General features: G+C 36.1%; 3 protein-coding genes across 13 annotated transcripts; 1 reads left to right on the top strand and 2 right to left on the bottom strand.

The window, feature by feature from the left end:
• Positions 1-41,908: 41,908 nt before the first annotated feature.
• On the top strand, positions 41,909-166,023 carry LOC149067623 (neurocalcin homolog). Of its 6 annotated transcripts, XM_089252536.1 has the most exons (5): positions 41,909-42,122; positions 46,424-46,502; positions 48,616-48,695; positions 132,309-132,756; positions 157,202-166,023. In XM_089252536.1, exons 4-5 carry the CDS (start codon positions 132,379-132,381, stop codon positions 157,397-157,399), a joined length of 576 nt encoding a protein of 191 aa, XP_089108662.1. In that variant the 5' UTR covers positions 41,909-42,122; positions 46,424-46,502; positions 48,616-48,695; positions 132,309-132,378; the 3' UTR covers positions 157,400-166,023. The 6 variants fall into 6 exon arrangements, with proteins under 6 accessions (XP_089108662.1, XP_089108660.1, XP_089108661.1 ...); XM_089252534.1 differs by lacking the exon at positions 46,424-46,502 and having other exon boundaries at positions 41,909-42,215; XM_089252535.1 differs by lacking the exon at positions 46,424-46,502.
• A 19,691-nt stretch (positions 166,024-185,714) lies between these two features.
• On the bottom strand, positions 185,715-374,780 carry LOC149067624 (hormone receptor 4-like). Of its 5 annotated transcripts, none has more exons than XM_089252431.1 (10): positions 374,664-374,749; positions 316,219-316,248; positions 289,569-290,078; positions 277,558-277,800; positions 270,886-271,084; positions 266,241-266,389; positions 241,814-241,875; positions 227,494-227,922; positions 200,645-200,927; positions 185,715-197,678 (listed from the first exon to the last, which is right to left on the bottom strand). In XM_089252431.1, the coding sequence occupies exons 2-10, from the start codon at positions 316,226-316,228 to the stop codon at positions 197,467-197,469; spliced, it is 2,097 nt and encodes a 698-aa protein (XP_089108557.1). In that variant the 5' UTR covers positions 316,229-316,248; positions 374,664-374,749; the 3' UTR covers positions 185,715-197,466. The 5 variants fall into 5 exon arrangements, with proteins under 5 accessions (XP_089108557.1, XP_089108556.1, XP_089108559.1 ...); XM_089252430.1 differs by lacking the exon at positions 374,664-374,749 and adding an exon at positions 332,955-333,022; XM_089252433.1 differs by lacking the exon at positions 316,219-316,248 and having other exon boundaries at positions 374,664-374,780.
• A 15,355-nt stretch (positions 374,781-390,135) lies between these two features.
• On the bottom strand, positions 390,136-455,217 carry LOC149067625 (transmembrane channel-like protein 2). Of its 2 annotated transcripts, XM_089252519.1 has the most exons (28): positions 455,073-455,217; positions 436,392-436,586; positions 421,365-421,496; positions 420,829-420,925; positions 419,833-419,914; positions 419,617-419,723; positions 419,334-419,432; positions 419,076-419,215; positions 415,555-415,702; positions 413,739-413,782; positions 412,992-413,136; positions 412,746-412,855; positions 412,551-412,620; positions 409,392-410,052; positions 407,628-408,034; positions 406,743-406,871; positions 406,508-406,575; positions 404,489-404,728; positions 403,565-403,690; positions 401,094-401,172; positions 400,968-401,004; positions 398,993-399,166; positions 394,788-394,890; positions 394,535-394,674; positions 394,099-394,398; positions 392,983-393,229; positions 392,751-392,823; positions 390,136-390,411 (listed from the first exon to the last, which is right to left on the bottom strand). In XM_089252519.1, exons 2-27 carry the CDS (start codon positions 436,568-436,570, stop codon positions 392,784-392,786), a joined length of 4,104 nt encoding a protein of 1,367 aa, XP_089108645.1. In that variant the 5' UTR covers positions 436,571-436,586; positions 455,073-455,217; the 3' UTR covers positions 390,136-390,411; positions 392,751-392,783. The 2 variants fall into 2 exon arrangements, with proteins under 2 accessions (XP_089108645.1, XP_089108646.1); XM_089252520.1 differs by lacking the exon at positions 392,751-392,823.
• Between the last annotated feature and the right edge of the window lie 2,822 nt (positions 455,218-458,039).

Raw genomic sequence — 458,039 nt, forward strand, 5'->3', positions numbered from 1 at the left:
CCCCTTTCATCTTGCGTTTCGCGCCCTCTCAGAGCCATGGGCGGAGATGCGGCGTGGGGGCCTTAAAGGTAAATTCGACTGATCTAATGTATATATGAATTGACATCATCATCATCGTGCCCCCCAGCAATAATGACCATGCCCCAAAACTTCCAGGTCTATCTCCGCCTATGCTCACAGTGGCGCACAATTTGGCCGTAAGTGTCGGATAGCCTGAGAGCCGCCCTGCAATCGTAATTTCAAACTTTAATTTAAGTTATAATTTTTATTTCACTTGTGGTTTTGTAATTAAAATTTCATGCATAATTTTAGAATAATGATCCACATAATTTTTTTTGGTCAATTCCGCATACAGTTTTTTATTGAAATTTTTGTCATAATGTTATAATTTCAATTTCACCCGTAATTCCCTTTAAATTATTTCACTCATAATTTTTAAATTACATTCTTCCACACAATTTCAACAACAATATCCCACGTAACTTTTTTTTCTATTGAAATTTCACGCATAATTTGGATTCAAATTCAATTTCAAAGCAATCAAGTCATTTACAGTTCATATTTATTTTTTGTTTTTCAGGAATACTTCCACAGACTCATTCTACGTTTTTACATTTTTATTTTTTCGTTATTGTAGACCAGTTTTCACCCGGGGGATTATATCGAGGACCGTAGCGAGCTTTCTAGGATCCTGGGGCAGACTTTTTCTTGGAGACCCATTTAAAGTGGGTTATTATTATTATGCAAAATAAGCGTGAATTTTTGTGACTTTCTCCATTCTGTGTTGCCCCAGCCTAGCTACAGGCCTGGTGATATTGTCCCCACGGGAGGGAGGGGGAACTTATAGTGAGGGACGATAATAGCTACGGATACAATATATAGGTGATTCAAAACTCAACGTACAAACTTTTAGGGGAGATAGAGAACACAAAAACTAAACAGAATCACATAAGAATGTATGACCGGAAATCTCAACCTGATCAGCTGGAGGATAAATGTGGATGCAGAAATGACAAGCCAATAATGAGTGGAAAAACTATTTATTTAGCGATACTTTACACAAAGACAGTACTTGTACACGTTAAGTTTCACAACAAGCGCTCGAAGTTCTTACCATCTACAGTTACGCACAAAAAAAATCCAATCATACATTCCTATGTGATTCTGTTTTGTTTTTGTGTTCTCTACCTCCCCTAAAAGTTTGTACATTGAGTTTTGAATCCCTCTGTAGAATCTTGTGGAATCTCTCAAGAAGTTTTAGAGACATTAAGAAATACTATTTTTACTAAACGAAAGAAGATTAAGAAGAATGTGACAAATGTTTTGTCAGTTATTTTTGATTTCAGAGACGACTAAAAGAAGAACAAATCATTGACTTACGGGTTTATGGTAGACGTTGATTTCATCACAAAAAAATTCTTATCTGTAAACATCTTCTCTCCTTTTTTTCCACAAGAATTTCATCGGTGACCCGCTCCCTTCTAACGAGCTTCGCATCAACTCCATTCAAAATAAATAGTGACCTAATTGCAATTGCTATCAAATTGTGTTTTTTTAACATCTTTATAAATTCTAAACAGATGTTCTGTATTTATTTTTGTGAATGTAGAATTTCAATTTATTTCATTCATGTCAAATAGCACCGTTAAAAGTTAAAGCATTACAGTATATACAGGGTGGTAACTATCGACCGCCCAATAATTTTACACACATGATTCCTTGTAAAAAACTAATACGAAAAAGTGCTTTCAGTTTTTTTATTTGACCCCATAATTAATGAGTTATAAAGCTTCAACACGTTTTTACAACCCACGTTTCTCTCACGAGTTGAATGGTGTCACTATTCCGGATGCAACTAGGGTGACCAATTTAGGAATTCTCGCGTTGACGAGCGGCTTAGGTTTTCTGAACATCATTCGGCGGTGGTAAAAAAAGCAAATAGAATACGATTGAATAATCGATGTTTGAGTGTACCCAAAATTCCAAAACGAACACGGCTATACGCGTTTCGGAACTATATGAAGTTCCTTCATCAGTAGCAGAAACAAAGAAGAAAGAAAAATATTGAAAAAACTCCTTATAGCGGGAGTTACTCGCTGTTGTAAACAAGAGTCAAATTCAAAATGAACCGGCAACAAAAGAGTAGAGCAAGAGAACGGAAAAAAGAAAAATGGCGTAGCCAATCGTAACCGAGAACGTGATAGTGATGCTGATGGAGAAGTGGTGCTAGATAGGTCGTTGACCAACTGGTTTGTGTTTTTGTTCATGTGGAATGATTCGAAGAAATCCAAGTCAGACGGGACGATTGAACGGTGTAGATAGATGGACCATGATTTATTAATTCGCCGTCAATCAACTGCTTTTACAGAGGGACGCCAGTACCGTTTGGTAAGGGAAAATTCTAGATTATGGTGGCGCAAACGAAATTTCGTTATAAAGGAATTCCAGGTTACCTAGCATTGTTCCTATGTAAACTTATTTGGGGGATTAGAAAAGTATTCGTTAAAACGAGATTTTCGCTATAATGGTATTCGTTAAACGAGATTTTCGCTATAATGGTATTCGTTAAAACGGGATTCGACTGTATATATATATATATATATATATATATATATATGAGTGTATGACTGTGTGTATGACACAATACTCAAAACTATATTTGGAAAAACAAACAGTAAAGTGGTGGCTTTCATTTTGAAAATTGAGAGCTTGATTTTTGGTGAGAATGATTTTTTGGGAAAAAAAATTATGAAGCAAAATATAAAAGCATCTCAAAAGGGCGGAAAAATTAGTAGTGCTTAGGGCGAAGAGAGCCCCGGGGCAACTTCCCTATTATAAATACGCCCAAAATGAAAATTCATCTGAAAAAATGACCAAATGATTTAGGCTGGAATAAATTTTGAAGTCTTGTCAAAATATTTCTTATATTTCGGGGGTTTCGGATTTGCTGACTTTTGATGACAAGGGGGAGGGGGTTTGAAGGTTGCTTAGGTCATCAACCACCCTTTTTGAAGATATGAGATATTCTAAGCTGCTGACGAAATTTTGCTGACGAGGGGGGGGGGGGTCAAAAATGGCTAAAAATCTGCTTACGTAATACTTGAATGGCCCCTATTTATTAGCATTTCCACGCGATAAATATCAATTGCAGTCACAAGGAAATCTAAAATCTTTGTTGCAACATGTGAAATTCAGTATGAAATGTGATTGGAGAAATAATCAATAGAAAAATATCCGAAAAACTAGGGCCGCAACTAGATACTTCGTCATCCGGGACAACCATATATTTTGGCTTCCCTGTGTAATGTAGAAGGAGCAGTTAAAGGGTGAATTCAGCTCCCATTTCAGTCCAGCGCCCGGGCACCAGATTCACCTGCCCCCAACCCTAGCTGCGGGCTTGTCCGAAACCGCTAATTATATTGAATGCCTATTTAAAAAATAAATAGTTTGATTAAAAGTTTCTGACTGAATTACCTATTATTTTACTGTTTCCACTAGTCGCACCTTCGTCAAGAAGCTACAATTTTTACATCCTTCATTGAAGCTTTTTACGCGTAACATTTCGATGAAAGTTTAAAATTCCTCAAAACATATTGCCCTGTTTTATTGACCAATGTGTGATTCAATTCGAAAAACTTTAAAAAAAAAAAAAAGGATCGAATTAAACGATCATAGTAAACACTATGCACTGTATGCACCTTCCTTCAAAATATTTCAATTATCAGTGAAGGAAAGCAAATTATCACATTTTGGCAAAATGTGATTCAGTTAAAAAAAAATTTCAAATAGATCTTATTTGGCTAACACTTTACAAACCCGGTGATAAATTCACCAACATGATGGCCGAAGCTAACACGTAATTGCACATAAGCTAAACGTAATAACAAGGTTATAATATCACACCACATGGAGAGAAAAACGCCAATTGTGAAAGAAGGCCGAACTTCGCTTCTGACGTAATTGAATAATTCGGTTGATTTTCAAGAAGTGACAACCCGCTGCTGGCAGAGAAACGTACTTTCGTTCGGTGTTTGGTGCGTAATCAGCACCTCCCAGAGATAGAAGGCCTCCGCAGTCTGCTGAATGAATGAACTCCAGAACTTTGCCACTGAACTTATTCCGTTGCCAAGATCTCTTCCAGCCCAGCTTCGTCGCAGAGTCTGGAACACTTTATTTTGTGTCAAAAAAGAAAAAAACATGCAAATTTGTTACCGGACAATTGAGTACTACTTTACCAACGACTACTACTTCAGCGCACACCAACTCCGGTCATATATCGCCATACGGCAATTTTCAACCATAGGGGTTATCGATCCATCGGTGGACGCCCCAGGTTCAGTAGGTAAAGAACTTGCTTCTAATGTTCTATGCCCGGATTCGAACCCATGTACCTTGATGGTAACATTTGTAGTGGCCGACGAGCATCTTACCACGGCGCCACTCGGGCGGAGAACTGAGCACTGTCGCGATTAACAAATTTTGTGGTGATTACAGACGAAATTGGGTCGGGAGGTGGAGAAAGGTTTCGGGGTTTCGTTAAGACGGAGAATGTACGCATATTAGGATGGAATTATATTTTAAGAGCAATTGGAGGGGCCCCCATTCCATCTCATCTGTTATCTTACACTTGTCATATTACATACACTGGATACAAAAAAAAAACGAGATGAGAATCTTATTGTGTAATATAAAATATCCATCGGACGAGTCATCCCGAAATGGGTTTGATAACTTGCGGACTAGAAGCCAGCATCAGTTTTATTGGGTTGAGTTCACTCGCTCCAGTGGATTTAATGAGAATATAAATGATAATAAATAATAAATTTTTTATTGATTTGACCAGTAGGTCCTTCAATGAGTGGCAATTCATTGTTGCCACATTTTACAGTAATATTTCCAAAATATACCATACATTGGGAATATAATGGAGCACATATGTTGGTGTCAGAACAGTTAATATAAGGTAAGGGGAAATAATGAATGAATGATAAGCAGACACAGAATAAACATTATAATATACCGACAAATAAAAATAGGTAATATACATACAGAGCGGACAAAAAACAAGTAATAAAAGAAAAAGTAAATTAATAACAATAGAAAAAATATGGACTTCAGTCCAAACAGAGCGAGCGTAGGCGAATACATGATAAGATAAATAGATATATTGAGTATAAGTTATCAGTGATCGAAAGCAATTGAGCAATATTAGCGGGACCTGAAGAGAGATTTAAATATTTGGATCTGGGATTAGAGTAAAAAGGGCAGTGAAAAATTACATGATTCCAATCCTCAAATACCAAAAGGTTGCAATACGTACAATTGCTGATGGGATCTATAGAAAAGTTTTTACCATTAACAAAAATTGATGTCTGATTAAATCTGAGTTGGGCAAAAACCCTTTTGACCGAGATATGAAAAGGGAGTAAAAAATAATTATGAGAACTCCCTTCTCCATCAACTACCAACATCTCCTCGAACAAAAGTAACTCCACTCATATTTGTGAAAACAAACAATATCTTTAATTACCAACGGAGAGAACAAGAAAACCACATTCTCTCTCTCTCGAGCACACACATAATATATATAAAAGAAAAACCCTCCGGCCTTCGTCACCAGAGATGCACCCCCCCCCCCCACGTCTCTTCTTTTCCGTTCCTCCGGGCCCCCCAACAAGAATTCACTCCCCCGCAGTCTCTTTCTTCTCGATCAGTTCTTTCCTGTAAGACCCCTAGGCATGACAATAATCTTCCATCAGGAAAGTTGTTTTTATATCTTTATAGCGAGAAAATTTTTTACTATTTATAATACGGGAGAAATCAGTTTGGATACTCTGGTTTTTTATACTCTCGATAATCAGTGGAAGATAAGCTTTTACAAGACTTGGATTTTGTTGAACCCAAATAAAACCGAAGCCAGCATTGTCAAGAATATTTTTAACGTGAAATGCCCAATTATTTTTATTATTAATGGACGAATTACAAGATTGAAATAGTTGGTCATAACTTATTCTTGTCAAACGGGATTGTTTCATTTCAAGCAAACGTATCCAGAATTTTAAAATATATTTTTTAAACGAAACACAGAGGCTTGGACGGCCAAGTTCAGCTCTCAGAGCGTACCCAGGGATATTTCTAGAAACTATCAATAGCCTCTTAGCGAAAATACTAAATATTTGATCCATTTTATCAATAAATTGTAATACCCAAATGGGAGTACCTTTTTTATACATAGGATTGACTTGTACCTCGATCCAGGAAACTGGAAAACATGATTCTTCAAAGATATCATTGAAGATTTTTAGAAGCCTTGAAAGATTCTGAGGTCTCAAACTCTTTAAATATTCAGGTTTTATGAGATCACCTCCATGAGCCTTTCCACTTTTCATATTCTTGAGGGCAAACAAAAGTTCTTCCAAAGAAAACGGGTTGTCCAAAATAGGATCCGTATGTGCAAGAGCAGGCTCGAAACTGGAGGGAAAAATTTGTACTTGATTGTTATCAGTCGGGGAAAACAGATTTGAATAAAACTGGTACCATGTTGCTGTAGGAACATTATTGAGATTCGAACGTCTAGGTTTAAAATTATTAATTATTTTCCAAAATTCAGAATAATTTATCGCAGAAATCAACAATCTATTTTGGTTTGAAAAAAAATCATTTTTTTCCGTTTTACAGAGTTTTTTATACCTTAATTTTAGAGCTCGAAAATTTAAAAAAACTTCTTGAGAGTGAGATTTTCTGAGAGAACGAAGAGTTCTATGAATATATTTTTTTAAATTACGGCAGTCCACATCAAACCATGTTGATCTGTTATGGGAAAAGTCGCGATTGTGAACGGTACGAATAAGATTCAATTCAGTAGCAACATTAAAGAGAGTCTCAACGAATATGTTTGGAGTTATTTCTAAATCGGGAATCCTAGAAAAGAAATGATTAACTTTCGTGTCAAACTCATCTGAGCAATCAGTATTCCAGAATGATTTTTTGTAGCTTGTTAAAAATCTTTTGTTTTGAGGGACAGTAGCTGAGATAAATTTAGCACTAATTGGAAAATGATCGGAGAAACAATCATCCAAAATTTCAAAGTCATGAAAAAATTGTATGTTTAAATCATATGAGATAGCAAATAAATCAACCGTGCTAGCTAGCACCATTGTAGGAATAATATGTGAACGCGCCATGTGTATCTCCCCTTGAATACCCATTCAATAAGATCAAGTTATTAGTCAAGAAAAAATCATATAAGCAACGACCTCGCTCGTTATCTATCCTATCCATTGAAGCTCTAGTAACAGTATCATTTTCATCATGCATAATAGGAAAATATGTCTTATCACCTAATCTAGCGTTAAAGTCCCCAGCAATTATAACATTATCGAAGTTACAAATCAGTTCAGACAGGTCTGATAAAAACTGTCTAAAATTAGTGTTATATTCTTTGCCAGGAGGGAAATAGCTAAAAACTGTTAAACATTTTAGATCACTTGTCAAAGAAAATTCGGCAATAATAGAGAATCTAGTTTTCGCTACAATTTTTAAATTTTTGATTTTATCGGCTCTATAACCCTATATGATTCCTCCGCTCGCCCTGCCTGTATTTGAAGTTTTGACACCATCAACTTGAACGGTTGAATATGCGGATAATACATTAGGGAGAAGGAAATGATCTATACTCCAAGTCTCAGCAAGACAGAATATATCATGCGATAATAAAAGTCTCGAAAAATCGGGAAATAAAAATTTACTAAAAATGCCCGCGACATTGTAAAATAAAATTCCTAGATAACTTACTGTTTCATCAGATCTTGAGGGTGTCATCGGTGGGAGAATATTGCCGCCCACGGGGACCGATTTCAGTTTAAATTCGAACTTTCAATTTTTAGTTCGATTGAATCGGAGTTTGCGACATATACAAATGTTTTGCCATTCACTTTAAGTTTGTCGAAATAGAGGAGTGGTTTCTATCCAGGTCATTTAATTTCTTGTCCGAAAGCCCAAAGTTTTTTTCTTATTGTACGCACACGGACACTAAAGTCATCCGATATCGAAAATCCGGATCCTTTCAGCTTCGAAGCAGATTTTTTTATAATTTCCTTATCCTTGAAGTTCAGGATAAGACAGATAATTGGCCTTGGGCGATCCGCACGTACTCCTCCCAGTCTATGCACACGTTCGAAAAGTATGTTTTCAAGAAGCAGATATTTTTTACAAAATTCTGTGAGTATGTTCGGTATCACTCCATGATGTCTCATCAGCTTCAGGGACTCCAAAGAATAATAGATTATTACGTCTATTACGATTTTCTAATTCATCAATTTTTAATATTAAGTCATTGTATACATTAGGTGTGGGGTGAGCCGTTGATTCAATTATTTCAGTATGCTCCAGACGTTCGAATGCAGAGAGCCTTTCATCGAACTCAGTAATTTTCTTATCAATATTTTCGGCCCATGCATCGAATTTTTCCATTCTCTCTGTGAGCAGAGATAAATTTCGCTCCAGTTTTTGTGTGGTTGAAACATGCAATTTGATCAATAAATTGATTCCATCTTTCACATCACCCTCAGGGTCAGCAGCGTATTCCATTGCTTCCGTCACTTCGTAGGATTCCAAATCTGTCACCTCAGGCGAGTATTGTCCTGCCCGTTTCAAATTATCTGTAGGTTGCTCGATCGGTGAGCGCTGGAGTGAAGATTTCGGTGAAAAAACTTGGGTATAATTTTCAATCGAACTTTGATTCATGACCTTCTTTGGTGGTCCTGGATTTTGTTCGACTCCACCAATAAGCAGTAGTAGGAAAATGAGACCTCCAGGTAGTGAACCACATCTCCGTATAAACGAATGTTTCATCACATTTCTCACGATCATATATCCAGATGAATGCCGCAACCCAGAACCACGCATCGAAAGATGAAAGGTGACTAGACCCTGATCAACACACGATTGATTTAAGTTCGAGAAATACGTTTTTTGCATTGATCGATCGTTTCTCACTATTAGCATTGTAGAAACACAAAAAAGCAATACAAAATATGGTGCTAACATTATGTGTCGAGGGATCCTGCGGCCCTTGAGAATATACAAAATAGAAATATTGTGTGGGGGAATATATACAATTAGGGGATCCGCAGTCTGCTTACGACGTCATTAAGTAATCCATTTTCCATCAGAAAATTCGGGGGGAAAATCCCTGCTCGTGCATCATTGTGCGGAAAAGAACTGATCGGGCTCAGAAATCGGGGAAACTAAAATCGAGCTCGAGTTGCTTCAACTTAAGAGTTGAGTTGACTAGAATGAGTCGAGTTGACCGTTCTCCCTCACACGGCGCTACTAAAAAAATATTCAAAGCCCGGGAACTGAGTAAAAACAGCACAGTCTATAGTTTTCCTTCTTATCTTCCGGTACTATCTTGTTAACCGGGTTAGGAAAAATCGAAACAAATAAATAAGAAAAATAATTTCTATTATACGTGAAATTGCTAAAGAGAATTTCAGCTCACAGGTAAATACAAAATTTCATTATTTAAATAGATATCATTTTGAAATGACAATAAAATGGTAAAAATTAGATAATTTTTTAGTATAATTTCATACTTCATTCGGAAAAAAAATTCGCAATAAAATGTCTGTTTTTCCTCTATAAATGTGCCTTTCAGTACCTATATAGGTTGGATTTAATATATTTTTATTGTTTAATAGTTACAATATTGTCACGTAGAATTTTAAGTGGTTTCATGAGATGAAACGACGAAAGCTGGTTCCGAGAGGCAAAAATAAACTATAGACAAAACTAGAGACAAACAACACATGAATTGTTGTTTATGTTTCAGGGAATGATTTTCCCCGAACACTCCCACACACAGATGTGCGTGTACGTGACCTAGATTACAGACATTCCAAGCAAGGGGGAAAGTCAGGGACCATCCCTATGGAACACGTACTTGTTTAGGTACATGTAAAAGTAGACAGTAGTTTGAAATTTTCTGCAGGTTCTTATCCAGGACCGTCTTAAAAGCATCATGGGGGCCCCCAGCCATGTATTTTTTTTCTGAGATCCTACTTGACAAATTCATTTGGTTATTCCTCAAATTTTTTACCAGATCTATATTTTATATATAGATATTTGCAAGGGCGTAGCCGGGGGGGGGGGGACTTGGGGGTCTGGTCCCCCCCCCCCCGAAATGTGAGAAAATGACCGAAAAAAGGGAAAAAGATGGCCAAATCTATTGTTCTGTCACTTTGGTCCCCCCCCCCGAAATGAAAGTAGTCCCCCCCCCGAACGAAATTTCTGGCTACGCCCCTGGATATTTGATATATTTTATTATATACCTTTTTGCCGCTGTGATGGTCGAGTGGTTATAGTGACGGACTCGCGATGCGAGGATCCGGGTTCGAACCCCACAGTGGTGGTCGGCTGAAGTTTATTTTCTGTGGTTCCCAACTTCAAGGCGCAAATGAGCGATATACGTACTGGTCTAGGAAATTAGCGTCTTGGCGACGAAATATCGAACGCGACTCAGTCACTTGGCGACTGACATGCTAGTCGCCGCCAACTTTTGTTGAAGAAACTAGAGAAACTGCCTTTAGCATTCCTTCATATTTTCGTCATGCGAGTTTGGACTCATATTGAAAAACAATCCAGAGTATATATAATAAATTATCAGTTGAAAGGATATAACGAAATTTCTTCAGAATTTCAGTTCACAGGTAAATACACGATTTCTTTATTTAAATTGATATTATTTTGAAATTATAATGAAATCAGGGGCGTCGGAATTGTTTCGAAACTGGGTGTGTGTGCTCGTCTTTAGTTTTATATCGGAAAGTTTAATTTCTTAATCAATTCTGGGGTGCTCGGATCCATGCCACAAATTACCGTGGGTGCTTGAGCTTGCATCCCTGGCTCTATACACTAGAGTTTCTCAATCTATGGTTCGCGGACCAGAGGTGGTCTATGATGATGGCACAGGTTGGCCGCAAGTAGAATTGATAATGGAATTTCAACTAAATGAAAAAAATTTCAACTGTTGCAATTGATTAATTATCAATATCCTTATGGGTTCGAATTTACCTTCTTACTTGAGGTTACCTTATATCATTGAGAAAAATACGAGAAAGTGTGTTCCTAAATACCGGATAAAGACTGATTGTAGTAAAAGAAATGCAATTTATGATGAATTTGAAAATTGATGTTTTTATTATTGAAGGGTAAAGGGAATAAATGGCTGCTATATGTCTCAATAAACAGAAATTTATTTCATGAAAAGAAAGCGTTCATTATGGAGAGACTATGTGACTATATTTCACTGAGAAAATACGGGAAATTGGGATCTCAAATACGCCAGACAAAATACGGTCCATTTCCAATTGTCACCAAAAACGTTGCTTAGAAATGATGAGCAAATGGAACTCGCAGTTAGTAAAGATTACAAATTGAAATAAACTTCGCTGAAAAGAAACAAAAAAAAACAAAAGTCACAATACTTATAAAGAAGTCGGAACGCCAAAGAATAGTGAAATTTCACCACATGACATACATAACTGTACGTTAGTGGCCCGTCGAATTGTGTTTCAGACATTTTATCACTTCATGAAACATCAACTCCGGCCATATCGCAATTTACTGTCATCAATGAGTTAGGTTGGAAATGAAGGCGCCGTCTATCAGTGGTGACCTCAAGCTCATTGGGGAAAACACCTTATCTGTATTTTTTCCTGGGTTTGAACCTGGGACCGTGGCGGCAATCAGGGCCGTCTTAAGGGCCAACTTATTTTTTTAGGCCCTACCTGGGAAACTCTCGAGAATTTCAACCAGTTCTAATTTTTGTGAAGCCCCTCTTCTCTTGAGGGTCCCAGGCCGTGCTCAGGCCATGCGTTAAGACGTCACTGACAGAAACTTTCACGATAGCAGACAAGCATCTTACCACCACGCCACTCGGGCTAGACATTTTACTGGTCCTTGGGTTCAGATAGGTTGAGAAACACACACGGCTGACAGGTTCTTTTATGAGTTTAGTCGGGGTTATATATATACCTGTTGCGTGAAAGAAAAATATCGGTGATTGTTTATTTATGTGAGATGTCTCCAAAAACTACATCGCAAGTTGTCTGATGGATTGCGGAAATAAGACGATGCAGAAGATGAATATTCATCGATCGGTTATCGATTGTAAGGTAAATGGTGCACGAAAAATGAACGTTCATTATTATGGAAAGTCCCTCTCCCCGTCATCATCTTTTGTGTCTGGTCTAGTGTACGAGATTGTTCTATAAGGGTAAAAATTTATTATTATTATTATTTTTGAAATCAAAAGCTTGATTTTTTCTAGTTGATTTTTTAATTGAAACGGAACGTGTATACCCCAACAAAATCGTAAACGGAGTGCTGTAAGCTGGAAGGAAAATTAATTTAGATTTTCAGGTGGGGGGGGGGGGAAAGCCGCAAGTTTTCAAAAACTATCACTAGATGCCCTTCTGATCAATTCTTCAAAAGAGCGGAAGAGCCGTAAAAGAGCGCCGGTTCACATTTCAGTGAGCGAATGGTTCACAGCCGCTCACAGCAAAGAGAGAACCGACCGCTCTTCCTATCTATAGAAAAGACTGGAACCAGCACCCCCACTTTGCTTTGCAGCAAGCGGTCGCTATACGACATAGGCGGAGATAGACTTGAAAGTCTGGGAGGCATGGTGATGTCGTCAATTCATTAACGCAAATACATTAGATCAGTCGGCTTTACCTTTGACGCTGGGGAGGGGGGGGGGGTCGGGAATACGCCCCCATATGCTATACGATCGACTGATCCTTGTGCGCAGTTGCTCCATACACCGATTTCTGTTTACTGTATAAATTTCTGACGCAACCGTGTCCGGGAGTTTGCCGGAGGTGCTGATACAGAAGGGGAGGGGGGAGCGTCGGAAGATCACGTGACTCGGTGAAAACACACGCAATCCCCATTATTTTCTCATGGTATCCACAGGAATTCAAAACGATAAATGAAAGAAATAATTTCAGTATCGATGAGATAATTCCAAAATTAATGAGAGATAATTCCAGAATTAATGAAAGATAATTCCAGAATTAACGAAAGAAAATATTCTAGAATTAATGTAAGAGATAATTTCATCATTGATAAAAGAGATAATAAAATTAATGGAAGATAATTCCAGAATTAAAGAAAGAGATAATTTTAGCATTGGTGAAAGAAAACAGTCTAGAATAAAAGAAAGAGATAATTTTAGCATTGGTGAAAGAAAACAGTCTAGAATAAAAGAAAGAGATAATTCCAGAATGATGAAAAAGCGATAATTCCAGAATGATGAAAAAGCGATAATTCCAAAATTAATGAAAGCGAGAATTCCAAAATTAATGAAAGCGAGAATTCCATAATTAAGGAAAGAAATAATTCAGAATTAAGGAAAGAAATAATTCCGAAATTAAGGAAAGAAATAATTCCGAAATTAAGGAAAGAAATAATTCCGAAATTAAGGAAAGAAATAATTCCGAAATTAAGGAAAGAAATAATTCCGAAATTAACGAAAGAAAAATTATAGAATTAATTAAAGAGATAATTCCGGAACTAAGGAAAGAGATAATTCCAAAATTAATGAAAGATAAATTATAGACTTAATTAAAGTGATAATTCCAAAATTTATGAAAGAGATAATTCCAAAATTTATGAAAGAGGTAATTCCAGAATTAATGAAAGCGATAATTCCAGAATTAATGAAAGAGATAATTCCATAATTAAGGAAAGTGATAATTCCAAAATTAATGAAAACGAGAATTCCATAACTAAGGAAAGAGATAATTCAGAATTAAGGAAAGAGATAATTCAGAATTAAGGAAAGAAATAATTCCAAAATTAATGAAAGAATAATTATAGAATTAATTAAAGAGATAATTCCAGAATTAATTAAAGAGATAATTCCAGAATTAATTAAAGAGATAATTCCAGAATTAATTAAAGAGATAATTCCAGAATTAATTAAAGAGATAATTCCAGAATTAATTAAAGAGATAATTCCAGAATTAATTAAAGAGATAATTCCAGAATTAATGGAAGAAAATATTCTAGAATTATAATGTAAGAGATAATTTCAGCATTGATGAAAGGGATAATAATAAACTTAATGAAAGTTAATTCCAGAATTGAAGAGATAATTTTAGCATTGATGAATGAAAAACAGTCTAGAATAAAAGAAAGAGATAATTCCAAAATTAATGAAAGAAAAATTATAGAAATAATTAAAGAGATAATCCCAGAACTAAGGAAAGAGATAATTTCAAAATTAATGAAGGAAAAATTATAGAATTAATTAGAGATAATTCCAGAATTAATGAGATATAATTTCAGAGTCAATGAAAGAAATAATTTCAGCATTAATGAAAGAAATAATTTCAGCATTAATGAAAGAAATAATTTCAGCATTAATGAAAGAAACAAATCCAGAATTGATGAAAGAAATTATTCCAGAAGTAATGAAACAAATAATAACTAATAAAGGAAATAATTCCAGAATTAATGAAGGAAAATTCCAGAATTAATGAAGGGAAATTCCAGAATTAATGAAAGATATTTTTCAGCATTTATGAAAGAAATTATTCCAGTATTAATGAAATGGATAATTTAATCTCTTTTCATTTTTAGAAAGTTCTCTATCCTTTTTTTTAGTCTTTAAAACGCAATATTTAGAGACCAAACTTCAGTAGGGAAATTGACAGTCACGAACTGTATTTTCATGGGGTCACGTGATTTCCTTGCATTCGATGAAAACAAAGTTCGTTTGCCCATAGAAATGTACAGTTCGGTCTCTAAATATTGCGTTTTAAAGATTAAAAAGGATTAGGAACTCATCTAAAGATGAAACAAGATTGAATTGATTAATAATGGAATAATTTCTTTCATTAATGCTGGAATACTTTTTTTCGTTAATGCTGAAAAATTCCTTTCATCGATTCTTGAATTTTCCTTCATCAATTCTTGAATTTTCCGTCATTAATTCTGGATTTTCCTTTAATAATTTTCCTTCATTAATTCTGGAATTTTCCTTCATTAATTCTGGAATTTTCCTTCATTAATTCTGGAATTTTTCTTCATTAATTCTGGAATTTTTCTTCATTAATTCTGGAATTTTTCTTCATTAATTCTCGAATTTTCTTTGATTAATTCTGGAATTATTTCCTTTAATTATTATTTCTTTCATTACTTCTGGAGTAATTGCTTTCATTACTTCTGGAGTAATTGCTTTCATCAATTCTGGATTTGTTTCTCTCATTAATGCCGAAATTATTTCTGTCATTAATGCTGAAAAATTTCTTTCATCAATTTTTGAATTTTCCTTGATTAATTCTGGATTTTCCTTGATTAATTCTGGATTTTCCTTGATTAATTCTGGATTTTCCTTCATTAATTCTTCTTCATTAATCCTGGATTTCCCTTCATTAATTCTGGAATTTTCTTTCATCAATTCTGAATTTCTTTCTTTCATTAATGCTGAAATTATTTCTTTTAATGCTGGAATTATTCTTTTCATTGATTCTGAAATTATATCTCTTTAATTCTGGAATTACCTCTTTCATTAATTTTGGAATTATCTCTTTCATTAATTTTGGAATTATCAATTTCATCAATGCTGAAATTATCTCTTTCATTAATTTTGGAATTATCAATTTCATCAATGCTGAAATTATTTCTTTCATTAATTTTGGAATTATCTCTTACTTTAATTCTGGAATTACCGCTTTCATTAATTTTGGAATTATCACTTTCATCAATCTGAAATTATCTTTCATTAATTTTGGAATTATCACTTTCATCAATCTGAAATTATCTTTCATTAATGCTGGAATTATTGCTTTCAATTATTTTGGAATTATCACTTCATTAATGCTGAAATTAGCTTTTTTCATCGATTTTGGAATTATCTCTTCCATTAATTCTATAATTTTTTCTTTCATTAATTTTGGAATTATCCCTTTTTATTAATTCTGGAATTATTTCTTTCATTAATGCTGAAATTATCGCTTTAATTTATTTTAGAAATAAAATTATTTGTTTCATTAAAACTAGAATTTTCCTTTCATTTATTCTGGGATCATCTTTCATTAATTCCGAATTATCTTTCATTAATTCCGAATTATCTTTCATTAATCCCGAATTATCTTTCATTAATTCCGAATTATCTTTCATTAATTCCGAATTATCTCTTTCATTAATTCTGGAACTATCGCTTTCATTAATTTTAAAATTATCAATTTCGTCAATGCTGAAAGTATCTCTTTCATTAATTCTGGAATTATCTTTAATTACTCTCATGAAAGGAACATAGAAATGAATCGATCTGCCTGTTTTTGCTTCAAAAAATGCTTGATTAAAGCGGTGGAATTTCTTCGATGTTATTTACGGTATATGGGGCCCATAATTAATTTCAAAACATCCTAAACTATGTGAATTTATGCAATTGGATAATATAAGACAATACGGAGACATTAATTCTCATTTTCCCGCTTGAGAAGATATAAATAAAAAGCTGAAATTAAACGTGTTATTGCATGGATATCCATGCATGGATCATATATAGGCCAAACTAAACGTGCTCTAAAATACCGTTTAAATGAGCATAGAAGATACGTAAGCAACCAAGACTTTAACCGCTCATCCATAGCCCAACACTGCTGGTCCTTTGACCATAAATTTGACTTCTCTTCTGCCAAAATCATCCAAAAATGCCCCTCACCGTCTGACTTGGATTTCTTCGAATCATTCCACATCAACAAAAACACAAACCAGTTGGTCAACGACCTATCTAGCACACTACCCTTCTCAAAAATCTGGCAACAGTTTCTACAATAATTATTCTTCACCATCAACATCACTATCACGTTCTCGGTTGCGATTTGCTCCGCCATTTTTCTTTTTCCGTCCTCCTCCTCTACTCTTTTGTTGCCGGCTCATTTTGAATTTGACTCTTGTCTACAACAGCGATTAACTCCCGCTATAAGGAGTTTTTTTCAATATTTTCTTTCTTCTTTATTTCTGCTACTGATGAAGGAACTTCTTATAGTTCCGAAACGCGTATAGCCGTGTTCTTTTTGGAATTTTGGGTATATCTAACGTCGATCATTCAATTGTATTATGGATATCCACCTCAAAAGTGGGTCTGCCTCATTATTTTATATTTAATTTTCTAGGCTTCGTATCTATAAGCGAGCTTAATATTTCGAAACCAAAGGTTCAATTCAGTTTTTAAAATTATTCATGTGGCGGAAAACCCCACTAAATTTCCGCATTTCTATGCTAAAATCGGCAATTTGAACATTGAAATCTATGGGGGATCGTGTTTGTTTGCACCGAGTCACGTGATCTTCCGACGGAGATGTTGGGTCTCAGCACTGCCTTTTACCGTAACAATATCACAATATTGCGTTATTATATCTGTACACTTTTTGGTTTACGTTGTGCAGACATCAAACATATGGCCCTCCAACTAGCTGTGAGAAACTAAATTAGTCATCCATTTAACGAAGCGAAAAAAAAAAAATAGCTGGGCAAAAATGGATTCACGGCTTTTTGAAACGGCACCCGACTTTGTCTCTGAGGAAACCAGAAGGGTTGTCACATGCTAGGGCCAAAGGGTTGAATACGGATAGTATTAACGTCTTCTTCGACATATTTGAACCAGAAATGGAGAAAATAAATCATGCTCCACATCGTTTGTTTAACGTGGATGAGACAAGGATCACAGTGGTGCAGCAGAAGAACAAAGTGATAGCTGTAAAAGGTAGAATACAAATAAACACCCTAACTTCTCTCCTTAGAAAGGGGGAAATTTAAAAATAAGATTCGAGTGAAGTGATTCGCACACCACCTCTACAGGACTCAGATGATTCAGATTTTAATTACGATGAGTCGGATCTAGAATGCATGTTCTGTTCAACCCGATTTTCAGAGGAGAGAAGTGGGCAAGATGTACTCTCGATGGTCTCACGAGGATTGTGGAGAAATTAAGGAGACAGTATTTTTGTGCAATGTCTGTTTATTCGTAAAAAAATTAAATTGTTATATCTTTTAATTTGGACGATTAGTTAAATTCAATAAATATCATTTTTCATGCAAATGTTTCTTTCTCAGTGGGATTGCACAATATGAGATAGTGTCTCATATTGGGCAACCTGTTCCAAAAACACCTGATTCGAACATTTTAATAAAATCATTTTTTGAGTATGCTTGCAATATTTTTTATAAAAATGCAATCAATATTTCGAATCAGGCATATTTAAAGTGTACGAAATCAATTTTAGGATTACTAAATTGTTCATCAGGGAATCAGCAAAGCTATTTTAGAAAAAGTATCTAATTATAGGTCACTTTCCCCTATATATGTAAATAAATATATTGGTTGAATTTTCCATAACGATACAATTTATCATTCAGTTTTGCATGATCGATACATTGGTTAAGAGGCTTTCGTTCCCATAGCAACGAGTGATGCTGTTCCCTCGTAGCTTCCCCTTCACTGCAAAGTTAACCTGAAACGGACTATAGTTGCAGCCCTGCCTCTTGCATCTCCAAGCAAAGTAATAAAACTGACAAACTGTATGAAAAATTCAATATAAGAGCGAGGGAATTTACATTTGTGGTGGCAAAGATTGTTTTCAGAGAATGATGGCACCGTTTGTGTTGTGGAAATCGGGAAAAGTGACGTTACCAAGGAGGCTCATGCAAGCGTCCTCCTTTCTCAGTTTTCGAATCTGGTAACCCTACCTTCTCCTTCCCCGTTCGAGGGGACTGTATCAAAGCCTCCTAGATACTACTAGGTACTTCTAGGAGGCTTTGACTGTATCCACAGCCGTCTTAAGAGCATCATGGGACCTTGGGCGAAGTGGTTTTTCTAAGGCCCATATATATATACATATATATACCTGGCTAGAAATGCCTGACCACCAGTTTGCGTGCTTCCTCTCGAAATTTTTAATCAGATATATCTGATATGAACTTAAATTTTATATAATTCAACTTTTATAACTTTTTCATGAGGCCCCCCCCCCAGGCCGTATCTAGGAGGGGCTCATTCGTTGAGACGGTGACTCCCTATATCAACTTACGGCTGATATAAAGGATGGGGGAGCTATATACAGGGTGTACCAGAACTCATTTTCAGCGCATGTTGACATGGAATTAAGCTACTGGCGCCAGGCCGTTTTTATAGCACCATGGGCAACACCTTCTATAGCAGAAAGCCTCCAGGCAAAGTTTGTGACATCACTGAAGTCGCCCATTTCACCTTGTCATTGAATATGCTGCAAAAAAAGGTAAAGATTTCGCATACGTCAGACTGCTATATCCAATGACTACAGGTGAAATGGACGACTTCAGTGACGTCAAAGCTTACTCGCGAACGATTGATTCTAGAAGTATATTATCAATTGGAAAAGTATTCAAATAACGTGTAGACCTCATACACGTCATTTATTTTGCAAGGGGTTGTATAGGTATAGTAAAATTAAAAAAATTAACTTTTATTTAGTCACCCTGTAACAAAAAATTTTAAAGCTTTCATTTTTTCATTAACAACGATGCAAGTATTCCTATAACATGTAAAATTCCACGGAATTCGTTAGGCAGTCATGATAAAATAGGGAGTCCATCCAGTCGATATAAAGTGATCTCGGCCCTAATATTTTGTAGCCCTGTGCGGCGACCATGGACTTCGAATGCTGCGGTTTGGAAACGCCCCCTCTCCCTCAATACAAGATTTTTCGCTGGTATTTCTCTACAATAAATATACAAAATATTATAAAATTCAATGTGTTTAAAAAAAAATTGCATCTCTACCTCTTATAAAAAAATTTCAATAACACTTGAGGGGAAAATAATTAAATCGTGCATTTCAAATCACTTAAAGAAATAAAATTTAGCGGAATATTGCCTTTTTGCGGTACGACATTGGGTAAAAAATTGCAACAAAACCTTTTCGACTCTTGGGAAAATTTCCATCTTGGACCCCCATTTTTATGGCAGTAGATGATTTCTAACCAGCAGCTTGGTCTTTGATTTTGTTTTTGCGCTTAATATTCGTTTTGAAAGTTGCCACAGGGATATTCAACTGTTTTGCAAGATCGACTTTCGTCATGAATTTAAAATTCTTGTTGAATTCTCCCAAAATTTCCAGTTATTTTTTTTTCAAGAAAGCATTTTTCGTTTTGCTGGCATTATGAACGACGGGTTTGACCCAGCCAGCAAGCAAAGCACCACGACGAAAAAAAATTCCACAGGAAACGTTCGCAAGAACTTGTTATATATGTGTACCGTATGTGCTTCTTATATCGGCAACCTAGGCGCGGTAGCCCAGGTCGATAAGATGCTCGCTCAAAGGATGTTTAGAGGTGTCGCGAGTTCGATACCCGGTTCGTCCTTGTCAGAAAACTTTCCTGACACAGAGGTATAACAAAAAACGGCGACAAGACCGCAGGAAAAAATTGCTACCGCAAGGAGTCCCCCAAGGGGTTAGCGCACCAACTCCTCGACGAGTATAAAAAACAAGCCTGCCGTTCGGAATCGGCAATAAATTGTATGTCCTGGTCTAATTAGCCCTTGTGTGCAGAAAATGACCGTGGTGCGACAAAAATGATCAAATATCGGCAACCTGTACCCTCCAAATGCTTACAATGTGTGGACTTCCTTACCCTTTGAGGATAACACTGGAAACATTGGGAGAAGAAAAATTCTGAAAGGACATATGGCCGTCAAAGCAATTGAAACCCGTTTCTTTTTGGACTCGCCGCTTCTACGTATTTTCAGAAACAAGTAATAAACAAATCACTTAAGAGTCCACTCTAAATGACCAACAGCTAGCTCACTGGCTATTTTCGTATATGCCAGCAATCATCCTAAAATTTATGGCTATTTCGGAGACAATATGCAAAAATAACTGTTGCAGCAACGCATTTTCACTACGCATTTTCATTTTTGGCGAAAAAATAAGTTGCTTTATTTCAGGGATGGACTCGAGTTTTTTGCGGCCCGGTGCAAAAAACAGCTTTTCGGCCCTCTAAAATAGTGTTTTCAACCCACCCCCCCTCCCTCCCCCAGTGCATTAATTTACGCAAACACGCAAACGGGGGGAATTCGGAGCTACCACTCCCGATATTACAGTAAATTTTTGTAGTAAAAACGTAACCCCCCCACGAAGGGAAATGGGAAACACTCCCCCCCTCCACCGAGAAAATCCGGCGTACGCTACTTCCCCAGTGTTCATGAACACCCTGGTGTGCACCGGGCTTACATTGACACCCAAGAATGACTATCAAACCACTATTGCATGATTGTAAAAAAGACCATTGGTCAATAAATTTGGATGATAGTGTAAAGTGAAAAAAAAATTTTCAAGCGTGCTCCCCCAGCACTTGAATATTGGAGGGCTTTTACACAGGGCACTCTTTCAGCCGGGCAAGCATTCATTGTTCTTCTCCCGTATAATTTTGAATAATTTTAAAATAATTTAGCGTTCCTTCTCTGGTCCAGCATTCGGAGCAGCAGATTCACATGCGCATGGGCGGTACATGGGGGGTATGGGGTGAATTGCCCCCAGTGTCAAAGGTGGAGTCGACTGATCTAATGCATATGTGTATATACGAATCGACATTATCATCATCGTGTCCCCAAACTTCCAAGTCTATCTCCGCCCATGAACCTGCACCCTTCTCTTTACTTATAGGGGGTGGGGTGGTTCCGTTAAAACTTGGCCAGAGAGTTCGATGTCTAAATTTAAGAGGTCTTTGAAAAAATTTTAAGGTATTGGTTTTTTTTAAGCTTGGACTGTTGGACAGAGGTGTCCTGCACAAAGGGCAGCGTGAACCAAAAAAGTTTGGGAACTGGGCTGATTTTTATGACCGTGTTTTAGGAAATGTCGAAACAAAAAAGTTACAATCAGCTCAGCTTTATACAAATACAAATACAAATACAACGCCACAACAGGCAAAATGCCCAACGAGGTGGCTGATAAAAAGATGCCCATAAAAATATGGATGTCATATGTTTCAAAAATACAGCAACCCAATTAAAAATGCAATTAACACAAATTACAAACAATATATACACATGATAAAATATTATACAATGCCCATAAAGAATACTTATGGTTGTCTTATTCTAAGAATGGATAGCTTCTCGATTTACCCCAACATGTTTATCGTATTTCTTTTTAAACGTGTCAATTGTGTTACAATTTACTACCTCCGGGGGTAAGCTATTCCATTTATTAACAACCCTATTGGAGAAAAATTCCCTGCGACACCATAACCTCGCATTGTCCCTCACCAATCGATACTGGTGTCCCCTTGTAAAAGCAGTCGATTGGCGGTGTACTAAAAGTTCATGGTCCATCCTATCATGACCATAGATGGAATTTTTTTTCAGTACCGCTCACATTGAGGGCTGTGCCGATGTCGACAATGTAACTTGTCTTCTCTTCAATAACGGGGGAGGTTGATAACCATTAGTTTAGAGCAAAACTATAGGAAGCTAGATACAGGCATGTTGGGGTGGAGTCAGAAGACAGGAATCGAAAGTGAGTGTATAGTGCCTCATTTTTTATGAGAGGCTGGGCTATTGATCACTGTTCGAATGCCAAAAAAATATTGTGTTAGCTATGAGTGAGAGACTAATTTCGTTGCTTTTGATACTTTAAATTCGTAAACGTGGCGGGGGGGGGGGGTAGCACTTTCGAGGGGATATTTTGTGACAGCCTTGCTTTAAAGTGGTCAGCCAATGAATCTTTCAAGCTGGAAGGTCGTAATCACAAATCAACGTAGTAAAAATTCATCAAAAATTGGGATTTCTTGACAATACATGCCAACCGCCTTTCAGGAGGGGCCAAAAAGCTCAATGTGAGTTTGATGGAGATGAAAATCTGGTGATCCTAGTGCAATTTTCAATTTCATTTTTGTTATACAGTATTAGTTTTCTCACAAGCTGTAAAATTTTTTTAGCATCTTAAAGTGAGTTATTTCTTTCCGTTTCCTCGATATGAATAAGAATAAGAATTAAACAAAACAAACGTGTATTTCTGCGTATAATCCGCAGATGCGAATTTCACTAGTTTCAGCGAAAAAAAGACATCGTATAGCCCGTAGCGGTGTATAACTCCCATAAGAACATTTCATCCATTAATAATGAAATTTTAAGGAATGGAGGGATTGGGTTTGCCACCTCTTTTGTGGAAAAAATGTTGATTTTCGTACTTATATCTATGTTGTTGTTGTTATAGGAACCATCGAGTTGATTTCGACTCCTGGTGACTCTATAGATCATGGCTCTCCAAGCTGGTCTGTCATTCACAGCATGTCTCAGTTGTGCTAGCTTCATTCCAGTGCTTTGCAACACCTCTTCTATCCATCTGGTGCTTGGTCTGCCTCTTTCTCTCATTCCCTCTATTCTTCCAAGTATTGCCATTTTTTCTAGTGAGCCTTCTGAACGCATTACATGGCCAAAGTAAGAGAGTTTCTATTTAATGACTGTTGCTTCTAGAGAATAGTCAACCTTGACTTCTTCGATAACCGATTTGTTAGTCCTTTTACCACCTGTTGATGAAGAAGCAATCTCCACGAACAACGACAGTTTAGAGGGCGAATGGGTGGTCGTGGATGAGGTAGAGGGGGATACTGATAGGGGTTTAATCATGGGCGATTCTATGGTTAGGGAACTTGGGAACCGAGTGTGTAGGGATTTTCGGGGTTTCGAGCGCTGTTGTCTTCCTGGGGGGAAGATTGGCAAAGTTCGAGACGTTTTTCATCGCCGAAAGTTGCCCTTGCGGGTGATTCTGTGGGTGGGAACAAATCAGGTAGGAGTGAATATTAGTGAGTCTCTGTCAGAGTACCGGGATTTACTATTATCCGCTAGGGAGGGAGGTTCAGATCTGGCAGTGATTCCAGTGCTGCCAAGGGGTAGTAGGGGGTATAGGAATAGGATCCACCAATTCAATATAGGCCTGAAGGACATTTGCTCCTCACTTGGGGTCACGCTCTTGGAGCTTCCCGAATTTACCCACAGGTGGCTTCGTTCGGATGGGATCCATCTAAATAAGAGGGGGGTCTGGGAGGTTTACGATAGTCTTAGGTCAGGTTTTTTTACTCCCAGACCACGTAGTCGGAAATGCGGGTTAGTTAATGGTAATCACAACAGTACTGACGGGGAATTACCCACCTCTGACTTGGATGGCTTCTCGATTCACACTAAACCACCGGGCAAATTAAAATGTGTGTTAATAAATGCCAGGAGCTTGGGTAATAAGAAAGATTTTTTTAGAAACTATGATAGTTGTGGAGGGCTTGGATCTTATAGCCATTACAGAATCTTGGGCAAACGATGGGGATGAATCTTTTTTACACATCTCAGGATACGATACTTTTTTGAGAAATAGATCTGATAGGAAAGGGGGTGGAGTGTTGATATACGTGAAATCCTGTTTGAAGGCTAGAGAGTGTAACGTGCAGAGAAGTGATATTGAAACCATATGGGCTGAACTTGACAAAAGACGTCATAAACTTATTGTTGGGGTTGTTACAATCCACCGAATAGGGATCCAAACTACATCGCCAAATTGCATGATGAAATTTCCTACATGTGTAAGCGTAAGAGGGTTCTCATACTAGGCGATTTCAATTACCCAGGTATTGATTGGGAGAACCTTTCATCTGGAAATCAGTATGAAAGAGACTTTTTTAAGTTGGTGCTCAAAAATTTTTTGTATCAGCATGTATCAGAAGCCACTAGGGGTACTGCTATTTTGGATTTAGTTCTTACTAGTTCTGAGGATCTAGTTGAACATGTTTCAGTGGGGGAAGAGTTTTCTTCCAATGATCATCGTATCGTCAGATTTCACTGTAACTTTTCCTCGGGTAAGGTTGATAACAAAAGATTGGCTCCTTGTTTTCGGAGAACTAACTTTGATGTTTTGAGAGGAAGGTTAACGGAAGTTTTCAAAGACCGGTTGGAATCAGTAGGGGTGGTAAGTCAATGGGAAGAATTTAGTACGAAGCTGTCCTCTGTTTTGCACGACGTCATACCATTTGTTCGAAAAAAGCGTGATTGTACATCGCACCCTCTATGGTTCACGGATAGCGTGCGGAACCTTTATCTTGAAAATAAAAGGGCATTCAGAGAGTATAAAAGTGGACGAGGTGACCTATCATTGTTTACTGATAAAAGAAGACTGTGGAAGAAAGCGATAAGGGATAGTAAAAAGGAAGTTGAATCTAGGTTGGCAGATAACATTGAGTGTGACCCAAAATCATTTTTTCGATACGTCAATAATGGATGTAAGGGGACAGTTGGCCCCCCTCTCGATAGGAGGCTCTAGGCTAGAGAGCAATGTAGGCATGTGTAGTGCTTTCAATGACTTTTTCGCGTCGGTTTTTAATGGAGATAATGATATTCGATATACGGGTGTTGCATGGGGTAATAAAACCCTCAACGATATTCAAGTAGAAGACGTGGAGGTCCTAAATCTTCTAAGAAATGTATGTACAAGCAAAACACCAGGACCAGATGATATCTATCCCAGGGTCCTCAGGGAATGTGTTAATGAATTGTTGGGGCCAGTCGTACAGATATACAAGAGTAGTGTTGCTGAGGGTATCGTCCCAAGAGATTGGAAACTTGCTAACGTTGTTCCGATATTTAAGAAGGGTAGTAGAGAAGCGGTGTCAAATTATCGTCCAGTGAGTTTGACGAGCTCCCTCTCGAAAAGTTTGGAAATTATTATCAAAAGGCAGTTTGTGAAGTGGATAGACGAGAATAATGTATTGTCGGGTTCAAGAAGGGGAAGTCATGTGTAACTAACCTCCTTTGCTTCTATGATCACGTGACTAAGGCTTTGGGTAAGAGCAAAAATGTAGACGTTGTTTACCTTGATTTCCAGAAGGCATTCGATCGGGTCCAACATGGCGAACTCTTGAAGCGTTTACACGAGATTGGAATTGGGGGCAACTTGCTGAATTGGATAGAATCGTGGTTAAGAGATAGGTCACAATGAGTTATGGTGAATGGGGAAGTCTCTGGTTGGACAGGCGTCACAAGTGGAGTTCCTCAAGGAAGTGTCCTTGGCCCCATACTTTTTTCACTTTTTATCAATAAACTCCATCAGGGTATCGATGGGATTACTAGCAAATTCGCAGATGATGTGAAGCCAATGGGGGTAATCAGGAATCAAAACGATAGGGAGTTGCTCCAGACCAACTTAAACAGGATTGCAGCATGGGCAAATGAATGGAGCATGACGTTTAGCGTTGATAAGTGCATGGTCGCTCATTTTGGTTCGAACAACCCATGGTTCTCTTACGAGTTGAATGGTGTCACTATCCCGGATGTTGCATCCGGGCAACTAGGGTCACCGATTTGGGAATTCTCATTGACGAGAGACTTAGGTTTTCTGAACATTGTTCAGCGGTGGTCAAAAAAGCGAATAGAATGCTTGGTCTCATTTTCAAAAAGGTCTCTTCGCGTTCTCGTAAAGTCATTCTTCCGCTTTTTCGAGGATTAGTTCGTCCTGGACTGGAGTATGGTGTAAAGTTTTGGAGACCATACCTACAGAGGGACATAGACTTGGTTGAAGGGGTGCAGAGAAGAGCTACGCGTGTCCTTATTGGCACACGGGGCTTGAGTTATGAAGAGAGATTTCATTTTTTGGATATGTTTACATTGGATGAACGCAGGTGTCGAGGAGATATGATCGAATTGTTCAAAATTTTCAATGGGATGGATAGGATGGACCATGAACTTTTAGTACACCGCCAATAGACTGCTTTTACGAGGGGACACCAGTATCGATTGGTGAGGGACAATGCAAGGCTATGGTGTCGCAGGGAATTTTTCTCCAATAGGGTTGTTAAAAAATGGAATAGCTTACCCCCGGAGGTAGTAAATTGTAACACAATTGACACGTTTAAAAAGAAATACGATAAACATGTTGGGGTAAATCGAGAAGCTATCCATTCTTAAAATAAGACAACCATAAGTATTCTTTATGGGCGTTGTATAATATTTTATCATGTGTATATATTGTTTATAATTTGTGTTAATTGCATTTTTAATTGGGTTGCTGTATTTTTGAAATATATGACATCCATATTTTTATGGGCATCTTTTTATCAGCCACCTCGTTGGGCATTTTGCCTGTTGTGGCGTTGTATTTGTATTTTAGCTGTCCATGGAATTCTCAGCATCCTCCTCCAGCACCAAAGTTCGAAGGAATCAATTATTTTTTTATCTGCTTTCCGTAGTGTCCAGCTCTCACATCCATACATAAAGATAGGAAAGACCAACACATTTATAATTCTAACTTATATCTATACCCTTCAAGAAATATTTAAAAAATGTTTTGCTATATATATAAATACATTTTCAAAGTAATTATACAATTAATTAAGTCGAGTGTGACCGGCCCTGTCACACTCGCCCTGTGTTCAACTAACATTTAGTTTTAATATATGTAATGACCATATGTACCGATTTCAACAAAAATATTCTGTTTTTGGAAAACGAAAGTGTGTGTGTGTGTGTGTGTAATTTGGTTAAATAATTTTTTTATTCAATCAAATTGCACGTCTTCTGAACTGACAACTGCTTTTCTTGTGCCAATTTTTATTTGATCGTAGGAATGATGTATAATTTTATCTGTTCTTTTTCCAGGGGTTATTTTATATTTGTGGGTTGCCACAACTTTTCTTGTGGAAGGACGGGGACAAGGTGGTAGAGGGTCTGGGATGATACGGAGACCAAGGATAGGACCCAGTGGTGCCCAGGATTAGTCTGAAACCAGTGTAATGGATCAGAGAAGGCCAATTTTACGTGGTGAAACTAAAAGGGTAGAATTAATCGAGGAGTGATACACCACAGGATGACGAGAGAACAAAATCCAAGACTGAGGGATCTCATGAGATTTATTGAGGACAACCTGGAGCGAGTTCATAATAAGCAACCTCCAGTCACTATAGTCCGTTTCAGGTTAACTTTGCAGTGAAGGGGAAGCTACGAGGGAACCGCATCACTCGTTGCTATGGGAACGAAAGCCTCTTAACCAATGTATCGATGCGCGGCCTCGGTAAGGTATGGCCGATTCTCGCCAATCTCACTGAGAAAAATATTTTTTACGTGTAACGTAATTGCACAGTTAAATTAGTAATAATTATAGAATTAAAAGAAAACCATTGCCGATACTTTCAGAAATTAAAGTGAGGTTTTTAAAATCATTTGTTTTGTTTCTTGATTAGAAAGTGTTTAAAAATTTAGAAAAAATAATTATCTTCTATCAGCGTGTCATTTACTCTTCATTGATATGCCGTAAGTAACACTAAAAATTTCAAAAAACAGTCATATTTTTCTGCAATATTTCCCTTCCCTCAGCTGAAATTTATTTACAAAAAAAAAATCCAAACATTATTATGAAAGCAACGTATAATTTTAAAATACTGTATATTAACCATGGCTCTCAAAAACTTGGGGATTTTTAATTTTTTCTTCAATTTATATGGAAAAAATTAATGTTAAATAAAATTACGAAGAAGCAGATTAACTCTGTTTTCACGTGTGAATGCAGGAATAGCACCAAATAATAATAATGATACGGAAAAGTTCAGAATTTTTCTACTCACTTTTCTTGCCGAAATTTCCGTCGCTCGACCTCCCCCCTTCCCCGAACGGTATACGTCGATGTTTTCACGACAGTTTCAGTCTTTTGTTACGGTTGATGTGCTGCTCATGGTTATTACGGATGATTCTTATCAAGTTTTGTTTACAGCGAGCATTCAAAAACCAAAAATATAGTATTCTGGAATGGAAGAGCGGAGAACTTCAGCGTGGCTATCTCTGGTGAAAATAAAGACACAACTGTCACATAAAAGATGGAAGCCCAAACCACTGTGGACCCCCCCCCCCCTCATTTATTTTATCTGAAGAGACACTATAAAAGGCAAGAGGGCATCGGGAGAAACAGGTGGGTGGAAGATGGCGTCCATTCGTGTGACTGGAAGTCGCGACTCTGTCAACACTCTCCGTGATCGGAAACTAAAACTATCCCATAAACATGGCAAAAAATAAATAATTAAAAAAAAGGAGGACCTAAAACCAAAACTTCTGCACCCATAGAGGGCCTCTCACAATTTATCCTAACATTAATCGGCACTCTCGTGGAAGAGAAACACTTCTTTTGTAATCTATGAGTGAATATCTGAACTCACTGAAGTCTATTTTTGGCAGAAAATAAAACTGATTGAATATTCGTTTTTATGTAAGTCTGTAACTGCATGTAAAACTGAATGAAAAATTGTATCGTTATGGAAAATTCAACCAAATAACGAAAAAAAAAAAAAAAAAAAAATATATATATATATATATACAGTATACAATTGTGTAACGGAAAAAACACGACAGTGATATTGGCGGGGAAAATTTCTAGGATATCGCAATAGAATGTCGTTGCCGTTGCTATGGATTTTTGATAATGGTAACCAATATTTTTTATAATTTAAAAATTTTAAACAAGTAAACATCGATTCAAAACGATGTTTTTTCAGTATTTTTTTCAAAATCATAGAAAAAATTGAAATATTCTGTATAAATGTTCATCTTAAACCTTCGATATATGAGAACTATATTTTGCGGCGAAGGAATACACTCTCTACCTTTCTCTTCACTGCAAAGTTAACCTGAAACAGACTTATTTTTTATAGGATAATATATCCCTCCTTTCCCCCCCCCCCCTGTTAGAGCATGGAAATGCAGAAGATTTCACTGACAGCGATGACGACTCAGACTTTCTCCGAAAGTCCCTGGTGGCCCCGAGCAGTGTTCGCCAATACGCATGTGGATGAGTGATTCACCAATCAAAATTCAATTTTACTACTCCAAATTTCGATGACGAGTGAAAATACTCCTTCGAATTTCAGGTAACAGTTTTCAAAAGGGTTGTTTCTATATGTTTTTCATAAAAAATACGCCTCCATTTGCAAAAGTACTCCTTAAAATTTTGAAAAGGAAAAAAGACAAAAAATAAAATTACTCTTCAAAATTATTTTTTCTGATAATACTGGGCCCCGAGGTGCCACACAAAGGCATCATAAATATAATATAACCATAGATCGCGTATGCAGATACAGGATTGCTTACCCCGTGATGAATAGATACTTTCACGAGCGGTAAAAAGAAATTCCTTGTTATTCCAATGGCCACTCCTTGGGTTGACACAGTGAGCGTTTAAGAAATCACTCGATATGCCGAAATCCTGCTGTGCTTTTGGTTGCAACGAAACATTTATTAAAGGTGGTAAAATTTCCTTTCACAGGTGAATTAAATTTTCTTTTCTTTTTGTATTAATAGCTATTAATTGCATATTTTATTCTGCGAAGTGTCCCACTGATAGAGGATCGGCGCACAATTTCGTTTCCAATAAAGCTTTTTTTTACTTTGTTATGCGTTAAAATGCATTATTTAGATAAATAAGAATGTTTATTCTGATCGCGCGTATATTAATTTAAAATGAATATATTGCAATTAACATTTTTGAAATTGATAATTTTGGGTCTTCGAATGAGAAATATGTTTGGCGCGCAAAGTTGGCTAGATTTTGACAATTTGTCAGATGTATACATTCTGGGTATGGAGTGGAGCACTATACGGCCGGAAGTGACACCCCCTCCGTTTTTCTTCTCCCCCTCTTTTCAAGACGTCTACTTCCCGTGATCGACAGCAGATGGAAGTTGTCGTTATATTTGTCTACAGTATGCTGTATTCTTCGTCATACAAAGAAGTCGGAATGTAACCTTTGAAAACATTGTTAAGAAACTAGACATAAAAGGAAATGATTTTGCCGTTAATCAATATGTAAAGAAAAATTATGCTGCACGAATGATTTTCAAAAAGTAATAAAATTATTTTTATCGATACACACGCTGATGTCTTTTCTTTCTAATGATGTGTTTTTGAATACGATAATATATATATGCATCAAATTAAAAGAAACAATAAATTAAAAAAAGTTCAGTGTCGCCATGTTCTTTCGATTTAAAGAATAATAGCTGATAAGAGGTCATTCAAGTATTACGTCAGTATCGAGGGGGGAGAATTTCGGATTTGCTGACTTTTGATGACAAGGGGGGGATTTTGAAGGTTGCTTACGTCATCAACCACCCCCTTTTGAAGATATGAAATATTCTAAGCTGCTGACGAAATTTTGCTGACAGGGGGTACGTAATACTAGAATGGCCCCTAATGTGATCCTGTGAAATAACGGGGTATCTGTCTCAGATGGAAAAAAAAAAAAAATTCAGGGTCTGATCACGTGACCAGCATAGAACATCGAAAACAATAAATTAAAAAGGTTTAGTGGCACTCTCTGTTTGGGAAAAATTAAAAAATAATTTTTATTTAGAGCGAATTAATCTCTGACCACGTTAAAGGTGAGATTCCGTCTATCGTATAACATATCATGTCACGACCTATATACGATCGTATACTATACGGTATATCATCTATATACGATAATAAGGCAGTTGTCTAACAAGCCGGTTAGATTTAGTAGTCAACACACTGCCCTTTAGATTGAACGATTTTATCAGCTGTCTTAGGTTCGATCCTCGGCGGAAATGAATAAAGGATTTTTAGGAAATAAAATCTGAGTAATAAAAACATTCGGTGATGCTGCTATCTGCTGTCGATCACGGGAAGTAGACGTCTTGAAAATAGGCAGCCATCTTGAAAAGAGGGGGAGAAAAAAATAGAGAGGGAAGCATTATATCATCGGAAGGAGAAGGGGGTGTCACTTCTGGCGGTATAGTGCTCCACACATACTACTAATGTCCATGAAAATTACATTTTCAGTTCATATACAGTCAAATGAGTTACTCTTGGGAGAGCAAAAATATGACTTGATATGCGGAGTGACTCATTAAACGGAGTATGCCATAGCTGTGCCATTTCCTGCCTGAAGATAATAGGGACTTCCAAAAAGTGATCCGGTAAGCGGAGTGACGTGTTAACCGGGTGACGCACTAACGAGGTTTGACTGTACTAACTAATTCATAGCCGTGGCTCATCCAGTTTCTTTTCTTGATGTTCTGGCCATAGCCCGCAGGGCTCCAGCTCGGGAGCCCGAAACAATTAAAAAAATTTTTCGGTTTCTCTCACTTAAAATCACAAAACAGGGTCTCGTGAAAAATCTGGCCTAGGGCCCAGAGGCGTACGCGAGGGATGGGGAGTCATTGGAGCTCGTGCCTCTCCCCACAAATTTTAAATACAGAAAAAAAAACATTCTATGTGGTATTTTAACCAATTTCTATTAATTTAAATGCATTTTGAAGGGTGGTTACTCTCTCTCTCTCTCTCTCAAAATTAATAGAGAAGAAAATTTTTAAGTCCCTTCTAAAGATCAATCCTGTGTACGCCCCTGCTAGAGCCCACCAAAAATCTCAGCCTAGGGGTTGGGGGCCATAGTTCTGGCTTTAAGAAGTTCTAATTAATTCCCATGATGGAAAATTTTCATATATTTCTTTTTAATCCATCCTAAAGATAAATTGTCAAACAATATTATAAAATTCCCAAAGAGAACTAAAACTGGTAAACTAAACGCGCAACCTTTTATTTTATTTTTATGCTGATGATTTTATTTAGTTCTTCAATGAAAATTACTTGTGGGTAATATGAAGCTTCAGTGTGTAATTACTAATATTTAATTTTTGTAAAGCAGGATGATTTTTCTTGAGCAAAATAAAATGCTTAACTCCCTTAAGAAATTGGGCTGGCACCTAATATTTTTGATTTGTCAAGCCCTGTGATACAGTAACATTTGTTATGGACTGTTGTTTAAATTGATGTTTTTTTCTTGTTTAAAATCACTGTATAAGTTTCAAGAAAAATGAGATTAATAAAATTATTATTGATTGCAATTGTTATCTTCTGGATTTTTCAAAAACGAAAGTAGAAAAGAATTGTGGGCGAAAGCTTTACTAAAAGATTTTGTAGCAAAGGCAACACCATAAATTCATATGCTCAAAGCATTTCGTTGATCACTGTTTTGACAGAACCAAACCATTATTAAAAAAAGAGTGCAGCACCAGTTTTAAATTATTTTAAATTTCTGTGAAATGTGTTCATATTTATAACACAAAAATAGGATTACTGCACTAATTTTGATTAGGAATTTCATCAGTGAAAGTTGGTTAACTTAAATACTTATAACTCTTGTAGAATAAAATGCACTATATTTCAACTTTTAAATAAAGCCACGAATAACGCGAATCTAAATTTTCTTAACTCTTCACGCATTACAAGCAATGTGTCGTCAAGCGCGAAGATAACGCGGCAAGTTATGGATACCATGGTCTTGCTATTCAACTCCTCACGGGGCGAGGTGCATGCTTCAAAAAAAGAGGGGACCGGACGATAGGATGCGCAATCTATAGTGTATAGTCCGTTTCAGATTAACTTTGCATGGGACCTGCTTGGGTTGATGATGGTGTTCGTGTGGATGGAAGACACATCACCCGTGTCAACACTCTCAGTGATCGGCTATAGGAATTCGGAAACCACCCCAATCCCATGAACATGGCAAGAAATAAATAATTAAAAAAAAATGAGGAACTGAAACTAAAACCTAACCCATAAAGAACATCTCACAATGGTATCGGCGCTCTCGTGAAAGAGGAACACTTCCTGTGTAATCTATGAGTAAATATTTGAATTCATTGAAGCCTATTTACGGGAGAAAAAAACTGATTGAATATTCTTCTTGGTGTAAGCCTATAACTGCATGCAAAACTGAATGAAAAATTGTATCGTTATGGAAAATTCAACAAAATAACGATTATATAGGGTGTTCTGTAATGGAACAACAAACTCAGAGGGTTGTTAGTAGACATCAAGAGAAACAACAATTGCAATGGAACATGGCGTCGCAAACCTCGTTGAGAGGGTGAAAATTAAGAAAAACGCATGCAGGTTTCGACGTCACGCTAGAACGATAAAAAATACAATAGTAACTACAAAAAGATTTATTTGATTAATTATTATTACAAGAGTTGTTGGAAGTGGCTACCGCTGACGTCATTGCATAGTCTAGAACGACATAAAAACGATTCCCCGATGCGATTCCAGACCGCCGTGTGCTGAATATCGAGTTCAGTTGCAACCGCTCGTGTACTTGTCGACAGGGAATCGGCAAACCGTTGCAGCACGGTTTCTTCCATTTAGGGAGTGGGTACATTGCGCGGTCTCCCTGCATCACGCCGTAGTGGGTGGAAGGTCCCCGTCTCCCGTAGTAGTCGATCGATCGTGGTGAAGGTAGTATGGTGTGGACAACGCCTCATCGGATATTGCTGTTGGTACATCCGCTGTGCTAAGCGACCATTGCCATCTGTGTCATCTGTTCGACCGTAAATCAGATGCATATCAGCGTATTCCTCGTTCGTGTAATCAGCCATCACGAGGGCTTTATGCCAGAAGACCAGCTGTTTGCGTCCCGCTAACTGCAGCCCACAAGAGAGTGCGTTTAGCATGGTGCAGACAACATCAGCCTTAGACCAGACTTCAGTGGAGCACCGTGCTCTTCACAGATGAGTCGAGATTCAGCCTGGACACTGATTCTCGACATGCACTCATCTGGAGAGAGCCTGGTACCCGATACCATCCCTCCCACATCAGGGAAATGGACCACTATGGTGGTGGAGGTGTCATGGTCAGGGCAGGCATCATGTTGGGCGGCCGCACATCCCTCCATGTGTTTGGCAGAGGGTCCGCGACTGCTAGGAGGTATAGACAGGAGATCTTAGAGCCCTATGTTCTTCTTTTCAGGGGCGCAGTTGGCCCCTCGGTTCCCGTTCATGGACGACAACGTTCGTCCACATCGGACTCACTTGGTCAACGATTATCTGGAAAGTGAGGATATTCGGCGTATGGATTGTCCAGCCAGATCTCTTGATCTAAACCCTATAGAACATCTGGAACGCTTTTGGGAGGGCAATTCATCTCGTCATCCCCCTCCGAGAACCATCCTAGAACTGAAAACTGCGTTGCTGCAGGAGTGGGACCGACTGCCACAGGGACTCCTCAACTGCCTCGTGTTCAGTATTCCGTTGCGCTGTGCGACCTGTCTGAATGAACACAATGTTCTTATAAGGTTGTGGGAGATCTGACTGTGAGAGGGGACCATACCCCATATTAGACTCATTTTCGGTTCGATCTCGCAACGTGGATTCTGGACATTCCTGCAATGATGAGCTTTACTGATCATAATCATGCGTGCGTACTATGACTTTTGTATGGTACATCTGTTTCTCTGTTATAACTGTGTATTCGTACCAAATTTCATTAAAATCTGTACACTAGTTTTTCAGAAATTCAACATAATGTGCCAATTCTCTTAATTTTGCACACGAATGTAGCTTTTTTGGTTACAGTTTCGAATTTGATGGCATTCACCATACAAAAATATTGTGTGCTGAACTACGCTTAAAAAATTTTGAGAGGGATGAAAAATGTCATTCTTCAAAATTATTTTCACTGACTCTAATAACTACTATAAAAATAACGTTCGTGAGTAGATCAAAATAGCCAAATTTTAGGAAAGAAAAAAAACCATTTTTATGTTCCTAGAGGAAATTTCAGTGATTTTAGGATATATTGGGGATGCTGATTTCAAAACTTGTGTTTAATCGTGCCGAATCGGCCTAGTTTTTTAGATAATTCATAATATCAATATAGTCTGCAGGCAATAATTTTTGCGTGGAAATTTTTCTTTACATCAGCGATCGTTATGTATTGATATTAAGTTTATTAATGTGATTTACATTTCGCACAGTTTCAATGTGATTTATATGCTGCTTGTGGCATGAGCGGATCCAGAGCTCGTTGTTGGGAGGGGTGATTTTACAAAATAATAATAAATAAATAAATAAAATGAGTTATAATCATTTACACTATGAGTTATAATCATTTACACTATGAGTTATAATCATTTACATTATGAGTTATAATCATTACACGGTCATCCTATTACACTGTGAATTACACTGTGAGTAGGATGACAATACATCCTTCATTTTGTCCCGTATTTTCCGGAATTGTCCCGATTATTTCTGTTTTTTCTCCATTCCGAATTTTTTGAAAAATGTACTGTGTGGCTTTTCCTATTTTTTAGCTGAAGTTTTCTTGAATTTGTTATTTAATCAAAAATGTTCGTACTGGTAATTTTCAATGGATTGATTGAAAAAAATGTAATATCATATAAAAGTTCCGAAAATTTCATGAATTATCGCTTTTTGCTTGGAAGAACCCCCCATACAGATACGCATCTGGCTTATGGTATTACCATTAAAATTCAACTTTCACTTCATCCCAAAAACTAGAGTCGATCTGATAAAACCAATGTTAGACTCGAAATCAGTGCTTCAAAAGCACCTAAAAATCACTGAAATTCTTTTTAGAACAAAATCAGTATTGAGTAGTGTAATCAATAGAAAAATTCGAAACCAAAAATTATTTTGCATAGGGCAATACATAACATAATAAGTTTGATTAAAAGTTGTTATTATTTTACTGTTTTCACCAGTCACATATTCGTCAAGCTACACTGGTGAAATAAATTAAGAGAATGTGAATATTTTATCGAATTTCATGAAAAGAACTGAACTGAATGTAAAACCACTGCTTCTAGACAAAAATGCAAATCTTGTACGTCAAATACGTAAGCGTACACGTGTGTGTAGGCGGAGCCAGTAGAGAAACAGGCTTTATAAGCGCGCGTTAGTTGAAACGCATTTCGTTCGCTAGCACACCTCGGCGAATTTCTTGGTGTTATTTTGCAGCAATCGGTTATTTTCAAATTGTAACAGTAAAAATGAGTAACCACCAACGTTTAGATGATGGAATGAGGTGGCGAATTGTGGGGAGGCTAGAAGCAGGCCAATCTCAAGTCCAGATTTGTAGAGAGTTCAATTTAACGCCCAGCGACGTGTGTAACTTATGGAAACAGTTCCAGGATACCGGATCCATCGAGAGAAAGCCTGGGCAAGGTCGTCCAAGAGCCACGACGGCCAGAGAAGATCGCCATTTGTCGATTATAGCGAGGCGTAACAGAAGAGCTACAGCTTCTCAGCTCTCTCGTGACTTGTATGCAGCCACAGGAACCCGTGTATCAAGGGTGACTGTTTCCAAAAGACTTCATGAGAGAGGGTTGTTTGCAAGAAGACCTGTAGTTTGCGTCCCGCTCACTTCTACGGACAGGAGAATCCGTTTATCATGGTGCAGAGAGCATAGAGATTAGAGTATGGATCAATGGGCGACCGTTCTCTTCACTGATGAGTCCCGGTTCAGCCTAAGCACCGATTCTCGCCGTACGTTCATATGGAGAGAACCAGGGACCCGCTATCTACCCTCCAATGTCCGCGAAATCGACCATTATGGCGGAGGAGGTTTAATGGTCTGGGCAGGCATCATGTTGGATGGCCGCACACCTCTCCATGTCTTTGAAAGAGGCACTGTGACTGGTGTGAGGTATAGGGATGAGGTCTTGGAGCCCTATGTTCGCCTTTTCAGGAGCGCAGTTGGCCCTGAGTTCATTTTAATGGACGATAACGCGAGGCCACATAGAGCTCTTCTGCTCGATGATTTTCTAGAGAGTGAGGATATTCGCCGGATGGATTGGCCAGCCAGATCTCCAGACCTTAACAGTATAGAGCATGTCTGGGACGCTCTGGGGAGGGCAGTTGCAACTCGCAACCCCCCTCCGGGAACCATCCAGGGAATGAAAACAGTGTTGCTGAACGAGTGGGACCAATTGCCACAGGAAATGATAAACTGCCTTATTTCAAGTATGAAATCACGCTGCGAGACCTGTATCCAAGAGACCCAATCCAAGAGGGGACCATACCCCCTATTAACCCATCTATTAACTAATTTTTTTGTTTATTCTGCAACCGCTGTTTCATACCTTCCGACTCCAACGAGTGTTACGCCCCCAGTAGCACAACGATATAGTACAATATCTGGACCATATTGTTATATATCGAAATGTCAGAGGAATATCAGATGTCATAACTATGATATAGAACGATCTTGTGCTATATTGTGCAAATTATTTATGATGTTAATTGATCAAGTCTTTAATTTTTCAGTCGAATATGTATTTGATTCCATGTGAATAATCTCTACTTTGAAGGACAACAACTTGGGACAATAAATTATTTTAATATAGTTTGAAAAACATAGATCTATATCATGAACCTGACAAAGATCTATATCAGATTCTCGATATAGACCTCATATAGATCTTTCAAAGAAGACATAGTTCTATATCCTCAACATGACATACATCTATATCGTGAACCTGACAAAGATATATATCAGATACACAATATGCTGATATATCAACATATTGTGTGCCTTTAAATAAAAATATTGCCTTCAAATAAAAATATTGCCTTCAAATAAAAATTTGGAGAAAATTTAAAGTCGGTACAATTTTTTGTTTGAATGGAAATTAAAAACGTTTGAATGAATAATTTTTCATAAGAAATTTTGATTTTAATAGGATTAATTATGTTGATATATAAAAATCATTTCATCAGTTATAATTAAATCCTTACTGTGTATGTTTTACATCGTAGATGTTGGTATTTTAGTAGGGAGCAACAACTTATCCACCGTAACTTTAATTGCCACTTTATAATTGCACATATTTTTTTAAGTTAGAAAAATTTGCTCTTGTTTTTGTTGTATATGTGTGTTTTTCTTAAAATTATTTATTATTTATTTTTTCACTTTGATGTGTTTTCATTTTTAACCATACTTTGAGAGTTTTAACTTTTTTGTGTTGCATATTTTTATTATGTTTTATTAGCATAAATTAATAATTTCAAATAAATAATTAATATACTACACAATACATTAATTTGTTTCTTGTGTTATATATAATTTCCTTATTTATAATATAATTTTTTCAATTATCTGCCTCAAAATGATAAATATATCTCACTATTTCTCTATTTTGTAATTTTTGTGTGCATACATATGAAAATGAATAAATTTAATTGAAAACACAAATAAAACAAACCATTACTTGTAAACTAATGTAATAATAACATCCTGTAGTCAGTTCTGTTGTGGTGGGTTGGTAAGATGCGGAGTTACAGATGGGATGGGTTCAGGGTACATGGATTCAAACCCACCTACCTACAGAAAAATACACTTTTTTTTCCTGAAAGGGCGCCATCTATCGTCCAAAATTTGTAGTATTTGAATATATCATATTCACGATATAGATCTATTTATCTCTATGCCTTTTTTAGCCAGAACGATATCGTGACCTGATATAGATCTATATTGGAAACTGAAATTTTACGATATAGATCTATATCTTTGTGCTACTTGGGGGGGACGATCATGCGTGTGTATTACAATTATTGAATGGTTATTTGTTTTATATTGTATCAATGTACGTATGTACATATCAAATTTCATTAAAATCGGTGCAGTAGTTCTAGAGATAATCGACCAGGTCTGCAAATTCTCTTAATTTCTTACACCAGTGTATAATTTTTACATCCTTCATTGAAGCCCTTTATGCGTAACAGTTTTGATGAAAGTTGAAAAAAATCCAGAGAAATATTGTCATTTTATTGATCAACATGTAATCTGATTAAAACGACAACGTAAAATAACGATCGCGCAGTAAACACTATGCACTGTATGCATCTTCTCTCAAAAAATTTGACTTGATTTTGAAGGTAAAAAAAAATTGCCACATTTTGACAAAAAAGTGTTGATTTGGTTAAAAAAAATTTCAAACAGATCTCATTTGGCTAACACTTTACAAATCTGGTGATCAATTCGCCAACATAGGGGACGAAGCTAATACGTAAGTTATACGTAATAACAAGGTTATATTATCACTAACAGGGACAGAAAAAACGCCAATCGTGAAGGAAGAAGACAGAACTTGGCTTCTAATGGGATTGAATATTTCAGTTAATTTTTTCAAGAAGTAACAACCCACTGCTGGCGAAAAAATTTACTTTCGTTCGGTGTGTGGCACAAAACTGGCCATTAGAAAAATGACATATTACAAAAATTCAAAAGCTTATAACTCACTTAATATTCGTCCGATCCAAAAACAGAAAACACTTTTCGATATTAGTTTTTCACAAGGAATCACGTGAGTAATTATTGAACGGTCGATAGGTATCCTATATATTAGTGTACCCTTATATACCCTGTATATAATTGTGTAAGGAAAAAGCGCGACTGTGATATTGGCGAGGAAAATTTCTTGGATATTGCGCCAAAATGTTGTTGCGGTTACTTTGGAATTTTGACAATGGTAACCAATATTTTTTCTAATTTAAAACTATTAAGCAAATAAACATCGGTTCAAAATGATATTTTTCAGTATTTTTTTTTCAAAATCATAGAAAAATTGATATATTCTGTATAAATGGTCATCATAAACCTCCGATATATGGGAACTAAATTTTGCGGCGAAGGAATACACTCTCTACCTTTCTCTTCACTACAAAGTTGACCTGAAATGGACTATAGTCAATCTTATGTATATGAAAGACATGGAATAGGCTAAGTTTTGAGTTAGAAATTTGGTGAATATGAACTTTGGATGTATTCATCAGAGGGCAGCACTTAAAATTGAACTTTCTGGGGAATTTTTTTTGATCATTTTAATCATTTTTGTCACACCACGGCCATTTTCCACACGAGGGCTAATTAGACCGGGACTTACAATTTATTTCCGATTCCGAATGGCAGCTTGTTTTTTTTCCCCGAGAGGTTGGTGCGCTAACCACTCTATGTGGGACTCCGTGCGGTAGCCATCTTTTTCTGCGGTTATGCCACCATTTCTGTTATACCCCTGTGTCGAGAAAATTTTCTGACACGGATGAACAGGGTATTGAACTTGCGACACCTCTTAACATCTTTCGGTACTTTAAACGAGTATTTTATTGATCTCGGCTATCGCACCCCAGGGAATTTTTTAAGACGGCTTCCAGGAGAAAGTTCCTCCGGAAAAAGTGTTATATTATTGCATGATATTTAGCAATAAAATTCTGGAAAAAATTGTATGTGAAGATGAATAGCCTAGATCCTGCGTCATTTTGGCTGAAAAAAATTGAACGAGATGATTTATTTCTCACAAAAATAATGAAAATTCGGAAAAAATTGAAAAATAAAGATTTGCTGACACGTTTTTAATGCATTTTTTTGTGTATCAAAAACGCAAAACATTTTAAAAATTCCAATAAACGAATGCTCGGGTATCAAAGCCGCTTGAAAGAGACTCTTAATGCAGCTTTGCTCGGGTATAAAAGGGATAATGCAGCACCGTTTAAATGCGTGGGATCAACCCGGGAAGAAATAACTCCGGAAATTTTTCGCCCGTTAGTCGAATAAATGCAGCTTAGTTCATAAACAAAACCTTCCATTTTTGATTCCGATACATTTTATCATATTAAAAACATTTGCTTTCGTTGATTCAGAAAGAAGTTAGATAACAGCTTTAACCAAGTAGGCTTATAAATATAAATTTTTGAAATATGTACTTGGGAAAAAAATGATTTATTTATTTTCTAATCTCTTCGCGGAGCATCAAAAATTCTTTGTTGGAGCATAGTTTGGGAACCCCGGCCTCGAGTGACCCACGGCACATTTCCAGACCACTTCGTTCACCAGCGGCACATTCCCAGACCACTTAAGTGACCAGCGGCACATTTATCACTTATGAGGCCCGCCACACGCTTTCAAATCAATGAAGTGGCCCGCCGCACCCTTCTAAAAGGTTGAGCACCCCTGCTTTAGCCTCACGTGCGAACCAAAGCTGTAGTTTTTTTAATAAGAATTAAGGAATTTTGTTTTCGTATCTTTGACGCGTGAGTTTGCTCAATCAGAGATATCTTTAGATTTGAACTATAACTTTTTCTAAAGAAGAAATGTTTTTGATTGGTCACGTCCAAACTGCTTCTTGTTGTAGGTAAATGACGCCAAACTGAATACATGTTCGATCAGGTATTGGCGAAAAAGCTGTGTGATGGCTGAGGGAATTTGTTGTTTATGGAAAAAATGAGAAGGTAATACAGATATATTGTTTGTTTTCTTATGTTTTGTTTAAATTTTTGATGCTGGCTGTGAAATCCTGAACTATTATTTTATTCAAGTCTTAGGCAAGTAACATTTGGTTAATTTTTTTTTATCACTTTTGGAGATGAAATCGTTTTTTTTATTTACATATTTTTAAGTATTTTTAAAGTCCAAAGAGAGCGTGATCGTTTCAAGTTAATATTTTTCATTCTATTTAATTCTCAGCTATGAGATTCAGTTGTATACACAAAAATTTACATAAAGTTTTTTGAATATTTCTTAGAATATTGTTTACATTCTTCCAGGAATTTCTTTTCCTGAAATTTAATAATCATTAATTAGCAGGTGGTTTATAATGAGTTATTATTAATTGGTACTGATTTATTATTTAGATCAGATCTATTATTTCTATGTTGAAATAAACTCTCTCTTCTGTAGTTGTCTTTTATAGTTTCAAATTTATTTCAAAACTTGTCCCTATCTGTGTTTTTCAGTTTTTGAAGATCCAATTCAAATTTAAGGTCTTCTCTTTAGTTTATTTTTTTCTATGTGTGTGATGAAATATTTAGTTAGTTATTGAAGAACAGTAAAACCCTCTTATGTGGGCATCAGTGGGACAAAAAAAATCTGTCCATAAAAGAGGGATGACTGTAAAAAAAAGCGTTCTTATTAAAGAATTAAGTATAAAACATTATTTGGCCATAAAAGAGATGAGACTACATCTACTAAAAGACCGTTATGAGAGGTTTTGCGGTATTTCATATTCAAGTTTATTAGCTTTGCAAAGAATGCTTACTTAAAACTACATTGCTAGCATCTTCTTTGATGAGGATAAGAAGAGTTTGCATTGTTCGTTATTAAAAGTACATCACAACAAAAATTTAAATAGTTTTTCAATATATGTACTTTTGATTTGTTTTTCGCAATCTATTATATAAAACAAAGATTGCAGAGCATTTTATTGTTTGTTTATTTTGAAAGATGTAATATCTTGTTCATGTCAAATTAATTCTGAATTTTGAACGTTTTTTGTGCATAGATAGCAAAATTGTAGTTTCAAGTTGCTACAGTTGTTAAAACAGATATTAATATACGACAAATAACAGTCGTATTAGTTTGTGTTTCGATTTAAATGAACAATTTTTTGTTAAAATATAATTCTTTTGCTTTTAAATTACAAAAATACTAACAAACATAAGAATGAATAAAACTAAATAGTGAGTTCTGAAAGAAATCTAAACTATGATGAAACTAAGATGAGATCACTTTACAGCAGGGCATAACAAATTGGAAAAAACCTAGGCACCAACCAAATATTTTGGGAGCCAAGTGTAGTTTTTTCCACACGTAGAAAATTTTATGCACCAATATAAATTTTTTGGTTGCCTGGGATTGGTCAAGCCCTGCTTTACAAGTGAAGAAAAAATATGAACATACAAACATATTAATGTGTATATAAGAACTAAATGGTGATTAGATTCTCACATGTGAGAGAAACTAATGGGCGTAAGAATGATGAAAAATAAATAGTGATTATATCACTCACTTAGCATCTTAGCAGTATTGCTTTATTTGAGTTTTGGATATCAAATGAAAATTTTAAAAAAGACTATCACGATGTCACGACCCCCCACAAGGGTGGGGCTGAGAAGGTTCCTGGGCCCGGGATGATTCTCATAATTTTTTGTTTTTTCACGTTATAAATTCATCATAAAGGGGCCTGTGAAAGTCCCTAGGGGCTCTCCTCCAGGATGTGGGGCCGCCGCTGTGGTGGTCACGAGGATCGGGGTTCGAACCCCACCTTCGCCATAGTGGTGGTCGGCTGAAGTTGGTTTCCTGTGGTTCCCAACTTCGAGGCGCAAATGCGAGCCGATCTCCCCATTAAAAAGTCTCGCCACAGAGAGCAACAGGCCTACAACGATAAATCATTCAATCATAACACTTCACTCATAGTTGGAAAAACTGGTGGCAGATGGCAGCACTACACATAACAAGCATTACACAGAAACAAACTTTACGCCAGGTTTCACTACACGTACACACACATTCCCGCATGTACCAATTTGTTAGAGGTTCCGCAGAGGAATATGAACGAGGTACATGTGTGGTTTAGTAGTAGTAGGATGTGGGGCCATGCATGATGTGCATTTACATGTTAAGATGACAATTTTCAACCCTTTGAGGGAGCGCTTTTTATTTTTTCGATATTTAATGCAGTAACTTGATAAAAAACGTAATATCTGGGCCTTATGAATGTGAAATATAGTGAGAAATTTTTTTACATCCCTGAGAAGGAAGGCGGGTGGTGGTGGTTTAGAACCCTTGTATACCATGATATTGATGAATTTTTAAGATGTTTTATATTAAAAGGATGAATATAGTAATAATTATTTACCATTTTATTGGTAAATATTTATAAAAAAATGAAAATTTTCAAAAACTTTTAGGTTATTAAAAAATAAAACGACAAAAATCTGGTATTTATTCTTATTCTATTTTGTACAATTTTGTATCAGCCAGTATTGAACATAAAAAAATTTACAAAATAAAATCATAAATTTCATAAATTACAGAAAGTTATCTTGATTATTCAGTAAAAATTTGTATACAAAATTCATTCGTATTATTCATTTCTCCTAACTTAATTTGCAAATTACCAAATTTTTGAAGACATGCAACACCCTTCCAATGAGAATATAGTGGCACTTTACAAGTACTGCACATAGTAATAGTTCATTCAGACTTTTCTTTGATAAGCACATCTTTATGATGTACACTTTACTTGTAGGTGGATGTTATGTTTTGTCTTTTTCATGAGAAAGAGGGAAAGACACCAAAACACATAATTCAGTCTCTCCATTTGCAAGCATATCATATTATAGCCTTGAAACAAAAAAATGTCCTACTTCATAGCTTTAAGTAGGCGGGGTGTTTACCCATGAAACTACTTAAAAACATTGAGAGAAAAAAAACAAACGAAATTACCAATAATTTTTCTTGGTTTTATGATTTTAGCAAATAAAAGAGTATGTAGCTGAAAAAATTGTAAGTTTTGTCCAGTTTATTGATCACATTTTTGGAGATTAAATGAGAAAAATCAAATTTTTCATCTTCCTGTATCTAAAGTTTTTTCATGTAAGTTGCTGTGATTTACTGTTTCACCATTGAAGTTTTGGCTACAATATACTGTGCATCTGTGCAAGTATAGTGCTTATTATATGTTCAGGTACTGACATCCAACTTCAAAATTGGCACTGAGATACTGGATAATGGAATGATTATTTTTCTGAATGCACATATTTTCTTCCTGCATCTGTAGAACCCTATGGTGACATTAATAGCAACATGTTCCAATCAGAAAATTTTCTTGTTTTTCACTGCCTTACCCTGTGTTCAACAAAAATCAGTAGCTTGTGAAACTTTCCAAACAGAAAAAAACTTTGACAACAAATACCTTGATTATTAAAAATTACATTACATTAATTTTTCAATCTATGAAGAAAACTTATTAAAAAAAACTTCTGGAATGGGAAAACGTCTCTTAAACTAGATTGTGATTTTTTTTTTTTTTTGGATTATTTGGATGTTTACAAACTCTCCTTGAGTTTTCCATAATTTAATTTAATGTTGAAATTGCCAATAATAATAATTAAAAAACCTAATCTTTCTAGTAGTTTTTGGCACAAGTAAATGTCGTTGGGAAAACATTCTATGTGTCAGACTTTACTTCAGTTAAGTTGTCAAACAATAAATGTGTAAAGACAAAATTTAAAATTGCTGATGTCAGTTTCGGCACACAATGTGAGCCTTTTTTTCTGTACCTTAGCTCTGGCAAACAAACATCAACATTCTGTCCCCTAAGTGATGTGTGAAGAAATGTCTGGGATATAGCAGGTAAAACAGTCAATTTTCAATAAAGTACGAGTATGTATTCCTTTGAAAATAATGCCTATTGTATCCCAAATAGAGGCAGATTTATGGTTTTGCCACCTGTGGGATTTTGAATATTTGTTGCCATTTTCCCATCCTAGACTAATTTTCTGGATCACTCATTTTTAAAACTGAAATTTGCCATAGTCTATAGCCTGCTTAGCCCCCTATCAATATATTTCTGAGTCACTTTTTTGGTTGTTCACAAGCTTTACATTCTCCTAGTCACTCTTTTTGCCTTCGCTTGCTAGGTCAGTTTTTTAGTCACTTCCATACTTGCACACTCTCTGGTTCATTCTTTTTGTCACTCACATGCTTGCATACTCTCTTTTGGTCACTCATCTGCTTGTACACTCTCTAGGTTGCTCTTTTGGTTGCGTACTGACCTGATCCATTACCTGCTAGAGATAGAAGGCCTCCACAGTCTACTTGTGACTTCAGTAAGTAGTCCATTTTCCCTCAGAATATTCAGGGAAAAAAAATTCCCTGCTTGTCCGGTATCATCATTATGAGGAAAAGAAATGATTGGGCTCAGAATTGACGATTTCTATGCCCCACATCCAATCACTATGCAGTATTTCTGAGCCAATCAGGAAGATTCTATGACAAAATAAGACGAAACGAAATAGGATGCTGTGTTTCAAAATGTGGCAAACTTGCTAGGTAGTCTGAATGACGTTTATGGCAAACACTGCAGAGGCTGAGAAATTGAATTTTCTGGATGTTATGGTGAAACTGATATTTGAAAAGAAAAGTTATTTGTCTCCTCTGGGAATCAAACTCAGGTCCCCTTGCATACTGGGCAAGTGCGTTAACCAATACACCAGACACACATTTTTCAATTCCTCATAACACGCATTAGTAGCGTGAAGTGCTGAGTGGATTCATAGCAGCCTCCTTCTTTCTGGGGTGAAAATTGCTGTAGTTAAACACATCTCTTCATACTGCAGAGGCATTCTATCTCTAGGAGGTACTGCCTGATCCCTCTATATATTTCACTCTTTTGGTTGCTCACATGCTTGCACACTCTAGATCAATCTACAATCTATTGGTCATTCACTGACTCCTTTGATCCATATAGGGGCCCCCTGTACATCACTTGCCTAGGGACCCATTATTGTCTTAAGATGGCCGTGTGTGTACCACTTGCAAGCATGAATCTAGAGGTGATGTTGGTGATTCCTTCCTCACCACCGGGGGGGAACAAAGTGATAGAACAATAGATTTAGGCCATCTTTTTCTCTTTTTTTGCTCATTTTCTCAAATTTGGGGGACTTGGGGTCTGGTTCCCCCGTCCCCTCGCTACAGCCTTGCCTTAATACACAATAAGTCATTTCCCTTCTTAGCGCATATTACCCTAGATCTGTGCCTAATCACCTGATGTGACCTTTGTTATTCAGTCCTGAATGAATGAATGCCAGAACTTTGCCACTGGACTTATCCCGTTGTTGCCAAGATCTCTTCCAGCCCAGCTTTGTGGCAGAGTCTGGAACATGTTATTCAATCCTAAGATTAAGGTGTAATTTAAAATATGAAACAATTTTATTGTCGCTAAGTGCATGGAAACTGTCGGAAAATATAAATTTTAATATGAAAGATTTTCTTGATGCCTTTCAAATATTTGTGAAGCTCTTTTTATTTATAGAAAATCAGATTACAAAAAGGTAGACGTGGAAAACGAACATTCTTTCTTAATATTGTAGCCTTATTCTTGGGGGGGGGGGGGGGCAAGATGTCTGGCACCTGCCCAGAGGCTCACCTTCTGATTTATCAAATCTGGATTGCATTTGTACACATGATTGAAATTGTACCACACTTATAATATTGTTAAGCCTACTAGCTTGTATGCAACACCTAACGTGCACAATATTCTTAGTGTACCGCTAAAAAACAACAAATAGTCATATAAAGACCTTTAAAAAAGTTGAAGTTGAAGCATTTATATATAACTACACAAACATTTTTTAATTTTAAAAAGTAATCTTTTGTGGTGATTTAGAATTTAAATTTACTCTTATGGGGGAAGGAGGGGTGTGTAAAGTAGAAAATTTAAGATGTCAGTTTTGCAAATTTTCTCTCTCTCTCTCTCTCTCTCTGCCACGGGCTAAAATACTCTTCAGCCCATTGATCATTTGATCATTTTTGAGGCACCGCTGTAATTTTTTTGCACACAAGGGCTAATTAGACCAGGACCTACTGTGGCCATGTCAGTTTCTGTTGTACCTGCGTCAGGAAAGTTTTCTAACAAGGATGAACCGTGTATCAAACTCACGGCATCTCTAAACATCCTTTGGTATTTTAGACGAGTATCTTATTGACCTCTGGGCTACCGCGCCCCTCAGCCCATTGATGTTCTTATTTAGAGTTCCACTAACTGATTTCAAGCCATTCATGATTTTTATTCTCATAGAAATACACCCCCCTTCACTAAACACATGCATGTTTTGCTATTCATCATAAAACATTTGTCATATTTTTGAATTTTTGTGACATTGCCAATGTCTTCTTATCATGAATCACAGTGACATCCAACTTTTTTTTCCTCTTTTTCAGTTGTGTGATGCTCACAGTTTTTTATTGCACATTCAAATTGTAACGAAGAATAAATCTAGGGAGAAATCTCAGGTCCTAAAGTAAGTGTTTCAGCCAAGTTTTATAGAATATTCAACTCTAATCATGGGCGGAGATATGGGGGGAATATCCCCCCAGCGTCAAAGGTGGAGTCAACTGATCTGATGTATATGTGTATATATATGAATTAACATCATCATCATCGTGCTCCCCCCAGCAATAATGACCGTGCCCCCAGACTTCCAAGTCTACCTCTGCCTATGACTCTAACCAACTTATTTCTTTGGGAAAAAATTATATATTTTATATCTGGATGTTGGCACTTATAAGCAATGTGCTGCAGGTTTTAACAAAGTGTGCAAACTGTCAGAAATTTTTAAATTATTGCAGTGAGAAAATTGCTAACATTACTTGTGAGAAAATTGTGATGGTTTAAATTTATGTGAATCTATCACAAAACAATAATTAAAATTGAAATTGATTTTTTTTTTTTGGAAAGTATCGTACATGCCAAAATATATGCATAATAAAATTAGAATGCTGTGTGTTATTAAAGCAGAGCTTGACAAATCACAAAAAAATCTAGGTGCCAGAAAAAATTTTAAGAGCTAAAACAGTTTTTTCAGAGAAAAGCAGATTCATAAAATAATATTTCTTTCAACTTTTCCAGGACATAGCGATTCCCCCTTCCATGTTGATAGATATGTTGATATGAATTCCAGACATTTTGTGTCTTCCTGGCCCTAATTTAATAAACCACATATAGAAAATTTTAGGTGCCATCCCAATTTTTTAGTTGCCATGGTGACCTGGCATCTAGGATTTGTCTAGCCCTGCATTAAAGATTGCATCAAATGATTGACTATCAAATGATTATATTTCTTACTACTAATAGAATAACCAGTGCAGAGTGCCATAATGGTTAATACAAATGCTTTTATATTTGTAGATTTTTAGTTTAAGTGCAAATAGCATGTGCAAATTTTAATGGGATGAGAATCAATCCTGTACAACTTTGTTATTTTTCCTCTATTCTGATTATCTTGTTCATGTTCTATTGTTTTCTTGCTAGATGACAATAATCGATTCTCATTGAATATTTTCCGTGTTCTTAAAACTTTTTAAATGTATCAATGCATAAAAAATGGTTGCTTTGTCTCAGGATTATCTTTTCTAAACTGTAGTATTTTAGTTATGTTTATCTTTTCTGTTAAGTAATGGGTCAAGTTTTTATACGGGAATGACAGTCCTTGCCCACACTGTACTGAAGATGCAACTGATGTATTCAGGCCCAAATCCAGGTTAATGACGTGTCTGGGGAGAGAGGACTGAGTGTAAGTGAAGGTCATATGGTAACTGCACATCTTGTATTTTATTGGGACAGAACCATTAATTTTCAGTAAATATTTTTTACTCCCAGGAGAGGGTTCCCTCCCACGGATCTGATTTTGGATGGATTGGATTGAAGAGTGAAGAAATTTCCATATGACCTGATCTTTGTATTTCCTAGCCCTCAATTCTATTGAACATATGCAAGATGCTCTCTGTAAATATGGACATCTCATGTGTAGGAACTGTAAAATGCCTTGCAATAAATAAGAATGGATCAATAATCCCTTCTAATATATGAAATAATAGTTTCATCATATAATGCTTCTGAACAATCATGTGAAGAGCATGTAAAACCAACGAGCGAGATGATAGGCCTACTCTTTAATGCTACTGCATAGTTTATTGCCATCCACTTAAAAAAAAACAAAAAAAAACATTTTCTGTGATTAGCTCTATTATGTTCTATGGAACCCTGTCTACTTTCTTGTTCCTCTGTAAGTTTTACTTGTGTACAATCTGTAGCCATGGCTCCCACAAGTGTTGGGCTGACAGAGCCCGGGACGATTCTGATTATTTTTTTGTTTTTTCACGTTATAAATTCACAATGTGGGCCCTAAAAAGTCTGGCCTTGAGCCCGCCAAAGATCCCAGCCTGAGGGGGCTTCCTGCATTTCACTTATTTCACTTTAATAAAGTTACCAGAGATTATCTGTTGTAGGCTTTAGGTATATTTTATTCTTTCCATCAATAAACAGTGAAATTCTATTTTTCTGGTACTATGCCATAATTTATCAGCGATCATCAGCAGTGTAATATAACATTATTGGATTTTAGAAATTCACTTTCTAAGTTTATCAATGATGACTTTGTTACCCCAGGAAGATATAAAAATTAAATTTTGTATACAGCTTTCCCATTCTGAAAATGCCTGTTATTAAAATTTCCAACTCTATTAGGACTCTCCTATACTGAACGAAATTTACCCCTTAATATTTCCATTAAAACTCGTCGAGAAATTTGTGGTTGAAATTATTAAATTTTGCTACTTTCGATTGCTGAAAATAACGAAATCTAGAATATGGATATATACGGTTACAAAAAGTGGCAAAAATTAACAATTTCAATCATCGATATTTCAGTGAATTTTCATTCAAATGCGACGGAGTAATTTTCTACCTTTATGCAATCGACGCTTGCTTTTACGAACTCGAACGGACTTGAAAATAAGTTCGTAAATGGGAAAGCGACTAGAGGACAAGTTCATAAAAACGTATCGGTTCGTAAAATCGAACGTCGACTGTAATGAAAAGAGGTGAAATTATACTCTTCGTTTGCAGGTTATTTCAATCCGAAAGGTTTCCTATGCATATAGGGCCTAAAACAGTAATGAGTGAAATAAATAATAGCAGGTAATGAAGCTCATATCGAGGTGGCTGATATGAATAACATGCTCATATTGAAAACGGTTGACATCCACCCAAGACGGCAACTACATACTTGGTCAGTTGGGGCAAGCACGTATTTTGGAGCTGTCTTGTAATGTAGGACTAGTTAAAAGGTAAATTGCGTGCCCCCTCTGGTCTGGAGCCCGGGCCACCAGACCACTCTGCTCTGCCTCCTCCTAATTGCGGTCCTGCATTTACCCTGAAATGGGAATACAGTACTTTGCCGGAAAGCCGATAATCATTCTGTTTTGTGAACTTGATAAATCGTATTTTATCCATGATAATAGTAGATAGTAACGACTAATGGTTGATGAACGCCTAGATCTCATCATATATCTCTAGCAAGCCAGCTCGTGACATGTGCCTAATTTGATAGGTTACACGCTGCTGACGTAAAAAGTGTAATTTAGCCATATTAATGTGATTTGACTATGTTTAATCATATGAATGTTCCGTGCAATTTTGGAAATGCAATCAAATTATCCGTTACCTTAATTTCTTGCGTATAATGTGCTTATGCAAATTTCGCTATTTTGAGGGAAAAATGTCTTTCTATAATCGGCACATGCAAATTTTTTATCCTTAACATCAATAATGATATTTTAGGAATGGAAGAAGTGGTTGGAGCGGTTTTTTTAGAAAAAAATATGGATTTTTCTGCGCGCATCCTATACGTCATCTCTGAATATCCAGAAATCTTTTTCGAAGGGATACCAAATTGATTGAAGGATAGACTTTACAACGTTGTTTCATATACGGGGTGATTATAAAAAAACTATCCCGACATATGGGCCCCTAACTATCATACTATTCACAGAAACTGAATGAAATTTTGGCATAAGGTATTTTGAGGTATGCGCTCAAGAATGATATGGAAAACAACAGTGTCACTCTAACAGTTACGGTTACAGTGAGAAAATTTCGAAAATATCAAATGGCAACACCAAGTTTTTTGTATTGGAATGCGATCTCCATACTGAAAAACACTAAATAGCGTTGGAATGGCACCTGTAGCACGAAAATCCCCGGAGCTAGGCAAGGAAAAAGTAAAAAGGACTTTGCCGTGCACCAGAGCATTAATGTTCGTTTCATTCGTCACACCGTTTCTTCGGCTGAGATCTCAGCCTGATTAGTCCTCCACAAGGTCATGTGGAAAATTTGTGAAACACAATAAAATGCTTTATTTTATGCTGCTTCTCTGTCCTTATTGGTTGTCCTCACTTTTAGCCTATCTACCGCCGGTGATTTTCATGCTACAGTTGCCGTTCGAACGCTATTTAGTGTTTTTCACAATGGAGATCACATTCCAATACAAAAAACTTGGTGTTGCCATTTGATATTTTCGAAATTTTCTCACTGTAACCGTAACTGTTAGAGTGACACTGTTGTTTTCCATATCATTCTTGAGCGTATACCTCAAAATACCTTATGCCAAAATTTCATTCAGTTTCTGTGAATGGTATGATAGTTAGGGGCCCATATGTCGGGATAGTTTTTTTATAATCACCCTGTATATCAATTTTTTCAATTTTATTCATCCCATCAACAAATGTGCATTGCACAAAACAAAGAAAATCCATCCAAGGGATCGTTGTCGATCCATACTGGTGGACACAATTATTGTTGAGTTAATTTTCAAACACTAAAAGTAAATAATAATAATAAACTAATCATAAAAAAAAACCCAAACAAAAGAAAAAACGCAAGACAAAGAAATCATCTATGACTATGAAAGATACAGACACAAAAATGTTACATTGATTTAAATTAAGATGAGTGATTTGTTTTGTTCATATAAATGAAATAAATTGTAAATGAAGCAAATAATTAGTATTAAAATAATGGGTGCGCAACAGGCCCGTCATTTGGGGGGGGGGGGCGTTTCCCCCTCCCTGGCTTTTGAAAATACATTAAAAATGGTATATATATATATATATATACCATTTTTAATGTATTTTCATATGTATTATATATATATATACATACATACATTGAGTACATGTGCTTTGCCCCCCCCCCCCCGGAAAAAGTTGAAATGACGGCCCTGGGGTGCAACAATTGAAGGTGAGATTCAGAAATTTTTCGACTGATGGGGTAGTGTTTTGATGATCATTTCGCGGGGGGAGGGGGAACCCAAGTCGGGAAATCGTTCTCTCAACCATGTAATACTTGCAATGTGGGATAAAAGAAATATACTAACGGAAAATGAAATCTCAACACTAAGAAGAAATTGTGCTGGATAAAATTAGTGGACATGTTTGCACATGTGAAAGATGCCTTGCATGTAAGGTACGAAGTTGCAGAACAAGCGTGGTGCTAGTAGCGACGCGTTGAATATGCAAATCAAGTTTGCTTCAAATAAATGAGGGGACGGGGAACTTCATGAGCGTTCTTTTTCTTTCATATTGATTTTTTACGTTAGGTGAGAAAGGAATGCCCTCAAGGAGAATTATAAGTCACTATCAATATCTGACTGTTTTAACGAGCCCATACACACACACCACACATTGAATAGGCTTTCCAGAAGGCTAATTTTCTTACCGTGAAATTGCGGAAAGGGTTCGGCGAAATGATTCAACAGTCTATGATTGTTGGAAGCAGCGATCCCGGCAAGATCCCTACAAGGAGACTGGGGTCCGAGCAGACCAGGGCTACCAGTGCGAGAGAAGATCGCCGTCTTTGTAGGATGGCCCTGATACATCGGACTCTATGGCAGAAATTCGAGTTTCTGATAACACTGGTGTACCACAACGAACTGTATCGAATCATTAACTTGAAAATTAAATCCAATCCGCGCCATTTGCGACTCCAAATAGCCGCAGTACGCGACTTTAGTGGTGTAAAGCTAGAACCCATTGGAGAGTGGTTGAGAGGAAGACAGGTGAATGCTTGCACTAAAGCTGTATGCGTCGTATACATACTGGCCCTACTCCAGGGGTGATGGTCTGGAGAGGGATTTCTTAGGACAACAGGGCCACTCTTATCGTTATATCAGCATCTTGACGGCTCGCGTTTACATTTGGATGGTGATTGAACGTGTTGCGCTACCATTCATGAACGGCATCCAAGGAGACATTCCAGCACGATAATGGTCATTCCTAAACCGCATTATAACCCAAGGCGCTGTGCAGAGTATCAACATGTTGTAGCCAGTGAGATCACCAGATCTTGAGAACGTGTGGGACACATTATTGGACATCTCTCTCAGCTCCAGTATCATCCACAATGGCTGTTGCCGGTTTGACTAACCAGGTACCACAGGAATGGAACTCCATACCTCAGAATGCCGTCTGACATCTACGCAACAGAATGCACTCACTTCTACTTGCCTGTATTCAACGTCATAGTGACTAGTTCGTTGTTAATGTAAGAAAAATTCACGTTGCAAATGGCTCTGTGCACGCACAGTATAACTCATAGTCAATAAATCGCGTAGAGACAGATGCGTTGAGTAGACCTGAATTTTTCATCTAAATCATAGTTTCCCAAACGCTTTGTTACAGTTTCCAAATTGTCCCATCGCTCCCTTCAGAAAAAGTTTTCTCATCGCCCCCGGACCATTCCGTCTCCCACTTTGGGAAAAACTGATCTAAATCAATTTCTTCTTAGTGTTAATATTTAATTTGCCGTCAATGCATTTGCAGTTGTTGAGTATTTAATCTTCTGTTACGACACTAACATATAATTAATACATCAATGGTTTTCAAAGTGCGCATCACAACTCTAGGGAATATCATGAAATGTCGCGGAGTCTAAGATATTTACGTGCTAGGGCTCAATCAAGTAATACGTAAGTAGAATTTTAGTCATTTTTGACCGTTCCTCCCCCCTGCCAACAAAGTTAAGTAAGCTGGGCTTCATGTCCACACGCACAAATCTCTCACTTATTAGAAGCACCTAAGAAGAATAGACCTGGCGAGTCTCACTCACTGCACTGTTGAGGTGGGCTTCCCTTCAAATAGCGATGAATGTTAGCCCAGAGTAACCAACATCTTCCAGATTTTCTAGAGCAGTTCAATCGTTTTTAATACCAGCGTAAACCAAGAGAATAAATTTTTCTCTCGACAACCTAGTCTCTGTCTTCCAACGATCGAGTGAAGGTCATGCAATTTCACTGTGTATTCCATGTGCATTAGTAAGCAGGACCATCTTAACAGCGTTATGGGACACCCTACCCAGCTGGAAATATCAACCTACCAATTTACATTTAAATCATTGGTCAGCGGGGGTATCTAAGGCTCCCGTGCCGTGCCTGGGTAGGTGCTTGCGTTAAGGACGAAACGCACTATACTGACATGACGTGATAATTACGTCACGCCAATGTAGTGCGTTTCGGCCTTTAGTCAGCGCTTTACTTGCTACTGTTAATCCTTCAAGAATATAAGCGTGATCATATAGAGCTGGGAGTTTCTAAACTGTGAGCGGCAGCTTCCTCAGCAGCCACAAGAACTTGCAAATGTTTAAAATTACTCAGTAATATGATTTTTTTATTGTAAATACCATGCTGAAAAAAATAGAGCCTGTGCCGTGACAACGCCATCTATAGTAGGAGGCCTCCTACGCGAAGCTCGTGACATCACTGACGAAAGTCATCTCACCTATAGCCATTGGGTATACTACAAAAAAGAGTAAAGATGGCGCATGCGTCGACCTGCTACATCCAATGGCTATAGGGGAGATAACCACCTTCAGTGACGTCACGCACTTCGCGCGGAGGCCGTCTGCTATAGATGGTGTTAACTGTGAGGTACGCAAGAGATGCGCGTGTAGGTTTTGGGCGCACAGTGAATGCGCATGTAGATATTGGAAGCTTGGGAAAGCCGCTATAATGGTTTAGAAACACCACATCTAGAGGAATATAAAAAAGCGCTCTGCATCAGTTTTCCAACTGATGCTCTCCGCGAAACTTTGGAATTCCATGAGAGCTTTTTGGGTTCCACGGAATCAAGTGTCGCGGAACTCGGAGAGCTTTTAATTACAAAACACTTTTTTGTTATTGATGCACGTAAAACATAACTGAAACTCATTTATTTATAATTTTGACAAAATAGTGTTTAAAAAAAGTCAGATCATTTTTATGGCCAAACAACTGAAAAAACTAATTCGAATTTTTTTTCTTCCCGCCCTCGTCGGTTAAAAACAGAGAACATCTGAACCATGGAAAGAATAAAAAAAGAAAGACATTGCACTCCAATTTTCTTTCCTCCAAATCATTTTTATTTAATGTGAAAATTTATTTTTACTATAAATTTTCAAACTAGACTAGTAAGTTCTACTCCATTTGACGGTAAGATGCCATAAGTATTATTTTCCGTTTTTATCTGGAAATTATTAGGTTGACCTTATGACCCGTATTTTGTAGACATTCCCGTATAAATAGCAAAAACGATTAAAAAAATAAATTATTTTTTTGTTCGCTAAAGAAATCAGTCTGTGGGCTATGCCAACCAACACCAGCTATAGCAGATCTGTTATACAGGGTGATTCAGAAAAGATGGGAAAAACTTTAAGTGGTTTTAGTACACACAAAAACAATTTTCATCAAAGAATGCATGGTTTAAAACGAAATGTAAACGTGCTACAGGGCGCAACATAGTAAAATTGAGGATACGAGGAGGGGAAACAAAAATAACGTAACGCTACTGCCAACGGTGATGCAAGAAGAACAGCGGCGAAGGAGGGATTGGCGAACGCTCTGAAATATTCTAGGCATATCGCGAACCTCCCCAGCAGCAGCCGAAAGTCTTGCTATTAGGTCCTCTTCACAGTCAAGAGGAGTTTCGTACACCAGACTCTTCAGCTGTCTCCGCAAAAAGAAATCAAGACACAACAAATCGGGTGATCATGGTGGCCAAGCTACAGGACCACCTCACCGGATCCATCGGTTTGGAAAAGTGACGTCTAGATAGTGCCGCACCTCTCACCCAAAATGGGCTAGAGCTCCATCGTGCTGGAACCACATACGCCGCCGGAGGGCAGTTGGAACATCCTCCAGCAAGTCTGGCAGCTCCTCTTGCAGTAACGTCCGGTATTTGCCCTCGTCGAGACGTTCCGGCAGAAGATACGGTCCTATTAGGTAGTCGTGGATGATTCCGGCCCAAAAATTGATGGATAGACAGAATTTAAACGACTTTAAGAGCACATACGCGTGGCTACAATGCTACATCTAGTTTCGTATCGTAAACACGCGCTCGCACGTGTGTTCATTTTTCACGTTCAGGCTGACCGGAGACTGTAGGAGAGAATATTATCCACAGTTTTCGTGTAAAGACAAAAACGAAAACCATCAGCTCAATTGTGATAACGTGAAAATAAACAAAGCGCAAAATTTTTGCTCATATGCGAATCATCGCTCGTAAACCGAAGTTCCACTGTATTCGAAATTTATTTCAGTTCCAAGGAACAGCTTCATAACCATCAAGGGTTCCGCGAGAGCTTTTATGCTGTAAACCTCTGCTCTATATGCTTCGAAAGCACAGGGTGATTCAAAAATAATCATCGGGTTTTAAAAAAATATAACTTGAAACATATAACTCGTACAGTAAACGGGGTATGAAGAAGCAAAGGTTAAATTATTGTTCCCACACATTCAATATTGCAAAAGTGTTTTGGAATATGCGTCATCTTTATCATTTGTTTCAGTGCAACGAGTGTACTGGAAAAAAATTGGAGCTTATTCGTCGTCCCATCAGACAAGCCTTTGAAAGTCTGGGGGGGGGGGGGGTAAGGATGATGTAAATTCATATATGCGCATATACATTGGATCAGTCGGCTCCGTCTTTGACACTGGGGGGTATACCCCATGCCTTCCCCGTATTTCCGCCCATGCAGCATTTATATAAATATAAGGGCTACAACAAGCAAAATGTCCAACAAGGTTGATGAAAGGTGTCCATAAAAATATGCATGTTGAACATATCTAAAATATAGCAACTCCAAAATAAGCGCAATTATCTCGGAAAAAATTATGAAAGTAAGAAACTAATTATGATGAAATATAATGCACTGCCCCATAAAAAAATTATGGTGGTTTTACCTAAGTATGGATAGCTTCAAGAATTCAAATATTAGTATCGTATTTCTTTTTAAACGCGTCAATTGTGACAATCCTCGACTGGGGGTAAGCTGTTCCAGTTATTCACAATTCTGTTAGAGAAAAATTCCCGGCAACACCACAACATAGAGTTGTCCCTTACTAATCGATACTGGTGTCCCCTTGTCGAAGCAATCGATTGGCGGCGTATTAATAGCTCGTGGTCCCCATCCTACCCATCCCGTTGAAAATTTTAGGCCCCTTTCACACGGAGCGGATGCGGACGCGGGTCCGCATACCCTTTCAAACGAGCGCTGAAGATGCGGACGAATCGCCCGCATCTTTAGTTCGAAATTCGTGCATATAAACTGTTTTTTCGCAATTTTTGTAATTATTTTTCTCCTTCACCCCTGATTCAGTGGCCATAGGCAGCCTAGAGGCATTCTTTGGTGGTTTCCACTCCATTCTATTATATGTTTACGGGGGGGGGGGGAAGAAGTTTATCTCCGGTGTATTGGATTGCGCTCTTGCCCGTACTATAAGAGGACCCGGGTTCGATTCCTGGTTGGAAACACAAATTTTCTTTTCCAAATTCATCTGGACACTAATATTCAGGAAGTCTCTCTTTTTGATATTCGCTATTAGTTTTGTGAAGTGTAGCTGTCTGTGAAATTATAGCTCATATAAGCGTAAAATGACCGCAGTGCGACTTTTACCCTTTTCGTTTTATAAATTTCACTGATCCGCATTATTCTCAGTGTAAACAATAGTTTATAATCCATACTACAACAATAATGGATCATAAAACAACACAATTAAAATAATTCATTCTAAAAACATCAAAAATATAACCATTCCTGTAATCAACTTAAAAATACATGTGAATACATACTGTACGTGAATTCTGTGTTCGTCAACTGACTAATTTTATATGTTTAGATTTAAATAAATATATATATATGTATATTTTCTTTGTTCAGATTAAAAATATCTAAAAATATATCATGGCTTTATAAAATATTAACCAATCAGTACTGTAACAAGGCTGTTGAATAAATCAATTAAGTCTTTAATTTAACTTATGTTGACCCACTGGAAGGACATCAGTCCCTTGGGGTCACAGAATGTCTGTGTCATCGTAATGTTACTTTTCGTGGAGTTTTATTGTTTTGTGTTTTTCTCAGTGTGATTGTATGTTTTATGTGTTCAGTCCAAAAAAAAAAGAATATAGTAGAAATAAACAAACTCACACTCTGTAAAATGCAACGTTCTTTTTTTTAAGAAGCTTTTTTTCTGATTTTGTGATAGTGCCCCCCCCCCAACTCAAAGAAGAATGAAAAATACTCTTTTTCTATTTGTTATACTGTCCAAAAGCGAGAAAGATATATTTCAAGCACCGTCTCTCTTCCCATGTTATCAAAAGCTGACTATCCACTAGCAGTGGATCTGATAGGTTGGAGGAGACGGAAAACATGTTCTCAGGAGAGAAGCAAATATAGAATGTATCTGGGCTCATCATTGTCGAAATAAGGTTTTTAAGTAGGCGAGATACCTCGTGAATGCCGCTGAATGAACTGATTCTGATCTTACTTCGTACGTATTACGATCACCCGGCTACAAGACTCCTCGACAAAAATAAGTGAAAAAAGGTGATAATTTTTGCCAGTTGAGAATTTTCGTGCATATACAGTCGAACCTCTCCAAGTGGATACCGTTAAGATCAGAAGCACAATATCAATTTTTTCTATCATGCAAAATATAATGATACAACCAGTCATGCAAGTACAGATTTCGCTTCATTAATCAGCGGCATCTACGAGATGTCTCGCCTAACTCTTTCCGACCAACAGTCAGTGGACTATGTTGTCTTTTATTCATATTTTGATAATGGAAGGAGAGAGTCGATGTTTGAAATATGCCTTTTGCCCCTTCATTTGTGAGGTAGTATAGGAATATGCGTACAGTATAAAAAAGTAGCATTTCTCTTCCTTGTTTTTATTATTATTCTCGTTGCCAGAGGGAGCACTATTACCTGCACAAAGTCGGAAAAAAGTCGTCTTCTAGAAAAAAGGTGTGGCATTTAAAAAGGGTTTGGTTATTTCCACGTGCGATTTATAGTGCAGATCAGTGAAATTGATAAAACCCTGAATCGGAAAATTTTATTAATGTTCTATTTGAGTTGGCGACAAGCGTTTACATCGAACGGCTTGATATAAAGTCAATTTTCTTCCATTTCTATCGATAAGAATCGGATGCCAGTGAATATAGAAAGATTTCCAGAACGAGAACTGAACAAGTAGCATTTATGTTCAAACCAAATTTATATCTACGGGAATACTCGATTGCTCTTTAAATAAATGTCTAACCGTTATATCACTCAGTAACATTAACCCTTACAGGAGCAGTCTCGAGAAACTTGATCTGCTTCATTTCGGCACAATCCCGAAATATCTCGTTCTTAAAACGCTCTCATTTCGACATTCCCGAGCCCAGATTACCGTTGTAAGTTTTCTTCCGATAACATGTTTCCCTCCCCTCCCCCGTCCTGATAATCAACTGCCGGTGAGCAGAATCAGCTTTTGTTCAAAGTCTGATAACAGAAGGGGAGAGAAGAATGTTTTACATTTACTTTCGCGGTAGTTATACGATCAAGCTTACAGCATAAATAACAAAACGATAGGTTTTCCTCTTCCTTATTGTTTTGTATGGGAGTTGAAGCATTTATCAGCTCACGCGCGATCGGAAAACAATTATTCCTGAAAATTGATTGCAATTTCTAGAAGGTTTCGTTATTTCCACTGTGACAGTTATAATGCGGATCAGGAGAATTTTAAAAACCGCTTAAAGGTTTAAGCGCGGTGCCAAAATATGATTTCACAAGATTATCTGAATATACCGCGGAAAGAAATGGACAGATTTGTTTTGACCAAAAATTGATTTAGCATTTTCGCAAAAAAGAAAAAATATTGTAGTACAGAAATGTGATTTATTCGAATTTTTTCTCATCAATATTTAGTGGATGAAATAGCTTAGCTGAATACTTATTTTCAGACAGAAATTTTCAAACTAATTGCTGATATAACACTATCTAAAAATTATATTATTATTGAAGTGTTATTTGTCAGTAAGTGTTCTTGATTTTATTATTCCTTTTCTTGTTTACCTGTTTGTATGACATGCGTACAAAGCGCGAAACAGTAGTAGAAATTAACATGAAAAATTTTACAAGCATAATTTTGTGATAGAGTACATTGTAAAGAATTTAATAAATTGTGGTATTCAAGTACCGTACACACGTAAACCATGTGCGTATATACAGTTATCAAACGAAACATACTTTCTCTTTCGAGTTTTGAAATGGAAAATTGCATTCTCTAAATATGCGTGAATGAGATCGCCATTGTTTAAATTTTCATAGTTTTATACATATGTAACTTATCACTAACACATGTATAAAAAATTATCTTGCCTAAAAATGTCAAAAGAATGGACATTTTATAAAAATCTTATCGATTAAGTCAAAGATAATTGTTCTATTTCCCAGCTGAAGGTTACACGCTCGTTACCCCAGCCCCCACAAAATGTTATAAAACGACTGATAGATTGTCGACGCTTGTTACAACGACCACCCCATTCTTCACAGGAAAACGGACGTTATATCGGTAGGTCATTGTATCGAAAGTTGAAAAAACTAACTTCGTAAGAGAACTCTATATAGACATATTTGGATGGAATAAAAAGTATATATAATTTATTTCGTTAGTTTAAGCAGGGTGCAATGAAAATGTATCAGGTCGAAAAATAATAAAATTGTAATACAGTGGAACATCGATAACTGGTCGACTTTAAGCGTACGTCAAGTTAGCAAGGTTTTACTACATTTCACCTTTAACAATTTTTAAAAATCGTTTATGTATGCATATGTGCCTGTAGTATATCAATGAAAAATTCTAGATTCCATCTACGATATCGTGATTTGATTTGTACAGTTTGAGCTGAAATTTTCTATGGCAAGTTTCCGTATTGAGAATAATTCCGAATCAAGTGGATAAATTATATTTTTATTGCCGAAAGATTTGTTATTAGTGAATTAGCCGTGCAATTGTCAAAAATAACTTTCCTCCTTTCACTTAAAACATTTTGATCTAGCTTTCTCGACCATCTCTCGCACAAAGATTTCAGAAATCATTCACATCTATCTATGGCTTTCGTAATAGTTCACACGACCACACATGCCGCTGTGGTGGTCGAGTGGTTATAGTGACGGACTCGCGATGCGAGGATCCGGGTTCGAACTCCACAGTGGCGGTCGGCTGAAGTTGGTTTTCTGTGGTTCCCAACTTCAAGGCGCAAATGCGAGCCGATCTCCCCGTTAAAAAGTCTCGCCACAGAGAGCAACAGTCCTACAACGATAAATCATTCAATCATAACACTTCACTCATAGTTAGAAAACTGGTGGCAGATGGCAGCACTACACATAACAAGCATTACAGAGAAACAAAAAACTTCACGTCAGGTTTCACTACACGTACACGCACATTCCCGCATGTACCGATTCATTGGGGGTTCCGCGGGGGGGGGGGTGCATGTGTGGTGTAGCAGTAGTAGGTAGGGCCTCCAAAAAATGGCTCGGGGATCCATGATGTTCTTAAGTCAGCCACCTCGTTGGGCAATTTGCCTGTTGTGGCGTTGTATTTGTATTTGTATAGGTTGAGTTTTCAGGTTCCAAACATAGGAAAAACGGGAAGTAGCCTACACAAAAGTGTGAGGAGAATCTTCTCTCGACACACATTAATCAACAATGAAACAAAAAATTTTGAAACTCGGAGACTAATGTCGTAAATTTTTCGAACCGGTGAACACATGGGCGATTTCTGGAAATGAGTTGTGGTAACGCAGTGTAAATCGTAGTCGACTTAAACAGGATGTAGTTTTAATGTGTCGACTTTGAATTTAGTATTGTGTCACCCAGAAGAATGTCGAGTTGCCGGGCTAGTCAAGTTAACCGCGTGTCGAGTTATCAAGGTCGCATATCATTCAATGCATGCACTTGTGTTCGTGCAATTTAATGTGCTTGTCTGCATATTTTTCCCTCATCTAAAAAGTTATTCATTCCGAATGCCTATATTTGACGACATGTATTTATGTCAGCCATGCGACAATCCCAAACAGGCATTTGCAAATACAAAGGCCACAGCAGACCTAACGAGGTGGCTGAAAAAAAGATGCCCACAAAAAATATGGATGTCAAATATATCTAAAGTGTATCATAAATACAGCAACCCAATAAGAGCAATAAAAAAAACAATTACGATAAAATATAATACACTGCATATAAAAAAATAATTCATGGTTGTCTTATCTAAGTATAGATAGCTTCTCTCGATTTATTGCAATGCGTTTATCGTATTTCTTTTTTAAATGCGCCAATCGTGTTGGAATTTACGACCCCTGGAGGCAAGCTATTCCATTTATCGAAAACCCTATTAGAGAAAAACTTCCTGCGGCACCACAACCTAGAATTTTCCCTTACCAATCGATACTGGTGTCCCCTTGTTAGAGCAGCCAATTGACAGTGTATTAATAACTCGTGGTCCATGCTATCCATCCCATTGAAAATTTTGAACACTTCATTCATATCCCCATGACACCTGCGCCCTTCCAATGTAAAAACATTGTAAAAAATGAAGTTTATCTTCATAGCTCAAAACCCGTGTGCCAACAAAAGCGAGGGTAGCTCTTCTCTCCCCCTCCCACCCAAATCCCTTTGTCCCTCTGTAGATAGGGTCTCCAAAACGTTACGGCGTACTCCAGTCCAGAGTGAACTAAGTAAAAGTGGAAGGATCAATTTAGGAGAACGCGAAAAGACCTTTTTTGAGAATGAAACCGAGCATTCTGTACGCTTTATTGACCATTGCTGAACAATATTTAGCCGCTCGTCATTGAGAATTCCAAAATCTGTGATCCTGGAGCAGGGCCCCCTAGGCTGGGACCTTTGGCGTCTCCCAGACTAGATTTTTCACGAGCCCCTCCGCACTGAATTTATAGCGTGAAAGAACAAAATGATGAGAATCGTCCTGGACCCCCGTCAGCCCCACCCTTGTGGGGGGTCATGCCTAGTTGCATCCGCAGAATGACACTACCATTCAACTCGTAAGCGAAACGTGGGTTGTTCGAACCAAATTGAGCGAGCATGCACTCGTCAATGCTGCAAGTCATGCTCCAATCGTTGGCCCATACTGTAGTCATAGTCAAGTTCGTTTGGAACCTCTTCCTATCACTTTGATTCCCGACTACTCCCATAAGCTTCACGTTATCTGCGAATTCGCTCACAATCCCATCGATCCCTTTATCGAGCTGATTGATAAAAAGTGAGAAAATAATGGGACTAAGGACACTTCCTCGAGATACTCCACGACTGTCTAATCCAGAGGTCTTCAAGTTTTGTTTAGTCGCTAGTACTGCATGTATTCATCATTAAAAGAAGAGCACCCTTAAGGCAAGTTTACATACAAATGCATTAAATCAAGGTGATTTCAATCCTTGAACGCAATTTTTACAATATGTTCTATTGGAACAATGATCAAGTGCTCGCGAGCATGAAATTTGACACGAGAATAGAGCACTCTGGGCACTTCAGGGAGCACAATGATGCTCGCGAACAACGGGTTGAAGATACCTGGTCTAATCAGAAAATTCCCCGATTATCATAGCCCGCTGTGCCCTATTCAGCCAATCACGTCGCTTCTTGGTTTACTATAATTCTCACTACCATAATAGCGTACGATCTGCTGCGCTTTCGGTCACAAGGCTTCGTTATGTAATTACTGCAATGTATCTTGGCAAATTAACACGATATATGCCCTGCAAATATTGCGAGTCTCTTTAATTCGTGTAAGGGAAAAATTAAAATTCCGTGGTTAATTTTGGTGATGAGTGGTTAAGGTAGCAATACATTTAGAAAAAGGCAAAATGTTTAAGCTGTGGTCTTCATTAAAAGTATATGCTTTTGGTCAAAGCAATCTTAAGCCTTAATCCGTTAACTGAATTGGTGTAAGTGGTAGTGTATCAGACTGTGAATTAGCAGACCAAGGTTTGAATCCAACGCGTTGGAGTTATCAATTTTTTTTCCACTCCTCGTCCGAAAATGATTCAAACATTTTAATTTTTCTTTACTGATACAATACATTGCTCCGACTCTTAAGCTGTAAGAATATACCGTAATACATCAATTAAATATTATAACAAAAACATGTAGAAGAAATTATTAAGCCCAATAATAATGTTCTAAAAAATGTAATCTCTTTTAGCATCTTTTCTCTTCCGAGAAGTTCTGATATTTAAATAGATGTTTAAATATTTTATAGCTGTCTACGATGATAAACATGCGCGATGTATGTATTTTCATACTATAATTTTTCTGTTTATTTTTAGTTGATTTGTGCTATCGGAAAATGCATTAATAAATTCGAGACATTTTTTATTAAAATTTGCATTTTCTATCACATTTTCAGAAATTTGAAATCTTGATTCGCCTTTAGCTGTTTGAATATTTCAGTTTATGCTCTCGGTGTATAAATTTGTTGGTTTAAAAAATAAAATCGACATTGAAAATAGCGCGATTGCACATTTGAAATGTCTCGCGGAACAGCGGTAGGAATATCTACCTTGTCTGCAACGCTGTTCGGTGAATACTATCAGTAATATTCGGTCAGATACGAAAAAGAAGATATCGTATAGTTACGCGAATTATAGTAGTGGCTGACGCAACGTGATTGACTGCATGGAAAAAATTACGAAAAAAATCTTACAATCGTGGAATAGAGCGGTGCACTTGCGAAGCATGCGATCGCGATTCAATTTTTTCAATTTCAATTTTTTTTATTAATATGTTAGATGAATGATAACAATACATTAGATTAGTGAAAACCACCAAGGAGACACCAAGGTCCCATACTGGTTGTTACAATGAAGTTAATTCAATAACATTTCAATTATCATACAGTGTAAAATAGTCACTATGTACTGATTTTTGAGATTGAAAACAAAAAATCATGAAAAAAACATCAAAATAGGAAGGGGGGTTGGGGGAAATGTGATTACACAAACACATATAATACATAAAATACAAATATATATAAATAATGAATAATGCAACGGTCACAGGGGGGTGCTTTAGTGATCATAAAAAAAACAACTATAAATCAACATATGATTATGTATGAATTGGACTGGCAGAGCAGAGTTGACAGCAAGGGTATTTTAATGAATAATTCGACAGCTGGAGGTGAAAAGACAGTAATACACACACAACAGGGAGTGATTGAGATTCCGTGGATGAAATCAGAAATAATTTTTAATATTGAAAATTTGTAGCATGTGTTTTTTGAGGTTTTTTCTGAAAATTGAAAATGAGGGGGACTGTATGAGATCATTTGGAAGGCTATTAAAAAATTTAGGAATGAGAAATCTAAAATGTTTTTTGAGGATAGTTTTATGAACTAAAGGCATTGAGTAAATAAAATTGTGTCTATTAGATGTTCTTGACGAGTTCAGAGGTAAAGAGAATTGGTTTTTTTTAATTATAAGTATGGATCGGTAAAAGTATAGATGTCTTAAAGGAAGGATGTTTAATTGAAGAAAAAGTTCATTTGTTGGAGTGATGTAATTGCTTGCCAAAATTCTAATAACTTTTCTTTGTAAAGAAATAATGGGTGCAATATTGGTGACATAATCACTTCCCCAGAGTGGCAGACCATAAAGTAAGTGTGAATGAAACATTGAATAATAATAGGTTAACAAGAAAGATCGGTTTACATATGGTTTCAGGTTGAAGAATTTGTATAAAATGAAAAGTTTTGATTTTAAGTGATTACAATCAGATATACATTTTAGATTTTGATCAATATAAATACCTAGATATTTTATAGAGGATATTTGTTCTATACGTTGACAGTCACATGGATTATTACTAGTACAATTTGGTTCATGGAAAATTATGTCATAGTCAATATGTGGAATATTGTGTAAGGAAAAATTGATAAATTTACTTTTGGAAATATTGATATGAAGATCATTAGCAATAAACCAATTACGAACTGTTAACAGATCGGTATTTATATTGTTGATAAGTGTTGGGTAGTCATCTCCTGAATAAAGAATTACAGTATCATCTGCAAACGTGATGATTTTACCATTGATATTTAAATTACATAGATCATTGATAAAAATTATAAATAATAATGGTCCTAAATTAGATCCTTGTGGGACTCCTTTGATTATCTTCATGGCCTTACTTAAACAATTATTGCATTTAACTTTTTGAGTTCTATTAGTGAGATAAGAATGGATAAAATTAAAAATATTTCCTCTAATTCCATAGGAGTACAATTTTGAGAGCAAGATTTCATGATTCACGCTATCAAATGCTTTTCTTATGTCTAGAAAGATACCTATTGTTTTTCTAGATTGGTCAATATTCTTGTAGACATATTCAGAAAAGTTTAAAAGAGCAGATTCAGTATTTCTATTTGGTAGAAAACCATGTTGGTTATTGGAGAAGAAATTATTGTTATTTAAAAAAGAATAAATCCTAGTTTTAAAAAGTGTTTCAATTATTTTCGAGGTAGGTGACTATATTGAGATGGGCCTATAGTTGCTGAGGTTATTCTGATTACCATTTTTAAAAATAGGAACAACTATGGCTGATTTGAGTGATTCAGGAAATTCACCCCTTTCAATGCAATTATTAATTAGGTCAGCCATTAGTTGATACATGCATTCAGGAAAACTCTTTAGAATTTTAGTAGTCAAGGTATCATAACAAGATGTAGTGTCTTTAAGAGATTTTGCTATTTTGCAGACTTCAGTTCGATCTGTGGGGGCCAGAAAAATTGATTTGTCACTGCGAGGAATATACTGCTCAAAATTTCCGTATTCGTGGGTTTGTTGTGTAATATTTATGAAATGGTTATTAAAATCATTGGAAACTAATTTGCATGTACTGACTAAAGGCAGAGTGTAGTTTTTGTTATCATATCCAAGTATTTTGTTAATTAGTTTCCAACGTTCGGATGATGTAGAGCAATTCGAAAAACAAGTAGAGTAATAATTTTTTTTTGTCGCTCTAATTGGTTTTTTGAGATATGTTGTTTTTGTAAGCATTCTTGACTATTATGTCAAATGGGTATTTTTTTGTTTTCAAAAAAAGTTTTTGTTTAATCTTGGTTAAGTCAACTATGTCAGAGGTAATCCAAGGTTTATTTTTTTTATTTTTCGGTTTGATCTGTAAGTATGATGTATGATTGTTAATTATGGTTTCAAGTTTAACCATGAATTCATCAAAAACCAATCCTGGATTTTCATTTGTAAAAACAAAGTTATGTTGAAGATATGTTGCGATTCCAGATAAGTCAATTTTTTTAAAGCGTTTCCTGTCAGTATCATCAGTTCTTGGATTAATCAATAAAAAACTTGAGTTTACATGAAATTGGATAATGATCGGTCAAATCTGTAGTAAATATAGATGAAGAAATTTCCTTTATTCTAAATGAGTTACGAATAAAAATATGATCAATACAGGAGTTAAAGAGAGGTCTTGTTATTTTGAAAATTAAAGGGGTGAATCCATGACTGGATAACATGTCCTGATAATCTGAGTGGGTACCAGAATCAGTTTTAAGGATGTCAATATTTATATCACCAATTAGTAAAACATCTCTATATTTGATATTTTTAAAAAGTGAATCAAGTTCTTCAATACATTGAGTTTGCGGGAATGAATGTGATCTGTACAAGCTGAAGATGGTAAATTTTAATGTAGGCTCTTGAATAACTATCAATTCTCCTGTTTGCATTACTATAGAATCAAGTTCGAAAAACTGAAGGGATTTTTTTGTATAAACGAAAATTCCGCCTGAACTATTATAATTTCTGCATCTTGTAAATAAATTATAATTTGGCAATCTATACTGATCAACCTCATCCTCAAAAACCCAAACCTCAGACAATACAAGAATATCAATATAATCCATAGATTCATTCAATAGGACCATCAGTTGGTCAAAATTTGCTCTTATGCTACGAATGTTGAAGTGAACAATCTTAATAACATAAAATTTATCATAATCATGCATATTTTGGGTATGAAGAAAATTAATGAACTCCTCCAGAGTGCCAAGATCAGAGAATTTTATGCTAGATATTCCAAGAAAATGTAGTTTTATATATAATAACTACCAGCACCCCGGAGGAAGAAACATCAATTTTTACGCCCAATTTAAAAATTAAAATGTTATCAAGCAAAAAAACGAAGCACAAGTGTACAATTGGAAATTTAATTAATTTTAAGTTAGATACTGTAATATTCACATAATATACTAGCAAAAAATTGTAAACGATTGGGTATATTTTAGAAATTTGTATATGAATTTTCCAAATTATTTTTTTAATAGAATGTAAATAAAATCGGGAAGACCCCAGAGTGCACATTTCAGTTAGAGAGAGTTCATATATGCTAAATAATGTGATTTAAATCATCAATATGATTGATTTTGTACACTCCGGTGTCCTCCGATTTTCTCAAGTATATTTTTCCATTTCGTGACCAGCAAAATTTGAAATCATTTTCCGTTTTGAATTTTTTAGCAAAATACAGTACCTGTTTCGTATAAGGTGCAAGATGCTCATTAAAGAAAACATTGCTGGGTCTGAGGTGTTCATTAAGTTGTGATGCACACAATTTCAGTTTGCGTGTGGCGTTAAATAATATATCACGTTTTTCCTTTGATTTGAATTGTACGATAATGGGCTTGATTTTATCTTTTCTTGTCGTTGGAACACGGTGGATGGTATTGATATCAGGCTCTAAATCAAGAAGATCCAGTTTCGTTAAAATTGTGGATTTGATTCTATGTATGTCCTCATTCTCTGATTCAGGGAGGCCAAGAATCTCAATGTTAGTTCGTCGTGAATATTGTTGCAGATCAGCGATGTCTACCTGGAGATGGCGGATATGTGATCTCATTGTGGCGTTCTCAGTCTCTAAAAATGATTGCTTATCTTGATATTTGATTAGATCAGATTGTTGTTGCTCCACCATTTCCCTCAGTAAGACCAATTCTTGTGTTTGTGCTGTTATTGTCTGCGACATTAGGCTCGTGATTGACTTTACGTTATTCTCGATGATTGTGGACATACACGAAACAATTTTTGCCGATTCAGGTGATAGAGAGCCAACAATTTCGCTTACTGAGTCCGGGATATTGATATTGCAGTATTGTAGATCTAGGCTATTATCAGCTGCCACATTGGAAGTACTTGCAGTTTCTGACAAATTTCCAGTAGTTTGTTCATCGTCTCAGGTTCTGGAGTCGAAAGAGTTGTCAATGAGTTCGCATTCTGTCGAAGTGAAACACATTTAAAACACATCCAGTTGTCTCTACGTGTTTTAGCAAACCTACGGAAACCCTTTTCACTATATCCGGCACAGAAAAAATGAAAGCATTCCTCACAATTACAACATGCTAACTTATCATCTTCGTTTTTAATCGGTTCGTTACAACGAAAACATTTCGGCCAGTCACTTGCAGAGTTCATGTTGATTATCTTAAATTATTAAGCACCTTTTTTACTTCTTAGTTCCTTTAAAATATAAATTATATGAAAATATTATTAGTGAAAAAAAAACACCAATAAATCAATAGGATATTACGCGGAGAGCAATCGTGTGTCAACACCTTCCTCGCGTTGCCACAAGCAATTTCAACCTTAGTGTTTTCAGTTTCTCGATTTCCAGTCTCTGCTGGTGCTACTCTGTCATCGCGCCTTTTTTCCACTGTTGCTCGATTTCAGTCTTTTACCTCTGCTCTTCCTCGATTTTTGGTTGCTCTATTTTTCTATCACTTATGATAGTGTTCGGTAACTCTTTGCAAAATTCCTCATCATATTCTTTGCTTTCAAGAATGGCTTTCTTGAGATCTATGATTTTGACATTGGAAGGAGTGTCCAGCCCTAACTTATTCGTGAGCACCTTTTAAGTTCTCTTTTAAACCTTTTGCCAAATAAGACATATTGACTTTATGTACTATGTACTTTCCATTCATAACACATTTTTTTGTATGAACGCATGAAAGACTAATCTTTGTTCACACTTATCCCGAGTACGAAATTTTCGAGTCAGGGCGACACCTCGAGCTCGGACACGACCTCCTATATAACCTGGTTATCTAGGTGGTCGCGGCTCGGATGGGTGTATAGACAGATCCGCACGGTGCATTTTCGCACATGGAGAATTTCGGGGCACTTCCGCAAAAAAAAATTGAAAAGTGAAAAAATATCGTGAAAATCCCAAAAAATGACCCCCCCCCCTCCCCAAATTAAAAAAAAAAAATTCCCTAACAGTTAAAAATACAGATATCATCAACATCCGGGTCATCACCATACTCCTTTTCCAACACAAAGTGCTCATAAAACTTTGCACATGACAGTTTTTTTTTCCTATTTTTTCTGCCACCGCATTTGGCAAATTGCCTATTTTGCCAAAATAATGATTGAAAAAAAATTGGAACAAATGTTTCATTTGTGAGAGAAATTCAAACTGTGTGAATAAATCTGATGAAATAATTTGCAGAAGAAACTAATTGTTGATGCATTACCTGTGGCTGGGAATGCAACCAAATAAACAATGAATATGTTTTTGAAGATGAAAGGGAATAAATACAATGCCCACAGTGTAAAAGTTTAGCAACTAAACTGCCCGTGTTTTGCCATATTACTTATGGCGTGTACAAGTTTTCCGGGTCTCTCGCATTTTACTGGTACGGCTAATACATGATGCTGCAGCTGGCCGTTGTGTTGGACGTTGAACAGAAAGAGGTTGGGCACCCTTGCTGTATGGTAACCCTTTTTCCAGATACTTTATTGGCAACTCTGGAATCAAAAAAACTTTTTTTCCCTTTACTTCAGCATTTTTTTTTTTTTGTTGCTTTTTTCCGTCCCGCCGGTTGGACGAGTAGAAAAAATATACAGTGCAAAGTAGAAGTAGCCGAAAACCAGCATGCACACTATGTGCATGTGTATCCTCCCGGTGCGCGTAAACCACTCCCACTACCTGGATCAGAACTATGCGTGCACTATGTCCATACCCTTACTCTGGGTATTTAGTTAATGATATATTTTAACATTAAAAAGTATACAGAATAATTGGGGCTCCAAACCTAAACTTCTCGTATAAATGAGAAAATATAAATGGGTAAAAAGTATAAATTAGAGTCGTATAAGTGGGGTTCTGTAAATAATTGATTTCCCGAATTCTCGGGAATTACGATTTCCCGTTCCCGATGGCTCCAAAATGTCAGGAATTTGGAAAGCGTAGTCTGTACTCTAATGTTCAACTGCTACCCCCCTCCCCCCGATATAACGCGATAATCCCTTTACAACGATATTTTTTTCTTGGTCTGCAGAGGATTGTGATATCGAGATTTCACTGTATTTAATACCGATTCTTCTCATAGGGGTGCTTGTATCCGGTCCATGAGCCCGAGCCCTCTCAATATTTACCATTATCTCTAACACTTACAGAAATATTGCATTTCATTCTCCGCCACCTTAATCTTTTTGAGCGCTCCTATTATTTTCAACAACTTTACGTCTTTGTAATATATTGTACTTGATATTATTTCTAATTTGATAACGTACTTGTCAGTGTTAAATCTACGAAATTGTTCTAAATGTATATCCCCCTCAGAAAAACATGGCAAAGGAAAAAACATTTCGTGGGAAAAATGTGTTTTTATTTACGTACACAGAAGATCCATAGGGTTATATATACTCAAGGTTTCTAGCATATATACTTAATGGTTACTTTTTCTATCTCGAATCGGCGCACACACTCGGCATAACAGTGGCAGCGAAGGAATGGTGTCGTTTTGTATTTCTTCCGTATAGTTTCCGACTTGACATTACGTCAAAAACATTCAACGGGTCAAGTAAAATTGGGTGTTGTTTTTCCGCAAGAAAGTACAGTAATAGTAATAGGACACATTAGTGGCAACGTCACGACCGGCAGCGCTAATTCCAAACAAACATGAACTGCGTGAGGTTATCATAAAGGAAAACTGCATAGGACGTAGATGAGTCTCTGTGTTTAAATTATTTTTCAAAAAAAAAAAAAAAGATCAAATAAGATTTGTGAGCACTTGAAATTAAAACTTCAAACTCTTGTGAATATGCAATGTTAAAAATATAATAATAGTTCGTCTCTAATTAGCTATGAAAGCTTTTTATTTCTCGCATGCTATCCGCTCACGTGCATTTGGCCTAAGTCAGGGGTCTTCAAACTTTCAGACATTGCGGGCCAAATTGAACATTCCACGAAGCCCGCTTGCCACCAGGTCAAACCATGGTATTCTCAGTCATAAAACCAGGGTTCTCTAAATTATTGAACTATTGAATTATTTGCTCTGCATATATTTCTTTCATTAAATTTGAATTTTTATTTATTTTCGAATAACTTTTCATTAATTAATTCTTTTTGATCAATTATTTCTTTTATTAAATCTGAAATTTGTCCCGATAATTCTGGAATTATTTTTTTCCATTAATTTAAATTTTTCATCAATTATTAGTTTAAACAATTCTCAAATTACTCTTGCCAATTCCAAAAATATTCTCAATAATTCTGATTTCTATCAGTAGTTCTGCCAAAATCTCTTGAAAATCCCAAAATTTGACATCAGTATGAAGGAAAATTCATCTCCACTATATCGTGAAGTCTATGTGGATGCATATAAATTCTGCGCCAACATATAGCAGAATAAGATTCTATCATTACATAATGTGCATAACGGGTAAAAATATATTTCAGTGGCCTTTATATAGAAAATGTGTATCATGAAGACAAACTAACCCGATATTTTTAATCCGCTGCTTCTTCGCGGTTGTATCATTTGGCAATCTGTGAAAAATGCAATCATCTCTGTCACTGCAGTGTTTACAATAGGCACAAAATGCATTACTTTTTTTATAAAGGAAAAAAAAGACCTCAAAACGGTTTGTTCGATTCAATCATGGAATCGATGATTGAATACATGATTCATGGTGCTAGATTCGGATGATTTTTGGTTCCAATGCTGGAATCAAACGCATGGCTACTAGGATAAATGAACGTAAACAGATAGCATGCGAGAAATAAAAATCTTTCATAGCTAATTAAGGACGAACTACTGTTATGTTTCTAACATTACATGTTCACAAAGGTTTGAAATTTTCATTTCAAGAGCTCGCAAGTCTCATTTGATCATATTTTTTTTAGAAAAATAATTTAAACAGACTCATATGAACGTCCCCTATGGTGTTTACTTTTGTAATCTAACGCAGCTCATATTTGTTTGGAATCAGCGCTACTGGTCGTGACGTCACCCTATAGTAATTGAATTCTTATCAGTAGCTATATTAGCTTAGATCCCTTTCAGACGGAGCGGGTGCACCCGCGTCCGCGCATAGCTATGGCCCTCCCAGACGCCCGTTCTAACTCAAGTATTGCTGCCGGATTAGATTCCTTACAGACGCAGCGGAAGAGGGGAATCGCCCTCGTGCGGGCGAAATATTTCAGCGGGGTCCGCGTGGTGGGTGTAATCAAGCATTAGTTTCTATGCATCTCTTCGTGTCTTTTCACACACAACGGATCTCTTGCTCCCGCTATAGTGTTCTTGTGGACATCGTATCAATTAATTTTGTGTGATTTTTTCCTTGATTTTCATTTCAGTTTCTATTAATCTATTTTTGGTTGACTAGGTTTGCATAACACTTTGTTTGAAATTTTTTTTGAAGTAATTTTCATGTAAAACAGCTCTCCAAAAGAAAAACCGTCTGAACCACCTAAATTCCACTTTTTTCATTACTGAGGAGTGACCGAATACATTTGCCTAGTCTAATCACGCTTGCAGTTTCGAAAAGTGTACGAAAATCATTTTGCTTATTTGCAAATACACAGTAAATAAAAATAATTGCAGCTCTCTCACATGGGAGAGAGAGAGAGAGAGAGCTGCAATTATTTCTGGGAACTTTTTTCAAAAGTTGTAATTATATATACGATAGTACCTTTATAAAAATTCATTTAATGTAAATATGATTTTATGATTTTTTTAAATTATATTTTAATTTTCGATTTATAAATTACTTTTTATTTTCTGTCATCAAGTGATTTCTTTGTATGAAATGAAAAAAATCCTAAATTTTTTTGTCGTGTATACTAGCTGTTACCCGCGGCTTCGCTCGCGTGGATTTGGTAATCTGAAAATTATTTAGCGATGATTTTTTCCCCATACAATATTTGAAACTATCATGATCCCTTAAGGGGGGGGGGGTTAATTTTCAGAAATCTGGTCTTAGTGAGTGTCTGCATTATAAAATATAGTGCTAACAAATTTCATATTTATAACTTTGGCGGTTTCAGCGCGGTGCCATGATTGTTCCATATAATCTTTGAACCGCCTTATGACCCCCTTAGAGGTTGAAATTTGAAAATTCCCTCCTTAGGCTGACCATATTTCCTTGAGAAAAATACGAGAAATTCAGTTTCGAAATACGGGACATCGCCAATTATCGCCAAAAATGAAGACAAAAGGTAAGCAAAGTTGCCAACTCATGCTTAAATAAGATAAGTCGCCAATCGCGGAAAACAAACGTCACTTCAAATTTCAGTGAATTAAAAAGAAAAACATGTTTGAGATGAATATTATTGTTTGTAGTCGTAATTACCGTAATGCAATTTCTGAGTTAGAAAGACAATTTTAATCGTTAATTTGAAGAATAATAGTCAAGTTGGCTTCGTTGAAAATACGTGAAAAACAGGGACATTTTTGCAAAAAAGTTGGAACGGCCACAGAAACAAAAAACCGGGACTGTCCCGGGAAAAACGGGGTGTATGGTCACCATGCTCCTTAGTGAGTCTTTACATCATAAAATAAATTTGACTAAATTTCATATTCATAGCTTCAGCGAGCGATGATTGCTTCATACAACCTTTGAACCCCGCCTAGGCGTTGAATTTTGAAAAATCCCTTTTTAGTGAGTCTCTACATTACAGAATGAAAATACTGACCATATTTCATATTTTTCACTTCAGTGGTTTCGGCGCTAAATTGGTATGATTTTTCTACAGTATATATAAAAATTGTGCAATGCGTTTGCCAATTCAGAGTACTAAAAATTGGGTAAATCAATGATTAATCAATAATTAGTAATTTGAAAAATTTTAAATCTCTAATTAATTGTAATTGTTGCAAACAGCTATTGTTATGGAGTGTGAAATAGAATACGATCTAAATTGATTGCGCACTCCTGGTGCATTGTTGAAAATTTTCGGGAAGGAGGCCTTTCTCGAGCGTCTTTACCCGCTGTGTATGAAAGGGTCGGCAAGAGTGGATGGACACGCCTATTGACGCGGCGCGGGTGTACTCGCTCCGTCTGAAAGAAGCATTAAGAGGCGACGAAAATGATCGCGTGATGATCATAATGTTCATAATCGGAAATGATTTCGTAAATAATGTCTGCAACAAAGTTGAGAACCTATGAAAGTGCATAAAAATGGCCCAGAATATGCAATTGTGCCCGTACTTTATCTGACCGAAATGCAATTATTTATTTATTTTATGGCTCGAGTATGTCATTATATGCCACAAAAACATTATATAGGGTAGATGTCGCCTTTGAAAATTCCCTCTTAATAAATTTAAGTGGGACATAAATTGTAAAGAGAGATATTTGCAGTTGTGTACGTAAAAGATTTTTTATAATTCCAAGTTTTTTTTTAACATTAACTTATGTGATTTTCTGCCCACCAGTCTTTCTATTTGGCCCTCCAGTAAAGAAACAAAATGTTCACACTCGTCGACCTATTACTTTTTTTGTCAGTCATGGCTCCCGCCACAACGTTAGAAACCCTTTCTTCAAAGTTTGAATTTCTTATAAACTGGTGCGTATGATCCCATACAAGACAATGTTTCAGTGATAATCATAGGTGGAGATAAACTTGAAAAGCTGGGGGGCGTGTAAGGTAATGATGTCAATCCATACAAAGGATGTGCCCCAAATTGTTTGCACAGCATATATCTCTGCAACTGTTAACTTCAGAAACATACTTTCAATTACGAGAAGTTTTTAAATGGCTTACGTTTTCCAAGGGGTCAACATAAAATGTCAATTATTCTATTTTTTATATGTATGACCCCATGTGCTAAAACTTCCTGTCAGTGAAATGTAATTGCGGTTCTGAGAAGTCATTTACAAAAAAATGCAATATTAACAGAGATATTTGACTTTCAAGTTTTCAGCATTTATCGCCAGTGATTGAGGGCGTGGTTCACAAATTGCAAAATGTAAATTAAATTCAAAATTGTGAAAACTCTGTAATTGTCATAATAATAGTCAAAAAATGTAATTGCTATTTATTGCGAATAAAAAAATAAAATGAATGAGCTCATTCTATTTGTATGCAGCCCCCCTAAAAATCACAACTTTTGAGCCACTGAAAACTTGCCAACACAGTGATAAGTAACTAAATAGGGGCCGTTCAAGTATTACGTCATCATCGATGGGGTGGGGGTTTCCGATTTGCTGACTTTTGATGACAAAGTGGGGGGGGGGGTTGGATAATGCTTACATCATCAACCACCCTTTATGAAAATATGAGTTAGGATTCAGAGGGGCAGAGCTGATGACGAAATTTTGCTGAGGAGGGGGTCAAAAATGGCTAAAAATTTGCTTACGTCATACTTGAACGGCCTCATATATAAAATCACAAAGTTTTAATATCTCGATAGAAATTGCATTTAAAAATATGAATGTTTTTGCAAATGACTTTTCAGAGAGAGTTGTGACTTTCTACATTTCAATAATTAACACGGGGACTGTATAAAAAATATTTTTTTATTTGTTTATGTATACGACCCCTCAAACAAATTTTGAGATTTTAAGTAACTGTAAGTCATATTTAAAAACTTTTTGTAATTGAAAGTGTTTCTAAAGTCAACCGTTGCAGACATATCTGCCGTACAAACAATTTGGGACAGTCTGTATAAATAACGCATATACAGTAAGTACATTAGATCAGTCAGCTCCGTCATTGACGCTAAAAGGGGGGGGGGTGAGAACAGTGCCGTCTTAATGCATGGGTTTGCCCTCAAAAGAAGAGGGGGGCCTCACAAATATGAGATTTGGGTCGAAATTTTCGTGAGTGATGCTGTTAAGATGACTCAGAGTGAGTATATATATATGCCACAAATTATAATTGATCCTGTAATTATGAGTATGAAACGGCGATGCGTGTGCTATATATCCGTTTGATGTAGTCATACATCACATTGCCTAGTTTGGACGTCTAGAGGGACGTCACTACCAATCATGGCCCTCCAATCAGAGCTGAAGCCCGTGATGATTCTCATCGTTTTGTGTTTTTCACACTATAAATTCACTGTAGGGGGCCCCGCCAAAGATTCCAGCCTAGGGCCCTACTCCAGGATGTTTGGCCATGCTGCCAATTATTTTTTTTTGTTGCCACCATAATTTTTCCGTTCATACGCCTACATTGCATAAGATATATGTGTGTAACATTACGCAAGTAAAGTTTCTGTCCGGTTCCCCCCATTACATTCTCTGTTGAGTTTTCTATTATCGTTTAATTTTGCACACCGATTGGAGACTTTGGATGGCATTTCATAGTATTTGATGCCAACGTTAAATGATGACGCACAAAAACAGGATTAGACAAAAGTAGAATCTGGATGCTTTTCGGACAGACGGTGTTATATCGATCTTAAGAATCCATTTTCGGTGTTCTGTGATTGTGAGAGGCTCGAAATATTTTGATAATGACTCCCAAATATCACAGTCTCGATATGGGACCCCCAAAAGCAATAAGTTTTGTGGAATATATTTAATTTGTAAATGGTCCACTCTTGAATAGAAATATCGAACTACTGAATCAATTTTTCTCGACTTATTCCGCTTTGAAAACCACATTAATGATCTGACTTGTCCACTGTATTTGGTGACCTTGTGCGATATATTTGCGTGCTATACATTTTTGACGAGATACACATTAACGATTGACGCCATGAGGCATACGGAAAAAAAAGTATTTGCTTTTAGCCAATAAATAGTTTTTTTACGGTGGAGAATAAACTTGTGGTTTCCCAAACCCAAGGAATTTACTAAAAGTTATTTCTTTCGTTGTTAAATAAGAATCTTACCGGCTCTAAAACATTGCTTGCGTTTGTTTTCGTGAAGAATAACGTTCGATAAAAACTGATAGAAAATCTTGGCCTTTGGTATCTTAGATACAATCCTTTCTTTTGTGTATGTACACAGATTACAATAAAAATCACTAATGCATAATTTATATAAAAATATTTTTTAGGTCTCATTTGAGCTGGAATTTTAGCACATTTCATTCGGTTTTTATAAAATACGTTTTTAAATCATTTTAGAATTTTAGCTATATCAGCATTGGTCATTCAGAGCCGGAGAGTATCTTGTAATACGGGTTCGAGCATCTCCAGAATGAATTCAGAATGAAAATATCCCATATAAAGTTCAAACCGAGCACTCCATAGGTCTAAAACACTTCTGACGCTCCTGCATACGGTTAACCGATTTATGTCTCTTTAATATTTGGTGCTTCATTGTGATTTCATGCATGCAGGGCTAATTAAACCGGAACCTTCAGTTTTTGAGCCGATTTTAAAGAGCTGAAGGGAGGGGGGCAAACTTTAGTAGTCTGCAAATTTTTTGAAAGAACAAAAAATACCGTAATAAAATCGTCGAATTTCGCAATTGGGGGGGGGCAGCTAAATCATGTTTACCCCCCCCCCAACAACCTGCCTCTTACCGGAGGTTGGAACGTTCATCACTCTAACGGCTACCAGTTACCATTTGTATATAAATCTGGGGGCACAGTAGTGCCCCGCCAAGTCAAGCAAAGCAAACACGACCGTAACATTCTTTTCTGCAAGCAATTCGAGGTACTTTTGAGACTTAATATTGGAGTTGCTCAGCTACTTGAAACTTGCCATATACAGAGTATTCTACAAACTAAATTAAACCCTGAATTTCATACTTCTATCAGTTGCAATTAATGAAAAATTTGAAATTTCGTTATTTTGACACTGACTGACTCGTTCACCGATCATCAAAAATCCAAGGCACTTCTATCAGCCCTATAAACATGAAATTTGGTATGAAGGTAGTGTTTTTAGGATACAAAGCAAGGGAAAAAATCCGAAAAATTCCTCTCAGGATCGGAAATACTGGGAAATCCATAATAGTCTCCAAAAACAATGCCAAATGATTGCAAAATTTTCAATAATTGGTGAATTATTCTATATCTGCAGTGGTGTTAGGTCAGTGCTATGTCAATATTGAATTTAGTGTTAATTTAGGAAACAAAAATTTTATTTATTATTGCACGAATGCCACAAATTTATTTTCCTAAAATCACACTCCATATTCGATGAACAAAATAATCTAATTCTTATTTTTAATTTTATTTCATGGGTATAGATGATCGCGGAAAAAATACAAAAAAAAAAATTTTTGTGATTTTTTTTTGTGTGAATTTCGCGGATGTCTAAACTGTGATCAGTAGGTTAAAATAATGAAAATCAATATGAATTCGCCCTGTATGTTTGGTTAAAATGTACGTATTTGTTATACACGACAAAAATATGAGATGAGCATTCACAAATTTTTGTCACAGTTATAATATAATTTATAAATTTAGCATATTTTACGGTTTTAGTAAATATTACGAATTCGACTGAGCTACGATGAAAAACGGGCATATTTTTACCCATTTGCATCATAAGAGCATATATGCGCGCTAGTTTTTTATGCATAAGAACAAAATACTAGAGCGCATAGCCATAGCACGCAGTTATGGGCGGAGATACGGGGGCAATGCCCCCCCCCCACCCCAGCGTCAAAGGTGGAGTCGACTGATCTAATGTATATATGAATTGACATCATCGTGCCCCCAGACTTGCAAGTCTATCTCCGCCTCTTCACGCAGTTAGTGGAAAGTGATGATTGCAAATAGATTAAAGTATTTTTCCAGGTAAAGCAATAATAAAAAATTGATAAAAATGGAGGGGTTTGATTTTCAAATATATATATAAAGTAGTGGAGAAGTAATTAGACCTACAAAACGTAGACGTATTATTGCGATATCTTCTGACAATGACGATAGTGATCAAAATGTAAGTAATTTTGAAATATTTCTAACTTTATACAATAAAAAAAAAATTTGATGATATGGGCCAATTTTCCACTTTTCGAATGATGCAAATGGGTTAATAAGGGGGTCGGGCAGAAAAATTACTCGAATATAACCAAAATACGGATAATGCGAACACCCTAGTAAAGAGCAGAGGTGTACGCAGTACCCTCTCAAGACGATCAAAAATTCAAAAAATTCATATATTTCTGTAAAAAATTAAAATATCGAAAGAAAATACTTTTATCTGTGTTTAAGTCAGTTTCTGTCAATTTAAAATCGGTGTTTCTCAAAGTGGGCAATATCGCCCCCTGGTCGGTGATGAAATGGTCCGGGGGACGATAGAAGCAACGGATTTAATATACGATCCTATGGGTTCACTTGAGTTGGGGAGGGGGGGGGGGGCGATGGAATGAAAAGTTTGGAAAACTGTGATTTTAAATGCTTTTTAAGGGTAGGTAATTCAAAATATCTCTGGAAGGAATTCCTTATGCCCCCTTCCAAAATTTTTGTGCCCCTGCAAAGCTAGATCCTGCGCACGTCATTGGTAAGGTGGCCTTTCAACGCGTGGAATATATTAAACAATGATGACAAATATTTAAAAAATGCATAAAACGATGTCTAGAAAGTTCTTCCGAGTCAAAAAAAAAAGGAAGGCTGAGGTACCTACACAGAAAGAAGCGAAATCCCATCAAAAACATTTTATGTAAAAAATGCAGCCAAGTCTCGAGATTCTTTACCCGTAAAAAGTTGTGATATCTGATGTGAGTTTAAAGGCAGAATACACTGACATGACGTGAAATCACGTCACGTCAGTGCAGTGTATTTCGGCCTTTATGCTGTTGACACATCTCTGATTCACAGATCTCTCCAAGGCTTCATACCTTCAGTTGAAGAACATTTTGTGACTTGGCAAGTACGCAGAACGAAAATCTGTCGGCCGTTGGTTTCATTTTATTATACACAAATACAAATACAACGCCACAACAGGCAAAATGCCCAACGAGGTGGCTGAAATCACGTTCGACACGTTCATCAATAAAATTTAATTGAATAATTTTTATGTGGGAAATGGGAATACGTGTATTTACAGCCAGGATCGCAACTGTGAGGGACCAGAGGAGGTGCAAATTTCATTCTTTAACTTCTCCTTCACCATTACAAAGGGGCGCCAAAATGTGTGCTTGCCCGGCTGACCAAGCATCTAGTTGCGGCCCTGTTTACAGCATGACCTTGATTTTACATAACATGGTAAGTTGTGATATGTGCTGCGTCAAGTCATAAAATGTTCTTCAACTGAAGGTATGAAGCTTTGGAGAGATTTGTGATTCAAAGTTAATAACAGCATTAGACTTGGCTCTACATCAGATATCACAACTTTTTACGCGTAAAGAATCTCCAGACCTGGCCGCATTTTATACATAAAATGTTTCTGATGGAATTTTGAATTGTATGGTATGTATAACTCTCTCAAAATTTTTCGTTTCTGATGTTAGCTGGCCGGGACTACACTATAAAAGTTTGATAAAACTACTTTTATAAAACTTGAAAAATGCTACCAATAAGAGTATTCGTTACATTCTAGAAAATGCAATCGATGATCTTATTGGTAGCATTTTGCAAGTTTTATAAAAGAACTTTTAACAAACTTTTATTGTCTAATCCCGGCCTAAGAAAGATAAAATGAGGTGAATTGGTTCCTGAATCTAACTGTCTACAAAAATTACGTGGATTCGATAGATCGAAATGATATAGTTTTCTAAAGATTTGGGGTTCGAGTTATATAAAATAGCAGCATCGAATAATTGAAATTGCTCCGCATAAATTAAATATTTCAACATCAAAATTTGAAGGGGTGAATCGTGACTGAAGCACAATGTCGTATAAATTGAGAGATGTACAGTGAAACCTCCCTTAACGGACACTCCCCGTTAGCGGACACCTTCCGTTAACGGACACCTTCCGTTAACGAACACTTTTCTGATTCCGGTCCCGTGGAATAAGGCTCTAATGTATTCTCCCACTCCGCTCTAATGTCCACTCCCTGTTAGTGGACACTCTTGATAGCGGACAGTAAAATCAGGCAAACTCTAATTTTTTCCAAATTCTAATTTGTGAATTTTTGTTCATAAATCGATAATTTATCATATTCAACGATGATTATGTATAATCCTAAACTCGTATTGGTAAATATGATAACTCGTCAATTAGTTACTTGATTAACTGAACATAACTATGGTCCAGGATGCTGATTCCGAATGGTAATGTTGATTTTGTTTTCACATGTTAATATGTGTGAAGAAAGCCAACATAACTGATAAGGTTGTTATAAACGTTTATTTCTTCTTCACGCTTATTGTAATTCAATTTTTATTGCTAAATATGTGTAGAGCGCGTATCATGTACTGGTGAAAATAATTGGTTTAACAAAGAAAAGAAAGGTTATAAATTTTTCTGTATTTATCAGACTTTGCAACTTTATTTGGAATTATACATAATCACTGGTAAAAGGGACAAATATAGTGAAGTTTAATCAAACTTTCGTTATCAAGAAAGACGATTGATAATTATGCCTAATCACGGGTGTATTACTTTTACACACAATAACATGTAGGAACCAATTGCGACCGGAAAAAAAAGTCGTATAAATGTGAAATTCGAACAAACGAGGTTCTACTGTATTTGTACCTCCCCAATAGCAACCTTAAGGGCGGCTCTACTTCCGAGTTTTGTCTGTTGTTCGAGTGTTTTCAGTGTTTTTTTTCTTACGATAGTGTATCTTTAATCATATGGATGACATGTATCAGTGTTTTCTAATCTGTGGTCCGTAAACCTCGGGGAGGGGGTCCACGGGATCATTTTAATTTACTACCATTGCATGAATGATGCATTTAGTGTTGCGAAATTGTAATTTATTACATCAATTTTTTATTATATGCAAATTATAAAGAAAATTATCAACAGTGCATTTTGGATTTCATGGAAGGAGGGGGGCAGCTTGAAATTTAACTTTGCTACAGGAGAAGGAGGGATCCACGCAGGGCGTGTTTCTTGCATGGGCAAACGGGTCTCCTCCCCTTGCGCATGCCTCTGCCTTAAAAAAAACTATATAAGCGGCCCCAAAAGTTCATGTTTGCCCAGGGCTCAAACTTATGTGTTTTAGTCCTATGGCTGTCCGCTATCGAGAGGTTCTACTGTATAACGGCCGCAGCCCCTGTATAAACGTTTTCTATTTGGCTTCGTCTTTTTGTCGTGAGAAATTATTTCTTGGACACATATAGAAATAAGCTACGAGCATCGACATTGATGTGACAGTTAAATAGCCACTTCATCAAAAAGTTTGCGCGGATTAATTTATTTTCATCCTGATATATTTTTGTTAAGGTATCTGACTACGTTGGAGAGTACTTTTCTATAAAGTGGTACTGGAGTGAACTTAAATAACATTTTTTTGATAGAAAGTGTCCCAAATCGGTGAAAACAATTATAAATTTTGGACTTACCTATGTTATTTTCTATGAAAAAGTCTGTTTTGTCAAATTTTAAGAAAAATTCATTTAATATTCAAAAACGATTGCAAAAAGTTCTATAAATGGACTGTTTTGTTATATTTGTAGTGCATTCAGATAGTAATGGTATAGGTTAACTAACCGAAATTTTTAAAGGATTGTATCGTATTCTCATAAGTTACTCAAATTTGAGTTTGAGTGTACATGTGATTTTTTTGGAACTTCATCCTACATATTGTCAATAAAACACTAATTAGACAAATTCATGTGATAGACCTTAGATTTTAGTTCATAACCTCAACAATACATAGCAGAATATTATATTAAAATTTCGTAACGATACAATGAATAGATTTTTATAAATCATGTTTCAAACTGAAGTAAAATGTCAAAAATAGCATTCTTCGTAAAACTTTTTTTTTTACGGATTACTTGTATGTAAAAACGCAACACTAAAGTGGACGTAACTTCGATTCTAAGCATCCTATAAACAAAACAAGACGTTTTGGAATACCAATTGGCTTCCATAAAAAAAAATAGAAATCGATATTTTCTTCCGAAATGACGTTTTCAACGTAGTCGGATACCTTAAATTGAGTTCGTTATTTCATGTCATAAAATTTCATATTACGATATGCTTTTTTTTTAATCATTTAATGATCTCTTTCAAAGACTTATCATCACTCATAATTTTATATAATCGTGTTTCCTCTTAAGCAGTTTCATAGACGCTTTTTCTAATAGCCGTTTGGTAGCTCGCTTAATTGTCTTTCCTTGTAAAAATGGGCTAGCTTCCTTTTCGCGATAGTGCCATACTGGTAGGTAGCCCTAGTCTGAATGTCCTTGCTGCGCTTTTGCTCATGTTCGCATGTTTCTTTTTTTTTTTTTCGCTTATAATTTCATTCTCAACCAGGAAGTAAATGTATTATGGCGATTTTTTTCTATACCGACACGTCTTTTTCCTCCCTGCATGTGCCTTTGACGTAAAAATGGATTGATTGCTGCAAGGACAAAGTTGCTAGAAAGACTTAAGAGGATAACGTCGTTATACGACATAACGAAGTCATCATTCTGCCAGAATGATGACACATTATGTTTTTTTGAGGGACGAAATTAGAAAATAAAGGTTTTATTCTGTTGGCTTAAAGCTTTATCTCTGGGTATTCATTCTACTTGGTAATCTGACTCGATATCATGCTCTTGAAATGCCATGCCCTCCAAAACTGATGCTTGTTTTTGGGTCGTCAAGTCCAGTTTATTTAAGGAAATTACAAACAGATAAAATGCCATTATTTTCTATCTCTTGAACATTCACTGATATGATATTTGACTTTCAATCGGGCCGCCATTGTCAGACGCGGGGCCCAGTGCGAAAAGGATCACGGGATGATATAATTCGCCCCCCGTTGGAATTTGAATAATTTTTCATCCAATGGAGAATTACATCACCCCGTGATCATAACGAATTAGCAGGAATTATAATTATTTCTAATTCGTGAAATTGCATTAAGTTATATTATGTAGCATACAGTATTCATGAACATTTTTTTAGTTGAAGCTCGGCCACACCACAAATTTCTTTTAGGTAATACCGTCGACGCCTGTTATTAAAATTAGAGATTATGTAATCATTCAGGTATTTTTATCATTTTTGCAAAGAACGGAACGGGCCAGTATCATAATATGGGGGAAAATTCGGCTAGTTATCGGGACTTCTGATAATGTTAACGAATTATGGGAAGTTTTTGCTCATTCTGAAGTTGAAAGGTTTGACCAAACTTATTTTTTCTCCTGTAAGTTATTGTTATCAGGCTGCAAGACTATGTAGGAGTCTAAGAAAGTGTTCTTTCATCTCCCTCCTTCGTTGACAGAATTGCCGTTCCTGATTTCTAATCAGTCCGTAGTATTCTCTGTGGAGCTGCTTCTACAATGGCCTTCCTTCAGTGAAGTCAAATGTATGACAAAAAAAAGCCCTTTTCTTCAGTTCTTGGTCAGTTTCTTTCAGTTGACCAGATTAAAATCCCCCCCCCCCCCGAGAGAAAATTGTTCCGTTTTACCAACACTTGTTAAAAATTTCTCACTGGGCCAAGCGGAATATATGGTCACCGTACTAGCAAACGGATTTTTTTTTTTTCGAATATAGTTACCGTTCTGTTATTGTTATCAGAAGCTCCTAGTCCCGATTTGATCGCACTGGACTATTTTCTATTACGGAGCTTGGTGTGGCCGCAATTGATGCGCACAACCTTAAGGGCGGCTCTACTTCCGAGTTTTGTCTGTTGTTCGAGTGTTTTCAGTGGAGTGATTTTATGGAAGGAGGGGGGCAGCTTGAAATTTAACTTTGCTGCAGGAGAGGGAGGGATCCGCGCAGGGCGTGTTTCTTGCATGGGCAAACGGGTCTCCTCCCCCTGCGCATGCCTCTGCCTCAAAGAAAACTATATAAGCGGCCCCAAAAGTTCATGTTTGCCCAGGGCTCAAACTTATGAGTAACAGCCCCTGGGTTGCGGTGCTTTGACCTGTACTGCAGGGAGTCTGCAGTGCATTAGTCTTCACTACATGGGTCCGCCACATCAAAAGGGTCGAGAAATACTGGCTATGTGTATGTGTTTTTTTATCTAATGTTTTGCTGTTAACCCTTTAAGCGACACAGCATAAATCACTGAACCCGCTTCAGAGTGCCGTGTCCTTTTTAATAAAGCGGGCTTTATTCCGATCTTCAGCAAGTGCAAACTAAGGGGTATAGGAAAGAGTATTTCATTGAGAAATAAACTTTACAAAATATCTGGGCTTGTCACAATGCTAAAATAAGAGGCTTTTAAGGAGGCGAGATACGCGTCGAAATACAACTTGAAGTGTATTCCTTTTTTTCCTTTTTCGACAATAAGCTACACTTGAATTAGCTGGAGTACAGTGCAGCACGAAAGCCCAGACTGCTGATAGATTTTGTTAGATTCTGGTCAAGCTGAAAAAGTATGGATTTCAAGAATACATGAAATTAGGGTTGCATAAAAACCAAAACTTCGGAGAAAAAAATTATCGTACCTTAAAAGTTATAAGTACAAAATCAGATTTATGAATTTCGATATGCCACTTAGAACGTCACAGAGGCGTGTTTTTAATTGTTGCTATGTAAACCTCGGATGTTTTCATGTGTGTCGAATTTTTTTCACTATGCCAAAATCCATGCGATTCTCGGATGAGAAAGTACTGGAGATATAAATTCTTAAGTCGCAAAAATTAAATCAGTTTCTCAAATTTATTTTCAATTAAATCGATCTAGACAAGGTGTTTATGAAATTTTAGCACGTTATGAGCATCAAACCAAAATTACGGTCTTGAAAGACCCTAAGCGACCAGTTTACATGACGACAGAGAAAAACAAAGGCTGCTTCACAACAAAATTTCTCTATTGCTGAATAAAACATAAGAGGGAATTAAATATTTCGGGAGAAACTATTCACAGACGAATTCATGAAGTCGGCAAACATTATGTACTGTATTTGCAAAGAGGCAAAATGATTTGCGTACTCTTTTTGAAACTGCAAGCGTGATTGGACTAGGCAAATGTCGTATTCGGTCACTCCTCGGGAATGAAAAAAAGTGGAATTTGCAATCTAAGAAGTTGTGAAAGAACTTAATTCAGTAGGCAGCGAGATGGAGCTTCATTAAGCCATTCGCATCCTCTCTCTGAGTTCGTTACCTGTCCTATACTACCAAGCATCGATAAAGAAACGACTGTTTATCTTCTGAGCGAGTGGATTATTCTGTTCTTCGTAATAAGAGGTACTATAACGCGAACTATTCTGCTTTCGGATGCAAATCTGTTAATGATGTGAGGAGCATTTGGTTATAATGCAGTGACGACTTTGGCGTTTCTAGATAGGAAACAGAATTAATTCAAAAGTTCACTAACAAACTCTTGAAGGCCATTTATTACCATTTAAAGAAATCTTAAAAAGTCTAAGCTGAACTTTTTGTTTCTCAAAGTGTGCGCCGCTGCTCAAAGGGCGTCATCAACTTTTGTCAGGGCCATCGCGGTGAGCTAGAGATATTCATTTGTTTGCCTATTTATGCGTTGAAGTTCTTTGATAAGGGAAAATATCTACTAAACTATTCTGGGGAGCCGCGGATGAATTATGAATTGGGTAAGGTAGCCGCGGGTGACAAAAGTTTGTGAACCACTGTTTTAGCAGGATAATGCTTCCATCCACATCTCAAGGTCAACGAAAGAGGAATTTAGATCTAAAAACATCTCGATTCTGGAGTAGCCATCAGGACTGAAAACCAATGGGTATCTTGGCATGTATCGTGTATGGCAATGGAGACAATATTCGACGGTTCCAGAACCGATAAGCGCAAAGTCGTCGTTTCGCAATGCAAAAATCGTGGTTTGAGGTTTGTCCAGAAGTACCTAGTACCGTACTTTCTAACAAAGATCGTGTATTTGATGTTATTAAACGCGATGTTACATATGTTACTAAACTCCGTGCCTTAACCATTTTACGATCAAGGACGTAATATAACGCCAGTGGAATAAATTCAAACAAGTCTTTTCTTTCCTCTCTTTTCATCACCACGAAACTTTGTTGCAACCCTATGAAAAAAAGTTCTTTTCATCTCCGTGATGAGGAGGTAAAAAGCTTCTATATTCTAAGGTTAAATAGGTTCTATTATATACATGTACATAAGAGGGGGAAAGAAACAGGTAGGCGAAGGTGAAAAGAGAAATATACTTCATACTTACTATCTCTTATCTGTAAGTATTACAGATAAGTGAGAGAGTATAGTAATACACTGTTTTCCTTTCATTTGTTTTTTTTTTTCTTATTATTTTTCTATTTTTCCCCTTCCTTTTTGTAACGTACCATTACGTTAGAACAAGGTTATCAAAATTTGTATCGTATTTATCGCCGATTCTTCAAACAGAGATCATCCGAATTTCTTGCCAATCGCTTGTGAGCGAAGCGGTTAAATTTACTGGCATGCATTTTCATTTTTGTCGTCCGAAACATATTCATGCTTTCCACCAGAATTTTTAAATCCTTACTAATAAATTACTTAAAACTCGAAATCAGTGCTGTGACCAAAGTTTTGTTCTGCTCTGAAGAACCTTAGAAAAGTAGTTCTCCTAGAGGGGAAACCGAGGTTGATAGGTGGTGTATACACTTAATGTAGACAATGTAGTGTCACTTTCCTGTAGTGTAAGACGCTTTCCTGTAATTGTGTCTATTAGAACAAATGTCTATGGATGTTCCGAAAGAATTAAGTCCCAGGAGGTTGGATGGAAGTTGGAGGTTTGACATATGTATTTTATAGAGCTGGAAGGATGTCGATTTCTTCCTGAAGCTACCTATTACGATAAAAACCATTTCAACCGCACCCATATGATACATGTTTAAATGAACGGTGGCTTTGTCCTATTCTGTAAAGGGACTCGACATTTTCAGCTGATAGTAAATGTATAAAAAAACCCTGGAGAGAGAGTGGGAGGTAATATTTACTTTGGCTTCGACAAATAACCTTTCTCTTGTACTTATTACTTATAGATTCTAATGAATAGTTCGGGTAAAACAATTACATAGATTCATGAGAAGAAAATTTGATTTTTTGGTTTGTTGAAAGATTAATGACTCTCGGTATTCAATAAGTACTGTATACTATCGTGAATGTTATCTTATGCGTACAGTAATCTTCACAAAAATTTCGAACACGGTTAGGCTGAGAAAACATTGACGTTTTAAACTGATGAAATCGTACGTATTTAGTATGTTTTATTTACTTTTGTGAAGACGTGGCGCTTCTTTTTATCTAGCATTCTAGTAGGGCTGTTTTGGGTACTGAAAAAAGAGGTAAAATCCTATTTTACTTCTTTTTTTCTACTTTTCTCTATTCAAGTATCGTAAAATGAATTGAAATGTGTAATTTTATCCTTCCTCTCTAGGGCTTAATTATTAATGAACGAGTCTGTTCTGAAGACGAGTTTTGCTAATAAGTGTTACTACACTTTGAATGTGAGTGAAAACAATTAGTTACTTGTTTATGCAAAACAAAATGTGTTTTCCCCCCTTAAAAATAGGAAACTATCAAATTTTACAGTGTTTTGATTCTTGTTTACATTTATGTAGGGACTTTTATGATTCAAAAATATGTGTGAATGTTAAATAAAATCGGTTCAAGTTTTCGGTTTCTTTTCAGAGAATTTTCTGTTATAAAGGAACACGAAAACACGTTCCGAATTCGTCTTTAGTGAAATCATGGAATTTAAATACAATTTTCGTTATCTACATTCCGTGCATTTTTTTAGTTGCATAATATATTTTGCAGTTTTAACATGAAAAGGAGGGGGTTCCACACAATCCTATGGCAACGCCGTCTGATATATTTTTGTTTTTCCGCATGGAACCACTAACTTCTAGTGTGAGTGGCCGCGCGCGAAAAACTTCTGCCGCAGTGTGTGCCGGTGCTTGGCGTTGTGGATCGATTCTGGTAGCTGCTGCTGTGCTGTGTGTTCTTGAGGGCTGCATTCTGTGCCTGCAGCCGCAGTCCCACGGCGACCACCAAATACCATTGCTTTCCGCCCGCGATATACTACACGAAGGAGGGTAACGAGCCAGCAGGCGCTGAAAGGATATCAAGGAAAAAAAAAACTTTTCTTTTTTTTTCTTTTTGTCTTGCTTTCTGCATCTGAGAGACTCGTTAAAACTCGTGTCCCTGGTTTGCTGCTGCTGCACGAGAGCATCACTACTCTTTTGAAGATCAACGTAGCCAGCGCCAGAGGGTGGAATGTCCTGGGTTTTGTTACAAATCCAGGTGAGTGTGGGAATGATATTTGTTTTGATCCGCTTGATTGTTTTACCTGATTTGCATAAGCATCGATTTGAGGTGTAGGTCTTTTTTTTTCTTTTTTTTTTTGTTAGATTTCATTCCTTATCATTACTTTTTTTCTAGATTCCTTACAATTGACATTTCGTAGATGTAAAATAGCATTATTGTGCTCCGGATGGTATTTATGCTGTTCATGTGCGTTGCAGAAAGAAGTCACTATCACTACGGTATTATTGGGAATGTGTGTCAATCTTAATTTAAAGCATTTCATTTATTTTAAACTTTTTGATTTAACTTAATTCCTTTTTTTACTTGGCTTCGTACAACATGAATCGATAGAAAATACCGTACTTTAAGGAAAAGTAAGTGCAAAGTAAAACTATTTGCCAAGTGTGATAGAGAGAGTGCATACGTTGAATTTTCCATGAAGTGATATAAAACATTTTTTTTAGTAGTACAAGAATAAGGAGTATTTTTATTTTTTAAAAAGCAAATGTGTGTGTGTGTGTGAGCACTTTAATTTTTCGATCAATTTTTAGATCACACTTTTTTTGGGAAATTTCACTCAAGTCGAAACAAAACAGGTACCGTTGCTTTCCATCTTGTAGTCACTTGACTATCCTATCGAATACGCTTAGAGCATTCATCTCTAAGCTTTGGGTGACTAGACTTGCTTTAATCGTATGATATACAAAATGATTACTATGAAATAAAATGTTTTCACAAAAATGACTTCTTGCAGAAGGTCCAACTAATTGAACACGTTATGATCATATGGGAATATATTTGTTGTGTGAATATTAATACACTCGAACTCACTTATAACGAACAACGGATATTACGAATTTTTACATATAACGAAGTTTCCTGTGAATTTCGTATTGCTTATCAATGCTATTTTTGATTGCTGAAATCTGTGCTCGTTATAAACAAGGTACGCCTATAACGAATTTTCAACCCATTTTCAAACATGGTATTTCTTTGTAATCTTATATAAATCTTCTATCTGTAAATTTACCTTTCTGCAATGGATAATGACTCCTTTCTTTCCTTGGAAAGAATTTTAGTAGGGCTTGTTTGGGTACTGAAAAAAAGAGATAAAATCCTATTTTACTTCTTTTTTTTCTACTTTTCTCTGTTAAATCCAATTTTGTTTGCAGAAATCCTCATTCGAAAGAAAGAATTGAGGTTATTTATTCCCAAGTATCTAACCTCAACCAGCGGTTCTCAACTTTTTTGACTCGCGGAGCCCTTTTCAGTATATAATTTCTATGGCGGAGCCCTGTTTTACTCGAGGAACCCTTTTTTGTGCATAATTTTCATGGCAGAACCTTGTAGGCCTCTTATTTACTTATCTATCAAATTTACTGATTCCTTTTATTTTTCTCGATTCGCCGCGGAGCCTCTGGGATGCTGCGCGGAGCACCGGTTGAGAACCGCTTCTCTGAACCACTTTTAGTGCACATTTGCCATTCTCAAGCTAGATTCCGAGATTGGTTGCGATGTTGATTAATTGCAAATTAATGTTGAGAATATCCAAGTGCGGAACGCTACTCATTGCTTCAAAGATTTTTGCTATACAGCTTGTCGAAAGCCAAAAATGGAAAAAGGAAGTGAGGTTGTATTTGTATTGTATTCGTTGTATCAAACAAAAAAATTCGTTGTTACTTTCTTTAAACGGTTCGAAAAAATTTTCCGGTGATAAAGGCATTACATGTTGCATTCTTATTTGGCAAAAATGATTTAAATGCAAACTTTTCAAAGTCCACAAAAGTATCAAGATAAAATCAATGATTGTGACACATTTTTATTGATGCATTTAACTATACGTGAGATTTTAATTAAATTTTTAATCGTTATTGAAATATTTTAACCTATTCATTTTAAGAATGCTCAGATTACTGAAAAATATATATCGTGCAAGTTAAATGTTTTATTTTGCTTGAACTCAGGGGTGGCTCGAGCTTACCTGTCGCCCCTAAAGGCGACCGTGGTTGAAGACTGACAGTCAAGGGGACCTCGAGATAAACTTGATTTCAGAAGAAAGCCGCACACCATTGTTTACTATGCAAAATGCTCGTGAGCATACGTCCCGCTTTTAAGCTGATTTTTCTTCTTTTCGTCCGGAATTAATTTACCATTCTTAATAATGCCAGATAACTTAATCCTCAAAACAGCACTTTTATTATTATTATTATTATTATTTTTGGTGAGCCATCATCACTTATCCTGTAAAGATGATGTATAACGAGGCTATTTTTATTAAGAAATTTATTTCAAAGGTGTTTCTGGTACTCTAGGGACCAGACAAGTGGTAAGCCGAATTTTTCCTTTGCCTTTATTTGACCATTCTGGGAAAAATTCTAGGTGAGGGAACCAAAATGCACATTTGCCCCATTCGATAGAGTACAGGGGCGGCTCGTGGGCCATGGGACCCATTGCGGTTACACGGGTCGCCGCTCAAGAGGGGTGCTAAATCCGAGGTGAGTGGGTGAAAAAAGTTTTATTGGCCAAAAAAAGTCAAAGAAAATTATTTCTGTCCGCTCTGAAGGGGTGCCAAATCCGAGATGAAAGGGCGAAAAAAAATTGTAAAGGAAAGGTATGACCTACAAGGGTAGGTCTGAAAGGCTTCCAGCCTAGGGGCTCGGGATTCTATCCTTATCATTTTTCTTTTTTTCACACTATAAATTAACTGTAGAAGGGGGGGGGGGTATGAAAAATCTGTCTTGGAAGCCCACGAAAGATTCCAGCCTAGGGGCCCTGACTCCGGATGTAGGGGCTATGGGGGAAAAATGTGCAAGAAGCGCAAAAAATAAGTCCCGCACGGGTAGAGATTTTGTTTCGAGCCGACCCTGATAGTCATCAGTGGTTTTCAACCGGTGCTTCGCGGAGCCCCGCGGCCGCTCGAGGAAAACAACAAAAAAACGGTAAAATTGTAAAAAGTAATTATAAATATTTTTAAATAATAAAAAGAAATCAGTAACTTTGATAATTAAATAAAAAATGTTCCTACGGGGCTTCCCCATTATGATATTATTGACCAGAAATGGCTCAGCGAGTCAAAAAAGGTTGCTGGCTTACATACTTGTTTCTGGTATTACAGTCCCAGGCCATCCCCTCAAGTTTTCTCATCTTCCTTGTCGAGGTATGACTCAAAAGTGTGATGTCATGTGGATTTTTACTGTATGAAATTTTTAAAATTCTGGACTCTCAACAAAAGTCTACGCTGCCGCCCCTTACAACCCGCCGCCCGGGTGCACCCTCCCTTTAGCCGACCCTGCTTCAACGCATCATTTTTGAAGCCGGTACGGATATAACGAAGTTCGCGTATAAAGAATAATTTCGCTGTTTTTTTCGACTTCGTTACAAGCGGTCTAACCCGCTTATAACGGGAACATGGAAGTTTTTTCATGTCCTGTTAATTTCGTATTGCTTGTCTGTGTTATTTTGATTGCATATAACGAACACCGATTTCAGCAAAGTATGCTTATAACGAATTTTCACCCGGTTTTCACATAGGAATTGTCAAGAATTTCTTTGTAATCTTAGGTAAATTTCAAATAAGGTTTAGATTTCTACAATGCTTACTTACAGCTGATAATGCTCAGATGAGATGGCGCTACCCCCCCCCCCTCCAATTGTTGCTCCTAAAATATACTTCCATTCTAATATATGTATATTTATCCTTCTTAACGAAACCCAGGGACTTTTCTTCAAACTCCCACCCCATCTCGTCTGTAAACACCCCAAAATTTGTTAATCGTGACAGTACCCAGTTGTCCGGGGAAAATGTTATATAAATTGTGTGTGTGTGTTTTTTTTTTGACTCAAAACGAAGTGTTCCTGATTCTGCCACGAAGCTGGGCTGGAAGGGATCTTCCAGCCCAGAAACGGGATAAGTCCAGTGGCAAAGTTCTGGCGTTCATTCATTCAGCTGATAATGCCCCCTTTTTTTTCATCGAAGACATTCTGTTTAGGGCATTTATGGTTTTTTACCGATTTCCATTGATTTCCATATCACTTGAAGAAAATCTTATTAGTAAGAAACGAAAGGTTATTGATTTCAAGGACCTCAACCTCCATAACACCTTTTAGCTACATTTCTCTCTCTTCTTCGGACGTTAGCAGCAGTGGTGGTGGTGGTGTCACGTGCGAGTAAATTTGAGAATGTCCAAGCGCAAAGTGTCTTCATTTTCTTTCAAAATTGAAGCTAGACAGTTGGTACAAAGCCAAGAACGAACAAAAAGTGAGGTATCGAAGAAATTCGCAATTACACTCGAAGTTCCTCATCCACGATTTTGAGGAGAAAAGAGGAATTGAAGAAATATTCCAATTCAGAGAAAACGAATCCTATGATCTGTTCGTCTGTAAACTAAGAGATTCAGAAAAAGAACTCATGTTGAAATTGAGGCAGCTTTTTTTAAATTGTTCAAAAAAGTGAGTATAAAATACGTATGTTTCACTGACCTTGCTAAAAGAAGACTAAAAAAAATATTTAGCATGTTTATTAGGCAGAAATTATTTTAACACTAAGCGTTCAACGCCCACTGTCATCATATAGGAAAAAAAAACTAGCAGGCAGCGATCAATATTTTCGTCCACGTATTAAATTATGTAAAATTTCAATCAAATTTTCAACTTTTTTAAATAACAGTATTAATTTAATATGATAATCTATTTTTAAAATGCTTATATTACCGAAAAATGATTATGTTCTTGTAAATTATGTAACCATTTGTTTAAACGCATAATTTTCCAGGCCGGTGCGGATATAATGAAGTTCGCATATAACGAAAAACTTTGTTTTTTTTTCTTTCGGCTTCGTTGTAAGCGGGTCCGACTGTATTTGACATCCATATTTTTTATGAGCATCTTTTTTCAGCCACCTCTTTGGGCAATTTGCCTGCTGTGGCTTTTGTGTTTGTACTCGTATTGGTATGTCAGTAGGCTTCTCTCAAGTCCTAAAGCAGAATGTTTTGCATTGTTCTGCAACGAACCCTCATCAGACTGAAAATGTTCTTCGGTAAAAATTCCATTATTTGGTTTTTTTTACATAAGAATTATTTTCTCAAAGTTTTTACATAAATTGTTCTGCTACGGATGTCGCAGTTCTCGGCATATTCTGGTTTGGGGCTTTCAAGCGGCTAATTTTGTTTTTAAAGCAGAATGGTGACATTACCAACTACTGTTTCATCAATGTTACTGGCCATGTTTCTTCATTTTGTAATGTTTTTATGATGTTGAATAAGCTAAACTTGACGAAACACAGCACGACTGCTCGTGAACTTTGCAGAAATAGAAAAGTCCAGCTGTTTTTGTTTTTCTTCTCTTTTTTTTAATGTGGAGCTAAAAATTGTTTCTCCTTGTTACTGGCTTTCTCATGTTTTGGCTTTGGTCAGGCTATTCTATTTTCAGCAGAAAAAAAACCTTAAACTTTTCTCTCCTCCTACACACACACAGAGACAGACAACGAACGGGCCAGTGCATAATGCCACCTTCTGTTAAAACTCGTGTAGAAGTGCCTTTTTGTGTGCGTGTGTGATCGTCTTTTCTGTCATTTGTTTCAAGCCGCCTGTAGCTTGAATGAGTTATTTCAGTGGTTTTTAGCGGTTATTTTAGTCGTTTTAGAGCATAAGAGAAATATAAAACTTTGAAAGAAGCAGTTGTTTCTAAATCTAATCTAAAAATTATTCCGAAAGTGTTATTATGCCGTAATATTAATATTGTCGACTTTTTCTTGTTCGGTTATTTTCTGTAGCTTCGGATAGTTTGGCTATGGTCAGAGAATTTTCTCTCCGTCTAGGCATTAGTTCGAAGGAATTTAATATTGCGATAACATGTGTCATTTGACGTTTTTTTCTTTTCTTTTTGGTGCGTATAAAGTGATTTTGTTATCTCCGGACTGTGCTGTGTTCGTGCCGTTGCCTAGGCAACTTACAGTAATGAATACCATCATTCAATTGTTTTCGAATGTTCTTCCGGATGTTTGAGCACTGATCAATTTTAAGGATAAAAACAACGTCATTCTGCGTGCATTATTATTTCTTTATTATATGCAGAAATCGGCCTGTTCAGAATTTACCTTAATGTCATAAGTAACTGTATTGAAAGACTATTTTCCTTCGAAAGTTAAAAGCTCATACGTAGTGATGTTGAAACTGAATTTTAGTTTGTTGCTTATATGAACAGGAAAACGAGAAAGTTGTGGGTGAAAAAAATGAAGCCTGTGTGTAGAATCTGAGAGTGTAATATGAGTTTTAAAACACATTGAAAATTAATAATTGAACTAAATTATTTGAAGCCAATAAAACCATGTATACTTCTTCCAATAAGGCTTTATTTTCTGAAAAAAATTTCATTTTCTCCCCGGTGTATATCGCACGTCTTTGTAACTCTGATTGTTCCCGTGTAACACATTTCGCTTTAATAACATCAAACTGGTGATTTACCGTATTTTGTCTTTGTAACCTAATAATAAAAAAAAAGATTTGCAGCTATGATCAAAATGTAACTCAGGTCCATTAGATTAAATGTTCAGAAAGAAAACATTGGCTAGTTGTTTTCAAGTTCTGTGGCTAAATTATATAAGTTTTTCTGTTTAATATCGATCGAGCTTCATTTTCTTATCGTTAGAAAAATTTTCAATTTCGACCACCTACTATAATATTTTTTAATTAGGTAAATAAGAATCCTTATCATTTATGAAATAAAACGATTCAAAATATTTTGAATTTACTTTGATGACATTTGTATTCGATGACTTCAAGACCTTCATTGAGTTGTATCAATAAATTCAATAACGGCATTCGTATCATTTTAGATGCAAATTGAGACAAATGAATTAGTAATAAAAATGATAATAATGCCTGTTGTTGCTTTTTATCGATCTTCGTCGTTCTTCCTGTTACTTATTTAATGAAGTGTAGTTTGTTTGAATGACGTTCATAGAAAGCGGTGGCTTCTGAAAATGATTGGAAAGAAATATTCCTACCAACTCTTCTCACACGCTTGCATCTACATAACATTTTAATGTGAGTGAAACAATGATCGTGACAATTTTTCCTCACGTGGCTATTATCTGTAACCGGATTTTGACAGGTAGGTGGCATTTCTGTCTACTTAGTAATAACATAAATATCGAAGAAAATTGGAACCGAAATACACTTCCGTGTCTTGTCCCTGTTTCTCGAACGTTAGCTGTTATTTTACTTTCTTCATTTGATAGAATAGAAAAAAAAAATAGATTCATTGCGGACGATGTCGGCCGTTAAGATAGCGATTAGCACGAAAGCGTAACGTTTTTATTATAAAATATTTTTCATTGGCACGTTCGGTGAGTTTGTATTTAAAAGCGTATTCATTCGAAAAATGCACGTGGAAAATACCGTATTTCCTGGAATGAGTGTCGCAGCAAAAAAGTTTCGAAAACATTACTTAAAAGGCTTGCAGCGTACAGGTATATTTGTGATTCAAAAAGCAAAATTCAAAAATTTTTCAAATCTTGAAAAAAATTGAGTATGGACATTACTCTTAAATATCGATTAATTTAATTGCATTTTCATCATTCAAAATCGACTGAGCATTTAGAACGCAATTTTTAACAAACAAGAAAACATTAATTGCATGGAAGTTTAATTTTATCATGGACTAGTGTAGCGGATACACCTATGTTGCGTTTACGTTAAGCTTAGATATACTTTTCTGTTTTTCTTTTCTAATACTGCGGCACTTATTCCGACAAATATGTTAAGTAATTAATATGAGGTTTCAAGAAAATCATATCTCAAGCCATTTTTTGAAAACAGTTTTTTTCCAAGTAAGAGTATTTTCTTTTACCTCTCAACTGTGCATGTGCAACTTGGCATTGCATTGGAACACCGTAAATGTAAGGTGACGTTTTAATTTATACCAAAAATGATTATTTCTACATAATTTTCTACACGGTTGCTTTATCCATGAATTGATCTCTATAGGAGTTATAAAAATGTAAAATATCTATTATTTACAAGACTCCACAGCTGCTCGATTTTTCCGAAACATCTCCAGTGCGTAATCAATCATCTTTGTTTTCTCACCTGCGTTCTGATTTTTTGCATTCGCAATCTTTTCAATTGCAACCTCTTAGGAAATGGTTCTTTGAATTTTTCATTATATTTTTCTAAATAAATATCGACATTAAAAACGAAAAAAAAGACCTAGAATAATATTGCGTTTATGCAAGTATCTGTAATAATTATAAAGCATGTTATGTACGATTCAGAAGCAGATAGTTTACATCCAATGTGAATGTTTTTTCAAAGAGTTGAATTAATTTTTGGTAGGCATTCCTTGAAAGAAATTGATGTGAATTTTAGAATTTTTTTTAATGTTTTTTATCCGCGCATTGCATCGAGACATAAAAATTTGGTACATTATTACCGTGTATAATGTCTTCTCTCATATTTATCATTGCAAGGGTCGTTCGGAAAAGCAAGTAAGCCAATCTACGAGGCTTTTTTAATCGAATTCGATACTCGAGTTGTCCAAAAAAATTAGGTTTATTTACTTGACTGAGGTTTTATTAACGAATATTTTGTGCTTTCAAATGTATTCTTCCACACATACGTATTAGACACAAAAATTGCACATAAACGTATTCTTATTACGAAACTCTCTCTCTCGGAATTGAATTATGAATATGGGTTTCGGAATGGCATTGAAATAGTCTTTGTAAATAGGTATTCAGTATTTACCTTCTTTGTCGTAAAAGCAATTTTTATCCTTTTATATAGTTTTAATACGGAGAATGAATGCTATTTGAATGAAAAATACTCATTCATTTTTGAGTGAACTGATTTCAGTTGCTGCGTGTATTATCACTCAGTACAAATGCCTTCACTATTATGAAGCGAGTTCTCAAGGACAATAGCGTTGACGTCAATCCGACTCTTTTGAACGATCGACTTGCCTGGTTTCCGCCGATGCCGCTGTTGGCGATAGGGCCTTGCTTCGTTGTTGTTCCTTTTCCTTTAAATTCAAAAAGCGCTTAACTTCTAAAGTGATCGCGTTCTTTGCTTTAGTACTTGTCCATTTCTTTCTTGCTTGTCTTTTTTTTCTTTTACTGTTTTCCGTGAGCTTTGTTTGGCCGGTTATGAAGTCTGTGCGCTTCATACGTGGTCCAGAATCCCACCATAGTCAACGAAACTGCAGTCGTAAAAAACTGAAACTACATAAAAATAAAATAAAGCATCATAAATGGACATTAAAGGTTGACGAAAGTTGACTTCTGAAACAAGCTCGTGATTTTTTTTGGATAAATGACTAGTATATATATATGCAGTTGATTATTGGGTTGTACAGTATCATTTGCGTGAAACGTGACAGGTGAGGGTTATTCTAATTTCTCTTTCATCATGTTATTTCTGTTTTGTGCATTTGATAAGTATACGCAATAATGCAAATGTAATAAACAAAAAGCTTGAACAAACAAGCTGTTTAACCGACAATTTTCGGATATTTGCGCTGTTTTTCCGGACGATCTTACCCACGCCGACTTTATTAATTGTTACCAGAAATTCTGTGTCCTACCTCACAACGTTTAGTATACATGCTTTGTGATAGATACGTCATTTGATACTTGGTTTTCGTTCACCCTAATGGAAAGCAAACTAGGTTCTAGATTGTGATCCATATTTGTCCTAAATGTCTGTGAGGTTTTCGAGATGCTGTTGAGGTATTACTAAACGCCAACAAATATCGGTATAATTAGTGTATCTTTTCGGATACGAAATGTTTCTACGAGATTTAATATTATTGGGGAATTTAATTTTTTGCATTTCTGTTACACGTGCTAATAAAGCAGTGATCCGCATCAGTCGGCCTAGGTTTGCTAAGAAGAAATTTTTAGTCGGTTTCTAGATTTATTTAGTATATACTCTGAGTAATGATAAAATTATAACGTGTTTTTTTAGTTATATGACAAATAAAACGCTGTCTTAAGACTAAAAAATAACGAAAAAAAAAGGGGGAACCACAGAGATTTGCACAGATGCGATGACGTTGGCGCAAAATGTTCTTGTATCAGAAACTTTGTAGATTGTATTCAGTTCATTTTCTAAGTAGTGATAAAGGTTGAAGCTTATTCCTGATACGATATTTTATTACTTATGTATCGGAAAAGAATCTGCAACATTTTTTCTCCGAAAACTAAGATAAACGTGAGCAGAGAAGTAACATTCGTTCCCATCAATAATTTGATAGCTGGGCATATATAGGATTTGATGTTTTGAGAAATGGCCTTTACATTTTTATTTACTAGAAAATAACATAAAAATAGCACACACTCTAGTACAGTACATCAATTTTACAGTTCTGGTATCAAAATACATGAAAAATCAGCATGTATTTGTTGTGGACAAATGATTCATTGTGATCACAGATGTTATCTTACGATATCCCTTATGCAAAATATCATTGGTGATTAAGTTTCTCTACCACTAGCACATTCCTTATGTGGGAATATATATTATTTCAAAATACAGTAGAACCCTTTCAAACATCTCTGAACGGGCTTTCTAACGCTTCAGAAATAACTCTGGAAAATAAAAACACAAAGATGAGGAAAAATCTCGAAAGGGACACGTGATCTCCTTTCGGAAAATTGAAATTATTATGCTTGGGGCTCGCCGGATTTCGAGAATTGTAAGAGACAATAAAAAAAGTCATTTTAGTGCTCACTTTGGAGTGCTCTTCGGTTTGCTTAATGCTTGTTTCCTTATTAACAATCACCCCTATAATTAATGGTTGACAATATCTATGAAAGATTTCACAGCAACTTTTCTCATCTCCAAAAAAATACAAAAAACGATTCAGGGTTCGATTGATAGAAATATTATCGTGCAAAAAATATTGAATTCCAGTTGAAATGAACACGGCGTGTAGTTGAAGTTGCGTGACGTCGGAATGAAATATTTTGTCATTAAAATGCATAGACATGAATCGGGACCGAACCTAAATGTCGCCGTCTTATAAAAATTAGGAGTCATACAACAAAGTTCTGCATATACTGCATTTTTATATGTGGGGCTTTTTTTCTTGCTAATAATAATTATACTCTTCAAATTTATTGTGCTTACATCTGCTTCTTAATTTCGTCAAACCCATATCTCCGGAGTGATCCAGAACAGTTTTTCTTATTTGTTCACGTGTATTTTGAAAACGCACATGTAAATTTTGATTATGTATTGCTGAATATTTTGTATGATGCAGTTCATCTTGTATTTTTGAGTACAAGGGATTTTTTTTTTTTTTTTTGGAGTGCTTCTCGCCATAGTTATTTATGGCTATTTTGACGTAAATTTGTTCTTATCACTGAAACTTCGTGTGGTCGGAGTTTTGGAGTTTCCCCCCCCCCCCCTAAGCCAGTGAAATGCAATACCATCCGAGCTTTGGATCATCGATCATTTTCTTAGACCCTCAGGGAACAACTGGAATGCAATACGACGATGATTGATGCTTTCCAGTTTTTCACTATTATTAAGACTGCCATCATTGATATTCCCTACTTCCAAGAGCTTTATAATAGCTCAGTTTAATGTACAGTTTGTGTCTCTGAAAATTTATTTTAATTGATTTTATATTAGTTTTGTTTGATTGCGTTTTATAAAATGTTATGTGTGATGTTTAAAATTTACATTGCCAGCGTGGTGACAAATGATTCGTGATTGATAAATATACATAGCCAGAGGTCTGTCCAGCCGAAATTTGGATCCGTTTTCTGGACCTTTCATAAAATTCTGAATCTGAAAAACTAACCCTTCACAAAATACAAATCAATGCCATAAATTTGGCATTTCATTTCTTTTCTGATTAATTAACTAGATTATTTTGCTTCCCAAAAAATTACTTACTTTTCACAAAAACAGGACCCTACAAGAAAAGTCTGTACAGACCCCCCTGATAGCGTTTTCTTTTGTGCTGATTTTCTGACATTCAGTGAGAAATATACCAGTTGTTCACAAATTTTTTTGTGAAAAATGAAAATTCCATGGTTTATTTTGGAAAAAAAATATGAAAAATCATTAGCAAAAAAGAGGGAGAAATTCAACTGTGATAGTTTTATAATCCCCATAAAATGATGATTGGGAAAAAATAAAAAAATATGAAAAAGCCCTCACAATATCACAAAAACTTCTTTATGAAATAGCATGTGCTCTATTAAAAAGACCACCTTTCACTTGATAACTCTATTTACTATCAAGGAAACAGTTATTTTCCGGATATTATGCTGAGGTGAGCTCGGAAAGAAAAGTCATTACGTCTCCGGGCAAGCATGCTTGCCCGGTATGCAAGAGGGCCTGGGTTCGAGTCCCGGCGGAGACGTAATGACTTTTCTTTCCGAGCTCACCTCAGCATAATATCCGGAAAATAACTGTTTCCTTGATATCTCTGGCTGAGAAAAAAGCCATCTAAATCTCTCTATTTACTATGTATGCAAGCTACTGTATGTTTAATTATAAAACTTAAAAATAAGCAGTTTAATTTTTAATCGAAGCAATAAATTTATCTAATATGAAGTGAGGGGAGCGTAATAATGTGCTTTATTTCGATTTAACCCGTTATCTACCACATTACTAAAAAATAAAGTAATTATCATGCAGATTTTTGGTAGATCTAATTAAAGTCTAAAAACAATTTTTTTTTCTTCAAAAAAATTATTTAAAACACAATGAATTAATTAACATGGTACTTTAACTATTTCGGGTTCGTTTTTCACGACTGATTGCCTTCAACCACAAACATTGTCACTTTTTTGATAATAGTTGATTTAATTATAACTTTTGACAGTAAACATTAAAATAATTAACACACCCTCCTCGCTTACAGCGAACGTTTCAAATTACTTCCTGAGTCCACAGGAGCCATTAAAGTACCGTCAACACTGTACGCTTATAATAAAAATGAAGGATACCAATTCAAATACTTTGGATAATACAGTTGCATGAATATTTATTTTACCACCCCCTTCCCCAAACCAAAGCAAACCTTAGTTTGTTTTATACATTTATTAGGGAACATCTCGTGTGGTGTGGTCCACTTTTAAAGGAGTGAAACATCTAACTCAATTTTATTAATTAACATACAGTATTTATAAAAAACTAGTTATCCCACACTTGTGCTGTCGTCTGGTAATAATGTGCTATCATCTGCTAATCGTGGAGTAGTTATACAACCTTTATACTTAAAAATACCAACACCCAACAACGTATGTGAGTAATATTACGGGGGTTAAAAAGAAAGTGGCACTTTAAAGTACTGTCAATCCTAAAAAAATCCAATTAGAAAGTTGTTGCCCTGTCTCTCCTGAGCCCAACAAAAGAATTCCAGGTTTTCAAGTAGGAATGGGGCGAATAGTGATTTGGCCGAATACCGAATATCAATTTTCTTAAAAATCATCACAATTATAAATAAAGTTGGTATTTTTAATTGAAAATAAAATTATTAATTTTAAATGATTGAAATTAAATTTTAATTATACATCGTTTAAGTATTAAAAACTGGTAATTGAACAATTTTTATTTCTATGATACTGACAATCAAATTTAACGATATCAAATATAACGATTGATTTTAGAGAATCAATTTTTTTTTAAACACTTGTTACAAAACTTCAAAGAAATTTAGAAGTCAACCATTTATTTACTCTCAACTTAGTAAATCATAAAATTTACAATTCATTTGCCAGTTTTTCCTCTTTAAATGTTCTTTGCCCCTTTTGCCTTTTTCAGTAGCTTAATAGAGTGATACCTCGGCCAACGTATCTTCATTAGCCGAAACACGATTATCCATAGGATTCTATGGAAAATGGTTTAATTCGTTCTAGGAACCGCTCAAAATTTCAAAGCGACTCTCATAAAACATCAAGAAGCACAAATTATATATTTATACACACATACATATAGAAATAAGGGATAATTTAAAGGAAGATGAAAGATTGAATACCTTTTAAATTTTACGCTATGCAGTCAGACTCATGAATCATAGTGAAAAACAGTGTGTGAGGCGGTGTGCTATGTGATATACTCAGTCTATTTCTTGCGCACATACATGCAGATGGAAAATTTAATCATTTTTGTCTCACCGCGGTCATTTTCTGCACACGAGGGCTAATTAGACCGGGATCTACAATTTATTGCCGATTCCGAACGTCAGCCTTTTTTTTTTATACTCACCGAAAGGTTAGTGCACTAATCCCTTGATGTGTCGAAGGGTTCGGGAAGTCGTAAAAGATTTCGACTTCCCGCGGTAGAAATCTTTTTCTGTGGTCACGTTGCCGTTTCTGTTGTACCCTTGTATCAGGAAAGTTTTCTGACAAGGACGAATCGTGTATCGAACTCGCGATACCTCTAAGCATCCTTTGGTACTTTAGGCGAGTATCCTATCGACCTGGGCTACCGCGCCCTGCAGATGGAAAAGATAAGTTCCTAGAAATTCCAGACTGTTCAATTTGGTATGCAATGAAACCATTCTAGTCTAAGGCTTTTTTTAATGTGTTTTCTCTTAGCGTAATCATTCATTTTACATGAAATGGCTGAAAATGTTTATAAAAGAGAAGGGTATCTACAGGAATCAATTCAGATGAAAAAATATTAATCTAGCTCGAATGAGTTACTTACTGGATTCATTTTGATTGGCAAGAAAATTTAGTTCACGGCGCGGCTGTTTTATGAGAGCTGATGCATATATATCAACTAAATTGTTCATTAGCTGAATCTGCATTCGTTGGCTGAGGCATAAAAACGTTACGAATTTTTTGGCTAATAAATATTTTTCAGTCAAGGCATTCATTAGCCACATTTAGACTGTATCTTGTCTAAATACATCCTTCAGTTGTGAACTTGACTTGTTTAATTCATGCTAACTTTCACCTTATTTCAGTAGAATTCTGTTTTCAGTTTCACGTTTCCCCCATCCTAGAAATTTACTCTGACGTGTAACCGCTTTCACGGAGGGGATATACGTCACAAAAGAATATCAATAAATTTTAAATTTATGAGAAAAAATTGACCAATTAATATCATTTTTTAAGATTAGTTTGATGTACATAGATATTCGGCCGAACCGAATATTCATCCCATCCCTATTTTCAAGTGCAATATTCCCTCAGGCATTTTAATTCGAGATATTGCGGAAAGTGAATGGAAAACCCGCATCAACTAACGAAAAGGCTCATTTTACTCTTCATATGCTGTTCTTTCCCTCATTAAGCGATTTTTGAATTCGAAAAATATCTCGGCTAATATTGCACTTAAAAACATGGAGTTTTTTGTTGGCCTCAGGAGAGACAGGACAACAACTTTCTAATTGGTTTTTTTTTTGTGTGTGTGGTAGCCAAATAAAAAGTTAATTTTTTTATTTTAATAAGTATACAGCCCCTTGCAATATGAATGACATATCTAAGGTCTACACGTTATTCGTATTTTTCGAATTGAAAGTATGCTTCTAGGTTCAACGGTTCGAGAGTTATTGCAGTATAAAGGAACTTTTCTATGCACCTTGTATACGAGTAAATAAATGCACGCAATCCTTGAGTTTGGCATATAATCATTGGTTTTTAATCATTTTCATCTTATGAATATCATTTGAGCATGCACCAAACTAGTTCAGTGTTTCTTAAGAATTTTTATTATAATTTCAATGGTAGAAACTTTGTGGTCAACGCCAGTTTTTCCGGTAAATAAGTTATGATGATTTATGAGTTATTAAATTATAATAAGTTGTTAAAAGAAAATTCTCTTCCATTATTATAGATATATTTATTTAGCGCAAAAAGACTTGTGAGTACAAAAAAAAGAAAATCGTGAAGAAATGCACATCACATCTTACAAATACCATTTACAAAATTCATTCGTGAAAGTATAAAGATAAAATATAAAATTCATTGAGACGAACAAGCATGTGTGTGTGGCCAATGTAACAGAGGAAGAGACTTATTTGCGATTTCTGTCAAAAATAAATTTGTTATATCAATAGAATCTCTCTCTCTCTTTTGAATGAAATATTTCTGATATATAGAACTTGGATGAAGTATAAACTATTTTATTTCCGTATTTCTCGGAATAATCACGGCAAGGCTTATGTTTTCAAAACCGGATTTTTTTTTTCGTTACTTACGTGAATATGCTAAGATATGGTGTGGTGCTAGGATATGTTGATTTTCAACTGAAAAAAAAAAGCAGTTTAAAAGAAATTGGAAAAAAAACTGCAAAACATTTTTCATCAATATTTCTCAAATATTAATTAAATTACTTTTCAAGTATTTAAAATTGATGTTGATCATTAAGCAAACGTTCATTTTTGGAACGAAATAAGACAAATACACTGTATTATGCATTCGTTTCATAAAAGTTGAATTTTAATGCGGATAGAAAAATGTGGTAAATCTTAAAAGTTGAACGGTTTATTATTTTTATATATCATATGTATACAACCACAGTTTATTTTATATAATGTGTCAATTTTTAATTGAATCATCTAAATTTTTTTCTTTTGCCTCACTTGATTCAATTTTCCACCTTTACTTAATTTTCGGAACTTGCTAATTAAATTGATCGCAATTTAGTTACCTTTATATTATTGAAAACTTCTGAGTTGAATGATTAAACATCACCACACCGTGTTATCGCCGAAACAATTGAAATATGTAATAAAACTTGTGTGTGTGTGTGTGTGTGTGTGTGTGTTTGAACTTAGGGATATGAAATATTTTACATTTGATATAGCTAAAAGCAAACTTTTTTCTTTCTTTCAAACCGAGCGCAACTCCGATCTATCTCCATGGGCAGTTTACTACCAAATGAGTTGTGCCGGAAGCGTTCATGTGTATCTAATAGTCCTGAGTGAGTATTTAGTGTTATGCGTGAATTTTTAGAGCTGCCATCTAAACTTTTCAAACCATGAGTGGAGTGTAGCGATTGAATATTTGTACCATTGTTGGTCCGTTGCTCTCTGTAGTGAGTTTTTAGTGTTTAATGAAGAGAGAGATCTGCTCGCATTCGCTCCTCGATGTTCGAAACCAACCTACGCCGCCGGTAGGGTTCGAACTACATATTACTACGATCGCATGGTGGCTGAAATCTTTTTTTACTTTTTGTTGTAAAAGAATTCGGAAAATATTTTTTCCACAATTTTATAATCTTTTGTTAATAATGCGTAGAGAAGGAGTCACAAACTGGCGACCTGTAAGTCAAATAGTCCATGAAAGTTTATTATCCGGCCCACGGTTTGCAGTACAATTGAATTTTTCGAACGAACTATTGACTTTTTTTAAATGTTATATATATTTTTGAATTTTCAATATAAAAATGATTATATACTTGAAAATTGAATGTGTGTGATACTTACAAATCTGTACATAAAGGCCCGGCTACAAAAGGTCCTTTGCTAAATACTAATTTTTTCACTCAATGTTTTGGCACACAAAATGCAGCTCACGTACGCACTCAATCAGTGGCGTCGGAGCCGGGGGTGCTGTGGGTGCTCAAGCACCCATAGTAATTTGTAGCATGAATCCGAGCATCCCCAGAATTGATTCAGAAATTAAAATTTCCGATATAAAACTAAAGACGAGCACCTACAGTTTAGAAGTACTTCCGACGCCCCTGCACTCAATATAATTGCATACAACCCACATCTGATATACTATCCATCTAGTTGACTGGTCCTTTGCTGCGTTTGTGTACCCGTGCATAGAGGATCGAAATTTCTACAAAAGGATCAACGCGAAATCAATTACTTTTATTTATTCATTTATCATTTTTACTAATATATTAATACATAATGTCCATGTTGTTAATAAATGGAATAGCTTACCCCCGGAGGTAGTAAATTGTAACACAGTTGACACGTTTTAAAAGAAATACGATAAACATGTTGGGGTAAATCGAGAAGCTATAAATACTTAGAATAAGACAACCATAAGTATTCTTTATGGGCATTGTATAATATTTTATCATGTGTATATATTGTTTACAATTTTTGTTAATTGCATTTTTAATTGGGTTGCTATATTTTTGAAATATATGACATCCATATTTTTATGGGCATCTTTTTCTCAGCCACCTCGTTGGGCATTTTGCCTGTTGTGGCGTTGTATTTCTATGTTAGACCGCTTAGTATTCGTGTGGTTAGTTTACTAACCTCCAGCTCTGCATGTCTAGATTTGAATTCCAGCTGGAGCGTGGTTGCCTTTGTCCAGATGTTTGGAATCGGCTATAAACGATACGTTCCGGTCTAGTAGTTCATCACAGTGCTTGAAATGATTGCGTTGCGTCAAAACAAACAAACGCATTTGAAATGTTGTTTTAAAAAAATGAATTTTTATGTGTTGGGAGAGAGAGATGGAAGTATTGCAAGCAGTCTTTCTCTCTGTTGATAAGCTGTGGTGAAGATTGCTTGAGCTTCTTCGTGATTCCTGCATTGCGAAATGATTTTATGGAAGTAGAGTTCAAAGAGTTCAACTGAGGGGGTCAGAAGCAAAGGGTTGTAAGTGTAAAAATTTACTAAATATTGAGGTTCCTTCACCCAACATCTGACTACTGGAAGGTGAACAGACCCATTCTATATACTTGTGCTGCTTTCTAGCAGCCACTAGTTTAACTACTAAATAGAATTTTTCTAACGTTACAATAACTTTAAAATTAGTTTTCTCGAAATTCAATTTTGATCACTTACATCCCTTTGCTTTTTGAACCCACACAATTTTAGTTGTAGGACTGTAATTCGATTGGAACCCGATATACTGCTGCAGAGTTCCAACTGCTACGGATTGTCCGTAATTTCTATGGACGGCCACAATAAACTACGGAGCTACTCTCAATACTACGGAAATCGGTTTAAAAAAAATCGAGTCTGAGTTTCTTGCGGTGTTTTACTTATTTTTATTATTTTTAAAAAATTTCATCGATCTTTTCCATAACGATGAATTTGTGTACGCATGTGAGAAAGTTCGAGGGAAAAACTCGGAGCCGATCTGTTTTGTCTGAGCGTGGAAGGCAATCTGTAAAATCTGGGTCTAATCCCGCCGCTCTACTCGATGCCCAAAAGTGCACAAAACCTGTTTTCCGTCAAAACCGCTCTATACGCTGTGGGCTAAAAACGGGTTTTTCAGCACGGCGGGTCTGAACCCGGCTTCATTTGCATAATGCATGGTCGAGCTCGCAGAACTTGAGACAAGCTTTAAGCCAATGTTGGCATGTCTACTGCTGCCGTTGTACCATTAATGGAGCTCATAATGTTTCAAAAGTGACGGGTTATTTCAGATGATTGCTTTATTTAATTAATAATTTCAGATCATTCCCGTATGTGTATTCAAAGGAAAATAAACACGCTTACCAAAGAGCTAAATAGAAATTTTTAGTCGATTCAATATGGATAACGCTATAAGGTTTTCATTTCAGTCGTTAAGATGACCCCTAAAAAGCCATTTAAAAATGGACATGATTGCCCTTGGAGTACACGTTATATTCACCGTCACGTTTCATAAACTGCAAAAAAATTCCTGTTCATATCGGTTGTAGCTGCAAAATGCCGAGGAATTTAACGATTGCATCGATACAGGTGTTTTTCGGTAGCAATACCGATGAACTAACGTGCGAGTTTTTAGTTGTGAATATTTTAAGGCTGGCTTTTTTTCGACATCTGCTTCTTTTAATGTTTCAGTTTCGTGCGCGAGCGCGTGTAACTCGTTTGTTCCGAAGCTGAAACTCGTTGCTATGGTAATTTCAAGGTCTGTCTCTGTTTTTATGCTCTTTTTCTTCTCATTTCATTATGTGCCTAGCGATTGATTCGTGTATCTAAATCGTCAAAGCTTCTTTCTGTATAGTAATGTCAGATCAAGGTCCATTTTCAAGCCGAGCACGAAATTCATTGCATCATCTGCAACAAAATGTGAAACAAATGCAGCGGTAAATCAATTAATTGAAAAATGACACCGTAATATTGCATTTTTTTACATCTCATTGGAGAGAGATAATATTGGTTAATTTTCAATCTCTTCTCAAACCCACACACGACATTAAATACTTTCAAATGAAATTACCTTTTTGGTTTTTCTCATTTTTAAAAACCTTTATTTACTTTAAATTTTCTCGAACTTCTCGATAGATCGAGATGTGTAACGGGAAATGTGGTTATTTCAATTTGCGCGTATCAATTATATTAATTTTTCTCTTTCGTGATATATGCTTTTTTATTGGGTTGCTGTATTTTGGTTATATTTGGCATCCATATTTTTTTATGGGCATCTTTTTTCAGGGGTCAATTTTGATGCTAGTGATCAAATTTGTCTGTTGTGGCTTTTGTGTTTGTATTTATTTGTATGATATTTCTATTTTTTCGTGGAAAAAAAGTGAAAGAAAAATTGCATGTTTGATTCTGATATGCTTCTCTTTATTGGACTTCACACATTTCTGTTATGCTCGATCGAAAGTATATATTGTCGTATTCGAAGAAAAAATTGTCATTTCTAAATATAGTTTTTGCATGTGTGTGTCCTCCCCTTTTGTGTTGATGCCAAATTGTCGATATTGAAATTCGGTACCTAAAGCTTCACTTGGAAAAAGATGGATAGCTTGTTTGGCATGACCTTGACCAAGCGGAAGCGTTAGAGCAGTCGCTGTAGCAAGTGGTGCGTTCTAAATTGATGCCGGTGTGTGCGGCTCACGCGGCTTTTTTTTCATACTTCTAATTAGTGTGCTTCATTTTGCTGCTGCTTTTTTTCTCTGCGTTTCATATAATGACTTCTAGGTAGACTTGCTTCGCACCTCATTTATATTACGATCGATATACGTATCGGTTACTCGTAGAAAACGCTCTTTATTTTCTGTATTCATTCAATAGACGATCGTGTGCACATTATGGATGTGTTTGTTCGTTTCCGGGGAAACCCTTTGAACAATCAAGTTGACGAGAATTTTTTTTCTTCACATACCGGTGCGCTGTTTTATTCATTTTTTTCCCCTAATATTTTTTGTATCCCAGAGAACGTATGTAATTTAGGCCCCTTTCACGCGGAGCGGATGCGGACGTGGGTCCGCATACCCTTTCAAACGAGCACTGAAGATGCGGACGAATCGCCCGCATCTTTAGTTCGAAATTCGTGCATAAAAACTGTTTTTTCGCAATTTTTGTAATTATTTTTCTCCTTCACCCCTGATTCAGTGCCCATAGGCAGCCTAGAGGCATTCTTTAGTGGTTTAATCTATAGCCACATAGAATATGGGAATAAAGATGTCTTCATTCCGATCCTCACAAGTAGTCGATGGGAGAAAATGTCTTCAAATATTTTCAAAATATTTTGAAAAAAAAAATCCAAAAACATCCAATGTTCGAAAAATCCAATCCAAAAACATCCAAAACATTCGATGTTCCAAAAAAAAGAAAAAGAAATTCAGGAGATATCAAAGAATTTGCAAGTAGTAAAAAAGGGGAGGGGTAGAGACTTTCAAAATGCCTGTGCTTAGAAATATTCACATCACAATTCTGTCTTAAGCCGGGTTTACACTATAAAAGTTCGTTTATAAAACTTGAAAAATGCAACCAATAGGCGGATCAGTTAAGTTCTCTCGAATGTAACAGATGTGTTTATTGGTTACATTTTTCAAGTTTTATAAAATAACTTTCATAAACCTTTTAGAGTGAAATCCCATCCTTAGATTATCCATCCTTATCCACTTCTGAAATATAAAATTTCATTTTTTCAAGTTTATAGACTGAATATCGTGTAAAATAAACTTGTAGGTATCGGGGGAACCACCAAAAATATTCAAGTGCTAGGGTCTTCAAACGACTTAATCCGGCCCTGAGTGAACACCGTACGTGGATAACGTTGTTTATGAAAAGTATTTTTTTTAAAGTTTAAAAAAATTAACAGATTAAAAATTTAAAAAAATAACAAATATTTAAAATAGTATTTCAGATATTTATATTTTTAAATAATTTTAAAAATTTAAAAAGAAAAAAATTAAAATTTTTAAATTAAATTTGAAAGTTACTAAAGTATGTAGTCAATTAAATATTCGTAATGAACAGAACGGCTTATCATTTTGGTCCCGTCAGTGGCCCTTGTTGGCAGGTTTTATTATATAAAATTGTGAAATATGGACAAAAGGCAGTTAAAGTTGCTATATCTCAATCTCAGAAGGAAACGGAGGGATAGACGTATGTAGGTACATTATATTAATGAGCAGGGACCATCATATGGTGTTTTTAAGGGTATTTATGGCAAATAATTAAAAAAATTCCGTGAAAAATCACCTTCAAAAAATAGCCAAAGATGCGGACGAATTCGCTCCGCATCGTGTGAATAGCTCCGAATAAACCCATTGTCAAAACTTCTAAGTGTGCGGATGCGGAGCCCGCACTTAGGTTTTGACACATGCGGACGACGTCCGGACCCGCATGAACATTTCCTAGGTGCGGAGATTTTTCGTCTCGTCTGAAAGGCGCAGTATATTCCAATTGTTAAAACTTCTTCCGGACCCGCATCCGCTCCGTGTGAAAGGCCTCTAATATAAAGGTCTTCCTTTTGAATGTGCTCTGTGTCTGGATGCATTAAATCGTTATTAATTTTCTTTCAACTTTCATAAATAGGTTGATCACATTTCTTCGAGGAAAAGATGAGAAATTAGGATCCTAAATATAAAAAGATACGGGACATCGCTTTTCCCCACTATTGTGGGGGAGAATGCCAATTCACTGCTTAAATTGCTGATTAATTGCCACTAGGTGAGAAATGATGGGCTACTATAAATCGCCAAGAATTAAAATGTGTTTCACGGGAAAAAAAACATGTTGAACAAGATGAATATTTTTATTTATAGTCCCAATTTTTTGTGGCGTAATGTAATTTATAAGTTGTTCGAACCCCAGTGGTGGTCGGCTGAAGTTGGTTTTCTGTGGTTCCTAACTTCAAGGCGCAAATGTGAGCTGATCTCCTCGTTGAAAAGTTTCGTCACAGAGAGCAACAGGCCTACAAACAGTATAATTATTCACTCATTACACTTCACTTCTGAAATATAGATGGCAGCACTGAAAAATCAGACTGTTAGGTACACACATTAAACTTCCCGCACAACTCACGAGGCAGTAAATTGCTCATAGATGGCGATAGACCTGAGTTGTGCTCGGTTTGGAAAAAAAATTATAAGTTATAAAATTGTGTTCGTCCACGATTTTTGTAAATACTACAAATTTAAAGACTTCCGTTGAAAAAATGATGCATTTTCCTATGAAAGTCGGACGGCCAAAAACAGGGGAAAATATGAGAATGACCTTTAACATACAGGCAATATGGTCCCCCATCCATAAATATTTGGAAATTTGTCTTTTTTTCTGTGTTCTGCAAATGTCCACTGTTATAACTGTGTTGTAAGAGAAATATTTTTTTTCCGTATTTGACCCGCATTAGCGGACATACCGGGAAATTCGAGTTAGATTCCAGATAATTCGGAAATGTCTGGACTCTAAGAATCGATTGAATTGACTAATTTAAATCTTGTCTGTTTTTTTACGTTTTAGGATCCTTTTGTTTTACGAACTACGTTTAGATAGTTCGAACTTGGTGTTTGCTTTTACTACCGGAAAATACTAAATTGACATAGATTAGATGTGTTGAATTGGAAACACCAGTAGATTGCGAATTATTTTATGTATTCCTTGATCGTGTGTAAGATTGGAATAAGCAAAATAAAAGATTGCACTTCAAAAACATGATATTTTAATTCAAAATGCTACAGCATATTTCTTCAATCTCTGAACATGCAGAAAAAAAACGTGCAAAATAAAGTATTTGTATTAGGTTAATGATGATTAAATTGATCAGTAAGCATGGCCCCACATCCTGCAGCACGGCCCTTGGTCTGGGATCTTTGGTTGTGCCCGGGTCACTTGTCACCGTTTTATATTGAATTTTTAATGTGAAAAAACAAAATTTCATGAAAAATTGAGCTCCGTCAGCCCCACCCTTGTGAGGGCCACGGCAATAAGTAAATGCTCAATTTTTATTACCGTTATCAAATCCCTGGACAAAACGCGTGTGCTACAGTGAAAGCTACTATTTTATTCCTATTCGTGTTTATTCAGTATTTAATATAGATTGATATCGCCTTCTGTGAATGTATTATGTGATCCTTATTGAACCTCGCTTATTCCAGCATGCCGGGAATTACGAGACTCCAACATTTCAAAAGCTGGGGTGCCCCCCCCCCCGATTTTTACGGAATGCCGGATAATGAGGAGGAATGCAGTATTATTTAGCAATAAGAAATACAGAAGTTCTTTTGTATATGATATATTACTAATTTAAAGCAAAATGCTTTGTTGGAAAGTTTCTTTATGAAGTGTCGATCAAAATTTATACCAAGATGGGGGAAACTCACGTTCATATAAGCTATAATATGTGTGGTCGGGGATGATCCAATGGTTGACGGTTTGTCTCCCTTTGCTGAATGAGAGGTAGTGGTATTACCAATGCACCCGAAGTATTGGATTACTGTCCAAAATAGGTAGTGTCTAACACAACTTCTCCCTTAAGGTGTCTATAAAGAACCAAGGAAATAATTTCACTGGCTTACACTTTTTGTTTGGTTGTTTATGGGTCTAATCATCACTGCTATTGGTGCCCCCAGGCTTAATGAGAGACTAGCTATATGAGAAGCATCAGAATAAGTTATCGAAGACACTTGGCAAAATAAGAAACGAAATTTGATTATAAATGTTAAAAACTACGGTAAAAGAACAAGAGCTGAGAGCGAGAGACAGACATAATGGACGGTTGATATTGTCTCTATAACGTACTTCTTGTTATAAGTGAATTTAATTTTTTTTGTTCGGTCAGGTTTAAAATTGCGTAGAGTGGCACGGCTTGGAAAAAAGTTGGCCACCCCTGGTATGTTGTACAATAAATAACGTAAAATAAGATGATAAAAACACACATTGTAAATAAAATAAGAACGCAATGTAGGCAATAAAAACCAAATGGTGACACTAAAAACTCAATGCTGACAGTAAAAATGAAATGTGAAGTCGAAAGTTGTGTGCGTGTGGATAAATTTCTGCAGCATTTCCCGATACGCTGAAGAACAAACAAGCTCAGATGATGAAACGTGTCCATATTCGTTCGAGTTTTATATTTATAACTATTGAATTTCGTGTAAATTACCAAGTAGTTATTATTTCGTAATAAATGCTCTTATTTTGAGTTGCTGTATTTTAGATATACGTACATGTAGTTGACATCCATATTTGTTATGGGCATCTTTTTTCAGCCAAAAAAACCTCGTTGGACATTTTGCCTGTTGTGGCCTTTGTACTTGAATCAGATATTGCTTCTTACCATTGGTGTATGTATCTGAAGTGAGTGTCAGCAAAATGATGTCTGATGACGCAATTCAGGGGTGGGAACTCTGCTCCAATTGCGCCGCACTGCGCCAAAATTAACATCTTGCGCCATCTTGCTCCAATAGGGTATTTTCGTATTTTTTTGCGCCAAATAGCGAATTTTGCTTCATATGCCCGAAAAGAGAGTGTTTTATTCCACTGTACTTCAACTATCGCCTTATTTAAACTATCGACCCATCATCGGGCTTTCCATCGCGAAACCCCAATAATATCCGTGATCGTGCAACTGAAGATGGTTTGCAATGGTCTTTCAGCTTTAAAGCGTAAATGCGAGTCAGTTTCCGTTTTCAAAAAAAGTCGCCACTGGAAGCAGGAGAAATTACTGTAGCCGTTTCGTGAAAAAAAATTCCATTCCGGAAGTAAAAAGAGCGTGTCCACCGAATTACGATTGCTAATTTAGAAACTTTGCCGAATAACGAGCGTTAAATCACCAATGTTGCCGAATAATGAGTTAAATCGCCAAATAACGAGTAAGATAGCCAATCTCGCCAAATAACGGGTGTCAGATTGCTAATCTCGCCAAATAATGATTGTCAGATTGCCAATCTCGCCAAATAATGATTGTCAGATTGCCAGTCTCGCCAAATAATGAGTGCCGAATCGCTAACCATCGTGTTGATTCTTCTGAAATTCTCTCCCATTTTGCAACAATTTCTTTCTGAATATAAAAAAATTGAAAATGATATTGAAAATTTATAATATCTATATAAAGACTATAGAAAATTTTTAGCCCATTTGAATGGCTGCTGTTCCAGACAGCAAATAGTGCCCTCAGTAAGCAAAAATCATCTTAAATAGATTGTGGTGCGAAAAATTTTATGACAGCCGCTCTTTCAAACAAGGTGTCTAAATATAGAAACGTCCTCTCCACTTGTCAATACAAGATTCATCGAAAGACTGGTTATTTGTGGAGATGAAGATTACAAGGCAGAAAATTCATCACTGCCCCCACGGGGGCCCGAACCCCGGTCTCTCGCTTGCCGGACGAGTGCTCTACCATCTAAGCTACCTACTAATAGCTCGTGAATGACAAAGGCCAACCAGATGGCCATATGCATAGCATTTCTATATGCATATGGCCATCTGGTTGGCCTTTGTCATTCACGAGCTATTAGTTGATTGTTGAGGCCGTCCATGTACGGTGCCTTTCAACATATATATATATACGCTCCAAGGTTGAAATATTCTATCTGCTTCCATAGCTTAGATGGTAGAGAACTCGTCCGGCAAGCGAGAGACCGGGGTTCTAGTCCCCGTGGGGGCAGTGATGAATTTTCTTCCTTGTAATCTTCATCTCCACAAATAACCAGTCTTTCGATGAATCTTGTAAGGTGTCTAAAGCCTGAAACACCAAAAACAAAAAATAAGCTGATGAAAAGATGTTTAACAAAAGACAGTGCAGTTGTTTTATTTTGAAAAGGGGTGAGGGTTAACGAAAACATTGTTAATTTCGCTGCTCCAATTTATAAATATCTGCTCCGAATCCTATATTTTGCTGCTCTTAACTGCTCCGAATCCTCAATTTTGCTGCTCCGAGAAATGGACTTTGTCACTTCCCACCCCTGCGCAATTCAAAAAATGGAGATTGTATAAGTGAGGCCATGAGTGATTCTGTGGCAGGGGAACCTTTTAGGCCACGAGACGCCACTCCACTATTACTCTATGGCCATGTTCACCATTCCGTAGTTGAGTGAACGCCCTATTCTAACTCTTTCTTCATAGTTTAGCCTGCGCATGTTGCAGAAACGTTTACGGAGTGAACAATTTCTGATTTTTCTCGATGAACATAATATCTTTAACCAGTGCCGTAGTATGCCTTCTCGAGGCCCAGGGCAGACTTGTGGGCCTCTCTTGAAATTATTATTATTATTATGTAAAACAAGTGTAAACGTTTGTAGGGGGCCCCATTCGGCTCAATACCCGGGTTGCCCCAACCTAGTTACGGCCCTGAATCTTATACGGACACCATACTTGCGAACAGTATCCTAATATTGGGCGTACGAAGAATTTGTAGGCATGTAAGATTGTAGGCATATCACATTTTGAATATGCTTTTTGTAATACGTAGGAAGCCCTACCCGCTTTGCATACTATATCCGAATAGTTTTGGGAGAAAGTGTAGTTGTGTTGGAGAAAGGGTGATACCTAAGTCCTTGTAGGAGGAGAACTCTTTTAAGCACAGTCAAACTCTGTTGTAACGAAATCTCGACTATAACGTCAAAAATTGGCGATCTCGACCGATTCCCATAGAGAATAAGGGTAATTAGCCTTTCTTATAACGTCGATAAAATACAACTATCTGAGATATAATGACACTTTTTCGATGCTCTTGCTTTCAATTTTATGGTGTTTTCCATAGAAATTAAAGGAATTATAGCACATTAAGAAAATTTTTGTTGATACGTAACGGTAAAAAAATAATTTATTACATGTTTCACGGATCGCCTTGCTTATTGGTATGACCCGTATACTGGACATTCCTGTATTTTCTCGTAATTTTGTCTAATCTTTTGCGAAAAATGTCCCGTTTTTTCCAATGAAGCTTACTTTAGTTTACAATCTTTACTAAAATCGGGGATGGAGATAAAGTTGCATAATTTATAAATTGCATTATAATCAATATGACTGAATATCCATTTCCCATATTTTTTATGTTCAACTTGTATGTTCTATCAACCTGTGTTTCGTGAAATGCATTTGTATCACTGCATACTTGCTGTAGTATTTTATTTCCGCCAAGAGTTATTTATACGCTATAATTTGCCAACAATTGATAGCATTTGATTGGAATTGGAAATATCCCGTCATCGCTCCCACAAGGGTGGGGCTGATAGGGCTCGAGCCACGATCTCCTATATAATCCCTGGTTATATAGGAAGTCGTACTCGAGCCTGGGGGGGGGGGGGCTCGGGCAACACCTTTTACAGCAGAAAGCCTCCGCTCAAAGCTCGTGACGTCACTGAAGTCGTCCATTTCACCTATAGTCATTGGATATACTGCAAAAAGGTAAAGATTTCGCATACGTCAAGTTGCTATATCCAATAGCTACAGGTGAAATGGACGACATCAGTGACGTCAAAGCTTGGCGCGGAGGCTTTCTGCTATAGAAGGTGTTGGCTCGGGACGATTCTTATCACTTTTTGTTTTTTCACAGTGTAAATTCACTTTTTTGAAGGACTCGTGAAAATCTGGCCTGAGGGCCTGTAGGAGATTCAGTCCTAGGGCCCTACTTCTGGATTTGGAGGCCATTTATCCCGTATTTATGATCCCAATGTCCCGTATATTTCTTCCAAAATATGGCCATCTGAATCATGAACAAATAACTTCGTGTGCAGTATTTGATTGCATCTGATTATGTGTTTTAAACTTGAAAGGTCTTAAGCACTTCAACCTCGGTTGTAACGACAACTCGGTTATAACAGCCTTTTTTTTAATCTTCGATGTCGTTATAACCGAGTTTGACTATACTTCATCTCCCAGGATATAAACGTGGTAGCTGCCATCCACCTATGCGCATGATTTCGCTTTTATTTGCTGGTTAAAAGAGGTTATCGATGGTCCAAACCAGCGTTTCTCTACCTATGGTCCGCGGGCGAGAGGTGGTCTGCGACGATGGCACACGTGGTCTGCAAGCAGACTTGGTAATTAATTTAATTCGCACTAAAGGAAAAGTTACTAAATTGTTATGATTGATATTAGTAATATCTTTGAGTTTAGTAATATCTTTATAAGCGGTATCTTATGATACCGCTAATTGTAGCAGAGGTGCCGATATGAAGAAAACATTTGGAGGGAGGGGGCTGAAAGTTGCCAGGCGTTGCACATATAAGGGACTCAAGCCTGTTCGCATTAGGGGAGGGTTGCGTTGCATATTCATTAATTATCGGGAAGCTCTGCTTCCCCCCACAAAATTTATTCAGGTTCTGAAATAGCCCCCCATTTTTTTTCCTACCTATGTTCCGGCGCCTACGATTGTAGCCAAAAATGCATTTAACGATAAATTGACTAATTAATGCTGAAGGTTGGGGAAATAAAGAGCTACTGCAAAAATCGCAGTAGATAAAAATGTATTTCAAGAGAAAACATTCATCATGACTTGAGTGACTCCATTTTATTAAGAAAAATACGGGAAACTGGGATCTTTTAATATGGTAAAATACGGAACACATAGTCAATTGTTACTGTAAGTTGGCAAAATCGTTAATTATTGCTCAAAAATTACCAATGAGTGGGAAATAAAGAACTGCCAATCATAGTGAAATCAAATGTAGTTCGCGGAAAAAAAACCTTGAACAGTGAGATGAATATTTATATTTATAGCCATAATTAAGTTGCAAAAATTATCTTCCTTCACGATTTTAGTAAAGATTACAAATTCAAATAAGCTTCACTGAAAAACGCGACATGTAAATCTAAAAATACAGAAATGTCACTTAAAATACGGAACATTCTTGCATTTTAAGTGACCTACATGTGTTTTATTCTGACATAGGGTCGCACTACTCATGCTGTAAGTAGGGGGTCAATCGAATTGTTTCAGATATTTTATTGGTTCCTTAGGTTCAAAAAGGTTGAGAAACGCTCTGGTACAATCGAAAAGATGCTGACAAGCCTGACTTACAAGGAAAGGGGCCGAAGGTGTCATCCTCAAAAAGTTTCGAAAAAATTACCACTAATTCTACTCATTAAAATATGCACAAATATATAAAATTATCCGGCAGAGAATTATTATGGGTGACAAAAAAAATGTAAATATCAATAGTTTGAACGTCAATAGAGAGAGAGAAGCCAAGAATAACAAAAAAAAATCCCACGATACTAGAGCTAGAGTGAAGTCATTCAAACAACACGTGATCAGGTACAGCATACACAAAGAAAGACGGGGGGGGGGGGGGAGAGAAAAACTGGTTTCTGGAAGGGGAAGAAGGAAACGCGCACGAAAGCGCTAAATTAAAAAAAAAAATGATTATTTTTTTGCTGATACATTACGTTATTTTGTCGCCCATCGCTTTCTTTTTATTGTTATTTTCTCCCCCCCCCTTTCTCCTCTCTCTCTCTCTCTCCTCGCTTAGCATTCAAAAAAAATGAAAAGGGGAGCTAGAGAGAGTGAAAAGAAAATTTTTATAGATTTCGCCAAGAAGTACGAGAGGCGATGAGTAGCCAACTGTTGTAATTTTTAATAATTTTTTGCGTCTTTAATAATTGAACTCAGCCGCGGATTTTTTTGTTTATATGTGTTTCTGTGTGAGATGAATGTACTTAAATTTTTTCATAATATTTTGAGGATGACACCTTTGGACCTTTTCCTTGTTAGTAGTGTTATCAGATGCTGGGCAAAATCGTTTGAGATCATCTGCAAACTGCCATAAGGGTCAGGATTTACATATTTTTATATGTCGTTGGTCATCAGGACGAAAAGTTGAGATTCCAGTACTTTCCCCCATAGATTACCCAGATGGAAAAGTTTTGTTTATCAGTCGGAGAGGCAGTCATTGGTGCGAACTTGAAATGTTCGTGACGATATACTATATGTTTGTAAAATTCGACAGTTTGATTGGAATACAAATGAATAGCAGCTTTCCAATGAGAAGTGGTCTGTCAATTTTATCGTAGGCTCGGTGAAAGTCGAGATAGGGTACAGTAGGACCTCCCAAATCCGGACACTTCTGACAATTTTTTTTTTTTTTTCAACCGGGAACTTTTAATATTTTTTCTGTACTCAAATTCTGTTTCGGCCTTTTCTAATACATCGATCATTTTATACGATTTATTGTTGGTATCCACTGCGATTTTAGGGTTTCTGAGAAACAATGAAAGCAACTGTGTGTCTCAATGAATGTGATTAGTGAGAAAGTTAGCTTTGAACGAGAGAACACTTTTCTTTCTTCATTTCATTTCTCCGGTCTGTACGGTTAACCTTTAGCGTTTTACAACTTGTCGACAGTGCCGTCTTAAGGCATGGGCCCACCCGGGCACGGACGGAGGGCCTCACAAAAATGAATTCTGATTGAAATTTTCAAGAATTTGTTTGGTAGGGCCTCAGAAAAATCAATTGGCCCGGGGGCCCATGATACTCTTAAGACGGCCCTGCTTGTCGAGTGCTCCATTTTTTTCTGTGATTATCCAAGTGAATTTCCGAACATGCCAAAAATGGCAAGTGATGCAACAGATACAAGCTGCAAACGAAACATGATGCTATATGTATATGTGAGAAAGTTGAAGTTTTGAAAAAGCTAGAACGAGGAACACCAGAGCACGAATATTGTGTGGACAACTTGGAATCGGAAAATCTACCGTTTACGAACCTCAGAAACAATGAATTTTTTTTTTTTTCGGATCCAAGCAATGTCTACAAAGAATGCTTGAGAGTAAGAATTTTTTTTTCCAATGGATAACTAGAAACGGTATGTAAATTAGAAATTATGGTTTTAATTAAATTTTGTTACTATACGAATATGATTATATTGCTTTGTTAATTTTTTTTCAAAGAAAAATATGAATCAAAGTGCTCAAAAAACTGCATTAATTATGAGAACTTCAGAAATGAACAAAAGTGAATCCATAATCCGGAATCACATAGGTTACGAGGAGTTCGGATTTGAGAGGTCCTACTGTATATCTAATTCGGTCTTATCTTCAATAGCACGTGTTCAGAGGTCATGACATAGTAGCTGTTGAACCAGAGCCGATCGACCTGGAATGAAGCCAAATTGGTTATGCGGAATCAGGGTGTCTACCATCATGAAAAAATCACGAAGTCCCAGAAATGTCACGATCTGAGAAAAGGTCACGAAAGTCAAGAAAAAGTCGCAAACTAAAAGAGAAGGTCACGGATTTTTTTTACGAATTGATTTTCGAATTTTTCCGCATTCAATTTTATTCCGATAATCATGGTTTCTCTCCCGGGATCCAGCACCTAAAATGCAACCTGAAATTTCCAGGGAATCTGAACTCATTTCCCGGGATCCTGGAAGAAGAATAAGGTTGAACCAGATCACATTTCTGTACTGAATTTGATATTCCTATTCAAAAGTGAATCGGAATTCAATTAATTTTATCACTAAAAGCATGCATTTTAGAAGCTGCAACCAATAAATTTTGAATAAAATTAATCGTATTAATTGATAAATTATTAAATTCAGGGGCTGCTCGAGCTTACCTGCCGCCCGGTTGCGAAGCCTCATGTGCCGGCCCTAGAAGCAACCTTGGCGAGAGGCTGACAGGGCTCCAGTCTTGGTGGACCTCGAGATAAAACTTTCTTTTTTTTTTTTCAAAAGAAAGCTGCACACTATTATTTACCGTGCAAAATGCTTGTGACCACACGGCCCGTATTTAAAGCAGATTTTTCTGCTTTTTGGTCCAGTATTAGTTTATCGTTCTTAATAATGACTAGGCTGACCATATTTCCTCGAGAGAAATACGGGATATTGGGATTCCAAATACGGGACATCGCCAATTATCGCCAAGAACAACGCCAAAAGTGCACAAAGTTGCCAAATATTGCTGAAATTACGGAAAAATCTCAATGGCGGGAAACGAAGCGTTACTGCAAATTGCAGTGGATTAAAATGAATTCCACGAAATAAAACGTTCAACAACACAAATGTAGGAGATTAATGTTCTTATTTATAGTTGTAATTATCATATAACTTATGAGTTGAAAAATAATTTCAATCTTTGACTTCAATAAAGAATAAAAATCCAAGTAGGCGCCATGTAAAAAACGGGAAAAACCGCGACGCTTTTGCCAAAAAGTCGGGACTGCCAGAAAAAAAAAAAAAGAAAACCGGGACTCACCCGGGAAATACGGGACGTATGGTCACCGTAATAATGACATAACTTAATCCTCAAAACAGCACTCATTGGTAAGCCATCATCACTTGCACTTATAATTTAAATATGATGTACAGCGAGGTTGATTTTTATTAAGAAATGTATTTCTATATAAGGTGATTTCTGGTGCTCCAGGGACCGGACAAGTGAGAAGCAGAATTTTTTCTTTGTTTTCATTTGAACGTTCTAGAAAACATACTAGGTGAGTGAACCAAAATGCGCACTTGCCCCTTGTGATATTGAGTACAGCTGTACCTCTTGGGCCATGTGATAGCCACACGCGGCGTCGTAGGCTCATACGCAGGAGGCAAAAATCTCGTTTTAATGAAAACTTTCCTAATCCCCCAAATAAGTTTACATAAAAACTATGTGAAAATCAGGAATTCCTTTATAATGAAATTTCGTTATTATGAAGTGATTTTTCCGGTCTCTTGGAATTCGTTATAACGGGATTCGGCTGTATATTCGTGCCTTTTTTGGCGGAGGGTGGGGCTCAAATGGTATCATCCGGCCCAGGTTCCGGTGCCTATGGTGTTGTGTGTGAATATGCGTGGCCGCAACATATTTATGTTGGTAGAGTTATGAGTGATTCTTATTGCTTAATACTTCTGTTTCATTAACTCTAACGTAGTTGTTGCCATTGATACAAAGCAATTTGTTTGTCGTTTGCAATGGTGCAGTGGCCACTGCATTGGGTATCATTGCTATAATGAAAGAGTCCAATAAAAGTCAAGGGATAGTCATGGAGAAGTCACCAAATTGAGCTAAGCCTGATAACATAAGGGAGGTGAGCAATATCTGATTCCATAATGAGTGATAGCAACGCCCGATTCCATTTGAGGAGAGTTATGCCCGATTCCGTAATGAAGGATGGCAACGCCCGTCTACCCCAATAAAGGTGGGCCAAGACCATGGAGGACAAAGCTGCATTAAGAGAATCTTTCTAGCGGGCTTTGATGGAGGACATGGGCCAAGACCGATTCCATAATGAAGGAGAGCAACGCCCGATTCCCTCAATAAAGGTGGAGCCAAGATCGATTCCGTAATGGAGGTGAGCAATGCCGGAATCCAAAATGGAGGAGAGCAATGTCGGATTCCATAATGAAAAGAGCAACGCCTTATTCCAAAATGGAGGAGAGCAATGTCGGATTCCATAATGAAAAGAGCAACGCCTTATTCCAAAATGGAGTAGAGCGATGCTTGATTGTATGATGGAGAAGAGCGATGCCCGATTCCTTAATGGAAGAGAGCAATTCTCGATTACATAATGTGGAGAGCAACGCCTGATTCCATAATGGAGTGGGCAATGCCCGATTCCATAATGGAGAGCAACGCCCGATTTCTCTAATAAAGGTGGGGCTAAGACTGATTCTCCATTATGGAGGTCAGCAATGCCCGAATCGAAAATGGAGGAGAGCGATGCTTGATTGCATGATGGAGGAGAGCGATGTTTGATTCCATAATGAGGGAGAGCAGAGGTGCCGATATGAAGAAAACATTTGAGGGGCTGAAAGTTACTGATCGTCCCGTATATACGGGACTCAAGCGCATACGTAGGAGGAAGGTGCATTGCATTGTGTTTTTTTCAGAAATTATTGGGTTATCTCAGACCCCTTACAAAATTTATTGTTGGGGGGGAGGCCTCAAATGACCTCATCCTCTAGGTTCCGGCGCCTATGGTGACCAATAAAGAATTTTAACATCAGAGAAAATATGGCAGTCTTCGAATAACTGTAAGAGACAATGGCACTGTTGTGGATCCGTCTAAATAGATCAGTTTGAATGTAGTTTTTGTCGGAGAAGCATTGCGGTTATCGATCTTGCACAGTTTTCAAAGAAAAAAACTTTCCTCCGAATAACAGAGAAAGCTTGGGGGGGGGGGGCAGGATAAATATGGGTTTTATCTCTCCCCCCCCCCATTTTATGCTGTATTTTCCCAACTTTTCTTGATTTTTTTTTTAAATTAAAAATATCTCAATGAATATTGCACTTAGAAACGTGGTAATTTTTTTATTGGCATCAGGAGAGACAAAGGCAACAACTTTTTCATTGCTCAAAAAGTACATATAGGTGTTCGTATAAAAAATTTATTTTTTATTTTACTAATTATACAACCCCTTGATACACGAATGATGTATCTACTTGTTATTTTAATATTTTTTCTGATTGGAAGTATGCTTCTAGGATCAACAGTTCATCAGTAAAATGTGGTGCGTGCTGGTAACTTTGCGCCCTGTATATACAGTGAAGTACAGTGTATGACATATCTATTCTATAATATAAAATCACAAACTCGAAAAGTGCCTGTTTTTATGCAACGGTTACGCTTATTTGGTGTTATGGAAATCGGTAACGATTTTGGGTGAAGTTTTCATTTGGAATATATCAAGAACCGTTTGACGCATCCAGACTAAATTATGTGTATGTACCGAGATGCGTGGCCCCCACATCCTGCAGCAGAGCCCCTAGGCTGCAATAGTTGGCGGGCCCCAAACCAGCTTTTTCATGGGGGCCCCCTCTGTGGTTAATTTATAGTGTGAAAAATCAAAAAGTAGTAAGAATCGTTCCGGCCGCTGTCAGCCCTGCCCTAGTAGGGGCCATGCCAAAAGGTATGTATATGTATAATATACATATATGAACAGTGCTCGCAACACACAGGGTCAAGGTACCCAGGGCGTGGCGTTGTACATATACGTTAAAAGGTTTCATTTCCAGGGAACTTTGACGGATCTCATTGTTTTCTTGCTGCTTTAACATTAAAAAATTTGCAATACCAGAAGCGCAAGATATATCCAGTCAGGGGCCCCATAAAAAATTGTGAATTTTGTTCCGGGTAATTGGTTGGGGGCCCTGGATTTTATTTGTTGTTAAAATGAATATAAATGAACATTTTTCGTGGCCCTCACAGGGGGATGTCTGACAAGCTTCCTGGTCTAGGGGCTTCATGTGGTAGTTGACAGGTTTCATTTTGGGGACCCTGGATGAATTGCATTCTAAAATTCTGCGAATTGGGTCCCGGGTCCTTGATTGGGGCCCTGGAATTTAATGGTAAATTGAATACAAGTGAAAATTTTTCGTGGCCCTCACAGGGGATGTCCAACAATCTTCCAAGTCGGTGGCCCCATGTGGTAGTTGACAGGTTTTATTTTGGGAGCTCTGGATGAATCACATTGTTCTTTTGTTGTTTTACACTGTAAAATTTGCAACAGTGGAAGCCCGAGATAAATCCAGTCTGGGCTTCGCTAAAATTCTGCGAATTGGATCCCGGGTCCTTAATTGGGGGCCCTGGAATTTATTTGTTGGTAAAATGAATACAAGTGAAAATTTTTCGAGGCCCAACGGGGCTCCAGTCTGCGGACCCCTATGGAGAAGTTTTCTGGGGGTACTTGATGAATCACTTTTTTTCCCTTTATTATTGTAAAATCCGTCAATAAGCTGGTTTGACATGTCACGTATCATAGCACTCTGATGAAGTGGGATGAAATAAACAAGATATGTTGTGAAGATAAAAGGGAGGAGGTGTTAGCCACCACAGGCGGTGGGAGCAGAGCCCCCTAGTACTGTATATACATAACGATTATAAAAATATAACTTGTCAAGAAACCCCTCTCTGCTGATGCGAGAGAAGAAAAAAGCAACAATATAGGGGGGTGGTGCATATGGAATAATCCGGTTTTCAAATGTGGTGGCAATATTGCACTAGTGTTGTGCCTAGAAGAAACCATAGAACAATCTTACCATTACAGATAAAAATCGCCCATATAAGAAAGTGTTAAAATAGCTTTCTAAGCAATTTGTAACATTTAAAGAAATTAATTACACTCATAGTGCAATGAAAAGGGAGTGTGTAATTTCTGTGAGAAAAGTTTCCAGTGCAACGTGTGGTTTATTTTCATATTTGTGTTTAGATAAGATTGTAATTTCCATATGGCTATTGTAGATTTTACCATAATACATTTAATTAAAGATTGTTTTGGGCTGCAGGTATATAAATCTGCATGAGAATCTTGCACGATAGAGTGAAATTCAAGGTTGTAATATAAATTTGACACAATCACTCAAACACATAATCATTTACACAGGTATTGAAATATGAAATGAATTTTAAAAAGCCAAAAAATTAATGCATTTTCACTTTCATGAATAAGAAGTGTGTAAATTGAAAAAAATAATAACATAGTAATTAAAAACAATATTTGATGCTGAATGCTTCTGGATTCTCAAGTCACTATTATAAAAATAGACACTATATTTTATTGAAGTGAGTGACTCATTATATATACTATTAGCAGAGCTTGACAAATCAAGAAAAACTCTCTTTAGGCTCCAACCAAATATTTTAGGATTCAAGCATATTTCTTTTTCCCGAGCTAGTAATAACATATAGAAAATTTCAAGCACCAATATCAATTTTTTTAGTCACCATGGTGACTAGCACCTGGAATTTGTCAATCTCTGACTATTAGTAGCCAAGTTAGCACAGTGGAATGGAGCAATCAAGCATATTTAAACTTCTGAATTCTTTTTTCACTTTGCAAAAAAAAAATCAATTTGAGCAAAATTTAAATTAAAATAAAATATGAATACATAATATATATAATTATATATAGAAATAAAATGAGAAGACTAAAAATATATTAGGAGAAATTGAAATATAATGGAAATAATATGGAACAATGAGGATGTCGTTCTCAAGGGGGAACCCCTACATTGCTCCAAACAGCAAAAATGTTTCTAATGATGGTAGGCCAAAATAAGCATAGATTTACCATCAATTCCCCGACATTTTTTGCGATAAATAAGCTTTGAAAGTCAAAAAGCAAATATGAGAAAATACAAAATTATAACCAAAAACATGAAAAATCGTATGAGTAGCAGCACAATATTAAATAGACATTTACACAAAAGTGTGTTTAAAAGTTGAAAACATAAAAATTAAAGAATAAAATATAAAACCTACCAAAAATTCAACTTTTTATTACCAATGTCACCAGCAAACTACATGGCGTGAGCTAACAAGTTGAAAAACGTGAGTGAAGTTTGAAACCCATATGGGTATATATATATTAGTTTCCAGTGTCATGTCATTATCATGTCACCTGAAAATTCCAAATGATATCAAAAAGTATTCTCCCAATTAAAAAATAAGCTTATAAAGCTTATAATTTGATAAATAAGCTTTGAAAGTCAAAAAGCAAATATGAGAAAATACAAAATTATAACCAAAAACATGAAAAATCGTATGAGTAGCAGCACAATATTAAATAGACATTTACACAAAAGTGTGTTTAAAAGTTGAAAACATAAAAATTAAAGAATAAAATATAAAACCTACCAAAAATTCAACTTTTTATTACCAATGTCACCAGCAAACTACATGGCGTGAGCTAACAAGTTGAAAAACGTGAGTGAAGTTTGAAACCCATATGGGTATATATATATTAGTTTCCAGTGTCATGTCATTATCATGTCACCTGAAAATTCCAAATGATATCAAAAAGTATTCTCCCAATTATTTTTTTTAACAAAGCTATTCTAATTTCTTTTCCCTTTGTTTCCACCGAAAATTGTGAGATTTGGCAGTTTACTAGTGTAAGTTGCACTGGGAAGAAATAAGTAGCCAAATCAGTACACTTGAAGCAATAGATTGCCAAATTGACACAGCCCTTAACATGATTTTTAAATGGGAATTCCAATTTTATTCTTAATTTAATTGTTCTGTTAGTCGAAAAACTAAATTTTTACACAATTTTTTGGAAGGAAAGAGTGATTGAATAAACAGTACAAATTTCAAACAGTGTCATGTCGCCAATAGACACCCTTGATTTTAACCCTATTTTCACGAATAATTATTCATATTTAAAAAAAATTGGAAATACTCCAACATTTATGAAATGATGTTAAATATTTTTAATAAAAAATTTCATTTACTTCACAAAAATAAGAATATTTAGCAGGCATCCACCTACCTATAATAAAGCTCATGGTTGATTTCATACTCCATTTTTCATTACCAGGAAACAAACATTAGGATTGGCAAAATTTCAAGCAGCACACCCCGGCATGTGCTCAGTAATGCCGCTGATGAATCAACCCGTATTTAGTGGCTATGCTTAGAACCGTTGCACATTTGCAGTGTCATTTCCATTACTCTTTTCGAAAATTTGCTACACTGGCTAAAGAAGTTTCACTTGAAAATTGTTCCAGTTTCTGTTGCAAAGCCAAGTTGGAAGTGATCTCGCAATGGGATAAGTTCAGTGGGAAAATTATGGTGTTCACATATAATGCAATTTAAAAAACTACTACAAATGGGCATTTCATAACTGTCACATATCATCAAGGATCATTCTTTGCTACATAAAGTCTCTTGATGATGTCTGTAGTAGTTGTAGACAAAATACAGAGTTCAAAAATCTTTCCCGACACATAGGTACAACAGAAATGCCAACAAAATTACCACTGGGTACATTACTACCATATAAAGTGCTCCACCAAGGGGTTAGAACTCCAGCCTCTCAGCGAGAGACATGAATTGAAAAAAAAGTAGAATGTTGCTATTCAGGATCAGATATAAACCTCATGCCAGTCTAATTAGCCCTTATGTGCAGATCATGGGGGGGGGGGGGATAAGGGGGAAGAGGGCAAAGATGCACTATCTGCAACCCCCTCCCCATTTTCTTTTTCTTACAGTAATTTCATTACCAAAGAGTGAACATTCTTAAAAATTTTATGATGCTCTGCATCTCAATGCACAAATTGATTAATTTTGATAAAATGTTTTTATTTACTACTTGTAAAAATAAATTTAATGGAAATCAGAGTGGTTTTATTTTTTAAAAATATCTAGTTCATTTATATCAACAAGCTTTCATCAACTTTTCATACTTTGTGGAACCCTTGGCTGTGTATACTTGATTGAAATGAACTTTAAATAAAGTTTTATGATGAGGCAAATGTAATAACTATCATATATTTTTCTGATTTTTTCAGGTGTTCTAGAATTTTGATACACCCAATGAAATGAAAGCTTCATAATTTGTTTTACAATCTCTATTGTGACATGGGCAAACAGAACAGCAAACTTAAACCAGAAGTGCTTGAAGATTTGCGCCAGAACACTGAATTTACTGATGCAGAAATTCAGGAGTGGTACAAAGGTTTTTTGAAAGACTGTCCTAGTGGTCATCTTTCTATTGAAGAATTCAAAAAAATTTATGGGAATTTTTTTCCTTATGGTGATGCTTCTAAATTTGCAGAACATGTTTTCCGTACTTTTGATGCAAATGGAGATGGGACAATTGACTTTAGAGAATTTTTGTGTGCTCTCAGTGTAACCTCTCGTGGAAAATTGGAGCAAAAATTAAAGTGGGCTTTCAGCATGTATGATCTGGATGGAAATGGGTATATATCGCGGCAAGAGATGCTTGAAATTGTTACAGTAAGTTCAAGTGAAATATTTTAGCTTTTGCTGTTATATCATTGTATTTGATAAATACAATTGTAGTGAAAAAATAACAAAGCTCAAAAATGTTATGTAATTGCTGACATAATATTTATACAACTTTTTTTCATTTAAAGGTTCACTAATTAGGCCTATACTTTTTAAGGTTTTTTATGCCAAACTTTGGTTTTGGTAAAGGCAATTTTACATTTTTCAATGAATACTTACTAGCTGTACGTCTCATTTTCATTTAAACAAAATACAGCCACCCTTGATTGTCCATGATTTGTATGATTAATAATTGGCAACCCTAGTGGCAAATTTCTTTTATGGCATAATTATTTTGTGATATGGTGAAACCTCACTAGAATGATGCTCTATATAAGGAAAAAATCCCTCTATAATGATAGTTCTTCTTTGTCCGCAGAGTATCTTTATATCAAGATTTCACTGTACTTTCTTAAAACTCAAATAATCCACATTTATATATATATTCAACCTCCAAAATAATGAAAGTTCATTTTCCTGAGTTAGAAATAAAAGCAGAGTTATTTTTTTATTATTTTCTGTCACTTTTAGTCAAAAGTCATATTTGATTTGGGTGTCACAGCGGTAAGACATGTTCTTATCATGCTCTGCAAGGCTGAAGCTAGAATTTTGCCACCGCCTACCACAACTTTAAAATTCAATAATTTTATAATGGTGTTCTTTGTTCTAACCTAACCTAAACCTGCCCAACCCCCCCCCCCCCCCCAGTTTCAGCCCTGAGCTTTGTGCGTCAGCTAGCGGTCGAAGGTCACAGGACCTTTGTTGAGTCTTTTTTGTACTTTTGTCAGATTTTTCCATTGATTCTTTGTTCTTAATCAAATCATTGTTTACTTGCACGTATCATCACCATCATCAACCATTTTCAATCCACTGCTGGATGAAGGTTGTACCGTACAGTACAACACTGTTGTTTTTAATGTTACCCAACATTGAGCCATTACACGGATGACAAAAATCGATGACGACCCCCAGCAGATTTCTCGCTGGCGATCTGCGGGACTTCCCATCGTAATATTAGCAACTGGTAGGACGCTCATGTTACAAGGTATCCTCTAAATTTTTCCATTTTACACTGTCTGATGCTTTTGCCATTCAGTTAACTCCAGCCACTTTTTGGATCTCATCGATCCATCTTGCGTGGGGTCGCCTTCTCAAACATTTAGCACCATGGAGGTACCAATCCAGAATACTTGTGGTCAATCTGTTGTCCTGTCTTCTTGCAATATGTCCATCCCATTTCCATTTTAAATGCTTAATTCTTTCCACAATATCATATACCTTTGTGTGGCTTCTTATCCGAGTGATTCATTTTCTGTCTCTCCTTGTGATGCCTAACATACATCTTTCCATGCTCCTTTGTGTTGTGTTGTAGCTTTTGTATCATCTTGTTTGTGAGAGTCCATGTTTCAGCTCCATAAGTCAGTGCTGGTAGCACACGCTGGTTAAACACTTTTCTTTTCAAGCATAATAGTATGTGGCTCTTCAGAATTACAGTTTTTGCTAAAAGTGCTCCATCCTATCATGATTCTTCTGTTTATTTCATTAATGATTCCGTTGTCCATGGTAATTTCTTGTCCCAGGTTATACATAGCTTTCTACTTCTTCTATCTCTTTGTTGTTGAGCAGGATCTTCTTCAGAGCAAAGGAGTTGAACATAACTTTAGTTTTTTGGAGATTCATTTCAAACCCACCTGAATACTTGCCTTCGCCAGTTCTTATATCATTTCTTCTGGTTCGTCTGGATTACTGCGGATAATAACTATGTCATCGACAAAACGGAAATGGTTGAGAAATTCATTTATTTTAATTCCTTTCTCATCCCAATCCAGTTTTCTGAATACTTCTTCTAAAACAGCAGTAAATAGCTCTGGTACTGTCTGACTTCTTTTCCAAGTTTAATCTTTGCTTTTCCTTTATCCAAGCGAATGTTTGCAGTTGCTTTGTCATATATTGATGATATAATCAGATATTTCTCTCTGTTGATGATGATGATATATTTCTTGATGATATTGATGCAAGTCTTCTCTATCCCAATTACAGCTGTTTAACAACAGCTTGTATAGGAGGGAATATCTGGTTCGCTTTTTCTGCCATTTTGTTTTCTTTCCCTATTCTCTGATGTACATTTTCTTGGGTGTTTTGAGCATTAGTGTTAGCAATCAGACTGGAATTTTTTTCAGTATTCTTTGTAATTTGGACTTGTGTTAGTTTATTGGACTTTTTATTTTAGTTTTGGGCCCAATAGTTTTAGTGTTGGTAGATAAGATAGCTCTCATATGATTTTTTTTTGCTCAAAACATTGTGTAGTACCATGGTCTTTGTTTCTAAAAATTTTGCTATTAGCTTAATTTATTTAGTCCTTGTTTTATAATTTTAGAATATTTTTGTAACTTCCAAATAGCATTTTGTGTGTTCGTTTCACTAAGGTTAAATGGTTTGGTTATGTATTGATAGAGTTTGTGATTTGTATCTTAATACTTTTTTTGGGGCTGATTGTATATTATATTTAAAAACAACACATATACAGAGAAACCTGTATAAAATGGAAGGTCAAGAGACTGAAATTATTTTCCATTCAAGACAGGTTTCAGTTTTATAGAGATGCACATAAAAATATATACAGTGATTTATTTCTATCATTTACAAAACATTGTAAAACATTGTAAACATTGTTTTGAGAACATCACCCTAACTTCTATAAACCAACAAGTGTTAAACAGAGACATGTATATTATTATTTTGAATTTTTTCATGTTTCAAATGACTATGCATTTGAAATTTCGTGTTTAGTGTGCTAATAGTTAAACTTTAATATAAAAGGTTCTGTTGAATAGCAATAGAATGAACACTTACTTTTGTGAAAAATTAATTTCACAAAAGTAATGATGTAAGTAAATGAATGAATTTTGTAAAATAATTTTCGAAGACCCATTGGAATCGGTGAGTGTGATGTCATTCCCTTTGTTCAGGGAGGAATCATTCTTACACAGCTTTGAATACAATATTTTTTGGAAATATATCTAGTAGGAAAAGGGAGGTGGAGTCTTGATTTATGTGAAATCATGTTTGCAGACATTGAGTGTAAAGCACAGAGTAGTGATATCAAAACTATATGGATTGTGAGTTTGAAACAATAAGAACCATAAGATCATTGTAGGAGTTCATTATAATCCACCAAACAGAGATCAAAGATACATCTCTAAGCTGCATGATGAAATTTCCTACAAGTGTAAGCATAAGAGAGTTGTTATATATGACATGAATGTCGCTCTCCACTTGTTAATACAAGATATACAGAAGACTGGATGTTGTGAAGAGTTGTTATACTTTATTAGGGGATTTCAACTACTCGTCCGGTGTTGATTGGGAGAAACTTTCAGCTAGAGATCAATATGAAAGAGACTTTCTCTGGTTAGTGGTCAATAATTTTTTGTATCAACAGGTAATCAATAAATTTTTTGGATTAGCTCGATAATTTCTTGTATCTCACTACTATGAGAAGCTACTATAGTAGCTTCTCATAGTAGTGAGAATTAAATCCAAAATATTTTATTTAATTTCATAACTATTACTACTCTCACTACTACTTATTAAATGTTGGATTTAATTCTTATTAATTCCAAGGATCTTGTTGAACATGTTTTGTTCATGATAAGTTTTCTTCTAGTGACAATTGGGTGACCAACTTTATTTTTATCTTCCTCACAGGTAAAACTAATAACAAAAGAATGGTTCCCTCTTTTCGAAGAACCAACTTTTGAGGGAAAGGTTAACTGTTATTATCAAAGACCAATCAGAATCAGTGGATGTCAGGGCCATAACTAGAGGGGGAGGGGCAACTGCCCCGGGTGGCAAAATTTAGGGGGCGGCAGTTTTAGGTAGGAACAAAGAACACCAATACAAAATTATCAAATTTTAAAGTTGGGGGGGGCAGCAAAAATCCTATCTACAGCCCTGGTGGGTGTGATGTCATTCTCTTTGTGCATAAATACTCAGTATCTGTAGAATTCCTTGGAGACTGGAGAAATATCTGTGCTACTCACCAGTGACCTAGCCGCATAATTTCAGAGGAAGATAATTGTGAGTGTTTGGGAATTTCCGGGCAATAGAAAACCACCTTCGACCATTGGACCCGCTATTTATTTATGACCAGTGATAAAACCTCCAGCAGTCCCATTATAACGATGAAGTACGTATTGTATTCAGGTGTTCTCAAAAATGAATGAAGTATTTTACATGTGCATGGCAAATGTTGGCGAATAATCAGTGAAGCACCTGCTGTATACAGAAAATATTGTGATTAAAAAATCCCGGTTCGGGCATGATTGTCTACTAACCTAACATTAACAAATTCCCTGGACAGATCATACTGATCCCTTGGGAACATGTGATGATCACGTTATTTATTTATTTTGAATCAGTAATCAAGGTATATATAACTACTGGTGATAATGAATACTTTTTTCTTTGCAAGAACGCTGTGAATTACGTTGTGAGTTTTTGTTTTGATTTTTTTCCCAGTGTCATATTTTTAATTTGTTCGAATGATAGGTTCACAAATATAAATTTTTGTTAAAAAATAGAAGTTTTCAAATTTTAGAGTAGAAAAATCACGTGCTCAAGGTTTTGAAAAATTACACAATTTAACATAAAGTTACACAATTTAACATAAGTATCTATCATGAATATACTGAAACCAGTGTTGTTTTTTTTTGTCCACAATTGAACAATTTTCTGCTCTTCTGTTGACTTTTTTATGGTGAGTTTACAATATAGACAATTTTTTTTATAACATCACCTTTCTAGCTGAGATTAAATACAAAATTTGATTATCCTAAATTATTTTTTTAAAAAGTGCTAATTAATTAGTGTTGCATCAATGTCAGCGCAAATAAATTTAATTGCCCACTGCAAATGAAAACTTTGTATTTTTGCCAAACTATGCAAAATTATTATGAAATCAAACATTAAGATGTTTTGATTAATTTGCGATCAATTAAATTTTCTAATGAGATAGAGGCGCTGAAATGAAGAAAGCATTGAGGGAGCTGAAAGTTGCCATTTGTCCCTATATGGGCGCAAGACCTTATGCTGGAGAGGGAGTGGAGCATTGCATTGCATGTTCATTGATTATTGGGGGGGCTCAGGCCCCCTCATAAAATTTATTGGTGCGTTCAAACAGCCTCAGTGCCCTAATTTTGGCACCTAAGTAATAAGGGTGTTTACTGCAGTTTTGTTGATAAAACGCTTCGTTTATGTTTTGACTTACACACGTTATTAATATTGTGCCAAAAAGCTTAAAAAAAGGTTGCATCAGTCCGTAAGATAATGGGTTCAGTTCATTAAAGGGATTTTACTTAATTAAAATAGTTTAAATTAATTAATAAGTTAGTTAAAAGGGTTTAAATCAATCAAACAATCAATTAAATTTGTTTAATTTAATAAATCAATTAATTAAAATGGTTTAAATTAATTAATCAAATAATTAGCTTGCAATTAAAAGGTTATTGGTTGTTTATCAATTAGTGTCTTATGAGCAATTAAGCTGTTCCAGACAGGGCCGTAGACTCATAGGAATTTAATTCACCGAGCCGTGGTTCCAAAAAAGGTTGAGAACCACTGGCCTATAGTTCTTTTTCATAAATAATGTTCAAATTTCACTCACAGATGGCATTGTAAAACAAAAAACTCGACATATATAAAATTTATTTTCTGTGTGTATCTGCAATTTCATACCAATTTTTGAGAAATTTTGTATGTGTCAAGACCCCCATTTGAATGACAGGCTACTTTTTGTCAGAGCTGGGCAAATGCCCAGTAAGGTTAAAAAACTTTCCACCAACAATCAGGGTCGGATTTTGAGTCCTGCTATGTAGCCACAGAAGGTGGCAACTGAAATTGTCTGATTTTTAGGGCACCAACTGAAGGGAAAGAGTGATTCTTTATCACCTAAATATAATTCGCTTACACTTGAACCCTGGACATTTCTACAAAACCAGCCTTGGCCACAATGGCTTTTGGAATGTATATTTTTGTTACCATGGTTTGTCACTTTTTTAGTGCTCCCAATGTATGAAGAAAACCTGGGCAGTGCCTGGTATTACTGCTAGTTTGATATAGAATGTTGGATTCACAATTTTTTTCTGAAGTTAAAGAAAACTGATTTGAATTTTTTTGAAAAACCATGAGAAGAAAAATTTCAACTTTTATTTTTTATTTTATTTTTTGGGGACCCACTTTCCGACAATGAAGCTTGGTTCCAAGGTTGGCATGTATGGGATTACCGATTTGGGAATTCTCATTGACAAGCGGCTTAGATTTTCTGAGAATTGTTCTGCTGTGGTCAAAAAAGCTATCGGAATGCTCAGTTTCATTTAAAAAAGTCTCTTTGCATTTTCCTAAAGTCATTCTTTTGCTTTTCCGAGGCTTAATTTGTCCCGCACGGGAGTACGCCATAAGGTTTTGGAGACCATACCTGCAGAAAACAGCTACAAGTGTTCTTGTTGGCACACAGGGCTTGAGTTATGAAGAGACTTCTTTTTCTGAATATGTTTACATTGGAAGGCTGCAGGCATCAGGGAGGGGGATATGATGAGTGTTTTTAGCGGGATGGACTGAATTATCATGCCATGAATCAACTTCTTTGACAAGGGGACACCAGTATCGATTAATAAGGGACAACTCCAGCTTGTATTGTCACAGGGAATTTTTCTCTAACAGGGTAATGAATAAATCCAATAGCTTAATCCCAGGAGTGACGAGTTCTATCACAATTGACATGTTTAAAAAGAAATACAATGTTTATAGTGGGATGAAGCAAGAAGCTATCCATACTTCAATGTCAATCATAAGTTTTTATGGGCAGTGTATTTTATTTTCTCATAATCATTAGTTGTTTGTTTTTTTTTCATTTGTATTAGTTTTTTTTCGTGATAATTACTATTATTTTGAATTGCTGTATTTTAGTATTTTTGACATCCATATTTTTTATGGATATCTTTTATCAGCCACCTCATTCAGCATTTTGCCTGTTGTGGCATTTGTATGAGTCACTGGAAAATGAAGCTGGCTACCCTGGAACAAAAATTGTTTTACATATTATCACATGTATCTGTATATAGGAAAGAATCAGTCTGTTATAACTTGAATGTCTTGAACCTGTTCACCTAGAGTAGCTCTCAAAAATCTTTTGACAAATGCAATGGTGCTTCTAGGAGCAGCTCATTTGCACTGTGCTGACATTGACATAATTATGTAAAGTAGAAGGAACATATTTATCAACACCTGTACTGAAATTTGTTTGTTTTGGGTTAGTGAGCTTTTATCGTCAAATTTTTGTTTTTCTGTGGAATGAAAGTGTTTTGACAAATATTGTTTAATCAAATATAAAAGTAATTAATTCTTATTTTTAAAAAAATTTATAGTAGGGTTATGAACAACACTGTTAAACATTAGTGTTATGGTATAGGGATGCTTCCTTTGCTTACGATGTTGGTCCTTTGTCTTCTGAGAAATCCTTTGGACCGGTTCTGTCGAATTGCATTCAATAACATGTTGTCATTTACTATGTGACACGTGCCACTATTATTAATATTCCAGCATTTCAATGGCAGCAAACATAGCTCAAAAGTTTTTAGGCCTAGACATTAAAAGCAATACAGCGAGAGTTTTACAGGTGTTTAAGTCTAAGTCCTGACTTGAATTTTATCAAGAATTTGTAGGTTGATAGACAGTTCTCTCTCTCTCTCTCTCAGAGCCAGAAATTATATGAATTTGATTGTTTTTTCAATTATGTGAAAAAAAGGGAAAAAGTTCCCACTGACCATGGTTCAAGCTTAGTGAGTCCATGCCGAAGATATGGGAAGTAGTTTTTCAATCCAAATTATTAGTATTGACGTATTTTATTTTGTTGTAGTTCCCATTGCATGACTGATTTGATTATTTAGTAATGTTGGCTGTTTTGTTTGTGTGGTTTGTCAAAAGACTTTTGATTAACATAAAAGTAAATTTTTTTCTGATTTTAAAATATTTAGATACACAATTTTTGTTCATGATAGTTTGTAATGAGAACGTGATAGTGATGCTGATGGAGAAAAGTAATTATTGTAGAAACTTTTGCCAGATTTTTGAGAAGGGTGGTGTGCTAGTTAGGTCGTTGACAAACTGGTTTGAGTTTTTGTTGATGTGGAATGATTGGAAGAAGTCCAACTCAGATGGTGAGGGGTATTTTCGAATAATTTTGGCAGAAGAAAAGTCAAATTTATGGTCAAAGGACCAGCAATGTTGGGCTACGGATGAGCGGTTAAAATCTTGGTTGGTTACATATTGTCTATGCTCATTTTAACGGTACTTTAGGGCACGTTTAGTTTGACCTACATATGATAATCTGCATTATTATGAAATGCTGTAGATGCCACAGTTGTTGAGTGGGTCAATGGGATCTTTTAGTTTAGAAGAGCTTAGTTTATTGATGGGGGTGAAAATCACAGAAAAATTATATTTTTGAAGGATTTTAGCAATGCGTTGGCTGGTTTTTGGATAGAAATTCAAAATGATCAAGTTTTTGTTTTCAGGTTTAGGCTTGGTTGCGGAAGTGTTTTAAATAAGTTTGCTGTGTAGATTATCAATGAGAGCTGCGGTAGTCATGATCGACTGCTATTGCTTTTAGGACATTGAGTTCAGCTACAAGTAGCATCGGTGAGAAGCAGATATTAATGACTCGCCTCACATATGTATAGAACGAGGCATATTTTTGTGCCGGAGGATGTGTGAGATTAAAGAAACAGCAAACGGTTTATGAAAGACAGTGGTAGGGAAAGTTTGTTCACGATGAGTGACCAATATGTCCAGGAATGCAAGTTGATTTTTCTTCCCCTATAGTGAATTGGATGCAGGGGTCAATGGAATTGAGACTATTTATAATATGGGCAATGTTAACATTACAGTTGAGAAGGACAAAATCATCAACATCATCATGTCTGACTTAAAAAAGGGAAATAAAATTTCACGGAAGAGTTTAGTCTTAAAATAGTACATGTAGATGTCACTAAGTACTGTGCTGAGAGGATTTCCCATGGCAAGGCCTTCAGTCATACGATAGAAGTGCTTGCTGAAAGAGAACATATTTTGGTTGAGACAGACCTGAGTAAAATCTAACAGTTCAGGGATTTCAAATTGGGAAAAATGGAATTCAGTTAGTCTAGTCTCCAGACATCAAAGAGAACCTTCTACAGGGACATTTTACGTCAAAAGAGACCATTTTTGTGTTGAGGGGTTGAAGATATGAAGTTTCTGCACGAATTCTACAGAATTTTTCATAGTGTGTGTGTGTTATTGCAAGAGAGTGGTGAAAATATTGAGACACTGTGTTTTGCAAGCTTGTATGAGGCAGTGCCGAGGGCTAGGTAGCCCAGGTTGATAAAACCCAAAATAATGCCTGTTCTCCCCTTAATTGTGACACAGATTGAGGGAGAATAAATTAAAATAGTATAATAATCACTCTTCTTTTTAACAATTACAACTGCCACGTTCGGCAAAATGTTATCAAAAAGGATTTTTCTCTGCATATCTCTCTCTAATAATATCCACAAAGAAACAAGTAAACAAAAAACTAAGATTGTTTAGACTTTAGAGTACCCGTTACCGTATTATCAAGAGCTTGAGAATTTTTTTACTCCCATTTTTTACGATTCTTTTTTTCATTCGTTAAAAAAAGTAGTTTCGCAACTATGCAACATGACCACAAGTCACTACTGGTACTGCGATTTGTCATAACTTATTTAACACACCAATTCTAGGCGATTATGTATACACACATATAAGCCTCTCTTGATAATATAAATCTCACCATACACACAACATATTATTTCGGGCTTTTTGAAAAATAAAACACATAATTTAACGTTAACAAAATCTACGCCATCAGAACAAAATCTACAGAATCAATCAACCAATACAGTCGTTTCAATTGTATCAACCCCTGTTACTTCTAGTTCTCTCTTCAAACTGTATCACATGAGCTGCAAAAATCAGATGGACATGAGTGATGCCAAGGAATGAAACTAGATCTGAAATTGCTACTAAGCAACAATACATGTTTGACCGAATTGAAAAAAATAAACACAAATTGGATATACGCTATACTTTAGAATATATATTTTTGCAAATTTTTATATATATACAACTCTTTTGCGCGTGTATTAATTTTCTACCTCACATATGTTTTTAAAACTGTTTTTAATCAATGCCAGAACTGGACAATTCTCTCTGATCAGGCCGCGCACCCTCTTGTTTTTTACCTGTTTAATGCATTTTTTGCATACCTTCGTATAGATTTTTGCAAATGGTTATATTCTGCATATACAATTTCACCTTGCTTCATTATGTACATGCAATAATTTTTTACCTCACATGTTTTTGTAATATTGTTTTGAATCAATGCCAGCACAGTCTGCCATTATTCCCATTGTGCATAATTTTTGATTGCAGCTCGCTCTGTAGACTTCTGATAGATTTGCTATGCTTTTTTTTAAGTTTTAAATCTCTGTTCTCCCTGTTTTGCACATGTTATGCAATGTTTGTTCCCTTTTCTTCTCTAGTATATCACATCATTAATATTCAAGTCAATGGGACTTATAAATCAACTGGCCACACACTCCTTGTGGCATGGGGCTTATATAGCCGTGGTGACTGAACCTAGTTTTTGTTCTGTTCTACTTTCTACCAATTGTGAATCATGAAAATAGTTTTTTTGTTTCTTTGGATATCAGTATGAAATAAATGTAATAATTTCGATTAATTAATAATATTAATGGAGTATTAATTTAAAAAATTGAATCATTAGCAAAATTTACAGTTATAATTAATTAATGAGTTTAATAATTAATAATTTTATTAGTCAATATTTTATTAATTAATAATTTCTTAATTAATATTTTTATTAAAATTTGTAATTTTCGCCTGCTATATCATTTGTACGAACACACTGGAACTTATTCCGCTTCGAGTGCCCTTTTTTCCTAGTGCCTCACCAGTCCAAATTTCTTATAAAATGGCCTGGCTGAACTGAAACGCTGAAGCTATAAATATGAAATTTGGTGAATAGCTTCATTTCATGATGTAAAGACTCACATAAGGGGGTTAAAAGATTATGTAACCAAATCATGATGTAAAGACTCACATAAGAGGTCATAAGGGGGTTCATAGATTATGTAACCAAATCATGCTGAATCGAAACTATGAATGTGAAGTTTTATTTTGTAATGTAGATACTCATTAACGAGAGATTTTCTAAAATTCATACACTAAGGGGATCATAGGAGGAAGGGGTTTCAAAAGTTATATGGGGTAATTATCACTGAGCCCAAACCACTGAAGCTATAAATATGAAATTTTTGGTCTATGTTTTTCAACATTAGATTATGTTGAAAAATCCTCAACTCTAATAAATAGTGGCTCATGTGTAAACATACAAAAAGACTCCAGCTCGCATGAACTGAACACGATCAAGTCAGCCATTAAATCTGGTCATACTCTATCTCAAACTATGAAAAAAGCTCTCACCCCATCGGCTGCATTTTGCGCCAGGTTTTATACACTGCCCGAAGTCCACAAACCTGAAATTTCACAACCCATAGTCTCAAATATTAACACTGGTCTTTTTTTTGTCGCACCACCGTCATTTTCTGCACACAAGGGCTAATTAGACCTATCTATTTCAGTTTCAAGAGGAATTCCTGTAAGATTCGGACCGCTCAAGGCTATAGACCGGGACCTACAATTTATTGCAGATTCGAAGCAGCAGGCTTGTTTTTGTACTCACTGAGAGTTTGGTGCGCTACCCCATCGATGGGGACTCCCTGCAGTAGCAATATTTTCTGCGGTCATGTCACCATTTTTGTTGTACCCCTGTGTCAGGAAAGTTTTTTGACAAAAAAAAACAGGGTATTGAACTTGAGATGCCTCTACACATCCTTTGGTATTTTGGGTGAGCATCCCGATCGCTAGCCTTGAGAGGGCACGAAATCCACCCTTTAACTACTCTTTTTTACAATACACGAGAGAAGTGCCAAAATTCGTGTTTTCCTCATCTTACAAAGTATTTAGTTGTGGCCCGCTCTCAACCTTTATTTGTGCTCTTTATTTATGCACATCCCTGTTCTATGTATATGTTACGATAAATATGATAAATCCGGTAAATATGCATAATCACAAACCATTTTGGTAAGTTTGATAAATTTTGGTCATATATTGCAAGTTTAAGCATTTACATATGCCCCCGGAATGTTATAAATGTTAGACCTGCGTATGGATAGATGGTATCGCGCCTTTTCGGGGAGAGAACAGTGGGACTTACCAATAGAACCCCTAGAAACTACGAATACAGCATATCAGGGGTTCAAAGCATGGGTTGCGATCCTCTGGGGTGGGAGGGTCGTAAGATAATTTCCAGAATAAAAACATGTTTGACAAAATATTTATTTTGATCAGAAAAACTAGTAGCTGAGGTCATTTGAGGGCCCACCAACAATAGATAATGTTGGGGGGCTGCTGCTGCCCCCTCCACAATAATTTAGGAAAAAAACCAATGCAATGTACCCTCCCCCCTTTGCTTACGCGATTGAGTCTCGTATATACGGGACGACCAGCAACTTTCAGCCCCCCCCCCAACCTCCCAATCTTTTCTTCACGTCGGTGCCTCTGCCCATGACGAGTGGTAAAAGTGACCACAGACAGACAGCTCAGAAGAATTAAATTTTTCAAGTAAAATATGGGGGAGGGAAAATGTGACTATTTTCAAAATGCAACACAGTCCCATCTTAAACTATGGGCCCATGTGAACATGACCCAGGGTTTTATATCCGTTGGTAGTGAGATCCGTACACAATGAGATCTGGGGGTACTATGATTTTTAAATGTGAGTATGTAAATATAAGTGAGCTGTAATTTCCAATTAAGTATCGGACTCCAAAACATTACTTTGCCCGATGTTGAGACGGTCATGCATACATGCCAAAAAATGAAGCTTACTGAACTCTAACCCAGGGTAGGCGTGGTCTCAGGGTGATGTGTCGGGAAGATCGGTTTAGCTTGTAAGTTCACTGAATCACCCAGTTTTGCACAGACCTATTTTTCCGATACAATTCGGTTCTTCGAGAAGGGATGGTCACCCACCTTCTGGTACCATGCCTGGCCCAAGGTTCCATAGATCGATCTTATCTATAAAATTTTTGTTCATTATTAATTTAGTTTTTATTAAATTCAATTCAATTAGTACAAAGTGCCTAGCTCTCTCACTATTGGATGAGAGTTGGTAGCCCCCGGTAAGACAAGAGGAAAATATTGCACTAAAAGAAGGATGAAAGAGGTATTTTCACGGGGCAGTGGCAAAACTGGCAAAAACTGGTTTCATGGAAAAAACAATTTTGACTCAATGTGTATTATATGCATATGCGTAAGCAGAATTTTTTCGAGGATGGTTTCCAGAATTTTTTCCTTCTGAGGGGGTTTACTTTTTTTCCAGAAAAATAAAACTATAATCTTGGCACAAGGGGGAACCCCCCCCCCCCCCCTGCATACGCCAATGATTATATGTAAATTAGACATAGAAATCATTATAACAATCAATTTTATAATGTTGTATTGCAAAGCAATCTGATGGAAAATACATATACAAATAAAGACACAGTCGGTGCTCATTATAATGACCCACACCCACAATATAGTGATCATTCCATTACAATGACCTGTAGGAAAAGTCCCCACACCCTAGCCCTGGAGCCAGGCAATTCTCATCATTTTTTGGCTTTTTCACGCAATAAATAAATTGTAGAAGGACCCATGAAAAGTTTTACCAGGGGCCCTGATCTAGGATGTGGAAACCATGACAACAATCACCGATCACAGTTCGGGATGATCATGGTCGTTATAACAATATACAATTCTTTTGCATTGATTTTTTTAATGATCCTAGACATGAATATATAAATGTGGGAAGTATCGATTTGTTTTATGCATGGCAAAAACATATTTTTATCAGGACTTTTTTACTCTACGTAGTTTTTCCTGATATGGCAAAAACTTACCAACCCTAAAAGTGATTGTTAAACCAAAATTTGAGTTCAAACTGTCATTTTCATAATAAATAGAAAATAAATGCATATCAATGAATTGGATGCATACATGGGGGGAAAAGAATCTATTTTTCCTGACAGTTTTTACCAACCCTGATACAGTGAAATTTTGATATAATGAAGCTCTGTGGTGAAAAAATTATTGTTGTAGAGGGATGCATTGTTATATCGGTCATCGTTACAATGAGGTTTCACCATACAGTAATACCCAGACTTACACTACCACTAGTTGCACAGTTTTAGAGTTATACGATTTTCAGTGAAAAATGTTCATTTCTGAAATTCAAGAATAATCACTGGATTATTGCTGAAATAGTGCAATTAAATGATAATCAAATGATCTTCATCGAAAACAACTAGAAACCGGGCTTAAGCAACCAGAATTAATTTTAATCATTATTTGGATGAACATACGTCCAGTGACAGGTACAAAAGAAAATTTTGCCCCCCCCCCCCCTTAAATTAGAAAAAAGTGTTAAGTTTGGGTTTTTCGGGGTGCTTTAGGAGTCGGGGCCCCGATGCGTCCACGTCTGCATACGTCTCGTATATTTCCCGGAGCATTCCTGTATTTTCACGTGATATAATAATAGGCTACTAATGCACAGGAAATTTTTTGAAAAGGACTAGACAAACAACTAGCAACTAGATGGGTTTTTTACATCCAAATGGCCAAGAGAAAGGCCGGATCTAGTTGGAAAATTACTAAGTTGTCAACATTGTTCTAGCTTGAGCTGGCACTAAAGAAACACATCAAACACTTAAACTTTAGAATCGAAAATAAAAACAAGAAAATATTTTACCTTTTTCCGATGTTAAAATGTAGATGTTGATTTCTATTCTTTTTCAATGATAACAAGACAACAATACAGAAAGCACACAACACGAGATGTAAAACAAGTAAATTCTCGACATGAAATTCCCAGTTTACGTAACGCAGATCCTCCTAAAAAGGCGTTGACATATGATACCCCAGGTCTTGATTGGTATTTTTTATGGCCCGCTTGAGAGTGACCATTGGCTAGCTTCATCACAAAGGGATACCGTCACCAACACATTCCCCAAAGACAGACCCATGCCATTCTCTCCTTCCCCATCCTTCCAACTTTTACAAACATTTGAGATTCAATAGTAACAGAATCACTCTTCAAGTATTGTATATTCACATAGTGGGGCTCAGTATACACAGAAACACTCATAAAACCCACAGTACAGTGGAACACTCATTTATACGACTCTCATTCATGCGACTTTTACTCATTCATTATACATGTTTGGCTCTCGTCGCAGTTCATTCCTATACATTTTAATGTTAAAATATTTAATTCATTAGACGCACAACATCAATTACATGGCGTTTTCATTTCGACTTGAACCCCGAGATAGAAACTCCGTAAAAACTTCATTTCTGTCAATAGAATTTCAATTTTTTTGTAAGCAGCTAAAGACGTCACTGAAATTTATATTTTTGCGAATATTATCGCCGGAAAAAGCCATAATTTTTAGTATGATTGCAAATGGATACGTAAAAATTCAGCAAGCTGATGACCCCTTCAAAGTGGGTTCTAAAATGGTTTATTTATTGTAAGTTTTTGAGAACTCTGGAAACGCGCGGAGAGCCATAAACAAAATAATTTAAATTTTTCGAAAGGCAACCATATTAAATGTACAGACCACACTTCTTCACATACATGTTCCTTCCCAGTTTTTTCCATTGTTTTAGTGTTTCGTTTCCCAGCATTATTTTTGAAGCATTTGCAACTGGTCTGCTGGTGAGAAACATGCAATATATCAGTTCATTTTTTTAATTTTCAGTAGAATTTCCTTTGGTTGCGGTATCTTGTATGCTAGCTGGCTACGTGGAATCAGCTGTTCTTAATTTCTGAAAAAAGAAAAGCCCCCACCTGATCTTGAACGTGAAATGAAAATTTCGACAAAAAAAATCTGGATCTATGAAAGAGTGAAACTTGTGAAGAAATTGAATATGTCGAGTTACTTTTGGAGACGGTTGCAAAAAAAATATAATAAAAATAACTCTGTAAATATATATAAACAGTATTGTTCGCCGAAAATCTTACAACTTTGTTTTTAATTTTATTATTTTTCCTGTCATTTGTAAAATAATCGTAAGAATCCTGAAGAGCGAGAGAAAGAAAGATTAAAGCAAAGTCATATTGGATTAAATTTATCAAAAAATCACAATCTCATGACCTTTCTTTGTTTTTTTCATATTCAGATTACTTTTAAGCATAATCCGAAAGTTACATAAAAATTAATTTCTGAGAATTTTCGAGTTACGGCTAAATAAAAACTATGCCATGATTCGGTCTCTCGAAAGTCGTATAAACGGGGTGCTCTCTCTCTCCACTGTATTTATTTTATTTTCTTCATTTCCCCCTCTCTTCGGATCTGGAGACCACCCAATGTCCGAATTTGACTGGTCTTGTGCTACTACACTGATGTTTATCTATATTGCTCTACAATAGAATGTTTGAACCCTGGCATCTGATGACAACCCGGTAACTTTAGATCTGCTTTCTACTCCAGGGTTATATAACTAAATCGTTTGACTTTGATGAGCGTAAAAAAAAAATCAGTAAATGGTCATATCCTTGGCCTCTACCATCCCCCATCTGTTCTTTGTCTGACTTTTTATGAGAGCGAAAGACCTATTCAAGAAAAGTCGGTCCCTGGAAAACTTATCTTTCCAGTTGAACTTTCCTTTTCCTTTTTGAAAAAAAAAAAAAGAGATTAGTCATAAAACATCGATCTCACAAATGGCAGAATCTTTTTTGTGCAGGTGTTTTTTTTTTTTTTTTGAACTTTATTTAACACGATGAAATAGTACAAAATAATAAAACAAATTCACCAAGAGATCCCGTGGATCTGTACTAATGAACACGAAGTATCGATGAGTAATTACAATACAATTTCAAGGACAGAACGAACATAAAAAAAAGAAAAGAAAAGAGGGGGGGGAAAAATGTTGATAATTATATCGAAGTAATTCTGCATCTGTGAGCAATTATACAATTAGAATACAATACAACATTTCAGATATACAGTATGTTTTCATATACATTATAAATGAAGATTATGGAATGCTAGATTGATGCGAGAATTGTTCAGCGACTTCGACATGTGGAGGCAAACAGCAGGAGGTGTACTTAGACATTTAGAAAATTCGATTTAGCACTGATCGATAGAGCTCTGTTTTTGTTGTTTTCCTTGTTTTTTAAAAATGATCGTTGATGTTAGCTATTGAAAAAAGGTAATTTTTTAAACGTTTTTTCAGTAACGGTATTGAAGAGGGAAAAAGAATATCATGCGGCAGTTTGTTATAAAATTTCGGAATAAGATATGTAAAATGGTTTTTCTTCACGGTTTTATGTATCAAGGGAATATTAAGAATGTTATTGTATCTATTTGATGTCCTTGATAAATTAAGAGGGAGACTAAGTTGTTTTTTATTAAGTAGGAGAATCGATTTATAAAAATATAAATACCTCAAAGGGAGTATGTTAAGTTGCCGGTAGAGATCAAATGACGGAGTTGAGTAATTGCCAGTTAGTGATCGGATTATTTTCTTTTGGATCTGGATGATGGGTCGCAACGTATTGATGTAATCACTGCCCCAAACAGTTAGTCCATATAATAGATGAGAATGAAAAAGGGAATAATAATATGACAGCAAAAAATGAGTATTTAGATAATGTTTTAGATAATAAAATTTATAAACTATAAAACAAAGTTTTGATTGGATATGTTTTACATGGGACTTCCATTTAAAATTTCGATCTATAACAATACCTAGGTATTTAATGGAGCTTACTTGTTCTAATGGAGTACAGGTACATAAAAGATCAGTAGGACAGTTTTTATTATGAAAAATGAGGTTACAGTTATCGAAATTAGTGAGGTTTGAGAAACTAATGTATTTTGTTTTTAGAATGTTTATTTCGAGATCATTTGATCGAAACCAATTTCGGACTTTGATTAAATCGTTGTTAATAATATGATCCAATGATTGATGATCATTCCCAGAATAAAGAAGTACAGTGTCATCCGCAAATGTGATTATTTTGGCATTTAGTTCAAGGTTACAGAAATTATTAATATAGATAGTAAAAAGCAACGGTCCCAAAGTAGTTCCTTGTGAAATTCCTCTGTGCATGTTCACTGGACTACTAATATGCTTACCACACTTAACAGATTGAGATCTATTATTAAGATAGGATTCAAATAATTTATAAGCAGTACCTCTAATACCATATGTGTGCAATTTAGCAAGCAATATATTGTGATTGATGCTGTCAAAACATTTTCGTATATCAAGAAAAATTGCTATTGTTTGTTTTGAGTTATCTAAGCTATCAACCACAAATTTGCTAAATTCGATTAGTGCAGTTTCAGTGCTTTTGTTTGGCAGGAAACCATGTTGATTTTCTGAGAAAAAATTATTAGCATTTAAAAACGAGTATAATCTACATTTTAAGATAGATTCCAATATTTTGGTTGTCGTACTGAGAACTGAGACTGGTCTATAATTGCTGAGGTCATTCTTGCACCGGTTTTATAGATAGGGGTAATGATTGCTTTTTTGAGTGATTCTGGGAAAACACCACTTTGAAAACAATTATTAACTAGATCAGAGAATACCTGAATGACGCTGTCAGGAAATCGCTTCCAAACTTTTGAGTTCATTGTATCGATGGAAGATACAGAGTTTTTTAGTTTGTTAATAATTTTCTTTATTTCAAAAATATTAGTTGAAGAAAGAAAAATTGAATTTTGAAAACCACGTACGTAGTTTTTATAGTCATCCATGGAAACTACAGTATTTCTTCCAATACTATTGAAATACAAGTTAAATTGATTGGCAAGAATCAGAGGTTCAACATTTTCTGGAAGTACATTCTCTGTATTCTCAGTGCCTAATATTCTGTTAACAAACTTCCAACGCTCAGTATTGTTACGACATTCCGAGAACTTGAAAGAGTAGTACTGTTTTTTAGATTGCTTTATTTTAGATTTGATTCTTGATTTTATATTTCTATATGCAGTTTCTATAGAGAGGTCATACGGATATTTTCTTGTTTTTATGTAAAGTTGTTGTTTTGTCTTAATCAAATTGCAAATTTCGCCTGTAACCCATGGTTTACCGATCTTCTTCCTTGAAACAATTATTCAGTCACTGGAATGATTTTGGACAATGTCATTCATGGTGGATAAAAAATTATCAAAATCTTTTTCAGGATGAGTGTGATCGAATCGAAATTCATAATTTTGGAGAAAATTTGACATATCAGCATACCGAATAATTTTCATTTTCCTATGTATAGTTTGACTTATTTTATCTAATATTGGGGTGGCAAAGTGAAGTTTACAAATGATCGGAAAATGGTCAGTTATGTCTGTGTCAACTATTGATGAATAGTATTTGGTAATATTAGTTGAGTGACGTAGATAAATATGATCAATACAACTATCAGAAAGAGGCCTAGTTTGATCAGTAATTAAGGGGAGGAAACCATGTCCTGACAACATATTCATGTAATCTAGATCATCATTATTGGGTTTTAATATGTTAATATTGATGTCACCTACCAATAGGACATTTTTAGATTTTGTATTCATTAATATAGAGTCAAGTTCTTCAACAAATTCTGATTTTGAAAATGAGTGTGATCGATATAAACAAAGAATAGTTAATTTGAGTGATGGCTGGTTAATGGCAATCACCTCAGCTGTTTCCATTGCGATTGACGTAATGTTATTATAATTTAAAGATTTATTTGTGTACACCAATATGCCTCCTGAATTATTGTAATTTCTACAGCATGGGAATAAATCAAAACCTGATATTTTATAAAGGTCAGACTCTACATCAAAAATCCACACCTCCGAGAGAATTATAATATCTATATGATCAACACAACTACTTATAAATGACATAAAATGGTCAAAATTGGCCCTAACGCTTCTTATATTCAAGTGAAAAACCTTAAAATTTGATATATTACTAATATTGTTATGTTGAATATCGTGAATAACGGAAAGAAACCTTTCTAGATCCTCCAAGGTGCTCATTTTGAGATTTAAATTTTCGTTACTATTAATTGACATGAGATAAGTCATCTACATGACTGATTTTGAACACCCCGGAGTCATCTGTTTTACGCATAAAAACTTTACCGTCACGAATCCAACAATACGCGAAGTTGTGTTGTTGCTTATGTTGTTTAGAATGATAAAACACATTTTTCATGTATGGGCTCAAATGTTCATTAAAATAAACTGGTGTGGGTCGTAGTCTGTTGTCGATTGAAGACGCTTTCAGTTTCTTAGATTTTGCCAACTTGAGAAAATTATCACGATTAGATTTTTTATCAACTGAATTATGATCGGCTTTATTTTATCTTTCATCTTCGTAGGCACTCGATGTATAACTGTAATATTGCCCACCAGATCACTTTGCACCTGATCAGCTATTCTTGCCTTCAATTCAATCACATCCTCATTTTCAGTCTCTGGAAGGCCTTGGATCTCAATGTTACAGCGATGGGAATATTGTTGTAGTTCACCAATTTCAATCTGAAGTTTCTTGACTTCAGTTTTTAGCTCAGAATTTTTTCCGATGACAGTTCTTGTTGCTTTGTTTGTAGCTCAAGTAATTGGGATTGATAGTGCTTGTTTTGGTCACTCAGTTCTTTGAATTGGCAGCACATGTATGATTTCAGTGATTGTATGTTAGCATAGAATGCTTCACTTATTCCGTTCACGATCTCTCTTATATCACTCAGCATTTTTTCAGTATCAAGAGAGAGTAACTGCATATCCATTAATGGTTCGGGATCCGTATCCCTCATAGAAGTATCCCCTGGATCATCTTGTCTACGTGGATCTTTCTTCGATGACTTGCTTGTTGTTTCTTTACATTTAAAGCATATCCAACTCAGAACCCGATCACGCCTCAGCCTGCGGAATACCAGTTCGCTGAAACCTCCACAACCATAATGGAAGATGTCTTTGCATTTAGTGCAACTAATTGAATCGCCTGGAGTTATGATTGTCTCCACACACCTGGAACACACTTTCTCTGCCATACCGAATAAGATCAGAGCTCTCTTATTATTTGTATTATATGAATAAAAATATATTTAACATATAGTACACATCCGTAAAATTATGTGATTATGAAAAATTGTATATGTTATATTAAATTTGAAATGAGTTACGATGAGAAAAAAAAAAATTAGCAAGCAAACAATAATTTTCAGAGAGAACCTCAACCGTACACACCCACTCGCCTAGCTGTTGCCAGATTTTTTTGACTCCCTTCATATTCGTTTGAAGCTGAAGCTGCTTCAAGAAAACAAGAAAAGGACTTTGCCCCACCAGTGGTCATTTTTTATCTTCACTGGTGGGGCAAATATAAAGGCTAGTGGGGCAAAATCCCCCCTAGTTAACATGTTAAAAAAAGGCCTGAGCTCAGCAGTGATAAATCAGTCAATAAGGACATGTTATTATATATATATATATATATATATATATATAGAGAGAGAGAGAGAGAGAGAGAGAGAGAGAGAGAGAGAGAGAGAGAGAGAGAGAGAGAGAGAGATAGATAGATAGATAGATAGATAGATTGTGGACCAAATTTATGCATAAATGGCTGAGTTAAGAACATTTTATGATTTATGGGGGTAAGTGGATGGTGTGGAGGTTAATGAAAAATTAATATATTTGTATTATTTTAGCGTTCTAGAATATTAGCATTTTTTAGCATGGTACACTGATATAAAAAATGTACAGTGCAAGCATATATGTGTAGTTTAAGTTCATTTATGGTAATTAAAATGGATAAACAATCATGATTATCAGATGCTGCATATTGTAATAAGGCAGCAAAAAATGTGCATTGAAATTCTACAAGAAACTAATAAATTGAAGCATTATTTAGGCATTATTAGTGCCAGAAAAGTAAAACTACAGTCCTGATGCTAGTGAATTAATGCTCAAAAGTAGGAAGTCTTTGTTCTTCAAACAAAAGTATTAATTTTCCCAGTGAATTTGAGAGTACAAAATTAGTGTGAAGAAGTAGCAAGTCGAAGTGATGACACATTTTATTGGAAAATCTTGAGATTTGTTTTATTTTATACCAATTTTTAACAAAATTTTGTATTTTTCCAAAATTTAGTTTCATAATATAAGTACTCTGCACAAAACTCATTGGTTGAAAAAAAAAATTCTTTTGTTCTCACAATCAGTGTTTCCTGTAAGCTGTAAAAATGTTCCTATGATCACAGTATCTTCCATATATATGAAGTGACATTTCCCCATCATACTTAGCAGAGAAATAGCAGGTCCTGCACTAGTAAAAAAGTTGAAGAAATGCGGGTCACAACCATTTAACACTCGTTAAACTGTAAACTGTACTGCCTCTCGTGCTTATCATGTAATTGCATGTGTGTCTCCTTCAGCTTTTTTCTTATTAAACTTTTTCGTCTTTGTTCTTTTCAAAACAGTTATCCCTTTTTGATGTGTTTATTAGTTTTTAAATTATACCATGATGTTTACTCAACCCTTTTTGTCATCTCCCTCTAATTTTTGCTTGTAATGTCCATAGACACAAAAGATAAAACATAATCTATGTTGAAAAAATTGAAGACAGAAAAGAAAGCTCTATCCCTTTCAGATCCACTATTAACTAACATGAGGGGTTTTTTTCCACTGTAGATAGTCTCTTTTAACCTTGGGGTGTTCAACCCTGACTTCAACAATAAAACACCCATGATCCTTGAAGTCAGGGTTGAACTCCCTGAGGTTTGAAAAATAATATTTACAGCGAGAAATAACAACCCCCATGAATGTATGTACAGGGTCTGAAAGGGCTTTGGAGGATAACAGAAGAAATCAGTTTTTAATTAAAGCTTTGGTCTGCATGCCCATCACACCATAAATCTGTACCATCACCTGACAGTATAAGGATGCAGTGTAGTTGTCTTGCAAGGGCAAATGGAGCATATGTCCAATGCCCAAAAGTTATTCCACATACAGTGATCTCTCACTTATACATCAGTGCAAGAGAACAAGGGAAAAAGATGCATACTTTAGAGAAGTGTATAAATGAATAGTATTATTATGCTATGTCTTTGACTGGTGGTGCAGAAAATTTTCTTATAACTGAGAGAAATGTATAAGTGAGAGATCACAGTATTTACTTTCTCATATTATTGAATTCTTCCATGGTGTTTGAACACCATTGAAAATCATATTGAAAATCGAAAACCAAAACAAATTGCAACAGTGGTTCACACTGCACTTGCTACACATCAAGTGATTTGCTGAGCTCCCATATAATGTTAACGGGATGGTAGGTTACAATGATTTATGAAACAAGCAATGAAATGGCTACACCTGGGATCCAGTTTTTGTGAGTAAATTAAAGACACTCATGCTACAGCCCCTGAATCTTGTATGACTAAAAGCTATGGCAATGTGATCACAACCAGTTTTTGCATAAGTAGAAAAGAAAAAGCCAGGCATATTCATTTTTTTTCAAGTAATTTGAACACGTGTGACGTGAACTCATCTTAATACAAGCAAATGCCATAGCATATTTCAGAATCTGTTTTTAAAGTACAGTAGAACCTTGATTATCTAAAATTATCTAAAAACAGATTTATCAGTACAAAAAAAATTCAAAACTAAGGATATAAAAGAGGAACGAGAGCTAAGCATGAAATTATTGCATAGGATTGAATGAAGGGTAATATTAATGCTTTTTCTAAAACTTAGCTCAGTCTGTACCATCATGGTATGATTCTTCTTTTACTTTGAAGATTTTTTACTCAGTTTTCTTTTTTGTGACTATAAAAGATTAAAACCCTAAAATATCGTAGAAAAAATTACATTAAAAGTTATCAAAATATTCAAAATTGATCTGCAAAAATAATATATAATGGCTGTGTTTATCTGAATTTTTTGGATTCTTGGTGTGAAAAAAAAATTACCAGGATTAAACTGAGAAAAAAGTCAATCCTCTGGTTAATCTACATTGAGTAAAACTGCTGGCTGGAACTAAGCAGAAAAAAATTCAATAACTATTGGTGTATGAGCAGTCTGAATTCAGACTTGTCATGTTTCCAGACTAATGACCTCAACAGTTATTTCTTGTAATATTGCATAGTTTAATAATGTTGTTTATTATATTTTTGTTAATGTTCACTTCTGAAAAAATTTAGTTAGTTATTCATTTATTTCAGGCAATATATAAAATGGTAGGTTCAGTTATGAAGATGCCAGAAGATGAATCAACTCCAGAGAAAAGAACAGATAAAATATTTAGGCAGATGGACAAAAATATGGATGGAAAGCTCTCACTGGATGAGTTTATTGAAGGTGCCAAGAGTGATCCTTCTATTGTAAGGCTACTTCAGTGTGATCCACAATCTTCACACTAAAAAAAGAGAAACAGTTTGTATATGACAGTTCTTTTTTACAGCAAGGCTGAGCTCACTACTGAAGTGCCCTGTTGTGGAAGAAGAGTAAATATTATATAAGCAGTTATGCCAATTGTAGAATCAGTAATTTACTTTTTTTATATATATAGGGATTGTGAAATAAAAACTGTGGGCATCAAATGTGAAAATAATTTTATTTACAGATTTTGTTGTTCATTTTATTTATGTGGTTGTACATTTCTGTACCATTTTCATTCAAAAAGCAGATTTTTTCCCCTATTTTCTGTGTATCCTGCCGTAGCTTAATTGCATGTACATGAATATTAGTTCTATATTATATTTTTTATTATGTATTCAATTTCTATATTGAAGTAATTATTTGGTTGTTATGCATATCACATGTTCTTGAAATCAGTTATTTGTGTTTGCAATGCATTTTCGTTTTTATACATGCAATTGAAGCTATTGCAATACCATCATTTTTTTATGTTGATTTAACTAAAGCTATTTTTTTAAAACTAAAATAGGTAAAATCCATTTTCTTTTCTCCTATGTGCAGAAAATAGATTTAAAAATGGCCTTTGAATTAGGTATATCTCATACTTTTTGTGAATGCAGGTGCTGCCCAAAGGTCATGGTGCTGTAAAAAGTTCTTGTTTTAATGTGACACATATGTACTTTGAAAACCACACATATATTTTGCATATTTTTGAATGTAAAATCACAATATATATATATATATATATATATATCATTTCAAATAGTTGACTTTCAAATTTCAAAGTAACTAGGCAATTAAATTGCTTCTAATTTTATTGTTTTTTATTAGTTATAAAGATGCAAATTAGTCATAATTCAAAAAATATAAATGCTGCTACCAAATTTTTCATATAACATTTTCAATTCGCTTGAAATTTTAATATTCATTTTGACTTTATTTATTCATCTACACATATAATTGAAATTGATGGTTGACTGAGAAATCATAATTGCTTTTTCAGCAAACAAGGATTATGAAAGTAGTGTTCTCTTGATTCCATGAAAGCAGTGGGAGATATTTTTGCCTATAATCCCTCTTATGGTGTTGACAGATCTACTATATTTGCATATTTTGATGTTGATATATTGTACACAAACTAAAAATGCAGAAAAGCATTCAATTGAAAGCTTGGTATTAAATGAATGGTGTTTGGTTCATAACATTAATGTTTTTTATGCTCAAGGGCTGTTTCAGACTGGGGACTCGTAGCTTAAAAATGATCCTAAAATTATATGAAAACACTTTTATTTCACTTCTGAGGAAAGCAAGTCTGGATTGTGAGGAATTGAACTTGATACAATTTTATAATAAACATTGTTCAAAGGCAAATTCCTTATGGCTGCGTTATCTCTTATATTGTTGATATTGGTAAAAGTATAAAGTTATGTGTGTGATTTTATTACATTATCATTCAAACTATGTCTTTTAAGTTATCGAATATTTCATATCTTTTATATATATATTTTTTTTGAAATTCTGAAATTTTTTTGAAAATTCTTTGACTGAAACTAAAGGTATTTATATATAACAAGCATTTTCGGTCATAGAATGTGTGATCAAATCATAATAGCAAAGGTGATAGAGGGTGTTTTTAGAGAGTGCACAACAGCACTTCACCAAACAAAATTATATTTTTTGGCAGTTTTGCTGCAATAAGTGCAATCAACCATTCAAGGGTGCAGGGTATTGTAATATGGTACACCTTCTCATGGTGCAACCTGTGTGACACAAATTCTACCCAAATCATTATACCACTTAATCATTGTTTGGCGCAGCATAGCCTTGATGGTCCCTTCACCAATAAAAAATTTCCAATCAAATCCCTAGATGCACATGCACCCTCAAATGATTAATAGCAGATATCGCAGCAAATTTTTTGGAAAAATGGGATATTGATTTTTAGTGAAGTGCTGTTGAGCACTCTTTAAAAACACCCTCTACTACATTTGCTATTACGATTTGACTGTACATTCTATGATTAAAAATGCTTGTTTAGGTGTTTTACATCACTTCTTAAAGTTTGTCCCATGAATTTATAATCACCCTGTATACAGTATGAAATCATGCTTACAGAGAATGAACTTTTTTCCTCTCAATGTTTTGTGTGTTGAAATGGTGAGTATGTAATAATTAAAAGAGAATTTTTTTGTACTCTGAGGGAGGAATTCAGCTTTTCTCTATTTAAAAATGACGTTTGAACATATTTTTGACACTATTTTATTTCAAGAATTCTGTTTTTACATGACATTGTTACTTTATTTTTCTGTTTGAATTCTGAAAATTATCTGATATAATGACTTCATAAATTTAGATTTTATTTATTTTTTATATTTTTATTTTTTTAGTAAAAATATATCGTTTGTTTTTCCAAGCGCAATCCTTTGTAATATATTCAACTTCCTCTCCATTGATAATTTGTGAGACGGTGAAGAGGTATTGCATCTTGTAACTGTGGTGTAGTGTATTGATAGCTACAGAAGGTAAAAGCTGGATTTGTCATGGACTGTAGGATATTTTATATATCTCCCCCCCCCCCCGTTAAGAAAGCTATTGCTAAATATATAATGAATTTCTATTTAGCTATTTTTTTTATTTATCCTCTCACATAGTTTCATTTATGAACAGTGAAATAATCTAAACTTCAAAACAACTTACTGCTTTTTGTATATTTTCATCCAATACTAACATTCACATATGTAGTTTACAAAATAATATTCCATTAATAACCTAGCCTTACACTTTATGAAGCAATAAGTACATAGTTGTAGTTCTGATTGCAGAAATGTTTTCAGCTGTAGTGATTTTATGTAAAAAAAAACCCTTATCTATTAGTTTTTTTATACAATTTAAAAAAATGGTGGCATGAATAACTGATCTTATTTGGTATAGTAACTTTACATAAATAATAACAAGATTACTTGTATAGTATATTTTAAATCAATATAGAAATTACTCCGGTTATGGGTTTCCAAGTACAATTCAGTCTAGGTGTCTATATATAGAATACATATAATATTATACTACACATTCATGTGTGATATCTTTGCTCATCTGCATGAATTATAATTTTTGTACCTATGAATGTGAGAAAATTTCAAGTGCAAATTAAAATTTTTCTATTGATTACAGAAAATAGGAGTAAGTTGTAGAGAATGAATGTTTAAAATATTTAATGATCTCTAAGTAAAAGTATACAAGACATAGACTGCTCCGTGAAATAAATGATTTCTCTAATTTATACAAAGATGTACCTAGTTTTATCATTTTCTTATGAAGGTTCCTGATGTACTGTTTTAAATTTTAATCTTAATATGATAAAACTATATATGTAGAATGAAAAATACATTATAGTATAACAAGCATTTGAAGTTTTAGATCAAACTTTCCGGCCGAAAACATTTCTCAAACTTTCAACTCTTACCATAGTTGTAGTGACAAAACTAATAATAAATTTTGTAATAGTTTCATTTTCCTTGCCAAAGAGCATGAAATACATTTAAAATATTATGTAGATTTTTGTACATTTCAATAAATCAATTTAATTGTATCTTAGTGTATACTTTGTTACCAATTTTTTTTTCTACTGTGCTATTTTTAAAACGTGGTCATTAATTTTTAGTGTGAAAGAGGTTCTGATTTCATCTTTTTGAATATAAAATTATTCAACTCTTCATATTGAGTACTGCAATGCTATTATGTAATAGATTTTCAGATATTTTGAGATCATTAGTAAGTTAATATGTGTGCATTGCCTTAATTTCCCCTTGGCACTGAATGTTTTGCATTTCACCACAAGCGAATTCCAAAATTCTAAAGCAGTGTTTCTCAACCTTTCTGAATCCAAGGACCCGTAAATATAGAAAAAAACTTGATAGGTCATTAACGGACAGTATAGCCCTGTTTGAACAGACAAGATTATCAGTTTAAATAGGGTTCTTTTCTTAATATTGAACCTGCTCAAACCTTTTTCCCTCACAGGAAAAAGAGGGTAAAAAATTTTTGCCCTCTTTTTTTGGTGAATATATGGGGGTTCAGCTCTCCTTTCCCATAATCCTTCACACACTGCAAATAGAGAAAAACTGCTAGACATTGTAGTGTAGCGTAAACAGATTTTTAGCAAAAATCCCTCTATACCAGTATTATACCGTCGTTTGTAAATAGGACTTATAAGGGTGTAAATTTTCATTTTAACCCATGAGAATATCACTAATTAGTTGCAAAGAGTTGAATAATTTTCACTTGATTAGAATTATATTTTTTAGTCTATTCATGGACCACAGTTTGAGAAATGCAGTTATAAAGGATATAAATTAAATGTATAATATGATTTGAAATTTTTTCCTATTAATGGATTTTGTTACTTGGATTTATTTTGTTCTCTTGATTAGAATATCTGTCATAAAATATGACTTTTTTTAATTATAAAAAAATGACTGATTTTGGTGTTAGATGATTACACTGAAATGATAGAAATGCTCAATACAAATGAAATGTATTTATAGATAATATTTCAAAATTGCTCCAAAATGCAGCATTCAAATGCATGCACTTGGAAGACTTTTTTTTCTTTTTTTTTTTTGCACGGAAAAATAGAACTAGATAAATATACAATCAAACTCATTTAATACAGACATGGTTGATACAAGATCATGGCTAACACAAACAAGCATATCTAATACCACCTTTTTGGTATGATATTAGATTTCATAAATTTTAAACTTTTTATGAAAACAAATTAGAAGTTTGGTTAATACAAGCAAATTTCTTTGTAAAATTTAACATGCAAAAGAGCAATTCAAAATCAGTGAATTTCATCAAAAAAACTTTCTTTGGCAGATATAATAATAATACGTAAACATTTTTTCTTCAAAAACTTAGTCTGCTGATCCATTCAGGGCAATTACTAAAGGGTCCAATTGCTGGATTTGATTTTCTATGTCCCACAAAAAATGTGAATTCCATCACATTTTTATGCAACACAAAGTTTATTCAGTCTCAATTAATTTCAGGAGTTTATTTTTGAAGTGAGAAATTCTTTTATTCATGAGAGACAACTACCCTATTTCTTGGAAAAGTAACTTATGGTAACATACAGTATTTATTATATTGTGCAGAGGTTTCAATTTGGTAGTGACTAAGAGGTTATTTTAACCTGTGCCAATTGAAGAGCATATTATATAATATAGAATATAATTTCATATAGAGTTGGTAGATAATGTGTTTACTATGATGATGCATATGTTTTTAACGTATATTTATACCTCTTTGTTCTTTCATAATTGTAACAAGTAATGGTTGATATGAGCAAATGCTAGAATTAAAAACTTCTTGTATTAAATGTGTGTGTGTGAGTTTGATTGTACTGATATTTTTTAAAATAGCAGTTATCATCTAAAATAATTTTATTGTTTAGTTGTCATATTTTTTCCTATTAATCTACTCCAGTAAAAATGTGATCTAATAAATTATATCCTTCATAATACTAAAAATAAGGTGACCATATCTTTTTTCAAATGATACATGATTTCAGTTACTATAGCTTATACTTAGAATTTAGCAATATTGAAGTTGACTTCTGAAGATACACACACACAGAATAAGCATTTTCACCTAAATGATGTGACAGCTAAATAAGAGTTTAAAAAAAAAGGAATGGATCTGTACTATTAAATATCTGTCAATGGTCACCCTAATTTGAAAGCTACTGATAAAATGGACTTTTTGTTTTATCATACCTATTGATAGATACGATATAACTGAGGAATTTCATTTTCAATTTCATTTTTGAAGTGTAGCTGTGATATTTTAAACTTTACATATAAAGCAGATTTAAAGATAATGTATAAGCATATAAAAGAATAAATATGTATTGAGTAATTTGATTCATATTGTAAAATAAATATTCTTCTACTTCATTCGTCAAATTACTCATTGGACATCTTGTGATCAGACTTGACATTTTAAATTTTACATTTTTTTCCAAGTTGAAAATTACTTTTTTTTAACTTCTTTTTTGTTTTTTTTTTTGTTAAAAACTGAGTAACAAATTTTATATGAACCAAAGAAAATTTTTTTTCCAGCATTAATTTCTGAATCAAGCGTTTAAATATTAAATGAATTTTATTCAAAATTATTTTTTTATTGAATCAAGAAAGCTATGATTGCTTTAACATAAATTTCCTGAGGCTGATATTGCAGTGAAAATAATTTTTCTAAGAGCGGATTGTTGCTATTTGTAAGCATCAGACCATGTTTAAATGGAGATGTCTGCTCAATATAGCTATTTTGATATTTTTATTGTTGATAATGACCCAATCATTTGAATTGTAAAATTTCTATATGTATGGATTGTGTGCTCTCAGATAATGCTTTAACACAGATGTTGCTTCTTTCCCTTGAAAAATATACAAATTTTCAAGTACTATACTGTCGTTACTACCGTCTGTTTTGGCACTTTGTGATATCTTGAATTTATAGAGGGATGATAAAAAAAAAATGGTCTAATACTAACACAATATATAAGGAAGCAAAGATAAAAGCAAATAACAAGGATAAAAAAAAAAAAAGGGAAAACTAAATAAATGAATATTAGGAAAATCATAGTTTTTCCTTGTTGTTTGCCTTTAAAGTTGGTTTCTATTAAATTTTATTCTTGGATTTCTGTTGTAAAAATTATATACATATAAAACAATATAATATATATTCAACTATTGTAAACATGCTGGTATGTTTTAAATTCATATTAATTGTATGAGAAAATGTTACATGAGCAGAAATTTGAATGCTTTTGACTGTGTCATTATGAATTTCCTGAATATCTTTTGGGAATTCTTTGCCTTATGCTATTGACTTCCACTTTGCTATACCCTTGTAAAATTCTTGCAGCTTTCTGCTCACTTTTCTTCTCAAAATCAGATAAAATTTTTTTGAAGAAAGTTTTGAATCATGTTGTTTTCTATGTAATTTCCTTCATGCTACTAAAAATCAGGTGTGTGCAAATTGTTTGAATTGGCGAGATAGAGGGATGAGCTTCTTTTCATCACCATTTCATTTGACTTGTATGATATATATTTTATTGAAAGATAAGGGGTAGCCAGCTCTTGCAAAATCAAACATCAACTGCGGAAAAAGCGCTGAAATAACATGAACAAGTGTTTGTCAGTGGTCAACATTATAGCAGTACACTTATGACAGACAAAGCCAACTGAATTTATTCCATTAAGAAATTTCCAGCATTTTTTTATTCTCTCATCAATGCTATAAATTTTGGATATGAAGGTCTGTGTTCAGCAATGCAGTTTAAATGAAAGTACTATTACCTGCTAAAATTTCCTCTTATAACTTTTGTGACTGTGCCTAACGTATGTTGCATTTTGGGTGTAGTCACCATTTTGTATTTGCACTTTGCCACTGCTGTGCTAATGGTGTTTTGTAACAAATGTAAATTTTTTCCATAGTATTTGAAAGTAGAGATTCATATTTCTATTTATGACTTTTTTATGTGTGTTATTGTATGTATGGGATATGGAGCATTTAGTTATTTTTAAAATGGGTTTTTCAGATGTATGAAGTGCTCATGGTTAAGATGTTTTTGCTCTTTTACATTGTCTTTCACAGCACTGTTCTACTGCATTTGTTTTTGCCCTTTTTCCTTGGGCAACAGTGTTGTTCTAGTACAACTTGGATAGTATGTATAGCAATAATTTTCCAAATTCCTGCATCACTTTGCTAGCCAGTTGGCAGAGGTGAAAATATATCTATGCAAAATATGACAATAAAATATAAGTTTATACATTTTAGTTTTTTCTTTTTTATGCTGAGACAATTCAAAGGGTATCTGAAGTTATTGAGAAGTAGCAAAGCAGTTATTTAAAAAAAAGAAAGTTTTTTCATGTGTATAATGTCCATTTCTGAAAATCAGTTTATTTCAGTATGGGTTAATTATTTGGTAAGCTCCTGATAAATGGCAATTTTCTGTATTTTAGTACAGAATATTAAAATACATATGTTGATTGTTGCACAAGTTTTTCCATTATCCCAACTGACTTATGGCATTGTCTTTTATATATGGGTAAATGTAAGTTTTTGTATGTCCTAGTCATTTATGTAATGGACCATAGACAAATATAGTGCCTACAGAAGTGCTATTTTGTATTATACTGAAAAATAGCAGTTAAAACTACATATAGAGTTTGCTTAAATCTTTTCATGTTTTGGAAGTCTTCACTATTTTTAAGATATTTGATTGTATGTAAATTTGATGGTTTCCAGTCTATAAATTTCCTACCTATAGGTTAACATGCATTGAGAGGCTCAATAAGTGTTTCAACTTTGCTGTAAATTTGAAATTAATCTTTACCATGCATAACAGCCAAAGAGTAAATAAACTGCTGTAGTGCAGCTAGTGTACATTTTTAGATCATGTAATCAGTATTAGAACAGCTGTATTTTTCTTGCTATGAAATAAGTTCTATATGTCATTTTGAGACAATCAAGCATTTATGTTAACATGGATCACTTTTTTGTGAAAGGCAAGTTCACTTGAATCATACCATTAAATATTGCTGAATTTGTTCAAACATGATGGGATTAGAATTTTTTCATCTGTTCAAAAATTTTAGTTAACACATAGAAAAGAATGCTTGGACTCTATAATCTCTTTATTATACAACTAATAATAAAAATACAGAGTAAATAGAATTCAATGTTATGTGGATGCTTCATCTGGAAAAAAAAATGTGTGGCGTTCTACTTTTTCTATATGTCCCTTTCACTTCAGTGCAAAAGAATTATCATACAATCTTTCCAAAATCTGCAGTTGAACGTCACTATAATCTCGTGGAAGTATGCTGTATAAAGTATTTAAATCACTTCGTAGAAAAAGGACATTTGGTTACAAAAGCCAGTTTTTGGAAAATGGCTCAGAAATTTCCAGGAGCCATTTGTGTATAAATTTTAGGAACTGTTATATCTCCTACCATGTGAGCACTGCATTTTTTCACAAAACATTTATAAAAATGTCAAAAGTAAATTTTGTGAAAAAAGGGCTTATATACTTTTTGCATGAAGTGATTCATTTGTTACGGCAAATGTGCATCAATTAATTCAAATCTCATTGACATCACAGATTTTTCAAAATATACATTGTATATAAAACCATTTGACATATGACTGGTTGATTTGCATATCTTTTCCTTTAAATAATTTTACTGATGCCATATTTTATGTGAAGCATATTCATTGAAGCATACCCCCAAATATACACTACCAGAAAAAAAAAGAACAGCATTGTTTAGCAATACAAGACTGGCCATCATTAGTCGTACCTTACCATACAGCTGCATGGTGGTCTTTATTCAGTTGCAAAAAAATTCTCGTATTATTAAAAAAGTCAGTTTGACTTCTCAAATTTCAAATAATTTTGGTTTTTTTATCCATTTAAAAAATTTCATTTCTCTTATACAAAAGAATTGATTTAATTAATCTTGCAAAGATCATCCATCTATTCTCCTTAAAAATAGGAAGAATTTTCAAGAAGTAATTGCCGAGTAGCAGCATCATGTCCAAAATCACATCTTCTGTAAGTACCAATATGCCTTGAAATTGACAATGAAAATGGCCATTATTTACAGCTGTCTAGGCTAAGGCGCTTATAGAGGATTTCAAGCAGCTGTAGTCTTACAATCTTATATATAAATGTGAAAGTATGTATGTATGTATGTTCTTTATACAAATCTACAGTTTTAGACCGATCGTCGCCAGATTTTGCATATATACCAAACAGGTCCGGGATTGAACCGTAGGCTACTTTAAAAATTCGTCAGAGCTGGGCAAATGCCCGAAATGGGCAAAAAACTGTCGGGCAACAATAGTTTTGGGGCCTCAACAATTACTTTCGGAACGTTTACTTTGGTTACTGTGGTTTCCAACAATGTGTTGCAGACGTGTATATATGCCTTTACAATGGTTTGTCACACCTTTAATTCTGTTATTATAACAGTTTATTCCTTTATAACAGTTTGTCACTTTTCCAATCCTACCAGTAATTGAAGAAAACCCGAGAAGCGCCGGGTATTTCTGCTAGCCTATATACAGGGTGTTCTTTAAGTGCTAATGCGGCCTTTATCTCATCAACCGCCCATCGTAGAGGTAAAGTTTCTATTTAAATGCTTAAAAGGCGTTTGAATAATATTCGCTGCACAAGCTGGACGTATTACGTCGCTAACAACAGAGAACAACAACAAAACTGGGAATAAAAATGTTCAACGCCAGCTGATGAACTCAATGCTTGCCTCAAATCATCAACACTTTGGCACGAAGTTAAAAAATTATCATTATCCACCAACATGCGAGCAAAATGACTCAGCACTGCTATCATTTTCACATCAGTTTATCAAACTTGGCAATGGAAGAATTCCCGTAGAGACCCAAGCACTGGACTGATCACGTTCCCAAATGGATTTTGCCAATTGTTGAACTCAGTTCAAGGATTTACTCAGACTGTCTTCCCAAACATTCAACAAAATCACAGAAACCATGAGTGGCTTTGAGAGAGAGCGATTCTGGCATCGAAAAATGACAGTGTGAACGAAAAAATCCTAAAAATTATTCCGGGAGACTCCACATTTTACAAATCGGTTGACACTTTCACAGACTCAGCGCAGACAGTTCTGTATCCTGCAGAATTTCTGAAGTCTTTGGATACTACTTGAGCCCGATTTTCCACACAGACAGCTTTTCGTCACCTGTTCGCGTGTTGGTAATCCCAAAAATTTGTACATCTACACACCAGATAGAAAAACAAAAAATATTGTGTATCCACAAGCGATTGCCTTAAGTTTTTAAGTAACATATTTAAAAATAAAAGTAATTTTTTCTTACTTGATGCAGAAATTTCATTCATTAAGAAATAATTATTAAGCTATACATATATAAATTTTTTACGGGGCGGGCAACGTCGCCGGGTATCAGCTAGTCTCTTATGAAAATCAAATGTCACATTACCAAATTAAAATTTGAACAGTCATAGCTTCATTTAAAAAACTGTACTCTTTTTTATCCTGTCATTAAAAAATATGATGGGTACTACAGGTGGAACTGATAATTTCATTTGTGCAAATTCAATCTAGTACCTACATTGGAGAAGTCAACAAAACATCATGAAAATATGGCAGCAGGTTTGTTAACCAGTCATCTGGCCACAATTGATTTCTCCTTTTTGAAAAAGTTTGAAGCTAACAAAACATATTTTCCTAATTAAAATTTTTTGAAACTGACTTCATGTTTTTAAATCATCAACAAAAAATTACAATAATTGAAAAAATTACTAATTAGTTTTCAAAAATTGAAATAAGATCGAAAATTGGCACAACGTCCTATTCCATAGTAGCTAGACGACTTGTTAAATCCTGCTTTTTTTAGGACAATGTTTTATGCTTATCTGCTGTGTCTACACCACCTATAGCAGAAGGCCTCCGCCCGAAGCTCGTGACGTCACTGAAGAAGGTTATCTCACCTATAGATAATGTTGGCAGTGTCTCCTGTTCAAGGTTAATTTTTTGTTGAAAATGACAACTAGCAAAAACCTATGGGAACCTATAGCTGATTGTGCTTTAAATTTATTCACAAAATGATTATCTTGAATGAAAGAAGTGTAAACAACAGAAAGAAAATCCATTTGAATCATAAAAGCCTAAACATTTTATTATTCTAAAAGTACAAAGCCAGTTAACAACCTTAGTATGCAGAGGTGGCTGAAAGTTGCTGGTCGTTCCGTATATACAGGACTCAAGAGGGTAGGTGCGTTGCATTGTTTTTCAGAAATTAATTGGGGGGGGGGTGTCTCAAATGGCCTCAGCCCCTATGTTCTGGTGCCTATTTTAGTATGGAGAAAGCTCACAATGTTTCACAATAATTTCTTTCCTCTCCAAAAATTAGCCGACATTACATAAGGCAAATAAGAAGGGAAATGAGAATTTTTCCGCATTGTCAAACTTGGGAGGTGAAAGAAATGCCAGAACCCGCTTTTAATGATACTTTCAACTTCAATGTTGGACCATTGAAAGGGGGAATGAAGTAGTTATTCTTTCAAATTTTACTTCTCTCTCCAGACAAGTTTTGTTTTATCACACACACAAGAAATGAAGATTGAAGTGAGGGAGGGAAAAAAAAATTCAGAAGGAATCAACACAAACCATCAACCTCCATAATGTGAGTCGTGTGCACTGTCCACTACACCAACCAAGGACGCTGGATTATATGCACTAAAAAATGACGAAATATGTTCTAAAAATATGCACTTAAAATGCCTGAATATGCATTAAAACCCAAAATAAACACTAAAAAAATCATGAAAAAGTTAAAAATTATCAAAAATGAGAAAATACGCATTTAAAAAAAATCACCATGCAAAAAAAAAAAAAGCTGATATGTTTTTAAAATGAGTATTTTCTATTTCTTAGTGTATATTTCATTTACAAAAAATATCCCCGCATATTACCTGCATATGCAAAAAAACTTCATGTTTTTATTTAGGCATTTTTAATTTCTAGTTTGTGGTAGCTGCTCAGTAACGAAATACCATAACAAAAGAATTTCGACACTATCTAAAAAAAATTTAATGCTTTTTGATATATCTCTAGAAATAGCCTTAATAATAGAATACTTCATATTTGGAAAATACGAGCATCTCTTAATTCACTGAATTCCACCTGCTGCAGAGAGAAAAACCGATTTTATAAAAATACAGTGAAACCCCCCCCCCTCTTAACGGACACCCCTCAGATGCAGCCACCTTTCTTTTACGGCCAAATAATATTTTCCCCTTGTATAAATAGAAGTATGCATGTCAAACTCCTGATTAACGGTTACCCCTCTTTTACGAACGAATTTTTTTGTCCCGCCGATGACCGCAAAAGATGTTTTACTGTATTATTAGCAATATTTATTTGACAGATTATAAAAAAGTGATTACGCTTATAAATAAACTTTCTCACTTATTCTGAAAATTCTTCGATTTTATACATTTTATATTCATTAATGCTAAGAAAGGCAAAAATATGCATATTTGCCTATAATCCGGGCTCTAGTGGTAATGAAATATACCAATTTAAAAAAAAAAACTAATGGTTCGCCCGCAAAAATGTTGGTGCCAATCAACATTCAAAGGAACTTCACGCGCATGCGCATTCAAACGCGATTTACTGTCGGGAGACGCTTCTTTATCTTCAGTTAGTTACCTAAGGCCGGGATGCATATTTCGCAAATGCACCGCTATTCCACGATTACACAATTTTTTTCGTAACTTTTTCCACACAGCCAATCACGTTGCTTCAGCCTCTACGTTAGCTAACGTAGTGTTAGTTTCACGTAGCGATGGCGATAACGAAAATCGCTAGTAACGATGTGAGAAAAATCAACCTTTAGCGATAATGACGTAAATCTATCCCACAATGCACCGCAAACCCCAAACACGTTTGAAACGCTGGCATAACGACATGATAACCCCTGACATGATAAACCATATAAGGTCCGCGGGCCAATGGCCTTTGTGATTTATCATTATATGGCTTAGAGGGTGGTTCGCAATGAATTTATTAAAGATAAATTTTTTGAGTTCATAGCCTCCAAATGGCTTTGAAATTAACAGAAAATGATTATAATAACATATAAAGGTATTTTCTTCCGAAATTTCAATTTAAAAAAATTATTTTTTTTGCATTAAAAAAATAAATTTTTGATCGTGGGAGGGGGACACGAGCCCCTCTATGCCGCCCCCCCCCCCGTGTACATCTCTGATCCGACCAATATGCGTTAGGATTCAGAAGGGCAGAGCTGATGACGAAATTTTGCTGACAAGGGGGGGGGGGGGTCAAAAATGGCTAAAAATTAGCTTACGTAATACTTGAACGCCCCCTATATAGCTACATGTCCACCACTGCGTGAAAGAGTGATTAAATGGCAGTGTGTCCATGACTGTGTGAGTGTGTGAAAATTTCGAGGAAATTCCCACGCCTCCTGAGGGAAACATCACGAAACCTTCTCAGGTGGCATCCAGAAGTTCTCAGGAAGGCATGCAACAAGAACGGCACTCAAAATTTCCACCCTTCAGAGAAGTCCAGGCTACTGTGGAACATGAAAGAACCGCTCCATCTTGAGTGCACAATTGGTATCTCCAGAGGGTTGTAACACGGGAGGATATCGAGAGAATAGGAAGCGGTTAATAGGGTTAATAGCCCCGTCAAAAGACACAGGAAAAAAAACTGTGTTGCGCCTTTTCCCCTGATACCCGAAGCACATATTTATTTTGTTGACCTGGCCCGCGGGGTTCCTCTTCAATGGAAACGGACAGACTTTTTCTCTTAAGGAGCAAAGGAGGATCTAATCTTTTCTTTTCTGAACTAGACTACTGGGATAGCCAAAAACACTACGGCAAAAGTAATTTTTGGGTATTGAAACTGAAGTCCCTAATTTTTTCCAAGGAGGAATTTCCCATTTATTTGCTGAGGAAGAAAAGAGCTTAGTTGGAAAAATTGCGACCTCTATTATTTTGCGGCCCGGGCGATAGCACCGTTCACACCTGCTCAAGTCCGGGCCTGCCAAGAGCTGTTTACATGCTCTATTACAATATAGTTGAGAAAGGGGTCCTTCCTTCGGTTGCACGGACCCCTTGTGATGGTCACAGATGCATACTCCTTTACAGAAACAAAAAGTGAATTGTTTCCTCATCCAAGTTCACTAGCTCCCCGAAATTCTTCCAGGCACGGATCCAGGAAAATGTGATGGGGGGGGGGGGGCATTTTATTGTGTAGGTTCGTTGGATCGTCTCGTACTTTACGAAATACACCAATTCCCCGCCCCCATATTGTTCGGCTCTTGAGAGGGGTGATCGCCCCCATTGCCCCCCGGATCCGCGCCCGAATCCTTCGGAAGAACTGAAATAAAGAATGTTCAAGTTCACGTGATCATGTGGAGGGCTGCCTTTAAAGTAGGTATCTAAAAATCACCCCCGAAACTCATGGGGGGAGGGTTGTTATAGAGCTCCTATCACACACAAGAATTATGTTTGATTTGGCGTTCCCCTTTTTCAAAATTTCCTGCCACGAGAAGCCACTGCATTCTTTCTACCTCGGAAATACTGTATACATCGGCACCCTGCCCTGGCCGATCTCACGGCACACCCCTTTAGGAATTATGGCTCTACTCAGGGCCGGATTAACCATTAAGCAAAATGAGCACGTGCTTAGAGCATCAGGAGGAAAAGGGGCACCACAAAAAATTATCAAATAGTACATTGGTTTTTAAATGTACGGAATTTTTCCCCCAGCATCAACCATTTTCAGCAGAAATCTTAAAATTTTAAGAGCACTTGATTGTAAAAGTTGAAGATTCTTACTGAAAGCTTCACGAGTAAAGGAGGGCAGGGAGATTTATTTCTTTGGCGTTGGATCATGAAGGCAGGGTCGGTCTTAGACTTAGTGGCGCCCGGTGCAAAAACAGTAGTCAGCGCCCCCCTCCCTCAGGCGAAAATCCAGAGTGATGTGTCTGAGGAGGCAGTTTTTGCGGGACAGATTCATTCTACCATCAGACTTTTAGTGTGGTGATCGTCCACATCCCCCCCCCCCCACACCTCTTGGTTGACTATTAAGGCACGAAGAAGTCGGAAATGTAAACAAGCAAAAAACCCCAACTTGTGTGATTAAGAGATTTAAAAACCTTAAAAAGCAAAACGTCACACATTTATGCAGGGTACTCATCACAGGATATATTTTCTTCATACTTATTTTAATTGAGTTTCATGGTAAAATTCATGTAGTGCACGCATCACGTACGGGATAAGATGATAATAAAAGTAGTTAAATTAAAGTGATATTTCCGTATGATTTCTTTCATATTTATAAAACTCGTGAACTTCATTTGAAATCATCCCTTTCAGGCCCAGTACTAAAAAACAGAAGGGGCAGGCAAACACCAGATAAAGCACCAGGCCCTGCAACTTGAGCAGGCCCGCAACTATTCTGAGGCAACTTGGGCGGCGCAACGAGCCGAATGGGGGGGGGGGAGCGCTTGTAACTCCTTTTTCTGAGCATAACCATTCCAAGAGGACTCCAAGAAAAGACTGCCCCCGAGAAAGCACGCTAAGGTCCTGGTGAAGGGGCAGGCAACTGGTTAAGGCGGCACTGGGAAGGGGCAGTGCCCCTTAATTTAATTCAATTTAATCAGAATTAATTTCTCCCTTTTCCCTTTTTCTCCTTATTAAAAGTTTGAAGTTAATAAAATGAATTTTCCTGATTAAAATTTTTTATGAATACATTTAAACTGACTTCCTCAGTTTTTTAAATCACCAACCAAAAAATTATGAGAATTTAAATAATTACTAATTAATTTTCAAAAATTGAAATAATTAGATGAAATATTGGTGCGACGGCATATGCCGTCGTAACCACCTGACTGGTTAAGGTAGATGGATACTTTCGGAATAACATACAATAATTAAAACCTGAAAGTGTTGGCTGTGAAGAGGTCAACACTAAAAATAGGGTCTTTAAGCAGACTGTCGAGCCATCGACAGTAAATTAAATTTCAAGTAGTTTGGCAAGTACCAACCAAATTTATTGTGGCACTAATCATAACCAATTGAATTAGTATTTAGTCATGCCAGAGCACTGGTTATAGAGTTTTTCTACAATCCTATGAGGGAGGGGGGCCGGAACAACAATTAAAATAAATTTTTTTTCAGTATGCGATAGGCAATGGCGGCTCAAATGAGGTGTGACTCACGCAGACCCATGCAGCCACAGAGGAGGCGTCACATCAGGGTTAAGGAAAAAAATAATTAGAGAAAAGTTCGAAATTTTTTCCTAAGGGTGCCACAAGAAAGCGGTTTGGCTGTTCTAGCAATTTGCACGCAGTCAGATGCACCAACTTCAGGACCGTAACTAGCTCTTGGGCACCGAATACATCATTAATTTATCATCATGAAAATTTATACCGCAGTAAAATATTTCATTTCGTACTTTGAACAGAGCCGTAACTGGGGGGGGGGGGCAACTGCCCCGGGTGGCAGTTTTAGGTGGGAACAAAGAACACCATTACAAAATTATCGAATATTAAAGTTGTGGGGGCGGCAAAATAATGTTTGCCACGGCCCTGCTTTGAATAGTGATAAAAAAATTTAAATACATGTAAGGAAATCGTCGGGAAAAATGAATTTCACATGCAATATAGAATTCTTTGCATTTTACTTAACCTTTGCTATAATGAAAATTAGAATACACAAACTCACCCTGATGTATTTTCATCGAAGAAAAACTTTTCTTACATACTCGAGCACAACAGTTTCAACTGTAAATCTGTCGATTCAAGTCCGGTAATTAAGAGAAATAACACTCTGCCGTTAAGTTTCGAAACAAGATCCTATGAGAAACAGTTTCTGTACGAAAAATCTACAAAGATATCACTGATAAGTTTCGTTTAACAACGAATTATATGAATCGGCACTATCTAGTGAATTCGCCTGTTGGAAAATCCAAATATGAAATGCCTAGATCTTCAGAGTAATTATGTTTGTACTTCATCTTCACTATTTACACCAATGGTTCTCAAAGTGTGCGTCGCGGCTGCTAGGGGCACCGCGCTGAGCCGTCGATATTGATGTGTGGCAATCATTCTGGCCATCAGTAAACATACCGTACGTTTACTCGCTATCTAACATGCAGAAAAAGAAGACGACTACGGCAATTAGTGCAATGCGGTTGCTGTAGGCACAACTATGCTAATAACATCCTAATAACATAAAGAATTGGTCATTGGCAAAATCGTACAACCAAAAAATCTCACAAGCTTCTACAGCTGGTTGTCGGCAAACTTCACTGATCGTTTAATAGCATTTTTAGCGTTGGGGAAAATTAAAGAACTTCGGAAAAAAAAGAAAGAAGAATATCAATGGTTTCAAAATCTTCTTTGGAGTTACCTCCCCCATACCTACGTACCATTTACCCCACACAAATGTATCCGCTGCTACTTCTGCTTTCTGGCACCCAAGGGGATGTCGGTCAAACTGAAAGACCCCCGTCTTTGCATATGCTCTTTGGAATTTCTTCACTAATTGTAATAGCCAGGAGCACTTTCTGATTCTATAGAGAGGAAAAACAGGCAGTTTGTCCTTTTTTTCCCTTCGTGTTCAATACTTACGGGGAAAAAAATCAGAAATCTATGTTGGAGGTTTTTATTCCTGAATCAATTCTGTGGGTGCTCTGCCCCGTTCTACAAGAGAGTGTGCGTGCTCGAGCACCCACAGCACCCCCGGCTCCGACGCCACTGCGTGTTGTGTTATATAGGCGTTGCCGACCGCAGCGCCGTACTCTGATTGGTTCCATATCTCTTTATTTGCATACGCATGCCTGTACCAGTTTTTTTGGCTCTTCAGTTTATCACGCATATTGTCCACATCGAAAACTGCGAAGATGCGGACCGAGCATTCCGCCCTTCTCTCTTTCTTGGAGTTTACTCTTCGCCTCATTTCTCCTCACCAGCCAAAACTCCGACTGTCTCTTTTTTTTTTTCCTTTCACCTCCTTCCAAAGCGTATTAAAGACGTATTAATGATACGCTTATTAATGAAGCGTATTATTGATACGCTTTGCCTCCTTCTCTCTCTTCTTTTCTTCATCCGGGGATGGCCTTCAAGGGTCCCCCTCGCTTTGGGCCACCCCTCACCCCTTGGTGAAGGCAAAATTTCTGCCAGTCCTGACATGCCCCAACCTAGCGTGAAATTAGCTTTTTTTCTAGGCTGATTTCACCAAAGCGTATTAAAGACGTATTATTGATACGCTTTGGATTTCACTCACACAAATCACATGGCAGAAATCGGTCTGTTCCTCCTGTGGAAGTGATAGTTTGCATTTCACGTAGTGACAATTGCTTCATTACAAAAAAAATCATTAAATCACAATCTGCATGGGTTACTACCAAATTCCGCATACGTACAATGCAAAAATGCAAAATATGTACACAATGCTAACGAAATAACACATTTTTAACTTTGAAAAAAAAAAAAAATCACACGTATATAATATACCACCATTAAATAAAAATTCAAATAATGTACATGAACAATGGAAAATGTACACACGTCAGATCCGAAAGTGTGCGATACGCCACGTCTTCTCACAATCGAGACAAAGCATCGGCACTGCGGTGTTGCGCGCCGGGCCGGTGTGCGATGTGATAATTATACCGTTGTAACGCGAGAGCCCATCTCGTCAGCTTGGGGCTCTTAGGAGTGGTCTCCATCAGATATTTCAGAGGTTTATGGTCAGTTATAATTTCGATTTGGCTGCCAAAAATCCATTTGTCAAATTTGTTCAACCCGAAGAGTACGGCCCAAGCCTCCCTTTCAATGCTGGACCAGTTCCTTTGCGTCTGTGAAAGTTTCTGGCTGGCAAAGACAATTGGCCTATAGTCGCCTTTGGCATCTACCTGGGTTAAACAAGCACCTACGGCCAAATTTGAAGCGTCACAATGAATCTGAAAAGGTAACTTGAAATTAGAAGTGGCTAAAGCTGTTACTTCACACAACATACCTTTGAGCTTTTGGAAGGCCGCTTCTTCGGTATCCCCCCAGTGAACTTTTGTAGGGTATTTCTTTTTCGTTACCCCTTGGTGAAGGCAAAATTTCTGCCAGTCCTGACACGGGGCGAACATGATTTTGCGGCCCCACAACTTTAAAATTCTATAGTTCTATAACGGTGTTCTTTGTTCCCACCTAAAACTGCTCCCCCCCCCCTGAATTTTTCCGTCCAGGGCAGTTGTCCACTGACCCCTCGAATTCCGGTCGTGCCTTCCACCTAACTATATATACCCCTGTGCCAACCAATTTTCATACCTACTCTCTCCAGCATTTTAACCAGATCAAATGAGGTCTCCAGATCAATCATAAGCAGGGCCGGTCTTAGACCTAGTGGCGCCCGGTGCAAAAACAGTAGTCAGCGCTCCCCCCAGGAGCGAATCCAGAGTGATGTGTCAGAGGAGGCAATTTTTGCTAGTCATTATTGTCCCACCACTGTCCCACCAATTCTCAGCCACCTCGTTGGGCATTTTGCCTGTTGTGGCGTTGTATTTGTATTTGTAAAATACGGGACAGATTCATTTTACCATATTATCAGACTCTAGGTGTGGTCCCCATCGTCCCCCACCTCTTGGTTGGATATTAAGGGGACGAAGAAGTCGGAAAAGCTTCTTCTGGAATGGGATTACTGCTATTTAACTAGTAAACAAGCATAAAATCCCAACTTGTTTGATTTAATTATGAGATTTAAAAACATTAAAAAAGCAAAACGTCACACATTTATGCAGGATACTCATCACAAAGGATCATACCTATTTTAATTGAATTTTATGGTAAAATTCATGTAGTGCACGCATCACGTACGGGCAAAGCTGATAATAAAAGTGGTTAAATTGAAGTGAAATTATGTATGATTTCTTTCATATTTATTACTCATACATAATTTCACTTTAATTTAACCACTTTTATTAACACTGGTGTTTGCCTACCCCTTCTGTTTCTTAGTACTGGGTCTGAAAGGGATAATTTCAAATGCAGTACTAAGAAACAGAAGGGGGAGGCAAACACCAGTTAAAGCACCGGGCCCTGCAACTTGGGCAGGCCCGTAACTATTCTGAGACAACTTGGGCGGTGCCCCGAGCCGAATGGGAGGGGGCACGCTTGTAACTCCTCCTTTTTCTGAGCATAACTATTCCAAGGAGACTCCAAGAAAAGACTGCTCCCGAGAAAGCACGCTACGGTCCTGGACAGGGCCGTCTTAAGAGCATCATGGACCCCCCCCCCCCCGGGCCAAGTGGTTTTTTTCTGGCTCTACCTAGTAAATTCTAGAAAATTTTAACTAGATCTCATTTTCGTGAGGCCCATTTACTCTTGAGGCTTCTGGGCCGCTCCCGGGTGGGCCCATGCGTTAAGGCGGCACTGGGAAGGTGGTGTTTTTTTTCTCTCTGCAGATTTTTTTTTAACCTCAAGGACTTCGGCTTTAATTTCAACGATAACGCACAATTCTTAAAATTTGGGCTGAACATCCCTGATGTTAAAAAAAAGAATATTTAAAGTGAAAAGAAACAACCCGCACGTTTGTCCATACAGGATCTAAAAGGATTATGCATAATCACCGGTAAAAGTGATAAATGCTGCAAAATTTATCAAACTTACTGAGACGATTGGTGTTTGTGAGACTTGTACAAAGCGAACTGTTCTGAAAAAGAGTTCGATCTATGGTTCGAATTTGCTCAGCTAATCGTAACTTCCAACTGTTCTTCCAACATCTTTTAATGGCAACAAAAGACCACTCAATCTGCTCCTGGAAAATCTCGCATTTCTCTCTTTCAGATGTTATCTTCCCATTTCCTAAGAACTTTCAGTTCCAGAACTTTTTTTCTTGTTTCGCGGCGCCAATCCAAATGTTTTCCAATATGTTTTGTATCCAATATGTTTCCCAAATGTTTTCCACTGTGCCTCAATAGTAGTGTTTTGTGCGTTTGTGGAGTGGTCCCGTTGTTTTTTGGTACGAAATAAAATAAAATCGTATTTTTCTATCAACCATTATGAGGTGAGTTAATTTTATATCCTCACTGGCCGGGAACTAAACAAAGAAGCAATTATGTTATATGAAAAGCAATATATAGAAGGATGGAACACAGACCACCCCAGAAACGCACCAAAAAACAAAGGGACCACTCCAGAAACGCACAAACACTACTACTTGCCTCAAATCGTAATTAATATATAAGCTTACCTTACCGTTACAGGCAGCTAGATTAAGTTCACACTATGATTCGTATTCCCAAATAATGTATAACATAGTGGAAAGATTGCATGTTTTAATAAACTGGCGCATTATTTAATAAATAAATCTATTTGATGAGACATATAATCGCTCTTACACCTAGTACCTTACCAAGGTGCAAAACAATGCTGTGAAGCATATCTTAGGGACAACGATACCAATGGAATAAAACAGCGTTCTCAACCTTTTTTGACTCGCGCGGAGCCCTTTTCATTAAAAAAATTCTATTCCGATGCCCCGTAGGCCCATTTTTTAATTATCCATCAAAGTTACTGATTTAGTTTTACTACTTAAAAAATTTATATAATTATTTTTTAAAATTTTACTGGATTTTTTTATTTTCCTCGAGTGGCAGCGGAGCCCCTGGAGAGTGCAAAAAGAGCCCCAAGGACTCCGCGGAACACCGGTTGAGACCCGCTGGAATAAAACAATACATATTTTGCACCTCAAACTTTTTTCTTAGTTTGAAAAACAGAATTGGGGGGTAGGGGTCATGATATTGTGGAATATGGTTTGCAAAGCTGTTTACAAAAAATCAAACTGAATTTCCAACATACGTTCCTCATTAGTTTCTTGAAAGGGAAAGATGTCTTTTTAGAGTCCCGTTGTGGCCACACCTTACCAAGGCACCTTACCTTGCCAAGCCTCCTATGAATCTTTACCCTTACTCACCGAGTATCTGGAACAAGATCCATGAAACTCCGAAAAGATGTTCAGTTGTGTATGTACGGTTTGTTACAATTTTCGACGCACACATACGTTGCACTCAGGGTGGCTCGAGACAAAATCTCTACCCGAGCGGGACATATTTTTTGGGCCCCCTGACCTCCCCGTATTAAAAAAAAACTTTTATTTCAATCGCTTCGTTTTGAGATGCGTTCAAAGAAACAGCGATATTTTATGTCATAACACATCATGTCAAAATTTTTTGCCCTTTTACCTTGGCGCTCGTCCTAGAGCGGGCAGAAATCATTTTCCCATTTTTTTTGCCCTTTTACTTCGGACTTAACGCCCCTCCTATATATAGAGAGGGCACAAATAAGTTTTCCTAATTATTATTTTTTTGCTTTTCCACTTTGGATATGACGCCCCTCCTAAAGCGAGATCATTTCTGTCATTCGAGATATCATTTTCTGTAATTTCTTTCACAATTTTACGCCGGATTTGGTGTTCCTACTAGAGGGGGCAGAAATCATTTCTCCCAACTTTTTTTCGCCCTGTCTACCACAGACTTGGCGCCCCTCTTACAGCGGGCACAAATAGTTTTTCCTAATTTCTTTTGTCCTTTCACTTCGGGTTAGACGCCCTTCTAGAGCACACCCAGTCCACCGAGCTGCCCCTGGTTGAACTAATAGGGAAGTCTCAGTGATCGGGGGTGCCAAAGTGCATGGGTTTTTTCGCGCGAGCACATTTTTCTTTCTCCTCGTGTGACAGGTAGGAACGAGGCCCAAGTGCAGGATCCCTATTTAAAATGGTCAGCTAATCATAGGTTTTAATTCATTCATTGGTTTTTTTTTAAATATATATTTATTCAATATTTTTTTTCGAAATACTGTACTGTATTAGCGATTCGATTCTGTGTTTTTAGTAAAAGTAATAAAATTCGTGAAAAAAAGAGGCCTCTGGCTCAAAATCTTTCCTACATCAGAAAACACCTTCAATTCTTGTAATACTCCTCACAACACAGGAAAACACTTTGGCTCTCGTTAGTAGAAAAATTGGGTGACCAAGGGTGATTCTCTCCTCCATTATTTTATTTTTTACTGCACAATAAAAGAGAAAGAAATTACGTCTTCCCCCAAAATCTCCTGCAGGGATAAACGAAAAGAGCTCGAGAAAGAGCGTGTTGAAGAGCGTTTGGTTATCTGACCAAAATCGCTATGTACTGTACGTATATAGGTGCACTGCCCATCGATTCTTTTCTTTTCGAAAAATAACCGTAATATTATATACACACAAACCTCCAATTTTTTATTCACCTCGGTAATTTTTCATGTATATTTTATAGTTGTTTTTTTAAATAAGTACCTTAAAGATATTTTTCTAGTAATGTATATTTAACGAGTGCGACCGGTGCAAATTGCACCGAGTCTATATTTTTTTATTATCTATAAATAGATAATTAAAAAAAATTCAAAATATTTCGAGAAAATATATATATACAGGGTGGTAACTATCGACCGCCCAATAATTACACACGTGATTCCTTGTGAAAAACTAATATAGAAAAGTGTTTTCCGTTTTTCGATCGGACGAATATTAAAGTGGGTTATAAGCTTTTAAAATTTTGTGACGTGTCATTTTTCTAACGGTCAGTTATATGCCAAACACCGAACCAAAGTGCATTTCTCCGCCAGCAGCGGGTTGTCACTTAAAAATGAACTGAAATATTCAATCCCATTAGAAGCCAAGTTCGGCCTTTTTCCTTCACGATTGGTGCTTTTACTCTCAATGCAGTGTGATAGTATAACCTTGTTGTTACGTGCAATTACGTATTAGTTTCATCCAGTAAATTGGAAAATTTATCACCTGATTTTTAAAGTGTTAGCCAAATGAGATCTACTTGAAATTTTTTTTTAACCAAGTCAATACTTTTTGCCAAAATGTGGTAATTTGTTCTCTTTCACTATCAAGTCAACATTTTTTGGGGAAGGTGCATACAATAAGTTCTGTTTACTACGCGATCGTTTTTATACGCTGTCGTTTTAATCAGATTGCATATTGATCAATGAAACGACAATATTTTTTGAGTTATTTTATTGACTTGTGAAAACACTAAAATAATAACAACGCTTCGATCAGAAACTTTCAATCAAACTAGTCATTTTATGAATTGGCATATTCAAAATAATTAGTGGTTTCTCGGATATTTTCTATTGATTATTCATCGAGTCACATTTTCATACCGATTTTTGCATGTTGCAATGACGATTTTTCATTTCCCTTTGACTGCAATTGATTTTTATCGAGATGAAATATTAATAAATTTTTACTTCATCTTTTCACAAGAAAGATTTGTACTTTGAAATTTATATTCCAGCCTACATGATTCGCGCAGAACTTGGTCATTTTTTTAAAATGAACGAACGAACGATGGGGGTTTCTGGCAGTGCCTGTCCTCTTGGACACTAGCTGCACTCATGACGGCTCGCGGGGAGCCGGTGTGAAGAAAAGACGAGGTCGTATATGTATGTATTCTCGTGTTGTGCATGTATGCGTATAAAATATTTTAAAATGAAGTATATATTAAGTATATAGTATATGAATATGAAGTAGTAATATAGTATAAAGTAAAATATTTTTAAAATGAAGGTTTATTCAGCGGCGTATTTATTCGATTGGACTTTGATTTTTGTAGCGCAAGAACCAATTAGGTCAAACTGCGCTAAAACAAATGACCAATTGAAAATAATTGCACTTGTCATGTCAGGAAAGGAGGCAATTGTCCTGGGACCCCTCTTAACAGAGACGGACTTCAGGATTTTGCCGCCCCGTGGCTCTTATATGTGTATTTCGTTTCTTAATTTTTTTTCCGAAAAATCATGTGATTACCCCCTCCTGGTTCTCAATTTTCGAAATTTGAGAATTTTTTTATCACCACGTCTTTACTGTCTGTTGCTCCAAACATGGTTTTGAGTAGAGCCTACTGTTTCATACGCACATTCATAACATAAATGAGATGCCGTAAAAATTTTAAACTGTAATCGTGACAATTTGTAACTGTGATCGATTTCATTCATTATGCTTGTTGTGTTACTCAGTTAATTGTGTTGCAGAATTTCAATCAAAAGCTGTGATGCAACATGTAAATCTTCCAGAACTTCTGAATTGTAACTGGAAAAAGAATCTCATCTTATAAAATTATTGGAGATGATTTATTCATTTAAGGGGCGTCATGACCCCTGAAGTCGAATTTTCAAACATGACTAAAAAATATTTCATTCAATCGTGAAAATCAGATGCAAAAAATTTCTTGTCAATCGGGTTAATTTTTTTTCCAAAATAAAACTAAAAATTAATGAATTATAGTGTAAATGTGAACAAGAAAAAACGCTTTGAGCGCGATTTTCACAAATTGAAGTTTTTGAGCCCATCCGTTTAAGATTTGAAAGAATATATATTTATATATATATATATACATACACATATATGTGTATATATATATATATACACACACACACACATATATATATATATATATATACACACACACACACATATATATATATTACACACTAAAAAATGCCATATAAATATTTCTGCAAAATTTCATCATTTTGGTGTGTAGTGTATATATATATGAAATTTTGCAGAAATATTTATATGGCATTTTTTAGTGAGATGAATCTCGAACTTCAATGTTTGATCATCTGTTAGAATTTTACGAATTTTAAAGTTTGAAAAAATGTATAAATTTTCAAAAATATGAGAAAATATTCAATATTTGTTTCAAAAAATACTAGTGTTAACTTCGAAATCCGAAGTGCATTTTACTAAACATGGCGAGTAACACATTTCAGCAAAATTTCAGAATTTTCGGGGTGGCAGTAGCTTTTTTTAATCTTATGGATGAACTCAAAAACATCTGCAACCTTATAAAATCAATATATATATAATTAACACCCCCTTAAAAATTTGAAAAGTGTGCACACAACAACAAAAGATGGAAAAGAAACTGGTTTACTTTCTTGATTGCATAGGGTTATATCATTGTGCAGTGAGATCAAAAAGCGGAAAACACATTTCCATATTAGTTTTTCACAAGAATCACGTGTGTAATTATTGGGCGGTCGATAGTTACCACCCTGTATACTGAGACTGATTATTGAGGAGAATTGAGATGAGAAAAATTGAATTTTTGAATTGTTTAAAAATATGAATCATACGACAGAAGTTTCGTGTTCGGTTAGCGATCGTATGTGTTCATTTCGGTTGAAGAAAAATATTTCCTCAAAAACCAAAATATTTTGCATTTTGTTTAGATTCGTACATTCGTACCTTGTGTTATAAGCACTTCGCTAGAATTAGATGGGGCGACTGTCCTATAGGCAAATATTAGGATGCAGCAAGTTTTAGGAAAACAAAAAAATACCGTCATAAAATAATCAAATTTTACAGTAGTGGGGTCTGATACCAAGGCCGTAACTAGGCTGGGGCAACCGGGGCACTGTCCCGGGGCCCCGAGCCGAATGGGGGCCTCATGAAAATGTACATTTATTTTGAATAAATGTCCCTGGGACCAGAGAAGGTACGCTACGGCCTTGTCCGATCTCCCTTCACCAAAAAAATATTCCGGTTACGGCCCGGTATTAGCATGCTGTGTTTGGATTTAATTCCTTAATGAACACGCCTTAGGAAAAACGGCAAAAAATTTAATCAGGAGCCAAACATAAAATTGTTGTTTGGCAGGAATTGATGAGTAAAAAAACAATACGTTGAATCTTTTTATCTCAAATTTCGAAAAAACTTTAAAAAAAATTTCCTTATTTTTTGAATTAATTTAAAAAAAAAGTCAAAACTACCTACAACCATAGCCAAAAAGTGAATTTAATAATGTGTAAAATAATTTATCAAAATTAATGAATAATTAATTATAAGAAACTAAATTTTCTAACAAATTGGAAACATTATTCAAAGGGGTGCGGAAAGGTAAATCGTATTGCATTGGGGTGCGGAATGGATAAAGGTCCAAGAATCCCTCCCAGGCCCGAACCAGAAATTTCTTCCGGGGGGGGGGGGGACAAAAGTGATGGAACAATATAGATTTGGCCATCTTTACCCCTTTTTCGGTCATTTTCTCACATTTCGGGGGGGGGGGGGACCAGACCTCGAAGTCCCCCCTTGACCACTACGGCATTGATCACTCCTTTATAAGCTTAGTAAGAGTTTCAAAGCTAAATAAAACATGATTTGACTGCCCTTTTTTACTCAATTGGGAATATAAATTTAATTTTGAGATATAAATCATATTCTTCAGTTATTATGAATAAGTATATAAATAATACTTGGTTTCATTAGCATTGAAAATATGTAATATTTCGAAGTATATATATTCTATTGAAAATGAAATACTATTTATTTTCCAAACTTTAACACTGATTTGTTTTTATCAATTGTGCCGTTGAATCATCAAAATGTTTAAAGATTTTAGCAAATTAAAAGTTTCAGGTTTTTAGATTCGATGAAAATACTAGAGTGAAATTATGAAAAATTTCAGATATGCATGATTTTCATCTCAACTTTGTAACTTGAGTAAATTAATTGTAACATGTTGTTTCTGCTAGAAAGATCATGGCTTATATTTGATTTTCAATAATCTTAATCATTTAGCATGTCATTTATTACTTTTTTACATGATGGGAAACACTAATTAGGGAAACAAAATGCATGAGAGAAAGTCAAAAGGAAACACAAACATGTATAAAGAATCGTTTAATTAGCAAAAAAAAAAAAAAATAAAATAAAATAAACAAAAAAACAGGAAGCACACATATATTCGGCCAAAAACATTGTGTATAAATTTCATATAGCAAGTGAGAAAATTATGTAAACATACACTCTTTCTCACTTAAATCAATCTCTCTCACACACACATAGGTTCTTGATTTCAGTTAGTGACATATAAGACATTAAAAAAGAGAGAGAAAAACACATGTACACAATAAAGACCAGGTTATAAATTTGCCTGGCTTGACTAGCGGCCGATGGTCAGTGCACTTCCTGGTGATCACAGGCCAGATATATTATCTTTGTTTCACATGATGATACAAGTCAATTTTCATCTCATTAGTGGAAGCAATCACTTCCTGCCAGCTACATTAAAATTATAAATTGGTACAAATCATGCACCATCCAATTAGATGATAAAACATTTATTGATCTTACATTTGGTCCATATTGAAGGGACTTGATGGAGAAAAAAAAACCCAGAGAAATATGAGAATGCTCTGAAATGAGACACCCTGATATAAACAGCAGAAATAATTGTTAAAAAAATTGAAATACGTGATTGTGCATAGCTGCTACTTTTAAGTTTTGAACAACATATTTGTGTAAAACTGTAGACTTATAAATACAAAACAACTTTTTTTTTAAAAATAAAATGCAAAATTTCCAACTTCTTCATATGTGTGTGTGTATAATAAACTTTCATACTTATTTTTTATAAAAATTGAGGCTAAAACACAATATTGTTTCACTCAAGAGAAACCTTGCATGAAATATAACTGCTTTAACATGATTTGCATTTTTTATGCAATGTATACTGATAATATACAGGGTGTCCTGTAAGTGCTAACAGGGCCTTTATCTCATTGTAAAGATATGATTCCAATTTTAAAAAGTGCTCAACAGGCATTCAAAAACTACCCTGTACCAGTTTTGAGAGTGAAAATACAGTGTGCAACAAAATGAAAAATCTAAATTTTATTTATTCCCCTTATCCTCTAACTACCAATTAGAAAGTTGTTGCCCTGTCTCGCCTGATGCGAAAAAAAAATCCATGTTTTTAACTGCAATATTCACACAAATATTCGAAAAATGGAGAAAATTTGGGAAAGAACAGCATTAAATGCGGAAAACCCATTTTATCTGCATTTAGCACAATGTTCACACTTTCTCAAATTACCTCTATTTTCAAATTTGAATATGCCTATGAATATTGCACTTAGAAAAATGGAGTTTTCTTGTTGGCATCAGGAGAGCCAGGGCAACAACTTTCTAATTGAAAATTAAAGGACAGGGGGGGGGGGCGGTAACGTATAAAAATTTAGATTTTCTTATTTTGTTACATACTGTATTTTCACTCTCAAAACTGGTACATGGTAATTTTTGAATGCCTGTTGAGCATTTTTTAAATTGGAATCATACTTCTATGACGAGCGGTTGATGAGATAAAGGCCATACTAGCACTTACAGGACACCCTGTATATAAACATATTTATTTTTCATAGAAATGTATTTCTATAAAAAAAATTGGGCAAATACTGACACCTTATAATTCAAAAGGTTTGTTCATAAATTCCATCTTCATGAAATAAAAAGAAAAAAACTTGTTGATGAAGAACAGTTCTTGAATACATCGCAGCAAATCATCAAATTGAATTTAATCAGTTTTTAGCATTTTCTAGATATAATCATTATTCAACATCTAAAATATCGATTGAATTTCTTCATTGGTGGTTGCTTAATTAATTTTACACATTTGTGTTATTAAATTTGATGATCAATTATGAAACTTTTTTATGTATATTTACACTTACTAAATAAAAGAAAATGATTCCAGAAAGAGAGCCATTATGAGAAATATGTATAAATAATATGTAGCTATTATCATTTGCTGCACAAAAACTTACAAAACTGAACATAAAACATAGATTCAAACTAAATTTTCATTATGTCTTGCTGGAAACTAGCATTTCTGATTCTATCAAAACAGCAAAAATTCAAATATGAACATAATAGTTTTTAAACCGGCTTTCAATGTTACTAGTGAACTGTGGATCAATTTCTAATTACATAGTTTGGACAAACACATTTTTTTTTTACAAAATCATGAAGATCTGAGAAAATACACAAATTTTCAGGATAGCTGATAACCAATAAAACTTGGAATAAAATGAATCAGTGGCAACATTTAACATTTAATTTCTTTCAGTAAATCTGTTACTTATTTTTCAGTAAAAAAAAAAAATCAATGAATCCAAACTCCATCTTCAAACTCAAAAACTTCAAAAATATCAAAACTATGATGTACAACAGTGGTTCCAAAAGTGTGGGTCAAATGAACTGGGGGGAGGGGGGTTGTGGCAAAATATTTTTCAAAATTAAAGTGCCTTAATAAGACATTTATTTTCGTCTTTTACAATGCAAATAAAAGTATGTCAAACTTGAAAAACACCTTGACTCTTTACTTAGCTACTTAATATCTATATATGTACTTGGTAGTCGAAAGTAAAACAGACACAGCTGATAATTAGAAATGATGGTCTCTCTCATGTTTCGCTGATTATATGAGGCAAAACTGAAATTTACAAAATGTTCTCTAACACCTCTCTCAAATAAAGTCAAAATCCAGAAACAGCAGAAAACGCTGGTAACAAATTTGATAACAAATGAAAATGCAGTCACTGATTCATTTTTAACAATTCAAATTAGCGGGAGGGGACACAAAAAGAATTCTTGTAAAAAAGGGGGCCATGCTTCAAAAAACTGGAGAACTGCTGACCTACAGAATGTGCAAAAAACACACACACACAAAATTTAACTCATAGATAAGTTTAACTATGCGCAAGTACTTCTGAAATAGTTTCTACACTATGAATGAAAAAGATGATTTCATTTCAAAGGTAGAAATTATATTTTTTAATTAATTAAAAAATAATTATAAAAGTTTCACAAATGAAAAACAAGTTTGTTTTAGATAATAACAAATGGTTAAACTCAATTATGTAAGTTTCCAATGTTTTATGTGTGGAAGTTAAAGTAAAACAACTGATTTAAGTATGTTAGATCATTAATGTGACCATTGCCAATATGAGATGTCCACTTCAGATAGGTATGGACTTTTTAAAACTTTTTTTCGGCTTCTGCTAGTGATTTCTGCTTAATGATTTTTAATACAATGCAAGCATTGCATTTGCTAATATTTATTGCACATTATGTATCACCGGTTACTATTGTTCTTTAATTCATACAAATATTTTGATATAACTATATAATTATCATGTATGATGTTAAATGCAGGAGCTGTATATCCATCTAATAAAAAGGTTGTTATCATACTATTTTCGCAAGGCTGTAGCCAAGAATTTGTTCAGTCAGGAAAGAACTAAACTGACAGGGCAATAAATTAAATTCTGTAATTTTGCCTAAAGTGAGTTATTTTTCTCCTAAAAATTTCTTGCATTTAGGTGGTAGGGTGACCAGCCCCCAAAGCCCCTCCCATTGGCTATGGTTTTGGGGTTTTTTTTTTTTTTTGCTTTGTTTTTGAAAACCAAACTTTCACAGTTTATGCAATACATATGTCATGTGAAGTGACCTGTGGTTCAATTTGATTCGGTGGACAAACAATAAATATTTACTGTATCATCATTTGAAGTAAATTTATTTATTGGTAAATTGTTTTTTTTTAGAGTTCTGTATAAAAGTTTTTCTACTTGATTTAAAAATTATTTGAACGTAAAAATTAGTCAAAAACAAAAATTATGTATTTTTCTTTTAATTTCAAAATGGGTAACATTTTTAAAATATTATACTTTAATTAATACTACAGTATCTAAAAAGACATATAAGTGTCTTACTTATGCAGTAAGCTTAATGCCTTAAGCAGAAAAAAAACTTCAAGGGAGACACTTTGGAAGATCTCACTCAATTTGTATCCATCAGTTATAGCTTTTATTTGCTTATTCATTATAAAAAATAATTCATAGGTTCATTTCTTGCAATAAACTGCCACACAATATAAATTATTTTTTAAATTATAAAACTCAGAAAATTGCAAGACATTCTGTGAAATATGATAGGTTTGACCAAAAATCATATAAGACCACATATAAATGACAATTATGGCTTTCAAATATCAATATGTGCAAGTAAGCATAACAACATTCCTATAACAAAGCTATTCAGATGCAAAAATAAATGAAATTCCAATTACTATAAGTGTATAAAAAAGCTTTGAATCAGAGACAAAGCTGTTTATATCTCACGAATGTCAAAGAGCAAACTTTATTGCACCATAAATGTTGCATTCTACAGTCAAAAAATTTCTCCAAATGATGATGATAATGTATAATAAAACTTATTACAGTATAAAAATTGTATACAAAAGTGATTATACTATTTTTGATGGGACACATGAAAACAGAAATCTAATTCAAATGTATGAGCTTTTGTATAGCTTCATTTTTTAATATTTTATAATTAGTAACCTCTATAAAACAAAATTTGGTTGAGAAATATCTAACAAGCCAGTCTGAAGAAAGTTGAATAGCTTAAGATTATTAAGAATACCAGAATGAATGCACAAATTTGTAAACAATTTGTATATGTCTCAAAAATTGCTCAAGTTCACAGAACCAGCGAATGCCATTATTTTAATTTCACTTATTATTCATTAAATATGCTGATATTGATATACAATAACAATTGCATCATCGTTTTTGTACTGCAAAAAAAAAAGAAAAAAAAAAGAAATAAAATAAATAAATAAACCAAGAAAAAAAACTTGCAAATATCAGGAAAAATAATCACACTGTTGATTACAGAACAATGTTTTAAACTAATGTTTAAAATTAAAAGATGACTAGAAATTATACCAATAATATAGATCTTAATACTAAGACAGTTTTTCCCAGGGTATACACAGTCAATGACATCAGCCACAAGTAACACACCACAGTGAAATCTATTATTGAAAAAGATTTATGAATGAATGATAACTTGATGGTTTTGATAAGTAAGCCCTTGTGTTTTTTTACTGATTTTTTAATTATTCTCAATTGTCTGTCACCCTTGTGTTATACAGGATGAATCCGTCCTATTCTGCCAAGCAAAAGGAGGTGATAGACAAGCCCAAGTAGATCATGAAAACACCCCACCAACACCCTGTCCTTTTTCAAACCATTTTCGAGTTATGGTGGATAATTGATTATGGGAAAAAAATGTGTCAAGTCTGAAAAAACCAGAATTTGTGAAGTTTCTAAAAGATCTATATGCAAACTAAGCACACATTTGGAAAGAGCAGAAAAAAATGTCATAACGTGACACCGATTTCATCAAAGTATCTGGCTTTAATGGCAAGCAGGGCTGTTGCAAGCCTTTACTTGTTAAGTAGGAGAAGACCCTTTAATTGCTTCATTATGAGGACTTGAAGGAATCAACTAGGAGTAGAGGCTTAAAGCCCAATCCTCACCTTCTCGTGGTGCAGCCTGTAAGTAGCCATGTTTAACATGTGGTGAACGGATGCGGATGGGCTTTCTCCAACCAGCACTGGCCAGCGTGGAGGATTATGGCTAAAAACCCTCTAAAAAGAAATAAACTCAGAAAAGGAGTCAGACAGGGTGATACTTTTTTACCAAAACTCTTTACCGCTGTTTTAGAAGTATTCAGAAAACTGGATTGGGATAAAAAAGGAATTAAAGTAAATGGAGAATTTCTCAACCATTTGTGTTTTGCAGATGACATTGTTATCAGCAGTAATCCAGACGAACTAGAAGAAATGATACAAGAATTGGCGAAGGCAAGTATTCAGGTGGGCTTGAAAATGAATCTGCAAAAGACTAAAGTTATGTTCAAGCCCTTTGCATTGAAGAGAACAATCTTGCTCAACAACACAGAGATAGAAGAAGTAGAAAGTATACCTGGAACAATAAATTACCATGGACAACAGAATCATTAATGAAATAAACAGAAGGATCAGGATTAGATGGAGCACTTTTGGCAAAAACTGTGTAATTCTGAAGAGTAACATGCCATTATGCCTGAAAAGAAAAGTTTTTAACCAGTGTGTGCTACCAGCACGGACTTATGCAGTTGAAACATGGACACTCACAAGCAAGACGATACAAAGGCTACAGACAACACAAAGGAGCATGAAAAGATGTATGCTAGGCATCACAAGGAGAGACAGAAAACGAATCACTTGAATGAGGAACCATACGAAGGTATACGATATCATGGAAAGAATTAAAGGTTTGAATTGGAAATGGGCTGGACATATTGCAAGAAGACAGGACAACAGATGCACCACAAGTATTCTAGATTGGTACTCCGTGGTGTTAAACGTCCAAGAAGGCGTCCCCATGCAAGATGGATTGACGAGATAAGGAATGTGGCAGGAGTCAACTGAATGGCTAAAGCATCAGACAGAGCAGAATGGAAAAATTTAGAGGAGACCTTCATCCAGCAGTGGATTGAAAATGGTTGATGATGATGATGGATGGTGAGCTACAACACCAGCTATAGCAGACTGCTATAGCTGGTGTTGGCCACAAGTGCTGAAAGATTGGCAAAGTTCAAAATCAAATTGCCGCCAAAAATTTTAATCGCCAATTCTGCAAGTACCCTTCTTGCTAGAATTGGACAAATTTGGCAAAAACTTGTCCATTCCACCAGCTTCCAAAAAATCATATCGGTTTTCTGGTTCAAGAGAAATTTAGTTTTTTGTTTGCAATACATCACTGAAATAAGTGTTTGTCAAAGTAGATATTCGATGGAAATTTGGAATTGACGGCAGTGATGTCTTAATGCATGGGCTCACCCGGGCACAGTCCGGCGGCCTCAAGAGAAGAGGGCCTCAGAAAAATGAGAAGTAGTTTAATTTCTCGAGAATTTGACAAGTAGAGCCTTAGAAAAATCACTTGGCCCAGGGGCCCATGATGGTCTTAAGATGGCCCTGATTGGTGGTTACAGATTTTGGCGACAATTTGATTTTGTACAAAAATCCTATAAAGTGGCACTACCTCTGTCTACAGGAGATATCTGTATTTAATGGCCAACTACAAGTGCTGAGAGGTTGGTGAAGTGAAAAATTGAATTGTTGCCAAAACCTACTAAAATTACTTCAACTAACACAGATTTCAATGATATACTGCAAATAAACGACTAAATTTCTCCTGAACTAGATAACCAATTTTGTTTATTATATTCTCTTTCAAAAGCTAGTAGAATGAATAAGGTTTTAGAAAATTTGACAAATTGTTAATAGAAGGGTGTTGGCAGAATTAGCAATTGAAAATTTTGGTGACAATTCAATTTTGAACTTTGCCAATCTTTCAGCACCTGTAGCTTGCCATTAAATACAGATATTTCAATGAAATTGGTGTGACCTTATAGGCTTTTTTTTGTGCTTCCCAAATATGTGCATAGTTTGTGTGTAGGTTTCTCAAAAACGTCCCAAATATGAGGTTTTTCAGACTTCACACATTTTTTTCCATAATTGATTATCCACCATAACTCGAAAATAGTTCAAGATAGGACAGGGTTATTAGGTTGTTTCATTATCTACTTGGGCTCATCTATCACCTCCTTTTATTTGGCAGAATAGGTTGGATTCACCCTGTATATGCTTGTTCTCTTACATCCCTGGACAAAAAATAATTATGATCACCACAGTCATTGCTGAAAACTTGAAATTTTTTTTAAAACTGCATATTATCATATAGCAACATATCATACTCTTCTCTTTATCAGTGAGTTATATTTGATGCTACATATGGAGTGATTTGCATATTATATCACAGGATTTCAGTGAGCACCTCATTCTGTGTGTGTGTGTGATAATTTTTCATGAAATTTTGCAGTCATAAACACCAGGGGAAGAAAAAAGAAGGATTATTATTTTTCAAGCTGAGATTTGATTTAAAGTATTAAAATTCATTTCAAAACATCATAAGTTTAGAAAATACAATAGAAAAACTGCATAGAAGAAAGTGATAATAGAAAAAAGAGTTGAGGAAAAATGCATGCATTGTTATACTATTTGATTGCCAAATTTCTAAAAGACAAATAGTGATGTGTATATAAAGAGTAGAGAAACTTAAAATACGATATTACAAAAAAAAAATATATATATAAATCAATAAATGGGTAAAGTTTGTTATAAGTACCACCAACACTACAAACAGATAGAGGTACATATAAATAAATTTTCTTTTACTCTTTCATAATACCAGCTTGTTTAGCTTGACACTGTTGGTAGTGTTAAAATTTTGATCATAAATCATATAAAAAACAGATAGTTGGTGTGAAAATAACTTGGCAATTTTTTTTAATATGTTTTATCAAACAGTCATATTTGTCAGATAAGATTGATGTAATAAAATGTTTGACATTCACTTGTAATAATTTTAAGAAATATACTGACTTCATCATTTTGATTTCTTTTTTTGGCGGGCTTTGAGAGAGAGAGAGAATTCTTTGTTTAAAAAACGCCGTTGTATTTACAAATATAGGTTCTAATCTGATCTATTTCTGATCATGATGTCAAGTGACCATAAAACAGATTATTTAAAAGAATATATGTCTCACCTGCACCCAGTAATTTAAGTAAATTACTGGCTGCAGGTGAGTAATTTACTTAAATTACTTTTAAGTAAATTACTTTATTACTGTAATAATGTGTTTAACTTTAGGTAAGGTAAAAAAAGAAAAAATACAGTTGAGACATAGCAATCAAAACACACTTGTTTATGTTTGTTCATTTACCACTACCCATTGAAGATAACTGCTGCAGATGTACTTAAAATATCTGGTTTAGTTCTGAACTCTCAACCATGGCTTAATCACCAGAAAGAATTATATTGTCAGTATGAATTTTTATTCTGTATTAAAGTACAGTCAAGTACACTTATAACATACCCCAGATATAACATACACCGTGGATATAACATACAGTTGTGTAATCCTTGAAATTTGTCCCATTCATATCTATATATTTTTACCTCTATTATAATATACCCTGCTTAAAACATACACTGTGGATATAAAACATGCCACAAATGAATGATCTTAACCGAGAAAGTAATCCGGATACAACATACTGCAAAAAGAAACCCTAGAAAAATATAGTCAAAAACAGACTTTTTTTTTGTATAACATTCATTGTATGATGGTGATATATCTTGACGTTTTCTCCAAAAAGACCTAAATTCTTTCAATAAACGAGAAATTACATTGCTGAAATAGTTACATTTCTCAACAGATGACACTGATTTTTTAAACTTTAGCGCGACCTGTCGGTAATAAATGTAACTATTTTGACAATAAAATTTTAAATTCTGTCTTTCTGTGCAAACTGTATGGCATATACTTTTAGAATTATTGAATTTTTACTTGTTTTTGTTACTTTGTGATCTTTTTATGGATAGAGATGATAAAAGAACAATTTTTATACATCAACTCACTCACTGTTGAAAAGCTATGCTAATTCAAGTGTATTATTTATTTATTTATCTTTTTTCTACAGTATAAAATACAAATAACTAAAAAAAAAAAACAACCAAGGAGATCGAAGATCCCATACTAGTTGTTACAATGTGTTACAATAAGTTGCAGTAAGTTACAAAGTAAAATAAGACTCACTTCTTTCGAATTAAAATTAAATGAAATGAAAATTATTGATTGTGGTGTGTGTGTGTGCGTGCGTGCATATAAAATTCATAAACATCAGTGGGAATTTTTTTTCTGAATTTTAAAATTGTACAATACTGTCAATATCAAAAGAAAACTGTAGGCATAAACTCAAAAAAATCATTAACATTTCCATAAATGTTCCATAATTCATGTTGTTGTATATTTTGTTTTTCTAATAAATTTTAAAAACTTTTCAGATATCAATCAAAAACTATATTCATGCTATATTACACTTCAATTCTGTGCTGCATAAGCTTATTTTGTCCATGATAATATCAATAATGCATTTTTTGCATATATGCTATTGCTATGTAAGCTAATTTCAAGACCTCGCTTATAGCATACATGTCGGTTATTACATACACTTCTCTAATCACCTGGGGGAGGGTATGTTATAACTGAATTTGACTGTATTTATATTTAAAAAGACTACGAGTTTTGACCCTAGGTTTTTATTGTTGCATATCAGATCTACAACAAAGACAAAGAAATATAGTCATGAATGTGCTTTCTTTGTTATGTTCTTTTTAAAACAATTCCATTAAAATTGTACAAAAAAGAGATTTATTAAATATATAATATTTTGAGATACTAGTTATATAGCTGAGGATACTATATGTATAATTTGATAACCAGCTACTGAAACTGGTATTCCAGAAAAAATTGTGGTTGGATGAGACATTGTGTTAAAGAGAACATCAGGAACTAAATTTACCGAGGCAATTTTATTTTTGAAAATGAGGACAAAATGTTCACTTAAAACTTTTATGACATTAGGCAAAATGGGTCATATATGCATATAATACCCATAACCTATGCAAAGTTTGAAAGTATAATTGATTTGTGAAAATCAAGATAGTGAATAGATAACTTCCTGGCAACTTTTTAAAAGTATGATAAAGTAATTTCATTAATTAAATATAAATCACTTTTGTACAATAAATTAAATCTTTTTTAAGTGCACTATGCTATAAAGTAATCTATTTTGCTCTGTATCAAACTATACCTGAGGCATGCAGTGGCATGAGATAAAAGACCATTCAAAACATCATCCCAGTTTCTTTATCAATACTAATACATATGCTTTATTTGCATTTTTCTCATGCTGATGTACAGTCATAAGCTATATTACACTTCAGAAACCCTTTTCCTATATAAACATTCCAAGCATAAACATTTCTCATTAAAGCTCACTTTGAAATCTTTCAAAACCTTTTAACAGAGTACATAAGCTAACAAAAACTCATACAAATAACCGGGATCAACTGTCATCTTATACATGTAGCAGACAAGAAACTGTGGAAGCATGTGATGATGATTATGATTATGCTTCACATATTTTCTGAACAACTTTTGGCCAGTCTTTGGCAATGTTTTTATCCAAGCACCTTCCAAACCAAGCTTGAACAATGAATATTTTCATCCAAACAACTTTTTGTCACACAACATGGAAATTCTAAATCTTCACAAACTCCAACTACAAATTTTTTCTTCGCAACATAGTTCACACATAGTTTCATTCGTATAAGGCTGAACCATCAGTATACATTACAATATGGATATAGTCATCATAATGGCAGTGATGAGGCTTGTACAATAAGTATTCAACTGTTTTCAGTGCAAAAACAAAACAAAAATAACTTTTTTATACATCACACAATACCCTCTGTGCAAAATCTTCAATCTTTTGCAATTCTTTAATCAAGCTTGAAAACAACTACATTAAAACATAAGAGATGGAACATGCCCTATTAGTAAGCAATAATGACTGAACACACAGATGATGCCTTGATATTGTTGCCATTTAGAAGGCAATATGATATTTTTTTTAACAGGCATATCTTTTGTTCGCACTCCAACCCATACAGTTTTTTGAACACATATCTTCTGATTGAATTGCTCTTGTCACTATCACATAATCAATGAATACGCTTCCTGACTATGAAAGACTATAGGATGTTTATGAAAGGTTTGTGCCACAAAATCTGCAGCAGTGTTGTATAAAATCAGCACTTATCAAAACAGATATTCTGCAAGTCACTTATTAAGGCTGGTATTGAGAAGCAGAGGCACATAAAACATTTTACTCTGGACGACTAAACTTGCTGCAGCTTGAATTTCTGGAATACAGCTTAATAACTCAGCAAACCTAGAAGGTTGTTGAGGAAACCGATGTTCAACAAACACTCTTAAAGCAGTCATGTAACGTTCATGAATTGCTTCCAGTTCTTTATGATCTTTAATTTGATCTAAGAAAAAAAAAATTTATACATCAATAAGTTGTGGGAAAAAAATATTTAATCAAGTTAGAGTATAACATCAAGTTATTTGATTGTAAATTATTAAATCAGTTCTGGAATTTCTTCCAAGTATTTTAAATATATTAAAATTTCAATCAAACAAATAAATATCATTGACAATTCATAAATTATTTAAACAAAAATTTTGCACTGGCATAGGCACTTAGTTTAAAAAAATTAAGATTCATAATTATAAAATATATGTATTTTTTTTCATACCAAATGTGAAAACTCCAACAATTGAAAATAATTTAAAAATAAGAACCTAATTTTGTTAGATTTATTGGAATTAAATCAAGTAAAAAATAACTATAAGTCATATAATTTAAATTAATAATTAAATGCACTGTTTAAAATTCAGAGTTTTTTTCTCACTGATTAATGATTGAACTAGAATAGAGGAATTTTTCTTGAAATAAATTATGGTCAAGTATTTTGAATAAACATTGATAAATGGTTTTTTTTTAGTTTTGTAAGAACTCAGTGTCCAAAAAAAAACTTTTAATTAGGACATTTTTTTTAGTATTTCTTGTGCAAACAATGGAAAGCTCAAGTATAGATTGCTTGTAGATTTTCAGCCTCACTAAAAATATGAGAAAGATGTATTTCCAATGTATCAAGAGAATCTTATCAGCACATATCAGTAATGTCTCCTCTGAAGATGCCCAAGTGAACATCAAGTAAAACAGCATGTTAAATGGAAAATGACCACCAAACAATTTGGGCTTATTTTAGATATTTTGCAACCAATGATAGAAATTTTTTTTAAACCCTTTACAACAATATCTGTATACTTGGCCCAAACTACACACATTCAGGTTTTCCTGGTTAAGTTTACCTAAACAAGTACAGTGTTTTCCAGAAAATAAGATCTAGCATGATTTTTCAGGATGCTCCCAATATAAGCCCTACCCTGAAAATAAGCCCTAGCTAAAATTGCCAATGAGACACATTTAGTATGTCATTGCAACACATGATGGATGCATTGAGTTATATATAAAATGAGAGAATGGTTTTACTATTATCTATTATCAAACAAAAATAAATGATATTGAAATTTGTACTTGAAATAAGTTATAATGTAAGCAAAAATTAAATTTTTGTTAACACTCAAATAGGCATCCTTGGACGAGTGGTGAACACCTATGTAAACAGATAAGTTTGAGACTTCAACTTTTATCAAAGAAAAGGAAGAAAATCATTACTCGCAGCATTTCTGATGATAAATGAAAAAACAACATATGGCCAGTATTACACAATAAAATTTTTAGAAAAAGCTCTTATAAAACTTAAGAAATGCAACCAATAGGTATATCTGTTACATTTGAGTGAATGTAACCAATAGACTTAATGGTTGTTTTTGTTTTGTAAAAGATTTTTTATCAAACTTTTTTGTGTAATCTTGGCCATAAATAAACAACCGGTACATTTGAGGCTTGAGGCTGCAGACCGAATGAAGCAAAAAGTATTTCTGGTGGGCACGGACACATGCCCGCCTCATTTGGTACTGAAAATCTAAATCGAACTTCCTGTATGGATTGACTACACCACCAAAAGAAATGTTTTATGAAGTTGCAATTTTTTTGTCGATTTTTGCATAACCATCATATTCAAAAAGATTAGTAGAGTTATTATACCAAAAAATAAGCCTTAGCGTGATTTTTCAGGATGCTCCTAATATACACCTGGCAGGTAAATTTTAATGAGTGTAGCAGCCTTATTAGTTTTGTTGAAAGGTGTAAGACATATATTTTCAATGTAATATATATGTGTGTAAATGGATAGAATTTTAAGCCAAAGCTTTTATAAGCAGTTTAAGTCAAAATCAAATACTATTATATGTAGTCAATGTGTTTTCATACTGTTGAATGACTCCTAATATTTTGTGGCATGGTGTGGCTGCAGCCTTTACACCTGCTGAAGTCTGACCCTGCATTTGTATAACATAGGCGCAGGGGCGTAGCCAGAAATTTCGTTCGGGGGGGGGGGGACCAGACCCCCAAGTCCCCCCCCCCTCGCTACGCCCTTGCATAGGCGTACGCAGAACTTTCTTGAGGTGGTTTCAGATTTTTTTCCTTCTGAGGGCGGGGGGGGGGGGTTAAGTTTTTCCTGTAAAATAACACTTTTTTCTTTTTGAAACCGAGCACAACTCAGGTCTATCGCCATAGGCAATTTACTACCTAGTGAGTTGTGCCGGAAGTGTAAGTGTGTGTACCTAATAGTCTGAGTGCGTATCTAGTGTTGTGTATGATTTTTCAGTGCTGTCATCTATATCTCAGAAGTGAAGTGAGTGTAAAATAACACTATAATATTGGCTCGGGGGTTTCAGATAAACCCCCCCTGCATATGCCAATGACTGCATCTGACTTTATTTTGTTGTTGTTCATGGCCAGTTCATGTAATATCAAAAGATTCATGAATTTTTCTATAGATATTTCAAATGAATGTATATTTATATGCATATAGGAATATTTCATGTAAAAATATCTTTGCACTAATGTAAATCAAAATCTCATACAGTAATATGTAAAGAAGCATTTTCAATTTTAATTATGTACAAAGAATTATTATTATTAATTCTTTTATACTTATTATGAAAGAAATATTACAATAATTATATGAATTATATGTTATTGCAGGGGTTCCCAAACTTTTCCCACCCACAGCGTCCTTTTTTCCTATTCAATGCTTATCTGCAAGCTCTGCCAACTCCCCAGAGCTGTTTAACAAAGTATATTTTTGAAAAAACCTTTGTCATGGTCACTGCTCCTTGGCGCCCCTGACAAAGGTTGGAGGAGCACCAGGATGCCATTGCGCACAGTTTGAGAACCCCTATGGAAGTATTATTGAGGTAATAAATTTGTAATTTATACACCTTTTAGCATGGTTAACTATCAGTGATTTAATTCATATACCTGGTGACTGCATAATGATCACCTTCAAACAGACATACTCTTCTATACAAAGACCAGATCTTCTGAAGCTATCAGCTAATACAGCAAGCCTTTGGACCAAAGGTCCTACTTCTTGTAGCTCTTCAAGTCCTACTGGAACACCAACCATGATTGTGAGACACTCTCTCAGTGAGGAGAGAGCTGAAGCTACAGCTTGATTGATGTCACCAGTGGGTGAGCCATGAATGGCTTGAAAGGCACAAGTTGTGAGTACCAGAAGCTCATGCCATTTATGTGTGAGGAGCTGAAAAAAAATCAAGTGAAACTCTTAATTTGATTCAAGTATTTCTCAAAGCACATAAGAAGAGGGCCAGGAGTAATGAGAATTTTTTTCTTTGGAAAAGAGGGAGGTATTACTGCTGTCTGCTCTCACTTGGCATATGTACATGGCTATCCTCTGCATCACTTGACCAAGCAATTTACTTGAAAAAAAGTAGAAAAATCAGAAATTTTGCCATGAGCTTTCACAATTTTTTTTGTGGCAGATTTAAAAGAAAATTGTATGCTCTTTCAAATAAGAATATATAAGTAAAATATTAAACAAAAAGTATAATAATGAAAATATAAATAAAATTGTATGAACTTTTATTTCTTCTTACAGAAAACAGCAGAAGAAACTGTCAGGATGCTGGAAGAAGCTCATAAAAAAGCTTTCAGTCAAGCAAGGGCTTACAAAGGATTTTCTTTATTCAAATGTTGTGACATATCACCTGAAGACTTATCACAATCTGTGCATTCTTCAACAAATTGAACAAATGAAGACTTTCAAAAAATTTGTGATGCAATGATGTTAGGTCATTGTCAAGTGATCCATGAATTGAAAGCAATGACTGGAGTTTCTTGAAGCTTATGTCAATAAACTTAGATAGTTTTCAACCACTTTTTCTCCTGCAGTTTTCCCTAAAAGAACACGGTCCATACACATTTTATAGGTCTGTCATTGAAAAATCAGCAAAGTTAAATAATATAGGCTCACAAAAAATCACAATGAGTTCATAAACCTTTCCTAAAAAATGCTTCATGGTCAAATGATGCAGAAGATGAAGTCACCTACAGGAACCTAGTGAGAGCACATGTGAAAAATGTCCTTCTTCCTTTCAGAAAAAAAAAATCCTGTTTCTTTTTGAGTCTCCCCTTGTATTAAAATACTTTCAGAAACAAAATAAAACAGATACTCTATTTTTTTTTTTAAATTCAAGTGATCTTACAGTTATTACAGTTGTGTACTGTAAGAAAATATTTTAAATCCATATTATGATTCAAGTCCCATAATTTACACTATTTCAAAATCACAATAAGTATATATTTATAAAATACATATTTAGGAAAGCATTATACAGTGTGAAACTTTTATTTCTCGAAAACTATTTCTCAAAAAATGAAAAAGAAAATCATTGCATTGTCTGTACTAAATCAATGAATTTTCACCTCTCTGTATCAAAGTAATTTTGGAAACACTCTCTATCTCGAAAGCCAAGCCCAATGGTAGTTAAAAGAAAACACAAAAATTCCTTTTCTTTTGTGCAAAAATGTCTTTTCTGGTTTTTCTCTGGAGGTGAAAGAAACTTATAAGAAAGGATTATTTGTGTTACTGCCCATTGTGTTGATGGATCTTGTCAATCATAGGCAGATCCTGTGATTGATGGGGGGGGGGGAGGGGGGTGTAACCTTATGTGAATGGCTTGTCTAGCATGGCAAAAAGTCAGCCAACAGATAATTCAAAATTGCTTCAAGAAAGCTACGGGTTTCGAACCAATCATCTCAGTGACAAAGGAATCAGGTCTGGCGAACCATTCGAACATCAGCAAATTTCAGAAGAATGTTGGAAATGGAATTTTAAAACAATTAAGGCATTACTAAAAAAACCTCAGAAAAAAATTTGAATGTATTTTAGCGTATTTGCATATGGTGTGATTGAACATTGATTGTGTAACTTAACCAATAAATTTCATCAGTATGTAGTAAAATGTAGTGAAGTATTTTTAGTTTATAATCAATCAAATTTTTTGCCATTTTTTGGCGTGTTGTTCCTTTCTTACTAAAAAAACTTTATTTCTCGAAAACTCTATCTCAAAATTTCTTTCAGTCCCATCAGTTTCGACATAGAGAGGTTTGACTGTATTTATTATTTTCACATTATTATATAGGGTAAGGGCCCAATTATCGCCTACTTTTCTAATATTGCCTACCACGGTTTCTTCTTGATTAATGCTGGCAGCTGGTGGCCACAACCAGAACTATGATGCTTTCCCCTTCAGTTGTTGTTTGTGGAAACTAGACGCACCTGTGTTGTTTTTTCTTTTCTCTGGGAATATTTTCTTATTTTTGTGTACGCTTCATTACTTTTAGTATAATCAATAAAGTTCAAGTGATAGCATTATATCATTTGAGGCAGTAATAGCGATTGTAACAGGCTACATTTTAGTGTAGTTTGTTTATTGGTTTGCAATTTGATTCCATGCGTGAAGACTGCCATGTTTGAGAGTTAGGTTGTTCCCCATATCACCCACTTGAGTGTTCCCATTATCGCCCTAGGCGATATTACGAACACTTTTGAAGTAGGTTTTTTTTTTCAGATGTCATATAAAAAGATGTGGAACAAGATCAAAATGAAAGAGCTGTAAAAAATAGCGGTAAAAAAATTAAGAGATAGAACTATTGGAAGCATTGGAAGCTTTTCAAGTACCTGGATCCATTAAAAGACTACGTAAAAAAACCATGAACTTCAAAAATTACTTGATGTGCCACTAGGACAAAGGTCTTTTTTATCTCCTTATGCAGAAGATCAATTTGTTGAGTATTATTTACAAATGGATAAAACTTATTATGGACTTATGACAAAGAATGTAAAAAGGATGGAATTTCAACTTGCCATTGGAAATAATTTATGCCACCCATTTTCTGAAGAAAAAAAAGTTCATGTAGGAAATGCCTATCTCTCCCCCTCTTTTATTCAACAGATGCCCTGACTTGTCTCTGGAAAAGGAAAAAAAAGGGAAAAGCACTATCACTTGAAAGTTCGCTAACTTCTGGCAAGACACTGGCAAAAAACATCAGACAAAGCTGTAAAGGAACCAGTTCTGAAAAAATTCAAACATGATTAATGGAAGGAAGAAGGATCTCTTCAGAAGAAGAACCTCCATATATGTCAACTGATGACAACAGCAGCAGTTGTAGCAAAGAAGATAATGATGCCCAGTGCTCAGTTTGTGGAGGACTTTACTCAAATGATTGTTATGGAGAAACATGGTTAAAAATGTTTGATATGTAACATATAGTCCCACGAAAAATGTGATAAGCGGAAAGTAAAGAAGAAAACAAAACGTTATGTTTGTGTAGAAGTTTGTGCTCTTGAGTTTTTGATTTTGTATTTAGGAAAAGTGTTAAAAGAGTACGTTAATTATATTTCTAAAAGTACAAAAACTGTCTTGTATTACTTTTGATTTTGTTGTGTCTTAATTTACACGTTTCATAAAGCAAGTATAATCTTAACATAAATTAAACTTTATTTCAACCCATTTTAGATGTAGGCGATATTAGGAACATATAGTGGGCAATATTGGGAACACTTTTTTATAGGAAAAATTAAGAGGTCACAAAAAATATTTTTTTGAGTCTGTTAAAATTATCTCTGTTACAGTTGTAATTCAGTTTATTTTTAGATAACAGTCTAGACAATAGAATAGAACAATTTTTACACAAATTGCCCATGAATGAGTCCTGTAATTAAAATAATAGTTTAAGTGGGTGATATTTGAGCCCCCTACCCTATACATTAGAAAAAAACTAGCCTAAATAATGATTTTTTTTTGGGTGATCATTGTTCACACACTCACAGTTGATTGACTGTTGTTAACTCACTCATTGTTCATACACTATCAATTTTAGTTTAATGAAATGATCATAGATGTAAACTAGTATATGGCCCATGGGCCTGAACATCCCCTTCCAATATATACAGGGTGCATAGGTAACAGGGCATATAGCATTTTACTGGTGAACCGTTGATCCGAGAGGCATATATTCAATTAGAAAAAGCATCCAAATAACATGTAGTACTCAAATATATGGCAAGGTGTTGCATAGTCATTAAAATAAAAAAATTAATTTTTTATACAGTTCCCATGAGCCCAAAAACCCAATTAAAAAGCTGTTGCCCCGTCTTGCCTGATGCCAACAGAAACAATTCCATGTTTCTAAGTGCAATATTCAGGGGGATATTAAAATTCAAAAAACAGAGGAAAGTTTGGAAAAAATAGCATTGAATGCAGGTAAAACAGTTTATCCACATTTACTATTTTTTCCTAACTTCTCTTCGTTTTTCAAATTAGAATATGTCAGTGAATATTGCACTTAGAAACATGGATTTTTTTTGTTGGTGGCAAGAGAAACAGGGCAACAACCTTCTAATTGGGTTTTTGAACAGGGTGTCCATATGAAAAGTTATTATTTTTATTTTGATAACTATACAACCCCTTGCAGCATGAATGATATATCTGAGTACTCAGGGCTGCAACTAGGGGGAGGGCAGGGGCATAGGCAGAGATAGACTTGAAAGTCTAGGGGGGGGGCCACGATAATAATGATGTGAATTCATATATACACATATACATTAGATCAGTCGACTCCACCTTTGACGCTGGGGGCCGTATCTCCGCCCATGGGCAGGAGGGGGATTCAGAATATCTGTAGTCCACCTGTTATCCTGTCTTTTATCAATGTGTATTGCCAATTTCATTTCAAGCATTTCATTCCCTTCCAATTACATACATATCTTCTTTTGACTTCTTATTCTAGTGTGATTCATTTTCCCGTCTCTTCTTACAATGCTTAGCATACACCTTCCCATACTCCCTTGGGCTATCCACAACAGGGATGAACAAATCTATCGGTCAATGTGCTTGGGACATGTAAAATTTTTGACCAGGTATGCTTTTTCCCGACCACATGCCTCACGCAGGGATATAACAAAAAATTAAACACTTCCATTTTTTTTAAATTTTTCATCGATGATGATGCAATTGCTCCAACACACGTGCATGAAATGAAATTCCACAGAAAGGCTTTCTTTGGCAGGCATGATGCAAATGTGTAGTCAACATATTTTGATCTATTTTCATGGTCCTAATATTTAGCAGCCTGATTATGGGCATCATAAACTGCAACTGGGCTGTTTTGGAAAACGGAAAACAAGGGCCATCATTTCAACATTTTTTGCAGGCAGGACAAAGAACATGTACAAACACAACACAATTCAAGGTATGTATGTATATATTTGTATATATATACCATTTCTATTTCTACCAATTCACATTCCTCTGTGGGGAATCGAATCACCAACCTCTCACTGTCCGGACGAGTGCTCTACCATTAAGCTACAGAGACAAAGATTTCCTCCTTTGGGCTGAATAGGACTGCTTTTAATGGTAGAATACTCACCCGGACAGTGAGATGTTGATGGTTTAATTCCACACAGTGGAAGGAATATGATTTTTCTTTTCAAAATTTATCTTCACTTGGTATCCAGACAATTTTACTTAGTATAATTTTCAGAGAGGTTTTCCTCATTTGGTTGTATGTTGTCTATTATAAAGCATCCTAAAGGGATAAAAATTCTGCTATTAATTCTAAAATTGTGAAAAATATTTATGTGCATTTCTCTTCTACATGAAAATATCTGAAAAAATTTTCCATCACAAAATATGGGACCTCTGTTGCCACCTCTATCAAATAAAAACTAAATTATCTGTAATAATTTTTCAAGTAAAGTTTTATGTCAGTTTCAAACTGGTACGCAGCCTGAAAACAAATTTAAATGTGTTATAATACTATATATTATTTGTTTGCTGCATACCAGTGTAAATTTTATGCACCAAAATACTGGTTAACATGTTTTTTATGTTTGTCCCTAGATCACCCTTTGTAAACACAAAAAAACATATTTACTAGTATTTTTGGTGCATAAAATTTACACCTGTATGCAGCATAAAATTTAAAAATATTTCTAGTTTTATGCCACAATAGTGTTCATTTTCATGCTGCATTTCAGTTTGAAACCAACAAACATTTTGTTTTAGGAATCAAAACAGATATTTTTGTTTTTATTCAACAGCTGACAGCAGGAGTCCTAGCTTAATGCGGTTTCTCGTATTTATATTAGCAAAGTATAAATATGAAATATAAAAAGTCAGGTAGTTAGAGGAATTTTCCCTAATATATTTTTTCACCAGTTCACAAATTATTTCTCCTATTTATGCTAATTTGTGAAAATTTTTGCTTAATTTCAATGGGCTGCAATAAGAAAAAGATTGAAGAACACTGAATCAAACCTCACAATTCGACACTATAATGCCCTGTGAAAATTTTTTTCGAGATGTCTTAGTTTTTGTCAGGATTTATCCCAGTTCGTTTTGTCCTCAGATGCATGATCTGGCACACTACCTTCCACCCGCGTTTCCCTAAGTCTGGTCCCATATCGTAAATTGGCAATGATTCTATAATCACAGTGAGTTTTAACTTAGTGACTTTTTCCACTGGCAACAGCATGGAAAATTATAATTAGCAGGTTGACTAACTTTAGATTTTTAATTGGCTACCACATTCCTTTAAATTTTTGTATTTCTTTGAAAATTTTGATTTAAAAAACATTAATGGCTTTTGATACTTTTTGTGCAATCAACTTGTTTTTAAATTTTTTTCCAAGTAAATCCAGTGATAATAATTTTTGCGCATGCAAAATTTTGTGATTCTGACATCTATTATTTTAAGTTACATGCCCGTCAGGACATGTAAATTTTTGGGGATTTGTTCAGCCCTGATCCACAGTCTTTCTATTGCCATGCTAGTAAGTGTCCATGTGTTTCCATTGCATTAGTCAGTGCTTGTAGGACACTTATTAGTATTCACACACAATCGTTGAATACTTATCTTTTCAAGTAGAGTGGCATGTTGTTCACACAAGCGCAGATCTATAGGGGGGGGGGGTGAGGTGATCACACACCCCCCATCCAACAGCAAAATATGAATTAGGGGTCATTCAAGTATTATGTCAGCATTGAGGGGGGGGGGAGAGGGGGTTTCGGATTTGCTGACTTTTGCTGACAAGGAGGAAAGGGGGGTTTGACTGTTGCTTACGTCATCAGCCATCCTTTTTGAAGATATGAAATATTCTAAGCTGCTGACGAAATTTTGCTGACAGGGGGAGGGGGGAAATCAAAAATGGCTAAAAATCTGTTACGTAATACTTGAATGGCCCCCTTATTGCCCCCCCACAATGCGATAATTCATGAAATTTTCGTAATTTCTTTTTGATAATAATTTTTTTCAATAAAAATTATTATTTTGCGAGGATGACGTCACTCTCCGCTACCATAGGAAGGTTTATAACTGGCTGTTGCGAAGATTGGAAAGAGAAAATTCAGCTGCCTTTGCGGGAAATCGAACCCACTTCCTTTCACTTTCCGGGTGAACACACCAGACTACAAAGGCAATCTCTCTTTCCTTGGAGCTCGGGTATTCTTTTTGCTTCATTGAACTCTCAATATTTCCCACAAACGCCAAGTTGTTTCCCATGTGAACCAATTTTGGCCAATTTTTCCCACGAATATGGGAAATTTTCCATGAGTTACCACCACCAGCCCCTGAACTCACAAGTAGAGATGGGCAAAACGGTTTCCTTCCGCTCTGAACCACTCACTCACTGAAATGAACCGCGCTCTTTTGAGGGTAATTGACTAAAAGCGCCATCTAGTGAGGGTTTTGTAAACTCCCGTGGTCCCCACCCCCTCCCCGAGAATCTGAATTTTTTTCCAAATTGCAGCATCGAGTTTACCAAAGCTGCATTAAGAGTCTCTCAAGCGGGTTTGGAGTTTACCAAGGGACACACGTTTCAATTAAAAAAATCAACTAGAGAAATATGCAAAAATGAAGCTTTTCATTCCAAAAAAAAATAATAATAAACCTTTTCCCTTTATAGAAGAAGAATCTCGTACAGGGCGCGGTAGCCCGGTCGATAAGATGCTCGCCTAAAGTACCAAAGGATGTTTAGAAGTGTCGCTAGTTCGATACCCGATTCGTCCTTATCAGAAAACTTTCCTGACACAGGGGTACAACAAACAGGGGTATGTTTACCAAGCACTCTGTTCACGTCACAACATGGACAACATGCGTGAAGGTGCCAAGGCCATGGTGTGTGAAATGCTGGGCTCTATACAGCTTCTGGATGTATTTTTCAAGGAAAAATGTTCAGTCATGGAGAATGAGAAAACATCTCCAACAAAGAAAATATAGCTTCAGCAATTTCCATCGTCGCCGATAGTGAGAAAGAAACGCCAACTCTTCTCTGGAAGGGAGTGAACAAGTCTGCGCAACGCTCCATTGTATCAATTGTATCGCCTCAGGCTAAGCAGGATTCGTCGTCGGCAAACGTCACAACCAACACCATGACTGGAGCTGGTGTCGATGATGGTGATTATGCCCCATTCACCGATGTGACCCACAGAGTAATAATACTATAGAGTGCGCGCGAGGGGTTACAATGTGAAGCAAAGATCCGGAGTCACGTGATTCCGGTCGAAAGGCTGGTCAGGGAATCTCGCTGGCAATGCTTTCCTTATGGCTGTTCGTATGACGATCTCCAAGTGCTGTCTTATTTTTCATTAGAATGGTCACCACGTGTGCAGCTTTCGGATGTTCTGAACGGTTTAGGAAAGGAGGAACATTATCCTTTCACAAAGGAATACTTTTTTGCTTATTCCCCTTCTTATAAATTAAAAATTGGAATATTAAATTGACGATGCAATGGATTTCTGACGTAATCTCAGTTTCTAACGACTCCATTTTGGATTTAATTCAATTAAAGTTCCAAGTTTTGGTAAAATTCAAATGGCATGAATCATTATTAAATGTTTTAATAGAATTTTTGGCAATAAATGATTGAAATTGTGAGTTTTATGAAGTTTTAACTGAAATATACGTCTCCGCAAGATTTGGCGAGATTTGGCGAGCTAGTGAGTTCATTCGAGTTTTGCTCAACTTGGAAGAAAATATGCTTTTCAGATGGAGAAATTTATGAAAAATATTCTATTTAAATAGAATGTGAGGAAAACTTCCCCCCCCCCTCTAGACAATTGCAGTTTTGCATAAAAATGCATAACAACCTCTAAAAATAATAGTATTTTTACCCCTCTTCGTAACGGTTATGTTTGCATATGCTGATAAATACAGCAAAAGCCAACATGAACTAAGCCGATGAAAAAAAATCTCTCTCTATCTTCGCATTTATTATTAATTTAATTTTTATGGCGAAATATGTGTAGTGCACGCATCTCATACGGACAGAACTAAGTTGTTGAAATAAAGTGATATTTCAGCATGGATTTTTTCCATATTCATTAAACTTACTAACTTCATTTTGAGAATTATTCGATTCATTCGTAAAAAGTGATAAATGCTACGAAATTCATCAAACTTACTAAAAATATTGGTAATTATGCATATATTTACCAACTATTATGCATAATTTCTGAAGATAACGCGCACTACGGATTTATCAGATTTACAGTAACATAAACATTATATATTTGTTGTATACAATATTTTGTTTCCTGTGTGTGTATAGATATTTAGAAAGCTATTAAAAACTGTGCCAAAAAAATTTATTTCATGAAATTTATACTGTTTATATTCACTTCCTTCAAATATTATATATTCAATTAAAATTTAAAAACCCATGTGTTAAGAAATTATTAAGAATTATCACTTAATGGAAAATAAATAAATTCCGTTTCCCAATATTTGTTTATTTTATAGAATTTATTTTTTCAAATCTGATACTCCCTAAATATTTCACATAAAAATGAGTGAAATTCATTGAAAAAATGAAGGAAAGTTTTCATCAACTTGATCGAATTGAGTCAAATTTCGTTACAGCAACATCCTAGCTTCTGCGAAAACGCGCCAAATGTAATAGCGCAGAACCTGTTCTTTCCCCGACAATACTGCTCATCTTTTCTTCACGTTCGACAAGTTTTATGAATAGCGTGCGCGGTCTATTTATATCTTAAGTCTATGATGTGACCAGAAAACGTCGTAGAAGAAATTTACTGAAAGGCTCTCGGGAGGAAAGTTGTCTTTTGTCTGCAGGTGCGGTGGTCCCTAGGGATACACTAATCTATCTGGGAAGATGCGAGAAAAGCACTTCAGCTGATGATGTGAAGAACTTCATGAGTTCTGAAGATATTTTGGTTAACGATTGTGAGCGTCTGAGCTCGGAGGAGGCTCCATATGCATCTTTCAGGATAGCTGTTACTAACAGGCACAAAGTTACTAACAGACAGTTCCTTCTGGCCAGTGGGTGTTGTGGTACGACGGTTTTACACGCCCCGACGTATGCTGACAAATGTTCGAACAAACCCGGAAACAGAAAATGTTAGGATTGATCAGACGGCTCAAACGAATGCGTGACGCAATAAGTCCAATGGCAATGGTATTAGAATGTACTACCAAAATGTGAATGGGCTTAGATTGAAGTCACAAGAGTTTTACACTGCTCTCTTAGCCGGGGATTATGACGTTATTTGCTTAACGGAAACGTGGTTGACTGATAGTGTGTGTGATTCCGAGCTATTTGATTGCAGATATGTAATTTATCGCCGAGATCGTTATGTTCATCCAACCACATGTTTTAAAGGAGGTGGCGTTCTAATTGCAGTTAATAAAAACCTGCAAAGCACTGAATTGGCAACATGGTGTTGTTTCGCAGAATCTATATGCGTTCAGGTTAGGCCTTCCGATCATCACATAGTCACTATTTGCAATGTTTACTTTCCACTTAAATCTGTAAGTGCTGATTACATAGAGTTCTTTCAAGCTGTTGAAGAAACATTCCCTGTTTCGAAAATGCATGAGCTTATGATCATGGGTGATTTTAATATACCCAATATTGATTGGTCAGTGGATCCACCTCAACCTATCTCAGCTTGTGAAATTATAAATATTTTGTTGGATAACCTGAACTATCATGGGCTGAAGCAAGTTAACACAGTGCCAAACACCAATCTGCGGCTTCTCGATCTTGTTCTTGTCTGCCACAATCGGATATCGTACCGTATTGAACACTGTGAATGTCCTCTAATTATAGAAGATAGGCACCATCCGTCACTTGAAATTTTTCTCCAAGTTGAATGCCAGGCGAAATACATAAGAAATTGTGGAATAACTTCCTATCAGTTCAATAGAGCCGACTTTGTTAAACTGTACCACTTACTAGGAAATTTGAATTGGGACAGTCTCCTTCACATTAATGACGCTGACTCTGCGGTGAGTCTATTCTATGAAAGTCTGCATCGGGTACTCGGCTCTTGTGTTCCACAAAAGAAAACGCATCGACGTAAATTCCCTCCATGGTTCAACAGTGAAATCATTAACAGCATCGCCATAAAACATCAAGCTAGGAAAAAATATCTTCGTACCGGGAGTGTGGAGTCTAAACTTCATTTCTGTTTGGTCAGACGCTTATGCAAGGAAAAGATTCAAACTGCATATAGGGACTACTTAAAACATATTGAAGATGGTCTTCAGCGGGATCCTTTATTGTTTTGGCAATTCATAAAGTCCAAACGAAAACGTGTCATTATTCCAAGCACAATGCATTTTAATGGCTCTACTTCTTCAACTGGCCAAGAAACCGCTAATGCCTTCGCGGATTACTTTGAATCTGTGTTTACGAATAGAAATATTTCTTTACAGTCGATTTCACAAGGGCAGTTTTTGACTGAAACTGACCTCTTCCATCTCGCCCATATGCAGTTTAGGGAAGCTGACGTCTTATGCGCTATAAGGAAGCTCAAGTCATCCAGGGCCATCGGACCAGATGGTATTCCGGCTTACGTAGTCAAAGGTTGTGGTGAATTACTGCCACGTCCGTTAACAATTATATTTAATAAATCATTGAGTACAGGTTGCTTCCCTTCGTCGTGGAAATTGGCAAGTATAGTTCCCATTCATAAAAAGGGCGACACATCCAATGTAACTAACTACAAACCAGTTTCGATTCTAAGTTCATTCGTCAAAATTCTAGAATCATTGATTTATGAAAAACTGTATAATCACTTCGCGCCTTCGTTGAGTCCGTTTCAACACGGTTTTGTTCGCAAACGCTCAACTGTAACCAACCTTGCGAACTTCACCCATGATCTGTCGGTTGCTCTTGACAATGGGGAACAGATAGACACCATATACACAGATTTTGAAAAGGCTTTCGATCGCGTAGATCATCATCATGTGATCGACGGACAAACACAGATTTATTTACAGAACAGCAATTCACTCGTATTTACAGGCTAATCAGAGAGCTAACAACTTTCTCGCAAAGTTTAAACACAACTGACTGAATCTCCTTGTGCCTGCTATCTGGTGAGCGCCACGGCATTTATAACCCCGGAGAAACCCCGAGAAAAAGAACATTCCACAAGATTCTATTTTACAGTTTCCTAGTCGGCAGCGCCACTGTACGGAGGGGTTGAACCAATGTCTGAAGGGGCGGGACTTTCTAGATTTTTCTCTACACGCCCTGCCAGTTCTCCACCAATCACATGTCTCTGCGCTAGACCGAAACCGGTATCAACTGATTTCGACATTTTGAGAGCCATCAGAAGATTGCGATAACGACTTGCGCTATCTATCGTTCATAATTCGTAACAATAGATCGTCAACAATGAGAACGGCCACCGGATCCCGGTCTCCAAGAACAATAACATCGCCATTTGTATTTTATTATTGTATAATTATGTAACGTAGTTTAATAAAACGAATATATCCCATATTTCTGGCGATGAGAAGAACGAACAAGATGGCGACCGAACAGCATGAACTGCCGTGTGAACGGAAAAGAACGAAGCAGCAACTCAAAGCGATCTGACTAAGTTTCACTTCTCGGTGAGTTTATTTTTTTAAAATCGCTATTATATTCGTCGTTTTGAACTGCAAGTGCGTGTTTTCCGAATCACGGACGATGCTGATGTGCGCGATCTTATTCTCTGAGGCATAGGACCGCATCTTTTCAAATTAGTGAACGATAATTTTGATTGTCTCGCCGGATGAAAAAACATATGCCGAGATCAAGGAATTTCTACAAGCCGGCTACGAACATACACGCGGAGCGAACGAAAATCACGCAGCGCTATCGTCACAGTGGAGAAACTGTCAAGGAGTACGTATCGCCTCTGCGAACATTGGCGGTGAACTGCAAATTCAAAAATAATTTTGATGAGTGTTTACGGGATCAACTCATTCTAGGAATCAACGATTCGCGAATTCAAGAATTGTTATTCCGTGAACACGCCGACGAAGCTACAACACTCAACGAAGTCGAAAAATCAGCTACCAATTACGAATCCGCTCTATTGAACAGGGAAGCTGTTGAATCCACGATCAAGCCCGAACATGTGCTCGCTCCTACACAACCGTCCTCGATAACACCGCGTAATCGAAAGGTAAACAATTAGATGAGATCGCGATGATGCCTGATCATGAGGGAAAGAAGACGAAGTTTCGTATCGACAAGAGGAAAGCGTGCATCCGTTGCGGAGGAGCGAAACACAGGAAAGGGGAAAAATGCACAGAGCATGTTCTGGAAAAGGCCGTTTCCAGAAAGTTTGTGTGAAATCTGGAAATGCGAGTTTGTGCATAACATTTTTCGTGTCAGTCAAGATAAAAAAAAGTATGAAATCAATGCCTTGGTGAACAAATGTTGTGTCAAATTTTAGTATGACACTGGGTCGTGCAAATCACTCATCCCGGAAGTTTTTTATAACAAAATCGGGAAAACAAGATTGTCTGAATCAAAACAACTAACTGTTAGCATATCCTGACCAGCCTATTGCTACACTTGGTGAAGCAAAAGTGAACATTACAATCGGTACAGCAATCAAAATATATTACGTCACAGTGGTACCTGGAAAAGTGTTCCTATACTGGGAAAAGATCTCATGCAGGTGTTTAATATCGAACCGACATATTCTGTAAACACTAGTTTCAGATCCGACAGAAACAGTGTCACAAATCCTTAAGGGATATCCTGACATTTTTGATCAGTCACACATGGGAACAGTCAATAGCTTTGAAGTCAACATCAAACTTGGGGAGAATGCAGTGCTTATAATTGTGAAAGCTCGACCAGTTCCTTATGCTTTGCGTGGTTTTGTAAAACGGAACACTAGAACAAGTGGATGTAAACAATGAAATTGACGAATGGGCTTCTCCTGTAGTTTACGTCACAAAGAAAAACGGACAAATTCGTCTATGTGGGTATTTCAAATCCACAATAAATCCTTACATGATAACTGAATCCATATCCAACATTTGAGGATGTTGTTGCAAAGTTGAATGGCTGTGTGGAGTTTAGAGGTATCGATCTGAAGGGCACATTTCTTCAAGTCAAGGTCAACAAATATTCACAGAAGTATGTGGTAATTTCGACACACAGGGCTTATTACCATTACACCAGCATGCCATTTGGAATATCATGTGCTCCAATCATTTTCCAGAAACTGATGGATCAGGAACCTTGTCGGAATGGAGGGAGTAACCTGGTTCCAGGATAATATTGCAGTTGGTTTGGTGCAGGCCCGTATCCAGAAATTTCGTTCGGGGGGGGGGGGAAACAAAGTGATGGAACAATATATTTGGCCATCTTTTCCTAATTTTTCGGTCATTTTCTCACATTTCGGGGGGGGGGGACCAGACCCCCAAGTCCCCCTCCCCCGCTACGGCCTTGAGTTGGTGGATGAAATAGAACAGAACACTTATCAAGACTTCGCAAAGTTTTTGATATTTTTCGAAAGGTAGGCTTGAAGACGCAACAGTCAAAATTGCAGCTTTTTCATATCAGAGATCAAATTCTTGGGACACAGAATTAACAAGAACGGTATTCTGCCTGATAGCGACAGAATAAAAGCTCTCAGTGAGTTACCTGCACCAACAAATGTTCCAAAACTAAAATCTTTTTTAGGTTCAGTGAACTATCACAGTAGATTTGTCAAGAACTTGCAAATGCTTTGTGCACCTCTACACAAATTTCTGCAAAAGAAGAAAAGTTGGAAATGGAGCAAGTTTCATCAACGATCCTTTGAAAACATCCGAGAGCAAATATCATCTGATATATTGCTTACTAGAAATATATCAGATGATATTTGCTCTCGGATGATTTTGATCTAGCAAAACCAATCGTAATGTCTTGCGATGCTTCAACCAGCGGTTTGGGAGCTGTGATCCCCAACATCGTGTTGATGGTGAACTGAAAATCATTGTTGCTGCTTTCAGAACTCTCAACCAGGCCAAAAAGAACTATTTCAGCATTGATCGAGAGGCCTTAGCCATTATGTTTGGACTGCAAACTTTTTACAAGTGCCTGATTGATAGGAGGCAACCACTTTACTATACAAAGTGACCACAAACCGCTCGAACGCATTCTTGGTAATGATAAGGAAGTACCTCATTTGGCTGCTTCAAGGTTAACAAGATGGGCTATCACTGAGTGCTTTGATTACGAAATCAAACATCTGCCTATCAAAGAAATGTGTGTTCCTGATGCATTGTCTCGACTATTTTTGCCTGAAAAAAGCATCAGTGATTTTGAAAGCCGTGCAGCTGTCTACAGAATTGTGAACCATACAATAAACGAGCTCTTTCGAACACGAATTCTCAAATCCCAAATAGAAAATGATCCTGTTCTAAGTAAAGTTATTCTGTGCACAGAACGTGGATGGCCACAGAAGAACAAACTGGACGAGAACCTGTATCCATTTTATGAGAAACGACATGAACTGTCATATGACAAGGGATTTTAATGTTAAACAATGGCATTGTAATACCAAACAAGTTGAAGAACTGTGTGATGGAAAAAATTCATGGAGGTTATGCTGGCATTGTTTCAATGAAATCAGTAGCCAGAATGTCAGTATGGTGGCCATGCATTGATCGTGACATAGAACATATGGATAAAATATGCTTGGACTACAACATAAACCATCCAAAAATTTGTGAATCACCTCTATTTTTATGGAACAGCACAGGAAAGCCTTGGGATAGAGTACACATTAACTTAGCACAGCTAAATGATGATAATTGAAAATAGATCTGGAGGGGTTATGGTTTTTGCAAAAAAATCACTCAATTTCAATCAAATAACCCTTGTAATAATGCAAACCGCTGAATATGTTGTAATTTATAGTGATCTCTTAAAATTGTTGGTTTTTAGTGCATATAGATCTCATGCGTTCTCCTCTGACTGTTTTGTATCTGAAATTAGTCCGATTTTACAAACACTTAAATATCGGAATGTTGTTCTGATTGGTGATATAAATATAGATTTATTGAATGTTAATGATAACGTTGTCATTGATTATCTTGATTTTCTCTATGGTATTGGTTTCCACTGTTTCATCAATAACATAACCAGATCATATTCTAATGGCAGTGGATCATGTATTGACCACGTTTTCATCAGAATGAGCAGAAACATGGAATGTGTTAATTCATTTATCTTCCAATCTAGTTTAACTGATCATTATGCAATTGGTTGTAAATTAAATTTTATTAACAATACTTACAATTCCAATAAATTGAGAAAGAAATTTATCTCTGTTGATTACCAAAATATTACTGATTACTTAAGCAATTATGAATTTGCATATGTAGAAAGTGATCCCAATATTTCATTTGACTGTTTTCTCAAAACTCTTGAAATTATCACTATGAATCATACTAAGTGCTTTAATAAACCGAAAAACAGAAGAAAAAAAATAGTTGGGTTACAAAGGAGGTTTTGGATCTTGTAAAACTAAAACAAAATCTCTATTTGAAATGTAAAAAATTTCCATTTGATGTCTTGGTGAACATTGCCTATAAATCGGTTACTTCTTGTGTTAAAATGAAAGTTACTGAAGCAAAAAATAAATTTTTTCTACATGAATTTAATAAATGCCATACATCACAACAACAATGGAAATTTGTAAATAAAATATTAGGTACCGATGGGCCAAAACAATCTTTGCCTATGGGAAGGGATCCAATTTTAACTTTAAATAATATTAATACCCATTTCATCACGATGTCGGGTGGAAATAACTCTTCATATCAAAATTACGTTCCTGCCTATTCAATTAACAATAACTCTCAATCAATGTTTTTTTCTGAAATAAGTTATACTGAGGTCTCGAATATTATATTTAATATATCTCCAGGTAAAAATTGTTCTAACATTATTAATTCAAAGATACTAAGAGTGCTTCCAAATAATGTGGTTTCTTATATGACCCAACTTTTTAATGACTGCATTAAATACTCCATTTTTCCTGATGTTTTAAAAATTGCAAATGTTACTCCAGTTTACAAATCAGGAGATGTGAATATTTTTAACAACTATAGAGCAATATCTGTTCTTCCAACATTTTCGAAAGTGTTTGAGACCATCATAAAAATCCGAGTATTTGACTTCCTCAACAAAACAAAATTCTTTTCTGATAATCAGCATGGGTTTCCACCTAAAAAAAATACTGAAACAGCATTATTAATTTTTACTCAATTTGTCTATGAAAACGTTGATAAATCCCACAAAGTAATAACAATATTCTTGGATATAAGAAAAGCTTTTGATTCAATAAATTACGATATTCTCCTTTCGAAAATGTATTCAATTGGCATCAGGGGTGGCACACACGATTTGATGAAATCATACTTGAAAAATAGAATCCAAAGAGTCAGATGTTCAAGTTTCTACAGTTCTCCTTTAATAATTAAAAGGGGAGTCCCTGAGGGCTCAGTTTTAGGTCCCTTATTGTTTCAAATATTCATAAATGACTTTTGCGACATTGATATTTTTGGTACAATTATCTGCTTCGCTGATGATACGGTGGTCATGTATGCAAGTAATGATTAGTATGGTATTCAATTGATATACCATACTAACCAATGTAATCTCACTTCATGTTCATGTAACTGTCTTAAAGCTGTCAAGAGGCCTCTATTTCGATAATAATTTAAAATGGAAATCACACGTAAACTTTCTACATAATAAATTGAGGTACATGATTTTCAAGTTTTTTCATCTCAGAAGTCAGGTTAATAAAGTGTTCATCAGAAATTTGTATTTTTCGTGGTTTCAATCACGCATATACAGGGTGAATTTAAAAAAACTATCCCGACATATGGGCCCCTAACTATCATACCATTCACAGAAACTGAATGAAATTTTGGCATAAGGTATTTTGATGTATGCGCTCAAGAATGATATGGAAAACAACAGTGTCACTCTAACAGTTACGGTTACAGTGAGAAAATTTCGAAAATATCAAATGGCAACACCAAGTTTTTTGTATTGGAATGTGATCTCCATTGTGAAAAACCCTAAATAGCGTTCGAACGGCAACTGTAGCATGAAAATCACCGGCGGTAGATAGGCTAAAAGTGAGGACAACCAATAAGGACAGAGAAGCAGCATAAAATAAAGCATTTTATTGTGTTTCACAAATTTTCCACATGACCTTGTAGAGGACTAATCAGGCTGGGATCTCAGCCGAAGAAACGGTGTGACGAATGAAACGAACATTAATGCTCTGGTGCACGGCAAAGTCCTTTTTACTTTTTCCTTGCCTAGCTCCGGGGATTTTCGTGCTACAGGTGCCATTCCAACGCTATTTAGTGTTTTTCAGTATGGAGATCGCATTCCAATACAAAAAACTTGGTGTTGCCATTTGATATTTTCGAAATTTTCTCACTGTAACCGTAACTGTTAGAGTGACACTGTTGTTTTCCATATCATTCTTGAGCGCATACATCAAAATACCTTATGCCAAAATTTCATTCAGTTTCTGTGAATGGTATGATAGTTAGGGGCCCATATGTCGGGATAGTTTTTTTATAATCACCCCGTATTACGGTCTTTGTATATATGGTGGAGATTATAATAGTAATATTCGTCCTATAATTAATCTACAAAAAAAAGTAATTCGACTAATATATATATAATGACTATAACACCCAGTCTAATATTCTTTTCCGTAATGCTGACGTCTTAACTGTTCGTCAGCTGTACTTGCTAAAAGTTGCAATTACTCTGTACAAAAAACACCATTTGCCCATGCGCACTACAGTAAATCCACGTAGACCAAATTGTATTTTTGCTATTCCACATGCACACAAAGATATTTCGCAAAAACACTTCATTTTCATAGCGCCAAGGTTCTTCAATTCAATACCTTATGAAATGCAAACAATTACAAATCTGCCTCATTTCAAAAAAAAACCTTAAAGAATATCTTCACTCAATAAATGATATTGAAATTTATTTTCACATAGTTCCATAACTGCAAATCTTATTAATCCCTTTTAATGTCTAATTGAAGTAGCACTCCGAAAGCCAGCCACAATATGTACATGTATATACACACACACATTTCTTCCCCCCCCCCCACTTTTTTCTTTTTTACTTCAACATAATGAACACATTATAAATATTTACTAATTAATTTCAAAATACTTGTACTACTAATTAACTTGATTTTGTATTTATGATTATTTGTGTGTTTGAATTTATGTATATATATATTTTTTTCCCATGAAACGTTTGTATCAGTTTTTAATTTTTTTTCATGATCATAACCCCAGTATTGGCAGCCATTTGCCTCTTGGGTAGTGTTATTTTGCGAATGCAACTGTTATTTAATGAAATAAATTGAAATTGATTTTTCATCATTGACTCTCATTCTCGATGGCTAGAAGTATTTAAGCTAAAACAAGTTACATCCGCTCATGTGATTAAATATTTCGAAAGCTGTTCGCTTCATATGGAATTTATCGCATAATTGTGTCTGACAATGGACCACAATTTACACAATCTGAATTCAAGGAGTTTTGCAACAGAAATGGAGTTAAACACGTCAGAATAATACCATTCCAGAAGCAATGGTTTGGCAGTGTGAATAATTCACACTTTCAAGACAAGATTCAGAAAAACATCTAATCAGTTTGAAGACCAAGAACACCAACTACAAGTCTTCTTATTCAATTATCGTGCAACTGTATACCGTGCCCCAAATGCCACGCCAGCTAAACTGTTCCTTAAAGAAGAACTGTGTACTTTATTCGGCAGGCTAAAACCCGATCATATAAATGATGTGCCAAGCCCCCTAAAGTCCAAACGGTACCATGATAAAAGATCACACTTTCAAAATCCAGCAGAGCTGTCCATGGAACGGCCATCTTAACCTATGTCTCCATGTTGGCATGGCCAGGGGCCCCATGATCTTCGATACTAAGTATGTAAGCCTAGTTTTTCAAAACGACAATATTCTTTCTTAGTCCACAGAGTATCGTTATATCGAGGTTTCATTGTAATTTAATACATAGGTGCACAAACTCCTGCCCGCAAGCCAATCTGATCTATTCGATGATTTTATTCGGCTTGCTGTGCAATTTCGAAAGAATATATATATTTACAAATATATATATGCTTTACGAGTTTTCATTAAACCAAGTGTGCACAACTTTCGGCCCCCGGGCCAAAAGCGCTTTAACCTAGGGTTGAGGGTGTTTGAGCGCCCCCTCAATAATCAATGAATATACAATGCAACACACCACTCTCCCCTCCTGCATAAGGGCTAGAGTACCGTATATACGGGATAGCCAGAAACTTTCAGCCCCCAAGAGTGGGCCAACAAGAGAATCCACCAGACTCACAAAATAAATGTTGGTAAGAAAGTACCCAGTGTTTACAACACGATAATTGTATCAATTTGTGGCCCGCAAGCTGTTTCCATCTCTCATATCTAGCCCGTAGACTGAAAAAGTGCACGCCTGGGGAAAAAGGAAACGAAATCGGATTATATAATAGTGCACTATTGATTGTGGTGCAGTGGTAACTATTCAGAAATTATTAAAGCCTCAATTGAATATTTTTAAATGAATTTTATCATCATATTTTCATTGTCATACGGCCCGCAAGCTGAAAAGTTTGAACATCAATGTTTGGGTCCAAATCAGACGTCTGGGGGGGGGGGGGTATCCGTGACCTGGATCAAAGACGTTTAGTTAATCAGTGAAAGCATGTTGTTTAAATGTTGGGGGGCCCCCGGGCAGGGCCGCAACTAGGAGGGAACAGGCGAATCTCGTGCTCCGGATCGGGGGGGGGGGGCGCTAAATTTTATCCTCTAACCTATCTTTCGACATTACAGGGGGGGGGGGACGCCAAAATGCCTGCTTCTCCTGGCTGACCAAGCATCTGTTTGCGGCCCTGGCCTAGGGCAAACCCTACACTTCCTCATGCGGGAATCGGGTTCCTGCTGTTTCATGTTCAACAAGTACTGTGGGCCGGGCAGCAACTAGATGCTTGTTCAGCCGGCCAAGCACATATTCTGGCACTCCCTTGTAATGTTGATTGAACGAGAGGTAAAAGGGTGAAATTTGCGCTCCCCTCGGTCCGGAGCAACAGACCGCTCTCTCCTAGTTGCGGCCCTGAATGTAAGGCCGAGTTATAAGAAAAATATGAAATCGTAAGTATTCCAATTTACACATTCCCACTGAACGTTGAATATCAATTCTGATAGTTCCCTTTCCCTTTTCGATTTTACAAACGTAGATACTTCCCATTGATTTAACATTGCATACATGGGTCGAAAAAAAAAATTGGCAATAATAAAATAACTTAAAAAAAAATATATATATATATTTTTATAATCAATAAGTATTTGGGTTTTGTGAATTAGAACTATGCAAAAAAATTTATAAAAAAACAGTAATTTTACTTTGCGTTTTTAGCGGGAGACGGTCACGTGATGAATAGGGTGACGTCACTTGATTTTTTGAAAAGGGTAGCTAGAAAACCGGTTATAGGGCTTCCCCTGGGTCTAGACATCTTATTAACTTGATGTCGTAAGTAGAAGTTTGAGAGTACCCTTGCAACACTAGGTGGTGATGTGCATTGCTTTATGTCTATGCAAATAGTCCTTTTCAGTTAAATTTTTTTAAGGAAGGACACCACACTCGGGGAATGTGATAATGAACTGTTTTTGATAGTTGTGCAGTTTTACAAGAGTAGTGTTGCTAAGGGTATCCTCCCATTAGACTAGAAACTCGCTAATATGGTTCTGATTTTCAAAAAGGGAAGTAGAAAAACTCTCAAATTATTCCACAGCAAGTTTGACAAGCTCCCTCTCAAAAATACTAGATATTATCATAAAATGTGATAATGGTTAAGTGGATGAGAGAGAAGGACAATACATTTTTCGATGAATAGCATTTGTTCAGGAAGGATAATTATCCGTACGCACAACGTTGTGCGTAAATATTCTGCCCTGCTTTATTTATTTAAGCAATATTGTTATCCTAGAGGCCTATACAAGAGCATGCGGTTGATTAGCACATACATATTTAGTAACATTTAACAAGAAAAAAGAGATCGTGGGGAGTCAACAATAGTGGAGGGGAGTTTGTTCCATTCAACTATGGTATTAGGAAAGAAACTATATTTAAAACAGTTGGTAGAGGCAAAAATATGTTTTAATTTTTTGGGGTGGTCAAGTCCATTGGAGACATAGGAAGGCTTAGTCAGAATACCGGACGTATTGAAATTTAGATGACCATGAGCTATTTTATAAAGCATGGCTAAGTCGGTGAGTAGCAAGTGGGTGGATATTAAGTTCGAGTTCAAGATCTGAAACAGAACTAAAAGAGGACCAAAAGTCGTGAATAAAGTGAGTGAATTTATTTTGGATAGATTCAAGTTTGTTGATATTAATAGCAGTATGGGGGTCGCAGACCTCAGCTGCATATGAAAGAACGGGAGAAATATAAGTTTGGTAGAGAGCAGTCAGACGTCACGCGTAAAGCATTTGAGGTTGCAGTGAAGGAAGAAAAGTTTATTGAGACATTTCTGGTAGATATAATCGATATGAATATTCCAATGTAGGTCAGCCGAAATTATGACACCCATGCATTTAAATTGAGAAATTCTTTATATGGTCACATTATTGATCAAGTATGAGAATTTGATGGGGAGAGACTTATGAGAAGCTCTCATGAAAACTGTTTTAGAGATTGATAGGCATATGCCAAAATGAGCACCAGTCTGAGATGGAAACAAGATTATGTTGCAGAATTTTTTGGTCGGACCTGTGATTAGTTATCCAGTAAATTACCCAATCATCAGCAGAAAATCTAATGGTGCAGTTGAGGGTTTCAGGGAGATCGTTTATATATATTAAAAACAATAAACGCGAAAGGGCTGCTCCCTGAGGAGTACCTGAATTTACAGTGGCAAATGGTGAATCATGACCTTTAAAAAATCATAAACTGTTTATGATTTTTTATGAAAGCTTCTAACCATTTGAGAGCAGTTGAGCATTCAGACCAAGATTTGAAAGTTTAAGGAGAAGTCTATTGTGAAGATGTGAGGAACTTTATCGTAGGCTTTAGAAAAGTCCGAGAAAATTATATCGGTTTGTAACTTGCTATCAATGGCTTTGGAAAGGTCATGGATGAAGAGGGGCAGTTGGGATGTAGTAGAAAAGGATTAACTAAAGCCTTGTTTGTTGGGGAAAAAAAGTTAATGGAGTCTGAATATGTGCGGATTTCCTTTGCTATAATATGTTCGAAAATCTTACAACAGGATGACGTAATAGAGATTCGCCTGAAGTTAAGGGGGTCGGAACCAGATTTGTGAATGGGAAAAATTTTGTTGATTTTCCAATCGGTGGGGAGGATGACGGTATTTAGTGAGACGTTTAATAAGATTAAAAGATAGTCGGAGATTTCTTCAGCACAATAGTTGAGAATGGAGTTTGGAATATATCCTCAGGGTCTACAGATTGTGACTGAAACTTTGAGAAAAGGCAAAAAATGTGGAAGTCGTCTATCTGAATTTTCAAAAGACATTCAATTGGATCCAACATGGTAAGCTCTTGAAGCATTTGCATGATGTTGGGATTTGAGGCAGCTTGTTGAATTGGATAGAATCATAGTGAGATAGGCATGAGAGAGAGACAGAAAGGAGCATGGTGAATGGGAAATTTTGTTATTGGACATGTGCCACAAGTGGAGAGAAAGGAAGCGTCCCATGCTTCCCCCCTTTTTCTCAATAAACTCAATTAAGTTAATGGCATTATCAATCAAATTTAAAGATGATGTGAAGCTAATGGGTAAAATCACAATTCCTACTGATAGGGAGATGCTCCGGACGAACTTGAATGCAATTGAAGCATGAGCAGGTGAATGAAGCATGACTTTTAGCACTGACAAGTGCATGGTTGCCCACTTCAGTATGCATACCCATGTTTTACTTATAAGTTGAATATTTACTTCATTCTGATGGGGACTAGGTTTTGGAATTGGAAAGTTTGCATCAAGAAGGAGTTGACTCCATTTTTGGCACTTTTGAGTTAAAGCACATTTTTTTGTTGAAAAAATCTTTCCTTCGTTTGGTGCAAGATGAAAGTAACTGTAAATTGCAGCAGTTAGTTCCTGTGTTTCTCAATAGATGAAGCAAACACTCTCGTACGATTGAGGCAAGAAAGGGGTAGCTCTTTTAGGTTTATTTATTTCTTTATTTCCTAAAAGTGCCAAAAAATGGAACTAACGTCTTGTTGAGAGACCTTTTCTATTCACGAGCAGTTTAGGGTTTCGGAATATTGCTATACTAATCAAATAGAATGCTATGCAGTTAAAAAGGTGCCTTTGCATTCTACTATGGTAATCCTTTTGTTTTTCCGATGCTTAGTTCCATAAGCGGGAGATGAAAGTCTGGGGGGGGGCATGATGATGATGATGTCAGTTCATGTATACCAATATATGTATATTAGATCAGTCAGACCGCCTTTGACGCTGGGAGGGGGGCGATGCTCCCCCACCCATTTCCGCCCATGCTTAGTTCGTCCTGGTCTGGAGTATTCCATGTGCTTTTGGACGCCATATCTTCAGAAATATATACAGGGTGCACATAGCTAACATCTCGCACCACATTTTACAGGCAAACTGTTGACCATAGAGGTATATTTCCAATTAGAAAAGTATCCAAATAACATGTGAATTTCAGATACATCATTCATATTGCAAGGGGATGTTTTGTTAATAAAATAAAAAAAATAACTTTTCATACAGACACTCTCTGTGTGCTCACAAACTTAATTAGAAAGCGGTTGCCCTGTTTTTACTGAGGTATAAAAATCCATATTTTTAAGTACAATATTTGCTGAGATAATTTTTATCAATTTGAACTAAAAAATATGGATAAAGTTGGGGGAAAAACAGCATAGATGAGGGTTGAACGTGTTTTACTCTCATTTATTTCAATTGTAGTTTATTAAATTATTATCAATTGCATCAAACTGTTATTATATCCATTGATGACATTAAAATTAAATTACTCAAATTACTAGCCTAAAAATATCAAGGGTGGCATATTTTTTGTGAACTTAATTTATATCAAGAAATGCCATGTACCATGATTAGAATAGTAACCACTTTACGATCAAGAGACATAATATTGCATCCAAAGGCCAGTGGAATGAATTCAAACAAGTCTATCTGGTTTTCTTTCCTCTCTCTCCTGATAATCCTGAAGCTTTGAAGTAAAATTACAATTTTTTTCTTTTGGTTTTTTATGTACCCTGATAGCGATTTTTTTCCTCACATATGATGTATCTTTCTCATAAGAGTGAAAGAGAACAGGTAGGGTGAGGGTGAAAAGAAATCTAACTTTGTACCTACATTCTTATCACCTCATCTTTATTGTCTTACTCTTTTTTATTTTCTGTTTTTTTTCCATCTCTTTTTCTAATGTGCGGCTGGATTAAGACAAGGTTACTGTATTTAGTGAGGATTCATCAAATAGAGAGCACCCTGAATTTCTTGCCAATTGAAAGGGTTAAAACAACCAATTTTTGCTGAATTGATATACAGCGAAAATCCTATATAACGACACACACCCTCCATAACTATAATTGCTTATACAGCAAGCTGTCCTAAATTGTTTGCACAGTGGATATCTCTGTAACTGTTGAGTTTTGAAACATACTTTCAATTACAAAAAGTTTTCAAATGACGTGCAGTTACTTAAAATCTAAAAATTTGTTTGAGGGGTCATATACATTAAAAATAAAGAAATTAATTTTTTATACAATTCTCCTGTGTGCTCAAAAACCCAATTAGAAAGTTGTTGCCCTGTCTCCTCTGAAAACAAAAAAAAATCCATGTTTTCTAAGTGCAATATTCACTGAGATATTAAAATTTGAAAAATGGAGGAAATTTGGGAAAAAAACAGCTCTAAATGCAGAAAAACTGTTTAGAGATACCGTTTTACCCACATTTAGAGATGTTTTTTTGCACATTTTTCTTCCATTTTTCAAATTCGAGTATCTCAGTTAATATTGCACTTAAAAACCTGGAATTTTTTTATTGGCCTCAAAAGAGAGATGGGGACAACTTCCTAATTGGGTTTTTTGAGCACACCGAGACTGTAATTTCTTTATATTTTCATGTATACGATCCCTCAAAAAAATTTTGAGATTTTAAGTAATTGCACGTCATTTGAAAGCTTTTTGTAATTGAAAGTACGTATTACAGAGATATGTGCTGTGCAAAGAATTTGGGATAGCCTGTATATTGATACTACCCTCTGGTCCCGATTCACTTTTTTCATAGTGTGTTAAAAATTCTATCTATAACAATAACTCTTTTATAACGATGCATCTCTGATCCCTTGAGCATTGTTATGTAAGCACTGTATAAGTATACCAAAAAGTTTTATTACAAATACTAACCTGAGTATGGATGGCAACTGGTAGCTCACTATAAAAAGGCAAGCGCTTAGTCCACTGGACAAGCTTGTACACAATGTTATCTCCTATGTGGCACAGTTTATCATTCAATTCCATCTTGCACTGTAAAAGTTCTTTCGCATTTTTCAGTTTTGCAACATCCTCAAACATCTCACATTCAATTAACTGTTGAATCATGCTTACTGCTTGTTCTGAAGTCATAGTTTTGTCATGTGAACTAGTAACACAATTTTCCATTTGATGACGCAGATGCATTACATCAGATGGGCAAGTTAAGGCTTTCTTTAATATTTGGCCATTTCCCCAATCTTGACTGCCGGCAGAAGTTGACATGAGCACTGGAAGTTGCTGCTGTTCGATTTGGTTGACGTGACCATTCTTTTGCCCTCTCTTATGTTTCTTATACTTAACCTGAAGTCATCATTATGAACAATAATTAGCAATTTAGAAGCATAAAAAACATTGTTTTTCATAAAATCAGTATTATGTGCCTAAAATATTCGTAGGAGTGAAAAATGAAGCATGTATATTTCCAGAGCCATGTAGTTTAAAATTTTAAATTGCATTTATTGGCAAAGCATATAAAAATACAAATCTTGGTACATATCAAAACTGATTGTACGTAATGCAACCCTATTCATATAAGCGTGTGTTTATTACCAGAGAGCAATTGTTTCCAATATATTTAACCCTTTCATGTATAGGTTTTTTGCAAAAATTTGGGTGATGTACAGTTGAATTACCAGCAGAAAATTCCAAAAACTGGTATTACTGTTAAAATATGGGGTGAAAATTCACGCCTGTTTCAGCTAAAACAACTTGTGAACCATTGGTTATAGAAGCGTACTTGTACCTATAAAAAGTATACAAATAATGTGTGTATTTTTGATCTGTCATTTATTTCCCAGAGACCATACATGTACGGATAGACAAATTTTAATTTTTTATAATTGTCCTCTATTAAAAAGTTTATATATATATATATATATATATATATATATATCTCTCTCTCTCTCTCTCTCTATATATATATATATATATATATATATATATATCTCACACACGCACACACACACACACACACAAATAAAATTCCACGTCTCCAAGTGAAATATCAAATATAGGCTGAGATATTTCAATTCAAAATCACTGAAAATGGGAAAAAGAACAGCATACAAAGCATATGAACACCATAAAACATGTTCGTCCCTTGATATATGCTGTTCTTTCCCTCAGTTTTTACCTTTTTTAAATTCAAATAGGCTAATATTTCACTTGGAAAAAACTTGTACTCATGAGAGACAGAGCCACAAATTTTTAATTGAAAGTTAGAGAACGACGGAACGATATGAAAACCAAATTTGGTATCTCAGAACATATACGGTCCATATTAAAATAAATGACATACTTAAAATGGGCACATTATTTGAATATTTCTAGCTGAAAGCATGTGTTTATAACCAAGAGTTCACGAGTTATTTAAGCTGAAATAAACTTAAATTTTCACCCTGTATAAAGGGAGAAAAAAGAGTGGAGCAGGTTTCCCCCTTCTTTCTCCCTTTTATGGTAACCTTTCTCTATATATATAATGGGGGAAAGGAACATTTTTTTACTCATCACACCATAGTGAAGGACAAAAGAAAACAAAATAATACTCAGCCCATTAGTACAGTTATAAATACATATACAGCATCACAAAAAGCAAAATGCCCAACGAGGTGGCTGAGAAAAAGTTGCGCCCATAACAAATATGGATGTCATATACTTCAAAATTACAGCAACCCTAATAAATAAAAAAGCAATTACAAAAACCAGAAAGGATATATATACATTATAAAGTATTATACAATGCCCATGAAGAATACTTATGGTTGTCTTATTCTAAGTATGGATAGCTTCTCGATTCACCCCAACATGCTTATCGTATTTCTTTTTAAACGTGCCAATTGAGTTAGAATTTACTACTTCCGGGGGTTAGCTATTCCATTTATTAACAACCCTATTAGAGAAAAACGCCCTACGACCCCATGAACTAGAATTATTCCTTACCAATCAATACTGGTGTCCCCTTGTAAAAGCAGTCGATTGCCGGTGTAACAATAATTCATGGTCCATCATATCTATCCCGTTAAAAATTTTGAACACTTCGATCATGTCTAACCGACACCTGCGTTCATTCAATGTGAACATATTCAAAAAAAGAAGTCTCTGTTCTGTGCCAATAAGAACACGCGTAGCTATTCTCTTCACCCCTTCAACCACGTCTATGTCCCACTGTAGGTATGGTCTCCAAAACATTACAGCAAACTCTAGTCCAGGACGAACTAAGAATCGGAAAAGTGGAAGAATGAATTTGGGAGAATGCGAAGATGCCTTTTTGAAAATAAAACCAAGCATTCTATTCGATTTTTTAACCATCGCTGAACAATGTTCAGAAAACCTGAGCCGCTCGTCAATGAGAATTCCCAAATCGGTCACCCTAGTTGCATCCGGGATAGTGACACCATTCAATTCGTAAGAGAACCGTGGGTTGTTCGAACCAAAATGAGCGACCATGCACTTATCAATGCTAAACGTCATGCTCCATTCATTTGCTGAAAATGCATTAGAATACCACACGTGCATGTGAAAGCACCATGAAAGAGAGATCCCTCACTTAAAACAGTAAATAAGCAACAAAAATGTAAGAAAAGAGCACATTTCCTCTGTTGCTGTCGTCTGCTAACAAAGTGCTTGAGCAGTGGCGCCAAGCAGTAGCTCCGAGACCACGCGCCCACTGAGTCAAAGCGGCAAGCGCATCTATTCGCGGGTTTTTTACCACTTCTGAACAATGTTCAGAAAACCTAAGCCGTTCGTCAATGAGAATTCCCAAATCGGTCACTCTAGTTGCATCCGGGATAGTGACACCATTTAACTCGTACGAGAAACGTGGGCTGTTCGAGCCAAAATGAGCGACCATGAACTTGTTAACACTAAACTTCATGCTCCATTCATTTGCCCATGTTCCAATCCTGTTCAAGTGGGTCTGGAGCAATTCCCTATCGCTTTGATTCCCGACTACCCCCATTAGCTTCACGTCATCTGCGAATTTGCTAACAATCCCAACGATACCCTGATCGAGTTTATCGATAAAAAGTGAAAAAGTATGGGGCCAAGGACACTTCATTGAAGGACTGCACTTGTTACGTCTGTCCAATTAGAGAATTCCCCGTTCACCATAACTCGTTGTGACCTACCTCTTAACCACGATTCTATCCAATTCAGCAAGTTGACCCCAATCTCGTGTAAAAACGCCTCAAGAGTTTACTATGTTGGAGTGTGATCGAATGCCTTCTGGAAATAAAGGTAAACAACATCTACATTTTTGCCTTTACCCAAAGCCTTAGTGAAGTGATCATAGAAACAAAGGGGATTAGTTACACATGCCTTCCCCTTCCTGAACCCATGCTCATTATGTGACAATACACTATTCTTGTCTAACCACTTCACCAATTGCTTTTTGATAATAATTTCCAAAATTTTCGAGATGGAGCTCGTCAAACTCACTGGACGATAATTGGACACAGCTTCTCTACTACCCTTTTTAAATATCGGAACAATATTAGCAAGCTTCCAATCTCTTGGGACGATACCCTCAGCAACACGACTCCTGTATATCTGTGCGACTGGCTCTAACAATTCATTAGCACATTCTCTGAGGACTGTGGGATAGATATCATCTTGTCCTGGTGCTTTGCTTGCACATATTTTTTTTTTAAGATTTAGGACCTCCACGTCCTCTACTTGAATAACATTGAGGATTTTACCACCCCACGCAACACCCGTACATTGGATAGCATTTTCGCTACTAAAAACCGACGTGAAAACGTCATTGAAAGCACTACACATGCCTACATTGCTCTCTACCCTAGACCCTACTATCGTGAGGGGGCCACCTGTTCCCTTGCATACATTATTGACGTACCTAAAAAATGATTTTGAGTCAGAGTCAATGTTATCTGCCAACCTAGATTCAACTTCTTTTTTACTATCCCTTATCGCTTTCTTCAACGCTCTTCTTTTATCAGTAAACAATGACAGGTCACCTCGTCCACTTTTATACTCTCTGAACGCTCTTTTCTTTTTTCAAGATAAATGTTACGCACGCTATCCGTGAATCATAGGGGGCGCGATGTACAAACACACTTTTTTCGAACAAAGGGTATGACGTTGTGCAAACAGAGGACAGCTTCGTACTAAATTCTTCCCACTGATTTATCACCCCGACTGCTTCCAACCGGTCTTTGAAAACTTCCGCTAACCGTTCTCTCAGAACATCAAAGTTAGTTCTCCGAAAACAAGGAACCAGTCTTTTGTTATGCCGCTGTGGTGGTCGAGTGGTCATAATGACGGACTCGCATAGCGAAGATCCGGGTTCGAACCCCACCGTCGCCATAGTGGTGGTCGGCTGAAGTTGGTTTCCTGTGATTCCCAACTTCGAGGCGCAAATGCGAGCCGATCTCCCCATTGAAAAGTCTCGCCACAGAGAGCAACAGGCCTACAACGATTAATTATTCAATCATTACACTTCACTCGTAGTTAGAAAAACTAGTGGCAGATGGCAGCACTACACATAACAAGCATTACACAGAAACAAACTTCACGTCAGGTTTCACTACACGTACACAAACATTCCCGCATGTACCAATTCGTTAGAGGTTCCACAGAGGAATATTGGCGAGGTACATGTGTGGTTTAGTAGTTTGTTATCAACCTTATCAGAAAAAAAGTTAGAGAAAAAACCTTTAAAATTTTCTTTAATTGTGAAGGAAGAGAGAGCTTGAATGGATTTCTTACATCTGCTCTAGAATGAAATATATGAAATATCTTGCCCCCACACGTAGAAGTTAAAAATTTTGAATTGCTCTCTCTCTCTCTCCTTTTTTTTTACATAAAGCTAAGAACCCGTAATCCTAAAACATTTCTGACGCCCCTGAGGTACAGCATGAGTAGTGTGGATTCAACTTAACATTTGCATGTAGCATGTACACCATATAGCACAATTCCGTTGTATATGAATTCTGTCACGCTTTCCCTTTTCATGGTGCATATGACCTGCATTAATCATGCATAAGGGGCCGTTCAAGTATTACGTAAGCAAATTTTTAGCCATTTTTGACCCCCCTTGTCAGGAAAAGTCAGCAAAACTAAACCCCCTCCCCCACTTGTCAGCAAAATTTCGTCATCACTGCCCTCTACCTCCTAACGCATATTGGTGGGATCAGAAACGTACGCGGGAGAGGGGCATAGGGGGCTCGTGCACCTCCCTACCCCGCAGACGAAAAAGAAACTACTTTTTTAATGCAAAAAAAATTTTTTTTTTAATTAAAATTTCCAAAGAAAATACCTTAATATGTTATTATAATCGATTTCTGTTAATTTCAATGCTATTTGAAGGTAAGAACTCAAAATTTCGCTTTAAAAATTTCATTGCGACCCACCCTTTCAGCCATACATGGTAAACCCTTGACCCGCTTATCAAATGTGACCCCTGAAGGTTATCTGATGTGGCTTGTTTCCCTCAAACATAATTTTCTAAAAATGAACTAAGCGGTACATTTACAAATCGCTTAAATGACCCGTGGCACAATTCCAGAGCATTTAAGTGGCCCGTGGCACATTTTCAGATCACTGAGGTAGGCCTTTCACATTCAAAGATCATCTAAGTAGACACAGTTACAGAACACTTAAACGATCCGTGGTACATTTAGCGATTCCTTGAGTGACATGTGGCACAGTTTTAGAGCACTTAAGTGGCCCCCAGTGCGGTTCTACATATCACTTTCAAGTTACCCGCGGAACATTCCCAGATTACTTAAGTGATTCGGCATACGTACGGATTACTTGAGTGATGCGTCCACAGCACTTAAGCATCCCGGACACATTTCCTGAGCACTTGAAGGATCTGTGAAACATTTAGAGACCGCTGAAGTGGCGCTGTAAGGGATTTATCATTAGGGAAAATGGTAGTTCAGGTGCCCACAAAGTAGCGAAAGATATATCTCAATTTTGTATATCAATTTTGTAAAAGTATATCTCATTTTTGGCCCACCGAGTAAGATGCCATTAAGAATATTTCATATTTTCACAAAGGGTGGTTGATGATGTAAGCATCATCCAAACCCCCCTGTCATCAAAAGTCAGCAAATCGGAAACCCCCTCCCCCCAACGATGATGACATAATACTTGAATGACCCCTAAAAGAACTTCTGTACTAAGGATTAACTTTCAACGGGGTTTTCTTATAATCCCAGGAAAGCAAAAATTAGAGTGCCCAATCCCACGAAATTCCCGCGATTCGGTTATCATAAACATATGAGCAATTTAAATAAATTAAAAGCAAATCTGTAACAAAAATTATTAATATGAAAAGTTTATCAACTAGTTTGTATAATAATAATTGATGTAAATACGTTGATGCAACTTATACCCAATTGTGCTTTTTTTTTTCTTTCTTCCCCGCAATGTAAGTGCAACCAGCCTTTTGTGGATGAAAATAAATAAAATATCCAGGTTCCCCCCCCAGCATACGAATAAAAGTGAATTGTCTGGGGGGTGGGGTGACGTGTCTGTGTGTGAATTTTGGGAATTGCTATTGGAGGTTTAAGCCTAAAATACTGCACTAAGACCTCGGTATAACGTCGATTACTTTCAACGTCAGCTCGCCTAAAACGTCAGCTTTAAATGTCCTGACGGCATAATTAGAAAATTTTGTTTACTCGTTATCAAGTCAACCCTCTTTTTGGTATAAAATTTTAACGTTTCCAGATAACCGACTCCCCAAGATTTGTTACAATGCCCTTTTAAAACGCCCCCTCTGCATAATGGCCGCAACTAGGCTTTTGATATTTTGAATTTGCTATATACAATTCGACTCCCATTCGTTTGGGATCTGCAGGTCGCACCGCGGCGCTCAAGAAATATTTCCTTACCATTATTACAAGATGCATAAACCTAACAATTCAAAACGATCTTTCATCAATTTTGAGATAAACTAGATACGCTCACTACAATGAAATATTTTTCAGTTACATCAGAAAATTATCTGTTTTCTAATATACCTATGTATATCCTGGAAACACTTGATTTTTCAAATTAGGACGGGTAGAGGTTTTTTACGCGTTCCAAGCGGATGTTTCGTACTAAGTCCTGACGAGAATTTTGCCCCTCTCTCTCTAACTGTAACTGTAATTTTAATCATTCCTTCGACGTATTCCATACTATTTTTGAATGTCCATTGTTTAATTTACAAAGAGCGGTTCTGTTAAAATCGTGTATTTTATTTATTTATTTATCATCATTCCAACAACAGAAATATCCAGTTACAGTTGGAGAGGGGAAAAACTGAACACATTTGCATCAAACAAAATAACACGACGTGGCATGGACTCGACTAATGTCTGAATTAGTGCTGGAGGTAATTGACACCATGAATCCTGCAGGGCTGTCCATAAATCCGTAGGAGTAAGAGGGGGGGGGTGGAGATCTCTTCTGAACAGCACGTTGCAAGGCATCCCAGATATGTTCAATAATGTTCATGTCTGGGAATTTAGGTGGCCAGCTGAAGTGTCTAAAGTCAGAAGAGTGTTCCTGGAGCCACTTTGTAGCAATTCTAAACGTGTGGGGTGTCGCATTGTCCTGCTGAAATTGTCCAAGTCCGTCGGAATGCACAATGGGCATGAATGGGTGCAGGTGATCAGACAGGATGCTTACGTACCTGTCACCTGTCAGAGTCGTATCTAGACGTATCAGGGGTCCCATATCATGCCAACTGCACACGCTCCATACCATCACAGAGCCTCCACCAGCTTGAACAGTCAGTCCCCTGTTGACATGTAGGGTCCATGGATTCATGAGGTTGACTCCATACCCGTACACGTCCATCAGCTCGAAGCAATTGGAACCGAGACTCGTCAGACCAGGCAACGTGTTTCCAGTTCTCAACAGTCCAATGTCGGTGTTGTCGGGCCCAGGCGAGGCGTAAAGCTTTGTGTCGTGCAGTCATCAAGGGTACACGAGTGGGCCTTCGGATCCGAAAGCCCATATCAATGATGTTTCGTTGAATGGTTCGCACGCTGACACTTGTTGATGGCCCAGCATTGAAATCTGCAGCAATTTGCGGAAGGGTTGCACGTCTGTCACGTTTAATGATTCTCGTCAGTCGTCGTTGGTCCCATTCTTGCATGATATTTTTTCGGCCGCAGCATGCCGTAGATTTAATTTTTTACCGGATTCCCGATATTCACGGTACACTCGTGAAATGGTCGTACGTGAAAATCCAAATTTCATCGCTACCTCGGAGATGCTATGTCCCATCTCTCGTGCGCCGACTATAACACCACGTTCAAACTCACTTAAATCTCGATAACCTGCCATTGTAGCAGCAGTAACCGATCTAACAACAATGCCAGGCACTTGTTGTGTTATATAGGCGTTGCCGACCGCAGCGCCGTACTTTTTGAAGGTGATTTTTCACGGAATTTTTTTAATTATTTTCCATAAATACCCTTAAAAACACCATATGATGGTCCCTGCTCATTAATATAATGTACCTACATACGTCTATCCCTCCGTTTCCTTCTGAGATGGAGATATAGCAACTTTAACTGCCTTTTGTCCATATTTAACAATTTTATACAATAAAACCTGCCAACAAGGGCCACTGACGGGACCAAAATGATAAGCCGTTCTGTTCATTACGAATATTTAATTGACTACATAGTTTAATAACTTTTAAATTTAATTTAAAAATTTTAATTTTTTTCTTTTTAAATTTTTAAAATTATTTAAAAATATAAATATCTGAAATACTATTTTAAATATTTGTTATTTTTTTAAATTTTTAATCTGTTAATTTTTTTAAACTTTAAAAAAATACTTTTATTAAACAACGTTATCCACGTACGGTGTTCACTTAGGGCCGGATTAAGTCGTTTGAAGACCCTAGCACTTGAATATTTTTGGTGGTTCCCCCGATACCTACAAGTTTATTTTACTCGATATTCAGTCTATAAACTTAAAAAAATGAAATTTTATATTTCAGAAGTGACTAATCTAAGGATGGGATTTCACTCTAAAAGGTTTATGAAAGTTATTTTATAAAACTTGAAAAATGTAACCAATAAACACATCTGTTACATTCGAGAGAACTTAACTGATCCGCCTATTGGTTGCATTTTTCAAGTTTTATAAACGAACTTTTATAGTGTAAACCCGGCCTAAGACAGAATTGTGATGTGAATATTTCTAAGCACAGGCATTTTGAAAGTCTCTACCCCTCCCCTTTTTTACTACTTGCAAATTCTTTGATATCTCCTGAATTTTTTTTTCTTCTTTTTTTTGGAACATCGAATGTTTTTGGATTTGATTTTTCGAACATTGGATATTTTTCCGAAAAGACGGATTTTTTTTTTCAAAATATTTTGAAAATATTTGAAGACATTTTCTCCCATCGACTACTTGTGAGGATCGGAATGAAGACATCTTTATTCCCATATTCTATGTGGCTCTAGATTAAACCACCAAAGAATGCGTCTAGGCTGCCTGTGGCCACTGAATCAGGAGTGAAGGAGAAAAATAATTACAAAAATTGCGAAAAAACAGTTTTTATGCACGAATTTCGAACTAAAGATGCGGGCGAATCTTCAGCGCTCGTTTGAAATGGTATGCGGACCCGCATCCGCTCCGTGTGAAAGAGGCCTTATATAGGCGTTGCCGACCGCAGCGCCGTACTCTGATTGGTTCCATATCTCTTTATTTGCATACGCATGCCTGTACCAGTTCTTTTGGCTCTTCAGTTTAATAGTAATTTAAAATTTGTTAAACAATGATGGAACTCTCAAAACAATATTTCAATTTCTACGGATACGGGAAAAATATTTTTTGAAATTAATTGAAATGAATTTTTATTGGTAAATTATGTATAATTATCAGATATACTGTGCGCAAGTGATTAATTAATTAATACAATTAATTTTATTAAAACTTGATTGATTCTTCCAAAATGCATGCTTTTAGTGATAAAAACTTCTTCAGCATGTCCATTTAAGTACATAATACAAATACAAATACAACGCCACAACAGGCAAAATGCCCAACGAGGTGGCTGAAAAAAAATGTCCATAAAACCATGCCCAGTATTTAAATTCAGGAATTCTTTCAAATTAAATTCTTTAAATTCAGTATTCAATTTTTCGATTAATTCCGGATTCTTTTATTCTAAAATTTTATACAAATACAAATACAAATACAAATACAACGCCACAACAGGCAAAATGCCCAACGAGGTGGCTGATAAAAAGATGCCCATAAAAATATGGATGTCATATGTTTCAAAAATACAGCAACCCAATTAAAAATGCAATTAACACAAATTACAAACCATATATACACATGATAATATACTGTATAAGCTGGTTCAACCATATTTCTCTAGGGTAGCGGTTCTCAACCGGTGCTCCGCTGAGCCCTTGGGGCTCCTTGTGCACTTCCCAGGGGCTCCGCGGCCACTCGAGAATAATAAAAGAAATCAATAAATTTGATAAACAAACAAAAAAAGAGGCCTAAAGGGTACCGTCATATAAATAATATACTAAAAAGGGCTCCTCGAGTTAAACAGGGCTCTGCCATAGAAATTATACACTGAAAAGGGCTCCGCGTGTCAGAAAATGTTGAGAACCGCTGCTCTAGGGGATTCCGGAAAATAAGTTCGGATACCGTGTTGCATTTTACAGGTACGGGAATCCAGGGAGAGAAACCCTATTCTATACTCTTAAGCGGATACAGCTTCTGCACTCATAATCAGCTTATTTTGTGCTCAGAAAGCAGTCTCCACTAACGGGAGGGGGGGGGGGATGAATCGACTAGGATGTGTATCGTGGACAGGAAGGAGGCGAAACTCCACCTCCACCCTCCCAACTATGCTAATAATACATTTTTTTACTGAACCGGGGGGGGGGGGGCGACCTCCCCCACCTAGTTCAGTGAACTCTGGAGTTCACTATAGGCGGACTCTATGATTCAATATAAGCGGACATAGAGTCCGCCTATGTCTGTACTAGAAAATACATTATACCTTCTTGTCTACTTCATAAAGTGTATCCCAAAATGATAGAGTCGCCTGGGGACCTACCATCCCCCCATACTTATAAAAGGATAATCAGAGAGAAACTTACGTCTAGCGTTCGCGATTACTTAGATGTCCGTTCTGAGAGCGCATGCGCATTAGAGACAAATAATAGATTTTCGAGAATTGATGTATTTAAATAGGACCAGCTAGCAGCAACGATTGAGCAGTTGGTACAACGCCGGATCGAAGGCCACTGAAAGGTTCATAGCTCTCTCGTGTATGTACCGCTATTTTTTTCCCTCTTTCACCTTACATCTTCGGATGATTCCTTGAATTTTAATTCGTACACACGGACACTAGGAAAACGATGCTTGTTCAAAGAGTGGAGGAAACCACTGACTGAGATTTGGATTATGGTATTTTGCACTCGCGATGGCGTTGCGTTTGTGAAAAATTCATTTTTTTGACAAATAATTACAATATAATCACAAAAACATAAAATGTTTTCATTTTATTATGCGAAAAATAATAAAACGTGAGTGGAGAGGCTGGCTGATACGCTATCCCTTGCAGCAAGCGCATCGTGACCCCGCACACCTCCGGGGATGTCGGGACGTTAAATAACAGTTTTGAGTGCAAGGTGAAAAAGAAAAAAAAATCAATTATCATTCAAAAAATTGAAGATGTAAGAAAGGGGAAAAAATAGCGTTAAGGGTGGGATTCGAACCATGAACCTTTGATTCAGCGTCGTACCGATTGCTCAGCAATTGCTGTTAGCCAATCCTAATTAAATATATCAATTCTCGAATATCTATTTGTCTCTAATGTACAGGCGCTCTCAGAATGGGCACATATAGTAATCGTGAGCGCTAGACGTCAGTTTCTCTCGTTATCCTTTTATAAGCATGGGGAGGGGAATGGTAGGGCCCTGTATTTTTGGTTTTTCTCCTTAAGTATAAAATATCTTCTTCAATTGACATTTTTAAAAAGAAATACGATAAACATGTTGGGATAAATTGAGAAGCTATCCATACTAAGAATAAGACAACCATAAATATTTTTATGGGCATTGTATAATATTTTATCACTTGTATATAGTTTTTAGTTTTTATAATTGCATTTTTAATTGGGTTGCTGTATTTTTGAAATGTATACCCCCCACAACTTTAAAAATCATAATTTAACGGCGTTCATGGCCCCCACAAGGGCAGGGCTGACAGGGCTCTGGCCCTGGGGTCCGGAACGATTCTTATCTCTCTTTGATTTTTAAAACTACAAATTAACCATAGAGGGGCCCGTGAAAAAGCTAGTTTGGGGGCCCCGTCAATGATCCCAGCCTAGGGATCCTGCTGCAGGATGTGGGGGCCATAAAGGTGTTCTTCGTTCGCAGCTAAAACTACTGCCCCCATAAATTTTGCCACCTGGGACAGTTGCCCCCCAAACTGCCCATTCTAATTCTGGCCCTGAATTACTATTTCCCTAAATCAGGGCCGTCTTAAGGGTATCATGGGCCCTGGGCCAAATGATTTTCCAGAGGCCCTACCGGGCAAATTTACATGCTAACTCTCGAGAATTTCCAGATCTCATTTTTGTGTGAAGCCCCTCTTCTCTTGAGGCCATGTCCCCCACAAGGGTGAGCTGACTTGGGCTCTAGCCCTGGGGCCCTTGAGGATTGTCATTATTTTTTTGTTTTTCACGCTAAAAATTAACGATACAGGGGCTCGTAAAAAGTCTGGCCTGGAGATCCTGCCAGGGGCCCTGCTCCAGAATGTGGTGGCTATGATTGAGACTCCCGGGTCGTGCCCGGATGGGCCCATGCGTAGATACAGCACTGGAATAAGGAATCGTTTTTTAGAAGAAGATGGTACGGTAAAAAGGGCTGGGGAAGATACTAGCTTAGAGTAGGTCTTTTTTTTAATTAAAAATTTTTTTTTTGCGTTCTCTTCAATCATTCATTTAGTCGAGTGAAATGTGTTTTGGATCGCCCCATCCTTGTAGAATTTCATTTATTATAAAACACGTTATTTGGGAACCACTGCATTAGCAGTTTAAGTTATTATGAAGAATATTCTCTGCCGAATAATGAACATAATGGAGCAACGAACATAATCAGTAACATGGTGACGTTAGAATTTAGCTGTATCGAAAGGTACTACTATCAATAAATATGGGCAGAGATATGGGGGGCAATGCTCCCCCCAGCGTCAATGACGGGGCTGGTATATGCATATATATATATATATGAATCGCTGTCATCATCATCATGCCCCCGCTTACATTATCGTGCCCCCCTCCCTACATCCTAGAGCAGGGTCCCTAGGCTGGGATCTTTGAGTCCCTTTCATGTCTGTCTCCTACTATGTCTATAAAGAATTTAGAAAAACAATGCACAAGCAGCTAAGAGTACGCGCACAACTGTGATGGATGTTTTCTCTGTTAAAATGAAGTGAAATCGGAAAGTGAAGAAAGCAAAGGCCGGTCGAGACCATAAAAGGCAGAAAAAGGGGTGATGGTATCAAAAAACCCCTGAGATCACAGGAAAAACTTTCAAAACTCCATAGAAAAACGATTATCTCAATGTTTGACCATTCAATGAGAAGTCCTTCTGCTCCCAGCCTGTGAAAAACTCGACGATGAAGATTGGATTCAGGGCGAAACATTTAAAGGATGGTGGCATGAGGAATGCGTACTTTTCCTTTTTGGGCGGAGAAAGAGTACGCATTCACCACTTTTTCTTGGAAAATTTGTAATTCATCTGTTTAACCCTTTAAGTGGCATTGGCGAGATTTCTCGCCTCCTTGAAAGCCTCTTATTTAAGCATTAACAAGCCCAGATATTTTGTAAGGTTGATTTCTCAATGGAACAATTTTCCCCATACAGCTTAGTTTGCACCTTCTGAAAATCGGAAGAACGCCTACTCCATTAAAAAAGATACGGTATTATACAGAGGGTTTAATGATTTCTGCTGTGCCGCTTAAAGGGTTACTAAGCTACTGCTTTCATATTTCGTACCTTTATTCTTTCATTAAATAAACTATGTTAAGTAAAATTTCTGAGATTTCATCTCTCCAAGTAAAAGTTTTTAAAATAAAAAAAAAAATTAAAAACCCAACTTTTTCCCCTATTTGTTGAATGTTGGAATACCGATGATCGTTAACAAAAAAGTTTAAAAGAAAGTTAAAATTTCAACCTTACCTTATAAAGATTATAAACAGCTCCAGAGTTTCTCCCTCCAGGCATTCTATCTTCTCGCACAGCTGCACAAATAAAAAATTAATTTTTTTTAGTAGTATAATATAGTCGAATATTAACATTTTTGTTATTGGCAGCAAAATGTTTCTCATGAACAAGCAATAATTATTGCACACGTTCAAAAGTCCACTAGTCCGTAATTAGATACGTCAGCCGGGCGAACATACATTTTGGTACACCCTTTCCCTGCAATGTTGAACGAGTGGTTAAAGCAGTGTCTGCTTCATCTTTTCCCATTTCACCCTCTCTTCGAAATGGTGCCGTGGTGCCGTTTTGTCCACAGGATAAGTATCAGAAGTTTCATCCACTTCATTCCTACCACCAACCCCCCTTTATGCATTGGCATCTTATGGAGTAGGAGTGGCCTTTTCAATGTTCTTCGAGTTATCGTTTCAAAAGCACCAAGGCATCCCTTTCATTAGAAGAGGAACACTATCGTATTCACATTTTTCACTAACATTGGTTAATTCTTGACTGTTCAATTAGGGTATCCACCAAGACCTGACGAATATGAAATCAGTTTTATTGGTTACTTCAAAGAGGGGTACATTACGTTTGGACGTAGCTCATGGGACGCGAGACATTTGGACTCGTGTTGTTTGAACGCTACGGTTTCAATGCGAGCAACGGGTTTTCCAATGCGTTTCTAAATGCAGAATTGCACGGATATTTATCAAAAGGCAATATTGAGGATGCAATCGACGTTTTACAAGGGTGGAATGAAGATGACAATGAGCCAGCTATTGACGAAAGTTTGATGCCAGTATTAAATTACTTTGAAGACAATTACATCGGAAGATTGTGTCGAAACAACCACCCCAGTCGGCTACGGTTTGAGCCAGCAATTTGGTCCTATTATAAGCGCACTGTTCATGACAAAGCCCGCACAAATAATTATGCAGAAGCAGCTCATCGACGCTTGCAAGTTGAATTCGATGCTGACCACCCAACTTGGTGGAAATTCATAGATAATGTTTTTTTAATTTATCGATTATTTTAATAAATTGCAAATCAGCGATTGTAATGATTCTGCCGATTGTCTGGTGTCCGAACGGCACGAATGCAAGCGGCACACGTCCAATGAGCTCTGTCCAAAAACATCCTGCTCTTTCAGAGAACTGCGTTGCTCGCGAGCTGTCATCAGCATGCAATTTCGGATTAGACTTTGTTTCATAAAACAAAAAGTTCTGAAGTCTTTTTTTTCTCCAGTCTCTGTCTTGATGGGATAGAACAAAAAGAAAAGGAGGGGATTATAAAAAAAAACGGGATATTTTTTATCAGGTTGAGGTTCAAACAGTACTATATTTTGACTGGTTACGTGCTGTGTGTGATCGAGATAGATATCGTCGTGCTCTGTCACGACCTCCTATATAACCTTATCTAGGTGGTCGTATCTCTGTACGACCAAATCTTTTTTTATTGTTCACTTCCACCACAAGGGACCATCCCTAATATCGTGGCATTATAATTGATCGCTATTCTATCTCTATAATCCATCTACTATAGAGATTATATAGCATTTATAGTTAAGTATATGATGAAAGCAAAAAAAATCTTTTTTTTTTTTTTCGTTTTTTAAAATCGCGTTTTTATATTTTTTATACCGTTCAAATCATTTGAACTAAATTAGGTCTCTTCGAAGTTCGAATTTGCAAAAATAAAAAACGAATTATTTGCAAATTCGAATTTTGAAGAGACTTGGACATTCAAATACAAATACAACGCCACAACAGGCAAAATGCCCAACGAGGTGGCTGATAAAAAGATGCCCATAAAAATATGGTTGTCATATGTTTCAAAAATACAGCAACCCAATTAAAAATGCAATTAACACAAATTACAAACAATATATACACATGATAAAATATTATACAATGCCCATAAAGAATACTTATGGTTGTCTTATTCTAAGAATGGATAGCTTCTCGATTTACCCCAACATGTTTATCGTATTTCTTTTTAAACGTGTCAATTGTGTTACAATTTACTACCTCCGGGGGTAAGCTATTCCATTTATTAACAACCCTATTGGAGAAAAATTCCCTGCGACACCATAACCTTGCATTGTCCCTCACCAATCGATACTGGTGTCCCCTTGTAAAAGCAGTCGATTGGCGGTGTACTAAAAGTTCATGGTCCATCCTATCCATCCCATTGAAAATTTTGAACACTTCGATCATATCTCCTCGACACCTGCGTTCATCCAATGTAAACATATTCAAAAAATGAAGTCTTTCTTCATAACTCAAGCCCTGTGTGCCAATAAGGACACGCGTAGCTCTTCTCTGCACCCCTTCAACCAAGTCTATGTCCCTCTGTAGGTATGGTCTCCAAAACCTTACAGCATACTCCATTCCAGGACGAACTAAGCCTCGAAAAAGCGGAAGAATGACTTTAGGAGAACGCGAAGAGACCTTTTTGAAAATGAGACCAAGCATTCTATTCGCTTTTTTGACAACCGCTGAACAATGTTCAGAAAACTTAAGTCGCTCGTCAATGAGAATTCCCAAATCGGTGACTCTAGTTGCATCCGGGATAGTGACACCATTCAACTCGTAAGAGAACCGTGGGTTGTTAGAACCAAAATGAGCGACCATGCACTTATCTACGCTAAACGTCATGCTCCATTCATTTGCCCATTCTGCAATCTTGTTTAAGTTGGTCTGGAGCAACTCCCTATCGCTTTCATTTCCGATTACCCCCATTAACTTCACATCATCTGCGAATTTGCTAGTAATTCCATCGATACCCTGATCGAGTTTGTCGATAAAAAGTGAAAAAAGTATGGGGCCAAGGACACTTCCCTGAGGAACTCCACTTGTGACGTCTGTCCAACCAGAGAATTCCCCGTTCACCATAACTCGTTGCGACCTATCTCTTAACCACGTTCTATCCAATTCAGCAAGTTGCCCCCTATTCCAATCTCGTGTAAACGCTTCAAGAGTTTGCCATGTTGGACCCGATCGAATGCCTTCTGGAAATCAAGGTAAACAACGTCGACATTTTTGCTCTTACCCAAAGCCTTAGTCACGTAATCATAGAAGCAAAGGAGGTTAGTTACACATGACTTCCCCTTCCTGAACCCATGCTGATTATCCGACAATACATTATTCTTGTCTATCCACTTCACAAACTGCCTTTTGATGATAATTTCCAAAATTTTCGAGAGGGAGCTCGTCAAACTCACTGGACGATAATTAGACACCACTTCTCTACTACCCTTCTTAAATATCGGAACAACGTTAGCCAGTTTCCAATCTCTCGGGACGATACCCTCAGCAACACTACTCCTGTATATCTGTGCGACTGGCCCCAACAATTCATTAGCACCTTCCCTGAGAACCCTGGGATAGATATCATTTGGTCCTGGTGCTTTGCTTGCACATACATTTCTTAGAAGATTTAGGACCTCCACGTCTTCCACTTGAATATCGTTGAGCGTTTTATTACCCCATGCAACACCCGTATATCGAATATCATTATCTTCATTAAAAACCGACGCGAAAAAGTCATTGAAAGCACTACACATGCCTACATTGCTCTCTACTTTTGAGCCTCCTATCGAGAGGGGGCCAACTGTCCCCTTACATCCATTATTGACGTATCGAAAAAATGATTTTGGGTCAGAGCCAATGTTATCTGCCAACCTAGATTCAACTTGCTTTTTACTATCCCTTATCGCTTTCTTCAACAGTCTTCTTTTATCAGTAAACAATGATAGGTCACCTCGTCCACTTTTATACTCTCTGAATGCTCTTTTCTTTTCAAGATAAAGGTTCCGCACGCTATCCGTGAACCATAGAGGGTGTGATGTACAAACACGCTTTTTTCGAACAAAGGGTATGACGTCGTGCAAAACAGAGGACAGCTTCGTACTAAATTCTTCCCATTGACTTACCACCCCTACTGATTCCAACCGGTCTTTGAAAACTTCCGCTAACCTTCTTCGCAAAACATCAAAGTTAGTTATTCAATTGATAATAAATAAATTAACAGGGTTTTCAAAAAAGAAGCCGCTGCATTTTAAGGTGCTACGAGACATCTTGAGAGTAACATTATACAGTAAGACTTTGGTAAAATATTCGACCACTTTTAACGTCACCCCGCCAATAACGTCAGTTTTTAAGGTCCTGCTGGCATAATCGGTAAAAAATTTATTCGTTATTAAGTCATCCCCGCTGATGAAGTCAGTTTAATACGGTCACCAGGGTGACGTTATACCGAAGTCTGGCTGTAATATCAATTAAGGCAGTAGTTTCCAACGGTGAATCGCGTGGTACGTTAAGACACTTAGAGATCGGAAAAGGTTGCCGCCAACTTTGTCAGATATTTTTTTGCATAACTTCGGATTTTCGCACAACAAAAAAATTACTATATAGAACACAATATTTAAAACTCAGCCCATCGCATCGTTTAACAAGCTGTACTAGCACAACACTCCAAAGACAGCTGTGGTAGCATCCAAACTTACTGAAAATGAGTAGAAAAAAGGTCGAAAATGTTTTTTTTTTTTATTCTTCGTTATATTTGAAATTTGATCATATTTGATGACTTCATGAGCAAATGACTAGTTCAGTGTTTCATAAAGTCTCACTACAGAGAGCAACAGACCTACAAACAGTACAAATGTAATTCAATCATAACACATCACTCACTTCACTTCTGAAGTATAGATGTCGGCATAGAAAAATCAAACAACACTACATACACACTCAGACTGTTAGGTACACACACAGTTACACTTCCGGCACAACTCACAAGGTAGTAAATCGCCCGCGTAGATGGTGATAAACCTGAGTTTGTGCTCGGTTTGAAAACAAAAAAGTTTAGTGTTTCACAAACACTTCCGCCACACACACAGGCCATTTTTCTTTAGATACCATAGTATAAAAAAACCTCTATCATTAGTCATTACATTCTTCAAAAACAGTTTTTATGAGAATTACTCGCAAAAGACTTCCCCTCGTTTCTTCTTACACTATCGATAACTCCTTGATCACCGAAATTTCTAGTTATAAATATCTAGGTGCAATTATTTCTGCCGACCTCCGTTGGAATCTCCATGTTGATTACCTCTTTCATAAGTGTCTCCAAAAACTCTTTTTTTCTTCGTCGGAACCTCAAAAAGTCCACCCGTCACCTTGGACATCTCTGCTTCCAAACCTACATCCTTCCTCTACTCTCATATGCCTGTGAAATCTGGGACCCCTATACTCTCTCCAATATAGACAAATTAGAATCTATTCAAAATAAATCCGCCCGCTTCATTCTTAACTGTTGGTCATCCTCTCCCTCCGTCACTGAACTCAAGCGCCAACTCAATATGCAACCGCTTTTTACCCGTAGATATATCTCTCGGTTATCCTTCCGTTTTAAAATTCTCCACGGTCATTTTCATATCGACACCTCGAACCTTCTAACTCCGGCTTCATACTTTTCAAAAAGAATTAACCATTCACAAAAATTGAAACCCATCTTTGCATCCACAGATTGTTTCAAATTTAGTTTCTTTCCTCGTACAATAACCGACTGGAACAACCTCCCCCCCAAACATTATTGATTGTGAAACAATTTCCGATTTTCTTTGTGACATCAATCATCTCTGTCTAACTTCATCACCGCATTCCCTAGTATAGGCCTCGGCCAATCAATATTGAATAAATAAATAAAATAATAAATTACAATTAGCAATTGTTACAGTTTGTGAAAACTTAACACAAATATATAACAGACCCTAGTAAGATGTCCATTGAATTGAAATTGTTAAATTTTTACCTATGTTAGCGTCGTTACTCACTTATTTATTTTAATTTCAAGGGAAAAAATAACAGAAAAAAATGTTTTAATTTGAAAAGGAACTTCTTTTTCCCATTCCTACATTTCAATTTTGTGGAAACTCGAACAATGCCGCACACGTTCACAGAGTGCCAAGTGAATTTAATTTTCGGAGTAAATAAGTCTTAAATATCGGATACCTCAATGAATTGGCCGCATTTTAAACGTTCGTATTATCCAGTGTAAGGATGCGCGCATAGTGCGTCCGTGTTTCCGATCCAGGTAGTGGCCCTGTTCACTCGGACCGAGAGGGTGAATATTGTGTGTGTGTGTGTGTGTATGCCGGTTTTCCGCTGCTCTGTACTTTATACGGTATAGTTTTTTTTTACTCATCAAACCGGAGGGAGAGAAAAAAATGCTGACGTAAAGAAAAAACTGCAGTTTGGATTTGGCTTTTACGCTGTGGGTATTGTGTAGTTCCGTGTGTGTGTGTGTTTCATCTTCAAAAACATTCATTGCTTATTTGGATGCGTTCCCAGCCACACATGTAATGCATCAAAAATTAGTTTCTTCTGCAAATTATTTCATCAAATCTATCTATAGTTTGAATTTCCCTCACACGAAACACACACACACATTTGTTCCAATTTTTTTTCAATTATTATTTTGGCAAAATAGGCAATATGCCAAACAAAGTGGCAGGAAAAAAATAGAAAAACAAATTGCTCATGAGTCAAGTTTTATGAGCAATTTGTGTGTTTGACAATGGTATGGTGATAACCAGGACCCAGGTGTTGATGAAATTTAAATTTTTCTTTTTTAAATCTATCTTTTTTACTGTTAGGACATTTTTTTTTTAGTTTTGGGGAATTTTAGGCATTTTAACGATAACTTTTAATTTTTTTAATTTTTTGACGTAGGAAAAGATCGGAGAAATTATATGAATACTGATTGCATTCAGCACTTATGAAAAAATATGCTTGTGAATGAATTTTTTCCTTGGAAAATAAAGGATGCTTTTTGACTTCTTAAACATAGGCATGCATACACAGGATTTTCTCAGGGAAAGGAGATAATTTTTCGTATTTTACTGGAAAAAACCCTCCCCCAGTACGCCAGTCATGGTCCCCACATCTAGCGACAGGGCCGTCCGATCAGATTCTTCACGAGACTCAATACTGAATTTCTTGTGAAAAAAAAGATAAAAAACGTCTCAGGCCCCCCCCCCCCAAGTCGGAGCCCTGTCAGTCCCACCCTTGTGGGGGTCATAACGCCAGTGTTTCTAACCGATTCATGAATTATAACTTGTTTATTAGGAAAATTGTTATTTTTGATGAAATTTAAACGAGAAAAAAAAACTTGAGAAAACAATTTACGTATGATTTTGATGCTGATAAAACTTTTTCTTTCGACATTCGAACATACTCAGTTTTTCAAGACAACTTTGTTTTATTATTTTGATGGAATTTTTTTTTCCAATTTTTTTTGTGGCATTTTTTTATTCATTTTTCAAGGTTTTTAGAGCAACAGCATCCGGGTCTTGGTCACTAACAAGGTTTACGGAAAATTCACCGCCAACAATTCACCGACAAAAATTCACCGCCAACAATTCACCGACAAAAATTCACCGCCATGCAATTCACCGCTAGGAAAATTCACCGACCAACAATTCACCGCCATGCAATTCACCGACGACAGTTCGATGCGAGTCAGTTAGCGAGGGAATGAGCGATTGAGTTACTGAGTGAGTGAGTGACCCAGTGAGTGACTGAGTGACCGAGTGAGTAAGTGATTCAGTGAGCGAGTGGGTTACTGATTCAATGAGCGAGTAAGTCAGTCCGTGAGCGAGCTGCTAAGTGAGTAAGTGATCTAGTGAGTGAGTGATCTATTGAGTGAGTAAGTGCCATATCCTAAAGATATGGCGGAAAGTTTAAATAATGACTTTATGAGAAAAAATTCAGATGATACGGATTCGTGTTGCTGTATTTTTGAAATATATGACATCCATATTTATTGTGTGCATCTTTTTCTCAGCCACCTCGCTGGGCATTTTGCCTGTTATGGCCTTGTATTTGTATAAATTACAAATTGCTGTTGCCCAATACAAGATAGTATATTCAACAAAATTCCATTAACTCGGTTTTACTCAGAAACTTCTAATGAAATGTTAAAAGGGATAATAACAGAATTAAAAGATAATAAAGTAAGTGGATACGCGATGAATTAACTTCCTAAAAATGCTTAAAATCATCTCCTGTTATCACTTTGATATTATAAAAAACATCGCTGATCATCAATAACCAATGGATTTTTTTTGTGCTGAACTAGCTGTTACCCGCGATTTCACGTGAACTTTCAGAAATCCCGCCTTAGTGCGTATCTATATGTACTCTATATTTACTATATACGTATATATATACTTCCTATGCAACGGGAATTAGTGACGATTTTTTTATTACGGGAGTCGGTGACGTTTTTTGAGTGATGGAAATCTGTTACGTTTTTGTGTTACGGAAGTCGGTTACGATTTTGGGGTCAAGTTTTCATTTAACTCTTGCATATATCGGGACCCATTTGACACATCGGGACCAAGTAATGTGCATGTACCCAGAGTTTCCCACATCCTACAGCAGGTCCCCTAAGCTGAAATAGATGGCGGGCCCCCAAACAAGCTTTTTCACGGGTCCCTCTGTGCTTAATTTATAGTGTGAAAATATCAAAAAGCGATAAGAAACGTTCCGGCCCCTGCCAGCCCTGCCCTCGTGGGGGTCATGCCGAGAGGTATGTATACGTAATGTAAAATATACATATATCACCAGTGCTCCCAACATACAGGGTCGGGGTACCCGGGGGATTGCACATATACCTTCATGGGGAAGTTAAAAGGTTTCATTTCCAGGGGTCCTTGCGATAGTGGAAGCCCAAGGTATATCCAGTCTGGGACCCCATTTCATTTCATTCCGTGCACCGCCCAGGCTCTATCGACCATTGTCAATTTTAGCCATTGCCCGGATGAGGGGCTGGGCGATGTCGGGTGCTTTATTATGCATATAAAATATAAAATACATGAACATTGAATATAAAAACACATTATTAAAAGAAAAAAGAAAAAAAGTATATACAGATTTAAATATTTCTATTATACAATATACAATTTATTCCGATGAGCTCTTCTGATGTCCTTTCCAGCTTTATTGAAATGGACACAGTCTGGGGCCCCATAAAATTTGCGAATTCGGTCGAGGGTAATTGCGTGAGGGGGGGGGGCTGGATTTTATTCGTTGGTAAAATGAATATTTGCAGTGGCCCTCACAGGGGGATGCCCGATTGGCTTCCGAGTCAGGGGTCCCGTTTCATTTTGGGGGCACTGGATGAATCTCATTCTTTTCTGTCGTTTAACATTGTAGAATTTTCAACAGCGGAAGCCCGAGATAAATCCAGTGTCTGGGTGCCCCACTAAATATCTGCATATTGGGTCCCCGTTACTGGATGTGGGCTCTGGATTTTATTCGTTTTAAAATTGATAAAAATTAAAAATTTTCTCGAATTAAAGGTTGACTCGATCAATCACTTACTCACTCGGTCACTCAGTCACTACAGGGTCACTCACTCACCCGCTCAATCACTTACTCGGTCACTCAGTCACTACTGGGTCACTCACTCACCCGCTCAATCACTGACTCGATCAATCACTTACTCGGTCACTCAGTCACTACTGGGTCACTCACTCACCCGCTCAATCACTTACTCACTCGGTCACTCAGTCACTCACTGGGTCACTCACTCATTCGGTCACTCAATCACTTACTCACTCAGTCACTCACTGGGTCACTCACTCACTCGGCCACTCAATCACTTACTCACTCGGTCACTCAGTCACTCACTGGGTCACTCACTCGGTCACTCAGTGGGTCACTCACTCACTCTGTCACTCAATCACTTACTTACTCGGTCACTCACTCACCCGCTTAATCACTTACTCACTCGGTCACTCAGTCACTCACTCACTGACTCGGTCACTGGATCAATCACTCGGTCACTCGGTGGGTCACTCACTCACTCAGTAACTAAATCACTCACTCCCTCGCTAACTGACTCGCATTGAACTGTTGTCGGTGAATTTTCCTAGTGGTGAATTGCATGGCGGTGAATTGTTGGTCGGTGAATTTTCCGGCGGTGAATTGCTGGCGGTGAATTTTCCGCACACGCACTAACAATAATGAATGTAAGTAGTTTTACGCTGTCGAATAATGATCACAAATTTGATTTAACACCTTGTAAATTATAAATTTGTTTTATAATATTTAATTGTTACTATAGCTGTATAGTTATTTGTTTGCATAAATTAATTTGATAATTTTACCTTGTTGGGGGCCCGTGGGCCAGCTGTTGGCCACCCCTACCATAAAGTATGATGGGGGGGGGGAGAGAGAGAGAGATCTCGAATTTGTTATTTCTTTCATCTACGCTGGGGCCCAGTAAACTCACCTCGAGAAGGGGGTTCAGTTAAATAAATAATAACAATAAAGTTAATATAATCACTTTTTTATTCGATAATTAATAATCAATCTGTTGGATGGATTTAGGGGGATCGGAAATCCCTTCAGATCACAAAATGAATGCATGTCAACTGTAATAATACAATAATAATTATACAGGGCTCTCGGCTACTATATGTCAACTGTAGAGTTGGTATGGTATTTACCTTTAATGGGTTTTTACCGCCTTTGGAAAAACCAAATATAGGCCTAGTACAATGTATATAATTATTTTATAAATATAAAAAATATTTTGATCAAGTTCTCCTTAACCAAAAAAAAAAAAAAAAAATAAATAAAAAAAATAAAAAATGAATAATAAAAAAACACGTGGTGAATATCGTAATCTTTTTCTCCTAACTTTTCATTGATGTTGAACGATTCTCTCAATATTTCTCAAATTTTAAATATTTTCAATTTCTCTCTCAATATTTTAAAATTTACGAAAGCACCAAGTTTGAGTTGTCAAAAGAAAATTGACAAATGTTTTATTTTTAATCAAGCTCACAATCTAGTTCAAATACTAGTTCGACACACGCTGAATCTTTAACCGGAAAGAAAAATTCTTTTTGGGGAGAATTTTCTGCTTTTTTTTTCACAGATGGTTTGCACAAAACGGAGACACGCTATGCAAATCAACGGAGCGTTCCTCCATTGAAATTAGTCCAATCGCTACCGATTGCAGGAATCGGAAACACCAAGAAATTTTTCCTATTAGGGCCCTTTCACACGGAGCGGATGCGGACGCGGGTCCGGAAGTTTTAACTATTGGTACATACGGAGCCTTTCAGACGATGCGAAATGCGCCCGCAACTTCGAAGTGTTCGTGGCGCATCGGCACATACAGGTTTTGTACATTAGGTTATAAGGAGCTGTTCACACGACTCGAGTCCGAGTGGAATTCGCTCGCATCTTTGGCTACTTTTAAAGATGATTTTGTATGGAATTTTTTTAATTATTTGCATTTGCCATAAATACCCTTAAACCACCACATATGAAGGTCCCTGTTCATCAGTAGGATGTATCCACATACGTATATCCCTCCGTTTCCTTCTGAGCTAAACTGCCTTTTGTCCATACTTTACAATTTCACACAATAAAACCTGCCAACAACGGCCATTGACAGGACCACGAAAATGTAGCCACTATTGTGAAGTGGCCGTTATTGGGAATGAAATTTTATTTCTGAAAGAAAAAAAACCACTATAAAATTTGCGATTTATATAAGCCGTCCTGTAATTCATTACGATAATTATATTATATTTAATTGACTAAATACTTTAATAAATTTTAAATTTAATTAAAAAATTTTAATTTTTTTCTTTTTAAATTTTCAAAATTATTAAAAAATATAACTATTTAAAATTATTTTAAATATTCATTTTATTTTTTTACATTTTTAATCTTTTAATTTTTTTGACTAACTACACAACTTAAACACTAAATACTTTTATTAAACAACGTTATCCACGTACGGCGTTCACTCGGGGCCGGATGAAGACGTTTGAAGGCCCTTGAATAGTTTCGTTGCCCCCCTCCCCCTGATATCTACAAGTATATTTTACTCGATATTGAGTCTATGAACTAAAAAAAGTGAAATTTTATATTTCAGAAGTAAACTAATCTAAGGATGGAATTTCACTCTAAAAAAAAGGTTTATGAAAGTTATTTTGTAAAACTTGAAAAATACAACCAATAAATTTATTGGTTACATTCGAGTAAATGCAACCGATCAGCTTATTGGTTGCATTTGTAAAAGAATTATTATAAAATTTTTATCGTGTAATCTGGGCTTAAGATAGAATTATGATGTGAATATTTCTAAACACGGCATTTTGGAAGTCTCCACCTCTCTCCTTTTTTCTACTTGCAAAGTCTTTGATATCTCCTAAATTTTTTTTTGGAACATCATTGAATGTTTTTGGAATTTTTCTTTCATATTTTCTAAAAAGACAGATCTTAGATTTAAAAATCTTTTTTTTGGGGGGGGGGAAATATTTTAAGATATTTTCTCCCATCGACTGCTTATGAGGATCGAACTGAAGGCATCTTTATACCCATATTTTATGGAGCTCTAGATTAAACCACCAAACAATGGATCTAGGCTGCCTATCAGCACTCTGAATCAGGGATGAAGGAGAAAAATAATTACAAAAATTGCAAAAAAAAAAAAGTTTTATGCAAAATTTCAAACTAAGAGCGCACTGGACTGAGAGACTCGCAGTGAAAACCGTGAATAAAACTTTAAAAAAATTAAATACTTTTCTTAAACACAACGCGCTATCCACGTATGGCGTCCACTGGGTGAAAACAAAATCATTCTAAAGGTGCGGCGAAACGTCCGCTCGTGTGAAAGGGCACGTGGATCCGGACCCATCCACTCTGTGTGAAAGGGGCCTAAGTCGTTCGAAACCTGACAACTAAAAAAGTTGAAATTCAGATTTTTAACCAAATGGAGACGACGCGGGTTTCCAGAATCGGAAACATGGACGCACTATGTTCACTCCCTAAAACAGAAGTTTTTAATTACAGATTCATAAAAAGTGGCCGGACGTCCCGGTTTTTAACTAATTTATGCACTGTCATAAAAAATGATTTCGGGACATCTGTTCGTCTTATTTTTTTGATCACGTAATCAAAGATTTAATGAAATACAATTATTTTTAAATATTAACCTGTTTTATTTTGGCATTTCCAGCTACTACAAATCACAGTAAAAAAAAATTGTTTCAGGAAAGAAATCGTTCACCATGACGTAGTGACCATATTTCGTTAGAAAAATATGGAAAATAAGAACTTTATATGAATAAAAATATGGCACATGTATATCACTGAAAATGTTAGCAAAATTACCAACTGTGCTAAAATTTCTGAAAAATTATCGAGGAGTGTGAAATGACGGGATACTGGAAATCGCAGTGAATTGAACTATAACTAACCGAAAAAATGTTGAACATGGCAAATACACGAGTTCAGAATTTAATAATTAGAGCCATAATTATCAAAATATTAAACCCTGCATAGTTCAAATTAAAGCAAACAGTAAGACAAACAAGGAGAACTGGAACCCAATATGAAGTGATAAAACCATAATACAGAAACAGTTTTTATACATCGCACCTGAAGAATATAATAATCTAAATCATGATATAAAATCTGAAAAATGTAAAATTTAAACGATTACTAATTAATGATATCAATCAAATCTCTTGAGTAACAAGTAGAATGCAATCTGCCTTTCTCACTCTTATTTTTTGGATACCTTATATTTGACTGTATTTATGTTTTTTTGTTGTTGTTTTTTTGTAATCTGATCAATTTTAAATTTCAGTGAGCATGATAAATTCATGGTTGCAAATTAATGATATCAATTTCTCAAAGTGCAAGCACAGCGAATACTAATTTTTATCTACTCAAGTCCAGATACGAGTGCTGTTCTTTACCTGGTTGGTCTGTTGCCAAGTATTATCAGTTAAAGAACCCAGGACGGATCGTACGATCCCTTGGGTTAATATTGGAATGTAATATGTGTTTGTGTATTTGTGTTCTGTATTTGTCTTGATGTGTTAATTAAATTTCAATTTTATAAATTATGAAAATTATCTTCATTCACGATTTCAGTAACAATTTTAAATTCAAATTAGCTGCGTTGAAATAAACAGGAAAATATTGTATAAAGGAAGTCGGAACGGTCAAATTTACAGGAAAGTACGACAATGTCCTGTAAAATACGGGACATGTGGTTACCCTACTGATAATATGCTTTTTGAATTGTTTCAGACATTTTACTAGTCCAAAAAAGTTGAAAAAAACGCTGATTTATAATCGATATCTATTTAAAATCTACAAAAATTACGTGTATTCGATGGATAGAAATGATATAGTTTTCGCAAGATTTGGCGTTCATAAGCGGAGATGGACTTGAAAGGCTGGGGGGGGGGGCAAGATGATGATGTCAATTCACATACAGTATATGCATATGCATTAGATAAATCGGCTCCTCCATTAAAACTTGGGGGGCATTGCATTCCACGCCGCCCCCGCCTCCACGTATCTCCAATGAATGAACGCCAGGACTTTGCCACTGGGCTTATCCCATTGCTGGGCCGGAAGATCTCTTCCAGCCCAGTATCGTGGCAGAATCTGGAACACTTTATTCCGTGTCAACCCAGCCATGTTGGTGTTCCTGTCAGAGTCGACATAATTGAAGTTGTTTGTCGTATAAATGATTACCGAAATTTCAAGGAGTAATTTTGTAAAGAGAGGAATAATTTTTTAATGTTTTGAAAACAGAGAAATAACTCCATTTAAAAAAATAACCTAAAATTTGAAGAAGTATTTTCACTCCTCAATGAAATTTGGAAGAGTAAAATTGAATTTTAATGCGTACACGCATCTAGAAGCGTATTAGTGAGCACTAATTATGACCGAAGCCAAACGTCGTATAAATTTGAAAGTCCCATAAAGGAGATATTTAAGGTGGTCTCGAATAAACGGTATATCCTCTGTATTCTTATAGTTCCACCTATATTGGTGATACCAGGAAAGTTTTAATGCAAAGGAAGAAAGGAAATCTAATCGGAAGATTTTTTATTCACCAAGATATCACAAAAGAAAAGATTTGTCCCAGTAAAGAATAGAGAAGGATTTAGTTGCTCAAGAGACGACGATAACCATCTTGGCCGCACAGAGCACAATACCTCTTGACTGAAGGATGAATTAGGAAAGGATGAAATAGTACCTAGTTGATTAAAGCAGGCGCTTTCAACTAAAGTTCCAAGAACCTCTTGGTATTTCTTTGAAAACATTTCGGGGGAATAAGGTGAATAGGATGTACGATGATTGTTGACCTATATATTTATCGGTTTGCTTTTTTCAACATTTTAAACACGTAAAAGGGAGAAATTTTGGTATTTGTTTATAAGGTAACGTCCACTAAGAATATTTTTCTCCGGTGCATTTTTCAGTTGAACCACATACGTTATGTAATTTAAATTGGGTTGCTTGAAAGCCAACTCGAGACAGATAATTTCCATTATCTTGTGAACTTTCTAATATTTTTTGATTATCTTTTAGTTTTTTCAATTGAATTAGATGTAGCTTTTAGATGCCTTGGACTTCGTTATTACCAACCAATACAACTGCAATATAAAAACATGGGAAGCAAATTAAAAAAAAAAAAATCCTAATATAAAATGTATTAAGTTATCATTTTGAAAAACTGATTGTCTTTTGCTAATATCAAAAATATCAAAAGACATTATTACTTACCAATTATTTATTGGATTTATTTTTAGCTCATAGATTATAAAAGATTATGAAAATACCACACGTGCATGTGAAAGCACCATGAAAGAGAGATCCCTCACTTAAAACAGTAAATAAGCAACAAAAATGTAAGAAAAGAGCACATTTCCTCTGTTGCTGTCGTCTGCTAACAAAGTGCTTGAGCAGTGGCGCCAAGCAGTAGCTCCGAGACCACGCGCCCACTGAGTCAAAGCGGCAAGCGCATCTATTCGCGGGTTTTTTACCACTTCTGAACAATGTTCAGAAAACCTAAGCCGTTCGTCAATGAGAATTCCCTAATCGGTCACTCTAGTTGCATCCGGGATAGTGACACCATTTAACTCGTACGAGAAACGTGGGCTGTTCGAACCAAAATGAGCGATCATGCACTTGTCAACGCTCAACTTCATGCTGCATTCATTTGCCCATGTTCCAATACTGTTGAAGTAGGTCTGAAGCAACTCCCTATCGCTTTGATTCCCAAATACCCCCATTAACTGCACGTCATCTGTGAAATTGCTAACAATCCCATCGATACCCTGATCGAGTTTATCGACTAAAAGTGAAAAAAGTATAGGGCCAAGGACACTTCCTTGAGGAACTCCATTTGTGACGCCTGTCCAATCAGAGAATTTCCCGTCCACCATAACTCGTTGTGACCTATTTCTTATAACCACGATTCTATCCAATTCAACAAGTTGACCCCAATCTCGTGTAAAAACACCTCAAGAGTATAATATGTTGGACCTAATCGAATGCCTTCTGGAAATCAAGGTAAACATCTACATGTTTGCCCTTATTCAAAGCCTTAGTGAAGTGATCATAGAAGCGTGAACCCATGCTAATTATCTGACAATACACTATTCTCTTCTAGCCATTTCACCAATTGCTTTTTGATAATAATTTATTACAAATCTATACCCGGGTAGTCAAAATCCCCTAGTATGACAACCCTTTTTATGCTTAGACATGTAGGAAATTTCATCATGAAGTTTGGTGATGTTGTTTGGATCCCTATTCGGTGGATTGTAACAAACCCGAACAATAGATGGATATATACTATCAAAAAGAATGACCATGGTGAAATTGTTAGATATAAGTCAAGGTTAGTCACCCAAGGCAATAAATAACGTAAGGGTGAAACGTATGATGAATTTTTCAGCCCTGTAGTAAATTTTTCTATTATAAGGATGTCTTTGATGGTTAGGGCGGACTCATTGTCAATTAGATGCAACTTTTGTTTATTTATATGCCAATCTGAATGAAACATTTTATATGTATTAACGTCAAGGTTTTTGTTAATGATGAAAATTCAGATTATGTTTGTTGTCGGCTTTATATGGATTGGCTTATTATTATTTTAGGCTTTATATGGATTGCATCAAAGTGGGAGAGAGTGGTTTTATGAAATTCATAATGTTCTTGAGAAATTGGACTTTCAAAAACTCAATTGGTGTAATTGTGTTTATTTTCATCATAAAAATGCTTTACTGTATTTACCTTTGCGGTTTCAACCACACAACTGATCCTACATTTTCTTTTCCCCGTTCTCATGCAAATCATGACCAGATAGCATCATTTTGATAAGATATTTTATGTGTTGGAATCACATGTAATGTTATGCAAATTATGCCGTTATCGCCGCACGTGCATGACGTCATATGGTGTGTACAGCCTATATAAGCGGAATGCATCTTCAGCGTATTGCCCTTTTGTTTCGCTGGTTATCATTAACTTAGTTTCTCAATCGTTAATGTAACGTGTAGTCTGGTACTACCATGTTTTTTATATTTAATAAATAACTTTTTTGTCATTTATTCATTATTCATACACATCGTATACATTTCGGAGAACAAATAAAATCTCCAAGGGATCATACCATCCATTCTGGTGATCACAGATAAAAATGTAGGACTCCATTTCATGTACATAATCACAGATATATAAATACAATTCATCATGTACGAATGAAACGGTTTTCATTAATACTGTTATAATTTATTAGATTTATGAAGATGACAATTTTTGAAAAGAAACACAAATAAATAAATAAATGAATTTGGTGTAGAATATTAGTATCATTATGCGGCAAACACACACACACACAGGAGTGTCAGTTTTAATAAAATATAACATCAGTCGTTATAGTGTTATCTCAGAATTAGAGTGAAAAAATAGATGACAAATAAGCACCAAGACGTCAGATACGATTTTTGAAGTATTCATTTTTTCATTTCGGATATCGATGGGTAGTCTATTGTATTTTTTCGGAGCTAAGTAAATGAAGTTTTTACATAAAATATTTTCATTCGGGTTAGGAATTACTAAAATTTGATTTTGTCTTCCGGGATTGATAGCATTGCGTTTATTGCACCGAACTCGATTTTTGTGAACGGCAATGCAGATTTTATAGAAATACAAATGTCTGATGGATAAGATATTAAGGTTGTGTAGTTAAAGTTATCTTCCGTTAAAATTAGATAAGATTTTGATAAATTTATTTTGGATTCATAAAACTTCGTTAATGTTAGTGATATAGTTTCCACCCCATGCTATGAGGCCATAATTTATTTCAGATTGAATCCAGGCATTGTACAGTGTTAGTAAAAAATGATTTACTTTGGATTTTTTAGATAAAAAAATTTGCTTAAAAAAAAATCTTAATTTATTTGAAACATTTTTTAAATGGGTTTCCCATTTTAGGTTAGAGTCAATGTAAATTCCAAGATATTTAATAGATGAGACTACTTCTAATTGTTGGCAGTTACAATTTGCTAGTACTTGACAGGAATTATCGTGATATGTTAAAGAGAACTCAGGAGTTATAATATTGTCAGTCTCTTTTAATTTGAAACGCATATATTTAGTTTTGTTAACATTAATATTCATATCGTTTGCCAGAAACCAGTTACGTATTTTTAATAAATCATCATTTATATTAGTATTTAGAGTATTTAAATTCGTTTATGAACATAGAAGCACTGTGTCATCGGCGAAACTAATTAATTCTCCCTTTATGTCAAGATTGCACAGATAATTTATATAGATAAGGAAGAGTAGGGGGCCCAACTTCAGCCCTGAAATACACCACCTTTGATGGGTAAATTCTTGCTTACTGTATCGTTGATTTTAACGTATTGATAACAATTCGAGAGATATGATTTAAACAAGTCAAAAATATTACCTTTTATTCCAATTGAATGTAGTTTTGTTAGTAGAATTTCATGATTAACGGTGTCAAAAGCTTTTGAAATAACTAAGAAAATAGCCATAGTCTCATTATTGTTATCAATACTATTATAAGTAAATTTGGTGAATGATATTGATGCATTTTCAGTATTAGAGTTGGGCAGAAAACCATACTGGTTTTCAGAGAAGAAATTAATTTTATTTAAATATAAGTGAGTAGAGGTGGTTTTTAAAATATTTTCAAAGATTTTGGAAAGTAAAGGCAAAACAGATATAGGTCTATAATTATTCAATTCATTTATATCTCCTTTCTTGAAAATAGGAGTAACGATAGAAATTCTGTGAGACAGTTAGGAAAAGTACCTTCATTTATAAGTTCATTAAAGAGACATGTCAATACAGGAATGGGCATTTTTCAAGAATTTTTATCAATTTTTCATCAATTCTATCCACGCAAAAACTTTTTTTTATCGTTTAGTGCGAGAATAATATCATATACTTCACGAGATTCGACTTCCGTGCAATAAAAGGAATGTACAGTATATTGCTTCTAATATATGTCATAAAATTATCACTAATTTTGTTTCTAGGGTGATTTACGGAGGTGAAGTACTGGTTAAAAAGGTTGGCTAGATGTGATGGCTCGGTGTCAGGGTACACGAATTTTTTTTATGTTTTTGTTTTAGATTTCATTCGCTAATCTCCACTGTTCTTGGCTGTTCACATATTCGTTGAAACGTTTAGCATAATATTCATTCTTTGCTTTTTTTTACTTTGTTTTTTTAATACATTGACAGTTGTTTTATAAGCTATGCGATAGAATCTATCTCCCGGAGAAATCGAATTTATTTTTTATATAAACGCTCTTTCGATTTTACGATGTTTAGAATTTCTGGGGTATATATAATCCATCCATATAATATAATAATTTTGCTTTATCTTGTTTTTTGTTCCCTCCAACAACTGAAGTTATTTTTGTTTTGTGTGATCGCTATAACTTTTACATAAAAATCTGAGAATTTAGAATTTTCATCTGTTCCACGAAATGTAAATTTGTAATCAGATAAAAGCATTTCTGTTTACTCGTATTGTATAGTTTTAAAATATGAATTTTCCTTCTTTGACGGTGTTTCGGAATTATGTGATGGGATGATCTTGCAAACTATAGGAAAAACGATTAGTTATTCCATTAAGTAATCGAGCTGCGTGTATAGTGTGTGTACTATAAGTTGAATTCCTTAGGAACATGTGGTCCACACATGTGTTAGACTGATTTCTAGTAAGTCATTTACTAGGGGCGAGAACCCATATTCATGTAGGAGGTCAATATTAATATTACCGACCTATGAGAACATTTTTATTTTTGATCACAGGTAAAATTTGCTGCATTTCAAGTGTTAGAAACATCGGTTTGAAAGGAATGAGATCGATATATGGAAAACAGGATTAGATCAATGGGTTCGCGCAATACAAAATAACAATTTCTGCTGAAGATATGGGATAATCCATTTTTTTGAATATGTATTTTGCATTAGTATAAATCATTACACCGCCAGATCCATTACAATTTCGGCAACAATAAAATGAGTTGAAATTATTGATTTGTTAGTACTAAAACATCCATTTTGTCATACATATCAAGTAATAATATATTTAGCTCGTTAAAATTTGACCGTATACTTTGTATGTTGAATTGTATCACATTAAATACTATTGCTTTATCTCATTCGGGTAGAAAAATAATTTTAAATCTTTCAGAGAATGCTCAAGGTTACGTAATTCAATAAATGATCCTGGTAATCAGATTCATAGGTGAGAAATTGAGACATTGTTCAAATCAAATTAATTTCTTATCCTGAACACCCTAAGAATTTTCATTCTAGCGCAAAAATATTTAGCCATTCTTGACCCAACAAAATTGTGTGGAAATTTTTATCGTTTTTAAATAACTTACACACACATTGATATATACAGATATAAGTTTTTTTCAACCCTGGAGCTTGATATTCATTCAAATACACTGCTCAAAACAATTAGGGGAGCACATGGTTTTGACAAAATTACGCAAAGATGTATACCGATAAGTAACATAAAATGAATAATCCATAATTTAAAGCCTAGCAGGAAACGGAAGAAGAAAACTTCATATGCAAATCAAAGTTCATGACGTCAAAAACCAGAAAAAGGAGATAAGGGCAGAAATCTGGATGTTGCAGAAACGTCTGTTTTACTGCCGTAACTGTGAACATGCTCGGACGACGCATTGCTGCGCGACCAAGGCCGCCTGTTACTGTCCGAGACTTGCAGATTGCACTGGGGGAACAGTATTCCCCCAAAGTCTGATCGATAACCTCGTCGCATCCATGGCAAACAGGTGTGCAGCAGTCTTAGCTGTTCGAGGAGACCACACGCCCTATTAAAACTCATGCATCATGTCTAAACAGTACTTTTTTTTATCGTTTACATGTAACCAAATTGTTGCCCTAAATCATCTTTTCATGTTTTTTCCATATTTTCAAAAGATTAAAGCTTAATTCCAAATTTTTTTACGTCTTTTTTCTGTATTGCGCATTGATTACGCGTGTACTATCCATTGTATGCCAATACGTGGCTGTCTCGCACGGTTTTCTTCACTTTTTTGCTTGCTCCCCTAATTGTTTTGAGCAGTGTAGATGTTTGACGAGTTGAATCGTTGATCTATATCAGATGCTTGCAGGCGTTTCTCTTTAGAAGCTGCAACGTAGCAATCACGTTCGTTTTTTGTAGAAAACTACACTATAATTGACTTGTGGCGATCTTTCCTGTTCGTGGAAACGCGATGAGTGACTAGTATTCCTTCGGGTTGTTCATCCAGAGTGGTTAATATCGATCTTTTTTCACTGTTTCAATTGTATTTCCATTTTAAACTTCGGGAATTCTCTCTCCAGTAATTTCCAAATTCGTGCGTCTAGAATATTGCTGCATCTCCAATACCTCAGATTTCAGATACATGATCTCTGATTTAAGTATTTCGTTTTCGGATTTTATGGTCGAGTAATCTTTTTTCACGGTTAAAATTTCAGTTTTTAGTTGGGCGATCGATTCAGTTAGGTCACTTACAATCTTGTTATGATACTCCAAATTCTTGGTATATTCGTTGCATTGGGTGGATATGAACTCCTTGAGGCTGGAATTTTTGGAGAAGAGTCCAAACGCTATTTATTTATTTATTTTTATTTATTTATCACACAATCCAGTAGGCAAGATTGTACTTAAACTGGTAAGATTCAAAACAAAAAACATAAGAAAACATAAATCAAATAGAAAAACACTTCATAAAAGGTGTAAAGTTAAAATCGTCCAAGGAAGAAACGAATCCAGCACAAGGGGCAGAAACGAGGTCACGTGGGAGGCTGTTCTACAGTCTAGCTGAACGGCATGCAAAGCCATAAAAATAGCGGTCGCCTCTGACCACTGGAATTTTCAATTGAAGACTGTCTGTGGAGGTTAGGTTGTCTGTCCAAGATTTCGAAAAAAGAGTTGTTGGAAGGCAAATATATACCATGTTGTATACCAGTTTATAGCACATTATTAGGTCAGTTCGAGATACTTGGTATGATCTTCCACCAATACCTGGAAGTCGTTTAGTAAAAGCCCTTTAAGGACTCTCAATGAGTAGTATTCAAGAATCGGCCGGGGACATGTACAAAAAGCGAAAGCAGGGTATGCATATCGCACCTACTGTACGCCGTACGTATCATATATGCGACTCTATTGGCCCTGTAGACCATATTACGATAATGGTCAGTGAAGTCGAGAGAACCGGATAACGAAATACCCAGATCGGAGCATATGGTCAAGTGTTGCAAAACTTCAGGGCCCATCTGATAGCAGATAGGGTCGGTGGGTCTGCCTAGAAGCATAGAGTCACTCTAGACGATAGAAATAGGAAGATTGTTCTGGATACTCTAACGGAATAGACGAAGGCATGCAGTCTCTAGGCCCATTGTGTTGCCTGTCGTTAAGAATAGCTTTATATCATCTGCAAATTGTAGAATGGGAAAGACGACTTGAGTCTGTTGTATTTGCCACTGTATCATTGTTTTGAGAAGAGGGTCCTGTGCACGAGTCTTGTGAGCCATCATCCACTGCATCGCGGTTTGGCACTTTCATCGTTGGAGTTGGTTGAACTTTGTTTGCTTGCGAAATGCATTTAACACATTTAAATACAGTTTTGCGTTCCTTCGCCAGACGTAAGGTTCTCTCGGTAAATTCACTGCAGTAAAAATGATATGGTCGTTAACAATTTCCAGTACATTGAATCGAATCCTCTAAGGCAATAATATTCCCGTCACATCCATTGCACTCTGGTGTCTTGCTGTCCATTATTTTTTTATCCTTATAAATTTTGACTGATTAACATTTATGTACTGACACTGAACTAATTAAATTGTTATAAAATAACTATGTATATTAAAAAAAAAAGAGTATTAAAAAGCTGTAATTAAACAAACTGACGAGCACAGCAAAAACACCAGCTGTTGCCACTAAAAAAGTTTCAAAAGAAGTCTTTTATCATGTCGTTTATGACAAGGGCAGTTCTTTCCAAATGAAATGGCTAACAATATAAGCAGTTCAAGGTATGCCGCACTCCGCTAACCACATCAAGGTTAAACAATTTTTATTAGAATAACCCATCCCTTACGACCATGCTGGGAAATGACCATAGAGATAAGAATAGGGTCTCTTATATAAAATCATTCCCGTAAATTTCAGACCAAGCTAAGTAGTACATTGCAACCTGAGCTTGCAATTCTCCTGCTTCCAATATACTGACGATTTTCTCCATATTCTGTCACCTAAAATCCCATTCTGCCTCACTGCTTATGAAATTCAACGAAATTTTACGACATAATGATACCTCCAACGTGCACGAATGGTAAAACAAACGACCGCTTTTTGTACCTACAACTGTCGCAGCACCACTTAAACGTACCTTTACAATTGCATTTCTAAAAAAGTGCTATTGCACATTATTGCTTTACTTTACATGAGTTTTAACACTACTTTCCAGGTTCGGTTCATTATTTTTTGAGAATAAAGGCAAAAAAGTTTGAAACATATTATAAGTTTTATAAACACATAAGTAGCACATAGGTAACCAAGGCAAAATTTTAAACACTTTAAAAAAAAATTAAGAGTGTACCGTTTATTGTATATAGAAATTTTTTTTAAGCTCTAGGACGGACCAAATGGGTCTCTAAGAGTTGTATAGTGTATGTATGTATTGTTTTGTCGTGTTGTTTTTCATTTGTATTGTATTTTTATTTTGTATTTCATGGTACGATGTCTGTGTTGTGTTGTTAAATAAATTAAAAAAAAACATAAATGCACGAATATTATATGTTGTTTATTTTTTCTACAACAAAATGGAGAAGTACTGATATTTTTTCATGTGTATGAGTGCATGAGACAAAATAAAATTTGATGAAATTTCTTTTATTTAGGATTTCACTAAGTAGCTACATATTTCAGTTGTCACAGAAATCATTATTTTTTTGTTTTAAATGTTAAGAATTTAAATATGAATAAATGTATATTACCTGCTAAAACCATTCCTTGACGTAAACACTTTCTAAAACGGCAATACTGACAACGGTTCCGTTGTGCTTTAGTAACTTCACAATTACCATCTGCAATGCATGAATAAACGCGTTTGTTCTGTACAGTTCTTTTGAAGAAGCCTTTGCAACTGAAAGGAAAAAAAATTCCATTGCAATTACTGGAAATACAGTAATACAATACATATATACAATTTAAGTACCCTTCAAGTTATGCGTAATCAAACTATAATTAATAATTCTAATCTAATTAATAGCATATGTGGTTGAATTGAAAAACAATTTTGGGGGTTCTCTACCATAGCCTCGCCAGAGTGGGATTGTCAAGAGAATATCCCTGCAAATCAGGTGGCAGGAATAGACCCTTTTCCATCTGACCTGACCTGAATGAAGCCTTTTTCGGCGGTACCGCTGCATCTGGGCAGCTCTGCCGCACTTAGCAAGCCGGCCAATGTGGTGGCCTGAGTTACGTAAAAAGTTGGGGGTAAATGTACGTAAAAGTTTCAGCAGCAAGATGGATTCACACCACTCACGTTCACCAGAAGACTCGTTTTATTTAATTTCACACACCAGTGTAGTATGTTGTGAGTCTGATACGCTTTGCATATTTTGAAAAGCCTGCCTACTGATGTTAGTTGTGTGAGAGGCATACATTATCCTGTTGGAAAAAAACACTTTTGGCACGGTTGTTTATAGACTGGTTAGTATGACCAACACCTTCTATAGCAGAAAGTCTCCGCGCGAAGCTCGTGACGTCACTGAAGTCGTACATTTCACCTATGGTCATTGAATGTACTCCAAAAAAAGGAAAGATTTCGCATACGTCGGACGGCTATATCGAATGGCTACAGGTGAAATGGACGACTTCAGTGACGTCAAAGCTTCGCGCGGAGGCTTTTTACTATAGAAGGTGTTGGTGTGACTCGCTGCAGCAAGGACGTCATTGATATACCGGTGAAATGTCATTGTACCCATATTCGTACCAGAAGTGATCTCCTATTGATGATTGTCATGACCCCTTCATAGAGTGAGAAATGACAGGGCACCAGCCCGGTGTTACGGGACGAATCCTATCATTTGTTTTGTTTTTTTACGCTATAAATTTACTATATAGAGGACGGGAAAAATCTAGGCCTTGCATCCCGTCTCCAGAATGTCGGGGGAATCTCACCCAAAAGGTAATTTATTTCTATATAGGGTTGCTTATACATATCGGGGATTTCCAAACCTTTTATTTTTTCTGGGCCGTATTGGAAGAACCTTATTGGGCTGTATTGGAAGAAGAACCTTGTTGGCTGCATTAGAGAAAGAAGAGCCTTTATGGTCTGCATTGGAAGAAGAACCCTTCGAACCACATTGGAAGAACATCTTTGGGTCACAATGGAGATATAAACAATGACCTATAAGAAAGCTTTAAATTAAGCCCATCTTACCATTCCAAGCCAAATACAGTGTTCGATGGACTCTCCATATCTTTGGAGGCAGAAACGAAATTTACCCGAAAGTAGTTTACCCATTAGTAAATTATGTATTTTTATGCCAATTTAAACTTGCTTCCCAGGCCACATTCGAAGCTGTCCTCAGAGCCGCATGCGACCAATAGGTGAGACCAGTGGTTCTCAACCTGGCACCATATGCCCCACCTCCGCGTTCATGGAAACTGCGTAAATAGGAACTGTAGCGTGGACTACAATTTCTTACCAGATCAGATTCAAATTTTTGCCCCCCATGCCCAGCCCTCAGGGCTGATGATGGGATTACAGACAGAATTGTTAACAGCCTAGGAAGGTGCATTTGATGTACGTCAGTATGTATTTGTGCATAAGAAATATTGTCATAATCAGGAAATTACAAATTATTAGAATTCCAAAAATACTGAGAAGAAACATTTCTAGGATAAAGTTTTTAGAATTCAAAGGAAACTCTTGGCTCAGTCATATTAATTGAGCAAGAATATTCCTGGCATCAGTGAGGAATTTTTCCAGGACTTTTTATCCTTCTTTTGAGCAGCACTTCATAATATCCTTCAGGCAGGACTTTGCAAACTCGACTATGGGATATGTTGAGTTGGAGCTGGCCGCAGAATCATCATCCGGCTCCCGGAAAAAAGACGGGCTTTCGTCATCATGATTGCACTTGTATTAGTTAGTACTTCGGTGGTGAACTTGGTCTGCTTGTTAATGACCGGGCTGATTCTGGCCAAGTCCTCACTGGCTAGAATTTTTCCAGAGTTTTTTTCAAAGTAGGGAGATCCATTCCGCACGTCTGCAAAACTGGACTTGGAAAAATTTTTGGGGTTGACACATGGATTTTTTTCACGTCTCGTGGTTGGATTTTAGACTTTGCGTTCTTCATGATTGCGAAACTTTTGTGACACATGCACTCCGCGATAGAAATGTGGTGTTCATGATCTTATCCGCGATTTTTCAAACGTGGTAAACTTAATCTTATCCGCGATTTTTCAAACGTGGTAAACTTAATCTTATCCGCGATTTTTCAAACGTGGTAAACTTAATCTTATCCGCGATTTTTCAAACGTGGTAAACTTAATCTTATCCGCGATTTTTCAAACGTGGTAAACTTAATCTTATCCGCGATTTTTCAAACGTGGTAAACTTAATCTTATCCGCGATTTTTCAAACGTGGTAAACTTAATCTTATCCGCGATTTTTCAAACGTGGTAAACTTAATCTTATCCGCGATTTTTCAAACGTGGTAAACTTAATCTTTTCCTGAGATTTTTCTGGTTGGGGTTTTTTAATCCTCGAGCTGAATGTTGTCAGATGCTCGTAGCTCGGCCAAATATTTTTTATGTGTGCCTCATGCATTTTTTTCATCTTTCTTTTCTTTCAGCAAATTATGAATGTTATATTGCTAATGTTCTAATTAGAGTGGAGAATGTTACTTCATAAAACGTTTAAAGTTTATCAAACAAAAAAAATAATTTGATATTTTGAAATTTGTTTTTCAGAATTTCATGCAATGCTTTTCTATTTTGCGTTTTTTCCCAGCTAAATTACTTGACTGAATATTTTTACCAACAGACAACAACACATTAGTTTTAAATTTTTATGGAAAAACTTGGTTAAAATTTTTTTTTTTGAGGGATATTTTTTTCGTCGAGACATCACGTCGAGGTCATCACTGACCTCCGATGGTTGCGCAAGAAAATCTGCTACTGCTACTTCCATAACTCTCACAGTAGGTTTATGAACTCAATCACATGTGACCTGTGTATTTAAAGAGGTTTTGTGTTTGTGTGATGAAAATACAAATTGTTTTTGTCAAATCAGAAAAAAAATTTTTACAAATTTTTTTTTTTACTTTACAATTACGACAATTTCGTAAATCGAAACTACTTTCAAAAATATAATAGTTTTTTTATCTTGTCGCGGGGCAGCTTTTAGTCACCCTTTCTAAACTACCCCATACCATGCTGTCTTAGGGTATTTTAAAAAGGTCAAGATTGAAAATCAGATGAAAGGGGAGCCACGACAAGTGGTGAAGGGGTTACGGAGAGCTGTGAAGAAATAAAGCTTTCAAGTGAAATATAGTTGGGTAAAAATGTGACTATACTTTGCGAATCCAGCAGAGTTGCCCATAGAACTAGGGCCATCTTAACTTATGAGCCGATGTGAACATGACCAAGGGCCTTATGTTCGTATGTCCGTAGGGGCCCACGCAATAAGATCTGGTACAGTGCTATGAATTTCGAGTATACGCATGTAAATATGCAAGCTCTTACTTCCAGTTAAGTATGGGGTCCCAGAACATCGCTTTGCCAGAGGACCCATGGTGTTGCGAAGGCCATTCATATAACTCTCCCAAAAAAAAGAAACTCAATGAACTCTAGCCCAGGGTAGGCGTGGACTCCCAGAGTGATATGTCGGAGGGGCTATTGATATTGCGTAGGTTCGTCCCGTAATTTACACAGACGCAGACATTATATTTCCCATATAATTCGGCTTTTGGGAAGGATGATCGCTCCCTTTTCTCTGGATCCGTGTCTGGCCCAGGGTTTCAGAGATCGATCTTATTTATAAGTTCATTATATAGTTCTGATTAAAATTAATTTAATAAGTAGAAAGAGTCTCACTCCTCGATAAGTCGGGGCCCACGGGAATAGAATATGGTCCAAAGGGGGCCATAAGCAAAAAAAAAGGTTGAGAAATACTGGGTTAGTGTAAAGATGAATCCCTGGTATGTATGAAGATGATGAAATCAGTGGAAATTAAAATTAAAATCTGTAAATCAGTGGAATTTTAAGCTAGGACTTGGCTAAGCAGTTAGAATCAAAATGAAATACATATCCCCTAATATTTGAGTAAATGCAGGGCAGATATATGCATAGCACTTTATAGTGGTACCCATAGATATTACTTTTATGGTTAGTACTTTCTAATCATCATACATGTCAAGTCATTCAATGCCTGTGAGATTTCTAAGTAAAGTTCACATGTTCAGTAAATGCTGATATTCTGTATTTTTTACAAATTATGTATAGAATTACTGTGTACCATGAACGAATGCATGAAATGCGATAGAATTCGTAAATGTTAGGCTATTATGGACATGAACGTAAGTTTTGTTTGCAGAAAAGCATTCTAAATAGTTATTAAAACCTTACCCTTCACATGTTATGATCCCGTAATGAAGCCCAGTTGCTCTGTCTTCACAGATCATGCAGACCATAGGCTGGTCATCATCTTTAGGCACTCCATCTCTAGATGTGGAAGCCACACACAAATTCAAAGCTTCAGTGTTTGTAATGGATGTATTTAAAGAAGAATCTACGCTTTGTTTCCAGGATTTAATTTCATCATCACCTAGAAGTAAAAACAATTCTTCATCCTCAAATATATTTAACAAACAACGCTCTTTTCCTCATTCATGTAGTTCTTTCACAACTTTTCAATATTTTTCACCGATTTTTGAATTCAAATACCTCAGCAAATATTGCATTTAGAAACATGAAAATTTTGGCCTCAGAAAAGAGAGGGCGAACAAAATTATAAATGGAAGTTAGAGGATCGTATAAAAATTTAGATTTTTTTATTTTATGATACACTCTATTTTTATCCGAGGATGCTGTCACTCTCCGCTATTCATACGGAGGTTTTTAACAGCTGGCTGACGCGAAGATATATTTTGGAAAGAAAGAAAATTCAACTGCCTTTGCGGGGAATTAAACCCACGTCCTTTCACTTTCCGGGTGAACGCACTAGACTGCAAAGGCAACGAATATCTCAATCTTGCGTGAACGGTGTAACATTACCTTGGCCCCCCGCGGAATAGTCCTATAGATCTAGTCATTTTGAAATCTTGTTTATTGTCTGACCTCCGAGAATCGGTCCGCTGTAGATTTCCGCTGATCAGCCGGCATTGTTTACATTTCAGTATTGCCAGATTTCACGTCATAATTGTATTTTTATTCTGAATAGTTATGCAAATAGCACTTGCGCCTGTCATTATGTGTTAGTTTTCCAGAGCAGAAGATCGCGCATCCTGATTCGATGGTGAAACAAGGAATGCTGGGAATGGTCCCTTTTAAATACCGGCGGTATGCTGGAAACGCAAATATAACAAGTCACAGATAACTGCTCTTTTTACTAAGGCGTTTCGCCCGGTGAGTTGCGTGCAGGACATCGTCTCTTCCATCATCATAAACCATTGATTAAGTAGCGAACTTGGGCACGACTCTGCCTGGTTGTCAATCGCCTCTACCGACACCATGCGCTAATGATTTGGTGGTTGTCAGATCTCTTCACATGGCTGCTACATTACTGATCGAATTGGAATACATCGAGTCTGCTATAATACGGAAGTTCGTCGGAGATGCCGTTGCCTGCCCGCTCCTCCGATGCTAGCTGCGGTGACATTATCGAGTGGTGATTGGGGCGAACCTCTTAATTGAATCGTGTGACTCTTGTGATGGTGGTCCGACACAATGTAATTGGGGAGACCGAATCTTTTTCTAGAACCTCTGTTGTTAAAAGAAAACTTTTAACGAGAGAGAGAGAAGATCTAATAATGATAACCGAGTTAGGGTGAAATATTATTTGTGTGCGATCTGATCTCGGAGTGTGTTCAAATAAATGTTTTAAAAGGAAAAAAATGTGTTGTCAATATTCATTCTTGTCATCTGTAGTGCAATATTGGGACACGTAATAAAATTAATTGAACCGGGAATGCAACATCAATCATTGCAACGGGACCGTACATGGACGGTCGGACCTAACTCAGACCAAAGCTCACAGTTGCTAGCATTATTATTTTTTTTTTTGATGGGAAAACGAGTGGAAAACCTTTTTTTTTTTTTACAAATACAAACATACACATAGACACAAACATAAAAACAAATAAATACATACACTTTGTGACCCCGAGGGACTTAAAAGTCCTTCCAGCAGGTCTAAAGGGGGTTATAATCCCATATGTTTCAGACAACAGCTTTCATAAAGATTAGACATGTTTTATATTGTATTTCTATTTATATATTTACGATTACGGTATACGTTAAGATGTTAGATTTCTCATTTTGAGAGTCATATAATCACGGTTATATAATTAAATTATACGTATTATGAATATCAGTTAGTACATTACATGTAACACCATACATATACATGTATCTATATATACTTATATGCACAATAACAACCATATACATCCGTTCATCATTTTACGATTTCTTTCTCTTTTTTCGTACACAGTTCACAAAACTATTTTTTATATCTGATTATAGCGTATTTGTTAAAATAATTTCATAATCATTATTTTTAACGAAGTCAAATACTATATGATTTATGTTTTTTCTATTGCTAATTTGATTTTCAGTATAAAATAAGTTTAAAACTTTAGGGGCTATGTAGGAAAAGCTCTTTTTATACAGTGTTTTATTAGGTTTCGGTACCTGATATACTCTATTGTATCTACCTGTGGTTCTATTTCGATTTTTTTGTTAAATGTTTTTCATTTACTTGTGAAAATTTTATCATTCTATACATGTAGTTTTGTCTTAGAGATATAGCGTGGCACTGTATTTTCGTACTATCTGTTATTATTTGAGATATTCTATCATACATGCTATCTAATTTCCGGATATTGTCGTAGTATGCTCCACCCCAAACACAAATTGCATAATTAATGATTGAATAAATCCATGCATAAAAAATAAGTCTCAAAAAATTTTCATCGATTAAGTTTTTCATTTTATATATGATTATTGCATATTTTATGATTTTTTTGATTAAAGTATCACAGTGGGAATTCCATTTAAGGTCATGTTGTATTGCTATACCCAGATAATTGTACTCATGAACTTTTTCTATTTCTTGGCAATAGCAATCACCATTATCTTGGCAGCGACAATGATTATGTATTTTTAGGTGTATGCTTTCATTGATATTCATGTTTCTTGTTTTCATATAGATGTATTTTGTTTTTTGTATGTTAAGTTTTAGTTTATGTTTTATTAGCCACATGTTAATATTCGTTAGGCCATCTTCTACTTTTTTTTATTAAATCTAATGTATTTGTATCTTCTACGTAAAGTATTTTTTTAATGTATTTAGGTGGTATTTTGAAATTATTTTCATCATTTAAGGGGTTAGTCCATCATAGCCACTTGCTTTGTTTTCCTTTAGGTCTTTTATTACTTGTTTCAGTTCTTCTTGATCTATCTCAGTACAATACATAGAGTTGGTCGAACTGGTTGATATATTATTTTGGTCTATACAGTACATGCAAAAACTATTTTGTTCATTGGTGTCTAAATTCCTAGTAGTGAACTCATTATTGAAGTTATTGGCCAAGTCCATAGGGTCTTGACATTCTGGCAGTGTCTTATGTCCAATGTTTTTGTTTAATATATTTTCATTAATGTATTTCCATTGTAGTCGTTTGTTTTTCCCAGTTTTTTTAAAGTTATCTTTAATATACTCCTGCTTAATTTTTTTAATGTATTTTTTTAAAATTTGTTTCATGTTCTTTGTACTCTAATTTGTATGAGATTATTAGCAGATTTTTTTTTGTATATTCTATAGAGTTTTTCTTTATAATTTATTCTTTTTAAAATGTCTTCATTAATCCAGTTTTTTTAATTCTTTTTTGGTTTTTGTTTCACAGTGTCAGTCCATAAGTTTGAGTTCAATGTTAAGATATTCATTAAGTGTTTATATTTGTTTTTCTCATTTTCATCTTCTACAATGTTCTCAAGATTCAGCGTTGAGATGAAAGCTTCAAATTTTTTATAATTAATAATTTTTATGTGTTTACTTTCCTCACCAATACTGTTGGACTGTTTTTGCAAGAAGTCTATGAATCCCAATACTGGATAGTGATCAGTTATCTTGGTTTTGAAGGCTGTAAATTCCTGTGCAGTGTTTTGTTTGGATCTATAAAAAACATGATCAATACAGGTCTGTGTAATGTTTGTTTCTTTCGTGATTTTTTCATGTAACGAAAGTAATCCATTTGTTGCCAATATATCAAGATACTGAGATGTTGTACTATTCCTGGTATATAAATCAATATTAATGTCTCCAACTATTAATAGATTGGTCTTTAATTTTTTTTAGATATAGTTCCAGTTCTTCGTTAAATTGGGTTGAGTTACAGTTGAGTTTCATACTGTATGAATGAGACCGATATAACAGTAACATATCTATATTGTAATTTGGAAAGTTTGTGTGTAAATTCTCAGCGGAATTTAAGTTTGCTCCTTCTTTTAATCATTTCTTATATAGATTATTACATCTCCTGATCTATTGTATGTTCTACAATTGATATATGAATAATATTCATTTATATCTTCATAATTTGTGATTTCATAATTAAATTTTTCATCATTTTCAATCCAAATTTCAGTTAAACATATCACATCAATTGGTTCGTTTAGAGTTCTAAGGAATATTAAAAAGTTGTCAAAATGATTTCTTAAGCTTTGAATGTTCAAAATTAAAAAAGGTCAATGATTTACTTTCTCCCTTGGGTGTACTGAGAAATTTTCTTACTTCATCAAGTTCCTCCAGCGGATATGGGGTCTGTGTTGAGTTCTCAAAGTCTTCAATTTCTGTGGACATCAGCATTTGACTCAAGTTTTCTTATTATTTTAGAAGTTTCATCTTTTTGAAGGAACAGTTTGCCTTCCTTCACCCAAGCATATCTGTAATCAATTCTGTCTTTTGTCTGTCTCATCATATAAAACAATTTTTTGTTTTCCGGTGAAAGGTGTTCATTTACATATATTCTATTATCCTGAAAGTTTGAATTCAGTTTATCAGCTGTAAGAATTTCACCTTTTGCTTTAGCTTTTTGTAGCTAAATATTTTTTGATCTTTCTCTTTGAAATCTTACTATTATAGGTTTTGGTCTATATTTGTTTCTTGTCGGGACTCTATGTGCTACTTCTATTTCAGTTGTTTCTTGAATCTCCAGTTGTGTTCGTACTGCTTCTATTATTTCAGAAATATTCACATTTTTCGTCTCTGGGATCCCACTAATTTCTATATTGTTTATTCTACTTCGTGTTTCCAAGTCATTTATTCTACATTTCAGTTCTGTCACCTCCTGCTTGAGATTTGTGTTTTCAAGTTTTATTTCTTCATTTTCCTTGTGTACTTGTTCCACTAGCAGCTTCATATTTTCTATCTTTCCTCTAAATTCCTCCATCTGTTTAGAATTGAATTCTATTGCCTTTACAACCTCTCGAATCTCTATTGTTAGGGAATTTTGTTGTTGAATCACATTATTTATGGCAGCCTCAAAGATATTTTTCATTTCCTGTTTCACTCTTTTAACGATTTTTTTCCATCCCTACTAACGTGATATTTTCGTCAGTTGGTACTATAGCTTCTTGATCTGTTTGTTGTTTCTGGTTACATTGTCTGCAGACGTATTCACTTTTTTTTTTCTTCGACATTTTTCGAAAAGCTGATTCCGTTGTTCCATCACACACCGGATGTATAAGCTCTTCGCACTGTGTACAGTGAAAGAATTCAGTTTCATCAATGACTACACCTTCGCATACACCACACACTTTGTTCATATTTGTAACTTGTATTAAACACGATAAATTTGTTGCAGATGAGAAAACTCTTTAGTGCAAATAATTTTATATAGATGGCGGCACTTTCGTCTTATGGTCGTTTCACTGTTTTCATATCGTACGTCGTAATGCGATGAATTACATTTTATTTTTTAAGCACATCTAATCCTCAATTAACCACATTAACTTAAAAATCGTCACTCCATAGGTTTAACTCAAGGTTTAGCTCACCTGATATTATGAAAAGTCCCTATGTAGTTGAAAATAATACAAAAATTATGAGCCGCCGTACATACATGTTTACCAACATACTGGGCTGTTGCCAAACCATTGCCACCATATGGTGACTTATCCGAGGATGATGTCACTCTCCGCTATCCATACTAAGGTTTTTAACAGCTGGCTGATGTGAAGATATATTTTGAAAACAGAGAAAATTCAACTGCCTTTGTGTGCGGGAAATCGAACCCACGTAATTTCACTTTCTGGGTAAACGCCCTAGACCACTACACATGGCCCCCACATCCTAGAGCAGGGCCCCTAGGCTGGGATCTTTTGCGGGGCCCCCCCCCGCCAACCACACTTTCACGGGCCCCTTTACGATGAATTTATAGCGTGAAAAAGCAAAAAAATGGTGAAAATCGTCCCGGGCCCCAGGGCTGGAGCCTTGTCAGCCCACCCCTTGTGGGGGCCATGCCACTACACTATAAAGGCAACGAATATCTCAATCTAGCCATTACTGAATCTAGCCATTACAGATTTCTAGACTTAATCCTCATGTAATAGTGGTTCTTAACCTCTCTAAGACCACAATCTAGTAAATTTCTCTTTCACGAGTTTAAAGTCCGGTTTCGAGACATGTACTGCTTGTAAAAAATGTAAAACCATGTTAATGGTTTCACACATCCCGCTAAAAGATTTGTACATTACAATGCGTATGGGGTAAAATTGAATGGTTAAGAAAACCACAATCATATGACTAAAATATTTGTTAAGTATGAAATTAAGAAATGAATAAGAAAAATAAAACAACGAATTCTGAGTTTACATCTCTCTGCCCGGTTTTACAAGAAGATCTGTATACTTGTAGCAAAGAACTATTCAAAATTCAGTCTTTAATATGTTGAGGTGGATTATATAGACACGTATTCAAAGACACATCGGTATTTTCCCATTGTTTCCTATTTTTTTTCCAATAATAGACTAGCATGTAAATTGAAAAGCTACAAACAGTATATAACATCTGAGTACCTCCTGGAACTGCCTCAACCGATGAGGAAGTGGTTGTTGTGACTTTTCCAGTTGACTGGCTTATTTGCAATTGATTTACGGTGATGACATTCTGGGAAGACATTGATGTTATTGAATTTGGTGACGGAGATCGCTTGGATTTAGGCGGACTTGTGATAGTGGAAGTGGGTGGAGCGCGGGAACGATTTTTCACTTTATTCGAAGCATTTTGGGTCCATACCATTGTTTTGCCTCTACCAGCACCTGAAAATACATATGCAAAATAAAATCATCAACTTATTAGAAAAATTTTTTCTAACAACTAATATTTGCTAGTATTCCCACGTTTATATCAACGAATCTTTCATTTGTTAAATGATAATACAGTTAGAACCTCGATATAATGATACTCTGTGAACCAAGAAAATAAGTTATATCGCTGAGGAATTATCGACAGGGGGAGCTCAAGCATTTCCTGTAAGCATTTCCACACAATCCTAAAAAATATCGTTTTAGAGCAGCGTTTCTCAACCTATTGTCCGCAGACAGATTTGATATTGAAACATTCAAATGACCCGATTACTGTAAAATACGGGAAGTCACCAATTGTCGAGATGAATATTTATATTTATACCCAAAATTATCATAAGTTATAAAAACTCTATTAACGATTTTTGTTCACATTATAAATTTAAAATCATTAAAAAATCATTAAATCATGTTTATATTTTTTTAATGATTAAAAAAATATAAAACATGGGACAAACGTATAAAAAGAAATTCAGAACCACTAAAAATATAGGAATAGGAATGTCCCGGGATTCGAGACGCAAGTGGTCCGTCGAGTTGTTTCAGACATTTTACTGGTCCTTGGGTTCAAAAATGTTGAGGAACACTGTTTTAGAGGGATTTATCGTTATATAGAGTATCGTTGTTGTGAGGTTTTATTGTATATAGAATATGCAAATACGCGATATATGTAAATACGTGTATTTTTTTTCCAAAACAAGCCACTAACAATTCTAAGCACTATTTTATGCACATTCGAGTATAAGCATTTTCTTGCTTGCATATTAAAGACCGGTTTTTACAGAAATGAATCACTCATCACCAGTGCTATCCGAAAAAATAAGTTTTTAAGAGTAATTTTACTCTTCTCTCCAAAATTTTAAGGGCTAATTTTGTAAGAATAAGGGTATTTTTTTATGAAAAACAGAGAAGTCACTCTATTAAAAAAATTACCAAATATTTGAAGGAGTATATTCTTCAACGAAATTTGGTGGAGTAAAATTGAATTCTGATGCGTGAATTACGCATCTAGATTCTTATTGCCGTTCACTGCTCATCACACCGACTACGTATTAATATAAAAACATGAGTTAACTTGTGACCAGTGAATAATGTGTTAAAACTAGAAGGAAAAATCGAAAAACTATATTTTTTTATGTACTATTAGTCTGCTATTGGCTTTTGCATAGCCTGTGATAATTAGGAGACAAAACCCTTTCACTAATACTGTATATATGTCGTACTATCCAAACCATTAAGTAACTTTATTTGCAGAATGGATGTAAATGTAATTCTAATAAAGCATGATTGGATGATTATTAATATGCAAAAATGGCAATAAAATCCAAAAATAAATACAGAATTTATTAATGAAACATATAAGGCTTTTACGGCTGTTTTTCTTTTGCTTTTCGGCGTTTTTTGCCGTATTATTTGTAAGCTTTCAGTCGACGTTTCGTTCACTAGAATTGTAGACATCCGCAGGAGCAAAGTGAACAAATTTTCGCATGAAAAGGCGGAAAATGTTTATTTTCTAGAACGTTTACTGTTCATAGAAAAAAGTAGGCTTGAATGTGTAACGCACCTGGTTGTACTTCGGTGCCTGACTGGTGAAGTGGTGTAAAGTTTAGTACTGATAACTATCTGTATGAAACTACTAATTTTACTGGCCTATTTTATGGTACTAATTTTTTTTTCATTGTTATCTTTTATCTCAGGCAGAAAAAATTAAACAATACATTCCAAATACTCAAATTTTCGTTACTTTATACGAAGGGCTTCTATAAAAAATTGAACCAAAGTAGCAAAAATTGTACGACAGTCCAAGTTTTAATGACTGATGTAAAAGTAAAAAATGATTCTGAGTTAAAAGGCATGGTTAAACGATGATTTGACTTCCAAACATTTCGTCTATTAAAACGGTGGGCATATTAACGAATACGGGATCGGAGTCGACGTGGAATTGTCATCCTTCTACAGATAGCCGTCTCTGGACAGTTAGATGACATCATATTCATTTGTAGTAAAAATTTCAGTTTAAGCACTTCATGATCAAGGACATAATATTGCTTGCAAAAGCCTGTGGAATAAACTCAAACAAGCTGTCTCTGTTTTCTTTCCACTCTTCTCTGCGAGGCTTTCTTGTAACTCTAGGAAGTTGTTCTTTTTACCTTCCTTATTTCTATACAACTATTAGTGTGATTTTCCCCGCATATGATGTATTCTTCTACTATATACATGTAAGAGCAAATGAGAACACGCAGGGTGAGGGTGAAAAGAGAAATCTACTTTGTATACCTACTCTCTCTCTCTCTGTCATCTATACTTATCTATTATACTGTTTTCCTGGCATTTGTTTTTTCTTCTACTTTTTCCTTCAACTTCTTTCCGTTTTTCTAACGTGCGGTTAGGTTACGATAAGGTTACCCTATTTATCACCCATTCGTCAAATAGAAATCATCCGAATTTCTTTGCCGATTTCTTGTATAAGCGAAGGGGTTAAATCAATCAGTTTATGAAAATTTCTCACCGTAGACTTCACAAAGACCGTGCTTATGAATTAATAAACAATAGCCATAGCACATGCACGCAAATGTAAAATGAGATGCGATAATAGATTTTGCATCGAAAAAATCACCACAGCGTATGCGTATTCAAAGCAATTTCATCATGACATTCAACTCACAAGGAAAGAGTCGGAAGGTGTCACCCTCAAAACATTTTGAAAAAATTAAAAAGTACATTCATCTCTCCCAGAAGCACATATAAACAAAAAAAATCAGCGGTGGAGTTCACTTATTGAAGCTGCAAAAAAATTACAAGTTGGCTACTTATCGCCTCTCGAGCTATGAAATTTTTTTTTTCAGCTTCCTCCCCTCCCCTCCCCGTAGAAACTCTCTGCAGTAACAGTGGAACCTCGTTTATACAACGTTCAAGGGGCGGAGCCAAAACGTTCTATTAATGTGTCTTTTAACCTGAGACATTTTAAAGAAAATGACTTCTCTTCCCCCCCCCCCCCGCCACACATGCACACACAGGCTTACAAAATATTATAAAATTCAATGTGTTTAATTGCCCAACTCTTATAAAAAAGTATTTCAATAACACTTCAGGGAAAAATAATTAAACCGCGCATTTCAAATCACTTAAAGAAATGAAATTTAGTGGAACACACACACACACATTATACATTTGCGGTACGACATTGGGTAAAAAATTGCAACAAAATCTAATCGACTTGGGAAAATTTCCCATCTTTCTCATTTTTTTGGCAGTAGATGATTTGCAACTTTTTGGTCTTTGGTTTTGTTTCTCTCCTTTATAATCGTTTTCAAAGTTGCCACAGGGATATTCAACTGTTTTGCAAGATCGACTTTTGTCATGAATTTAAAATGCTTGTTGAATTCTTCCAAAATTTCCAGTTATTTTTTTTTAAAGAAAACACTTTTCATTTTGTCGACATTATGAACGACGGATTTGACACAGCCAGCAAGCAAAGCACCTACCTCAAAGAAAGAAAATTCCACAGGAAACGATCGAAAGAACTTATTGTGTATGTGTTTCTTATTGGCTGACCTGTGTATCCTCCAAATGCTCACAATGTGTGGACTTTCTTACCCTTTGAGGATAACGCTGAAAACATTGGGAGAAGAAAAATTCTGAAAGGGCATATGACCGTCAAAAAAAATACAAATACAAATACAACGCCACAACAGGCAAAATGCCCAACGAGGTGGCTGAGAAAACAATTGAAACCCGTTTCTTTCCGACTGTTTCTGCGTCTGCGTATTCTCAGAAACAAGCAATAAACAAATCATTCAAGAGTCCACTCTAAATGACCATCAGCTACCTCACTGACCATTTTCGTACATGTCAGCAATCATCCTAAAATTCATGGCTATTGCGGTGACAATATGCAAGAACTGTTGCAGCAAGCGTTTTCACGGCATAAAAATTGTGCGCGTTCGATGGACGTTTTTTCAAAAGATTCGGTGGGCGAGTCGAAGTGAAAACGTCGAGTAATTGAGGTTTTGCGGCGAATGAATAAATTATTTTAACATTAAAATGTATATAGAAACATATTTCGGCGGAAGCTAAACGTCGTTGGCTTATATCTATCAAGGGACAGAGTCCGGGTCTTGTCTGTTCTTCAGTTACGCCAAACGTATAAACGTGAAAGTCGCGTAACCATATACCGAGCGACGTATAAACACGAGGTTCCGCTGTATATATATTTCTCTTTTTTTCTCTATCTGTGCTGTACCTAATCATATGTTGTATAAGACTCTAGGGTTGTGGGATTTTGAGATTTTTAATTTCATTCTTGGCCTGTAATTGGCATTCAAAATATTAATATTTAAAATTTGAATGACCCATAGTAATTCCGCCGGATATTTTTATATTTTTGTGCGTATTTAAATGAATAGAATTAGTCAAGGAAACAATTATTTTCCGGATATTATGCTGAGGTAAGCTCGGAAAGAAAAGTCATCACGTCTCTGCCGGGACTCGAACCCAGGCCCTCTTGCATACCGGGAAAGCATGCTACCATCTACACCACTGGAGACACATGACTCGGCCTTCCTAATTTCACGCACTGTGTCGTGAGGCGCTGAAGTAGAGGCATTAGTAGCCTCTCTTAACTTCAGGAAATGGCCCCCTGGAAGTCAGGAAGTTAAGAGAGGCTACTACTGCCTCTATTTCAGCGCCTCACGACACAGTGCGTGAAATTAGGAAGGCAGAGTCATGTGTCTCCAGTGGTGTAGATGGTAGCATGCTTGCCCGGTATGCAAGAGGGCCGGGGTTCGAGTCCCGGCGGAGACGTGATGACTTTTCTTTCCGAGCTTACCTCAGCATAATATCCGGAAAATAATTGTTTCCTTGATATCTCCGGCTGAGAAAGAAGCCATCTATATCTCTCTAAAATAGAATTAGTGTTAATTTTTTCAAAGCTTTTTCAGGATGACACCTTCCGACCCTTTCCTTGTCAGTTTAGTTTTCTGTTCATGACACTTCTGATCGAAACGAGTTTGCTCAAGTTTTCATATAATCACTCAACATTAGCTAATTTTTCCCCTTGGTGTAGGGGAACTAATGGGCATTGGACTAATGCTCAGGAAAATCTGTTTCTTTCAGTGAGAACCTAATTCCCCTAATTAGATTCTACTTTAAATGATTTCGCTTTTAGTTCTACACTAAAACTCAGAAACAAAAATCTCGCCTTAGCTCAACCAGGAAATCAACAATACTGGCAGCAATCAATCGAATAACTCAAGTAAGTTGATTCAATCAAGCAGTGCAAGCTAAGCGAGAGAGAAGTGTAAATAATCATAAGAGGGACCCGTCATAAACATTGAATCAACTTCTTATTCCGTAAAGCATCGTATAACTCCTGAAGATGTCTTCTGGAAGAAACATCGAAACTACTTGGAAGAAACGTCGAGGTAATGACGGCCGAACAATCCAAATTACTTTAACACACAAAACGTAACAAATTTACCATTTAAACTGAACTAGTCAATAATAGGGCTGAATCCTTCTTACACATCTGAGGATACGATATTTTTTAAGAAATAGATCTGATAGGAAGGGGAGAGGGGTTGGAGTCTTGATTTACGTGAAATCATATTTGAAGGCTAGAGAGTGTAACGTACAGAGACGTGATATTGAAACTACATGGGGTGAGCTTGGAAACAACAAGCGTCCAAACTACATCTCCAAGCTTCATGAATAAATTTCGCACATGAGGGTTTTAATCATCCGGGTATCGATTAAGAGAACTTATCGGCTACAGATCAATGTGAGAGAGATTTTCTTAAGTTGCTGTTCAATAATTTCTTTTATCAGCAGGTATCTAAGGGTCATTCCATGTTAAATCACCCAGCCATGAAATCCATGGTCACAGATTTTGATAATTTTGTTTTTATTTTTGTTGCTTTTACCATCCTTATTAACCGTATGAAATATTATTTGCATAGCTGATTGTTGTAGCTGAGGCAGATGGAAAAGAGTAGAATTAAAACCTAATGTATATAATGCCTGGTGGTGATATATTAGATGTGATGTTTCTTGTTGTGATGATGGTCATAAAAATAATGATAGTGTCTGTGAAGAAATAAACTATGACACACTGGTCTTTGTCTTTTAGAGGGCAGCTGGTGTCTTATTTGATTATAAGACTTTATCATCCCAGCAGGTGATGATAAAGTCACTGCTGCTGCTTCATGGAGAAAACTAAAACAAAAGCTTTAGAACCCAACTGCCCCCACATAAAAATGATGCAAGTCTCAATTATGATCTTGCTGAAGACAGAGAATGTGCTCCATAGAGTAGCCTACTCCAGGGTTAGCAAATTTTTCTTATGATAACCCAATTTCCATTTGAGCTAAATATTTTATATCATCATTTTGGACTTCAAAGTAAAATGTCAGAAAAGGCACTTCTTGAAATTTGTAGTGTTGGAAAAGAAACTGGATCTGACTGTCATAAAAAGTGTTATGTAAAAGTGGAAAATTTATTACCCATTACATCATTGGACCCATCAGACATCAATCTTTTGATCTTGAGGAGTGGAGTGAGTTCTGAACTTTTATCTACTGTGTGTGAGCATCATAGAGCTTTTTTCTTAAAGAAGTATGAAACATACCAGAAAGCATACTTTAATCCTTTTAAATGTCATAAGAAAAAAATAACAAAAGGTTTTTTAAGAATAGTAAACTTGTACTTTTCGCAGAAAATAAATGCAATATATAATTGTACAAAATCTATTCCAGGGCAAAAAAATATGTCATGCTTGTAGGGATAAAGTGAATAAACACATCAATAAATTAGGTGAAGACACCTATATGTTATGAAAAGAGTACAGCAGATGGTTTATATCAATACACATATATAAGCAATTGAAGAAATTTTGGAAGGTTTAGAATCTCATCTTGAATTGAAGAACATCGAATCATTCCACAATTTTTTCCCTTCAGCATTTATGCTATGCTCTATTCAAATTGTATATTTTATAAGAAAAAATATACATATCTTGTCCAAAATAATTCTGTAGACAGCAGAATATTATTTTACAATCATATTAAGTATTTATTATTTTTATAACGTAGTCACTTTAAACAATACATGCAATCAATGTGTGTATTTTCAACGGGAATTTTTAAATTGAAAAGCAATATTTGAGGTTTTGACAGTTTTTGACAGTTTTGACGAAGGTTTTTGACAGTTTTTGACGAAGGTTTGTGACATGACAGTTTAAACCGTCAAAGACTACCATGCGTCAAAAACCTGCCAACCCTGGAATGTGCTAATGAATTGTGTTACTGCGGGTATCGGCGCAGGGGATAGGAAACTTGCTAATGTTGTTCCGATATTTAAAAAGGGTAGTAGAGAAGCTGTGTCCAATTATCGTCCAGTGAGATTGACGAGCTCTCTCTCGAAAATTTTTGAAAATATTATCGAAAGGTAATTGGTAAAGTGGATAGACGAGAATAATGTAATGTTATTACATAATGTACTGTAATTCTATGATCACGTGACTAAGGCTTTGGGAAAGGGCAAAAACAACGACATTGTTTCCCTTGATTTTCAGAAGGCATTTGATCGAGTCCAACACGGTAAAGTCTTCAAGCGTTTACATGAGATTGGGATTGGGGTAACTTGTTGAAGTAAATAGAATCATGGTTAAGAGATAAGTCACAGCGGCTTATGATGAACGGGGAATTCGCTGATTGGACAGGTGTCAAAAGCGGAATCCCTCAAGGAAGTGTCCTCGGCCCCATACTTTTTCACTTTTTACTGATAAACTCGATCAGAGTATCGACGAAGCTAATTGGGTAGTCAGGAATCAAATCGATAGGGAGTTGCGACAGGCCAAGTTAAACAGGATTGCAGCATGTGCTAACGATTGGACCATGACTTGCAGCGTTGACAAATGCATGGTCGCTCATTTTGGTTCAAACAACTCACGTTTCACTTACGAATTGAATGGTGGTATCACTCCGGATGCAACTGGGATCACCGATTTGTGAATTCTCTTTGACGAGCGGCTTAGGTTTTGTGAACATTGTTCAGCAGTGGTAAAAAAAACATATAGAATAGGCGGTTCCATTCTCAAAATGTCTCTTCGCCTTCTCGTTAACCACTTTACGATCAAGAACGTAATATTGCTTCCAAATGCCAGGGGAATAAATTCAAACAAGTGTATCTGTTTTTGTTCTACCGCAAAACTTTGCTGCAACCGTATGAAAAAAAAGTAGTTCTTTTTACTTCCATCATGAGGAGATAACTCTTCTACTCTAAGGTTAAATAGGCTCTACTGAATACATGTATATAAGAGGGGGAAAGAGAACAGGTAGGTGAGAGATGAGGGTGAAAAGAGAAATATACTTCATAGAGATAAGAGAGAGAGAGAGTATAGGATACACTGTTTTCCTTTCATTGGTATTTTTTCTTACTTTTCAATTTTTTTCCTTTTTCTAACATGCCATTACATTATAACTAAGTTATCATATTTATCGCCGATTCGTCAAACAGAGATCATCCGAATTTCTTGCTAATTGTTTGTAAGCGGAGAGGTTAAGTCATCCTGCCACTTTTCCGAGGATTACTTCGTCCTGCACTTGAGCATGCGGTAAGGTTTTGGAAATCATACTTACAGAAAAAGACATAAACTTGTTTGAGGAAGTGCAGAGAAGATCCATTGTTGCTCTTGATTGTACAAGGGGGTTAAGCTATGGAGAGAGGCTTGATTTTATGAATATGTTTACATTATAAGAGCGCAGGTGTCTGGGGATATGATCGAAGTCTTTAAATTCGCAAGCGAGATAAATTAGATGAATCACGAATTAATACACAGTCAATCGACTGTTTCAACAAGGGGAGACAAGTATCGATTGGTAAGGGATAGTTCCGGGTTGTGTTGTCACAGGAACTTTTTCTCTAAGGGGCCATTCAAGTATTACGTCAGCATCGATAGGAGAGAAGGAGGTTTGGGATTTCGCTGACTTTTTCATGACAGATGGAGGAGGGTTTGAGTGATGACGTCATCAATCACTCCTTATAAAAATATGAAATATTCTTGATGGCACTTTGCTGGGATTGCCAAAAATGAGAAAAACCTTTCCCTAGTTTGTGGGCACCTGAACTAACATTTCCCGTTACTGATAAGTCTTTTATAGACTTCCTTCTCCAGTAGACCTCTGCAAACCACCCCACCCCGTTTTGTCTCATTTATGGGGGTTCGGCTAAACTGTTCTGTGTTCCCTCAATGCGTCACATGTGTTCTTCAGTGATTTGCTGGACTCCCGTACATGAGCGGATACATGCTCTTTGAACAGATGGGGAATGATTCACCGACGGAGTGCATGGTGATTGGAGGGAAGAATTGTTTACTTTCGCCCTCCCACCGCGAATGGTGGATTGTCACCCTCTGTACCGTCTATGCTCCTGTATGATGTGGACGAGAAAACGAGCTGCGGTGATTTACGGGACAAGCAAAAAACTACTACTCGTGAAAATGATTTTCTTGCATGATGGAAAGCTGTGATCGCAACTGGTTTGTGCGTAGGTGGGATATTAAAAAAAGCAAACGCATGTGGTGTATTTATTTACTATTCCTCTGAAATACTTAATCACGCTTGGTGCGTGGGCCAACCTTGCACTAGCAATAAAAATTTGTAATCATTGACTAGCAGACCAGGCACATCCACAATAATTCCATTAATCGCATCGATAGCTAAATAGAAAGGAATTACTTCTAATTTTATCTAATACTAACAAATCATTGTTTTTATTCAACCATCTTGCCATTGACTGTGATCAACATCTCTGGAATTTAGAGAAACCATGGTGAAGAAGACGAGAGATAACTGTTCGGTACTTCGCACTAATTACAGCAACGGCAATCTATACCAAACAATTAACTAATGCTTAGCTTAAGCCATCTAATTTTAAACTTAAAAGACAAGCTAAAAATATCGTGTGATTAGTTTATAATCATGTGAAAAATAACCTCCATATATACATAGCAAAGTTCACTACAGTAGTGTCAGACGGTGGTGGTCAGACTCCCTATGTATATTCTCAAAGGCAAATCTAATGAGAGGCCTACGTAGGATGAACCTTTGGATGGGGCACAAAAGGATTAGGGGGGGGGGGTCACAATGAATTTCTTGCACAGAAATTTTTAATTCTTACATTTAAATAGCATTCAAATTAACAGAAATAGGAAATAAACATACAAAGGTATTTTCCTCCGATATTTAAATTACAAAAATATTTTTTTTTTGGATCAAGAATGAATTTTTGATTGTCTGAGAAGGTTGGCATAGGGGACTCGTTCCCCCTTCCCCACGTTTGTTTCTGATCCCAATATGTGTGGAGAGGGGGCAGAGTTGACAAAATTTTGCTGAAAAAGGGGGGGGAGGTCAAAAATGGCTAAAAATCTGCTGACATAATACTTGAATGGCCCCTAATAAATTGTAAATAAATGTAATAGTTTACCCTCGGAGGTCGTGAATTCTAACTCGATTGACTCTTTTTAAAAAAAATAGGATAATTGGGATAAATCGAGAAGCTATCCATTGGGTTGCAATCGAGAGAGCAACAGTCCTACAACCATAAATCATTCAATCATAACACTTCACTCATAGTTAGAAAAAAAACTAGTGGCAGATGGCAGCACTACACATAACAAGCATTACAGAGAAACAACAAAACTTCACGTCAGGTTTCACTACACGTACACGCACATTCCTGCATGTACCGATTCGTTGGGGGGTTCCGGGGGGGGGGGGTATGGTGTAGTAGTAGTAGATAGGGCCTCCAAAAAATGGCTCGGGGATCCATGATGTTCTTAAGTCAGCCACCTCGTTGGGCAATTTGCCTGTTGTGGCGTTGTATTTGTATTTAGATAAGAAAATCATAAATTTTTTTTACATGCAGTGTATTTTATATTTTATCATAATTATTGTTTTTTTATTGCTCTTATTGGGTTGCTGTATTTATGATACAGTTTAGATATATTTGGCGTCCATATTTTTTATGAGCATCTCTTTTCAGCCACCTCGTTGGGCATTTTGCCTGTTGTGGTCTTTGTATTTGTAATGATACAGCGACCCGCTACGCGCCAACAGAAAAAGTTCATTCGAAACTATAGTCTCAATCTTCCGAAAAAATGAACAACAGGATTTCCGTTCTGTATTTGTTTCAGCAGCTTGGCACAGTGGTGGTCGGCTGAAGTTGGTTTTCTGCGGTTCCCAACTTCGAGGTGCGAATGGAGGCCGATCTCCCCATTAAAAAGTCTCGCCGAAGAGAGAAACATGCCTACAACGGTAAAATAATCGAGCATTACACTTCACTCATAGTTCGAAAAATATGTGGTAGATGGCAGCACTATAACAAGCATTACACAGAAACAAACTTCACGTTAGGTTCACAGCATGGACACGCACATTCCAACATGTACCAGTTCGTTAGAAGTTCCGCAGAGGAATATGGACGAGGTACATGTGTGGTTTAATAGTAGTAGATTGGTGCTTAAGATAAATCTATTCAAGGAGTGAGAAGTGCAAAGTACATAGAGTTGAGATACAAATTCATATGATGAACTTCTTTTTACTAATCTATTAAGTAAGACTATTAAGAATATTAATATTCTATTTATTTTAAAAAAAGAAAAAAGTTATTCCACAGAATCTTTACTATGTGACTGGAAATAAATTCTAAAATTGCCTTTTGCTTACCATGAATATCTCCCATGAGTAGAGGAGGTGGACTTCTATCTTCTTCTTCATCATCTTCTTCCTGATTTCCTGGACTGAAGTGACGATGATAAGCCAAAGTATTGGACGGTGGCCAAAACTGAGGACTCAAATACGGTAAAACCTCTCTGTTTTCACTGTTTTTACCACCACCATCAAAAACACTGTTCTGACGTTCTAATTGAGGCATCGTTGACGAACCACTCTCATCCGGCGATGACTGCTGATTTCTTTCTAGAATTGGTGGATCTTCTAGTTCACAATAAGTATCTTGTTTGGTATTATTACCGTTGCCGACGATTTCTTCAGAAACACTTGGTTTCCTCATTTTACCATCCTGGATGCTGGTAGGCTCTTGGGCTTGTCGCTCTATATTAGTTCCGGACATGCTCAGAATGTTGCTGTCACTGTTGATCCTGGGTCGCTTCAGCTTCAGGTGGTGGAACAGAGTCATCGTTAGATCACACCACCTTGGAAACAGGATCATGGCTCCTATTTAAAAAAAGAAGAAGATTATGATTAAGATTAAACTTATATCGTGTATAAGACAGCACTGATCATAAATAAAGTTCGAGAAAAATCCGCACAATGCAATACGAAAAACCGCGCAGTAGAAAATTGAGGAAAAATTATTTTTACTGAAGTAACGTTGTATGAGATCTAAAATTTATTTAATAAAGAAGCACTATTCATTTTACTACACACACACAATCACAATCTGATTTAAAATATACAAACATCATCATTCATGTTAAACCCGTTCATCAATCAACTATCATCGAACGCTGATGATTTTGGAAAATCCTCAATAAATAGGCAAGAAATTCCAAAACGAAAATATTGTGAGATCCATTTTCAAAATTATGTGAAAGATTCAGTTGAGTGCTAAAATGTGATAATCCGAGTTTTTTTTCTAGATTGTTTGCAGAATATTGCAATGAAATGCATTGATATTGGTTGGTTTTTTTGTGGTATTATGTCAAGCAAGTCCACACACAATCAATTTTTAAGGTAATTAAGAACTGTTCGTTTTCATTCAAACACAATTTCAATCATTTTAGGCCAAACACTATCACACACCATATTTTCAAGCATAAGCTCTTATTCTTTCATATAACTACTATTCTTATATAAAAATGTTTATAAAGAATTCATCAAATATAAACGATAAAAAAAGGTAGTCTAAGAGACAGAACATATTTACTCAGAACACCAGAATTTTTTTCAGGGTCAACATCTGTCTAATTAAACAAGTACCATCCAGAGGCAAACGAAGATCCGAACCAAAAATCCGTTAGAGCAAAGGTAATTTTAACGAGTTTTTCTTCTCGTTTTTATCCGTATTTATTCCATTTATACGACAAAAATAGAACCAACGTGGTTTTATGTATGACAAAAATATATCTATAATCTGTGGCGCTGGGGAAACCTTCACTTCAGTGCAAGTGCTGTTTGTGTGTATAAAGATAGAGAAGGCAGAGAAAATTCGACCTTGTAACGGGAAAAGTTCGTTGACCCTCACTTCACTATCGATCCAACACACAGCTCGCTTTCCATCCATTCACCATCATCTTTTATAGAAGACGTGCTCTACACAAAAGAACCCCCCCCCCCGCAACAAAATATCTTTCAAATTTTTTATTTTCCGATTTACCCCCCCCCCAAAAAAAAAAGCAGCGTGATTCGTTAATATACAGGGCGATTCTAAACTTTTAGCACACTAAAACAATCATATTTTGTGTTGGAACAAGTGGTGTGTGTGTGTGTGCATTCACACACATGCTTCAGTAGTACAAAAATCGAGTTTTGTTTATGCGCTATTTGGGTAATATTGGAATACTATTACGTAGAAACAATAAAATAACTGCAACTAGTTCTTTATTCACAATGTATTATTCATAGCGCATTCTTTGAGGTAGAGGGCAGTGATGTCTCAACGGGTGGACAATGGGGCGAAATCGAAGAGTATATTTTTTTGTGCACATATTTTTATGTTGTATATTTTTCAGCATTTCTGAACATTCATTGCGTATGATGGGGATGGGGACTTCAGAGGGCGCTCTGAAAAATTTTTGGGCCGTGAGCCCAGAAATTGTTAAGAGTAGCCCTGGTGAAGGAAAATGTTTGGGCTAGCATGCTTAAGAATTTTTCCCGTAATGGACATCAATCCCAGAAACCTAACGATTTGCATGTGATGGATGTGTTTGCAGCAGTGTTCGCCAATACGCATCTGGATGCGTGATTCACACACCAAAATTCAATTTTACTCCTCCAAATTTCGTTGAGGATTGAAAATACTACTTCAATTTCTAGGGATTTTTTCCCCAATAATCATTTCTCTGTTTTTCATGGAAAAAATGCCCTTGTTTTAACAAAACTACCTCTCAGAATTTTGGAGAGGATTAAAATCCACTCTTCAAAATTATTTTCTCAGATAACACTGATTTTCAGGATTTTAAAAACAGAAATGCAATTTTTAAACTATGTTCAGAAAAAAACAGTGCTATGAGAAAAACGTTGTGAAAAAGAAATTTTTAATAGTTTATGTTGCAGTTCTTGTGTTTTTACACAGTACTCAGTTCCTAAAATAGAATATCTGAGGCTTAGTGTGAACTTCTCAAGTCATTTTGCTTCAATTTTTCAGAAGCAAAAAGTATAAACATATACACACACCACTGCCACTGCTAGTATGAACTACGAGGTTTTCAATTTCAGCGATACATGGCACTAAGCTCATTAGTGATGATGTTCTTGGTCTGGTTGATGGGATACTGTGTACATAAAAACCTTATTTTCGAGAAAAAAGAAATTGAGATATGAGGTTTTCACACCAGTCTATCGATATTAGAACCTACAGCAAATGTGTCCTTTGCATCTATGAATTGTCATATAAAAAATGTTTGTTATAGTGAGCTCTATCAAGTTCCGAATCGCGAGCATAGAAATTCGGATCAATACTGGAAATATCGTAATTTTTATATGGTCCCTTATGGGCTGCTGCTCATGAATGGCTAACGGTATTTGGGGATGGGCGCAGGCAGCCACAACGTATAACGGAACCCCGTCTAGGGTTGCGATCGTCTCTTTCACGTCGAGCCAAAAATATTCCTAGAATATCGTCTCCAGATATGTCGCCAAAATAATACGCCAAGGAATGTTTCCCACTTCAGGGTCAATGCGCTTATTCTTCTGAAAAGCAAACATCGCATCTGTTTCCGATTCTTTTCTTCGTGGAAGAAAAGTAAAAACTTAGTTCTTTTTTTAATTTTTTTAGTCTTATCCAAAAGTATAACTTAATCCACGAGATTTAACTTGATGCCGATTATACGGCATTAATCGAGAGCATTCTTTCTTCACGCGTAAACATGGATGGTATTTGTTTCACTAGGGTGGGCAGATACACACGAAACCGGTTCATTCGTGGTAAAAAAAGAAGCGTTGTACTAACACAAATACCTATTTTGAAAAGTTACGATGCCCTAAAGAAAACGATCCCTTCGCGTTGTTGCGTATCCGGAAAAACAAATCAAGGTCGCAAAAGATCTTTGTACACAAATACATTGACGATTCATTTTTACTTTCGGAAGCGTTTTGTGTGCGTTTGAAATGCCTTCTTACATAGCCTATTCGATCTTATCCACGTTTCACTTACACAAATTACACAAATTACCACTAAACAAGAGAGTCTAGCTAAAACCTTTGATAGTTTTTAATTTTGATTTAACGCCATCAATTCCTACATTTTCGTTTCCCAAATCAACCTGGTTGGATTTCAGTTTCACAAGTGCATTCTATTCGGGAAAGAATCCCCGACGTGCATCTGTTTTTGTCCTCACTTGTACCACCATCACCACCCCCTTTCATACCGAGGGGGATAGGACGAGAGTGCAATTGCTGGGTGAAATTTTAGAAGGTCAACGAACTCGTCTTCCAAAAAGCTGAACCCCAGATTTGAACCCCACGTAACCCCTCGTACATACTCAACCTCTCTGCAGCACACACCAGGAAGAAGCGGAAGCAACAAGGTACTTAACAGTAACCATTGCTGCTCTCCTTGATGTGCATATCTTGATATACTAAACTTGTATTTTGGGGGGGGGGAGATGAGTTCTGGATGTTTGTCTCCATCTCAGACCCATGGTACCTGTAAGTACTAATTCTGTTATTTGTGACAAAAACAACAAACAACTCGACTCAGAGATTTTATTTCTTATTCTGATGCATAAGCTACCCAGAAGTACCGTCAAAAGCCATAAAGAGACACATTTCTCTAAAACATTTTTGAAAGAAAATATTTTATCTAATACTTTAGGGTTCTCAGGCTATATAGCACCACCGATTTCAAAGTGATACAACTCAGAATAGTGTTGCTCATCTACTGATATGATACTGAACACCTGCATTTCTGTTATCATCAAGAACGGCTCTAGCTCTAGTTGTTTTGAGTAACATGCACATCAACTAGACGCCTAGTGCAGCGGTTCTCAACCTTTTTTTGCCCATGGCCCCCTTTCAACCATTTCTCATTCCTGTAGCCCCCTTGCGACCATGATCAATTTCCAACCCTTCCCCCCCCCCCGTTTTCCCGTTAAAAGACAATTGTTCAAATATTGTTGGAAGTATAAATATGTGTTTGAATTTTAATTTATGAAAATAACGGAAAAGCCAAATAAACATAATACAACACAGTAAAAAAATATATAATAAATTATTTTAAATCAATGTAAACATTGCGCTTGAAGACGGCATAATGTCATCAAGTTACTGTACAGGATGAAGTTTGAATTATTTACAAATTAGTTTTTCTTGGGTAAATTTGAATTTGGGTGAATCAGAATTTCAAACAAATCAGAAATTATAAATAATCAGATTTCAAAACAGAAAATTATCGGTTTATTGATTATATATATATAAATTCGTACGGCGAGATTTACATTCATCGTGAAAATCTGATGTCTCACTGAATGACAAGCTATCTCCAAGTGGCTTTTCGGTTCATAATGTGACCTCTCTCCCACAGGCGAACGAAGCAACGCGTGAGTTGTTTTAAACACAGCACAATATTTCACATAACAGACACTACTATATGTAATTATGTAATGTACAGGGTGCATAGGTAACAAGACGTCTGGTATTTTACTTTACTGGCAAACCGCATTCACCCTACACACAGGAATACTTTCAATTAGAAAAATTATCCAAATAACGTGTAGTACTCAGATATGCCATTCATGTTGCAAGGGGGTGTATAGTTATTAAAATAAAAATGTTAACTTTTTACACGGGCACCGTGTACTCAAAAACCCAATTACAAAGTTGTTGCCCCGTCTCTTCTGACGCCAACAAACCGTTTTATCCGCATTTAACGTTGTTTTTTGGTTGGTTGTCTTCAAATAAATGTTACTGTCAAAATCACTGTCAATAAAGTGACACTGTATGCATATATACATTCATCTCGAAACCTTATAATTATTGATAACACAATATGACAAGGGCTCTGATTTTTATGACCTAAAGAAGAAACGTAGTAGCTAATAGTTTATCAGCAACGACGTTTCATCTTTAGGTAAAAATCAGAGCCCTACTTATGAGAAATTGGTTACACACACGCAAAAAAATCATTGTGCTTGTTTTCGTGAAACTCTTAAAATTTTTGATATTTCAAGTGCTAAATTTCATCTTTCAACTACTCAAATCCTTATGCTCGACATTGAAATATCTTTCCAACCAATCAAAAATCAATCAAATCTTTATGTTAAGGTTACTTAAATAGAGGAAAAATTACGAAAAAATATGTTCTATGCATTTTGTTTGAAATTAAATTTTTTTGGCCACTCTTTTAATAAATTTCCTCATGGCCCCCTTATCAGCAGTCATGGCTCCCCTTTTGCGATATTTTCCTCCATGGCCCCCTGGAATATCCTGGGCCTCCCCGATTGAGAACCACTGGCCTAGTGCCTTGCCGTTTTTTTTTCAAGTGATGAATGGGGTGAACGACCCCATTTCCTGCCTTAACCCATTTATCGAACGAAAAATCCAATTCAAAGCACCCCGTGCCCCTGGGTACATTGTCCCTGAATATAAAAACCCCCAACCGGCGAGATGAAACAACCAGCTGTTTCAATGATGTACTCGGGAATATGTGGTCCCTCTCTCTGTAAGTTAAAATATATATTCTCTCCACCTTTTATAACCCTTCAGTGCCATAACTCCACCAAGAAAATTCTCATGCGTTCAATAGCTCGGTATTGTGTGTGAACCCATCTCTCAACTTCCTGAAAAAAAAATGGCGGGTCATGGCAATGAACTGAATCTCATTCATATACATTTCAATACTTTACATTAAAAAAAATTGTGGGAATCTTGAGAGGCCTATGCTTAATTTTTGGAAATAGTTGGGGATCAAAGAAAATGAAAATCAACGGCTTACTTCGGATTTTAATTTAGTGGTTCTCATAGGGTAAATAAGTCGACATTGTTTCATATATGAATATGTTTGATAGACGGTTGTAAGTTATGTTGTTGATCAACAGTTGGCGTTCAGCAGTTATTATATTTGTCAACCATAGCCCTAGACAATTCCTGTGGGCTAACTGTCTATCAGGATGTGACATAAAAACTTTGACTATCATGCTATTGATTTTGGCACGTCATGGTAGGTTCTATACTATGTAGATTTCATACCCATCATGTATCTGGGCTTTGAAAATTTCAAGTGGACTATTTTCTCAGTCAGAGCTAACAACCAAGTATAGTTGGTGTCAACCTGGCATCTGTAAATGTTCAAGTCGTAAGAATTACAACTTGGTTTTTGCGATAAAGCTTTAATTTGGACTATTATAAACATGCCATTAATGCTTCTGCCTGGGTGTAAATTAGTAGGCGTATATGTTAACAAAAGATTCTCTCCCATTGGGATAAAACTACAATTAGTCACTCAACTAGAGACATCCGCTACAAAGACATAAATGTTACATCTCCTATGATTAGTTGCCGACCTTCTTACGGCATGTCCTTTTGGGAAAAGACGCAACAATGTGTTTGTTGTTCTTATTTTGCACTCAGATTCTTTGCCAAGTGTTCACTTGCATGGAAGACAGAGAAGAGGGGTGTGAAGGACAACACGGCAACAGCCATAAACCACACGCACAATCGTCAATTACATACAATCAGTGCAATAATCTCGCTCAGAAATACCAGAATTAAATATAAAAAACAAATTTGTAGTTTTACTACGTACAACTTACAAGTGGGTGTTACGTTGGCTTTGATCTGATTGATTATTAAATGCAGGGCTGGACTTGTGCATTCTAAAAACAGGTGAAGCCGCACCGGTTCGTAAAATATGATGGACTGTTAAAAAACATCAAATTCATCCACTACGTATTTGGTTTGACTTTAACCACTCAATAATTTCATCAAATTATAGATTTGCCAAAGGAAAAATATCAATTGTACTCCTCATTAACAAACACACATACAAACAAGGCTCCTTAAGCCAATTTTTAGCTCTCTTCTTCTGTTAGCCAGGACTTTTAAGGCCCACTTATCAGAATCGTCTTGGGAGCACCATGCGTTCCGGAAAAAATAATATCCAGGGGCCCCACCTAGCTGAAAGTGCCTGTAAATCAATTCACGTATTGAAAGGCCTATGATATTCTGCACTCTCGAAAATCATAGTGCCGAATTTCATAGTTATGAAGCCCCCTATGCACATGAGGTCTCCGGGCCGCGGCAGGATTAGTCTTTCTAGATTGTTTTATTTTCTAGGAAATTTTGAATAAAAAAAAATTACCCTTGAGCCTTTAATCTAGAGCAGAGGTGCTCAACGTTATGAAGAATTAACGGTCGCGGGCCACAATCAAATAAAATGATTCACGACTAGTTATTAGATCGCGGGCCACATCTGAGGTCTCAGAGGGCCGCAGATTGAGCATGTATGGTCTAGGTCCTTGCCGCTGTGGTGGTCGAGTGGTCATAGTGACGGACTAGCGTCGCGAGCTACCGGGTTCGAACCCCACTTTCGCCACAGTTTGTTTTCTGTGGTTGCCAAGTTCAAGGCGCGAATGCGAGACGATCTCCCCTTTGAAAAGTCTCGCCACAGAGAGCAACAGACTTACAAACAATACAAATTTAATTCAATCATAACACATCACTCGCTTCACTTCTGAAATATAGATGACAGTACTGAGAAATCAAACATTCAGTGCTGTGTATAATTGCAGTGTATTATTTCAATTTTTTATGACATGCAAATTATAAAAAACATTGGAGTTTCTATAGGGGCGGCGACTCAAAATTGACTTTCGCGATGGTGTCCGCGGAGCATTGGCTTTCACTACAGGGGGTCCATGACATCAAAAAGGTTGGAAAATACTGTTAGAGAGCAGCAAATTATTTTCTCATCGGGTTTCACAAAATTCCAAGATTAAATGTGATAGTTTCGGTTCATAATAGATAGCTTTTTTGAATGCTAGTCAATGAACAGTATGCAATGATGCGTCAAACTCAGAAAAATATTTGGACTGTTGTACCATAACAAAAATTTTTTTTAATGCTTTATCGCTCGTATGTCCAATCTCGCATTAATTACTGCATTTTTGTTTGTGGGGTAATTCTAAATACAGCCTTGATCGCTTTCACAGAATTCAACGATGATTCTTGAAACTCTTCAGAGCTGAGATCAAGTTCTTACAACCAAACTAATCACTGTGAGCTTGGCCCGAGTCTGGTCCGGCCATCCATGTACGGGCCCTTTCAGTGCACACGAGCTCCAAGGAAAGATTGAGATTCGTTGCATTTGTAGTCTAGTGGGTTCACCCGGAAAGTGAAAGGACGTGGGTTCGATTCCCCGCAAAGGCAGTTGAATTTTCTATTTCCAAAAATTCATCTTCACACTTCACAACAGTCAGTTGTTAAAACCTTCAAACTAATCACACTTAACACATGTGGAATGTCCTTACTGATTGTATTTATACCTTCAAGCGGGGCCGTAACTAGGCAGGGGCAACCGGAGCTCCCCCTTCCCAGAAAAATATTCATTCATTTTGCATAATAATAACCCTTTCAAGGGGCCTTCAAGAAAAAGTCTGCCTCGGGGCCCGATAAGGCACGCTACGGCCCTACCTTCAAGATATGCACAAATCATGTTCCAGTGAATTAAAATGAACAAATATAAAAATATCATTGTATGAACTCCGAACATAACCATTCGACAAGGAATCATAATAAACTCATCTCAATTAAAATTGAAACCGAATATACGAGATGTAGATTAAATTTTGTTGGTCCTGTGATATCGAAGAAACTCCCCAATGGTGCGTTCAATCTTTCGGAGAGTGCGAGCAACTTGAGTGATTTGATACTATTTCGTGGGCCACTTGAATGATATAAATAACAGTCGCGGGCCGCAATCAAATAAAATGTTTCATAAGTTTTTTTAACATTTTGTACTGAATAGTTCAGATTTTAAAATCAAAACCGACATATTGTTTTTGTAACACTGGCGGTGGTACTCTTGGTGGTGGTGCAATTTTAATCACAGGGATCCATAGTGGAAGTTACAATGGAAGAGCTACAATTAGACAGCCACATACATAGATCTCAATAGTTTATCGATTTTCAGAATTCGTTTAAAAACCTGGTTACTCATTGGAAATAAACTACAAATTAGTGAAAATATCGTTAACATTTCATTGTCTAAATTTTAGATCTTTTAATATTTTATATTCATTTTTTCTTGTTTGTTTGGGGAAAAGAAAAATTTTTGTCCCCTTCTCCATTGAATAAATTAAATGTTGCACGAATAAAATATTATCTTATCTTAAGGTATCCGACTATGTTGAAAACGTCATTTTGGAAAAAAAAATATCGGTTTTCATTTTTTTTTTTAATAAAGGCGTATTTTTTGTTATTTCAAAACAGGCCTTGTTTTGTTTATATGACGTTTAGAACCTAAATTACGTCCACTTTAGTGTTGCGTTTCTACGCACAGAGTAATCCGTGAATGAAAATTTTAAACGTGTTTTACGGAGAATGCTATTTTTAACATTCCACTCAAGTTTGAAACACAAACAATCAATAAAAATGTATTCATTGTATCATTACGAAATTTTAATACAATATTTTGCTATATATTGTTGAGGTTATGAACTAATATCTAAGGTCTATCACCTATATTTGTGTAATTACAGTGTCTTAGAGACGCTATGTAGGATGAAATACAGTAAGAGATTTGAGTGACACTTATGAGTATACCGTACAAACCATTTAAATTTTGGTTCATAATCCGAAACCATTACGGAATCGTGTTTCGAATACACACAAATTTCGCTTAAAATTCGACGTAAAAATGACTTTTTAATGGAAAATGACACAGGTAGTCCAAAATTTATTATTGTTTTCACCATTTTGGAACACTTTACGTATCACAAAATTTTATTAAACTTCACTCCAGTACTATTTTAAAGAAAAGTGACAAGAGAAAAAGGTAGTCGGATAACTTAAGGTATTTGGAAGTTTTGGTTATAGGAAAAACTAACCTTTTATATTCTTTAATCTTCATGTTCAAGGGCTTTAAATAATTCTTGGCTTTTTCCATCACAAGCACACACTCACACAAGCAACCCAGAGAAAGCAACATGACGAGTTTCTCTCTTTGTTATCCTTGGACATTGCTCACAGGCATCCTCTGGTAGAGGATCATCATCATCACCACCATCATGATCATTTTTGAAAAAAACTAGTATTTAATCCGCTTCTTTGATTTCATTTTTTTTTATTAATTAGAAAATTTCAAAAACACGTTTTTCTACTAAAAAATTGAGTTGGTGTAACCATGTAATCACAATCACAACACCGCCATCACAACCAAACACCACACACAACACACATAATAATAATAATAATAATAATAATAACACAACACCACAAGCACTTTTCACCCACCGTTACGATAACTGCTTACCCCAATAACACAGCGTTCCTTCCCCACTCAGGGGTTGCTGACCTTTTTTTTGGCGATCTTTTACGAAAGACTGCCAGAACACGCGCCAACAGTGTATTTTATATTTGTTTCCTCTCTGTGTCGTCTGCGGATTCGTTTCAAAGAATTTTAATTTTAAAAATTAAATTAATTACTTTTTTTACTAAAAATTTTTGTGTTTTTAAATTAATTTATTGCTTTTTTAAAGATTTTTCTTCATTAAAACTGTAACTGTTATTAATTTTTTTTGGGAAAAGGGATTGTTTTGTTCGTGATTCACCAGGAAAATAGCGTTTATCCCTGGAATGTTAATAGTAACGGTTTATTTCTGCCTTTTTTTATGTTTGATGATAACTCGCCAAGTATAATCCGTTCACACCAGGAATAGAACTCTCAGTTAGCGGTTGATGACCTCGAAGTGGAAAAAGAAAACGCGCCTTTTGTTTCACATCGTCGCCACGTGGTGGCGCTTACGACTGTATTTTGAGATAGAGAGAGGAAGACTGAACTCTCTGAAATGAAAAATGACTGAATTCCTGAGAGACATTATCTGTTTTTTTTATGTACTCGGTGAAATGATGTAAAATGATGCAGGGTCTCCCCCCCCCCTCCACATTCTGGAGCTGGGACCGAAAGCTACGATCTAAGGCAGGGGTTCTTGACCTCTTGTGTTCCATGGACCCTTTGTGCCATTGATGAAGGCCAGGAACACCTTGCCCCCCCCCCCGTGCCGAGAAGATGAAGGCCAGGAACACCTTGCCCCCCCCCCCCCGTGCCGAGAAGATGAAGGCCACGGACTCCTTTGCGGAATAATATTCTTCAGAAAATGATTATAAAACAATAAGTTGATTGTTCTCTCCTCCAAGCTGAAAAAAACTCATGAAACCTCTCCAAAGAACCCCCCCCCCCCCCCGAGGGTTTTTGGACCCTTGGTTAAGAATCACTGATCTAAGATAATTTCCAAGTCAGAACTTTTACGGGTCTCGCTACAGTAAATTGAAAAAGTAGGTTCCTCCCGAGGGCCCCAGGCTACATCCTTGTCAACCAGGGCCATCTTAACACATGGGCCCACCCAGGCATGGGTCCGGAGGCTTGTGATAGTGAGATTTATAATACTATTATTTTTGAGAAAAACTATTTGAATATGGAAAACACGGGTACTTTCAGCTTGGTAGAGACCATGGATGGACAAATCTATTGTCCGACGTGCCAGGGGGCATGTGAAAATTTTGACTGAGTATGTACTTGTTTTCAGCAAAATGAGCAACACTAACAAAATATATAGATTCGAACATTTATAATTATAAGTCAGGCATATGAATGTTTTGAAATTTGTCTAGGCCTGGTAGGGACCCCCTGAGCAGATCTTTGCCCGGGGGGGGGGACGCATGGTGTTATTAACATGGTCATGGCCCCACATTCTGCCGCAGAACCTCTAGGCTGGGTGCCCACACCATAATTTTAACTGGCCCCTCTATAGTCGATTTATACTGTGAAAAAATAAGTCTCAGGCCTCTTGGCTGGAGTCCTGTCAGCTCCAATCTTGTGAGAGCCATGAGGATGACCCTGTTGTCGGCTTCCCCCATGTGGTGGAGGGCAATGAAGTCATGAACTAAGAAATGCTTAATAAAATGTTTGTTAGCAATCAATGTACAAGAACCCTGCCAGCTTATCCTTTGAGGGTTGGGGTCATGAGGTCAATTTTTTGTTTTCAAGATTTTGTGGAGACCAAATACCACGGCACAGAGAAAGGCTTCCTCAAAAATATAAGGAGAAAACCGTTTTGAATAAGAATTTTCACGAAAGTTTTTTTCTTGTCGATTGCTAACAGATTGAAGCAGGCCCGTTCTTACCTGATATATATATTTTTTTCAAACCGAGCACAATTCAGGTCTATCGCCAGAGGCAATTTACTACCTAGCGAGTTGTGCCGGAAGTGTAAGTGTGTATGTACCTAACAGTCTGAGTGCGTATCTAGTATTGTGTATGATTTTTCAGTGCTGCCATCTATATCTCAGAAGTTAAGTGAGTGATGTGTTGTGACTGAATATTTGTACTGTTTGTAGGACTGCTGCTCTCTGTGGCGAGACTTTTGAACTGGGAGATGGGGGCCCAGTGAGAAAAAACCACAAGACGAATAATTTCCCACTTTAATTCTTACACTATTTCGATTTCTATAGATATTTTCATTGTTGAAGCGCAATTATGAGAGCAGGCCCTCGCAGCTTATACAAATACAAATACAACGCCACAACAGGCAAAATGCCCAACGAGGTGGCTGCTTACCGTCATTGCAATATTTTAGGGCAGGAGTCCTTGACCTTTCGTTCTGCAAAATCCCTGTATCAATAAAATGAAGGCCATGGTACCTTTTATAAAATAATATTCAATATATAGAATGATGTAAAAACAAAAAAGATATTTGTTTTTTTCATTTAAGCTCATGGACCCTATGTGAAACTTCTCTAAGGACTCCTGGTTAAGAACAATAAGTTTCCCAGTGTATCGGAAGATAGGCAGAGAGTGCCACGAGATATTTTGGGAATTAAATTATATTTACAGTAGTAATTAAGACAGCGGTTCTTATACGGTGGTAGCAGTACTTTACAATTCACAATTTTTCGCTCCATCTTAATTCTAATACCAAGATTGTCGCGAACGTAATATGCTCATATTGAGTTGCTGTATTTTAGTTATATTTGACATCCATATTTTTTATGGGCATCTTTTCTCAACCATTTCGTTGGGCAATTTACCTGTTGTGGCCTTTAGTGTTTGTATTTGTATTTGTGAAATTGTTAAAAAAAAATCCGTATTTTGAAGACATTAATTTTTGAAAAATGATTTAAGAAGTTTCAACAGGACCGTCTTGACATATGGGCCCACCAGAGAACAACCCAAAAGCCGTTTGATAATGAAATTTAGCTTTATAATATTCGATAAGTATGTAAGTTAGTAGACTAATACTTCCAAGCCCACATTAGTAGTAGTGCCAAATAGTAAATATTACATCCCCCCCACCAAAAAAAAAAATCGAAATGAAAAACGTGGTAAAAAATAATGTAATACGACATGAAATTCTTGGCATCAAAACGGCAGCTGGTTGCACAGACCCCTACCATAGTTATATAGCAACAAGTTCGTGACCTATTCGCATTGATGGATTACCGACAGGAGCAAAGAAATAACAACATATACCCTGCTCAAACAAATGTTTTATGATTAAATAAAACTTAGTCTGTTTGTGCAATATAATGTTGATTCAGCAGTACGACTACATTTCGTCAATCCCAGCCATGAATAGAAATGATATCGACCGTTTCTACCACGCTGGTACATGCAGCTTTCCAATCTCATAGCATCCATATCTCAACAGAATAGGGTCTTGCTCAAACAATGTTCATCGCAAGACAAACTCTGCGGAAGGAACATGCATTTTGTGTACAGATTTTAGATTGATTTCGAATGAGTTTTGTTGTATTGTTTTGTATTTTTATAAGTATGGAAAAAAATATTGCACGATTTTCTCTTCGATCTTGAAGGATTCAACTGGAAATTCGCATGAAACCAGAAATACAACAAACAACAAGTTGCCACATGACCATCTTTGGGTTAGTGAAACAAGAGGGTAAAAAAAACCTACTCAGTCGTGAAAGTGAAAAAAGACCGCAAAGAAACCGGTCAAGCAGCAGTTGTAATGTGTCAGACTTTCATTTTCGACCAAAGAGTTGACCTCAACCAGAAAGGAGGGAAAGAGTTTTGTAGACCTGCAGGTATGCAGCAGGAAACCACCGTTATAACAAATTTGGTGTGTTTGTATATAGGCCATTCCACTGCCGCCAATTCGTTGAAGCGAACTTGAGCTGCTGGAACTCGGAAAAGCATCAGGAAGTGTTTTGTCGCAGGGGTGGAAACAGCTGAAAGCACAAGTGAGTGACCGGCAATCACTTCACGCTCTTGATCATGTCGATTTCCTTTCAGAGATGGTGCATCTTTTCTTTCTGGTACATTCCATCACGATTCAGCAGGAAAGACAACTAGTGGGCAGCTTGATTACAGAGATTACAATCAATTTACTGTATGAATTGTCAACGATATCCATAGATGTTTCAGGAGAGTATCTCAAGAGACTTTCCATAGCATTAATTACCCCGGAAATATATTTCAAATCGCTGCAGTCTTCGAGTATGACTTCTGACTTTCACAAAAGAACAACAAAAAAGGCAAATACGTGGAAACGTATGGAATTCCTAATGCATTTCGATACACTGTGGGTTCTGTCTGCTGAGGGTAAATATAAACATCATCACGCTGACTGGGGATTCAACTTCGGTTGGTAACCAAATCTTAACTCCTGGTTGCTAAGTGAAAAAAATACGTCTGTTCAAGTCAAACATCGTGATCAAAATGAAACCGAGAGCCTGCATGCAAGTCTAATGCACGTTTTGATTGGTTGCTCGCGAAAACGTATTTTTTCCGCTGAGCAACCGGGAGTTAAGATTTTATCAGCGTGATAGTAACTATATTTATCCTCTGAATACGGCACCCATAGTGTGTCGAAATGCATTAGGAATGTATTTTTTCGTGTATTTGCCTTTTTAGTTGTTCTCCTTTTGTCATTATATCAGCCAAAGGATTATTCACTCGTCCATACTTATGGTTTTGCCGACTAAGAAAAAAAGGTTTATAGAGATTCTGAAAAAAAAAAATGACGAAAAATATGCTTCCTAAAAAAACACTTGATAATCATTTTACTTTGATGAAAATCATGCCTTTTTACTTTCGAAATCATGTCTTTCAAAATATTTAACTGTCACTTAGCAGATTCCTGCTTCATGATAACTTGAAATGAACTTGATGGTATGATCAGTAGATATAGCTATGATTGGAATTTTATCTGAGAAACTAGAAGCCTATATGAGAGATGTTAGGAACTCCATCTTTTTTCAAATGCCATGAAGTTTCAATGTTTTTCATCACAAGAGTAAGAAAAGTAGATGCATCCACCCAGTGTTTCACTAACAGCAAAATAATTTTCCAACTACATTGATGCTCAAAAGTTAAGCAACAAAATCAAAAATGCTCATAAAAAAATGTTTTAATTCTTTTTTGTTAGAGTTTACACAGATTATAGGGTGAAGCAAAGGACACTCTCTGGTGAAATTACAAAGAAAATAGAAAATCCAAAATCGAATAACTGGCGTAGAAAAGAAGAATCATATATTGAGTCGCAAAATGTTCAATGGAGAAGGTCGGCCAACATGAGATATGACCATTAGGGGTGGAACGAAAAAGGGTGTTTTTTAACTTTTTTTGGAAATTGATGTTGCCTTAGTATCCAAAAGATGCCTTTCAAGGTTTTAAGAAGTTATACCAAAATCTAGAAAAATATTTTAATACCTTGAGGTTCCTCACAGACCCTAAAGGTCGAGCAAGAAGACTTTTCTAAGTACAAATTATAAAAATCTTTTCAAACATAAACGAAGTTGATGATTTAAAAAAAAAAGAAAAACACTTAATTTAAACGCTATTCAGTACACACACACGCGGCAAAACTGAATACATATAAAAACCCAGAGAAATACTCACAAGTTAAGAATTCCATACATAAGTAATAACTGGCAAGCAAATATGCAGCTGTCATGGCATTTGAAAGGAGAATTTTTCAAGCACTCCGAATATAGTGATTGATAGAGGGAGATAGAAATAAACCCTTTTTGGGGGGGGGGGGAGACAAAACTATAACCATGTTCCAAATTAAAAAACAAAAAAACATAGTTTGACGATATAGGTATCAGGAGAATGCCTCTATTGCTTCCTCTGTTATTTCACTTGTTTGCTAAATAGTTCACTTTTTTTTTCAAACGATGGAAGACTACTCTTTGATTTTATTCTGGCTTGAATGGAACATGGAATGTACGGATTTCTGCTTCTGATAATCCTTCATTTCTAATTTTCAGAATTCTCTTGATTCCCCGTTTATTGTAAATGAGATTCTCATCTGAAAATAATGAGAGCAATAAATTGTCTGGGTGGGAGTGGAAATTTTTTCTCCCATCGCCCCCCAACACAATCTAATTCATAGGATCCCATGAATTATACCCGTAGCTTTTACCGCCCCCCCCGGAACATTCCATCGTCCCCAAGGGGGCGTTAACGCCCACGTTGGGTATCACTGATCTAGATGCTTCACAAGATGCCTTAAAGGTAACTCATTAAAGTGAAAAAGACAAATAAGCCATTGAAAGGGATGGCCTATTTTTTTCTCTATTAATTTGATAACACCATTTTTATAACCAGTATTGGTAGCAGTCCCGTCGCATCCGATCGCCATCAATTCCTTCGTATCAAAATCTTGCTTCAAAAAGTCTAGGATTGATGATTTTATATCCCTTGCTCTACTGCTTCTTGGTGTTGTGTGACCGAGATGAATTGACTCGGGTTCCTGCAATATAAAGTTATGTGTTCTTCAGATATGGTTCTTCTATGGAAAGAATCACCTTTTTTGACATTAGCTAAGGTTTTGTCTTTTCGACCATCAAAATATATTCCTCGCACATTTTGTTCTAGGAATTTTATCTTGCAAAAGAACTCTCTGTGACGCTCTTTCATGCCTTATTTTCATCAGGTCTATTGTCATATTTGGCTTCTCTTTCGTCAATAACCCAACATCTTCCAGCACAGCATTCGCAATAATTGCAGCTGATCGATCAGACACACCAGTTCTATCACAAGCAAGAGGAACATTTGGTAATTCAGTTCTCACTTGAGAGGATGATGGCATAACTTCAAAAGCAAATGAAGTACTTGCTTCGGCACCGATTGATGGACCAGCTTCAGTACTGGTAGATGGAAATGCTAACTTCTCAAGGCAAACTGTTTTTTTGGCTCATATAGATCACTTTCCTCAGAATCGTTGGATATAGGTGAGTTTTCAGTGGTTGATGAATTAGTTTCCGCCATTTCTTCTTCAGATGACTTCAAATGGGATACCATTTTCATTTTCCTTTGTTCATTGTTTTTCAATTTCTTCGTTGTTAGGACATCTACTCGACTAATGGCCATCTTGCGTGTACTTCTTTGATCTTGCAAGAAATCTCGCTCTAAATTTGTGACATTTTTCAACTTGTTACACTTAAAGTTTTTAAAATAACATTTGCATGCTGCAATGTCGAACAATTTTCGTGCTTCGCACTGAAAAGATTTCAAGTACAACTTGAAAGTTTGAGAATCTTTCCTTGTTTTCATATTTTTCTGAAGATTCTTGTATTTACAGTAAAAGTCTTTGAAAGTTTTGCATATCCGTTGGTGAGAAACCGTAGGAATTGAAGCAGTTTTCCAAATATTTTCTATTTTTGGCACGATAATTTCAAGAATGTCTGCAATAGCTGGATCTTTTCTTGATTGTTGTGCCTTCATATTGCGTTGAGTCAGCAAATAACAAAGCTTAAAATTGCCATAGGTGGGTGAGACCCGAGAATCCCACTCTTTAGGATTTCCTAAAATGTCACAACAATAAAAGCTTCTGGTCATCATTTTGACTGCTAAACACCCTCTCAGTTAAGGGGTAAGATTGCAAATGAATACGAAAACAAGGAAAAAACATCGAGGTCACTGAATAATCACGTGTTCAAGGGAATAGGAAAGCCTCCTCTGCGGTGGCACGTTACAGAATTGCACACGTGCGTAAAACTTCAGGTGCGATGAGGAACCGCAAGAAGTTTGAATTTTGGGGAAAAAAATTAGGAATGGCATTTCTTCACATAAAGGCATATTTTAAATTCTATTACAATGTCAATTTCGAAATTTTTTTTTTTCGTTCCACCCTAATGACCACCTACGCTGGATATGCAGGCTCGACAACGTCGATCCATACCAATAATAAGTTTATCAATGGCATTCATAAGATTATCAGTGTCTAACATCGAGAATTGGTTTTGAGAATATATATGATGTTAATAATTATAAAAATTGATTAAATCGCATGAAGATAAATGTTTAGCAAGTTGCCTTTGGTACCCAGTGACTTGAGTTCAAGTCGATAAAAAAGCCACCTGAAGTTAAAGAGATGTTTGCGTTTTGCATATATGCTTTAGTTGTTCTAATTTTTTTTCAGGATTGATGTAGAAAGTTCACAATTATGATGACCCTTATTTCTTCTGCATAGGTCAGGACGAATTCCTAAACAGCATTCACTATGTCTGGACTGATTTTGTATTAATAAGATTCGAGTGACTGAAAATTCTAACCTTCTGCATAGTACCAACATTATAAAGACCTTGGTGTTATACAAACTGTACACCTAAAAGAACCTTAACATTCCAAAATCTCTATTTCATTCAATTTTTCATTCACATTTTAATGGAAATTTATCGGATTACTTCTTTTTTAAAGAAGGTAATTCAATTCAGATAGGAAATTCAAAAAGATCCATATATTATTGGGAAAATAAAACTAGACTACAACCACACAGGAAAAAGTTTCCAAATAAATAGCTCGCAGAAAGACTGGATATGGTTGTAAAATAACCAAGTTGGCAACACTGCATCCATCATATTAAATGTGAAACTGCTTTTTTTAAGAAACGATGGAAGATGAAAAGGGCAAGAGGGCAGAGAGAAATTAAGAAAAATGGAATGAAGAAGAAATTGAGAAAAGATTCAATGAGGGCAGAGATTCAGAAATAGGCAATTCTTGGAATCCCTCCAACACATTATCACGTTTTTGGAGTCTAAAAATCTTGAAATAAAGACGATACATGATAGATAAAATGCATCTGAATTGCACTTATAGAATAGGCAACAAATAATCGACACTATAATTCAAATGCAAGTCAAGCAGGCCCCTTCTCCAACCACAGTTATTAAAAATTTAAATTCATCCAAAATTTTCAGTCTTTTTTTTCAAATAGCGCTTATTCTTGAATGGGTATTTTTCAGCATTTCTGTACATTCTAAATATATATACATGTCATTTTCACAATAACTTTCCTCTCCCCAAAATATAATTAATTCGAGTTCAAAGAGTCCCTTGAAATATATAGATCACAAGCACTCGAACTCTTTGAGATGTCCCGGTTGTACTTTCAAGAAAAAGTGTAGCTGAAAAATGGTGTGTCAATATACAGATCATTTCAAAACAGAGTCGAATCGATTTCGTGCATGAAAACGGAGCAGTGACCTAAGGTCATTCGTCTAGTGACCATTTAATACATGTGGCTCTTGCGTGGGAAGAGAAACGACCCCAGAACGAATTCATTTTCGAGGCTGGCCGTACCTAGATACAAGATTCTATGGCGAAGGTAGGATTTGTATAAATCTTGAACCTATCTATAGTAGAAAAACTCAACAGGGTACTGAAAACTTTCTCGGAATATTTTTTTTGGATGAGAGTTTTATTGATCTTCATCATCGTGAAAATGATTAATCAGGGAATCTATGTGTGATCTATATTCCAAAAAAGAGGTCGAACTATTTAATCGTAAAAAAATTGAAATCAAAAAGGAACCTCCAGTTGAACAGCATCATTAACTGGTATATCGTTTCGATTTCAATCAAATAAGGTCAAAAGGAAAACGAATTCATTTTTCTTTTCCCAAGCCTCTGATGACCTGTTGCCATATTTGCATAATTTTATATTAATTTCAGAAACTTGCAGATTCAAAAAGTTGGTTTAATCAAATCGTTAATAACTCAATTTTTAGGCCGGACATTTTACTTGATCTCATAAAAGTTATTAAAATCAGTTCAAATTACTCCGATATTTTATAGAATGTCGGTCAAAAAGATTCTTGGACCTGCCAATTCATTGGACGAAGTCATTAGGAAAAGTAGATGGTCCAACGCTGTAAGCAAAGGTCTTTAGAAAAAAGGTTGGATGTGTTTTGTGACCTGCGTGGCGTCTTGTCGTGGTCTGTCTGTAATACTTTCGGTATCATAGTCATTATAAATGGAGTGACGTGTCGTAAATCTCCGTTAAAAGCATCTTGAGACGGCAACTGAGACGTTCAAGATGATAAAGCTGAAGGAGGCTGAACAATAAGTGAATAAAGATAACGGGAAATTAAAGAACACGTTCTTTTTTCCCATGAGTGAACACCAAACGTTCGCCAACTTGTAGAAATAGTGACGAAGGTAGACGAAATATTTGCAGTTTGGTTACGGTCATCAATGACAAGTATTTAGTTGCGGTCCTGAATATAAGTACCACATTTAAAAGTTGAGAAAATTTCCAAACTTGAATACAGTGTTCCATAGTTAGACATGGCTGGTGCAAGAAACAAGAGAGTATATTGAAAATGATTCTATTATATAGGGCAGAATTTAAGCTGCGAAATGACATTGACTGTCTATTTTTTGATACCAAATATTTTGTCAGCCGGGGCAAGAAAGCATTTTGGCACCCCCATGTAATGTAGAAGGAGCAGTTGATGGGTGAATTCGGTGCCCCCTCTAGTCCAGCACCTGAGTTACAAGGCCAACCTGCTAATGGCGGAAATAGACTTGGAAGTCTGGGGGGGAGGCACGGTCATTATTGCTGGGGGGCACGATGATGATGATGTCAATTCATATATACGTATATACATTAGATCAGTCGACTCCACCTTTGACGCTGAGGGGACAATGCCCTCCCACGCCCCCGCCCCCCATATCTCCGCCCATGCAACCTGCTCCTTCTAGTTGCGGTCCTGGTTATCTTTCTAGATTTTCCAGGCGGAAGAAAGCTCTGAAGAAAAGAGCTTCTCACAAGGCATGAAAAATTTCAGTTCTCTAAAATGCGCGCAGTTCTTCCCATTTCCGAGTCCCATTTATAGCAGCAGAGACTACAGCCATCTAACAGAATCTTCTCGAACAATGTAGGACATTTCATAGAGTACTAGTAAATGCGATGCGACAGAAATACAATCAACTGGACTGCAATCGTTTCATACCCCTATCAAGAGCTGCCGCCACAAGTACAATTTTTGTGAAATCATAAAAATATTACTGCCACAGTCTACCAGCGTTGCTTTTGCGCGTTAATGTAATTGAAATTTTTATTTTTAAGTTATTTATTTGTATTAATAATTTCAACTCCGCAATAATTTTTTTTAGAATTCTATAATTACACCGTGAACCCCTGGGGGTCCAGGCACCTCCAATTGGGAACCGCTCTTCCGAAGTGTAAGGAGATGAGCCGAGGTCAAATGGAAATATTGGTTCCAAACGTTACGCTAACATCAGATATGAATGCGGATGAATGCGTTTATACACAATAAACAAGAAATAGCAGTAAAGGGAAAGTCCATCTAAAAACAAAGACATTGGTGGGTTTTCCCCATCTATCTATTTTTCTATCGCAAAAGTTCCTAGCTCCAGATTTTGACACCTTCATTTGTTGCGTCATCTATTGAACATTGATAGCACTAACTACTACTAATTGTCATCTAAGCCCACAGCATTCACATTCCCTGGTAAGTCATTATCGTTCGTACCAATTAAGAGTTTTCAAGGGATTTAATCAAATTTTGTTTCAAAATAGGAAATTTTTGATTAAAAAAAAATTAACATGGGTAGTCTATAGAGCTGATTAGGCTACCCTCATTAACACACATATTTTTTATCCGTTTTGAAACAAAATTTGATGTTTTCTTTTTTTTTCTGATCAAAAAGTGACGACCTAAGATATGAAACTGGAGGTGGGAGGCAACTGCCCCGGGTGGCAAAATTTAGGGGGCGGCAGTTTTAGGTGGAAAAAGAACAAAATTATCGAATTTTAAAGTTGTGGGGGGGGGGCGGCAAAAATCCTAGTTACGGCCCTGCCTAAGAAATAGCAAGAGCAATAAATGGGAAATACTTTCTGCGAAACGGAAACAACAAAATATTTTTCTTTTTGGGAGGCGGCTTGGATGACATTCCATAATATTCAGTTCCGTCGATGTTTAATAGATGGCGCAACAAACATAACCACTGACAATTGAGTCTGGGACAAAGTTGCATTAAGAGTTCAATCAGCTTCGGTCTGGGAACATTTTGTACAGACGGATTATTCAAGTCAATTCCATGAACTTCTTGACATACTCGAGTTTTATTTAAAAAAAAATTCAATCAGTTCAAGGAATGCAAAAAGAGAGGGTGTCACACACACACACATTGCATAATTTCATGAAAATTCGAACACGATTCATTCGTAATGAAACCGCTTTCATTCCTTGATATGAAATCGTGAAAACGGAATTGTAGAAAAGTTATTGTCCGGACCGGTCAGTGTCTGATGGTTATGAAGTTTCTTTTTTGTGTGTGTGTCTCGCGCGTAAAGGGTCGATGGCCGGAATGACCTACTTGGATCAATGCCAGTGTGAAATAACGGTACTACCTACCAGAAGGGGAAAAGAACAACAACAACATCAAGAAGAGGTTATTTACAACTGGAAACAACTCTCTCTCTCTCTTTCTTGGCTCTAGGGCGTAAGAGATGATGATGGTTTTAAGCAAATAAGGTTGTTGCTTGATGATGACGATGATGATGTTGCGATGAACACTAAAAGTCGAAACCTGTTGTTTATCGCAGGAGATGTACAGGTGGTGGTCGGTTCACGTTATGCCATTAGATGAAAAAGCAATAAACTAGAATGAAACAGTTCCGTGGTAGACTCGATGCTTACCTTTTAAATATTATTATATTTACCACTGAGATATAAGGACGTGATTTCGTAAAGGAAAATGATGAAAATGCTGTTGATAAGTGAGAGTTTCTTTGGCTCATTCAATACAGCGTCACTAGTAGCTTATTTAATTACGTGTGGTGTAGTAATCTAGTATTATTTCAAAGAGGGGGTACTAAAGTATCTACAGTCCAAGATTATACTCTAGCTTTATTCGACCCATCCTGATACGGCATGCGAGAAAGTCTACGATTGTACTGCACAGCAGGGGTCTTCAACCTTTCAACACGGCGGGCCAAATTGAAACTTCCTACGAAGCCCGCAGGCCACCAATTCATGTAATTTAGCAACATAATAGAAGGGACCAATGGAGTTGAACAGGGACAAAAATGATGTGGAAGAATTTTATTTATTCTGTAATTACTTTTTTTATTAATGATCAATTTTGATCAGTTCCAACATAATTTTTTTCACCAATTCCGAAAAAGTTTTTGATTAACTGATTAAATTAATTAATTCTGAGATTAATTTTAATCGGAAATCTCTTTAAGTGACTGTGATTTATTGATTTATTATCGATTGTGAAATAATTTCTATGAGAAATTGTTTCTCTCATTGATTCATTATCATCATAAGGTGCGTCTCCGATCCGAAGGCTCTCCATCCCACTCGATCTTGAACTTGCCTCTTTAACAAATGATATTATTGTCCACTCCACTTCAGGTTCTCTGTCCACATTCTTCTTGATCTTCCTCTCTTCTTGTATCCCCGCATGTATCCTTCTAATATCAGTGTCGTGTCTCCTGCAGACACTTTTAGGATGTGTCCGGCATACTTCCACTTCCTCACAGCAGCATTTCTTATAAGAGTGTCGAGATTTTCAGTTCTCTTCCTGACTTCTTCATGAGGAGAACTGGAAATCTCAACACTCTGATAAGAAATGGTGCTGTGAGGAACTGGAAGTATGCCGGACACATCCTAAGAGGGTCTACAGGAGAGACACGACACTGATATCAATATCTAATTGAATAATGAGTTATTTTTTCACTAATTATGAATTTTCATTAATTCTAGAATTATTTTTTTCATTAATTCTGAGTTTCATTAATTTGTTCCAAAATTATTTCTTTCGTCATGTTTTTCATAAATTCCCAAATTTATTTCTTTCATTAGTTCTAGAACTAATCGTTTTTCAATGTTTTCAACTATTTTCTGAAAATGATCGGCTGGCCAAACAAAAAGCTCCGAGAGCCAAATGTGGCCCACGGGCCATGCGCTGAGGACCCCATGCCGTACAGGGATATCCAGACCTCATGGTAAAATTTTTAAGGGGCGATAGCTCACTAAAACATGTATTTTTCGTAAACATGGGCGCAAATGAAGCGTTTACGCTTTACAAATACAAACAACAAAGACCACAGCAGGCAAATTGCTCAACGAGGTGGCTGAAAAAAGATGTCATAAAAACAAGGATGAAAAATATAGCCAAGTTACAGCAACCCAATTTAAAAGCATGTAATACGCGAAAGAAAAGATTAATAAGTACTACTAAATAATACACTGTCCTAAAAATATTATGGTTGTGTTATCCAAGTATGGATAGCTTCTCGATTTATCCCACCATGTATATCGTACTGCTTTTAAACGTGTCGATTGTATTAAAGCTCACGACCACGGAGGTAAGCTGTTCCATTTATTAACAACCATATTAGAGGAAAACTCCCTGCGACACCACAACCTGGAATTGTCCCTTACTAAACGATACTGGTGTCCCCTTGTTGAAGCAGCTGATTGACAGTATATTAATAACTCATGATTAATCCTATTACAGACCTATGCAAACGAGAATTGCTGTTAAGTGATATTGTACAGAAGCTGCAACAAATCCCTTATTTATAGCATTCCTAAATATTCTTCATCTATAATGTCAGCGTATGGAATTAGTTTTTTTCCTCCTGTAGAGGGGACTTTTTCATTTAACATGCTTAAATGCGCCCCTCTGAATATTCGTTCTAGGAACCAAGGGTGATCCTTTGCGGCTGCGATTGCGCACATGATGGATGCATTCACGAATTCCGAGAAGGTAGACATGCAATTTTCAAGCTTGCCAAGCTAAACGGTATTCTCTGCAGGTGAAAAAAAAAATGCATTGTATGCACGCCATTATGGTTATGAAATTTTAAGGAATTTTTTTTCCACCTATTAGTGAACTACTTTAAGCGCTATGAATAGAATAGACCGGTAGATCCGAAATGCGTCACGTCACTTGTGCTCATGCATTCTTTAATAGAAAATATTTTTTTCAGTTTGCTCTATCACACCTTAAATTTTTACCATGAGTTTGGCATCATCCTGCATAAATGCATATTACGAAAAAGAGAAATTTCAGTTTCCCATCGAACTGGCATCATCCGGAAATAACTACATGAAACGATAAAAAGGATATCGCATGGGGACTACATGATAGACATCAGCTTGGGCCAAAGTTTTCATCAATATCAAAAACACTAGGATAAGCAACGCAAAGAATACATCCCATCTAGGAAAAACAAAACTGGCACGTATCAACATTTACTTAATACACTGTCTCAGCTTGTTAAAACTGCAGTTAACATACATACTTGTAAAATTATTGAAGCATGAAATATTCATATTAATATCAATATATTTGTTAAATATTTAAGACATAAAAGAAAATGAATAACATAAAAAAACTCACGTAAAAATAGTTGAAAATAAGTACACAGTACAAATATAAATGGTTCCATATAATTCCAGAGTCTATTTAAAACTTTCTCACCTTTTTCGAATGAGGCAGATACCTACTTGAAGAGTTACTGCGGAGTCTGATGCACATACACACTCACCTTTATGGCCACTAATACCGTTGATCAGGAGTAACACACACACACACAAAAGATCAAGATATATATAAAAATTTATGTTAATAAAAGATATTTCCAAGTGCTCTGACGTATAAGAGTAGAGTGTAAATTGTAACATACCTGTTGCCATTCAAAAAAGTAGAACGTCCACTGTACGAAAAAAGAAAGATAACATAGTTGAAAAAAATCTCAAAAACAATGTAAAAAATGGTCTCGTAAAAAAAAAATATTATGCATTCACGAGTTATTAAACTGACCTTGATTGGTTGAGACTAATCGGAGGATATGATTCAACCGATTCAAGACACGCCCATTGTGTTTACTTTAAGGCAGACGTCGTTTAATAAGAGTAGTGCAACAGAGAATAGTACTCCTAATCCAGCGCAAATAACGCCGTTTGTACAATTCAATAAAAATAGCCACACAATAACAAAAGCAAATGAAGGATAGAAACATTCCAAAATTAGTTTTTTTCTTTTCTTTTCTTGGAAATGTCAGTGACCTTGGCGAATCTTATCAGAATCTTTCTTGGCAACGGAAAAAGCAAGCCGATGTTCGGATCGCGTTTCTTGCGGGCTACAGTATAATTCAATTTAATCATCTAGCAATGTAGAAACGCTTGAAAATCCGCCATGGCTCAAGAATGAAATTGAACAAAAACATTTTATTGACTTTCAGAGTCTTTTTAAATACAAACACAAAGACCACAACGGGGTGGCTGAAAAAAAGATACCCATAAAAAATACGGATGTCAAATGTGATCAAAATACATCAACCCAATATAGGCATATACCACGAAAGAAAAAAAACTAATAATTAATACTATAAAAATACACTACCCATAAAAATGATCATGGCTGTCTCATTCTGCTGCAAATAATGCTCCTTATTTGCAAATTATGGGATGTATTCAATTCACATATAGCTTTAAGACTGGATTGCCGTATCAGAACCATACATCTCAAGTGACAAAATTCAAAATGATAATCGGTGATATGATACTGATCATGTTTCTAACACGCGTATTTCTGTTATCGTCAACGACACCAGATAGAGTTGTTGTACGTTATGTTCTATACATGCTAGGCATATAATTATCTTGTACATTATTATAAAATAACTATAGCTAGTGTCATTTTGAGGATAACAGTAATACACGTGTTTAAAACATAAACATCAGATCAATAGTTGACTATTTGTTTGAGTTGTGCCACTATACAAGGGAGGGGGGGGGGGTAATATACACTGAAGAGCCAAAAAAACTGGTAAACCTGCCTAATATCGTGTAGGGCTCCCGCGAGCACGCAGAAGTGCCGCAACACGACGTGGCATGGACTCGACTAATGTCTGAAGTAGTGCTGAAGGTAATTGACCAACCCGCAAGGGTAAAAGGCTTATATCCCTGGAGGGACAGAGCCTGGGTCGTGACTGGTCTGTCGGAGGTAATTGACACCATGAATCTTGCAGGGCTGTCCATAAATCCGTAGGAGTTAGAGGGGGTGGAGATCTCTTCTGAACAGCACGTCGCAAGGCATCCTAGATATGTTCAATAATGTTCATGTCTGGAGATTTAGGTGGCCAGCGGAAGTGTCAGCGGAAGTCAGAAGAGTGTTCCTGGAGCCACTTTGTAGCAATTCTGGACGTGTGAGGTGTCGCATTGTCCTGCTGAAATTGCCCAAGTCCGTCGGAATGCACAATGGACATGAATGGGTGCAGGTGATCAGACAGGATGCTTACATACCTGTCACCTGTCAGAGTCGTATCTAGACGTATCAGGGGTTCCATATCACGCCAACTGCACACGCTCCATACCATCACAGAGCCTCCACCAGCTTGAACAGTCCCCTGTTGACATGTAGGGTCCACGAATTCATGAGGTTGTCTCCATACCCGTACACGTCCATCAGCTCGAAGCAATTGAAACCGAGACTCGTCAGACCAGACAACGTGTTTCCAGTCCTCAACAGTCCAATGTCGGTGTTATCGGGCCCAGGCGAGGCGTAAAGCTTTGTGTCGCGCAGTCATCAAGGGTACACGAGTGGGCCTTCGGCTCCGAAAGCCTATATCGATGATGTTTCGTTGAACGGTTCGCACGCTGACACTTGTTGATGGCCCAGCATTGAAATCTGCTGCAATTTGCGGAAGGGTTGCACGTCTGTCACGTTTAATGATTCTCGTCAGTCGTCGTTGGTCCCGTTCTTGCATGGCCGCAGCGATGTCGTAGATTTAATTTTTTACCGGATTCCCGATATTCACGGTACATTCGTGAAATGGTCGTACGTGGAAATCCCGAATTTCATCGCTACCTCGGAGATGCTATGTCCCATCTCTCGTGCGCCGACTAAAACACCACGTTCAAACTCACTCAAATCTCGATAAACTGCCATTGTAGCAGCAGTAACCGATCTAACAACTATGCCAGACACTTGTTGTGTTATATAGGCGTTGCCGACCGCAGCGCCGTACTCTGATTGGTTCCATATCTCTTTATTTGCATACGCATGCCTGCACCATTTTTTTTGGCTCTTCAGTTTATGTATGCATTTCATGACTGTTATTAGATTGATGGTTTTACATATTTTAAATAATATAACCTGTGTTTCAAGTTTCTTTTTTGATTTAAATGTTTAAAACTTTTAAAAACTTACGATACAAAATAGTGACGTGATGTAAATAATAATAATAATGTTATAAATAATGTTATAAATAATGTTAAATTAATAATGTTAAATTAATAATGTTATAAATAATGTTAAATTAATAATGTTATAAATAATGTTAAATTAATAATGTTATAAATAATGTTATAAATAATGTTAAATTAATAATGTTATAAATAATGTTAAATTAATTAATGTTTATTTCGAATTTCATTTCCTCTACTTTTTTAATATAATTCCATAACCTCTATGATAAACTCTTCTTTATTATCGGTGAAGATTAAAGCAGCGTTACGGCATAAGGTTAATGTCCTGAATGTGTATCTGCTGCATGCATATATGTAGAGTGATTAGAAGAGAAGCCAGAGACACCTGGATTTGAATGGGCCATTTAAGAAAGCTATTTGCATGTTGACGGGTGTTATTAGGTCAACAAACAACTTTTCTTTTCCCTTCGATCATTTCTCGATCGTCATCATAAACTTGTTCTTCTTTTCTCTGTCAAATTCGCGAAAGATAATATTCAAGTGTTCTGTTGTACAAAATAGGTTCATTATTTCCTTTCATTTCGTTCACAAATGCTTTAAATTAAACTGAGTTCTGTATATCACAATAAAGTATATACTATATGGTGTATGAGTAGAGATTTATTCTTTTATCTTATTGGGAAAATGAAAACATGGTTATTCCGTTAGAAATGTTCAAAAGATTTCGTCAAACTGGGAAAATGCACATAAATATAAAACATCGTATTAAGCTCAGAGACACGCGGCTCTATTCTTTCTCATTCAATCAAAATAAATATTTGAGATATCGAGATCATCAACGATACGTTATCTTGAATATTCTCAATTATTTTTATAATTTACACACAGAAAATAACTCAGGAAAATCCAACTTCAAATGAGGAGTTTGATACAAGTAAACAAAATTTTTGGTGAAATTACTAACATATTTCAGCACTGATAGTGAAACATGTTAGTTATATTACAGACTTATTTATAACTATTCTTTAAAACAATAGTTCTACTACAAAAGTTGGGATGATAACCATTTAAAAATTTACGAATCGGAACCCAATTCACTTGCAAATTATTTAACACAAAAATAGAGTGTTCAAATTAACAATGAAACAGATCAGACAGTGACGTAGTTTGCAAATTATAACTCGTTTTCTGCATCATTCATGAATCAGAGCTCTTAGGGCCCTAAGAGTTCAACCGAACACGACTCAATGATAACTTTGCATTGCAATAAGCATCAATTTTCGTAGGCTTGTAGTGGGTTCTATTGCATAACTTGGCTTGGGGGGGGGGGTGCTGTTGCTAAATGTTTCTGTTATGGAAATATTCAGTTTGCATATCAGAATAAAGCCTTCAAGTAATTTAATACAATTTACATCAGATAAATATCGATTGCTGAATTATTGGATAAGTCAGATGAAATTCATGATTAGATTTAGCCATTTTTAATATTAAAACAGAAAAAAATCGGACTTAAAAGACAGGTACGAATAGTGCAGCCACACTTGGTTGTAAATTCCCAAGAATGGCAATTTACAGCCAACATGGTATTGGAAAAACGTTCGATGCCGGAAGTCAAGTACTAAGAGATTACCCGTTTAGTTTCAAGAGCAATTGACGTCAGTGCAAAAGACGTCAAAAAACATCAACAAAACTACTCGGAAAGTTAGAACAAAAAAAAAAGAAGAACGTGTCGACAACCATATAAGACATTTCTTCAGTTCGTTATAAGGTTATTAAACATCTCAATTTGATGTATTATCATCATCTTCGCGCCTTGATTATTTTGGCCTTATCACACACAAATAAAAACGTAATAACAAAAAACTTTGACCTCAATCAACACGAATATTCAGATACAGTCGACGCTTGTTTTTACGAACCCGTACGGACTTGATAATTTGTTCGTAAAATCGAAAGTTCGTAAATGGGCTGAGCGATGAAAAAAAGTGTAGGGAATAAAAAATTAGAAATTCACCTCAATTAAGGATTTCCATAAAAATCAATTATTTTTGTTTGCTTCATCGCAACATTTTGGTAAATGTAATATTCCATAGAATTGATGTACATTTCACGCGAATCTCGCTTCTCGGCAATATTTTTAGGATGATGGAACGCCGCTGGAACTACTTGCCATAAAAACGATCTTTTGCTGATCTTTGATTAGAGGACTCAATGTAATTTTTTGAATCCCGTACTTTTTGGCAATTTTTGTCTTTGAAAGACTTCACGCATTAATTTTTTTTACCCACTGTCAAGTACAATCTCTTGCGTTTTGTTGACATTGTGAAGAGAAAAGTCGACGAACATCAGTTGGCTGAAATAGAGTTCGATCGACTCTCGACTTAGAAATGGCCTATGAGTAATCTAATGTATTATACCATTTCTGAAACCACCAGTTTATCCAATTATAATGCACAAAAAGTGAATTACGTTGTCAACGCATTTTCATTTCATGGTCAACCCATGGAGGGAGATACGGAGGGGGGGGGGGGCAGGAGGGCCCCCCAGCGTCAAAGGCGGAGCAGACTGATCTAATGTATATGCGTATATATGAATTGACATCATCATCATGCCCCCAGACTTTCAAGTCTATCTCCGCCTATGGGTCAACCCCTCCAACAATCGAATGTGTATTCTCATGTTGGTGATGACAAATTGATGAATATATTTTACCTCCCATCTCTTCCTCTATTTGCTCCTAAGACATGTAGAACGTTAGAATTGAGGTTTACTTTTGATTACAATGAACTTGGAGGCGGTTGGAAGAAAAAAATAACCGAAAACAAAAATAGCGGAAGAAAAACGAAGTTCGTAAAATAGAGAATTGGTAGAGAGTTCGTAAAATAGAGCAGATTTTAACGTTAGCTCTATGGCATGCTGTTCAGGACAGAGGACTAGCTCGTAAAAAAAAATGTGTTCGTAAATTCGAGGTTCGCAAAATCGAGCGTCGACTATATCAAGGGAAAAAAAGTAGAATTTCGGCAACAACGATTTCTATCAAAATAAAATAAAAGATATCAAACGCCATGTCAAATATTTCAGACGACGACGTTTCAGTTCAAACGCTTGCTCTATTCTAATAAAAGTTTCACTTTCGTGACTAATACCCGTGCGGAGGTGGATAATGAATTTCCGGTTTTTCCTCTGTGTGTGTTTGAACAAGAAACGCGGATTTGAAAAAAAAAAAACCCAGACAGTGTCTGGAACAGCGACCACAACAACAAAATAATAATCTTTTGGTATTTTTATTTCAGTCTGAAAAAGTACACTAACCTACAACCGGTGAATAAAACAAGGAAGCGAAAGCTCTACAAAAAAAAGGTGAGGACACGATACACTCACTCACTCTCATCTGATTATACCAGATGAAGGTAAAAAAAAGAACGAGAGACACACAAGTGTCTGGTTTGTCTTGGTTGATGGTGGATTCACAAAGCCTACTACTCATCCGTTCTGGAACGATATGTAATTTCAGACCTCTACCTCCCTTTCCGAATCGGCCCCGGAAGGGTGCAGTCAGTTCACTGTAGTGAATTTCATAGACGGAGCGAGATCTCGCATAAGCTCACTTTTTATTATAATTCCACTACCACTACCACCACACGACTGTTTAGGTCAGCCACGAATGACGTGTTATTACTAACCTGGTTCTGCTCTCGGAAAGTCTTTCTTTCTCTTTTTTTTTTTCTGTGTATGTTGTGTTCTGTACACCCGACGTCGTCTCATGACTTTTTCTGCCTAGTGAGTGAAGTGACGCATGCGTATTCTGTGGGCCAATGACCTCTTCTTCATCATCATCGCAGACCAAAACAAGGGTGGAAATAGAAAATGTGGGACAGACACGTGCAAAAACAATACTAAAATATCCGAGATAAAATAAAAATAAAATGAAAAACCGCTCACGCGCGTGAAAACGCAACGAAGAGGCGCTTCTCGAGCGCACGCGCATACGGTTGATGATGTCTGAGTTTAAATTGCACTTTTCATCATTTCTCAAACATCTCGTAAGAGTTGTCTCGATGTTAATCTGGAGAACTCAGCCAGTGTCAACTTGGACCCAAAAAATAGTGGAAGGTAGCCAACCGTTTAGACTTTCACAGAGCCGCCGTAAGGGGGTGGAAGACAATTATTTTTTGCAATAATTTAATTTTCTGAATTTTCATCAATTCTGGATTTTTTTTTGTACCGATAATTCTGAACTTTAATCGATTCTGGAATTATTTCTTTCAAATTCTGAATTTCCATCAATTCTGGCGAGAATTATTTCTCTCATGAAAAAATTCTGAAAGTGTTTCTTTCATAAAAAAAATTTGAAATTATTTCATTCATTCTAAATTTTCATTGTGTGGTACTGAAATTATTTCTTTCAATTATTTTTAGTTCATGAATTCTAACATTATCGTTAGTTACGGGAAAAAATTGTTTCTTTCATAAGTCCAGTGGCAAAGTTCTGGCGTTCATTCAGCTGTATATTCTGTATAGATGTCAATTCCCCTCTCCCACAAAATATATAAAAGTGTAGAGACGCACCGGGCCTCGCCTCTCTACTTTCTTTCAAATCGAGCACAAATTCGGTCTATCGCCATGGAAAATTTACTACCGAATGAGTTGTGTCGGTGTAAATGTTTGTACAAAAGTGTAAATGTGTGTGCCTAACAGTCTGCGTGCGTATATAGTGTCGTGTCTGATTTTCACAGTGATGCCATCTATATTTCATAAGTGAAGCGTAATGGATGTATATTTGTTGGCCTGTTGCTCTCTGTGGCGAGACTTTCGGACGAAGAGATCTACTCGCATTCACGCCTCGAAGTTGGGAACCACATAAAACCAACATCAGCCGACCACCGGTGTAATTCGAACCCGGATCCTTGCGATGCGAGTCCGCCACTATAACCACTCTAACACTACAGTGGTGGGCCACTCGTCTGGTAAGGGTAGCCCTCGACTCTCACAAGGAAGCGATTTAACCCTTTGCGGTCCTATGTCCAGGTTGCATCGATATTAGGAATAAACGGTACTTCATAATTATAATGACCTCTTATAACAGGGGTGGCCAACCCGTGGTACGACATGGTATCAGAAATTCCACGCGTACGCTTTTAAAAAAATTAAATAAATTCCATTCCATTTTTCAATATCAAAGAAATTCTCTCCAGCTTTTAAACAATCTTCTCTCTTTATGAATGATGGTCTTGTAGGCTGCCAAACTTATATGTAGTATGGTAGGCACTCTTCAAAATAATAACCTTGTGATGATTTTCCATTACATGTTCGGTGCATTACTGTTCGGTTTCTCATCTTTGTGCACAGTTGTTGGACGTCCCATGTGTACGAGATTCAGGATCGTTGTTCACATGGGGGACATGCATTGTATAATGCAATTACATTGTATATCTATGATTTCTTGGGGGGGGGGTAAGCCCTCTTACAAGTTTATTGGAAAGGGGGGAGGACCCAAGCATCCCGAGTCCTCGGGTTCTTATGCATAATTTAGAACTCAGAAGAGTGAGAAACTGAACATTTTTACTGAAATAAGAAGACGGCCGAACAATATTTTGCAGAAACGGAGAGAATGCTCGTGTCCCGTAAAACCGGTCGTATGGTTAAAATTCTTAAGAGTTGCAAACGACTCGAAAATAATCTTGATCGTGGCATGGCTTGGAAAAAGGTTGGCAACCCCTGACTTATTATTACAAAAAGGCCCTAGATGTTTGCTTTTGTGTTTTTCGGATAGTAAATATCTACGATAACTTATAAAACTCAAGAAACAAACATCTAGAAGCTTTCGAGCAATTGTGATTTCGGGGGGGGGGGGGCTCCGCTAGAAAGTACGAACTGTTATAAAATACCAATGAAGTACCTAAAAAGCTTCTAGATTGTAAAGGGTTAAATCCCGCCAAATTTTCGTTTTTGTCGATGAAAATTCATTAAGATGTTTACCGAATTCTTTCACAGACATGGCCGGACTTGTTCTGGTGCGTCCCAGGTGTGAAGAAATATGGGGGGGGGGAATAAGTGACTATATACTTTCAGAATTCAGCAGAGCTGCCCATTGACCCAGGGGTATCTTAACGCATGGACTCATCTGGGCATAGCCCGGGAAACTTATGTCCATGGTGAGCCTAAATGATGAAATTTATTACTATGATTTTCTAGAATAAGAATGTATTTAAATGTGGTTAAAACGGTTTTCCCAGCATTTAATGCTGTTTTTTCACAAGTCTCCTCCATTTTTCAAATTCCAATATCTCAGTAAATATTGCACTTAGAAACGGAGAATTTTCTTTGCTGGCATCAGGTGAGACAAGGCAACAACTTTTAGCTGGGTTTTTGGGCACACGTGGACAGTATATAAATTATTGTTTTTATTTTAATGACTATGCAATCCTTGCGACATGAATGGCACATCTGAGTACTACAGGTTATTTGGAAACTTTTTATAATTGGAAGTACACCTCTAGGATCAACGGTTCGTTACTTCCAGCTGAGTACGGAGCCCAACACATCACTTTACCTTGACACAGTCGGCCCTGCATCGAAATCTTATCTCCAAGAGTGAAGCTTACCGAAATTTCCGTGGTTCTGATGCCACGAGATTGTTCGTGTTTTTAAAAATGTTTTTCACTATAAATTCACTCAAAAAATCAATTCAATAAGTGAAAAGGGTCCCGTTCCTGGATTAGAAGAAGGGAGGGGGTGAGCTCCAGAGAAGACAGTGGAATTATGAGAAGAAATTATGGTCCAATAGGGGGCCTTGGACGAATTTGCCTGTTTTTTATTTATACAAATACAAAATCTGATGCCACAACATACATATAAGGCAGTCAGAGTTTCTGATGCCTCTCGATTATTCAGCCAAGAACTCCTCAAGAGGTTCCTCTACGTAAGCGGTTCTTAACCAGGAGTGAAGACCTTTCAGGGAGTCCGTGAGCTTGGATCAAAAAACAATAAAACTACTGTTTTTAAATTATTATGCACTGAGTACAATTCTGTTAAGGGGCCCTTAGCCTTCAAATTATCTGCAGGGGAGGGGGAATAGGGTCCCTCACTTCATCTTATTGGCACAAAGAATAATCATGATTAGAATAGAATAGAATATATAGAATAGAGATATATCCTCTCTATATAACGCGATAGAGCCTTGCACCTGATTAAGTTTATTTGATCGCATGATTGACTAACTTTGGTTTAAACACCGATGTCTGACTTATTATTTGTATGTGTAAAATATTCCGGAAGGGACAAACCTTATTTTTTAAAGAATTCTCATTGATGGCCAGATTAGGTTTATCAACTCCATTGCATCTCAGTTATCTGAAAATATCTTTGTGAGTTTTAATAGAGTTTATTGACTACGTAGACATTTTAATGTGTGAAAACAATAGCTGGAGTGAATCCAAATTCTCGGATTCAGCAAAGAGATAAATTTCGGTACCTATATACACGTTTTATTTGTTTGTTTACTTCTTTTTATGCGTTTCCTATGAAAATTCTGATTTGACTACATTTCAAGCGAAAAATGATTTCCTGAATGTATTTCGAAACAACGGCGAGCCCCCGTGACCCATTTCAAGTTTCTGCAACATCAATCGCTCATCTTAACGCGTATTCATTTATGTGTGAGCGCGCACGTACCATATGAGTAACAGAACAACTTTCTTCGAAAAAGTGCATCTCTTAAGTATTTTAACATTAGTCACACACACACACACATCAAATTCTTAAATTTGAGTTAAATTCTATTTTTCGGTGAAAACAGCCAAATTGCAAAAAAAGTTGAAATTCGCGCATTCGTGACGCTAAATAATGTAATCGTTTCGCTTGTTTATATGGAATTGAAAACGAGGATATTTATACAGGGTGTCCTGTAAGTGCTAGCACGGCCTTAATCTCATCAACCATCCACCGTAGAGGTACGATTCTAATTTAAAAATGCTCAACAAGCATTTAAAAATTGCCCTGTACCAGTTTTGAGAGTGAAAATACAGTGTGTAACAAAATAATAAATTTAAATTTTTATACGGTGACTTTGTGCTTCAACTTCTAATTAGAAAGTTGTTGCCCTGTCTCTCCCGATGCCAACAAAAAAATTCCATGTTTCCAAGTGCAATATTCACTGCGATATTCTCGAATTCTAAAAACGGAGGAAATTTGGGAAAGGACAGCGTTAAATGCGGAAAAACAGTTTTACCCGAAATTTTTAACGCTGTTCTTTCCCACATTTCCTCCAAGAAAGCAACCAATTTATGGATGCCTATGATTTTTTTTACATGTACAGTTCTCATGCTACTCTCTTATAAATCACACACACACACAAGTTTGTCTTCTCATGGGAATATTATCTCTCTTGAGAATAAACTTGAGGTAAGATCACACTATTCGTGCTCAGAACTTCTGTTTAAGGTTCGCGCTCATCAGGGAACACGTCTTTTTTTTTTTGCTTGTGCTCGTCTACGTACATCTTACTTCTGTTGCTTGCTAGACTTTGGTTCAGGAGAACCCAAAAATTTAGCAGAAGACACCATGTACTCACTAAATAAAGCTCTTCGCCATCCACATGACCAACGCGAATCTATTTAATGTATCAACAACAAGTGGACTTGAAGCTACAGACTCGTCTAGCGCGAATTGCTTGTCTCGTGACTTGTCATCATATTTCTCGCGAACTCAGCGAATCTCACGGATACAAGCCTAAGTAAGAGTAATGTAGACCCATTGCAAAATTATCCTTCTAAATGTGTCCTCGTTTAGATTTTACTTGCTCGTCTAGATTTAGATGCTGTGACTAATTCGATTGGAGCATTTTATGAAATACTCTGGCGGAGTCAGTGTTAATGTGCAAGAACGAGTCAAATTTTGAAAGCAAATCATAGAGTTGGTCATTCAAAAGACTTATAGTTTTAATGAATCATTTTCTCAACACAGGAGGATGGTATTTCTTGTCATTTTTCCTCAGATATTGATGGTTTCAAACCACAAAATTGAAAACCCAAAATACGCCAACTGATGAATGACAGGCGACTGTAACAAACTGCAAAACACATTAACCCTCCTATTCCAGATCGTGATACGTACTTATTTCTAACATATCATCTGAAGTAATAAATAAATTTATAAGACTTATCAGTTAATCGAATCAGAAGTGAAAGGTACAAATCAAACACAGCATTAGGATCGTGTGATTGATCAACCGACTCATCGAGTGATCGCATCTCAGGATCGTGACTAAATTAGAGATATTATCCATAAAATGTTTGAAACTTGATATATGTTTTAAAAAACAATATTTTTGCGGTCGAATACGTAAAAAAACCAACCACAACTAACAAAAATATCCCTTATTTCTCGGTGGGTTTTTTTTACCTAGTATCTTATGTCAGGGTCATGGTCTAGCGTTGTTATATATAATGCAAGAAGAAGATTAAGCATTGGATTATCTAGAAGAGATTAGATTGGATATAAATCGTACACCTAGTCTGTCCATTACGTTCTTTTCTGTGTTCAAGAAGGTTATGTGTATACTAGTAAAGTAAGCGGAAATGGCTGCGTGACGCGATGCCATTTATGGCGCCTTTGGAACCCCATGTGGTGCCTCTCGCTGGTGAATGGCCTTGACCTTAGAATAAACGTTAGAGAACTTGAACTTCCGTCCGTGAGATTCATGATGCCTTTAAGAAAGGTTCTTGCTCCAAAAAATATATATAAGGCTAGCTAGTAACTCACTCTCTATTACTTTCCTCTTTATTTAAGCACAATATCCGTAATTTTTTCAACTGCAGGGAGGGGGGTGGGACTATAAGATGATAATATTCACAAATTATTTTAACGCCCTTGAATTATCGGGACTATTTCTGAGACGGTTAGATTCTACATTTCAAAAGCTTCCTTTAGGGGATGTGCGATAGGTGCGGTCGCACTGGCGGTTTGGGCTCCCCCGCACTTACGGTAGTAGAAAGTGCAAAAAATATACATATATAAAGCATATTTTCAATTTCTAGGATTTTTTTTCTCTCTATAATTCTGAATTTTTATCAATTGTGGGATATTTTCTTTAATTAATTCCGAATTTCCAGCAGTTCTGGGATTATTAATTAAATCACATCTGGAATTTTAATCAGTTCTGGAATTTTCTCTTTCATTAATTCTGAATTTTCATTGTTGAGTAGATATTTTTCACCATTACTGTATATTCTGTGATAATGCATGAATTTTTGGATGGCGGTTCCCTCTTCCCCCCCCCCCCCCAAAATATATAAAATCGGGGCTAAGGAGCCCTGAAATTGATTTCGCACCGGGCCCCGCGTCTAATAAGGATGGCCCTCTACATTCCTCGTTGCATCAAGCAAAACTTGACATCGAATGTAAAAATACATGCGACACTCTACGGCAGCGTTTCTCAACCTATGGTCCGCGAACCAGAGGTGACCCGCGAAGATAAGATAGGTGGTCCGCAGGCATACTTGGAAATTTAATCCCGATTAAATTAAAATTATTCAATTGTATGTAACTAATGTTAATGTAATATATGTAATGTAATATATGTAATGTCATTTCTTAATGTTATACAGGTTCTATGATAAATTAAGCTCACATTCTGTATAATAGAGATCCATCGAATTGTTTCAGACGTTTTGTTGGTCCTCAGGTTCGGAAATTTTGAGAAACGCTGCTCTGCAGATTTAATAGTATGCCATGATTTCCGAATAAATCAGCGAAAAAGTACTTAATACACGATTACAGGCATATTGCTTTAGTTAATGCTAGGCATGAAAATGAAGCTTTCAATTTACCAACTACGCTTCATGTAACGTAAATCGATACAAACATATGCAGACGCAAATGCCAAACTTATCAAGCATATCCTTCCATTGTTAACTATGCCAAAAATTAACACAAAGAAATTGCCTGATTAGTTTTTTTTTATATTTATGCGGATCAAACCCGTACATTAATAAATATCAATCCATGTATCTTCAATGACCACTGTATGTTTTGGTGATAATTGGCGGCTTCTTTGTTGCTACAGCAAACTAATTCATTCCATCGAAATTGACATTCCCCCCCCCCCCGAAGGCGAGAATATGGTGTATTTTTGCAGTAAAAAACCCTTGGGAAAATAAAGTTGAATCCCCCCCTCCCCCCCTTGAGAAAATTCTGCGTACGCTACCGATAGACACGTAATGTCAACTGTTATTCGGAATTTCTTATTGCATTAAGTTTATTCAGATCTGATCCGATTCTTAAAATCACCTAATAACTGATATCATAACAACATATTCTTTATAACGTAATCGGAAAAGAAATCAATGAAACAAAATGAAAACTGGGACTTTTCTCAAAAATTAATCAACACGCATTAAAAAAGTGAATAATTTGCTTATTTCATTTTTTGTCGCCTTATTTACTAAAACATCAGCCGCACCCACAATTTCAGACAGTCCGAGGCGATGAACTCTAGACGACCTACTTTCATAGACAATAATACATAATAATTTATGAATAATTTTTCAATTGAAAACCTGTATAAGGGGGAAAAAACAGAGAAACAAGCGAGTTCCAACATCCCATTGTTGTTCGTCACTACCAACAAATATCTCAACAATACTTCACACACACACACATATATATGTATACGTAATGCATATAATTTTTTAAGGTGAATGCTGAGGAAAATTACAATGTTTTCCTTGAGAACTTTATAACTTTTGAGAAAACAAAGATATCGCACCCCCCCCCCACTTCTAAATTGACTCAGCTCAAAATAGTTTCCAACTAGTAACATGAGTCACTACGTTTCTTTTTTTGTTTTAACAGATGCATTTATCGTCAACAACTACACTAGTTATAATTTTTGTTAATGTTCTTGTACAACAACTATAGCTAGTGTCGTTTTTGATGACAACAGAAATGCACCTGTTATAAACACGGATAGTGTCTTATCCCTAGATTAAACCTATTTTGAGTTGTGTCCCTTTTAAAGCAGGGATTCAGTAGGGGGTGCTTTGAGGAATCTCGTATCTATTCACCGAAGTTACAAAAAACATCAACCACGTTATTTACAGCATTCAAAATAAATGACGCAATCTTTTGTAAATATGACAGCAGTCATTCCTTTTGATTTCAGGGTTTGTTTTAATGGCTTCATTAAAATAAGTGGAATTATCTCTTCCAAATATCTGTATAGATGATTTAGAATAAATAACCCCTTTAGAGAGCTGGGGATCTTCAACGCTTTGCAGCCGAGGGCCACATCAATATTTCCGAAAGGTACGCGGGCCACATTTAGTGAGAGTGGTGAATCACACATGCTGAACAGCTCCTCCCTCCTGGTGACCATACAATGAGTTGTGGTAAAATTTAATTTATTTCTCAAAAAACAAAATAGATATAAATAAATTATAAATATAAATTATTAATTAATAAGCAATCATTAATTATTAAGTCATTATTAGTTAATTTGACAAATTTAGAGCTCGCTCTCTCTGAGAATTTCGTAGTCATTTTTTTGTGCAATAATACCCAGGACTATCAGTCTGATGCAGAAAAAAAAAAACTTTCATCTTGAAATATAGCAAATTTTTCAACAAATTTATTCCAAAGTTTAACTCCTCGACCACTATTGATAAAAACTTTTTGTTGAAATTCAGAAAATTTTAATAAACGAATCTCTTATTGATTTAAAGTGGAAACTGTGTGCTCATGAAGAGAATTTTGGTCAAGATTTGATTTTTCTGTAGATATATCAACTGTTCATACGATTAGAAGGAATGTCCAAAATGAGAATGAGGATTACGAGATCATGGTTTCAGATAGGGGAATGCTGATTTCATTTTTCACTAACCAGTTTTTTGGTGGGCCACTAAAATGTCGTCGGCGGGCCACGGGTTGAAGAATCCTACTTTATGCAGTATGACTGAACTCCTTCAAAATGCCATAAATTTTTTAATGAAGTAGGCTTTCTTCTGATTTCCAGTAGGTACAAAGTAAGGGGTATAGGGGAAATGTTATATATTGAGAGATCAACTTTACAAAATACCTGTGAGACCCCGGGCTCTGTCCCTTTTGGGATAATAGCCTTTTACCCGGTTGGGTTGGGTGATTTACAAAATACCCGAGTTTTTGTCAATGCTGTAATAAGAGGCTTTCAACGAGGCGAGATATCTCATCAATGCTGCTTAATAAAGAGTTAATACAGTCGAACTTGGTTAATTCAAAGTCCAAAGTCGCTAGAAATAGTTTGAATTATCCAAAATTCGAATTATCAAATTAATCTATCCTTGATTTGAAAATTGACTATATACAAATTGCAACTTAATCACCAACATTCACATAGGATAGTAATTATCAGTTGATAAAGTTTTATTATCAGTTGATAAAGTTTTATTATCAGTTACGAAACTTTTTCCAAAGTTTTATTATCAGTTACGAAACTTTTTCCAAAGTTTTAATACTTTACAATTATAATAACTGATCTTAGCTGCTACATCATGCCACTGTTCTAGAATCAACTGCAGAACTTCTTGACCATGCTCAAAGCCTGATTTACGGAAACAATTCATGATCATCAGTTATGAAACTGTTTTCAAATTTTTTCTATAATTCTTATGCTATCAAAGAAATATACTTCAACTAACGTGTTGCAATTTGTACTTTCCATAAAAAGATTCAGATAAAAAGATAATTCCGATATATATTCAGATTTTGAATGGTACACCTTGATCCATAGCTTGAACAACGTAATGGGTATCAAGTGGTACACATTCTCGGATGTGTGCCCTCCAGCTAAAAAATGTTAAAATGGACATTAAATTATCAAAAAAAGAGTAGAGGAAAAACTTTTATTAGTCTTTAAAAATGTGTTATTTAACAACTTGATCGGGGGGGGGGGGAGCAAAGTTTGGCTTCTTATAGAATTTTTCCAAACTAAATTTGCTCATACAAAAGTCATGATTTCTTTTCTCGAACTTCAAATTATCCAAAACATTAAAAAAAATTCGAATTAAACAAGAAAATTTAGCATTAAATTATACCAAGTTCTACTATATGAGGGAGCATCTATTTGATCAAACAAGACACAGATTGGATTGGACCGGAAACGTTGGCTAATCCAATACAGAACGGAAAATCGATGATCATAAACATACATAAAGGGTAAGGTTGAAGAACTCACCGGGACAATAATAGCCGGACCCTCTCCATATTTCCTGCTGCGCATGATGACACTTTCGTAGACATGTGGTTCAGACAGCCCTGCTGCATGGTGCTCGCAACCCAAACTAGGGCATGAGGCCCCTGGTCAGGGCCAATGAGAGCCGGCCTCTCACCATCATCATGCATGTTCGGGTCAGTGACCGTATGACCCATTTCTTATGTGTGTGAGAGAGAGACTCACTTCTTTCCCCTTTCGCTTCTCACTTTCTCTCTATTTTACTTTTTATTTATTATTATTCCGAGAGAGAGCGAGATCCGTGTGCCGTTCACGAGATGATGATGTGCTGCAATCCTTTCCTACCTCCGCCCCAATGCCTGACATAAGAAGAGTCTTCATACCAGGACAACGAAAGAAATGCCGTTCTTGTCACTCTCTCTCGGGCATCATCATCCATCTTCGCTCACCCTACTAGACGGCATGACCGAACATCATGTGAACTAGACATGCCAAGACTTCCATCATGTTACATCATCTTCGGGGTGACAAGAAACTATTAGCGAGAAAAGAACAGGTGTTCTCGTATGATTTTATGCAACTCGTTAATTGCTCCAGAAGTCTTGTACGCAATTCAAGTTACATTGACGATGCAAAGCGGGGCCTGATTTTGACTCGGGGGGGGGGGGGAAGAGAAGAGAAATGTTATCAAGAAAAAGTTAGAATCAGGCCTTCATCCCCCCCCCCTAAATTTTACGGATGTTTAATTGGTTTCCCGGGGCTTAGTTCTTCCTCTGTAAAGTTTTGGAGACCATGCCTACATAGACTTGGTTGAGGAGGTGCAGAGAAGAGCTACGCGTGCTCTTGTGAAGACAGACTTGATTTCGTAAATATGTTTACATTGGAGGAACGAAATTGTCGGGAGGATGCGATCGAAGTGTTTGAAATTTTCAACGGAATGGATAGGGTGGGCCACGAGAGAGGGTGCATTGGACGAACCGATTATTTAATGCCAGTGTTTCTCAAAATGTGTCGCCGCTCCTAGGGGTATCGCCAACAAAGGCGTCACGGTGAGCCGGAGATATTGATGTGTGTGCCTATTTATGCTTTGAAGTGGTTCTTTTGTGAATATATGATATCTGCTATTCTGGAGATTCACAGATGAATCATGAACAGGGCAAGGGAGCCCTGACAAAAGTTTGAGAATCACTGTTTTATGCAATTCGTTATTGAAAAAAGAAGAATCTGCCAAAATACGACATAGGTAATCCAAATTGCCAATATACAACAAGTTGTATAATGACCATAGATTGAACAAAGATCCAGGGCTGGACTTGAGTAGATGCGAAGGGTGAAACCAAACTGGCAGGTGCGTCGGAAATGTTTAATTTGTGGATGCTCCTAGTGATCTTTATGTAGGGAATTTTGATTTCTGATTCCATTCAGTGAGTGCTCAGACCCATACCATAAATTACCGTGGGTGCTCGAGAACCCACAGCAACCCGGTTCCGACGCCACTGTAAACCGGTCCGAGTCCTCAGATTCCAGGTGCCTGGGATTTGTCCACCCCGATCAATATTCATGACCCCACATACTGCAGCTGGGCTCCTGGGCTTTTTGATGGGCCCTCGACTATATTGGTGGGCCCCCACTGTAATTTATAGTGCGGAAAACAAGAAAATGATAAAAACGTCGTTCTAGGCCTCCGGGCTGGAGCCCTGTCAGCTCTACTTCATGGGGACCATGTCTACATTCTACAAACAGTTATTTCAGAGCCGCTCTCAGAGGATGGTGTGACAGATACCGTCGCACCAGTCCCCGTGTTTTTCGGGACCCCGCTCTCACGTATAGTAATGATTTCTTTCCTAAATTTTTAATTTTCATCCATTCTGGAAATCTGCAATTTCATCAACAGAGAAATAATTCCGGAACTCTCTGCATTTTCACCTAGAAATAATTCTGGAGAATTCTTCCTTTTATAATCTAGAAAAATATAATTCTGAGAATACTGCATTTTCATCCAGAAAGGAAGAACTCTGGAATTATTACTATCAAAAATTGTGAATTTTCATCCATTCTGGAATCATTTCTTCCATTCATTTTGAATTTTCATGGTTGCTGGCAGACCCGTAGAAATTTCATTCGGAGGGGGACCACTTTCATTTCGGGGGGACCAAAGTGATGAGCAATAGATATGGCCATCTTTTTCCCTTTTTTTTGGACATTTTCTCACATTGCGGGGGGGACCAGACCTCCAAGTTCGCCCTCCCCCTTAATACGGCCTTGGTTGCTGAAATTATCTCTGTCAATTATATTTTCCTTATTTTCGATGCATGAATTTTGGGATGCTAACTACCCTCCCACGAAATACATAAAAGCGGGGCTAAAAGAAGCCGAAACCATTAAGACGCCTTAGCCCCGCAATTATTTTTGCACCGGGGCCCCGCGTCTGGTTATACTGGCCCATGGCGGAGATACGGGGGCAGTGTCCCCCCAGCGTTAAAGGTAAAGCCGACTGATCTAATGTATTCGCGTATACATGAATTGAAATCATCATCATCGTGCTCCCCCCATGGCCCCCACATAGGGGAGGGGCTGACAGGGCTCTAGCCCTGGGGCCCGGGACGGTTATAATTTTTTTTGCTTCTTCACGCTATAAATTAACTACAGAAGGGGCCCGTTAAAAGTCTGACCGAGGGGGCCCGCAAAAGATCAAATCCTAGGGGCCCCGCTACCGGATGTGGGGGCCATGGTTCCCCCAGACGTGTAAGACGGCGGGTAATAAAATCGTGTTGTTGCATCAGAAAACCACGTGGAGGGGCGATTTTAAAATATCCCCGATAGATGGCAGCACAAAGCCGCGCCTGATATCTAGTTTCGGTTTTACGATCTCGTTTTCCGAAAATTTTACGCATTTTTTATATACTGAAAAAACACCATAAAAATAATTTTTATTTAAAAATCTAAAATATTTTTTTTTACGAGCCGATGATTTTTCCCTTTTATATATGATTATGTTTTTAAATGGTGGAAATCTCAAAATTAATTATAATTTTTCAAGTTCCACTCTTTATCCACCGGCGTTATAAAAAACGAAATAATTGCCAAGTTAATTTTTTGGTAGGTTATTTTAGTTCAAGTAATAGCCTATATATAAACAAAATAATTTTTTTCAAAAAATCATTTAGTGCAAAACGAATGTAATACAAATACAAAGGTCACAACAGGCAAAATGCCCAACGAGGTGGCTGAAAAAAAGATGCCCATAAAAAATATGGATGTCAAATATACCCAAACTATATCAAAAATACAGCAACTAAATAAGAGCAATGAAAAATACAGCCACTCAAAAAAACAAAACAGAGCAATAAAAAACCCATAATTATGATAAAATATAATACACAATTCCCATAGGAAAATTACCTAGATTTTACTTTTGTCAGCACCATACGCTTACAACAAAAAAACCAATTAAAATATGTTGAACAAAACAGTTGCATGAATCTTTATTTATTAACCACAAAGAAAACCATAATTTGTTTTATACATTTGTTAGGGAACATCTTGTGGGAAGCAATGTTTTACTGCATTACTCGAAAGTGTAATGAAGTGAACATTTCTACAGAGAGGCGAACATCTAATTGTATTTTATTAACTACCGTATTTAAAAAACTATTTGTCCCACACTTGTTCTGTCTGGTAATCGTAAAATAATTATATAGCCTTTATACTTCAAAATACCAACACCCAACAACGTATTTAATAGATGTTACTAAAAAATTAGTGGTACTTTAAAGTACTGTCAGTAATTAAAGGGTTAATTCATAAAATTTTATGAGGAGAGGGACATTTAGGTAATCAGGCATGGCCATATAACTACACCGGGTCCCTGAGATTCAGGAGGGACCCCAGGTAAGCTAATTCGATGTACAAAGATTACAACATCACTGCACTGAAGCCCCTGCAGCCCACGTTACGGCATTTTTAACAGTTAATAGTTGATAATGGGGTTGAAATATCTACATCCATCATTTTGAAGCAAATATCTTCAATGTGTTGCTCTGCAGCTTGTGGTGTTTCCTGAAGCTCTCAAGACTTGATTCTTTCACCTGATTTCGTACTCGTTAGGCATTGATAAACACCCTAATTTAACACCCTATTCAAGTTCCATCCATGAAATTGGCAATATCCTGATTTGAGAATGAAAAACTGTCAGAATTGCTGCATGTGTGATGGACATTCGAGAAAGGTTGAAGACTGAAACCTTACTGAAACCAACTCACAACGAAAATGCAAAGACCACAACAGGCAAAATGATTATGTACCGAATGCCAATATTGAAGGTTTCTATCGTATATATAAATGAGTCTAAAACTTGGCTCCCGAAATTTTTTTTATACTTATCATTATTTAAGTAGATTTGAAGAACGTTAATAAGGTAAATAAGATTGTTTTAAAATTCTATCGCCATTACTGTATAGTTTTTACGTTTGGGAAAGAACAGCGCACATAGTTAAAATGTCACTATTTCATTTTTATTGGTATTACGTGCAGCGTTTCCACATTTCTTGAAAGGATACGGTATAGCAACAAAATAAAAATACGCGTTTGTTAATTTGATCTTGAAGAAGGGCGTAGTGGAGCAGATAAACAAGGGATGACGAATTTCCATAATGAGGTAAAGGAACTGCTACCAGTTTGAGGATGTCATTGCGTCTCATACAACCAACCTTTGTGGTCATCAATCGCCAATTCAAGTTTTACTTGCGTCTTCTTTGTTGTTGTTGTTGTTATTATTATTATTATTATTACCGTTCGGTTCGTGCAATCACTGCATATCACGCTGGATGACGTCACATAACACACAAAAGCGAAGCGATTCTGGCGACACCTGTCAAGGCCGTCTGCGTGTAACGGCTTTTCTTTTAGCGGAATCGTTGCGTTGCGAGTTGTTTACAGTTTTCAACAACGACGGTGTCCTCCAAAGAGAAATCCTGCCTTGCTAACACAGGACCAGCAGTAAAGACGCATGAATAGTGTCCTCAGGAATCTATGCAAATCAGATCCAGCTGTCTTACGCTCTTCGCTCCTCCCCACTGTATTACTATGGAAAAAAAAGCTGACGCAAGTTTTCCAATTAGAACCAGCGGTCTGGATGAAGATCGGCAGCAAAACTTTCAAAGGTCGTAGCGAAGAAAAAAAGGGCCGGAAGCTAAAGAAAATAATCTACATTGAAATTCTTGTCATCTCCCACACGTTTTCCGCAACGCATTTTAAACGTTACTTTTCTTTTAACCGCAGCGTAATTTACGTTACACGTGCATCCATTAACTGATAAAAATGTTAAAGGTTTTTTACATAGATAGAAATTAAAAACGCTTTTCCACTTAAGCGGAAAAAAAAATATTTCTAGAATTCGACCTTGGATATAAAAAGCAGGGCAAATTTCAGGGCAAAAAAAAAGATTCCGAAATATGATTGAACCACGCTGCAACAACATGAATCAGTCAATCCATAAATGTCACCTATGCAGGTCACGTTCATCAAAAATATATGATATTGATTTGAATCCACCAACTGCAACACTTGCAAACGAAATTCAAGCAGAAGTATTTATTTGTGGTTCAAATGTAAAAAGTCCCGCATTAAAACTTGCACGGTATCAAGTATGCACAGATATATTGTCTTATTTGCTAAATCCTGGGTGTGATATCAGAAAATCTTGTGCTTGTGAAAAAAAGTGCCAATTATACATTCAGTGGGAAAAACTTGAGATAACGACTAGACCAAGAGAGATAGTTTTATTTTAACGATAACAACAACTATTTATAATCATAAAGGCCTGCAGGTGACCTGCAGGTGCTAGAGCTGTCGCAGTTTATCAGTAAAATATAAAACAAAATGTTAGAATGGACAAGAGTGGTGCCATTTTGCTTTGTAGCATTTTACGTGGATTAACCACAGATCGTTTGGAAATTTCATCCTAGAAAATAAATTTCCACATTGAGACATCATTTCCAGATAGTACAACTTATAGGTAGCATGATCCGATATCCTCTAAGAGCGGATTTCTCCAATATTCCTATACTTGTATCGCTCTGTAAACTGGAGCATTGCCATGTACTGAGAACTGACTTTGGGAGCCGTTTCTGTCTTTAACCGTGGCGGTTAAACAGTGACAGATTTCCCCACTTTGCTGTCGCTGTCTTTTCTGTACGTTTCAAGTACAATCGATATAATTGGATATTCGTATATTGTCCTCAATTTTCATTCAATTTCACCAATAAAAATCAAAAATAAGCTAGCAAATTTCATCGTATGCAAATTTCGTAAATTATTTTATGAACTTTCCAAGGTGTCGTTCCTGTTTAATCTTTTTGGTATGTGTCAAATGGTACCTCAAAGCACACGAAAAGGAAAACCTTTTGGAAAAATAGTTAAAAGAGGCAAATATTACGTAGTAAGAAACAGATGCAGTATCGAAAAATAATGTTCCATTTTCTTCAAAACAGGTTATTGCATCGCAAAAAAAGATAAAATTTACAAGAGATATGATATGAAGAACAGCGTAATAAGCATTTTTACTTCAGCCCTATGTGTTTTGCAGACCGTCCATGAGAGAATATGCTTTGACTTGTGGGTTTTCACTAGCTCATTGCAATAATAAAGATCATTGCTATCTCTCTTTTTCTCTTCTCATGAGAAAATCAAATAACCCTTTGAAAGTTGCAACTCGTTTCGATGCAACGTCATTTATCCGTTAAAATAGGACACACAACACACATACGATAAATCAAATGTTTCTGAAATAATACGTATCTAATTTCGATGCGCGATGAAAGAAAGCTGATGCCATTATTTATCATATTCGCAAGTATTATCTTTTAATACTGCAATCATATATACTTTTTCTTATAAACTAAATATTCCAATTGTGACTGGCGTTGTTTTTTGTTTTCAAACACCTACACCTAATTTTGAGCTTTTAACAAAATGTAAGAATTAAATTCACAATTTCTTGTCGCGATAAATTCACATTTTCGAGTTTTCTGTTTTTAAGATGTTCCAGCATTTTTTGGTAACATTGAACTTTGTACGTCTGCTCCTCTGTAAGAAAATGAGACAGCTATAGAGTGAACAAATCTTTCTCACGTCAATATGGTCTTGCAGCATATGTAAGCATATCTAGTGCAAGAAATGACAGCCTCCTTCATCTGCCTGAATGCCAAATATCTGATGTGCATCAGCTAATACAGAACAGACAACTCAAAAACTTTTTTATCGTAAAAAAACATGTTTATCGTATTTCTTTTTAAAAATTCGATAAACATGTTAGGGTAAATCGAGAAGCTATCTATACTTAGAATAAGATAACCATAAATTTTTAATTGGGTTGCTGTATTTTAAAAATATATGACATCCATATTTGTTACGGACATCTTTTTCTCGGTCACCTCAATGGGCATTTTGCCTGTTGTGGCCTTGTATTTGTATTTTTCGTTACTGGACAAGAAATATGATATCAGGAGAATGGTCCATGTGCCACATAGCGACAATAGCTCATTATTCTCTTATCCAAATTACACTGCTGGCCACCGTAAATGCAACACCCTGAAGGAAGCATGCAAATAATATGAAATTTACAACATGCATTAGCGGACGTGAGATATGCAAATGATTAGAATTTCAGCGCAGACGCACATCACGCGCGCCTGTGGCGCCACTTCAAAGCGCTATTTAAGGATTGGAGATTTCGACGATTTGAAGTACGGCAATTGTGTTTTTCTTGTGGTTTTTTCAAAAAAACGATCAATTATGCCTCGTAGAAAACAGCGATTATCTTTTGATCAAGTATCCGAGTTCGACAGAGGAAGGATAGTGGCCTACCGAGATTGTGGATTATCTTTCAGGGAAATCGGTAGTCGTGTTGGACGAAACCAAACAACTGTAATGCGGATATGTGATCGTTGGATGCAGGAGGGTACGACGGACCGACGTGTTCGATCGCATCCACCTCAGTGCACCACTTCACGTGATGACAGGCGTATTGTGCGTATGGCAGTGACGGATCGCTCAGCCACATCACGAACCATAGCACAGCACATTCAGTCTGTACCGCATCATCCAGTGTCTGCGCGTACCATTCGACGCCGTTTACAGCAGAGTGGTCTGTCCGCAAGACGTCCATTGCTTCGTCTACCCTTGACGCAGAACCACAGACGTCTCCGCCGCCAATGGTGCGATGAAAGAAGGATGTGGACGGCACAATGGAATGAAATTGCCTTTACTGACGAGTCACGCTTCTGTCTGCAACACCACGATGGTCGGATTCGAGTCTGGAGACACCGTGGAGAGAGGATGCTGAACAGCTGCATTATGCACCGCCACACTGGTCCTGCACCGGGTATTATGGTATGGGGCGGTATTGGATATCACTCTTGCACTCCTCTAGTACGCATTGCCGGTACTTTAAAAAGCCAGCGCTACATCTCCGAGGTGTTGGAGGCAGTTGTCCTTCCTTACCTTCAGGGCTTGCCCACAGCCATATTTCAACAGGATAATGCGCGACCACACGTGGCACGCATTGTCCAAAGGTTCTTCGTCAATCGCCAGATTGAATTGCTTCCCTGGCCAGCTCGCTCTCCGGATCTTTCGCCGATAGAAAACATGTGGTCCATGGTTGCTCAACGATTGACCCAGATTACATCCCCAGCTGCCACACCAGATCAACTTTGGCAACGCGTGGAAGCTGCTTGGTCTGCTGTACCCCAAGAACACATCCAAAGTCTCTTTGAATCAATGCAGAGGCGTGTGGCAGCGGTGATCTCCAACAATGGCGGCTACTCTGGCTACTGATTTTGGCAGGAGCCACACTTCACAGAAGTCTATAAATTTAATCATTTGATGCTTGGTCAACATGTTATCTACAAAATAAATATTGTTGCGATATCTCTTGTCTTTCTTGGTGTTGCAATTTGGGTGGCCAGCAGTGTATTTTAACTGACAATATAACCAATTATCTCAATTTTGGTGGCTTGGATCGTGCCGAGCACTTTATTGAAAAAATATAAAATAGAGAGAAGCCTCGGGCATCTCTAGAACAGCCTCATTCGATACACAAGCATGCTGACTCAACACCACTGGGATCTGGAGATTCTTCTTGACCTTGCTACTGCAATTAATTAGCTACATGCCAGACAGAATTTACGGCGCATTTCAAAAATATATTCAAAACAGAACCGGTAGTGTGCGAAAAGTGAAATTGCACGCATTGTGCAGTGGAGATTGTACAATACTCAGTGACAATATGCACAAGGGCGGATATTGAATCCGCGGCCGCAGAAGACGTCAACTGAAAGAGGTCGACTTTTTATGGCGCCAATTTAAAAGGGAGGGACGATTTTTTTTATCACCAAAATATTATTCACTCACACTTTTAAAATGTTCAGAACTGGCCCTGAATGTGCAAAAATGAAATAAATAGGGCTACGTACAAAATACGTGGGAATGAACACAACGTGACACAGAAGTTATACAGAGAAAAAGCTGTGACACTGCACGAAACAGAAGTATACATGACACGTGGTACAGCCCAATCAATATAAAGTCGATTTCGGTTACAACGGCCTCGTTTGCAATGACACTTCGGCTACAACGTCAATAATCTTCGGTTCCGACTGATTCCCATAGAGTAATAATGTTAATCATCCTTCCTTATGACGTCGATGAGAACACAATGACCTCAAAAAAATTTAACGACACTTTTTCGGCGTTTTGCGTTTTGTTTGGCGTTTATCAAGAAATTTCTGGAATTAGAGGAAATGTTCGCTACAATACTCTGAGTTATCTGCAGCTCGATCTAACAACCGGAACACCAGACTTGGTAGATGGACTAATGACGATATGGAAAAAAACCATATATAAAAAATATAGAAATTCCAAACGTCACCGATAGGAGAAAATGTTGTGCTGTTTTAGTCTAAATGCAAATTAATACCTACGTAGGTGACGACAGCACCAGCAATTTGAGCTATGAAGAGGGTCAATGCACCAGCGGACCAGCTTAGCTCAACATGTCTTACGTCACAACAGCGCACTAGTTGTAAAATTGTTATATTAATGCAACTCAACGGCCACACTTCGTGAGTTCAGAAACCGTCACAACCTACTCCGAGGGTGCTCAACCTTTAGGAGATGCCGGACCACTTCATTGGTTTGAAAACGTGTCGCGGGCCACTTGAGTGATATGTAAATGTGCCACGGATCAATTACGTGTCCTGGAACTGTACCGCCGGTCACTCAAGTGATTTGTAAATATTTCGCGGGTCACTTAATAATCTGAAAATGAGCCGCGGGCTGCTTATGTGATCTGATCTGGAAATGTGCCGCGGATCACTTAATGATCTAAAAATCTGCTGCAGGCCACTTCAGTGATGCGAAACTGCTCCACGGGCCACTCAAGTGCTGCGAAACAGTGTCGATGATCAATTAAGTGGTCTGTAAATGTGCCGCGGGTCACCTGAGTGATTTAAATGTGCCACTTAGTTTTTTTTAATTAGGTTTATATTTTAATTATTAAGGTCGAGGGCCCATTTGTGGGGCCCGTAGACCAGGGTCGTAACTAGGATTTTTGCCACTGCCACAACTTTAAAATTCGATGATTTTATAACGATGTTCTTTGTTCCCACCTAAAACTGCCTCCAGGGGCAATTGCCCCCCTCTGCTCCCCTCTAGTTCCGGCCCTGCCGCGGTCCATGGTTTGAGCATCATGTATGACCAACTCTATCAATCAATGCTTTAAAAGGATTGATTCAGAAGTTTGAAGGAGCAGGCTGGTATACAGTTCGGTCTGGCAGAGGACGGGAAACGGAATCAGAACAGACCATTACAGATATTGCGATTGGACTGCCATCGTCACCGGACCATTTCTGGTACTAGCAGCGGCTGAAACTGTCATGCAGATGATGCAACGTGTGGTTCACGAGAACTGCGGTCACATATTGAAAATGTTCGATGTCTTCGCCGTGGAGGTGAATGTGATGAATAAAGCAAGGCGTTTCATTGTGATTTCGTCTTTGTCACTCGTTTATTTGTTCCTTGTAACTTGTTTTTACACGGCTCAAGCGATATTTGGAACCATAATTTTCTTTTTCGCGGAATCCTTCTTCTCATGTCGTCATTAGTTCCCCTACAAAGTTTGGCGTCTTTCCCGTTTTTATATCAAACTACAGATAATTCTCAGTAGTGTCAGTTTAACTGTAAACACCCTGTGCACATATAGCATAGAGTGGCGGTTCTCAACCTTGGACCACAAAGCATCTATGCAGCTCTGGGATATTCTAAGGAAGTGAGAATTTTATCTGATTCCACCAGTGAAAATCAAATAAATCGGGAAGCATGACTGTAACTCGGCTACAGAGAGCGGTAAAAAAATATAGCCGTGAAGAAATAAAAAAATAGCTAAATGGAAACATGAAGAGTTTACGAATAGTCTTAGAGCCTAGTAGAAATATCACCTCTACAAGAGGAAGACTGACAAAAGGTTCAAGCTTGGAGATCGACCTTATTTATAAAACAATATATTCTACACTAAAATTTACTCAGATATCAATAAGTGGAAAGGATCACGCTCCTGGATGAGAACAATTTTCCAAGACATACCACAATCAGGATTATTTTCGATGCTCGTGCCACTTTATCAATTTTAACACGTAGACCATACGTCCAGTTTTTACGAGACACGAGCATTCTCTCCATTCTTGTAAAATATTGTTCAGCTGTCCTCTTATTTTCGTAAAAATGTCCAGTTTGTCACTCTTTTGAGTTCTAAATTGTTTTTATTTTTGAGTCATAAATTCGATTATCGCAATGCATGTTGTGTATGTACGTATATCAGTAGAAGTTCATCTTACCTGCATCATGCTTGGGCATAGACGCCGGAACCTCACGACTCAGGGTGCTTGGGCTCTCCCCCTCCCCAATAAACTTTGTGAGAGGGCTTAGCCCCTCTCCCAAGAATTCATGGGTATACCATGTAAGTACCCCGTGATCCTGAATCTCGTACACATGGAATGTCCAGCAACCATGCCCAAAGATGAAAAACCGAATAGAAAAGCATTGAATAGAAAGCCATCACATACAGTAGTTATTATTTTAACAGTGCTTACCATACTAAATAGGCACCACACCAATAGTTTGGCAGCCTACAAGACCATAATTCATAAGGAAAGGGTTGTTCAAAAGTTGGAGAGAATTTCTTTGCTTTTTGAAAAGCGTTCGCGCGTGGCACTTGTAATACCATGGCGCGCCGCGGGTTGGCCCCTCCTGACATAGACTATTGATGTTATATGACTAACAAAAACTATTCATCTTGGTCTAGATTTTTTTCCGTACCGCAAAAAAATGTAAGATAACAGACAACTATCATATCAGAAAATCTTTCTTTAATTTTCTTAGAAGACTGGCAAGACACTGTCAATTTTTAAAAGACGTGAAGAATTCCAGTCAAATCTCGAAACACGCTCGAGGCAACAGACTCGATTTCACGCGTTTTCAAAATACACACGAATTTTTAATAATATAAAAATGATTCCAGACCATTTATATTAGTTATTATTTCATCATATTCATATTAATGATTAAATGTTTCGTCACGACATGAATACAAAAGATAATACGTGCGGATATAATATGATAAATAATGGCATCAGCTTTCTTTCATCGCGTATCGAAATTAGATACGTATTATTTCAGAAACATTTGATTTATCGTATGTGTGTTGTGTGTCCTATTTTAACGGATAAATGACGTTGCATCGAAACGAGTTGCAACTTTCAAAGGGTTATTTGATTTTCTCATGAGAAGAGAAAAAGGGAGATAGCAATGATCTTTATTGCAATGAACTAGGGAAAACACACAAATCAAAGCATATTCTCTCATGGACGGTCTGCAAAACACATAGGGCTGAAGTAAAAATGCTTATTACGCTGTTCTTCATATCATATCTCTTGTAAATTTTATCTTTTTTTGCGATGCAATAACCTGTTTTGAAGAAAATAGAACATTATTTTTCGATACTGCATCTGTTTCTTACTACGTAATATTTGCCTCTTTTAACTATTTTTCCAAAAGGTTTTCCTTTTCGTGTGCTTTGAGGTACCATTTGACACATACCAAAAAGATTAAACAGGAACGACACCTTGGAAAGTTCATAAAATAATTTACGAAATTTGCATGCGATGAAATTTGCTAGCTTATTTTTGATTTTTATTGGTGAAATTGAATTAAAATTGAGGACAATATACGAATATCAAATTATATATGTCCAATTGTGATTCGTTACCCACAAACTGTATAAAACAGGGATTATATAAAAATACCTGATACTCATGAGTATAATGATCATATTTCCTTGAGCAAAATACTGGGAATTGGGATCCTATGCTGGAAAATACCGGAGATTGACAATGGTCGCTAGAAGTGATGCCACACATGAGCGAAGTTGCCAATTATGACTAAAAACGCTGAAAAACCGTTGGGACAATGAAAAATTGTTTCTTAGGTAATCACAGGGCCAAGAACCATCTCGAGCTTTTGAAAAAACATGGAATTCTATATAAAATTAATGAGATATCGAACGTTTTTCAATGTGCATATCACATTGAAATGCACACAGCCTTCGCGCCCATCTCGACAAATTAAAAAAAAGCATGGCTGCTTAATCTCAGAAGTGCACCCTCGTCAAGTAATTCTGTACTATAGAGCATCTACAGTATATCACGAGGAACAAATAAAAAATATCATATCGATTACTTTTGTGAAAATGAAGTATATCAGATAATAGAAAAAGGTCTCTCATCATTTTTTAAATTTAAAATTTATTGTTGCCCTTATTTTATTTCTGCAAAAAGGCTAACTATAGGAATTATATTCTGAAAGTTATTTGCAGTTTTTAATATGCTTTATTAGTGTTGAAAGTTTCCTTTTTATCAATCACACTATACCAATTGAAGGGTTTGCTGCAAAAAAGTAGATGCCTTCATTTTGGCACTTTTCAGTTAAGTCCATTTTCTTAAAGCTTTAGGATAACACTGGAAAAGTCTCTGGATGAAAAACTATACTATATACACTATAAAACTTCATGTTAAAAAAAATTCATTTCCTTCGTTTTATGATGGGCTATGTAACTCCAGCAGTTAGTTCTCGTGTCTCTCAATAGATAGAGATAACACCATCTTCGCACTCGGGCAAGAAAGGGGCCAAAAAAAAAGGGGGAACTGACTCTTTCTTGGTCAAATGGAAGAAAAATGGAGCTACCTCTTTTTTACAGCAAACCCATCATACCAAATCAGCCAATGGTAAATGACCAATTCAAAAATATACTTACTATATCTACTTATAACAAAACTGAAGTTTCACGGGTTTCCTTCAAAATTTAATAATTACCATTTTCATACTTACGTTAAGCAAACAGAAAAAAAAACTTCTACCTGGGATCAAAGAAAAATTTTAAAAATTAAATTTGTTTTATAGTGTATATGTAGTATAGTTTTTCATCCAGAGAATTTTCCAGTGTTATCCTAAAGCTTTAACATAGCTTCATAACAAATAAACCTTATCGTAGATCAAACGAAATCAACAAAGGACAATAAATTGTAATAATCACGGCTTTCCCAAGCAAGTTTAAAACTGTTTGAGTCTCAAACTTGCTTTATACTAAACGAGCACTATTAGAGTGGCGTATACAACGTGGCACGAAGTGAATTGTCAAATGAACACTTTACAAATGACTCACGATATGAGCTAAACTAAGAGAATTCACGTTTGAGAGTCTGTAGAAAAAAAAACCATAAAGCAAACCAAAAACATCGTATGCCTTTGGTGAAATGGTATGGACTGGGGTCTTTTCGAGATTCTACACCGATTTGCGTTTATTCGCGAAAGTTAATGTGACAGCAGAGAGGTATCCGTATTGAGTCATTGAGTCGAAGCGCAGTAAGTCCAGATTTTACTTTCTCGCTTTATGCGGTCTCACTTTATGCGATTTCGCTATAACACGATTTTCAAAAGTTGATTTTAAAAATTGCGAACCAACGAAATTCGGCCGAGAATTTGACGTTGATCCTGAAAATGGGCTTGCAAATTGAAGATATACTGTAGCTTTGTTAAAATGACAAATTCAGTTGGATTTCATGATTAAGATGAGACAAATGTGGGACAAACACTCAAATCCAATTCACCAGATCTCACTAATCAATATCTTTTGATGAAATTCCCAATGCTATCAGAATTTTAATCAAAGAAAAAGATCCTAAACTGAAACTAGATTTTTTGTATTTGCGAGGGATATTCAGAATTCTCTTGGTACTGAAGTTTTCATAAAAAGACGAACAATGCTGCTTGTCATCCGAATCTCGACTATTTCATTAAAAATAATTATCAGCCAGTGATCATACCGACTCGTCTTTCACTATGAAGTCAAGGTCAAAGGGTTCGAATCCGGGCAAGAACATTAGAATCAAGATGTCTAACTACTGAGCCTGGGGCGACCACCGATATATAGATGGCTCCTTCATTTCCCACCCAACTCAACTGGTTGGAAATTTTCGTATGGCGATATATGACCGGAGATGCTGTGCGGTAAAGTAGTTATCACACACACATACCGAGCTTTTAAGAAAAGAAAACGTGTGAATGTTTTCTTTTAATTAATTAATTAATTTAATAATTCACACTCACTGAAATCAATCAGAAATACTGAAGACAGAAGTAAAAGTAATAATTATATTCATTCATTTTGCTTAAATTCATGAGATTCATTTAAAAGTTTGCATAATCAATTAATTCATTTAAATATATACAGGGTCAATCATCACAAAAATTATCTGATAGAAGGAGCTTTAGAAGGGGTCTTTTTCTTTTCTAAGCAATCACTACTAATGCTCTTCTTAAGGGGTGACTGCTGCCTTGATTCCATTTCTTTTATAAAATATAGCAATAAAATTTTATGAAGTATGCAATGCAATCCTCGTCATAATGGAAAATATTTCGTGTCAATATTTCTTATACAAATACAACGCCGCAACAGGCAAATTGCCCAACGAGGTGGCTGACTTAAGAACATCATGGATCCCGGAGCCATTTTTTGGAGGCCCTACCTACTACTGCTACACCACACATGCACCCCGGCCACACCCCCCTCCCCCGCGGAACCCCCAACGAATCGGTACATGCGGGAATGTGCGTGTACGTGTAGTGAAACCTGACGTGAAGTTTTTTTTTGTTTCTCTGTAATGCTTGTTATGTGTAGTGCTACCATCTGCCACCAGTTTTTCCAACTATGAGTGAAGTGTTATGATTGAATGATTTATCGTTGTAGGACTGTTGCTCTCTGTGGCGAGACTTTTTAACGGGGAGATCGGCTCGCATTTGCACCTTGAAGTTGGGAACCACAGAAAACCAACTTCAGCCGACCACCACTGTGGGGTTCGAACCCGGATCCTCGCATCGCTAGTCCGTCACTATAACCACTCGACCACCACAGCGGCTTCGTGTCAAGTATTTTTTATGGGCATTGTATAATACAGGGTGGGCAAAAGGTCCGTAGAAACTTTAAAAATGAATGAAAACCGGAAAAATAACCGAAACAAAAAACGTTTTGCAGGGTTAGCATCGCTAGGTCACGGGAATTTTTTTAAGACGGGAAAAATAACTAAAAAACAGTGGATAGGTGGCGCTGGTACGAACGACTTCGGTGGAAATATGTAAATGAGACGGTTATAAGAACTTGCGCTCCTCATCCACGACCAGTTCACCGTTGTAAACCGTGTATGTGGACCTGCTGTACTCTGGATTTGTGACTCGCATGCAATGTGTTATCCCCTGCGGTGGTGGTGGTCATGTGGACACATACTGCTGTAATAAACGATTTGGATGCATTCTGTTCGTTATTTGCGTATCTTTTCTTTGACTTGTGTACGTCAGTTCCACCTATCGGCTGTTTTTTTAGGTTTTTTTTTTCATGTCAAAAAAATTCCCGTGACTTTGCGATGCTAACCCTGCAAACCGTTTATTATTTCGGTTATTTTGCCGGTGTTTATGAATTTTTAAATATACTCATATATAACATTTTAATATATACATTTATATATATATAAACCCAACTTCCAGCATATATATATATATGCTGGAAGTTGAGTTTTTTTTTTTCATCTTTCTGAAGGAAACCCCTACCCCTATGTTGCCCATGTTAAATTTAACTCACTTTACGCTATTTCGTCTAACGCGATTACTTTGTGAAACCAATTATTCGTGTAAAACGAAGGATGCCAGTATCGCTTATAAATGAAAATACTAAAAGCTAAGATATTGCTCACATACGATAGCTAGCACGTACTTTTAGGACTTGAAATACTTTGGGCATTCTCTGAAGAGCTGCGTTTTTCCGTCTATTCTTAGATTAGAGCTACAAAATGTCTTTTTCTGGAAACGACAGTTACCACGCTCTGCTGCGCTGAATCATATGCTTGAAAGGATGAAACGGCTGATGTAGGTAGGAAAGATTATATTTATGTTTTGTTTTTATTCGTTTCTTGGTGTGGCATACGAACCTCATTTCCTTGTTTCAATTGTAAATGCTTTAAATAAAATAAGTTCAAGAGTAAAAAAGTGCCCAAAATATATTTCTTTAATCTTTTACATTCCTTCAATCTTCATCATATTCCAAAATTAACAAGTAAATTTAATATTTGCCAACACAATTTTGAGTCAGTCGAAGCGAGCAGTTTCGAATTACGTTGCAGTTACTACCGCGTGCTTTTGAAAAGCGGTATATCAATACTCTTTTCTTGTAGCTTCACTTATATTAAATGTATTGTGAGAAAATTTTCCGATGGCAACACAGGGCATAAAGCCTAATCAAGAAGCTGACAGATAAAAGTAATTGAGAAAAATGTTCATATTAAAAATCGCAGTCGTTCAAATTTAGACGATATCAACTCACCATAAAACCGAGATTATTTAGGAAAAACTAATAAATAGAGCCCGGATTATATGCATATGTGTATGTGCATTTGCATATTTTGGCATTTTTCACATTAATGCGTATAAATGCTAAAAATCAAAGGATTTTCAGAGTAAGTGCATATTTTTGAAGGTTCCTTTAAGCTTTTTATTTTATAATTTTTCAAATAAGTATTGCTCATAATATTTTCATAACATTGGTTTTTTTCTCCGTAGGTGGAATTTAGCGAATTAATAGAGATGTTTGCAATACAGTATTTTTTCCAAATATTCGACCGTTTTATTTTGTAACGCTCTTTCTAGAGAGATGTCAAAAACATTCACAATTCTTTTCGGAAATAGTGTCGAAATTCTTTTGTTACTGGTATTTTGTTACTGAGCAGCAACAACGAACTAGAAATTAAAAATGCCTGAATAAAAAAATATGTAGAAGTTATTTGCATATGCAGTATATATATACATATGGGGGGGATATTTTAATGAAACTGTTTTGTAAACCTTTTTTTGTATGGTGATTTTTTTAATGCATATTTTTCAATTTCTGGTACATATTTCGGAATTTTCAACTTTTTGGGAATTTTTAGTGTATCTTTTGGGGTTTTACGCATATTTTGGGTTTTTCGTGCATTTATGAGTTTTTTAGCGCATTTTTGGCGTTTTTACTGCATATTTTACGAATTTTAAGTGCATATTTTACTCATTTTATTTGCATATTTTACGAATTTTATTTGCATATTTGCATATTTTTAGAGCATATTTCGCGACATTTTTAGTGCATATAATGTGGGCTCTACTAATAAATAGAAGAAATAGAAATTACTGCTCATGTTATGATATATATTGATTTCTTTTATGGTTGGAAGCTCCGCTTTATCCTGCAGTACACATCGTATTCCCTTTTGAACATGTCAATTGCGGTAGAATTTACTACTGTGGATGGTAAGCTATTCCACGTATTCCCGACTTTGTTAGTAAACAGTTTCCCACGATCCACAGCAAACCGTCCAAAAAAGGAAATGTTCTCTTGTCAAAGCCCTGAATTGAAGGTTCGTAAATATAATTCATGTCCAAGTCTCTCTCTTTGAGGATCTAAAAGACTTCCCAATCTCTCATATCTCCCCTACGACTGCGATTTTCCAATGAAAACGTATTCATAGAATCTAGACCAAGGGTGCTCAACCTTTTTAGGAGAGTGCGGGCCACTTAATTAAGTGATCTGGAGCCGTGCCACAAGTACTCGAGTGGTATGTAAATGTGCCACGGGTCACATAAGTGATCTGGAACTGTGCCGCAGGTCACTTAGATGATTTATAAATGTGTCGTGGGCCATTTAAGAGATCTGTAAACGTGCCGCAGGTCATGTAAATGAGCTGGAAATGTGCCGCGGACTATTTGAGTGATATGGAAATGTGCTACGAGCCGTTGAAATCCTCTGAGACTGTACCGCGAGTCACGCAAGTGTAAATGTGTAGTGGGTCATTTAAGTGATCTGGAAATTAAATGATGCCGCAAGTCACTTAAGTCATGGGGAAACTGCGCCGTGGGTCACTTAAGTAATCTGGAAATATGCCACGAGCCACTCAAGTGATGTGTAACTGCAAAGCGGATCACTTGAGTGATCTCTCATGTGTCGCTCAGTTTATTTTTTACAAAATTAGGTTTGAAGTCGCGGGCCACAATCCGAGGGTCACATCTGGCCCGCGGGCCATACGTTGTATAATTTAGACTAGCGTTTCTCAACCTATGGTTCGTGGACCAGAGGTGGTTCGTGACGATGGCATGGGTAAGCCGCTGGCAGACTTGATAATTCGATTCTAACTGAACGAAACATTATTCAATTACAATTGATATTACTAATACCCATATGGGTTCAAATAAAAATTGTACCTTCATACTTAGGTTCACCATATCTCACAAACGAAAATGCGGTAAATTGTGGTCCTAATTACATATCATATCACTGGTTGTATGCAAATGATGCAATTTATGTCAAATTCGCTAATTACTGCAACAATGAGGAAATAAACGGCTGCTACAAATCGCAGTAAACAAAAATATATTTGATGAAAATAACATTCAAATGAATAGATGAACATATTTCATTGAGAATAATAAGAGAAACTGTGTGGGATCTTTAATGTAAATATGGGACGCCGACAATTGTCATCAAAAACGTTGCTTATGTCGGCAAAGTCTCTAATTGCAGTTTTAAAATTACTGAAAAATTGTGGATCGAAACATTGAACCTGACAAATGTATATACGTAAGATGAATATTTATGTTTATAGCCATAATTGTTCTAATAATTATGAAAACACTGTTTATTCCCGATTTTAGTAAACAAATTTAAATAAGCATCGTTGAAAAACTGGACAAATTTATAAAACAATTCAGCAATTGAAAATACGGGAATGGCCCATAATACGGGACACAAGTGTTCCGTCGAATTGTTTCAGACATTTTACTGATCCATTGGTTCAAAAAGGCTTAGAAACGCTCATCTAGGCGTCATCATTAGCATGGATCAAAAAAGTATAGGAAAAAAATTATTTTTTTTTAATAACTTTTGGCTTGGGGTGGGAAAGTTGTGTCTTGGGTGTAATGTTTACATGTAAGTTTGCGTAATTTTTTTTATTGAAATCCATTCATATGTTCCGGTGTCCCAAGCGCCCCAAAAATAGTTAAAAATTGCCATTTTGATGAAAATTTATAAAAAAAAAATTAGAAATTACTTTTGACGTGGGGTGGGAAAGTTCTGTCTTTGATATATATACACTGAAGAGCAAAAAAAACTGGTCACCCTGCCTAATATCGTGTAGGGCCCCCGCGAGTCCGCAGAAGTACCGCAACACGACGTGGCATGGACTCGACTAACGTCTGAAGTAGTGCTGGAGGTAATTGATACCATGAATCCTGCAGCGCTGTCCATAAATCCGTAGGAGTAAGAGGGGGTGGAGATCTCTTCTGAACAGCACGTTGCAAGGCATCCCAGATATGTTCAATAATGTTCCTGTCTGGGGATTTAGGTGGCCAGCGGAAGTGTCTAAAGTCAGAAGAGTGTTCCTGGAGCCACTTTGTAGCAATTCTGGACGTGTGGGGTGTCGCATTGTCCTGCACCTGTCAGAGTCGTATCTAGACGTCTCAGGGGTCCCATATCACGCCAACTGCACACGCCCCATACCATCACAGAGCCTCCACCAGCTTGAACAGTCAGTCCCCTGTTGACATGTAGGGTCCATGGATTCATGAGGTTGTCTCCATTCCCGTACACGTCCATCAGCTCGAAGCAATTGGAACCGAGACTCGTCAGACCAGGCAACGTGTTTCCAGTCCTCAACAGTCCAATGTCGGTGTTGTCGGGCCCAGGCGAGGAGTAAAGCTTTGTGTCGTGCAGTCATCAAGGGTACACGAGTGGGCCTTCGGCTCCGAAAGCCTATATCGATGATGTTTCGTTGAACGGTTCGCACGCTGACACTTGTTGATGGCCCAGCATTGAAATCTGCTGCAATTTGCGGAAGGGTTGCACGTCTGTCACGTTTAATGATTCTCGTCAGTCGTCCCGTTCTTGCATGATCTTTTCCCGGCCGCAGCGATGTCGTAGATTTAATTTTTTTACCGGATTCCCGATATTCACGGACGGTACACTCGTGAAATGGTCGTACGTGGAAATCCAAATTTCATCGCTACCTCGGAGATGCTATGTCCCATCTCTCGTGCGCCGACTATAACACCACGTGCAAACTCACTTAAATCTCTATAACCTGCCATTGTAGCAGCAGTAACCGATCTAACAACTGTGCCAGGCACTTGTTGTGTTATATAGGCGTTGCCGACCGCAGCGCCGTACTCTGATTGGTTCCATATCTCTTTATTTGCATACGCATGCCTGTACCAGTTTTTTTGGCTCTTCAGTTTATGTTGCATAATTTTTTAATTGAAATCCACTCATATCTTCTGGTGGCCAAGTGCCCCAAAACTAATTAAAAATTGACATGAAAGTTTATAATTTTTTTTTTTTTAATTACTTTTGACGTGGGGTGGGGAAGTTCTGTCCTGGGCATATTAGTTTGTATAACTTTTTTTATTGAAATCCATTCATATCTTCTGGTTGCCCAAGCGCCCGAAAAATAGTTAAAAATTCAAACTTTTATGAAAATGTTTATAAATTTTGCAGAGTATTCAGGTATTAAAGCATAAACTTATAAATAATAATAATTTTATAATAATACATGAAGTATAAATTTGAAAATCAAAGCAATAAATCATAAAACTTATAAAAAAGTTGAACTTATATAATGGCTTTTTTAATTGTATTAATTTGATTAAGATTTACATATTTGTTGTAATGCTTTTTGGTATTGAAATGTTTGATATTGCTTCTTGATTTTATCCTATTCAATATGAAGCCGTGTCTTTTGTCCACACACACTTTGATTTTTCATTCTCTTCTTATACTATTTTCCCTGTGAAATCAATTATTTTACTTATTTTTTTTATTCAAAATTTGCATAAAAATCGATTTTTGGCAAACATTTAAGTGTCTTGGGGCACCGGAAGAAATTAATTGAAATTGAAAAAAAATTGCATTTATGCTGGTATGCTTAAAAGACAACTTTTGCACCCCAAGCCGATTCTTTTATCCACATTTAGATTTTTCGATCCACCCTACTGTACATAGCTCAGACCGCCAGTATTCACAAGTGGCTCTTCTCTTTGGTCACTCTTTCTTCAGATACGGATTCTAAAATTACCGGCATATTAGACCAGAAAGACCTAAAGACCAAACCTTGGACAAAGTGGGATATATATATAATAACTTTTGTAAAACTCCAAGACTTTTCCAAGAATGAGTCCCAAAACTCAATAGGCATTTTTCACCGAACCGAAACAGTACTATAAAAGGTCTAAGGCATTAAAATGGCAATTTCTAAATCAAAAATTTGACGATGTCCGAGATTACAAGCTGCTTATAGAATTGGTATTTAAAAACAAAGACCTATTTTTGATGTTTTTTTTAAATAAAATAATAGAAAAATTGGATAAATTGGATCGTTATATATTTTTGGCTTGAATGAACAAAAAGTTTTTTAGTGATTTGATGATTATAGTACAGGTTTGATAAATATACTTTTTTGCAAATCTGTCCCATTTTGAGAACGGTCATAATATATTTTTTCGTTTGAAACTTACACAATGGCGATCACAAAACGAATACGAAAAAGTAAGAATAAATCACTTTTGTTATTCAAAACAATAATACATTATTTCTAAATTTTTTGAGCAATTACTGTCGTTTTTTTTTTTTCATGTTAATCGGAATGAAGTTGAATGGCTATTCAAGAAGTCGTTCTCCCTGAACTCAAACATGTTGATATCACAAACAAAAACCAGGCAACGTAGATTAGACAAAATATTTTACGGTGACTTATTTCAAAAGAGGATGAATCAAAATCGACGAAATTGGACAAATATTTGATCGATTCGGTCATCTAATTCAATTATGAGTTCAACCCGGGAACAAGATCTTGCACTTGAGAAAAAAACTTTACACACATTTTTCCAAGTCATTGTTTCTCAACCTATGGTCCGTGACGAGATGGTATAGGTGGTTCGCAAGCACATTTGATAAAATTAATTAGTTCTAATAAAACTTTATTCTAACTGTATGAAAATTATTCAACCTTTGTAATTGATGTTGGTTTGTTTTTTTTTCATATCGATTCACATAAAAAAATTATGCCTTCATATTTGGGTTGAAAATACATCATAAAGGAAATTTCCGGGAATTTTTCGATCCTACGGAATGTGATAAATACGGGGTATCACAAAATTTAGTGAAAAAAATGCAATTTGTTGCCTCAAATGTAGTTTTTAATAACTGCTGAACTTAATGGAGGGGGGATTAAAGACTGCTACAAATCACAGTAAACAAAAATGTATTTTACGGGAAAAAATATTCAAATGATCGGATGAGAAAAATGCGTTAAACTGGGATCTTGAATAAGGAAAAATACGAGACATCGCCAATTGTCATAAAAAACGTTTGCCAGAAGTAGACACAATCACCAATTATTATTACAATTGCTGAAAAATTGCGAAAAAAACCATCGAAAAACGACCTGATGTGTGAGATGAATATTTATTGTCATCATTTTCATAATATAATTTATATATCATTAAAACGCTGTGTATTCATGACCTTAGTAAACATTACAAATTCAATATATATTGTATATATAAATCGGAACAACCAAAATTAAAGGAATGTCCCGTAATACAGGACAGAAGTGGTTCGTCAAATTGTTTCAGACCTACTGGTTCTTGGGATCAGAAAGGCTGAGAAACGCTGATTCTAGTTATACCATAATAAATTGATAATTAACACTCACCATAGCCGCTTTCACCGCGGAACATTTATCACTTTTATGCAGTAGGTTTATGCATAATTCCTAAATAAAGTTGGAAGTATGATAAATATAGAAAAATTTATAATCTTTTCTTCTCTTCATTAAACCAATTAATTATTTTCCCCCCGTACATATACGCGTGCACTACACACACATATATATATATATATATATATATTGCAATAAAAATTAAAATACGTATGAAGAGAAGATAAAAACATTTTGATAACATTATCAGTCTTGTAATGTTGGCTTTCTTCACACTTTATAAACAAACAAAACCAACATTACCATTCGAATTCGCCATCCTGAACCATAGTTATGTCCGGTTAATTGTGTAATTAATTGACAATTAATCATATTTACTAGCACGAACTTGGGGTTTAACATAATATTAGTTGAATATGGTAAATTCTCGGTTTATGACCAAAAATTAATAAACTGGAGTTCGGAAAAAATTATTTTGTCTAATTTTACTGTCTGCTAAAGAGGAGTGAAATACATTAAAGCCCTATTCCACGGGACCGAGGATTAGAAAAGTGTCCGTTTACGGCAGGTGTCCGCTAACGGGGAGTGTCCATTATGGGAGGTTCCACAGTATATGGAGTGCTCAGAACATACAAATGAACCAAGTCCATCTTATCTAATTTCCAAAAATTGAACTCTCAATGTTGTTTTTTTTTTCGCACAATCAATTCTGTGGTTCTCCTGCGGTATTAGAAAGGACTAAGTACTTGGTTCACTGTAGTACTGAATTGGTTATACACCTATTTTGCACGAAAAACCTCACAAGGTGCAGAAAATGGACTCGGTTCGGTTCACTTGTGCAATGAGCTCTCCATATATGACTACGAGAAAACGAGAAAACTCTTACTGTTTATCGAAAGAAAGCCACGAGGAATCCAATCCGAGAAAAAAGATACGAGATGGTGTCGCAAATAAAAAGAAACAGAACCAAAGAAAATTTCAGAGAGAAGTGGTGTGAGAACGACGTCTTTTTTTTTGTTGTTGTACGGTTACGACCCTGACCCAGAACCGGACTGGACTCTTACAACCAGCAACAACCGACCGACCCATCACCACCACCAACATCCGAATACGCCATTTGATATTCATCCTCTTCTTCCTTAGACGTGTTTTTTTTTTCTTATGTTTAATATGTATCCTTCGTTTCTCTCATCAACAACAACATTATCAACATGGCTATCAATTTTTATCATCCCTCTTCTAATTTGGATCATGAGGAAAACTTTATGCTAATATGTGACAACTGGATTTTATTTTTTGGTCTTCAATTAACTTGTCCAAAAAAATCCGATAAGTTCCACGTTAAGATGTCTCATACCTTCTAAACGTGATCAAAAAGACCCGAAACCTCTGCTCTAATACAAATAACACAAATGCAAGGCCACAAAAGGCAAAATGCCCGACGAGGTGGCTGAAGAAAAAGATGCTCGTAACAAATATGGATGTGATGTATTTCTAAAATACAGCAACCCGCAACTAAAAGTACAATTATAAAAAGTAAAAAATATATATGCATAAATGAAATATAATATATTACCCACATAAAAAAGATTATGGTTGCCTTATTTAAGTACGGATAGCTTCTAGATTTATCGCAATATGTTCATCGTTCTTCTTTTTAAACGTGTCTATTGTGTTAGAATTCCCGACCTCCGGAGGTAAGGTATTCCATTTATCAACAACCCTATTAGAGAAAAACTTCCTGCGACACCACAGCCTGGAGTTGTCTCTTACCAGTCGATACTGGTGTCCCCTTGTCGAAGCTGTCGATTGACGGCGTATTAATAATTCGTGGTCCATCCTATCCATCCCCGTTGAAAATTTCCAACACTTCAACCATGCCCCCCCCCCCCCGACACTTGCGTTCTCCCAATGTAAACAGATTTAGGGAATCAAGTCTCTCTTCATAGCTCAAGCCTTGTGTACCAACAAGAGCACACGTAGCCCTTCTCTGCACTTCCCCAACCAAGTCTATGCCCCTCTGTAGATAAAGTCTCCAAAACTTTACGGAATGCTCCAGTCCAGGACGAACTGAGATCCGGAAAAAGTGGAAGAATCACTTTAGGCGGGAAATGAAGTGATTAATGGAATCCAAAGGAATAGAAATGTAGTTCAGGGAAAAAATGTTAAACAGTACAATTATGTGTGATGAAATATTTTTAAATTATAGTCATAATTGTCATGTAATATAATTTATAAGAGAGAGAGAGAGAGAGTTGTAGAAAACTATCTCCATCCACTATTTTATTGTAAAATTGGGCAATTGTATAGAAAAAGTTGAAATTGCCAAAAGTACTTGAAACTAAGCACATATTCAGTAAAATACGCGGGACAAATGCGATCACTGTAAATTAGTGGTCTGTCGAATTGTTTTAGTAATATTACTTGTCCTTGGGTACAGAAAGGTTGAAAAACGCTGCTCTAGCACGAGGGTGTTCAACCTTTAGGAGAGTCTGGAACACTACATTGATTTGAGAACGTGTAGCGAGGCCACTTAATTAAGTGATCTGGAACAGCATGTAGGTTACTTGAGTGATCTGTAAATGTGCCACGAGTCGTTTAAATGCTCTGGAACTATGCCACGGTGATCTGTAAATATGCCGTGGGTCACTTGAGTGATATTTAAATTTCCCGCAGGTCACGGAATGAGTTGGAACTGTGCCACCTGCCACACTTGTGAATGTGCCGCGGATCAATTAAGTAATCTATAAATGTGTCGCGAATCGCTTGGGGCAGGGGTTCTTAACCTTTTTCGGCCGTGACCCAAAATCAACAATAATAACAGCTTCGTGACCCGTGGGACTGTTTGTTTTTCGAAATTATTGAAGTCAGTGACACACTAAGGGCATTTATAACAAGACTGTAAGTGGATTTGTGCGACTCTTCAAAGAAGCTGCATCATATAAAGTTTGGGTAGTGACGCATAGTTAAAAAAAATTGACTGCAAGTGGGTTCGACGATCCTTCTCGAAAGCCCTGCGAAACAAGTGTGGGTCGTGACCCATAGCCCGAAAATCTCTAGCTGTAAGTGAATTTGTATGACCCGTCTGGGAAACCGCTGCGAATCAAGTTTCGTTCACGACCTATAACTTAAGAAATGGCTGCGAGTAGATTTGTACGACTCCTCTCAAGGCCCTGCAAATCAAGTGTAGGTCGTGACCAAGACGCCCCGACTACTAGTGGATCTGAACGACCCATCTCGGAAGTTTTAGCGAATCAGGTTTTGGTCGTGACCCATAGTTCAAGAATCCCTAGCTGAGAGTAGATATGTACGACCCATCACGGAAGCCCCTGAAACACAAGTTTTGGGTCGCGACTCATACGTTAGGAAACCCTGGCTTAGGGGCTCTGGGACTGTGCTGTGGTGCCTCGGTCACTTTAGCGATCTGGAACTCTGCAATTGATAGTAAGTAAAGCATGGTGTGCATAACGTTAATTTCTAGAAAATTCTCCAGTTTTTATTTACGATGCGTCTAAAAAAGCGGATAAATCAAAAAACCGCGAGGAGAAGAAAAAAAGAAACCACGTGCGAATTTCGTCGTTGTTGAATCATTTGTTTGTGATATTATATGCATCAACACTAGATGCAAGTTCAGCTATAAAAAACGAACTTTATCACAGTTTAGAGGTTCATTGCACTGATCGGCGTGAAGTGATTGCAACTTCAAGAACAACGTGCGATAACAAGTTTCAACACACGCGTAGAAACACACGCGCGCACATCAAGCTTAGATATATCAATCAATATGAATTATCAAACAATTATTCTATTTTCAAAATCAACAAAGAAAGTATTAATGTTGGAATTTGATTTGATAAGTTTTGAATTGTCTAACCTGTTCGTCTAATTATATACGATGGTTTCTTATCAATATTAAACTTTATCGTTACGTTACGATATCACTACGAGAAATGTTAAAAACATATTTGCGTGCGTCCTGAATAAAAACAGTCAATTCCTAAGTAATTCGGCGTGTTGAACGCGGATCTAGCTATAAAAAGCTAGATTGGCTCCGGTGTAATTGCACATTTAGTTGTAATTGCACATTTAATACATATACAGGGTGCCCTGTAAGTGCTGGCACGGCACGGCCTTTGATCTCATCAACTGTCCGTCGTAGAGGTATGATTCCAGTTTAAAAAATGCTCAACAGGCGTTCAAAATTTTTTTCGCATTACCCTGTACCAGTTTTGAGAGTGAAAATACAGTGTGTAACAAAGTAAAAAATCTAAACTTTTGTTCGGTGCCCCTGTGCTCTAACTTCCATTTAGCAAGCTGCTGCCCTGTTTCTCCTGATGCCAACAAAAATTTCCATGTTTCTAAGTGCAATCAATATTCACAGAGATATTGGAATTCGAAAAACGGTGGAAATTTGGGAAACAACCGCGTTAAATGCGGGTAAAGCGGTTTTTCCACATTTAGAGCTCCCCCCCCCCAAATTTCCTCCGTTATTAAAATTCGAATATCTCTGTGAATATTGATTGCACTTAAAGAAACATGGAATTTTTTTTGTTGGCATCAGGCGAGACAAGACAACAACTTTCTAACTAAAAGTTAGAGCACATGGCGGACTGTATACAAAATGTAGATGTCACTCCCAAAACTGGTACAGAGTGAACGCCTGTTGAGCTTTTTTTAAATTAGAATCATACACCTATACGATGGACGGTTGATGAGATAAAGACTGCGAAGCACTAACAGGACACCTTGTATAGCACAATACAAATACATTAAAACACAATGGAAAAAATAATAAATATGCAAAAAGCAACAACAACAACATAAATATTCTGTATTGCGGACGGGGGAGGGGACGGGGTGTCAAAAATGACTAAAAATTTGCTGACATAATAATGGCCCCTAAAAATATGAAAATCGATATTTTCTTTCAAAATGACGTTTTCAACGTAGCACCTATTGCACTTTTTGCACACTCTTTCATATGGTAATATCTCAAAAACAAGAGCCAATGAAACTTTTCCATGGTGATATTCGTGTTTAACAGGTCAAAACCATTCGGTTTCGCACACATATTTTCATGTCGAACGCAATTTCATTGTTGTCCAATGGATTCAGAGGGAAAAAAAAAGTCATTCCATCAAACTAAGTATAAATTTTTTTCTAATAAAAAATGTTGACTATCGAAATAATGTGTGGTGATTATCACGAGGTTGATGGAGAAAGTTCTCTTTCCCAGCTTTCTTATATATGTTTATTGTGTAAAGTGTTAGACTGGTTTTCAGTGGTTGTATTACTTTTTACCAGAAGCATCAACAGATTTCTAGGTCGTCTTTTTATGGCTTCTGGGAAGCTGTTGGGAAAAACAGCATATTCATTTTTTTTTAAAACAAAGAAATTATGGCGATGTCGTCGACGGAATCGACAACATCCCTCAAGAAGAAGTATCATCTCTTGATGATGGTTTGAGTGTTTCTGGTAACAATCTTACGCCATTGAGATTGTAAAAAAAGTCTAACTTTTTTGGGGAAAAAAGCTCTCTTTCGAAACAATTTAAAAATAGGAAAATCCTATAAAAAAACGTTTTCTTCCTAGAAACTCGGCGTTAAATAAATGGTGAAATCGAATTTTTCGATGATTGCTAATGATTAGATGTCAGCAAGAGTGACCGTAGCTACAGGTTTTCTGCACAAATAACCAACGGATAACGTTTCTTCCCGTCATTTATGCTGTCCTTTCCCAACTTTTCTTCGATTTTGGAAATCAAATATCTCAGCAAATATTGTACTTGGAAACGTGGAATTTTTTTTGTTGGACTCGGGAGAGACAGGGCAACAACTTTTCAATCAAAAGTTTGAGAAGACGGGAACCCCTACCCCGTGTAAAAATTTAGATTTTCTTTATTTATGACACACTGTATTTTCACTCTCGAAACTGGTAAAGAGTGATTCTTGAACACATTTTGAGCATTTTTTCAAACTGAAACCACGCCTCTACGACGAACGGCTGCATTAGGATTTAGAGAACATCCTGTATATTGTTAAGTTACTGACCCTGATGTCGGATAGTGCTCCATCAACTTACTAATACTAATGAAGCTTAATTCTTCTGAATCGTAGATTTTTTTCGTGATTCTCGTGGCAACCATTCAAACATTTCGGAAGCGACAAAAAACCCATTAGAGAGTATGATGTGATCCTTCCTGTCCCTTTTCTTCGGATGTAGATATACAATGATGAAAGTCAATTAATCTGCATTCACCGATTGAAGTTAGTTATTTATCTTGAAGCAAAATTTCTTAAGATAATAAGAGTGAATGGCCCGAGTAAAACATGCATGCAGAATTGATTCCGTTGTTTCAAGTATGGCGACTGGAATGTCACAGAACACTACGGAGCTGACCGCAAAAATTGCCCTGAAAGTAAGACCAGAGTCGGAACCATAAAAGAAGTTTTTCTGCTTTAAATTTTAGAGTCCAAAATCCTAAAGTGCATGCGCCACGACATTTTAACGCGGGAACTATACATGTAAAAATAATGCGAAATGGGTCTTATATATGAATCGAGCCCTGGGTAATGTTGGTAGAACGTGGAGCATTGCTAGTGAATTCGAGAGCCTATAAACAACAAAGAAACCGCCTGAAGCATATGTTGAGCATTAACAAGACACGAATCCTATAACTGTTGATTGGTGAAAAGGTTTGATTTTGATGACGTAACTGGACTAAATAAAATCGATGTTTTCCCTCAATCATTGACTAATGTAAGGGGAAAATCAAAAGATTGCAAGGAATGAAAATCAATTTTCCCACGGAATATACAGGGTGTATAGGAAACTCCTTTTAGCGTGGGAATGACTCACGAACCGTTGGTTTCAGAGGCATACATCCAATTAGAAATAGTATCCGAACCACGTGTAGACTTCAGGTACCGGTACGTCATTCATATCTCAAGGAGTTTTGTATTGTTATTAAAATAAAAAAAAATTTACCTTTTCGCATTTGGTCACTCTGTTCTGAAAACCCTCCATGAAAAATGGTGTCATTGCCCTGTCTCTCCTGAGACCAACAAAAAAATTCCATGTTTTCAAGTGCGATATGTGCAGTGCAATGGGACAAGGCACCAACTTTCTAATTGTGTTTTTTAGGACAGGCTAACTAAATAAAAAATTTTATTTTAATAACCCCTCAAATATATGAATGATGTACCTGAGGTCCACACGTTATTTGGATACTTTTTCTTTAATTGGAAGTATGCTTCTAGGATCAACGGTTATCGCAGGATAAAGGGACTTCCCTATGCACCCTGTATATAGGATTTTACAAAAACTATACTGTACAGCCTACACACATGTTAGAGCAGCGTTCCTCAAAGATGATACAGGTGATCCGTATGCTGATTCGGGGTGACCATATTTCATACGGAAAGTTTCGATCCTAAATGCGGGATATGGTATATTGTCACAAAAAAAATGCAATTGCCGACGAAATTTACAATTATTGCTCAAATTGCTGAAGGACAGGAGGACAAAATTTCTTCAAGTCACAGTAAACACAATCTATTTCACAAAAAAAAAATTATCACTATAGTGCTCATTTATTTCATTCAGGTAAAATATACGGGAGATTAGGATCTTAAATAGAGCAAATACAGGATATTGCAAATTGTCACCAGAATCGTTGTAATAAGTCGGCAAAATCACCGATTATTGGTTGAATTACTGAAAAAATACCAATAAACTGGAAGTGAAGTGCTGTTAACTCAATGCAATCCATAAAACGTTGAACATGACAAATATGTGAGACACACAGTATTTGTCACATAGTTATCATAATATCATTTATAAATCATGTAAATTATCCGCATCCATAATTTTAATAAAGATTACAAATTCAAATGAATTAGTCATCGAATAAAAATGTCAGTACGGCGAAAACAATGGATGTATCCCGCTAAATACGGGTAGCATGTACACCGCCCATGCTTAAAATTGCGGGTCCGTCGAATTGTTTCCGGCAATTTATTGGTCCTTCGGCTCAGAAAGGTTGAGAAATGCTGCGTTAGAGAAAAAATTTACATGATCAAGTCTGAATTTCAAAAATGTTTTGTCGTTAATTGCACTGTACCCACCATTCCGTTTCTCGAGATATATTTTAAGAGAAAGTCTTTTTGTGGATCCCGTCTTACACACAACAGCTTCCCACAACCCGTAGGTTTATATTTTCCACACGTAAGTTTCGCAAAATATTCTTTTGCTGTTAAATATTTAACGTCTTAATGCTTACACAGAGAGTAAAAAAGGGAATGAACTCCATTTAATGTCCTTGTCCAACGTATTGCCAAGTTCTCGAGCGCATCTTTTCCAGACGATCTCTTTTTTTTCTCTCTTTCGTATAATTGGCGAGCAGCCATTTTCTTCTCTTGTATTTGTGCTCAGTTTATTTTAGCTCGTTCACCCTTGTTTTAACAATTACAGCTTCGTGTTGTAATAATCTCGAACACTATTTTTAATCAGAGAAACCTTCGATAAGTTATAAATTCGATGTGGTTATCAATAACAGTCGATTAAGTAATAGATATTGATTGTATCTGAGACAAAAACGAGATAGAGGGAACTCCGGTTGAAAATTTTTATTATATAAATGGATATTTATTTTTCTGAAGTGAAATATTTTTAGATATATATATATATATTAAAACATTTTTTTCAAGATTAAGTATGTATCGCTCTTGCTGATGTCAAAAGTTGTCATTTGTCAATTTTCCGACGATGGATATCGTTGTAGTTTGCCATTGTCATTTATCATCTCCTGTGATAATCTCATGATCATCTCTGAATGATTTTAGGATTAGGAGATTAAATGGTTTTTTTTTTACTTATCGTTTAATAATTTTCTCACGATACTGACCAATAGAGTTGATTTTAGAGTTGTTTTTCTGACAGTCCAGAGTTAATGGTGAGATTTTGGTAAATGTGTCATAAGCGTCATTTTGTAGTTTAAAATATTCAATCCTTAGCAATTGCGTAGAAAGTTTAAATCGTACTTTATCAGAAAATAACACATTCACTTCGTCGCAATAATGTCTTTGCTTACACTTTCAGCTCACATATTTTCACCCAAAATTTTACCCATTGACATCTTTTGAATAAAAATGTCAAACTTCGTATTTTTCCTAATAATTATTATTATTCAAGATAATTAATGAGTAGTCATTTTTTTTCATGCACCATTTACTTGAATATTGAAATAAACGGTAGAATTATTAATCGATGAACGCATTTTCTTTTCGTGATTTAACATACTCCCACACCAATAATATTCATTTGCAGTAGTAGGTAGGGCCTCCAAAAAATGACTCGGGGATCCATGATGTTCTTAAGTCAGCCACCTCGTTGGGCAATTTGCCTGTTGTGGCGTTGTATTTGTATTGTATTGTATTGAATTTTATCTATTTATTCTTCGGTTTTTTTAAATAGAGGTAATGTTGCTCAAAAACTTGTACTGTATAAATATTTATGAATTCTATGAAGATAATTCTTTACGTAAATCAACATTCCAACAATGTCACGAAGATTTAAATCGAAAATTTCAGTCTAGAAGACGACGATGAAAGAGGATGACCTGTTATGGTACAAATTCTAAATAAAATATTCCTAATTAAAGCTTATATAGCCGAAGTTACAGTAATACCCGAAGTTATGCGATAGGTGGGACCGACAATAACCACGCAAATCGGGGTATGATTTTGCATGAAAGACATAAATATTAATTGATTGGGACCAACATTTGTAGGAAAAATGCCTACCTTTTGGTAAGAAATGAAACAGAAAAAAAATTCAGTTATTCCTACACAATATACTTTTTAAATTGAAAGTTAATAAAATGTTATATTTATATCATAATGGCTACATAAAATCCAAATTACTTCATGGCCGCAAATTAAGACTTTAAAAAAGGTCCATATTCCTTGAAATCTATGCAAGTAAACTTCATGTGTAGTAAGCTACAAATGTTGCCACAAAACCTTGGCTAAAGAGGCAAGAAAAGAACTTTCAATTAATTAATAGTTAAAGACCCGGTGATGAGCATCATTGATGAGCATCGCATTAAATGAAATCTTTCAAGGTTGGCAAAAACATTGGACTTCAAGTATGAAATTGGGACCAGTCTGCATAAATGGCAACAAACCTTGAAATAACATTTCGAACAATCACGACATCTACCTACCTCTCATTTAAATTACCTACTTCTGCTTCCCCTCTCTGGTATTCTTAACTCTTCTATTTTAAAAATTTTCCCTTTTTGCACAGTCTCCACTATGTCTACTCTTATCAATTCTTGCATTTCAGACATGGGCGGAGATACGGGGGAGGGGGCGCGGGAGGCATTGCCCCCCCCCCGGGCGTCAAAGGTGGATTCGACTGATCTAATGTATCTATGTATATATGAATTGACATCATCATCATCGTGCCCCCCCCAGCAATAATGACGTTGCCCCCCCCAGACTTCCAAGTCAATCTCCACCTATGATCAGAAGGTGTTTTCCCGGATAGTTTGAATCAGTTATTCCAATTTATGAATCTGGTGATTTTCTAACGACCTCAATAACTACAAACCTATTTCAATCCTTAATTCTGTTTCCAAGATGTTTGAAACCATAATAAAATCTCGACTCTTCCCTTTTCTACTTAAATCTAACTTTTCTTCCCCAAACAACATAGATTTCTACCTAACAAAAACACAGAATCTGCTCTTCTAGATTTTACTTCAACTTGTCTATACTAATATTGATAAATCTCACAAAAGAGTTGCTATTTTCTTATATATTAGAAAAGCTTTCGATAGCGTCTCTCATGAAATCTCGATTGAAAAACTTAGTCTCTGTGGTATAAGAGGTGTTCCTCTTAAACTTTTACGATCTTACCTTCACAATAGATACCAATTTGTTAAACGTGGTGATAAATATAGCAATATTATGAAAACTATTAATGGCGTCCCTCAAGGCTCTGTTCTTGTCCCCTTATTATTCCTCATTTTCATTAATGACTTTTGTAACATTAACACTGTTGGTAACATAATAACATTTGCTGATGATACAGTCATTATTTATAGCGCTACGGACGACCAAACTTTGACTAACACTATTAATCACGACTTAATTAAAATGCGCAACTGGTTTTCAGCTAATAAATTAATGTTCCAGAATCTGCCACGAAGCTGGGCTGGAAGAGATCTCGGCAACGGGATAAGTCCAGTGGCAAAGTTCTGGCTTTCATTCAGCTAATAAATTAACTATTAATGTATCCAAAACTAAATTTATATATTTTTCATTACTTAATAATCCTGTCCATAATATTAATATTGTTTTCCACGATTCTAACTGCTCCCTTAACGTTTGTCATTGTAATCCTCTTGAATAAGTACATTCTATCAAATATCTTGGTGTTTATGTTGACTCTAACCTTAAATGGAATTCTCATATCACAAAACTTCACAGTAAACTTCGTTATTTGTTGTACACATTTTTTTACCTCAAATTTTATGTCAATTCCTCTTTCCTTTTAGAGTTTTGTACTACTCATTTTTTCTCTCTCAACTACTCTATGGTCTATCCGCCTGGGGCAGTGACTGCATTACTAACTTATATCCTTTGACCACTTTGCACAAAAGAATAATTAGACTGATAACTAACACGATTATTTTGTACTCCCTCACTACAACTTTTCCATTCTCTAAATATATTACCCCTTCGACATCCCTATTTCTTCAAAAACTAATAGTTATTTTATTTAAAAAAATAACATTCTTTACCTCTGAATACCTTTCGTTCTTCTGCAAGAATCGAATCTACCTATTTACTCCCTAGAATCTATAAAACGATTGGTAAGAAACATTTTTCATATCTTGTCCTTAAATTCTATATCTCTTTGTCTAATCAACTCCTTATTAATAATACTTCATTATTAACCTTAAAAAATTAAAACGCTACCTGTTTTCAATAAATAATATTCCAGAGCTTTTAGGATAAAAATTTCTCTCCTATAACTTCCTTCTTTTCCCTTTATTACATTTGGACCTACTTTGCATTATAAATTTTTTAACTTTCCCTTTTTTTTCCTGCAATCGGAATATTATCACCACATGCGTGCGGCCAGCCACTATGATCCACCAAGTTATATTGTGTTTAGTTGTTTTTTTTTACTTTCTGTTCACACATTGTGTTGTGTTAATTTTTTTATCTTTTTATTTATTTATTTATATGCTTACAGGATTCATACCAAATTGTAATTTGTGATTTCCAGTAAGGACCATTTGGCTTCTTGGTAATTCTTTTTCTCCCCTTTTCTCTGTATTCCACATTTCTCACTAATAAAGTATTGTATTATCTTTAATAACTTTCTCATCTTAACAACTTATAACTAGCTTATGCTGTAGCTTCGAAAACCAGCGTAGTTCAGTACATGTGTTGTCCCGATCGACCAAACAATACTTACTTGATTAAAACTTAACAATCGCTACCAATTCAGCGATTGTCCTGCGATTATGCGTGAATTTGAGAAACGTGCAATTTTCAAAAAAAGTCGCGTAAGTCGGGATATTACTGCATTCCTAAAACTAGTCAAAACTGTATGGATCGATGTTAACTCTGTGACACACATGCCTGTGAAACACAACAAAAAGAATCCATTTGTAAGGCAGCATTTTTCTCTGGTCATCCAAGAAACGCATTCCGAAATAGACTAAAATTTTTCATCTCATCCACCATAATGACCAGACACCGCATCTTACGTCACTTTCATTCATTTCAAACTTTCACGCCACTTTTAACGTGGCTGATGCAGACACTATCAAAATCCCATAGATACGGACTCTTTCGACATGCCGGATTGACAAAATTTTGAAAATGCAGAAACATAGCTTAAGGCAGGGGTCTACAACTTTTTCGGTCCTCGGACCAGATACGCAGTATCGTTGCCGCTCAGGTGCTATAAAATTGTATACGGGCTGTCCCAAATTATTTGCAGCAGATATCTCTGTCAGCAATTGCTTGCAGCAGATATCTCTGTCAGCAATTGTTTGCAGCAGATATCTCTGTAACAGTTGACTTTACAAACATACTTTCAATTACAAAAAGTTTTCAAAATGTGGTGCAGTTACTTAAAATCTGAAAATTTATTTTAGGGGTCGCACATTATCCCCTTCTTATCCTTTAGTTCAGAGATATTAACTATAAAATTCATGGGAAAAAACTCCCTATAAGTTTTTTTGACTTACCCGTGTACATAGAAACAACATTAAAAATCAAAAACAAAAAAAAAATGAAATTTTATTCTTCCTTAAAACTCTGGAGATTTATAAAATTAAAATTTATTGCATAAGTACATTATGGCATATGAATGAAATTTTTGTTTTGTGAATTAAGTTTGGAATCTCACACATTCAGGAAAAAATCAAGTGCTTTCATGTAAGAAAAATATTTTTTTCTAATTAATAAAACCGATGTTCCCAAGGACATTGAAATTTTAACTTTTTATAGTCCCCGTGCACTCAAAAACCCAATTAGAAACTTGTTGTCTTGTCTCTGTTGATGCCAACAAAAACAATTCCACGTTTTTAGTGTAATATTCACTGAGATATTCGAATTCGGAACACGGAGGAAAGTTGGGGAAGAAACAGCTCTAAATGCGGGTGAAACGGTTTTTCCGCATTTGGAGCTGTTTATTCCCAACTTTCCTCCGTTTTTAGAATTCGAATATCTCACTGAATATTGTACTTAAAAACGTGGAATTTTTTTTTTGTTGGCATCAAGAGAGACAAGACAACAAGTTTCTAATTGGGTTTTTGAGCACATGGGGACTGTATAAAAAGTTAATTCCTTCATTTTGTCATGTGTATCAACTATGTCATATGGTGCACCGACTTGTAGCCTAGAATATTCGGATGATTTCGATGTTGTACTAAGTTTTTTTGTGAGAAAACTATTGCACTTTCCGCGAGACACGAAAAGCTTATAATCAGATGTGAACTTAGTCATGGCAACTGAATTGCCAAAAGTTGACTATAATTAGTCAGTATACTTGACTTAAACAAATTTTTTGTCTATTAATGGCAACATTACTCGCCTTTGATAGTTTTTAGCTATTAATGGCAACTTTACTTACTTTGGAAAATTTTTCTGGCAAAAATCGGCCTTTGACAGTATTTTTGGCGATAATTTGCTGTCTCGTATGTTTCCCGATTTCCCGTATTTTTATCGAAGAGATATGATCAGCTTAGGTACAGATCCCATTGCAAATTTTCTACCAGAACAATTTCGCGGGGATCGAATGGAACAATTCGATAGTGAATCCCGGCTTAAAGAAATAACTTTGAAATTATTGGCATTATTTCGTAATTGATAAAAATTCATAGTTGATGGTCTGAATTAATAATGGACATTTAATTAATATTTCCAGAATTATTAAAAAAATTAATTTTTGAAACAAATATTTTCAGAATTAGTGAAAGAAATAACTTCAGCATTAGCGATATGAACTATTTCATAATTGATGGAAATAATAATTTCGTAATTGATGATAATAATAATTTCATAATTGATAAAAAAAATAATTTCAGAATTATCGAATGAAATTATTTCAGAATTAATAAAAGCAATGTTTCCGGAATCGATGAAAGAAATGCTTTCAAAATCTTTTCATATATTGAAGGAATTTCAGGGTTAGTAACTAATTGCTCTGAATAGTAATTAAGGATAAATAATTACAGAATTATTCAAAGTAATTTAGAATAATTACAAGAAGAAATTTATCAGAAACGTTTCCAGAATCGGAGGAAGAAATAATTTTAGAACTAATGAAAATTGATAATTAATAAAAGAAATAATTTCAAAATAGATAAAGACTTAAATTAATTTTGGCCCCGTTTAACTTGGGAGCGGTGCCATCTTAAGGTATGGGCCCACCCGGGCACGGCCCGGTGGCCTCAAGCGAAGAGGGCCTCAAAAAAATGAGATCTGGTTGAAATTTTCCAGAATTTACCTAGTAGGGCCTCAGAAAAATCACTTGGCCCAGTGGCCCATGATGCTCTTAAGACGGCCCTGCTTAGGGGTTTCCGTTGGCCCTTCTGTTAAGATGTCAGTGTGCCATTGTATAAATCTGGATTCCATCTTATTATTCTAAATACCTCACTAATGAGTTGGTGGCCCGCGGGCTCGTTGGAGGTTCAATTCGGCCCGCGATGTATTAAAGGTTGAAGACCCCTGTGTAACCTAATCGGCCACGTCAGATTTGTTAATGTTTATTTTTAACTAAATAACTCGTTATACAATTTTAACCAAACAATAAATGTTAAGTTTGAATTAATTTTGAATATGTCTTCAATTTTTTTTAAGCAGTCAAGTTCATATTTTATCAAGCTCAGTCAAACTAAGCACCAGTTATGTAAAATAAAATAAAAAACCTCTTTTGATCTACAAAATATTTGGGAATATATACTGTTGCAGTGTTGTGTGTCTCCCGATAAGGCCGATTAGGACTTACAGCATTGCCGCCTTTATCAGACGCTGGTACCGGTGCGAAAATTATTTCGGGGCTCCTTATACCAGATTTCATACAGGGTGCATAGTAAACAAACGGGGGGTATTGCATTTTACTCACGAACCATTGGTCCTAGTGAGATATACTTCTAGTTAAAAATAGTTTCCTAAATAACGTGTGTAGTACTCAGATATATGTCATTCATGTTTCAAGGGGTTGTATAGTTATTAAAATAAAAATTAACTTCCTATACAGTCCCCGTGTGCCCAAAAACCCAATTAGAAAGTTGTATCCCTGTCTCTCTTGACGCCAACCAAAAAAATTCCACGTTTCCAAGTGCAATATTCACTGAGATATTCGAAAAACGAAGGAAAGTTGGGAAAAAGCAGAGTTAAAATGCGGGTAAAAAAGTTTTCCGCATTTAGAGAGCTGTTTCTTTTTCCCAACTTTCCTCCGTTTTTCGAATTCGAAAATCTCAGTGAACACACTTAAAAACGTGGATTTTTTTTTTTTTTTGTTGGCATCAGGATAGACAGGGATACAACTTTTTAATTGGGTTTTTGGGCGCGCGGGAACTGTATAAGATGTTAATTTTTTTATTTTAATAACTATACAACCCCTTGAAACATGAATGACATATATCTGAGTACTACACATTATTTAGGAAACTTTTTCTAATTGGAAAAACCTTTAGCATCATTTTCCACCAGTGAAATGCCATACCCCCTGTTTGCTTTGCACTCTGTATATTTTGTGGAGGAAGGGAATCGGCAGACAAGGACACGTGTATTATCACAGAATATACTGGAATACTGAAAAATATCTACTCACTAATGAAAATTGAGAATTAGTCAAAGAAAAAATTTCCAGAATTGATGAAAATTGAGAATTAATGAGAGGAAATAATCCCTGAAATGATGGAAATTCAGAATTAATGGCAGAAATAGTTCGAGAATGGACGTAAATTCAGAATTAATGCAAAAATTAGTTCCAGAATTGATGGAAATTCAGAATTAATGAAAACATTTGTTCCAGAACTGATGGAAATTCAGAATTAATGACAGAAAAAATCCCAGAATTGAAAGAAATTCATAATTAATGAGAGAAAAAATCCCAGATTTTTCAGTTGAAAATTCAGAATAAATCAGAGAAAAATCCCAGAAATTATAAAAATTCAGAACTAACCAAAGAAATTGATGAAAATTCAGAATTAATACGACAAAAAAAAGTCTCAAAATCGAAAATATATTTGATGTACAAAACAAACAAATTCACTTCCACTACCGTAAGTGCCGGTCCCCTCCACCCTCGAAACCACGGGGCCCGGTGCGACCTCACCCGTAGAACTGCTCTGACTTACAGGACACCCCGTATAACGAAAAAAAAATGACAACCATCCATCAATATCAATGCGATCCACGTGCAGCGGAAGATAATTAAGAAGCAATTCCGGTCCACATCGAGGAAATCCCTTGAAAATATATGGCAATTGATTGTCCTGATCACAAACTCGATCACACTCTTCCAATGCGATTTGTATATGTAAACATGTTTACTTCCAAAAAGAACAAAAAAAAAAGATAACGACGCACTAGTTATTGCGTCTGAAGCGGTTTATTTAGAGAGAGAGAGCTCTCTGTTCTCTCTCTCTCTCTCTCTCTCATGTTAAATAGCTTTCACACGACCGAAAATAGAATATTCTAGAATTATAAAAATAGGTCGTAATAAAATTTTTTAGTTCGTAATAAAAAAATCGGGAAATAAAAAAAAAATCGCAACTTACCGTGTTTTCCGTGGTATCCGAGAAACGAGACGAAATTTGCGAATTTTCATTTCTCCTCTAGAAAAAAAAAACCAACAGTATTGAAGTATAACAATAAAAAATAACGATAACATTCAACACATTCCCCGTGTTTTCTTTCTCTCCGGGATGCTGAAGTAAAAAGCGAGCGGCCAATGACTTGAACAGTTCTTTGTTCCGTCGATAGAGGTCGCTGCGATTCGAAACGATGACGGCGATGGCGACGTAAAAACCGAAAACAAAATAACAAATAGTTCCCGCTTTTGTAATCTTTTAAACGGTACTTTCGAGTTCTTTATACAAGGAATCTTGCGTTGCGTTTTTATCCTTCGTTTCCTTCTCCGAACGCCCGTTCATCCATCTTCTTATGGCAGCGTTTCTCAACCTGTGGTCCGCGGTCCGCGACGATGCCATAGGTGTCAAGGGTCTTCCACGCATGGCCCGCGGGGCCCATTTGACCCTCGGTGTGTCTTCTTGTGGCCCGGTGATCATTTTCAGAAAATGGTTGAAAACATCGAAAAACAATTAATTCTAGAATTAATGAAAGAAATAATTTCAGAATTGATGAAAGGAATAATTTGGGAATTGATTAAAGAAACAATTCGAGAGTAAATGAAAGAAATAATTCGGGAATAAATGAAAGAAATAATTCGGGAATAAAAAAATGAAATAATTCCGGAACAAAGTGATGAAAACGCAGAATTAATGAAAGAAATAATTCGAGAATGAATGAATTCGAACAGGATTTTCATTCTGATACAGAATGAATATCATTGATACAGGATATTCGGAAATAAATGAAAGAAATAATTGATGAAAACACAGAATTAATTGAAGAAATAATTCCAGAACAAATTGATGAAAATTCGGAATTAATAAAAAAATTCCAGAACAAATTGACGGAAATTAAGAATTAATGAGAGAAATTATTGCAGATTGATGAATGTAATGATTCTAGAATTAGTGAAAAAAATAATTTTGTAGGAAATTAATAAATTAATTTTGTAGAAATTATTTCACAATCAATAAAAGAGTAATTGCATAATTATTGAAAGAAATGATTTCAAGATATTTCGAGGAAGAAAATAATTTTCAAGAATTACAGAAATAAATTTATTAAAGAATCATTTAAAGTGATTTCAGACTAAAACTAATTTGAGAATTAATTATTAATCAGTAATTAATTAAACACTTTTTCAGAATTGTTGAAAAAAAATTCTTCCAGAACCAATCAAAATTGATAATTGATGAAAGAAAAAATTTCAGAATAAATAAAAGTCTTCCATTATTTTTGTCCCCGTTTAACTCGGGGCCCCATTGGCCTTCTATTATGTCACTAAATTGCATGCATAGGTGGCCCGCTTGTTTCGTGGGAAGTTTCAATTTGGCCAGCCGTGTCTGAAATGTTGGAGACCCCAAATGTTGGCATAGGTGTTCCAGAGGCAGACTTGACAAAATTATTTAATTATTAATTGATATCAGTAATATTCATATGAGTTCAAATAAAATTACACCTTCATACCATCATACATCATCGAGTAGAATGCAGGAAAGTGGAATCTTAAATACAGGCTATCACTAAATTTTGCCAAAAATGTCAATTTATTGCTTTAAATGCAATTTGCTAATTACTGCTAAAATTGCAAAGGCTGCTACAAATCGCAGTTAATAAAAATATAAACAGTATTGCACGAAAAAATATTCTATTGATCTGATGACCATATTCTATTGAGAAAAGTACAGTAAACTGGGATCTTTTTTTTAAATAATAATCCGTAAAATACGGGATCGTAATTAAAATTTGCTGAAAAAACGTTAAATCCGACAAATATGTGAGATGAATATTTATAATTATTTTGCGATAATTATCATAATATAATTCATATTATAAAAACGCCGTGCGTGTTACGACCTTAGTAATCATTACAAATTCAAATAAGTATCGATGAATAAACGGGACAAATGAAAAAAAAAATTGGAACAACGAAATTATGAATGACCTGCAATACAGGATACGAGTGGTCCGTCAAATTGTTTCAGACATTTTACTGATCCTTGTTTTCAGAAAAGTTGAGACACACTGGTTTATGGAATCAACAGGAAAATATTTGCGTAATAAATACAAAAAGTAGATTATTTTAGAATTATTTGCTGTTTTGCTTCATTCTGCAACTAGTAAAGGGAAAAAAATTACGAGATTCTTTAGATCCTCTAAACAAAAAATTTACATAACTCCGTCTCACGGGAAAGTTTTGCAAGCTTTCCAAGAATAAATTCTTTTTCGAAACAGCAATTGGGAATGAACTCTTAAAGAACCGTCGCCATATCAACATCATCATGAAGCGTAAATATCCTGTCTACATGAAATAAATAGAATTTTCTAGAATTCAGTGAAAAACGTGTTTTTCTTAAAGTAAAAGAAAGACATTTTTTTCTTGTCACTTTTTCTATAAAATGGTACTGGAGTAAACTTTAATAGCATTTTTCGATAGAAAGCGTCTCAAAATGGTGAAAACAATAATACATTTTGGACTTACTATGTTATTTTCTATTGGAAAGTCATTTTTACATCAAATTTTAAGAAAAATTCATGTAATATTCGAAACACGATTGCAAAAAGTTCTATTAATGAAATGTTTTTTTTTGTTTTTTTTTCACAGTACATTCAACTAGTGATGATGCAGGTTATGAATCAAAATTTAAAAGATTGTATGGCATGCTCATTAAGTTACACCAAAATCCCTTGATGCACACGTGAATTTTTTTTAAATTTCATTCCACATATCGTGTATAAAATACATGTGATAGATTTTGGTCCTAACACCTTAAAAATATATGGCTAAATATAATATTAAAATTTCGCAATGATGCAATCAATATAGATTTTTAGAAATCATGTTTCAAACTCACAAGTAAAATGTCAAAAATAGTATTCTTCGTAAAACACGTTTAAAGTTTTTATTCACAGATTATACTTGCATGTAAAACGCAGTACTAAAGTGGTCATAACTTCGGTTCTAAAGCCGAGATTACACTATAAAAGTATGATAAAAGATCTTTTACGAAACTTGAAAAAAAAAAAAACCAAGGCTATAGGTTACATTCGCTGGAATGTACCCGATACACTTATTGGTTGCATTTTTCAAGCTTCATAAGAGAACTTTTCTAAAACTTTTACAGTGTGATCCCGATCTAATGAGCGGATCGGTTACATTCGCTCGAATGTAATGGGCTTATCGGTTGTTTTTTTCCAAGTTTTATAAAATATATTTTATCGAACTTTTATAGTGTAATCCAGGTCCAAGTGTCATATAAAAAACAAGGCCTGTTTTGGAATCACAAAATAGGCTTTCATAAAATATAAAAAACTCGTCATCATCTTCCAAAATGACGTTTGACGCAATTACGTTCAAATGACGAATCTTTTGAAAATTATCGAAAATTGTTTTATAAATTTCAAACTAAAATTTACAATTCATTATAATTCAAATTAGAATTCAAACAATTATAATTAAAATTATTTATTTGAAGGAATGTTTACAAAGAATCAAAAATTGTTTAATTCTTGTATACGCATTAATTAAAAACAAAGTTATGGGCGATTTAAATCATTTGGAACAATGATTCCAAAGGCAACAAACAATTTTCAAACGCGTTTTTTGAAAATTCATTTTTTCGTTAGTTTATTCCCCGCAAAACTAAAGTTCTCAAAAACTGCGCAAGATATTCTCATGAAATTTTTATAATAGCGTTCTAGATAACATTTAGCTGTGCAATGAGCTAGCATCTTGGTAATATATTCCGAATTTAATGTTTAACAGCTGTTTGGAAAAAAAAAATATTGAACTTTTTTTAAATCAAAATTTATGTAGTTTCACGAAAACTTCCATATCTCAAAAAATATTTTTCGTTTCTTAAAACTTTTATTTCATTGCACATATAGCAGTCATAGCGCAACATGCAGTACCAAAAATATTCTAATATATGCTGTAGTTTTCAGTATATATACAGTGATACGTTACTGCTGAGAATAAGCTGATTTTGAGAATATAATATAAAATATCTCAAAAATTTATAGTAATATTTCAGAAATTTCATTGCATTTCCTCATTATGTACAGTATTAATGCTTAAAACCACACCTGTTTTGTAAAAACCGCACTGTTTTAAGAAAGAAAGTGCCCTTCATCTAGTCGGTTGCCTTAAACGTAGTCGGATACGGATAAAAATTCACTTTTTCATAATTTTTCTGTGGTTAATTTGATGAAATGAAATCACTCAATGATTAATTTAAATTTATGGTATTTACTAAAAAAGGGAATTTTAATATTTTCGAGTCATATTTACGCGAGAAAAGTTCAAATATAATTGATGGTTTTGAATGAAATTGATTGAGTACAGACTGGATGGAACGCCCCACCCTGGAAAATCCTGTAACCTTTAAATGATTGGTCATTCCGGGTGGGGATTATTACATGGAAATGATCATGAGTCATGACATCATGCGAAACCGCAACTGAACGTGTCATGTTCTTATTAACTGTAAGTAGCCAAGGCTATTGCATTGATTCCAGCTTTTTTTTTTCTTCTTTGGATGGGAATCCAAATCCCGTAAGGTCAATCATCTTCGTGTCCGAATTTTACAAAAACGTCAAAATCAAGGAATTTTCATGCTGTTTTTTTAGCACTTTTACTTATTTTTAGTATTTGATTTATATATAATATCCAAATCAATTTAATTTAAAAATATTTTTTCTATTTTTTTAAATATAAATTTTAAAATTTTATCATCTATAAATATATGCAATATCTAGAAAATTTTTTCTGTTTCCATCTTTCACCTTGATAACGGATTTTTTACGGTTGATAATTTTTTTCATAACAAAATTAATCCACGGTTCAGACGGTGTATCGTTAATGGCGCCATCTTTTGCAGAAATTTTTATTTACGGAAATTCCTCCCTCTCTACTACGATCTTTTTCTTAAGCTATATTTGACACAGCGCTCCTCAAATTCATGACCAAATTGCACAATTTTTTTTATATATGATATGGTAACTGTGGGTACCTTAGTAACATATTTGAGTTTTTGGAAAATTTTATATTGATTTAACATGTTTCTCTGTTTCTCTACAGTTTGTCGAGAGGTCTATGAAAATAATTGATAGTATTCGTCTGTACACGATCTCGGATCTTTCTTTCAGAGTTAATTGGCATAATTTTAAGCCACAGATAATGCAAAACTTAATTGCATAAACTAACTTATTAAGGAGAAGGGACATCGAACTGGATTTTTAATAATATTTACTCTGCTGAGAACTTGACTTTGTCTAAACTTTTGCGTCTATTGTTCATATGGTATTTATATATACGGTTATAGAGATTTTTTGTCATTGCGTTGTCTGTAAAGTGTAAAGTCAAATTTTATCACTTATTATTTTATTATTTCATACTAAAATCTGTATGAATACTGATTGAAAAAAAAATTAAACAAAGCGTTGCGCAAACACAAGGTCAGTCAAAAATGGGTTAAGACAGTGTTTCTCAAAGTGTGCGTCGCCGTCTCTAAACTTTGTCAGAGGCATCGCGGGGAGCTGGGAATATTGATTTGTGTGCCTATTTATGCTTGGAAGTGGTTCTTTTATAAGGGAAAATATATCTACTATAATTTATTCCGGGAGCCCCAAAATTGGGCAAAGGAGCCGTATGTGACAAAACTTTGAGAGAACGGTATTAAGATCATTTTGGCGAGACCCCGTACGGGACTTTCCCCATTTTTTTACACAGCTTTTGACCGTCTCGAATTTTTCGTGAAAATGCAGTCGCCCCGCTTATTTATACGGATAAACGGATACCCCGCTCTCGGATAAAATCCCCAGAACCAAAATTTCGCCCATAGAGACAAAGAAAAGTCCCTGCTTAATGTTAAATCATTTCAAAAACTTTTCCCCGTTTAATATAATATTCTAACTCACGCGACAACTGTAAATGCACGTTTGTTTAAAAAAATTAGAGAACACCCCAGAAATTTACAAGAGCAGTTCATGAAATGCTTTTGTTGGAAAGTCCAAATTAACAGTGCAGTTGCAGTTTGCATTTTGATCTTCTACGAGGTGTTTTTTGAGCATATGGATGACAAAATTTTTTCATAAAGTAGATTGAACGCGGATTATTACATGAATATTTTCATGAAAAATTTACATCAACTTGATCGATTAAGTGTTGCACAGTATGTCGTTCGTAGTTATGTATGAACACATAGAATAGTTCAATCTTCGCATTAGGGGTAAAAAAGCCGAACATTTCTCCGATAGCAATTTATAGAAGCAAAGTTTGCATTTGTTAGGATAGTATGAGAAAACTCGTGATGTGTGTGTTATCATACAAATACATTGTACTGCGGACATTTTTGGTCCTGACCATGGATTTTATGCATCAAGACATTGAATTTATGCATGAAGTTGATGGTTAAGGCCAAAAATGACCACAGTACAATATATTCGTACGATAACAGCACGCGTTTTCTTATACTGTCCAAGCAAATGCACTCTTTATTTCGATAAAAATTGCATTTACAGAAATGTCCCGTCTTTTACCCATAATGCCAAAATTGAGCTATTCTAGGCTTACATACATAACCAGGAAAAACATTCAACACTTATTCAATCGAATTATTATTCGATCAAGTTTATGTACATTTGTATGAAAATATTCACGTAATAATCCATTTTAAATCAAATGTTCTCATTTTTTGAAACAAAGAAGAAAAAGTAATTTAGAATTTTAGGACTCGGTCAATCTACTTTATGCAAATTTTTTGCCAATGATATGCTTATCTTAGAAGGTGAAAATGCAAATTATAACCGCACTGTTAATTTTTGCCTTCCAACTTGAGCATTTCAGGAACTGCTCTAGGAAATTCCTGGGTTGTTCTAATTTTTTCAAACAAACATGTATATAGAGATAGATGGCTTTTTCTCAGCCTAAGATATCGAGGAAACATCCTATTTTCTGGACATTATGCCGGTATGCCCGGTGTATGCAAGAGGGCTTGAGTTCGAGTCCCGGCGGAGACAAGATGACTTTCCTTTCCGAGTTCACTTCGGCATAATGTCCAGAAAATAGGGTGTTTCCTTGAAACATGTATATAGTGCTTAATATATGTTTCAATGTATAATTTTCAATTTACATAATATTTTTCATTAGATAAAGCATTTGAAAATCATGATAAATATTTTTTCAATTAAGACCTTGGTCTTGGGGCCTGGAAATATCTAAGTATCTAAGCTGTCTTCACACACAGTATATTAAATTATTTTAAATTACTTTTTGTAATGTGTGAGCCAATAGAGCAGGCATCTTCAACCTGTTACTCGCGAGCACCGCGGTGCTCCATAAAGTCCCCAGAGTGCTCGACGCTCGTGTCTGATTTCGTGCTCGCGAGCACCTGATGAACATTCCAATTTAACACCTTGTGCCAGTTACATTCAAGGATTGAAATCATTCCGATTTCGTGCAATCGTATGTTAAACTTGCCGCCAGGGTGCTCTTCTTTTGATTATGCGTACAGGCAGTGCTCGCGACTAGAAAAAGTTCGAAGACCTCTGCAATAGAGGGTGCTAACTTTTTTGACGAAAGTAAAAATCTCAAAAAATCCATGGCTTCATGCAATGTCTTTAAATTAAAAATAAAATAACGTGAAAAGAGAAAGGAGTTGAGTTTGCGCAACAAATTAAAGCTTTTGGATGCAGTAGACAACAAAACAAAAGAAAAATCAAACTGAAATTGACAAATAGTATGGAATTTTTCTTAAGCTCAGGTGTCAAGCATTAAGAAAAATTTGAATGAAATTGAAGATTGGCCAAAGAATGGAAGCTTGATCAGAAAATCAAAGAAATCCAAGAGAAAATCCAATTTTGACGGTCTTGATTAATTTGTATTTCAATGATTTTATGCTGAAAGAGTCAAAAACGTGTACTTTCCATCAATAGAGCTTTGATTAGACTCAAAACAGAGGAAATCGCCAAAAATTTGCGAAAACTGTGAAAAGTAAACTATTTCATCTTCAAGAGGATGATTACGCAGATGAGGCTCAATTTGATTTTTAAGACATTACAAACTCTCTACCGTGTTTCCCCCGAAAATAAGCCCTGGCTAAAATCGTCAATGAGACGCATTTTGTATGTCGTTGCAATACATGACGGATGTATTGAACTATATAAAATTATAATGGTTATTATTATTTATTACCAAATAACAAAACGGGGGCGCGGTAGCCCAGGTGAATAAGATACTCGCCTAAAGTACCAAAGGATGTTTAGAGTCGTGAGTTCGATATCCGGTTCGTTCATGTCAGAAACGTTCCTGACACAGGGGTACAACAGAAATGGCGATGTGTGGCCACAGAAAACGATTACTAACACAGGGAGCCCCACATTAAGGGGTTAGCGCACTAACTTCTCAATGAGTATAAAAAACAGACTGCCGTTCGGAATCGGCAGTAAATTGTAGGTCCCGGTCTAATTAGCCCTCGTGTGCGGAAAATGACCGTGGTGCGACAAAAATGATCAAATAAAAAATATATTAATGAATATCATTGAAAAATTTATACTTGAAATAAGTTATAATACGTATGAACAAAAATTAAATTTTTGTTAACACCCAAGCAGGCCTCCTTGGACGAGAGGCGAACGCCTACGTAAACAGATAAATTTGAGACTTTTATCGATGAAAATCACTACTCACAGCGCCTTTGGTGATGAATAAAAAAATGACATACGGCCAGTATTAAACTATAAAAGTTTTAGAAAAGTTCTTTTATAAAACTTAAAATACAACCAATAAGCGTGTTGGTTACATTCGAGCAAATGTAACCGAACAGGCTTATTGGTTGCTTTTTCAATTTTGTAAAAAAACTTTTCAAAAACTTTTATAGTGTAATCCCAGCCTATGACATATTCCGGCTACCCAATGAATACCGTTGTTATAGGCCGGGATTACACTATAAAAGCTTCGTAAAAGCCTTTGATAAAATTTGAAAAATGCAACCAATAAGCGTATCGGTTACATTCGAGCGAATATGGCCAATAGGCTTATTCAAGTTTTGTAAAAAATCTTTTATCAAACTTCTATAGTTTAATCCCGGCCGTACATAAACAACCAATACAATTCAACACTGAAGATCGAATGAAGCGACTAGTATTTTTGGTGGGCATGGACACATCGCCTCGTTTGGTCCTGAAAATCTGAACTGAACTTCTTGCTTATTCTCTAGAGTCTAGACGATGACACCCAAAAGAAACGTTTTATGAAGTTGCAATTTTTTGTCGATTTTTGTGTAACCATCATTCAAAAATGTCTTCAAAAATAGTTATTCTACGAAAATATAAGCCTTAGCGTGTAATTTTTCAGGATGCTGCTAATATATGCCCTACCTCGAAAATAAGCCTTAATGTATTTTTTGAAGCAAAAATTGATATGAGACCGGGTCTTATTTTCGGGGAAACACAGCATATAAAACATTTTACAAACAATACTAACGATGTTAAATGGCAAGTGAATTGTTCCCCGCTTAATCGGATATTATGTGCTGGAACCATCGATATCTGTTTAAGCGGGGCCGACTGGTACTTTTTAAACGAAGCCTGTTCGAATTTATTATTACCAACATTGCATATAGATGCAGATAATTTGCATAACTTTATAACTACAAAAAAAATATTCAACTTTATTTATGAAATACAGGATGTCGATGATTGAAGTTGATGGGTTCTGAGCTGTCTACAGCTTCAACTACTTAAACCTAGGCCACACTCGTGTCCAGCCTGACTCAATACGTTCTTCGGTTGGTCATGACTGAATGGTGTGGCCGCTCTACTATTGACAATAATCGTCAAATGTTGGAAGTCAAATGTTGACTGGAGGTATTGGAAGATTGGTTGAAAAGAACGACCAGGGCCTTCCAGTCCGTACCTAAGTCAAAAGAGAACCACCTTCCTTCCAGACTTTCCAATCCGTCTGGCCACACATTGTTCGAAAAACGCCAACAGTCAGAACACGCGTTGCCGTCTGGAAACAAATATTCACCACAGAGAACTGGGTCATTCTGGGCCAGTGTGTAGCCGGCTTATACCACTGATGCTTCATTGCAGCACGGGGAGGCAAACATTGGGAGCAAATATTTGCGGATGACTTATGAACCAGGGTGGATATGAGTGTGGCCTTGTCAGAAAGCTAAGAAACTTGACGAAAGTTTTAATAGCAGACTTTCATCACTGTCACTAGAGGGCGTTTTTATGTAAATCATAGTGTACAACGCTAATTTTTTGTAAATATGTGATCAGACTGCTCAATCTTCATGACAGGGTGTCCACACACAAACACGGCAGAACCATTTACATTTTCATTTCTTCACTCATCTAATATACATTAGATCAATCGACTTTACCTTTGACGCTGGGGGGGGGGGGGTGGCGTATTTCCGTCTATGTCTTCACTAAAGAGTACGACGGGAATATGCTTTGCTGGTGAAAAATTTTTACGAACATGATGATTCCGCATAAAAATGAAGTCCAAAGGACTTTAGTCCCTTGGGGCTACATAGTGTATGTATTATAGTTGTATGTGTGTGTGTTATGTGTCGTGTAACATATGTTTATATTTGTATTATTATATATTTGTATATTGTAATTTGCTGTTTGTTCGTGTTAATTAAAAAAAACAACTTTTGCGAACCTTTTTCGGTCTTTAAAAGGACTTCAAAAATTTCCCCCCACTCCTTCCTTAACTTCCTAAAGTTTCATAATTCTATGATTGGTAGTTAAGGCTGTGGACAGCTTAGAACACGACAACTTTAAGTATAAGTACCGCGTAGAATACACTTCAATTCCTCGCTTTTTGCGATTTTTTTCGATGACGGTTAGCCTATTTCGGCAGTTTTAGGAATAACTGACAATTATTTTGGTCATTTGATCATTTTTGTCGCACCACGGTCATTTTCTGCACACGAGGGCTAATTAGACCCCAGAACCTACAATTTATTGCGATTCCAAATGGCAGCCTTTTTTTTATACTCATCGAGAGGTTGGTGCGTTAACCCCTTGATGGGGGACTCCCTGCGTTAGCAATATTTTTCTGTGGTCATATCGTCGTTTCTGTTGTACCCCTGGTGTCGGGAAAGTTTCTGACAAGGACGAACCGGATATCGAACTCGCGACACTTCTATAAACATCCTTTGGTACTTCAGTTATTTTGGTTTAGTGCATGTGGAATAGTAGAGTGGCCTAAACTGCGAGTAGTACCCATCAACAAGTAGCTTTTAGGCTATTGCTGAAAATATTTAGACATGAAATGCGTATAAATGCCTCATTGTGTATAGTAGAAGTGCCGCATGGTCAAATTTTTGAACGCATACACGCCGCGACTGTTTTTCCACAGAAAACACGGTATATCTACTCTATAATATAAAATCACAAATTCGAAAAGAGCCTGTTTCTAAGCAACCGAAATTAGTGACGATTTTATGTTACGGAAGTGGGTGACGTTTTTTGAGTGACGGAAATCTGTTACGTTTCTTTGTTACGGAAGTCGGTTACGATTTTGGGTCGAGTTTTCATCTAACTCCTGAACACATCGGGAACCGCTTGACCTAGTCCGGGTACCCAGGGCGAGGTATTGGACAGATCTCTTTATGGGGAAATTGACAGGTTTCATTTTGAGTCGTGGACGAATGCTTGCTTCTCATTGCGCATTGTGCTGCATTGCTTATTGTGGCACTGCAAAGATAATGATGCATTATTGACTGCGGTGCATTGCATATTGTAGTGCATCGCGTGCTGTATTGCTCATTGCAATGCAGCGTTTAATGCGTATTGTGGTGCATTGCGTACTATAGTGCTTTGCTTATTGCGATGCATCGCATACTATGTTGCATTATTTATTTGTGGTGTACAATATTACTGATTACACACATTACTGATTGTGATGCTTTACGTGTTGTAGTGCACTGAGTGCTGTATTGCTTATTGTAATGCAGTGCTTATAGCTTATTAAGGCTCATTGCGTATTATGGTGCTTTGTTCAGTGCGATGCATAGCATATTGTGCGGTATTGCGGTACATGAGGTACTGTGCTGCATTGCTTATTGTGGTGCAGTATAAATATTGACCAATTGCGCATTGTTATGCATCACGTATTTTAGCGAATCACATACCATATTGCTTATTCTAATGCAGTGCTTATGGTGTATTGTGGTTCATTGCGTATTGTGGTGCCCTGAATATAGTGGTGCATTGTTTTTTGTGGTGCACTTAATATAAGGCTGCACTACTTATTGTGGTGCATTGCTTATTGCACCGAATCGCCGATGGCGCATTGCGTATTGGGCTGTATTGCTTATTGTGGTGTACTGCAAATAGTTGTGCATCGCTGATTATAGTGCATCGCTTGCTTATTGTGTTTCAGTGGTTATGGCGTATTGTGGTGCTTATTGCGATGTATAGTGCTTTATTGCGTATTGAGCTGTATTGCTTATTATGGTGTGTGTTGCGTATTGTTATGCATTACGTGTTGTAGTGCATCGCGTACACTATTTATTATTATAATGCAGTACGTATTGCGTTTTGTGCTGCATTGCGTGTTGTACGTACATCGTGTGCCGTATTGCTTATTACAATGTCGTGCCTACTGCTTATTGTGGTGCACTACAATATGGTGAATGTGGTGCATTGCGTATTGTTATGCATCAATGCAGTATGCGCATTGTATGGTACATTACGTATTGTGGTGCACCGCTGATTGTGGTGCATTGCGTATTGTATGTATTACGTAGTACATCGTTCCGTATTGCTTATTATAATGCCGTGCCTACTGCTTATTGTGCTGTATTGCTTATTGTAATGCAGTTCGATGCACTCTGTATTCCGTATTGGGGTAAATTGCTTATTACGATGCTTCGCTGATTGCAGTGCATTGCTGATTTTGCTGGTTGTTGATTTGTACTGTTATGCATTACGTACTGTAGTGCATAACGTGCTGTATTGCTTATTGTAATGCAGTTCTTATAATGTATTGTCCTGTATTGTGTGCTGTACTGTGGTGCATTGCGTATTATTGTGCTTTGCTTGATGCGATACATCGCGTTTGCGTATTGTTGTGGATTGCATATTATACTTACTGTATTGCTTATTGTGGTGCACTGCAAATGGTGGTGCATTACTGATTGTAATGCATTGCGTATTGCAGTGCATCGCGTGCTGTATTGCTTATTTTAATGAGTGCTTATTGCATATTGGGGTGTATTGCTTATAGTAGTGCATTCCATATTGTAGTGCATCGCGCATCGCGTGCTGTATTGCTTATTGCAACACAGTGCTTATTGCATATTGTGGTGCATTGCGTATTATTGTGTTTTGTTTAATGCGATACATTGCGTACTGTGGTGCATTACATATTGTGCTGTATTGCTTATTGTAATGCAGTGCTTACGGTGCATTGTGGTACATATTATGGTACTTTGCCTATTGCGATGCATCGCGTATTGTGCTGTATTACGTATTGTGATGCATTCCTTATCATGGTACACTACTCATATTTTGCAGTATTGCATATAGTGGTACATTGTTTATTGCTGTATTGCCAATGGTGGTACATTGCGTTTTGTGCTGTATTTCTCATTGTGGTGCACTGCATATATTGGTGGATTGAGTATTGTGCTTTATTGCCGATGGTGGTGCTTTGCGTGTTGTGATACACCGTATATAGTGAATAACTACTTAATTTGCTGTATTGCTGGTATGGTGGTGCATTGCATATAATGGTGCATTACTTATTGTGCTGTATTGTCTATCGTGGTGTATCACGTATGTATTGCGGTACATCGAGTATTCTGTTGTATTTATGATGACAGAGTGCATTGCTTATCGAAATCAGAGTGGGAAACTGGCAATCGAATGACTATTTTGCAGGCATTCGCAGTGCCTGAGGAATATTTTGCTTTATAATTAAAGAAGATGTGACGAGTAGTTAGCCCTCACTACTAACTTACCTGCCGGGGCCGCTTTGCCCCCCTAGTTTAACTATAATATGTATTCTGTTTTGTCTTCGTGTCACTCATGCAGAATTTGCGAATGACGCTATTCCCCCTGACCACATCATTTATACTTTCTTTCGTCTAGGGCCGTTTCTATTGTCGGTTTACTTACGACGGTGTGACTTGTGAAACGACGTTGAAAACTCGTACAATAATACGTTAAATATTTTGAACTTCTCATAGTTGGCACTGTTGTGTTCTACTTGGTTTTATTTCTTCGCTGTCCTTAGAGCGACATATTTACTGGTAAGAAGCACTCATCCTATATTATTGGGAGTCGGATTACATCATCAATCGACAACTTTGATAAGAGAACACCAGTATCGTTTAGTACGGGACAATTTCAGGTTGTGGTGTCGCAGGGAGTTTTTCTCTAATAGGATTGTCAATAAATGGAATAACTTACCTCCCGGGGGGTCGTGACTTCTAACACAATTGTTACGTTTAAAAAAGTACGATAAACATAGTGGGATAAATCGAGAAACTATCCACACTAAGATACAACCATAATATTTTTTATGGGCAGCGTATTGTATAGTATTAATTATTAGTTCTTTCTTTTATGATATGCTTTTATATTGGGTTGCTGTATTTTGGTTATATTTGACATCCATATTTCTTATGGGCATCTTTTTCAGCCACCTCGTCGGGCAATTTGCCTGTTGTGGCCTATGTATTTGTTCGTACAGCTCTCCTCTCAAAGAAATATGGCCAGTAGTGGGTGTCCGTAATTTGTTAACTGCAATCCTAACAACTCTATAGCGACAACCCTTTCGAAAAATCGAACCTCCGTAGTTCTGGCTAGCTTGAACGAGACCAACGTCTTAGGAATAACTAAGTTCATTACTGATGTTTTACTAAGTTCATTTTCTATACCTTTATTACTGGCACACGTTTTATTTACTTGCAGAAATAATAGATAATAACGAGATATGTAAGTGTATCTACGTATCGATATGTCTAAGACAGGTTGTACCAAAAGTCAAAATGAACAAATGAACGTTGACCAATGATTTTCAGTCGAATAAATGTCATCTTTATTCAAGAAACAATATTCATAGACTCATCTGATTGATGATAAGAATTCCAGCAAATTACGAAGAAATTTTCACGAACAAGGCGAGTGAAAAAACGTGTAAATACAAATGTAAAACATTCATAATGAGGTTTTCTTTTTGTTTCTTTTGCATAAAATTTCACTATTTCGTGCCACCATAACAGTTTTAAATACAACTGCATATCATACCATAATACTGAAATCAGCAAAAACCACATATCGATATCGTGCTATTATAATTTAATATATATATTAGAAATATTTTCAGGTAATTATTTTAAAAAAATTGTACCATTTCAATAGGTCAGAATAATATTTTGTATTGAATATATACGAGTGTTATATATATAATTTATTATATCTTTTTTTGGCATATTTTCTCCAAAAAACGATCGGATAAATCATTTATAAATACAGATAACAAACATATATGTAGTATACGAATTAATTTCCTCTGAATCATGCTTGATGAGTATAACGAATAAGTGAAAATGATTGGTCATTTGTAGACATTTTTGTTTGACCATTCAAGCAGATTCGATAATACATGTTCACGCTTTCGAATTGAAAATATTCATCAGTCACCTGAAATATAAACAAAACTGATTAATTTCATATACAGTAAGTTCATACAAAAAAGCTTCGCTCGAAATAAGAACTTCATTGACATAGCGAACGTGATAATCAACAATGAAGTACCGAATGGGATAGAAAAGATAGAATAGAATTTTGAGGGAAAAAATTCAAAGGAGACAAAAGTTCTCGACATCTGAGTTAGGTTGAGTTAATCATGATTTATTAGAATGAAATTAGAGCAAAATGGCAATATCTACGAGTAATTTCTTGGTTTCGAGAAAGTTACATCGAGCCGGTTCAATACCTACTGAGGGATATAGACTTGGTTGAAAGGGTGCGGAAAAGAGCGACGCGTTTGGTGCACAAGGCTTGAACTATGAAGAGAGACTTGATTTTAGCTTTACATTAAAAGAAAACGCAGGTGCCAGGGGATATGATCGAAGTGTTTAAAATTTTCAACGAGATGGATAGGATGGACCATGATTAATTAATACACTGCCAATCGACTGCTTCGACAAACGGACACCAATATCGATTGGTACGGGACAATTTCGGGTTGAAGTGTTTTTCTCTCATAGGGTTGTTAATAAATAGAATAGTTTACCTCCGGCGGTCGTGAATTGTAACACAATTGGCACGTTTAAAAACAAGTACAATAAGCATACTGGGATAAATCGAGAATCTCTCCATACTTAGAAAAGACAGCCATAATATTTTTCATAGGTAGTGATTAGTGTTATATATTATTAATTTTTTCATTATATATGCTTTTATATTGGGTTGCTGTATTTTGGTTATATTTGACAACCATATTTTTTATGGGAATCTTTTTCAGCCACTTCGTTGGGCAATTCGTCTGTTGTTGCCTTTGTATATGTATCAGCCACCATCTTGGTAAGAGAAATCTAGAAGTTGCTGCTTGGTGGCAGTATTACAAATTACCGCCGAAATAGATGAGAATGTCCAATACAAACAACCGCTTGACAGGATCGGGCAACCAGAAGAGAAACCATACCAACAGCATTGCTAATATCAATTCGAAGTTATTTGACATTCTTCACTCATCCTACGGTTCTGCACACGTGGATAGGAATAATAATTCGCATAAGCATTTCCAATCAAATGGCAGCTTCAAGCTGAAGCATGCAATGGGAAGAATATGCTATAAGGTGCATAGCTAACAGTACGCATTGCAAATTACTGGAGAATCGTTGATTCTAGATGCATACTTCCAGTTAGAAAAAGTACACAAATAACGTGTAGAGACTTCAGATAAGTCATTCATATATTGCAAGGTGTTGTATAGTTTAAAAAACAATAATTTTTTATACTTACACCCCGTGCTTAAAAACCCAATAGATAATTTGTTGCTCGGTCTCTCCCGAGTCCCAACAAAACATTCCGCGTTTTAAAGTGCAATATTCACTAAGATATTTGAATTCAAAAAACCGAGAAAAGTTGGGAAAATATAGCATTAGTGCAGTGCGAGTAAAACACATTTTACGCCCATTTATGCTGTTACTTAAAGTGTATTACCAAAGGCTGTCTTTTCTTTTACACAGCAACAAACCGACCATGATCCCCAATCTGTCGGGAAAGGAAAATAAGCTGGTTCTTCAAAAAAAATGTGGGTCGTGGTGGAAAACTGCTTTTACACAGATGCGGGAGGGATAATGTGAGGAACATCGCATGTTATTCAATGAGTTGATCAGGACAATGTATGCTCACAAACAGTTCATCGTACTCAGTTGAATTTGGCTGAACGTTACAGGACTACATCGAATTGTTTTAGACGCACACATCACTTTGCAGCCACCTTGCTGGGCAATCTGCTTGTTGGATCCTTTGTATTTGTTTTGGCTCGACCGTGTTTATCCCCTGTTTTTTTAGCTTTGAATTCAACTAGAATAAGTTCGTAAACCCAGAAACCGAGAACTTATGGCTGAATGATAACAATTTTTATAAATGCAATATGAGAAAGTGAACATTTATACAGAAAAAAGATGAATAAGAGCAAAAGGAAGATTAAAACAAAGAAAGAAGCAGGCAGTACTTGAGATGATATGAAACATCCATCGTTTCTACTCACTAACATCGAGATGTTATAATATAATTAAATTGAGGTTTAATTTTTCTTGTTCGATAATTCGGAACATCTATTAAAAAAAAGTGACATCAAGACAAACGCAAGGCAACAACATCTAAAGACAACAATCAAATAGTATCTAACGCAGGCAAACAGCAATCATTCTGACACCAAAAGCAGGATGATATTGATTGAAAAGAAATAGGAATTGCGATCGTTAATTTTGCAAAATTAAGATCATCAATTTTTTTTTGTTACTGACACGGTTGCACCAATGAATTTTCTGGAACAGATACTACAGGGAATCCGTGTCCAGCCGCTGTATTTTTGCTCTCCTGGAAAAAGTACAGAGAAGACATTATCTGGGACTCTTAGTTCTAACCTGTTTCTGACCAAGAGTACTAAAGATTTAGACATTGTTTGCATAGACTGCTACAAGGAAAAATGAAAGACTATTTATCCAACTCGATTTAAAAAAAAAACGGGTGACTCACTTTTCTTCAGGTGGTGGAGGTTCGACGTCTCCATCAAAACTGCCAAGACTATCACTACCCTTGACAGCTTTAGATCTCTGCAACGACGACTGCCTCCCAGTTGCTGGTTTACGAACCTCTTCGAAAGCTGAAGACGACGATGCCTCGCCAATGGGTAATGTTGATTTTTTGGTATATTCTTCATAATCGGCTTCTGTCATCTCTATTTCAGCTTGATCAGGAGGATGAAGCCTTCTTCTATCTAAAACTGAATATATTTGAATTCGTTGTTAATGCTTGTTTGTGTCTTGCACGCTAATAGAAATCACATACACAGTTTGATTAAATCTTTGATATTTATATACGTGCACGTAGAGGCGCCGAAATAAAGAAAACATTGAGAGGCTGAAAGTTGCCAGCTGTGTCATATAGCGACCGAGTAGTGCTGTGGTAAGATGCTCGTCTTCCACCATGAAGGTTACCGTCAGGGTTCACGGGTTTCATCCGGAGGAAGAACATAGACAACACGCTCTTTACCTACTGAGCTTGGGGCGACCACCGGTAGATGGCTCCTTCGTTTCCCACCCAACTCCATCGGTAAGAAATTGGCGTATGGCGACATGACCGGAGTTAGTGTGTGGTAAAGTAGTAGCTGTGTGTCCCACATGTATACGGAACTCAAGCATAGTCCCCCCCGCCGATCCTACGCTGATATCTTTGGTGGGCCCCTCTATAGTAAATATACAGTGTAAAAAAACTAATAAGAGATTTGTCACGGGTCCCCGGGCTTGAGCCTTGCAAGCCCCAACCCTTACGGGGCTCATCAGCAGATTCATGAAATTCACAACCTGCTGCAGGGCTCCAAAAGCTGGGATGTTTGGTGGGCTCCTCTGTGGAGAATTTGTAGCATGAAAATCCAAAAAATTTCTAGAATCGTCCCCCCCCCGCTGGAACCCTGTGAGCCCCACCCTTGTGGGGGGCATGATGAATTCTTGAGGGAGAGTAGTGTGCTTTGCATTGCATATACATTAATTATTTGGGCTCAGCTCAGCTCCTCGTAAAATTCATTGAGGGGGGGGGGGGCTCAAAAAGCCTCAGTCCCCAGGTTTCGGCGCTTAGGAATGCACAGTATTTTACCACTTTCTACTGGCAAGCTTGCTTCCCCCTGAGTAGTCGAGTCGATATCGATCTCTGCGTATTCTGGTAGCAAAGCAGTCTGACTTCTTTCATTCTGTTGTTCATCATCCTCTTCCTCTTCAATGTCCATGATTGGTTCGAAGTGCGTGTCGTCTTTGACCTCTATATGAATGACTTCATCTGCATGATCTATGCTTTCTTCATTCCCTTCGCTCATAGAAGCTACTGGTGTGACTCGCTTTAACTTCGAAAAAGTCGAGGCTGGACTCGCATCATCTGACGAAATTTGGCCTGGGGAATCTGTCGAATATATGATTAAGGTACGTAAGTGTTACTAAATACGAATAAAATCGATTGAATAGATGTAGAAATACTGGTGAAAGTTTCATAATATTATCCATCTTCATAACAAGGTCACTAGGAAATATCATCGCACCTCGACCTTCGGATGGATGGCTTATTGTAATGCGAGGAAGATCACCGTTGAGGCCAGTGATTCCTCCTCTTCTGCACCATCTTCTGTCTTCACTGCCCGAGGATGAATCAGCTGATAATGGCGAAGGACCAGGAGGAAATCTGCCAGAAAAATAACTTCGATATGAATATGTTGCGTATAAATATGTTCAATGAAAATAATACATATAAAAAAGCAGACATTATAGTAAGGCATATGGAATCGGTTGTCTAACTTTTTTTTGTGAAGAGACGCGTCATCTCGATGTGGTCTCCTTTTTTCCAATCCTTCCAGAAATACTTCCGCACTCTCTGTTCCTTCGTACTGTACTCTTTTACCTAAAAATGGAAATTAACCACTTAACAGTTTCTTTTTTCTGCCATATCGGGTCCAAAAATAATAAGCGCATTTTTGATAAATAAATTTTTATTCAAATTGATTATATCAATTCAAATTAGCAGTCGAAATCGTTACAAGTAGTGAATTTATTCATTCATGTTAATTTTTAATTACAGCAAAAAAAAATACATTTTTACTTGCAGACTGCCTTTTTCCGAAGAACTAACTAAACTGAATATATTCTGTTGAGCCACTCACTGTCACTAATTCTTCTTCTATTTTAGCACAAAATTGAAAGGAAATAGTATTCGCAACGCTTGATACACTGAATAAGTGCAAACAAAATTCGCTCCTTTTCCCGTGTAAACGAAAAGTAATGAAACCTGACCCTTAACCGGTGGGATTGAAAATTGGACTGCAATTTTACAATAAAATCTTTACTGGACTACTAGAGCCATCTATTAGAAACACTGAAAACTAAAAAAAGTGAAAAAGCCAGGCAAATCAGTGTATTGGCGTATTTTATTGAGCTCTGAGACGAACCGATTGTGTCCTTAGATTTGCAGAGTTTCAGTTTTGTTTTTATTCTATTGTCTTTATTTTTTATTTTATTTGTATTCATATATTTGTGTGTGTTATTTTACAATTAAAAATTTAATAATAAGCTGCCCGAATGGCGTACGGGCAAAGCAATGAAGTCCCTTTTCGCAGCACCCCAACGGTGTCGAGCAAAACTGCTAAGGGGTTAAATTTATTTACACTAGATTAACAGTTTTTGGTGTAAACCTCGAATTACTCTACACTGTAGTAAAGAAGTCATTTGAAATTAACAGTATGGACTTCAATCTAAATTTATTAATCATTATCGTAAATTTATAAATAAAATTAGTTGAGCTATTCACACACACGCACACACACACAGATTTAGCAACTGTAATCAATACTTGGATTAATACCAAATTTTCTGAACTCACTACTTAAAATTGTTGCCAATAGTTGCCAATTTTTTTTTTTGTCTATCAACTCCATTCCTGTTGCCACTTATTTCTTGGTGTTATATATATATATATATGTGGTTTTTCTTTTTTTATTTCTTTTTTCTTTTGTTATCATTTATGCCGACTGATATGTATCTGTTATTGTTTTGTGGCCTAACAAGCTTACTTAGCCCCCTAAATGTTTTATAACTGTGTTTAAAAATTTTTTAATAAAAAAAAAGATGCACTCAGCGTTTCAGCATTACAGAATTCAATCATCACAAAATTATCTGATAGAAGGAGCTTTAGAAGGGGGTCTTTTTCTTTTCTAAGCAATCACTACTAATGCTCTTCTTAAGGGGTGACTGCTGCCTTGATTCCATTTCTTTTATAAAATATAGCAATAAAATTTTATGAAGTATGCAATGCAATCCTCGTCATAATGGAAAATATTTCGCGTCAATATTTTTTCGTGTCAAGTATTCTTTATGGGCGTTGTACAACACAGGGTGGGCAAAAAGTCCGTAGAAACTTTAAAAATGAATGAAAACCGGAAAAATAACCGAAATAAAAAACGATTTGCAGGGTTAGCGACGCTAGGTCAAGGGAATTTTTTTAAGACAGAAAAACAGTAACGCAAATAACAGCCGATAGGTGGCGCTGGTACGATCCACTTAAGTGGAAATATGCAAATGAGACGGTTATAAGAACTTGCGCTCCTAATCCAGAATCAGTTAGAGGCCTTTCACACGGAGCGGATGCGGACGCGGGTCCGGAAGAAGTTTTAACAATTGGAATATACTGAGCCTTTCAGACGAGCCGAAATATCTCCGCACCTTGGAAATGTTCATGCGGATCCGGACGTCGTCCGCATGTGTCAAAACCTAAGTGCGGGCTCCGCATCCGCACATACAAGTTTTGACAATTGGGTTATTCGGGGCCATTCACACGATGCGGATACGGAGCGAATTCGTCCATATCTTTGGCTACTTTTTAAAGATGATTTTGCACGGAATTTTTTGAATTATATTTGCCATAAATACCACCACTTAAAAACACCATATGAAGGTCCCTGTTCATCAATAGCATGTACCCACATACGTCTATCCCTCCGTTTCCTTCTGAGATGGAGATATAGCAACTTTAACTGCCGTTTGTACATACTTCACAATTTTATACAATAAAACCTGCCAACAACGGCCACTGACGGGACCAAAATTACAAGCCGTGCTATTCATTACGAATATTTAATTGACTACATACTTTAATAACTTTTAAATTTAATTTAAAAATTTTAATTTTTTTCTTTTTAAATTTTTAAAATTATTTAAAAAATATAAATATTTGAAATATTATTTTAAATATTTATTATTTTTTTAAATTTTTAATCTGTTAATTTTTTTAAAAACTTGAAAAAAAAAACTTATATTAAACAATGTTATCCACGTACGGTGTTCACACTCAGGGCCGGAGTAAGACGTTTGAAAACCCTTGCACTTGAATATTTTTGGTGGTTCCCCCGATACCTACAAGTTTATTTTACTCGATATTCAGTCTATAAACTGAAAAAAATGAAATTTTATATTTCAGAAGTGACTAATCTAAGGATGGGATTTCACTCTAAAAGGTTTTTTGAAAGTTATTTTATAAAACTTGAAAAAAACAACTAATAAATTTATCAGTTGCATTCGAGCAAATGCAACCGATAAATTTATTAGTTGCTTTTTTAAAAAAATAATTATAAAATTTTTATAGTGTAATCTGAACTTAAGGCCGGGATTATACTATAAAGTTGTATAAAAGATCTTTTATAAAAGTTGAAAAATTCAACCAATAGGCGCATCGGTTGCATTCAAGCAAATGCAACCTGTGATCTTATTGGTTGAATTTTTCACGTTTTATCAAAGAGCTTTTACAAAACTTTTATAGTGTAATCCCGGCCTAAGTCTGGTATTACACTATAAAACTTTGATAAAAATTCTTTTATAAAACTTGAAAAATGTAACCAATAAACACATCTGTTACATTCGAACGAACTTAACTGATCCGCCTATTGGTTGCATTTTTCAGGTTTTATAAACGAACTTTTATAGTGTAATCCCGGTCTAAGGCCAGTATTACACTGTAAAAGATTGATAAAATCCCTTTTATAAAACTTGAAAAATGCAGCCAATAAGGTCACCGGTTGCGTTTTCTACAATGTAACCAATAACCTTATTGGTTAGATTTTTCAAGTTTTATAAAAGGGATTTTATTAAACTTTTATAGTGTAATCCCGGCCTAAGACAGAATTGTGATGTGAATATTTCTAAGCACACGAGCACTAAAGGTGAAAGAGGTGAAAGAGGCCTTAACCGTTGTAAACCGTGTATGTAGACTTTGCCGTTGCAGGATTTGTGACTCGCCTGAAATGTGTTATCTTCTGTGGTAGTGGGCATGTGGAACACATACTGCTGTAATAAACGATTTGGAGGCATTCTGTTCGTTATTTGCGTATCTTTTCTTTGACTTGTGTACGTCAGCGCAACCTATCCGCTATTTTTTGAATTATTTTTTTCCTGTCTTGAAAAAATTCCCGTGACCTTGCGATGCTAACCCCGCAAACCGTTTTTTATTTCGGTTATTTTTCCGGTTTTTATTCATTTTTGAAGTTTCTACGGACTTTTTGCCCACCTGTATTTTATCATGTACATATATTGTTTGTAATTGCATTTTTAATTGGGTTGTTGTATTTTTGAAATATATGACATCGATATTTGTTATGGGCATGTTTTTATCAGCCACCTCGTTGGGCATTTTGCCTGTCGTGGCGTTGTTTTTGTATTTGTATTTATTTGTATTTCACCAAGAATCGAGTTAGCACTCCCCCACCTGATCCTTACGTTTTCCAGACTTGTGTCCATGTAGTTTCTAGTTGTGAGGGATATTTAAAAAACGAGGTGTATTGTGAAACAAGCTACGTTAACAGAACTAAAAGATGGTATCGCACTGCATGTGTGAAACACCAGGATCACCTACTTCCATTGCAGGAACTTGCACCTTTCAAATAATATGAATTTGAAATGGGAAACATATTGAACTTTTTTTTTTGTTTCAAAAAATGTGGGGCATAAAATGTTTATACCATGTTTTCTTGACGGTGTAGATCCGATATGGTCGTCGTCATCGTCTATGTCATCTGCGTGTAAGTGAGTATTCGAAAGGAACTTGTTCGGTAAGACAGGCAGTATCTTCTTCGCCGAAGCCCATTTTGTAGGATCTGCCGTCACTGCAGTTGCGTCCGATCCTTCTGCTGGAGCTAAATGGCGAGACAATCATATATTTATATAGAGATCGTTATTTCTCTTTAAATTTATATTCATGAAACCAGTTAAGTAAAACCTCCTAAGTTGATAGCCGCATTTGTTGTCGCTTGGATTGTTATCCGCACATCCAAGTTTGAACCATTTTTCAAGGAACCAAAAGCTTATCTAATAGCGTAAGGTAAAATCTTCCGAACTTGATTTTTTTTCATCTTGAATTTTCGTCTTGTATGTTGCTTAATCTTAACATACAGTACAATGCAAAATCCTCTTTATAAGTTGGTCACTTTATGCTATCCTTCTCAATGACTTGTTTAATTTCACTTCTATAGAAAGAACTTCTAAGTATCGAACTTTGTTGAAGATTTACTTCACTATGCATAATATATATACTTTTGAATTCTTCTGGTATCAAAGACATCCCAGACAGCATTGACAAAAGTTTTACAACTCCCTAAAAATCTCTAACTACTTCAAAAATACTTCGTTTGATTTTCACTTAATCCCATTGCCCAAAATCGTAATTGTTCAAGTTTTTCTGATTTTTTAACCCAGCAATCGTCCACTTTGTTCTTGAAATCAACCTATATGTTACAAATGGAGTCACTCATTTCTGTTTTCAATTTAAGTCGAAGTCCAGGGAGAGATGAGTTGCTCCGTTTATATATCACCAAATACAGTATGTTAATAAAACTATATCTACTCCATCAACCTACATATTTGAGTTATCTTTAACTGATATATTATTTTCCCTGGCTCTATAAAAATCTCTAGAGTGACCCTAATCTTTAAATCTGGAAATCAGCACAGTTTCGGAAATTATCGCCCAATTTAGATCATTCTCTAGTTCAGCATGGTACTTGGCTTCTACATAGATACAATTCTTGTTATCTTATCGTTTTTTTTTTTATGTTCTACTGAAACGTCTTTGTAACTTGAAATTTCCGTCAATCCTATTTGGATAGAAATCATTTCTGTCTTGAAGTATTTTTTTGACCGATCCAGAGTATATTCACTACTATTTCCCATGACATCTCACAGAGTACCGTAAACTTTCTTACATAGGCATCCGTGAAACATTTAGCAAATTAATTCAAAAATTGATATCGGTATATACAGTTGGTCGGAATTATTGCAATTTTCTTCTGGTATTCCTCTGAAAAGCTTCTTAACGCCACTCTTACTTTTCACACAAATAATGTATAAAATTCTATTATCAGAAATTAAAATTTTGAACTGATTTTATATGCTGATGATACTGACTTACTTATTAAATCCCGAACCATAGGATACTCAAAAATCTTATCATCATCTACTAACAATGTCTACTACCATTCCTGTTTTAGTTTTGTTTCTCATTTGCAATATTGTTTTAATATTTAATATGTACTTGTTTGTTATAATATAACTTTTCTTATATTAACTTATGTTCTATGTAACTTGTTTTTTACAAAAAAAAATTCTTATATGATAAATTGTTTGAGTTTTTATAAATCTAACACATTTTAACTCGAATTTTAGAACATCAGTAGCCTTAAAAATTGTAACACTTAGACTTTCACTTCAGTAATATTTTTGACTTTCATTTAACGGATTCGTCAGTCTTATATTGTTCGCACAACGAAAGTAAGTTACTGTTATTCAATTAGCAAGTTCTGCAATAGGACATAACTTACTCTTCAACTTATTATCTACGTTTTAATTTGTATAAATGCGGATTAGGTGAGCTAATTAATGAGGAAACGGATTAAAACTTTTTATGTCTGAGGTGGGTTTGAATATTTCTCGCACACTTACCACCATTCTGCGCCGGTTTCTCTTTTTCACTTTTTTCCTGAAAAACAAAAGATGAATCCTTTGACAAGCTGTACATAAAAAAATTATACACAAATCTACTTGTGAACACATTGTTATCATACTTACCCTGCGCAGTTGAATCTTCAAATCATTATTTGCTTCTCGTAAAGATCCCGTAAGAGAGGTCAGGTAATATATAATGAGACTGACATAAAACAAGATATTTTTAGAGATATTGGACTACTAGTATCACATTATTTTTTTTTACGTAGTAGCAAATGATACTTTTTTAATTGATGGTACTGATTGGTATTTACACAAATACAAATACAAGGCCAAAACAGGCAAAATTCCCAACGAGGTGGCTGAGAAAAAGATGCTCATTACAAATATGGATGTCATATATTACTAAAATACAGCAACCCAATTAAAAATGTAATTATAAAAACTAAAAACTATATACACATGATAAAATATTGTACACTGCGCATAAAATGTATTTATAGTTGTCTTATTCTAAGTATGGATAGCTTCTCGATTTACCTCACCATGTTTATTGTATTTACTTTTAAACGTGTCAATATTGTGTTAGAATTTTCTACTTCCGGGGGTAAGCTATTCCATTTATTAACAACCCTATTAGAGAAAAATTCCCAGCGACACCATAACCTCGCATTGTCCCTTACCAATCGATACTGGTAACCCCTTGTAAAATCAGTCGATTGACGGTGTACTAATAATTCATGGTCCATCCTATCCATCCCGTTGAAAATTTTGAACACTTCGATTATATCTCCTCCACACCTGCCGTTCATCCAATGTAAACATATTCAAAAAATGAAGTCTCTCTTCATTACTCAAGCCCCGTGTGACAATAAGGACACGCGTAGCTCTTCTCTGCACCCCTTCAACCTACGTCCCTCTGTAGGTATGGTCTACAAAACCTTGCAGCATACTCCAGTACCGGATGAGAACTCGCAGGCTACTATACCGGAGACGCAGCACACGTTTCACAACACGCTATCGCAGGACGAACCAAGCCTCGCAAAAGCGGAAGAATGACTTTAGGAGAACGCGAAGAGACCTTTTGAAAATGAAACCGGGCATTCTATACACTTTTTTGACCAACGCTGAACAATGTTCAGAACACCTAAGCCGCTCGTCAACGAGAATTTCCAAATTGGTGACCCTAGTTGCATCCGGGGGATAGTGACACCATTCAACTCGTAAGAGAACTGTGGGTTGTTCGAACCAAAATGAGTGACCGTGCACTTGTCAACGCTAAACGTCATGCTCCATTCATTTACCCATGTTGCAATCCTATTCAAGTGGGTCTGCAGCAACTCCCTATCGCTTTGATTCCCAACTAACCCCCTTAGTTTCACGTCATCTGCAAATTCGGTAACAATCCCATCGGTACCCTGATCGATTTTATCGACAAAAGTGAAAAAAGTATGAGGCCAAGGACACTTCCTTAAGGAACTCCACTAGTCATGCCTGTCCTATCAGAGAATTTCCCGTTCACTATAACCCGTTGTGATCCATCTCTCAACCACGATTCTATCCAATTCAGCAAATTTCCCCCAATCTCGTGTAAAAACACCCGCTTCAAGAGTTTACCTTGTTGGACCCGATCGAACGCCTTCTGGAAATCAAGGTAAACAACATCTACATTTGGCCTTTACCCAAAGCCTTAGTCACGTGATCATAGAAGCAAAGGAGGTAGGATAGTTATATTTCCATATAATTTCAGCTCATCAGCTGAAATACAACTGATCATTTCCAAAAATATTAATGAAATAAATCGTGCAAAAGTTCTGTTTTATATATTATGAATATTATAGATTATGAAATTCTGAGAATAAACCATGAATTTATAAATTGAACCAGATTTTTTCGATAACGTTCTGCAGGGCCGCAACTAAATTTTTGCCACCTTGGTCAAACCGGCATTTTGGCTCCTATTGCCATGTAGCAGAAGCAGTTAAAGGGTGAAATTGGCGCCTGATCCAGCGCCCGGGACACCAGACCCGCCTACTCCCCCCTAGTTGCGACCCTGACGCCCTGATTTCTTTTTGCTCACAGTGAAGCGTAGGGGGTTATTTGGTCATGATGAAATCATGCCGGATATTGGTATTCTGACAACGACGTTTGTATTCACGTTTACCCTGTGTTTGTTCATTCCGCAGGAGAATTCAGTAGTCATTATTGCCAAATCAATCCTACATCATATTAGAAATGGATTTCATATGCTTTTCGGGTTTTTACATATTCTTGTTCAACATCCGTATGTTCAGTATATGTTGTAGGTGCTAACAGGTGTTTTGCTCAAGACAAAACGTTTACTTCTGGAAATTATTTCCCGCTCTAATGAATTTCACACGTTGTCCTTGGAATTCTGATAGTATGAAAATTGTAATATAATGTAAATATATACAGTAAAATTGTAATAACCGCCAAAAATATTTTAATTGGAAAACATATTTTCAGTTGATAGTTATGATTGGATACAAATTTTATCAAACTGAAAAAATTCTAAAGAGAATTGCATGTGTTTAATTCAATGGCGAAAAGAAACAAAATAAACATACACTCACATTAAAAGAAGAAGCAGTGGTATCACTACACCTGGTGACGTTATGTACTTCACCACTTGCCTCATGAAATCGGGCAACGAATTGAGAACGTAAGTTGTGAAAACTTCATAGATTCTGTTATACTGACTGAAAATATAATTACATAGGTTTATTATGAAATTTTTTAAATCGAAATGTATGTAAAATATTTGAAAATAATAGTATCTAACAAGACATAAGAAATATTTCACGAATATATTTCGTTATGATGATTTCATTGCTGCATTCTTCACGTTGAAAAAGTGTTTCATACTCGACTAATGACTTCATACAGGGTGATTACTAATTAGTCCCTTGACCGCAAATTACTGGCGAATCGTTGATCCCAGAGGTACACTTTCAATCAGGAGAAAAAATCCAAATAACGTGTAAAAAATTAACTTTTTATTTGGTCATTCTCTCCAGAAAAACCAACAAAAAAGTTCCATGTTTCTAAGGGCAATATTCGTTGGGATAGTTGAATGCAAATATTGCTGAAAATGAGGGGAAAGAAGTGCATAAACTAACGGACCAGCTCATTATGATGTTCTTTCCCTTCTTTTCGCAATTTTTTAAAGCTCAAATATTTCACTTAGAAACGTAGAATTTTTTTTTTCTTGTTGTTGGCCTCAGGAGAGATAGGGCAACAACTTTCTAATTGAGTTTTTGAAAACAGTGTCCGTATAAAAAATTAGTTTTTTTATTTCAATAACAGTACAATACTTTGTAACAGGAATGGCGTGTCTGAGTTCTACGAGTTTATTGGATAATTTTTCTAATTAGAAGTATGCTTCTGAGATCAACGGTTCACCAGTAATTTGTGGCCAAGTGACTTAAGTAATCATCCTGTATATACTTTATGTTAACTAATAATGTGAGTTGGAAGAAAGAAAGTGTTCTTCTCACCTAAATGGTCCACAATGCCAAGATGGCTGAAGCCACACGCAAGCAAATCCAACGGGAAGTGTGCATAGGAACAGCATAATGAGCAAAAGCGCGTAGTAAAAATTGTTCGATCTCGATGCACGGAATACTGTTTCGTGAGGAATGTTTGCTGTGAGTACCGCCCAACTTCGTACGTATACCAGAACGCACAGCTTTGCCGTATTAATGGCAGGAAGTCCTGGTGAAAAGAACATGCCCATCCTAAACAACAAGAAAATTGCACGTATTGAACGAATCAAAACGCTGAATATATTTCAATTCATTTTAATAATACAATACTATTTCAAACACATACTGAATAATTATGTGAGTACTAGCTGTTACCCGCGGATTCACTCAAATGGATTTGGTAATCTTAAAACTTTTCTTCAAGACCTCTTTAGAGGTTTAATTAAGAAAAATCCCTTCTTCATGAGTCTCTACATTATAAAGTGAAACTACTGGCCAAATTTCATGTTCGTAGCTTCAGTGGTTTCGGCTTTCGGCAATGTTGTCCCATATAACCTTTGAACTCTCTTAACCTCTAGCTTCAGCGGTTTTGGCTCGGCGATGATGAATTAGTCAGAACATGTTATTTTATATGTATAGATCAGCGGTTCTCAACTTTTTTTGACTCGCGGAGTCTTTTTAGTAAATAATTTCTGTGGCGAAGCACCGTAGACCTTCTTCTTTAATTAATTTATCAAATTTATACCTTTGAAGACCGGACAAATTTGTACAGATATATTTTATTTTTCTCAAGCGGTCGTGGAGCCCCTGTGAAGTGCACACGGAGCACCGGTTGAGAACCATTGGTATGGATTACTGCTACGAAAAGATAACTTTATCTGGAATTATTCCGTTTATATGTTCAGGTGAATAACAAAGAAGATTAACCGCAATCAATCTAGTAGGTGAGAATGTCTAGTATTTCCGTTTGAGAGATTGTATTTTGTTTTCACAGCAAGTAAGTTGAAATTTAATTACCAACTTCGTCAAAGAAAAGTTTTACATATATCAAATAAACTTTAAGGGATTACACTATAAAAAATTTCAAGTATTATAAATAAACTTTTCTAAAACTTTTATAGTGTAATTCCGGCCTAAAAACGATATCGTCCTAAACATAATAAATTTAGATAATTTTTCACATTTTTTAACGTCATTTGCATCATAATTATATAGATTCTATAATTATGATGCAATGTTATTATTATATAGATTGAGAAACATTATAAGTCCGGAACTCCTTAAGGCAGTCTTCCATGCATGGATCCAATCAAGAGTAATGTAATAACATGGGAAGGTGCTTACCACGATAACATCAAAAATGTAATTAACCCCTTACAATCGTATAATATTTAAAATAATACCATTTATAATACAAAACTACTTAAATTAGAAGTTTTAACACTTGAACTAAGGCAAGTCTGTGTGTATAAATTGATAATTTTCATGGTAAGGATCATAATTAATTTCTCATAAATAACACCGATAGAACATCAAATAGGTATAATTTCTTTTATTCAACACCAAAAACAAATAAATGGCTCATCCAAAAAAATATAAATTACCTTTGACCAGCCATTTGCAATAATTTCGGAAAAAATGTATCCAACGTAAAAATTGATAAACATCTCAAGGAAGAAACTTTTACATTTGCAAATTCTATCTTAAATTTTGAAACATTCATTGAAAATACAAAATAGGTGCCCAAAATAAGTTTTGAACTAAATTTTTTAAAAAATCTGAAATATCTTCACAGTGTTACACATAAATATAATTGCTGTTGCTTCTATTGAATACAGAAAAGTTTTTATTAAGCTCTGGGACGGACCGATGAGATCCCTAAGAGCTGCAGAGTTCATGTGTGTTTTTTGTTCTATTTCCTTTATTTTGTAGATTATTTTCATTTATGTATTTGTGTGTCTTGTTTTGCAATTAAATTAAATTAAATGATTGTGAATGAAATCTAAATATGTACTAAATTAATCAACTCACCATACCATTCCTTGATTGTTCACAAGATGCAGAATATTTTCGGCTATCTTGAAGTCACCGTATCCTGGCTGTGATGTAAGTATGTAATAAAAAGAGAAAAAGTAAGAATCATCTCTTGAAAAGGGACGACAGCAGACAATTGGGAAATAGCAAATAAGCCAAGTGCAGCATAATTTTGTTAAAATTTAGTAAGTGGAAACTTTAAAAAAATATTTCTAATAAAAAGAAAGCCTACAAATCCTTTCTCAAGGTCCCAGCACCAGCACTGATTCGCGTAACGAACAAAAACTGCTCGAATGAAATCTGTCAAAATAGTAGTCACTACAGTCATCACTAAATCCATTATCGTGAGCTTCACTAACTCCTGGAAGAAATCAAACACTACTGTTAATATCAGGTATATTATGTTCAATGATCATATTCAGTGAAATTGCATTTAAAACGTGGAAGAGTAGATCTGCTAGTTGTTTCAACACATGATTTTCTTATATTTTTCAAGTAAATGCATTTTATATTTTGAGTTCGTTTCGGCATTGATGCTTCTAAGCATTCAGTTTTTACTTGTGAGATGTTCATGAACTTTCTATAATTACCAGTAGAATGGCTCAAAGATACACGCGTCTCCTATTTATCGACGAGCCAAAGCAATGAATGAATGAACGCCAGAACTTTGCCACGACGAGCCAAGCAAGAACGATATTTCACCCTTGCATTTTGAAGGGAAATACCGTGTATGTGAAGCAAACATATTGCTGTGCGTTCTTCAACAATGATAGAAATGTAAGTTGGTAAACAGTAAATGACATTTTTGTACTATTCAAATCTATGTAAATCATATAAAAAGAGTGTGTTCGCTGAAGTGCAACACCCCATTTTTTTTAAATATTGACTAATTTTTTTGTCATGTAATAGCGTTCAGGGTACCCCTCATTTGCTTGATATAACCCCTCAAAATTTTTCGCCTCTGGATATTTCAATGCTTGCCAATTTTTTTAGAGTTGAAAAAAAGGTACGATAATTTTTATACCGGCTTAAAAATGCTAATATTCACTCGAACGAAACATCAAAGATCGATCAAAGTTCAACGAAAGCTTCTAATAACTGAAGATGCTAGACGAACCTGTCCAAATGTCGTTTCCCAGCACTTTTTTCTCAACACCTCTTTAGTTTTCTCATCGACTCTCATCAAGTCCTTGGTGGACGGAGGTCCCTTTCTTTTATCCTTGTCCTCTTCGCATTTGTTTGGGCATTTGAACTCTTTCAACAGATCATCGTACGAACAAGGAGTTTTTGGCACACCACCTTCTGGTAAATCCGTACCATTGAGGGTAGCGTTGAAGTCACCTTCAAATCCGGTGTCCGAGCTGCTATCCATGGTACCCGGCTCAGTTGTCGTGAATCCATCATCAGTGGTTGGCGGCGTTGTTGGGCAGATTGGTATAACAACAGTACAGTTCAGTTCACTTCCCTCAGAAGCATTTTCCGAGGTGGTAAGTTGTTCGGTCGTGGTATCTCCTTTTGAACTATCTGTATTGATGAAAATGTATTAGATAAATTACAACAAGATCACCCGAAGTTATTGAAACAGTTTACTGAAATTTGTTTGGCATTTCTTTATTCTTAGTCTCATTTCAACAACATAATGTAAAGAATTTCAATATGATGTATTTTACAAGTGCTAACCATATAATTTTCATCCTATGCAATCAACATAAACTGATTCTCAAATAAGCCATTGGCAATATCAAAATTTGAAATACTGTCGACGCCGCTAATTAAAATCATGGATAATGTTATCATTTGGGTATTGTTATCACTTTTGCAATGAACGGAACTTGCCGATATCATAACATTGGAAAAAATTCGTTTATAGTTATTAGAACTTCGGATAATAATATCCATTTCTTTTTTTCCAGGAAAGTTTTTTTTGCGCATTCTGAAGCCTAAGGTTTAACCAAACTTATTTTCCCCCAGAAAGTAATCAGTATAAGCCTGAAAGACTACGTAGGGTGCTAGAAGGTGTTCTCTCCCTGTCCCACCTTGTTGAAAAACATTTCCATAATCGGTCTGTAGTATTCGCAGTGATCCATGTACGTGTTGAGCTGCTTTTGCAGCAAATATTTAACGTTCTTGATCAGTTTAATTCAGTTGACCAGATTCAAATTTCTTTTTCCGAGAGACTTTCTCAATATTGCACATTAAAAAAAATATCGTAGTTCGTGATTAGACCAGTGGTTCTCGAGCTTTTTCAACTCTCGGAGTCCTTTTCAGTGCATAATTTCTATGGCAGAGCCCCCCAGACTCCTTTCTATTATTTATTCATCAAATTTACTGGTGTATTTTATTGTTCTAGAGTGGACGCGGAGCCCTCGAAAAGTGCACATGGAGTACCAAGGGCTCCGCGAAGCACAGGTTGAGTACCTTTGCACTTGAGATAACTCCATTCTAACGCCTCATAATGGCTGAGTAAAAAAAAATTTTGCACTTTAGCTGAAAGGAAAAAAGTCCCGCTTTAGAATAGAATGAAAAAAATTTACCAAAATTGAGTATTTTGCAACCAATTATGTGGAAAAGAAAATTAGAGTTTTCCCGTTTTACCAATACCCGTTTACTACACGTGCCGTTTGACCAAACGGGATGTATGGTCACCAAACTTGCGAACGGAACTTTTCGGATATAGTTGTCATTTGGTTATTATTATTATCGAAAACCCCGAGTCCCGATGTGATCTCATGAGGCGGCGTCGACTGTACATTGAATCATTAACACATATCTAATACGTATTTTCAGCTAAACCTTAACGGACTTCCTTGATTTTTAACTGACCTCGACCACGTTTCTATGAGTAGACAATCACTTTGTATCAATCTTTCAATTCACTTACCGTTTAAAAATAATGGCATCACAGTCGATGCGGCAGTAGCTACGGGTCCGAAAGTGCTAAATGTATCATTTCCTAATAACGTCCTCAGTGTAAACGTCCAGTTATCAAATAATGAAGAGAATTCGTCCATGTAATCTAAAGAAAAATCCCAAGGGATCTTTCTGTCTAAAATACCATCTAGAATGGAGAAATTGCTTAAAAACACCGGAGGCAAAGTAACTCTGGTTCCTGGTCCCGTTGCGGAAGTCCAGTTGCTCATGCCCTGAATAGTCAAGTTGGCTATGTTCCATACGAGCTCGTCATAACTGGTGTCTATACTAGTTTCGTTTTCTAGAAAATAATCGCCGTCAATACTGATGTTGTTGAATATCGTAGTTGGAGATAAAGTGCTAGTTAAAAATTCCGTCAGATTAAGACCCTCTGTGCTGTTCATCATCGCTAACGTGCAGTTGTGAATAACTATTATCGTGCAGTTCAAAGCAGAAGTAGTAGTTGTTCCTATTTCGTCATCATAATCGTCCATGGAAAGCAAGTTTCTAGAAGCCATAAACGAAGTGGTGGTCCCCAAAGAATTCGCGGAAGCGTTCTGTAATCGCATGTATCGATCTTCTTCGTCTAATTGAGTAGTAATATTCCTCGACAACTCGTTCAGTTCATTATTCTGAAATAGAAACGAACGATTTACCGTTCAAGTAAGTGATTTTGGTTTCAACAAAAGGTTTTTGGCAAAAATGATTGAAAGAATAATACAGCAAATCACTAAAAAAAGTAGAAATCACTAGAAAAGTTTTGCGACTCTCACAAATAAACAGTTAGACATGCTCAACCCATGTCCCGCGAGCCAAATTTGGCCCTCGAGTCATCTGATGTGGCCCGTGACCTCAAATTTAATTTTTTAAAACGAAATCAGCAGCACGTGACCGAATTCCTTAAGTGACCCACGGCACATTTGCAGATTACTTAAATGACCTTCGGCACATTTGCAGATTACTTAAATGACCTTCGGCACATTTGCAGATTACAATGACCTTCGGCACATTTGCAGATTACAATGACCTTCGGCACATTTGCAGATTACAATGACCTTCGGTACATTTCCAGACCACTTAACCGCTTCGATCAGAGGTACACCATCATGTGTACCTTCATTTTCAACGGTTTTGGTGGTTTTAAATGATTTCAATGATTCTTTCTTCGAGTTAAAACTTGAGGTATGCGTAAGGGTACCTAACTCAAATGGTCCAAGAAAAGATATCGACCGAAATTAATTAGTTAATTTTTTAATTTTTTCAATTTTTTTATTTTTAAAAGGCATTTTGACATACAATACAAATCAATCGAAAAAAATTTAATGGGTAGTTTTGGCTCAAGTTTGAAATGGTTATGTGGCTCGTGGTTCATTTACAGATCATCTGAGTGACTCGCGGCTTATTTATAGATCGCCTCATTGACCCGCGGCACATTTGCAAATCAATTGAGTGACCTTTAGCATTGTTCTAGATCGCTCAAGTGGTGGCTCGCGGCATACTTTTACCCCATTCACGTGACCCACGGCACATTTCCAGATCACTTATTTGACCCGCAGCATATTTCTAGATCACTTGAGTGGTCCCTGCACATTTACAGATAATCTGAATATCCTGGGGCACTGTTTCAGATCATTTGAGTGACCAGCGTCAAATTTACAGATACTTTATTTGGGACGTGACACGTTTTCAAACGAGTGAAGTGGCCCTCACTCTTCAAAAATTGAGCACACTTGAGCTACACGAAGATGAATACCTTTTGTTTCGACGGGAACTTCAGCTTTCAGCATCAAATTCAGGTAGTTTGCCGTTGCGCGAAATCGTTTTTGTCAGTAAAATCTAAGATGTGAGGGTGGGTGAAAGGGGAATATTGAGAGATTTCGAGTTATAATTTTCCACGTAGATCAAGCGAAGATTATTTCTCAGAACGATCGAACTATCTCCTTCCCTAAAAAACATTTGCCCACATCGAACCATTATTTTCAGATTGTATGTTATAGATTTTCAGTATTTCTCAAGTCTAGATTTCCTTTATGTATATTGAGCATTGAGATTGTAGTACGGAGAGCAAATTTTTCAGCTGAAAATTTTCACTCAAGTCATCAGTCACTCGTTGCCGCAGAGTGAAATGTAGTATAACCTGTCAATTCCGGACACCTCTATATCATGGGCACCTCTCTATCTTGGACATTGGACTCCATCTGTGTTCTGATCTTGGACAGGTGCATCTCATTGTCTGCTGATTATCTGTTCAAGTGTTGAACACTTGACACAGTGTGTATGAAGTTGTTGTTGGGAGGATATATATAGGTTTCCCCACCCTCGGGCAGATTTAAAAACATATTTATTGAAACAACTTCATTGTTTACCTGCAAAACAGGATGTAACAATCAAATTATGGTGTTTTTCTTGTCCCTGTACATCCCTTTATTTCTCTTGAGCTTTTTTTTTTAAATCTCTCTGCATTTCAAACTATTATTCAGTGCTCAATAGTTTTCTGTACGTGAAGTATCACATTTCAGATTTCTTGCAAGTGTGAAAGTAAATTTTAACTATGAATTATGAGTAAACGAAAGTTAATGGAGTTGACCATTGAAAAAAAAAAAAGGTTATTGATTAATTTAAGTGACGTATTTAATTACTGCATTTAAATTTCTTAATTGTAAGATATTGTTATTAAATAAAGAGATATTTTGCATACAATTATTTTTTCCAACACCTATTCAAAAGATTAATGCTAGTAGTATAGTTGGTTTTTTTGTCATATTCTACTAGTTAAAGCCTTTTAATAATGCCGTAAAATAATTCTTTGTACCTCTATATCTTAGACATCTCTCTAACTTGGACAGACTTTAGTGGAACCGTAGGTGTTCAACTTAGGCAGGTTTTACTGTATGTTGATGTATAAAAGACGCGTTTCACATACACTAAGAAGAAGAAGACTCTTAACATTCCTGTACGAGTTATGTACAGTGTATAACTTTACATAACACCACTGTGTGTTATCTTCACCTAACTTATCTCGAGTCACAAAGCTTTTCTAGTTCCCTTTGTATAAGTCACGAAAAAATATTAGTTTTAAACATTGAAATTATAAGTTTTAATATTACATTAAAAATGAAGTAGTTCTTACCGTTTTATAAACTTTCACAAACAAGGAAAATATTAGTGTATACAAGTTAAGCAAATATAGTAGAAGAATCCTATAAAATAAAGAAGTCACGAGGTAGTAATTGATCACTTCTAAACAGATTTTTAGTTTCTTCAAGTCATCGAAGATAATGTTCATAAACAAAACGTAAAAACGTTAGAGCGGAATCAGATTTACCGTGCTAACTGCCACCGCAATTGGACTCGCGGGTGATATTGTTCAGCCATTCCTATCAAGTCAAAAAGATTTGGAAAAAGTATGGATATGAAGGAGACAACTAATGTTACCTGGAAAAAATATCAGGTTTTCATCTAAAAAATGCTTCAGTCGAAAAAAAAAATTAAGTTATAATATTTCAAGTACTAATGTGAAATAATTGAATATTTAAATAATAGTCATATTTTTGAATCATAAAATACGAACTTCGTTCTGCCTGTACCAAGAGCCTTCTTCTTGAGCTTCAGGTTCTTGTGACCGCGTCACGACCAACACTACGGCATAAGCGCTCGAAGCCAGAAGCAACAACACGAAAAAGTTTGCGGCAACTCTTATCGTTATGAGCTTCCAGCTTGAAATCAAAACAGGCACATATTACAGTTCTGAATAAAATCAAATACATATCGAATAAAATTATAAATCCTATGTATGACTCTTTCTTACAAAAAAGTTAGATATGTACAGGGTGTCCATAATTAACCCTATTGCAAATCTTCCCATAGCCGAAACCAGTCATCAGAAAATTGTGAAATTTTGCAGATGACTTAATAGGGAAACGGGAATTTCTTTCAGAGAAAAAATAGTTCCAAATATCACCACCAGAGGGCGTATTACTTTGAAAACCTTTAATATACATGTAAGTTTTTTTCGACGCAGCATGGTGGACCATAGCATTGCCATGGGTGCTGGAACTGTTTCTTCCGTTCATGCTGAATTTGCCATGGGTGCTGGAATTATTTCTTCCGTTCATTCTGAATTTTTATGGGTGCTGGGGAATTATTTCTATCTTCTAAGAATACAAAAAACGGGGCGTTGGGAGCCGAAATTACTATAAGACGCCTCTTACCCCGAAATTATTTTCCCACCGGGCCCGCGTTTGGTGAGGGCGCCGTAAGACGTAATTGGAAAACGTGCGATGGTGGTCATAAATTTTTGAACAAAGAAACTGCTCACCTTTTTGCTTCTTTTTTCTTTTCCTTTTCTTCTAGGATGGCTTCCTATATAACATATTCATAAAATGATAGCATGATTACTGGATATTACACTCAATTTATTGTACAAATCTTGCTGTAAAATTTGATTGTATTACAGAGGTAAAAACAGTAGAGGCGAGAACCGACTTGCTATCAGGGCTATATAAAGTGTCTTGTAAGTGCCAATGAGGCCTTTATCTGATCAACCGTCTGTCGTAGAGGTATGATTCCAATTTAAAAAATGCTCAAAAGGCGTTCAAAATTTATTCCTGCGCCAGTTTTGATAATGAAAATACAGTGTATCCCAAAATAAAAGAAATATACATTTTTATACTGTCCCCTTGCCCTTTAACTTCCAATTAAAAAGTTATTGTCCTGTATCCTCACGGGCCAACAGAAAAAAATTCCATATTTCCAAGTGCAACATTTACTAACAAATACAAATACAAAATTCTAACATATTTGAATTAAAAAATCGGAGAAAAGTTATGAAAGAACATTGAAAACTAACAGACAACGCTCCTCTCCCTCATTGATGCTGTCTTTCCCCAACTTTTCTCCGATTTTCGAATTCGAATATCTCAGTGAATATTGTGCTTATGCTTGGAATTTTTTGTTAGCCTCAGGAGAGACAGTGCAACAACTTTCTAATTAGAAGTGAGAGGACGGGGTACCGTATAAAAATGTGGATTTTTATTTTTGTGACACACTGTATTTTCACTCTCAAAACTGGTACAGGGTAATTTTTAACACTTTTTGAGCATTTTTTAAATTGGAATCGTACCTCTATGACGGACAGTTTATGGAGAGAAAGTCCGCATCAGTACTTACAGGACACCCTGTATAATAAGGGCTGTTTCATTTCGCGCCGAAGTCGGTACAAACTGCTGTCATGCATGACGTCATTGCCCAAACAGAACCGAGTGTGCTCTGGCTTTGCTACCTTGTTAATCACGATAGTTTGCAATCGCTATACTGAATTTTGATTTTAGTGATTTTAATGATACTCATTTTACTGAATTGTTTCCAGAATTATCTGTTCGATTATTGTCATCAGTATTTTTGTATATTTATGCTTTCTTCGTTCATTTTTTTCATTTCGTTCAACATTTAAAATAAGAAATTTTTCATTTGCTTATGAAGTAACTTCCACTGAGAATATTTCTCTTGGATTCATTTTAGTTGAAAATTATGTGCCTTAGTTACCATTTTTATTGGGTTGATATTAAGCCAACTCGAGATAGATAATTTTAAGTATCTTTTGAACTTTGTAGTATTTTTAATTATCTTTTTTTTTCATTTGAATTATGTGTAACTTTTAGAAGCCTTGGACTTCGTTACTGCCAATACAACTTCAAAATAAAAACATGGGAGTCAAATATTAAAAAAATCCTAACATAAAATGTTTGAAGTTATTATAATTATTATTAGTTTGAATGCTAATATCAAAAGATATTATTACTTACCAACTATACTTGGATTTAATCCATTTCTAAACGTATGGATTACAAAAATATTATAAAAAAATACCACACGTACATACCTGTGACACTGGAACAGCACCATACAATACCATGAACGAGAAATCACTCACTTAAAACTGTAAAACAAACAACTAAAATATAAAACGCAGGTTTCGTGTGGTAATGTCGTTTGCTAAAAGAAGTGTTTGAGCAGTGACGTCACGCAGTAGCTCCTAGAGGCCTACTCAGTAGAGGCGACAAGCGCGACTTCAAAGAGATGGAACAGCCCTTACTTGGATATAGCCCTGCTTGCAATACTGAAAAATTACATACCTTGAAACCCATGACTAAAGAAGCGACTTTATTGTAAGCTGTTTCTGGATTTCCTATCATGTAATCCCAGCCAGTGAACAACTTCCAAGCGAAAATACATTCATCGTCTTTCTCCGAAAGCTTACTCATTCTAGAATTCTCCGCCATCCTTGAGAAAATAGACAGTATCACTTGATAAATATTAAACAGTCTCCACACATTACACATCAAGTACATCATAACCAAATTAGAACTCAAACATTATATTGCGAAAATCTTATTCTTGGTGGAATGAATGAGCCTAGCTTACACAGAGGGCACGTTTCAAAGTCTGGATCGCTTATCCCTTTCAAACCCTGGTGCCACAAATGTGTAGGTTGCTTTTTCTCACTGTAGAATTTTTTCTTTTGACCTCAGGGAGTTAAGACCTGACTTAAAAGTTTGTGTAATTTTTGAGTTAGAAATATGTAAAACTTTGGGGGCTTTCATCAGAGGGCAGCACTTAAAGTTTAACTTTCAGGGCCGTTTTTAAGATGTCTTACAGGAGAATGTGCCTCCGGGAAAAATGTGGTTTATTACATAAAATTTAGCAATAAACTTCTGAAAAGAACATTATGTGCATATGAATATATCCTACATCATCTTCGCTGAAAAAATTTGAATGAAGTCAATTATTTCTTCACAAAAAAATTTAAAATTTAAAGAAAAAAATTGTAAAAATAAAGATTTGTTGATATTTATGTTTTTAATGCAGTTTTTGAGTATCAAAAATACAAAAACCTTTTGAGAATTCCAAAAAAATGAATGCTCGGGTCTGGAAGGGTTACAAAGACTTCCAGGAACATTAAGATCATTCTGTTATGTTTGCTTGTGATGAGAAAATTTTCTGAGATTACAACACTTTGTTGAAGGTAAAAATTTTGATACCCCGGTTGCTTGAGTATCTTGAAAATTTCAAAGCTTGTCGGGTGTTTCTGTTATTATGATCATATCTCCTACAAATAATGGAAGGTACACTGTTTTCCAAATGTTGCACGAGAATTCGGGAATAGCGAAATAGTTGTGTAATTACAAAGTTCTGTAACATATCGGAGTACCTCACGTCATTGACGGCGCAGGTCACTGGATCACTTTAGAACGCGAATGTGCAAATTAGTGCACTTCATTTAGATGAACATTACCATGATTTCCCCTGTTGTTCACTTTGGACACTAAATTTGTTTTTCTTTTGAAATCACAACTGCATGTTCCACTGTGTACGTAAACCAAATTTTTTTACGCTTTATTGAATATATTACTCGCTAGAATCTCTGACTTCATCACATTATTTTATGATTATTATATCGCTCGTATCCGGTAACTAACACATTTTTCGGATTTTGATTCAGTTAAAAACATTTCGGACTTTCTTTGGAAATCTGTCCTTTCCCGTCATCAACCACTCTGAAAGAGCTGCAAACTGTCGTTTTACAGAAATGAAAGTTACAGTTCTCTGCTTCATTTAATCGTAAAATTAGGATGTGCAACTCATATAGTCAGGATGGGTCACATCCGCGTTGAAGTTTATTTGGTTACTGTGGCATACAAAATCTGTTTTCTTACTCGAAATGTGAATGCTCTAAATAGAAAGTAAATACTTGTAGAGCAAAAACAAACGCGAAAATAATTTTCTTTTGTCTCTTTTTGTCACGTTCAAAAATTAATAGGTTAATTTACTATTTGCCTTTGAAATTTGCGTGGTTCATGCTTGCAAATCTAGTGGAGTCTTTCTTTCCCTACTTACCATTTACAAATGAATTGTTGCGTCCATGCTAAAATGGATTGCAACATTTTTTGTGCGTCGAAGATGAATAGACACAGCATTAAGTAGGTGATTACAATGTGCAAATATTTAATTTATAATTAATTGTTATGAGGATTGTCATGTCCAATTGTTATATCTTAGACAAGGAAATCCGTTTATTTTATCGCCACCATGTGTTTTAATGTTTTGTATACACTCATGTCCATAAATTAAGGATAATTCAGAATCACGCGGAAATCGAAATCTAAAGTAAAAATTTCGCCTGTAGAATTATCACACACATCTGCAAGAATGATATGCAAATTTCAGGAAGCTACCAGATGATGCCGATAGTACGTCACAATGACGAGAGTGTAAGAGGGGGGTATATAAGGAATGGTGGCAAAGAAGTAAAATTGTTCACAAGAGTTCTGTAAGGCGCTCAGTGCCATAAGCGAATAGTTATGACTCAGAGGACGATGTGGATGATTTTTTACGTGGTAGAATTATCGGCCGCCTGGAATGTGGGCGTACTCAGATGGAAATATCCGAGGAACTTGGAATTGCCCAAAGTGTCATCTCTAGGCTTTGGCAACGATTCCAAGATAACGGAAAAGTAGACGTTACAGTACAGGTCGCCCCCGAGTTACAACGCCGAATGAAGACCGGTATTTGGCAGTAACTGCCAAAAGAAGCAGACGGAGCACAGCATCCGACCTGTCTCGTCAGCTATCTGCAGCCACGGGTACCACAGTTTCAAGGGAAACCGTGTACAGACGTTTGGGAGATATTGGTCTATATGCTCGCAGGCCTGTCAGATGTGTTCCGCTCACGGCAACTCACTGTCGGCAGCGATTAGCCTGGAGTAGAGAACATGCAATGTGGACATCGTCACAGTGGGCTTGTGTGATGTTTTCCGACGAGTCCAGGTTTAGCTTGCAGTCTGATTCACGTCGGACTTTCATATGGAGAACGCCAGGTATCCGTTACCACCAAGACAACATCATTGAACGACACCGTTACAGTAGTGCAGCATTGCTCGTTTGGGGTGGAATTATACTGGGTTCCAGAACAGATCTGCATGTTCAAACCGGAACCATGAAAGCCCAAATTTATCGGGACATCATTCTGGAACAACATGTACGTTTGTTTAGGGGTGTCATGGGCGCAGAATTTGTGTTTATGGATGACAACGCCCGTCCTCACCGAGCAAACATCGTAAACGAATGCCTTGAATCTGAGGATATAACCCGTATGGAATGGCCAGTATTCCACCTGACTTGAATCCGACGGAGCACGTGTGGGACATGCTTGGCCGATGAGTTGCAGCCCGTCAACCACCTCCTACATGTGTACCGGAACTTCGGAGAGCATTGCTTGCTGAGTGGAGTGATCTTCCCCAAGATCAGATCGATAATTTGATACTCAGCATGCCTAGGCGTTGTACGGACTGTATTTCATCGCATGGGAGACATACAATGTATTAATCATCATACCAACCATGCAATAGTAAGTTTTTGTAAAGGAGATATTTTTTACAATTGTTCCAGGGAGCAAAAATCGTAGTTTTTATGAATGGTATCATACATACACCATCGTTTTTGTTCTTTATCTTTTGTTTAATAAATGGGCTTTATGAATAAGTAACGTTTGTTGTGTTTTTGAACCTTTATTTGCCGGAGCTGGCATTATCCTCAATTCATGGACATGAGTGTATTAATGAAGTACTTGTATACATATTAAATTAAATTAGTCTTACCTTCTTAGTATCGCAAAGAAACTAAATATATAAACGCTGAGAGAGGTTAAAAAATATGCTAAAGGAACTCTGTATCCTTCCTCTGTCTTTTCTGTGTTGCTGTAATAGCCATAAAAAATTGGCGAGTACTTCAAATAACCCTGCAGTAAAAAAAGAAGCAATAGTCTAGATTTTAATCGATCAATAAATTTTGAATAACAAAAATTTAAAAGCATTAAATTCATTTTTTTCTTTTCTTTTTTGGTGAAAAACTCGAACCTCAAAATCCCAAATATTTTTCAAATTCAAAGCACTTTCCGCTTCTTCACTTTCAATTTCTTTGCGCATGCCCGTTGGATCTTCTGCACCTCGTAACACCTAAATATTGCAATAAAAACGATGTTTTAAAAACTAATGTCGCATGTGTAATGTATCACTCATAGTGTTATAGGAGAACCTGTAAATATAATTTATAAACCGATTTCATCCATAAAGATTTGTTCAAAAGTAAATCGATAATGAACTATCTTATTCTACCGATATTTATTAACAAGACACGTACTTCAGGAACCATAAGAAAGCAGCAAACAAATGCAGAAATGAAACAGTTGATCCAAAATACCCAACGAAGGAATGTAAAATACGATGCTACGACGGAACCAAAGTGACCTAAAAATGTCACAAACACAAAAAACTAAAATTCCATGTTGAATTTAGTCCATTTGAACACATAAATAAAATTGATTTTATTTAGTGCGTCTTTCAAAATTTTACTTACTCTCTATTCGTTTTATTCTCATTTCCCACGGTGTTAACATCACCATGAAATTGGCCACTTCACGTTTAAAACGGTTCCATCCCTAAATACGAAACATATATATTTAATTATTATACATCAAGTATTAACATTAATTAAATTGATTATACGTATTTTACGGTAAATATGATAAATCGGTTATTATGCATACTTACCAATCGTCTTGGTGAGTTTGATAAATTTATCACTTTTACCGGTGAATATGCACAATATACCCGAGCGTAGTTGGTAAATTTGATAAATACTAAAAAAATTATCTCTCTCTTTTACCGGAGATTATACATAATAGCCAAAAGTAGTTGGTAAATTTGATAAATACTGAAAACATGCTCAAAAATTCGTCAACGAATAAGGCAAATACCAGGAATGGCGTCGTGGCAAGAATGACGCTCTGCAAATTTTTTAGTATTTCCTGATATTTACCTTATTTGTTGACGAATTTTTTATTATTATTTGGCAAAGTCATCTACACTTCCGTACTGAAAACATTATCACTTTTATATGCACTTATGCATGATAGCCAAATGTCATTGGTAAATTTGTTAAATACTTGAAATTTATCGCCTATATCTGTAATTATGCATAATACCCTAGTGCAACTGGTTTGATAAATACGAAAAAATTCCAAATGACTCTAGTATGTCTGATGAATATAGTCGGACCCCGATATAATAATAACAAATTTTACGATCGTACCCCGATGTAATGATAACAAATTTTGCGATCGTATCCCGTTATAATGATATACTGCATGTGTATGAATTATCATGTATAATATATCGTATAGTACGATTTATCATGTTTACCAACGACGCGACGCCGGGGTGATATGGTGATATGCACAATCATCGGTAAAAGTGATCAATTTAGGGAAATTTATCAAACTTACCAAAAATTATTATGCATAATAACTGGATTTATCACACATTTACTGTAACATATATACTGAGTACGTACTCTGCTCCACAGAAGGGTATACTTGGCAAAAACATCTTTTGATCTTTTGCTCTGAGCCAGTTCGCCTTCATGTTTCTTCACGTAGGCTTTAGCTTTCCTGAGAAAAAAAAACCAATAGAACTTGAACGTGTACGCATACTTGATATAATTAGCACTAATAACTCTTATTTCAAGCTAGGGTAACCAACTTTTCAGCATTAAAGAACTGGGGGATTAGGTAACGCTAATTTTCATCGAAATCCTTGCGACGATTTATATTTAAAATATTGAAATGTGGCAATTTAAATTATGAAATATTTAATATCATTTCAATTATATTATGGATTATTATTTTGATGCTGAGATTAACTAAAAACGTAGGAGGAATATGAATCTTGATATCCCCTGGAATCAAGGCAGTTCGAGGAAGAGTTGGTCACCTTATCATATGTATGAATAGCAATGACGAGTTATAATAGTTCTTTATTGCATTACGTAATTATTGATAAAAATATATTTTATTTTATATATATACTGTATACGATATTTTCTTTCACCTGAGAATACGATATTTTTTTTTCATTCTCCACGGCTGTAGCTTGATCGTTTCAATGATTTGCTTGTTAAGGCGCATGTTTTCCTTGACCTCTTCATCGGTGGCCTCCTCTTCGATGGACACAGCAGTTTCACTAATGGAATGCAAAGACATGTCACCGAAGTCATCTTTAAAACAGGCTGGATATACGAATCTGTTGGCATTTACAAATTCTCAATAGATATCAACCAAAAATTATATTCATTCTACGACGAGTCTTCATCTCATCAAACGTCCGATTCCAATTTAAAAAATGTTCAAAAAGCGTTCAAAAATTACCCTGTAATAGTTTTGAGAATAAAAATACAGCCCGTAAACAAAATAAACAAATCTAAATTTTTAAACGATATCCCATGTTCTTTAATTTCCGACATAAAGTTGTTGCCCTGTGTCTCCTGGGGCCAACAGAAAAAATTCCATGCTTCTAAGTGCAACATTCGCTGAGCTATTTGAATTCTAATATCGGAAAAAAGTTATGACAGAACAGCAAAAACTAACGAACAACGCTCCCTCATTTATGCTTTCCTTTCCCCAGGGCCGTAATTAGGATGGTTCAGCTATCCTCCCCACGAAAACTTTAAAATTCGATAATTTTGTAACGGTGTTCTTTGTTCTGACCTAAAACTGCCGCTCTCTAAATTTTGCACCCTGGGCAGTTGCCCCCCCCCCCGCCGCCGCCACCACCACCACCGCCCACCTCTAGTTCCAGCCCTGCCTTTCCCAACTTTTTCCCGATTTTTAAATTCCAATTTCTCAGCAAATATTGCACTTGAAAACTTTGAACTTTTTTTGTTGGTCTCAGGAGAAATAGATCATTTGATCATTTTTGTCGCACCACTCTCATTTTCTGCACGCGAGGGCTAGTTAAACCGGGACCTACAATTTATTGCCGATTTCGAACGGCAGCCTTTTTCTGTGGTCATGTCGCAGTTTGACTCAACAACCTGTATATACAGGTTAAATACTATCTGTACACGGCCACATCAAGCACATACATAATGGAATCAATCGCTTCGCTGCAATTATGTTTGGATACTTTTTTTTAGAACATTATTTGTCTTCATAATTTTTTGTCGGCAAGATATAATGTTTCCTACACGTGCGTATAAATATCAGCAAAGAAAGAAAAATTGAGGGAAAAATAGACCGAATCGGTTGGAAACTGTATTCAAACTAGAGTAATTCGGTTTCACAGACAGGCGTTTTCGCAACTACACTGAATCACACGGTAAGTGGTTTGCTTAAATCTGTATAAAAATTTAGTTTTACCAACAAAAGCTACCCATAAACCCCGCCTTCTGTGACGTATTACCACCTTCATCACTCACTGCAACTAAGACACCTTCATATATTAGGATATAAAGGGGTTCTAACTGTACACACACACACAACCAATCGCGTAATTCTAAATTTTACGTTACGTGTAGGAATGTAAACAGTGTACACGCGCCTGGTAATGTAGTAAATGCACAGAGATTTACTGGTGAATACAGAAAACATCTTGCAGTTCTGAAACAGTTCAATAATATAGCTGTGAGTGGGCTTCATAAATTTTTGTTTCATCGTCTCTAAATGTTCAGTAGTTGTATTTTTTCGAATATTGCCTTGTTTTCGAATTAATTTTAATGAGAATATGTTGCACATATTTCGAGAACTATTTTGATACAGTTATTGTGCTAATTTTTTTTTCAATTTTGTCATTTTCAAGACGGAATATATATAATAAATTACGCAAATCGAGTGTTCACGTTTTCGCTGATTGAATTCATATGAAAAACGATCCCTTTATAAACCCTATTACATGCTAAAACCACTTTTCTAGTTATAAGTTTTTAAATTTATTTCACCCTGGCACTTGATTAGACCGACATTAAAAGTTCATTAAGATACGAATTGATCATGCAAACGGCTAAAATAAAATTTTCAAAGCATTATCATAATTTGGAGAATTTTTTTGAAATAAAAAAGCACAAAAAGAAATCTATCATGAAATAAATATTGCTGTGGGTATTTTCTCTACGCTCCAGCATGTTACATGACATTCTAAATTAATGGGATACGCCAACGTTTTGAAGTTCGTATTTACTCACGTTACAAACAAAACTATCGCATCATCGTCAGGAAAAGAACTCCAAGATACTAATCACTGTTTACGCTTCCAAGTCCATTGGTAAATGATCCGTATCATAAAAAAACAAGCGGCAGAAACTAATTTATATTTCAGTATATGCGAAAATTACCTAGAGTGCTTTTTGGCGTCATTCATTTTGCACATTCATCACGCACTGCAAATCCGTAAGAATCATCAGATATAGTAAACAAACAAGCAAACATAGCATTCGAGAACGTTCGTTGACCTAATGTAATACTTTGAAGAGGCTCCTCAACTGCATGGCTTATACGCGAAAACGATCTTTCTCTAGGCTTATTTTTTTGCCAGCGCTACCTGTCTCTATACGCCCAAAAGTAGTTGTAGTGTCTCAATCTAGTTAATAGATTTCAAGATGCAGAAAAGGGAATGTATATCGCAAGATGAAGTATCCAATCTGTCTAAAAGTGTTTTTACAAATCATCAGAAATAGACAAGAACTCCGCCCTAGCTGAATGCCACACCTTCTGTGCGACAGCTCGTCATTCTTACAGTGTATATCCCACGCCCATGTAAATCCATACCCTTTACACCAGGGATTTCAAGTCTGAATTCTACGAAATTCCACAGCCTGTATGCACTATATGTATTTATATTTAGAATACATACTAGTCATTGATGACTCTGAAACCGTGTCATCTTATTTCTTTTGAAAAACCATGTCATCTCTTCTTTCTCTGTCATACCTTTCTGCCATATATCATCGCTCAATGCATTCTATACTCATGTCAGAGAAAAATCTAGCAAAATATTAACCTGAAGACGTTATTGGTTTAATATTTTACCACGATTTCTTCCAAAATCTGCCACGAAGTTGTTCTAGAAGAGATCTTGACAACGGGACTAGGTCCGGTGGCAGAGTTCTGGCGTTCATGTCATGTTTGACGCTTCGAATCGTGATAAACTTTGAACTCACAAATTTGAAACTCGAAACCCAACGTTTTTACTTTCCTAACAAATACATATGTGAGGTGTAAAAAACATTTATTGCACAGGGTTGTTATAATTGAACTGACCGTACTTAGAAGATATTTATTTAGACAGACTATTTAGAGCCCGTACGGTTGGCGTATTCCGCTGAAACTTGGTATATGCGTTATTATGGACCATAAGGACAAGGAAAATGCAATAAAAAATAATAATACTTCAAGTTTTGACCACCAGGTGAAAAAGTGCACAGCATTTGTGTCAATACCGACACTCCGTCACAAGTGCCCGTTACTGGTAACTTCTGCAGCAACAAATCATTCCTGCCTTATAAGAACGATAATGTTTAGAGACTACTGTCTTCATGTAAGATGGTGCTACACTCCATACTAGCCGACAAGGTGAGGGAACCGCTTCGTGCTCACTTTCGATATGTTCGGGTAACTTCGAGAAGTTTTCCGCAAAAATCCTTATCTCTTCGTTCTCCGAACTTGAGTCATTGTAACTTCTGTATGCATATATATATATTGTAGTTTTCTTTACTACATGGTCCATATAGTGTATATACCAAGTTTCATCAGAACGTGCTCGACATAGGTCTGAGTAGTGTCAGTTTAATAATAACCAACTGTTGCATTATACAATTCGAGAAGTCGAAATTCACTTAGAATAAGAGTTCTAACAAAGAATAAGAACTAACAAATTCCCTGGACGGATCAAGCTGATCCTTTGGGAATACGTGAAGATCACGTTATAAAAAAAAGAATGTGATCAATCGGTAAACATTCCATAATATGCACAGGAATTTAATTTTTGGTAGACTTGTTTGTGACGCCATCTATTGCACATCCATGAAACTACATGCGAAAGTCCGTCATGGTTCCCAATTTTTGCAACGTGTTGTTTTTTTCTGTACCGTTTGTTATACAAATGTAAATACAAAGACCACAACAGGCAAATAGCTCAACGAGGTGGCTGAAAAGAGATGCCCATAAAAAATATATGGACGTCATATATAGCTGAAATACTGTTACGAAAATTATGTAAATAGTCCTTATTTATCGTTTATTATGTCATTTCCCGCCTGTAAATAGTGCAAATAGTCATTATCTGATGTAAAAATGAAAATTTGCGCAATCCTTCATAAATCTTGCCAAATTGGTGACAAACTTCGATGATTTGGTGATATAGCATCAGAGAAAAGGAAAGATCTCGCGAGAATAGTGTAGAGAACGTTCTCGAACTTTTATTAGCCTGCATAAAAGCACCATCAAAGCGGAACTAAGGGGCAGTTTGTTCCGTAGTTAAATACGAGATCTCTTGCATGTTAGAGGAGCCATATGCAGGGCCGCAACTAGATGCTTGGCCAGCCGGGGGCAAGCACGCATTTTGGTGCCCCTCATAATGTTGACGGAGAGGTTAAAGAGTGAAATTTGCGCCCCCTCTAGTCCGGCGTCCGGGGCACCAGACCCCCTGCACCCCCCTAGTTGCGACCCTGGCCATATACTAGAGGCCCTCTGTTTCAGCGTGTTTAGTTAAATCTCTGCTTGTGAATACGTGTACATAGCTGTTCTATAAAATAAATCTGTGCTGTCCTTCAAATTGTTTCGTTCTTTTCCATCTCGAGTGCTTGTGAGAGACCTTATCGGGAATAATTCAATACCCTAAAATACGAGCAATTACCATGAGAAAACCGAAACAAATTGTTATTCTTTGACTTGTCCCCTGGTGCGTATATATATCCATAAAATACTTACTTACTGACTTCTTAATTTTAATTAAGAGAAAACTGACCAAATCGTAAATGGATGGGGACACCTACAAACTTGACTGAGTTGTATCAACACCAGCTTTAGTCTGTTAAAGCATAGGTTAGTTGTGTGCATAGTGTAAAATAAAAAGATCTTCATTATCCCATCTTCCTGTAAATTCTCATTTGTCCTGTTTTGATGCTGTTTATTTTAGACTTCAATCGGTTTTCGTCTTTTTATTGCGCTCCTTGGTGTTTTCAAAAACTTACTTTCACATTTTTGGCAGTACGTGGAACAAATTAAATGATTTTCCATAGAAACATATCGGAAATCGCGTTTCGGCTAGCGAACGTAATTCTGGAACGGATTATGTTCGTTAGCCGAGGTATAACTGTACTCTGTTTTAAAGAGCACTTGATTTAAACTATGATCGTGAGGGATCTACCCAACCAATCAAAGGCCATTTTCTGATACTTCCAGCCATCACATGCTCAGTGTAAAATCAACAGCACTACAAGCTGACGTGCCCCAGTCAATTATAGTTCAGTGGTGGTCGGCTGAAGTTGGTTTCCTGTGGTTCCCAACTTCGAGGCGCAAATGCGAGATGATCTCCCCATAAAAAAGTCTCGCCACAGAGAACAACAGGCCTATAACGATAAATTATTCAATCATTACACTTCACTCATAGTTATAAAAACTGGTGACAGATGGCAGCACTACAAATAACAAGCGTTACACAGAAACAAACTTCACGTCAAGTTTCATAACACGTACACGCTCATTCCAACATGTATCAATTCGTTAGAGGTTCCGCTGAGGAATATCGACGAGGTGCATGTGTGGTTTAGTAGTAGTAGTAGTAGTAGTCAGTTATAGATACCTCAGAATATAATATTGTCTTCTTACCCACCGGCAATGTGGGTTCGATCCCTATCGTACCTGAGGAGACCACCGATAGTTAGCACCTCAATATGTCCTCGCCGAAATTCCATTGCCGTACGGCGATATCACAGGAGTTAATGAGCGGTGGGAAAAAGTCTGATTAGTTTGAATAACTTATCGCAGAATGCAAACAACCAGTGTCTCAACATTAAAGGGCTCTTTGATGAGATTTCGTAATACAGTTGAACTTGGTTAATTCGAAGTCCAAAGTCACTGGAAAAAAGTTCGAATTATCCAAAAATTTGAATTATCAAATTTATCTATCCTGAATCCGTAAAATGAATACAAATTACACAATAAGCGTTCAACATTCACATAAGGTAACAAACATGAATTATTAAAATTTCATCATCAACTACGAAACTGTTTTCGAATTTTAATAATTTATAATTATAATAATTTATCTTAGCTACTGTTCTGTAATCAACATCATTGCAGAATTTCTTGACCATTCTCAAAGCTTGACTTACGGAAACAATTCATAATCATCCGCTACGAAACGGCTTCCCGAATTTTGCTTATCATTCTTGTGCTATCAAGAAAGTACTTTCATTTACGTGTTACAAAATTTGTATTTTCTGATATTTTATATGCTCTTAATGACGATAAAAAGATACTAATTTTGAATGGTACACCTTGATCCATAGGTTGAACAACGTAATGGGTATCAAGTGGTACACATTCTCAATGCACTCCAGCTGAACAATGTTAAAATCGGCATTAAATTATCAAAGAAAGAGTAGAGAAAAACCGAATATTCAAAACAACAAAACGTTTTTGAAAATTTATTGTTTAACAGCTTCGTCACAAATAAAACAAAGTCTGACTTCTTTTAGAATTCTTCCAAACTAAATTTGCTCATACAAAAATCATAATTTTTTTTCTCCAACTTCGAATTATCCAAAACATTCAAAAAAATTCAAATTAAACAAGAAATTTTGACATTAAATTAGATAGAAAACTCAAAGGGAGTTCGTAAAAGTTCGAATTATCCAAAATTCGAATTAACCACATTCGAGTTGAAGTTCTTCAATATTTAGTTCCATCCATGTTGGATAGATTGCTGAACAAACAAGACAAATAAGAATTTCGTACAGATGGTCTATTTCTTTTTGGACATAGAGATTTTTTTCGTATTCTTAACTTTGTTCAAGTCCAACGATGAACTTGGATGTATTTCACATGTTGTAGATTGTTAATTAACTTGAATTTTACAACAGCTCAATTAAGAAGAAAATGTTTCTTTGTTCTGAATCTATTTGTTTGGTAATTGAATAAAGTCCATGAAAAGATTCCTTGATTAAAAAAAAAAAGAAAGTGAAATTTTGACGTCCAGCCAAAGCTTATAAATTATCCATTGATGAAACATAAAAACACCATCTTTAACGACTACCCGTAGGAAGAAAATTGTGCTGATATCAACTCTTGGATGTAATCAAGATTGATGATACTCCATTACATTACGAAGCTTAAGGCTACAGTTGATTTATTGACGAGAAATAATAACCATAATGACTGGACTGTCAGCAATCGCAGACATAACTACATCTAACGTCTTCTGGAAGCATCAACCTTGTGTATATCTTGTCTATAAAAATATCATCTAAAGATAAAACTGAAGAAATTACTCAGAAAAGAACTTTTCTTCTGCTTATGGACTGTTATTACCAGCAGTCATTCTTGTCAGGTAAACAAGACTTTTTTTGTAATGGACGCGTTAATGTATACTGGCAAACAAGAATGAAAAGCTTTGGTTAAAATATCGTTAAAATATCAGTAAAGATATTTCATAATAAATTGGGTTTTTGAATGAGCGTTAGCCCATTATATGCCAAAACTCTATTATTTAAGTTTTTCAAAAAAGGAAAAAGAACATTATCTGATAACATGAATCAAATATGAAAAGATAACTGTTTGGGGAAAAAAGTTTTATTAAATTAAAAATATTAATTATATTAATTTTTTTTGTTATTTATTAAAAAAATTAAATATTTTTATTTTGTTTATAACTTATAGCAGTCAGTTCAAAATTTAGGTAGAACAATCGAAACTAAAAGTTCTACTGCTCAAAAAAGAAGAGAAAACAAGCATCCCCAAAAAGGGACAATGGTAAATAATGGGTTAAACGTGCGCAGAAATACAGGGTAGGCAAAAAGTCCGTAGAAACTTTAAAAACTCATAAAAACCGGAAAAATAACCGAAATAAAAAACGGTTTGCGGGGTTAGCATCGCTAGGTCACGGGAATTTTTTTTAAGACAGGGAAAAAAACTCAAAAAACAATCGATAGGTGGCACTGACGTACACAAGTCAAAGAAAAGATACACAAATAACGAACAGAATGCCTCCAAATCGTTTATTACAGCAGTATGTGTTCCACATGACCACCACCGCTGGGATAACACATTGCGGGCGAGTCACAAATCCAGCAACGGCAGAGTGCAGCAGGTCCACATACACGGTTTACAACGGTGAACTGGTTGAGGATTAGGAGAGCAACTTCTTATAACCGTCTCATTTGCATATTTCCACCGATGTCGCTCGTACCAGTGGCACCTATCGGCTGTTATTTGAGTTATTTTTCCCCTGTCTTAAAAAAATTCCCATGACCTAGCGATGCTAACCCTGCAAACCATTTTTTGTTTCGGTTATTTTTCCGGTTTTTATGAGTTTTTAAAGTTTCTACACGGACCATATTTTCATTATTCCGAAGACGTATGATAATATCGGTGTCTGGCACCACCTGATCACAGAAAGTGATAAAGTTTTCGGTATTGCTACTTTTTGTGTGATACACCAAAATGTGTTGCGATAAACCTCTTTACAGGGACAATACACACTCAACTGAATTTTGCTCATCACCTAATCCATTAAAACTTTTTGAGGCGAATAAATACTCAAAAGCGCATTTTTTGGTGGTACTAACAACGCCTATTTAGAAAAGATGCTGTCAGCAATATAAATTTGATGTCAAGTGATTATAATGTTGCCTCTCGATATAACAATAATATACAGTAATCACTCCACAACGATATTCTTTCATGATCCGCAGAATATCGTTATATTGAGGTTTTACGGTAAGTATAAAATTTTGCTTTGATTACCAGAAACTCAACACCCTCGTCGATGGTGGGATATGTCAAAAATGTGGATTCCAATGCCTTGACATCAGCCATAGAGGGCAACCTACTGCCTAACAGTTGATAATTATCAAGTGAGCCTGTTGTGTCCCATTTACGATCACAACTTACAGCGAATAAATTAAGCGATTAAAATATTGAAAACATTTTTGACTTATCGCATTTATTATATTGCATTCAAAAATTAATAAAGAAATAGATCTATACGTTTGTATGTCGAAAAAATATATTTTCAAATGATGCAAATCACTGGAGTTGAAATTCATCGATGTAGTACAAATATAAATACAAATACAAAACAAAGGCCACAATAGGCAAATTGCTCAACGAGGTGGCTGAAAAAAAGATGGCCATAAAAATATTGATGTCAAATAAAACTAAAATACAGCAACCCAATATAAAGCAACCCAGCATATAATCACGGAAAAAAAACCTAATAAGTAATACGAAGGTTTGAACAGCTGTCTGATGCGAAGATAAATTTAGGAAAGAGAGAAAATCCGGGAATTCGGGTTGAATTTTCTCTTTCCTGAATTCATCTTCACATCCGCCAGCTGTTGAAACACCTTCGTATGGATAGCGGAGAGTGACATCATCCTCGGATAATAAGTAATACTAGATAATACACTGCGCATAAAAAGATCATGTTTGATTATCTTAATCTAAGTATATAGATAGCTTTTTTCTCGATTTATCCCACTATATTTATCGTACGTCTTTTTAAACGTGCCAATTGTGTTCGAGTTCACGACTACCGTAGGTAAACTATTCCATTTATTCACTACCCTATTGGACAAAAATATAGATTTCTCAAACATTTCGTATTTCAAGAAATTCGGTGTCAAATTTCGATGTTCTTACTGCTTTGTCTTGTATATATTTTTTTTCTTTTGTTTTTTCTCCAACTGTAATTGGATTACCTGTTGTTGGAGTGATGAATATATAAATAAATAAATAAAAATTCCCGGCGACACCACAACTTAGAATTGTCCTCCTCCACAAAATAATACTGGTGTCTCCTTGTCAAAGCAGTTGATTGACGGTGTATTAATAACTCATGGTCCATCCTATCCCTCCCGTTGAAAATTTCGAACACTTCGGTTATATCCCCCAAGATACCTGTCCCTCTGTAGGTATGTAGTCTCCAAACCTTACGGCATACTCCAGTCCAGGACGGAGTAAGCGAAGAGACATTTTTAAGAATGAAACCGAGCATTCTATTCGGTTTTTCACCACTGCGGAATAATGTTCAGAAAACCTAAGCCGCTCGTCAATTAGAATTCCCAAATCGGTGAGCATAGTTACTTCCGGAACAGTTTTCCCATTCAGCTCGTAAGTGAAACGTGGGTTGTTCGAACCAAAGTGAGTCACTACTGCAATCATATTCAAGTTCGTCTGGAGCATCTCCTTATCGCTCGGATTCTCGACAACCCCATTAGTTCAACATCATCTGCGAATTTTCTAACAATCCCGTCGATACCCTGATCGAGTTTATCGAAAAAAAGTAAAAAAAAGTAAGTACGTACGATGACCATGAGAGCCATTATACACATGCTACTGAGTAGCACAAAAACACACTAATTTCGAGCATTTGCTACCAATAAGCAAATGATAAGCAGGTGTATTCGTAATAAGCAAGCTTATTGAAGAGCACGCTACTGAGTCGAACGACGGTCTATTTATCCGTACTTTTAAGCATGCAGTTGGGAAGAAAGAAGCTGATAGACAAGTGTGAACACGCGCGATTTTACTACGGTGTTGTTATTTTGTAACACGATGGGGGGCGGGGGTGAAAGATCTTTAAATTTACTATTTTTTATAGAAACATTGAGTGCTTATGGAGTGTTGACTGTACAATAAAAATTGCTCAACGTTTTGTTCATTTTTGCGAAAGGATAATTTATAAGATTTCATGTTAATCAATAGACACGTAAATTTCGCAAATTAAAAAATCCAAAAAAAAGAAAATTTCGCATTTATCGGCAAGAATAATTTTCGAATCAAAAAATTCTGCAATTGTTTGCAAAAATATTTTTCAAATCGAAGTTCCAAATTCATTCGCAAAAGTGGACTAAACTAACGACACAATTTTTTTTTCAAGTTTAATGACCAAGTTAATTAGTAAAGTGTTATGTACTTGGTAAAAAAAATCTAGAGTTCAAGTGCTGAGCAAAATTATTACTTATTTTTGCATCAAAAAAGTGTAAATTATCGAGATTCATGGAAAAGTGGTGAAGAACAAATTTTCGTATTCATTTCATAAATGCACATTTTGCATTTATCACATCTATTTCTTAAATACGAAAAATTGCGCATCCTTATTCATCAAGTATTGAGTGTGGCACACGCACAAAAAAGCATACATCAAGAATATGCCTATAACAAGCAAGCCTCTGGCAGTGCTAGGTCCTAGCAAATGTATACGCTCGGCGGGCATGCAATAAACGCGCGAGCACGCTACCTAGTTTCAATAAACCGCATGCTTACAAGCACGGTAAAATAGACCGTCGCGCGATTCAGTAGCGTGCTCTACAATAAACTTGCTTACTTCGAATACACGTGCTAATCATTTGCTTATTGGTTGTATATGCTCGAAATTAGTGTACTTTCGTGGTGCTCAGTAGAGTATACCGGCCCTCATGAAGTCCTTGTACTTATTTATTGTTTTTTCTTATCACCGAGGAAAAGACCGAATATAAGTGATGAATTTTTGATAGAAAAAAGGGGAAAACTGAAAGGAGGAAAAAAAATCAGCAAGGTATTTCATACAAAGTTTCTTTCTTGCTCCGAAATGTTCTCAAAGAAATTACTCCATTCAAATATTCATGAGATTTCTCTTGCAGATGATGGTGGAAAAATTATAATGAGCGATTTGTCAACTGCCAACAAAATATGCATCGGATCACGGAAGAAACAAGAAAGAAAAGAATTGTTGGAAGCATTTCACATTTGAAAAGACTTCATTGGCTGTTTCCGAAAAAAAATTGGCAAGTTGAATCGAGCGCCAAACTAAAGGGTTATCATATAAGAATCGTGATAATTCTATCGAGACGTTTTGTTAGAACCTGTGCCGACAGTAAACTGAATCTTTTCATCTGAGTTCGGTTTTCATTTCTAATTGTTTGACTTTATTCAGTGGTATAAATAAAAAAAATGTAATATATTCAAAATATACAGGGTGAGAAGATTCGCCAAATGATGTTGATCTTCAGGGTGTGGTCGAACATGCTCCTCCAATGGGTGTGTCTGGAGCTCACTCTTCTTGGTGATGTTGGGACGGAATCTGCTCATTGAATTCATACACGTTATTTGCTTCTTTTCTTTTTCACCAGCAATTGAATAACCGCATCGCAAACATTCACACGTCTAAGAAATTGCTTTGCTTGATAAAGGACGGGAGAAAGTAATCACTTCCAATAGATTCTATCAGCTAAGTTATCAAGCAAAAAAAGAGTTGTTTGCAAAAAAAAACCCGAGGATTTTTCGACTAAAATAATAACCTCGTGTACATGGCTCTTATTTTATTTTTTTTCAGATGATCAGCCAAACGGCAATTTTTCTTCAAAGTCAAAGTATGCCATTTAGCTGTATATATTTTCTAGCTCATAAGTCACAAAAATATGGTCAAACTGAGTGCATGTTCAAATTCATTCAAGGACCCCATCCAAGAAAGGAATATAAAAAACGATTTTTGCTATATAGAACGAAAAATCTTTTGCAAAAATTGCATTTACAGCTGGAATTGGAGCTTGAATCACCTGGGAGCAGAGTCATCTCGAAAAATTACGGCCTACGAACAGAAAGAGAGAGAGAGATGCACCGGATTCCTGAAAAACTTTCCATAATTAATATTAATTATCGTGCAATGTTGTTATGACCTTGTTGTCATGCACAAATAGACTATAGACTATACCCATCCGTGAAGATGGTCCTGTAAACGGGAACGGGGGGGGGGCTAATAACAGCTGCAGGCACAATTTAGCAGCTATGGGTTTGCTCAAAGAGTAGAACGCTGAAAACTTTATTTTTTTGGAGGAGAGTGATAGATTACGCCAAATAACTTATGCAGCTAAATAATATTGATAACAGTATAAGAGTGAGAGAATTTAAATCAATATATACAGGTGTGCCTGAGGAATCGGTTTTGGGACCAATACTTTTCTTGATTTATAGAAACAAAATTCATAATATATTAATATTATTGGTCATTTGGGTGTTATGTACATTTGGGGTCATTGTGATATGTAATACTGATCATGTGATATGAAATTGTTGTTGATATGTAAATGTGATGTGTCTAATACTGATGATGTGATACAAAATATTTTATTTTTTACTCATAATTTTATTATTTTATATTCATTTTATTATGCATATATTTAGCGTAAACATTATACAAATATACAAATACAAATACAACGCCACAACAGGCAAAATGCCCAACGAGGTGGCTGATAAAAAGATGCCCATAAAAATATGGATGTCATATATTTCGAAAATACAGCAACCCAATTGAAAATGCAATTAACAAAAATTATAAACAATATATACCCATGATAAAATATTATACAATGCCCATAAAGAATACTTATGGTTGTCTTATTCTAAGAATGGGTAGCTTCTCGATTTACGGCCAACATGTTTATCGTATTTCTTTTTAAACGTGTCAATTGTGTTACAATTAATAATTAATTAAATAAATACGATTAAATTAATTAACAGCTATATTTTATTGTTCGTAAATTTATTATTAAAGTATACACATTAAACAAATAAGACGTAATTAACGATTGTAATGATCCGGCCGATTGTCCGGTGTCCAAACGGCGCGCTTCCAAGTGTATTGCGTCCAAAGAGCTACGTCCAAATGTCCTGCTCCGGGAAGTTTTGTTGAGTTCTTTCGTGTAATATTATAGGAATATTGTTCATTGAACTGATATATATATATATCCACTAATCTTTTTCCTTTTTCTCGAAAGTGTTGGTATGAGAGGGGTCATTTCTGTAGTTTTTTTTCCAAAAAAATTGTTAAATTGATTATTAATTATTACTGTTTATTTTTGTGCACTTGGATGATGTCACGAATCTTGTAAGTTACTCTTTATGACCAATGGTGACCTTGGTGTTTGTTTTTGTAATTGTCTCTTTGTCTTGTTTGGTTTTATGTTGTTTTCTCTTGTCTTGTTTAAATTAAGTAAAAATAATAAATAAAATGAAAGCTTCTAATCTGTGGTAAATTCTTTCCATTTATATTGTTCTATAAAATACTAATTTCAATCAAGATAATTCAATATTGACACTTAATTAGGTGCAGTAAATTATTTAAAAGTAAATCTAATTTAGAAATACAAATTATCATCTTTTGAGAAACATTTATAACTCGAAAATATAATGAAAAGAATACGTGCACTAAGGAGACTTATGAACCTCTAATATCTATAATTAATATTTGGAACATACGAAATAGTTCAACGAGATTCTGATAAGTTAAGAAATCAAGTTAAAGAGACATTTTACTATATATGACGTTGTTTATGCAGGGTGCATAGCTAACAGCTCGCACAGCAATTTTCTGGCGAATCGTTGATCCTATAGGCATACTTCCAATTAGAGAAAGCATCCAAATAACGTGTAAACCTCAGATAAGTCATTCACATTGCACGGGGTTGTACAGTTATTGAAATAAAAAAAATACCTTTCTATACGGTTTTTGAATTGAAATATTTCAGCGAATATTGCACTTAGAAACATGGAACTTTTTTTTTGTTTTCTTCAGTAGAGATAGATTAACAACTTTCCAATTGAGTTTTTGAGCACACGGTGTCCGTATGAAAAGTTAATTTTTTTATTTGAAAAACTATATATACTGTATATAGAGAGAACCTCTTGCAATATGAAGAATCTATCTGAGGTTTGCACGTTATTTGGATGCTTTTTCTAACTGGAAGTATGCTTCTAGAATCAACGGTCCACCGATAAATTGCGGTGCAAACACTGCTAGCTATGCACCCGATATATCGATAATCGATAAAAAATTTATTCAGAATAAATGACTAGAGAATACATGAACACACTATCTTACTCTCCAGAGGACGTCGTGAAAGATGAAAGCCGTCGGCCATGCTTAGTCGCAAAACCTTCCGTTAAAAAAGGTGAAGATGTCCTCCTCAGCGACTGCCGACCCCATCGACTTCTTCGACGTTCGCTCAAACTGCTACGGAGATAAGCTTCTAGTTCATCATCGTCCGGTTCTTCTGCCATCCTCTATTGTTGAAGACTGAAATTAAAAAAAGAAATAGAATCCATATATCATCTAATCATATCATATCTATTGTTATTGTGCTCCGGTGAGAAAATTCCGGTCTAATTTGATTCCCGAGTGTTGAAAACTGCCAGTTCTGATATTTAGTTCCAGACTGTGCTAAATGACGCTTTTGAGCAGGGCCCTTTCTTCATAAGAGTGGCCTCACAAGGCAAAATGCGTTTTTGTGCCCTTTTCATTTACATGATGATTCCATAATTCCCCCTTACCGCATTTTATTGGCAAACCGTTGATCCTAGAGACGTACTTCCAATTAGAGAAAGAATCCAAATAACGTGTAGCACGCAGGTACATCATTCAAGTTACAAAGGGTTGTGAAATAAAAACATTACTTTTTATACGGACACCCTGTCCTCAAAAACCGAAATAGAAAGTCGTTACCATGTCACTGCTAAGGCCAAAAGAAATCCATGTTTCTAAGTGCAATATTCACTGAGATATATTTGAATTCAAAAACTGGAGAAGAGTTGCGAAAGAACAGCATACATAAACTAACGGACAACGTTTCTCTTCATCGTTTATGCTGCTCTTTCCCAACTTTTCTCCGATTTTGAACTCAAATATCTCAGTGGATATTTCACTTAGAAACGCGTAACTTTTTTTGTTTACCTCAGGAGATATTGTGCAGACACTTTATAACTGGGTTTTGAGAACAGGGTGTCCGAATAAAAAGTTTAATTTTTTTTTTTATTTCAATAATTTTCCAACCCTTCGCAGTATGAATGACGTATCTCAGTTCTACTCGTTATTACCTTTTCTAAGTGTAAGTATGTCTCTAGGGTCAACGGTTCGCCAGTAAAATGCGGCAAGGGGAATTTTAGAATTGCCCTGTATAGTGTTGATTGAGTCATAGTTACAGGGTATTATTATGTAGCAATTATGTACAATTACTACTTGGGACAATTTTGAACTTTGCACTGAAAAATTAACCCTTCCATGAAATGTTAAAATTTAAAAAATGACAAAACACATTCTAAAAACTGTCTAAGCTCTTGGTACTGATGATTTGAAAATTTTAGGTACACATTTAGTACCCAAGAAATAAAATAAAATGGCGTTTGTCCCAAGTTGGTCTCGGGTACTTTAACTTAGGGCAGTATAGTTTTAGTATGTTTTCTCCCATGTTTAAGTGCCTTAGTTTAAGCTTGAAACAGGTTAAATCGTTTAAAAAAATTTAGGGTAGAGAGTGTGTGAGTTCTGACGTGAATACGTTCTTTGTGCCTTTAATAGCAATTTTATGGGCAAATGTTCTCGGCCACCTCGTTGGGCATTTTGCCTGCTGTGGCCCTTGTATTTTTATTTGTACGTGGTAGATACTGACATAATGAAATTGGTATCATTGGATTTGTCTTTGAAATAGCTAGCGGACGATACCATTGTCATCTATTTGCGTTGCGCACTTCCCGAGATATAGCGTAAAACAATTCCATTACGGACCGCGGGTCTGGTGCCAGGACCGGAAAAGGTATTAAAGCCAAAGTGTTACCATTGAATTTGTCTCGAAAATGCCTATTAGACGACACCATATTGGTTTCCGTCTGCTTTGCAAACCTCCCGAGATATAGCGTAAAACTATTTCGTTACGAAAGCGGGTCGCAAGCCTGGTGCTCAGACCAGAAGAGGTAGTAAAATCAGAGTGGTATAATTGAATTTGTTGTAACGAGATCTATCCGCAGACATCAAAACAATTCTTCAAAACTTCCCGAGGTATGAGTGTTTAAATTATTTCGTTAAACAACGTTTTACGGATTCACCCAGTATCATCACATGCGCCCAAGTACCATGTTGGTAAGATGCTCGTCTGCTACCGTGAAGGTTGTCGTCAGGTCCCAGGTTCGAACCGGGAAAAGAATATATATAAGAAGTAATTTTTCAAACGAGCTTGAGGTGACCGCCGATAGATAGCGCCTTCATTTCTAACCCAGCACATTAATGGCAGTAAATTGTACAGCGATATGGCCTGAGTTGGCGTGTGGTGAAATAATATCGTCACATGATTTGAAAGACGTATTCACGTCAAAAGCCCTAAGACAATACCAGACTCAAAACAGTTCAGAGAGTAATCATTTTATTCATCTCATAAATAACATTACAACCTTAATGACAAAATCACAGAGTAAGTTCTCTGGTAAGAAAATATCACTCATCACAGCACACATTCAAAACAGTAACAAATAAACTTAGAAAGTAGAAAGCAAAAAAAGAACTGTAAAAATTTTTGAATAAACTTGAAAACGGTAATGTGTGTAGCGACTTTGGCTAACACGACAAAACATTCTCAAAAAAAAAACACGTTCTACACTACTCAAACTATCATGAAATGTTAACACAGCAACAAACAAACGGGATGACCTGCTTTAGGGTGGATTCACATCCACAGACACTCGCCGTGTCGTGTCAGACCAACACCGCCTATAGAACAAGGCCTCCACACGAAGCTTGTGACGTCAATGAAGAACGCCATTTCTCCTATAGCCGTTGGATATAGTCTCTCTTATACTTTGGAATTTTGAAGGCCATTAAAATTTGTGAACCCTGGCCACATGCTCCGTTTGCGCATGCGAGAAACGGGCCCTGCTTTTGATCCCGCAGCTTTACATATTGACTCGTCTCTCAGATGCTCTTTGCTCACAAGTTTCCAGCAGTGACGAGAAAAGATGTCTCATTTAATGAAGCAATTTTTTCTGAAAATTCTAAAGGCAATAACGGAACCAGTCATGGAACCACTAGCCAAAATTTGCTACTGTATGAATCACTGCTGTTGCTAGAGAGATATAAGGTAATGAGCTAAGGGAAATACACTGAATGAGAAAAATTCTCGAACGCGTAATACGCGCTTTATACAAATGTATAAATCTAACAATTTAGTAATCTACATTATACACCGTCTGTATTCCGAGGACTCAATTTTTGGTGCTAATGTTTGTTACGAGATCTATTAAACATCGGAAACCCTAGGTAGTATAAAATGTCGTCTAAGCTACCCAATATTTGCACTGTGCTGTTTGTATTCAATGGACAGCTTTTGCCATTCATTAAAAATTTTAACGTCGTTACTTTTTTATATGAGCTAAAAGAGAGAAAGATGGTATCAATTTTTTCTGTGGTGTTTGGTCAGAACATGATATTTCCAAAAAATGTTTTTTTGATCTAAAAGTAAGTCTTGCTGATTAGAAGTGAGATAAACGCACAAATACGTGCGTACCGCTAAACAACATGTTGATGTGTGATATTTTCATTTGTATTTGTGTGTATACTTTATTTTTGGTTTTTAAATGACAATGAAAATGATTATATCTCAAAAATGTGATTTTGGAGTTATATTCTGACCAAACACCACAGAATTTTTGTTTCAAAATCATATATTCCGGAATGTGTAAACTTGATGAGTTGATAAAGGTAGCTTACAGAGTAGCCTATGTACCCCCGATAAGTTTCGATAACTTTAAATATAATAGAAAAATGTTCTCATTTATTACTCGGAAATCGGCCATACCTGTCACTGTCATGCATTTTTATTCATGAATCCGTGAATGAGATGTTGTTTATTTTACATCATGCTTATTGATGCAGTAAAACAAAATTTACAGGTGGTTATTATATCAGGTTAACTGCCGACGTTAGATGGAGCGAGTAATTTACTGTCCAAACTCAAGAGACATGCACAAATGTTGAATTCAAATTTGATACGCTTAAATGTGTGAAGGATCAAGGGAAAAACTTTAAGCATGCGTTAGTGGAAAGAGAGTTTTATTGAAAAATAGTGGTGTGTTTACATCATATTCACCCATAGCATTCACTCTTTCTATCGCACCTGGCCATTTTACACACACGAGGATTAATCACACTGCTACTAGTTTAGCACACACTAACTCCAGTCATATCGCCATACAGCAATTTACTACCGATCGAGTTGTGTTAGAAATGAAGACGCCATCCATCGGCAATCGCCTCAGGCTCGGTAGGGAAAGAACTTTGCTTCCTTAAAAAACTTACTTTACTTAAAAGAATTTCCCCCCTGGATCGAACCTGCGGACCTGACGGTAGCCTTCATGGGGAAGGGGTTTAAACAAAAACAACCATATTTGTTATGGGCATCTTTTTCTCAGCCACCTCGTTGGGTATTTTGCTTGTTGTGGCCTTGTATTTGTAGACGAGCATCTTACCACTGCACCATACGGGAGCGCAAGAAGGACTAATCAGACTGAAACCTCAGCTCTATCAAAACAAAATATTTTCGAGCTGTTATGCAACTAGTGTTACCGATTTGGGAATTCTCATGGATGAGCGGCTTAGGTTTTCTGAACATTGTTCAGCGATGGTCAAAAAAGCGAATAGAATGCTTGGTTCCATTTTCAAAAAGGTCTCTTTGCGTTCTCCTAAAGTCATTCTTCCGCTTTTCCGAGGCTTAGTTCGTCCTGGACTGGAGTATTCCGTAAGGTTTTGGAGACCATACGTACAGAGGGACATAGACTTGGTTGAACGGGTGTAGAGAAGAGCTACGCGTGTTCTTATTGGCACACGGGGCTTCAGTTATGCAAACACCAAACATGGCCCCCGCTCTGTCACTTGTGGGATATAAGCAAGCTACCTTGCGGCTGGGCCATGCTGGAAAACAGAAAAAGCCCCGCTAGCCACCAAGACCACGGGCCGACCTCCAACCTTCTCAAAGGACTACAGACACTAACACCAAACATGGCCCAGCTCTGAGGCAGATTACCTAGCGGCTGGGCCATGCTGGAAAAACTCTCTTGATGTCCGGGCCCGGCAGGCATCCCCGGCTCGTAAGCCACAGGACCCAATCCCGTCGAGGCCCCCATCGCCTCCGACTCACAGCAATCACACTCCCAAAGTCCCCGGAAACCCCCGCCAAGGAGCCCGGGCGAATCGCCCGCAAGAGGCCAATGAAAACATCCCGAGCCATCCGCCTTCATCACTGTACTCTGTCCCCAGGGCTTCAGTTATGAAGAGAGACTTCATTTTTTGAATATGTTCACATTGGATGAACGTAGGTGTTGGGGAGACATGATCTAAGTGTTCAAAATTTTCAGCGGGATGGATAAGATGGACCATGAATTATTAGTACACCGTCAATCAACTGCTTTTACAAGGGGATACCGATATCGATTGGTAAGGGACAATGCGAGGTTATGGTGTCGCAGGGAATTTTTCTCTAATAGGGTTGTTAATAAATGGAAAAGCTTACCCTCGGAGGTAGTAAATTGTAGCACAATCGGCACGTTTAAAAAGAAATATGATAAACATGCTGGGGTAAATCAGAGAAGCTATCCATACTTAGAATAAGACAACGATAAGTATTCTTTATGGGCATTGTATAATATTTCATCATGTATATATATTGTTTGTAATTGTATTTTTAATTGGGTTGCTGTATTTTTGAAACATATGACATCCATATTTTTATGGGCATCTTTTTCTCAGCCACCTCGTTGGGCATTTTGCCTGTTTTGGCGTTGTATTTGTATTTGTATTATGAAATTGTCGAGTCGCTTTTGTGGTATAAACGAGTGATATAAATGGACAATTTCAGTGCTAGCGGGTAAAATGGCAATATGATATTCTCAGGAAACGGCTGGCGGTGCGGTCGAATTTAAACTGTCAACATGTGATCGTTATCGCCTTGATCTTGGTCATCCATTGATCTGGGTAGCATCTCTTCCTCATGCGCAGTTCTTCCTTGTTATAAAAATTCGTCACTTGTCCTAAATCAAACTAACGCAGTGGTTCTCAAAGTGTCCGTCGCGGCTCCTAGGGGGCGTCGCCAATCCATGTCGGGTGTATCGCGGTAAGCTGTTGATGCTGATTTGTGTCTGTTTAGTATGTTGAAGTGGTTCGTTGTTAGACTCTTCCGGGGAGGCGCGGATAAACGTTAGCTGATGCAAAGTAGCCGTGGGTGGTAAAATTTTGAACGGTACAAACTCGATCCGACATCACTACCAACTGACACAATGGTCTTCTCTCCGGAGATTTAATTGGCACGTTTTTTGCTACCGTCACAACAATTACTTGACTACTACGACATAACGACATAACAGCTCGATAGATTTTCATGGTCCTATCCACTGCAGCCATGTAAGATCGGGATGGTGTACGTTTTATGCATGTATCCACTTCGGCCGTTGAAGCCTACCTAGAATTTCCTATTCTCAAAGGCTATTGTTCTTCTCCCCTCTAGGGATTTGAACGAAGATCCGTCAGATTAGAGATTTGTGAACAAACTACCCTTCCGCCAAGAAGAAATGTATATCTTCTTAATGTGTATGGTGCTACAAAGCATGTGTATGGTCACTACACTTATCACTTATACGAAAATGCTCCGGTACTAACGGCTTCAATTTGCAAGACGGTATCGAAATTGGATCTCTTAACGATTAGCAAAAAAAAGCGTGCCGATTAGTTACATTCTATGTTAAGTGGAATGGATGGCTGCTGTGGTATTTGTGGACGAAGGTCAAAGAACAAGATTGTATAACCATCACTGGAAGTATAGAAGCTGATGACAGTAGCATTATCATCTGAGAAATGTTATTGTGGCGTTGTCTGATTTAAGTGATAACTTCCTGAAGCTACTTTTAACTGTTATTATCATGGAATCATCGTTGCAGATTGTAGATCACGTATATGTCAATGAATGCTTATTGTCTCTTCTGAGGCGTATGAGATCTTCAAGAACGTTAATACGACACACCCGAAATGCTTTAAAACCGTAGAAAGAGCATGACTGAGATTTCCAAGTACTTTTACAATCCCCAAATTCTCTAGACCTGAACCCAATCAAGCACATTTGAACCAATACGATCATCATGTATCATCATACGATCATTATGCATCATCATCAGCAGATATTAAAAGAGCTGCTGCCACGAACATGCCAGCGCCTCTTGAATGGACTGCAGTCTGAATGGTTCTGGATTAATATAACAACCTTCCAGCACCTTATGGTATCGCTATCAGTGAATGTTTCAGCTGCCTTGTTTGCACAACACCGTTTTTCTAGATATGAGCTGATAGACACATTAATGTGGCTCGACTATGTATTTCTCTAGTGTAAATTTCTGCATTAGGCAATTATCTCAGTATAATGCAGCACATTCGGTTCAAAATGGGCATATATCCATCAAGAGAGATAATAGGATGCTAAGAAGGTAATAAACAAAGAAGCAGGAAGCAGCAACAAGTGTGTCTCATGACGCGAAGGATGGCCTTCACTGTGGAGTGACTAGACACGTACTTCTTCCTTCTAATTAGTAAGTTGCGTGACTCTGTTCCAAAGAGGACCAATCACGAGTAAGAAACAAGAAGGGCCTTGAGCCATCTTTCTTCGAAACGGGATTGAAAATTTATCGATTAGTTGTGAGATTCTTTCGGATCAAATTAGACCAGGAAGGGAAAGCTTCAGTGGGTCAAACTCAATGTAAATAAAATGTCCCATTCGAGTATTTCTTGAAAACAATCAAACTACAGTACATTATTTTTATTCCAGGAAAACTAAGGCAAAGGCATTACATTGATAATGATTAGAATTTTAGCCCTTTCAGCACCACATTATGAAAAAATGAAATAAATGTCATTAAATTTTTAGTAGGTCGTTTTTGTTCTAATTAAGCTGTAGAAACAAAAAAAAAATTTCTAAAAATTAGTTAGTATACAGCGAATTAATTGACGCGATACTTTAAAGTAGCGTCACACTCTACGCTTACAATAAAAATAAAAAATGTGAATTCAAATATTTTGAATAATACAGTTGCAGGAATTAATTTCACCGCAAAGAAAACCATAATTTGTTAATTTGTTTCATTACATTTGTAAAGGGATGCTTTGTGGGAGGTGTAGTATACAAAAGTGTAATGCGGTGAACACTTTTGCAGGGATGAAACATTTGACTGAATTTTATCAATTATTCTATTAATTACACTTTTTTTGGTCGCAAATAAATACCAACAGGGGTAATAACAACTTAGATTTGGAAAATATATCAAAAACAGTATAAATCTGGTGGTGCACTATGATAGTGGTCTGCCTCCCGATACACCGATAATCCCTATTAGATTTTTTTCAGGAGTTTTTCAAGTCTACAGAGTATCCTTATATCGAGATTTTATTCATTTGTTCTAAAAATAAGAAAAAAACCCCGCACACACATTCAAATTATAATTAATTTGTGTTCACCATTGTTTACATACAATCTGCACATCACTATGTACTGACGGTACTTATAAGTGCCAGTATTACATGAATTATTTTATCTCGTTTTAGTCGCACCACGGCCATTTTCTGCACGCGAGAGTAATTAGACCGGGACCTACAGTTTATTGCCTATTCCAAACGGCAGCCTTTTTTATACTCACCGAGAGATTAATGCACTACCCCTCGGTGTGAGAATACCTGCGGTAGCAATCTTTTTCTGTGGTCATGTGTCACCGTTATCTGTTGTACCCCCGTATCAATGAACTTTCTGACAAGGGTGAACCACGTATCGAATTCGCGCGACACCTTTAAACACATCCTCTGGTTACTGGGCTAGTGCGTTCATTTTTTTTTCTTGAATACATATTTATATTTTTCTTCTGAATAGTCAATTAGAAGTTCCGAATCGCATTTTTTCCAATGCGATTTTTTCCCCATTAAGAAATTTGCTGACATGTCTAGTAAGCACTTGTTTACCATCTAGTATTAGTTCTATCTTATATTTTTGAAATTTTATTTCAGAAAATATGGTGATATTCCCTCATGCATTTTTGGTACAAGCGCCGAGGATCACAGGAGAGAAACACTAATATACTGTCATTGGTAACAAAATTTAACAAACACTGAAACAAAATAGAAAATTACCCACTACATTATCACCAATGGTTTTCGTGATAATTCATTTTTTAACAAGCTGTGTGCAAAAACGACATTCGCGTTCAGGCAAATTGCCATAAATGCCTATTTCTGTAAATTTTCGAACTTTTTGTGAAAAAGCCTTTTGTCACGAATGTCTTTTAAATCATCTGACGATACTGGATACCTTCGAAAAAAGATGCGTGACGACAGGAAGTACCCAATGCAATGGTATCGTCGGATGCACATTGCAAACGTGCATTCAATGATATCACTTCGGTTTCAATATCTCTTCCCGTCTGTGTGTGTGTGTGTGTGGGCACTAGATCCACCAGCCTGATTCGTAACAAACTGTTTTTCACTATATCTAAAAAAGTACGCAACGCATTGGTATCGTCAGATGAAAATTGCAAAGACAAATCATAATAGCACTCCAGTTTTAATATCCCTTCCCGTCTGGGCACCAGGTCCGCTGCCCTCATTCGTAGCAAATTGTTTTCCGCTATATCTCGAGCAGTTCACAATGAAAATAGACGACATTGGTATCGTTTGTTAGCTATTCTAAAGACAAAGTCGATGATAATGACATAATTTCATGATGTCAGTATTTACCACGCGATTCAAGGCACAAAAAACGTGTTCACGTCAAAACTTGCGGCCGTGTCTATGACACACAATCTACCCCAATTGTTTTTAATTTTTCCTGCCATAAATGCCTATTTTAACATTTTTTTAAGTTTGTCCGTGAATTTCAGAGGCCATATTCTGTAGAACTTGGATATTTTGAGCATGGAGAACTTCAAAGGTTGATCATTTTAAAACCTCTTCTATTTTATTTTAAAAACTCTTAGTATTAATTATTATCTAAAAAATGCATCCCCGCCTCTACCCCCCCCCCCCCATTCAAACACGTTAGATGCAAGTTCCTGAGCGATAGAAAACTTGGCCCATGTATAAGAAAAGACGAAAAACTTAGAGAAGTTTGTTTCTTCTAATATATAACACAGCTTACTCATTCATTGGACTGCATTGTATATGTATAGCTGACTAATCATTATCCCAATAGGTCATCAGTTGACGTTTCGGCTCACCCACACCCCAGCTATACAAAAATTGAGAGGGCTCTGGTCCTGGGGTCCCATATTGTATTAAGGACCATTTTAATTTTTTACTCCACAAATGCCAGTGAACAACCATGACAAGTTATTTTAAGTATTTAGTATTCGATTGAATTAACCAGAGATGCCTTTAGGGGGGGGGTGTGACCAGGGCCGGCACCAGGCATGAGGAGACGAGACGGCTGCCTAGGGCAGCATGATTAAGGGGGCGGCACTTTTTATGGCAGTGTTTTCTATAACTGATTTATTATAACAGTGTGACTCGCACGAATTTTCACACATTGAAATAATTTTCCTAGGTATACGAACTCCTGCCTGGCGGCCCGAGATGATTCCTATCAAATGTGATTCTCTGTTTCTTTTTCACACTACAAATTCATAACAGAGGGGCCAGTGAAGAGTCTGACCAGGAAGGCCCCACCAAAGGTCCCAGCCTAGGAGGTTCTACTGCGGGATATGGGGACATGGGTCTTCGTACCGTGTCCGGTTGAACTCACAGTTGGTACTCACGAGGTTGGAGCCCTGTAAGCCTATTGGGAGGCATATTCACAAATCAAGAACTGTTATTATACTCATCACCAGACAAAAAGCGCCCGTACATGAACTCTGGCATATGGCTTAACTGAAATAATCATGATGCTAATGATTGAATCATGGAGTGTTCATCTGAGTTGTCGGTGAATATCTCCTGAGTATGAAATCAAGCATCTATCCTCAATGATTTCAATGAGCATTATGATCCCTGCAAGGGTATGGTTGACAGGGCTCTGGCACGGAGGGGGGGGGGCGGGAGAACCCTCATTGTTTTTTTACACTATAAATTCAATGTACAGGAGACCTTTACCAAAGGTCTCAGTCTTGAGGGGGGCCTAGCTCCAGGATGGAGGGAGGCGTGGCATGATGAGTACCGAGATGCTCGCGGTAAAAAGGAGAAATTTTATTCTTACATGAATGTGCTCTTTAACTTTTTTTTCCACATAGAATGCACATTGCTTTTTTTAATTCACCTGCACAGACCTATTACTCTGCTCACAGAATTTCGGTATCTGTGCAGAATGACAAAATAACGTGCAACCTTATACAAGATGGCAGATTTTTTTTCTGCTCGCCAAAACTATGTACACGGAAGCATTGTCAGACTCTAAACGTTCATATTTTGTAAATTTTTTCACCATGAAAAAATTGTGTTTTTCTTAACCAGTTTAAATGGATAAAATAAAATTTCATCATAAAAATACGCCTTCTCTAGAAAATATTGAAAACGTTTATACAGTAGCCTACAGTATTATATTACATGAGAAAAAGACATCAATAAACTAGAACCCCTTCCGCCACTTATCAAACAAAACTATTAAAATTCTTCGATTGAAATTAGCGACCTGATTTTGGTTAATGTTCCGCATGAAAAAAGAAATATGATATGATATTAGTCAATATTTTATAAGCAATAATACTAGTTGTATGATCAAGTTCGTTTCAAAATTTTAAGTTGTTATTTGTACGTGGTTAAACAACGTTAGTAAAATCCACAAAGTGCAGCCGTTCTTGACTTTCGTATTGTTTTAGATTACAATCACAGAAAGCCTAAGATCGCTACACTTTGCGATTTTTACTAACGTTGTTTTACCACGCACCAATAACAACTGTTAAAATGTCGGGGCAAACTTGATAATTTACCTACTGGTTTTGCTCGTAAAATATCAGTTAATATCATATCATGTTGTTCTTTTCATACGGCACATTAATCAAAATCCGGTTGCTAATTTCAATCGAAGAATTGTAATGGTTTAATTTGATAGGTGGCGGAACGGGTTCTAGTTCATTGATGTCTTTCTCATATGTAAATACAGGGTGATTTTAAATTCGTGAGACAAACTTTAATTGGTGATATAAGACACCTAAACAAACATTTTTGATCATAGAATGTGCGGTCGAGGGTGTTTTTGAAGAGCGCACAACAGCACTTCACCAAAAACAAATATAATATTTTTCCGACGGACTTGCTGCGATATATGACATCAACCATCCGAGGGTGCATATTCACCTTCGGATTGGATTGAAGTTTTTTTTTATTGGTGCAAGGACCATCAAGGTTATGCTGTGCGAAACAGTGATCAAGTGGTACAATGACTGGTGATAGAATTGGCGTTGCCCAAGATGCACCATTCCCTCAACATTACAATAGCCCGCATCCAAGGCCGTCTTAAGAGCATCATGGGCCCTCCGGACCAAGTGGTTTTTCTTAGACCCTACCTGGAGAATTCTAGTAAATTTTAATCAGATCTCATTTTTATGAGGTCCCTCCACTCTTGAGGCCTCCGGGCCGTGCCCCATGCGTTAAGACGGTACTGCCCGCACCCTGATCACAAGTATTGGTGAACGCAAGATCGACTTTTAGAAGGGGCACATTTGGTTTGGGGAGAACAAGTAAACTCTCGTAGAGAAATTTTGAACTACTAACCTTCAAAAATCATTTTAAATTAACAGAAATGGATAAATGTAACATGCAGTTTATAAAAGGTATTTTTCCTTTCAATATTTTAACTTTTTACTAAAATATTGAAAAATATTTTTTATTTTTGATAGTCTTGGGGAAAGCACGAGCCCCTTATGTTCTCTCCTGCTTACGCCTCTGATCACAAACATGTGAACTCAGGGATGACACTTCACTAGAAAATTTCACACACAACAACGTATAAATAAAAGTCAAATAGTCGTATCTTTAGGGCGGCGAAACATTATCCGTCTCAGGCGCCAGAATTTCTAGGACCGGCCCTGTGTATGACACGTGCGGCCACACCGGGTCCTGCCCTTGAAGTAGGCGGTACGTCAGCATATGTAGTAATATGAACAAAAATGGTTTTTTTTTTACAACAATAAAACATGATTAGCTGTGTTTCACTTATAAAAATAATGAATTTTCCAAATAATGCAATAAATAAATGAGAATCATTCGTAGCTCGAAGGATCCCCCCCCCCCCAATCATTTTCTCTACGTGCTCCTCGTCTGAAAATGCTGGCCCCGGAATCGACCTAATCCTGAGGAACCACAAACACTTTTTTTGGCATGAAATTAACTTAATTTTGTGTGTGAAAATAATGAAGTTATTATAAGCTATAATTTAAACAGTAGACGGGGTAGGACTGAACCAATTTTTAGCCAGTTTTCGGACACTTGATATCTAGGCTTTTAGTTATTTTTCCTTTCTTTCGTTAATTATAAATGCTCTTTTAAGTGCCGATTTTAAGCATTTTTAATGCCTTTTTGTTTGTCTATTTTGACCATTTTTAGTGCCTAAACTTCCGTGCTCTGCTTATTATTAATGTATGTCCTTATTAGCAAGTCAGACACTTTTTTCTTTGTTTGAATCATGATGACTATTAATTTGCAACGGTTTTTCAGTTAGAAAAATTATTCAACAAGTTGGTAGCTCAAGATGTATCGATAGAATGTTTTAAATCGTAGAATAGCTGATTGTGTTAAAATAATGAAAGAGCGAAAACCACCGAAAAGAAATAAACTGCTCGTGCTTAGAGTCAATACAGTAAAACAATGATAATGTCCTACAATTATTTTGAACTACTCTATTTTCACTACTCTATTTCATTGGGCTACAGGGCTGTCATTAGTATGAGTTCATCAGCTTTTGGTCAGCACTAGTGATTAGAAATCATTGGGAGGTGTTCACAAATCGAAGGTCTGCGTGACTTGAACTAAATGAAACATTTTGGAATCTACTGTAAAATCTGGTGAGCTTATGGAATGGAATCTTACGAGTCTAGGAGAAGAAAGAAGACATTGTGTATAGCGTGCTTAGGCAAGTCTCTTTATCCTGGAATATCCCACGAACCATTGCATACTTCCAACTGGAAAACGCATACAAACAACCTGTAGATCTCAGATACGACATTCATAGTACACAAAGGGTTGTATAGTTATTAGAATAAAAAATTAACTTCTTCACAGCCAATTTTGTTTTCTTATTTCTCTGTCTGCCTCTTTAACCACCTTTCTCGTGGTTCACTTTTTTTACTTTATTTTCACCTATCAGCCCCCTCAAAAGTTTCCAGGGTCTCAAGGTAGCCATGTTGCTCAGATTGCGAGAATCACTGCTTTTACCCACGAAAATCTTCAAAAAATCATTCAACTTGTTATTTTGATACGACTAGCTTTTGGCATGCACGAAATTTCACAGGTTATTGGAACATAAAACAAAAAAATCCAATTCATTTGATGAAATTACACCACTTTTATAAAGAGAAAATAAACTTCAATTTATCATTTTTTAACATACTATGCGGATTAACCCTTTCAGTTCTGACGGTACTTGGTTCTCAACCTGGGATACTCTAAGGGGGGCCACGTGTGAAAATCAGATGAAAGACGAGCCACGGAAAGTGGTCAAGGGACCACACAGGGATGTGAAGAAATAAACCTTTCAAGTTAAATATGTTGAGAAAAAATATGACCACTTTGAGAATCCAGTAGAGCTGACCATGGAAACGAGGGCCATCTTAACCCCAGCCTGCCTGTGAACAAGGCTTGGGATCCTCATGACCATAGGGAGCCTATATGATAAGAGAGCTGGTACTATAGTTTTCCAGTGGAAACATGTAAGCTGTAACGGCTATTTCCAGATACGTATAGAGCCAAAAATATCGCTTTGCCGTTGACTCATGATGGTGAGACGATCATGCATAGAACCCCCACAAGAAGAAAGCTCACTGAACGTATTGACTGAACTCACTGGGCGATTTGTTGTGTAGGTTCGTTGGATCATCTCGTATTTTACAAAGACCTATTTTCCCCATATAATTCAGCTCTTGGGAGGGAGCTTCCCACTTGAGCCAGCTTCGCGTGGAGGCTTTCTGCTATAGACGGTGTTGGCCTGGCCCAGGATTACAAGATAAATTGATATTATTCATAAAAAATTTGTTCGTTATAAATTTAGTTTCGACTAAATTTAATTCAATAATTAGAAAGGGTCTTGCTACGGCACCAGGGTAGGGGGCCCTGGGTAAGATGAGGGGGCACGAAAAGAAAATATGGCCCAAAAAGGGGCCATGGGCTCATGTTGAGAACCCCTGCTTTAAAGTCTCGTCAACTTTTAACTCCCGTAACAGGCCGGTTCGCTTTCGTTCCGCTTTTCATTGCTATTCCGGCTGCCATGGCTCAGCACGGAGTGCCCATAACACCCCTTACATAAGTCGTTTCGAGTTGGGATTTTAAAGTCCTAAACACTTTATTTTGGATATTTTTACTGAACAGCTGTTTTAAAAAACAGCATTATATAGATAGGAATAAACCATTTTACCCGTATTTATATATAAAATGCTGTTCTCCCCAACTTTTTCCTTCGTTTTTCGAATTCGAATATTTCAGTGAATATTGCACACTTAGAAACATGCAATTTTTTCTGTTGGCAGTAAGAGAGACAGGGCAACATCTTTCTAATTGGGTTTTTGCGCACACGAGAACTGCATAAAAAGTTGATTTTTTTTTATTTTAATAACTATGCAAACCTTTGAAACTTGAATGACATACCTCAGTATTATTTGTTATTTGGATGCTTTCTTCAATCGGAAGTATGCCGCTAGGATCAGCGATTCGCCAGTAAAATGTCATACACACTGTTACCTATGCACCCAGTATATTGTAATATAAGTATACAACATATATTGCTATATAATAAATTATATACACTATATAGAATTAAGTTATGGATAGAATTAAGACTCAGGATTTCAGAGATTTTTTTTCGAATTTCTAGAAAAATACTTGATGAATTGTTCTGAAATTTCAGGCATGTAAAACCTATGCTTGTACTCACAATTTCCAGTGGAAATTTTGTCACGATTACATTTAGGGGACCAACAAAAAATTAAGTTAAAAAAATATTTTTTAATCAAATCTATCACAGAAAAAGCTTCAAATAATTTTCTACTTTCTCAAATTATTTTACTTGCTATTTCCGATGTCTGTATGCATTTTCGTGAGAATTTCACGTATATTCACGAAGGAACTTTTTTTTCTTGTAAAAATTCAAATTTTCATTGCACATTTTTTGCTTATAAGAAGTGAAGTTTCCCAGCAAATTCTACAAAACTTACAAAAAATTTGATAACATAAACGTTACACATTGTATTCAAGTTTGAGATGAAACCATGTGATATTTCAGGAGATATGGACATTTAAAGAAAATAATTTTCTAGTACGCATGCGCGAAAGAAATATCAACTTTATTTTCCTGCAATTTGATTGCAAACTATATAGGGCACCTTTTGTGAAAATTGCAGTTGAATATCATGAAAAACAGAAAGAGATATATTGGGGATGCAATCAATTATGTGCAATATTATTTAATTAATTATTACAATTAAAATTAATTATTAATTTATCTTTTCTCGGTCCCCTAAATGCACTCGTGACTAAATTTTCACTAGATATTGTGGGCGCAAGCATTGGGTTTTACATGACTAAAATTGCAAAATATAATTCATCAAGTATTTTTCTAGAAATTCGATAAACAATCTCTGAACACCAAAGTGCCTCGTGACTTATGGCTATATAGTATCAATTTTACCGGTTTTAGTGTCAATTAACAAATCGTGTCAATTTAACCTTCGAGTATGAAACATCGTGGTTACCGTAGTAGTAGGTTTTTTGCAATCGTAAACTTACACAGGCTTGGGAAAAATTAAGTTTCTGGGAACTTTTTAGAAAAAAATTCAATATTTACAGGTATTTTAGTGTATTCATTCTGAAAATTTCTCAATTTTTTTTTCTCTTTTATAAAAAACGTATCGTTTTAGAGCTTACTTCATTCTCGATTTCATAGCTTTCTTTGAGATTCATTTAGTGATTAGCAGAGAGGTATTATGTAAAAAAATAGTTTCGGGGATAATTTAGACAAGACAATAAAAAGTTTCTTTAGTTACTGAACTCATAATAAACTTAAACGTAAGCATAATTCTACTATAATACTGATGCTATGAACTAAACCCCTATCGCGTGAAAGGTTTTGCGAATATGTGTCTCCCGTGCTCTTTATCTCTACGAGTAAATAACTGTTTTTGAATGGAGGATAAATTCTTTTTTCGCAAGTCTCTGACAATCCTCTGATAATCAAATAAATCTCAATTACAGTATGTAAATTGTAATTTAAATATCGCTATGTTATAATAAAGAATGAACTTAGTTAAAGAAAGGAGATGATAAGTCATTTTTGAATGCAACGCCTATAACTGAAGCTCTCAAAATTTTTTTCATTCATCACAAACTCGTGTTGTCATTTTCAGCATTATCAGTACATTCTTTTACAATGGAAAAGGTGTAAAATATTGTGAATACATGGCCCTCACAAGGATGGAGCTTACAGACTTTTTTTAAACCATTTTTTGTCTTTCTACAATATAAATTCAGTACGGACAGGCCCGTGGAAAATCTGGCCTGGGGGTTTCCACCAAAGATTTCAGCCTAGGTGCCCTGCTGCAGGAGGGAGGGTGCTATGATTGTATATATCCTTCATTCATCCCAATAATTGGATATGTAATTTTCAGAACATTCTAATCACGTTAAAAGTTTAACATTTTCTTTGAACTAAAATGCAAGTGCATCATAATCATCATCATCAATAAATAAATAAATATATATATCACTGCATATTCATATATTTTATGAAGTCTTTTTCAATGATTATTTCAAAAGAATGAAGAAGAAGAAATTTGAAAAATGAAGTTAAAAATAGTTTTTACTTCATTATTCAAAGACATTAAGTAAAAACTCAAACCCATACCTAAACTAACGCAATTTAATAGTAAACTAAAGTTTCATTTTTCGGAGAAGTTGAGTGTTTTAATACCTCACAAAAGTTTCAACACCCCCAGCCCAAAAAAAAGGTTTCAAACTTTAATGGGACTATTTAACAAAAGTGTTAGAAGCTTAAAATAGTTCAGCTTAGTTCATAATATACTTATTCGATATTTCTCTAGCCAATCGTTCGTGAAGTATTGAAAAAAGTAAACTCGTGCAACTATTATAATCAGTATTTGGGACAAAACTATGAACATCATGTAGAACCAGAGACGCCAACATGAAGAAAATATTGAAGAGACTGAAAGTTGTCAGTCGTCCCGTATATACGGGACTAAAGACCGTGCGCAAGAGGGGAGGGCCTTCAAATAGCCTCAGCTCCCAGGTTTCGGTGCCTACTACTGTTATATATCACAGAACAATGAATTAATAACTGTTAGCAATAGATTCATTAATGACGAAATCGCGCAAGTTTTGCAGAAAGCTTTTCTTCATGACTCCCAAAAAAGTGTCGATAAAGTTACCTTGAAATATAAAGTATCATTATATAAAAGCATTCAAAAATATATACTATTTAATTTTTTTTTCCATCAAAAAGTATATAATTTATACGTACATTAATAGCAAACCAAAAACGTAAATTTTAATTCCAATTGCACACATTACCTTTTGTTCACTTTCCAAAGATCACTCACAACAAATCTCGTCGACGAGAGTGGTTATGAATGGCCCATATGCCACTCCAAACTGACCACTGTCCATTTCTCTAACTCTTCATAATAACATACTTTGGTCACAATAACAAAGCCATTCTTTCTTACCTTACACCGCATCCTTTCTCAAGGCTAATACGAGGGTTGCAGATGTTTTAGTTTTTTCACAGGTAGCGCCAAATATGCCAATGATCATTTTTTTGGCGCCGCAACAAAGAACTTTCCCCGTAGTTTAAATCTTAAGACGAGTGTTTGACAGCGGGAGATGATTGCAGCCGAACACGAACACGGTACATAAACATCATGTGCTCTACACATATATAATATTTTTTTTTTCACATCTTTATTTTTATTTATTTATTTTTAACCAACAAGTCTCTAAGAAACGTGGAGACTTCAAAATACAGAAATAATTTTCAGTTAAACAACTTACCGTATTTACTCACGTATATATAGGACGAGGTTTTTATTCAATTTTCAGTGATTTAAACACCTAGATCGTCCTATATGCGCGAACGAATATCCAAACCAAAAGTCGCTAAACAACAAAACCAATGAAAAATTGGAATTAATTTTAAAAATAACTAGGAGAACTAATTATAATATTGACTGATTGAAAATTATGATTCGGATTCATTGAAAATTCAATATTGAGGGAAAAGTTAGAATCCGAGAACAATAAATAATCGGAAATTGATTAATAAACCAATCGAATACTAATGCGAGAAATAGTTCCAGAATTAATGAAGATTCAGAATTTATGACAGCCATAATTTTTTCAGAATTTGCGAAAGTTTGATTCTGTTTGATTCAGGGCCCTGGGCCAGACATAGGGATCCAAACAATAGTATCAGAACCAGGGGTGCAGTGAGTGCTCAAGCACCCATAGCATTTTGTAACAAAATTCTGAGCGCGCGCCCCCCCCCCCCAGAATTTATTCAGAAATCCCCTATATATATACAATAAATACACTATAATACTTCGACTTACGTCATCCTGCATATATGTCCGTCTCGCACTAAAAATCTCATTTTAATGTTTGTGAATAAACGGAAGGAGTTGAATTAATAAGTCTAGTTTTTCCTTGTTTTGATCTCTAAAATCCCACCTCGTCCTATATGCGAGTAAATACGGTATATATATACATACATACATATATATATATATGTATGTGTGTGTGTGTGTGTGTGTGTGTGTGTTACGGTAAAAATGCGCCAAATCGGTCACATTAAGCATAATCGGTTACTATAAGCACAGCATAGTAAAATGCAACTCTTTGATTTACAATGTGCTTAGTTTCAAATTATAGCCTCATAGAGATACAGAAGGTGAACTCCCAACTGTTGAAAAGATTAAAATTTTTATTCATAAGTTTTTAACGGCAGCCCAGGAGATTTTTATGAATGCGCTTAGGGCTCTTTTTTTTTTTAGATTAAAAAAAATAATAATTAACTGTAAATATTTCAACTTCTTACCTTTTTTGGATTGCTAGCAATTTACAGGATTGAACAGGATTGAAACATGGGCAAGCATGAAGTTTAGCGTTGACAAGTGCATGGTCGCTCATTTTGGTTCGAACAACCCACGGTTCTCTTACGAGTTGAATGATGTTACTATCCCGGATGCAACTAGGGTCATCGATTTGGGAATTCTCATTGACGAGCGGCTTAGGTTCTCTGAACATTGTTCAGCGGTGGTCAAAAAAGCGAATAGAATGCTTGGTCTCATTTTCAAAAAGGTCTCTTCACGTTCTCCTAAAGTCATTCTTCCGCTTTTCCGAGGCTTGTTTCGCCCTGGACTGGAGTATGCTGTAAGGTTTTGGAGACCATACCTACAGAGGGACGTAGACTTGGTTGACATAGACTTGCAGAGAAGAGCTACGCGTGTCCTTGTTGGCACACGGGACTTGGGTTATGACTAGAGACTTCATCTTCTGAATATGTTTACATTGAATGAACGCAGGTGTCGGAGAGATATGATAGAAGTGTTCAAAATTTTCAACGGGATTGATAGGATGGACCATGATTTATTAACTCGCCGTCAATCGACTGCTTTTACAATGGGATACCAGTTTCGATTGGTAAGGGACAATTCTAGGTTATGGTGTCGCAGGGAATTTTTCTCTAATAGGGTTTTTAATAAATGAAATAGCTTACCCCCGGGGGTAGTAAATTCTAACACAATTGATACGTTTAAAAAAAACACGATAAACATGTTGGGGTAAATCGAGAAGCTATCCATACTTGGAGAGAGAGAGAGAGAGAGAGAGAGAGAGAGAGAATAAGACAACCATAAATACATTATATATGGGCATTGTATAATATTTTGTCATGCATTTTTAATTGGGTTGCTGTATTTTAGTAATATATGACATCCATACATGTTATGGGCATCTTTTTCTCAGTCACCTCGTTGGGCATTTTGCCTGTTGTGGCCTTGTATTTGTATTTGTATAAAACTAGCAATTTTGCTGCTAGTTTTATTGGCCCTGGATGTGGGGAGGAGAGAGTCACGTAAACATTTTTTAGACTACGTTAAGATAAGATTTTTTAATCAGACAAAAATTGTTGCTCATTGCTGTTGATCTTATGCTGACTGCGGATGTTGATGAGACTGTATTGTTATGATGAAAAGCATATACATGTCTAAACATTCTAGAAATGGTCAATGGAAGAAGGCCTGCTCGGATTACCTGAGTGTCTGTCATTGATTTCTATAATGTACAAATGTAGATACCGACTTCACGTTCGACATATTGTTGAGTTTTTCCATATCCGGAAGTGGTCAAAATTTTTTCTTCCCTTACTCATACATGTACCACACTAGATACAAACATGCGCAGTTTGTCTGTTCCTTGATAGGCCCATACGGGCAGCCTGTAAGCTGGCAGTTTCACCCCTAAGGTGAATGAATGAACGCC

This window comes from Pholcus phalangioides, unplaced genomic scaffold, assembly GCF_987345545.1.
Source record: "Pholcus phalangioides strain wild (caught in Gottingen) unplaced genomic scaffold, Ppha-v1.0 ptg000029l_1, whole genome shotgun sequence".
Lineage (NCBI taxonomy): Eukaryota > Metazoa > Arthropoda > Arachnida > Araneae > Pholcidae > Pholcus > Pholcus phalangioides.

What these genes read in the sequence shown, in the direction of transcription:
- LOC149067624 (XM_089252431.1), bottom strand. An exon ending in GGGATCATAACATGTGAAGG is followed by an intron (nt 266,390 to 270,885) that starts GTAAGGTTTTAA and finishes TTTTCCTTTCAG; the next exon opens with TTGCAAAGGCTTCTTCAAAA. An exon ending in CAGTTGCCATCCATACTCAG is followed by an intron (nt 200,928 to 227,493) that starts GTTAGTATTTGT and finishes ATTTTTTTTCAG; the next exon opens with CTCCTCACACATAAATGGCA.
- LOC149067625 (XM_089252519.1), bottom strand. Translation starts at nt 436,570, where the DNA reads ATGGCAGAAGAACCGGACGATGATGAACTAGAAGCTTATCTCCGTAGC. An exon ending in CTTTAGTCATGGGTTTCAAG is followed by an intron (nt 413,783 to 415,554) that starts GTATGTAATTTT and finishes TATGTTATATAG; the next exon opens with GAAGCCATCCTAGAAGAAAA. An exon ending in GGGACCTTGAGAAAGGATTT is followed by an intron (nt 406,576 to 406,742) that starts GTAGGCTTTCTT and finishes CTTACATCACAG; the next exon opens with CCAGGATACGGTGACTTCAA.
- LOC149067623 (XM_089252534.1), top strand. Translation starts at nt 132,379, where the DNA reads ATGGGCAAACAGAACAGCAAACTTAAACCAGAAGTGCTTGAAGATTTG. An exon ending in AGATGCTTGAAATTGTTACA is followed by an intron (nt 132,757 to 157,201) that starts GTAAGTTCAAGT and finishes CATTTATTTCAG; the next exon opens with GCAATATATAAAATGGTAGG.